Source organism: Rattus rattus, chromosome 5 (genome assembly GCF_011064425.1).
Source record: "Rattus rattus isolate New Zealand chromosome 5, Rrattus_CSIRO_v1, whole genome shotgun sequence".
NCBI lineage: Eukaryota > Metazoa > Chordata > Mammalia > Rodentia > Muridae > Rattus > Rattus rattus.
The window spans coordinates 37,258,245-37,743,223 of record NC_046158.1 but is presented as its reverse complement, the minus strand read 5'-3'; the positions used below and the strand labels follow the sequence as shown (position 1 = coordinate 37,743,223).

Genomic DNA, 484,979 nt, shown 5'->3' with positions numbered 1-484,979 from the left:
GCCCACTATCCAAATTCTTATGAACAGTTACAGTAACTCTAGGTGCAAGGGCTTGTATGAAAGTTTTATGTAAAGAGAAGGTTGGAGCTGTGAGGTAAAGTTATACTAGTAGCTAGTACTAGTAGTTATAGTGTAGCTAGTACTCTGTATTCTTAGATTACCTTAACCACTGTCTTGTGATCATTTTTATAAATGCAGTATTGGCTTACTTGGAAAATGGAGTTTACTAACTGTATTGGTTACTTTGGCATCGGTATGACCTAAATGCTCACAGAAACAACGTAGGGAGGAGAGGCTTATGGTTTCAGCCTGGTAGGGAGGGTTTGGGAGAGCTGGTGTCAGTGAGAACACATGATGGACTCTGTATGTGGGTGCAGGCATGGAGGTGAGAGAGCTAGAGCAGAGCCTGCACTTGGAACCTGCAGTCCTCACCCTCGGGCCTCTCCACCTGGTGTGCACTGCAGAGACCCCAGAGTCCTCCCAGGACTGCCAGTGGCCACTGTGCTAAGCACGCAATGCAGGAGCTCTGGGGGATCCTTAGATTCAGACCTTAACACTAGTCACGAAGGCATGTTTCAGTCAGAAAGAAATGACTTGGGAGGTCCAAGACTTTAAGTAGAGGGACATATTTTCCCTCCAGAGAATAAGAATTTATCATGTTTGAGTGGGTATAGTGCTTGCTAGTTTAGTTATGTCTTGGGTTGAGTATAATGTTAATAGCAAGTAAGTACTGAGGAATTAAAAGCCCTGGAATATGATTTTGGTTATTTATCATCATACTCTTTAAATGAAATAAAGCTTGAAGTTAACCCCTATTTGTATGTTTCTTAAAATCAATTACATTCCTATCAAAATTAAAATCACAAATTGAAAATATGTGTTTGGAATAAAAATCATTACAGAATAGTATTTAAGTTCTAACTTCATTTGTAATAAAAGTGATTCATTTCACTTGCTTAATACTTATGTCCAGAAATAGATATCATATCATGGGAACAAATATGAAAGCTTTATCAACAGCCTTTATTTTATGTGTGTGGGCATTCTGCTTTGCATGTACATCAGCATACCATGTGTATGCCTGGAACTGCTGAGATCAGAGGAGGGTGTCCGAGCCCCTGGAACTGGACTTGTAGCTGGTTTCCATTCACCATGTGGGTAGTGGGACGTGGACCTGAGTCTTCTGCGAGAGCGAGCGTTCTGTAGCACGGAGTCAGCTCCTCAGCCCTCAAATGCGGAGTCTTTACTTGAAATTATGAGGAATCTTCACACAAAATAATAATGTAATGTGTCAGTACAGTTTTAGTTTAACTGTGGCCTCCCTTGTTAAATGAAGCACTCTGCTGATTTTTTTATTGACGAGTTTAAGTGACAGTGTCCATGGCATTGATCATATTTAAAAGGCAGTTTTTACCATTTTACATGACTTCTCCTCCTTCTTTCTAAGTCTACTTAGTCAAGTTATGTTTAAACACAAAGACTATTTCTCCCGGCTTTCCCGGTGCCCTACCAATGGTACTTAAGGAATGTGTTCATGGCCGGCAGCAGCGGCAGCAGAGCAGGGTTTCAAAGGCTGACTTGGCCTTTAGTGTAACTGCATGAACCGCTGGAGAAAAGTCTCTCTTTCAGAATTAAGATCTTTAAAAGATTGACCACTTCCATAACTTGAAATCTGTAGAGGAAGGAAGGTAATACATTACACATAAAGCTGAACGTCTTAAGATGCATTGTAAGTCAGGTGTTCTCACTTTGGAGAGAAAGAGAACCTCAGAGTGACATTATGTGACACACATGCATTATGGCATAGACTGTGGCATTAGTGTCTTTATTCTGTATCTAGTATTTTTTTAATAGTAGGTGATTTTCTTTTGGTGTGTTCTCTCACTCCCTCTCCCTCTTCCCCTCCTTTTCTCCTTCCTCTTCCTCCCTCCCTTTCTCTTCCTCTCATTTTTCTCTCTCATATTGGTTTAAGAAAGATCTGCCAGTCAGTGGTGGTACATACCTTTAATCCCTGCACTCCTGAGGCTGAGACAGGTTCGGGATTTCTGATCTCTGAGTTCGAAACCAGCCTGTCTATAGAGTGAGTTCCAGGACAGCCAGGGTTACATAGTGAAACCCTGTCTTGGAAAAAACCAAAACCCAACCAAACAAAAACAGAGAGGAATGGAGGTGATCCTGTTTCAGGCTTGATAGCTACTGGGTGTAAAAGTACCAGTTTCCACATCAGAAAGGGACCGACTCTTGGCATCTCTGTGGATTACCCTTTCTCTTCTGACCCCAGGCAGCCAGCCCTTAAAAGGACCAGTGATGTAGCTCCTGTATTGCTTAAGCCCTTTATTTCCTGTTCGTCCCCACCACTGCCATCTACAGCTCTGTCCACTAGTACTTTCTCTTTCCAGGATAATGTCTCTCTCCTCTCTCATTGTAGATCACACCGCCACATTAACATATCTGAAGTCATGATTTCTTTTTCTCACATTTATTTATGTTCTTATTTTCGTGGAAAAATCTTTTCCGACATCTATGTGTAGTCAAATGCTGCACATCCTGGAATACCCAACTCAGATTTTATTTCCTTTTGGGTTCTGGCCGAAAGGGAGTGTGAATTGCAAAATCTGGAATCAAGTCGCTTCTTTATGGTTTGACGTCTGGACACATGGTGTTCTCTTATCGTGGAGTGCTGGAGCAGGAAGGCTGTGCACGTCATTTCTTCCACTCACGTTACTTTCTGTTAGGTGACTTTCCTGGACTTGAAAGTGCTGGAGTGTTCAGGCCAGAGGAATAAACCGATGCAACTCTCCTGACTCAGTTACAGAATGCTTCCTGTCGTGCTGTAGTCCCCCTGTAAAAGGCCTGGCCAGCGCAGGTGCTCTTTTATGACAGATTTTATTGTTTGCTCAAGACCAAGAGCCTGGTTTAAACTCTTTGGTATTCCCCACAGTGGTCTGCACGTCAGCAGATTTTAATTCTCCCTTTGTTCTGTAGAGAACACTTACTTTCAGGAAGAGTAATCCTTCAAGCCTAGCATGGCTGCATAGAGTTGTTAGCACTCAGGAGCCTGGGGTAAGAAGCCTCTGACTTCAAAGCCAGCAAGGTTGTGTAAGTGACACCTTTTCTTGAAATAAAAAGTGATATTTTAAATAAAAAAATGTCTGTCCATTTTTAAAGATAAATATTATTGTATATTTGTTTAAAAGGGATGGGTAAGCGAGCCTTGAGTTTACTATGTAACTGAGAGTGCCCTGAACTCCTGGTCTTCCTGTCTCTGTCTCCCTTGGGGTTATAGGCTTGTACCTCCACCCAGTTCATACTGTGTTGTGGATCCAAACTGGAACTTCTGTGTGTGCGGGATTAGCACTTTACCGATTGGGCTACGTGCTCTGCCCCACAATTATTTTTAATAGTCTCGATAGTGGCCATCTGTTTTTAAAGCTTTATTGAACATAAAATAGTGGGAAACAACAAAATATAATTAAATTTTTTTTCATTCTAATTTGGATTTGGCTTGCTTGGTGCGTTAACAGAACATTGTGGTAATGTCAATTTTTAAGATGAGCAATTTATTTTAAAAAAATCAACAGTTTTGAGTGGATAAGGATTTATTGCAGGAGGATTTGTATAGTATGAGCAAGGAAGGCACTTGATTCATAGCTCCACCCTCCGAAGGGTATCTGATTTTATTAAATGACATAATTAATAATTATCATTTTGTGTGTATTGATGTGCATGCTTTTGTGTGGGCGTGTGCACATCACACCATGTGTAGACGTCAGAGGAAGAGCAGCATGTAGAGATTGGTTTTCTCCTTCTGCCGTGTGCGTTCAGAGGAGTAACACTGATGGTGGCAAGGGCCTTCATGACTGAGCAGTCTCACCAGCAGCAAATCTGACAACACCCTGTTGTTCTGGTTCACAAGCCAGCATTGAGAACTGCCTTGTGGAGTCTTTTGGGCTTTAGCATTTTATGAGTATGCCTGACTTAACGCATGTAAGTAAAGCAACCAGAAGTACGTGCACTTTGTAATTCTTTTGTAGCCCAGCATGAATGAAAATGGGGCATTAGAGGGCAACTGAAAACCTCTGTGTGGATGGGGCGTGGGCTTCATGCCTGTGTGTGAGGAGATTCATCATCTGCCATAGATGTATTACAGAGGTGACGCCAAGGTGAAAAGCAGGCTTGCAGAATGGTTGGAAATCATTGATATTCTAACTTGGAGGCTGTAAATGGCTCAGTGGCAGATGGAGTCTTTGTCAAGGAAGAAAAATGGCAGCTTTCTAGTACATAGATGCTTTGCTACCCACTCCGCACACAGGCTGTGACCTTCTCGTATTCAGAGACTTTTCTAGGCTCTAATAAATTGTCCTCTGCCTTTATTCCCCAAAAGTAGATAAATAGTAGTCATTACATTTGAGTACAAATTGAGGTGTTTCATTATGAAGAAACATAAACATGTTTTATTATCTGTTCTCTAAGGAAGTAGGCTTTTAAGGGAATTTGCATTTCTTGTGGTCAGAAACCCTGAGTTTGTCAAGTTGATTTGCAATATTAAAAGCACCTAGTACAGTTTTAAAGTCTTTGTTTTAGGCTAAAAGAATATTTTAATTTGAAGGTATGCTAGAAAACCCTAGACCAACATACCAAGTTTACAGATGAAGAACCCAAGACTCACGCTAGTGTATCCAGGACCCATGTCAGTTCACTGTTAAGTCTCAGACCAGGACAAATGTCTAACTGCGGTGACTGTGGCCTCCAGGTTCTGCCAGCATCTCCCAGTCCCTACCTTTACAGGGTATGGGTGGATACTCCGCCCCCTTCCAGAACTCTCCAGTCCAGGGGCTCAGCTTCCTTTCCCCAGCTGTCCTTCCCTGTATAATCCAGCCATTGTGTTCCCTAGCCTTTTTCCCTACCTTTTACCCTCCTGGCCTCTTGGTCTCTGGCCCTTCCCTTTCTCTTCTCCTCACGTGGCCTGGCTCATTCTACACCTTCACCACCATACCTAGGAGCAGTCATGGCCTTTGTTCTTTTTTTTTTTTTTTCATGACTTACAGATTGATAGATTTTTGATTTGTTGTACTTATAAGTTACTTTTGATTTTGTAAATTCTATTTTAAGTAAAATTAGAAATATCATAGACGGCACATACTTCATAATATCTGTATAATAAAAGCCACCTCAGTCTTATGTATTATTCAGCTTCAGCTATTTTTTTTTATTAAAATCGCAGCTTGCGTTCTAGCATGATCACCAGAGTGAACAAGAGTTTGTAGTTGTTTTACATGGGTGTGAAATAATGAGCACCAGGTTTGTGATCGCCTAGTAAATACTTGTGTCCTAAGCGAGGGAGGATTCATACAAGCTGTACACCTAAAACAGAGTTCACTCTACACCTCTCCGCTCTATGGTGCTGTGGAAGCACTGTGCATTCAGCGGTCACTGTACTTTAACGTTTGATTGTTGATCTTTTGCTGGGCTAGCAATATCTGGGAAGATACTCTTGGTGTAGACCAGCCGGAAGTGAGCCACAGCCCTGTCAGCTGTGAAGTCAGGTTAAAGAAGCAGTGCTCTGTGTTACACTGTGTTGCTAACTTTTGATTTCAGTGAGACTATACAGTATGTCTGTGCTGACATTCTAACCTTCCACTGCATTTATCAGGATATAACCTGATTGCTAATTGAGTAGTGTTTATTCTGTATTGTGTTGACTGATAAGAGTTTTAGAAGTACTGCACTTGATATTAAAATACTTATACATTTTGTAGATTGTATTGATATATTTTGAAAAATTCTTGTACATGTCTATGAGGATTTATTTTGATTTTTAGTGGAGTTGTAAGTAGTTGTGAGCGTATATTACTGTATCGAGAATAGTTCAATAGCTAACGAATATAGGGAAGTAATGGAAACACCACACACCTGAAATCTTCTGTAGCACGTAGCAGTGTCTAGAGTTAGAGAAGGGAGTCATGGATATCAGTGAAGAAAAAGGCCTTTTGCTTTGTATGGTGCATACTACAACTCCAGATTCAAACTGATAAGTCTCATCTAGCGTCTACAGTTAAGGGAGAATTTCTACCATCAAATATACTAAGATCCGATATGTGCATTTTATAAAGATAAAGTAAAAAGTCCTATAATCGTTTTGAATAAGAGAAAATTAGAAAGGTTTGAGCTTTCTTTCCAAAATCCTGAAGACTTTTTAAAAAAGTCCATGCATTTTATATAGAATATAGATATGAAAATATGAGCCAGACTATCCTAAGTGAGGCAACCACTCCTTGTGAATGTACGGTAGCAATTTCACCTGTTATATCATCAGGTTAAATGATAGTTACTGAGTTACTTAACAGCTGATTAATAAGTAGCTATTTATAGCAAGTGGTAAGGTTAATGACGACTGGACAACACAAAGACTCATGTGAGTTATTATACGGGAGAAAAGGCAAGATAAGGTTTAATTTGCTGGGTGACAGCACTGTGAAGAGAAATAAAGTGAATTCAGGGCCGTAAGCATGTTGCAGGGCTTTTGAGGAGCCTTGTAAGGTTTAATTAAGACCTGGAGAGTTCTCTCTCTTTTAACTCTGCTGGCCTTTTGCTGGGGGCAGTCTCTCAGCTAGCTAAGGTATCTTGACGCATCCGACTTCCCATCTCTCCACATTGTTCTTACTACAGGATTCCGTTTCATAGGCTTCCTTCCCGGAAGTCCTGCCCCCAGACTTCCTGGCCAGGCCCGGGCCATCAGCTTTTTGTTAACGCACAACTAGTCAGACAATTCTAGTCTGAACCAGTTAGCAGCAAGACGACATCTGAGGTCTCTTAGAGTTGCTCTTGGGCACTGAGAGCTGTTTGACTTTTGTGATGGCGACTCTCTCTTTATCATTTACATATAGAAAACCGGCTATGGGTCATAGAAATGACAATACTTAAATCCTGCTAGCACTTAGCTCTCTTTTAACAATTGAAAATACTGGGACCCACCTTCTACCTGCAATGTCTCCCAACAGAAGTGCAGGGTGCTAGTTACAGAGCAGTCATCAAAGGCTTTTCTAACCTGACAGTGGTTGAGCTGCCGAGGACGCAGCCCCAAAGGCGAATGTTTGGTGAGTTCCAAGGAGGACCACTGAACCCATACGGATGGAATTCTGTGAGTGTCCAGAGAAAGTAAAAAGGGAGTCAGAGAGGTTTTATATTATTTGGGTCTTTTTGTTGTTTTGTTTTTAAGGTGGGGTTTCACATTAGGCCAGACATACGCCATGTTCTGGTAATGGAAGTTTGGAATGCTCTGATCAGAAGATTGTGCGTTCGAGGCTATGATCCTGTCTAAAGCAAAGAAGGACTAGAGGGAGGGAGGCAGGAAGGAAGACAAGAGCGGTAGAGGGAGAGAAAATGAAAAGCAGAATTGTAAACGAGGCTTTGATTCATGTAGCAGCTCTCCCTGGGCATCTTTTAAGCTACTAATGTGTTTGAGAATTTACAACATATTTGACTCTTCTAAGGATAGCTTCTAAAAATGCATTGTACATGCTGTGGTAGATGCCTGCTAGGCAGTACTAGAGGCTAACTACAGGTTAGTACGATATTTCCCAAAACTTGGCCTTGTACAGTGGCTTTGCTTTCCCTTGGCCGTTGAGTCTTGTTCTGTAGTCCAGACTGCCTTTGCAAGCTTCCTGCCTCAATCTCTCAAGTGCTGAGGTTCCAGACCTGAGTTCCCACACTCAGCCGAATGCCTAAGTGTTCTTGGAGAATTGCATGATGTCTCGTTCTGCCTGTGGCAGTGAGCTGATGCCTCTTGCCAAGTCCTGTTCATCATCCCTCAGTGATGATTTAATTGATACCACAGATCTAACTAGGTCACTCGCCTACCTAAAATCCTGCACTGACTTGCAGACACTGTAGATGCTCATGAAATCATTCATAAACTGTTCCTTTTATCTGAAGGTCTGCCTCAGCTCAGCTCTTGTACTTACTGTTCCCTGCATTTAAATCATTTAACTCTTTTAAAGCAGGTCATGCACATGCAGTATTTTTAAATTCAGTGTTGTGTGACACACCCTAATTTTTTTATTTTTTTTCCAGACATGGTTCCTCTGTGTAATAATAATAGCCTTGGCTGTTCTAGACCAGGCTGGCCTTGAACAAACAGATCCTCCTCTATATTGTGTCAAATGTCTGATCCCATAAGCAGATACTGTAGATTTGAGATTTGCTCAGTAGTGGAATGCATTCTGATGGAAAGACCTATTAGGTTCTGTTTCTTTACTCATAGAACTGTTTGGACTACAGATTAAAATGCACAGAGCTGGAAGGATGGCTCAGCAGTTGGGGCGGTGACTGGTCTTCCAGGGGATCACGCACATAGCAGTGTAATGCTAGGATTTGATTCTCTCGCATAGACGTACATACAAGTAGGCAGAACACCAGTGCACAGAACAGAGAAACAAATAGACCATTTTTTAAAAGCCTCAGGGGGAAAATGTTTAAAAGATGTGTAACTGAAGTTTTAAAAGGAAAACTGGAAAATTAAGAAGCCCAAACTTGGGTATGAATTCTCATTAATGATATACACACACAAATATGTTACCTCTATAGGGAAACACTCAGTAAATGGGGTGTCATCAAAGTTAAAGACATGTACTTTGCAAAATATCCTATCACGATAATAAAAGTCCCAACATGGAGTGGGGAGGGGCTCCCAAGTCCCTGCTCCTAGATGGGGGTTGAGGACAGTTGCTCGGTAGCTACTGCGGAAAGAAGAGTGTTTTCTTTGGGAGTATGGCCACTGGCAGGCTCCCTGTACCCAGCCTGTGATGCTGTAGCATCCAGATGACAGCAGCAAACTGACTCAGCGAGTCAAAATATAATAGGAATTTGTTTTAAAAGATGATAAAAGGATGCTATGAGGATATCTAGACTATAAAAGGACACAAATCAATAGTGAGAATGTTAACTGTTTGATTAAATTGGAGAAAAGACATAGAATACTGTTTTACTTTGTAGATATATTCTGAGATTACAAAGAAATGATTCATTTCCCTGGGCAGTAGGAAAAGCCCAAAGTGACATTTCATTCCTCATTAATGAGAACAGTTGAAGTAAAAATTAGGGTTTGGGAAGATGGCTCAGGGTATAAGAGCATTTGCTGTGCAAGCCTGAGACCTTAGCTTAAATTCTTCAAACTCATGTCTAAAGCCTAGAACCCCAGTATTGGATACAGTTGTGGAAGATTAGGGGATATAGGAAGACTCCAGACATCCTCCTCTGGCCTCTTTGCATACCACTACAGTGTACACACATGCACATGCACTGCATATGTACAGCACACAGGCAAGTAAAATGTCTGATTTTCGTGACAATACCACATCCTGACAAGAATGTTGAGAGACTGGATTCTAAATGCTTTACTGGGAGGAAAGTTAAATGATACAACTTTTCTGAAAAACAGATTGGGCAGTTCCTCTGTCTCTCTGTTTCTGTCTGTCTCTCTCTCTCACACACACACATACACCTAGCAGTCACATTTTTGGGCATTAAGCCCACAAAATACAAAAGCATATGTACACAAAGGAACCTGAACATGTCCTTAGTAACTTTATAACACATCCAAACAGAAACACCCTAAAGGGTTTGTAACACAGGAATAACATAATACGGTATATCCCTACCGTGAAATACTAACAATAAACAGCCAGTAAGAATTGATGCATATGACTATGTAGATCCTTGTCAAGTGTATTTGACGAAAGGAAATACTCCAGCCTTGAAAGGCTATTGTAAATCGAGAGTTGGTGGTGCATGTTTTCATCTCAGCACTTAGGGCAGAGGCAGGTGGATCTCTGAGTACAGGGACATCCTGGTCTATAGAGGGAATTTCAGGACAGCCAGGGCTGCACAAAGAAGTCCTGTCTCAAAAAACCAGGAAAGGGGGCAGGGTTATAAATCCATTTCTGCTCCGTATCAAAAGAGCAATACTATATATAGCTATATATAAGCCAGAAAACAATTGTGGTTATTGGGGTTAGAGGTGGCAGAGGAAAGGGCTTGATTGATTGTGACTTTAAAGAGTACCGTGAGAGGCGTTTCCGGTAGTGTTGGTTAAAAACACATCTATAACTGCCTTTTTGGTTTTGTCTCACAATCTGCATATACAAGGTAAGGTACTAGGGAAACACTACACTGACTGATATGTGGGTCATCATTGTATCATCTTGACATTTTCTTGTAAACATGGTTATATTAAAAAGAAATTGCTTTTAAAATTTGCTGTCCTCTGACTTGAACCCAGGGCCTCAAAAGAGCTAGGTAAACAGCCTGCCTTATCTAACTTTTTATTTAGTAAGTCTCACTAAATTGAATTGCCCAGTCTGGCCATGCTATCTCTGTTGTCCTGGAAGCCCTTGAAGACAGAATGTTTCCTGTTCCACCCTCAGAGTAGCTTAGTTGTCTTAGCTGTTGTTCCAAGCCTACCTGGCAGGACTGCATCAGAACTTCCTTCTTTCTGTTCACATCTGAGAACAAGAAGTATTTCACTTCCTTCTTCAAGAGTTTTTTCATAATTTATCATTTGTATAACCTTCTGCCTCCTCCAGAGATTTTCGTCACTGATACACGTAAGACATTCACTGTTTCCCTCTTGAGGGTTTTTTTTAATTGTCAGCTGAGATGAACCTTGTCCTAAATAAAATGATGAGCAGAAGTGCAAGTCATTCTAACCCTGACATCCCTAAAGTTGGCTTGCCATAAAAGAATATCAGTTTCAATTCTTATTAACTGCTGAGAGCTAATTCATGATGAAAACATGTCATAATACTTTTGATTTATTCATTCACAATATTTCCAGCCTTTCCACTCTGCCTTCAGCTAGCAATTTCATTTCTTACATATGATTCTTTAAGTCCACATTTCAGAACTTCCCTTGCTGAAGTATGTGTAAGTGGGATTACCATGTTACAGGTTTCAAGTGGTTTAGTCAAATATCTTTCTAGATGTATTTCACTAACTTACACTACTTGTGTCAAGAGGATTTCTGGCTCTGAATGGTGGGCACTTGCTTAGTTTTTGCTAAATTCATTTCTGTGATGGAGAGATGGCTCAGTGGTTAAGAGCACTGACTGCTCTTCCAGAGGTCCTGAGTTCCATTCCCAGCAACCACATGGTGGCTCACAAACATCTATACTGGGATCTGATGCCCTCTTCTGGCATGTAAGTATACATGCAGGCAAAATAATGTATACATAATAAATAAATTTTAAAAAAAAAGAAACTCATTCCTCTTCTAGCTTGTCCTGCTTAAAACCCGAGGTGTGTGTTGTTGCATGTGTGTGTGTGGGCGTGCATTTGTCCTTCGGGATTATCACATGATCAGTATTATTTTGTTTGAACACTGTGCATTGAACTGAGTTCAAATGTGCTGTACTGCAGAGTGACCCTGCTGCTCCCAGGTTTTAGCATCTGTGAGACAGACAGAAAGCTGAGCTTAATAAGTAATATCTAATTTTTTTTCATTATTTTTTATGGTAGAACTAGAATTCATAATACTCTTAGTTAGTTTTTGATAGCCTCATAATTTAGACATTAATGTGGTTTTTGTTGTTGTTGATGTTTGGTTGTTTGAGACAAGGTCTCTCTGTGTAGCCCTGGCTATCCTGGAACTTACTCTGTAGATCAGGTTGGCTTCAGAGATCTGCCTGCTCTTTCCTCCTGGGTGCTGGGATTAAAGGCATGGACCACGCCCTCTGACGTTAATGTGATATTAAAATGCAAACAGTTCCATTTAACTCTGGCTGCTGGCACTGCCTTTCCCTCCACTGAAAGGCATTGTGAGTAAGGGGAAGCCACACTAGAGAGACTTTGAGGTAGTCTTCTGCACTAGGGACTCTATACAGCTGCTGGGACAGTCAAGGGGATGGATAGCTCTGGGCTTTAAAAAGCTTGTGCTCTAAAAGGGTATAAATTGATTGGCATTCATACTTCACGATTAATAAAACCGAATACTCTCATAGCAAAGTCATCAACCTTTGGAAGATGTTCAGAATTACTTGTTTTTGAGAAATGGGAATTAGTAATGAACATAAGTAAACCCCAAAGTGAAATGTTTTGGGAGAAGCATGATTATTATTTAAAAACAATAATTTTCATGTTTGGTAGTTAATATACAGCTCTGTATTATTGTGTTTAGTAATTGTCAGTCGTAGAAAGTTCTAAAGGATTTATTAAAAGTCATTTACTGTGCACTTAATTCTGTTTTAATTTGTAATCATTGCTCACACTGCACCGACAGTGTGCATTTGGAATTCACAGCGAATGTTGATAAGATTTCCAGGGCAGATCTCCCCTCCTCTCCAGAAGTAGCCCTGCTCTGTCTCCTCCGTGCTGCCATTGATCGTCTTTTGGAGGGTACACAACAGTGCTGATGAAGCAGTGCAGTTAGAGTGTGCATTAAAAATGGATGCGGGGGATTAAGGATCCGTGCTGTATGTCACCAGAGTCTGGGTGCTCCTGTCCCAGCAGTAAGTTCTTCAATCTAAAGGACCGAAACACCCAACAGGTCAGGGGCGAAAGGCCAGAGGAGGGACAAACGATGCAAAAGGCAGTGGCTCCCGGGAGTGTGCTTCAGGTTGATGGTTGCTTTCATTAGCAGATCTCATTGTCATGCAATGGCTGTTCTTCTGCAGCAAAATGGATCTTGTCCTCACAGTCCTGCGTGCCCCTCCTAGGCTGCAGTTACTGAGTCTTGTCTGTCTTTGGTTTACTTCACCATGCTTTTAAGGAACAGCAGGAAAATCAGATTCTATTGTTGCTAAGTTTGTTTTTAAAAGGCCTTTATATTTGTGTTATGAATATTTTCTATTTCTGTCCTCTGTGCACATTATAAGATGGTAAATAATGTAAACATATTAATTATCACATAAATTTTAAGTGAATGGCATATAAACTCATTTGACTGCACTAATAATTTTATTAGCTATGTAAGCAAATGTTTTCTAACATTTTTAAATATTGGGATTTTTTTTAAATCACAAAATATGCTAAGCAAAATTTGAAAGCTGCTGCTTTTTGCAGTAGCAAAATTTGTATCTAGAAATAACTCCAGCTGAGATAAACTGTTTCAGAGGCTCTTTTGTTTGAGGTGAGCACTGAATGGCCGTTCAGACAGGCTGAGTGGCTTCAGCCAGTGAGTACAGGCATGGCTGGATTTAGAATGGACACTGTGGTCAGTGTAGTCATTTGGTATCTTGACAGCACTGTATAAAGTCTGTTGGCTTGGGCTAGTGTTCTCGAAAATGGGCCCCACATGAGAACTTGGCTCTGTGTAAATAAAGATTAGTTTTATGGCATGCAAGAACATATGTGATATCACCTGACCTTTTGTCCACTTTCTGCAATCCTAACAATATCTTGGCTATATTAAGGAAACAGGATCTGTATATGTTCATATCAAGCTAATTTGTGCTGAATTTGCTGTATATTGTTTCATTCATTATGAGCAATGTAAATGAAAATTTTTCAAGGTTTAGCGAGGGAAAGGTTGTGGGCCCAATTAACAAGACTCCAAGAGAGAGTCACCCTGGGTTTGAGGAAACGAGAGGTGATGGTGAATGGAGAGAAGCTGAGAAACGAGAATAATCTGGGAAGTCACAGGTTGTGATGTTAACATCTTTGCAGGGGAGAAAAGACCCACTGCATTGCATCTGTTGGATTTGCCGTTACCCATTTACGGCACATGAAAACCATTGAAGCATTGTTAAATTTCAGTTGTATTTAATCCAGGTCATATCAATTGACACATTACAGGCACTGTTTGAGGGTTTTCTTTTCTTTTTTTTAAATAATATAGTCGGGCATAGGGAGTTTTTTTATCCTTTGTCGTCTTTCTCCTGGAGTAACAGGGGCTCCACATATGCAAATGTGGATATATGTTGATCAAGCTCAGTGTGGAGTGGGTTCTCTCCCAGAGTTAGGAGTAAAAGTCATCATGAACTCACTCACAGCAGCCCAAGGAGCAAGCCTATGAAAGGTCCAGTGAGAGAGGAGCTCGAGTCTCCTGTGAAGCGTCTGGGTTACATCCTAAAACTCCCTACCTTTCAGAAATCACACCTTTCCTTGAATGCCTAATCGACTCAACATGCAGGAAAAACTGAATTTAGAAGAGACTGGATTGGAATATGAATTGAAATTAACGAGGATATATGAGGATTGAGATTAGAGGCAGTACAGTTCTTGGCTACATGACTCATTAGTAAGGTCTCCATCTGTCATTGTGGATGACTATGGCTTGAGCTGGGGAAGTGGCAAAGGCAATGGGCACAGCCCAGTCATTGTTGTAATTTCTGTAAATATGCTGAGAAGCATCAAAGACAAAGCTTTGGGTCTGTTTGTGAAGTGGCATCTTGTGGATGAGTGGAGGACTTTGGAAATTGTCTGACTACTTCCCCTGCAGGCTGAGTTCAGAGCGATGAGCGAGTATTACTCGTTATGACCCTAACCACAGCGCCTCTGTGCTCAGCTTTACCTCGTACTGTGCTTGCTCTGAGACCCTGTCTATGTGAGCCAGGTGGGCCTCCCCTCATTGGCCTCCTGTATCTTCCTCAGTGGTAGGATTGCAGACACGTGCCTCCATAGCTGGACTTTTCCCTTTGTTCATATGGATTTACATTTGATAGACACTTTTCCTACCACCTGTAAGTCACTTCAAGTTCTTTTGGTGTAAGACAGAATATAAGTAATGTTTGTTACAGAAGAATTTTTATCTTATTTGTGTGTGTGATGTGTGCATGATATGTATGTGTGGTATGTGTGATGTATGTCTTTCTGATGTAGGTGTGAACGTGTGTGTGTGCGCAAGCACATGCACACACGCACACACGTAATTTAGTTCTATCCTTCACCTTGTTTGTCCTCCTGGGGGTCAGACTCCTGACCTCTGTGGTGGCAGCAAACCTTTACTCACTGACTTGCTGAAAGCCACTTGGAATGAACCAAGTATCACAAGTATTTTCTTCTCTTAATCGTTTTCTTTGTCTACATGTGAAGTGTTTGGGACCTAACGCAGTCATGGACTTTTAAAATAGTTGAAATAATAGTTTTGTGTTGACATAGGAATACATAGCCAAAGCTGCCTGTGTGGTGGGAATTCCATTCACAGTTTTCTCTGATGATTTGCATGCTACATGAAAATAGGATATTTACCTTACTGAATTTGACCACGAACTTAAGCTGGAACTCTTAGTAGTGGTGTTCTGAAAATTCAGTTTCATTATAGTTAAAAAGCATTACAGCGATTCAATACCTCATAGAAATAACACAGAGCTCTGAGAGCCTGTTAATCTGGTCCAGAGTTCTCTCCTCTGGTGATTTGAGCTTCTTCTCCTCTTCCTCCTCCTCCTCTTCTTCTCTTCTTCCTCTTCCTCCTCCTCCTCCTTCCTGATTTTGTTGTTTACTGTTGTTTTGTTTTAAAATGAGTTAATATAAGCTTAATCCACATGATTTTAATGCTTAATATGCTTATATTGTTGTAAAATGGTCTTTCACCACTCTTTGCAGTAAAATTGTTGAATAGTATGAGTGCAAAAATATATTTAGTACATATAAGATTTTTAAGTGTAAACTTTACAGATTTTAAAAAATCACCTAGGCACTTTGAAAGTAGTAATTTCTTTTTCATTTTGATGAAGCTAAAGATTTTGGATTTTGTAGTGATAATTTAAGTCATTTTTATGAATTTCAGAGAAAAGGGGAAAAGGGAAACTGGGAGGAAAAACTAAAGACAGGGTTGGGGATTTAGCTCAGTGGTAGAGCGCTTGCCTAGGAAGCGCGGGCCCTGGGTTCGATCCCCAGCTCGGAAAAAAAAAAAAAAAAAAAACCAAAAAAAAAAAAAAAAAAACTAAAGACAAAGAAATATAGTTTTCAAAATAACAGTATTTTTTTATGCTCGGGTGAATAAATTTTATTCTTGAACAAGTTTAAAATGTAGGCAGTCACTATCTTATGCAGACTTTTTGATACATATGATATTTTTCAAAGAATGCTGTGTATTTATAGTAGTCTAATAAAATTGAATTGTACTTTGACTAAAAAATTAATTTTATTCTTATTCTAACTCAGATTTCTTGTAACTACTTTCTTTAAGCAGTTTAAATTTAAAGATCATTCTTTAGCAGGTTCATGAAGTTATTTATTATTGTTCATTTTTAAAAAACCTTGTTAGTTTACAATTTGTTGCCAAAACCAAATTTTGAAACCTGATTAAGGCTTGTGAGCGTTCTTTATTGTAAGATGAGTTCATGTGTGTCAGAAATAAACCCTTCTTTCAAGAGGAAGGAAGAGGATTCTTTACTTTATTGTAGGTTTTAACCTTAACAAAATTAAGAAGGAACAATCACCTTAGCCTGCCCCCTTACCTGGCTCGGTGTGGTCACGTGAGCTCTCTCCGTTACCGGCGCGCTAAGTGCTCCACCTGCCTCTCCGTTTGTTTACCAGGAAATCAAGATGTGTAAACTGCAGGAAGTACTATTTGACCCTCTCCGACAGTATCTCATTACAATAATTGCTAATCTCTGAATAAGACAGCCATGTTTTGTGAGGGAGAGGTTGTGCTAGGTAGGTTTTAGGTGTTTCAACAAACAGAGCATTGTAAATGCTTACTTGGCTTGTGTTTTCATTATAGCGCTTGATAAAAGACATATTGTGACCTCTGGGGTCAGCAGAGCTAGGATACAATAGTAAGTATTCTTTCAAGTCTTTCAACTGAAAATACCGTGGCTTGCTGTGCAGTGCTGTCTCTGCTCTGAATCGAAAGGATAATGGCTACTTCCTGATTAAAGGCTCTCCACAGTAAGCTGCGCCCGCCCGAGTGTTGTGCTGAATGTCTTTCTGCTGCTAACGAGAACGGTTGCCGTTTCTTTATTGTGTATCTCTGTTTTCATTGATGAGCGTCTTGGAAGTATTTCCTGAACTTACTTACATTTAGAGTAGAAACTACTGTTTTAAGTTTAAACTACTGTTTTAAGTTTGGAGGATTTAAAAAAATTTGTTAGTATTTTTGTTTTGTATTTTGAATCTATCCCAGGTCCTAGCTGTAGGTTTTGGTTAAAGAAACAAGCTTAACAACATTGGCATGATAAATTGCAGTGCTCCACTTGCCTGGTGCTCCAAGTAAATCCTGAAATGACATGTAAATCAGATCGTTTTCAGACCCTGCGGATTAGTTCTAATTTATCTTTCCTATAAGAATTTCTGTGTACATGCTGTCACAATGTATTGACGATTGTTTTACTATATTAAATTGTTTTCTTACATTAATTACAAGGGCTCTGTGATATAAAAATGAACATTAAGTACTCAAAACCTAAGAAGGAATAAATACCCACTTAGCTTTAATCCCGGAGCTGGCGGCCACCCCATCTGTGGCCTTGGGACAGTCATTTAAACTGCTGGCCTTGCTTCCTTGTCTCCTACCTAGGTGCTTAAGTAAAATGTGTTTATTTATTATAATATAAAATGTAAAGGAAACATGTTTTACAAGTGTTTTATAAGATAGAGAACGTTTTATTATATTATTAGTATATAAAAAGCAGAAAATTTATGACTTTACAATGAAAATGATTAATTTTAACAGAACTCTGTTTTTCTTAAACCTTCATTACCCAAGAATTATGGGTATTCTTGGACCCATGACTAACATAAGCAGAAAGCTGACGGTTAATTAGTAAGGAGTCATAAGCATGCATCTGACTTTTCTAAATATGAGTTTCTTCAGAGAATAGAGAAGAATGAGTATAAATTATACACTGGTAAGTGTAAGTTACTTAAGTATGATCGTCTTTGACATTTAAGCTCCAGTAGTAGGTATTTTGTTTATGTAAAGAGAACATTTTTAAATTATTAAAAATTAATTTTCTCTTTTTCTTTTTTTTTTTTTCGGAGCTGGGGACCGAACCCAGGGCCTTGAGCTTGCTAGGCAAGCGCTTTACCGCTGAGCTAAATCCCCAACCCCCTAAAAATTAATTTTCAAATTCTGAAGGCTATAGAATCTAAAGTAAAAAACATTTAAAAGTATTCTAAGGGAATATAGATAAGCTGGCTCCCGTTGAGAAGGAAAGTACTTTCTTTTCATAATCCGCGCTGAGTTCGTTTTGATTCCTTAGTTTTTAATGTTATTGTTGTGTTTCAAGAAGATTCTAAATATTATGTTTTATGTCAAGTTATCAAGATAAAATTTACAGCAAAACCTCTGTTTCATTTTGTAATGATAGGTAATAGATGCCATTTATTGTTGCGTAGAAGCCAGTGAGCTAATTTGTCATCTTCTGTTCATGATAATCACGTTAGGCACAGTATCCGAGCTCCCATTTCCACACTGGAGAGAATCTAAACAATGGGACGAAGGTCTTTTTGCCAGTGTCAGAGTCAGGCGAGAAACAGTAGCAGAACTCAGAGTCACACTTTAAGATACTTTATATCATAAAGGTGCTCACACTTTTGGTTTACATGGATTAATTTATCAAATATTATACGGTGCCTCCAAGGTATCAGGCACTGTAAGAAGTACAATTACCTATTACCTACAGTAGGAAGCCAAGCAAAATCCTTGTCTCTAAAATTTACAGTTTAATTGAAGAAACAAAAAAATTAGCCGGCTGTTATAGTACAGTGATACTTGATACAGTGCAGGTAAACAATGCTAAAGGCTGTACAAGGTGATAGCCAAAATATTGTTGTGATTGACATTCTGATAGAGCCTTAGAGAGTGTTAGGCAGATACTCTACCTCTGAGCTGTCCCAGCCTACTTCATTTGTACATTGAATTTGCTTGTAGTCTGGACTCTTCTAGATACCTGGGAAGTAACAGTATATAAACATCCCAAAGGCTTACCTGTGTAACATATAGTTCAGATGGAGCTAAACTATAAAGCATAGTTAGTAAAATACATAGCATGTTAGACAGTAAATGTTACAAAGGAAGAAAAGGGGGGGGGACTAAAGAAAATGGAGCAAGATCATTTTTGTAGCTGTTATGGTCTTAGGAAGGACACAACCAAGGTGGTGATTGGGCAGTGACCAAAGTAATCGATGTGCATTCCTTTTGGGAGAACCTTCCAGGCAGAAAGCGTGCCCGTTAGGACCTGGAAATAAATGGAGGCCGTTGTGATTGGAGGGAAGAGTAGGAACTAGTATTGGGTATTTCAGAAATAAGGAGAGTCTCATGTGAGACCTTTCACATGAATTAGTGGGATTAGTGGAACTCAGGCTTTTGCCTAGATCTGATTTGTATTTTTAAAGGACCATTCCCTTGGCTAAGTTGAGAATAGACTGTATTCATGGAACATTGTTTAAAGGGTTCTTATAGAAATCTAACAGAGGGAGTGACTTGGTAGAATTTAAACTCTGGATGCTTTGAAAGGTAAAACTGAAAAGATGTGAGGGAGAAAGGATGGCCAGAGGATGATGTTACCATCAGCCATGAGATAATAGAAGTTTTCCTGGTGAACCAGGTCGGGTGGGGATGAAGACTCAGGACTTCACCCAGGAGATGGCAATCTAAATTACTATTGAAGGATGAACTTGACTTAGCCTAGCCTAAGAGAAAAGACATACAGATATTCTTTGTGAGCCTGTGCTGCACCTTGTTGTATTTTCTTTGCATACTTATGAACAGCATCCAAACATCTGGGCAGGATCATTGCAGTGCAGATGTCTTCAGTTTTTGGTACAGTGCTCAAGGTTGGATGCTGATTTTTCAAAGTAATAGAAACCGCTCGTTCAGACTCATTTCTTCTACTTAGTACCATGCTCTAGCAAGTTTTGTTAAGTGTAATTTATTTTAAATAAGGTTATTTAAATGATTTGGTTGACCTCCAAAATATCTTTTGAAAGAATTATATACTTTAACTATGTGTAATTTTTACATTTTTAATAACCCTTCTGAGAATTAAAATTATATATTTTGACTGTTTCTATTTAGGTATAGAAAATGTTAACATACACATTAAATGTCAATGTGTTACAAAAAGTATTTATTTGGACAGTATGGTTTTTGTTTGTTTTATTCAATCACGGAAAATGAGAACCAAGTGGTTGCTTATGTCTAAAATCCTAACACTGAGGGGTTTTTGGTTTTTTTTTTTAAAAGAAGTATTGCCTTAGAGTCCAAGGGCAGCCTGGGGTCAGTCTCAGCTACAGTGTGAGGAAGGAGAGGAGGGGCTGGGGCCAGACTTTTTTAAAAAAGTACAATCACAAATTTCTGTGAAAATCTCATTATTGCTCATATGAAGTAAGTCTAGTGAATTAAGTATATTCTGGGTTGATTAAGAGGTCCAGAACTCTTCCGCAGTTTCCTGGAGTGTTCCTCCTTGGTGTTTGATATTGAATATTTCACTTGGTGTGTTTGTGCTAGTGTAGGACTGAGATTTGTGTGTATATTATTAGCCCCTGTTTTGACAGCCTGAGCCACTACAAATGTACTTTGGCAAATGAAGTCCAAACAAATAATAAGCGAGTATTGATTTGATAATTTAAGCAATTCGCTTGGTGTTAGAAGCAATGCATAATCAAATATTAAATGTGTTATAGTAATTTTTAAATATCAGACATTTCAAAAAGGGTGCAAGATTTATTGCCAGAAGAGTGAAATAGATAAGCCGTTTAGAGTTAATAGTAAGGGAACCTGGGAAGCCGAATGCCAGAGGAGGAGCTTGGTGGAGAACAGACCAGAGTGAGATCCCTGAGCACTAGGTTCAAACTCTAGTTTAAAAAATAGCTCTCTAGAGATGAAATTCTCTAGCAAATCACCCATTTGCAATACACATTCAATAAATTTGTTTTACATCATTTTGGAAAAATATCATAAAATGTGCCATTTGGACTAGTGTTTCTTCCAGGGGGTGGTTTCATTGCTGTTGCTGTTTTTCTTTTCCTTGCTTGTGGGTGTGCCAGGCAAGTGCTCTACCATTTACCTGTACTCCCAGTGTTGACTCTCCTTTTCTTTTCTTTGGAGACAGAGTCACTATAATGCCCTGACTGGCCTGGAATTCAGGGTCTAGGCCAGGCCTCCCTTGAGCTCACAGAGATCCATGCTTCCAAGTGCTTTGCTTGAAGGCTGTGCCATGATGCCTGGCTCTTGGCCATTTGGGGTGTAAAATTCTGTAGCATTGGTTACATTCACAATGCTGGGCAGCTACTCCTGTTATTTCCAAAATGTTCTTACCATCCAAACAAAAATTCTGTATTCAGTAAGTACTAACACCCCACCTCCTGCCAGCTCTAATCTGTTCTTTGTCCTATAAATCTCTCAAATGCACATCATACAGGATTTACGGTTTTATTGGGCAGGCTTATTTTACTTAGCACAACATTTCCAAGGGTCATTCATCCCTCTGTAGCATTTTCAGAACCCCATTGCTTTCCATGATTCAATTATGTAAATAAAAATGAAAGAAACATGATCTCTACTGTATGTCATCATTTATCTGTTAATGGATAGAATCTTCACGAGTCTCTGCTTCCAGTTCATGTGGTAGTTTTATGCTTATCCTTTTGAGAATTGTCAAAAGCTGTAGAGGCCTAGTATACTAGGGGTATACTAGAAATCGTGGGATCCTGGAGAGATGGCTCAACAGTTAAAAGTGCTTGCTGCTCGTACAGAGGACCACTGTCCCATCCTTAGCACCTAGGTCAAGGAGCTCACAACCAGCCACCCGGCGCCATTTTGGCCTGTCTTGGCAGCCACATGAGCATGCACACACACAAATAGTAATAGAGTAAAGTTTAAAAAATTATGGAAAAGATTAGACTGACTGATTATAGCTTTCAGCACATGTCATGTATTTTTCGTTGGAAGAAAAAAGAAAAAAGAAGTAGCCAAATGTGCCGTGTGTGGGAACATGTTTGTGTGCAAAGGGCTGCTGCCTGCATTCAGTGAAGCCACCAAAGTAAAGTATTTTGCTTGTACTCATTCCCAGGCTGGAGGAAGTCTCCACAGGCTGTGATGAGTTTGAGTACTCATTCCTTAGTAACTTAGTAAAAAAGGAATACTCATCAACGTTTCTGTAGATAAACGTTTCTGCCTGTTTTGAGGATTTCTTTCATTTAGTTGCTTAATACTGAAAATGGGAAACAAGAAGAAGCCTTTTGCTCTAACAACAATTTTCCTAAGAGAAATACATAATAAAGCACAAACAGGAGACAAGCACACACACACACACACACACACACACACACACACACACACAGATGCACACACACAAACACACACAGATGCATACACACACAGATGCACACACACAGATGCACACACCACACACACACAAACACACACACAGATGCACACACACAGATGTACACACACACAGATGCACACACACAAACACACACAGATGCACACACACACACACACCTACATAGGTTAGAGGACAGCCTTGGGCATCATCATCAGGAATGCTATCGTCTCCTATTCTAATACAGAGTCTTCATTGACCTGGAGCTAATTAATTAGGTTGTCCTGGCTGGGCAATGAGCCCCAGATAGACACTTTCTTGTTTCCCTAACTCTGGGATATAAATATCTGCAACAATGTCTCCAGTTTTTATGGGGGTTTTGGAGCTCAAATTCAGGTCCTCAGGCATGCACACCAATTGCTTTACCAACCAAAGCCATCTTTCTTGTCCCCCCTTATGTTAAAGAACCTGCTAAACCTTGATGGTTAGTATCCACTTATATGGCCTATCATATTGGAGAACATTCATGTGTGTGTGTGTGTGTGTGTGTGTGTGTGTGTGTGTGTGTGTGTGTGTGTGTGTATGTGTGCGTGTGCACACATGCATGTGTGTCCATCCACACATATATAGTGTTTTTATTTGTATTTCAATGCATATGTATTTTGAGTTGAAAATGGATGTTTTTTTATTTAATCACCGTGTGTATCTCTTAGTCTTCCTGCCTTCGTTCCCATGTGCTAGAGTTCCCACGCACCAAGCATCCCGCTTCATTTTGCATGATTTTTTTCTTGGAGACAGGATGATGGGATGAGGGTGGTCATTAGATATGGTGTTACTGCACTTCTCTGTGGCTTGCTGAGAGTATATACAATTACTGAAAGGCATTGCCTGCTTTGGAAGGAGAGGAAAACCTCAGCGATGATGAGTTCGTTGTTGCTGAAGAGAACAGTGAAGACAGAAAGAGTCATATTGCATGCACTAATACTCAGGACAGCCGCCATCGCGTGACCATGGGGTTACGTCGTGCTGTTTGTGTAGGAGTTGGAATGCAGGATTACATACGTGTTATAAGGATGAGAAGACTTTGAACAAAGCAAGCAGAAGCACTGAAATTAGTGAATATCAAGAGATTATTAAGGAAATCTGGGGTCTTATATAATAAAAAAATGAAATCATCGAATAGAAAAATAATAAAGACACCAGGCCTGTTTTACTCATGTTTCTAATCCCAGTATTTGGGAGGTAGAGGCAGGATTACTGTGAGTTTGAGATCACCCTGGTAGGATCCTATCTCAAAAGAAAAACACCAGCATTGTTTTTAAAGGAAAACAAGAATGCAAGTTACTGGAAAGGACAAGGGACCAGGACAGTGAGTATAGGAGGCTTTGTTCCAAATGAGCCTCATGATGGGCAGGCGTGTATAACTCAGGCGCTTCAAGTACTCCATTTATTGTCGCACTTTGAGTGATAGATAAGGTAAAGGCTTTCCCCCTAAACTTTGTTTTCATGGGTCAAGATCCTGTGACAGGCATTCGGTCAAGTTGTTACTGATTTTAAACAGTAATAAAACTGCCATAGATCAGAACAGGTCAGACAGGGACAGAACCTTCTCTTCTGAAGGCTGTATCGTCAATCTGCCTGTTACTACTAAACCCAAGTGGCTGTCTGTGACAAGAGGTTGAAGTGGTTCCTCTAGATCAAGAATAGCATGATCGTCTTAAGAATGACTCATTGGCAGACTTGGTGACTAACATTGCCAGATCCAACACTGGATCTGATCAGATCAGCTGAGACAGCAGTCATAGCTACCGTCTCATGTCACAGACGATGAAACAACTCTGAGGAGGCTAGTCAGAGAAGCCGTGTGCAGACACAGGCGTGCCTGGAGTCACGCCAGCAGTGGTCTCAGCCCAGATTTCAAGAATTTATAGTCACTACAAGTCTACTTGTTTACACCTGTAGTCACAGCATTCAGGAGGCTGAAGCAGGAAGATCACCAGAAGAAGCTTGGTCTACATAGCCTGGTCTACAGAGCAAGTTATAGGGTAGCCAGGGCTCCACAGGGAGACCATGAACTAAAAGTTAAAAATCGAGTGATGATTTAGACTTCTTCTCAGCTTCTCCCATAACAGCAGTTAGCCTTCTCTTCTATTGAACAAACCTGGAAGTGATGGGAGTTCTATGTCCCACCTAGTATACCCAACACTGACCTGGTGTATGTCCCATCTAGTATACCCAACACTGACCTGGTGTATGTCCAGGTACAGGAGAATACCCAACACTGACCTGGTGTATGTCCAGGTCCAGGAGAATACCCAACCCTGACCTGGTGTATGTCCAGGTCCAGGAGAATACCCAACCCTGACCTGGTGTATGTCCAGGTCCAGGAGAATACCCAACACTGACCTGGTGTATGTCCAGGTCCAGGAGAATACCCAACACTGACCTGGTGTATGTCCAGGTACAGGAGAATACCCAACACTGACCTGGTGTATGTCCAGGTACAGGAGAATACCCAACCCTGACCTGGCTTAGGATCATTGCTGGGCCTTGTTGACTGCTCCTGCAATATTGCCGTCATGAGAGAAAATAAGAATTCCTCATCTGAAAACTGGAAGAGGAATACCCGATTTACCTACTTCTCAGCTGGTGTTTAGGGTAGAGTGAGCATATGTGTGTATACGTTCACATTTCAGTTTTAGTGCTTGTCATTTGTTTTCATTCAGGCTTCAATTAAGTCTCACCAGCTCAAGTTGCTCCTTTTCAAGGCCTCCCAGCATGGTAGAAGCCACATATCAGAACACTGCCTATGGGTTAACTAGAATTTAATTAGAAATATACGAGAGTAAGAAGAGAGGAAGCCGTCTGCCTGTGAGTCAGAATGTCTCTCCAGTGGAGGCCTGGAATGTGGGGATTCTGCAGGCCCGTGAGGGCCAGCAAACACATGGTGGGGGCCACTCAGTTGTTTGGGAGCAGGAAAAAATGTAGTCTTCTAATTCAGAATGAGAGCAGGAGAGCTTTCTTGTCTTCACGAAGACCTGGAGTTTTTATTTATATTACAGAGAGATACCAATACACTATAATAAAATTTTAAATAATAAAGTAGTAGAATCAGTTTTCAATCAAAAATTACTGCTTTAAAAAAGTCAGCGTAGCTAATGACTTTGAGGAAGAGGGAAAGGAGAAGGGAGGTTAGAGAGCCTTGCAAGGAGATTGCAGTGTTGACAGCAAATACTGAAGGATGTTACAGACAGACAGAAGACATCCATGGATGAGAGTCAGTAGAGTTGCACTTCAGAGTCTGGGGCTGGCAGTTCCCTTTTATAGCCCCAAGACTGCCATGTGACTGTTGGAAGAGGGTGGTGAAAGGAGAAGGTGAGTGAGGTCAAACTAGTTAGTTCCTAACCTGGGCTAAGGAGCCTTTTGTTTGAGTGACTACAACATGGTGGTGAAAGGTGAATTAAAGAGGTGAGTACCTGACAGGGACTTGATTTCTGCCTCAGTATCTCCCTGCGTTACCTGAGAAAAGTCACAGGCACTCTACATTCAGTCTTGAACAGAGTCCAGGATCAGGGATCAAGTCAAAATAACATTTTGTCAGAAATCTAAACGTTTGTTTTCAACAACTTTATGGAAATCTAATTTACATATCATGCACTGCACCACCATTTCAAGTGTCATTGGGTTTTTAGTGTGTTCATAGATTAGCACAATGGCAGCAAAGTCAGCGAGGGTATTCTATCATGACCAAGAGGAGCCAGTTCATAACTGCACTGAGGTCTGCATAGAGCGCGTTTCTAGGTTCTTGACCTCTTACTCAGGGAGTTAGAAATAAGAGCTCACAGAGATGTGCAGAACTGGCAAGACAACTTTATTCAAAGTAGGGTAGTGGCAGATTAGGAAAGGCTGTGTTGCCAAGATTGACAAGAGTGAAGGTCTTCAAGGGTGGTTATTGCTTGGAGCATCCTCTTACGGGACACGAGAGAGCTTAATTCCTAAGAAGCACGGCATGGGCAGAACTATAGTGGTTGATAGAGGTTTTACTCATGCGCATGCCCAATTATGTATAGTCAGTGATGAATGGGATTTTCCTTAAAAGCTTACTTGAAGACACAGTTTGATCTTAATTTGTATGTACCCTGAACAATTTAGGTAAGGTTGGTTTTTTTTTTTTTCCATAATCAGATAGATTGGGAATATATTTGAGTAGAAACAATCTCAATTTACTGGTTCTTAGTGGAGCAGAAGGTACCCCATTGTCCAGAGGAGTGCACGTGTTTACACACATGAATGCCGAAGAGGAAGAACGAGGCAGCCAATTACATTACTAGAAGGAAGGATGTGGGTAACTGGAACCCAGTGCGCTCATTTCCTCAGATTATTCCCTACCTTAGAACCCCTCACCAGCTCTCTGAATTAGTCTATTTTAGATATCTCACATAGAAAACAAAGCCATGCAATGATCATTTTGGACAAGTTATTCTATATTCTAGCATGTATAGTACTTTGTTCCTTTTTATTGTTGAGTAATATTTCATTTTGTACCCTACCACATTCATTTACCCATTAACGATCTTTGGGTTATTTTTACTTCTGGATTTTACAAACAGTGGATATTAACAAGGGCATACAGTGCTTACGCAGATTTATAGTTCAGTTCAGATTAGAAATAGATTGACGTATAAGAATAGAATTGCTAGGTCACATGGTAACTCTTGTGCTTAGCCTTCTTGAGCCCAAAGGTGAATTGGAGTAGAACCTTGCCTGAACATGTAAGGAACTGACAGTGTTGTAGAGGAGTAAGTGTACCATATGGTTCAGTCTCAGATCACATTAGCTTAACCTGCTGAGTGTTTCCAAAGGCTTGTGCAGAACTGTCTCCAGTATTACACAGCTCACTTTTAGAATAGTTTACTCTCACTTAGTACATTGTTTTTCTTTACTGAAATATACAAAACATTTTGGCTCATCTCTGTGTATTTTTCTGTCAAGTACTGCTTGAGACATTTAATGCTAAGAGGGCTTTGGGATGTGCATATGAGGTACATCTTTCTGTTTGTGATGCTCAGGACTGAAATCCAGGCCTTGGGCATTCAAGGTAAGTGCTGTATCCCTCCTAGTATCTCTCACTATAATCCCTGACAGAGCATTTTTACACAGGGTCTTAATCCTTCTAAAAAGAACATAATGCTATTACAGAACTTGAGGGTATCAGTTGGGGCAAAAGTATGAAATTCAGAAAATAATAAAAAAAGCAAGAGAAACCATATATTTGAAAGAATAAGTTAATGGATATTAATTAAACTTTATAGTTAAAGTGAAAAATATTAATGCCCAAAAGAAATTACTTGGGAATTTTGGGAAATTACTGGAGAAAAAAAGGAAGACTGAAGTCTAAACAAGATTCATTTTTTAACAATGAGATCGTAAAATTAAGAATGGACATCAAAGGGGAAAGCACAGATATTAAGAACAAACTAAAACTTTGCTGTTATCTAAAATTCACATGATGATTACTATTTCCTATTCTTGTACCTTCCTTTGGCAAACCAAAGCCATTTTCTACTATGATGGTGACTAAGGAACAAAATGTCTAGCTGGAAGGATGCTAGGCCCTCCCATTTTATTGATTTAGAAACTAAGACTTGACTGACATTGCTTCACACTGTATAACACAGTGAATTGGAGAAGTAGAGAGCAGTAAAAGTCAGTAATCAGCAGCCTCCTGGGTAGATGCTAAAGCTTGCTATAATTAGAAGCTGGGGAGTTGTGACCTGGAATTAGTCAGGTACAGCTGTAGGGAAAAAATAACCAGAGGAGGCCACCGTACAGCTAGCTAGCTATCTTCAGTCATCCTGGATCTTCCAGTTACTTCTGTCATGCCCCCCAAGTTCCACCCCAGAGATATCAAAGCCATAAGGTGCACCTGAGGGGCTGTGCGTGCCACATATCCCTTGGCCCTCAAGACCACTCCTGGGTGATCGCATCGCCAAGGCAACACTAACTAGAAAGGTCTGGAGATTAGTGTGAAACTGACCATCCAGAACAGACATCGTCAAAGCCTAATCATCAAAGCCTCCAAGGAGCCACCAAGAGACAGAAGCAGGAGAGCATTAAATGCAGTGGAAATATCACTTTTGATGAGATTATCAACATTGCTAGCAGATGTGGCACCAACCTTTAGCCAGAGAACGTTTGAAACTGTTAAGGTGACCCTGGCTACTGCAGTTTATGGGCTGCAGTGTGAAGGCTGTCATCCTATGACATCATAGATTATGTCAACAGTGACACACAGGGGAATGTCCAGCGTATTAAGAAGCAGCAAGCAAAAATATTAAAGGACTACGCTAAAAATAACCAACAACTGGCGGGTCTATGTGGTGCATACGGTGTTTGGGCTATTGGGAAGGAGCGTATACCTTGTGAGCCAGGGCACTGATAAGAAAGGCAAGTGTGGTGTGGTATTTGTTAGGACATTTTCTGCTAGCCTCTAGGTTGCAAGGAAAATAACTGGTGGAAAAGCAAGCAAAAAGATCAGTTTATATCCAAAGTTCCAGAGAATAAAAGAACCTCAAAAGGATAGGTCTAGAAAAGGACCTGGGCGGGGCCACTGTCCCAGCCCAGCCATGCTGGCTAACTTCTGTCAGCCCGACACAAACTAAAGACACTGGGGAGAGGGAGCCGCAGTTAAGGAATTGCCCTGGGGGCTTGTCTGTAGGTCATTTTCTTGATTGCTCATTGATATGGGAGGTCCCGGCCCACTCTGACAGTGCCATCCCTGGGCAGGTATATGATGTTTGCACTGCACTGTATTATGTATGAGGAAGCCAGGGTAAGCCAGTGAGCAGGGTCTCTGCATGGGTTCTCTTCCATGTTCCTGCCTTGATGAAATGATGTAAGCAGAAATGAACCCGTTCCTCTCGAGTTGCTTGTGGTAGGTGTTTTATCAAAGCAGTGAGGCACAGCTCTGCTTAACTTGTTCTCTGGGCCACAGCCTTGGCTGTGCTATCAGACAGAACTCAGTTAGGTTATGACAGCTTTTAGAGGCAAGTAATGTAGTAAATTTCTGTAAGTTATTTCTGTAAGTCTTGCCTACTTACGTTTTTTTCTTTTTTCACTAGTGTAGAGGTGTAATGACTTCTGGGAATCAAAGCTGGAGTCTTTTACACACGAAACTGAGTTACATGCTAGTCCCTGTTTTCAACAGTATAATGTGTAATTTTTTTTCCTGCTTTCTAAATGGAGGTGGACAGAAGTTATAAACTGGCTTTATGAAAACTTTTTATCATTATTGGATCATATGAAAGTTAAAAGATTTTTCCTTCCTGTAGAAATAACAAATTATTGGGAATCTAGATAGATTAGTATTTTCCACTGCATTAGATCATATTTGCAATGACTCAGAATATTTTGGTGCTTCAAAAGGTCTTATTATATAGATTTCATGATCTCTTAAGGAATTATGACCTGAAATTTTTAACCCATTATTATTACCTGTGACTATTCAATAAATATCTTTCTTAAATTCTAGGGTTGATAGCCATTGTTTGTTTTCTACATGTTTGCTTTGACCAGTGGGAAAGATTTTTCATAATACAGATATGGAATGAGCAGATTGTATTTCTATTTTAGGAATGCACACAAATGTATATGTAACAACAATTAAAAAGAAGCCATTTAAAGAGTGTGAGGGTGATAATAGATGGGAGGTGTGGACGGAATAGAAGGAGAGAGATGTAGTTATACTATAATCTCGAACATAAAGAAATTATTTTAAAAAGGTGTTCTGGAATTCTGACGTAAGGTCTCATGTGGAAAGACTGCATTGTCTAGACATGGGTGTCCTCAGTACCAGTGAGTACCGCTCCTCCTCTCTGTTGCCTCTCTGCCTGCCATCTGTCCTCTAAACACAGTGCGGCTGCAGGCCATACAACACAGTGAGTGGGAAATAGAGAGCAGTGGCTTTCTTTATCTTATACTCTTCTGTCAGTAATACCTGGATTTAAACAGTGTGGCAAAAGCACAGAACTTTTGTGATTTTTTTTTAAAACTAGGGCTGCTTTGATGAAAATGTGTGAGAAATGATATAATATGTAATTAGGATCACTTGGGATTAACTTTTGAGTGGCTATTTAAATGAACATTTTATAAGTCAGTTAAATTTCACTTGATAAAGTTCCTTGAGAATGGTCAAATGCATGCACCTCGGAAAACATGCATTTGTTCATGGCTGCAGTTCTGTCATGGAGGAACTGCTGCTTCACATGATTGCATGCCTTCATCGTTTCTCAGGAAGACTTGAATAAGACAGCACCTGCCCCAAGCTGCCAGTCATCCTCTGACAGCATTAACAGCCTCTCAGTGCAGATGCACAATGGCAGCCATTTCGGCCAGGGTACTGTTCAGTGGTATTTTCAACGAGGACGTTGTCACAGTTATTAAACACTTGAAATATTAGTGACGTGGCTTATAATTACTCAATTTTAATCTCCAGTTTAAATTTATGCATGTGATTAATAAAGGCCCTATTGGATAAAGCATATTTATATATTGCTTTTTGTTCTGTTTTAATGTGTTTTGTTGCTTGAGGCCTGGTGTCACTCCATAGCCCAGGTAGACCTCAGATTTATGGCAATTTTTCAACCTTAGCTTCCCAAGTGTTGAGCTCATGTGTACGAGCCACCATATCTAGCTATACATGTTGATGGCTTTGCTGTGTTGTTTTGTTTCCTGAGAGGGCTGTGTGTGGTGTTGTCCAGACTGACCTTGAACTGTATATTGGAAGTAACTCTGGTGTGATCCTCCTGCCTCTGTCTGAGGGGTTATCAGCTGCCATACCTGGTTTATATCTAGAGCGGATCAAATCCAGAACTCAGTGTATGCTAGGCAAATATTCTACCAGCTGAGCCACACCTCCTGTATTACATGTTATTTTTGTACATTGATTTGTGTTATTAAGTGTTTGCTGTCCTGTTGATTTTTTTATCCTTAATATTTCAGTTAATCGTAACAAAAGGATGTATTTTTAAATATAGTTAAAGGTATAGCCACAGAGAGGATTATTTCAAATAATTTCTCGACATTATAGTTTGATTTTATGTCCTAAAAGAATATATTCTGGGCTGGAGAGATGGTGGTTAAGCGCACTGACTACTCTTTCAGAGGCCCCGAGTTCAATTCATAGCACCCCATGGTGTCGTACAACCATCTGTAATGGGATGCAATGGCCTCGTGTGTGTTTGAAGAGAGCAACAATGTACTCACATTCATTAAAAAAAATGATTATATTCTGAGGAGCAAAAGCACTATGTTTACTGTGTTAGTGTATCTGTAGTTATTCTGAAGCTGTTGGTGGCTGGTTGTAACATTAACAGGTGGTGATGGATTCACTTCTAAAAGTATCAAGAACTGATGTGTGCGTGAACCAGGATTTTTGGCAGATTAAAAATGAGAACTGTAGATATAAAAATTGATAAAATAGAGGTTTGTATTATGAGTTTGAACTGAAAGTGTTTGTGTAGTGTTATTAAAAATGCTATAATTACTTTTATTGACTCATTTTTCTCGTACAGTGTGTGGTCATTCTAACACAGACTTTGAGAATACCAGTTCCCCTGTTAGGATTCTACATCCTGATAATAACAATAGCAGAAGATGTTACAGTATATCTTAGCTGCTCTTTTAATTTTTTTGCTACAATAAATTACCTTGACTTGAGTCACTTAAAAGAGAAAGGAGAAGGGTCCATGGTGTTGGGGGCCCAGTGGGAGGAGTTTGAAGCAGTGGGCCTGTGGTCAAGAAACAGAACTCGAGACTCATAAGATCACTTCCTCTTTTCTACTCAAATACAATATTAATTTATTATGCATAAATAGAACACACACACACCGAAGAAGCAATCACTATGTGTAACAGGTTCCAAAGAATATAAGACATGTACTAGCTATTTTTTTACGTCACCTTGACACAAACTAGAGACATCTGCAAAGAGGAAGCCTCAGTTAGAGGACAATGCCTCCAACAGATTGGCCTTCAGCTGAGAAAATGTGCCTACTAGATTGACACGTGGGTGAGATTGTGGAGTCTTGTTCTTTTGGCTACTGTTTTGTTTGATTGATGGTTGATGTGTGTGGACCATTCTACCATGCTACCCCTGGATAGATAGTCTTGGATAGTATAAGAAAGCAGACTGAACAGTAGAGGAGGGGAAAGCTAGAAGACAGCAGTCCTCCATGGCCTCTGCTTCAGTTCCTGCCCTGACCTCCCTCAGTGATAGACTGTGATCTAGATGTGTAAGACAAAATAAACCCTTTACTCCCCAACTTGGTTTTAGTCATGATGTTTTACAGTAATAGAGACCCTAGCTAAGACACCTAACAAACTCAGCTTCTCCTCATGAGCGTCCAGAGTGTATCCAAGTTCATGATTGTAGTCAGATTACGCATGCTCAGTGCAGTGACTGCCGGGTAACTGACTTCTTCCTGTTTTCAGTTGTCACTGTACCAAGGACCTTCCTCTTGAGTAGTCAGATAAACACAGAGTTTTGAGGGGCAGGGAAAATCTGACATGTGTATGTAAGGCATGTAGGGAACATGAGAGACCAGTGCAACAGGACTTAAGGACTGGGAAAGGAGTGACTGAGCAGGGAGGTGGTTCCAGCTACGGTCTTAGTGCGGTTGGGGAATATACAGGCTGAGGGCACAGCTTAGTGAGTTCAGCATGCACAGGGCCCTGGGCTCAATGCCCAGCTATGTGGACAGGTAAAGGAAGGAAAAGCACAGCAGCTTTGCCAAGGTCAGCAGCACAAGAGCCCCAGCCTAAGACGCCTGAGGTTCCTTGTTACTATGGGGAGGAGTAAGGTTGCACCATCACAACGATTCTTTCCCAGAGATTAGTTGATGAGGAGAAAGGGGCGTTTAGCTGACCATTCAGGCAAGAATGAAAGCAGGAAGAGTAACCAAATACTGGCAGTGGCGCTGGCTCTCTCCAGCACCAGACGACTGCAATAGACAGGTAGAATTTGATTCGTTTTGGTAAGATTTGGTTATGGTTAGGTCAGAGGCATCCATGTCATAGTAGACTTCAGTGTGGGGATGGATTCTGCCGCTGCTGTTTGTGGACTACTGTAGTGTAAGCCTCTGCGAAATAATCTGCTTACCTCAGGCTTCAGTTAGAAAGTGTGACAAGGGAGGGATTTGATTACCTTACGGGTTTCATTTTTATAGTTTTATCTGTTCTCATTCATTTTTTTCAGCTATGGAGCTTGGCTATAAGTAAATGTAACGTTCACAAAAAGAACTAAGAAAAAGGGTTCGATATATATTAATCCCTAGTATTCGTGAAACTTCAGGAAAAGTTAAGAATCATACTCTGATATGCAGTGAAAAGCAAAACAAGGAGAAAATGATAGTTTAATTGAAGCACCTCCCTTACTCTCCAGGAAAAAAACAAAACAAAACGAAACATGTTTCTCTGGTTCTCTCCCCAAAGTAGTAGCTTTTCCTGAATGGTGCAGCTTGAATCCACTTGGTAAAAGGTGTACATTTAATTGAAAATTCCTTATTTCTGTCTAGAGTTCAGCTTATTCAGTTTGGAGTTTTCTCAGCTTCTTGTATCCTCAGGTTTATGTGTTTAACCAAAAATGTAAACTATCCAGACATTCTGTCTGTACCTTAAGATATTAGCGCTGTGTCCTCCATCCTCCCCATCCAAGACTGTCACTGAGAATGTTGGAACCTGCGCTCGTCACCCATATGTCCTCAAGGCTTTGCTGACAGACGTTTACTCTCATTCTTTAGATTGCGTAATCTACTGATGTCTCTTCAAGTTCCTTAATGCTATTGAATAACTCAGTGAGAGTCTCTCTCTCTCTCACTCTCTCTCTCTCTGTACATAAGTTACATGTATATGCAAATATGTTTGTGTCTCTTATCTGTGCCATTTTTAATTTGTTCTCAATAACTTATGTGAGAATAAAAAATTCAGAATGTGCGGTAGGGCTGTGTGGTGGTGGGGTGAGCCTTTAATTCTAGCAAAGGCAGTCGAACTAGTTCCAGGATAGCCATTAACCCTGGCAGAGAACTCTGTCTAGAAAAACAGGCAGACAGACAGACAGATGCTGTGGTAGGGCAAGATATTCATTCATTACCAGAGGAAAGCTTAGACGAAAGCTGGGAGGAAATTGGCTCTGAACTATGCTATTGATTATTAAACAATGATATTGCTGGCCAACAACATTAATGGACTGCTTTTCAAAATACATCTGGTCCTTTAGTGGAAAATTGTTTAATGTCCTTGGTACTTTGCATTTCTCATTGTTAATAGGGATTGAAATGAAAGCTCTAGAGCTGATGACTTTGAACTACTGGGAGAGAGTGCACTGAATGGTAACCACGGGCCACCCAGGAGGTACCTACCGTCGGGCGTGTGGTTAAGCTGTCCTACTAAAGTCCGTGTAAGAACACTTTCATCTGGTCATTATCATAGGGCACAGTCAAACAAAAACATTACTTTTCTCCCTTAAGATATAGTCAGTTATTGTCTGTAAAACACAACTAATATTTTAAGTATAAAATCAGAATAGACTGAAAGCATAAGAATATATGAAGAAATGGCATGCACTCATAATGTCATCACTCTGAGAAACTACTGTGACCATTTCGGAGAACTCTCCTAAACTTAAGTATTTTCAGTCAGTTCTTGCTTCCTTAATACATTATCTCATTCATATATACATATATATATATATATATATATGGTTTTAAACCCTATGTAACCCTGGCTGTCCTGGAACTAACTCTGAGACCAGGCTGGCTTTGAACTCTGAGATCTGCTTGTCTCTGACTCACTAGTGCTGGGACTAAAGGCGTGTGCCACTAGTGCTTGACTGTAAATATTTTTATATATCATCACATCAAAACATGTGTCTACTTTTTCGAGGAGGTCATTCTGCATGATATTTATGTTCCTTTTCTATTTCACTTTGTATCATTAGAAAATAAGATTATTAGCACATAAGTATTTTAGTTTTTTATCTTTGTTTCCTACTCACTGAAATTTTCCTAATATTTTCATGTTCTATAAGCAGCAGCTTCTTTTTTTTAATGGTTAGGTTCTATGGACCATTGTAAGTATTTTAGAAGAAAAGGCTATATCAAGACTTTTATTTGCCTCTAGACTTTTCTTGTTATTCATTTGCTAGGCTAAGATTTATGACTGAACTGCAGTCCCTCCCCAATTATTTTTTTATTGAATTGACTTCCTGGACTGCTTCCCTTTTATAGTCTTCAAATCAGCAAACAAAACCAGTGTCTAGAATGAATGTGGCATTCTAATTGTGTTCTACCACAGATGAGATCAAATGGTTTCCTGTGAAAAAGTTGCTGGCACTACCAACAGAGGCGTTGCACACTGCTTGTCAGCAGCTCTGCACACCGAGCTCCGTAGCTGCCCCTCCCCTCTATGTTGTTAACACAAACAGCTTTGCTGTGTAGCCCAAACCTGAGCTAAATTCAGATACTGTTAAGCGTGAGTCACATCAGTCATAGGCAAGCACTTAAGACGTTTTGTTTATGACAGGCTACTTAACCTTTCTATGCCTACTGTAGACATTAACAGTTACACTTGGATTTTATTTGCCTTAATTAAAATAATGAAATTAGTTAGCATAGAGCCTGGTATAAAAACATTCAGCAGCAGGCAGTGGCTTTCCATAGTGAGGTTGTGTTTAAGGTCTTCGACCACCACACACATGTCACTGTAAATATATGTACATTTGTGATCTTTTTATTTCTCTTTGAGGATGTTTCTAGTCTTGTATTTGTTATATTTTGAGTTCTATTTATACCAACTTATTTCATTGTTGAATTGTTGTGCCTTAAGCTTTATGTAATTGTTCATTTTATTTACTTCAACAAACTCTCACCTAAAAACGGTGAGTTCATTTAATTCTTTTCAAATGTATAAAGAAAAGTATAATTGGAAATTTTAAAGAGTAAACAGTAGAACCACACGGTTTTCATTTTAGGACTAGAAATGAGGGTTTGAGGTAGGGTGCTGGCCTACTAGGCATGAGGACCTCCTTGGGCCCCACCCCCACCCCCTCCATTCACATTTGTGCCATCTTGTACCAGCAGATCTTTTCCTGGTTGAATTGTAGACTCTTTTAGGCAGAGCCACAGGTTCGTTTGATCAGATGTTGCTTGACTTTCATTTCAGTAGTTACTGTGAACCCCACCCCCCAGTGCACTAGACTGCATCTCCCATGCACTATTTGGAAGAGTAATTTCCAGCAACAACAAACCGTTCTCCTTTCACTTATTTAACTATCATCAATGCAAGAACATGGTAAAGGACTAAAAGACATAAAAATATGTACAGTGAAAGCTAATTCCCTCAGCCTGGATACAAGTCTCTGGTCCTTTACCTATAGTTCGCAGTTTCTCAGTTTTTTCTAGAAACATTCTGCCAACACGCATGCATTAGACTCTAGCTCCATCCCATTATCCTGAGCACAAAGGAGATCTTGCTGACTAGACTGCGTCCTTAACACATTAGCTAATACAGATCCACCTCTTTCTTTTAAAAAAAAGGTGTAATTAGTTCAAACTTGGATAGTTCTTATTGATGGACATATTTTGTTTACTCTTTTGCAATTGTAAAGCGCTAATGAACATCATTTCTATCCATCTCTTTAAGTATGTTTCTAGTATAAATGCCTGTGAAGACTTGAGTAGAGAAGTTGTAATAGTCTAAAGGCAAACCTGATATGGGGTGGCCAGAACAAAGTCAAATTTTTAAATATGCTGCTCATTGTTTTTAACCATTTGCTATTTAGAAAGGATGTATATTTTCCAGTTCCTTCCTGTTCCCTGAGAGGAGTGGAATGTTTATTTAGCTCATCTTGTAAACTGTGTACATGTTTTATGTAGGGTTGAACAGCGTCCGTCAGTTATGTCTGTATTTGCTGTGTACCTAGGCTGCTGCTATTTCCTAAAACAACATCACCATTTCTGTTAAAATGTTAATTGTCTTTCTAAGTCTATAGTCTTTTGTTTGTCCTTTGGAGTTTCTCGAGTTTATATTAGTTAACCAAACATTGTCTTTATCTTTCAAGTCTTTGTATCTTTGCTAGAAATCTCTGAGCTTAAACCCATAGATTATACCTGTACTTTAGTTGATCTACAGACATTGTCTAATCCATGGTTATTATTCTCATGTATCTATTTGTCTAGGATAACCTCTTCCCTACAAATATTTTCTTTCAAAGGAGTGCTTAATCTTTTGGATAGAAAAGGATACTCTTGGAATAGATTATTTACTGAGTAATAAATATAAAAGCCAGTCATTTGCTTTTGGATTATTTTCTCATTTTCAGATCTCTTGAGGTCTTGAGTAAATTTTTAAAAGATTTATCAGAAATTCACATGTAGTTCAGCGTGGTGTGCGTTTGGGCCATGGAGAAGGCTCCCCTGGCAGAGTACTTGCCATGCACATTTGAGGACTTGCGCTTGGTGCCAGCATCCACCTAAATGCTGGTCCTAGCAACATGTGTCTGTTACTCCAGAGTGTGGCTGGGCCGAGGGGACAAAGATCCTGAGAGCTCACTGGCCAGCCAGTCTAGCCAATTTTCTCAGCTCCAAGTTCAGGTTACTAGGTTAACATTGACATCCACAGATGCTCTTGTGCTCAAGTACGCCCGTGAAGACACAGATCCAGCACATACATATAACATACATGTGTGTGAAACACACACACACACACAGAGAGAGAGAGAGAGAGAGAGAGAGAGAGAGAGAGAGAGAGAGAGAGAGAGAGAGGGAGGGAGGGAGACTCTTACTCTAAAGCCCAAGCTGACCTGAAAGTTTCTCTGCGGCTCAAGCTAGCCTCAGATTTGGGACTATCTTCCCGAGCCTCCTGATTGCTGTGCAGTAGGTGTGGGCAACACGGGCGGCTTGGGAGTTTTGTTGGTTAGGAGAGGGCCATCTCTTAACTACCAAGTGTGTACTTACTGGGACTTGAGAGGTAACTTACTTCAGTTCAGGCGCAGAAGCAGCCTTTAGGGAATCCAACACTGAGTAGGAGAGCAGACTGAGCACAGCCTCATCATCGACTTCTGTTCATGATGTAAACAGGCGGCTGCTCATGGTTGTAGCTCAGTGTGAGTTGACAAGGAAAGAGTTCTGTATATCTGTACTCGAAATCATAGCAGACCGTCTACTTGCTTGAAATAACAGTTTGAAAATACAATAAAATTTTCCTTCCTTTCGTTTGTTCACTTTCTCTCTCTCTCTCTTCTCTCTCTCTTCTCTCTCTCTCTCTCTCTCTCTCTCTTTCTTTCTATTTTCATTTTATTTGACTCTGTGATCTTCGCTGTCCCATGAACTCACTCTGTAGACCAGGGTGGCCTCAAACTCAGATCCAATTGACTATGCTTCTCCAGTGCTGGGATTAAAGCATGTAAATGTTTCTTAATAAAATTATTTGCCCACGTATATATTATATCCACAGAGTAATGGTGTGTCCTATCTGGTAAGATTTTGATGCCACATACTTCCCACAGTCTGTTAATAGAAACATTTTTGTTTGCTGTTTGGCTATTATTTCTGTCTGTTACCTGAATCTTGGAGTTTTATATATTCAACTTTTTGATGGACTAAATGGTTTTAAAATTTTATAGTTGTTGTGTGTGTATACCACAGCATAAAATGGAAGTCAGAGGCAGTGTTCTGGAGTCAGTTCTCTTCCTCCTTACGTGGGTACCAGGGATCGTGTAGCAAACGCCTTTACCTGCCGAGCCACCTTGTTGGCTGTAGAAGAAATACTTGAATGAAAGCATTTTTACAACTTTTAGGAAATTATAAACTTATACCACTCTGTGGTTAGTGGATCTATGAAGGTAAAAGAAACAGGTAGTTATATATTATATATTGGAGTCAACACATAAAATAAAATAAATTATTAAAAAAAGTAGAATTAATGAAAAATAATTTCTGAAGGTGTTAGCCATATGTCTGAGAAGCCATTTGTTTCTGTATCTGACCCAAACCAGCCCTTAGACATGACTCGATTTAGCCATCAGTAGCACCTCTGTCTTTTCCCTGGACAAATACTGATAAAGAGAAAGATTCTGTAAGAACATGAGATACATACATAGTGCTTGCATCTAAGGCAGTGATGGATGGCAGGCAGTACTGGGATTTTACGAGTGGCTGTTGAATTGCATAAGAAGCTTTTTGAAGTGGTCTCACTCAAAATGCTTAAGAGTGCCACAAGATTACCCTTCCTTTGTGTGATTCCTTCTATCAAGAAAAATGTATGTACTTATGAATTCATTTGATACTTCAACATTAACCTTGTCTTTAAGTACTCTAAATTTCAAGATGTAATTGAACAACTTTTTCAAGAAAATATGTGTCTATGTGAATTGATGACAGCATATAAATAATACTGACACCTTTTTGTAACAAGTTATTGGTGAGAGTTTGCTTATGATGAATTGTAAATCCACTAATAGATGAGCACTATTTTTTTCTTCCTGTAGCTTTATTCGTAAACATTGTGATTTCTATACTTAGTTGGGATATCACTAAAGTGATCATGGTCTGTTAGGTTCTCATGTTTGAATATCACCATTTCAATGAAATTGTAATCTATGTTAGATTTAACATACAGCAACAAATTGCATTAATAAGGATGCTTAGAAGTGATTGGTCATTATAAACAAACAGTTCATACTTAAGGCTATTGAACCATAGTGGAAACTTGGCTCTAATAAAACTATAAAGAGGGCTGGTCGGTCGGGGGATGCCCCCCCCCCCTTTCTCTCTCTCTCTCAAGTTCCTGAGTCATCCTGGTCACCCAAGCCATGCAAGGATACTTGTGTCTGGAGTTAGATGCGGACACCATTTGCTCAGATTGACATTTTCTTTCTTTTCTCCCCATCTCAGCTCCCCTCCTGTTTTCTTCCCCTACTGCCCTTCTTCATCTCTCGTTAAAAGGGATTTCCTAGTGTTATTCACTAGCCTTTAGCTAGTGAATCCCATCTCAATCTCCCGTGTTTGAGTTGATAAGCACACACATCCACACTCAGCTTGTAATGCCTTCTTCCTTTACCAACTCAGTTTTCCCAGCCTTGTGACCTCTAATACAGTTAGTTCCTTATGCTGTGGCAACACCCCAGTCATACAGTTATATCACTGCTACTTCATAACTGTAATTGTGCTACTGTTATGAGTTATAATGTAAATATCTGATATGCAACCCCCCCCAAAAAAAGGGGGTCACAACCCAGAGGTTTCAAACCACTGCTTCACAGGAATACAGATCACTTGCTGGTGGATGACGAAGAACCTTGAGAAGAGTAAGAGTATTAATTTTCCCCAAGTTGATGACTTCACACACTTGCATAAAATTAGGGCATTTTTTAGATGCACAAACCATGCGATTCATTAAAGGATATAGTGCACGTAGAATTCAGTTTGCTTCAAGCTGAGTTGCAGGGACACATGCCTGTCACCCCAGTTATGAGACTGGGGTGGGGAGGAGAGTTCAAAACCAGCTTGAGCACCGCCCTGTCTCAAAAACAAAATTAAACCTGGTTCATAAGTGTTCATCTTAGTTCACGGTCTATTGCTACAACATCCAGGACTGAATGATTTATAAAGTTGAGAGTTCTGAAGCCTAAGAAATAGAAAGTCTGAGCAGCTCAGCATGTGAGGTGGCCTCCCAGTGTGGGGAGTGCATTTTTATAAGAATGAGAATTTGCTCATTCCTGCCCTGCTCCAGACAAAGGCATCAAAGACTTGGAGTCTTCCAGGCCCCACCTCCTACCCACACCTCAGACTTAAGCCTGAGCATGAGTTTGGGCAGGAGAATTTCAAGCCATGGGAGTATTTTGTTCATATTTCACCTTTAACTTCTTCTAAATTGATACCAGACTTTTAAAAAATAAGCAAAATGTATAAACATGTGTAATTCTTTTGAGTGTCCTCCTAATACGGCATTTTCCTCTGTCACAGAGATGGAGTCTGGAGAACGGTTGCCGTCCTCACCAGCCTCTTCCACCACAACATCGTCGTCGGCTCCTTCCGTGGCTTCAGCCGTTTCTAAGAGCAGCCTTCCCACGGGAGCTGCTTCACTTGGCTCTGCGGCCAGCCCATGTGGTGAGTGGTTTAAACTCAGACTCAGGGACCTGTTCTTTCAGGGTTCTGTACTTACATACAACACGAGTTCTGAGTAGCATTCGTCCTCCTGACCTGTTGTGTAATTGCTGGGGAGAATGTGTGGCTTTCTGCGTCATCTAGATTTTACTCTGGGAAAGCCCTGGTCACTCCTGTCCCCTGACTTCCCTGAAGAGTTTAGTCTTAGTTTCATGATAACTGTGTTTGTGAATGTGTTTGTAATGTACAGGTCACATGACCATGGAAGAGGGAGGGGAGAGACGCCCTGGGTGCTGATACTTCTTCGCTTTGAACGTTTTTATACTGTACTTCCTATTTAAAGTGAAGTGGTTTGGGCTGAGGGCTATCCATATCTCCGTGTTAAAGCCTTTGGTTCAGCTCTAACGGGGCATAATAAAGGTACACACGAGTGTGGACAGACCAACTGTTTGTTGTCTTCCAACCCAAAGGTGCTTTAGAAGACCCCGTTCTACATAATTCAGTCTAGTTTGTTTTCTTGTCTTACTTGATTCATTGCTTTGGCCCATGTGTTATCTAATAATTCTTTTTATTTAAAAATAAAATCATGGAGTGACAAGGGGTTTCACCCTGTATCTTAAAACAGCTTGATCTCAATGTTTTTGATCTGTAGAGAACAATAAAACAGAACTTTCATCCTTAAAATAGCAAAACCTCAAGAATTCTTTCATGGGATCCTTGACAGCATTCTACTGTTTCAAACATTCTCCTAAAGTTTACTTCTTTGTCACCTTAGTCACTGACAGTGCTTATACAAATTCCGTTATGCTCTACACTTGATCTTAGCCAAAAGGCCGAGAAGCGATCCGTTATGCTCTAAAGAATATACATCAAACCCTAACCCTAACCCTAATCCTAACCCCTAACCCTAACCCTAACCCTAACCCTAACCCCAACCCCAACCCCAACCCCAACCCCAACCCCAACCCCAACCCCAACCCCAACCCTAACCCCTAACCCCTAACCCCCAACCTTAAACTAACAACTGTTTTCTGTTGAATCAGTTCCTTGCCTAGCTGTGAAAGTATGCTCACTCATAACTTAGGCTGTCCCTATTATGGGTCCTGGCAGAGCAGGTGAGACTCTTGGATCAGAGGCACAATAAATGACAAGAGTATGTTGTGGCATGGCTTCCCTCTGTCTTAAGTCCACATCAGCACTGTGGATCCAATGATGATAGAATGCAGTTGCGAGGCAGCTCAGGAGTACCATGCTTGAGAAAACCGCTTTCATTGGAAGTCAAATCGGTGTCCTCTTTAAGGATATACAGGACTTCTGTTCTGTGTTTTTATATACATACATACATACATACATACATACATACATACATACATACATACATACATACACACACATATGCATACACATATAACATGTACATATATGTATAGTAGGAATGTTTAACTATGATGGGAAAGCATGGGAAACACATGATGCATAGATAGGCAGTGGGAGTTCCTCAGATCCTGAGGCTGCTGATTTTAAATCTGCCTCAGGAAGTGTGAGGTTGTTATTCTCACATATGTACCTCACAGCTTCATGAGGGATGTTCTATGTAGATAGAACAGCTCTTCAGATGAGGCCAGGGGAGTGAGGTAAGGCAGGCTTGCATGCCAAGAGAATGAACACGTTCCCCAGAAGCCCCTCCTAGAAATTTTTCACCTAATCTCTTCAGAATTGTGTGAGTGATAGCGTGGGCTGAAGGCAGGGCAGGAAGTGTGGTTTAAACAGACCATATTATGGCCCTTAATAAAATGGGGGTTCTGTTAGGAAGAAAGGAAGGAAAGCTGCCTTGGTCATATGTGCTGTAGCTTTATAGAGGAGAGACAAGAAGGAGGCCATGCTGGGAGTAGGCCATGACAGAACACTTAGAACCTAATATGCATGTACAAGAACTTATGAGGATGATGTAATGATTAACGCCAGGACTTTGCAGTCAACGACTGAGAGATCAAACCTTGGTTTGTCCACGTATTAGCTTGTGAATTACCTTTCGTAAGGTTCACTTGTCTCATTTGTAAGACAGGAGTAACAGCTGGTTTAAGTATTATGATAAATGAAGTAATAGTTGACGTCTAGTAAATTGTAGCCATGATTTTTTCTTATCCTTCATCCAGTAAGAATGGTTTGGTATAGTGACAGTGCTCTCAGGTGACACTTCTGGAAGGGTGTGACAGTTTGTAAGAAGAATGCAACCAGAGGTGAAGAGGGCCTTACATTTATATTAACATTTATAGTTAGACACTTTATTCAAATGTAAAACGATGAGGGCCCAGGTTGAGGAGTACTGGAAATGGGACAGGAAACAAGGCTCCATGCAGCAGGTAACAGATCATCTGGGCTAGAAAGACTGCATGTCTTGGCGTGTTTACTGAAGGGTGATGTAATGAGAGATGTGAAGAGGAGATGGGAGATGTTATTTGTAAAGACACAGGACTAGGTTATATGTGTTCTATGCCAGTAGTCTGTATGTTTATATTCTGTGTTGTTACTGGTAGAGCATTTTAATATCCAGGTTTTGTCCATTATAAACAATGCTGTTAAGGACATCACTGTGTATAGAGACTGATACATCCGAGCATATTCTAACACCCACAGCATCACTTTTCCTGACAGCTGTGTTGCAGTCCTGTGCCCGGCACCTGCCATTGTCAGAGGCAGAGGTATTTTTGCTCAGCGCAGCAGTGCTCGATTGAGGTGCCTTTTCAGCTTCTTGTAAGACTTTTAGCTTCTGGGTTTCTATTTTTAATGCCTGCTCAGGACTTTGGGATCATATTTCTAATGAGTCAAATTTTTTCTTGAGTACTTGTGAATTATTTTAGATATGAAATGCCTTTCAATTACATGTGTGGAGACACCTTTTCACCATCTGATATGTATATGTATTTGTTCACTATACATTATCTTTTGATAATAAAACTTCCAACTTGGATGAAGCCAGATTCAGTATTAATAATTTGTGTTTACAGTTCTTGAAGCTGGGAAGTCCAAGATCAAGGTTTCACCTGACTCAGTGTCTGGTAAGTGTCTTCTGTCTGTTTGGTGTTACTATTACACAATACTGGCTCAATATTTTATTAAGTATTTTCTATGAAAGGAGACTTACATGGCATTTCATTCTGATGATAAAAATTCTAAACATTACGGTACTGTCCAGTGAATGCTCCCTGACTTACAACAAACACATCAGGGAAGTAGACAGGGAAATAGTCATCTGGAGACGCAGCCAGACACAAAGTGTGGCAGTTCTTTATAACAGTCTACTTTCCACAAAATCTAACCCGTTTTGGAGAAGTAATTAATCACTTCTGATGGTGGCCTAATAGTCTCCATTAGTCCCTACATCTTAAAGATGCACCTCTTTTTGGGCTGGAGAGATGGCTCAGTGGTTAAGAGCACTGACTGTTCTTCCAGAGGTCCTGAGTTCAAATCCCAGCAACCACATGGTGGCTCACAACCATCTGTAATGGGATCTGATGCCCTCTTCTGCTGTGTCTGAAGACAGCGACAGTGCTCTTATATATAATAAACAAATCTTTAAAAAAAATGCACCTCCTTTTAACTTATTGAGGCTGAATTTCAGCACATGGAATTTTAGGGGACAAATTGTATCACACCTACAACATTGAAAGCTTTTTTCTTAAAGATTGCATGTTCTTGGTAGAAAAAAATCAAAAGCAAGACAGTTTGTTGTATAGATTTTCCAGTGAAATAAGGCTCAGGCCCTCAAGAAAAGTAAGAATGTGGAAGTGTGTGAGCAGTAAGCAAACGTCTTGTCACCCCAGATAGGGGAGTAGCAGCAGACCGAAGAAGCAGATCCACCCAACGGTAGCCGATGGAACCTGTTTGGGTTGCCTGTAGGAGTGTGGGTGAAGTGTTGTCATAGGAACATGGCTGACTCAGTAGCTCCTGCGCCATCAAAGCCCCGCATAGCATGGTGGTAATTCTTGAAAGCCGCATCCTTCTTTTTTTTTTTTTTTTTTTTTTTTTTTTTTTTCGGAGCTGGGGACCGAACCCAGGGCCTTGCGCTTGCTAGGCAAGTGCTCTACCCCTGAGCTAAATCCCCAACCCTCACATCCTTCTTTATGAACAACTTGTTGGCAGCTCTGAGTGCTGGAGATTCCGTTCTCCCAATCATCGCTGCTCTTACTATCTTCTGGAGGAGTTTTATAAATCCTTTAAGTCTCAGGAGAACGCTGAACCCCGTTAATTCCCTTTGTTTCTTGAGTCCTGTGAGGGTAGGAGTTGGGGGACAATAGCTGCAGAACATAGTTCTTTCACCCTTTTCTTAAAGAGCACTAGTAGGGTACAGCTCTCCCAGCCTAGTTCCCAAGTCCCTACCTCACCATAGTCTGAAAGTCTCACTGTGGTTCTGACATGAATTTGGAGGGAACACTAACCTATTCATTTCTACTACTTAGAAGCGTATGTAATTGTTAGATATCAGGCGAGTGAGACAGACCGAACTCAGGCTTAGGGTTTTAAGACTTCTCACCTGTTGAGCTTTGATTATAATATATGTCATGTCGGATAAAGAAAGCACAAATCACCAAGAATATTGAAGTAGTCTGAGATTTAATCAAACCAATCAGGTACTGTGAAAACTATTGAATAATTGGCTCCTGGCTCCCATGACTGACTTCAGGATGTTGCTGCCTAATTGACTTGTTACGGAGCTTACCTCTGATTCAATTCGAGCCACTTCACAACCGCTGGCTTCAGGAGTGTCCCACCTTATCTGCGATCTAGTAGAGTCTCACTGTCCCTCCAGCCCTTTCCTAAACAAACAGATAATTGCTTGGGCCTGGAGTTTGAGTCAGAAAGGCTGCAAAGAGGAGGCTTGCCCATAGTGCATAGTAAGCTCTAGGAAGATGGCCCAGACAACTTGGCAGAGTTAAGGGGCAGTCATGTACCTCATGGGTGGAGTGCACACCTAGGAAACGGAAGACTCCGCTGCTGAAATGGAAAGAGCAGTGAGAAGGACAAGGGGCAGGAGGGAGTGAGAAGACAGGGAAGAGAAGCATACTTACGTGCACTTACTCAGAAGTTTCCCTTGTACTAGTTGTGTAAGAAAATAAAGTGTGATAAGTGCCAAACTCAAAGACAGCTTTTCAGCCTTCTAGGAGGCACGTGCTGCGGTTTCCTGTACAGAGGGTACTAAAGGCTTTTCCAGATCTCATCCTTTCCCTGCAGTACCATCACTGATCATGTCTGTGAGTGCGAAGGGCTCCCACATCACCTACGTGATAGCCAGTGTGGTCCCTACCCTTCTTTGTCCGAATACTACTTGGCTCCTACTCTGTTTTCTGCTAAACTTTCTCAGAGAGACGCCGCCATGCATTCTCCGTCTCCTCACCTTCCATGATGTCCGCTCCCAGCTCAGCGTCCTTCCTCGCTTTCCTAGCAGCTGACCACTGACCAGCCTTTGCTTGCCTCACAGTCTCTGTCATACCACTCTTAGCTTTTACTATTTCTCTAGCTTCTTCAGTTTTTACGCATCTGTTTGTTTTCCTTTGATTTGGGTTTAGTTTCCTTACTGAATTTTCCTAGGTCTTGGGTCTGAGGTCTTTTATCTCTAGGCTCTTTGTTTAAATGAACCTGAATAAAAACTGTCTGAACGTTCCCAGATCCTAATTGTACATTTTTATAAATGTTTTATATACATCTCAACCGTAACAAATCCAAACTAAAAGTTTTCATTTTCTACCAAACCAGTTTCTCTCACGGTCTTCCCCATTCATTTACATAGTAGAGCCACTCTTCTGGAAGTCCAGTGGCTTCAACCATGATTTTTTTCCTCCACACCCTCATATTAATCCCCGTGGTTCTCAGTCTTTCAAAATAAAGCTCCAGATGGTATCTTCTTTCTGGCCCTCTTGTCACTTACGTAGGTGGCTCCAAGACCTCTCTCCTGTGCTTTGCAGTTCTGACTGTCTCCACCTCCTTGCTAAGTCACGTGCAGTTTACCCCTTCACCAAGCAATGAGGGCAGTTAAACAAAACCTCTCACATTTGTTGCTTTCTTAAGTATAGTTTACCCCCAGTAATAACCTCAAATATTTGTTTACAATTGTTTTTTAAAACAATGTGGATGGCTAGGGAGTTGAGTGGATCTAGGACAAATTGCAGGCGAGAAGTTAATATGGCTAAAATACATTGTACAAAACTTTAAGGAATTAATTTTTGTAAATGTCTACAAGGATTTTAGAGCATTCTGAGATGATTCGGACGTTTAGGACAATAGATTCTTGCTCTGTGTTAGTTTGCTCACTGTGTGTTCTCATGCAGCCCAGGTTAGACCCTCCCTTCAGCAGGGTCCTCCTGCTTCCTGCCTCTGTTTACTGTTCCTGGATTTTATGTAAATGGAGTCATGTATGCTTTTGTGGCTTGTGTCTTTCATAATTCTTTTTAAACATTTATATGATTATTTATATAGCAGCTCATTCTTTTATCTTACTGGTACTACTCTGTTTTATGACCATGCCAGAACGTGTGAATCATTCACCGATGACAGGCGTGGTAGTGTTTTGGCTTGAGGCAATCACAAGTGTTCCAGTTATAAGCCTTGTGTTTACACATGTTTTTATTTCTCTTGGGTAAATACCTAGGCTTGGGATGGCTAGAGAATATTCTTTTTTTTTTTTTTTTTTTTTTTTTTTTTTCGGAGCTGGGGACCGAACCCTGGGCCTTGCGCTTCCTAGGCAAGCGCTCTACCGCTGAGCTAAATCCCCAACCCCAGAGAATATTCTAAGTATATGCTTACTTTAGAATTTGGCAAGCGTCCTTCTAAAGTGGCTGTGACATTGTATCCTCTACAAGCACCATGTAAGAGTTGACACCACAGGGTGGTTAGTGTGCCATTACAGTTGGTGTATTGTAACCTCCATCTGGCTTTGGTTTTGGTTTTTAATTCTTTAGTCTTTTGAAATTAGATTTAATTACATTGTCTTCCCTTTCTTCCTTCTAGCCATGTGTCACCTGACACCTTGCTCAGACTCAAATATATGATCTCTATTTCTTTAATTATTATATATATACTTTTAAATATATAAAGATATAGATGCCCAGTCCATATAAAGTTACATGTATGTTATAATGTCAGGGTGGGTCACTTGATTTATTTATTTAATGTATATGAGAACACTGTCACTGTCTTCAGACACACCAGAAGAGGGCATTAGATCTCATTACAGATGGTCGTGAGCCACCATGTGGTTGCTGGGATTTGAACTCAAGACCTCTGGAAGAGCAGTCAGTGTTCTTAACCACTGAGCCATCCCTCCAGCCCTCATATCTTCTCTTAATACACTGGATTCATGCAGGGACTGTCTTTCTTTCCAGCCTGTGTAATGTTACTTTGCTTTGCTTCATGGGCTTTTGCTGTTTGGTACAACATTGAATAGAACTGATAATAACAGACATCATTGACTTTTGAGGTTTTATTTAATTTAGTATTGATTTTGTCACATGGTTGCATTTATTGAAATGCTGACACAGCCTTTGATTTTTATCTTGCTAATAAGGTGAAGTAATTGACTAATTTTTTATATGATAAACCCTTGTAGCCTTCAGGGATCAAATTCCAATTAATTAAGCTGTATTGTTTTCTTAAAGCATTGTTGGACTTCTATTAGGCAGACTGTGTGAGTGCTCACCAGGATTATTGGTCTATTTGTCTTTTCCTGTCTTTCTCAGTTGTAGATTATTTGGGCGAGTCCCCATTCTTTTTTTTTTTTTTTTTTTTTTTTCTTTTAAAGATTTATTTATTTAATGTATATGAGTACACTGTAGCTGTCTTCAGACACACCAGAAGAGGGCATCAGATCTCATTGCAGATGGTTGTGAGCCATCATGTGGTTGCTGGGATTTGAACTCAGGACCTCTGGAAGAGCAGTCAGTGTTCTTAACCACCGAGCCATCTCTCCAGCCCAAGCTGTACATTTTTAAATATTGTCGTTTTTTTATTCTTTGATTGTTCCTCTATAACTGTCAGGTTTTTGTAGAAGTGAGCAATTTAACATGGATCTTTTAAAATTGTTACCCACTATGGTGATCAGAAATGATCAAAGCCATACTGCTGATGATACTTTTAGAGAAGCTCCTGTTGGTCTCTGTGCATTTGGAAATGTTTGGATCCACAAATGTTCAAGCAGAAGTAAGTGTCCGTCTGTGCTGTCCTTGCTTTATGATTGCCCGTTCTTGTCAGCTGCTCTGCCTGCTTCCGTCTCTGGTATGGCGAGTCAGCCTCTACTTCCTGAACCACCTTTAAGAGCAAGTTCACCAGAGCAGCATCCAGTCGCAGACCTGCTGGGTGTGACTGGTTTTCAGTAGTTGATTTCTCCGTGTTCTTTGCCAGCTCCTCCCCTGTTTGTGTAGTGTGCAGGCATTTGGGTACTTCAGAGTCTGAATTTGTTTGGGTTTATTCTGTTTGTAATTATTAACCATAGTATTTTTCTTTTTACCCCATCTGATTCTTAGGTGTTTGTTTAGCGTGAGTTCTATCTCACGTAGCTAGGCTGGCTGTTGTCTAGTTCCACTGTCGTGGAGCAGCGGGGAGATTTATGCAGCAGTATTGGCTGGGAAGCCCCCAGTGCACACTGCTTGCTCCTTTTCATGTACTCTCCATTGGCTTTGATCTCTTTTTGGATGATTTTCAGTATCTTTAGATTGGTTTTGAGCTGTGTGTGTGTGTGTGTGTGTGTGTGTGTGTGTGTGTGTGTGTGTGTGTGTGTGTGTGTGTGTGTAGCTTACAGGTGTAAGTCTCCCTAGGTGACATTCCTTTCTACTTTGTCATTTGAGGCAGGGTGGTTTCTCACTGGGACATGGGGCTGGCTGTGTTGGCTGTGCTGGCTGGTCAGCAAGCTTTCTGGGGTCAGCTATTCTCTCCCTTCCTTCCTGGGCACACAGCCCTGCACCTAGCGTTTACATAGGCACTAGGAGTCAATTCCAGTCTTCATGCAGGCACTTTACTGACTGAACTGTTCCCCAGCCCCAAGTTGGTTTTTATATAGTACAGGCTGGCCTTGAGACCTGCTATGTAGTAGAGGTTAACCTTGAACTCAGAATCTTTCCACCTCTATCTCCCAAGTGCTAGGATTAGAAGAATAACTACCAGGCCTGGCCAGTCTTTTTCTTTTTACTTTTTTATAACTTAAAAACAATTACCATCTTGTATAGGATTATTGTGGCTGTTTCAACCCACTTCCAAAGTTTTTGCCTCCAAAGTAAAGTACTTTTCAATTTTTATTTTAACCCGAGGTCGTCCCACACTCCAGACACTCTCTGTCCATGTGATGGTGGCAGTGCAAGCATCTACATTTATCAGATAAGAATGTAGCCACTCACAGAACACATGAAACTCAAGAGGGATGACCAAAATTCAAATGCTTCACTCCTTCTTTAAAAGGGGAACAAGAATACCCTTGGCAGGGAAGAGAGAGGCAAAGATTAAAACAGAGACTGAAGGAACACCCATTCAGAGCCTGCCCCACATGTGGCCCATACATATACAGGCACCCAATTAGACAAGATGGATGAAGCAAAGAATTGCAGACAGGAGCCGGATGTAGATCTCTCCTGAGAGACACAGCCAGAATACAGCAAATACAGAGGCGAATGCAATCATTAAACCACTGAAATGAGAATGGGACCCCCGTTGAAGGAATCAGAGAAAGAACTGGAAGAGCTTGAAGGGGCTCGAGACCCCATATGAACAACAATGTCAACCAACCAGAGCTTCCAGGGACTAAGCCACTACCTAAAGACTATACATGGACTGACCCTGGACTCTGACCTCATAGGTAGCAATGAATATCCTAGTAAGAGCACCAGTGGAAGGGGAAGCCCTGGGTCCTGCCAAGACTGAACCCCCAGTGAACGGGATTGTTGGGGGGGAGGATGGGGAGGGGAATACCCATACAGAAGGGGAGGGGAAGGGGGAAGGGTTGGCCCGGAAACAGGGAAGGGGAATAACAACTGAAATGTAAATAAGAAATACTCAAGTTAATAAAGATGAAAAGAAAAAAAAAAAAAAGAATGTAGCCACTCGAGGAGTGAACACATAGTGCAAGCCAAAGCTAAGGAGATCTCAGTGGGGACTTGTGTTGGCGCTAAGATAGTGGAAGGAAGGAGAAAGAAGGGTGGACGGACCCATCAGAGGGAAGGGAGCCCAACAGCAGAAGGAAGCTACACATGAGTGTTTAAGGGTGGCTCCTTCATCTGCAGCATCTTTCCCAAGAGCTTTTGAGATCTGAGAATCATCAAGTTAACCTTTCACATAGCCGGGTTGAATGAAAAGTTTTGTATATTTCAGCCTGTGTAGTACAGGAGGCCACACACTTCCCTCTTTCTGTAGGCTTCTCTGGTGCTCTGCTCATTCTGATCTATTTATTTCAGCTTTCGGACCGCTTACTTCTTTGAGTATAATGCTTTCTTTCCTAGATCAGTTCTGAAGTATGTTCCCCTTTTTGTCTGAAAAAAATCTTCCTATGTCTGTTTCTTTCTCATACTTGGTTTGATTTATCCAGAGATGGTGTGGAGGTCCACTTGGCTGGGGCTGCAGGATGTCTTGAATTAAACATTTCTGAATGTGTCCATAGAATATTCTTAGCATTTGAATCCATGTATTGAGAAGGAAAAGTGCCCTCTCTAGGGTTGGCGAGCATCATTCAGTGCCTTAAGAAAGAGCTTACCACCAACTTTCCAGCTGTAGCATCTGTGTCAGTGGCTTTCCCTGGTGGGACACCATAGTTTTATTTGCTGATTCTTCATACACCAGTGGTTCCTGCAGGTTCCACATCTCTGAGGAATGTTGACTAGTACTGACTTTAATTATAGATGACTCCACTGACCATAGTGGCTAGGTAATTGTCTCCCATGACCTACCCCTGAACCTGTCCATTTCCTCCGCAGACAGCACTCCTCACAATGTGTAAGTCTACATTTGATGTTGTTTTATTCATCCTTTCCCTATGTCTAAAGAACAAGGGCCATATCTGTTTTCTTCTACAGAATGTGTTTGGTTAAAACCTGGCACAAATGAATAAAAGAAACCATCACTAGAAGAAGAAGGAAAGTGAAATTTTGCAGGACTAGGACTTGAAAATTAGATGATTAATAATTTTCTGGCTTTTCCCACCATCTCTTACACCAGTAGAATGATGTCCTGGCGGATGCCCTTGAATGTCAGGAATGCCTATAAGACACTAAATACCAGGCTCACATTAGGACTGCTTCATACTCATCCTCAGGCCTCCGTGTGCCGTTGCTAGGACTGAAGAGCTGACTCAGTCAGCTGTTAAAGGCTAGGCTCACAGGCAAAACTGAGCAACTTGTTACATGGCTAAACGGGATCATGAAGGATCATAGAACTGTCAGTGTTGTTATGGATTGCACAGGCAGATTAACCATGGAGTGATGGATGCAGATTTGATATGCAGCACAAAAGGTCTAAGAAATAGCAGAACAGTGTTTTCTGACTGGTTACATTGTACTGACCATCTCAGCTTGAATTATGGGTCAGGGGAAAGCAAGACATCAGGAAAACCCTCAGATTTTCTAAAGATGTAACACAACATGTAAATAAAATGCTTCAATGGGGGTGGGGATCTACAAATGTTCTGTGCTGTGCCATGTACTGTTCTTGTAATTTCAAATGACTGCAGATTTGAGCTGGAGAGTAAGCATCAAAAGTGTAAGGCGTTGTAGAAAAATTACTTTACCGACCACATACAGTTTTGGGGGGGAGGGTTCCTTGTTTTCTTTCTTGTAAACCAGATTCATTCCTTGCTTTCTGGTCAGTTGCAGCATAAGTTGTAAAAGATTTGCCCCATTTTTAAAGGCTCTGGGTACTCAAGACATTCCTGTCTTATTTGTTCCTAATCAGAAACAAATGCTCAGTGTGCCCTGTGGATGAGAATGTGACATTTTTCAAAGGCAAAAGGGAGGTACAAAGCATCCCCGCTCCTGCACAGTGGAAAGTGCTCTTCAAGGCGCCTTCAGGAGTGCCACAGGTGGGCACAGGGACTCTTTCCTCATGAGGGCCCAGGGGCTGAGGACACTGGCTGCAGCAGTTGAGTGCCACACAAGTCCAGCCTGCCTGTCACACCTCACAGAAACATCCATCCGTGTGAACTCCTTAGCTGTGAGGAGCTACAGACAGAGGGGCAGTGCATTGTGGGCAGCATAGAATAGTGAGGTGCTCCAGTCATCATGAGCTGTTAGCTCAGTCCTTTGGAATTTGTTTTTTTAATATGGAAGCTGTTGGTTTCTGCAACTTCACTCCAGCTTTTTAAGACAATGACTCCTCTAAACCACATTTCAGCGTTTCAGGTCTCCATCAGTTTGGGTCTTCTTTTTCTCCAAGCTATATGCTCTAAAATAATTGAAAATCTAAAGGGATATTTTGATGCAACTCTCCCAGATGTAGCAGAAAAAGAGCATCTCTTCTCAGATATTTTGAAGAACTAAGGAGATAACCATCAATCAATCAATCGGTCAATCGGTCGGTCAGTCAATCAATCAATCAATAATTCAGAGTCAGATCATCTGCTGCAAATTCAAGGGTGATGCAGCACCCTCAAGGGAGTCCTGCTTGTTAAGTTCATGAACAGCACTGATAAACTGAATGGCTTCATAAAACTGAATCAGATTTCAGTAAATAACCCCCAGGTCTGATGCAAATTGATCAGTGACCTCATTGAAGTTACCTGTTTCAGGGAAGCAGGAGAGAGGTCAGTGCTGCTTTAGGGCCAAAGAGCATGTAAATAAGGCATCCTGCTAGTATTATTTGAATTTTAAAATTAAATTTATTTATATTTAGCATTATTTATCCTTATTAGAAGTATTTATAACAGTGACTTTCAGATAATAAAAGTGAGTATCTCTTATTGTTTTATTTAGAATTCCTGTATCTTGTTTCATGTAATCCTTTATTCTTTCTGAGTAATTAGGCAAGACTCAGGGGCCAGCTAAGCAGCTGACATAAGGCGGACGCTATAGATTATGCATATATTTCACTTGACAGTACAAGGAACGCATAACCGAAGTGAGACCATGAGGTGCTGCCTGTTGGAGAACATTTCAGCAGTCTGGGTCGGTGCATTAATGTCCTATCAGACAGGACTTCAGAGTGCTGGGTTCTATGGCCTATCCCGCAATAGAAACAGTGTCCTAGAAGTGCACATCTGGTATATCTCAGTTAGGGTTCCGTTGCTGTGAACAGACAGCATGACCAAAGCAACCTTTATAAAAGACAACATTTAATTGGGGCAGGCTTACAGATTCTGAGGTCCAGCCCATTAGCATCAAGACTGAATGTCACTTGTTTAGTTTAGCACCGTTTAATACATGAATAAAGTGCTCTTGAAAAATTATTTGACTGTACTGAAGAGGCAATGTTTAAAAACCAACCTGAGACCAAGTTCGGACATAACTAAAGGACAGCCAGGTTTCAAGCCTACAGGCAGTAGCGGGTCAGTAAAGGACACGAGAAGTCTTCTGTAGGGTTTGGTTACCCACACCACACTGACGGTTAGCATAGGAACACCTTTCTCTGCAGTCGCTGTGCTGATTTTATAGGTTTCTGCAAGTCTCGCTTGAGGCTTTCCATGGTCCAGCTGTCTCTTCTCTCATTTTAAACTTTATTTATTCATTCTTTACTGCGCTTACACACATCCTTATGGAAGTCAGAGGACAAATGCTGGAGTCAGTTCTCACTTTCCACTCTTTGTGCTGGATCACAGGACATGCCAGGCTCGTGCGTGCTGGGATTCCTGATGCACACTGTCTGTTTCATGGGGTTTAGTTCACCAGGTTTGCCCAGCAAGTTCTCTTACTCCTAAACTGTCTTCTTAGTCTCTATCTCCTTTTTCTTAAGTGAGGACTATTTCAAGGGCCCACACATCTTTGGAATATTGGTTTACCTTTTACTAGTAGGGCTTTGTAGTTTTAGTTGGAGACTTTAGTAGTAAGTTACTGAAGAAAACTACTGTGTCCAAGTCAGTGAAGTGATACTGATAACTAACCCAGGATTAGGGGTTCGAGTGTATCTTCTTATTACAAAAGACAAAGATGTGTTGGAGCCCAGATCACAGTGCTTCAGCGTGTTATCTCACTTGGAGATGGGCTCTTACAGTATTCTTCCAGTTAAATGAAGTCAGTGAGAAGGCCCTTCTCTGCTGTGTCTGCGTGGTCATCCAAGGCATGTCCACAGTGAGGACAGTGGAGAGTACCTGAGGCTAACAGAGACGCATGGAACAGATCCTTTCCTAGTGCTCCAAAGGTAGCCAAGGGCCCCTGGCTCTGCCCTCATCCGACCTTAGGCCTCTAGCAGTAGTTTCTGTTGTAAACCACCCCACTGTGAGAAGCTGTCAGAATGGCCTAGCACATTAGTGTACTCTGTGTGTTTTTGAAAGCTGGTTATAATAGCTTCTATTCATTGTGGGGAAGCATATTTTCTTGCTTAATGCAAAAAAACCACTTTAATATTATTCTGTTATTTTTTCCTTATAATAAAGCAGTGTTTGAATGCTTTAAATGTATATCAAATATGTGGGTTTTTCTTAGCATTTTAACTTCTTTGACTAGATTTAATAAAAATGTTTGTTACAAAGAAAAAATTATTCTAACCTCTTAGATTGAAGAGGCACAAATCAATAGCTTTTTCTTCCAAAGCAACCCATGCTTTTCCCTGACTTGTTTTTCTCATAACAAACACTGCTTGGAGAGAAATAGTTAACTGACAGTAGAGAATCCTGGCAGGCAGCAGTTTAGTCTAGTGACCAAATTAACATCAGCAGTGCTGCAAAGAAGTATAGGCCTGGGGTATCCTGTTCTGAGAGCGGCCATTGCGTATCGTCCTCAGGGAAGTAGAACTTCTGATCACACAAAGCATTAGACAAACTCCAATCTCTGGTTTATATCCGTCGTTGAAGCACAAGACAAAAATTGTAGCTGACTGCAGAAAGTTAAAAGCACAAAATCCAATGTAATAAGGGATTCTGGAATCTTGGCACAAAGGATGGAGTTAGTGGGAAATATGATTAAAGCTAATATTTTTTTGCCTAATTAAGGTTAATTTCTTGACTTTGAAGATTGATCTATAGTCCTATGTAAGATATTAGCATAGGAGAGGGGCTACAAAAAAAGTAAAATCTATAGGAATTTGCTGCTACTTTTTCAATTTTTGTGATTATAAAATAATCTCAGGGTAAGTACTTGGAAAATAGAAACCCGCTAGGTTGGTTCAGTGCCATCCCACACTGAGACACTGACGCAGAAAGGCTGTAGACCATTTGCTTGTCCGAGCCACATATGGAGTCCAAAGCTAACTTGTGCTACATTATGGACTCTTGTCTCAAGAAAACAAATAAATGAATGACTAAAATCTGTTTATATTCCATACCACCTTCTAAATATTAAGATACAAAGCTTCAATGGCTCCAAATAAGAGAATACAGGAATGATATGAAGATTATTTGTGGAGAAATGTTCCATCCTCCTGAATTAAAGAATTCTTTTTGTTGTTTGTTAATTAACGTTCAAATTTATATCTTCCTTATTTTGAGATTCAAATACTTAAACATTGGTATGAGTGAAAATCCAGTGTATTAACTGATAATTGAATTATTCACTTTATAGCAATTTTGGTTATGTTTGTTTTGATTGATATGCTCCATTATTACTGATTTAAAGACGCATGGGATGTATTTGAATGAATACCAGTTTTTAGGATTAGCCATGCTTTACAAATTCCAAACCAGAGACCGACTCTGCAGTGATGTAAATCATATTGACATTAAAAGATTGTAGGCACAGAGCAGCGACTTTGCGTCCCATTGAAAGATCAAGAGCAGTTCTGGTATACAGGAAACAGCCCGTGGGGACAGCTTTGGATGACTAAAACTCATGCCGGTTTCTTATATCAACTATGTTTACTGTGACTTTTGGACTCTTCAAGGTGCTAGGGGACTTTGCTCACAGGCGTTTTCACATTACTTCAGTGTGTGTATCTATTTGCTTCCAGTGAGGTGGACGGTCTTTATTGGTCACTGATAGTAACAAAGTACTTGGTAGCAAAGGTGTTTATAATACCATTCCTCATGACTGACGTTGGCATTTGCTTTCTGCTTTTAATAAATTTAGTAAGTGTGTCACCTGATAGACTTGAAAAGTTGTGCTAAAAACTCTCCAGCTTATAATTTGAGAATGTTAACATTGTTGCTGTACACAAATTTTCTTTATCTAAGTTATCCATGGTTACTTATCATCAGTAAAAGTAAAATAAAATTTGCACGCATAGCATGCTAACTGAACATCTTCAGTTAAAGGGAGTAATGCTGCCTTAAACGCCTAAGTGTGCAGACATTTTCTTTAAGAAAACTTGTTTTCAGTCAGGATAGTTTTATTTGGGAGTATATATTGACATTAGGGATGTCAATGTAGAAATAAATGTACTGTTTTAAAAATAGACCGTTTTAATATTCAAATAATCTTGTTTTATATTTAGGGAGTTAACAGATCCTATTGACGTGTTTTGTTTCATGACCTGCTCTTTTGGTCATACAGAATGAGCTTTATTTGGAATGTCGTTTACATTTTTGATTGTACCATCCATGATAAGAGGAGCCGTCATGCTATCCCTGTCTGTGATCACTTAAAGTTCCCCTGTGGGGCTTGAGAGGTGGCACCATAGCTTAGTGTGTTGTGATGTCTAGCATACATTTCACAAAAACAGGCATGGTGCGCACATCTGTAATGTGTGCCAGGCAGCCAAGGCAAGCACATCTGGAGATCATCTGCCACCAGGCAAACCCCAGAGTTTTAGGTTCAGTGAGAGAACCTTTCTCAAAACATGTTTGAAAGTGATGGAGAAAAAAAGTTAGTGTTGAGAATACACTTGTGCATGTGTACGCTTTATCACATATATGAACATGTGTACAACACACACACACACACACACAACATAAGAGTGGTAATTTCCCTTTGAGCAATAGCTTCATATTTTAGGATGGTTTACAACTCCGGCTTCCTCTTGGCCCTGGCAGCATCAGTGTAATCCTAGCAGTAGTTTTGTGTGTGTGTGTGTGTGTGTGTGTGTGTGTGTGTAAAAAGATAAAAAGATACAATACAGATATTGAATTTGCTTCTGTGACTAAATCTCAGTGAAGATGTTATATTTTTAATAATTTAAAAAATGGCTGATTAGTTTAGCCTTTTTAAGACAACTGTTTTTCTGTTGTGTAATGAGATCTTCATTGAGTGTTTTGGACAGAGTAAAAGTTACCAAATGAATTTTTCCTTCTTAACTTTATATCCTAGTCATGGTATAATATAAATAGATGTTAAATAATATAAATATTTATAAGTATATTTGGGGAGATTCAGGGGATATTTCTTGGGTATATTTTAATATAGTATATTTTAATATAGTAATAAAGTAACAGTATATTTAAATATAGTAAACAGTTTTTTTTTTTTTTTAATCAAGCCATGGCTACATACATGTAGCTGGCAGGTACAATTGAATACTACTTGCTTTTTTAAGTAGAAATGAGATGGGCCTTGGGAGACATCTCTGTCAACAAGAACAGTGTGCTTGTAATCCTAGGGACTGGAGTTTGAGCTCCAGGACTCATGTAGAAAAGGAAAAATGAGAAGCATAGTGTGGTTGTTGGCCCCAAGGAAGTAGAGCCCCGTGGGTTCCCGGGCCTGGTCCCGCCAGCCTACCTAGTCTATATGCTGCACACCAATGAGAGACAGAGTCTGTCTGAAAGGAAAAGGTGGACAGTGCTTGAGAATGACACCAAGTTTGTCCTATAGTGTCCCACATGCTGTCTCAGACACACATGTGCACACGTGTCATGTATTTACTTATATGTGAGTAGTACATGACTATATAGTCTGTACAACTGGAATTTTGAGTTTAGCTCATTTGTCAGAAACACAGGTAGAGGAGGAAGTGTGTGTGTGTGTGTGTGTGTGTGTGTGTGTGTGTGTGTGTGTAATTGTGTGCACATATATACATGTGTATATGTATTTCTAGAGAAAACCTTTGACTGGCACACTGAGTCAAGAAATTGATTTAGTTGATTAGAACCAGAGATGGTGATTGTTTACTCAGCTGTATTTGTTCCTGTTTTATTTGAACTCAACTTCAAAGCCAATGTCTAGAATCCTTGATAATTTAAAAGTAAATTCAGATTTTAAAAAGTTCACTAATTTTCTATTCTGGATAAGACCAGATTGACTGATTAGAATGTACACACAAGATGGTGTCTCTAGTCAGGTGTGGAGCTCATTCCTTTAATCCCAGCCAGCACTCAGGAGCCAGAGGCAAGCAGATCCCTGTAAGTTAGAGGCCAGCCTGGCCTACAGGCTAACTAGGGCTACAGAGGGAAACCCTGGGCCAACAAAACAAAACAAATAAACTAACCAAGTGAAAAAAACAAAACAAGTCCCCAAGTGCCTCCTCTCCCCCAGTCCACTGTGTTCCTTCCTTGTCCTCTCTCCTTACAGACTTGTGCCCCTCCTTGTGAATACCGTCCAGAGACTTTCCAGTGAGAGGGGCTATCGCTTCAGCGTCTGGAGCAGTTCCCTGAGTCCAAACTTCTTCCTGTAGAAGATAAACTACTTCTCTTTAAATAGTCTTATTTTAATAAAAATGTTGGCATTATTTCATTTAATAAACATAACAGTCAGTCTGTGGGAGTTTTTAGGTCTTTCCCTTGTTCTCTTAAGAACCAGGGAATCAAAGTTAACATTTGGTAGACAGCTAAGTGATAAGTATTCCCATTTATAACTCACTTCATTTACTTCGGGGATTAATCAATTAATGAAGTTATCATCTGTGGTCACAGGTAGAGCAGAGCTCATACAGGAGTGTTGCTCTGATTGATACTAAAGCACAGTAATCGTCACAGTGGAGATGGGCTTCTCTTCTAGGGAGCCCCCGGACCCTAATCTAGGGCATGCCCTTCTGCTGCAGCTACAAGAGTCAGAGTTTCATTAATTAGCACAGGCTAGATTTGAACTATTTATGCAGGCCAGGCTGGCATAGAACTTTGAATTCTTCTGTCTTGACCTTCTGAGTGCAGAGTTACAGATGTGTATTACCATCTTCATATGCAAAATAAATTATTTAATTTAATTTATTTCAGGTCAGGTCTCATTAAGTAGTCCTGGTTGGTCTAGAACTCACTACACAGACCATGTTGTCCTCCAGTCACAGAGATCAGTCTGCCTCTGCCTTCTGAGTACTGGGATTAAAGGCGTGCTCTACCATTCAAAGTAAATTCTTTAGAGAACCTAGAATACTAGGTTTAATATTCTATTTTCATAGTAAGAGGGCAAAGTGTCCTGATTACTTCCTGTGAGTAAAGGAAAGATTTTTTCCTTGTTCTGCAGCTGACTACCTACCAATGGACTTGTGAGTTCGTTTAGAAACGCCTTAGTAAGGGTATTGTTAATTGTGCTGTCTTTGGCACTATTGGACTACACTGGTACAAGCTGCCTTGGGAATCAGGATTTTCTTCTCAACTAAATGTCAGACGGAGAACAGAACTTTGGCTTTGCACGTGAAAGTGACATATCTGCACAAGTCTGATCATTGACCGATTACTCGGTAACCAAGTTGGGTTCGTTTCAAAGGTTTTCGGTGTTAGATTTGCTTTTATTTTGCTCAAGAACAAAAAAATGTAATGTTACATCGATGCACATGTATAGACAAAAACTGTTCACTTCCTCGGTTCAGATACAAAAATTATTTTCTTAGCATCTGTTCTAACATCTGAAATTCAAAGTACTGAGGGTCTTCTAGTCATTTTGAGTAACCTTAAAATGGTTTTGTGTTTCTAGAAACATTCTGTAGGTTTTGAAGCGTTAAAGAAGAAAATATAAAATTCGAATAGATATTTTTGAAAGTGTCGTGAATGCTGGAATCAGGTGACGCTCATCTGTTTTATCTAAACGACTTTAAGTGTGTTTTTTTCCCTCCCAGGACATTTATTCAGAGCAGCTGGGGATCAGCCGTTTAACCTGTCCACAGTGCCGAGTGCCTTCCCAATGGTCAGCCACCCAGTCTTTGGTCTACATTCAGCCAGCTCAGGGCATTCAGAATTTGGTGGTTTGGGGACACTTGGTACACCCACAGCCTTAGCCGCACATCCCCAGCTAACATCTTTTCCAGGTAAACAACCTTTATGGTGTTGAAGGAAAGGAGAAAGCCTGAGAATGGCCAGGCAGTGTTTGTTTATTAAACTGAGCAGCAGTGTGGAATGTGCTAGACTCTGGGGCGAGAACCGGCTCAGCTGTATCCCGTGCAGCCCAAGAGAGCTCATGTGTGTGCTGGGGTGTGCCGCACTCACGGAGACACTCACTTGCCACAGAGCAGGGGAATCATGGCAAGAGTCCCATTCATTTACCAAGGGGTTAGATGGAGAAAATGTATTGTGAGTGTATAGTTCTAACTCTTTGCATCATTGTGTGTGTGTGTTCAGTGTATGTATACATTTTCATGTGTCTCCGTGTGTTTGTATGTGCTCATGGTACACATGTGGAAATATATTTGTGGAAGGCCAGAGTTTGAAGTCATGTGTCCTCCTTAGTCATTCCAATGCTTATTTTTGACACAGCGTTTCCCCTGAACCTGGAGCTCACTGGCTCAGGAGACTGGCCAGCCAGCAAGCTCCAGATTTCTGGGTCTGTTCCCAGGCGTGTGCTTGGTTTTATTCTTTCTGCATGGGGTTGATCTTGGTCCTCGTGCTCTGTGGCTAACTGACTAAACTATGTCCCCAGTCCCATTATTGAATTTTTAAATCAAGTATTTAACTTGGCTTGGCAGTTTCCTCCGTGGTAGAATTCTTGTGTAGCATATTTGAGGCCCTGGGTTAGATGCCCAGCACTGGGGAAAGCACCTCACAGTCTGAAGCTAGACGTAGGATTTTGTGCTTCTTTACTTTGTTAGGAAGTCGAGGCTCAGTCTTAATTTTCTGTACCTCTTCCCATTTGAAAACTGTTTCCAAAGCTAACAATTTTTCCTCAAAGTCCTGACTTAACTGTATTATGCAGTGATTGGTGTTCACAAAGGAAGTGTGTTTTACTGGGACAGCATTTAAATTGCTCAAGCATAGTTCCACCTAGAAATTGACTTGGACTTAAATCTGGCCTTGGACAAATCTCTGACCTCTCAGCCTTGGGTTTTCAAACCTGTAAACTTAAAACGTTGCTTTCTCGGGCTCCCTGAAGACTGGGGGAGACAAGCTTGTCTAGAGCTGTCTACAATGTCTGGGCAGGCATTAGTACAGAATGCCTAACTCAGTATTTTTCCTGCCCAGTTTAATGGCTGACAAAGTATCTACTGCTTCTTTAAAAAGAACCCAAGTATCTTCTGAAACTATACAAAGAATATAGAAGTGGTTACTTGTGGATTTCAAGTATTGTTTCCTGACAATTTCATTGTCTTCAAGAGGGGATGGTGGAAAAGTTTTAGGTGGACAGAGTCTTGACCAAGTCTTAATAATATTTCCTTAGTATATTAACAGGACCTAAAATTCTTCTCACTATCTAGACCCTGGAACTCTCCTATGTAGACCAGGCTGGCTTCAAACTTAGCGAGCTCTCCCTGCCCCTTGAGCAGCACCATAGCTGACCGCTTCTGTTTTCACATGGTTATTCAATAACAGCTACCTCCTGGAATCAATGATCTGGAAATAAAATCTAAATAGTTAACAGTAATTAAGGGGTTACTGATATTTTTAGTACTTTTATTGTCTTGTGATAGTTTATTATAGTACTGCTTTTGAACATTTCTAAACTATATTATAAATACTATATTAAAACCAAATATTGAAAAGATGATCAAATGAGTATTAAAAAATAGCTTGTATGCAATGGTACTTCCAAAATATAAAGCCAACTTAGGGCCAGCAAGACCGCTCGGTGGGAAGACTTGCTGCCAAGCCTTGTGACCTGAGTCCAGTCATGGGACCCATGTGGTCCACGGAGATAACCTATTCCCTCTGGTTGCCCTCTGACCCGTATGTGCATATACATGTGAATGAATGTGTACATACATACATACATACATACATACATACAACCAATAAATGAAAAGTATTTAAGAACATCCAACATAAAGAAGCAGCAGCATACTTCTTGAATACAAGGCGTTCCCTTATTTAGCAGCAGTGGTCTGGAGGGACATAGCAGCCCTTTATCGTATGGGCTGCTGGAGAATAGGTAGCTATAAAGCAGAAGCGTTGTGGTGAGATCTGCATATGTGTATACGCTTCTTTGCAAATGGGCTGAGATTATGGTTGGTTTTAGAGAGCCCACTTTTAAATTACACTTTGGTACAATAACTTAAATATATAAATTATAATTCAGAAGGGTAACCAAATGGACACTTTAGGAAAAAAGTCTTCCTCATAAATAAGAGGAAGTCACAAGAAGATAGATATACTATTAGCAATTTTAAGTAAGGTATAGTTTTTTAACGATGTTTATATACATTTCAAAGAACAAATGTAAATTTATATATTGGATATTACTATAATCTAATTTTTATCATATATGGAAATAATATTTTTTAAAATTCCTTGTATTTACATTTTAATGCTATAATCTGAAGTTTTGGGTTGTGTCAGGCTTTTTCATATATGAGTTAGTTTAAAATTCTACCATATCAGAGCCAGGTACGCAGGTAGGTGAGTGTAAACCTTGGAAGGCAGAAGATCACACATTTGATGCCAGCCTGGGCTAAATAGTGAAACCGCGGTGCCAACAAACAAAGCCACAGAGACGTGCACTGCGGAATCAAACTGAGACTCAGAGTACATCCACAGTGTTAGCATTCCTCCCCGGTGTACTCCACAGTGTTAGCACTCCTCTCTGTGTACTCCACAGTGTTAGCACTCCTCCCCGGTGTACTCCACAGTGTTAGCACTCCTCCCCGGTGTACTCCACAGTGTTAGCACTCCTCTCTGTGTACTCCACAGTGTTAGCATTCCTCCCCGGTGTACTCCACAGTGTTAGCATTCCTCCCCGGTGTACTCCACAGTGTTAGCATTCCTCCCCGGTGTACTCCACAGTGTTAGCACTCCTCCCTGGTGTACTCCACAGTGTTAGCATTCCTCCCCGTGTACTCCACAGTGTTAGCATTCCTCTCTGTGTACTCCACAGTGTTAGCACTCCTCCCCGGTGTACTCCACAGTGTTAGCATTCCTCCCCGGTGTACTCCACAGTGTTAGCATTCCTCCCCGGTGTACTCCACAGTGTTAGCATTCCTCCCCGGTGTACTCCACAGTGTTAGCATTCCTCCCCGTGTACTCCACAGTGTTAGCATTCCTCCCCGGTGTACTCCACAGTGTTAGCACTCCTCTCCGTGTACTCCACAGTGTTAGCACTCCTCTCTGTGTACTCCACACTGTTAGCACTCCTCCCTGGCAGGGTGCTGTGGCTGCTGCAGCATTTCCTGGGATTTTGAGTTTGCTTAGAAGCTCATCTTTCACCTACTTACATTACTTTTGTTTATTATCTTCCATTTGGTATATAAGTTATTTTGTGACTAAAATTTGTTTCTTATTTTCCTCAATTTGAAATCTGTGTAAACTTTACACTGAGAAGTTATAATTCATTTGAAATCATATCAGACATTGATCTTCAAAAATGGTCATTTTGTTTATCTAACTGATTTCATATGCTTGTCTCTAAGCTGGCCTCTCACAGTAGTTTCCCTATTATTTTGCTAATGCCTGCTGTGTACCTATTTACTGTTGACATTCTGAGGTACATGGTAATGTTTTTCTGAGTTTGATTATGCCTATCACATTTGAGTCTTGTGCTCTGACTAGTTTTTACCAATTCTTTATGTCCAGTCTTAAAGCATGGGTTAGAGGTTTAAGCAATACAGCATTGCCGGAGTCTGGTTTTATTAACTAAGGGGAACTAAGTTGCAGACCTATGCCTGGGGATAGGAATGAGCTGTGCAGGTGCCCCCCTCCCCCAAACACCCCCTTACCCATCTAAATGCATCTAGACAGTGCAGGACTTTTCACACAGCTGTGCTTCAAGTCCTTACCATTCACTAAGTGACCACAGTTGCAGTGTTTTGCTTACACTGTTGATGACACCCCGGGAAGACAGTGACCTTGAACGTTTCACCCTTACATGATGAAGGCATGTTCCTAGAACTTTCTAAAGATCCTATAGTACAATCTCCTGATACTATGTGGATGTTTGCTTCTAATGTTGTGTCTGTTCCAGTCAAAGAAATAATGCCGTATTGTTTAGGAGACTTGCGTGAAAGAGAACTGACTTTGAAATTTAGCAATTAGTCAGTCGAAAATTGTTTCCAGGATGTCGTATGAGGCAACACAAGACTGTTCTTCGAATGATTGCCAAATACACCCCCCCACACACACACTTTTTGTCTTTTGAGACAGGGTTTTTCTGTGTAACTCTGGCTGTCCCAGAACTCACTCTCCAGACCAGGCTGGTATCATGGAGATCTGCCTGCCTCTGAGATTAAAGTCCTGTGCCACCACTGCCTGGTCCAGATATCTTTTTATCTACACTCTTCCTTGAAAAATGCATTTTATAAAAATGGGCTTTTTTTCTCCTTCAAGAGTTTTAATGAAGAACTACTGTTTGAAATTTGAATTTCATTCCATGATTTTTTTTTCAATTTGGTTATTTCATATGCCTAAAAAGTTTACTATCATCTGTAATTCATGGGAAATGTAAGGGAGGCTCAGCTGTCTTCATAAATCCTAAAGCCAGAAGCTTTATAAGACTAAATTTTTAATTAAAAACTATGTGTTTGGAAATTTTCTTTGAGAACTCATTTCTATGTGTTTGGTTTTGTTCAGCTATAGAATTACTTTATCTGTAAATGCATTTGAGATGTGCTAGACTTATCTGATAGTATTAATTTCCCCCTCCCCCTGATTTGTCAAAGCCAAATTGATATCGTATATGACTGGGGGGAAATCTTAAGAGGCTGCAGACGTGAGCTTCAGATCTAAATTCTTAGATGAATATGGACTTAATTCTTTTCCTCCTTTATTAATTCAGTAAATAGAAGCTGTAGGGTATGAAGTCAAGTGGTTCTTTTTATATTCCAAGTTTTTAGCTTCTTATTTATTTATTCAGTTTACATTGTGAAAAACATGCTTTTTGGCTTGAATCTAGAAAACAGTTAAGAGGAGATTCTTGAACCCTGGCCTAGTAATAAGGAAGAGGATTATACAAATTCAAATCACAGGTTTGCAGTGAAAAGATGCTTAGATCTGTGTAATTTGAGCAGTTGTATCTCCATTGGAAGAAACTGGAAACATTGTTTCTGGAATAAAATGCAACAAATAATCACCAAGGGTGATGAAGCTCACTCAGTTCTTTCTGTTGCTCTGCTTGGTTTTGAGGTGCAGAGTGGTGGCGAACCACAGATGGTCACTCTCGTGCAGGAACGCCCTTCTTTCCTCCATTACTGGGAATTCCACCACTGTTTGCTCCTCCAGCCCAGAATCACGATTCGTCATTCCATTCAAGGACTTCTGGGAAGAGCAATCGAAATGGTCCCGAAAAAGGTACGCACATCGGTGCTAGTGATGAAGGACTGTCCCACCTCTTTGCAGCAGTTCGGTTTTTAAGAACAGTTTTCCAGCCTTGTGCTAGATGGTTCTGTATATCTTTCTTGATCCTTATAACAATCCTTTCATATCACAAGTCAGTCTGTGTCTGTCTGTCTGTCTGTCTGTCTGTCTGTCTGTCTGTCTGTCTGTCTGTCTGTCTCTCTCTCTGCAGCCAAGGTTAAATACCTCCTTAGGAAATAGTGCTTCTACACTGATGTGAAATACTCAGGATCTGAACCCAGTCCAGAGTTCTTCCCTCTGTATGTCATCATCCCCTTACCCAGAACTCAGGATCGAATCCTGGGTCTCCTCAAGTTCAGTTTATCCAAACCACTTTCCTACTACTGTGTTTTCTTTTAACTGATCAGTAGCTCTGTAGTCTGTAGTCTCTAAGTATTGTTACAAGAGTGTTTAGAAGGTGCAGTGTTTTAGCTAGCCCAGTGCTTATTCATACTGAGTGTTCTAAAAGGACAATGCTTACATGTGATTTGCTTTCTAAACATGTTTGTTTAACTTCCGTGATATTCACTCAGTTTAATGCTAGTGAATAATTCAGCTGATTGAATGTGTTCATAGTGTTGTATATTGGCCACCCTCCAACACACTCTAAAACTTTACCTCCAACAATTCTGCACTCTTTAAAATAATCACCCCTCCCAGGCCCATTGTAAGGATGACTTTGTACCTTGTCTCTACAGTATGCATTATGAATCTTTCATGGAGAGCAATGATATGTGGCTTTTAGTGTCTTTTTTCACTCACAGTTCTCATACACAGCAATACACACTCTATTCCTTGTTCTGGCCAATGCTGTCCCAGTATATAAACCTGTTTATTTTTAAGGTATAAATGGGTCAGTTAATGGAAACAGTGCAGCATCTGTACATGGTGTCAATACATCTGGACTATCCTCTCCTGCTTCAAGTTCCATGGGACAGAATCAAAGCACAAGCTCAGGTGGAGGAAACCTAAAATGTCATCAGGAACAAAACAAAAGCCAGCCTGTGGATGCCAGAGCCGACAAAATCAAAGATAAGGTAAGCGGTTCCCTGACGAGCAAGCACTCCGTGGGGGAGTGTGCGCGGAAACATTTTAAAGTCAAGCCAACAGAAGGGTATGTTTTTATAGTATAATGCTAACGTTTGGTTAAATGTCTTGGGCAGTTAAACCTGGAGGACCTGAACAAATAATAAAATCGGTAGTAACAGTTATGGGTCAAGCCTTTTGTCTCTTTCAGTTCTTCTGTGCTGAGAATTGGACCTAAGGCGCCACTGAGCTAAGCTTCCTGTCCAGTGGAACTTGATGGAGGCGTGCTAGGCGACAGCTCTGGTCTAACGGCCGTGCATGCCGATTTCAGTCTCCCCTGTGCATTGGTGTGGTACACATTGGAAAAAGCACTAAAATAATTACTCTGTAAAGGGCCGAGTCAGAATTTGGAGGCAAACATCTTGACTCTGGAGTCTATAGTTTAGGAGAAACCAAGCTAAGAAAGCTTTTATCATGGGAAATTTCATATAATCTCAGTAGACCGATTACTCCCGTACACCTTATGCAGACTGAACAGTTTCTACATTGAGCAGTTCTGCCTCTGTGTGCGGGTTGTCAGTTCAGTGTCTCTGAGCACTAACTGCACTGTTTCTTGCTTTGCTTTTTGGTGTAAGATTAGGGTCCTGGTCTTGGATCAGGATCCCTGTAGAGCCAGGCTAGGTTGTGGGCCAGCCTGATCTACGTAGCCAATTCCAGGCTACTGGAGAGACGCAATCAGAAGCAGCAATAGCAAAGACCCAAGAGACTAGGGACAGTTTCCTGTAAGAGGAGGGATTTTTGCTCTTCATCTAGTATTTGTTTCTCTCTGTGTCTCTCTTTAAATTTTATGTGTATGGTTGTTTTTGCATTCAAGGTTGTCTACATGTGTGCAGTAGCCATGGAGGCCAGAAGAGGGAGTCGGAGGCCCAGGACTGAGTTAGACAGCTGTGAGCTGCTGCCTTGTGGGCCTGAGAATTGAACCTGAGTGCTCTTAACTGCTGAGCCCTCTGTCTGTCCTTAAACTAAATTTCTTTTAGATCACCCTGTCGATGGTTTGCTTCCTCGCAAGCTGAGGGCCTTTTGGCTGGTGGTACCCAGATACACGTAGTGGTGTACAGGGAATTCAAGCTGTGTACCCCGTCTACTGTACTTTATTGACATCACTACAGTTAATAAGCAAGTTTTGCTGAGAAATTAACAGGTGCCTTTCTACATAATTTTTCTGGTACCCAAGCTAAAAGGATCTCAGTCTAGCTTCCCTAGAAGCGTGGCAGTGTATCCTCTGTGCCAGGCCTTGCCTGTATGATAAGTGGGCAAGAACCACTTCTTTACAACAAATCTGAAGCTGAGCTCTAGGTGGATGGGGATCATGGTAAAGAAGACCTCCCTAATCCTTTCAGAAAAATGGCTACGTCTGCAATTTCTGCATTATTTAGAGGGGTGCCGTTTACTGTTTTCATTTGGCCTCTTCTTATACAGGGTAATAATAATTCTTGGAGCTCTGTTTGTTTGTCTGTTTGTTTGTTTTTGAGACAGGGTGTTTCTTTGTAGACCACAATGGCCTGAAACTTGAGCTCTGCCAGCCTCACCTCCTACGTGCTGAGGCGCTGGTGTGTGGTAGTCCAGCCTGACTACTTGAAAATTCTTTGTTAACCCTTTTTTGTTCAGATTGCTAACATGGATTCTGCCTTATGACTAGATCTTTTTTGCTATAGAATTGGTTTCAGGGGTTGGGGATTTAGCTCAGTGGTAGAGCGCTTGCCTAGGGAAGCGCAAGGCCCTGGGTTCGGTCCCCAGCTCCGAAAAAAAAAAAAAAAAAAAAAAAAAAAAAATTGGTTTCAGATGTACAATTAGCGTATAATTTCTCATATGGTAAATTCATCCAGATTCTAATTCTAATCATTCCAAGCGTTTGACTTCCTTGTTTACATAAAGCAAGGGAAGCCCTGACCTCCCAACTTCCAGGTTTTGTTTATCCAGGACACTTTCAGCTACACTTTACCTTTTTTTCTTTCCCTGATCTCTGTTTTCTCAGCCGAAAATAGAAATTTCCCAGAATATAGTACACCTCCACAAAAGCTTGGGGAAGGTCATCTGGTGTCTCTAAGACGCTTGCTGAGTGTCTCAACTGGCCCCAAACAAACACTTTTCTCTCTGCTTCAAACTCCACTGAGCACTTGGCAAAGCTGATGGGAGAGCCTCTGTTCTCCCAGGGCACTCTTCCCACTGCTACTCTCCAGCTGCTCTTGCGGCTCCCTCAGGATTATTTCTGAGGGCAGTCCCTTCAGTGAAAGCAACAAGAGCCTGTTCCTGACCGTCCCCTGGCTTCTCTGCATGTCACACACTGAGTCACACACTGCCTGCTCTTACCGTCCATGCTGAGCGAAGCAGATCTCATGCATTGTGTCATTGGCTGTCTGTCTACATTGTGTTTCTAAAAGCCACTTGTCTGTACTTTAAAACTCTGCCGTCTGACCTCATGGAAGTAGTTAAATGTGAACCCTACAGTGTCCTATAGATGCAAGGCATTGCACAAAACACATGCAGGGTGTGAGTGTGGAGCCCTAACTTTGTTTCCTTAGTGAGAAATCTGTACTGATATTCTTAAACAGAATTAGCACTCCTCACTCAAACCTCTTATCATATTGGTGATGAGGATCGCACATTGAAAGCCAACTGTAGATATTCCCCTTTGGCCAACTGTAGACAGATCTGAGGCACCATATTGGTGTATGTAAACAACTCGATAAAAGTTACAGTTTACAGAGATTGACCATTGAGTCAAGTTTTAATTAACCTTAGAATGTAATCATAACAAAATTTACAATTTCATATAATCTTAAGTACTTTTGAATAGTACGTGTGCCAACATGTATTATGGTAACATTGCTTAATTAAAGTGAATGTAAAATCCTGCATTTTTGCTCATTATTTTCAAGATTAACAGCTTTATAAAAATTGCCTCATTGGTTCTTTTCATGTATAGTCTGAGTGAACTTTCCTGAGATGTTTTGTATGCTCATCCTTGAGGGGGTAGCACTGATCTCAGGCCTCATCACTTGCTGATAAGTACACATAGTTTGCCTGGGTGAAAACACATGTAGTTCTGACTAGTGTTTATAGACATACAGCCTGATTGAAAATCATTTAAGGTTGAATGTATTCTACTTTTGCAATAGTATAAATTTCTGTTCTGTGTAGCAAGTGCTATCTTTTAAAAATGTTGGGGAATATAAAATGATAGAGCTGCTATGGACAAAGTATGCAGTGACCCCTCCCAAAAAAATTTAAGCATAATTTACAGAATTATAATATGATCCAGCGGTGACACTCGTGGGTGTACACCTCAAATATTTGAATGAAGAGTCTCAAATATATGAATGTCTAGGTTAATTATCCATGGTAGCTAAAAAAGTTTGATTCTTTCTAAAACAGATGTGTGTGTGTGTGTGTGTGTGTGTGTGTGTGTGTGTGCAGATATGTAGGTGTATGTGTGCACAGGCACATGTACACACACATGCTTGGGCTCAGTTCACAACACGTGGCTGTCAGAGAACACTTTGGAGACAGTTCCCCTCTTTCCACTATGTTTGTTGTCAGTTTAGGCCTTGACCATCTCATTGGTCCAGGAGTTTGTGTTTAGTGTTTCTTTGTTACAAGATGAAAAGAATTCTGAAAGTGTATTCTGATAATTATGTACCAGTCTGAATCTACTTCATAGTACTGAGCTGTGGACTTACGGATGTTTAAATGAAAGTGCAGATTTCTGTGGCTGTCCTATGTCGTCTCTCCTCCCAGCAGTGTCTGCTGCTCTTAGGATAAAGTGTACTTGCCCTTTGCTCTCTCTCATCAAGAGCCCTCTGAGCAGAGGCTCTGTCCCACCCTTCCCTGTCTCCTGGCGCTCTTTCCTAGTTCGCTGGGCTGTAACTGATCTGGCTGACCTTCTCTTGACTGTGTGCAGCACATTTTCAGTTCGTGGCTTTCTCCATGGCTGTCCCTCCTCTCCTGCAGTGTTCCAATCTCACATCTGCAGAAGGGTGCTTGTCCTCCCCTGAGCCTGAGCTCACCAGGTACCGGATGACAGCAACCAAATCCTTGCCCTCCCCTCTGGTGTGTGTTGGAGTAAGTGCTCCTATTTAGTAAATGTCCTTTACACTCACAACCATTTTATAAGCCCTATATTGATTCATGTCTCCTGTTCTCACTAGCAAATTTTCTCATATCCTGAATCCCCAGAGATTTCAGAACCTGTATTTAGGAGTTAATAGTCTTGAATATGTCTTTGTTTAGTTATTGGGAAAAAAAAAGTATACAGTGAAAAATGAACGTTCACAAGAGTTCTAAGAAACTCTGAGATCAGATAGAATAAAATTAGTTGTCTCTCCTTTTATCATTTTTATGAACTCAAGATGATTTTAAAGCAGTATTTATGAAAGTAAAGCGACGTTACCTAATTAGTTGCAAAAGCACACACCGCATCCCAGGAGCTGTGGAAATGAAATAGTTGATATCCAAACCTACTTCTGCCCTTTCTTGAGTGCTGCTCTAGTTGTCATTCTGGTCTCCTAGCTTCCCTGGGGTGGGGAGTGTCATTCTCCCTGCACTGTCAGTCCATGCTGTGCAGTGGCCAGCTCATCAGGATCACATTGGCTGTTCATGAATGGTGATCTCCCTCCTTGTTTGTGAACGGACTCTTGTCTACCCTTAGGCTTCACCACCAGGAGTACACCTAAAGGATGTATAGTCCCCATTCCCTTGTTATCTTTAAAAATAAATTTGTGCACATACAGTGTGAGTGCTGACAGAAACTCTCTGCTGGGTTGTGTTGATGCCGCACGTGCCAGCTTCCTAGCCCCTGCTGAGCCAGAAGTGGTCCCTTCACCTCAGACTCACAACTCACTGCTGTGCTGGGATGTCCATAGCATGTAGTGGCTGCAAAGGAGCTGATCCTTGCCAAACAGTAGATTTAACATTAGCAGTGCTCTTCCGCTTTGGCCTCCACCTTGTCTTTCTTTCCTCGCTATTCTCACGCCACTCAGAGTCAGTTTTTCATCGCCCCAGAGAGGATGAGGCAGATGCCACAGAGAATGACAAGATGTTTAGTTCCCCGTTGGAGGCCGTGTCTGTGGCAGCCAAAACTGCAGCTTCTGTTTTTGGCTTTCGATTATAGAAGAGTATTTCTGTCTTTTGTTCCCAGTCCCAGTGGTCATGAAATCTATGTTTATGTGAGGACTGAAACTTGTAATTTATTATCTTTTTCAATATTTCATTCTTTGTCAGTAAATGCTACTGAATGGTAGAGATCGGCTGCAAATTGCACGTCATTGTCTGCTGTATCTTTTCAGCACTCCTTCCTGTCTTCCCACCAGTCAGCTTGGATTATCATTGCACAGTTCACCTCATGGTTATGTTTTTACACAGTACTCATTCCTTTTTATTCAACATTTAATGTATACGTTCCTATAATGTGTTTGGATCCAGCCTATCTTCTCCATTCCTTCCTGCGTCAGTTTCTCCCTCCCAACTCCGTGTGCTTGCTGATGTGTGCGTGCATGCCATGTGCTTGCTGACGTGTGCGTGCACGTGTGCGTGCATGCCATGTGCTTGCTGACGTGTGCGTGCATGCCATGTGCTTGCTGACGTGTGCGTGCATGCCATGTGCTCGCTGATGTGTGCGTGCATGTACTCCTCTCGGTTTGTGCCTCTCCCCCTCCTCTTCCCCTCTGTCTCCTCCTCATTACCACTGAGTCCATATCACACTGCCTGTATGTACATGAGCACGTGATCACCGATTGGAGCGTGAGTAACCCCTCACTGCCCGCAGCCCTGAGAAATGCGGTTTTGCCTCTCCACGTGGCCGCTGTCAATCGCAGTAGCTTCTCAGGTAGCCCTGGTCTACAGGAGCACCTTCCCCGCCATTTCTGGAGCTTTTGCTGACTCACACTTCAGGAGGTCTCATGCTGTGTAAGCAAGCGTGGAAGACACTGTTTCACTATCCCTTCTGGCTATTTCTTAAACACAAGACTTCTTGTTCACATGAACTGTATTATCCCTTTCTGTCAGCTCTCAATAATTTTCCCAATAAAGCCTTGACTATTTTAGAAATAGTTTTTTTCTCCCTATGTGAATTTTTCCCCCTAAGACAAGGTTCACTCTGAAGTCCTGGCTGGCCTGGATTTACTATGTAGACTAGGACAGTCTGAAACCAATAGAGATCCTCCTGCCTCTGCCTCCTGAGTACTGAGTCGACATGAAATATTTTTATAAAGGAGTCCACTCCTCACCGCTGTTCCCTAAATCTTTTGCTGTCTGCCTTGTCCTCTGGCTGTCACTCAGAACTGGAAGCCGTTGTTTGCTTTCATACTAAGACTCTCCCTCCTCTCTCCACATCAGACTGAGCCTCACGTATGCAGAGATAGACCGTGACACACGGTTACAGTAGGTGCCTGAAGGGCCTTGGCTGGTCCTCGGCCAAGGCTTGTCTGCTTACTCTGCTTACCATGTCAAACCTGTGCCGCTGCAGTGCTGAGTGCGGTACCATGTGAGGTGGTGTACGTAACTCTGCATCCGTGCAGTAATTACTTACTGTCTACATGTGCCAGTGTCCACTGTTAAAGCTGTATTTTATGCCTTATGTATAAGAATACAATGTGTACACTAAGTAACATAATAGAATTTTTTGATTTAGTTTTAAGTGGAAGAGTTTGGGAGATTTTGCTCAGGTTACAAAACTCCCCGCCTGAGATTTTTCTGAACGGATTAACAGGACGGATACGTTCAGTGACTGCCCATGTTGGGGCTTACGCTTCACATTCATGATGTCCTGCCAGATAAACTAGCTAGCAATGACCCTGACAAAAATGCTTTCTCTTTTGTACGTGGTGTTTTGGTGTTGAGGATATCACTTGTAAACTAAAAGAGCTTGCCTTGTACTGAAGCCTGGATTTAATTTTAAAGGATAGTCTTGATACATAATGTCTCTTTCTCTAGAAACCAAGGAAGAAGGCTATGGAAAGTTCTAGCAACAGTGATAGTGACTCAGGCACATCGTCAGACACCTCGAGTGAAGGCATTAGCAGCAGTGACTCCGACGATCTGGAGGAGGAAGAGGAGGAAGATCAAAGTATTGAGGAGAGTGAAGACGATGATTCTGACTCAGAGACTGAAGCACAACACAAAAGTAACAACCAGGTGCATTTCACACACGTGCAGAGCTCAGGGCCAGAGCAGGTAGAGACCTCTCTCTGCTTCGTGCCCGTTCTTCACCCTCAGCCCTTCCATACAGAACACTGCCTCTAAGGCGCTTTGTGTTATCTGTCATTAGTCATTAGCAGAACTTGCTCAAGTATTTAAAATTTTTATTTCCAGGTGCTATTACACGGTATTTCAGACCCAAAAACAGATGGACAGAAAGCAAGTGAAAAAGCCCAGGAAAGAAGAACACACCAGCCATTACCTCCTGTGTCTGAGCCCCAGACGCACCCATCATTCCAGTCCCAGCAGAAGCAGCCTCAGGTCCTGTCACAGCAGCTTCCATTTCTTTTCCAAAGCTCTCAGGCAAAGGAGGAGTCTGTGACCAAACACACCAGTGTGATACAGTCGACGGGATTGGTGTCCAATGTGAAACCTTTGTCTTTGGTAAATCAAGCCAAAAAGGAACCTTACAGGAAACTCGTAGTTCCTTCTCCTGATGTACTTAAAGCAGGGAATAAAAATACCTCTGAAGAATCTAGTTCTTTGACCAGTGAATTGCGATCCAAACGGGTAAGCTGAATGTCATGTGCATGAGAATTTTACTGCTAGAAGACAAGGGGGTCTAGGGTATAGGTCAGTGTATAGATCAGTGTAGCACATGCTCAAGCACGGAGCGTGGCACTGGGCTGGCGAAGAGGAAGAAAAGACGGTGTGCTGTGGATGTAGCTCAGTGGAGAGACCTGGTTCAGTCCCTCCATGCTCTGGAAATGCGTGTTGTGGTTTGACACTCATATGCATACCTGTATCCTGTGCTTCTGAAAGGCTGCTGTGTATCCCACCTCCACCCCATGCTCTCCTGTACTCAGTCAGTAAGTGTACATTAGAGTTGAGGAAGGCATGCTTTATACAAATCAGTGCCTCTTTATTTTACTAACACTATGTTCTGTGTTGAAGGAATTAACTCTTACATAATTCGCTTTTTCTCTTAGAACTGACGGATGGTTAAATGTAGAAATCTTTTATAAAAAATGCTTCTCATCATTGGTATGGCAGTGTATTCCTACATTCCCGTTGCTTTTGCTTTGTAACTTTCTGTGTCTGTGCTTTGGGTGTTTGCTGTGCAGGTGACCCCCTCAGTGCTGAGTGTGAATCCGAGAGGGAGGCAGATACGCCGCTCTGTCGAGCGTCATTCATTCGAGATGGGGCCTAGAACTAGGTTGGCAACCGCAGCTGGCCAGTGAGTGCAGCTCTCTCCCTGCCCTCTCAGGATTGACCTTCTGACTTCCCAGCCTTCTAAGGCTTCTAGAGATTTGGACTCAGTTCTTCACATTTGCGGAGCCAGCCACCCGAGCCGTCTCTGCCTCCCTCTACTGATGTTTAAGTGCCAGCCTGCGTTTACTCATTAGCCACTATCATATATTAGAGTCACTAATGCTATTAGCTCCATTTACAAGTGATAAACTTGAGATCTATAGAGTTATTCTTATATGACTCAGTTCATTTAACCATCCAGTTCTTTTAGCAAGTCTCACAGGACCACACTGTTCATTTGTGATGTAGTTAGAATCCAAATGATGGCCACACGGTGCTGGGATCCTTGTCTCTTTCTCGTTTCTTCCTTTCCAGTTTTGTTGAGTGTGTGTGCGTGCGTGTGTGTGTGTGTGTGTGTGTGTGTGTGTGTGTATGCTCAATGAGCCCTAAAACATGTGGGGACCAGTTCCCTCCTCCTACCATGTAGGTCCTGGGAATCAAAGTCAGGAAGTCAGGCTTAGCGGCAGCCACCGCACCAGCCCACGGTCCTCATTTGTAACAGTAGACAAGCTGCATTCTCTTCTCAGAAGAAAGAAAGGAAAGGAAAGGGAAATTTTCGCTATGTCCTTTACCGTCAGCTCTTCTGATGATGTCATGAAGTGGATCAAAGAAACAAACGATCTGAATAAACTTTGAGATTCTGAAGCCAGATTATGCATTAGATCATCTGAGAAAGTTTGAGAAAACTATTTTGTGAAAGAAATTAAACCAGAATCTCTTGTGGTCAACAACAGTGTGTGGCTTCTTAAAAGCTTCCTTAGTGATTGACATGTGTAGCCAGATGCAGTAGCCACCGATCTAAGAATGACCAGTGATCCGGATATAACGTGTAATGTACTCCTCAAACACAGCAAGTATTATCAACATCACACAATTTGCTTCCTAGCAGCAAGCTAACTAAGTTAAGAATTATACTGTCTGGCTTTAAACTTTTATTAATGTATTATTATTTCACTTTCAGATAAGTGAATTCACAGCTATCTAATGAGTTACTTTTATTCCTAATAAATACTTGTTTTTGGTTTCCTAAATGTTGCTATAAATAATTCTATAAAGTAATTCCCTCCTGGGGAGGTGGCTCTGTGGGTCCAAGTGGGACAGCTGAGTTTGCATTCCTGACCCTACAGACCTGGTCCCTGTAGCCAGTAGCCCTTCCGCTGTGGGGGTGGGGAGGGATGGGGGTGGAGACTGGAGGATTGCTTGAGCTTGCCGGTTGCTAGTCTAGCTCTAGAGGTTCAACAAGGGATCCTGTCTCAAAGGAATCAAGCGTAAAACAATAGAGAAACCTCACTCAGTGTCCTTCTCTGGCCTGTGTAATACCGCAGTGCACAAATGTATGCATACACATGCACATCACATGCAAAAATAAACCAAGTGTATGGTTACTGAAGAGCCATTTATTAAATAGATTACATATTCTCTAACAATAAATTAAAGCTAGGCTCACTGTGCATACCGTCCTGTTTCTCTACTAAGTCATCTGAAGTAACTGTGAGACTCAGGTTAAAGTCACCTGCCATTGCTATATCAAATGAAAGGTTAGAGTTGACGGAGTTTAAAGCAAGCATTCTCATTACAAATTTATGTTTTTACTGTATAAAGACCATTCCAGAAGTATACATGTTACTGAAATGATAAAAATTAATTGCAAGTAGTTAGTAAACACTTTTTTCTTTACGTATGAGTGCCATGTATGTATTTGCGTGTGCTGTGCACATGTGTTTGTGTGTTTATGTCTGGTGCTTGCATAGGCATCTAATTCCCTGCAACTGGCATCACATATGGTTGTGAGCTACATGTGGATGCTGTGAACCAAGTCTGCATTTTCTGCAAGAACAGCAAGTGTTCTTAACCCCTGAATGTTCCTTCGTCATCTCCCATCCATGCGATTAGATTTGTATCAGCTTCAGCTCTAAACGATGCTGTCCACACGCCTTTGTGTTACAGAGCATTGTGTCAATACTTTCCTTGAAATAGTTTTCTTTATAGAGCAGTTTATAACATAATGGATTTTGTTTATTTTTATGACAGTCACTTGTTCTGTGTTGCCTGCTGTTGATTCTTTGGCCTTATCCTTAGTCTATAGACTTCTGACTTATTTTTATCATTGCTTCCTTCAGTGCTTACATTTTCAACATGTAATTTCAATTAATAAGTGTAAATTCAATGTATATAAACATGGAGTAGAATTTGATAGACCTATGTAAGTCAAGTCTTATCTGGAGTTCTATTTTGCATTTGCTGAAACTAAGTCAAAGGGCGTTGAAGTAAGGCATTGAGTGTAGACGACACCTCAGCCTGTCTCTCCCGTGTGCCGTGCGGGGAGTTGATGCTTTAAAGCAGCAATTGTATACACTATTTTTAGACCCTTCCTAACATCAAAAGGGATAATATATATATTCCTAAGATTAACTGACAGCAGCCTTGAGATAAATGCAGTAATCATTGTTTGTTCTCTTAACCCATGGGGATAAACTTATGGTATGAGAGTCTTTAGAATTATAGCAAGGAGAGTTGCTGAAAATTAAAATAGGAATGTACAGTGTATGATTTTTCTTTTCATTGAACCATGTAGGCCAGTATTAGAAGGAATCAGATATTAGTAAAAGGGTTATTATATGCCAGCTACATTCTACGAGATGCAACACAGTGGAGTTTTCTGTCAGAAAATTGTATCTTAGATTTATAAAGGTATTTTATCTGAGAATCATAGTATATACAGCAAAGGGACCTATTGAGTAAATAACTAACCCTTTCCTGGTGGTTTGACTTTTGCATGGATGTGGTAGCGTCTGTTTACTGAGTGATATAACTTTTCTCTGTGCGCCTGTTTTGGCTGTACTGAGCTAGAATGTACTGCATGTTTACCTGATACCCAAGGCATTAGAAGAGGGGAGTCAGATCCCCTAGAACTGCAGTTGTGGGCGGTTAAGAGCCACCATATAGGTTCTAGGAACTGACCCGTTGTCTTCTGCAAGAGCTCTTAACCACTGGGTTATCTTTCTAGCCTCTTTCCTAGAAAGTAACAAAATAAGCCAGGTAGTGGTGGCACAGGCCTCCCAGAACTTGGGAGGCAGAGGTGGCTGGTTTCCATAGTTTGAGGCCAGCCAGGTCGACAGAGAGTCCGTCATAGGACAGCCAGGGCTACACTGAGAAACCCCGTCTTGAAAAACAAAACCAATTAAAAAATATATTTTAGTAATTCTAAATCATTATATATTATCTCAATCATGACAGTAAAATCTACATATTTTTTTATTTTCAAGTAGTTCCTTTTTAAACATTTAATTATTTTTTATTATATGTGAATGGGTATTTTTTTCTATATGTATGTCTGTGTACTGCATGTGTGCCTGGTACCCAGGAAGAATAGAAGAGTTTATGGGAACCCCTGTACTTGAATTATGGACAGTTATGAGCCACCATATGTTTGCTGGAAATTAAAGTAGGTCCTCTGGGTGTAGGACCAGTGGTCTTAACCACTGTGCCCTTGAAGCACTATTTCAGATTTTTAGTATCTATTTTTTAATTTTTATTTATAGAAGTAAATTTTGTGAATTTATTGTCTATAAATTTTCCCAAGGTAATTGTATTCTACTTGTTTTCCTCTCGTGCTGGATATTGATCCCAGCACCTTGTGCATGCTGGAGATACTCAGTCATTAGCTTAGCACCAGTTCCTAGTTGGCCTCCCAATGCCTTAAAACTTTGCTTTGAAAATGAGCTGAATGTGATGGCCCATGTCTCTCACGTCAACTGAGGCTGACACAAGAAAATCACTGTGTGTTGGGGGAACCTGGCGTAATCATGTACCCAGGGTGACCTGGACTCAAGAATAGGATTCTATCTCAAAAAAGCAAGAAATAAACAAAAAATTCTTCTCCCTTAAGAATTTGTTTTATAATCTAGTGTTATTAGTCTCGGGTGTTTCAAGAACTGGGCTCTAAGTAATGTTTCTGGAAGATCATAAGTGAGAATTTCTGCTTCGGAAACTTAACTCTTTAAATCATTATACACACAGACCTGTCTAAACTATACATACTTAGAGAACCAAGTGTTTGGGACACATGCTGTGATTCCAGAATTTGAGAATTGGAGGCAGAACCAACAGGAGTTCAAGGCCAGCATAGCCTAACTCTGTCTCAACAAAGGGAAAAACAAACCAAACAACTAGTTCATCATGGAGTATCAGCCAGGTAGCGCCTCCAGGAAGGGAGTGAGGAACGTTTCTGTCCGAGAGGAGTGTGGAAACTGCTGAGTCAGAGCTTGAAGCATGGACAGCGCTTCATGCTCCTGAAACAGTTCATGAAGACAAATGATTTTAGCAAACTGTGGGAGGAGGAAGGCGCCACGAGGCTCTGGCCTTAGTGGTTGTCCGGAGCAGCTCGAAAGCTTAGCTAGGTCCAGATGAACCATGAAATGATTTGCCTGTAACAGTTCAGAAGGTTGACAGGGCTCCCTGAAGCTAACCAAAGAGAACTAATGTCATACAAAGTTTACTTTCATATATGGTATTTATTGGGAGTTGGACAAGAAGAATTAACAGCATGTCCTAAATTTGAGCAATATTTCATGAAAGAATCCAAAGACAGTGTAATAATAGACTAGATGATTTTGTGGTTTTGTTTTGCACTTTTGGAGGGGAGGGGAGGACAATTTTCGGGCCTCAGGACTGGTTTACTGTGAAAATGAGAGCAGCAGTCAGGAGAGGGGACAATCAAGAAGTGTACATGTTTAGAGTGGTTACAGCAGATGAGAGTGTGGACACCCAAGTCTAAGCGAGGCTCGACAGCCCCTTGCCATTGCTGACGTTCCTTCCCCCACCCCCTCGGCCAGTACGTCATGGTGTAAGTTTCTCTGGAAAGCTGTTCTGATACTGTCACACGGAAGCAGTCTTGTCTCCTGGCCTTCTCATTTTGTTTTTAACTTGTGTTTTACCAGGAACAATATAAGCAGACATTCCCATCCCAAGTAAAGAAACAGGAGTCGGGGAGGAGCCTGAAGAAGGTTATTGCAGCTTTGTCAAGTACGAAAGCAACCTCTAGTCCACCAGCACATCCAAAACTACCACTAGACAACAACCACCCTAATCCATTTTTGACAAATGCACTTTTAGGGAATCACCAACCAAATGGAGTCATTCAGAGCGTCATTCAAGAAGCTCCGTTAGCACTAACTACCAAAACGAAAATGCAGAGCAAGATTAACGAGAACGTCTCCACTAGCACCCCCTTCTCCTCACCTGTCAATCTGAGCACGGGTGGGAGGAGAACTCCTGGCAGTCAGGCCCCTGCGCTGCCCTCCGCCTCACCCATCCTGCACAGTAGCGGGAAGGAGAAGCGTGTCAGCACTGACGCAGCCCCGCTGAAAGGGCACCATCACCCCCATCCGGCAACGTCGTTGGTGGAGCAGTTTAGAGGAACAGATTCAGACATTCCCAGTAGTAAAGACTCGGAGGATTCAAATGAGGATGAGGAGGAAGACGATGAGGAGGAAGATGAAGAGGACGATGAAGATGACGAGTCTGATGACAGTCAATCAGGTTATTTTCTGCTTTAAAATTTAAAGTTTGTTTTTAAGTGTATGAACCAGAAAGTTTTCTAAAATTTCCCACTTTCCAAACTTGGAGTCACTGTCACTCACTGTTTCTTACAGCTGATAAAAAATAAAAGTTAATTGGTACTGAAATTCTAAGTTAGTCTCACATTGCCGTTCCCCTGGCATTGAATGGCTGATTGTAAAGTGCTGGTGCATGAGTCGAGCGGTTTCATCAGATTGCTGAATTTTCATTTCATCGTGACCACCTATGCAGTGCAATTGCTATTTTTTTCGAAAACAATTTTAAACCAAGTGGTGGTGACCCATGCTCTTAATCCCAGCATTTTGGAAACACACAGGCAGTCTCTGAGTTTGAGATTGAGAAACCCTGTCTTGAAAAACCAATAATAACAACAACAACAGCTAGTAATTTTGAGCCATGTGTAGCAGTATATGCCTTTAATCCCAGCTCTTGGGAAGTGAAGCAAATGGATCTCTGCGAGTTCGAGACCATCCTGGTCTACACAGTGAGTTCCAGGACAGCCAGGGCTTTACAGAGAAACCCTATCTGGGGTGGCATGGGGGGTGAGTGGTGGATTATGAGTTCTTTAGAATTTCATTCAATGTGTTTGGAACATACCTGTCCTTTTCTCGTTCTTCCCATGTCCCTTCCCTTTCCCCTAAGTTTTCTCCATTACCCCTACCAAAGCCAGTTAGTGCTGCCCAGATATTCTTGGGTTTTGTTCTGCTACCTATTAAAACATTACCGGATATCATTAAAATGGAAATTTTTGCACCATGATCATTTACAAAGAACCAAAACCTTAAGCCCCTTTTGATTTCAGAGTTAATTAAGTAACATAGGGTTATGATCTTGTACCTTGATTTAATTTACTCTCTAGTGGTTTTGTTTTGTTTTATAAACAATGTTTTTAAACTCATAAAATGAAAGATAACTTAAAATATTAATATAGAAATTATATAAATGTTTTATGTATTTATGTTTGTATGTGGATTTGTTACTGGTCTACCAGAATTTTTTTAGTAACTAATGTGAATAGAAAAATAGTCATTATACAATTTAACATTCTAATGATGTAAAATTCTGAAATTCTGTATTCAGGACTTTTTAAAAACTAGCTTTTATTGGGCCCCAGTGAGGGAAATAATGCCAGACCAAACAGTGCCCCATGGGTGCTGTCTGGGCATCTTTACTATATAGGCCTGTGTTCATCCAGTGTTTAATCCAGTCTTGTATGTCTCCTCTAGAGGACTATGTGCTAACTAACATGTGTATTAACTTCACAGACTTCACAGCCAGGACAGACCTGCCTGCCTCCCTCAGCTTGTCTCTTGTCTTACCACAGTTATTTCTGTGAGCAGTTTGTGAATCTTTCAAAGCCTGATGAAGTCTTTACCTGAATTGAAAAACTACAGCTAAGAAAGCAAAAGACAGAACAAAACCACTCCTTAGGAAAAAATTTTTTAATGCAGAATCCCAGATGGAAAGTTGACGGTAGTTTTGGGGCAGGAGCTGAGAGGGAGACTCTGTAACCCGGGACCCACCAGTGTCCCTTTACTCAGGGTTCCTCCAGTGAGTGTAAAGTGATTCTGAAAGCCTTAAGCAAAACTCGAACATCAATAGTACCATGTGGGGACTTTTCATGATTTAAATGTTAAAACTGATGTCTGAAGAGAGATTTGAGGAACTGTAGTTTACATACACTTTACTGAAATAGCTTATAAGACAGTAATTGTAATATTTGCACTTCTTCTTAGGAAATTGCTTCTTTGAATCTGCAGTCACAAACAGTGGCTCTGGAATACGCCCCTAGGTACAAACTGCCTGTGATTGGTTATGACCTAGTTGTAATACACCAGTGCTCTTTACTTCCCAGAATCAGATAGTAATTCAGAATCAGAATCAGAAGGCTCAGAAGACGACGATGAGAAAGACCAGGAGGAATCAGATAGTGACACTGAAGGCGCGAAACCTGCCGTGAACCTGACTCAGACAAGCTCCTCTGCCAAAAGCCCTCCCTCCAGTCTCACAGCGCACTCAGCACCTCACAACCTCCACATAGGCGGCCCCCCAGGCTCTGCTCCTGCTGCCCTGTGCTCTGAGTCCCAGCCTCCTGCTTTTCTCGGCACTTCTTCTTCCACACTCACTTCAAGTCCACACTCTGGTACCTACAGTTTATTCTTATGATGTAACGTGAGAGTCAGACTGCAGCGAGGATTGCTCTTCGCCCAGGTTTCTGGAGACAATCTCGTTGTAATCATATACTGTGTGTAGATTTTAACCACCGAGCCATCTCCCCAGCCCCCAAATACTTTACTTATTTTTAAGTGCATTAGTGTTTTGCTCCTGGAACTGGAGTCACAGACAATTATACGCTGTCATGTGGGTGCTGAGAATTGAACCCTGGTCCTTTGGAAGAGCGGCCAGTGCACTTAACCAACGTCTAGATTTTAATTTGGCCAAGAAACATGTACTCTAAAAGATTTAATCCATTGCCTGATATTTTAATTTTCCCCTGTAATTTCTATTTTATGATTATAATTAATGAGCCCTCTTGATTTTAATCCTTTTTCTATGTTCATCCTTTATTTTAGAGTTGAATTTCTGTGCTTTATATGAAATTACTTGGACAATTAAATGCCTACACACTCACTTATAGTCTGAATCCATTTTTTGAGTGAATGGCATTCTTACGATTGTTTTACATGTTTGATTTATTTAAAACTTGTAGGCATTTTCATGAAAAAGTTCCTGCATTTAACAATCCAATATTGATACTCTATACTCCCGTTAAATAACTAAGAAAGTATGGCTTTGTGTAGTAAAGTATTTTGCTACTGTTTTACTTACTTTTCTCTGATTGGCACTTTCTAATTTTTGCTTTTATTTGCAACAAACAAGCATGATGTCCTATTCATTTAATATATGTTGGTATTTGTGAAACCTATATTTTGCCTTTAAAATGCATATATAACCACGATCATCTCCTTTGCGGTTTTAATTAATTAATTAATTAATTGATTGATTAAAGGCCTGGTACTGTTTTGGGTCATGGATATATAGACACATAGAAATTAAATTGTCTTTAAATATTTGAGCCAACCTTTAAAATTTGTAGCAACTATCTGAAAATTCCTAGACTTCCAAGTAAGACAGTGGGTGTGCTTTTGAAAACTGTCGGCTGTCCTTTCCCTCCTTATCGGCTTCCTACTAACTGTGAGTAGGAGAGGAGCTGCTGTGTTACTGTTGTAGAGAAAGCCCAGTGTCTGTCAGAGGCCAGAAGGGGAAAAAACTTATCCTACTACTCTGCTCAGTAGGAAAACAACTAGAAATAATGCAATTTTCATAAATACACGAATAATTCACCATTAAAACATTTGTAAAACAATTTCTGAACGATCAGACAGCTAGCTGTCTTTTGTACATTGAGTATTTCATGTTCTGGTTGACTTTTCTTAAAGGTACGTCCAAACGAAGAAGAGTGGCCGATGACCACGAGCTGCGCATTCCTCTGGACTACGGGTAGGCAGCATGCGCTTTCCCTAGTCCCACGGTCCGGTCCGCAGACTTGATTGATGTTCTGTTTTCACCTCGCACATAGTTATTGCTTAGAGAAGAAGAGCTATATATAACAGGGGGCAAAATGTTGACTTCCAAGAAAAGGGAAAGTAAATGTAATATGAAGGCGATGAAGTTGATGCAGAGCTCAGAAGGGCTCAGCAGCCAGTCACATGTCAAAGAGCAGGAACAGTAGTGTCAGTAGCTACCAACACAAATAAAGGACAGGGAAAGTTGTCATAAAAGCAGAAGTAGTCAAGGGGAGATGGGTTGAACGGGTTCTAGTTACGAGTGACCGTTCAGATAGCATCTTCATAGAGAGGCACGAGTGACCATTCAGATAGTGTCTTCATAGAGAGGCATGAGTGTGAGTGACCGTTCAGATAGCGTCTTCATAGAGAGGCATGAGTGTGAGTGACCATTCAGATAGCGTCTTCATAGAGAGGCATGAGTGACCCTTCAGATAGTGTCTTCATAGAGAGGCATGAGTGTGAGTGACCGTTCAGATAGCGTCTTCATAGAGAGGCATGAGTGTGAGTGACCGTTCAGATAGCCTCTTCATAGAGAGGCATGAGTGTGAGTGACCGTTCAGATAGCCTCTTCATAGAGAGGCATGAGTGTGAGTGACCATTCAGATAGCGTCTTCATAGAGAGGCATGAGTGTGAGTGACCGTTCAGATAGCGTCTTCATAGAGAGGCATGAGTGTGAGTGACCGTTCAGATAGCATCTTCATAGAGAGGCATGAGTGTGAGTGACCATTCAGATAGCGTCTTCATAGATGAGTGACCGTTCAGATAGCGTCTTCATAGAGAGGCATGAGTGACCGTTCAGATAGCGTCTTCATAGAGAGGCATGAGTGTGAGTGACCGTTCAGATAGTGTCTACATAGAGAGGCATGAGTGTGAGTGACCGTTCAGATAGCGTCTTCATAGAGAGGCATGAGTGAGCGTGACCGTTAAGGTAGCGTCTACATACAGATGCATGAGTGACCGTTCAGATAGCGTCTTCATAGAGAGGCATGAGTGTGAGTGACCATTCAGTTCAGATAGTGACCCGTTCAGATTCTTCATAGAGAGGCATGACCATTCAGATGTCTTCATAGAGGCATGACCGTTCAGATAGTGTCTTCATAGAGAGGCATGAGTGTGAGTGACCGTTCAGATAGCGTCTTCATAGAGAGGCATGAGTGACCGTTCAGATAGCGTCTTCATAGAGAGGCATGAGTGTGAGTGACCGTTCAGATAGTGTCTTCATAGAGAGGCATGAGTGTGAGTGACCGTTCAGATAGCGTCTTCATAGAGAGGCACGAGTGACCCTTCAGATAGCGTCTTCATAGAGAGGCATGAGTGACCGTTCAGATAGTGTCTTCATAGAGAGGCACGAGTGACCCTTCAGATAGCGTCTTCATAGAGAGGCACGAGTGACCGTTCAGATAGCGTCTACATAGAGAGGCATGAGTGTGAGTGACCGTTCAGATAGCGTCTTCATAGAGAGGCATGAGTGACTGTTCAGATAGTGTCTTCATAGAGAGGCATGAGTGACCGTTCAGATAGCGTCTACATAGAGAGGCATGAGTGACCCTTCAGATAGTGTCTACATAGAGAGGCGTGAGTGACCCTTCAGATAGCGTCTACATAGAGAGGCACGTCTGTGCTCCCCACACTTGGAGCTTTCGACTCTTATACAATTGATGTGCGTTTTCACACTACTCGAATGTCTCCTCCCAGCTGTGATTTCTGTAATACTTGACAGTTAAATGTTTCCAAGTCTATAATTAGTTAGCTTAGAAAATGTAATTCATTTAAATAATGAATGTATTTGGGTTATATCAATGTGAGTTTACTTTTGTTTTCTTTTTTTTTTAATGTTTTCTGAATAACATGTACTTTTTTCAACTTTTTAAAATAAGTATCTTTAAATTTAGTATCTTATAATGCTTACTGTTTTAAATCTATAGCTGGCAGAGAGAGACCAGGGTGAGGAACTTCGGTGGGCGCCTTCCAGGAGAAGTCGCGTATTATGCTCCCTGTGGAAAGAAGCTCAGGCAGTACCCTGACATGATAAAGGTGGGCACCGTCTGCCTTCCTGTGTTTGGTTTTGATTAAGCATGCTAGTGCAGAGGGGAAATGCACTTCTTTGTCAGATGGAGCTCCTTGGTACAAAGTGGTCTCTTGTATGGGTCTAATGTGTTTAACCTAAATTGCCTCCCAAGTATAGCCTCTTCATGGAATTTGCAAAACATTAATGTCTTGAAATCTAGCTGCACATCAAAGCTGGCTTGTAATTATTAAGACCTGAGGCGGAAAAAATGTGATTTTTTTTTTCCAGTATCTCAGTGGCAATGGATAGAGTAATGGATATGACAAAGTGCAAGTTTCGCTTCAGTATAAAACTAGGGGAGGTTTTCAATGGGCCATAGGATCCGCCTTTCAAAGAAGTCTTTGAACCGGAAGTAGTACTTTAACCTAAATGAAGTAGCTCTCACTACTCTAGAGATGACCTTTCTTAGCTCACTGGTTCAGTTAGACATAGAACGTTCTGATGGTCATTCTCCAGGATCTTGGTCCACTGTTTGAGCAGCAGAAAGCTTTGATGTAGTCGATGTTTTCCATATTTAAATAAACTTTTCTGCTTATTAATTACACCAACAATTTTGTGCTTTATATAAGAAATCTGTAGTGTTAGTGGGAAGTTTTACCCTAATAAAGTTAAACAGTTTTAGGAAAACCAGTCTGAATAGGCAATTCCTGAGATGCTGTAAGGAGAGTTTTGAAAGCACATGGTGTGTGGACAGGAGCTGGTCCATTTGATCACACTACGTTGTATGATCCACTGTTAACATTGTTTTTTAAATTTGGTAAATTGAGATCCTTAGTATTTGGTGAGTAGAAATTCTAATGTTTTATAGGAATTTACAGTTCATTATGCACATTTCTGAATACATCACCACAGTTCCCACTGAACTTGTGAATTAAATGTACAACCTTATACTCACTCCCACAATCAACTTCCGAGAAAGCCTCCCCATCTCTGTGACCTCTCCTGGGAGACCGTCCCTCTGCCCTTTACTTACATTTACCTGTAAATGTTATTAACTTTTTGCTACCATTTATGAGCCCCATCGAAAGAGTCTCTGATTATTCTGTTACTTTATTTATCATATACAGACAATAATAATATTTATGCCTCATGAGATTATGGCAAAGTTAACATGAGATAATATGCAAGAACATGTTTCAGTTAGATTCACATGCTCAGCAAAGTAACAAAGACACTTCTTGATTGAGGCTCTTCTCTTTGGACCAGTTTCAAGGTGCAGACAGACATTCTTTCCTTTTCCTTTTTTTTTTGTTTTGTTTTGTTTTTTGTTTGTTTGTTTGTTTTTGTTTTTTTGTTTTGCTTCCTTTTGTTTTGGATTTTTGAGACAGGATTTCTCTCCCTAGTCGTAGCTGTCCTGGAACTGTTTTGTTTCTTTTTCAGGACCTACTGTTTTCTCTGTTTAAAGGGAGGCATTTCTGTCTTGTCCTAGGCTTTAGTGGAGGGCATTAGATTGCTGAGATTAAGCAAATCCCGCCGAGGTCACATAGCCTCAGTATGGCAGGGATGGGCGAGTGTGTAAGGCTGTGTGTGAGTCAGCTAAGGGGCGAGTGAACCAGTGAGCAAGCAAGCAGGAGCTGAAGATTCTGGAAAGGTGCTCCTTGCATAAGTACAGAACCCTTTTCCCACTGTCCTGAGAGCCACATGCAGCTTTATGGTCTCCCTAGTGCTAGTTTTATAAGACCAAAAAAAATCTTGATTTTTTTTTTTAATTTCTGCATATAAATGTATTTTTAGGGTTCCTTATTTTGAGTTATTATTTAAAGTTTAATTTTTCATTTCAACCTAGTTTGTCACCACATTTTTTTAGAACTTAATGAGCCACAGTATTTTTAATACTACATACTAATTTAATTGGTTAAACATTTTGGAAGGCAAGAACATTTAGAAATTCTTATTTTTGATCTTTGGTTCATGTTTCAGATCTTTACTGGTTTTATTTATAACAGAATCATCTTTATGGTTTTTTTTTATAGCTCTTTGTTCTGAGAGGAAAGATAATTGCTATTCAATACATGAAGGATTTTTGTTATTGTATCAATAATAATTAGACTAAATCTATAAAGCCTCATTACACAGAGCAGAATGTTCTTTGATATTCATTCACTTTTTATTAAACACAATCAGTGTTCTTTCAAATGCAGAGTGTCTTGTTGAAATCAATTCCAGTTAAGAACTTAGATGAGTTACTGAAGCTGTACCATGTGCAGCCAACAACCTCAGAGAGTGCACAGGGAAGACAGCACACATTCTGAGATCACTTTTTAGTTCAGAAAAAGATGAGTAAGTGAAATTTATCTTTCAGGTCCTTTGAGAGACCATCCAATAAAATGTTTTCCTTAACAAATTAAAAATGTACATGTTTTCAAAATTCTTAGAGGTGCAAAGCCATATATATTTTATATTGTTATTATGTACATGTTTAAGCATTGGACTAATTGGAAATTTATATAATTATATAAGAATTTTCTATAAAAATCAATAGATATTATCATTTTGTTAGAGTACCTGGTGTCAACAATTTTTTTCTTTTAGTGATGAAAAGTGAGATGTAAGCCCAAAGCTCTTTTAAACCACTTCTCAGACCCTTGGGCTGCCCCTGGCCTTGCCTTTCAGAACTGGGTCTCTATACACATTCCTGTTGACCACAGTTGTGTCCCAGGGGCTACCTACTGAATAACTCGTAGGCAGGATGTTCCTGTGGCTGTAAACATTCACAAAGGACTTGATCTTTAACGTCTTGGTGATTTTTCTCTTGGCCATGGTGGTCACGTTTGGACCTTTGGTCAGTTGCAGGCATCGTGGCATACATAGCGCTAGGATGGGCTGAGATACATCATCAATTGCCTTTGTGAGAAAGGTTTGCAGCCAACCCAGACCAGCACCACCACAGTCCCAGGCCTCCTGAACTTGTCCAGTCAGCAGCGTCCAGAGCACAAAGCAGGAAGTGAATTTGAGTAGCTAACGTTTTGAAGGATATTGTTTGGCACAAATGCACTCATTACACAATAACAGTTGTATGTGTGTGTATTTGTAACTTTATATAAATTGTATAGAAGTTTGATAGCTAACCTTATATTAAAAGCAAAACTGCATATACCAAAAGGAACCCATGATACAGTTGTGTCCCTACAGTTCCCACAGTCAGTGAGAAAAGAGGAAAGGCTGCAGATTTGAGGCACGCCTGGCCTGCATATTGGATCTGTGTCTTAAACCATAATAACAGCAAAATCCAAAACAGGAAAATATAAACATATCAGATTGATCATGGCTTTAATTGGTCATGGTAATTTCTGCTAGAAGGTAATGTTTGAAGGAATAAAAATATAAATTTGTAAAAGTTAACCATTTTTCTTCAGTATCAGGAGCTTAAGGTAGTAATTATATACATATTTGACAGCAAACATTTGTTGAAAATGGTGACTGTAGATATTACAAGATAAGCAGTGAGAGCCATTTTAACTATGTCGAAATTTAAGTGAAGAACCACAATATAATGGTTATCTTTCAAACAACTAAAACAGATGCCCTTAATTCAAGAATAGTCAGCTATAAAAGGAATGAGACCAAACAAACTTTTACTCATCAAGTGTTTTGTCTACGTCCACAGATACAGTGAAAGCTCAATAGGGTCAGCAAATGGTTAGCCTTGTGCTAGCCAGAGTTCAAATACTCTTTATCAGTTTCCATAAAATTCCACCTTTTAGGGCTACTTGGCGTCCTCTAACAAGCAGAAATGCTCTGAAGGCCAGGCTCTGTGGTCAGCCGGCTGCCCGTGCTCACGCTCTGTCAGGCTGGCCTCCATGCCGGCCTGGAAAGGATGCCAGTAGATCTGTCTTTACAGAGTTCTGTTCCGTTGCATCATAAAAACGTGTCGATCCTTACGTTTGTCATCAGTTTTATTTTATTTCACTGGTTTTGGTTACCAAAGTAATAGAAATGTTTGTGCTGGCTTGGTTTTGGTAAGTTTGGGAGTTCTTTCTTTTATCTGCATTTACCTCTGGGAATACAGGAGGCCCTCACAGCGAGGCTTCACACATGTTGACAAGGATTGTATTGAAATGTCTGGTGATGCACTCTGATAAGTATGTGTATGAACTGTAATAGCTAAGAATAACTTTTAAAAATGATTCCATATTATTCACTGAGTAAGTTCAGAGTTGTTGGGACATTGAATGTCTACTCTAAATCAGTAAAAGAAACAAACAAACAGTAAAGAGCTCCTTGGAAGGTGAGGGTGGGGTGGGGAGGAAAGATGTACGGAGAAGTGAGTAGTCATGATTCAGAAACGTTTGGAGAGTTATTTTTGAAGGATTCTATTTAATGGCGTAATGCCATAAGAAAAGTAAAATGTGTTTCTTTCAGAGACTGGCCATTTTTAAAATCACTTTATAAATATTTTTGACAAATAATGTCCCCAGATTTCCCCAAAGACACTTTTTTCCACAAAGGAGATTGTGAACATGCCTGTTGCTGTAGAAAAGATGTTGAGAGTATAAATTTGAAGAAAAAGCTAATTTCCATGGAGAAACCATTAAAATCCATTAAAGTACAAGTTCTAAAGAAGTACATCGTCACCTGATGGATCACATACCAGTCTGCCGGGCCCAGCTACAGCGAAAGGGCTTTTCTGGTGAAAAGTGAAAAAGTGGGAACACTTTATCTTAGGCACTCTATATAGTGATGGTAATTATTTTAAATTAAGTGAAGAACTAAAGACTGGGCGTCAACAACCAGAGTTCTAATCCAGCTCTGCTGTTAACTGCCACCCCTGTCCAACCTAACCTGAGCACATATGGACTCTGGGATCATGACCCATCACCGCGGACAGGGCGGGAGTCTGGAGGTTTATGCCAGTGATTTGCCAGGTAGGATTGTAGCGGCTAAGCCCGAGTGTGGGACTATGGAAGCCATTCAGAGTCACCTTAAAGTCACTTCTTTTCACTTCCTTTCTTTTCTGGACTACACACAGAAATCACTCAGCCCTCTAAAGTTGTGGTCTCAGTGATCATGGATGTAATAATTGGGGTAGCATAATCAACACTGTGTCTTTCTCCACTCTGTTTAATGGGGGGCAACCCTCTTCTCTCAGAGTAGGCTAGTCTTGGTCTTTTATAGCTCTTAAATGCTACTCAGAAGAGTGTGTAGCACTAATGTGCTGTGTAACTAGGAGAGACCAGGACTTCCCAGTGCCCGTCATGTGAACTACACCGAGCTCAGTGTTGCTTGGGGAGTAGAAAGCAGTAGAACAGAGGCACCAGGCATAGGAAACCCCAACAGAATCCCACTTTTCTTCAGATTAATTTTAGGATACATGCTTTACCCACACCCTGTGACTTTTCTTAGAAGTGTAACCATGCAGCTCAGCATCTCATGTCACGGTGAAGCACGAGTGCGGATTTAGTTCCTCACCTGAAATGGAGGTCCGTATACCAGGCCTTTGACATCCCGCCTCTTCTGGATTGGACGGATGGCTCAACCGTTCAGAGCACTGGCTGCCCTTGCGCAGGGCCTGGGCTCAGTTCCCAGCCCCCACATGGCAGCTCACAACCACAGATGACTCAAGTTCCAGGGGCTCCTGCCCCTTCTTCTGCCTCTGTGAGCGCTAGGCATGTGTGCAGTGCACTTACACAGGGACTGGCAAACATCCATAAACAAAATAAGTAGAAAAAGTCCTCGTCCTTTAGGTATGACGTTCTGAATGTTTCATGTAAGCTGTTAAGAGAGGGAGAGATTCTGAAAATGTGCTTTCAGAGGGAAGCCTTGGCTTTGTTTTTAAGTTATTTTTAAGCTGTTGTTAAATTTACTAAAAATTAAGGATAAGTCTGAAATAATCTATTCGGTAAATGACTAAGAGTTCTAAAATTGTCACAAGTGCTTTAATCTAGATTTCAACCATAGACCGCAGTTATTTTTCCTTCTAAGAGACAAGGATGTAAGATAATGAAGACCCCAGGCATGCCAGGTGTGGTGTGGCAGCGCGGACCTTTACCCCAGGAGACAGATGGTTGAGTTTGAGGCCAGCATGTTCTACAAAGTAATTTCCAAGCTAAGCAAGCAAGATCCTCGGGGGGGGGGGGGAGTGTCCCTCATTCAGTTAAAAAGTACCAGCATTTCAAGTGTTAGCTTGGAAGATCAGCTTGTGGAGGAATGGATGGAACTTTAGCTCCACACTAGAGTCTTAGTGGTACTGGAGTTAACGTCACCCAAGTGATGTGGTCCTGAATCACCCACACTAGAGGAGCCTGAGCCTCGGGGACATTTTTAAAGTGCTGCTGATCTGGGGCTGGACAGGTGGTTTCAAGGCAGGATCATTAGCTACTCTTTCAGAGTTCCAGGGTCTGATTCCCAGCACCCAAATGGTGGCTACAACCATTTTGTCACTCCAGCTCCCAGGCACCCAATAATCTCTTGTGGAGTCTGTGGGTACCGTACGTGGTGCCCATGCATCAGACGAAACACACGTATGTACACATAGGAAAAGATTTTTAGTGTTGTTTTTTGGACTGGAAAGATGACTTAGTGGGGAAGGGAACTAAGGATCCCTGGTCATGGTTGACAGAGTGAGCTGGTGTGACACTCAACACACACACATGTAACAAGTAATACATTTTTAAAGCTTCCAGATGCTGTGCCTTTCCTTTCAGGGAGGGGATTCTGGAGGGGATTCTGGGTGTTTGGCAGTGCAACACACATGCGTAGAGAATCTTCCTCTAAAAAGAATCCTCTTTTGTCGTTGGACAGAATAGTGTCACTTATGTGCATTTCCTTTATATGTTATTCATTTTGTTCAGTCTTCTTAAGTGAAATGGAAAGGAATACAAGTTGATAACGCTCAGAAAAGAGATTGTAAAATAATAAATGTAGTCTTTGGCCGTCTCCATGATATCATCTCTTTTTATAAGTATCTTAAATCTTAATCACGAAAGATTATTTCTAGGAAGCATTTTTGCATTTTTTCTTAAACCTTAAAAATTAATGGGGGACAAAAAAAAAAAAAAAGAACATTTTCTGCTAATGCTGGTTAACCAAAGCCAACCTGTCACGTAAGCTAACCTTTTTAACTGTAACATCTGACTCACAAGAGCTAGTGTACAGTTTGATTTTCCTATAGAAGTGGGTACCCGGAGCCAAGCTATAAGTTACGTTCTTACCCACAGCTATTTGGCTCTTCAGGGAATTAAAGTTGTGATAGAAGCTTGAGCTCTCCTAATGGTTCTTCTCTTGTTTTCTGAAACACAAGAGTTGGGTGGTGATGTATCTAACCCGGTGTATGCAGTCTCCTTAAAAAGTATTTGCTTTCTGAACTCCATAGGCACAAATGTAAGCCACAGGTTTAGACACCAGCATACTCTCTTTTATGACTCAAGCAGATTTTCCTGAGTAGCTTTAAAAGTTATTACTTAAAAATTACATTTGAATAAGAAAAGGTAATCATATAAAAATTTCCTATTAATAAAACAGAATGTACAATGTTTACAGACTCCTTAATATGCTTCCTTGTGATGCAGTCACAAATGTCACTTGTACTTATTTTGTGATCTGTGTGTTATGTACTGCTGGGGTGCCTAAAATCGTAACCGCACAGTGAAAACCTAACCTAATAATAAACGTCCCGTGATGGTGAGCACAGCCCACTCTAACCTCACCGTGCTTCTTCTGATGTCGTATGTGGCCTGAAATGCAGTCAATAGAATTGCTGGTTCTGTCGACTTTATATTTTAATCTTTAGGGGGAAAGTTTTTAACATTCAAATCACTGAAGAAAGAGCTAGTATTCAATACTGTTTTTAGCAAGCATGTATGGAATATGTACACTAGATTTTTCGTCCCAAGTTTGGCTTGATATAGTCCTAAATGTTATGATCAGTCATCCATCAACCTATATAATTTATACTCACCTATCAAAAGATAGAAGAATGTCCTTGTAGATCAGATGTAAAGCATGTCATGTCACACGTGATAATTTGGGGGTTGTTTTTAGATTGAATCACAGTTTTTCCGTGCTTTCTCTGTACCTCTAACCTCACTGGCTTGAATTCTGTTAGCTATAATGGAAGAGCAGTAAACACGGCCATGAGTTAGAAATGTGGTGACGATCAAGGTCTACAGTGCCCCCAGAGTGCCTGGAACAGACAGGACTTGTACTGTGAATTCGTATCTCTTCTCTACTCTTTCCCCAGTACATTTGTAATCCACACATCCGGCCGTTGTACTGAGGTAGTTGGGTGGTTTTGGTGCTTTCAGACATCAGTGTGACTTACAAGTTTCAGTTTTTACAGTCTCAGTAGTTCATCTGTTAGAATCGATTGCCATTTGAAGCTGATAAATTAATACACCTTTTAAAGTCTACTTAATTTTCCTATATTGTTTGTTAAACTTGTCCTAATTAATTTGTTGAAGAGGCCAAATTACTTGTTGATTCCCTACAGACTGGGTTTCCCGGGTATTTTGAAGAGATGCTTCTCATCCAGTCTTGCGTTTAAAGTTACAGTGACTAAATATAGAGTCTTGATCAAATGAAAGTTTGCCTGGGGATAGAACAAGATCACAGGTGACATGAACCTCCCCTCAGGAGCCTGGTGCTGGCCTGCTTGTTGTCTCTTTTTGATGCAAGGCAACCATTCCATGGCAAATGTTACTTCATTAGCAATTGTAATAGACTAGAATTTTAACTTTCTCTCTCATGTATTAACTATAATATTTATGTAGGAGAGATTAACTCTCAAGGACAATTCACAGGGAAGTCATCACATAACTGATACTTTCAAATATCTACCAATGGTGTAATTATATTCAGAATTGATGGCTATGTTATATCTCTGTATGCTTATAAATATAGATACAAATCAGTATTAAGGTGTACATAATTTAAGTAAGAGTATTAAAGTATTGTAGATATGAAAAATTGCTAATCTAAATTTAGTTTTTAAAAGTTAAATTTTATATCAGCCTATAAATTAAAAAATAACTGATTTTAACTAGAATGTTCTAGTATGTTGATCCTCATTTTTGTTTCATTTTTAATATTCACTTCTGAAATTTATTCCACAAAAGGGAATGCAGTGGTGTCTTTTGAAAGAAGAGGATGTCATTCCTCGTATCAGGGCAATGGACGGCCGAAGAGGAAGACCACCCAATCCAGATAGACCAAGAGCAAGAGAGGAATCCAGGATGAAACGCCGGAAGGGTCGCCCTCCCAATGTTGGCAGTGCCGAATTCCTAGATAACACAGATGCAAAACTACTAAGGAAACTGCAGGCTCAAGGTAGGAAGCACCCGCTGCCTGTCACTAATGAAAACCCAATACTCATCCTTCCGGTATTCTGACTTGGGAGTGGTCGCCAACTGCTCTCAAAGGAAACGGGGAGCCCCACTAGTACGTGGAGGTTTGAATACTGGTACCTCGAGAGCTTTACTTACTGATTCATCCTCTCTGATGCACTGCAGTCGCAAAGCATGCTGTTATGCTGTTAAGAGTTGGACAGAAAGGAATCAACCCACAGTTGCTTGGCACATACCCAAAATTTGTGTAGCCTTCCTTCTGCAATAATCCTTTTAACAGCTCCCAACTCCTTGAAGTGTACATTAGAATACATAAAAAAAAAATACATGGATTTCTGCAGTAAATTTTGAGTCAGAGAACTCTGGTTACTGATAACTAACCCCAGATAAAGTCTGGGCATGCATTTCTAGAATGCTCAAATGGTCACTGTAGTTTAGAATGTCTGATAAGCATCCCAGAGACTGTATATACTAACTTAAATTTTCCCAAGGTGATTGGAATGTACTTCTTATTCAGTATTATACTTACATTACCCCAGAGCTGTTCCTGTGGACAGGAAGCCCAAGCTGGGCTTGCCGCTATGGGGTCTGAGTTATTTTGTATAAAGGTGAAGTCTCTTTGGGCTGTCCTAAGCTTTTCCTCTTGTGTAAGTGTCTTGAACATGTAAATATATACATGTACAGAAAAATTATGGCTTAAATTTTTAATAGTTAAAATTATTTAAATGTCTATCAGAATTTTATGTCATTACAAGAATTGTTTATGTCTATAAAAACAAAATCTAGAAAAATACATAAGATGTATTTCTGTTCATTGTAAACATCTCATAACCCACAGAAAAGGCTCACAAAACAATTTACTTTAAAAGAAAGCTTTCACTCTCATTCACCATCTTTCTAGAAATGTGTGCAAACATCAGCATTTAGCCTTCAGTGTTTCTAAAAGGTTCTTCCGATTCATGCTCACCTAATAGCGTTCACCTAATAGTTAACTACTGGCTAGCATCTCAGGTAGCAAAGCTTTATTCTTTCTCTGCTTTAACACAGTCCATTTTTTAATGTTATTTTATCTTAAGACATTCATCTTCCTAGTAAAAGAAAGGCAGTAGTATATTAAAAGACAAGCATGAGTTAAAAACTAAAATTTTAAAAACTGTATTTTCAGTTATGATTTCTCTCTGTGTATGTGCATACATGTGTGTATATACATGTTTGACTGTGTATATACAACAGCACATGTGTGAATCAGAGGACAATTTGCTTGAGTCAGTTTTCTCCTTCCAACTAGACCTTGTGGATCAAACCCAGATCGTCATTCTGGGTAGGATGTGCCTTCACACACTCAGCCAATTGCCGGTCCTGAGTTTTAATGTCACTATCACTAAGCCATCGCTCTTATGAAGCCTGTGTAATGCTAGCCTTATTATATTTCAAAAATGAGTGCCTGGAGTTAATTGCTAGACAAAATGTTAACTTTCTTATGTTTTCATTTCTAATAAATGTATCCTCATGTACACTCAAAGATAGAACATTTAAATTTGAAAAAATCAGGTGTATTGTAACAAAGAACTTAATTGTATTTTATTCTCCTAGATTTCAAATTGATTTTATTCCATGACTTACTTTCCTCTTGTTAATGGGCTTCACTTCTGCCTCTGTGTGTGTGTGTGTGTGTGTGTGTGCATGTGTGTTCTTTACATGAAAACAATCATGCATGCAATACTTTCTTTTGTAAGCATGTATGTATAAGGGGAGAGGAATGGGAACACATGTGTCCCCACACATTGTGAAGGTCACAGGACAGATGTCAGGAATAGGTTCTCTCCTTTCCGTGTGGGTTCACAGGATCAAACTCAGGTTGTCAGGCTTGGTGATAGCAGTCCTGATCCTCTGAGCATCTCCTGCCACAAGCATTCAACAATAAACAGTCGCTACCTTTGGGCTAGCAAGATCATGCAGTGGGTAAGCTACTTCCTGTACAGCCTTGTGGTCTGAGTTCTGTCCTGGGATCCCCATGTCAAGGTAGAAGGAGTGAAATGCGTGTCCCCAAGTTGTCCTCTGACTTGTGCATGCCTGCCATTGCCTGCCCGCATACATACGTCAAACACTTGTGCACTGTAATAAAAAGGTAAAGAACATTGTTTAGATTTACAAATATATGAATTGTTTTGTGTTCCTTTTTGTTGAAATTTAAGCAGCAGTGAATAATTTTACACTATTTCAAACAGTTTAAAGGGGTTATTTGAGAGAATTCTAGAAGTTTCTGTTACATATTACTATCCTACTTGGATTAAAGTATCTGGAAAAATTTGATTAAAGTCACAGATTAGTTGAGAATGTGGGAAATGCAAGCTTTCACTGTATTTCCAAGTGTTGTAAACTGAGGTGCAGACTTAGATCTACACTTTGGATGATAGTAGCTTTGGGCGCATGCACTGCTTGTTGACGGACCACACCTTAGCAGCCATGTGCAGCTGAGAGTGGCTTCTGTCACTGGCTGTCACAGTGTTGCATGTATTCATTGAGTAAAATTATTGGATTTATTATGAAAGTTTCAGAGTTTATGGAGCGCAAGCTTCAACCTATGGAGCTTTATTGGGAAACTTTTTAAGAATAATTTATTCATTTTTATTTTATGAGCATTGGTTTTTGCCTGTGTGTATGCCGGTGTGAGGGTGTCAGATTCCTTGGAACTGAAGTTGGATAGTTGTGAACTGTGGTATGGGTCCTCCGCCGAAAGAGTAGACAGTGTTCTTAACCATGAGCTGCCTCCCCAGTTCCAGGAAACTGCTTTCTGATTACATGTGCTTTTCAACTTAAGACCAAGTTGAGTCTTTATCTACAATTCAGAAAAAAAAAAAGCCATTCCATTAAAAATTAAATATTGAAATATATTTGTCTTGCATTTTTATGACACTCTTCCTGCGTTTTGCTATCCAAGGTCTCTTTCTCTATGTGTCAGTTTAGAGATGTTTATTTCTAAGGTATTTACACTACAGCAGCTCTTTTGTATGACTCGGAAAGTTTGAATGCCTATGCTTTCCAAATGCTGAACCTTATTGGGAACTCGAAGTGTATTTTAGTATCCTCTGTTGTTTTATCTTCCAATAGCACCTAGAGTTTGCTCCATAAAATTAGACTCTGCTGTGTCCACTTCCCCTGGAAGCTGGGTCTTTCTAGGAGCGGAATGAGTACGCCCTTTTCTACCACGCCATCCCCTACCTAGTAAATTACCTGCCCCGCGTTAAGAACTGCCCCTTCATGGAGGCGCAACCACAGTCCACAGTTGCGCTCGGATCATTAGCAGACAGCTGAAGTTGTCAGGAATACCCTTCGAATTTTGGTTTTGCTTTTTTTTTTCTTCCAGAAATAGCCAGACAAGCAGCACAAATAAAACTTCTGAGAAAACTTCAAAAGCAGGAACAGGCACGGGTTGCCAAAGAAGCTAAAAAACAACAAGGTGGGAGACTTAAGTCGTGGATTTGAAAGGTGGGAGGAGGGGTTCCTCAGAGGCCACCCTTCCTCCTGTGTTCCCTGATGACACACGCGCTTTGGTTCCTCTCAACAGCAATAATGGCTGCTGAAGAGAAGCGGAAGCAGAAAGAACAAATGAAGATGCTGAAGCAGCAGGTACGACCTGCGCTGCGCAGCGCTGCGCTGGGGCGGGCCCCTAAACAGGCCTTCCGTGCGGGTCTTCGTGTTCGCATGCGTGTGGGTCCCACTGGGATCTCCTGTGTAGTTGCTGTTGGGCGTGTCTGTCTGTTTAGACAGTGACATCTTCTGTTACTTCAAATTTTTTTCTAAAGATTTACTTACATGGGCATGAGTGTTTGCCTGCATGTGTAAATCTGTACTGAGTGTGCCTGTTGCACACACAGCAGAAGAGGCCGTTGGAACTGGCTTTACAGATGGTTATGAGCCACCAGTGGGTCCTGGAACCTAACCTTCTGCAAAAGCCACCAGTGTTTTAACCACTAAGCCATCTCTCCAGGTCTTTTTTAAATGTGAGTTTGGGGATTGAAGTTTATGTTCTCATGCTTGCAAGGTAGACACTACTAACTGAGCCATCTTAGCCCTCTTGGTCTTATGTTTACATTTTAATTGTATTTTAGAATTTTATATACCAGTGCATTACATTTACATTATTCCCATCCCTCCTTCCTCCCTCCAATTCCTCCCCTGTCTTCCGTGGTATATATATTATCATACACACACACACACACACACACACACGTATGATATCCACCCTTCTGAGTCTGACTAGTGTTGTTCATATGTGCATGGGTGTAGCACTAACTTTTGGGGCCTGGGTCATATAGCAGGGAGCTTTGCCCTGGAAAAAAAAACTGACTTTCCCTCCTTCCAAACCACTGGCTCATAGCTCTTAACTAAAAGAAAGGTCTTGTTAGCTCTTCCCATACCCATTCTTGGACGTCACTGGTATGGTCTTGTAGGCAGCCCTATTACTGAGTTCCTTTGATTTCCAAAAGAAGCTATTTTCATGCAGTCCCCTGTTGCTCTGGCAATAATTCTTGGACATCCAAGTTTTAATAAGGACATTTGGTTGTTTAAAGCATGCACAGTATTTGCACCCACAAGATGGCTCGGCAGATAAAAGTGCTTGCTGCACAAGGTTGACCTGATTTCAATCCTTGGAAGCCACATAGTGGAAGGTGCACCTACAACAATGGCCACACAATACATGTAATTAATTAATTAAAATTAAGTCAATAGTACTTAATAGTACTATAGTAAAAAACTAAATCTATGTGTCCAGAAGAGAATGTTCCCTCATTACTTCTGAGTGTTCTCGGAGAGTATTACCTAGAATACTCTCTTGTATATATGTGATCCCCTCCTTTCTACTTTCCAAAATTAATTTTGGTAAAATTAAGTAATTTTAAAACTTGGCGGAATATTGAGTGACAAGGTGTGAGAGCTATCTCCCATCCCCACGAGCTCGTGCATCACTAAAGCAGGGGAAACAGGGAGAAAGCGTGTTCTTACAGATTGTGAGAGAGTAAGGAGTCAGTCTTAAGTGGAACCCCTTGTGTTACTCTATCTGAAGCTCCTAACCAAATTGCATGCTTGGAGTCGCTGTCCTTGTCTCCCATGTTTCCTCCAGAATTAACTAAAGAAATGTGACCCGAGTGAACTCCTCTAGAGTTGGAATTCAGAAGTTAGAGTTTCTAATCAGGCAGCCTAGGGTTAAATGTGGGACTCCGCTGCTTAATGATTTGTGACCTTGCTGGAATCTTTCAGTCCCTCATGTCTCCATTCCCTTTATTGTAAAGGAGGTAAGGGTGGCTGGTGAGTAAATGGGACAGTGGAGTGCACCAGGCCTTCCAAATAAAAGCTACGTTCTTGAAATAATGCATTTAAAATACCATAATTAAAAGGCATTTTACCATAATTTAAAATCACGCATTATAAACTTAAATTTCTTCCTTTGTTTATTGTGACTACTAGATGTTGTGAGGTTGACTTAAAATCAGTAAGCTGAGTAATGCATTTATTAATTTAAAGTATTACAAATCTTTATTCAATAGTATGTATGCTTATAGTTCATTTTTAAGCAGAATATTGCCATTTTGTTACACTTTCTGTAGCTTCTTTGATTTTATGTTGACCAAAGATATATCAGATTATCTTAGTACTCTAAATTCAGCTTTGAGATCTTAAAGTCAAGTGGGTGTAAGTCTTTACATTCTACACTGCTAATTAAAACAGCGTTAGGCCTCAAAGCTGTCAGCAGCATTAATTCAATTGAATTAATCTTACATATTTCTCTAGACATTTATAAGACTGACCTACTCAGATTTTTCTAAATAATGGCCTTCCTCTTGCTGTAACTCAGTTTTGAGTCTAGGTCTCTGTTGCAGAGGCAGCCCTGTCACTTGTGATTCTCCTGCATCTGTCACCGGAGTAGCTGGGATTGCAGATGTGTGCCATGAGGCCCCGAGCGATTGTTGCAAGTTTGCATTGATCTAGAATAAAATAGAATCTTGTTCTGCTCATTCTTTGGATATTTTTGACACAAAGATTGGCAAAAATGTCTTCAGAATATTTTTTCTCACCATCTTTTTTTACTATGTAATTTTTATTGAAACCAATGTCTGCAGTTTCATACGTGCAAACTCACTATCACCTCAACTCTGTCCTTTATCAGACATTTTCCTGCATTCTCATCTTTTGTTTTTGCTGTACTTTTGTTTTGTTTTGAGTTCCTGAGTTTAACCAGGGATGATCTGTGTGACTATGGCTTGGAAGTAGCTGTGGAACCTCAGTGGTTACACAGCTGATGACAATAACTGCTCTTTCCCAGAAGCCAGCAGTAGCTGATTCACTGATTGCTGACCAGTCTTGTGTAGGCACACTACAGGCAGCCACAGCTACTGTCAGGTCATTGTTGCACTGACGTGGTCCAGAGGATCACATTTTGCAAACCTGCCACCCACTCCATCCTGCCAAGACTGGAGACTGCTCAGGCACCTGACCACTGTAGCAGCTCTGTGTCCCCCAACACAAGAGTCCTTAAAGCGATTGTTTGCAAGATTGTGGAAGCATCATGAAGTAGGGTGTGCATAGTCACTGGAATGCGAGTCGAACATGACTCTGTAGACTAAAGTATTTGCTGTGTTAGAACTCAATATCCTCACATGTAAAACAAGAATATAGTTTTAATGGTTAAAACTCTTTGATAATAAAGAAGATATTATATATACAGTAACCATCTCAATACATGAGAAGTATATAAAACTTATAGATGTTAGTCTTTATGCTGTCATATTGTTTGCAAGTAAGTATTTATACTGTATATGGTATTTTTTGGCAGTTAAGATAAAGCTTTAGACTGAATATACTTAAACCCCATTACTTTAGTCTGAAAGTCTCTGCCTATATTTGCACATGAGAGAATGGGGCAGTGCTTTTCTGACTTAAGAGCACACCCTGTGAAAGTCTGTGATTGACCAGAGCAGAAAATGTTCACCAAGCATGGTTCCTCCATGCTGGAGGGGGTGGCGCATGCCTTCACTCTCATTGCGGGAGGCAGAGGCACACAGTTCAAGGGCAGCCTGGTCTACCGAGTAAATTCTAGGACAGACAGGGCTACTCAGAGAAACCCTATCTCAAAATTAAACAAACAAGCAAACAAAAAAAAGTCAGCTCCTAATAGGAAATTCAAATACCAATCCTGCAGTCCATTACCAAGAAAGAATAAACCCATCTATAAATGACTTAATATGACTTTATATTAAATTAATACAAATTTATACTCCAAGAAATTACATATATGAGATAACCGCATGTACAGTACCTAAAATAGTGATTATATTTTAAAATGACGGCCATTTAACTTTTGATAATGATTAATATTTTTTATTTTAAAAGTTACCCTCATAGCTGGGTATTGGTGGTTCAAGCCTTTTAATCCAGCACTCAAGGGGCAGAGGCATCATTTGCAGCAAAATCGTTGAGTGTGATGAGTCTTCTGAATTAGATCATTGATTCCGCAAATCTCATGATTTCATTATACACCATATACAGAGGTGTGGGTTCAATAATAGGGAGAGAGAGAGAAGAAAATTCCCAGTAAAGCACAGCTTCAGGCAGTACATCTGGAAACTGAAGGAGAAACAACCATGTTTGATATACCGTATATGTATCCGATATGGATATCTAGAACAAATCTAATTTGAAGTAGGAAATGCCAGGGGTTTTGTTGTTGTTAGTGTTTCCATCCATGGAAATTTTAAACTTCCAGAAAGACCATTTTTAAATAAAATTTCTGTCATTATAGCATATGAGGGTAATTTTTTTTTTTGTGATTTTTTTTTTTTTTTTTTGTGAGTTTCTCTGTGTAAACCAGGCTGGACACAAACTCACAGAGATCCTCCTGCCTCTGCCCCTTCAGTGCTGGGATTAAAGGCTTGCACCACTAACATCCAACTATGAAGGTAGTTTTTAAAGTCAAAAATATTAATCATTACCAAAAGTTAAGTGGCTGTCATTATAAAGTATAATGACTATTTTAGGTACTGTACATGCGTTTATCTCATGTATGTAATTTCTTGGAGTATAAATTTGTATTAATTTATTAAAAGTCATGTTATGTCGTTTATAGATGGGTTTATTCTTACAGTTGAAAGCATTGTTCATATCACTTTGTCAACATGTAAAATGAATTTCTGAATTGGAAATTATTTTTAATAATGGCCTCATATACATAGTTATCATTTTAAAGCCTTCTTTATATTACTGACAAGCTGGCCATGCATATGAATTATTTCACAGAAATACAAGTTCAGTAAGTGGTAGTAACTTATCAGGGCTTTATGCATTTTTTATTTTCTATATATTTCTGTTTTGTTTGTAATTTCAATTATTTGTAAGTGCTATCTGGATATATAAGTTTAATTAGCCTTGTTTTCTCTTCTCTATATTCATCTAACATTTATAGCTTACAATTATGAGAATCTCTAGGCTTATGAATTTACAACATGCAAATATTAGTTGTCCTAACAGATAACTGAATCTTGGATTCACTAGTGTTTGCTAATTTCTTATTCATGTCTTAAGTTACCTGACTTCAGTTAAAACGTGTTACTTTAATATTTATTTTATCTCCAATTTTCATCATTTTTCTTACAGGAAAAAATTAAGAGAATACAGCAAATCAGAATGGAAAAAGAACTCCGAGCTCAGCAGATTCTTGAGGTAGAACTCTTAATTTAACGTAATTAAGATGATAATCCAAGTCCTAGAAGGTTTAAAATGCACAGGTTTCCCATCAGTTCAAACGAATACAACCGCTGTAAAGTCTCTTCAGAAAGGTGTAGATTGGGGTGGACTTGAAGCTTTTCAGTAAGTTCATCAATCCCCCTGCTAGAATGCCAGAATATAAAACTCACAAACAGAAAAGGAAGGAGAAAAACTCCCTGAGTGGCCAGGGAGTTCGTGGTGTTCAGGGTAAAGAAACCACTTGGGGGCCACAGTGAGATATTTTCTTTTGTTTAGAAACAAATGTTTATAAAAGTATACTTTAAAGTGCAGGAACGATATTACTATCAGGGTCCCCCTGCAAGCTGACTAGAAAGCAGCGGGAAGAAGTTGAGAAGGAGTAGGGTTGCATGTACAGCACTCCTGTCCAGCAAGTGTCTGCAAGTTTTCAACAGCCCGTTCCCTACAGCGCAGACTGGGTCACAGTCCGAGGCAGTGATCAGTGCTAGGAACATTGCCCCACCAGAAAAAGGCAGATTGCGTTTCATGTCCTGTATTCAAACCCACATAGGTCTCAAAATTATTTCCTTCAAATAGTGTGAGAATAAACCCTTTTATATTTTAATGTCTGACATCTTTCACCTTCAGCTGTTCCCGAATGCTGCTTTATGGACCACTGTATGGCCTGATGTCTGCAGACCTAACTAAGCTTTCTGTGGGACAGTTCCTCTCTCCTAGGAGTACACACACACTCCCTCACGCAGCTTAGGTTAATTTGACAGCTCTCAAATTTAAAACATTGGTTTTTTAAACAAATGAATGATGAGTAGCAGTGGATAGAAACTCCAAGACGGCTCGTGGCTTCAGTTGGTGATAGCGTGATGCCTGCCGGATGTCGGTACAGGCCCCTTTCTGGTACACAAGTGCCGAATCAAAAACCCAGTGTACTGAATTTCAATTAACGTTTATGGCCAAATAATGGATTTCTTTATTTAAAATATCAAGTACGAAAGGAGATTTCAAAAAGTAGATGTGTGTTTTGAGTGAGTTACTAATTCATTTTTGAGGTTCTATTACCCATTAGTACCATTTTTTCAGAAGGTAATTTTTTAAACAATCCTCCAATATGCAACAAATGACAGTTTCCTTAGGTGCCAAGTTAATGTTATGTCAGACGTTTGTCAGTTTGTAGAAGAGAACTCGTCGTCTCGTGATGCTTATGGGTGCTTATATATGTGTATATATACATATTTTGGTGTTAACCTGTAGACCGGAGACTGTGCTGTGAGGTGGGGGTGTTTGTGATTGTCTGCACATGTGTTAGTTACATGATCGTTTTGTACCTGGTGAGGCGTGTCTTAGCGGTGCTGTTGCATGACCTGGGACCTGTTTTGCATGCACAGGCTAAAAAGAAAAAGAAGGAAGAAGCAGCAAATGCCAAATTATTGGAGGCCGAGAAACGAACCAAGGTTAGTGTAGCTGAGAATCAAGAGTTTTTATTTTTAGAATAAAAACTTCATTTGCATAACACCAGTCATGAGAAAATGGTTTTCTCAAAACGACTATCGGAAAGTGTGTGTAAACGTGTACTCTTACTCGTATGTATATTTTTGTATGTTTTCATTTCTTAATGTAGGTTTTATGTGATGTTTTGCTATTTGTAAGTAGAAGACATCTCAAGTCAGAAATGCAAACTAGTGCCCGGCTCCTGGTTCTAGGTTTGCTTGTTAAGGGTGACCTCCCAAACTAGTGTAATGTCATTTGTGTCCCCTCATAACTCTGTTCATGTCCAGTGTTTTATTTGTTAAAAATATAAGGCATAATCTAGGCATTGCGATGCTTACTGTAATGGTGACCATCAGGAGGCCGACTTAGGAGGCTCAGAAGCCCAGTGCAGTGCCCTAGCAAGACCCTGTCTATAAATAATCAAACAAGCAAGTAAGAAATGGGGAAGCCAGAGACAAAACTGCTAACTGTCATTGCACAATGGTAAAGTCAGTCCATTATATTGCTGTAAGGTAATTTTGGGGTGTTTTGATTACGACTCCCTGTTTGTTCTGTCCCTTCCTGGCTCAGCTCTTCACCCCCATGGAGTGTTTGTGGAGGCAGCTGACTAAAGCCTGCTGGGGCCGCAGCGCAGCAGTCTTGCCATGTAGAGCCAGGGCGGTTCTGTGGCTAACTCGTTTGTTTTGTTTGGAGACGCCATAGGTGTGTGCTTGGGATGAAGCAGAACTTAGGCAGTTAAACAAAGCTCTCCTGACAAGCTCTACCCTACCTCTGGTTTACAATCATGTCAACATACACTCCCTACTTTGTTCTCTATAGAGTAAAGAATATTCTTCATTCTTCAACACTCCTTAATATTAGGTTCATCTAGATTTTATCTTGATGAAACAGCAGTCAATAGGTATCCATCTTACAGAATTGTTTTGCTTTGTGTCCTCCACACGCCCCGTCCCCTTGGGTTTGTACTGTGAACTTCTGTAGATACACACACATGCACCCATACTTAGGGGAGGGCTTTAATAAACTACTTGTAAGGCTTGAATCATAATTTATTGATCACAAGTTAAGAAAGAATGAATTGTCAACTTTTTCTGTAGTTAAAGCTATGAGAGGGCTAAAAATTTACCAGAAAGTGATTTTTTTATTATTTAGTGTGTTCTAAATCTCTCCTAAAAACCATATATCAAAAGTTTCTTATTTTTAAGGAGAAAGAACTGAGAAGACAGCAGGCTGTCCTTCTGAAACACCAGGTCTGTATGTACACAGCCACACTGCGTGGCTAGCACTTCCTAACTTGGCTTAACTATTTGGCGGGGGGAATTCTTCAAAAGTTCACTTTAAAATTTCTGATACAATTCCTGCTTAAGTTTTCCCTTTGTCTTACAGTTTATTGCCTTGCTTTGGTATTGGTGTCTTTTGGGGGGTTAAATTTGGTTTTATGACTCTGTGATTTCTGTTTCATAATGTTGTGCCAACTCTTTCTACCAGGAGTTGGAGAGGCATAGACTAGATATGGTATGGGTATGTTTATTTCTGTACATCTAACACCGCATTGTGATTTGGTTGTGATATGGTTGTCATAGCAATGCATAAAGTGTAGCACTGGCTGCTGTCATATTACATACTGCTGCATGGCTTTACAGCACAGTGCATTGCATACATCTGCTTGTCTGTCTATAAAGAAGTGTGATACGTCTCTACGATTTGTCATTGAATTGCATAAAACTCCTGTTTAAAAATGTACATTACTGATGTCACATGGAAAGTTGACTCACTATCCATTTAGAGACACTCATGACCCATATTCTCCCATCCTTGTAGATGCAAAACTGCCATTAAGTGCAATGGGAATTTTGAATTTGCTTGATGAGAGAATATGAAATATGAAGTATATCTTAGTTTTATAGTCAAATTTTAGAAATACCCCTTTGGGGGACCAAATACATTGGAACTAAAATATTGATTAAACATTAATAATATGAAATTTTTACATTGAAATTAGTTACTAAATTAAGGTAATTCTTACCTTATTTTATACTGGGCATTTTAGATTACTATTAGCCCATGGCACAGCTTTTTGTGCCTTAAGCAGTGCATGAAGCGTCAGACATCAGTAAATAGGAATATCACATTTCATTAGTATATGTATATGAACCATGACTAGTTTAATTTTTAATTCATATAAACACTTTTTAAAAAAATCTTCCTAATTTATTGGTGGATTTTTGGATTTAAAAATGATTTTATACTTGAAATTAACTTAATTCTAAAACCACGACGCAAAAATGATTATGGATTAATTTTACCTGATCTTAAATTTTAAGAGCAGTATATATAACCTTCCGTACAATTGGCCGTAGTCTTTTGTGGTTTCTCTGATAGCAGATGTAAGGTAACTGACCTGTTCCAGCCAACCATCATGCTCTTGTTCTGGCGGCTTCTGAGGAGCACCCCAGCTGACCATCAGTAAACTGTGTGCTCTGTTACACTGTCTCCATGCTCATCGCCTCACCTTGCTGTTGATCGGTTGCTCTTGTATTTGCTTTCTAAACCTGAACTAAAACATGCACAGAATGGCCATTCTTGTCTTATATTTAGTATTTACCGTGACTTGTCTATAAATGCTAAACATGCTCTATTGAGTTGTTGTTTCTGTTGTTGTTACTGTTGTTGTTGTTGTTGTTCTCCATTCGGAAACCAAGCCTTTAACTGTGGTTGAGTTGTTTCCCAATTTTATCTGGCCTAACAGGAACGGGAGCGAAGGCGACAGCATATGATGCTTATGAAAGCTATGGAAGCTCGTAAAAAAGCAGAAGTAAGTGTGTTTTTCAAAGAATATTACCTTAGAAATTGAAGTTTGTTTTAGATTTGTCACTCTTCTGGCTTCATAAGCAAATCAAATGTAAAAGTTGGCAACCAAGTGCTAGAATGTATGTTAATTTCCCCAACTGAGATTTAATGATCCTTCTGTGGAGTGTTGGATGGTATTGGTTCAGATAACAGCACCTACTTATTATTGTAATCGTTACATCACAGAACTAGTGTCATAGGCATTGGTTAAGATATCAGTAGCTATTTATTACTATAGCCATTTTGTCACAAACTAATGTCATAGCATGTATAGACAGGTCCCGAGCATCTTCAACAAATGCTAATCACACCAACCGCAAATTCCTGCCATTAGGCTCTTCTCAGGCTTAGTCTGTGTATAGCATGCGTTCTGTGTGTGCTACGGATGGAGCCCAGGCCTCAGGAAGACCAGCCCACTCCCCACGTCTAAACCATTGCTCCAGTTTTGAAGAAATTTTCTGTTTTCTTTTATTTTTTTCATGGAATATGTTTTGATCATGTTTTTTTCCCCACTCCAAACTTCTCCCATATCCTAATTAATCACTCTCTTTCCTGTGCACTTTCGCACTCTCTCTCTCTCTCTCTCACTCTTCCTCTCCCTCCCCCCCCACTCTTCCTCTCCTTCTCCCTCTCCCTCTCCCTCTCCCTCCCCCCTCTCTCTCACCCTCTGCATGCTGCCTTAGTCTCTGTGAGTTCATATGTACATGTCCTGTGCATGTCTATATGACACTGACTCCTTGGAGCTGTCCATCATCTCTGACCCTTCAATCTTTCTGCTGCTGCTTCCACACAAGATCCATGACCCTTGAAGGGGTGAGGTCTGATGAAAACTTTCCATTTAGGAATACTCCTCAAATCTGTCATTCTCTGGACATCGTCCAGTTGTGGGTCTCTTTGCTAGTTGTCATCCTCTTCATGAAGAAGTTTCTATGAGGAAACACTTTAATGGTGTCAGGTATGGGTTCCCACTCATGCCGTGGGTCTTATGTCCAATCAAAAAGTGGATGGTTGCTCCCATAACGTATGTGCCCCTATTTTATCAGCGTGTCTTGCAGGCAAGTTGCAGGTGGAGGTCTCAGCATTTATAGCTAGGTGATGTTGTTGGCTGCTTTTCTTCTTTGGTAGCCATAGTGTACAGAGTACCTTTCAGCTCAACGAATGCAGCAACTCAACTCCAGTGTTAAATGACCTACGTTAGTGGTGTCTTCAGTAATGGGACACTTGCTGAATCTAATGAGACAATCGTGTGACCTTCATCGTTGGTCTCTATACAGTGGGTATGAAGCCATTCCTGCCATCTCTGGGATGAAGCCAATTTGATTATGGTGGATTATTCTTTTGATGTGTTCTTGAATTCAGTCTGCAAGTATTTTGTCAGCATTTTTGTGTCTATGTTCATGAGGGATATTTTTCTATAACTCTTATCTTTTTGTAGGGTCTTTGTGTGCTTTTTGTATCAGTGAAATAGTGTCTTCATAAGAAAGAATTAGTATATGTCCCTTCAGCTTTTATTTTGTGGAATAATTTGATGAGTATTGACTTTAGTTCTTCTTTGAGGTTCTGATAGAATTCTATTCTCAATCTGCCTTACTGTGAGGTTTTACTTCTGGGGACAGTTTTAATTACTGCCTCTTTTTTACTAGGGTTGTGGGTATGTTCTCATGACTCTCTGAATTTCCTCAGTGTCTGTTGTTAGGTCATCCTTTTCATCTGTAGTTTTATTCATTTGCATCTATCTTTTTATTAACTTAGAAAATGGCTTGTCAACATTGCTGATTTTTCTCAAAGAACCAACTCTTCATTTCATTGATTCTTTGTATTGTTTTTGTTGTTATTGTTCTAGTTCATTGATTTCATCTCTAACTTTGACTATTTCTTATCATATAATCCTTCTGGGTATTTTTTCTTATTTTTTCTAGAGCTTTCAGGTATATCATTAAGTTACTAATATGAGATCTCTCCATTTTTACCTCGTAGAACTTCATTGTATCCCACCAGTTGGAAATGTGTTTTTATTTTCATTAAATTCTGAAAGGTTTGAAAGGTTTGATTCCTGTCTTGACTCAGCTTTCATTCAGTAGGGACGTGTTCATCTTCTCTGAGTTTCTATACTTGATGCTGTTTCTGTTGTTGATGTAGCATTAACCTATGGTAATCAGATAGGATGCAGGGCCTTGTCTACACAGATAGTGTTTATGGTTTTTTGTGTACAATATACTGGTCTTTCTAAAAGAATCCCAACTTACTATACTGTTGGTTCTCTGGTTTAGAAATCTACTTTCTGTGTTTTTTCTTCATGTAAATAAGTGGTTAATTTTTTTAAAACCTGATTTATATAAATTATTCTGTTTACTATTTTTAAGGGGCCACTAGTATATTATAGGCTTCATAAATATTTTTATAACTCGCTATAAGTAATACACTATAAAACACATTTGTTTTGATTACCCACCCCTTTAAACAAGCTTAGTTTAAGGAACATGAGAAAGTAAGACAAGCTTTTGAAATATTTTAATTAGAAGTCTTGCCGGATGGTAGTGATATACACCTTTAATCTTAGCACCCCACGTGGGAGGCAGAAGCAGGTGGTTCTGTAATAGTTACACCCTAACCACAGAATATGTGTGTCACACACAACTCAATTCATACCAAGGCTTCATGTTTTTATTATAGATAATGGATCTTTGAAGTTTTCTGGCTTCCTGAATATCTCCATTTTAAAAAAAAAATGTAGTGTGGATTTCATAATCTATTCTATATTATAGTCCTATATTTTTAATTCGATACATGTTCCAAGCTACTAGTTACAACTGATACTTGATAAATACAACTGCCATCCGTGCATGTCTCAAGGATATAAATTTTATTCGTCCTTCCAAATTTTCTATATAAATGGTATCCAAAGCAACCATGTACAAGTGAACAGAGATTCGTATGTGTGGTATTCAAAGGTCCCGTGTGACCTGGCTAAAGCCCTCTCATAATATGCAGCAATATTAATCTACAACCTTGACTCAACACTGCTCGCAGCTTTAGATGTGCAGTGTCTCAGCTCTGTGGTTTTCTCGCTCCTCTTTATCTTGTACTTGGCCATGGCCTCCGTCAGAAGCCAGTGATCAGTGGTGCTAGAGCAGGCTGGGGCATGGATGAGGACTAACGTGTACACCTCTCTGTAGGCGAGGCCTGTGACCACAGTAATGGATAACGGAAAAGGACGCTTAGCATCTCTATGTGCTAGGTGGATTAACAGACTTTTGAGAGAGCCAGCATAGAGAAGGAAGGAAATAATGCCATACATAGTGTATAAAATAAATAGTTGGACATGGAACTTAACAGTACGAGATGAGGGCATTGAGAAGTCAGGACTGAGACCTAATGTTATAAGAAAATAAAAAGGCTTTTAATCCAGAAAGATGAATTGGCCTTACGTGTCTTAACCAGCGGTTAGTTTGTAAGGTTTGTAGACTAGTAAGATAGAGTCACCTGACAATTCAGATTCTTAAAATCTTCTGTACGTGTATGTATGCCAGCATGCACTTGGAAAGGGAGGTCAGAGGACAGCCTGGAAGGTTGATCCTCCTCCCTCACAATGTTTCCCGATGGAGGGGTTTTTGGTTTTGTCTTTTGTTTGGAGTTTGTCTGTTTGTTTGTTTGTTTGTTTGTTTGTTTGTTTGTTTCTACTGCATCTTCCAGACTAGCTGGCCAGTGTGCTGTCAGGAGTCTTCCCATCTCTACCTCCCGTCTCCCGGTAGGGGTGCTGAGGTGGCAGCTGCCAGGTCTGCTTTACATCCGTTCTTAGGATGTGGACGCGGATCCTCACGTTACACAGACCTTACTCACTGGCCCAGTGTCCCTAACCTTCCGTTATTATTTCTCCTCGGGATGAGTGAGACTTGTATTTGATTTGTGACATTAAAGTTGTAATGACGATAATATAGAAAGTTTCTTAATTTCTTTCTGACAGCGTTCTTCCCTGCATCAAAGATAGTCGTCTCTATGTTGACATTACCCAGACACTGCGACGCTTGTGGCATTACCTTCAGTGCTGTCTCTGTTGTTTGTGATGACAGCTAGTTTTATTGCGGGTGCTCTGAGTAATCGCCCTTGAAGAGCTGCTTCTGCAGGTTTATACTCAGGTCCTCTTCATGTAAACTCCCTGTCACAGCCTGTAGCCAGCCACAGCGTGCTGATACCCCTTGTCTCAGCGTTTACAGACACCTCATTGCCCGTGGCCCTTAGGTACCATAGATTTTCATACAGAGACAAAAGATCAAATGAGTTTTGAATAACAGAAGTCTTACAGATTTGAACATTTTGTTATATATTAAAGATATATATTGTGATTACCACGTAAGATTAGTTAAACTTACATAGCTGACCATGATGAGGAACTGGCCCAGCAGCTCAGGAGGTGGTGCACTGCTCTTGCAGAGGACCTAAGTTCAGTTTCCAGCACCCACATGAGGCAGCCTGTAAATGCCCGTGAGTCAGCTCAGGGCCTCTGAGTGTATGGCTGAGGAGAGAGCTGCGCACGGAGCCACACACAGGCGTGCACATATGCACAGACTTGTTAAGATACACGAAGCCTGAAAACACACTAAGTTGTGTTTCTGTGTAATTATAAACTTGTTCCTAGGCTTTCTAGGGTGATTTTGTTCATTGAAGTAATAATAATTTGGTCACTGTTGAAATAAATCCATAGAACGTTTTCAAACACTTGTAAGGATTAAATGCTAATGTGCATGATTTTCTCTTTAAGGAAAAAGAACGATTGAAGCAAGAGAAACGTGATGAGAAAAGATTGAATAAGGAACGCAAACTAGAGCAACGGAGATTGGAGTTAGAAATGGCGAAGGAGCTAAAGAAACCCAAGGAAGACATGTGCTTAGCAGACCAAAAGGTGACTCATGCCGTAGCATCCCTTCCACTGACCTCCCATCCCTCCAGTTTTCTCAATGGATTCCTTTTCCAGAAGGACCATGAGTTTCCAAGCCTAGGTCAGCTGTCCCTATGGTGGCCATTGCCTCACTGAACATCTCTCAGTTTTCATAGTTAAGCCATGGAAACCTTCAAGGAAACGTCAGAGAAGCAGATGTGCTCCATGGCTGTCTTACGTGGTGCAGTCATTGAGGCCCAGAAAGGCTTGACGTGTCTTCTCACCTCAGAGATACCTAAGTGAATCCGATTTATCTGGGAATTCTCCACTATGTTAGCTGAAAGTTAGCTGTTAGCCAACCTTTAGCGAAGGTGTTTACTACATGCTTGGTACTGTGCTGAGGACCTACATGGATCCCTTGAGTGACGTGTTTTGATCTAGTTCTCAGTAGAGTTCCAAGGAGCTCCTGTTTGTTTCCATTTATTGATGAAGAACTGAGACAAAAGAAGAAACTTGCCCTTGATCACACAGCTCTCGAGCAGCTGTGTTCTGAAGCCTGCTTGTCTGCTGTAAAAGCCACGCCCCTTATCATCCTGAAATCCAAGACACCGTCTCTCCATGGAATCTCTCTCCCAGAGTCCCACAGGCAAACACAGCTTTGCCACAGTGGCGTGAGAGTAGCTGCTCAAAAAGATGAGAATAACCTTAGAACCATCATGATATGCTCTATTTGAGTAGAAATATAGCTAAAATATGGTACTTGTAGAAGATTATATCAGTATTGCGTACTCTCTCTCTAACTGCCCCACAATAGAGCACTGTGCCCGGTCTCTGCCAGCTGCATGTGTGGTTCTGCCATGTGTGGTTCTGCCATGTGTGGTTCTGCCATGTGTGGTTCTGCCATGTGTGGTTCTGCCGTAGCCTTCTGTAAGAATCATCGCCCTGGTTTGCCCAGTCCCCTTTCGTGGCTTGCTTAATGCAAGTATTTGGTGCCTTGGAGAGATTGCGTGTGTGTGTGTGTGTGTTTGTATTCAGGTTAGCATAACTGCTTTAAGATAGAAGTTAGTGTAAATTTATTGGTTTCATGTGTTTGGATGTTTACATTTTCCTACACAGCATGAGTCCTTCTCTGTAAGTTAACTAACATACTTATTAAGCTTACAGGGAGCAGGCTTTTTAAATTCCAACTGGACACCACTTTCTTGCAACTTCTCTTTTCACTTAAATCATGTGAATTATCAAAAATTTAGTTAGTTAAACCCAGAACAGAAGGGGAAAAGATTCTCTGGCCAACCAGGTTAGCCAATTTAATGAGCGCTGGGTTCAGTGAGAGAGACTGTTTCAAAAAATAAAGTGCTTACATAAAGGTGGGAAATGGCTGGGGATTGCTCAATGAGACGGGGTTTGCAATCAAGCCTGACTTGAATTGGATCCTCCAGGGCCCATAGGATAGGAGAGTCTTCTCCTGTAAGTTGTTCTCTGACCACCACAGGCACATGTTTTCATGTGCATACACTGCATACATACAACACAGACAGACAGACAGCTGCTGTGTGCACATACCTACACCCATATAACACAAACAGGTAGACAGACAGATGATGATAGACAGATGATAGATATTCGTTTAGTAGAGAGCAACTGAGGAAGGCAACATGTGTGCATACACATGAATTCATAATAATATTCTATATACAAATAAAATCCTGTTTCATTTTTAAATCTCCTTTAATTTTACTTGTGTTTTGCTTGCAGCCCTTGCCAGAGTGGCCTCGCATCCCGGGACTTGTGCTCTCTGGAACCACATTTTCAGACTGTCTCATGGTGGTGCAGTTCTTACGAAACTTTGGTAAAGTTTTGGGCTTTGATGTGAATATTGATGTTCCAAACCTCAGTGTTCTTCAAGAGGGATTGCTAAATATAGGGGACAGCATGGGTGAAGTACAAGACTTGCTTGTGAGGCTCCTCTCAGCTGCTGTATGTGATCCAGGTCTAATTACAGGATACAAGGTAAAAAAATCCAAAATATAACCAACTGTTTTAAGTTTGTCCTCTCCGTGCGTTTCTAGTTAACTTTATGGTCGCAGACGACTATGTAGATCCTCTTTATCTCATTGTTTCCCTGTGTTTCTTGGCGTTAATGTAGATTTATAAAGGTTGCAATTAATAAATGTAGCAGAATCTTGTTAGACCTTAGGAATGTGGACCAGGCCATCTCTTAGTTATTCTCTATTGCGCTAGCTATCGGCAAAATCCCAGTCAATTTAAGGAAATGCTCCAGTGGTGTATGTCAAAACCAGAGTGAATAATTTATGAAGGGTTTAAAACGCGCATGCTTTAAGTTTTCCTTTGTCAGTTGCCGTGAACAATAGTGTGGACCCTGACTCGGTCACAGTGCTGACTCTGTAGTAGTCAGTATGCACCCTTGTTCCCAGTTGTCTGTCCTTCCCACATACACATGCAAGGGAGCTTCGCTCTAGATAAGACTGCATAGGCATAAGCTTCCCGATGCAGTGCCTTCCCCGCATGCCGACTTGGTGACATCACCTATAAAACGTGCCTTAGTACGTATGTGTGGGGAGAAAACAGTCACAGTGCTTTTGATCATCCCTACTCTGCCAGTAGTTAGAAAATGTCTTTGGAGACAAAGAATGCTTGATTGACTTGATTATCGTCTATTTCCTGCCTGTGTTCGAGTTCTTCTCTGTACTGAGTTAAATAAGGGTTTATCAAGGGGACAGAACAGGATGGACACTCAAAATATTTATCTATCATTTTGTCTGTTTTTATCTCCACTCCAAATCTGTGATAAATAAAGTCCTATCAGTAACATCTAGAGTATATAAACTAATACTTTAACTTTTGTTCATGAATGACTATGGTAAACGCTGATAAAAATGCCAAATTTCATAGGCAAAAACCGCTCTTGGAGAACATTTGCTGAATGTTGGTGTGAACCGAGACAATGTGTCCGAGGTTTTGCAGATTTTCATGGAAGCCCACTGTGGACAGACTGAGCTGACCGAGAGCCTGAAGACGAAAGCGTTTCAGGCTCACACGCCAGCACAGAAGGCGTCCATCCTGGCCTTCCTTGTAAATGAGCTGGCGTGCAGCAAGAGTGTGGTGAGGTGAGTCAGTCCTCCCTGCGCTGAGTCACGGGGAAACTGCTTATGGAAAAATTTAAAGTTGCAATCCAGGGCCATGAAGAAAATCAGAATCATAAGTCATCATTTAGATGGCCACCAATACAATTTCAGTTTGTTTCTATGTGCTCTATTGAAAACAGCGATCATTCTGTATAATTTGGGATCTGTAGTCTTTATAACGTCATGTTTAAGTCTTTTGCTAATTCTTCGTGTAGTGAAAATTTTGTTTATTGTTCGTTACAGTGCTGGAGTCCATAACCATTATAGCAGTCCAGAACTTCCCTACCTTGGCATTTCTGAGGACCCAGTTTTCCTTAGCAATCTGAAGACTGACCCAGCCACCTATTTTGTTGTGTACTACATTATACATTATATAATGTATAACTTTACATTACTAGCTTGTCAGTGAATTAGTTTACACCTTTTTTCCAAAGTACTTAATCTCATTTAAGATTCCGAGTCCATCTGGTACTTTAGTACTTGTGAAGGAAAGACTTAGAATTTCAAGTTCTGGCATTGCAGGTTCACCGTTCATCCTGTGCTTATTCTTAATTTGTTTAAAATTTTTAATTATGTTACTTTTAGTCTTTCACCTTTTACAAAGGATTTGTGACTGTTCAGTGCCATTCATTTGTACCGTCGATGGGCATGTTAATCTTAGCTATGATATATTGGCATGGTTGTTATTTATTCTTTATATTCTTTGGGAATATTTCCAAGAGTGTAATAATACTTAGGCTTTGACTGAAAGCATTATTTCACTGTGCATGAGCATGATAAGAGTATTAATGCTGAACGGCTCTTCAGAACATTTGTACTCACGTAAACTCAACACACAGACAGCACTCACATCTTCTCTTTCAGAAGAATAAAGGCTCAATCAACTATGCTAGCACCATTACCTAACACCACGTTTTTAGTTTCCATTTGAGCATTTGTAAAGCAATGTTCCCTGTGCATGACTAAGTATATGCACTCACATAAATATCCATGTATGTCCTCATTTCCAAGTTGAATTTGGAAATGATCACTCTTTAAATATATATCAACCACAACAGAATAGCAGGTTTTTTTTTTTTTTAAGATTTGTTTATTTATTATATATAAGTACACTGTAGCTGTCAGAAACCCCAGAAGAGGGCATTGGATCTCATTACAGATGACTGCGAGCCACCATGTGGTTGCTGGGAATTGAACTCAGGACCTCTGGAAGAGCAGTCAGTGCTCCTAACCACTGAGCCATCTCTCCAGCCCCGGAATGCTGTTTTTAATTACAGATCTCTATTTTTGCACTAGAAACCAAAGTAAATTTCCTAATAACAATATTGTAGCCAATAAAGAAATGGTTGCTTCTAAAAGTAAGTGTGTGTGTGTGTGTGTGTGTGTGTGTGTGTGTGTGTGTGTGTGTGTGTGTGTGTAAAGCCATGTAGAAGTAGAATGGTATTGTTCGTATCATTTTACCTACTAAAATACGTGATGTGCACACTAAGTGGGGACCTTGCCTAACTGGATTGCATCTCTCATATGTTTTGTATTGGCAGTGAGATTGACAAGAACATTGAGTACATGTCCAACTTGAGAAGAGACAAGTGGGTGGTGGAAGGTAAACTCCGCAAGTAAGTTAATGTGCTGTCTTCCCGGGAGTGCCAGGCTCCCAGAAGCCTTGTGGGCTGGAAAGATAGAATTTTAACTTTACTCTCTTGACCCGAAAGATACTCCTTAATCTGGAATAGTAAACTAATGATGGAATCTACAGTTACTAAAACTTTGGATTAAGGGTCTATAGCAGACAAAAATAATAATAACAGAATAGATTCACAGAACTCACGCTTCAAACAAACGCTTCCTTTTTTCTCTCTGGAATCGAGTGACCGTGTTTTCCACTATTGTTGTTGCTGCCACATTGCTTTCGTCTTAACTAGTATCTGAGAATATTCGTTTTTTTAATGAGTTTTTATAAAACTACTTCTACAAAAATCTAAGAACGATTATTTAACATTAAAATTTAAATATGCTCCATTCAGGAAGTAAATAAGAATAATATTAACTGTAAAAGGGAATAGTTCTCAAGGCATATGATGTGTACCTGTAATCTCAGCGCTTGGAAAGGTGAGGCAGGAAGATCCAGAGTTTAAGACCACCCTGGGCTACATAGTGGTACCCCTTCAAATTCAAACAGCCAACCAGGCAGAATAGGTTTGGGGCTAGAGAGATGACTCAGAGGTTAGGAGTGCTTATTGCTCTTGCAGAGGACCTGAGTTCAATTCCTAGCACCTACATAGTAGTTTGCAACCATTTGTAAATCCAGTTTCAGGATACCTGATGCCCTCTTCTGACCTGTGGGCACCAGGTACTCGAGTAGTGCACATGCATGCATTCACATAAAACACATAAAACAAACATGAATAAATTTAATTTTAAAAAAAGATTTCAAGATTAGTTCCTTTGCAGTAATTTGAACTGATATTTAGTCAGGCACACAGTATAGAAATAAGGAAGAATTAGGGGCTAGATAGATGGCTCAATAGTTAAGCCCTGCCTACTCTTCCAGAGGTCCCTGGTTCAATTCCCAGCATCAGCTCTGAGTTACAGCTCAGAACTGTAACTCCAGTTCCAGAGGATCTGACACCTTCACACAGACAGACATGCAGGCAAAATACCAATGCAAATGAAATAAAAATATTAATGAATTATTAAAAAAAGAAATTAGGAAGTATCATTTGGACATTGTTGGAGTTATTCATCTCAGCTTTCAGTTTTCTAGGTCTACTATGTTCTAATTACCAAAAGGTATTCTTGTGGAAACATATGTCTTAAATTTTCTTAACTGATTTTTTTTTTATGCCGTTGATATATTGCTTGCCACAGGAGTACAGTTTTTTCTTGTTTCACTCAGATTGTGATCTGGATGTGCGGCTTGTAATCCCAGCACCTAGGAGGCAAAAGCAGGAGATCACAAATTCTTAGGCCAGCTGAGCTTCTAAATTAGACTCAGTTAGGACACTTAGTCCTGGTGGGGCCTGCACCTTCGTGGTCCATGATTACCTAAGAACTGGTGGGTGGGGTTCTCAGTACCTACAGGAAGAAGGGAAACGAAAAGCCTAGCATGGAGCTCATAACAATTATGATCTTAACAGGGGCAAGAGTAGCTTTTTATTCTGTGTCTTTTGATGTTTAAAGGCTTAGGATAATCCATGCTAAGAAAACAGGCAAGAGAGATGCTTCAGGGGGCATTGATCTTGGGGAAGAGCAACATCCCTTGGGCACGCCGACTCCAGGACGCAAGCGGAGAAGGAAGGGAGGAGACAGTGATTATGATGATGATGACGATGATGACAGCGATGACCAAGCCGATGAGGATGAGGAAGATGACGAAGATAAGGATGACAAAAAAGGAAAGAAGACCGATATCTGCGAAGATGAGGTAATCAACTCAGGTTCATGTATGAGTGTCAGTAGGAGCGGTGCAACCCGCCAAAAAGCAACTCAGAATTGAGGGCCGTGGGTCTGTAATTTGAATTCAGTTTGTAACATTCGTTTGCCTCAGTTTCTTCATCTGAAGATGATTTCCTCCTCCTCCTCTCTTTCTTTTCTCCTCTTTCTTTCTCCTCCCCTCCCCCAACCAGGTTTGTCCACGCCATGCTCCCAGCCTGAATGTATGTTATATTTGTCTCTATTGTTTTGTGGTAATGAAGGAACCAGTTAGTGGCGTGACTGGATATGGAAGTAGAGAAACTGGGTGTGCGTCGTGTGTGCAGATATGTTACTCAACAGGTGTCTGACAGAGTCCCCTAGGCTAGTATCACCTGATGACACTGTTGGCGGCTTGCTTTGTGTCAGTCTTTTCTGTGATACTCAAGTCGTGAAGTCACTAAGTGTATATTGTTCTGAATGGATCCCTGCTCTTCGGGACACATGGCTGTCATCATCCCTCGAATTCTCCACAGAGCTGTGTAGATTGATTTTTAGATGTTCTCTCTCACACACACCGACACCACACTGTGCTTGCTCACCGCTCTTGCCGTGTCGGTGCTGTCAGGCCTAGTGAATGGTGCATCTATCCAACATTGGTCCCCGTCAGCTTTCCTAGGAGACGGGCACAGCCCTGCCCCTGCACCATTCGTGAAAAAGCGTGGTTGCTTTGGGTTTTCTTTAATATACAGAATAGATAGATAGGGAAGATGTTTATAGCGTGTACAACATTCCTGTGCAGGTTTTTGGAGGAACAATCTCTCACGGGCTCTCTGCATCCATTAACCGAGACTTTATATATATTGGGGTGGACATGAGCCAGGGAACATAAGAGAGAAGCCTGTGTGGGAACAGCCACACCATGCTGAGAGCTCGTGTGTTCCGGACATTGTTTCCTCATGAAGTGCAAAGTTGGAGGGGTTATGTTTGTCGGGTGCATTATTACTATTTTGTTTCCTTATTCCGATTTTCTATTGATTGTGATTTTTGCTTTAGTGAAAGAGTCAGGTTTTAAGGGTTTGGGGCCTGTTGTCTTCGTCCCAGTTAGAATTCATGTTACTTTTAGTTCAGACATAACAATTGTGTAACTCTGCCCGGCCTTCAGTAAGAAGGGAATGACAGATGGTGGTGAAACTCTGAAGTCCCCTCCCCTCCATTCCGCCCCATCGTTAGCTGCAGTCTCTTCTGATGTACATGCAGGAGTGCTTGTCGCTTTTGAAAAAAAATGCTTTTTATTGCGAGAAGTGTTAGGAAGAGATGACCAGAGGAATATCAAAAATTAATTGATGGACACAGCCCTCACTTTTATCTTTAAGCAAAACTGCTGGGTCTGAGGGCACAGCTCAATGTTAAATACTTGCATAGCACCATAAAGCCCTCCGCACTGCAAACAGAAAAACAGAAAAATATCACCAAAAGAGACCCTCGGAGACCCTGTGCTTGCCTCGTTTGCTACTTTATATACACGCATGTGTGCATGTGTGTGTGTATGTGCGCGTGTGTGTGAGCTTGCTACATTCATGTATTTGATGATTAGAGAGTGAAACTTTCCAGCAGGTAAGTAACCCTGTGTTTTATTATTTTTAGGATGAAGGTGACCAAACAGCCAGTGTTGAGGAGCTCGAAAAGCAGATTGAAAAACTGAGCAAGGTAAGCCCGTCAGACCTGTCTACCTTTGTGTACAGGCGTGTCACGTGGGATTCCGATTCCTGACTGCTTTCTGTAAGTGACTGAACAGAGCTCGAGACACGTCCCGCGTGTGCCTCCCAGGCGCAGTGCTAGTGTCGGAAGGCTCTGAGGACGCCAAGCTTATCCAAATGTGTGAAGCGCTCTAGGTGCTTCAGTTGGTACATTAAGGTTTCAGTGAAGAGATGTGTGATCTCTTGGAACCTATTACTCAAATTTCTCTGTGTTTCAGAGTGATAGTTTGCTTATTTGCCTTTCATTTTACATTTGTGCATTTATGTATTGCTTACATTAGACTTATAAACTGTACATTTATGTATTATTAAAAATTATAATCTGCATTTCATATCATGAATACAATTTTTTTTATGGATACAATTTAAAATGAGTCTTTTTATAAGGAAAATGTGTGGAGAGGTTGTGATGATCCCATCATTTCTTCCTTCTTCCTCCCTCGGAGCCCTCCCTCCTTCGGACTCACGGCAGAACAGTTAGTTCTTAAGTACTGTGAGAAGCCTATATCCTACTGTGCCTGTGTTTAACGCTCAGCTGTGTGTCAGAAATTAGTCATTGCTCATGAAGCATGTGTATAAAGCTAAGCAAATGTGGGCACGATTAACTAATATAGAAGTGTTATTGGGATGCACTGGAACTGGCCTATTTGCTTTGGCTTAGTAGTGTTTGATGGCGTATGCTATCATAGTATCGTTAAGAAGACCCTGGTAAATGAGACTTCCCGTCCCAGCCCTACCTGAACCTAAGGCTTCTTACCCTCTTTTGTTTTGGAATGATCCTTGTATTGGGAACGGAACATGTCTCCCCTTTGCTATGCAGTAGGATGGTGTAGAGAATGTAAAGTACCTTGTGGACGTGTAAGGCACTCAGTGTCTATGATGTAATCATGTGGACGGCTTTTTCACAGCAACAGAGCCAGTACAGGCGGAAGCTCTTTGATGCTTCTCACTCATTACGCTCGATGATGTTTGGCCAGGACCGTTACCGACGCAGATATTGGATTCTTCCTCAGTGTGGAGGGATTTTTGTAGAAGGCATGGAAAGTGGTGAAGGTAGGAACTATTGATCTCCTAAATGGGATATTGTGATTTTTTTTTAAAGCTTGCTGCTTCTTCTGTGTCTGTCTTTCCCTAATATGACTGAGTGTAGTGAATGTTCAGTTCCTGTTCTCCTAAAGCCATTCTCACTGGTCCGGGCTTCCTCCTGCCCGTGGCTTTTCTTTGACTGCCAAGCATATGAGAGGCTTGCACTGCAGGCCGCCATCCTCACACCATTACTCTGAGGAATGTGTTGCAGGATCCCTCTTCCTGTGTGCTCTCTCCTTCAGAGCAAGCGTCGCCCTATCAGAACAGCAGAACATTAAGTTTAAGAGCTTCACGTCAGCTTAAAATCTTGTCCATGTTTGACATTTGTGAGCACCTAACTTCTTCCCTTGTTGGGTTTTGTGTCAGTACTCACTTCTGATATTTCCTCTTTAAACCACCCCTTCAGGAATGGTATGATCCAGCTTAAAAGTCTGTGCTTAGGAAAGCTTGTTGAGCTCCGCTTTCAGAACGCCCTGGCTTATCACTGCTAAATGTCAAAATCCTGACAGGATTTATAGGTCCCAGGGTGTGGCTCTTGACCCATGTGGTACACAGAGGCTAACACGTCTTCTTAAAGAATAGGTGCTTTAAAGGCACGCATTATAAAGCACAATGCACAGCCAGGCAGGCAGCTCATGTCTATAATCCCATCACTTGAGAGGCTGAGAGTTGGAGACTACGTTGGGCTGTTCCATGACGAGACCTTTTCAGGAAGGGAAGGGAAGGACAGAGTTGTTGTTCTGCATTGGGGAGAGAATTGGTCAACCATGGAGAAGACAGTAGAAAGTATGAACAAAGCAGTTGTTTCTATGAACCACTGTTTTTAAATAAAAACTCCTCACCTTTCCAGACAACATCCTTTACCTATACATTTTCTTTCCGACCCAGATGTGACTCGAGGGGTGGCTCTGTGACTCTGGGCTCACAGCCAGCAAGGACTTGGGTGAATAAGCTACTTGTGGTTATTTCACAAATTAGTCCCTAATGTCTGAGCTGCTCAGAAGAATTAATACGATCTATAGAATCAATTCCAATTCGAAGCTAAGTCAAGAGAATTATTTGCGTGCTTTCAAATGTTTATAGAGACCTGGTGACAGATGATACACTTGGTGTCATGCTCTCACTAGAGCTTCAGAGACAGTTAAACAACCCTCCCCCACTCTGAGGGACTGAACCTAGGCACCTTGTGCATGCCCCGGGAGCGCTGTCGCTGCTCTGTAGCTGCGGCTCTAACTCTATCCTTCACAGTCATCACTGGGATATTTATTAAGGTTCATCTTTAGCGGCCCCATGGTAAATAGAGCTGTTGACTTGAAATCCACTGGACACATACAGGGGAGGGTTAAAGAGAGATCAGTGTGAGTAATGGTGAGCTCTAAAGGAGGACGGTATTCCAAGATGAGTCGGGAGAACCAATTGCACATAGGGTGGTCAGACACAGCTCTTGTAGACAAGAACCAGGAGATAGAACACTATTCTGCAAGAGATCAGAAAGCACAACGGCCCTGAAGAAAAGTCCCCACACACTGAGAAGCAGAAAGTGGGGAGAAAGGCCAATGGTATGGAGATTAGAAGGGTTTTCTGTCAGATCTTGTAGAATGCTGAGGCCTTAGTAAGGACTTGGGAGTTTATCCTACATTGCACAGGAGTTTACAGGATTCTGTTTACGCAGTACCACAAACCATAAGTAGTACAGACATACACATATATGTATACACACATGCATACTCACAATGTAAAATGTGAAGCCATTCAAATAAGAAATTAGTATGAAAAATTATGAACGCCAGAAGCTAGATGCTAAATGATGTTTGTAGTTTCTGGAAGGAAGTTGCACATACACAGAATGGGTTAGACATGACAACTACTGAGGAGAAGTAAGGTTGGGGATAGGCAGAATGACTTTACTGTGTGCATTCTTCATGGCTAAACATTTTAACTGGAAAGTCTGTTACTTTTGTGATAGAATAAATCTAATATTGTCTTAAGAGTCCTGGAAAACCTACTGGATCATTTGGCATTCATAGAGAAATGATAAACCATAAAAGGACATTTAGTCCCCTGGTGATCAGATGTGATCCGGGGTAGTTTTTACCTCCTAGGCATTGGCAAAGACAAAACAATATTGACAGCCTAGGATTTTGTTAAGGATGTAGGAAAATAGCCACTCTAATGTGCTTCTGGTAGGAGTGTATTTGGTGAACAGTTGATCCAAACCTTCTAGGGAACAATTTGAACTGTGCTTCAAGAACTGTTAATAGCATGTAGCTTAACTTGCATATTGTAAAGAATTTGCCCAAGAAAATAGATCTGAAAAAAATCCACACATGAAAATACATCCCATAAAACAATGAAAATAGATATCATGTATTGTTTTGGTTTTTTTCTTTTCTTTTATTGGATATTTTCATTATTGACATTTCAAATGTTATCCCCTTTCCCAGTTTCCCCTTTGGAAACCCCCATCCCCTGCCTCCATGTGGGTGCTCCCCCACCAACCCATCTATTCCCTCCTGCCTTCCCACCCTGGCATTCTCCTGCACTGGGGCACCAAGCCTTCACAGGACCAAGGGCCTCTCCTCCCATTAATGCCCAACAAGGCCCATGCTCCACTATATATGCAGCTGGAGCCATGGGTTGATCCATGTGTACTCTTTGGTTGTTGGTTTAGTCCCTGGAAGCTCTGGGGAGTCTCGTTGGTTGATATTGTTGTTCTTCCAATGAGGTTGCAAGCCCCCTCACCTACCTCAGTCCCTTCTTTAACTCCTTCATTGGGGACCCAGTGGTTGGCTGTAAGCATCTGCCTCTGTATTTATCAGGCTCTGGCAGAGCCTCTCAGGAGACAGTACATCAGGCTTCTGTCAGCATGCACTTCTTGGCATCCACAATTGTGTCTGGGTTTGGGGACTGCATATGTGATGAATCCCCAGGTAGGGCAGTCTCTGGATGGCCTTCCCTCAGTCTTTGCTCCACACTTTGTCTCTGTATTTTCTCCTGTATTTTGTTCCCCCTTCTAAGAAGGACTGAAGCATCCACACTTAGGTCTTTCTTCTTCTTGAGCTTCATGTGCTCTATAAATTGTATCTTGGGTGTTCTACGCTTTGGGCTAATATCCAATCATCAGTGAGTGTATACCATGTATGTTTTTTTGTGATTGGGGTCAGGATGATATTTTAGTCCCATCTAGTCCCATCCCTTTGCCTAAGAATTTCATGAAGTCATTGTTTTGAATAGCTGAGTAGTAGTCCATTGTGTAGATGTACCACATTTTCTGTATCCGTTCCTCCATTGAAGGACATCTGGGTTCTTTCCAGCTTCTGGTTATTATAAATAAGGCTGCTATGAAAAGAGTGGAGCATGTGTCTTGGTTGTATGTTGGAGCATCTTTTGGGTATATGCCCAAGGGAGGTATAGCTGGGTCCTCAGGTAGTTCAACGTTCAATTTTCTGAGGAACCTCCAGACTGATTTCTAGAATGGTTGTACCAGTCTGCAATCCCACCAACAACAGAGGAGTGTTCCTCTTTTTCCACATCCTCACCAGCATCTGCTGTCACCTGAGTATTTTATCTTAGCCATTCTCACTGGTGTGAGGTGAAATCTCAGGGTTATTTTGATTTGCATTTCCCTGGATGACTAAGAATGTTGAACATTTCTTTAGGTGCTTTTTGGCCATTCAATAATCCTCAGCTGAGAATGTTTTGTTTAGCTCTGTACCCCATTTTTAATAGGGTGATTTGGGTGCTGGTTCAACTGGAGGTCAGCATGTAGAAGAATGCAGATCGATCCATGCTTATCACCATGTACATACAAAGCTTAAGTCCAAGTGGATCAAGGACCTCCACATCAAACCAGATAAACTCAAACTAATAGAAGAAAAAGTGGAGAAGAGTCTTGAACACATGGGCACTGGGGAAAATTTCCTGAACAAAACACCAACGGCTTATGCTCTAAGATCAAGAATCGACAAATGGGACCTCATAAAACTGCAAAGCTTTTGTAAAGCAAAAGACACTGTCATTAGGACAAAATGGCAACCAACAGATTGGGAAAAGATCTTTACCAATCCTACAACAGATAGAGGGCTAATACCCAAAATATACAAAGAACTCAAGAAAATATCATGTATTGTTAATAGTGGGCAGTTATGCTCTGCTTGGTCTCTTGGCACATCAGCCATGATATCATCCATTTAGAATCACATAAATGGGGTTGGGGATTTAGCTCAGTGGTGAGCGCTTGCCTGGGAAGCGCAAGGCCCTGGGTTCGGTCCCCAGCTCAAAAAAAAAAGAACCAAAAAAAAAAAAAAAAAAAAGAATCACGTAAATGTAAAATTGTACGATATAGTTATATATTTATTAATACTTCCAAATGTTTACATAGTCTCAATTAATTTAAATAGCTAGTGTAGATTGGGTTCCCTTTTTCAGATTACATAGGCTGAGAGGTTCATGGCAAACAGATCACTGTTTCTGCTACCCGTGACTCCCAGGAGCTACCCACTCTGCCTTCCTACACTTGAGTTCCACACATGCAGGGTCATATATGTCTGCTCTTTTATGTGGGTGCTGAGGATTCAGAATTGCCCACATACTTGCACAGCAAACATTTTTGTCCTCTGAGCCATCTCCTTAGCCCCTATATTTTAATTTTTATAATGAATATATACTACGTTTCTAATGAGTGAAAAAATCCCATAGAAAAGAAAACATAGGGGATATAAGGTAATCTAGAGGTTTGCTGACGTATACATATGATTTGGTGACTGACTCCATGGCTGGTTTGTTGTATAATAATTTACTTTAATAGCATCTTTCACTTTTGTAGGCCTAGAAGAAATTGCAAAAGAAAAAGAAAAGCTTAAAAAGGCCGAGAGTCTCCAGATCAAAGAAGAAGTGTTCGAGACTTCTACGGATACTTTAAACTGTTCCACCAGAGACCACTGTGAGCAGGACGACCTGAAAGAGAAAGATAACACGAATCTATTTCTTCAGAAACCGGGCTCGTTCTCCAAGCTAAGCAAGCTTTTGGAGGTAGCTAAAATGCCTCCCGAGTCAGATGTCAGGACTCCCCCAAAGGTGAACGTCAGTACAGACGGGGGCCCACTGTCTCGTCAGAGCAGCGGGAAGCATGCACTGGGGAGCGTCCCCTCAGCAGCGGCACAGAGCCCCGTGGGGAAGGCAGACGCCAGTCTGTTCAGCTCGGGCTCTGGTAGTTGTGGGAAGTTCTACAGTCCTCTCCCCAGTGACCAGCTGTTAAAAACGCTGACTGAAAAGAACCGGCAGTGGTTTAGCCTTTTGCCAAAAACACCTTGTGATGACACGTCCCTGACCCACGCTGACCTGTCCGCCAGTTCGGTGACTCCTCAGTCTCAGCCACCATCTAAGTCACCGTCGCCTGCTCCAGCTCCACTGCTCTCATCCTCGTCCGTTCAGAACCCGGCCGGACTGAACCCGTTTGCTCTGTCACCTCTTCAGGTTAGTAATGCCGAGAAAGCACACGTGACAGCACCTCATGAACCGTTAGCTTACAGAGGTAATGCAGCCTAACAGGCCTGCAGTCGGAAGCCCAGGGTTTCCGTCACCAGGCTTCCTTCCTTGGCACTGCTGATGACTTACAGTGTCTAAGTCGACCTTAACATTTAGTTCATTACAGCTGCAGGATAGCTAACATGTCATTACTCCTGGGGAACAGAAATAACATGAACCTTAGCATTGTTGCTAATGTGCTTAGGTTTTCTCTGGTAAATAGAGTTTTAGAATTTGAAAAATAATTTCTAAACATTCCTCCAGCTCTTTAGATTAATTGGTATTTTGTTTTTTAAATGTTTTTATTATCATGTAACATTTTTAAAATATTTTATTACTATGTGTCAGAGGGTAACTTTCAGCAGTTGGCTCTTTTCATCATGTGGGCCCCAGGGACTGAGCTTGGGCCATCAGACCTAGTGTCAGGTGCCCTTACCCTCAGAGCCCTGAACTGAGTTTGGAACGTTTTGTTTCACAGGTGAAGAGTGGTGTGTCTATGATGGGACTTCAGTTCTGTGGGTGGCCTGCTGGCGTGCTCACTTCCAGTGTCCCATTTACATCACCCTTGCCTGGTCTCGGCTCAGGGTTGGGACTGCCAGAAGGAAATGGTAGCAGCTCATTCTTGAATTCCAGTGTTGCTTCCAGTAAAAGTGAATCTCCAATCCCTCCAGCTGAAAAGGCCTCCACCGCCACGCCAGCCGCTGTTGAAGTAGCAAAACCAGTAGATTTTCCTATTCCGAAGCCTATCCCAGAAGGTGGGTCCAACACGATGGCCTGCACCCCCTTGCTGTGCCTCGGGACAGCTCCTCATCTGTAAATGCATCTCCGATGGATCTGTGTGGCTACAAATCCTGACATTTGCTTTATGTCACTATTTCCTATTCAAAATCATATAAACCATGTAAATACTGTCTTGATGCAGAGATGCAGCTCGGCTGGTGGAGAATCATGGACCCCGAGGACCTGAGGACGTTGCTGAAGGTGCTGCACCTCCGAGGGCTACGGGAAAAGGCCCTGCAGAAGCAAGTGCAGAAGCACCTGGACTACATTACCCACGCCTGTGCCAAGAATAAGGACGGTGCGTGCCCGAGAGCGTCCTGCCGTCCTAATACACTGTGAAAACTCGTTGTTTTTACCCTCAAATGTTTTAATATGTCTTTACTTTTTTTTTTTTCAAATTATTTCTAATTCTTGGTAAGGATGTTTATGTGTAGGCCAGAGGTATTGGATTGCCCTGAGCTCGAATTACGTACGGGTGGCACCTAATTTGTATGCTGAGAATCACAGTCAAGTCATGGATGAACAGTTCATTCTTTTTGGCACTGAGGAATCTCTCCTGTACACACACACGCACGCACGCACGCACGCACGCACGCACACACACACGCACGTACTTAAATGCTGCTTAACAGTGGCTGATTGCTTTTCTCTTATTACTTATCACTTTTAGTGCCTGTCCACATGCTATCTCATGTCTTAGACGAGTCCTTACTCAGCGGTGAACCCCCTGCATGTGCACAAGTACATTTGTGTGTCTAAAAAAGTTGATATACATAGGGTCCCTAGCATTTCACTTATTTAGAGAAAGAAATCATTTTGTGGGTGGATTGGAAAAATAAATTTAATAACTGATTTCTTTTCAAATGTAGTCGCTATTATTGAATTAAATGAGAATGAAGAAAATCAGGTAACACGCGATTTAGTGGAGAACTGGTCGGTAGAAGAGCAGGCGATGGAGCTGGACCTGAGCATTCTCCAGCAAGTGGAGGACCTGGAACGCAGGGTTGCATCCGCAAGCTTGCAAGTGAAGGTAAAGCTGGCGTGGCACAGAGTGTGTGGAGGGTAGTGGAGGGTGATTAATTTAGTATATGTGCAGTAGAAACTCGTTACTGTGCTAGACATTTTACATTATTTCATTTAATTCTCAAAACAGTCCTGAGTGAATTTCTCCCATCTTCAAGGTAAAGAAACAGGCTCGATATAAATAATCCTCCAGTCCTCATTTACGTGGCAAAGAACGTGTGCAAACTACATGCTTTGAGCAGTATAGGCTGGTTTTCTACAGCTCGTGGTCTCCTCAGTGGTAGTCACAGAAATATTTTCTGGTGTGGAGTTCTTTACCTTAAGCGAATTGTTGTTTTCATCATGAGGAATACAGTTTTCCCTGTAAATCTTATCAGAGTCCTACTGTAGTGTTTCATGGGAGACCTAGAATCCCCTCGGTTATAACTGTCACATGTCACAGTTTCACTCTGTACAGTTTAAGGTCAAAGGCATGTCGGACATTAGGACTTGTGTTGTAGCCAAGCAGACACTCCCTGAGCGCACATTCGTGAGCTCTGAGGTCTTTATCTGGTCAGAGCTGAGAGAGGCAGAAGGAAGGCTCGTTCTGTGCTCGTGGTGCTTAGGTTTGAAGAGGGGGCAGTGGAAGGTCCTGCGTGTTGACTAAGCAGAGAAACCTGCAGACTGGGGACTCTGTCACTCCACTTGCTATTTATACTTTATTCAGAAGGAAAATGTAGGCATAGTCCTGTCCTGCCCAGTAATTTAAATTTTGCTTCATAATTAGTTCTCAAGGTCTCCCAATTCTGTCATTTTCCAGAGTTAATATGATCTCCCTTCTCTGCCACAAACATAATTACTGGCAAATGTATCACTTCCTCTTGCTGCTGTGCTGTAGACCTGCACATCTCCTCCCAGTCTGCACACCGTCCACAGCCCCGTTTATGTGGCGTCTTCAACAAAGGAACGCTTCCACACAAGTTAATTTTCTGGAGAAGTGAAAATTATTCCATTTAGTGCCATAATTTTTTTAAAACATGTTTGTTGGATCTGCTAGTTTATGCCTTTCACTGCCTCCTTAAATTGAGAATAATTAGTGTAATTTGCATTGTCTTGGTGACACAATATTACTAGCACGAACACCAATTATCAGGCTGTGGGCCCAGGAAATGTCAGAGGTTTTCCTGTGTGTTAAATATCGTTCCCTTGCTTCCCAGCACACCGTGTCTGCTCTCCACGCTCTGACTTTCCCTCCCTCGATTACTACTTGTTGTTCATGTGGTTTGAATTTTCCTTCTCCGTATTTGAATTTGCCGGTGTTAGCGGACCAGGAGTTGGGAAAGCGTGGCACGTATTGAGTTTGGCCTGGACCAGCCACACGGATGGCTTGATCCTACCACATCACTGGCTTTCATGCCCATGTTTGTAGTTAGAACATTTTAGAATTCTTGGCAGCTAAAATGAGTAGAATTTGCTGTTTAAGTAATGTATCTTAGCATCCTGTTGTTTTTAAACTGGTTGTGGATGGTGCTGTAATATTTTGAGAACTGAATTATAATTTTATTAGTCTTAAATTGTCTTTAAGTGATGAAAAAGTGATAAAAATAATGAGATGTTGTAGTATCTCTTGAAGACTTTGTGTGTGTGTGTGTGTGTGTGTGTGTGTGTGTGTAAGACAATATTTTTAGCCCAAGGAGCCTGGTATTATGAAGGCCCAGTGACCCTCGATGTTGGTCTATAACATATTCGTTTGCATCTTTAGCAACGTCGATGTTTTCTTTGTGCGCTGTGGGACGTCTGACTCCAGCTTTGGTTGTCGAGCATGCTAAAGTCCCGTTACTCCCGCCCTAGATAGCTCTCCTGGCCCCTATTGTTTTCCCTTCATCACGAGTCCTCTGAAATGGTTTCCTAGGGGTTTCCAAATGGTGTTTCCTAAGAAGCATGAGGGTCTACAACCTCTCTCTCAGCTCTTTAATTTGTACCTTTATCTGGAGATGTGCACAGGTTTGCATGGGACTTTCTGTCCTTATTCTGGCTTTGTCTCCATTACCACTCTCTGAACTGCTGGTCGTCTTTACCATCCCCACCCCTAGACTTTTACTAAGTATGAGCCACGCCAAAAACATCTCTGAACATCTTTGACATGTTATATTCTTCTGATTCACCAAAGCTAAATTCACATTTATCTTTGTTATTATTATTAGCTTCATCTGAGTGTACTGTCCAGCACACAGAACTACTTTAGTCAGACTCTGATACCCAAAGCATTAAGTTTTCTTTCTAGTTTTAAATCTTACAGGTTTATAGTAATCAACTAATTTATCACATATTTTTAAACAGAATAAATGGAATGAAGCACCTTTGGGCAGTGGCACCAAGGGTCGTTTCTAAAGTGACATTTGAACGTCAGCTATCTTCACATGTGGTCTTCCAGGGACCTTGCAGAAATCAAAATGCACTCCACATACAAGGCTTCTGTTACTTAGCAATGTTGCTTCCCTCTTAGAATGTGGGAAGGGTTTGTTATAAGTTATTACCGTTATCATATAAGACACTCCTGTGTATCCTAAGTGTATCCTCTGTATCCTATGTATCCTGTGTATCCTCTCTGCCTTGGCCAGGGCCTCATGCTTGCGGCCCACAAACTCACAACCCCTTCTGTTTCAGCTCTGCATGACACTGGACGTGCCCCCTCCCCAACTCTTTCTTTTCTAGACATAAATATTCTGTTGAGATAAAGGAGGAGATCTGGTCCTAATGCACAGATTAAATTAATAGTTTCTAAAAAGATTAATTTGCAAGGAATTCATTCTGTTTTTTAATAATACTTTGGCACAGTAGCTGGTCTTTATCAGACCATAGATACTACGTAATTGGATTGAATGTGCTTCTAGTTCCCAGAAGGCTTGCCTTGTAGGAAGGTAGGGTATGGGCCCACAGGTGCAGTCCAGTAACTAACCATAAAGAAGTACAGTTTTGCGTGTGAACTTTAAAAGAGGGGACTGGTTTCTGCTGGGTGTTTGGAAGCCACGAAGAGTTGAGATGTGTAAAATGAGTGAGATCTTGTCAGGCAGAAACCAGGTAAGAGTGCAGAAAGAGGTGGGAGTGTGAACAGCACCAGGAACTGAAAACTCACCGTTTAGAGAGGAGCGAGGCACAGAGTGAACGCACAGTGTGGGTGTCCAAGCAGGCTGCGAGAAGAGCCGTAGATTCAGGTACTTGAATGTCAGTGATTGGGAACTTGTTAAAGCCAGGTAACCTTTAAATTGCGGACAGAGGATCAGTGTGAACGAGCGTGGTTATAAGACGCTTCATTTATTCAATCGAAGTATACCGTGAGTGCCCATTATTTTACAAGTAAAGGCTCACATGGTCCCAGCCCTCTTTGGGAAGTTTATGGGGGAAGGGTTAATGGAATCACCCTGCTGTCAGGAAGGCAAGGCTGTGCAGCGGTTTGGATCCCAGGGGAGCTTTTAGCAGGAGGACGTCACCCCTGCAGGAGCTGAGGGAAGGATCTCCTTCGGGGAATGCTTGCCTGACAGGAGAGCCCTAGAGTGAGTGGACTTCCTGGGTGAAGACAGGAAAGCACTTCAGGGCAAGGGCAATAGCATATGCTAAGGCAGGGAGCTCCTGGAACTGGTGGGAATGCGGTCAGGCCGCCCCCACATTCCTTCACAGTCTATGCATGCCTTAGTGAACTGTAGGTCTAAACCTTGCTGTCCTTTGCTGAATGTTACCACTTACATAACCAGTGTTAATTTTCAGACACTTTTCTCACCAACTGCTTTTCCTTTTTGTTCCTGTTTCAACCTAGCATAAGAAACACAAGGTAAACCTTTGTAGTAAAGATTGTTGAGAGCCACTGGTGGTCGCTGCTGAGCCTAAGTAAAGGTAACTTACCCTCTAACGCTGTCAGGAGAACCGGGAATGACATTCTTTTCTTGATGTGTAGGGTTGGATGTGTCCAGAGCCTGCGTCAGAAAGGGAGGACTTGGTATATTTTGAACATAAGTCATTTACTAAGTTGTCCAAGGAGCATGATGGAGAACTTACTGGTGACGAAGAAAACAGTGCTCATGCACTGGCACGGAAGAGTGACAACCCCCTAGATATAGCTGTAACCAGGCTGGCTGATTTGGAGCGGAACATTGAGAGAAGGTATCTGAAGAGCCCCTTAAGTACCACCATTCAGATCAAACTGGATAATGTGGGCACAGTTACTGTCCCTGCTCCTGCACCATCCATTAGTGGTGATGGTGACGGGTAGGTTATTGAGATTAACTTGACAAATTATTGTGCTTCTTTGCTAATTGGAGCCTATTTTCTATTGCCTGTTATCTATGTATCTTCTTGTATGTCTGTGATCCACGTGGATCATGCTATTTGCATGGTGCTTTGTAAACCTTTTTTTTTTGTTTTTTTTTTTTGTTTTTTTGTTATGTGCATTGATAATCCTGCAAAGTGATCTTCCATTTATCTGGTTGTGACTAAGCTTCAAGGCACGTAGCCAGTCTGTGCACTACATCAGATTTAGTTGCTTAAACTTTATACTTATTGGCTGTTACATGTTTTTGTCATCGCTTGGCTTTCAGTGTGATGATTGTTTCACATTCAGTGACCATAAATGTGGCTGTGACCTACTCAATTTCTCTATATCTCAATGCAGAGTTGAAGAGGACATTGCTCCAGGGCTCAGGGTCTGGAGAAGGGCGTTAGCAGAGGCTCGCAGTGCTGCACAGGTAGCCCTGTGCATCCAGCAGTTACAGAGATCAATAGCATGGGAAAAATCAATTATGAAAGTTGTAAGTGTTCTTATTTAAGAAATACTATGACTGATTCCCTCTGTCTTGTTTTCCCCACCTCCAGATCGTTCCTAACTATATATTACGCTGCTGTTACAATGATGTATACTGTACTTGGAAGTATGTCTAATTTTTAAATAGCATATAATCTTACTTTTCCCTTACCCTGAGATTTTTATATGTAGCAACTTGCCAAATATGTTGTCTTCTCTTTGCTTAGATTTTGTTTTAGTCTTCTTTTAATACGTTGTTTATGATTCTAATAAGTTGCCTCATATCGCACAAAGCATAATGGTCGTTAATGTAAATATTTGAAGGCTGTTCACTCCTGTAAGCCTCTGTCCACTGGCCTCTCCGCTCCATCATGCCTTCGTTGTTTTACTTCTCTATACTGACCGGAATACTCAGTACAGAGCACAGACGTAGTGTTTGCGTCAGACAAGGTTGGCATAAACAGGAGAACTTTTTCTCCTGATCGTTAAAAGAAGAACTGTTTTTCATCTTCGTATGCCCAGTTGGTTACTGGGCAGTGAGCATTCATTTTGTTCCCGGCATCATAATGCCAACATTTAAAACAACAGCTACGGGTCACTTACTTTCAAACAGACAGGTGTTTTAAAACATGTAGAAAGTGCCCTATTACCTATTTAAGTCCCATACATAGAAATACACATTAATGTACGGACTTTTATAAATTACTTTAATACTTGCTTTTGAATTAAAGACCAGCTTCAAAATTTAAATATTTGAGATTTGTTTTCATGAAGAGCTAAAGGTGAAAATTCCATTATTGAAATAGTCATTCCTAGGGAAAGAAGAGATCCCAATACCCCAGCATTCCCTCCCCATATCCCAGCATTCCCTCCCCATACCCCAGCATTCCCTCCCCATACCCCAGCATTCCCTCCCCATACCCCAGTATTCCCTCCCCATACCCCAGCATTCCTTCCCCATACCCCAGCATTCCTTTGCTCAGTTTTACCCTGGAGCTTAGACTGCTCAGGCCTTATATGCACTTTATAAAGTAAACTTTATAAACTTGTCTTGTGGTTTTTCATATCTTCCTAAAGATGTGTAGAATCTGAGTCAGCACTGTTTCGCAGTGTGTCCAGACTTACGGCATTACGTTCAGCTCATTAAATTTACCATAGTCTTGAAAGGACTGTGTAGCTCTTCTGAGAGCATGTTTATTAAATACAAACATAAAAATATTTAAGTTAAAGTGTATTTACTCCAAAAAAAATTAGAAATATAATTCTCCTAAAAGTATTATTAAAGCAAATTTAGTAATCTCCTTGGGCAAATGTCTTTGTTGAAATCTAGACTACAGTGAATAAAAACAATGAATTGAGCTTACATTAAACTGACACATAAAATTTTTTTATCCCCCTCTGACATCACAACAGTCAGTTTTGTTATAAACCTAAACAAAGAAACCATGAGCTCGATTCTGTTAGTGTACTTCTCTTTATTGTTTTGTTTTCGAGGCAGGCTCGCTTTGTAGCCCAGGCTAGCCCATGAGCTCAGAGTTCTCCTGCCTCTGCCACCCAAGAATTAAAATGAGAACCAGGCACCGCCACACCTGCACCTTCTCAGTTTGAAATTCATAAGTCCTCCCACATCAGTAATGCACATGTATCACCATTTAATGTAGCCTTATCGCCAGGGTCGTTTAAAAATATTGATCACCACAGAGTGTGCAGCTGGGGGCGTGGCTCAGCAGTTTAGCACTTCCCTGGTGTGCACACTGTCTTGGGTCCACCCTCAGCACTGCAAATAAAGATGGCGGTGGAGGCCGTGGTGGTGGTGGCTGTGGTGGTGGTTATGGTGATGGGTGATATGATAATGGTTTACTGCTGACAGATTAAGAAGTACTTTTGTAAGTGTCAGTTCCCATAAGTGTCCTCACAATAAATTCAAACGTGTTAAAGTACTCAGTATCCTTAAAAACAGTCTCAGCTTACCAGGAAAGAGGAAACTGCTGGTCTGCTTCTAGGTGATTCTCTGCCTACATAGGCTTTTGCTTTTGCAGCTAAGGAGTTGAAACAAATATCAATGTGCATGCTTTCACATCATAATTGTGAGCTTTTACTGTGACTGTTTTCAAAGTGCTAGAAGTTTTATATTCTATAAAATTGTATATTTAAGTTTTATATTTTATATTTATATTTATGATACCTTTTCTCCAAGAAGATTTAATATTTTTAAATTGGGCGTGAGATGTCATGTAGACTTTATAGTATTTCTGATGTTTTTCCAGTAAACAGAAAATTATGTTCATAAAATAATTTTTACTATTACAGATTTAAGTATAACCTTACACATGCTATTTCTGAGTAAGTGTTTTTGCAAGAGTTTCTAAAGTTGGAGCATAGATTTGGTGAAACGCCCTCTTAAGTTACTCGGTGGTGTGGATTCAGAAAGCCCACCCAGTAGGAAGTGCCTTTGGGGTTACTACACTGGACTGCTGTGCCCTTACAGACATGGCTATCTTACCAATACACAGCCCTGAGCCATTCACTGGGTAGATTTTACATTTGTTCCCTTGCACGGGTGTGCTCCATTTCCATTAGTTCCAAGCAGTATCTTTGGGTGCATGCTGTGTCACCAGGCTAGGATATAGTGTATTGGAACTTAAATGAAGCCATTTTGAATTGTTGTGATTATATCTATCTAACTTTAATGGAAACTAGTTCCTATTTAAGTATTTATTCTTGCTGGGTCATGGGCTTTAATCCCTTTACTTGGGAGGCAGAGGCAGGCAGACCTCTGTGAGTTTGTGGCTAACCTGGTCTACAGAGCATGTTCAGGACAGCCAGGGATACACAGAGAACCCCATCTCAATCCTGATCACAGGGCACTTTCTATCATGACTAGACTGCCCTGACCTCAGACAAAGGTAATGGTCACTGTTCTCCCAGGACCTGTGCAACTTTCCGTTCTCGTTCTGAAACTTCTCTATTCATACTAAAGTAGTTAGTGGTATTACACATTTTTCAATAAAAAAGAAATAATTATTTTTAGTTATAAAAAACAAGTTATGACTGTAAATTATTTTATTCTGTTTTTTTTTCTTAGAGATAATTTTATGAGATGCATTTTCTATATTTGTGGCAAAAATTGACTCTGGTTGGTTTTCAAAGTTTCCTGTTTCAGACCAGTCTTTAGTCAGTTATACAGCACAGATTGATAATGTACAATCTAGGAATATCTTATTAGTATATATAATTACACTAATACAAGTTTCTGAGTTTTGATATTAAAAACTATTCTGTCATTTCTCTCTCAGAATAAAACTACTCTCTTATTTCCTTCTCAGAATATCATAAGGACAATAAGATAAGCAAAGATGAAACATTACGTCCCATGCACTAAAGCTCCTCATTGCTTCGTGTGCTCTGACGTCATGTTGATGACTTCATATGTTGATGTGTACTGCTTCTGGTGTGTGAAAGCATCCCACCTTTAGCCTTGTTCTATGCAGTGAATCTGAAATGTGCATTTACCACAAAAGATTGCTCGCCCCGTCATGTGGTCCATCTCTGTGTAACGAGAGATACATAGATGTGTGTGGCTATTCTGTATTTGATAGCAAGCGGAATGTTCATTACTAATGGAAGTGAGGAGTCATGATTTGTTTGACAGCCCAGCACGCAGTACTCGCAGCAGACACTGATCTCAGTGGGTTTTGTGTGTTGTAGTACTGCCAGATCTGTCGAAAGGGAGACAATGAGGAACTGCTGCTACTCTGTGACGGCTGTGACAAAGGCTGCCATACCTACTGCCACAGGCCCAAGATTACAACTATTCCTGACGGGGACTGGTTTTGTCCAGCTTGCATCGCTAAGGTAAGAATGGGAGGAAACTAATTTGTTTAAATTACCAGTTTTGTGGCTTGTTTTGTTTAAAGATATAAATCACATTTTATAAAATTCACCTTTAAACAGGCTATTAATTTTTAATGCATTCAGAGTTGTATAATATCACCACTATTCAGTTCCAGAGCATTCTCTCAATACTGGAAGCCTTTTTACAGAAATACAATGTGTCTGCCTTCTTTTCCTAACCACAGTGCTTTGAAAGTTCATGTTCCAGCATAGTTCAGCACGTTTTATAGTGGGAGAATACTGTGTCCTATAGATTTACTACTTTTTGCTTATTCATTCGTCAGCTGATGAACATCTGAGTTGTTCCTACCTTCCAGATACGGCTGCATGTCCAGTCTTTGTAACAGCTGTGTCCTGGATACATGGCCTGCAGGGGAATGTCTAGGTCAGGTGATAGTGAACATCTGTATATGTCGTCATTTTTAAGTCACATTTAAAATAGGAACCTGAAGGGGGTTGGGGATTTAGCTCAGTGGTAGAGAACTTGCCTAGCAAGCGCAAGGCCCTGGGTTCGGTCCCCAGCTCCGGAAAAAAAAAAAAAAAAAAAAAATAGGAACCTGCAGATTGAGCGAGAGAGCAGTAAAAATATATATTTATATATAAATATGATAAATTAGGAAGAAATGGCTTGGGTGTGGTACACACATCTATAATTCCAGTACTCTTGAGCCACTGACAGGAAGATAGATGTGGGGCCAGCCTGAGCTACACAAATAGGCCCTGTCTCCATAGAGGAGGGATTAAGGCTTTAGCCAAGCTGTACAGTGCTTTTGTGTCATTTTCAAGGCCCTGAGTTCAGTCCTTAGCACCACAATAAAGTCCAAGAGGAAAGAACAAAGTTAATCTCAGAACTAACTGGTAAGGAAGAGGAAGTGTGTGGAGATGAGTCTGTATTGAAGACCTGACTGGGGGCATTCGTTACATCTGACACTCTTCCAACTACATACATGACCTAATGCTGGTCACCCCGACCTCCTGTGCACGAGTGCAGCTCTAAGCATGCATTTCCCTAGGTACTCCTTCTGTCACTCCAGTGCTGTTCTGTTCTACACAGGGCCTTGAGTTATGGTCAGTGTCACCTCCCTCCCTTATGACTTAACAGGTCAGTCACCCATTATTAGAATGATTGTGTCTCAGGTTTGGCCCTTTGCCTCTCAGTAAGTAAACCAATGTGGCCCTGGCAGATTCATGGCCCTGGTTATTTTCCTTAATTACTAAACAGAATAATAACTGTCGTGTAAGATATAGACTATTTTATGCTACTTCAACATTTTCCTTAAAAAATACATTTTTTTTTCTCCCTGTCTCTTCCTGCGCTCTGAACTACAACTTGGAAAACTTTTCTCAACACAAATACATTTCATTCTTTATCTAGAAAATAATTTTTTGTAGATTTGATCACTTTAAAAATCAAGTTTATTTGGCACTTCATGCTCCCATTTGTCTGACTTTGTATCCCCTCAGCATTCCTGTTGATAACCTCCCTCTGTGATTTTGTTTCCAAACATTTGTTCCTGCCTGTGCTGTGCTCTGAAAACATTTAAGATCTGAAGTGACAGAACATCTGTAAGCAGCTGTTTTCTATACCCCACTTACCTTTTGTTTTTTTTTTTTAATTAAAGGCAAGCGGTCAGAGTATAAAAATTAAAAAAATTCATGTCAAAGGAAAAAAGACAAATGAATCCAAGAAAAGCAAGAAAGGAAACATCGCTGGGGACACTGAAGACGAAGACTCCACTTCCACAAGCAGTTCACTCAAACGAGGAAGCAAAGATCTCAAAAAGAGGAAAATGGAGGAAAACACTTCCCCCCACTTGTCAAAAGCAGAAAGTGCTACTTCCGTTAAGAAACCGAAAAAAGAAGAGTGCAAGGACCTGGCTCTCTGCAGGTATCTTTCTTCCTTTTCTCTTCATTGTTGTGGCCCTACATTTCGTTTGGGCCGATCCGAGGGCTAGGTACCGATTTCCGACATTGTGTTCTTCAGCATGATCCTGACTGAAATGGAAACGCACGAGGACGCCTGGCCCTTTCTGCTTCCGGTCAACCTGAAGCTCGTACCCGGCTACAGGAAGGTTATTAAGAAGCCTATGGATTTTTCTACAATTAGAGAAAAACTAAATAATGGACAGTAAGTAATCCATTTCTGTTCAGCCAGTAGTGAGTATCGACGATGGAGGTTAGCAGATGACATAACCTGAGGCATGTAGAGACCGGAAGCGTAGCTCTTCTCCAGTAACACTTGGATGAAGGTAACAGGATGCCTAAGGGATAGGATTGGCCAGAGGAGTTAGGGAAGTACAGGATCTGTAGAGGCCTCCAGCAGACCGGTAAGAACTCAGTAGTAATGAGATGTGGGAAACACTGGGCAGTTGGAAAACATTTTGTTGCTGTTGTCTTACTCTGTAGTCCATGCTGGCCTCAGACTCATTGACCTTTCCCCTTCTCCACCAACCAAATGCTGGGATCACAACTATGTGGCTCCATGCCTGTTCTGGAAAATACCTAGTTTTATGACCAAGAGAGCACTTGGTTTGTTATGCTGACCATCTTTAATCCAGCGTGGCCCAGAGCGTAATGAATGTCATCAGGTGTGGTTTGGTGGTCGGCGCTCTGTGGGAGGAGTCAAGCGCAGCAGCCGGCTCCTGGCTCCCGCTCCCGGTAGCTCTCCTCTCTTTGTTTAACTTCTTTTCCCTCTGTGTGCCATCCACAGCCCTGAAAGCTTTCTTAACGATGTGTTTCCTTTCAGGTATCCCAACTTTGAGACCTTTGCTCTAGACGTCAGGCTTGTTTTTGACAACTGTGAAACATTTAATGAAGATGACTCGGACATAGGCAGAGCTGGCCACAGTATGCGAAAATACTTTGAAAAAAAGTGGACAGATACCTTCAAAGTGAGCTGAAGTTATAATCTTCTTTTTCTCTTTTTTTCCTTTTGAACAAGGACAAACAAGACCAGCGATGTGAACTTCATTCACACAGATGTGCAAGGCACATGCTTATTAACTTTTTCCTTAAAATCGGTGTGTGTGTATGTCTGTATGTACACACGTGTACATGTGCACATACACACACATATATTTAAGAAGGATGAGCAGAATGACACCAGTTTTAGAGGCTTCTTCACTCCTGCAGCCGAGACCATTGGTCGCTGGTTTGTGTGATTCATCAGCTAATCTAGGTAGAACAGGGAAGCAAGCGCACCCAAAGACTTTTCCAAGGAAAGGGTGTTAGAGTGCAATAGCAATGAAACTCTATCAAACCGCACTGAATAGCCCAACACCAGAGCTCTAATGTGGGGAATGGGTCTCCCTTCCCTCTCAATAAATATCTATTTTTCATTTTTTTACTTTGTAGTTTATTTTTTAGTGAATGTATTTAATTTTATGAATTATTTATGATTAAACCACATCCAGAATCTTCGTTTTCTGTGAAAAGGAAGAACTAGAAAAATTGCTTTAAATCTTGAAAATACAACAAGGAATGTTTTAAACTATAAAACAAAGCCAAGTTAAACTGTTTACACTGATGTGCTCTGAAAGCACCAAAAACGAACTTTGCTGTAGAGTCACAAGTACATTTATATAAATATATATATGTCGCGCATCACTTGTGTAGTGGAAATTGACGTGTACATATTGTTCATTATTGTTGATATCGAGTCTTGTTTTAATATGTATTATGTGTATATATTGTTTGGAGACATTATTGTTTATGCCTTAGAAGGACTGTAGCATTTTATCTGAGTCTGAAGGTAATTACAACCTGTACAGTAATTATCCTCTACCGACACTGTGGCGTCTCCCTAATCTTGGTAGTGCCTGCCTTTGAAACAGGGTGTAGGGGATAGCAGTTTTCCATTTTTCTATTTTGTTATATAATTTTAAGCCACCAGGGCCTAAATTAAAGTATAATCATTTGTATCCATGTGAAATAAAATCGTGACGATTTCCTACACACACAGTATTTTTTCATAGAGACACTTCCCTCCCATCTGCCTTGCCTCAGAAATAAATTTACAAGACATTTGTAACCACTGTGTTTTATCTACTGTGTGGTGTGGCCTGTTGGAGGCACATAGATCAGAGTTCTTTTGTACCTATGTAAAAGTACTTGAAGTTTTATTTAAAATAAAATGTTGTGGAAAAGGTAGCATTCTTTTTTTTTAGGGGTGTTATTTTTCATTACTATATACTATGCACACATACAATAAGAGTTTACAACCGGGGTGGGCTTTTGGTGGTGGTGTTTTGTTTTAGTTTTTCTCAATGAACTTGAACTGCATTCTGCTCCAAAGGCATTAATTAAAGTGTGGTGTTTTACAGAGTCTTAGCGTGTGTATTGGCCCAAACAGCAGCAGGTTGAGTTCAGAGCTTGACTTAAAGTCACAGCGGCTCAGAGTTTTATGAGGATGTACATTTCTCTGGACCTAGTTTTGTTTCACAGTTTTAACATGAAAGCATTCATTAGGATATGAGAAATAGCTGTTTCTTGATACATAACTCAGGTAGTGTGAATTAAGCCATGAGATTCTTGGTTGTAAGTCTTAGTGGGCCAAAGCTGGAGCTGGAAAGCCACTAGTGAACGAGATAGGCAGGGATGGGCTTGGGGCTTAGCGGGACAGTGTTCCTCGCTCAAGCATGAGGACCTGAGTTCAGATCTGCAGCACCCATGTGGAAGCCACAAGCACAGTGGCTTCTGCAACCCTAACTGCAAGGGGATGCTGGAGCCTGCTAGCAGCCAGCCCTGGCAAGCTCACATGTATCCATGTGAGGTTCGCTGAGGGACTCAGAAAATAAGGTAGGAAGCTTCGAGAAGAGGTGAGACTTAATTAACATCAACATCTGGGATAGGCAGGCACACTGGAGAAGACACATCCCCCCCCAACACACACAGACAGACACACACACACACACACACACACACACACGCTCAGGAAGTAAGAAAAGACTGGACATGGTAGTGCACACCTCTAATCCCAGCACTCAGGAAGCAGAAGCAAGATGGACTTCCATGAGTTTGAGGGGAGCCTGATCTATGTACTGAGACAGGGAGAGAAGGTTACAGAGGGGAAAAAGGAGCAGGAGGGAGGGAAGAGAGGAGAGAAAAAAAGAAAGAAAGAAGAAGCATGGTATACACAGGGTGAGCAGAGGGGAGAGGAGAGAAACAAGGCAGCCCATGCTCCTGTTTGCAAGCCTCTGTGTGGGGCATCCGGGTGGGGGTGGGGTGATGATGCCAATTGAACCAGAGACTGCATGGTAGGCCAATGTTTTACTGCCGAGTTACGCCCATGGCCACTGCTTTCCACACGGTAAAGGAAAAGTAAAAATTTCTGAGGAAATGTCACTTGCTTTGAAATACTTGGAGCTAAAAGTACTTTTTAGAATCTCTAGGTTGTTTGTGGTGATCTCTGAACATCCACAGTCATATAAATCTGTTTCTGTTCAGCAGATACAGGGAGCTTGGTCAAAACCATCCATATGGAAACAGATGGGGCGCTACTGGGCGGAAGGGACTGTGGGGGTCTCCCTCCAAGGGGGCTGTGCTGCACAGGCTAATTTGTCTGAGACAACATCGCGTCCAGTTTCTAGGGCTTCCATAAATAAGAGAATACTTAAATCTGTATGCACAAAGCAGTTCTCTAAAAGCAAACATTTTCTTTTTAAAATACCATGAACATGGAGGCCGCACCTGTAATCCTAATAGTCAGTGACTAAGACAGGATTATGACTGCAAAGCCAGCTTTTTGCTATATTTGGAGACACAAAAACCAAACAAGGAAGTAAGATAAGTGAGTAAATAAGCTGTCCCTGGAAGAAGGACATTTGACACTGGCTCCTGGGACCGGTGTTCATTGTTGTAACCGGGCAGAGGTAGCCAGTGACAGCAGAGGAGAAGTCCCAGGACTCCTACCAGGGACATCTTTACCTGTGCACAGCAAGCACACTTCCAGTGCGACACGCTAGATTTAGCTTTAACCTTTTCTACGTGTCCTGTACATTTTAAGTAATGAGCCTTCAGGTTCAGCCTCAGATGATCACCCAAATAGTGGCTAGCCAAGAATAACCAGTCAGTCCACAATTATTAAACCCAGATAATATCAACAGCAAATTAACAGTCATTGAGTCTCTAACAGTAAAGATTAAGTGGGTGAAATTGTATAGGTACTCTTAAACTCGAGAACATGGCTGCATGTGCAAAATGGCTTTTTTTCATTTGAATCCAATATCAGTTAGTAGCGAACAGTAATTTTATTCAAGAGTATGAAGGTTTGTCCTGATACTGATGTAAGCCTCCCACCCTGTCTCTGTGTCCTCTTAACTATTCCTCCCCAGTGTTGGGATGACGGCGCGTACCACACCGCACCTAACGGTTATATTAATATGGATATGTTAATATTCCCCTCCTCTGTTCCGCTCCCACATCCTTGCAGGAAACTGGCTGTCCCAGCCTTTTGTCTTCTCTGAACAAGGAAACCTACGCTGAGTCATTTGCTCATTGTTATACATTTAATTCCTAGGCTACGCTCCTCAAGGTGTACTCATTTCAAAGACCTCCACTGGAGAAGTGTAAGAGATTTGTGAGGCGGGGAGCTGGGGAAGGTAAGAAGTGAGTGTAGGCAGCCTCCGTGTAAGAAAGGGTCGACCTCCCCTAGCCCAGCACCCAGCAGAGGTGGCGGGAGAGAAAAGTTATTAGGCTATGGGGGAATGGACACGTTCAGCCATGGTTCTTTGGGGAGAGCTTGATCACTGGCAGCAGTTCAGTCCTGTAGCAAACACCAAATAAGATTCAAGGCAAGCAGACCCCAGGCACAAACAGTCCAGGCCTTTCAGCAGGCAGACACCAGGCAGCTGTAGTTCAATCCTGAAGAAAGTGTCAGGCTCTCCAGCCACCGTAAGGAGAGGCCACAGAAGCAGCTAGCTGCCACAGGAACCTCTCGAGCAGTTCTTGAGTGAGTTTCTCTCAATATCAGAGTTGTCACAAGTTGAGCTCCACAACCCTATGTAAGGCGAACCAATACACATGCGTGTCTTTAGTGAGGAATAGTGAGGGGAAACAAACCAAACCAAAGCTCAGTGCTCGTCTCCCACTGTCTGTGGGGTCATATTCATACTTCCTCCTCCTCGGTCCTTTCACATGTCTGCTGTATCCAAGCACCCTTTCACCTGAGTCTGCTTCAGGAAAACAGTCTTTGACATGTTTGCTTTATCAAGACACCCTTTCACCTGTGTGCCCCAGCGAACCATCATTTGACATGACTGACTTTCTAAAGAACTAGAAGTTCCCACTTCAAATGAGCTTTCTCTCTAACACACGGCAGGGGGAAAGGGGCAGAGCCTCCCAGCTAAGAGTCTCCCGTCCTACACGACCTCTTGGGTATGTCTTGGCCACACTGCAGGCTTCCAGCAAAAGGCGGGGCGAGCCTCCACTGCCATGGCCCCGTCCAGTTTCATGTCTCACTTTTCACATTTTCCACATTGTTCTTACAAATCCCTCCGTCTGCCTCAGCTTGTCATCCTCTGATTCCACTGCCCATCACATAGAACCACTCTTAATGTCTCTCGCCCTTTCTGTGCACTTACTGTGTATCTTGGGAAAATGTGTGAAATATATAAGGGATGTATATTTATATATACCTTAAGACATACCGTAAGCTCCATTCTGTGACCTTTTTATTGTTTCTGTTACTTGTGACTTGCTTATGACTTTTAATCACAGGCAATCCAAGTCTGACTAAGAAATTCCTCTAGGGTAGACACCTACACTGTCTGCAACACTGTCTCTGTGAATAGGATAGCTCTGATTTGCAAATCCAGGACCCTAATATGGAAGCCAGTTTCCAAGATGACCCAAGCCTTCTGGTTTAAGGCTCATATAGAATCCCTTCCTGGCAGGGCAGTCCTTACAATCAACATTTTAGAATGGTACCATGTGAGTTCCCAGACCCAAGTCATAAAATTGATTCCTGCCTCTATCCTGGGTCATTTGCTCTGAGGCAGCCCTGTGAGACATTGTAAATGTCTGTCCTACTACCAACGTGAAGTTCAGCCAATATCCTGACAAATGCTTTAGCGGTCCTGGGCCAGACCATGACCCACATAAATGTGACATCATATTAAGTCATTCATGGGAATCTGATGGGGTATATAGAAAAGAGGAAAGGATCCTTCTGTCCATATGTAATGAATTGGAATGGAATCATGTATATAGACAGTGACAAAGCCTTTCTAGTTTATATCATAAGAGTGGCAGTTTGTCATAGAAGCATGTAGGAGATTGTGTCCCTGTTGAAGGCTTTGAGGCAGGAGAGTCTGTCTTGCTAGAGATGAGGTTATCTTTGTTTTGCCCAAGCATGGGTTCATTCAATGATATTCACTCACATTTTGAAGATATGCTTACTCTGTCTAGTGACCTAAATGTTAACCACATCAAAAATGTTCAGAGTATTGTTCTAGTCAAATATTTGGAGCGCCATTAGGTTGACAGGTGAGATTAATCTATATCAAGCCCACAAATTTCTTGAAGAATCTGACCCAGTTTTGTGAAGATTAAATGTTAAATAAGCATTGGGCTCCCTCTCAATAAGTACATGGAATTCTGCATTAATAAGAACTTACATGGGCTGGAGAGATGGCTCAGCGGTTAAGAGCACTGACTGCTCTTCCAGAGGTCCTGAGTTCAATTCCCAGCAACCACATGGTGACTCACAACCATCTGTAATGGGATCCGATGCCCTCTTCTGGTGTGTCTGAAGACATTATACTCATATATAATATATAATAAATCTTTTTTTTAAAAAAAACTTACATGATTCCTTACACACTTACCTATTGTATTTTTTAAAACATATTTCTCCTCTTCCCATGTCTAACCCCCTTTCAAACTGATAGCCTCCTCTTTACCCATCCTTGTTACATATCCATATTAACGAATAACATAAAAGAACCTGTCAGATACACTTAGTGTGCATATATGTATATATTTTTATGCCTGACCAATCAGGTGACTCATCCCTAGGGAAGAATCATTTCCACTCTCCCCACAGATGTTAGTCACTTGTAGTTCTTCATGACATTTCTCCTATCTATGGTGGGATGTCAACTGTTGAAACTGTCTGGGTCTTGTTTACTCAGCCATGCTGTTGAGATTTCCTGGGCCTAGTTCCCCTGGTAGAGCTGGAAGGCACATTCTCACAGCAGACTTCTTGGTCCTCTGGGCCTTATGTTTCTGTCCATTCTTATGTGATGTTCCTTAAGCCCAGAGTACTGGAGTGTGTTGAGTGTGTTTCTTCAGTTTGGCTGGGCCCCCCACGGTCAGTTCTCTGCCTTTTCATTAGTTGTGGCTCTTTAATGGTCTCCTGTTGCCAAAAAAAAAAAAAAGAGCTGCACTCTTTATGCTCCGCCAGAGCACACAATATGGGCAACTGGATGAGGTCCTGATGTCTGTTACTTTAACCCATTCACCTTTTTAAGTAGTTTGTTACACTTCGATGAATTATAATGTTAAAGTTTTTCTGAGACAAATTCCTGTGAGAGAATCCCCAAGTTGTTGGATGTGTACATCCACAACCTTCTATGGGCAGTGAGCACTCCAGGGTATGTACCTCCCAGCCACAGGAGAGGACGTCAGTCTGGTCTTCGCACTGCTGCTCAATACTCAGGTAATTCTCACTGGTACACTATCACAGAATTTTGAACTTTGGAATGAGGCTGTCCTGATCGGCCCAGCAGCTCTGATACTGGTTTGTTCTCTTGCAGGTTTTGTCCCATAGAGTAAGCAAATTTCATTGTAGCTGGTTTTAGAACTATGGAAGCTGCTTCTGATGGCTGTGTTCAGCCAGTTCTAGTAACCGTGAGTTCTGGCTAGGTGAGGAGGCCGGCATTGCCAAGAACATGTGCACAGGATCATGGTGAGGACTGAGAAGTGACAGGTCTAAGAGTGACAGGTCTAAGAAGTGACAGGTAATAAGGTGGCAGCTGACTGAATCCAGTTAGGACCTCCTCTGAGAGTCCTGTAAGTATTTTAGTATTTACAGTTAGTATTTAAACCTAGGGGGAACTGGTGACAGAACAGACAGCTACTGCCCTTTTTGAGATGCTGTTGACCATGGAGGCTGTTCTCCATGGATGCCTAGCAAGGAAAACATGCAGGGTGAGTAAGGACTCCAGGTGTGGACCTCTGGTGTCCACACCTACGCATACAGCAGAGCACACGTGGGTACAAACAGCATCTCTCAGACACGATCAATTAATTTTCCTGATTATTTCAAATATCTCAATTCCTTTTTTTCACCAAAATGTTGCAGAAACTATGTGACCCTTGATAGCATTGCGGGGTGACCTCCAGGCCTTGATAGCATTGTGGGGTGACCTCCAGGTCTTGATAGCATTGTGGGGTGGTCTCCAGGCCTTGATAGCATTGTGTGGTGACCTCCAGGCCTTGATAGCATTGTGGGGTGGTCTCCAGGCCTTGATAGCATTGTGGGGTGACCTCCAGGCCTTGATAGCATCGTGGGGTGACCTCCAGGCCTTGATAGCATTGTGTGGTGGTTTTGTAAGAGAGGAACACATTTTGGATTAAAAAAATCTAAAGAGAATGAAAGCAGACTTTGCCCCTTGTTTGTGAGATGAGAACTGGAACTAACCTTAGGTTTGGGCTGTGAATGGTACAATTGGACCAATGGAAATGTTTTCACCCGGCTACAGGCAGCCTAAGACCCATTTCTGAAGAGCAATGAAGAAAGCTGGCCTTCTGTTTACACAGGTTTCTACTTGAAGATGAGGATATTCTGAAGAGAAAACAGAAACGGCAGTGTTCACCCGAGCAGACAAATGTCAAATTTTTCTAAAGGTGCCAGGAACATGGGCAAGCAGGCCTAAAGTCCCACCACTCAGTTGGCCGAGACAGGAGGATTGCAGGTTCAAGGCCAAATGCTTACATACTGAGAACCTTCAGAGCATACTTTCTTTGCGACTTTGTTCAGAGTTAGCACATCTGTTGAGGTTACACAGAGAATGTGTTAGCAGGTATGCGAATTGGGCTGGTGTTTTGTGTGTGCTTATTCACACCGTCAGTTAGCTCCAGGTGACTACTACCATTCTGGGCTTCGAGGCCTGAAGGAGAGGTGGCTGCTTAGCGAAACTGTACAGTCTCACCTTTCTTCTAGATGAATAATCTGGGAATTATTTTATCAGGGCTTAAAAGTCTGTGAGAGTCATGGTTGCTACCTCATTAACAAAACCATAATGGAGCCTGTCAACTAGATCATAATGGGTGGGATTCTTTTCCAGTGACCAGGGGACCGTGCCCAGGTTTCCAATGTCATGATAACTGAGAAGAGAATGACTCACCTGAAAGACGATCTCTGTACCCAAGTCAACATCAAGAGTGTGTGATGAAACTGAGGAGGGTTTTACCCAGATGCTGACAAGGGCAGGTGAGCCAGCTCCTGGCCGTGAGACAGCCAAGTCTTTCTTAAACTGGGCACTCCCTCTTGCACAAAACACACCTTTAACAGCCTATTCTGCTCTTCAGACTGCTCTTTGGTTCCACAGAGCTGTTACTGAGAAACCGGAATCCTCCAGCTTTCTTGATGATTACCTTTTGTGATGCTGCCTCATTAAAAATCCTTTCAGGTCATCTGAGTGCAATCATGCCTCTTTCCAGAGTCCAACGTGTGGCTTGTGGTCATGGACAAGCTCTTAGTATATGCAGACGTCCTTTCGAGTTTGTAGGATTTAATTCTTAGCAGTTTCTGTGGGCGTGGATCTGTGCGTTTGACTAGAGATTACTGCTGAGGGAGTACTTAGTAACTTCTAGGGAGTTGGATTGTAATGACAGTTGTGCAACTGTGACTATATTAAAAACAAATTTTATATGGCTAAGTTTATGGTGAATTGCATGGTATTTAAATGATATGATCAGTTAAAAATAGTAGGAAGTCAGCTGGGTGGTGGTGCACACCTTTAATCCCAGCCCTTGGAAGGCAGAGGCAGGCTAAGTCTCTGAGTTTACGGCCAGCCTGGTCTACAGAGTAAGTTCCAGGCCAGCCAGGGCTACTTGGCTACAGAGAAACCCTGTCTCAAAACAGGTTAGTTAATCAATTAGTTAATTAGTTAAAATAAAAAATTTAGGAAGTCACGGGAAAGACGGGTCCTATCAGAGATGACCCACACAAAAAGAAAAGTCGCTTGGCGCCTATCCTATATTGTATAAATAGGAAGCTCTCATCTATGTGAGTGGTCACAGACATCACAGGGCAAGACTCCACCAAGCGACACGTGTCAGAAAAACAAGCATTGCATGGTTTTCTCTGGGCAGGAGAGTGGGATTCAGTGCGTTCCTTTGGAGCCTTAGATTGGTGGGTTGAGTCTTTTAATGTCTCCCTGAATTCTGCATAACAGGGAAGACGTTTATATTCTTGTTCTGGACATGTGAACGTTGATTATACAATTTTTGTTGCTGGAATGTTTTAATTGTATTCTCTAATGTCCTCATAGAGCCTCTCGTGAACAAATGTGTTTGTAATAGATTAGAGTAGGCCTAAGGCTAGAAAGTGATTAGCTCCAGTTCAAATGGATCTGGAGTTGACTTCATTGATAACACTGTTTTGAAATACTTATGAATTTTCTGGGTCAAAAAAAAATCACTGCTGATCTCTGTTAATTAAGAACCACCCATAAGTGTGTAGTCCTACAGTGACTTGATGTGTGTATGTGGTGGGAGTGGGAGGAGTTTGACACCCAGAGTGGGACTTCCCCTTCTCAGTGGGGAATGGGGGGATGATGTGCAAGAGGGTGAACTGGGAGGAGAAGAAGGGCTGGTAGTGGGTTGTAAAGGGAATAAGTAAATAAATTTAATATAATAATAATAATAATAATAGAATGGCTCATAAATAGGAAAGAAGAGGGGATTAAAGGGTTAAAGAGGGAGCATGGGATGGGGAAGAAGAGGGCATAGGAGAGTGGGTTAACCAAAACTAAAGATATATGAAAAGCCTTTGAGACACTCACTAATCACTAAGCTAATTTCAAGTAGAGCTTTTAAAAGGAGTTCAGACAGAGACCACATAGATGGTTAATGCTGCTACTAGAATACATGGCTGTAAGAAGAAATTGTAATGTCAGGCTTGGCACCCCTCTCTATGAGTCACTGCGTGGGGAGACCACAGAGTCCCCAAAGACAATCCCCAGGGTGATTGTCAAGTTCTTAAACTTTAAGTCAATAACTATGAGGTTAAAGTTTCAACTGGCTGAATGAGAATGACCCCCATGGGCTCATGTATTCGAATGTTTGGGGGAGTATTGGAGCGTGTGGCTTCGCTGGAGGAGGAGTGTCAGTGGGGTCTGACTTTGAGGATTCGAAAGCCTTGTGCCATTTGAGTTAGCTCTCTCTGCCTCCTGTTTGTAACTTAAGATGTGAGCTCTTAGCCGTTTCTGCCACCAAACCCTTTCTCCACCATCATGGACTCTAACCATCTGAAACCAGAAGCCCAATTAAATACTTCATTTCCAAATTGCCTTAGTCGTGGTGTTTGGTCACAGCAATAAAAAAGTCACCAAGACAACAAATTTCTCTAAGTAACGTACAAGAGCGAAGACTGATGAAAAGCTAACCATTGGCTACTGCGCCTGAAGCTGTGTGAGAAAGCTCTCCAGCACTTTGGGACATACAAGAAACAATCCGCTATGAGCAAGGGCCCATCACATGGCTCACCCCGTAAGGGTGTTACCGGGAGGTGGTGGGTTTTCTCCTGGGTCCTGACTCTTTACTAGAACTCAGCCTGGATGGACAGATGGGGCCTTCATTCCTCTCCATGTTATCTGGACTTCCTTGGAGTTAGGTGAGTAACCCCAGCGCTGTCTTGCCTTTCACAGCCTACCAATGGAAATAATTTTTTCTCCATGTGGAAAGGTTTAATGAGAGAAGAAGAGTAGAAGAGGAGAGGAGTAAAGGCTGGCCATGAGCACATGGAGGAATGGGGGTAGGGGAATGGGGAGAGAAGGGACAAAGGGGAAGAGGGCAAGAGCAAGAGCGGAAATGATACTTGAGGGGGTCCTTGCATCCCACTCAGGTCAAGGGGAAGCACTTGCTATGTTTTTTTTTTTTTTTAAATCTGGAATATACCTCCAGAGTCCAAGTGTTAAAAGCTTGGTCTCAAGCCCCTGTCACTTTCAGGAGGTGGTGGCAGTGAGAGGTCTTCAGATTGTAGAGGGCACACCCTTGACAAAGGTAGTAGGATGCAGCCCTTTTCTGTCTCTTTTTCACTTTCTGTTCACGAAGCTGGGATTTTGCTTTGTCATGCACTGCCACCTGTCCTTTGGAACTTTCTGGAGGGAGCTATTACTAGAGCATGGAGACCGTGTGGTTGAAGTCAATGGAGGGTTCATTGGTGGAGGCAATATCCACATTGATGATGTTGAAGCCAATGTAGAGACCAGAAGCCAGTATACTAAATTTGCTCCCTTCCCCCAACTTTTACCATCTGGTCTCAAGGACTCAGGTGGTGCTACAGAGGACATATACCTGTCCATCTGTGAGAGGAGCACAGAACCTAACTCTATAACCTTTTCTTTATAAATTATTCCTATTTGACATGATATTTTAGAAAGTCATATCACAAGGTTTTAGGCAAGAGACCAGCTACTAGAGAGGGTTTGCTTCTCCCAAACTATCTGTCCCTTGGGGGTGAACGTTATGCAAGCAACTGGCCTTTGTCTAATTGCTTTGATAAGACACACAACAAGAGCAACTTAGAGAAGGGGCAGTTCATTTCCGCTCACAGTTCCAGAGGATAAAGAGCACCGTGACAGGGAACATGGCAGCACGGCTTGGGGTGACTGGTCACACAGCACCCAAGTCGAGAAACAGATGAACACTGCAGCACCTTTTCATTCAGCACAAGACACCAGGTCGGAGGTATAGGAGGTACCGCCCACAATTAGGGTGGGCCTTTCCACTTCCATTGACCTAATCAAGACAATCCCTCACATCCACGTCCAGAGGTTTGTTTCCACGGTGATTCTAGATCTGGACACATTGACAACATTAACCATCACATAGGTTTCTTTCATAGATTCCACTAAAGATGAACACAGGCAACCAAACTGATGGAGATGTGCTGCCTCCCTGCAAGGGGTCTCAAAGGAATGAAGGCAAGACAGACGTTCACAGAAGCTGGGATCACATGGTCTGGACGCTCTCTTGGAAAAGGCTGCAGAACCCTGGAAACCTAGCATGTTTACTACACATAGCTGGACACATAGACAGGGTTACAGTTCAACACACAGTTGAATTAAGATGTCAGGGTTTATAGTATACAGCTGAACAGAGAGACAGGCTTAGCTAATCACTAGGAGCAGTTTCTGTAGGGGAGCAGTCTTCAGGCTGTAAATATCCAGGAAGACAAAGCTACAACGTCAGCATTAGAACTTGAGACAGGAGGGATGGCTTTTCCACTCCCATGGATCTAAGGTAATGGGCTCCTTGATATGGCTATGTCCATATCAAACAAAATACACATTCACCAGGGCTTCATTCATTCCAGAGATAGAAAAAGATAACATTCAAGCTTGGCAAGAAGGTGGAGAGACCGGCACACTTCATATGTCACACAGAGCACAAACCATGCCTCTCTGAAGAGCCACTGGGTACTTGGTATGTAGCATACATCTGAAAAATCTTTAGGCTCATACACCCAGTAGTTCCATTTCTATTTAGCTCCAGCTCAAGTTCAGACCTGTGGATAGATGTACGTACAAAGGAGCTTAATCTAACATTTTTTTCTGTGAGCAAAAATGTTGAACTACCATTCGGCAACAGGGAAATGTTTAAAAAATTACGATATAGTTTCATGTGGACCATTAAGCAAAACAAAAACAAACAAACAACTTCCAGGTAAACTATCACAGCCAAAGCCTGTAGGGAACCATACTACTGGGGCTGCCGCGGATGCGCATGCGCGGGCGCGGGGTGGGACCTTGCCCGGCTCACCCTGAGCCACAGCCACGCCTACCTCAGGTCTCTAACACGTGATCCAGTGAGCCAGGCTCTGCCCAGTGAGCTGCCCAGCCCGGGGCCGAGCCCGGGGTAGTCCTGCAGCCTTCGTGACCTCAGAACCGAGCGGTTCGCGCGCCGGACAAGCGTGACCTCGACCGCGGGGAACCGTGAGGGGAGGAGCCGCCCGGAGGCGGGACTCTCAGTCCGGGTGCGAGGGAAGTGAGTGTGGGCTGTGCGCCAGGTGGCGTTGGGGCGGGGGCGGTGGCAGGACCGGGCCACCGAGCGGGCTGTGGTCACGCATATATCACTGGTCTGACGGCTCGCCAGGCCTCCTGCTCACCGAGAGCCGGGAGCAGGTTCAGAAAGTCTCTCGCTGCATTTGCACTCTGGGGATTTGGACTGGCTCCAGAAAGCTCGGTTTGAGCTTGTTTTCCGAGAACCTGCTGGAGTGTTCCTGTTTGTTTTGTTTTGTTTTGTTTTGTTGTAAGGCTTTGATGGGCGTGGAGGGAAGGCTGCTGAACTTTGGAAAGATGAAGAAGAGAACATTTGTTTATTTGCAGGGATTTCCATAAAGTAGATGAAGGCAGGAGAGTATGCATTTTACAAGTCGAGGTCACGTCTGTTTCTTAGAGATGGTTTCAGCCACTATTACTGGTTTGTTGGTTTTCTGAGACTAGTTAAGTAGGATTTATCTTCTTGTTTAGCTGAGGGTGATCTTGAACCCCTGATCCTCTTTCTACCTCTGCCTCCCGAGTGTTGGTGTTACAGGCTTATGCCAGATGCCCGGCACTATTTTTTAATTATTAAGTTTTTCCACTGATAGATTTTTTTTTTGTTTTGGAAGTTTTTTACTTTCTAAATCATTTCATGCTGGATTTTATATATAATATTTAAAGGCAAACTCAACTATATTTGGAAATATATTCAACGGAACTTTATTTGCGCACATTAGGTACCCAGCGCCGCCTTACGTGCTGTGGTTGTGGAGATAAGCAATGTGGACTAGGTGCCCACTTCGTTATGGTCACTGGCAGTGGGAATGCACACTAGTGCTGCCCTTGTAGGAGTCAGTATGAAGGGTTCTCAAAAGACTAACACACGACCTAGCTGTACCATTTCTTATATAGCAAAGGTCTAAGCCCTACCGCAGAGATACACACACATGCGTGGGTGGTATTGCTGCATACCACGAGGAGTGGAACTGTTCTAAATGACTGTCGTCAGATGGATTTTAAAGATTGTTACATATACACAATAGAATCTTACTTTGCCATAAAGAAACATGAAATCATGGTCTTTGTAGAAAAATGGAACGGGAAATGACCCTGTTAAGTGAAATAAGCCAGACTCACACAAATGCTGGGCTTCTGTTGTATAGATCCTGAACTGCTGTTTATTGTTAAATTTGTTCATTGACAGTTTTAAACACGTACATAATGTGTTCCCGCTACCCTCTTCCTTTACCCTTTCTTGGCTCCCCACCCCCACCCTCTGGTAACATCCTTCTCCCTTTCCCTGCAAAGCGCTTTCCCACCTCTCATGTCTTTTTGTGTCATGACCTCCTGAGAGTTTTACCTTGTGGCCGTAGACTGAGAAGGATTCATTTGAGCCATGGATACCCTAACACAATGTCCTCCTCTCCCAGAATCTCCCATTGGCCAGTAGTTCAGAAGTAAGAAGTACTCATGAACCATCCATACCCTGGCTGCTCTTCCAGAGGCCCTGGGTTTGATTCCCAGCACCCACTTGACAGTTCACAGATTCCTGTAACTCCACTTCCAGGGCCTTCTTTGGGTCTCTGCAGATCCTGCATGCATGAAGTATAAATATGCATACAGGCAAAACACTCATACGATACACACACACACACACACACACATATGTATATTATATATATATATATATTGCACATTACTTGAAGGCAGAGGGGTGTTATTTTCAGAGGGAAGAGGTCCAGAGATCAGTGGAGAATTTTAAAAAGGCAAGCTGGATGAAAATGTCTTGGTGAAACCTGTAATTATTACAAACCAGGTCTAAAAATTACCTCAGAATAAACACCAGGAACCCCAAAGACTTGTAAAATGAAATCAATAAATATTGCCGAAATTCACAAAAAGGGATCAGGCTATATATTTTTATGAGCTATCGAGAGAAAGTTGGATTTTAGGTTTTTTAATTGCGTTTCTGGATTGTGTATGGTCTGGCCAATTCTGTTCTGTTAGCATTTTGGATTCCTCACCTCAAATCTTGTGTGTCTTTGTGCAGACCATGACAAGGCAGCTTTCAATACACCTACCCTTTGAAGGAGACTTTGGGGTTTTTTCCCCCATCAATAAGTCATATCACAAAGCAAATAGCCTTGGCTGTCTTGTGGAGGGAGCAGCTGACATAGCTAAAAGTCGTAACGTTTTTGAGTTGACTACCTCAGGTCTGAGGTAAAGCTGGTTGTTAGGCTCCAAAGGTGAAGCAAGTTCTCTTGGGTTTGTTTTTATTTCATCATTGCCTCTTAATGATCCCAGGTAATAAATCGTCCTGAAAAACGAGAATGTAAGTACTTTTGTGGGGTAGATTCTTTTACACAGCCTTGAATTTCCCCGATTCCTAGCACGGCACGTTAACTGTGACTGGTTTAAAAACTCGCAGGCTATTTACCTTGCGTGAGGAACATGGTAAAGCTGATTCACACACTGGCGGATCACGGTGATGACGTCAGCTGCTGCGCCTTCTCATCCACGCTCCTGGCCACCTGCTCCTTGGACAAGACCATCCGCCTGTACTCCCTCAGTGACTTTGCTGAACTGCCGCACTCCCCGTTGAAGTTTCACACGTATGCTGTCCACTGCTGCAGCTTCTCGCCGTCAGGACACGTTTTGGCGTCGTGCTCGACAGACGGTACCACGGTACTGTGGAGCGCGCACAGCGGACACACCCTGACGGTGTTGGAGCAGCCGGGTGGAAGCCCCGTACGCGTTTGCTGCTTTTCCCCGGACTCCACCTACCTGGCATCAGGGGCTGCCGATGGGTCTGTTGTTTTGTGGAACGCACATTCATACAAATTATATAGGTACGGCTGCTTAAACCCTGCCTGGCTCGATCGCCATTAAAATTAAACTTTATTTTTTCACTGTGGTAAAATAGACATAGTTGACCTGTTTAGGTGGAATTATTAAGTACTTCTGGAATCCGAAACCTTTAGGTTAACGGTTGAGATCATCTCATGTTCTCCCTGCTTGGTGTCTGCAGAGCGGGTGAGCTGGCCAAGGACGGTTGCCCTTTGTAGTCTCAGAGCTAAAGAAAGCAATGCTTTTAAGCCATGTTCAGGGGTTAACCTAGCTTAACCAGCCAGCTTAGAAAGAGTGTGATGTGTCCTCCCTTTTAGAAACGGATGCCTAGCTAAGGAGGGTTTTCCACGAGTGAGGTGTGATTTCCACTCTGGAGCAGTTGCCTTCCTGCGTGTGATTAACAGCACTCTTAATTGCTGAGTCCTTAGCCGTTTGTTTTCTTACCTGAGGAACAGCGTTGCCAGGACAGCCCTTTCGAACCGTCTTCCCAGGAGAGCTGCTGCCGTGCACATGTTTTTTCCATAATGAATTTGTTTGAGGATGAGGCACAGGGTCTTACTATTGTCTGATTTGAATGCAGAAATCGAATGCGTTCTTTATTCTAATAGCATGTCTTTTTGGTAAGAAATCATTCTGTATATTTTAAATGAGGCCTTTGTTAGGCTTGGTCATTTTTTGCCTTTTGGGGTTTTAATGTGCTCATATTGACTCGCTGTGAAAGTTTAAAGATACGAGAGTGTAGGGAGGTCTCCTGGGATCTAGGCTCATAGGTATCAGCTGACGTGTTTAAGACCTCGATGTACTCTGTAAAGGGTGTGTCAGCGTGTAGCATCTGATGCTTTATTTGTAGGCACCAGTCAGTCCTGGTTCTGTCATGGCCGGTTGTCATTTCTAAAGGGACTGTAATAGAAGGTCCAAGCTTCTGAACCCCGGTCCTGCTCTGTTGTTCTGTTTCAGGTGTGGTAGTGTCAAGGACAGCTCATTGGTGGCCTGCGCGTTTTCTCCTGACGGAGGCCTCCTTGTCACTGGCTCCTCGGGAGGGGACTTGACAGTGTGGGATGACAGAATGAGGTGTCTGCACAGCGAGAAGGCACACGACCTCGGGATCACCTGCTGCAGCTTTTCCTCGCAGCCTCTCTCTGGTTGGTCTGCTCACTCTTCTAAGCACCGGACTCCTGTCTGTAATTCCTGTGACTTGGTCCTTTGAGTTCCCACTTCATCCTTAGTACCGAGGGCCTCTCCATTCTATTTCAGAATCATCCTTCCCTCTCTCATCCTTTCAGATCAAAATGAACGGTGAAGAACTCTTACATGAAAAAATGTGCCTTTTAAAAAGTCCGTACAGGATGGTTCAGCTCCTCACAATAGGTTTGGTTGCATAGTCTTAACTGTTGGCTTTTACTGTCTTTTTTAAAAATCGAAATTGTGGTAGGAATAGGAAATTTGCAGATTCAGAAAGGGGCGGGGAACTAAAGTTGCTAATCAGCTTGCTATGTTTGGGTCTCCAGCACCACCCAGCAATCCAGCAGTGGCCTGTGTGCCCCCACTATCTCAGCACTGGGGAGGCAGACTGGGGTGTCCTGGGGCCTGCACAGGAGCTAGCCAGGTCAGCAGGGCTCAGATTGGGACTGGCAGAGCTTTTCTCACAGTCTGTGGGAAACAGTTGAGGAAGCCACCTAATACTGACCTCTGGCTCCCGTGTGCATATGCACACATGATCATGTACATACAACAAATTGGAAATAGAAGTGACATTTTGACTTTACTAATGTAATCTTCCAAAAATTAAGGTGTTTGGTACCACAACTTATTTTTTTTTACTTAAACACGAGACAAGAATTCCTGATTAAAGTAAACTCTAGGTTTTAAATTGAGACATTGGATAGGGCAGTTACCCTTGTTCTCTTTCATTGCCCATGTTAGAGGAGAGTTTCTGCCTCTGCCCTCTCTAGTCTTACCATCAGATGAGAGGTGTCTGTGGCAGCAAAGGAGTGAATTACTTACCACTGTGGATGTGGTTGAATGACAATAGGTACAAATTAAGAAAACACTTTCCCTTGTAGGAAGCCTTTGAAATCTGGTCTGTGTATCATAGAGTTCAGTACCCACATGTGGCTCTCCATGATGCTAGAGGCAGTCCTGGCACGAAGACAGAGTGGCTTCCACATTCCCCTTACTCCAGAGCCCTCAGTGATTTAAGTACAGGGAAGGTTCAATTTCAAATCCTGGGGCACACATATAAGTACCTCCAGCATGTCGTGCCTAACCCTAATTGAAGTGTAAAAGCCCAGTCCTGGCTTTATATGTTCTCTTACCACACAGATTCCTCTGCTCCTTGCATTGGTTTGCTTTTCAAACAATGTCCCTTATAACCTACCCGGTTGTAATTCTGGTTAAATGTTGGCTGTTTCTGGCAGCAGCTGGCCTCTCAGCACAGATGTCGCCCATACCCCATAACCTCTTACGGCTACCCCTATATGTTGGGCCCTTTCACGCAGTGGACACTAGAGCTTGGCTGTCAAAATTGCTTGATTAGATAGAATCTTTTCTGTTTTAACCTTTTAACATTTTATTTACCCTTAATAGATTTTATTTTTATGAACCTATTCTTCGGTCGAAGTCTCTACCCAATCTAGTTAAGCGTTTTAGTCTTTCGATGATTGTTTTGTGTCATTTATTACCAGGATGGCTTATAAGAGACAGGAACCACTTGGCCGGTTTTTGTGGTACCTTCTCCACATCTTTAAGGCAGGCACTTGTTGAAAAAGAACATTGCAAAGAAACACAGTAACCAGACAGGGAAGTTTTCACTGTTGCAAAAGGGTCTACAGTGACATAAGCCAGGAGAGCAAGCAGGCTCAGGTAGACGGATCCTTTACCTCACAGGAGGATGTGTGTGCATGTGAGCCACCTGCGTAAGATGGGCCTCTGTGCTGTTAGGCAGCAGCTGTGGAAGAGCCTGGACCGACGCTATCAGCATCCTGTCACCTCCTCTCACTCAGGGACTTTAGTGTAGTAAATACATAGTGAAGTTCTAAATTCCCCAAGAAACATTATCTGGCCACTTCCGAGATGCCAACTTGATTCGGTTAATTTTGCTAAACTGTAATATTTTCCAGCAGATCAGCTAGATTGATATGATTTCACATTTATGTAGTTCACACTTTTCTCTTGGTCAAATCAAATGGAAAATCAGTTATAATTATTCCATGTACATTACAGAGGCTTTTAAGAATGGGTTCTTCCAAAGGCACGTTGGGTGTGACTAACCATTTCTATTTTTTTAATTAGATATTTTGTTATTTACATTTCAAATGTTATCCCCTTTCCCTAACATTCTTTTTTTTTTTTTAAGATTTATTTATTTATTATACAATTATACTGTAGCTGTTTTCAGACACACTAGAAGAGGGCATTGGATCCCATTACAGATGGTTGTGAGCCACCATATGGTTGCCGGGATTTGAACTCAGGACCTCTGGGAGAACAGTCAGTGCTCTTAACCACTGAGCCATCTCTCCAGCCCTTTCCCTGACATTCTTAAACTGAATTTTCTAATTTGTTTTTCCACTAATGGCAGCCTCATAATTTCTAAAGTTCAGTTGGAAGATGTTCCGCTTTCATGGCTAAATACTGGCTTATTTAGTATATTAGTATTTGATAATATTATATATAATAAATTGTAATATATAATAATTGATATGTTAACAGAACTTTGAGCCCAAAAGGACTTTTTTTAATTAATTTATTCATTTTATTTATATGAGAACACTGTCGATGTCTTCAGACACACCAGAAGAGGGCATCAGATCTCATTACAGATGGTCGTAAGCCACCATGTGGTTGCTGGGAATTGAACTCAGGAGCCCTGGAAGAGCAGTCAGTTTTGTTTGTTTTTTTTTTTTTTTAGATTTATTTATTTAATGTAAGTAGTCTTATAGTCTCCCTGTCTTCAGACACACCAGAAGAGGGCATCAGATCTCATTACAGATAGTTGTGAGCCACCATGTGGTTGCTGGGATTTGAACTCAGGACCTCTGGAAGAGCAGTCAGTGCTCTTAACCACTGAGCCATCTCTCCAGCCCCCGCAGTCAGTGTTCTTAACCACTGAGCCATCTTTCCAGCCCCACAAAAGGACTTTTTAAAAACGTCAATTTTAGACTGAAGTTATAATCCTATAAAATATGTAAGAAGTTCTGTAATCATTTTATTAGTGCCAGCTAACAAGCATTCCTGGTTTACATGCCATAAATGAGTCACATTAACAGATGTTGGTGTGATCAAAACCTCTTGGTTTAAATGTTTTACCGATTCTTCATATTTGCTTGTGTTTTTCTGCTTCAACGTTTTTTAGGTGGAGAGCACGGTCTTCAGCTTTACCGATTGGCATCGTGTGGTCAAGACTGTGAGATCAAACTCTGGGTTGTTTCTTTTACCCGTGTCTTAGGTATGTTTTAACTGTCGGAAATTACAGTGTTTTTCTTTCTTTCTTTTTTTCTTTTTTTTAATTCTTTTTAACTTAAGATACTCTGGATATTTTAAATGATAGTAAAAGCCTGTTTTAAGAACGTTTTATTAAGATGGTACGCTCTTAAAATCTGAGTATTTTGGAGCTGGAAGCAGGAAGATAAGCACTTCAATTCCAGCTTCAGCCTGTTTCTTAAGCGGGTCGAGTAAGCCTCCTTAGACAGCATGCGTCACCATTTGCCCCTTACTCTGCTTGACGGTTTCAGAGGACACAAACAGGCCTGGGTCCAGGACCTGCGTATAAACCCTTCTTTGTACGAGTCCCACAGTCCTGGTGACTGTTGAGATGAACACTTGAAAGCTCACCTTGTGGTCTAGAATTTGTCACTGTCTTAATGCTCTTACTGCTCTCCCACGTTAAAACCCGTTCGTCCTGCTTTGAGCTTGAAGCCTTTGCTGCTCCTACAACCTTCCTGGTTGTAATTCTGGTTAAGTGTTGGCTGTCTCTGGCAACAGCTGGCCCTTCAGCACAGATGTCACCCATACCCCATAACCTCTTAGGGCTACCCCTATATGTTGGCATCAGAATACACTGAGTTCTGTGTGTTTATTTTTCAGTGATTCTAAAAAGCATAGAAAGGATTTTATAGTCGCACTTTCTTTTGTTTGCTTGTTTTGAGACAGGGCTTCTCAGTGAGCCAGGCTGCCCTCAAACTCACAGAGATCTGCCTGCCTGTGCCCTCCCCTTAACCTCCGAATGCTGTGACTAAGGGCATGCACCACCACTGCCCAGCTAGTATAGTACTTCTAGGAGTTCCATAGATGTGGATTAGTAGGATGTGTAAATTACCAGTGATTTATGTACAGAAGACAAAAATGTTTGGTAATGTTAGGTTTTACAAAACATAAGCATGTGGTATTTTTAAGGCTTTTAAGGCTGTTGGCCAGCCTATCTTTATCTTATCAGGCAGATAAATTGGGTACCCTTCACATGTCTAAAGATGTTAGTGATTATGAAATTTTTCCAGCCTACTCTTTGCATTATTCAAAATAATCTGTCATTGATGGCACTGATTTAATGGGTTATAAGAAAAAAATATTATTGGAGCGTGTGTGTGTGTGTGTGTGTGTATGTGTGTGTGTGTGTGTTGGACTCAAAGCTACATACCCAGCTATTACTGATGTTTTTAAACCTTCTCATAAAACTACATCATAATTATCTGATTTATCTGAACGAATACATGAGGATTTTTGCTCACATTGTTAAGTATATTAATGAAGTAGTATTGACTTAAATTGTAGGCATCATAAACTTACTAATTTCTCTCGCCTTGCTAATTACAGGCTTTGAGTTAAAATATAGAAGCACACTAAGTGGGCACTGTGCCCCTGTTCTGGCCTGTGCCTTTTCCCATGATGGACAGATGCTTGCATCAGGGTAAGCTATCTCTAATTAACCATTCATACTCCCACAGCTGTCCTCTGTTGTCAGTGGTTTTATTACAGTCATCCGTCGGCACATGCCATTGTATGTGTGTCAAGGTCAGAGCACAACTTGTAGGAATTTCTTCTCTCCTTCCACTGTATGAGTTCCAGACCAGGGCTTGAACTCAGGTCATCAAGCTTGGTGGCAGTCACTTTACCTGCTGAACCATTCCACCAGCCCGGTGTGTTTTATCCTTTCCTATACTTCGTATTTTGGGTCTTCTAAAATAAATAAAAAGTGCTACTTTAGCATGGTTAGTTTGTATTTCCCCCCAAACAATAAGGGTAGAAATTCATTTTGATTTATTTTTTAGCTTATGGTTTTTCAAGACAGGGTTACTCTGTGTAGCCCTCATCTGTAGACGAGGCTGGCCTTGAACTCAGCGATCCACCTGCCTCTGCCCCGTGAGTGCTGGGATCAAAAGTGTGTTCCACCACCACCCAGCTGTTTTGATGTATTTCAACAACAGATTTTCTCTCCATGAGCTTCTTCTTTTTTTTTTTTTTTTTTCTTTGTTTTTGGAGCTGGGGACCGAACCCAGGGCCTTGCGCTTGCTAGGCACCATGTGCTTCTTCTAAGATGGCCACAGGTGAATTACACCCGTTTCCAGGGTAAACCAACCTTGCTTGCAGCAGATAGGCTAGGCCGTGTTTAAGCGGTCTGTTGTTGTAGAGAAAGTTACCTTTCAGTCTTGTCACTCGGGATGTGAGTCGTGGTTTTTCCTTCTGGATGTGTGGTGTGTGGTGTTCCATATACTCACGTTAGTGTACCTACATGTGGGCTTAGTTTTACCTTACTGGGACTTTTTTTTTTTAATCAAATGAGGTGAGGTGGGGTGGGGGGCAGGGCAGCATGCTCTCTGTAAGAGTGGGTTTTCTTCTTTTTCCACATGGGTACCAGGGACTGACCTCAAGTCCTCCAGCTTGGCCCCAGGCACCTTTACTCACTAAGCCCTCTGGCCAGACCAGAGTGCACTGGTTGGCTGGAAGTTGCTATGCAGACCAGGCTGGTCCTCACCTCTTGGTGATCGTTCACCTGTACCTCCTGATTGAGGAGACTGCATGGTGCGAACCAGCAGCCAGCAACGCTAAGAATCCTTTCAGCGTCCTAACTCTGTGGAATGATGTTCCAGCAGTTTTTAGAAATTCTCATTTCTTCTGCTGTTGCTCTTGTCCCTTTCTCCCCCTCTCTAAGAGGCCAGTTGAGTGAGAACTGTACCTTCAAACCGTGTTACGTCTTTTAGCCTCTTTTATATTTTTGTTTTTAATCTCTCAATTTTTTTTTTTAGGTATATGAGTGTTTTGTCTGGGTAGTGCATGTGTGCCTGGTGCCCGTGGAAGCCAGAAGAGGGTGTCAGATCCCCTGGGACTGGACTTAAAAATGGTTGCGAGTCACCGTGTGGGAGCTGGGAATCAAACAGGTCCTTTGCTAGCTCAGCCAACGCCCTTAACCACTGAGCCATCTGTCCAGCCCATTTCTATCTTTCTATATTTCATTCTTGATTTCTCCCTTACTAATGCTTTCTGCAACTACTGTGCTACTTAACATTTTTAATTAATTAATTAATTAATTAATTAATTATTATGTGTATGTGAATGTTTTGCCTGCATGTGTGTGTTCCAAGTGCACTTGTCCAATGCCCTGGAGCCAGAGTTATGGGTGGCTATGATCTACTATGTGGGCGCTAAGAATAGAACTCAAGTCCCTCGGAGGAGCAGCCAGTGCTGTTAGCTGCTGAGCCATCTCTCCAGCCCCTACTGCGCTACATTTAATAGCCTCCCGACTTAGAATTTTGCTTAAACTTCAGTTCTGAAGTTTCTAGTCAGCTTTTTATTTTAAAAGGCTCTTTTGACAAGTTTTATGATTTCCTATTCTCAATTGGAACATTGCTTTCAAACCTTTATTTTATGAAGCTTTATTTGAACATATATGACTGGTTCAATTACTTTATAATCTTTTTTCCTTCATAAAATTTTTATTATAGTTTGACAGCCTAGCCACTTTTCAAATGAAAACAAAAAATATGATTGCTTTGTTGTTTAGATTAAAAAGATTCTTAGACACTTGCATAAGACAGGCTCCATCCCCCTTTGACATTAACTTTCAAGATTTACTTTATTGCGTATACTTACGGCTGGCCATATTGGGTGTGTGCGTGAAGTGCAGGGACCAAGATACCAGCAGTGGTAGCACGCCCTGGTGATGGCGAGGGCTCTGGGTGCTGAACTCAGGTCTTCTGCTCTGTACTGTCCCTGGCCCCCAGTTGACATGACCTCTGCTGTCTTTTGGCGATGCTAGGAAACAAACTCAGCACCTTGCCCATGCCAGGAGAGTGCTCTATGCCGAGCTAACCCCATGACTGACTTACTGTTCCTTTGGAGAGTGGGAGGAGCTTCGCTTTACTGCCTAAACATTCTTGAAATTCAGTATGCGCTGTGGCTGGAAAAGCCTTCTGGGGGAATTCACCCGTTTGCCTTTGTTTGTCATATTTATTGTTCTGGAGTGAAATGGCACATGATTCTCTATATTCTAGACTTAATATTGCCTGCTCTATACCTTTACAGAGTCCGTAACAGTGAAATTAGATTACCGCATTTGTCTCCTTTCCGTGTGGTCAAATTCAAATATTTGGGTGTACACACACAGACACAGACGTGTACACATAATAAGCACATAAGTAAATAAATAATGATAAATCTTTTAGGAAACTCGGTGTCTTTAAATAAGAGCAAACAGAGCAGTGGGGCAGGAGGGAACAGCAGAGCCAAGCCCACAAGTGCTCTGGCCTAAGACTGGAGGGATACATGGATTTATACTGTGACAGCACTTCTGGGAGACAGATATAGGAGCAGGGGCCAGGTTTTGGTTGTCATGCTTTGCATGGATCCTACCACCCCATCTTAACTTGTGGGTTGCAAGCCCTTTGGGAGTTAAATGACCCTTTTTCCGGGGTGACATATTGGATATTCTGCATATCAGATACATCACAACTCAGACCAGTAGCAAATTACAGCTATCAGCTATGAAGTAGCAGTGAAAATCATTTCATGGTTGGGGTCACCACACCATGAGGAACTGTCTTAAAGTGTCTCAGCATTAGGAAGGTTGAGAACCACTGGGCTAGAAGCTTGAGCTTCCGAAACCCTAGAAAAGTGGTGGGTGTGGCTGAAGTGGAGGGCTGGCTCTCTTACCAGCCAAGCGGGATGAAAGACAGTAAGATTCACTTTGATTTAATAGCATAAAAATGATACAGTATTTCTGGCTTATGAGTTTATGAACTGAAAAATATAATAGCTGAAAGAATTCAACAATGAAGTACCCTTTTGAAAATATAGTACAAATGTAATTCTGGATAAGTAACAGTGTTTACTTGTGTTGTGAGCTACACAGATGTACAGTTCAAGCTCTATACAGTGTATCAGATAAACACATATCCTAGTAGAATGGAAACAGTGCCGTATGTTATAAAAATAGATTCTACGCATAATGATTTTGTAGGTAAAAGTTCTTACTTTGGTTTGCTTTTGTCACTATGACCAAATTTTTTCCTTTTAAATTATATATAATTTTAATATGTATTCTATATTGTGTGTGTTAGTTCACAATGCCACTGGGTTTTCTTTCTTTTGGTGATGCCGGGACCTGAACTTGGGCTCATGCACATTAAGCCCACTCACCACCACTGAGCTCTCTGTGTTCCTAGCTCTGCCACTGGATCTTCTAAATCTAAAGACTTCTAAATCTTCTAAAGACTCCCAGGCTGTGGCAGTCTTACACACGTGCAAGGCTTGTCACAGTAACTCAGACCGAAGCCAAGATACCCATGCTCCTAACTTCTGCTTAAAACATCTGGCCCACGGCTGTTGGATCTTTTCCCCAGGTCTTCCCATTCTTGCCAATCAACCAACCAGCCAACCAGTCATATTTGCCACTATTTCAGATGTTGTTCATTTCAAAAGATGAATAGTGTTCGTCAAAAAACCATAAAGCTGTGCGCCATGGCACTGTGGTAATAACTCCATTACCGAGGAAGCTGCAACAGGGGGATTGTGAGTTTAAAGCCTAGGGTGAGCCTTGCAGACAGAAAAAGCCAATTCTTTGTTGACCGGGATTCATAAATGAGAGCTCGAGTTGAGTTTCTTCTCCTGTCTGAGGGGCAGCCTAGTGGACAGAGGTTACGAGAGGTTGAACACACACGTGTGGCTGTCTCATGCTCTGAGCAAGGAACATGCTCTGCAGGACATGGGGACTCGTGAGTGCCAGCCCTCATAGTTGACGTTCGTGATGGTCGCACTGAGGCCTGGTGGCTCCCTTCCTTCCAAACCACAGGCTTAGCGCTGTAGCTGCTGGATGTCGTTTCCAGTTCCTCTCATAGCTCAGCAGTTCTCTCTCACTGGTGTACTGTGTTACTCTTCGGTGGCTGGCATTTTATAACAAAGTTACAATGTTGAGTGCTCTAGGTGTATGCTGTTGCTCTAGGGCAGTGGTTCTCAGCCTTCCCGATGCTGCAACCCTTTACTACACTTCCTCATGGTGTGGTAGCAAAAACTGTTTTTGTTGCTACTTCCTAACTATAACTTTGCTACCATTACAAATTGTAATGTAAATATCTGATATATGACCCCCCCCAAAAGGGGTCATGACACGAGTCGAGAACCACTGTTCTTTGTCCCACTCGACTCTTTTTTCTGGATGTTTTTAGTTCATTTGGATATGCAGAAAAGTGAGCGATTTGAAATTATAAGTCGGCGAAATATAAGTATTTAAGTTCTTAAAGCGGCTACTGGGAGAGAGGGGCAGATGAGTGGTTAATAGGAGAGCAAGGTTTCATATATACTCAGTCACTGGGAGACAGACTGCAGGCCTAAGACAGGGAGAGCCAATGCCCAAAGCAAGAGGAAGCGTGTGCACTTCTGTGTGTGCACGCAAAAAGGCTCGAAGGCAAATGAGTGCCAAGAGTGAGACCTAGGCTGGCAGCTCTAAGCAGAGATGGGGATAATGTGGAAAGTGGTAGAATTTAGATATGCAGATAGGCGGCTATAAAGGTGGGAACGTTATTTTCTAGAAACTCTTCTGGATTAAAATGTATTATGTAAGTCTGCTTTACCTCACTGCATTAGAATACTGGAGGCCGGGTAACTTACAGAGAAAAGGAGTGTGGGGTTAGATGGCTTAGTGGCTCAGAGCTCCTGAGGACCTGAGTTCATTCTGCACCTTGTCAGCAGCCTTAACTCCAGCCTCAGGAGATCTGACACCCACTCTTGGTCTCTACAGGCACCCGTACATGTGTGGTATACATATAACATATGTATATATTAATATACATAAATAAATTTTGCCCAGAACTCACTGTCTATCCTTGAATTCACAGAGACCCACCTGCCTCTGCCTCCCATTGCTGAGATTAAAGGTGTGCCCCACCACACACAGCCAAGAGATGGTGCTGAGATAGTCAGCCAAAGCAGGACTCGGGGGTCAGGTGCAAGCTTTATCACAGCCTGCTTGCAGAACTGACTTGGAGCTCCAAAAGGTCCACCCTAGTCTCTTGAGAGGAGGGCAACCAGGAACCTAATGGTCCTCCACCAAGGCCTTCCTCTTCAGAAGCTACTTCCTCTTCCGTCTTCATGCTGAGAATCAAGACTCACACATTTGTGATAACCACAAACAGAATCAGTGCAGTTAGGCTGGGGAAAAAAAGGCTCAAGGAATGAGAGACTTCATGGTCTCAGGCCAAAGTAATCCCAGTGGAGCCGCAGAAGCTGCCCTCCTCTTCCCTTTTGTGTTCTAAAGAACATAACCCAGGCTTCATTTATGGTAGGTAAGCGCTCTTCCCCTGGCCTGTGACCCCAGCTCTCCTCCAGCTTCAGAAGCAGTTCTCACATGTGAGACCTGTCACAGTATTGAAGGCATAGCAAAGAATCAAGTCACAATGTGAGTCAGCGATTCTCTTGAGGACCTCCTAAGAGCTTGTGGGCAGAGGCTTTCTCTCCGTCCCTCCTTCAGTACAGCTTGAGAATTTCCACTCTGAAAGGCAAAATTCTCAGTCTTCAGCCTCCTGAGTGCCAGCAAGATTCCCAGGGCTGTGCAGCTTGGAGCACTTCTGCTTTCGGGGATGTGAAGTCCCTCGATACAAAATAGCAGGAAGTGTATACAATTCCAAACAGAAACACTTCTGCCCGAAACATTTCAGACAAAGGATACAAAGCAGCAGCAGCACGTATTAGGAATTAAAAACAGACAACTCTGTAGTGTTTCTAATTTGCTTAAACACAAATGGTGACCATGGCGATCCTGTGTGTCTCTGGGTTTTCCATCTGTAGATTCAGTCAAACACAGATGGACGTTACCGGGGGAAAAATCCAACCTGTGCTGACATGTACAGACATTATACTTGCTATTCCCTCAACAATACAGTATAGATATTTATATAACGTTTGCACTTCGTTAGGATAAGAGCAATACAGGGAAAAGTTACAGTATCTGCAGGGCATGGGTAGGGTGTGTGCAAATACATTACCATTTTATATAAGGGACTTGAGCACATGTGCATTTTGTTATCTGTAGGACCCAGAAGTGGCTTGGAATCCCTCTCCTCCGCCCAGATGATTGTCATAAACACATCACATACTTGCACGGTTCCCAAGGAGATTTTAAAGCAAACGGTAGCGAGAGTGGCATTGTTTAAATCTGTGATGACCTTCCCAGTGTCTGGCTTGGCAGACACTTGGGTGTCCACACCTGCCTCACACAGTTGATTTGCCTTCCGGCCCATGATGCCAGCACCTGCTATCTAGAAAAGTCTGGAGAGGCTTGCTTCCCCTTCGTGCTGCCTCGGCCCCTCCGGAAGCAGCACGAGGTCCCTGACCCTCTGCAGAACTTGCGTTCTGTTCACCCTGTGCTCGGGAGCCAGCAAGTGCAGGGAGCATTGATGTAAACAGAACAAAATCGGTCCTTGCAGTTCACACAGAGGCTCCTGCTCTCCATGATCTTAGGGGTTAGGTCGCCCCAGAAGCCAGCAGTAAAATGTGTTAAGAGGTTTGAGTTACAAAAATAAAAAAGGATATTTTGTTTTCTTCTTGTGTTGAAAACTGAGAAATACAAGAGAAACAACAACAAAAAAAAAGCAAATTCCATGCCTTTGGCTTTTGGGCAGCATGGGTCCCACACTTATTAATTAATATTAATTAGATCATAAATTATAATTATTAAGATCATAAGTCATAATCAGATCAGAAAATAGGAAGCGCAGTGGGAGCTGAGCCACGTGGCCCATTGCCTTTCCCCAAACTCCAGTTGGTCTTATTTCTGGCTGCAAGGAGGAAAGAACCGGGAGGCCAAACACCTTATTCCCAAAAACACAAGTTCCTTCCCCCCACCGAGGCACCTGTTTCTCTTTTATTCTGCATGTGAATGCTGGGGTCCTATGTTCTGAGAATCAGCTAACCGTTCCCTTATACCGGCAGTGACTTAACAGGACAGTCCCTAAAACTCAGTCCCTGTCCCACTCGCTGCCCCGGTCCAGTGCTCACAGAAGTCACTGACAGTTGTCCCGCTTTCTAAGTGACACTGCATCTGAGGCAGCATCACCAAGTGGGATTCCCTTTTAGTCGCTGATACCCAAGCCATTTGAGACACCGCGTCGTGCGGACCAGCGCGGAGGGTTGTTTTTGACGTAAATTTACCAGCTGCACGTGAGAATGGCTACCATTCCTTTAGACGCTCAAGCAGATTTGAGCGTGTGTGCATGTGTGTGTACGCGCAAGCAAGTGTGCATATTTTGGCCCTAAGAATTTGTCTTTCGTGACATCTTTAACATCTAATATGATGCAGCTGTTCTTTTTCTTGGATTATCGTCCACACTAATGTTGCTCCACCGTGTTATAGTCTGTCTTTTATTTATTTATTTTTATTTTTAATTTTTATTTACTTTTGGCTTTTCGAGCCACGGTTTCTCTGTGGAGCCTTGGCTGGCTTACTGTGAACTTACACTGCAGACCAGGCTGGCCTTGAACTCTCAAGAGATTCACCTGCCTCTGCCTCTTGAATGCTGGGATTAAAGGTGTGCGCCAACCCAGCCTGACATGTTTTGATGTCACCCCTTAGTGTTTATTTAAAAGATACTAGAAAAAATGGACTTTTCCATAAGAATTTTAGACATCCCAGATATGATAACTTATAATTTACAGAATTCAGGACTATGTGAGAATGTCTATAAATTATGTCTGGCATATACAGTATTTGGTAACTTTCCCACTGTGTTTTAGAGTTCTTGTATGTGGAGTATATTATATGCTTCCTGTCTTAGAGTTTTCCAAGTATAATTCTTTTTTTTTAAATTTTTTTATTTATTTTATGTATATGAGTACACTGTCGCTGTCTTCAGACACACCAGAAGAGGGCATCGGATCCCATTTCAGATGGTTGTGAGCCACCATGTGGTTGCTGGGAATTGAACTCAGGACCTCTGAAAGAGCAGTCAGTGTCCTTACCCGCTGAGCCATCTCTCCAGCCCCCAAGTATAATTCGAATTTATGAGGAAGGTTCTGGGTTTAGTATGCATTGCTAGTGTTCGGTCACGTACTGAACAAGGAGTTAAGGTAATAGGTGTGTCGCCATTACTGTAGCCTGCTCCATTTTCATAATGATGAATACAGACAGTTACAGAGTCCATGTCAGCACTCACCTTGCTGACCTTGCCCTGTGCGTGGTGGTGGCAGAAAGACTCTAAGGGTGGAAGATTTAGAAATGACATATCTTAATCAATCGTGTAAACCAGGTGCTTTGGTACAGTGTCATGGTTTTCTCTATATTGCAGTTCTTTTTCCTACAAGAAGAGCCCCTCCCCGACATGGCCAGTCCATTCCAAATGCCTAGTGTCAGCCTTCCCCGCTTTCCAGGAAGCAGCACTTGGTTTTTACAGAGCTTGTCACTGTTGCTCTCTCTTTCTCTCTCTCTCTCTCTTGTTTTTTAGGTCAGTGGATAAGTCTGTCATCATCTATGATATTGTAAGTACTTCAGATCTTCTGTGTGAACTATATAAATTGTTTATGAGATAACTGCTTCAGTAGTTATTAAAAATATATATTTATTTTAATATAGATATTTATGGTGCCCAAGAATATAACAAACATTCTCATAATGCTGAAACAGTAAGATACTTGGAAAAACCTTAGATATTTTAATAATGTCTTTGTGATGGATGAAATTTTAAATCTAACCATAGAAAACACATAGAAACCATAGAGAACACCAGTGTCTAAACATTCATCATACGTGGCTTCCATACAGCAGGGTGTGGTTGAATGTGGTCTACCAATAGTTCTCAGGGTACAGGTGGATTTAGGGACCAGCATAAGCAAGTAAGTTACCATAGCCTTAGACAAATACAAGTTTGGGGCAGATTTATATGAGTAAATGCTGAATTGCAGGAGTATAAATAAAAATGGAAGTTTTACATCTCACCAAGATAGCAGTTGATGAGAATGATCTTTAAGAGAAGCTCGGTGGGGTTAGGGATTTAACTCAGTGGTAGAGCGCTTGCCTAGGAAGCGCAAGGCCCTGGGTTCGGTCCCCAGCTCCGAAAAAAAGAAAAAAAAAAAAAAATAAAAAAAAAAAAAAAAAAAAAAAGCTCGGTGTTGCCTGGTGCCTCACTGGTGACTGGGTTCAGGCATCAGCCAAGGCAGCCAGTCAGTGGAGACATAAGGCATCAGAGTGTGGTAGCAACCAAAGGTTAGTTACCCACACAGGAGTCGAAGTTATTGGATGTTCCTGCAAAAAAAAAATGGGAACAAACTGGGACTGGAGAGATGGCTCAGTGGTTAAGGGCACTGACTGCTCTTCCAGAGGTCCTGAGTTCAATTCCCAGCAACCACACGGTGGCTCACAACCATCTGTAATGGGATCTGATGCCCTCTTCTGGTGTGTCTGAAGACAGTGACAGTGTTTTTTCTTTTTTCCATAGCTGGGGACTGAACCCAGGGCCTTGCGCTTGCTAGGCAAGTGCTCTACCACTGAGCTAAATCCCCAACCCCACAGTGTTCTTATATATAATAAATAAATACATCTTTAAAAAAAAAATGGGAACACTCAAACCAGATGAAGCAGAGCCGTGGGATTTCCCACCAGCTTGTTTTGGGATAGTTTATATTCACAAATAGTTATAACATTGCCTTTATCTATAAAACATATGCTACTCCTCCTGTTAAATATGCCTGTCGTTAGTCCTAATCTCGGAAGGGCATGTCCTCAAGAGAGAACAAGCTTCCGTCCAATTGCCTGCAGGCAAGTCTGTTGGGCATTTCTCTTAAGGATGCATGTGAGAAACCACCCACCCCTGAGACCATGGTGCTAAAAGAGAGCACGCAGAGCAAGCCATGGAGAGCAGGCCAGTAATAGCAGGCCTCCAAGGCCTCTCTCTCCTGCCTCAGTTCCTGCTCTGACTTCCCTCAGTGATACACTGTGGTTTGAAAGTGCAAGCAGGAATAAACCCTTCCCTCCCCAAGCTGCTTTTAGAAATGATGTTTTATTTATCACAGTAATAGGAACCCTAACAAGGACAATGCCTGCACATTGATGGCTGCCTAAGTGTAGTCAGAATGTCAACGGCTTTCATTCACTGATCCTGCAGTACGTACAGATGGGATACGTCAGCAGGAATACTCTGTACTTAGTCTCGACCACATTGGCAAATGCCGGGTCCCTGGATAGAAAGCTCTAAGTCTTGGTCAGCGATGTCAGCTCTCCTGTTGTCTCTAAGTCTCAACAAGTTGGTTACTAGGACTGCACTCGGCACATGGCCCTGGAAGTGAGGCACCATCCCTGGCTTGTCTCTTGCCTGAATAACAGTGATCGTGTTGTCTTTCAGGGAACTCAGAGTGTGCTGCACACGCTGACTCAGCATACCAGGTCAGAAGTGAATCTCACATTGTTTTACTGTGATTAGCAAAGGTGCCAGATGCTATGTAACAGCTGTCTCTGTCACCTAGGTATGTCACGACTTGTGCGTTTGCACCCAACACTCTCTTACTTGCTACTGGTTCAATGGACAAGACAGTGAACATTTGGCAGTTTGACCTGGAAACACCTTGCCAAGGTCAGTAAGACGACCCCACCCTTGTTTGTTCTGCAGTGCTCTCAAACCCAGGGCCTTCGTCCTGCGGGGCAGGTACTCTCTGCAAGCTACAGCCCCAACCCAAGCATTGAGCATCCTTAACCCATCTCAACACTAATCATCTGGGCACTTCCTTTGTGTGTATGTGTGTGGTCCTGGGGATTGAACCTGCAGGCTCGTGCACGCTAGGCACGTGCTCTACCTCAGAGCTGTACTCCCAAGCTGAACTTTAATAAACCCTTGGCATGCATTCATATTGCCTGTCCCAACACACTATTCAGACTCAATTTCAGTATACCTTAAAACTAATTTTTGAGGGTCCTGTGTTAGAGTGGCAATAAATGCTTGCACATACAGACTATGACTGTACATGCATACATGGTTTAACGTCGTTTGCATTTGGAGCCATGTTTCTCCGGTGACTGTAACCCAGGGACAGAATAGGAATCACAGATTTACCGTGCGCACTGGCTTTCTTCCTTGGCCTCACCGAGAAGCGCAGGAGTTTCCCACTCCACACTGTCTGCAGTAACCACATGGTGTGCTGATATGCAGTAACTACATGTATGCTGATATGCAGTAACCACATGGTGTGCTGATGCTGATATGCAGTAACCACATGGAATGCTGATATGAGGTGATAGAGCTGACTGAGGGAGGATTATATAGTGAAGAGAAGTTGGACTAGAAGTGCAGGTCAGTGTGGCTCACATGCACGCAGCATGAGATTTGACCCCCAGCACCACAAAACCAAAACCTGACTTTCTGCAGTGAAAAGTTCCTAAAGACTAGCATTTCCCATAGCATCTGCTCACTCCTGTAAGACCTACCTCACCTCTTAAAGGGAAGTTAAAACGGCACGTGTTCAAGGTGGGAGTGGCTGGAGAAGCATTTGTTTTCCATTCACTTGGCCTATGCGTTTTAAAGCAGGAAGTGTGAACGATCAGCTGAAACATTTCATTGAGGACTGGTCAGAGGAGGATGTCTCAAAGTGGCTTCGTGCTCAAGGCTTGGAAGACCTCGTTGATATTTTCCGGACAAACAACATCGACGGGAAAGAACTGTTGCACCTCACAAAGGAAAGTCTGGCTGGTGATTTGAAAATCGGTAAGGAGGGTGGAGACCGACCCGCAGTCCTCAGATTCTCAGCGAGGTCCCTGCTGACCTCAGGGCTTAGCTGCTGTGGTTCCCTCCTCCTCCTCTTCAGGTCAGCCCGTGTAGGAGAGCACACTTGCCTACTTGGGAAGGGGAAAACATTTCTAGTACCCAAACCCAGCTCAGAATTATAATTTTAGAAAGTTATGTACCCAGTGGGGGTGAAAGACAGTGTTTTATTTTTTATACTTTAACAACACTTGATTACAGTTCAGATCCTTAACATTTACTTTTCAGAAAAAAATCTTTGTGTATGTGTATCCATCTACAAAGGTGTCTCTGCATGTGCCGGTGGGGCACAGGGCACTCTCTGTCGTTGCTCAGGGGCCACATATGTTGTGATTTTATGACAGGCTATGCATCTTCAGTACTAAGATGATGAACGTGGGCCACCATGCCTGGCTTGTCACGTGGGTTCTGGCTGTTGAACTCATCCCCACGCCTGTGTGGCAGCTGACTGAGATACCTCACCAGTCAAAGTGACTCTGAATCGAGGTTTACACTTGGCAGTGGTGTGTGTGCACACTCATGTTCACAGTGTTACAGCCATTATTACCACTGTGTAATTCTGGAACACGTTTATCAGCGCTAAAAGAAATCCCATCCCCTACTTCTTTCCAGCTTTTGGAACCAGTATTTTGTGTGTAAACTTTCCTGTTACTGACTTTATATTAGTACTCGGTGCACGTGACCTTTTCTGTCTATCCTTTGTCCTTTCGCTTGTTGTCAGTTGATAGAATTCGGGGCAGTGCCATGTTTTTAGAAGTAATAAATATTACTTCTGTGCATGTGGAGTTCTTGTATGAATGCCTTTTTTCAGGTTTCTCGTGTACCCATTCAAAGTAGAGTCAGTGGACCGTGGGTGATCACGAGTGGCACTGGAGGAGTTAGCAGGTTATATATTATGTGGTCCCACCAGCACTAGGCGTGGCCCCGGTGTCTCTCCAGCACCGTCCAGCAGTTGTGGTTTCTCCTTTAGGCTTTGGTTTGCATGTCCTCGTTGACGTAGGTTGCTGCCTTAATGCGTCTGGGTTGCTATGGCACATCCCATAAACTACCAGAAATTGATTTCTTCATTCTGCCCAATCCAAGATGAAGGTACTAGAAGGTTCGGTGTCTAGTCAGGAGTAATTTCTAGTTTATGGAGAGTACCCTTCCCACTGTACCTTCACTTGGAAGGATGGATGAGTTCACTCTCTGGGGTCTCTGTTCTAAGGGTTCTGATCCTGTTTGTCCCCAAAGCCCCACCTTTTAACACCACTGTGTGATTTGCTTCTGCTTTCATACTTGGTCTTGGCCTAAGGCTGGAAGGCAGTGGTGGCAGGTTTCATGGTCTTGGCCTAAGGCTAGAAGGCAGTGGTGACAGGTTTCATGGTCTTGGCCTAAGGCTGGAAGGCAATGGTTGCAGGTTTCATGGCCTTGGCCTAGGCCAGAAGGCAGTGGTGGCAGGTTTCACATAGGAACATTCTGCTTTACAGTTTGGAAAGCTAGCAAAATCAGTAATTTAGGAACAGAATCAGAAAATGTGTTCTCTGGAACATCTGAAATGTCTGGTATTTTAGTATTATATAACAAGATCTATGTGGCTGTGTCCCTGCAATCCTCCTGCCTCAGCCTCTTACAGGCTAAAATTATAGGCATGCACGCTACACACCCATTCCAAAGGGTGTTGAAATGTTCTGTTTTATTTCTCTTCAGGATAGAAGTTAACTTTTAATCTTCAAATGCTATTCTAAACTACAAAGAATTTTCTTTAGTCTTGAATTTTAGGAACAGCACACTTAAGACAGTAAATTGGGCTGAGATAGAATTCATGTTGGGATTGAAAATGAGTAGAAAAGGCAAACTGGTGGCATACACGCTGATGTCTGCTTTCTACACGCAGAGATGTTTTGCCTGCATTTGTCACTGTAGCTTCATCCCTCAGTTCCTAATGCCAGTGTAAAGTCCAGACCTGCTAACTGTCTGGGATATGGGAGTAGCCTATCACTAAAAAGCACATTGGGATGTGGTGGTCCAAAGATAGTCGTATGTCCAGCACGGTGGACACAGTAACAAGGTAGTGTATCCAGCACGATGGACACAGAAACCATTGCTAAGAGATTGAACACTGTGAAACCCCTTGTCAGTAGGCCTTTTGTAAATGTAAAAAAAAAGGGGTTTTTAACATGCTTGAGTTTCTCAATATAGTATTTTAACCAAAGCCAAGCCATTTTCTAGTTTGCCAATGAAATGTTCATAGAAAGATCTTGTTTCAAAAAACTAGGTTCTCAGGAACGGGGACTAAAGGGTGCCACTGTGGATGTGTTCTCCATCCCTGTACTTCATCTTCTGCCTTCCAACTCTTCCGGTTCAGTCATTGTTTCCCCTAAGAACTGACTCCTTATGCCGTCCATTTGTATGAGGAGAATCCATCCATGACGCTAAGATGTTTTAAGGCGTTTGTGAATCTGTGCGTTTGTGAACGCCATTGTCTAACTCAAGTATGCATGCTAAAGAGCAAGAAGTCAATTTTGGACAGGGTCTGCAAACCCCTCAGTCCAGTCACTAGACCTGTGTGTGTTCACCAGCCTCGGTTCAGAGCCAGGCCCTTGGAAGAGTGCAAGGTGCCCTAGGGCCTGGAATTGATAAGCTGGTAGAAAGGTCAAATGGCAAATGCAGATTCACTGGGTCAGAATTCCTATACTGACATGAGTAATCAATCATATATTGAAAAACAGAAATGAGAGGGGCTTTGTTTGTTCTTTGTTTTTACCAGAGGTTTCACTTTTTGATCTTTTCTTTCTAAGAACTCATAAAAGCCCATGAGCCTTTGTTTGTTAGTTGTCTGGGTTGCTAGGGCACGGACACGTGTGCCTCATCGTCCATGTGTTAAGGCTCAGGTGCCAGTCCATGCTGCCGCAGGGGGTTGGCAGATTTAAGAACCGAGACTCAGCCGGATCCAGTTAGTTCACGGTGATGTCCCTGCAGAGGACACTGGGGCTGGCTTACCTTCCCTCTCCCTCTCTTGCTTCCTGGACTGCAGGAGGCGCATGGCTTCATTACTGAGTGTTCCCATCACAGTCTTCTGCTTGGAGACAGGCCAGATCCTTCCACCTCTCGGTTGGTCTGAATGTTGTGCCCCTTGCTGCCTCCCTGGAAGATGATACTGATAGCTTCATGCATTACCCGTCCTCATAGCCTCAAGTTCCGAAAGTTTATCTCACTTCCCAGGAACATTTCATTTTACAGACTTTCACTTGCTGCCTGAGGTAACGGATTTTCTTTTAGAGTCTCTAGGTCTGCGCAGCAAAGTCCTGCGGAGTATTGACGAGCTCAGGACCAGGATGGAGTCCCTTTCTTCCGGAATCCCTGACGAGTTCATCTGCCCAATAACCAGGGAACTTATGAAGGACCCCGTCATCGCGTCAGGTATGTGTGGGGACTGCAGGGCCCGGGTGTGTGACGGGCTACCCGGAGGACAGAGGAACACTTCTCACATGCTTGTAGCTGGGCCGTGTTCAGGATTCCCATTTTGTTTCTCTTAGGTGGGGTATATTTTGTAGTAAACAAACTGGGGACATTACATTTGGAATTGAGACAAAGTGATTGAGTTTGAAGTTTCCCTTAAGCTCATGTGGCTATCATACTGCGTGAGTTGTGTGTCTGTGTGCATGGGCAGGTGTGCATGCACACTTAGAGGCTGACATTGGGTGTCTTTCTCTATCACCGTCTGCCTTACTCCCTTTCTCCCCTCAGTGGAAGCCTGAAACGTGCAGATGCTTCTAACTGATGTATCTTGTTTTATATCAGTAAATTATTTCTTTTTACCGCTGTAGTGTTCCATTGCACCGGACATACCACAATCCATCTGTCCACTAGCTGGCCATGGACTGTCATGTCTGAAGCTGCCGTGACATTCATGCACAGATCTTTGTCTGGGCAGGACCCATTTCCTCAGGAGAAGATATTTAGCAGTGGAACTTGTAGGTCGTTTACTAAGTGCGTGTTAAAACTGCCCAAATGTTTCTCAAGGTAGATAATTTTAAGTTAATAACTGTGAATTCCAGTTTCTGCCCATATTCGCAAACACATGGTGTTGTGGCTGTTCTAATCCTGGGTCACATGGTGCTGTTAAACCTCTCCCTGCAATGAAGCATCTTTCATGATACCCCCTCTGGCCCCTCTTTCATCGGGTATTGAGCGATCAGTTTGACATTCTAAGTGTGTCTGCTGTGAGGCAGTGCATTGTCTGTATTTTCTCCATGGCCTCTTTGGAAAAAGATGTTTGATTTTGCTGGAGACCACTGTACCATTTTTATGTTGATCCATCATTTTCGAATCCTAAGAATCTACAGTCGCAGATGTGACTGCTTTGCTCCTTGTCAGAAGTCCTGACACAGGGGAACCGTACTCCAGTTGAGTTAAAATTCACTGGATGGGTTGATGCGTGTTGCTTCAAGGCATTGATATGACGTGCGTGTGTTCTCTTTGTTCAGGGCCCACTCTCTTCTGGACTGGCATTTCTGTAGGAAAATATCAGCTGTGTCATTCTCTTCCTCTTAAACCTTTCTAGAACCTTCACAGCCTGGTCTACTAACACCGTTACCTTCCCACTGAGACCGCGCTCAAAACTCCAGTTACTGAGCCATTTCCCGGCACTGCTCTTAGCGTGCAGAGTAGCAGTGTATACTCAGGAGCCAGGCTGCCTGGGTTTACAGCTCAGCACTGTTATCTATACCTGTGTGACCTTGGAACGGCTTCTCGACTGAAATCGAGATAAGCATGTGATATAAGCTGAATATAAGTCATAGTTCCTATCTAATGAGGTACTATTAACTGTATGTACACTGAGTAGTACATACTCGTTGTTTAGAAAGATGTCAAGAGGTTGAAATCTTTAATTTGTCAGTGTTAACCCTGCAGGGCAGCTATCCCTCTTAAAAATACCTTCGTTCAAGGCACAATGGAATGAGAAAGTTTTCGGTATACTTAATTTGCTTTCTCTCTAGAAATTAAAGTCTAGAAGTGGGAAGGTTTGAACCTACACATTAGGGACTCATGAGTGAAAAGACAAGATCACTCCTACAAGGGTCCCTGACCAAGCCTGGTGAATGGCTCAGTTGGCTCACACCGACTGCTCTTCCAGAGGTCCTGAGTTCAATTCCCACCCACATGGTGAAAACCATCTGACAAGATCTGATGCCCTCTTCAGATGTCCTGAAGACCACACACTCTACTCCCATACACAGAGTGAATGCAATAGAAACTAGAAGGGGAAAAAACAAGAAACTAGAAGGGAATCGACCCATTGGAAGACTCCAGGAGCCACTATGGATGACTGTGGTCATACATGACACATGAGGTCAGAGGACAGCTCTGGTTTGGGTCCCCACCTTTCACCTTGCTTTAGACAGAGTCTTTGTTCCTCAACTCTGTTGAAGATGACCAAGCTCCTGTGGCCTTGCTTGTCTCCGTCTGTGTCACAGTAGAACAGCCCTGCCTACCACCTGGTTCTATTACATGGGATCTTGGGACCCAAGCTTGGGGCTCCATGCTTGCACATCACATGCTTCACCCAGTGGGCCATCTTCTCAGGATCTCTCCAGGAACTTTTTCTTTTAGCATTTTTCTTCATTCTGTGGAAAGTTTGGAGTTCCTAGGTCGGGGCTGGCATCTCAGTGATAGAGCACTGGCTAGCTTGCACGTCAGGCCTGCGGGTAAGACCTTCAAACTCATACACACATGAAGCATGAAACTTTGACATGCAGTGAAAACAAGCAAACAAGAGAAAGAAGTGTTTCCTGGTGACCTGTTGGAGCTCAGTTCCCTGACTACCGTTGAAGTTTACTCATGCAAACCTAAGTGGGAACTCACCAGCCGCCCTGTTCTTAGTTGTCCGTCTGCAGGGATTTGAGGTGGTGGTGAGGTGTGAAAGCTCTGGTGGTCCTGTGAGCCTGGGGATTCTGTTTGGGGATGAACTTTGGTAGGACAGCTTGAAGCGTCTGGTGTATGAGTTTGTAAATGTTAGCATTTGTGGATACATGTGTGTGTGTGCGTGTTGGCATTTGTGAGTACATGTGTGTGTTCATGTTGGCATTTGTGAGTACATGTGTATATGCGAGTGAGAAGAAGATGACGTTTTCCTCAACGTCTTAAACAGAAGCAGGGTCTTCCACCAGAGTAGAGGCTATGAAAAACTTACTGATTTGGAAAAAATATGTAATAAATATGTGGTACAGGACAAAGAAGATTATTAGCTAGGTTATGGTTTATTTATATTACAAATAGGATCCAAATGGACACTATCTTATAATGCCCTTATTAAAAAAAAATAGTGTAACTAATAGGTCAAAAGAAATTCCTAAAGACAGTTTCTGTAATGAAAAAATTTGTGATCTACAGAAATAAAAGGGAAAAAAAAAAGCTCGCAGCACAATCCCCCTGCAATCTGAAACAGGACAGCTGCAGCCACACGAGGGGTCGCATACTCCTTGTCTGAAGATCTATAACCCAGATCCCAGGAAGACATAAGAATACTGTTCAAGTGGACTGGAGAGATGGCTCAGCACTTAAAGAGTACTGACTGCTCTTTCAGAGGACTGGGGTTCAAATCCCAGCACCTACATGGCCGCTCACAACTGTCTAATTCCATGATCTGACACCTTCACACAGACTCGAATGCAGGCAAAACACCAATGCTCATAAAATGAAAATAATTTTTTTTTAATGTTTACTACCACAGACCTTGCCTCTCTGTAAGCGTGGTCATCATGGGTGCCAATAGCAGCTTCCTTAACGGAGCGGCCCTATACAGTGGGAAGAGGTCACCGTGACAGTTATTCGCACCTCTGACTAAAACTGGAGCAGGCAGAGGAACACGAACAGAGCTAACAAAGTTTAAGCTTCCGTCTGAATGCAAAACATCCAGAAATATTAATTCTGTGTAAGCACAACCACAGTGTTGACAGGAGTTTTTAAGGGCCCTTACCTCTGTACACTTAGCACACTTACCCATCTGGCCTGCTGGCTCTGGGATTAGTCAGCCTGGCTCTAACCGCAGGGCTGAGTAACGCTGAACCGCATGTGCGTTTTCAGTATTTAGCGTTGTGGGAATGAGAGTTCAACAAATGCAGCTTTAACAGTAAAATGGAGGCTTTTCTTGCTCAAACTGTTGTTGTAATTTAACATCTGATTAGAAATAGGCAGGGTGACCCATGCCTGGAATTCCAGCAGAGGCAGGAGGACTCCTGCGAGTTTGAAGTCAGCCTGGGCTACATAGTGAAATCATGTCCTTTAAGAAAAAATTGGCAGATAGTTCGAATAGGCCATTTTACAACAGGGCAGCACGCACAGTATCATGCTCACTAGGGAAATAAAGTCAAAGCCACACAGCAGTTGTCTTAACTGATGGCTTAGTCTCAAAACTTTGGGGAAAACAGAAAAACTATCAAAACGTTGGGAAATCCACACTGGCAAAAAGGACAGAAAGTGGAATCTTTTTTTCGAGGGGTTGGGGGTGGGAATGTAAAACGGTCTGGCTATTGTTGAAACAAACTAGGCATTTCCCCCAAAACATACAACATAGTTTTTTGGTGTGTACCCAGGTTCACAGGGGAAGCAGGGCACACACAGCAGCAGCGAGAATCCCTCAGGCTGGAAACCGTCCAGATTTGCCTCTGTCAGTGGAAGGGATGCAGGAGATGTGCAGCTATACTACAGAATGCCAGCAGCCATAGAGTTAAGAGCAGACACAAGTGGAATCGCAGCTGAAGCGCACACCACGGTGCACGGCTCCTACCGCTCACACGGGCGGGGCGGGAGGAGGGCGAGGCCCAGGCTCGATTTGCAGCCGTTTGAGGTGTTATGGATTTAGCACAGAGAGAAGCAGGCCTCGCTGCCTGAGAACAGGACAAGTTCAGCAGTGAACGTACCAGTGCAGAGACTCCAAGGTCACATGCACCCAGACTGGCTTCCCCTCCCTAAGGCTGGGCTTACAGGTTTGTGTCCTTTGTCCTCCCCAGAGACCCCAGGCTTCACATGTAGGAAGGCAATCAGCCTGGCAGGAGCATGGCATAAAAATGGCAGTGATTTATTTCCTCCACGCCACATCTTCCTGCCGTCTTTCTTGTGCCGTTTGTGTACATTGAAGGGTTTCGCCAAGTTCTTCCTAAGGCTCTTTTCTTCCCTCACTTTCACCACAATCTTCACAACCCACTTCCCTACCTCCTCCCACCCCACCTATCAATCACAGTGCCCAAATGTCAGCAGGGTTCTGGTCTCAGCTGCTGTGTTTCAGAGGAACAAGGTAAGGATATAGTGGCACTGATCGGACTAGTACTTGACAGAGCACAGTCCGAGCTTAGCATCCACGCCCTTAAGGCTACGGGCCAGCTGCGGTGGCCGGCGTGTCTTGGATACAGTGCAGGCAAAGCGAAATGAGCATTTAATTCACAGCAGACCCCTGGCTTGAGCGCGGTTCATCTGACTAACCCTAATCGCTGCTTTACCTGACTGAGGCAATGTACTCTTTTCAGATGGCTACTCCTACGAGAGAGAAGCAATGGAGAGTTGGATCCACAAGAAGAAGCGCACGAGCCCCATGACAAACTTGGCTCTCCCTTCACTGGTACTGACCCCAAACAGGACTCTGAAAATGGCCATCAATCGATGGCTAGAGACGCATCAGAAGTGAACCTGCCCACAGGCATCGGGTACACTGTCAGTGGTGCCCTTCAGATGATTCAAAATGCTAAGCAGCCATTACAGAAGCAAATAAAAGGGAAGGACAGACGTTAAATCCAGTTACTTTTAAAAACTGTAAACTGTAAGCAGGTAAGTGGTGGCGCACACCTTTAATCCCAGCACTCAGGAGGCAGAGGCAGGTGGGTCTCCGTGAGTTCCAGGCCAGCCTGCTCTATAGGGCGAGTTCCAGGACGGCCAAGGCTACACAGAGAAACCCTGTCTCAAAAACCTAAAAGCAAAAAAAAAAAAAAGTCATTATCCTTAAAACACAGAATTATATATCTAATGTCGTTGCTATTTCTGTAAAGGTGAAAATATTTTTGCAACAATGAGAAAATGTGTAGAAATAAAAGTTTACTATGACTTTAAATTGCAGTGCCTACGTGCGTTCTTCGTAGGTGTAGGCTGTATTCTGTAGCATGTGTGCCCTGCAATAGTCTATATTCTTTGGCTGTTTCCATCTTGGATAGCAGTCGTTCCATAATTTTCAGCAACCATTATAAAAGAATTTTGACAATGTAATTGTAAGCTGTTTAATAAATTGAAAAACACCACTCCAGGCATACTGAATAGCAGTTTTGTTGCATTCTAAATTTGTATAGCATGGGGATTTTTTTTTCCTCCGTTGTTCAACCTCAGAGTGAGCTAGGCCAGACAGTCCAGTCAACCGCTGAAATGTAATAAATGACAAACGTGGCAGTCCTTACACTCTCACATGCTGCGCTTGCCTAGGCCCAGGTACCTACCAGGCCTGGTACCTACCATGCTGCTAGCACCTGTATCTCCCACACAGGAACTGAGCCATCTGTCTTACTGACCATTCAGATGCCTGCCTAAAGCTGTCCCTGGAGCAGAGCCATCAGCTGGCTCACACCAGCAAAACAGCCAGGGCAGGGAGCAGAGCACTGGCTTTGGCCTTTATCCTCTGAGGCCCCCCAGATGCTCACAAAGTATCCCAGAACAGTAAAATTATAAATAAAGCCACACTCTGGAAATCTTGGCTACGGATCTGGCCAGTATCTGTGGACTGGCCAGTATTTAATAAAGCTTCTTGTTTACTGAAATTTAATCATGGTCATATTGGTGACTATCGACCCCAGACCCATAACCAAACTGGCACCAGATAGGCACGATACCAGGACTGTGCCAGAGAGCACTTTCAAGATATAGCACCAATTAAGTTAGGGGTTTATAACAAACCTACAAGGCATGTGCATCTTGCATGTGTGTAACTAGGGGTAAGCACACATGTTGATGTATCTCCTGCATACATGTAATCACACACACACATCCTACCTGTGTGCAGTCAAGAATACATCCTACCTACATGTAGTCGGGCAAGCAAGCTTGTTTACAGAAGGGAAAACACACGGTTTGTACAAGACCGGGCGATTACAAGAACAAAAGTTATCATCCTTGGGCAAGTGGGGCTTATAGACTAGAGGCATTTTTTGTTTTATAACTCTCTTAGGCACAGTAATTTTAAACTTTTAAACATAATGCTCACCACGAGAGAGATTGGCTTCTTTCTCTAAAAGTAGCTTTGCCTTTATCGCAAATGTTGTTTTTTTGTTTGTTAATTTTTGGTTCCGTTTTCTCGAGCCAGGTTTTTGTTCGGTTGCAACTGGCCTTGTACTGGCTCTGTGGCTCGGGTTGGCTGGAGTTTGCAGTCCTCCTGCTTCTGTCTCCTGAATCTGGAATTATAAGAATGTGCCATGAAGCCCTGCCCTCAGCCTCCTGATTTCTGGTGTCTCTGGCTGAGCTAATCGAACTTCCCTTTTCTTTCCTTTCCTTTTCTTTTCTTTTCTTTTCTTTTCTTGACTCTGACTCACTTCAGATTAATATGTCTGGCTTTCTAGGATGACATTTTAAGGTTTCACTTTACCTTGGTGTGGTGGCACAGGCCTCTGTCCCTGCAGTAGCAGGTAGATCTCTGTGAGCTGAGGCCAGCCTGGTCTATACAGTGAGTTCCAGGTCAGGCAGGGTTACATAGGGACCACCTTTTCAAAAACAAACGAAACGAAAAACAACTATTTTATTTCATTTTGCATTTGCGTAAGTGTCCTGGTGCATTAGAAAGTCAGAAGAAGAAATGGATTCCCGGAACTGGAGATAAGGGTGGTTTGTGACACTGTATAGATTTATGCGTGGAGAATCAGGAATCTGGTGAGTCTGGAAGCCAGTTTTAGAAATAACACACACAAATCAACCAAGCAAACAGACAAAAATGTTTGAGAAGACAATGGAGAATTGCTGCCTAACCTCCTGGAGGGTTGTCACCCCATGAAAGCACCACTGAATCCACCCATAAGCAACCTGCAGAAGTGATACGCAGCTTAAGGTGACACACATATATCCGTTTGTCTTTTTTAAAATGTGCACTGGTGTTTTGCCTACATGTGTGTCTGTGTGAGCATGCGAGATCCCCAGGAGCTGGAGTTGCTAGGAATTGACTGGGACCTCTGGAAGCACAGCCAGTGTTCTTAACCACTGAGCCATCCCACCAGCCCAAAGGCTTCCAGACTCACCAGGTTCCTGATTCTCCACCCATAACATCTATACAGTGTCACAAACCAAACTTCTCTCCAGTTCTGGGAATCCATTTCTTCTGACTTTCTAATGCACCAGGACAATCACACAAATGCAAAATGAAATAAAACACAGTTTTGTTTTTGGGGGGCCAGGGTTTGGCTGTCCTTGGAACTCACTCTGTAGACGAGGCAGAACTCACAGCGATCCACCTGCCTCTGCTTCCTGAGTGCTGGGATTAACAGTAGCTACCATCACCACCACCGGGCGGTCCCTGCTCATCTTATCCAGTGCACATGTTCCAGACCATGGTTGTGAGTCCGGCTTGATCATGTTAAGGGTACAGTATCACTAGTTAGAAGCCAGCATGGTCCACAGTGTGAGTTACAGTCTAGCTCTGGATGCATGTGTGTTCTGTGCTCATGAAAGAAACAGCCTGGTACAGGCTCTGCCCGTAGCCTAGTGCTCAGTAACTGAGGCAGGTGCCCATGTGTTTGCACCTAGCCTGTCTACTCCAAGAATCTCAGAGCAGCCTGCCCTCCTGATACCGCTCCTGAGCATACACCCAAAAGCTGCTCCACCATAGGACAAGGACATGTACATGTGTTCCACCATGTTCACAGCAGCTTGAACCCAGAGGTCCCTCACCTGAAGGATGGATACAGAAAATGTGGTTCATTTACACAATAGAATACTATTCAGCTAGTAAAACAAAGTCATCATGAATTTTGCAGGCAAATGGATGGGACTAGAAAATATCCTGAGGTAACCCAGACCCAAAATCACATGCATGGTATGTACTCACTGATAAGTGGATATTAGCCAAGAAGTACAAGAACCCATGATACACCCCACTGACCCAAAGAAACTAAACAAGAAGGCCCAAGGGAGGACGCCTGAATCTCACTTGGAAGAATAAAATAGTCATAGGAGGCTGATGGAGTGAGGGAACTGGGCGGGAGAGGGGAATGGGTGTGTGTATGGGTGGGGATCAGGAGCAGATGTGGAGAGAAACAATAGAGGGCCAAGAGGATGGAAACCTGCAGCAGCCGGGGTGGGGGGAATCTCTAGGAAGTCCCAGAGACCTGGGACAGGGAGAGGCTCGCAGGAGTTAGTGCAGGTGACTGTAGCCAAGATGTCTAACAGCGGGAATATTGAACCTGAAGAGGCTAACTCTTGTAGCCAGGCAGGACCCCCAGGGAGAGAGAGTGACACCAACCCATCCACAAAACTTTCCACCCAAATTTTGTCCTGTCTAAAAGAAATGCAGGGGCAAAGATGGACCAGGCACTGAAGGAATGGCCAACCAATAACTGGCTCAACTTGAGACCCATTCCATGAGCAAGCACCAATCCTGACACTCTAATGATGCATGAGAGGCTCTACCTGGGAGCTGACTGAAGCCAGAGCAGACACCCACAGCCAGATAATGGACAGAGGTCGGGGACTCTTACGGAAGAGGTGGGGAAGGATTGGCGGTCCTGAAGGGGATAGGAACTCACAGAGGACAAACAGAATCAATTAACCTGGACCCCTGGGAGCTCTTAAGAGACTGCAACTGAACAGCATACATAGGCCGGACCGAGGCTGCTGGACCAGATGTAGCAAACATACAGCTTAGTCTCTGTGTGGGTCCCCAACAACTGGAGCACGAGCTGTCCCTAAAGCAGTGCCTGTGTCATCCATTCCCCAACAGGGCTGCTTTGTCTGGCCTCCATGGGAGAAGATACATCTATCCCTGCAGAGACTTGATGTGTGTGTGTGTGGTATGGGGAGGTGGGAAGTACTGGGAATACTGGGAGAGTGCTCTATCATTCACGTAGCACCATAGAAAATAAGAAATTAGAAAATCTTGTAGATGAGAGGCTGGAGACGTGGTTGGCAGTTAAGATTACTGGTTGCCCTTCCTTATAACTAGGGTTCAGTTTACAGGGTCCACACAGTGGTTTATAGCCCTGTCTGTCTCTCCAGGTCCTGGGAACCCAGTGCCTTCTTCCGGCCTCCACAAGCACCAGAAATGCACAAAGCATACAGACTTTAATTCAGATGGGCAAAATATTCATATAAATAAAATAAACATACCTTATAAATATTTTCTAAATGAGAAGCATTGTGGACATTTAATCACAAGGTTTTACCAGTCTGCTAAATAAATAAATAAAACACCACTTAGAAATTTACAAAAAAGGAAAGAAAGGAAAAGCTGGGTGGTGGCCCATGTGTTTAGTCCCAGTGGGTCACAGAGGCACATGAGTCTCTAAGTTCAAGGCCAGTTTGGTCTACAGAGGGAGTTCCAGGACAGCGAGGGCTACACAGAGAAACCCGTGTGCCCCCCCCCCAAACAAAACAAAGAGAAAAAACGAAATCGGGAATAAATTATGTAAGTACAGCATTTACTTTTTCCCATTTCATAAACACACAGTGAGTAAATTCCTTTACAGCAAATTGCCAAACCTAGCTGCCGAAACAATGTCCATCCTTTGTAACCACTGCACTGTGAGCTTCTGGACAGATGCTGAACTGTCTATCTATTGTATCCTCCTCCGTCTATTCCTATAGGAGGTCATATATCTTATATCTTACTCTACGTGATTCACAGTTTTACTGTGAGCAAAGCAGGTAGAAATGGGTTCTGCAAAGAGGTACTTCGCATTGCAATCCGGAGAGAAATTGTTATTATTTCTAACATTTTAATTTAGAAGACAGTCGCCATTAAAGCATCTTTGTCATATATAGTATATATGTATATATATGTATGTATATATGGACACATACACACACTTGCTGGAAGCTTGGCTAGCTTTTTACATAAAAGGTCACAATCACTGAAAGCCGCTTCTAGAAAGGGCAATTTGAAAGCATTTTTTTTTTTAGATGTCTTAGGTGTTAATAGAGCAAAATGCCTGAAAACTAAAGTTTAGCCCTTTTTATATAAACAGAAGCAGCCAAACAACTCCCTCTTCAACACCTAATCCAAGACCGCACCACAGGATTGGGGGGAAGGTACGCCCCCTGCTGGACGCCTCGGGCCAGGGTTGTTTCAGGAGTGGGAGGGAACAGGGCCTCTGACCTGGAGCCTCCCAAAGGAGGTTTCACTTCTTTCCTGGATAACGATCATGTTCTGTCTTCACCAAACCAAATCTGAACAGCGACTTGAAGCTGTCTCTCCTCACACGCTGGCTGCTCGCTGTACAGACTGGTCAAGACGAGAGCTGTCAGCCCGCCTTTGGCCCTCCTGGCCCATTCTTGTGTTTTACCTCTGAAATAGTGTTGAAGACTGGAGATGCTCAGGCTTGTAAGCCACACCACTGGCAAAAACAGTAGCTAAATTAGTATTAAGCTCCAGATTCCAAGTTACCCTTTCCTGGCAGGTGCCAAGGGAGGGAGGGTCTTCTGGAAGGTGTCTGCAGTGGTAGAGTCCTTTGTTCCAGGGACAGCCGCACACCTATGCACGTCATGCACAGCACTAACTGTGCTTAGTAGGTTAGTAAAAACAAAACAAACCACGGAGTTCCAATGGTATGTGATTGAGAGGGATACAGGGGAGTAGGAGGAGGGAAACTGGGGGAGTGGTCATAAACACATATATGGAAAATTATTTTTAAAAAATACTTGGAAAACAACAGCTGAGAATGGTGCCAACAATGAGCAAGACCTCATAGGATCTCCTCTAGACGATAGCTATAGGCAGTTAATGACTGCTGAGAGGAAGTCATAGTCTCCAGGGCCCAGCTCCCACTGGGCTATCCAGCCCTAAATGCATGTCCATTTGAGCAACACTAACTGGACTCGGCAGGTTAGGGGTGTACACTGGCTGGTTTTATGTGTCAACTTGACACAAGCTTTTCTTTATCACCAAGAAAGGAGCCTCAGTTGTGGAAATGCCTCCATGAGACCCAGCTGTAAGGCATTTTCTCAACTAGTGGTCAAGGTGGGAGGACCCAGCCCATTGTGGGTGGTGCCGTCCCTGGTCTGGATCAGCTCCTGCTTCTTGACCTGCTTGAGTTTCAGTCCTGATGTCCTTTGGTGATGAACAGCAATGTGGAAGTGTAAGCTGAATAAACCCTTTCCTCCCCAACTTGCTTCTTGGTCATGATGTGTGTGCAGGAATAGGAACCCTGACTAAGACTGTGTGTGTGACAATAATTGAAGGGTCATGAGTTTGAGCGAGTGCAGGGAAGCTATGGGAGGAGGCCTTGGTTGGACAACAGGGAACCATGGAGATACTGTGAGTTCTGTATGCATATGGGAAAGTCTGGAGTTTTTTAAATTAAAAATATAAAAATATAAAATACTTCATGTAAGAGTTTTATCACCAGACAACCAAAACAATCTCTGTTCTTCATGGTGTGAGACAAATCTGGGGGCATAAAGACAGTTTCCGTGGGAAGGCACTGCCAATGTGCTGGAGACGCAGCTGTCCTGAGAGGGCCCAGCGTGCCACCATTAACAGTCATCTGCAGCCAGAGAGACCATTAGTGCACACTGCTCATCTCCTGCTTTCTTCCTACTTAAGGCAAAATCACTAATTATGACAGTACTCTGGAGTTTCTAGAAGCTCCCACCTCATTCTGAAATTAAAATGAAACATGTTTGCTGATATATTAAAAGTGCTTTCGACTCTTTAGGGTGACATTAAAGTGAGGCAGAGAACTATGGCAGAGGTGTCCCTGTCTACTTACCCGCTGAGCAATGAATGCCAACCCACGTGAAGTAATGGTCTTTATTCTGTGTGGAAAAGTACAGTAGTTGTGCAGAAACAAACTACATAACCAAAGAGTAAGACGTTCACAAATATTAAAGAAAACAATAAATAAGCCATATAGTTAGAGCGGAACTCAGAGCTTAGAACAACGGCCTAGCTTTTTGTACAAGGCACACTACACACAGGAACAGACACACTGAATGACGCTGCAAGGTTCCTTTCCATACAAAACCTTAATGATGTTCAGAGGAGCATCGCGGATACTCATGTCTAAAACATTCTGCAAATATAGAACTTCCTTCTCCCCGATCTAGAAAATACATTTCACATCTCAACATATAAAATACTCCCCCCCACCTCTCTCAAACCAGCATTTGAACATCTTCCAAATAACACCATTTTCATATAAAAATACCTCAAACCAAGGTTCATTCTTGTACCTTATCTTTACAGATGAAAAATATGTCAGCCTGGATTTAAGTAGCACCTCAGAGGTGTCCGTACATCCGTACAAATGAGATAAAGTGCCATTGCGGGTATTCTGTGACAAGCCATGATAACACATCGTTCTGTGTGGTAACCAGCATGGCGCTCACAAAGAACATGCGGAGAGATGGCGGGCGGGGTCCTGCTGTGTGTCTTCAGATTAGCTTCCTTTGAGTTCTATTTACAAGCCTGAATAAAACGGGCTATATATATATATATATATGTACATACATAACAAGTGACTATGAAACAGCGGGCTGCGTAAGGAAAACAAAACCATCACCCAGACCTCAAGGATCCTGTCTGACCACTGTCCCTACAGGACACTGGAGGCTCGTTCCGGGGACGGTCACTGTCCAGAACACTTTTGGAACCAGTTGGGGCTAATTTGTTGCCGCCACTAAGAGTGCCCTTTTTGGGAGTTTTGCCCAACTCTGACCTGGACACCAGTCAAAATTCTAGCTAGCCTGTTCCCTCTTCTCAGTAACACTGTGAAGCATAAATATAGTTCCAAAAAGGGGGCTATAAAATAAAAATACTCTACAGATGACCATATCATGGAAGTCAGTGTTTGGTCGCCTTGAGTAACCACCATGACGGGAAGGATACATGGGTGCCCTTGTATTTCACTGACAGAAGAAAAGTCACATTGACATCCAGCTAGATACCACCCAGGTTGCAAGTTTCACACATATGTAAGGACAGGTTTGACTTAAGGAATCTGGAACTTAAAAAAATCCCCGCCCCCAATCTTTTCCAGAATACACTTGGAGATATTATGACGTCAGGAGTTAAAAAACTTTTACCAGTGGACTTCCCCCCCCCCTTCTCTCTTTTTCGCTTACACTTAGCAAACCAAATGATTTCCTAAGAGAACGGCATCGGTTGATGTCTTCTTGGCAGCCTTCAAATCGCCAGATAAAAGCTGACAACGGTTTTCAATGCTGTTTAGTATTTCTGTTTATGGCTGATTTCTAGCTACTTCACTATAGTTTTATCCTACAGTTTTAATATGTCAATGGCATCAGATCCACCCAAGAGGTGGAAAATATGGCTAACAGGTAATTTTTATTATGAAAAAAAAAGACATGATTTATCACCACGAGCCAACAGACTGCACTCCAGATTCTACACAGGGGTTGCTTAAGGCTCACACATTGGACTCTATGAACGATCGCTTTGGTTTCGCTGAAGTGAGGTGGCTCCTGTGGGCTTCCGTACTGACATGAAGCGGCTGCTTAGAGACGCCTTCCGGGTAGAGATGGGGCACACCCTTAGTTTTCCTGTTGTCTTGACAGAGGGCTGGAATTTGGCACTTATTTTCTTCCAGCTCCTTCACCTGAGCCCCATTGTGGACACCCATGCCCAGGGGGGGAACTGAACACGGCTTGGCTTGGCTACAATATCCTCCGGGCTTGAGGGCGGGTTTCTCAGAGTTAGTCTGCAGGCCGGCTGCAGTGGCTGTGTTTGTCAGTAGCCCCTCTGTCACTGGGCAGTGCCAGGAGCGGCTCGGAGGGTTGCCTTGCTGCTGGAACCTGGCGGTCTTGTCCATGATGCCCATGAATGGAGTGTTGCGGGGCCTGTGTTCGGCAGTGCCACCCTGCACCTGAGTTGTACCTCTGTCTCTGATTCTAGAGTCTGGTCCTTGGGCCTTGAATCCGTCGGAAACGCTACTGCTTGAAGTCAAGCTACTGGTGGAGCTCGACATCTTTACGCTGCTGGATGGAGAGCCGGACGAGCCCGAGCTGCTGAGGGAAGCCGGGTGCCGCACATCGCTGCAGCTCACTGGTCCACCCTGGCTCGGAGGGGCCATGTCCACAGCCACAGAGGCGTGAGCCAGGAGCCTCTCGGCGGCTTTGACTTTGCTCGGGAGAGGATACGCAGTGCCGCTCTCACCGCGCTGCAGCTGGAGGCTCTGGCTGGGGCCCAGCCGATCCCCGAAGTGACCACAACCAGTTCCTGTACTGAAGGGACCCGTTCCCTCTAAATGCTGGTTTCTGCTCACGGCAGGGGCTGCAGATACTCTACCCGGCATCGGACTTGGGGGAGGGTTCTGAGAAGAGACCTGTACTTTGGTGTTACTGTTCCTCATGCTGGATTGCCCAGAACCTAGATGTTGATTGGTCTTCACGATCTGTGCCTGTTTGGTCGGCTGCATAACCAAACCTGGCTGAGCTACAGTCTCTCTCAGGGACTTGCTGATTCCTGCCCTGCTCTGTGGGGACGCTGGCCTGCCTTTGGACTGTAATCCCTCTTGAAGGTTGCGGATATATGGGGAAGGAACAGATGGTGGTGGCTGGGATCTGGGAGTCGGGGAAATGGACTCTTCTTGTGAAGAGGTGTCTTCCTCCTCTGCCTCCTCAATGGGGAAGTGGTCTTTTAGACTAGAGGCCGGGGCCTCCTCTTCATTATCGGAGTCATTGGGTGGAGCTGGCAGGGGTGCCTGCTGTTTCTGCTGCTGGTTCCTCTGGAGCTGTTTACACTCTTCTTCAACACGGGCCAAAAGCCGCTTGATTTCCTGATTGGTGGGACAGAGTTTCACAGCCTCCTGCAGGTCAGCCAGAGCGGCCAGGAACTGCCTTCATACGAAAGCATAAGATATGATTAGAAACCACACGTGACATGCTCCGGAGGGACCGTCCCTAAGCTCACTGTCCTCGCAGGGAAAGGGGAGAGGTCCAAGGACTTGCTGGTTAAGTCCCGTTGGCCCAGAGCTGCTGAGCCAAGAACAGTGCAGCACTCTAACCCAGAGCTTTGTGACTCTGCATCTCTGATGTGTCTATAAAGACCCCAGGGTAGAGGGTGCCAGGATCCTGATCACAGAACCCTGTCCCTCTAAACGCTGATTCTGCTTGAGGCCTTCTCTGGCCCTCCTCATGTCCCTTTCTAACTCAGACATAACCCTCTTCTGTTCCTCTGTCACCCCTGTTTGGCCGTCTTATATATATGAGACAGGAACTCAGCAGGTGTTCTATGCTGGGGCTTGGTAGGGAAGATACCCGAATGTCAAGAAAACATCAGCCACTAATAGTAACTCCCACGACCGTGCCTCTGGGAAGCTACTGGTTTTTTTACTGAAAGCAATGAGAAGTGTCTAATAACTCTGATGAAGGAAAACACCCTCAGACCAAACTAGCAGGTTTGACCTCCTAGGAAAATGCCCCAGCAGTCCCATGGGTGACCCCAGACAGTACCTGCTGTTCCTTTTTGCTCTTGCCCGGGCATAAAAGGCTTCATAGGATTTCGGTTTCAGTTCCAGAGCCTTTGAAGCAAATTCTTCTGCCAAGCCAAAGTCCTGGTGTCAACAGTAAAATAAAGTCAGAAGCAGCACTGAGAGAAAGGACTGTCTCCTAGGAGCTCCGCCCTAAGGGTAGCAGATCACAGGGTCCTGCAGGGTCCTGGGGGCAGGGTGGGCACAGCCCCTTATCCACCCTCACCCCAGTCTGCTTGTTTAAGATAGAGAATCGGAGCTTGTGACTCTCCTTAAGCATCCGGCACAGAAGCAGCAGTTATAGCTTAGGAGACAGCGGTGCAGCAGCACACCGAAGGCAAAGTCAGGAGAGGGGCCAGGCCAGGAGCCGGCTGTGTGTGTCTGTGTGCAGGGCAGGTGTGGGCCTCAGAGCAGGTCAGGTACACTGGGGTGATGTTCAAAACATCAGTAGTAAGAACTACAAAATGTCCACCACTAACAAAGTACAAGTTGACCGCCATTGATTAAACCGGGAGTATTGACTAGGCAAACCCATGGGCCACAAAGGCAGGTCAACTGTAATGGACACTTGTGTTGGGACTTCTCTTGGATGTGGAGAGAAAAGGTCCTCGGCCGTTGATACCACAGGCACCATTGCCGATGGTGGGGACATTGCCGATGGTGGGGACAGGGCAGCTTGCATTTGCTGCTTTCACCGAAGCAAAGGAAGTTCAACCTAAGCAGTTCCCATCAACCTAGGACACATTTTGTGAGGTGGATGGTGGCTGTGACCTCTGGGAGGCCCCTGAGAGCAGCAGCAGGCCCCCACCTACTGCCAAAGAACTGGGAGGGACAACAGCTCCCGGCTTACATTGGTTTTCCTTCGGCATCTCGACAGGTTGAGATAGAGGGAGACTCTCAGCTCATTGAATGGCCTCATGTCTTCTCCGAGTCCTTCCCGCGGGAACTTCCGTAAGGCATACTGGTACCTCTGGGCTGCCTCCTTCATCTTCCCTTTCTAGGATTCAAAAAGCACACAGTTATTCTTTCCCAGGGGCTCTAAGATGAACCACCATGCTGAAGACCCTCACACAGAATCTTCACAGCACATGAAAAAGCCTGGATGACGACTAGGTGTCTCAGTGGGAACCAGGACACGGAGCAGCCTGAAGGCTCTCAGCCTGCCTGGTCCTCACAGGCTTTCACACCACGGCAAGGAAAGATGGCTCAACCAGAAGGTGTTTGCGAACTGCAAAGTCGCCAAGTCTCCATCTTCTGCATCCAATTATCTTTCTCACAAATATAATTCCAGTGTTATTTCAAGAACCATGTTTCTCTGAAATACATTTTAATTTCAAGTATAATAGAAACCAGATTTAAAAAAAAATGCTGTAGTTTCTAAGACAGCTAGCGCCTCGTGGATAAACCTGCAGCTCGGTGTAGAATGATAATCTTTCTTTTAGAAGCACAGAAGAACCGGCTTTAAAAAAAAATGAGAGCCAGGCAGACCGTTCTCCAGGCTCAGGAAATCCATTTGCTCAGTCAGCCTCACTGCACAGCGGGAACTGCACCCTGTTGGAAACGGCTTGATATTTCTGACATAATTACCTAGCAGAATCCATATTAAAACCACTTCAAAGCCACAACAATATACACCCTGAACTCAATTTCCAACCAACTTCAAGCTGGGAACCCTGCCGGGTCATGCTATATGCTTGGTTATTTGTTACTATGAAAAAAACAACAACCAAAAGAAACAAGAACATAGCAAAAAAAGCTCCCTAGTAGTGAAAAGGATTAAAGCAGTCACAGTCTTGGGTCTCCCCGCCCCCGCCCCAGACTCTTAATTCCACCTAATTACAGGTCTTGAAAGAATACTCGTCTGTGTAAATGGTCGGCACGTCTGCCTAACCTGGTGTAGCTGCCCACCACGCAGGCGTGTATCTGCAGTTTTCCTGGGGCACAGACACACTCCCTCGCCTGAGCATATATGACCCGGGACTCTGAACCCGCAGTGGGCAGGCTAGTCTACACCGACCGCAAAGCCTGAAGCGCACGCCGCTGGCTACCCACCATGATCTAGCCCGGTAGCTCTTTGGAGAAATTTTAAAGTCAAATTAATGAAGCTGTAGGTCACATTTTCCATTTTTGAGGGAATGTGGAAAAGCTGAGAAAATTAACTATCTCTTGAGTAACTGAGACTGTATTACTTGACTACATGAAATAAAAATATCACTAAAAATACTTAAAACTCCCAAATGTGTAGAACCAAAAACTGAAAGGTAAAAGGCAGGGGATGGGGGACGATGACACTGAACGGTTTTAATTTTCTTTTTAAATATTTATTTTGTATATACTTGTAGGAGGTAGGCATACGCATGCCACAGAACATGCGACGAATTCTGAGGACAACTTTTAAGACTCAGATCCCTCCTCCTACCAGCAGAACATAGGATTCAGAGTTGGGCAGCCAGGCTCAGGGGCCGACTGTAGTTACTGCCCCATCCTCTCTTAAACACTCTTTCCTTCTGTAATGCTTCTTGGTGTCTTTTGCTATGTTCCTCCTGAGTAGGCCCAGGGCCATGACTGGAACCTCGAAAGGCGGGAAAGCCAAGGGACCTTCCTGTGGGATATGCCGGCTGGCCCAGCAGTGGCTGTCCTTCATGCAGTAGCCACCGCCTGGAGTATTAGCAACAACGCAAAGAGGAGTCCTTTCCCATTAAGACCCAGCCGTCTGGAGATTAACATGCATCTAGACAAGAGGTCACGCTGGAATGTTTTAGGAACTTCCATTCTTACAAAGTTACTGCCCTGTGTGGCTACAGCATCCAATACCAAACGGAGGGGGCGGCCCCAGGGCAGCAGCAGCAGCAGCAGCCGCAGCAGCACAGAAAGAGACAAAGCCACTTACCTTGTACATCACATTTCCTTCCTCCATCAATTTCTGTAAAAGTATGATCAGAATATCAGGTTTGGAAGTGGCCATCGCCCAAGCGGCATTTCCTGCAAAACAAACACGCCGTCAGGGGTGCTTCCTCGGCCCAGAGGCAACAGCTCTCTTCCACAGCCCCCACACTCCACAGCACAAGTTACAAGAACTCATCGCAAGGGCAGCACTAGGCTGGGTCTCAGTGCATGTGGCAGCAGGATGCTAGCAAGCTGGTTAAAGCTTCTCAGCTACTTTATGGCATGCCAGCCCCCATGAGGAATCACTGATGCCCACAAAAGCTGTCCTTATTGTTCTAACAACAGACACTAAGGTGCTTGCTTTCCCCTGACAGCATTAAACCCTCAAAGGCTCCTTCCTCATTCTCTGCAGCACCCAGTATGGCAGGGTGGGAGGCCACTGTCCTGAGGCCCCTGTATTCTGACCTTCATCCATTCTGAGGTCTTAGCTTGGGTCTCCTGTCCAGCTTTTCTTTTGGTCTACACTGGCTACAGCCTTCTCTCTAGCCCCTAACCTAGCCTTGGGACACTGCTAGTCACACACATGCAGTCTGCCACTTACTATGACCCTGGGAGGCCACTGAGCTACCTTTTTTTTTTCTTTCTTCAAGTAAAAAGCTGGCACCCCCACTACTTATGTCCAAGATCAAGGTAAAAATGGGAAACTGCTTAATACTGGGACAAAACTGTTTTCTATGTAGCTGCCCATACCCGGAACTACTCCTGGTCAAAGGGCCTGGATAGCAAACAAATCCAGGGGCAACTTGGTAGTTTCTGCATTCATGCAGAATCCATGTGATGCTCTACTAGCCACTTATGTGGGCCTCCACACAACCCTATATATGCCCATCCCTGCTCCAAGGGCCTCCACAGGGCCTCCTTCACAGAACTGTGTAGTGGAGTCACTGCTTCCTCGTCAAGTTGTCACTGAGAATTCTACCCAGGCCTCTCTGAACTCGGCCTGCCTGCAAGTAAAGCAGAGTAAGGTGTTTTGGAGGAGAATGATCTTCATGGACTCCTCCACTTGACTGGTTGGGCTCCAGTTGGTGGAACTGTTTAGGAAGGATTGGGAGGCGTGGCCTTGTTGGAGGATATGTATCACTGGGTGAGCACTGAGGCTTTAAAAGCCCATGCCGTTCCCAGTTCTAACAGAGGCTTCATGCTTCTGAAATACATCTAAGCTCTCAGCTACTGGTCCAGCACCATGCCTGCCCACTGCCATGCTCCCTGCTGTGATGGTCATGGACTTGCCCTCTGAACTTTAACTCCTCGGTAAGCTCTTTCTTCTGTAGGTTACCGTGACCATGCTATCATCACAGCAGTAAAAAGTTAAGACACTAATACTTTCCGAAGTGAGTGTCTGGTCCACTCAAAGACGGGATCTCCTCCTTAGCCTCTGCTCTCTGTCTACCTGGAAAGAATGCTATAAGCTAAAGGCCAGCAAGATGGCTCAGCACAGCCAGAAGCATTCGCCTCCAAGGCTGGGGAGCCATGAGATAGAAGAACTAACTCCTGTGAACTGACCTTTGACCTCTGTGTGTAATTTGTATTCATACACACAAATAATATGCAACCTGTTTTCTGGACGACTGGTTCAATGAGACAGAAGAGGAGGAGCAGGAAGGCGGGGGGGGGGTTATCTGGTGGGGGGGGGAGCTTGTGCACTCCAGCCCCTTAGCAGGTACTCCTGGGGTCTTCAGGTAAGATGCTAGCAGCCAACCCCCTGTCTCTGCTAAATGGAAGAAGGATTCACTGACCTAGTTTGGCTCCTTTTCTCAGCAGTGTAACCACTACAGCGGTGTTTCGGCAACCGATGGCTCTGTCCAGGGGGCGCATCCCACTGTGGTCCACGTGTTCTATCACGGCTCCTTTCTCCACCAGGTACAGCACCTACAGCAGCAGCAGGAGCAGCAGAAACCTGAGCAGCAGTCCCTGGAAGGGGCAGACCCCTACCCAGTTCTGCCTTCTGACAGTGGGGGTGCCAGTCTGAGCTGATACCTACTTGAGACGGCTCTGGTCATGGGGGAAGGGTTGGAAATAAAACTAATGTGGCACCAAGGAGAGGGCACTGTGATGGTGAAATCTCTCTGCTGTCAACGGTCGGCGATGTCAGTGACAACGGTAGTGATGAGGAAGAAGCCCACAGGCAGACGTGTGTGTCCCAAGGTACAGGATCCGCCTGCCCCGCCTGTTCACGTGCAATTAGCAATGGCTTCTCCAGACACACAGATTCACACAGCCTGAGGTTGTGTGCTGGCGGGGTGTCCTTAGGAAGTTAAAAGCAGAAAAACTGGCAAGGACAGTGGTATACACCCGCCATCAGAATGTGTGGCAGGTAGAGGCAGGAAGATCAGGAGTGAAGGCCAACCTTGGCTACAGTAGACAGCTTGAGGCCAGCCTGGGCTGTGTGAGGCCTAAAGGACTACCATATATATGATCGGCCAGTGCATTTCTGAGCATATACCCACAGCCCAAAAGGTTGAATGGGGTCTTTTAAGAGATGTCTGTCCAGTGGTAATTCTGATGGATGGACAACTAAAGCCCCAGGTCACTGCCTTTCCATAGCACAACACGTATCTCTCCGGGTCACCCTCTTATCAGACCACGGGGCTCTAAGAGCAGAGTCTTAGCAGCTCCCTAATGCTGGTGACTGCAGAGGTCAGGGATGTGCAGCCTGGTGCAGGCATGGTGTGTGCCCTGGAAATCAGCTCCCAGTTCTTAGTTTATGAATTCAAATCATAACTAAAAATAATTTTAAACAATTAATATATTATGATTTAACTATTTGGCTAATTAATGCTTTTTCTTAAGTGAAAGTGTCTTCTGAATGATCTATGGAGGAATTTTATTTATATGCAGTACATGATATAACCATGAATAGGGTAAACATGTTCCCCTCCATGTCTGTCATATATGTAGGTTTAGCACTTTTAGGCTTTTAAGCATGCATGAAGGCTGGAGAGATGGCTCAGAGGTTAAGAGCACTGACTACTCTTCCAGAGGTCCTGAGTTCAATTCCTAGCACTCATACAGTGGCTCACAACCATCTGTAATGAGACTGGTGCCCTCTTCTGGCACACAGGAATATGTACACATGCAGGCATAACATTGTATGTATAATAGATAAATGCATCTTTAAAAAAAAAAGCGCATTAAAATCTTGACTAATAGACTTGGATTGAACTGCGCATAACAGAACTATAGACAAGTGAAAAGATCCCATATACCACAGCTTTGCACGGTGCAATGGACCAATTTCCATGCTGACACATACTGGACACAGGAGCAAATACACACACCGGAAGTGCACACACCAGAAGTACACACAGGAACAGGTGTAGACACTAAGAAGTGCACACACCAGAAGTGCACACACCAGAAGTACACACACCAGAAGTGCACACACCAGAAGTGCACAGACCAGAAGTACACATACCAGAAGTGCACACACCAGAAGTGCACACACCAGAAGTACACATACCAGAAGTGCACAGACCAGAAGTGCACACAGGAACAGGTGTACACACTAAGAAGTACACACACCAGAAGTGCACACACCAGAAGTGCACACACCAGAAGTGCACACACAGGAGCAGGTGCACACACAGGAGCAGGTGCACACACCAGAAGTGTGCACACCGGAAGTGCACACACAGGAGCAGGTGCACACACAGGAGCAGGTGCACACACCAGAAGTGTGCACACCGGAAGTGCACACACAGGAGCAGGTGCACACACAGGAGCAGGTGCACACACCAGAAGTGTGCACACCGGAAGTGCACACACAGGAACAGGGGCACACACAGGAGCAGGTACGCACACCAGAAGTGAACGTCCATTAGTACTCACAGTCTCTGCATCACCATAGAAGGCGGCCAGGTCCAAGGGAGTGCGGCCATTTTTGTCTGTTTGGTCTATTTCTGCTCCTTCTTCGACCAGATACTGGACCACTGCCCTGTGACCCTTCAGACAAGCCCAGCTCAATGCCGACAGGCCCTCTTTGTCCAGGGAAGAAAGAGCAGCACCTGAGAGAAGAGTCCACTTATAACTGGTTGGCAGAAATGAAGATGTCCTAAAGAGAGACTTGGGTTTCTCAATTTACTCTCGGACTGTGTTGAACAATGGAGCTCAAAGAATGGGAATTTCCCCCCAAGAATCTCATGTTGAGAGAAGGAACTGCAGCAGGCAGAGGGAGAACTTGTCTCTCAAAAAGAGATTTCGGAGTTTTAACAACTTGTTGAACACCTAACAGGACAATAATGGGTCAGTGGCGGGTGGGACCGCACCTTGATCAGGGCTGCTTAGATGTATATACCCTTGGCCCTTGAGTTAAACGCGTATTTCACTTCAGGACTCCAAAGATGGACCTGGGGCTGCTGGATCTTTGTCCGTCTTCCCATTGAGTAAATCTCCCTTGTCTGCTTTCTACTTTTAATTTGGTTCTTTTAAATGGCTTATTGAAGAGGGCATGGGTTGCCTGAAGACGAGTAACACATTGACAGAACATGAGTAAACCTGGGCTGCTGAGGGGCCCACACGTTAAGCTGGACCATAAGCACCAGGCTGCATCATACCTTAGAAAACGTCTAAAGTTTTCTCAAACTTTTTTCTAAAGCCAAAAGTACCAAGTCCTTCCCGCAAAAGAAGCCCGCGCACTGCAACACGCCATACCTTTGGAGAGGAGAAATTCCACAGTGCTCAGGTGTCCTTCACAGGCAGCCACCATGAGAGGTGTCCGACCCTGCTTGTCACTCAGGTTCACGTCACAGCCCCGACCCAAAAGCAATTGGACGACCTGAAAGAAGCGTGGAAAATCAGCACAGAGAAGCTCGTCTCTATACCTCAGCCGCTCACACCATCTTTCCCACCAGCTGCACGGTACACGGGGCCCAAACAATCTTTCTGCTGCATTCATTTCAACCAAACCTTCTTCTGTGTTCTTTCAGTGTGCCCAGTTATTATAAGTGCAAGGACCACATATCAGGTAGAAATAGTGACGGGACATGCCTGTCACAATTAGGTGATGACAGGACAGCCACATTGGGGGGAGAGGCGGCAGTAACTCAGCATAGAAAGGTGCCAGAAGACGCCATTAATGCTCCAAACTGGTCCTGAGGAGCAGCACAGAGCCCTGTGTATCTGGGATTCTGCAGCGAAAGATACAACCAACCAATTACATTCAGTCTATAAGACTGGACGCAAATACTGCGCCATTCTAAGAGACCTGACATCTGTGGACAATACCGAGAGGGGACTACAGTTACAAGGGAAGGGTCTAGGGCAGGAGAGGGACTCTGAAGCATAAGGGGGTGGCTTGTCCTCAGAGGACAGCTGTTAGCAGAGCTTCTCAAAGCGAACATCTACCACTGGCAGTGTGCTTTATGCCACGCCTGCTACTAACGTCAGGGAGAAAAATCAGAAACCCAGGGAGGAGCCCCACACACTCCTTGTGCTGGAGGAAGCCACTCTATCCGCTGAGTCAGTCTAGAGGCTGCCTGGGCACGTTACCTGCCTGTTACACTGCCGGAGCGGCACAAGTGGCACAATCCCACGTTCTCACTTCACTCAGCGGCAAACTCCTCCCACCTCCCCCGTGAGCTGGGAAACACTGAGACAGGCAGAGGGTTAGTCACAGGCACTGTTCTGTAACGAGTGGTCTGGAAGGTGTTTGTGTGCACAACCCAGGTAACATGGTACTGAGTGTGGGCAGAGGTGTGGTCACTGTTTCAAAACAAAGGAAGAAGCTGCTGGACAATGATGGCCTGTTCCCTTGAATTAAAGATGGCTATTCCGAGAAGCACCCCCATAGTGGCCCTCTTTCTTTCTTTTTTAAATTAATTAATTTTTATATGCACTGTAGCTACCTTCAGACACACCAGAAGAGGACATCAGATTCCACTACAGATGGCTGTGAGCTACCATATGGTTGTTGGGATTTGAACTCAGGACCTCTGGAAGAGCAGTCAGTGCTCTTAACCACTGAGCCATCTCTCCAGAACACTACTAAAATAACAGCAGCAGATCAGCTGCCACAGTGAACCCTCCACCGCTCCACAGCTCTTGGAGTTAGGAAACCACTGTGGCTGTGGCATAGCCACCACTCTTCTGGCCAGTCTGCCTGGCTGACTGTGTCTGTCCTGCTGGCCTCTGAGAAGCAGTCACAAGGACACGTGAAGAAGCCAGGGATGAGAAAGAGCCTCAAGGCCACATGTGGTCTCAACAGTGAACCGCATCCCCACCCCCCACTGCTCCTGAAGCATCCAGGGGTCCCCTGGGTACCTGCCAATGCCCCTGGCGGGCTGCACAAAACAGAGGGGGAACCCCTCTCCTGTTGGCCCGAGACATGGCCGCTCCATGCTCCAGAAGAAGCTCGCAGATCTCCAGTTTTCCTCTCCCAGCCGCGGCGGTCAGCGCTAGAAGGAGAAGGGTGGAGGGGACTGTCAGGAGGTGCAGATCCAGGGCTCGGGTGCCTTGCTGCCTCCACTGTGCGTCCCTTCTCCCTTTTACTCTGGGTGGGCTCTGGGATAGCTGGGATCCACGGAGCACAGCAGCACAACACTAACGTCAAGCCCTGGGTCTCTGGAAATGGGCAACTTACACTGCACCGGAAGCCAGCTGCTAAGCTGTGAGGAAGACATCACAACTGAGCATTTCTGGGGTGAGACCAACGAGGACAAAACTGAGGCCACACGGACTTGATAGCCGAGTGGACAGGCAGCACTGTCAGGCCAGCCATGTGTCAACTATCCCATGTAGGTCTCCAACTCAGGTCAAGCTACACCACTTAGAGCTACGAGGGCAACGACACCTTAGCAAGCCCTACCCTGCTTTGTTTAAGCCACAGACTCATTAAGACGGGGTTTGTTCTGTTCAACAAGAGAAAATCACAGACAGACGAGTGTTCTATTCAACGCCGGTGAGCAGTGAAGGGCACTCTCTGCTCTTCCAGGAGACCCCAGTTCGGTTCCCCACACATACACTAAGCTGCTCACAAACTGCCTGTGACCCTAGCTCCAGAGGATCTACTTCCCTTTCCTGGCCTCCACGGGCCCCCTCGTTCCTGGGGTATACACATATAGAGACATAAACAAAAATCAAAATCCTTTTCAAATAAAAAAAAATTACTGAGACAAATCAAAAGCACTCATCATTCCTGCCTCGCCGGAATGGAAGACCTCTTTAACAAGTCAGATCCCATGCTATAAAAGAAAAAATAAGGTGCTGGGGTGGATGCCACTGGGATCCCGTGGTGGAGCACAGCTCCAGTGGGGGAGAGCAGTCACGTGACTGGAACTGCCTCCACCCACCTACATCCTGGCTTCTGCTGACATGTGAACTATGTCCAAGAAAGGACAATAGCAGGTGTCAATGACCATCTAGGCCAAAATAACAGCTTTACAGTGTGCAGCATGGCTCTGATAGGATAGATGCTCCCCAGAAAGGAGAGACCCGCTGCCAGGAGGAAGGAGAAGCTTAAGCATCCTGTGGTGTCATCCCCATGCCTGCTTGGAGGACCGTTTTTAAATATATCCTTAATCTCCAGCTTCAAGAAGCAGACGTCTCAGCTACGAATGGGAAGCAGGAGAAACAAATGCTTCACAAAAGAGCAGGTCAGCGCTAGTGAGCATACGAAGGTGCCCGTTCCCCTCAGCAGCTGGTGTAACTGAGAGATGAAGAAGCGCGAGGAGACGCTCACTCCTCATTGGGAAGAACCACAGCAGACAGCAGCTGGGAAACAGGTCAGGGGAACGCACACTCGTGTGACAGCTGGACGCTACCCCCACCGACATCGGTGGTGGGAAACGCCAGTGAACGACGTTTGTCCTAGGGTGGGAAATTTACATATCTGTGAAAATACGTGCCCCACGCGTAAACACAACTCGACCACACAACAGACCAGTCTTACACGCTCGGCTCAGTGAGCAGCAAAGAACACTGAGTAAAAGCCCATACTGCAAGGGCACACGAATGCTCAGAAGCCAGTGCAGGAAAGTTGCTTCCTATACACATGTGTGCATGGACCTGTCTCTACTCGCCTCCCACGTAGCTGTCTGACGCTTGCTCCTGCTGGGGCCCTCTATAAATACTACGCCATCAGGGTTGGCTCCTAAACCTGTGCCCTGTGCTTGCGGCTACTCCAGCTTCCCCTACACATGGCCCTGGTGACTGAGGTTAATCATCAGACAGACAGACAGACACAGACACTGCAGTCCTGACAGCTGGCTCTGATACTGCTGACATCACCTGAGTCTCACTCCCAGCCTTCTGCAGGAAGTAAGGAGTAAGGCAGGAGCCATGGGAGGAGGCAGATTACCAGGGAAGACTCATCCTGGGGGTGCCTAGCATCTGAAGCACAGGAAGACAGCAGGGACATGCAGCCCCCGATCCTTCCAGAAAGGCGAGCCAGTTCTCATTGTGTTTCTGGTCCCAAGGCCCTGAGGCATGAACGCAGACAGAGTCCGGGTACTGTCCATCTCTCAGTAGCTTCCTCATGGGGGGCCAAGCTTCCCCAATAGCTGGGGAGGTGAGGGGCACTGTGCTGGCCCGGTCCCACCAGACCATTGCTGCTCACTGTGAACATTTCCTTGCCCAGTGACACACCTGCTTCTTTCTCAGGAAGTGGGTTTTCTCCAGGAAAAATGTGCTCAAGGTTGGCTTTCTGACTGAACTTCAAGTCTCTCGATTTTGCAGCGGAGAGCATAGAAGGAGCAAGTCAGGGGACCGGAGGAGGCAGCAGATTGGGAGCAGACACCAGCCTGCCTTTGCAGGCCTGACGGTGAGGACTCGTGGGGCTGGCATCTGCTGGCTGACAACATGTTCCACAAACAAGGCCGAGCACATCCTAACAGCACTGTCTCAGCATCAGTGATAAATGCTGCTCCAGGATTAGGACTGGCCCCTTTCTGCTCTCCAAGGAGGCAGGATAGCTAGCCCCAGTCCCCGAGAGAAGTCAGGGTCAATACCTAGGCAGGAACAGCAGGCTCTAGCAGGAGCAGAGGAACAGCACACAGAATGGCCAGGGACTCAGAGGACTGGGGAGTTAGAAAGGAGCAGACTGCTCCAGAATGCAGGGGTTTCTGGATGAGACAGAAAATGCTGTTCAGTGTATTTTCCTACATTCGGCCATGGCAGCTTCCTCTTCTGCAGTTAAGTAGTCAAACCAGATCAGACTTATGTAAGGAGCCCTAATATCATCAAAGGCTTAATTCAAACGTTCAATTTCATTAAGTATACCTTAACTACTGAAAAGCTGACTAATAAACACAGGGTCCTCCGCCATATCTGTTATCACTGCATTCTGACACCCAGAGGCCACCGAAGCACATGCACACGAGTGACCAAAGCAGCCCGTGGTTGTTTGGATGGGAACGGCCCCCACAGGCTCGCAGATTTGAATGCCTGGTCACAAGAGACCGGCATTACTTCAAAGGATTAGGAGGTGCGGCCTTGTTGGAGAAGTGTGTCACTGGAGGTGGGCTTTGAAGTTTTCAAAAGCCTCAGTCAGGCCCAGTGGCCCTCTCTTTCTGCTGCCCATGGATCCAGACGTAAAACTCTAGGCTACTTTCCAGCGCCATGTCTGTCTGCATACAGCCATACTTCCTACCATGAGGATAACAGAACCAAGTAAACCTCTGAACCTGTAAGCCAACCCCAATTAAATGTTTTCCTTATAAGAGTTGCCATGGTCAGGGTCTGTTCACAGCAACAGAACACTGACTGACACAATGCCAGAGGGCAGTCTTCCAAGTGGTTCTTTGGTTTATTAACTCAAATCTTCTCTCTCTCTCTCTCTCTCTCTCTCTCTCTGTGTGTGTGTGTGTGTGTGTGTGTGTGTGTGTGTGTGTGTATGCACACACATGTTATACAGAGAGGCTTCTGCCCCTAAGGAGGAGTAGACGTTCAAATTCAAACCTTACACAAACGTGAACGGAAAGGTAACCCACTCAAATCAGTTTTATGACTGATGAACTGTGGTAAAGGCAAGGAAGCCATCGTACACTCACAAAGCCAATGGCCAAGGTGGTCCAAGCCAGACGATGAGAGAGCTAGCCAGCCCCCGCTGTTGCAGCAGGGAACCCCCAATACTGCTCCTGCCCAGTCACGGCAGTGAGGATGCTCACGACTGCTGAAGTGATGCTTGGAGTGCTTCTCACTGTAGAAGATCAGAGTCTGTCACACCCCACACCCACGTCTGCCTCTGGCAGGAAAACAAGCTATACTGAGAAGCTCAGAGGCCCCCAAGGAGCTGCAAGCACAGATGAGCTGCCCCGTTGCCTGTGGGAACTCTCTCGTGACAGAGAGATGTCACCTCCTCTGTCCAGGGAGGACCAGATGTGGATTCGCTGGAGAACCTCACACTTGTGGCCTTGCCCATGTTACCTGTGCCTGTCCCACAGCCCATGCAGAGGCCGAGTCAGAAGCCTGGGTCTGAGAAGTCTAAGTTGTGCTCACTTCTCTCTCATGCACACCTCAGCCTCAAAGGGAATGAGCTGGCTCCAGTCAGTGTCCCTACCCTAGGGGTCTCAAAGGAAATAAACACTGTATTGTTTTCTTCTCCTGTAATACACACTATCCGAACTAATCTCACAGGAGCCCCCAAGTGGGTCATGAGAGATCTTGGTGCCAGCCTGCTCTGGAATTTCCCTCCACTGCTCAGGCACTCTCCTGCTCCCTCCATGGCTGTACACATGTAGAAGAAAGGACTCAAAGTGCACAGCGACACACATGTGTACGCACACAGAGACATGGGACTCCACGGAAAGAGACGAGTCCAATCTTGCATTCAGTGAGACTGGTTGGTCCCTTCTTTCACTTAGTGAGGACGCTTCATCGTTGTGAGAAACGGGGCCTTTAAGCTGGAATCTGGAATGTCCCTTGCAGCTGCTACTGAAGTCTTGACAGTAACACATCAGACAGCGCTGAGCTAAAAATAGGATCCGTGTGTTTCACCAGCCGGCAGAGGAGCCGGAAGTTGGAGCAGCTGACAAGCTGACAAGTGTGCCCTGCCAGGCCTGGAGACAGGGGTCGGATTCCACCTTCTTCTCTCTCCACAGTCAGATCTGATTTGCCGTGGGCTTGTTAGTGCAGATCTTTTGTGGGGGGATTAAGAACCTGTCAGCACGGGTCCACTTTGCTCAGTCTCAAACCAGATCAGGTTCTGTACAGGAATTCCTAAGGAGACACCGCTGATGACAGACACCGAGGCACTGGCTTCCTCTTCTACCCAGAGTTGAGTATTTTTAGCTCTATCACCGAACTCCCCAGGCGAGGATGCATCTCGAGTTTCAGCAGCCTCAAGCACTTCAGGATACCACATTCCCATATTCGGAAGCATGGAGGGCTGCAACAAACAAACTCAAAACAAGCTATGCTCAGGAATTCCAACCATCCTGCTGAAAAAGCCAACCCCAGCCCCAGCTCTGAGGAGGGTCAGTGAACTTGGCTTAATAAGACCAAAAAAAAAAAAAAAAAAAAAAACCCAAAAAAAAACAAGGAGTGGGGGTGGGGTGTGAAAGACAGGACCAGGGTAGGAGAAAAGGACATTGCTGCTTTGTGTTCCACCAATAAAACACAAGGACATACGGAAAGGAAGGCCCCAGTCCACGTGAACACACGAGGCCCACGAAGCCAGACACAAGTGCTTTTACTTGGGAAACGCTTAAAAAGATATCGTCTGTGTGATTGAATTATTTAAAAAAAAAAAAAAAAAAAAAAAAAAAAAAGGCACACACTCTATCCTGCCAATCCCGAATAATTTCACCTTGGCAGCGCTGTCTTCTGAGCACGAGCAGATCCGTCGTGGCAAATGTTCATTTTAAGAAAAACCTGGCTGACACTCAGCCATCGAGCTCATTGAAAACATCACAGAGAAACGACTCCCTTGCATCATAAAAATGGATCATTTGGCAGAATCCTTTACATATAGCGAAGTTCTCCGGGCAAAGACTTGATTTTAAAAAAAGAAACAACCCTCAACTGTCAACTTGCTGGGAACACAGTCATCTCATCGACGGGGCTGTTTATGAAATGTTATAACAGGCCTGTCACTCAAGCACACAAGGGCACGCCACTGCGGTGGTCCAGGGCGTCTCGGCTTGAGGATGAGAACCAGAAATGCTCATTATTTGCTTCTTAGACCCGACCTGGATACTTGGGAGGGAAGGAGGTGCAGACCACTCTTCCAGGCCAGATAACTACCTTTCACACGTTATGTATGGAAAATCCAAACTGACCTTTGTGGCCAGCCTACAGCTTAATCAAGAATCTGCTACACACACTTCCTCCGGCCCTGAGGTTGCCATGCACAGAATAGCCCAGTTTTGTTTATATGCATGTGTTCACTTGTACAGTTTATTTCCATATTATACCGGCCTTTCCCATTATTTATTAAAAAAAAAAAAAGGAAGCACCAATTAAGAGTAAACAGTGGAGGTCACAGAAAGGTCACCTCATTGTGGCTGAGGGAGAAACCAGTAGATTAGAAGGATTTGTTTTGTGACTTGGGACAGGAGGTAGAACTTTCTGTAGCCCAGTTCCTTTAACCTCACCCAAGTACACCTGACAGTGATCTCCAATGGGCTCCTTGAGATTAAACAGAACCTTCTTCCTGTGGTGTTTTGCAGTGCTCAGCAGCTGACAAATGTTTACGAGCTATTCCGTGCAGCTAGAGTTATGAGAGGTTAATATTACTAAGATACCAATATTACTAAGCAACAGACCAAAGGCCATCCCTCCAGCCCCACTAACCCATTCTAATGATACACTATGCCGTCCGTCATGTATGAAGAGCATCTAGCTTTGTGTATCCATGAATGCACCTCACACACACACACACACACCTCCCGGGAGGCAAGTGCTAGCCTTATCTGCTGCAAATGAAGAAACTAAGGCCCAGAGAAGCTCATCAGCTTGCCTAAGAGCAGGCAGAAGTGGCCGTGTGGACGCCACCTGAGTTCCTGGCCCTTCACTGTGGCCTCTAGGAGGTCTCCTCTAAAGACACTGAACTCACCAATCGACTGCTTGTGGATGTCTTTAGAAGGAAAAGACCAGAACAAGATTCTGTGCTCCCACGGGGCCACCAAGCTCTCCCACAGACAGTATGAACAGCGTGCAATGGCTGTGTTCCCTTGTCACTCTGGCCACGGGGCTCCTGGGACCAAAACAGCAGTACATCGAAGGAGCACACCAGAACCACTGTGTAGCACGCACATCCAAGCTGTAAATACTATAAATTCACCGTAAACACACTTCCCTCATATACACCTTGCTCCTCTAAAACCTGTATGAAGACCACAGATCTGAACAGCTGTCAGTCCTAAAGCATGCTGGGAAAGATCCAACTACCTGCCAAGACACAGAAGGTGTGCCTGATGTCACTGAGGGCACAAAAACATGGCTCATGGTCTGCCTTTCTCCTCCTTATCTGAGCACAAACTGAGCTGGACAGGGTCCTGTGCTGGGGGGGTGGGAGGGTGGCAGGGGGCTGGGGGGGGAGGTGGGAGGGTGGCAGGGGGCTGGGGGGGTCCAAGAAAAGGAGGGAAGTCGTGTCACATCTCTGGGTCAGTGTTTCACACATTCTCAACAGACCCCAGAAAGTATTGGACACATGCCTTTTCTCTAGTCTCTTACCTGGCCTTGTGCTCAGAGGGGAACCAAGAAAGGGTGGGTGCCCCAAATCAGCAAGGATAAAATGTGAAACTCTTCAAAATAGCCAGCATAACACTGCAAGGTTTAGACCTTAGAGCACTGATGATGGTGAAAACACTCGAAAACTCAGAAATCTGAAACATTTCTGTGCCCAGGCATTTTAAGTGAGGTGTGCGTACTTAAAGAACTTGAATGTGTAAGGACCAAACAGAACACAGAAAGCCTAAAATATAACTTCTTACTAAAAGTCCTCCAATCCACTTAGAGAGCAAAGGTAAAATTCAAATGAGCAAGTGTCATTAATAAATAATAAAGGCATTCTACTCTGCTCTTTGTGTTCTGAGGTAGCCGTGGATAAACCTCACCTTCCATGGCCCCATAAACCTTAGATATATTTTATAAAGCCCAGAACGGAAAGGAAAGTGAGTCCATAGAGACGAGAGGGACACAAATCACAAACGAAGAAACGCCCTTTCTCAGCTCTGCTCTGTGACCTCATGTGGAGACAGGTATATGCCTCCATCCTGTCCTACAACTGGAGGCCTGGAGACACAGGATCCCTCCGACAGGGCTATACTTGGGACAGAGGCGGCCAGACTCCTCCCAGAAATAGCCAATAGTGAAATAGGACTAGGAAGCTCGTGCCTGTGCACACTCCCTAACCCCAATCTCTCACCCCACTTGCAGAGGAGAAAACTTGGCTCACGTGACTTAGGCACAGCAGAAAAATCTTTAACAGCTTTGGCAACGGGAGCCATTTACAATGGCCAAACTCAGTCAGTGTTCACCAACAGAAGCAGCACTGAGTGGAGACAAAAGACTTGGCACTCTACACCAAGTATCTCAGTCAGTCTTAACATACTTTGATGGGACATGCTGGGACACCCCCCTTCAAAAATTAGGAAAGCACAATCCTCGGAGGCAGAAAACATCCTATTTCTCAAAGCCCAGGATGAAGGGCCTCTGAGGATGCAACCAAGTCAATAGACAGCAGCTTGCTGGAGGGCAGGCAAGGGTCAGGAGAGGGAGATGTTATAGAAACAAGGGGGAGAAGTGTGTGTAGTAGGAACCATGCCTAGATTATACCAGGAAGTAATAACACAGCAGCTGGCAGCAACCCCCCCCACACAGACAGACAGACAGACAGACAGACAGACAGACAGACAGAGACAGAGAGACAGAGAGAGACAGAGAAAGGCAGAGAGCTGTGAATCCAACAAGACAGGCCAGAACTATCACCGAACAAAATCGTGTCACTGGTCCCTTGCCCTATCCCTATCTACCAAGTACTTCTCACACAAACAATTCTACAAAATGAACACCCTCTGCCTTAAAGCTGTAAGCTTTCTTTTGTTTTCCATGTTCTCATTTTGTCAACACCCACACAGCAAGCCCTAGAGAAGCAAAAACGCCATCCACTCCTCTGCTCAGCAGCCACAGATACGTAACTGACAGCACAAGTGACCTCTACCCCTGGAGAAACTCCCAGGACAGCAGCAGGCCCAGCAGTGGCATGAGAGTAAGAGACACAGGCATTCCGGTCCTTGGGAAACCCATAGTGTGTGGACCACAGCTTCCCTTCACACAACAGCGCCAACAGTCTCTGGAAACAAGGCAGAGGAAATCCATGGCGGAAAAGCTCTCAGAGAGCAGGCTGGAAGGTGAGGCCCTGTTTCCATCGAAACAGCCAGAAGCAGGGTGCAGACTCACGCTGGACAGAGCTTGGAGTTGGGAACAAGGTCTGTCAATTCCCACAGCATTAGGTCACCAGTTAAGTGTCCCCGGTCGTTTCGGCTTGGGTTGATCCATATCAAACGCTGACGTGGAAACAGTAACTCAATTCAGTTGGGACTTTGTGGGAGCCAGGACTGACTTGTCATGGCTGTGGAATGCTGAGACAGATAATCCAGGCACTGGATGGGCTGCTGCCATGTTTCGGGCTGCCCAGAAACTGTGGGACAATCATCGTCTGCCAGTCTGTGGGTGGCACAGTGCTGGCCTCGTTGGCGATGTGGTTTCTGCTAGTAGGTCCGACTCACTCCCCACTGAAGATGAGGGGAGGAGAGAAAGGAAGAGGAGCCGAGGAAGGGGGAGTAGGGAAAGGAAGGCAGTGGCTCAGAGTTACTGCGACCACAGAACTCACTTTGAGGGCTTGTCTCTAAACACTGCCCAGGCAGCCCTGTGAAAGACAAGGGTTTCTAAGTAAAGCCCTCTGCTCCCCAAGTCAGCAGGCACTTAGGAGTTTTCTAAAACCTATGGGTTCACTGCAGTGCTCAGACTAAACACCATTTTAGATGAAAGTCTTCAGAGTCTGTAATAAGCTCATGGCCTTGTGAGCCAGCTCTTCATGATGACACATGAGGACCATCAGCTCAAGCACTAAGGACCACGCCTCCTCCCGGCTGCCCCGCCCCTTCAGGTCTCTCCCGGGCATCACTTCAGACAACCTCCTGCTTTCAATCAGTAGGGGTCATGATGCCCAGACGTGGACCCTGGGAAGCAGGTGCGTGGATCCTGCGAGAGTCTGTCCTAACGACGGTGGTGACGTACTTTACACAGGGGTCTGGTGCTCACCTCTCAGCATCTCACTCCTGTGATAGCAGGTGCTGCCGGACAGAGACACTGCACCCTTCAAAGCTGGGTGGGTGAGCCGGAGACAGATGTGGAGAACGCCTGGAAAGCCCACCAGCCAGTATCTTTATAGCTAAATCTATACTGAGAAGACCTGTAAATAGGTATAAGGGTTCCAGGAGAACTAATGAGTGCATTCTCCACATAAAGCACCCGTTGTTCCTCTACCTCCCCACACCCTACACAGGAGTCATTCTCTGGATCCTGGCCCATCCTGTGGTCAATACACAAAGGCCAGCCTGGGATGTTCTGGATACACAGCATTGTTGAGAACACTCAGGAATGAGGACCAGGCAGAGCCACTGACCAAGCAGCCACTCTCACTACTGAGACTCCCTACTGTGATGAGGACCAGACAACATGTGGGGAGCACCCACTATACAACATGTGGGGAGCACCCACTATACAACATGTGGGGAGCACCATACAACATGTGGGGAGCACCACACAACATGTGGGGAGCACCACACAACATGTGGGGAGCACCCACTATACAACATGTGGGGAGCACCACACAACATGTGGGGAGCACCCACTACACAACATGTGGGGAGCACCACATAACATGTGGGGAGCACCAACCCACACTCTAGGAGGAAAGGTCAGGTTCTGCAGCTTAAAGGAAGCTGGCAATGAAGGCTGTGACTTGCTGGTCTGTGAACCACTGCCATTGCAGGATGTGCTAAGTCAGAACCCCACTCACCACCCAATTCTCATCTCTCTCATCCCCACACTTGGAGTCAAGCAATAGACCTTGATGGTCAAATCTGAAGCACAGCTCACAGCGTCCGGACAGCACATGTGCAGCCAGGCCCAGTATCTGCTGATATTTTCTCATCTAAGTCGTGCCTTGCAAGGTTTCGGGCTGTTCCCCTGACATGTGCAGCTGTAGGAGAAGGCAGGAAGGGTCGGGACAATGGTCATCAGGGATGAAGGAAGGCACACGACTCCTGGAGGGCTGCTATGGCTCTCTAAGCCCGATGGACAACTCTGCTTTGCCTTTACTTAACTTTAAATGCTAAATTTCCAAATTCTCTCAACACAACTCTTGGCTTCTGGGCATGGTGGTGCACGCCTACAGAATTCCGACGCTAAGAAGGGTGAGGCAGTAAGTCAGAGGCTGGCTTGTCCTTTCACAGTGACTTCTAGACCAGCCAAACCTGTCTCAAACAACAACAGGTCAGTCCCCTTCCTCAGCTTCTTGCCTACACCCCTCTCCCTACCACCTTTCCAACTTCAAAGATCTGGGACTGCTTGGAGTGGGAGCCCAGAGTTCCAACCAGAACTTTAGCCAACTCACCAACCACTGGGCCCTGGGGCAAGAACCACAGTGAGCCGGACTCCAAACCCTACTTGAGAGCCTCCTAGAGCCAGTGTGTTTCCCACTCCCCGGGCCTGCTCACTAGACAAAACCCCAGCCGGAGAAGGGAAGGTGGGCACAAACGTCCAGCCTCACCAAGAAGCCATTTGCAACCAAAAGCTGCTGGGAGAGGGGAAATCTGTTTTCTCCAATGGCGTGATTCTGGGTCTGTCAGCCGCACTCCAGGGCAGGCCTCAGCTGGCCAACATGACTGGGTGTGTGTGCACATGGTTTTGCTGTTTGTTTCTTGAGAAACAGAACGAGCATGAAATTGTTGAGGGAGAGTTGTGGGAATGGGCGGGGAAGGAGGATATGGTTAAGATATTGTATGAAATTCCCCCTAAAATAAACAAAAGGACCCCCCCCAATCCAAACACCTCTTGGCTGATTAATTCACTCGAATCCCTACTAATGACAGTAAGAATTGTTTTCCAGGTCACAGCATCTGAAGGCCTTAGAAGAGAAGGCTGAACAACTCTGTCTTCTCACCAGACTCCTGGAGAAAGAGATGAACAGGATCAGTAGGCTCGGGGCTTGGAATCTGGTGAGTCTGATGGGAACACAGCTCGAGCCAGTACCTAGACAGCGGGCGGTGAGATGCTGAAGCTGGGAGTTCAGCCCCATTAGCCTAGACTTCCGACTCTCAGAACCTATGAGATCATAAATGTGTACTTTTTTTTAAGTGAGAAGTCTTTAATTTCTCAAGTGTCTCTTCAGACATCAACCAACTGGCAGAATCTCAACAGGGAGGGGACTGATCCACACCATCTGGAGTCCTACACTTTCTCCGAAACTCATGCTACGGCTCACTCCTCCTTCAGTCCACAGCAAGCCATAGGAAGCCAGCTGATGGTGGCTTCCGAGAGCGGGCCATGTGGCTCTGAAGGGCAGGCCTGATCTCCCACCAGGAAAATCTCTGAGGCTTCTCCCAAGTGTGAGCTAGCTAATAAACTCTCCACACCACCATCTGTTCTGTTAGACAATAACCTAGAAGTTAGAGACAGATCTGTGCAAAAGAAATAGCAACCACATGCATCACGTACGAAGCTGGGGGAAAAAAAACCGTATCAAGCATCTTGGTTACGGCTGTGGAATGGGAAATCTCAAAGCAGCAATATCTTCATTAATCTGAATGCTAATCTTTCTTCCCACCAAGTCAGGCAGCCGCCCTACCCCGACCAACAGAAAGGGACTTTTGGACTGTATGAAGTGTTTTACACGGGGCTGTGAGACCTGAGTTGTCTCACTCCTCAAGACAGAGCTTTCCCTACTGAGCCAGCTTTGATTTGCTCAACAATGGAACCACTGCCTGGCTCCCTCAGCCAGGCTTCAAGGAAGGATCAGGTGGGCTGGGACAAGTGCAAACCTGAAGCCTTACTAAGGCAGAGGCTCCTCTAGTGCACCGTAATTGCCCTTCTAACTCAAAACGAGTCCCTTTTATTGCTTCCAGGGAAATTTTACTACTCATTTGGCAAGTTTAAAAGGATTTAAGCTTCAAATGCCTCGTGACAAAATAAAAACAGGAGAACATGCATCACCAGTCACTCTTGAGACAATCAGGCCACAGCGGAGCTGGGACATCACGCGCACTGCCTCCGACTACAAACACTGGAAGCATAATTACCTGTTTCTCCCCACAATGTGTCGGTGCCATTGACTTCGATTTCATGTTCCTCTGCCATTCCCAGCAAGGACTGGACGACCTGTCAGACGCGGCAAGGTGATTTAATGAGCTCTCAGAGCAATGGGTGCTTATTATAGCCCATAGATCAAAGGAGAGAGTGTTGTTTTTTAACCATTATTATCTTGTGCTGCACAAGTGAGGAAAACATAATGAAAACCATTTCCCAGCATCATTCGTATGCTATTCACACTTTCACCGGGGAGAATTAAAAAATACAACAATCTCAGGGAATTGCAGCAACTCTGTTCAGGATTACCAGGTACTCAGAATTCTAATGAATTCCAACATGACCCAAATATGCCAACGTAATCAACAAAGGACCTGGCAGATCACATAAAGTGCAGCTTCTGCATAAATCACCATTAGGCCATTCTTCACGAGGAAAGAAAACAAGGTGATATTTTCTTTTTACAGAGAAAATTTTCTTTCAGTATTCTCGGGGCGATTTTTCCACTGACAGCTCTGTTCCTCTCCCTTCCGGGCATCTTCCTGTTAAAAAGCACAGCAGGTCCCAAGCTGGAGGCAGGAAAGCTTGCCCCTGGGGAGAGGAAGTATCTGTGCCCTGGACCAGAGCCAGCATCGTCCTGAGTGACAGGAGACACAGACAAAGCCATCTTCCAGGCTCCCAATCCATAGTGTTTACAGAATGCTGACTGGGTCTATTCCTAATCCGTGGAAGCTCCGAGCTCCGTAAATGGCAGGAGGAAATCACAGGCCTTGAAATGAAGCAATTCTGTGGGTGTACAGTCGGGGGTACTGCCTGCTGCAAACTGCTACGACCACAACGTTCTTAGATTGGACAGGAGGCGTCTGGGACAGAGGAGGGAGAAAGAAGGGCAGTAAGGGAGGTCGTGTACACTGAAGATGGAGGACACAACCAGGAAGGCAGTGCCTTCTAGAAGCTAGCAAAGCCATAAAGGCCCTCTCCTGGAGCCTTGAGAGGAGCCTGGTCTCTTCCCACCTCAGTTTTAGATTTCTCTGTGTGAACGTTTGGCCATTTACTCTGATGGTGCTAGGAAATTATATCCTCTTCAGGACTCTGATCAAGAAGTCTAGCCCTTCTGCTTGAAATGGTCACTGGGTGTGCTGAGCAGATCCTGCTCAATGTTCTCCAGGCCAGCTCCTGAGTGGTGAACATGACTTCAAAACAGAATCACACCCACACATCGGGCATGTGAACCACGTATGGGTGTGTACCGAGTGTGGGTGTGTATTATGTGTGGGTGTGCACCATGTGTAGTGTGTACCTGTGGTCATGTACCGCATGTGGGTGTATCTCATGTGTGTGTGCACCATGTGTGGTGTGCATCATGTGTGGGTGTGTATCCTGTATGGGTGTGCACCATGTGTGGTGTGCATCATGTGTGTGTGTGTACCATGTGTGGGTGTGCATGTGCTCAGGACTTCCCAGAGGTGACTATTCCCATGTTGGAGCCACAGATTCGGGCAGCTGAAGGAGTTGGCAGAGCAGGGTGACCCAAGCCTGTGACTCCAGCACTTGGGAGGCAGAGGCAGGATTAACCAGAATTACAGACTAGGCTATTTGAGGTCTTGTTTTAAAAACTGAGACAAATGCTAGAGGAAAACGTCTGCGTTTTCGGATATGTGCATTTAACACTATCATTTATGCATGCCAAGTATTAGCCAGGCAGAAATACATGCTTATATGTTTATCTGCTATCGTGTGTACGTGCCAGTGCCAGCCAGCCAGCTTGGCGTTCAAATCTCAGTCATGCTGGGGGAAAGAATATTACCAAACACTGGCACCTCCAATTGCTCAAAGTTAACAAAGAGGGAGAAGCACCAGCAAAATGGGAGCGAATGTTGTTATATTTGCAGCCAAGGCAGCGAACCAGGCCAGCCGACGATGATTAAACCTTCAAACCTAGAGCTAGTGACACCCAGAAAGAAATGGAGTGTTGACTCTCTCCTTCGGCACAGCAACTTCAAATAATGAACATCCATTCTCACGGGCTCTCAGAGCATCCCAGCTTGATTTTTAAAAGCCCTTCAAACGCTCCAGAATGATCTCAGAACTAGGGTTCCATGTGCCTGTAGTCTACGGGCTATAGGGACAAAAGCAGGAACTGAAGGGGCCGGGAGGGAAGAACCAGGTAAGAGCAGACAGGAGAGGAGGTGAGAGCAGGAGAGACGGGCCCCACCAGAGCTCTCAGGGAGGGCATTCCGCCCACCACCTTGCTCACGGCAAGGGCAGTGGCACGAGAGGCGCTTCATTAGTCAGGGTCAACGGCTACTTTCCGAAATCTCCGTTTCCCTTTGTTGCTTGTGGCTCTCAACTTAGAAGGCTGTGACCAAACAGCTGGGCCACAAAGCCTCATGTCTCGGGAAGGAACCCCACAGCCCGACTCACCGCGCTGTGGCCCATGCTGGCGGCTGCTGTCAGTGCCTGCTGCAGGGCTTGGCTCTTCCTCAGGGTGCCAGGCTGCGGAGGGCCTGCCGACCACTCACAGTTCAGTAGGTACTGGAGAATGTCACTGTGGCCCCTCAGTGCGCTGTGGACGAGTGCACACTGGCCCTTCTTATCCAAGTGGTCCACCTGCAGGCAGAAGGAGAGCAAAGGCAACAGTGAGAATCCCTTTACTCTGGGAACACGTGTGTCCTGAAGGCTACATGCGAATTTATGCTACTGCAGAAGAACAAGGGTTCACATTCCAACTTATCTCTCTGGACAGCACTGAACCTGTGACTCCCTTCATTGTGATAAGACCGCTAATCCAGGCCTCGGGTTCGCTTTGCAGAACTGGTAACCACAAGACAGCCTCCCCACACAGGTATCTCTCAGCAGGCTCGTGACGCTCACGGACTGAGCCCTCAGACAAAGTCCTATGCTTCCCAGTGGGATACCTAGATGAAGTATTCTCACGCAGCTCTGAGACGTTGGGATAGGAAGGGGGTTGGTCGCTGAACCAGGGAGCCAAAGAAAGGAAAGGATCTATAGAATAGAACACAGATCTATAGGAAGAGGGACAGAAAGAAAAACAGGGAGGTGACCTGGGGTGTAGTGGCTTACAAAGGAAAGACACAAAGCTGGGAGATGCCAGCGAGTCAGAAGAACTGTGTGGGAGCCGCGTGGCTCCCAAAGGCCCGATGCTGGCAGGCACCCCCGAGCTCCTTATCTAAGTGAAGGAGTCCCAGGACTGAAGAAGGGCCCAATGTTCAGCTCTGACATGTTTGCAAATGAGGGGCATGCTGCCTCATAGCTTGGACTCTGCAAGAGTCCCCAACATGACAGCTAGCCTCTCCCTGCAAGCCCTCAGATGTGACGGCTGAAGAAAGAAAGGCTCAGAAGGAAGCTAAGAGACAGCTGGTATCCAGAGATCGGGGCATGTGCCACATAGCAATAAGGCATGCACCCCAAAACGCCAGAGATGAGGTTCAGGTGTCCCAAATGCTGGACTTCCAACAGCAACATTTCTGCATCCACTATAAGTCTAGCTTAATTAAACAGGCAAGTCAGCTAACAGTGCTTTATCCACTGCTGCTCGGCAGGCTCATCTGCCTGTGAAATGCGTATCTGCTCATATTAAGTTACAGAGGGCTTATGCTGAGCTTAGCATCCATCTCTCATCGTCTCAGAGGCTGGTAGCTCTACCCGAAGGTGTCGAGTAGCAGACAGTTATCTAATGGTAACAGCAAGAGGTCGGTGGAAGGCTCACAGGATCATGGGATTCCAACAGACAGATGAGAACCGTGGCCTTCAAAGGCCCAGGGTCCCGGGTGGGAAAAGGAAAGCTGAAGTCAGGAGGCAGTTCCCACAGCTCAAGCACAGGGCTTCTAAGAGCCAGAGAACTCTCGGGATTGTTTTAAAACAATAACGAAATGGAGCAGGACAAGAAGGGGAAGATGGGGTGTGAGGGAAACATTTTAACTATTTCACCAGGGCTGGCAAGATGGGTCAGGAGGGAAAAGTACCTGCTGCCAGGCTGGATTCCCAGAACCCATGCAGCAGAAGGCAAGAACCAACTCCCTCCAGTGCACTGCTTTCTGAACTCCTCATATGTAGCACGGCATATACATGTGTGCGCACACACATACACACACACACACACACACACACACACACACACACGCACACACACATATACACACGATGTAGGAAAAAAGACTTCTGAAAAAAAAATCTTCCAAACAATTAGGATGCCATGTTAGATTCTAGAATAAATTCAGGATAGAGCAACACACGTGTACTTTCATTAGTAGGAACTGCCCAAGTTCCTCCAAGTAATGGAAAACAGAACACGTGGCTAATAGCCAGGAATCTGCCTTGTACAACATGGAGCAAAGCAACAGCGTAGGCACACATGGCCACTGCTCTCGCTCTCTCTCTCCTGGGGCTCCCACTCAGACACTGGATCTTCTACACTGATTCTCTAATTTCTCAAATCACTGTACCTGACAAACTGAGGTCCATGAAGCCTGGCCCGGGGGCCAACGATCCCAGTAACGACGAGAAGATATTTCCCACCCCCTTAGACACCCTGTTGTCACCCTCCAGGTCAGAAACACTGCTGCTTACCCTTGCCCCCTTCTTGGTCAGCAGACACACCAACTTCATGTGGCCGGCAGCAGCTGCGTAACACAGTGCGTTCATTCCATTCTCCGACATCCCGTCCAGGCAGGCGCCAAATTCCAGCAGGAGCGTGACAACTTCCTCATGGCCAAGGTGAGACTGGACGCATAGGATGGGGGCGTTGTTTAACACTTCTGTCCTGTAGTTCACGTTGGCCCCTCCCAAGATCAGGAGCCGGCTCACCTGTTGGGCAATGTCCCCCCAGCAAGATTAATATCGCGTATGTAAGTGAGTTTTAACACATCGGGAAGCAGGAAGTATCTGCAGCCTTCCAGTTTTATTCTATTGGCTCTCCAGCTTGAGATGTACCCGCAGGAAATGCACGCACGCTCACACACTGTATTTCCTGTACCCGCACTCACACACGCACAGCTTCACTAGGAGGACCTTGTGAGTTCCTAAATCATGGGAACCAGAACTGCATTGCGATGCAGCAAACCCGCTTCTGGGGCTTCATCCCAAATGACTGAAAGCAGAATCCTGCAGAAATATGCACAATGCGTTCACATCCACACCATTCACCAAGCTGAGGCATGGAAGCCACCCAGGGCCCACAGCTGATGGGTGGACAGAGATGGACATGCCACCAGTGAGGAACTCAGGCTTAGAAAGGAAGTCACCGGTGGGATGCTACGACAGAGGTTAATATAAAATATATTAAATAAACAAAAAGACTAGGAGCACATGGCACTCAAGGATGTACCCAAAGTGATCACATGACACTATTAAAAATGTATCCAAAGTGATCACATGACACTATTAAAAATGTATCCAATGTGATCACATGACTCTATTAAAAATGTATCCAAAGCGATCACATGACTCGATTAAGGATGTAGCCACAGTGATCACATGACTCTATTAAGGATGTAAAGATCACATGACTCTATTAAAAATGCATCCAAAGTAATCACATGGCACTATTATAAATGTATTCAAAGTAATCACATGACTCTATTAAGGATGTAGCCAGTGATCACAAGATTCTATTAAAAGTGTATCCAAAGTGAACAAACAGGACATAAGCTGAGCGCAGCTCCCAGATCATGGACAGAGCAGACACCAGAGGATCTAATGGCCAGAGGTTGACAAAATGAAAAGTTTTAGAGATTCACAACATTAAATGTAAATATACTTCACTGACCTGAACAGTTAAAAATGGTTGAGGTATTATATTTTCTACTATGGATTTTTAGTTCATCACAAGTGAAAACAAGATGTTTGTGTGGGCATAGTACCCGCTCCTCCCTTGTCCCCTACACTGGGTGGTGCATTTTTAAAAATATATATATTTATTTAGACTTTATGTGTATGGATGTTTTGCCTGCATGTGTGTCTGTGCCGTCGCATGCATGTCTGGTGCATGCAGAGGTCAGAAGAGGGCACCAGGTCCCCTGTAACCTGAGTTATGGATGGCTATGAGCTACCACATAGGGAGCTTTACCAGAGGGACAAATGCTCTTAACCTCTGAGCCGTCTCTCCGGCCCCTGGGTGGCACATTTTTAATGATTTCAAGCTAACACTCGTATTATTAGGTGTAAGGGCTAGACCTGGCCAGCCACTAAATAGAGAAAATTCATTATTTTAACCACGAAATAATAACCAAGGATCAAATCCTTAATGAGATAAAGCCAAAAGGAAACACGGATAGTCTCTTTTCCTGACATGGAGGAGATAAGGCACAGCAATGTCCGTGTGTGCGAGGACCATCAGCACTGCACACTGACAGCGTGTCCTCTGCCGGCCCACTGACTGCCTCACACAGCACAGCCTCAGAGAGCAGGGAGCATTTCTGATCGGCACATATGAAAATGAAGTCACTGAACAGATGGACATTTCTAGCCACACTAATCTTCATCACATCCCCAGATTCTGAGGAAAAAAACAAACAAACAATGGCACTTTCACACCTAGCTGGTCTCTTTCAACAGCTCCTACCCACAGCCATCCAACCATGCCCTGGCCGATTCTCAGGGCTGACCGTTAGATGCGAAAACCTCAGAGACCTGTCATTGATTTGACTAGAGTTGATCAGGGATTATTTTAAGATACAGGAAAGAGATGGGCATATGAAAATTCTGGGTAGTTCAGTGCTTTGTCCATAGAGCAGCTGACAGACTATTTACAAACTGTAAGGCAGGAGATTATTACTAATAGTGGGGAAACTGTAGCTCTCGATGGTGTCTCGACATGGAAAAACATAAAAGTGTGAAATGTTAATACTGCTTAAGATCGAACTCCACAAGTCAGGGGCCCCCGGTGCTCTCTCTTACACTCTTTGCAGGGTCACCCCCTCAGTGCAGATACCCTAGCCCCACTGTCTCGAATGCTTGTTCCAGACAGCAAAAGCTGTTTCTTAAGGGTCTCTAAAAAGAGACCCCGGAAGTGAAGTCCCCACCCTACTTCATGTGCACTCCGCTCAGGCACAGACTCCAAGCTCTCTCCATCCCTCAACATGTCCTTGTGTTCTTAGCTTGCTGCACCGGACACTGACTCTGAAACGGAAGTTCACAGAGAAGAGATACAAGAAAAAGTTCTTCCATAGCGAGGGACAGCACCCACGCTGGGCCTTTCTCATCACTGGGGCCAATACTTACCACAAGGAATGGTTAAGCCACACACTTGTAATGCAGACGCCCTGCCAAGTCACCTGGCCACCTGACCATCAGCTTCGCTGTTTACCTCGTTAGAAGGACCATCATCATTGTATAGCCAGACCCAGGTCAACACCAACCCAGTCTCCCACTGTCAGTGAGCACTTAGAGATGTGTGTGTGTGTGTGTGTGTGTGTGTGTGTGTGTGTGTGTGTGTGTGTGTGTGTGTGTGAAACAAGCTGACTGATTCCTACAACACTGGTTCACCATGCCCTAGAACACCACTTGACTCAAGTACAATTGCAAAGGTATTTCAAAACTGTAAGTTTAAATAAAAACAAGGAGTTTTAAAGAAATCCCTTCTGACTAACTGTGATCAGATGGGAAAAAACAAACAGCATCACGCTGAAGAAATACTTGGCTGTTTTATAAAGGCCTCAGAAATCAGTTTCAAACAAGATATACAAACACAAATACAGACTCCTAAGGACCACCACAGGACGAGCAGGAATAGTGTCAGATGATTTTGCTGGCCAACTACATGTCCCCTCCCCATCAGCCCAAAAGATAGGGTAGATGGTATGAATAAGTGACTCTCAAAACAGTCTTCGGTTTGTCAGGGTTCCGGGTCCCTCTAGGAAGTGAGCATTGTCTCCCCGCCCTTCTCAGCATGGAAACCTTGGTGAAGGAGTGCATGTGGCCCTATGACATGGATCCAACTGGACTCTTGGAGGGCGTGTGCTCAGGGTGGAGGCTTTCTCATCTACTTACACTTAGTCTGCTTTGGTGAAACACGATTCTTTCGTTGCTGCTCTGCTGTATTCTCACCACCTAAAACTCTACCCATGTATAGGTTCTCTTCTCCTCATTGTTCTTAACTACGGGGTACACTTGATGTCACCCAGAGCTTCAAAATCCCAGGTGCCTAGGTCCCAGCCTGGGGACTTGGACTTTCCAGGGCCCGGGGATCTGGCAACCCAGCTTCCCCAGAGAACGGACCAGGTTGGCAGGGCTACCAGATGTACCCACAGACACGAGAGGGCACTCGGAATCAGGGCTCTGCCATCCTCAGTGCCCCCAAACCTCTGCTCCACGGCTGAAAGATTGGAACAGATGCACCATTGCCTAGGTGGTTGAAAAGATTAGAAATGAATGTCAAAATAACAACACTTCCCTCCCCACCAAGGAGAAAGGGAGTCGGAGGAGGGGAGGGAGGGAGGGAGGGTGGAGGAAGGAGAGAGAAAGACAGAGACTGACTACACCCAGAATTTCAAAAGTGTTAGATAAATATTAGTAGTAGCAACAGTTGCCATCACCCTTTTGTGGGGTCTTCGGAGTAAGGTCCCTGGAGACCGATTATCTCCCACCTACACTGTCTTGTGTGCACCCCTAGGCTACCCCCAGCACAAAGCAGGAGGATGGAGGCCCTTACGTGAGTTACAGCTGCCATCCCAAAGTTCCCAGGTGCCCGTAGCCTGGTGTCGTCACAGTTTCCAGAGCCAAGGGGAGCAGCAATAAAAACAACTCACCTGGGCACACAAGACATGCCAGGCACTTTCCCGAGAGCTTTTGCTGCCACCCTTCTGATCCCTGGGAGATGGAGGTTTTGTTGTCTCCATTTCAGAGGTGAGGACTCAGAGGCTCTGAGCGGGTAGGGCAAAGATAGCTCAGGCCCCAAAGCTAATTGCTGTCCCTGGAGCAGCAGGGACCCAGCACAGCAGGGTTGTAGCAGATACTGTGTGGCCTACAGGAAGGGGCAAGATGACTCGTCCCACACATTCCTGCCCATCTGCAGACTTCACCGTCTTCACCACAGAAGCTCTCTTTGGCTAACACTCGGAAGTGGCAAGGCCGCTGAGCAACTTATGAAACACAGAAGGACAGTGGGTCACCCATGACAGTGAGGACCTGGAGAAGTGCCAGCTACCTCAAGCTGGGAGCCAGGATACTGGAAGCTTACAGAAGCAGGGCCATTGAAAAGTACAATCTCCCTGAGCCCGGCCTAGGAAAGTCAGGCCATGTCGCTGCCTCATACCTGGTCTCCTCTCCTCTTAGCTGAGCAAAACCCCAGAAGCCAAATGCTCCCAAACCTACAGGGCAGGGGCTGGCACCTGCCCGATGACAACACTTGAGGAAACAATCCGCTGGGCAGGAGCCCGGAGGCTGGAGTGGCAAGGATCCCAGTGGGCCACAGGCACAGGCTGGCATGACCCTGGTCCAGTCACGGAGGCCACAGGGCAAGCCGTCACCAGCATGCCGCCGAGATTACCGAGCCCTCATTTCGGAGCAAGTCATTTTAATTTGCCAAAGTGGCAAACTGCAATTATTTCCAAAATGACATTCATTCCTGTATGGCAACAGTTAATACTGTCTAAAAACAGTTCCTTAATTGCATGCATAATTTTAAATTACTGTAATTTGTTCAATATTCTGTGAAAGCCGTTTTCCCCCTCATCAAAGACCTACAAAGACAAAACGGGAAGATAATGAAAGGACTTAATATTCTCGAGCCAAGCTCTAAGTATCTGAACATGGTGCACAGGTAGGTAGCACAGGAATTTTATCAAGCAAGGTGAAAACCGAACACCTCGAAATCGCTAGTGTGTTCCAAGGGTAGCAGACAACCCAGAGAGGAAAGCCTCTTAATCCAGTCTCAAAAACCCCGTGTTCAAGAGAGTGTGACATTTCCCGTTCGCCCCTCTCCACACTTACAGCCTGTGTAAGTAAACTTCTACACCCAGGAATTCGTTAAAGCACTGAGGACAGACACTGCCAGCTTATTCCTGTTCTTCTATAATTTACTAATTCTACAGATAAGGTAAAAGCCATAATACTGCTGTAGTCAGAAAGAGGACCAATGCTACAGTAACCTAAACTTGATTCCTTACAAAATCCACGTGGGAAAAAATTCACAACACTGCTACGTTTAGAGTCATCTACTTTTGGGAAAACCTCTGGCTGGGATGCAAGGGTTACCTGGGGACAAGGGGCAGCAGTGTGAACTGCTCCTGCAGTACAGAAATGGGTTCTTGCCCATCTACTTAAGAAAACTTGCATGCAAGGCTTAGTCAGGAAGAAAAGCACTGAAAACTAGGAGCCTAAAGGGAGAGTCCATGTGCAGGGGCCCTAGAAGCACAGTTCTTTTGCATTTAGTGTGAGGGTACCCGGATAAGTCCCACAGCAGAGACTGGGAGACCACTGGGACACAGGTAGCAATTTTATCCTTACAAACCCCATCTGTACCCACCCAGAGCCAAGAGACTCTCTTCCTCCATACCAAGATCCTACACTGGCCAGCAGGGCTCGGGGTCATCCTCCAGACTCACCCACTGCTAGGTCCTCTCTGGTACCCACGATCCTTGGGCATGTGATAACCTCACTTTTCAAACTCAATGGGGACAGGAAGAAGGCAGAGCACCCCAAAGCAATGGGGAAGGCTCCACAAGTCCATCCTCCAGAGCCATGGCTAAGGGAAGGGTTGAGGGTGCCATGATGAACAGCAGGGTGGGGAAAGGCACGCCAGGGTCCAGGAGTGCTCCCCTGTCTCCACCTCTGGTGCATGCAGCCCCTTTCCTGAGGTGGCGTGAATGCCAGATGCCCGACAGCTGAGCTAGGCCTCCCCGCTTCCCTCACGGGATGACCATGCTAAGCTTCCTTTGGGTTACGATGAGGGGATGGGTACAATTAGCACTTCACAGTGGTTTGCAGCACTCAGCCCACTGGGAAAGAGCTCCGGAGTTTCCACAGCAGGGCATGTCAGGAGCTGGGCACTTCTGTGTGGTCATAACCAGAGAGACCGTGTTACACAATCTACAGACAGAAGGGAAAAGTGCAGCCAGAACAGTATGACTGGAAAGTCACTAACCAGAGAAGAAGCAGCTCTCAGCTCTGCACGCAACCAACATAACACTCTTTCCATTGCCAGAAGTGTACGTTACACGCTCCTGGGACCTGCAGATAGCTTCCTGTGACCCATCATTTTGTGTCCTTGATGCTTTCATATGATCCAGGAAGAGATGAGTTGCCATAGCAATTCAGGACACCAACAATCCAGCTTCCCCGCAAAGCTCTCTGACCTTTGGCTTCCTCTGTGAAACCACCTCCCTGTCGCACCCTTTCTGAAATGGTCATGATGGGCTCACACAAAGGCTCTGTCTACCCAGATCTCCCTGCAGCAGCAAAGCCAGACCTCTAGAGGGAATTGTGTGATACGAAGGAGGGGAAGCCGGCACCAAGAGAACCTCTGCCCTCCCCGGAGCCATGGCTGGCAGGACTGGCAGAGAAGGAGTAGGCCAGGTCCTTGTGCAGAGGGCTGCTCACCTTTACATTGGGAGTGTAGAGATTTCTGAGAGAGGCCAGGGCAGCAGACAGCCCCTCTGTGCTGTAGCCAATCCACAGGGCCTGCAGATGGCTTGAGGAGACTCCAGTCTTCTTACTGAGGCCCTAGAAACAACCAAAGAGAGACGCCTGTGAGAGCTAATACACTGTGCAGAGAGTGGCTACACAAAAGGACACCTCGGTTGGTGAGCTATAATGCAAAGGTCAGGAGATCACAAACCCTGTGAACTACATGCACACCTGGGACAAAGAGAGGGAGGGGGAGGGGAAGGAGGAGAGGGAGAGAAAGAAAACGTGTACATAAGGAGAAAGCTTCTTTTTGCAGAAGGAAATCAGAGGGATGATAAATGATAAAGTTAGAGAGAATCGCCATCTGTAAGTCCTAATGAATGAATCGTTCTGGGCAGTGACCAGTAAAGGTTGGTAGCATTCCAAAGTCAGACACAAGCTCAGCACTGTCTGCTGATGCAGAATATTTCACCACCGTAGTCTTGGTAATTTGCAAGTGGAAAACAAACAAAAACAACAACAACAAAATAACCAACCAAAAACAAAAACCCCTGAAGCCTAAAATAGGCTCTGGACCAGCAGTTTTCAGCCTGTGGGTTGCAACCCTGTGGTGACCAGTGTGGAATGACCCTTTTGCATGGGTTGCCCAAGACCATCAGAAAACAAAGATATTTACACTCTGATTTATAGCAGTAGCAAAATTACAGTTATGAAGGAGCAACAAAAATCATTTTATGGTTTGGGGGTTACCTCTCCATGTCAAACTGTATTAAAGGGTCACAGCATTAGGAAGGTTGAGAACCCCTGCTCTAGACAGGAAATCTAGGGGGAAGGGGTACACATCAAATGTCACTTTGAGAAACAAGGAGACCAGTACAAAACGATATCGGCCATGGATCGAGCTCTGGTTCTTTGATCTGTAATGCGCCACAGGGAATGGAGGCAGGGCTCACAGACACTTCTGAGACTACAGACTGCCTAAAATCTTCAAACCACTATGCTCCCCACACCTCACCTTGAAAATGTGCGCCTTCAGGATGTGGTGGCCAAGCTCCACGGTCTGCTGGCGGTTCAGCTTGCTTTCCTGTCGAGAAAACATGAACGCCAGTAGAGCGTGTCCATTCCTAGGACAAGAAATACAAAGGCTCGTGACAAAGGATCCCATCTCTCCACACCACAGTTCCCTCAGATGAGGACAGCCCACTGTGCCCCTGAACTGTCATCTGTGGGAGGAAGCATGAGTTCAGAGAACATGCAGGCTACTAACTCTTTATAAGGAGGGCAAACAATGATTATTCTGAAGTCATTTGCAGGGCCTTTTCTGGGGTTCTCTATCTCTGCAGGTGACCCTTGGTGCCTGACTTTCCCAGGAACGTCACTGCTCATCGAGGTCACTCTCTCACCACTTGGATTTCTGCTCAAGCCGGTCACAAAAGTGCAAAAGGGCATGGCATTAAGTCACAGCTATAATCACGATGCCTAGCAAGGTGCCCAATTCCAAGCAGATATGCAAGGAAGTACTTATTGGATGAACAGAGGGAAGGATGGGACACAGTCCTCTGGCCTCAGCCCTCCCCCACCCTCACCCCCCACCTCTCACCCCACCATCCCTAGTGGAGCATAGCCGGCATGAGACAGGTCTGACCTTATAGGGAAGGGGAAGAAAAGGCAGGCTCTTAAGAGCAACAGTTCACGGGGAGTTGAGTCTAGAAGCCATGTATCTCGACTCACACAGAACAGCTTGCCTCTGCCTCCTGAGTGGGTTAAAGGCATCCCACAGCCAGTTCATACCAGACTACAAAACTCAATAGCTTTCTATATATGCTTAACAAACCTGCTAAGAAAGAACCCAGGAAAAACAATTCCCTTCACGGTAAGGAGGTGAGAGCCCTCTGCAGTGAAAATTAAAAGCCACTGAAGAAAGAGACTGAAGATACTAGAAAATGGGATGTCCTACATGCAAAGGCTGGTGATACACCATTGTTTAAATGGCCATATCATTGAAAGTGATCCATACAGTCAGTGCAAAATTCCCTATAAAATACCAATGGCGTTCTTGACACAACTAGAAAAAAGTAATCTTTAAGATTCATAGGACAACTCAAAAATGTGGAAAATCCAAATACAATCCGGAGTAAAAGGAGCAATATTGGAGGCACAATATTTGATTTTAAAATATACTAGAGAGTCATAGTAACAAAAGCCAGAATGGCATCAGAATAAAAGCAGACACACAGACCAGTGGACCAGGCCAGACCCTGGGAATAAACACTGTGACCTCAGCCACCTGACTTTCCAGAAGATGCCAAAAACATGTTGCTCAAGAAAAGGCAGATCCCTTAACAAATGATGTTGGAAAAACATCCACATGTTTTCGTGTGTTTGTTTTTTAAATAGAACCATATACATAGCTCTGGTCCTGCACAAAAAGTTAATCCAAATGATTAGAGATCAATGTAAGATCTGAAAAGCAGAGACTGAAGGAAAGGCCATCCAGAGACTGCCCCACCTGGGGATCCATGCCATATACAAACACCAAACCCAGTCACTATTGCTGATGCCAAGAAGTGCTTGCTGACAGGAGCCTGATACAGATGTCTCCTGAGAGGCTCTGCCAGAGCCATATTGAAACACATGAGCACGCTTGCAGCCGAGCACAGGGACCCCAATGGAGGAGTTAGAAAGGACTGAAGGAGCTGAAGAGGTTTTCAATCCCATAGGAAGAACAACAATATCAACCAACCAGATCCCCCCCCCCCACAGCTTCCAGGGACTAAACCATCAACCAAAGAGTACACATGGAGGGACCCACGGCTCCAGCTGCATTGTAGCAGAGGATGGCCTTGTCAGGCATCAATGGGAGGAGAGGCCCTTGGTCCTGTGAAGGATGCCCCAGTATAGGGAATGCCAGGGCATTGAGGAGGGATGGGTGGGTAGGAAGGGGAGCGCCCTCACAGAAGCAGGGGGAGGAGGGATGTTAGAGAGGGCATCCAGGAAAGGGGATATTTGAGATGCAAATGCATAAAATATCCAATAAAAAAATAAAGAACTCAAAAACATTCACACAAAAGAACAAGAAATGCAATCAGCAAATGTTCAGATGAACTGAACAGACGTCTGTCAGAAGAAGTATAAATGGCCAGTAATATGAAAAATGTTCATGTTTAGCCAGTAGGGAAATTCAAATTAATATACACTGAGGAAAAACCCTCTCACGTCAGATAATGTTTACCATCAAGGAAGCAGGGCTGCTGCTGATAGGACTTGCTTAGTACAATGCTTGCCTAGCATGCGTGAAAATCCTGGGTTCAGTCCCCAGCAGGGGGCAGAAGAGATGGAGGGGCACGCGGCTGTGGTCCTGGGACTTAGCTGGTTAAGGAGGATCTGATATCAAGGTCGTTCTTGATATTTAATGAGTTCAAGGCCTGTTGATGTAGGATACATGAGACCTAGTCCCAAACAATGCGACAGACAGCAATAATAAAACAATAAATGCTGGCCAAGAGAACCCTTACATATTTTTGAGGTTGTACAATATAGGTTGTACAAGCCACCATACAAAGAAGTATGGGGGTTCCTCCAAAAACACCTTCCTGTGTGTATACCTTTAAGAATCAAAGTCAACGTACAAGAAAAATACTTTCCAATTGTGTTTGTCCCCACACCCTTCACAATGGCTAAGATGTGGAAAGAATCAGCCTACGCGAGGTACTAGTTAGCTTATGAAGAAGCAGGAGGCATGACATGTACAGTGGAGTGCCATCCAGCCACACAGAAGAATGAGGCTGTCATTTATAGGAAAGAGGCTGGAACTGGAGTTCATCGTGTTAAGTAAGCCTGACTCAGAAGGACAAATGTATCAGGCTTCTGCCATATGTGGCGTCATAAGAAGTCAGCATGAAATGGGGAGAAGGTCTCGTGTGGGTAAGGGGAGGGCAAAACTGCTTAATGGGAGGGACTGCACGTGGTCAAAATACGTTAAATACATATATGAAAGCATACAGTGAAACTATTGCTCTGTATAATGAGTTATATGCTAAATTACCCAGTTACAGATGGCCCCACTGTGGGCAACAAGCACAGACTTCAAGGCCAGCCCAAGGGTTTCCAGGGCTCTCAGCAAAGCACATGGCTTCCCACCTGTCTGAAGTCCCATCCCTCTGTTTCTGTGCAGCCCTCACTCGACTCTCCAACGACTGGCCTTCCCGGGTCTGTTCATGCTCCACATATTCCACTTTAGGTCCAGAAACCAAACTAAGCTATTTCCTTCAACCACATGACCTTGTGAGTGTTACCATGCCCTGTCTGCTTATATGAGGAAATGGCCTCAACAGGTTAGTTAGATGATCTGTCAGAGATCAAACGGCTAATAGCTAGGAGAGGGCAGTCTGCCAGACTCAAGAGCTTGGGCTTGTGGGAGAAAAACACTGGGTACCTACGCCCTTCACGAGGTACCCACCTGGAGGAGACACATTATCACCATACTGGGATTCAGCTAGAAAAACCATGCAAAGAGGAGATGTGTCAAGAGAACCAGGAGGAGGCAGCCCCAGCCTGACACAGTCCAACTTCCCTGCCTCTGAATTTACAGTTCCCTTTCCTTGTGGAGTACAGTCTCAGTGACATTCCCTACCAGACCCCAGTTTCCGGCATCACTGAATCCAAACCACAACTTCCCCTCTCCTCTCTGTGCCTCCTTGCAACTCAGAAGGAAGAAGGCGTCTCCTGAGGAGGCAGGGCTAATTTCTAATAGCCTCTCCCAACCCTCACTGCCCTTCACCTCTCTCGGAATCTCCACCTCCTTCCCTGCAACCCTCCTCCACATCTTGAAGCGCAGAGAGCTTTCCCCCTCCCTGTGCCAAGCTCCCTCACCAAGTCACATCACGCTTCTGTCACGGATGTTCAATCTTCCGACTTCCCCAACCCTGGCCCCCCGAGAGAGGTTCTCCGCAGGCTCCAACTGCTCAAAAGCAGAACCAGCTCTGACTTGAAAAGACCTGATCCATAGCTCCTACCCTTCTACTACTTTCTCCTGCCGCTGGCACAGCAGCCCCTAAGCTCCGTACCCTCCCACTCCTGCCCACAGGCACTCTATTCCCCGGAACCTTCAAGAGTTCTCCAGAGGTGACAGCTAAGAGGTCTTCTGGTGGCCCTTCCCAGTCTTCCACCCCGTGACAGAGCTCCCGTCAAACTAGATGTACTGTTGCCAGAACGTGCCCTGTGCTGCTTCTGATGGCTCTCCCTGTCTGCAGTAGCTTGCCCTTCCTAGTAATACCCTATATCCCTTTCTTCCTCCTGTTAACTGCATGGAGAAAATAGCAGAGACTGTTTTAGATCCTGTGTCCTTGGGAAAGGTTAAGGCGGTGAGAAACTAAGGTTACGGTATTACCACGCCGAGATTTAAAACTGCACAGCTTTTTTGTTTGTTTATTTTGTTTTGGTTTTTCCAGACAGGGTTTCTCTGTGTAGTCTTGGCTGTCCTGGAACTCTCTCTGTAGACCAGGCTGGCCTCAAACCCACACAGATCTGACTGGGTCTGCCTCCCAAGTGCTGGGATTAAAGGTGTGCACTTTAATCAACCTGACCTGCTTATCTCCTTTTAGGAATGTCTGCCACAATCTTCGAGGTACCCTTGCAAAGTGAAAACAGAAAATATATGAACGAGAGAACAAAGCAAAGAGCATGGACGTACTCGACTTCAAAACTCAACACACAGCTCTAGTTATCAAAACAGCATGATAGTAGAATAAAAGCCCACAGACTACCGGAACACAACAGCAAACTCACATTCTTACAGACCACAGATTTCAACAAAAGTGATGCTAACATACAGCAAAGAAAGAACTCTGTTCAAGCAAGCAGGAGAGGGTAAAACTAGAGCTGGAGAGATGGCTCAGCGGTTAAGAGCACTGTCTGCTTGCTCTTCCAGAGGTCCTGAGTTCAATCTCCAGCAGTCACATGGTAGCTCACAACCATCTATCTGTAACGAGATCTGATGCCCTTCCTCTGGGCAGATAGAGCACTCATATACATAAATAAATAAATTTTCAAAAGGGCTAGAGAGATGGCTCAGCGGTTGAGAACTCTGATTGTGCTCTCCCAGGTTCTGAGAGGTTCTGAGTTCAAATTCCCAGCAACCACATGGTGGTTTCATAACCATCTGGAATGAGATTTGGTGCCCTCTTCTGGCCTGCAACCTACATGCAGGTAGAATGCTGTATACATAGTAAATATCTAGATAGATAGATAGATAGATAGATAGATAGATAGATAGATAGATAGATATAGATAGATGGATGGATGGATGGATGGATGGATGGATGGATGGATGGATGGATGGATGGATAGATAAAATGTAAGACTAAGCTATGGAGTAGAAGGAAAACAGGAAAATCTTGAAGGTGTTAGAATGAAGAAGGACTGCCCTGAAGAAGACCTCAAAAGCATTGGAAAGCAAAAGCAAAGCAGACAGGTAGGGCTGAAGAGAGAGAAGTCAGCACAGGGATAGCCTACGAAATGGGTACATTCATGAGACGTGATCCTCAGGTCCTGGTGATTGTGTCTGCAGTTACTGTTACTGTGTGGAGCAGCCACCACACTCAGACGTGCCTTGCACTGTACCACCAACCACTGTTCAAAATGCAGCACTCCTCTAACACCAGCCCTGAGAATCTCCTGATGTTCTTTGTCTCTGCGAACTCAAGCTGCAGCTCCCCTCCCTCACCATGCAACATGCTCCCTCTCCCTGAAAAAACATGTAACGTGGTGAGCAGTGTCACCACTCATACTTCGATGCCTCTGGTAATCTGCTTTTAGTAGGCAACCTGCTGAGCTAAACCAGGTCTGAACGATAATAAACCCGGAGTCCAGTGTCACCTACACCCATGGGGAGTACAGGTCGGGAGGGTGGTGGCCATGTGGCTCCCAGGAACTCACTGGCCTCTTCACTTCCAGAGCCAATCATCTGGCCCCGTGCCCACAAAAGCTCTGAGGAGACAATGAGTAGTTTGCCAGCCCCATCACTAGAGTAGGGGCAATGCTGACCCAGAGAAGAGCTGCTCAGGAAAACAAAGATGCCAGCTACACAGATATCGCATATTACTGTGATATTATTAAAAACTATAAAGTTTTCTATCAGTTCCCACAAGTTGGATCCACTCGCTCCAGCTGCTATTGTACCACGCGGTCAAAAGCCTCCCTCTCCCAGCTGTCTCCCTTTTAGCCGCCCTTTCTGCGTGGTCACCTAGGCGGTTGTTAACACGCCTGACACACACATTGAATGCTATTGTGGCCCATGCCATGCTAGCCCCAAGCATTCTATAGCCTAGCACGGCTTCCTGTCACCAACTCTGTTCACACTCCCAACAACCCAGTTAAGTCATGATTCAATAAACTGGAACCCAACAACCAGGTGTATATGTTAAATGGTCAATATACAATGCATCCACACCATGAACTTACAACCAATTGATAAGGATATGAACCGCCCATCTAGACACACAAAATCCTATACACATCCATCCCTTAAGAATATTCCTAACAGGAATTAGAGAAAGGACTGAAAGAGCTTGAAGGGGCTTGAGACCCCATATGAACAACAATGCCAATCAACCAGAGCTTCCAGGGACTAAGCCACTACCCAAAGACTATCATGGACTGACCCTGGACTCTGACCTCATAGGTAATGAGTAGCCTAGTGAGATCACCAGTGGAAGGGGAAGCCCTTGGTCCTGCTAAGACTGAACCCCCAGTGAACATGATTGTTGGGGGGAGGCGGCAATGGGGGAGGTGGGGAGGAACACACATAAAAAGGGGAGGGGGAGGGTTAGGGGATGTTGGCTTGGAAACTGGGAAAGGGAATAACAATCGAAATGTAAATAAGAAATACCCAAGTTAATATAGATGAAAAAAAAAAGAATATTCCTAACAACCTGTATCTATGTACAGATTGCACGGCTGCCTCCATGTTGCTTCTCCCGCTGCTTCTCCCCTCGCTCCAGTCTCCTCTCTAAAACTTTTCTCCCGCCCATCCTTCCTTCTTGACCAATGACAGGCCTCGTTCTATCCTGTGCCTGCCTTCACCTGCATAACGACATCAACCTACAGGGTCTTGAAAATGGCCATGGCCAAAATCACTAGGAGCCTCCTGACCTCTCACCTATTGTGTACTAGGAGGCAGGCAAGCAGGCAAGCAGGCAAGTATCCTGCCTGGCCTTCTCTGCGAGGAGACAGCTAACTAGATTATAGGGCTCCCTTCTGCCCTCACACATCTGTGCTATATGGCCGAGGGTAGTCAGGAAGTGGCAGGGGGTTAAGGATCCAAGACACTCCCACTCCATCCCTCCCCTGGTCACTGACAAGCTTGCTAGTCCCTAAAGCAGAGACATATTACCCATGTATAGCCCTGCCACGCTGGTGGGATGAATCAGACCAATGAAAACAATTAGCATCTAGGAGCCACGTCCCCGGCACCACCTCCCTGGCACTACCTCCCTGCCTTCTACCCAAATACACTAGAAGTGCCCTGCCATTCCAAGGAATCTACAAAGAGAATCTTTGTAGATCCTGACCAAATACGGGGAAGCAAACAACAAAACCACCGAGTACTTGGTGCTTAAATCCCCGTGAGAGCCAACAGAAGCAAGCATCTGCGTTACCTGGGCTCACACAGGAAGGCTGTGCTCTCGCCATCCGCTCTCCACACCAGCCACTCTCTGAAGGACGGGTGGCAGAACATCCGGGTTTTGTCTCTCCTCTTAATGAGGAAGCAAGAGAGGGCCTCCATCCTCTGCTGAAAGTCCTCCCAGCCCTGCTCGCCTTGGATGTGACCGGCGTTGATTGCCTGGAATATCTGCTCATCCGTCATGGGGTGGAGGGACGCGAGGGCCACGTTCAAAATGGGAAGGGCTCGGTCGAAGGCAGACTGGGTCATGAACTTCATGTTGCACTGCAGCAAATAGAGCTCAGACAGAGACACGGGCACCACCTTGTAGCTGGCGCTCTTTATGACCAGGTGGCCCCGCTGGAAGAGGTCCAGCGTGAGCTTGAGGTACAGGTAGGAGCCAAGGCTCCGCAGCACCAGGTGGCTGCTGACTTTGCCGATGAGGGCGGCATCGGCCTTGCCATTCAGGGAGATGTTGCTGAGGATGTCCTGACTGCTGTGGACCCTGTGCTGGACGTATGCGTGCAGGTCGCTGTGGATGTCCTGGTTGTCTGGGAAGTCGTCTAAGGAAAGCTTGACAAACGGCAGCGCGCTGATGATTTCCTGAGAGAGAGAAAAAAAAAAACGCAATCCCGGTGTTAGCCCCCAAAAAGATTCCCTCCTCACTTTAAACCAGGCTCGCCCGGCCCCTTTCAAGGAGGATTTTCGTGGATTACAGGGACTCGCTGTTTTGTATTCAAACATGTAATAGGATGAGGTACTGATAAAAAGCTTAAATGAAAGAAATCCCGAGGGGAGATAGGATCTCTCCCAAAGCCCCCACTGAGGACTCTGGGCCAAGCAAGCAGAGGGAGGGGCCCCAGGAGGCAGCAGCAGCAACAGCAGCCAGGCCACACCAACAAAAGGGGCAGAGAGACCCTGCAGGTGACCCGATACCCATAATCCCCGAGCAGCTGGTTCTAGAACCAGGGTAAACACGAACCAACACGGCGCGTCCAAGAACGCAGCCAGACCCTGAGGTAAGATGCGCCCTCTCCGCATCAGATACCAGGGCTGTGTAACCCTGCCAGGGAACAGGAGACTTCCCGCTCCGCCTGTGTCCCCAGACAATGGGCAGCAGGAATCACTTCCTGCTCAGCTACAGCACGCTCTCGGTTTAAAAGAATTTTAAGTATTCTTTTCGAAAAAAGTATTTTGTTTTGTCTGCATCTCTGTGCACCAAGTGCATGCCTGGTACCCATGACGAGGGTGTCGGACCAGGGAGGTAGGGTTATGGTGGTTGTGAGCCACCGTATGGGTGCCAGGAAGCAAACCCAAGTTGTACAAAAGAGCAGCCCACGCCCTTAATCGCTGACCCATCTCTCCTGCCCTAAGTAAACCGTTGGCTGAATCTGAACTGCACAGGGTCACTGACGTTCCTGCTCCTTTATTCCCAAGACAAGGTCCTAGCTCCAAGAAACAATTTAACTTCTCACAAACGCTTCTGAAGCCCATGCCGTTTTTTAAGGTAGTAATGGCAGGAAGAGGGTAGTGGATGGCCGCTCCCATTCTGCACGGAAACTGATCTTAGCAACAAGCCAGCACAGGGATACAGGAACCAGTCCCAAGTTTTAATCCAGCTGCTAGATTGTGCTTAATATGGGAGACCTGACTGAAAACGTATGACCCAAAAGGTCATAGAGAGAAGCGTGGGCTGCCATTTAAATGTAGGTTTAATCGCGGGTCTTAGTAAGGAAAAAAAACACGAACTCGATCACCCAGCTCCACGAAATGAAACAAGTCACGCCCATAACAAATGGCTCCCGAACCCAGAAGCTCCAGTACTTTGCTTGACCGGAAACCTCAGTCGGAAATCTCAGCCGGTTCACACCTCACTACAGAAGCCAGGTGTATGCGCTGCCATTTCACTGACAGTAGGCTGCTCAGCTGACACTGTGACGATTCTTGTTCCTATGGGACTCTCTGGACCACGTTTTTCAAAGTCCCAATAATGGTTTTCAATTCAGTAGCCAAATGGGCTCTAACACTAGCCCAGGAACACTTGCCTCTGTATACGTGGGGGGTGGGAACTTGGAGAGAGAGCGGGGGAGGGAGGAATATTTTATCACCTGAAAATTTGCTCTCACAGTCACGATCAACTTCAGCCAGGTGGGGAACTTAGGAATGATTTTGGTAATGAATGAAGACAGCGTGTCCCCGTAATCAGGCTTATGAAATTCGGCTTCATTCAAGCCATCTATCAAGATGATGTATTCCTCTTCTGGAATTTTCTGCTCTGAAAGATGAAATGATTTTTCCAAATTAAGAAATGATACGTTTCTGTAACATGGCGCCACCCAGTGCATTCTAACATGCAGCTTAAAAGTGTTAGCAAAACCTCAAAAAGGTTTACATATGGCAGGAGACACGTTTTTCAACGAACCATATTTCCTATTAAATTTATAATGGAAAACAGAGTACCGAGCCAAAAGAAAACCAAGTCTTACAAAACAGTTCTCAGAAACATACTGCATTACAGACATCAGCACAGAGCTCCGTCTTACACAGTTAGTTCTGCATCCCAGGATCATGTACAATACGGTTAGTTCTTCACAAACCCGGTAACCTGCAGCCAAAGTCACTGACATGCAGACCGCCTAAACCTGGAGCAGACACCTGGCCCACTGCTGGAACCCCTCAGCTGCCTGACTCCGAAATCCGAGGACCAGGAGTTCCCCATGGCACCACCAAGGGCTGTGTGGCCAGAATCTCTGGGCAGTGAAAGTGCTGCGTCACGGATGCCCAGGGCAGGTCCTTTGCACAGCAGCCTAAAGCTGGTTTTCTGTTTTACTAGCAACAGCTTTCTGCTCAGGGCACGGAGAGAGCATGACACAGCCATTTCAGACCCTCTTTCCAGTATCTTCTAGCAGAAGATGCTTTGTAGACGGGTAACTCAAAAAGGAGGAAGGTAAGGGATGGAAGCCTGGAGGATCAATGATGTCACTGACAATCCTACTTGAGAAGGGGAAAGGCGGGGGCAGGGAAACTAAATGAAAACTCCTAGAAATGGTATTAGATATAGATCTCAACTCAATCCCAACAATGCACTGGTTTCGCTGCGGCCTGGAGTGTAGGCACTCTTCAGTGTGTGTATTACCTACACAGAGCACTGTTACGTGGGAGACCAGATTGTGCCTCCTCGAAATGTGGACAACTGTGACGGAGAAAACAAGGAAGTAATTCCGGGCAGCCCCCTGCCCACTCTTTTAGCTTACAGCCAGGAAAAGACTTTCTACCAGGAAAAGGGAAGCAGAGGGCAGGGTCCCAACCTCTGGAGAAGCGGAGAAGTCTGGGTCTCAAAGCTCACCAACCACTTACAACTAGCATTAATCTTCCCACGGACTCATCTTCCCAGTTCCCTGCCTCTGAAGGCGAAGCTGTTTCCTGTTTTGCTTTGACATCTTACCACTCCTAAAAGATCCTTCAGAAGATGAGCCTTAAAGCCCTGCTCTCGGTAGCCATTCACAGCCATGCGCTGTGGGTATTAATAAGCTCTCTTGGCGCTGCCTACAACTGGCTCATCTCATAGACCAAGTATCACATCTCTGTGGGACAGTAAGTCTTCCCGACAGTCGCAGGGCTTCCCTAGAACTGCTCAGCTGTTGATTTCATCTACACCAGAGACGCTGCATTAGAAACGATGCCCCAGAAGACAGAGGTGGTGGCATCAGATATGTATTGAGTCATCCACATCCTGTGCCTGTCACACCCCTGGGGCTAAGCTGGCCACCCGTCTGGGGACCACTTGGGCATCTGCCGTTACTGGGGAGTAACCACAAGGCTTCTGGGAGGTACCGTTTCTTAGGTTTGTAAGTGGCTCCAGGACGCCCCTCTTGAAAGCAGCCACGGGATCCTGCACACAGGAGCGGAGGTTCAGCATGCTCTGTAGCTGGGGCTCCCTGATCAGAAGGTCTCGGTAAGCAGCCAGCTGGTGGGACCGGCACAGCAAAGCTGCAATGCTGTGCACAAACTCAGGTACCAGACACGTGTACGTGTTGTCCGCCTGGCAGTAATGGTAGGCCACCACCTAGGGAGAAACCGAGACATCAGCAGCCACCGTCCCACGCCCTCCACAGCTCCCTGCATGAACTCAAACAGGAGCGCAAACAACTCTTCCTGAGGTAAGACACTGAGTGTCTGCTCCCTAAGACTGAGTCACTGACTGGCTTATTTATTCTGTTCTTCTTCATCTTGCTGAGTTCCCGGATGACTACTAGTTGCAGCCGCAAATCCATCTTGATTAACACAAAATTCAGGACGACTGTATTCTGTATTGAACGTGGATTAGCGAAAGTCATTTATAAAACCTAATGCCTCGTCCTGACTCAGAGCACTTCCAAGCAAGCCGTGTTCCCAGTGCTGCCATCTGCCCTGAATTTCAGTTCTCAGCAGCAGCAGCAGCACCCTGAGGGAACCCTCTGCTTATCCAAAAAGCACAGGATCAAGTTGGCGCTAGGAACCCAAGCTGTAAAGTCAGAGCTGCTGCTTCCTCCTGGCAGAAGTGGCTCTCGCCCCCTCCCTTCATCCGCACTTCAAGGGACGATACTGAGACATTCAAAAGGGGCAGAGAAGCCATTGCCAGATATGTGCCTATTGAAAGGGGCTCGAGTGGAGGAAGGGAAGAGCTGTCAACAGGCTGCAAGGCCGAGGGGGTTCCCTCCGTGAGGCAGATTGGCAGCAGCATCCCACGTATGCCCCAACAGTGCCAGTGCCGAGCTCTTGGGAACAGGAGGTGTGCTCTATAGAAATAAAAGCCCCACCATGCTGCAAATGTGGACAGAAGCAAGAATGTGAGTGAGAAGTGAGAAAGGCTGGAAGGACAGCACACTTGTGTGAGGCGCCCTGTGCTTTCTAGAGTTTTCCAAGTCGCCACTGTCCAGCTCAGCCAAATCTGCAGGTTCTCTAGTGACAGGCCACAGAACACAGGCTTCGGTGCGTCATGGAGGCCATGGACGCAGGGTAAACTGTGTCAACGTGACAATGCAGTTCAAGATCTTCCGTGGGATCCTAAGATGGCGGCAGACTCTTAGCGAGAAACAAGAGGTTCTACAATGCAGCCTTAAGGCAGCAGTTCTCAACCTTCCCGATGCTGCAGCTCCTCCTGTTGTGTTGACCTCCACCCATAAAGTTATTTCCATTGCTGCTTTATAACTGTGACTCTGCTACTGTTGGAGATAGAGGTTTGCAAAAGGATGGGGCCCACTGTCTTAGGGTAATTTACCACCATATTTTCTAGTGTAGATTACCATCTGCCCTTGGAGAAATGCTCCATGCTCTTCTACATGAACATGAAGAGCAGAAACCTATGCCAATCATCATAAGCTATCCAGTACCACACTGCCTTGTGCAACATTTGAGGACAGCATCCTGGTAACCCAAAGCAGGCCACTAAGACCACAGGTAGTTTTTAAAATTTGAATAAAGTTGATTTAAATCACAGGACACGCTATAGGTCATAGGACAAAGACAATTCAGTAACACCTTTGCTTCTGTAACCCGTGTGGTTATGTGTGCACACATGTTGTAAGGTGGGCCTCTTACTCTGGGTCACAATTATGATGTTCAAAAAAAACCTCCCTGCAAGGGTAGCTTTGAGGCCAGACTCCTTCATCTCAGATCATTCTTTCAAGACCAGAGGGCTGCTCTGAACCAGAGGTCAGATGGGGACTCACTATGCTACAAGCAGCTGCCTTCTGGGGGGGGCAGGTGACAGTGGGAGGGGCTGGGCTGAGAGATACCTCATCAAGGTGAGAAATGTGCCTGCTTTCATGCAGAAGGTGGTCTATGAGCCAATGTGGGACAAAGCAGGAGGAGGAGGCACTCAGAAAATGCTTGATGATCATGTAGTTAAAGAAAAAAGGCAGCCAAGGGTCTTTTTACAACCTCCCAAAAAAGCAGGTGCAGAGGGTGCAGAGGACCACAGGACCCAGGCAACCGGGTGCAGGCAGAAGTGGTCTGGGCCAAGTTGAAAGCTTCTCTCATCTGCTTACACAGCAAATGAAAGGGCGTGTGCCTGTGCCATCGGATGTGCGGTGAGTACATGGTTATCCTACTGCCTCAAGGAACTCTGAGGGGACCCCTCTGCTGTTGTCTTCAGGATTTATTCTCATTAAAGCCTTTTCTTTTGGAGCACTCAATCGAGCTTTATCAAGAGCTATAGTTCACTTCAGCACCAAGCAATTGTTTCTGTTTTAAAACCCTCTTTCAAACTCATTTTTCAATGCCACCTACGTGACTCTCTCTCTGGGAGACCCCGTGTCAGAGGCACGTTACCTTAGAGGCGAGGTATTTCACCGCATCCTCTCTTGGTCTCTGGCTGTCAACAGTACCGGGCCCGGGAGGTGTTCTGGCCGCACCGAGAGCGCTTGTGGAAGAACTCGGTGAAAGTAACGGAGTACCGGGAAGGTCATGGGTGGGATCTGAGGCTGGAGAGAGAGCCACAGACTGGACGTCAGCATGTGGTATAACCAGTGAGGAGTACACTTCTGAATTTGAGTACTAACAAGTGAGCAGGCATAGCTCAGCCTGAGGTCTGGAATGAGCACACCGACTCCCGCCTCATCTCCTCCCCTGCAGAGAGAGCTGCCTTCCTAGGGTCCATCTCGTCTGGTTTAAAACAAATCTGCTGGACAGTGGTGGTGCACACCTTTAATCCCAGTATTCGGGAGGCAGAGGCAGGCAAATCTCTGAGTTCGAGGCCAGCCTGGTCTACAGAGTGGGTTCCAGGATGGCCAGGACAGAAAACCCTGCCTCAAAAAGCAAAAACAAAACAAAACAAAACAAATATCTCACATAACTCTCTTGTGCCCGTTCCTATTTCACAGTATTTTCTACGGAGTAGGTTCACTGTCCATGAAACAGTCAGGAAGCCAGGCATGGCAGGGTGCGCCTGGATCTCAGCACTTGGGGAAGGGGTTAAGAGGATCTCAAATTCAAAGGTAGCCTGGAACATAGGGAGTCCTTGTTCACAGCGAGAATGCAAATGGTTAGCTATTCTGTCTCCCGTCTAAATTAGTCTTCCTGTTTTTGGTAAAGCCAGCAGAGAAGAAAAGGCTGTGGTAACAGGATATAAAAGGATTATGCATAGGGCTGGAGAGATGGCTCAGTGGTTAAGAGCACTGACTACTCTTCCAGAGGTCCTGAGTTCAATTCCCAGCAACCACCTGGTGGCTCACAACCATCTGTAATGGGATCTGATGCCCTCTTCTGGTGTGTCTGAAGACAGCTACATGGTACTCATATACATACAATAAATAAATATATCTTTTAAAAAAATTCTGCATAGGATAAAGGAAGGTAAACTAAGTGTGGGCACAGACACACACACACGCACACACGCATGCACACATGCACGCACGCACGCAATGCATTCAACTCTTATTTGCCTTGTTTTTTCAATAGTCTGAGCACTTGGTTTCAAGATCCAAATTTCCACTTGATCAAAACCCTCTGCAGTAACGTATGCCTTGCATGCAAAACCCCCTTCGTTGAAAGAGGGAGACAAGGGCTCCATGTCAGAGGATACAAGAAGGCTACCATCATTCCAGACATAGCTAACACACCCCCTAACAATGGGAGGCCCTCTCTCTCCCTCTCCACTCAAAAACAGGCACTAAAACCAAACACCCCATCACACTACTGTGACTAGAAGGATCCAGACAGCTCACAGCATAACCAATAAACTTAGACCCAATACAGCAGCTAGAACAACTTACAGAGAACTGGTAATTACTGTTCATTCAAGCAGGAGTTCCCTCCATCTATCTTCTATCAATATAATAGGCCAGATAAGTAGCACCACGCACGTACTTTTGAGAGATGAACTGGGGCTGCTGGATGCTATCTGTCTCATGCGGCTTCCATGACAGCTCAGTGCCACCAACTTGGAAATGATGGCTGTCTTCCCAAACCCTACGTTTCCCACCACCACTGCTCCTCTGTTTTCTGCCAGTTCTGTGTTCCTCAAGTTCTCTTCTATCTGTTGAAAGAGCCAATCTCTTCCCACAAACACTGAGTCGGTCGTGATGCTTGGCACTTCGAACAGCAAGGGCTTCAACAAAATCTCCTGTGGTTTGTAGGGAGCAAACCGTGCTTCAAAACAAACAAACAAACAAACAAACAAATAATCATCGTTAGCAGAAGGGAGCATCATTTAAGATAAAAAGAAACACATGTCTAACTTGGTTCTATAAATTTGTCTAGGATACTCTATTCATTATTTTTTTTGTTCCCCAGAGTATCCTGTTAAAATAACTCCTGGTGATTTCTCACTTCCATGTTATTCTCAAACATATTTTTAAGCAAAGCAAAAGCCCCAATCATCTGGCTGGTTTAATCTGAAAGCACGTGGAAGACCGGTTCCTTCCACTCCTGCTCAGATGAAACCCAAACACAGATTCCCAGACTGGGAGGGCACAGCCCTATCTAGATGCAAGGGTGTCCTGCCCACATGATCCAGGTAGGGCATGTGACCATACCGCTGTGCATAACACACAGCTGAAGGATGTGGCTGATATGGTCTGAGGGACTGAAAACAAAACAAAAATGCTTTGTGAGGGGCAACTATCTTATCACAGAATTATTTTTCCATCTCAGAAGTAATTTAATTACTTCTTTAAGCAAGAAGCCCGAGTTCTTAGAGCTGGCTCCCAGCAGACCCTTCAGATCCTTTTTTTTTTTTTTTTTAAAGATTTATTTTATTTATTCCATGTAAGTAAGTACACTGTAGCGGTCTTCAGACACACCAGAAGAGGGCATCAGATCCCATTATAGATGGTTGTGAGCCACCATGTGGTTGCTGGGATTTGAACTCAGGACCTCTGGAACAATAGTCAGTACTCTTAACCACTGAGCCATCTCTCCAGCCCAGATCCTATTCTTCTTAAAGAGACAGCACAAACACACTTCACACCACACTTGCAGCACAGTTTCAGTGCTGGCTGCCAGACTTTCAGTGTTCCCTGGACAAGCTCATCAACATGACCCGGGATGCCAGAGCAAGTACCTTTAACTTCCTGTGCCCTACCTCCAGCCGTACTGTGCCAGGGCAATCTAATCGACGTCCGGAGAGGAGCATTTCTCTGTCCGTCTAAATAGCTCAAGTCTTCCAATTTGGTAGAACTTGTCGCTGCAATAGGGAAGCAGAACTGAGTTTAAGGCCATACCTAAAACTACTGTAAGTTATAAATTACTAAATTACTAAGCAGCTCAGCTCCACTTGCAACAAAGTTTACCTCGGGATAATCATTTGCGCCAGCTCATGTTTCCGGCGTGACTGTTAACTTGAAAAATGGAAACAATTAAGCACTACTCATTCTTAATGTTATGTTGATCTGGTTGCCAGGATTCACCATTATTCCTGGAGAGAAACTGACTTCACTATAATTTTTCTTAATGGAAAACAAAACAAAACAACAAAACAAAAAAAACCCTTTGACAACCAGCGTCATGCAGCAGACCAGAGCCTACTGTTAATGCATGGGTTAACACACGGGTAACGTCAAGCTATTTTCTGCAGCTCTGGGAAGCTCTGTGCTGTTTGGAACACCAGTCTTTCTACTTAACTAAGCAGATCCCGCATAGTCCACAGCACTTAGAACAATTAAAGGCTAGCTCTTGGCAATAAAAGTACAAAAACTATCTTATTCTGAGAGAGAGAGAAAGAGAGAGAGAGAGAGAGAGAGAGAGAGAGAGAGTGTGTGTGTGTGTGTGTGTGTGTGTGTGTGAAATATGTGTGTATGTGTGTATGAAGCCAGGCATGATGGCGCACATCTTTAATGCTACCACTTGGGAGACAGAGGCAGGTGGATCACCATGAATTCCAGGCCAGCCTGGTCTACACAGAGTTTCAGGCTAGGTAAGGCTACATATTGAGACTTTATCTCAAGAACAAAACAAACAAAAACAAAAAGAACCCAAAATATATGCATATATAATTTATATTGATCATCATTAATTACAATTAAATATATCATACTATATATTACATAACATATTATATCTAATATGATACATTAGATATTTTAATGTATTATCATGTTTATTTCTGACCAAGACACTAAGGTTCACAGCATGTAGGGATCTAATAAATAGCATTAGGGTCAGCAATGGGTAAGCACACATAGTAATTCCAGAAGTTACATTCCAAGGGCTAAGCCTTTTGAAGTCCCTAGGAGGACTGGGGTGCAAAGTACAAGATTCAAACTGGGCAATGAGACTCTAAAAACCCTCATGGCTGTTAGCAGCATTGAGCTCCCCCTGAGCAGCCTCTATCCTCAACCCTCCTGTTTACCCTCTTGTTTCCCACTCTTCATTCTCTCAAAGCACCAAAGTTGAGGAGAGCCTCAGGCTTGACCAGTGCCCCCTTGCATATCCCCCAAAAACAGCCAAGCAAGTGTTCTATCCACTGCCCCTCCCAGGCAGCAAGCAACTGCATCTTACCTGTGCGTACCCACTGCCTAATTACACACTGTGCAGATGGTCAGAGACTATGTACATCTCTGGCAGCAGTGTCTGCCGGTGACCCTAGTGCTCAGGTGATGGAGACACCGGGGAGTAATCAAGAGGACAAACGGAGTGACAGCCCCAGGCAGAAGTTTCAGACTGGCAGGTTAATCCTCAAGCTTCTCTACAGATCGCACACAGAGGGAAACTTCCAGCAGCGACTACAAGGCCACCCCCAGCCCTCCAGGCTTCCTACAGAAACACAACTTGAAACCCAATCCTAGGTTCAAGCCCGAGGCCTGGGATCCCAGCTCCTTTGGGGCTCCAGCAGAAGGCGCCATGGCAGCCATAGTCCAGAGCTCACTTGAGAGCCAGGACTTTGGTTCTAAGGAGTACAAAGACACACGGAGTTTCAAAAGGCTTCTGTCTCCCCTTTCCCTGATCCCTTAGAGCGTGACATTCACTTTGTAACTTTGTGACAACTGAAAAGACTTAAAAAAAAAAATGACTATGAAAGACATTGTAATGAAAGCACTGGTTGGGTCGGGGAGAGCCCTGTGTGCGTGACACAGATGTCGGAGATGGGGACACTTCAAGTGTCTCTGTTTTCAGATTTCCAGCACCAGTGTCTGTACCAAAGTCCTCGGCAGGGCAGGCTGATTCCACACTCCGACCATAGCCAAGAGCTGGCATGGAGCACAGCCATGAATCCCAGCACTCGGGCGGCCGAGGCAAGGATCGTGAAATGCTGTTAGACTAGGGCTACAGGGCGAGATTCTTTTTCAAACGAGATGTAAGCATGGTTAAGATGAGCCAAAAGCTTCAGTATGGCAGGAAGCACTGACTGCAGCAAGCTCTACTTCTTGGGGACATTTTTGAAGCCACCAAGACACCTGAGATGAGGAACAGTGAGGTCTCAGCTGCTCAGTCACAAGTTCAGGCACTCACTCCAAACGATGAAGCCATGATGGACCCTTCCACAGAGTCTCCCAGGCTCACGTCAGTCTACACAATAAACATCTAAAATGCAAAAAATAAAAAAAAAAAAACCAAAAAAACCAAAAACAAAAAAACAAACAAACAAACAAACAAAACCCAAAAACAAAAACATTCTGGACCAAGAGAAATTAGAGGTTAAATAATTTCACACAGTGAAAACCCACTGCTACCATCTTTGTGTCTAGGCTATGCACACAGGCACATAGGAGCCCACCCTGTGCTTTACTTCTGCATAAGGAGCTCATCACGCCATAGGAAAGTGCTTGAGGGAGAGTTTTCTCCTAATCAAGGTAAAGAGTAACGTGAGATGATGCTCTAAGCTGTTTGTTAACATACCAAAGGTACGTGCCAATAAGTCCTAGGCAATCGCCATTTCGTATTTCAAGAAGACTGGAACTCAGGTGGTTACTGCGTTTGTTGCTTTTCTAGAGAACTCCACACAGTGGTCTCTGATCCACTCAGAAATTGTTTCAAAAGATTAGACAAATGGTCAAAAAACAGAAAAATCCCATGAGCTAGAGAGATGGCTCAGTGGTGAAGAGCGCTGGCTGCTCTTCCAGAGATCTAGGTTCAATTCCCAGCTCCCACATGGCAGTTCACGACTGTCTGTAACTCCAGTTCCAAGGCATCTCAAAGCCCTTTATGGCCTCCATGGATACTAGGCATACACACATGGTGCATAGAATTACATGCAGGCAAAATACCAACACACACATACACACACACAAAAAAATTTTTTCAATAAAGTAAAACCTATTGGCCAACTTCTAGACTAGCCAAGATGCAATTTTAAATGCTTTGAGGCTTAATTTTTAGTGAAGAAAAAGTGCCCATGTTTCCTTTTGATATAATAGGCAACGCTTCAAATTAATCCAACTCTGAAAAACACCTTCGCCATCCCTAATCCTAGTCTATTTAGTTTTAGTCTTTGATTTAAAACAAAACAAAACAAAACAAAAGAAAACTCCTTGTTCTCTACACTTCTCTTCAGGAGGTGATCTTACAGACTGCCGCTGTCCCTTCACCACAGATCCAGGTCCCATGTGGACAGCTATCACAGAGGCCTAGCACCAGCTCTCACTCCTTCCTACCGAGTGGAGCTCTGGGCTTACATGCAAGCACTTTGACAAGATTTCACTCCATGGCCCGTCACATTTGATATTAATACTAAATGTCTGCAGCCGGCCTCATAGCTGCAGGATACACAATGCTGAGTACAGCTCACACAACTGGACAGTATTCCTTTCCACAATCTTGACACATGGTGCTGTTCCCTCAGTTTCGGTGGCAGGAAGGTGGGCAGTGAAGAATCTACCAGACTCTTTGCTTGTTAACAGAAGCACAAGGTAGGACAGCTGCCTATGTCTGCATTTGGTTTGCAGTGCAATCCAAGAGCAAAGCCATTAGGCCTCAGAGTCTGCTCCAACCCAGAGGCAAATCCCACAGTTCCTAGGGAGGTCTAGCTTGAGGCACACGCGGGGCGATATCAGGTGAGCACAGCAGAAACCGGACGGCTTTGCTCCTTGATCCAAACAGTCTCTGAAAACATCAGCTCACACCCTCTGTCGCTTTGCACACACAAAGAGCTTCTGGCAAGGCACTTCACCCACCAACTGAGTACTGTCAACATGCTAAAAAGTAAGTTTCCGAATTTTAAAAAAAGATCGGTTACCCTACAAGTGACCCAGTCACCATAACTAGGTAACTACAGCCTAAAACATTTTGAGTACCACATATTATGTTAAGTCAGTGATGGGGATGGAAGGGGGGGGGCGGGAAGGGCGTGGGGTGGAGACTGGGAGCTTTTGGAAGAATCATCAATCTGTACCCATAATGCTCTCCACTACTCCTCCCTGACAGACAGGCCAAATCCCTCTTCTGGAACAAGGCCACTTTGCTTCCTTTGAAAGTGAATTAGAGTTGTGCCTCACAACTTTTCCATTAAGGCCATTTATTTACCAGCTGCTTCAGAATTCCATCATAAAAAACACCCAACAACAGGCAGAATGACCTAGCACATATCGAAGGAGCAGCATAAATTACCGAAAGATCTTTTGATGTACAAAGAGCCAGCACGGTAGCGAGGGGGCCATTTTTTAAGCACTATGCTGGTTATAAAGAATTACCTGAACAAGTACCTCTTCAGAATTCAGCCTGAGAGCAGGAACACAGAAAGGAAAGACCTTCAAACTGCACAAGAGTGGAGCTGCACCCCCTCCCCCCTTTCCATATCCCGTGTTTGAAGATGGACCACGGGCCCATCCAACTCTCAGCCATGTCTCCATGTGTGTGTATGTGTGTGTGTATGTGAGTGTGCATGTGTGTGTGCGCATGCATGTGTGTGCGCGCGTGTGTGCTTGGCCCTATATCTAGCTGTCACAGCTTGCTCTCGCTCCCACTACCGCACACACTTTCATCTGTGAGCTCCCTTACAGCTAAATTTTACAGAAGCATTCGACCTCCCAGCTGTGGTGAGCTTTAACTATAAAAAACAAAGTTTCAAAGTTTAATTAGAAATCCTTTGATCTGGTTATCAACTTCACTTTAAATAATGCCTGTTATGTCAAGATATAATAAGGAGTCGTAACTCACACACGCTTAAAAGAAACACTAAGGGCAGGGTTACAGTAATGAACTTTTTCCCCGTGTCTACAAAGAGCTAACATTCCAGATTTAAAGCAATACAGAGTAAAAGGACCACTAACAGACCGTGTATGCTTACAATGAGTACACTGAGGCCCATGGAAAAGATCACCCTGCTGGCTCGTGTCTCGATTAATTTTCTGGGTAAAGAAACGGAACCCAGGACCTGAGGCTTCGGGGAGAGGCATGGCCTTACCTGCAACTGAGTTGGGCCGTGGCATTATTAGCGAGCCTGAGCTCTGAGAATAAGGGACCGGACCATCTCCAGCTGAGGATTCCGCCTTGGGCAGTACGCTCTCCGCCGACCCAGTAGCCTCCTCTTCTGCCACTGGGGAACAGTTATCAGCCCTTCGGTCATGAAGCACTCCCTTCTGAACCCCTAACCTCAGGCTTCCATCTTTATTCCACTCCAGACTGGAGCCACTCCGGTCATCATTTTCCGATGAACTGGTAATTGTGGCTGAAATGAGAGATCAAAATACTTTGAAAATACTTTGAAGGAGTCTAGGTAGAGCTGGACGTGCTGAGAGTTCACACACACACACACACACACACACACACACACACACACACCCCTCCCCAGGACCAATGGAAAGTTTTCTGGTCTGTTCAGATTTTTATCAAAGTATATTTCATACAATGTATCTTGGCAAATTAAAAGAATGTTGCTTATCAGGGGAAATAAACTGCTAAATCGCTCTACAGGAAAGGGAAAAAAACTGATAGGAAGATAATGAAAAAGCTGACAAAATATCTGAGATTTAACAGTAAATCTATATAATGTGGAGATAATGAATCTTCCCTTTAACCAAGATGAATTTGCTCATATCTCATTAAATTCCTCTGAATCTTTAAATACCCAATCCCGCCAAACATTTGCTGGGGAGAAACACCAGTAACAAAGAGCTAAGGGGGAGAAGATGCAGGACAGAGAAACAAAGATGCAATTTAAAGGTCAAGAACCGGATCCTTGAAATCAGCAACCTTAAGGCAGGTTCAGCAAGGTGCAGAGAGAACAACTGGTTTTGTAACAGGCAGATGAAAACTTGGTACGACCAGTTCAGGGAAAGGACCAGTACGGGAAGGTCTGCTCTGGTTTTAGAATTAAAATTTAACTTCTAAGAAAGCAAACCAGAGCTGGGAATGGGGGATGGGGAAATAGTAGAGGGAGGAAAAAAACCAACCTAAAAACATCTAGGTAAAAGCACAGAGGGGTATGGGGGGAGTGAAGCCCAGTACTCACCCTACGCAGCAGCTACAGGTAGACGCCCCTAATTTTCAGTATTCAATGCCCTGTAACCACAGGTCACCTGGCCACTCGGACGGCCCCAACTGCTGACCTAATGCTGGCCTGTGTCCTTGAGGATGGGAACCGTGCCCACTAATGCTCTGCTTGGATCCCAGCAGCTCGGGCCTCTGAACGGGATCTGGGCAAATGGGAGCGAGTTGGCCAGAGTGCACTCAGCCCCAGCTGCGTGCGGGGAACAGCTTTACCCACACTGTGGAGAGCACACGGTGTCAGCAACTGGTAATTAAGGCTGGAGAGTTTCAGCTCCGGGACCAAAAGGGCTGAATGGATTAAGTTTTCAAATGTCCTTAAAGGTTTAGCAGACAAACCACTTCCTTGCTGTCGCCATGGGACACCTGACCACGATTCTATGACTGTCCTTGCTGCTGCAGCCCGGACACACTGGTTTCTGGTTTCTTCCTATACGTAAGCCCTCTCTACACGTGGGAACCTTTGTAGTGTACCTACCTCAAGTGGACCTCCATTTTTGGATAGTGCGGTATGGTAGGGTGGGCATTGTAAATGCTCAATTAATATTTGCTAAATGAATGAATGCATGCATACATGAATGAATGAATGAATGAATGAGCAATTAACATTTCAATTTCACTTGCGGCCGATGCTATCCCCCACTGACCTCACTGCTACCTCCTCAGGACCCTTGGCCTCAAGCCTATCCAAAAAAGAAAGCCAGTATGAGTGGGGTCTGTTTCAACTTGTGGGAAGTCAAGATTATTATTCCAACACTCCCACATGCGTGTGCTAGCAGCAACACGCCATGCCCCCATCTTTCTGGAATCAAGCCAGCCTCCAGTTCACATGTAAGCAGAACACGCGTGGTGACTCCGCCCGTTGTGGAAGTGCTGCTGACGCTCGCTGGAGGTCTGCTACACGCCAGAGACGGGCTAATGCTTTTACGGGAACGGTTTAACTTATTAATGAGTTTATTGTTTATTTATGGGAATTCATTATTAATAGTAACTCTGTCCATAAGTTAAAAGCATAAAAATACAATCAGTCCCATAAAACAAATTGTTGCAAATCCAGTATTTGGGATTCTGAGTGCTTTTCTTGAGCCAGTAAGTTTTCAAGGCTGCTCCAACATCAAAATGATGGTAAAATAAAAGGGGAATGGGATGTCCAGACAGGGGGGTGGGGTGGTGGTGGTGGGGTGGGTGGTGGTGATGTGCTCGGTTTCCCTGTCTTGGCTATTGTATTGGTGGCACCCGTCCTTTAAAAAAAACAAACAAACAAAACAACACATCTCAGGGTGATCAACACTTTTCTACATTTGCTCTCCTTCAGTACCACGTGCTCTTCAATAAATATCTCAGTTCCAACTGCCACCCTAAGAGGAGGAAGAGGGACCGAGACCACCCCACTTCTTATTACAAGTGACAGCACAACACACTTGCAGCCTCGGGGTTCTAAGAAGCAGCTGGGGACATCTGGACGAGCCAGGTCTGGGTTCCTTGGTGACAGCATGGGCTGAAGGCTTAATTCTCAGAGAGGGACAAGGTTCTACATGGCCTCCAGGATGTGATGGGTGGAAACCCTCAAGCCCTGGCGGTGAGAGAAAGAAAAGTGGATGAGAGAAGGTGGCGGACAGAGAGTGCAACTTTTCTTGCTTTTTATTTTGTGGTACTGGGTGTCATATGCAGGGCCCTGTACCTCTTAGGGAAGTACTCTACTGCTGAGCTACAGCCTTAGCCTGAGCTAGCCACTTGAAAGGGAGGCTAGAAAGGGTTGGGAGCCGGCAGCAGGAGACTGTAATGAGGAAAGGCGGCCCACTGGCCACACTCAACAGGGCACGGAGAGCCGGTGTCCGGAGACCCCTGACGCCCAATGGCATTGCTGTACTGCACAACTGCAGGCAGTGGACTCTTGGCTCAGCTCAGCTATCACTAAGTCCCTGAGGCAAACCAGAGGGGCAAAGAAAGGCCAGTGATTCCATTTTCCTTGCACACTAAAAGCACACCTCATAGGACAGGTCCAGTCTTCTAGAGAGAGAGAAAGCAGGCTCTCATAATAAATAGTTTACTGCTGCAAAAGATTCCAGGCCAACAGCAGCATAAACTCCTTTGTAGATTCTTAGCATGGTCACTTTGGAGAATATGTGTGCATACACAGCCACACACACCTAGGGCAACATCTTAAATATGAAGACTTAAAAAAAAAAATTCTGGGCTGGAGAGATGGCTCAGTGGTTAAGAGCACTGACTGCTCTTCCAGAGGTCCTGAGTTCAATTCCCAGCGACCACATGGTGGCTCACAACCATCTGTAATGGGATCTGACGCCCTCTTCTGGTGTGCCTGAAGACAGCTACAGTATACTTATATATAATAAATAAACACATCTTTAAAAAACCAAAACTCTCTACAGTATGGTTTGGGAGAGATGGCTCAGTAGTTAAGAGCATTTGGTGCTGGGGACCTGAGGTGAGAGACATTGCCACACCCCCATCAAGAGGTTCACAACTGCCTGTCATTCCCACCTTCCGAGGATCTGATGCCTTCTGGCCTCTGTGGACACCGGCACATATGTGACATGTACACAGATATATACAAATTCAAAATAAAAACAAATTTTAAAAAATATTTCTAAATATGGTTTGACACCACCACCACCGGAAAGATAGTCTGAAATCGTCTAAGCATTCACAATCCTACCATTTCCGTCCAGCAGCTGGCAGAGACGCCAGTCTTTATCACCCACCTGTCTGAACCGCTCTTCCACCATGGACACAGCACACAAAGCCACGTTCTATCAAGCTGTCAGGTTAGACTGTGCCCCACAATGTGGGGTAAACAGAGCCAGGTGACGCTCACGACAGACTTGGCGTACCCTCTGCTCTCAACTGTATGCACTTTGGAAAATCCTGTACCCCCCAGGGACAGTGGTCTCTCTTCCTCTGTAGTCACTGCACACTTATCCATCTGCTCAATCACACATTCTCCCAGAATACCTTCCTGAGATACAAAAGCACACATCGACAAAGAGGATCCTCGTGACATCCGGGAAGAGGTGCCCAGGCCAGAGCCCACCCCACTCTGCAGAGGCAGGGACAGACCTGGACAGATAGTGGCACGTCCAACACCAGCTCGCCCCTCTGTGTAAGTAATGCATTTGCAAGACCTCCCTGGCTCGCCCAAGCTCAGGACGTAGGAGGGGCTGCATAGGTGGCTGTGGCTGCAGGAGTGTTTGCTGTCATCGGGTCATCCACTCAGTCACCAAATAATGTAGTGAGTAAAGGTAGACAAAAACTGCTCTCTCCTCTGCTTTTCTTCAGCCATCCTTGGCTTTAGCTCAGCTTCTATGTTGGACGTATACTTAAAATGGAATCGGGGGGTGTAGGTCCAGAGCCAAGTGTCTCACTAGGACTAAATGACACTGTGGGGTTACAAGGGCATTAAGAAAGTTAGGCAGATTACAATGAGAATTCATGCCTAGCCTGGTGGCCAAGCTTCGGCAGCACACAGCAGTGGGATCCTCTTTGAGCTACAGAGGAAAGGCGTATACACATCCTGTGGACACACATCTAGAACAGGATCCTAAACACAAATGCTTGGGGATCCAACCTGGGCTCCACACCCTTTGAGAACCAGCACTGTGGATTCTCCAGGTGCACAGCATGAGTGTCACCTCACGCAACTGTGCTCCACTGGGGGCGCGACATCACTTCCTGACCGCTCCTGGGAAAGCAAGGAAAACTGCGTGATCCTGACTTCTATCTTCTCTCTGGTCTCATCTCCTTTGTCTGATTCATACCCTCAAAGGAAACTCCTGGTTCACCACACATCTATGAATGAGCGCCGCTTATCCCCTCGGGAGCAGTTAAGTAATGAGTATCCTTAAGAAATAACGTGCCTACTGCAGTGGTTGACACGCCCGGCGTAACAGGGCTTACGGTGTGCCAGGCTCTGGTCTAAGCCCTTGTCATATCTTAACTCACTCACTCCTCACACCATCCTCACTGACAGGAAAGCCCCACAACGCCCGAAGCGTCACACGCCTCAGAATGCTGTTATTCTCCTGCCACACTAGTTCCAGAAACCCTGGGACATGTACCCCAATGCACAATAAAATATGTGCATACACTACTCTAGTTCGTTTACTAGGAAGCACACACCCCAAAATATGCATTTTTAAATGAGGGGAAAACAGAAATTACAATTTTCTCCCAGCACTGCCTAGGTTGTCAGTCATTCTCACAGTCAAGAGCTACAGAGAACCCCACCCTTCCCTGGAGTTGGAAACATCTAAATAGGAGGTCACAGTCAAATGCCTCTTCAATGATCAGCACAACAGTTCTTCCCCCTTCCCGGACAACCAAAGACAAAGGAAGCAGCATTCAAACATTGTTCAGTGGGTACAGGGAAGAGCTTCAAAGTTAAAACATCACAGCGACGGGTTAAAAAATCAAAGAGGAAAGAAAAATAATGGCTGCTCACAGAAGTGGAAGAAGGGAAGAAATAGGCTAAAAAAAAAAAAAAGGGACATCCAGCCTTTTTAGAGCCTTCCTTGCCCTGACCAAAGGAAAGTCACTGACCACTTCTGAAATTACACTTCAGTGCAGCAAAGGAACTCTGAGGCTGAGAGCCATGGCAGTTCCAAGTCAAAGCAGCCCTGTAGCAGTTCTCTAGGTCCCCGGACAGACAAAAGGTCTCAGTCCTCTCCTTTGGACTCACACCTCATACCAACAGTTTGCTCAGGAGAGATTCCCAGAGCACAAAGGCAGACTCTGCTCAGCTCAATTCTTCATGGCATCGTCTTTCTGGCCAGGTATGCAGAACTGTGTATCTTTCAAATCCCCAACCCCAGGCCAACCCCACTACACGCTAGCAAAAAACACACACAACACACACACACACACACACACACACACACACACACACACACACACACACACACAGGGCAGTAGTTCCTGGCTCACCTGCTCCCAGCTCCTAGTGTCTGTTAGTTCAGCAAGGAGAAGGTTACCTGGGAAGAATGCAAGCTACCCCTCCTGCCAGAGGGAATAAGCAGATGGGGCCCTGGAAACCTTCAGCTCCAAGGACTGTCTGGCCTCTCCTCCTGCACAGCCCCAGAATGGCAACCTGGCACTTCTGGCTAACCCTGCCCTTTGGGTGTTGTGCTGGGAACCCTGTGTACTGGATTGTGACAGCCAGGTCTCTGTACCAGATCTCCGGGCTCAGTACTCACCCGCATTGCGCAAGGTATGCTTTGCCACAACATGCAGCAGGGCCAGGGACCCGGCTGCAGTTCTCAGGCATATTCATCAGGCCTTTCAATTGTGGAAACACCTGAAGGAATGGCGGCAGGCAGGGCAGTGTGGGAGGGAGAGGACTGGACCCGCCTCTCTCAACGAGAACACTGCCACAATTGGATCTGGCCTGGTAATGAAAGTCTCCCGGGAAAGTCTGAGACCTGGATGTGACTTTTTCTACAAGTTACACGGTGCTTTGGAAAATCTATACACGGGCTACATCCACCATGGAGCTTTAAGCACACTCAAGTGATGCCCCAGAGCTCCATGCTCCTTGGAAAAGGGCTCTTGGCAAACGGTGGTCTGTGTTATTACGCACCTAGAGCCAGCACCTTTCATGGGAGTCGTCCAGTCAGACAGTGTCAGGACTAATGACTTCATAGTCCCATAGGTAGACAGCTTTGAAAACAGATACTGTGCCTTACTTTTTATTGTCCCAATACTGAACAAGCGTGTTCCTGGCACACAGCAGGTGCCCATACATGCTTGCCAGTAGCCACAGAACAGCCTGAAAAACCCAAACACCCAGAGCGAATGCAGTCAGTGCAGATGCTGTTGGCTGGAACCGCCAAGGATTTCTCCCCACATTTACTATGTTACCAAATCGTAAATGTAAAGAGAAACTTCCCTTCCTTACCCAGGAGACTTTAAAAGGCTTCTATAATTAACGATGATTTTTAAATTGCAGGCAATGTAGCAAAATGACTATTAACCCAGATTTGAAACATTCTAAATAGTTATTACCAAATCAATTTCAAAGCATTCTAATTTTGGAGCGGGAGGCGGGGGGGGGGGAGATACAGGTGGCAGCAGGGCAGCATTAGTATAAAATCAAAAGGGTGGGACTTACAAGTTTTAAATGAAAAGAAAAGTACAATCCAATTACCACATCTGATCACCTCCCTGGAGACACAGTCACAGAAATGAAGAGACTAAGGGCCACCTCCAGAATCACTTTCATTTCACAAGGCTAGGAGGGGGCAGATAGAGTCAACAGAAGATAAAAGGCGGTCCATGATGACTTCTTATGTTCTAAGCAACTGTTCGCGGAAGCAAATGTTAGCACATCCCACCAGGTGGCATGGAGGTATGGCCCAAGGGCCCCACAGCTTAGCATGAGCCATTCTCAAAAGAGAAATATTTCCATGAAGGTATTCCCATCAAAGCTTACATTTGCTCCCCATTTCTAAGTGAGCGAGGGGAAGGGGGACAAATATCAGCACCCCAGGAAAGCGAAGGGAGAGAAACAGACAGTGAGCTGAGATTGGCATTCACCACCCACACCTGCACTGCCTTGGAGGCCGCAGACCCCTGTGGTCCAGATTGGAGGAGGGGGTGAGGGGGAGAACGGGGCATGCACAGAGCTGACACATCATCTGGGAGAGACATGAAGAGTTGGGGAACAGGGCCATGGCACAGAGCCCTCCAGTCTTCCTGGACTTTCCCCAACACGTCTCTCAAAAGCAACAGGTGCAGCTGCTGTAAAATACTCGAGCAACTGAGAACCTGGACAGGCCAAAGTAAGCAGTGAAGAAGGGAATGGAAGGGAAGAGGCTTTCACCTCTTCTCCACCCTCAGCCAGAGTGTCTAATGGTTAGACTACCTTGAAATCCTTCTGCTTGGGATAGCTACTATTAATAAAGAGGAAGAATCTTTACAGTGTGGTGGGGTGTGGTTTTGTTTGTTTTTTAAATCTTGGGGCAAGTGGGACAGCTCACCTGCTACACAAACCTGGCAGCCTAAGGTTGATCCCTGGTACCCCATAAAGACAGAAGCGGGAAAGTGACTCCATCAGGGTGTCTTCTGACGGTACACGAACAATGTAGCACATATATCCACAGGCACATCAAACATACACACACACGCGCGCACACACACACACACACACACACACACACACACACACACGCACGCACGCACATACACACATTCACACACATGCACATACACACATGTATCTATTTGTGTTGAGAATTGGTTCTAATGCTTTGTCTTAATTTGGCTCCCAAAAGCCCTTCTTTCAGACTCTGAGGGTCCCTGCCCCCAGCTGGCTTTGATTGGTAATAAAGAACTGCCATACAGCCAATGGCTGGGCAGGGAGATGGAGGCGGGACTTTAAGGGTACTAAGGAGAAGAGAATGCCCTGATGGGGGAGCAAGAAAAGCAGACTTAAAGGCCCACCAATATGTGAGATTCCGGGAAAGTGGCCCTAGGGGCCATTCGCCCGATTGGGTCTGGGGTAGCAGAGATGAAATATAGATTTTTAAAGATGTTAACTCAGGATTACTGGAGGGGAAGTGCGTGCTAGCCGTGGGGGTGGGGCGGGTGTTTAGAAGTACAGAGCCATTGAGCATATCAAGGCATATCAAACTAGGTGGGCGCAGTGCATCGAACCGGCCAGGAGCCAAAGTGGATACACAATCCGCCACTACATATCTATATGAATGAAATTCTGGTAGACAGGCCAAGATTAGTTTGTATTTCTTCTCCTCGATGAATCTTCCTAAGTGAAAAACACCTATTTTTCTGGAAGTAAGTATACACATTTAAAAAATCTATCACCATCTGGATATAAAAGTTAAACAGATATAATTCAGAACATGCCTTAAAACACAGTATTTCTAGAAATATTCTGAAGGTCAGATTAGTTTATATATATTACTTTATTTATATGTATAATATAGTCTACATAATAATAAATTTATTATTCAAATGTATATATCAGCTTTTCCCCCTAAACTGGGATTAGCACAGATTACAATTCCATTTCTAACTGTTGGAAGCAACTTAAAGGAGTGTCAGTAAGAAAACAGTTTTCTCAGGCACAGAGGAAACACCTTGGAAGCCTGTCTCTCTGTAAAAGCTTTTCTTTCACAGCAAGTGACTACGAGTTGTTTTTACTGTGACTGGTACATCTGGGGTTCACATTTAGCGGGTTTTCAGGCTGCAAATTTGAAAACCAGACACTAACATCCAGGTAAGGCCAACGCTTTCAGTAAGTAAACGGTGGGTGCCAGAAAAACTTTTCTTTAAAATAAATAAATACACTCAGAGGACACAGTTAATCCCAGCCGCCTAGCCAGCGCTCCTACACGACAGAATCACTGCACTTCTAAAGACTTTAATGTTGGGAGAACCTGAACCTCCTGAAATAGGATAAAGCCGGGCTTCCTTCTGGATCACATGACAAAGTTGGGAGGGGGCAGAGAAGTTCATTAAGCCCTGGTCCCCCAGAGCAAGAACTGGAAGGGGGCCCACTGTGTTCTAACGGTCACTGGCCCCTTGCTAAACTATGGAAACCCAATGCAGACGGGTTACCTGTGGTATCTGAGGAAGCTGCCCGGGCATGTGGCAGCACAAGCTCCCTCTCCCTGCATCTGCTGGGCCGTGCGATTTAGGTTAAACAGGATCATGCTGGAAATCAGCCTAAGTAGTAAGAGGCGGCTGAGGAATTTAAGGACAGGTTGGCGCTTTTTGAAATGTCCCCTACTGCCCTGTCCAAACTGTGCTCAGAACAGTACTTTGAGCCTCTCGATGCCCCCAAGCACACGATACGGAGGAGGCCTGTGTCTTGCCTGCCACACAGCCTTTGCCATCCAATGCTGGCTGCTGGCCGTGGTTCGAAAGGCTACCCCTACCTGAAATGGAGAGAGAGTTAAAGGAAAACAGCCCCCCCACCCCCTCCAGGCAATAGATAATTTGGAACGTGGATCCTCGCCAACACATTCTACAAAGGAGATAGCAGGGCTCCCAAAGTGGGAAGCTAGGGTGCTTTCTTTACCTTTGATTCCACCCACTGAGACCGCGGGCCTCTTGAGTCTTTTACTTTCTTAGATACCTGTGATTCCCCCAAGCGCTGGGACCGCAAGCTGCAGCTCATAAACTCGTCAAGTTCTTCAGAGCACAGAAAACACGTCGCACGCAATCACACAGCACCCGTTCCTGTCAGCCCAGGCTTGGGAACCAGTACAGCCTGCACAGACTGCAGGAGGAGACTGCTCCTCCCCTCCAGCCCTGCCACTCCTGCCTCGGCAGACACCTGCAGCTCAAGTCGGCCTGGAGAGGAAACTCTTGCTTCTTCTCCTTCTCCTCCCTACCACACCTTGGCAACAGACTTTAGTGCCACAGGTCACAGAGGAGAGAGAACAGGGGCACGCGTCACCAGCACAGCGCTTCTCTCATCTACCAAGGGCCTTGACCTATGCAGTGCAAGTCAGGTTCCCAGGAGTTGGGGTCTCCCAGCTCCCACGAGAGACTGCTAAACCCCCCACCCCCACTTTCCCACTTTCCGGTCAATATTTTCAGCTCTTTGTGCTTAGTCAAGTTAAGGGAACGTAGTGACCAAGGGGCAAAGGGCCACTCACTATGGATGACATAAATGATCCTAAGAGCTTAAGACACCTGATATTAACAGTGTTAACCAGCCTACTCCAAATAGGAATCCTGAGTAGTTCTTTACAAACCAACCAGAAGTTCCCTGCTTTGTTCGGTGCCATTGCAGAGTAGCACCTTAATATCCCAGAGTTGGAAAAAACATGGCCCCCACCCACACAGAGCCAAAATTAAACAAGTACACTGAAGGAAACTGCCGTAGTGCCACGAGAGCATACGATATGGAGCCTGATCAGCAGAGACTGGGGGAGATTACGTTAAATCAAGTGTTAGTTAACAGCCTCCTGGCAGCTTGATCTCTCACTAGCAGGGCAGAAAGCTAAGTGAGCGCCTTTGCTCTTTTGTATAAATGCTAGTAGGGGGGGGGGGCTGGGGATGTAACTCAGTTGTGTTTCACTTAGTTCACATGCACAGAGCCCTGGTCTGATACCTCACATTGCAAAACAGGTCAGTTCTAAAATCTCAGCACTGCACCTGAGTGAGAGAAGAGACAATGACGGACGGGCAGCTCTGTTACTAACACGATCGTAAACGTCTGACTTCCAGCTTGGATGGCACCTTTAAAATCAAGACATAAGCAATGCCAAGTCTGGAACTATAACAGTAAAGATGAGAAGTCTGCTCCAAACAGGTAGCCAAATCCTTCAAGGGAGACTAAATCCTCAGAAGGACAGGGCATTTCAAGAGCTAAGGAAGTTGTGTGGCTACCACTGAATTCGCATCAAAGGCGTCTGTGGAGGAGAGCGCAGAAACGGAGCACAAGGAAAGCAGTGATGCGGGGAGACCTTGCTGAAATGAATTCATAAAGCACGAGAAGTGCAGTAGGTGAGAACGCCAACTGGCTGGATCAGCTCAGGGAAAGGCCTTGGCGCTGGAAAAGAAATAAATACATAAAAGGGATTTGTGGTAAATCCTCCATTCATACGAAATTCCCCAAACCAGTTCAACCACAGAGAGAAGCAGGCTGCTGGACGAACAGGCACAACCTGGTGAACGTGGGGGGAAAAACAGGATGATTTCAAACCGGTGGAATGTCACTTGTGGCGATGGTGACAGCTTGTAAGGACAGGTGCTTGATTTTGAACATACTAGGAGTTAACCGATAGTTTAAATGAGTGAATATTATATGCAAACTACAGTTTGATGCTGCAACGAGTGCAACATAAAACAGGTTCATAAGAATCCAGTCCCACTGAGATCAGTGGAAGATGCCTCCTGGCTTAAGCGGAGTCCTTCCCAACATATGCAGAGCTCTACAGCGAGCCCACGGCCCAACCTCAGTACTCTCTTGGGTGTGGGGTGGGCGCATCCTCAAAGTCTGACCTGGATAAACTCATGGTTTGGCTTTTAAATTATACGAGGATGAAAGCTTAAGTGACTGGGGCCCAGAGCTCTATTTGACTACATATTGACATGGATGGGGAGCCAATGAAAGATGATGCACAACGATTCCTCAAGGGCTGTTGTGAGCATAGCTCAGCAAAGGGAAAGAGGAGACCCACTGTGATATCAACACCACCGCAGAGCAGAAGGCTTGAGTGATGGCTTGGGGTCCCACCCATCTGCACGCCTAGGCTGGAGGAGAACAGGTGAGCTACATCACTGCTCAGTCCCTTCAGGATCACACGAGCAATCCTTTCAGGATCACATACATGGACACGGACACCCTTAGAGTCACCGGCTTCTGATCACACAAGGAAGTGTGTGAAGGAGTTAATTCAATGTTGCTCAAGCCCGTTAGAATTCAGGCTTCTTACCCTCAACTCAGCAGGACGGTATCTACCATGAGGCCCGGGAAGTCTTTCTCAGAAAACCCTGGCTTCAAAACAGTGACTTGATCCCATTATAAGCATCAGAGAACACAGGCCCTATAGGTCACCAGGGGGGAAAGCAACCTTGAGAATTGGCTGTGAAAATCGCTTCATATGCAACCATTTCATTACCCTCTATGGTGCCCTAAGGGGACCTGATGACAAGGAATGAACTGACCAGGAAGGTGGGAGGGTTTTTTAACTTCACAGGACCGACCTGATAGGGTGTTTTTGTTTTCTTTTTAAAAGGGGAAAAAAAAAAAACCCAAAAGAAATAAAAACATATAAGCCCAGTGATATAAAATAAACATCGAGGAATACAGGAGCTGAAATTCATTCTCTCGGCTGCACGCAGCCCCGAGCTGCCAGCAATGAGCAGGGAGGGGTCTGCAGTTTGACCTTCACGGACCACAAGGAACCCCTCTCATGAGGTGACTATGTGTGCTCCGGCTGACGCGCATCGAGCCATTACATTACCAGGCAGTGCACTTCTTACCTATAATTCCACTGTCCTTGCTCTCCAGGGTGGAACTAGGGCTGCTAATGGTCTCACAGGGGCTTTTGTTGGCTGCCGTCTTGCTGACACAGCTATTCAAGGTTGAGCAGGGGCTATCGGTGCTGGGAGAGGCGGTGCTGCTTGTCAGTGTGGAGCAAGGACTGATGCCTTGACTCAGGGCTGTGCACTGCAAGGGGAAGGAAGGGAGGAGGAGTTAACACGGCTTACACGGTGCGATTCGACACATGTTTTTGTTTTGGACGCTAAAATGATGAAACTTAAACACAAGACAAATGGAGACAGTTTTTAACTTCTGCGGCTAAATAGGGACAGACACGGTTTTCCAAATGCTAAAGGAAACGTGGTCTTTGTTCTGGCTGCCTCCTTTGAGGAGGTTTCACCAGAAGGGCAGTCTTAGCAATACTTCAGTGGGAACACAAATTCATAAAACAGAGATGGCCGACAGGCAGACTTCCTTTCATTTAAAGCCTGCAGAAGACAAATGGGTTATTTGACCTCTGTGCGGGAAACCTGGGGACCGTGTTTCTATAATGTTTCCCAAGCACGGCAGCCTGATTCTATTCCTGAAGATTTATGAGCTGTGTGTTCAGGAAAGGAGACTGGTGACCACTGCGCTCAGTCAATGCCTCCCCAGCCATGCTTCCTCACAGAGACCCCCTGGGCGGAGGGAGGCGGAAGTTCTAACCCTCACACTGCTACTTGCATACTCAGAGGTGGCGGGAGCTCCTGAGACAGAGCATGCCTCCCTGAAGGATGAAACATCTGATTCTCTCCCATTTTCTATCTACCTCATCTCCTATCAATATTCTCTTCGTCCCACTGAACCCTCCCCCTCGCCCCCAAATCCCAGCAGCTGAGAGAGCACAGAAAACCTTAGACCAAAGCAGTCTATTGAGAGGAACAGTGCTCTCAAGACAGAAGTAGCTTTATTATAAGATGAGTTCCAGCCACGAAGTCAGGATACCCTGGGCCATGGCTGTAAGGTTAACATGGACATTTTCTTAAATTCGGATTCCTTCTGTTTGGCCTTAACTACTTCCCCTGCAGAGACCCAGAGAAACTGCTGTAATAGATTTCAAAACACGAGTGCCCAGAGCTCATCTGACCCAACAACAAAGTGAGCCCCCTCCTCCCGCACACGCTTGTAGGGTGCAAGCTAAGCATGTAGGAAATGCAGCCTCTCTCTCCGGCATTACCATGGCTTCATTTTTGTCTTCGATGGTTATGTGTGTGGCACTTGGGATCCCCTCTCCCAGTAAAAATCCCAGTCTTGTCAACAGTTCCTGCGCTGCTGGAGAGCAGCTCGGTTCATTATCCGCCTTTGCTTCTGGAACAAAGAAAGAAAACATGAGATCCAGGTCTGGGGGGTTCCGGCTTCGCATCGGGATGAGCTAGCACTCAGGCTGCTTGTCTGGAGTTTTCGTGCACCCTCGTAAGATGCACACCAAGCCTGACCTGTCCTCCAGCAGTACATTCTAATAAAGAGGCTGCGGCAGGCCGAGAAACCCGCCACAGAGAAACTCCAAATGCAAGAGGTGAAATATTTGATCTGAAAAAGAAGATTCCCCATGTCGTTATTCGACAGCACGCCGGCGCCTACGTCACGTGAAAAGGGAACCATGGATGGGAGTTTCTGCTTCACTTTATCCCCAGAGAGCACTATATCGAATGCCAGAGGAGACCAACGTTAAAACCCAAATGGTGTGCTCCGTCAGGACTTGGGTAGAAAACTTCCATAGCAGTGAGATTCAAAGCCCAGTTCCCACTCGGGTGCTGATTCTAAGAATCCACCTGAATCAGAGGCGGTGAAAAAAGTCATGAGACAGGACCTAATGCCCTGCTGTTCGTGGCACACAAACTGTTCATGCCCCATGAGAAAGGTTCTCAGCAAGCTGCACATAAGGATAGGAAGCATGGTGTCGCTAAGGCTGGTCTTCTGGATTTCTGTACCAGAGAGAATGTTCATGTTGAAATTTACTTACACACAGAGCTAGAGACTAAGCTCGAAATCAAAACCTAAGGGCACTTAGATTTTGTCAATTATGGCTGGCGAGTAATTATTTTCGACATTATTCTAACTCCTCTGTCACAGCTTAAGGCGTCCGTTGGGATGAGATTATATACAGAGGCTAACCAAAGCTAGAACTCAAGAACAACTTGCTTTGTTCGCTCTTTGACTTGTCAATACATAGAGACCTACACACGTCTGAACCTCTTTTGCCAGCATGTGGAAGCCGACAGACGAGAGAGAGTGGAGGAGAATGAGGGCGGATAACAGCCACGCTGTGGGCTAACATCGCCACCACCATGTTCAGCTCTAACTTCATCTTTCGTAAGCAACTGCAGAGTGTAGGTGGGCAAAAGTTGCGTGAAAACCATATGGATTATTCCTGGCTACCCTTTGCCATGCCATGTACCCAGAACGGCAGCTGTGAGAGAGACCAGGCTGGTGACATCTTCAAAAGAAAAGTCACACACCACTTGCTTGCTCTCGAAAACCTCCCTGTTCAGGGCATGAAGAATGTTTGCAAAGTAGATATTTTTTGAGTCACTCTAGAACTACAATAGTGAGACCACTCTGTGTCTAGAGTCCTGATGTCTCTAGATCATTTGGGTTAAACTCATAATATCCACGGGCCCATTCCAACACAGGAGAAGGGAAACACCCCAGGCCAGGTGAACCGCACCCCTACCACCACCCTAGAAAAAGTCCCTTCCCACTAGAAACTTCAAATCATAGACCAAGACTTAAGGGAGATGGCACTTGAGAAAGGAGGGGGGAAACCAAATCAAATCAACACAACCCAGGCACACCCAAGGGCTGAATCGAGAAAACAGGTTCTATAGGTTCTCCCCTCACCCCCACACACAACAACCTTCATCCTCCAAACCTCACCCTTGTGCAGTTGCTTCAGGGCTCAGAGAGCTCCTTATCTTAGGTGGCAAGACGACTGGGGGACAGGGGACCAGATGAAGATGGAAAGGGAACTAAGTGGGTGAGGGGGCAGGCCTCGGCGGCTTCTCTACTCCGCACCTCTCTCTCTCTCCTCAAAACAGTCTCTACACTGTGACTGTGTCCCAGCCCCAGAAAGTCTGGCTTCTGGTTCAACCTGAAACACTCTGGGGAAAAAGCCAGAAACTCCGCCCTGTTGGCAGCTGGTACAGAGGCCGAAAGCAGCTGAGCATGCTTGCTTGCTTGACTGCTACAAAAGTTACCCTGCTGACAACGTAGCCTATGGCTCGCTTGGGACTAGTCTGAAAGTTCTAGATCCTGTGCAGGATCTGTATGCAGAAGACGGACATTACTGCTCCATGGCATAGTCACGGCCACCTCTACACTGAACCTGCAGATAGACACCCCAAATTTTCATACAGAAAAAAAGAAGGAGAAACCCACAAAAATCTAAAACAACGAGTCAATCAGGCATGGTGGTAAAGGCCTATAATTCCAGCACTTAGGCTGAAGAAAAAGGACTGTTGGTGTGGGACTGAGACCCGCACCTAGGCTACATAGGAAATGCAGGACAGTTAGGGCTACACCTGTCTCAAACCCAGCCCCCCAAACAAAACTAGTTATTCGAATCTCCATGTTCAAATGACTTGGAGAACTGTGGAACTCTAAGCTTAATGGCTGAGTTGAAAAGACACATTACAATTCATGATAAACATCGGTGTGGCTCTTACCAAAGTTCTGAAAGCCTACTAGGGTTGAAGATGAAGAGACACACATTCCTTATTTGATTTTGTATCCATAACATCACCAAAATTTCGTTTCCTTCCAGAGGCTTCCCAACTGTTTTATTTATTTGGGGGTGGGGTGGTGAGGGAAACACTGTTTTTTCTAAACTTCATCGGAGTGACCATCTCCTTAGAGGGTCCACTTCAGACTGAGCTCCTTAATGCTCACTAAGCCGTTCATCTCTCTGGCCTAGCTCACAGCATCTTCTTCACCCGGACTTCCACTCTGGCAGAGTTACCCGAGTGGAGAATAACAGTGCAGTCTGGGAGAGCAGAGGTCTGGAAGCCCATGTGGTACAGCTCCACTAAGTTGTAAGGTTAGGATTGTCCTTGAAGCTTCTTTGTGCTCCAGAGTGATCCAAACTGCATCCTACGGAACGTCTCGGAACAAAGAGTCTCTTCTCAGTCTTACAGCTAATATTAGTTCCTTCACCCATCATGGGGATACTTTACCCAGTATCTGTGGAGTAAAGACCGGAGCAGGAAAACACCTAATTTCAGCTCAAGTGTCTCAGATTTAAATATGCAAAGACTTTATGATGCACAGATGTAGAATTGCGTGAGCTGGCCTCACATAACCCCCACTAAGCAAATGAACAGTGACGCTCTTATCATTAACACACTCATGGAACCCTCAGTGTGGAACCCTTGTGGAAAGTTAGCCCACGCGGAGAGTCAGAAGGGAAGTTCATGGGTCTCTTCCCTCCTGCCTCTCCTAGCATTTGAAGCAAACATCAAAGAACAGCCCGTTCGCTGACTCTCCGTTACGGCTGCCATCGCTTCAAATCTTTGGTGTCCTTCACTGTCCTTTTCTTCCTCTCCTGGCATCCCTGGAGCCAGATAACTCCTCTGTACCAAGGCTATTAGAGACCTCTTCTGGTCATGACCGTCTCTCAGAACTTCAATCTCCAGATTGCTGACGTGGCCATGCCCACTTCCTGTAGGTTGTGAACCTCAAAACCAGCAACAATGCAAGAAATATCTTCCAAACCACAGGATGCTTAGCGCCCTGCCAGCATTTCTAGCTGGGCTGCACTTCTCCGCTAGCGTCTGAGTTTTTGGTTTCACACATTTGCATGTATTTTCAAATGTGCTTATATTTCTCTCCCCCCTCCCCCAAATAGGACTGGCTATCATTTTCATGGTCCAGATAGCTTCTTCTAAACTCACTATTCCAGGAAAAACTCTGTTTAGTGCCCACCAAACGTTCTCACTAAGATCCACACATAAAGGTTCATTTCCCAGACAATCTCCCCTGCTCCTTGAAGCAGACACTGTTAGAAGCCTGCTGGGACTAAGATTGCTAATGGGGATCTTCTCCCTCTGTCTTTGGGTTAACCCAGCTAAGGTTCTGTCAGCCTAGCTTGTCTTTTCAAGGACCAACTCCTTGTCTCAGTGAGTCCTGGTGTTATCTTTCGGGCCCCTCTGCCGCACTGGTTTCAATTATTCCTTCCTGTCTACTGTGTTTGGGTTTGCTTGGTTCCTGTTTCCCAGACTTTTGAGGTCCATGATTTAAGCCCTCGCCTTTGTGGGGCTCGCCTGCGCTCCTTGGTGCTCATTCCTTAGAGAAGCAAGACAACTCTTGGTCACTCACCAGCTAGGTGACCTTGAACAACTGAAATACACACAATTCCTAGGGTATCTGTTAATCAACTGTGTTAAGTGAGATGGGCCCTGGACCAGACATCGGGAGGCCTTTTTTTTCCCATGGCCTTACACTGAGCATTTCAATTTCTTTCTTTCTTTTTTTTTTTTTTTTTTTTTTTGTTTGTTGCTTTTTGGTGTGTTTGCTTGCTTTGGTTTTTGAGACAGGGTTTCTCCGTGTAGCCCTGGTTGTCCTGGAACTCACTCTGTAGACCTAGCTGGCCTCTAACTCAGAGATCTGCCTGCCTCTGCCTCCTGAGTGCTGGGACTAGAGGTGTGCGCCACGAGGCCTCGGTTAAACTTTGAATTTCTTTCTCGTTAATTCTCCTGAGCCACCACAATCCCCTCTTCATTTCCCAAAACTAGTATGTTGCCAACAGCTCACCTGCGTGCTAATTCTCTGTTTCCAGGCCATACCAGTTAAAGAATGCTTACCTACAAGGTAGCTTTAAGCTCGTCAACTCGTTCACCCCTGTAGTTTGCTCCCATTGACCTCCCCCTCCCACACTCAACCTGCGGAGATACGTGTCTGGGTCTGTCAGTGCTGGGAACTGAACACAGAACCAAGCTCTCACTGTCCTGCTGAGGTACATGCAGTCTTCAAGAGCTGTAACTTCAGAAACAGAGGACCCTTTTAAACTAAGTGCAGCCATTCTCCTACCCCTTCACCAAGCCCTGACGAATAGCAATTTCTTAAAGGTAAATTCCAGCACAGACTTTAATGTGTACCAATTAACTTTCTGTGCTCTGGTCCTGTAAAATCCAATGATCTGTTTTATGGGTTTTGTTCTGTTTTGTGCTGGAGAATTAACCCAAGGCACTGTGCATACTAAATGGGCTGGCGCTCTACCAGAGAGCTACCCCCCGGCCTGCTCATGCTTTAACGGGATCGTTTAGCCATGCAAGATTTTGTAACATCATAGATTGGGCCAACTGGGAAAACGCTGGTTTTGCAAATCTTAAAAACGTTGGCACATTTTATTACACAATATCAAACCATCGTAATCATTAATATTACATGAGCTCTTAACTGAAAAATCCCAAGAAGCTACCAAGCACAATGTGACAGGCGCCAAGTTCCCCCCAAAAGTAACTTTCATTTAAAAGGTCGAGCTTCAGTGTGATGGCTAATCCGGGAGGTGTCTTTCTGTTTTGTTTGTTTCTTTAATTGAAGTGACAGGCTTATTTCTTGCTTGTTTCATCCCTTTGGAATAGAGTGTGTGATAAATGCTCAACTGTGAACAATCACGGTTTGCCAATCATTACTTCAAATAAATGTTGTGTTTCATTCGAAAAGCTGCTAGTCTGGCTTGCAATTCAAATGACGGTAAAATGCTTTACCTGAAGACAGCTATCAGACAGCGCGGGCGGGAGAAATGCTTTGTGCGAGTCTCTTACTTCACCACCCAGAATACTAAAAAGATAGGTACTCAAGGGTCAGGATTTAATAACACTAATTATTTTCAGTGTCTTATCGGGGGAGTGCTGGAGTGTATGTTCAGTCCTGCGAATGCAAGCATGCAGCATTGAAGATGCTCAAGAGGCGGCTTTGACAAGAGGTGCTGAAGTTCTGCTGAGGAACAGTTTTAATTGTTAGGGAGAGTTCCCAGCCTCACTGTTCTGGTTTTCTTGCCATTGCTGTGACACATTACCAACCAAAAGCAACTCAGTGGAGGGAAGGGTTTATGCTGTCTTTCGGGTCATGGCCTACCACTGAGGGAAGCCAGAACAGGAACTGGAAGCAGAAACGACAGGGAACACTACTCACTTGCTTAGCTGGCTTTCTTACCCAGAGCCCAGGACTGCCTGAGTAGGGATGGATGCCGCCCACAGTGGGCAAGGCAATCCTACATCAATGAAACATCAAGACAAGCCTCCGCAGAGAGGCCCGTGGCCAATCTGATCTGGGCAGCTCCTCAACTGAGACTTCCTTCTCAGGTGACTGCAAGCTGTGTCGAGCTGACACTAAAAGCTAACTAGAGAGGACACAGAGGTCGTGTACTCGACACACGATATACACATCACAAAAGGACTTCTTAGGAAGGGACTTGTAAAACTGTCAAGAGTTTTAGAAAAAATAAGTCCTGGGCTGGAGGATGGTGAGCAAAAAAGGTCCTTTCAAATCCCAGTTGTATGCATCTGTAAAATCTGTCCCTCTTGGGGAAGGAAGACAGCTAAATGTACTTTACTAAATAAAATAAAATATATAAATAAAAAAAATGTATAAATATATATATTTAAAAAAAAAAAAAAAGAAAAAGAAAAAAAATAAGTCCTCCCATTCCTAAGTTAAAACCCAACCCTCAGTGTGACAGAGCTAGAATAGGGGCCTTTGGGAGGTGATTAGGGATTGGAAATGCACAGCCCCCCTCAATGAGATTCACGTCGAGTATAAAAGAAGGACCTTGGCGATCGCTCTCTGCAGCATGAGGTCATAGGACAAAGATGGCTACCCAAGAGCCAGGAAGGAGCCTGCAAAACCCCCCCCTTTTTTTTTTTACCTTCTGGGCCTCAAATACTGTGGGGGTGAGAGGGAGGGAATCGGTTTCTGTTGTGGATAAACTACTGAAGTGAGTAGTGTCTCTGACATAGTACCCTAGACAGACTACCAGGTAAACCCTAAGGCACGGTGCATCGATTAAGCCTTTCCTGTGCTCAGCATCTCTACCAGCTCGACCGCCAATTCACCAGTTTATAATCATTGCCACTCACACTCTGAATTACAGTCACTTTGTACACAGGCCTTTAATCCCCTTCCAGACACCAACGGTCAATGAGAGAGGACCCCATGCATACTTGATAACTCATCTCAAACAGCACCTAGCAAAGGGCTTTCACAAATGAAAATCCACTGAAGGAAACAAAACGAACAGCTCCTCTACTCCCAGTCTCTCTTCCTTTGACATGTACCAGGCAAGTCCACTTCGACATGTCCACCAAAATCTCAACCAACCATTAGAACAGGGTGCACTGCCATCTAAAAAGCTGAAAATTAAAGATACACCAGGCTGGGTGTTACCTCCTCGGGAAAGGAAGGAGAATACAATTGGGGGAAATACGGTGATTTTTATTTCTAAAACGAGAGAGGGAATAGACAGATGCCATTATTCTTTGGTCTCCTTTCTTCCTTACATCATTTCAAATGTATGTAAAAATAATTTAAAAAATAAAGGATTCAATAAATAAGACCAGACACATTTATCCCAGAAGACGACCTCTGCTCTCCATAGGATAGTTTTGTGCTTAGTTAACTGCTGCTTCATGCATGGTGTTTTATTCTTGGTTTGTCTTGGATTTTAAGACGAGGTCTTGCTATGTAGCCTAGGCTAGCTTGCGACTCACTATGTAAACCAGGCTAGCCTTAAACTTCCTCTCTACAGCGTGCTGAGATTACAGTCACACACTGACCACACATCTAGTATGTATCCATGTTGCTTTTCTCTGCAAACCAAGCTGCTGAGGAAAAGGGTTCATCCTATCTGGAGAGCGATCGTCACTGAGCAATGACTCATTAGATCAGGAGCTTTCTCACCCCTCCCTATCACACAGCATCCTTTGCTAAATGACTGAGTAGAACAACCCTCGCCTAAATATGATTGTTCCCAGTCTGGAGAAATAAAGCTATTTATTGCAGTTTAGTAATCCCCTGTAATTCCTCTGAGTTTCCTTCCCCTGTAGAGGAAGAGGCATTGTTTGGGGCGCGGGGGAGGGACATGCTGAGTTTTAACGTTGGGGCCTGTTCTATGTGGTACACAGGTTATGAGGACCACTTGACAGAGGGAGGTGGGGGAAGAATGAGAGAAGTGTCGTTTCCTCTATCCATCAAGCCACTGTTTTTGCCAGAGTAAAAAAGAAAAAAAAAATGTGTGTTTCAAACGTATTCCAAAATATTAAAAGATACAGTACATCTTTCCTAACAGATGTTTACAGGCTTGTGTAAACTTTAATAATAAAAAAAGTTCTTTGCTTATCAAAAACAGGTCATCTGGTTGAACCTATTTCCCAGACGGATAACTTAATAAACAAAATATACATGCACGTGGGTCTTATTGTCTTGTGACTTAAATTCCAAACAGTGGGGCAGGGGGGACAAGAATTAATCGAGTTGTGTGGTCATTAAAACAAAACAAAGGGGCTGGAGAGATGGCTCAGAGGTTAAGAGCACTGACTGCTCTCCCAGAGGTCCTGAGTTCAAATTCCAGCAACCACATGGTGGCTCACAAGCATCTGTGATGAGATCCAATGCCCTCTTCTGGTGTGTCTGAAGACAGCTACAGTGTACATATACATAATAAATAAATAAATCTTTAAAAAGAAAAAAAAAAAAAAAAAACAAAGGTCCAGGAGAGTGTGGCTCAAACACATGGAATAAACTGACACTGCACAAGTGTATGTGAAATTTCCAAGGCATCTCAGGAGGAGCCGTGCTCCATCGACTGTCATGTCACTATGACAGCAGCCCAGGGGGTCACAGGAAGCATGGGAGGAGAGGAGGTCAAACCTTCGAGTGGAACTTGAGTGGCAATGCTGATATTACACTCTGGAAATTAGAATTTACCCATCATGCCACTGTACGTGCTCAGCTTACGATTCAAACCTTAGTGGGTTCCACTCAGCATAAGCGCCCGCTTTAGGTTCATTTACGCTTTGATATGGCTGTCTTAACTAAGTCCGCTGAAACCTGAAAGATTCCACGACGGTTACAAATCACACCGCCCTCTGCTACTTGTCAAGTTCAATTTCACTAGGCGACTGCCTCGCCATAAGCCAACAGAGTAACTCCTGGGGCTCGGGCCGCACCATGGCTATCTCTACACATGATTATGCACCCAGAAACAGAGCCATACCCCTATCCCACGCCCACAGAAAGGGAAACACCTTGTTTCTTAAAATCAGCCAAGTGTAAATGTCTCGGGGCTCGCATCTGCGACCTATCCGTGTGGTGATTTGGGTCCTAACGGGGTCTGGGGGAAGCTGAATCAGACAGCTGGGATCTTAGGAATGAGCACACGTGCAAGGTTTGGCCACACTAGCAAGACCAATGGCTGCTCTCGAGTTTAGCTTGGCTCATGGTCAAGTGTACACACACCTCCTCCTGCCAGGAAAGGCGTCCAAATCTGCCTCCAGCCAGAGGAGAAAAGTTGACAATGAGAATCATTTGTAACCACTTTTCTTAGTCCAATAAAAATTCTAAGTCTGTCTCCTCGTCTCACATCAGAAGAATCCAACCTAGAACCCCATGAATCCTCCCAATGGTATCCATGTCTAAAACAGTCAAAACTCCAGGACTTTAACCAAGCCAGGGCTGTGCTCAGTGGAGATTCTGGTTTGGGGTGACAGAATTAGTCTGAATTAAGCAGAAAGAGAGCTTGTAAATATGATGACTAGTACTCATGTTTGAAGAATATTTTTGTTTTCCCTTCAACACATAGAAGAAAAACGGGGGGGGGGTCTATATGTTATAGCCTCTGTTAGGTCCAAAGTGTCCCTCCCCCCTGCCAAAAAATGGCAGTGCTGTGACAAGTCCTAAACAGAAGGACTTTGGCCAGGTAAAGGATTTTTATTAGGTAACAGAACCAGGAAGCTCCCTTAATTTACCCCAAAGGGGCAAGGGCATCTAGTTGTCACTCAATTGAATAACCAGTATCAGCTCAAAGACGCCACCCTGTTGACTGTCATAGAAATCTGCTCGCTTCTCTGCCATTGACCCTTTTCTCTGTGCCTCCCCAACCGCCAGAGATAGTCCTGGTTTGAACCTCAATAAACCTTCCTTTCTATCCATGGAGTGGTCAGTTCAGTGGTGTCCCCGTACCCTCACCGATAGCCATCTGACCTAAGCGGTCACTACCAACGAACCCTCCACCTTCAACACACACAGCCACTTCTTTGTCCCCCTAGTCACGAATCTTCAATGTGAGCTCCTTCTACTCCACAAATGGTACCCGGACCCAAAGAACAGGGTGGCCTCCTCGTGTCAGAAGCCTGCAGCAGCACTTAGTGTCTGTCTAGTGCGTTCTGGACCATCTCCCTTTGACCCATTCCAGCTTCTGCCTTTCAGTTCATGTTCAGGTATATACACTCAGCATCATGCACTCCACCGCCTGGCCATACCCTACTCCCTCCTGTGCCTCCCCAGACACAGAATACACACAGTGGCTACGACATAAGAGGAAGGGATTCTCCTCTTCACCACGAGGGAGGTAGAAGAGGACCAGCCGTAGGCATTCCACAGTGGAAATCTGGCTGAGTGTTCTTTCCATGGGTGAGCATCTTTAATGTTAGGACTTATTAGAAGCTTGTGTTCACACAGAAGACAGAACGAGCTTCTGCAGGCTAAGAGTTTTACTCTCACATTTGTGCAGAGAAATGCACTACAAGTTTAGGACATCTGTGGACAAACCAAAATCCCAGACAAGAACAAATGAGTGAATTCTTGGGTCAATTAAAAATAAGCAAACTAGCCAGGTGGTGGTGGTGCACACCTTTGATCCAAGCACTTAGGAGGCAGAGGTAGGCGGATCTCTAGGAGTTCAAAGCCAGCCTGGTCTACAGAATGAATTCCAGAAAAGCCAAAGCTGTACAGAGAAGCCCTGTCTCCACGAACAACAAAAGCAAACTATTAATGTATCTATTAAACGCTACAAGCATAAAGTATGGTGTTCTTACACTTTCACTTAGAAGTGACTTTATGGCAAAAAGAAAGAGGCTTCAATCAGTTCGGATTTTCTTTTGTTTGTCCCTAATCCAATCCCCCCAAAGAAAATCACAGATGTTTAACTTCTAAAAAGCTTTCCAAAGTCACCATGTGCTCTTAAGTGAGTTTGTCTAGTGCAAGTCTCAGATTCTCAGCCAAAGCCTGCTCTTAAGTATTCTGGAGGGGTAATGTGTTTATATAAAACAAAAACAAATAAAAACAAAGTCAACTGGCTGACTTTGCTTGTGTCCCAAACCCAGGAAGGTCACAATTCAGAGGATAAAAGACCCAACCCTTAAACAATGCAAATACACCCAACTCAACTATTCCTGCCACTTGTATACAATTTCAAGAATTCACATTAGCTAAACGAATCTCTGTCAACCGCCCAAGGGGAAAAAAACCTCCCAAATATATTTGGTTCAGTGAAGCATTCTTTCAAGAGACTCTCAGGTTTCCTTCAGAAATGGAGAGTGCTACTTACTATGCACAGTCTTAGGGAAAGAGACAGACATCATGGAAAAGGTACTCTTACCAGTCTCGCTGGGCTCTGCGGGCTTGGACCCTTCTCTGAAGGGGATCATAACTGGATCTCCCGGCACCCTGGGGCTTTCCACATACTTGGGCTTCCTGACGGGACCTGCAGAGGGAAAGATCTGAGTGTAGCTAATTTTTTCCAGGTGCAGACAGAGCTTCAGAACATACAACAACGTGTGTCCTTACCAGGACTCAAACACGCCTAAAGGCTGGCCCTTCCCTCCCTCAAATACACAGGGTGTCCGTTCAGAGCAGACACGAGAATGTCCAGTCTGGTCTGCCAAAGGAGAGCGCAGTGAGCTCCGTTTGGAGACTGTAAACTCTCCTCCGTTGCAGTTTCCCCAGCCGTCTTTACTGTGTGGGGAATTGGTGCTTTTGACATGTTCAGACCTATGCAGCGGTTAGGGCTGCTGTGCTACTGAGATGCCATTTTCCTCTCCCTGGGATACAGATCTCCAAGCCAGCAGTTGTGAGCTACAAACAGCTGGCCTCTGTATCTCGAGGAGCTGAGCAGCCATGGAACGCAGGCCTCTTATCAGGCTGAGGACGCATGGCTGCTTTCTTGGCAGCTGAAGCAGCTGCCGCCCTCAAGTGGGTGTGGCCAGCAGTCCAGCACAGACCTGGGAACTGGGAAAACCGAGAGTCTTATTCCCCTCCCCCAACCGAAACTTATCAGAAAAATCTGGCATTTTTTGTTTCGTTTTTTGAGTCAGGCAGGCCTCACTGACATCCGTCCTTCTGCCTCAGCCTCTGGAGTGATTACAGGTATGTACCACCTCATACTTAGGATTCTTTGTAATTCGATTTTTTTTCCCCCTCCAGTGAAAGCTCTTAAGGAGACTGAAAGGGAACTCCCATTCCCCCCCCCAAACCCCCACCTCTCATCTCCCCCAACCCCTCCCTGCTGCTGGGGACAAAGATGCAGTCACTCTGGAAAACAGCTAAGCAGTTGTTCAAAAGATTCAACAGAGTCACCATGTGGTCCCTCGGTTCTACACACATGTATGTCCACACAGAAACTAGGAGGCGTGTTTGCAGCAGTGTGATTGCTGTAACCAAAGGCCCATCAACTGACAAAGCAGAATACACTGGAATATTAGGAACGGAGGGGGGGATGAAGCATCTATTCACGCTGCAACATGAATGAACTCTATGATAAGCCCCACGAAAGAGGCCGGTCACAGAAAGCCACATCCTACATAATTCCTCTCAATGTGTAACCTCCAGTGTAGGTGAGCCTACAGAGACAAAAGGTTTGAATGGTTGCCAGGACTAAAGAAATGCCAGCTTGTAGGGTAATGAGTGAGGGAGTTCTTTCAAGGGTAACAAGATGTTCTAATATTAGACTTCAGCAATCGTTCATAACACGTTTGCAAACGTGCTAAAAAAAAAATGACAGTTCTGTACATACCCAGACAGGTGAATTGCTTGGTGTGTGAACTAGACCTACAGAGTGACTTGAAAAGCAAAAACAATGCCTATTTGCACCATCTAAACATCACCTTCCGTTTGGTCCGGAATCACCTGTCTGACCTTGTGGCGCTTGCACAAGGTCACAGAGAAAGGGTGGTGGACACGGCTCCGGGTGAGCTACAATGCTTGTCCTCTGATCAGCCTAGGCCAGTGCCCTGACCAGGCCACTGCTCCCACTTCATCCTCACAGTGAAAGGGCGATACAGACAGACTGTGAACAACCCACTGTCTGTAGGACTCATAAATCTGAAGAGCTAGCTCGAAATACTGCTTACGGTGAGAGATGCTGCCATCTAAAGGTTTACTTTTAAAGCATCTATACGCCTAGAAAAATAATCCAACCCCAGCCAGTGGTAATACACTGCATCTGAAACAGGCTGTGTTATCAAAGGAGCTTCTTTTTAGAAAAGGATGCCATTCCAAACTTTAGAACGCATGACTACAAATGATGCACGAAGTATTTAAGTACACGGTTGTTTTCAAAAAGTTATCTAACTCTGTCAGAAGACATTTCTTAATTTTAGTATAATGATTAAAGAAATGGGAAACCATGTTCACAGTCTAAGTGGGGACCGATGCCAGGCTATCTAATGCACACATATACATCCGCACTCAAGATGCCTAAGAGGGAGCACGAAAAGGCATTTGATGGGAAGAACAGAAACTGCAAGGTGGCTAGAACAGGACAAAGAAACAGATCTGGATGCGGGACAGCTGAAAACTACAGTCTTTTGGGTTGTCCCCAGCTCCCTACAACAGCAACTTGGAGCTTTGCTATCTTGTCTCTCACAGTTAAGGGGCAAAGTCTTCAATGACAACTGTCAGACGATGTGTAGCCATTACAGCTTCAGCCTTACCCACTGCTCCAGATACCCCACCCCCCTCACCCAAACTCATCAAAGCCCAACAGCAGTAAATCCAGGGATCTAGTTCGGGGATTCAAAGAACTTACCCAATATCCCCTCAAAAGCACCCTCTCTTAACAGCTCCATGCTTTCTTAACGTGTGGATCACTTCCCAGGCATAGAAAGTGGTTGCTGTGAAAGGTGGGCACAAGGAGCCTTCTGTCACTCAGAGCCTTCAGAAGCCACACCCATCTGTTTACACCACGCCCATCCGCAATGGATCCTGGCCTGGAACCACGATCCAGTCATCTCAGCTCAACTGCTGGAGATGCAAAGCCAGGACAGCAGGTTTAAGGCCAACCTGGACTACAGAGGAACTTCCTGGACAGCCTGGGTAACTAACTTAACGAGGCTACCTGAAAACACAAGGTAAAACGAGCTCAATGACAAACTTACTAGGAGAGCACTCACGTATCACACGCACAGCCTAGGGTCAATCCCTCCTTTGAAGCCTTGCTACAAGTTCATGCTTGCCCATCTGGAGGAACTGAGATGTTAAAAGATTTGGGCACATCTAGGTTCAATTACTGTACCCCTCCTTTCTCATCTGCCCCTTATTACGATCTCAGTCTGCCCCCGGGGTTAGGAGACAATGGGGGGTCAAAATCCGTGAGGACACAGACCAGACCAATGTGGGTCCCAGGCGAAAACAATCATGCTGGATATGAAAGGCCATCTAGAATACAGTGGAGCAAATAGAACCTTTATCGCCCGCTGGTCGCCCAAGCTAAGCACACATCCATGCCGTTCGACCTGAGGAGAACTAGTAACCTTGGGAGAAAGGCACAGGGCTCGCCACTTTTTAGGTCAGGAAACTGAGGTTCAGGTTGAACCCAGCAATTTGCTCTGAGCGCTGCGGAACTCACACAGCTGCCTGCGCCGTTCTGAAGCCCAGGATTGAGCCTCCATTAGGGATTCTAGACTGAGTGGGAGCAGGGGATTCAGAGCAGGGAGCGAAGCCTTTATTCATCCCCCGTGTCCCTGGTGTCCCCTAACTTTTACTAGCTGCAGAAATATTAAAGCATATATAAACAACTGTTCTCCAGCATGACCCTTTTATTTAAATTGCTTTCCACGAACAGCCGAACCTCCGATGCTGTAAAACAAGATACATTTATAGGCAGAGAGGTTTTACTCTTGCCCCAATTGATCGTTAGAGAATTCCTGCACACTTTCTGTCAAGCAAAGCAGATGAAGACTCCTTTGCCCTCTCTCCCTCTGAAACACCGTTAAAGTTGCAGTAAAGGGATTAAACAGCCGAGGAAAGGAGACAGCTACAGGTGAGAACTTTCTGAGGTAGGGAAGAGAATTCACGGAGCAGACGACGACGTGGAACAGAAAAGCTAAGGGGGTCACAGAGTCTCAGAGCCACAGACCAGTCAGAGACTGGGGCCAAGGAGGCCAACCCAGCAGGGAGGAAAAGAGTTAGGCCTTTTTCTGAGCGAGGACTATTTCCTTCCCTGATCCTGGCAGCTGAATTTATTTCTAGGAAGGATGAATTCAAAGCCCCCTGAGAAGTGTAGTGTTAAAATGAAAAAACTGGGGTTAAAAAAAAAATAATGGGCCAAAGAGATTCACAATTACTAATACAGAATTACTCAGCTGTGGTAATAGGGACAGATACCGTGGACACTAAGGCAGGATGTAGACAGGGCACACAGCTAGCAGACCCCGACCATCGCATTGTAGCACAGACTGAACGTTCATCAGCAGTACCTCAGACCACAGCCATATATACATAAGGATACGGGTGGGGGGCAGATGGATTCTGTCAGCTAAAGACCCTGCCCCACAAGTCACCTGACTGAAACAGTATCATAAAAGGACTAAGGAGCCGGGTAATACAGGGAAGAAGACCCCCGAGAGAAAGCAAGGGTGTACTGTGACAAGGATTACTGCCCAGCACGTATCCACACCCGGCTTCGGTTTAACACAAACACTAGCCATCCCTCAAGTACTGACTAACGCCCAACAGCTCTCCTCCTTACACAAACCAAGGCGGGAAGACCACAAGGCAGGTGCCCGAAGAGCACTATCTGTTTTAAGGCAAGAGCTCCGAAAAACAAGAATGTCGGTTCTGAGTGTGAGCTAATGTGTTTCCTTGGCCTGATGCCTCTTCCTGGTCACTCCCAAGTGGCTGTCTCCAAAGGCCACATCAAGAAACTCTCCACCTTCAGTTGGACGGTTGTCCCTGGGTGGTCTTGCTACAGTGTGGTCTGAGGTATCAACAGGATCTCAAACCATGCTTGCTTCAGTAGCAAAAGGGAGACCCATAAAGACCACCAGTGACCTCCCAACCCCTGATGTCTATGTCTCAGCCTGGTCCAGATTAAGAAGCTTAAAGTAAGAGTGTTTCCTTTGTTGTTTTGTTTGATTATTAAAAAACAAAAAACAAAAAACAAACCAGGGTCACAGTTGGCCCATGCTAGCCGTATGTAGACCAAACTGCCATATAGTAGAATATACAATTTACCCAGGCTGATTTTCAGCACAATCCTCCTGCCTCCACCTGTTTGGTTTTTTTTAAAGATTTATTTGTTATATACAAGTACACTGTAGCTATCTTCAGACACACCAGAAGAGGATATCAGATCCCATTACAGATGGTTGTGAGCCACCATGTGGTTGCTGGGATTTGAACTCAGGACCTCTGGAAGAGCAGTCAGTGCTCTTAACCACTGAGCCATCTCTCCAGCCCCTGCCTCTGCCTGTTAAGGGCTAGAAGCACAGATATCCACATTATATCTAGTTAATGGGCTTTTCTTGACCATAAATTAAACATATTCCATATGGGTTTTATTTATTTATTTTGGCTTTTCAAGACAGGGTTCCTCTGCGTAGGGCTGCTGTTCTGGAACTGACTTTATACTCCAGGCTAGCTCAGAGATCAGCCTGCCTCTGCCTCCCGAGTGCTGGGATTAAAGGCCTATGCTACCATTGTCCCTCCTGCCATCCAACTTTAAATCTCTTTCCCTATCCCAATCTGCTTTCCCCAGCTCTCTACGTGCTAAAGAAAGGGCTCTCAAGATGATAAAGGACCCTTAGAATCTAAGGAAACAGAGAACTGTGCCAAGCAGAAGACACAGTCATAAAGTTTCAGGTACCACGTGGTCAGAGCACAGTAGATGCTCTCAGCTGCTTGAATGACAGAGAAGGGCCTGGAAGACATTGGTAAAGCCACCCCAGTCGCTCCATTCTGCAAACAGAAGGCTCAGTCTTATCACCTCTCAGTATTCTGTCTTTGTGTGCACACACATTCCCCATGGGCCGGCTTTCCTACTCTTTTGGACATTTTCATCACATTGCTATTCTGCTGCTTAGACACTGCCATATAAGGAGTGTTTCTAAAGGAGGGCGGTAGAAATAAAGAAAGCTGGGCTTTATCTCCAGGCTGTGAAAGAGGGGAGGGTAGAGGCTACTCCTCATGTCCAAGAGTTTCTGTTAAACACAATTACACAATTCTGTGTGTGTGCGTGTGTGTGTCTGTATGTGTGTGTGTCTGTGTTCACAAATAACTGGGATGAGGAATACCTGAGGCTACCCACTGCATGGCCGTAAAGGTTCCACCATTTTGATCTGGGCTCAGTTTTCACCCTATGTTGGAAGATGTGCACAGGATAAGAAAATCAAACAGGCTAAGGACTCTCTTGATGGGATGATGTCACTAGGCAGGTGAAGGCAGGTACAAGATAGAACAAGGCCTGTCATTGGATGAGGAGGAAGGATGGGCGAGAGAAAAGTTTAGAGAAGAGGAGGAGGCTGGAGCAAGAGAGGAGAGAGAAGCAGCCGAGAGAATATGGAAGCGAATGTTAAGATTTCTCTCTGTACATTTACAGGTTGTTATGAATATTCTTAAGGGATGGATGTGTACAGGATTTTGTGTGTCTAGATGGGCAAACTATGTTACCTAGGTGGGCAATTATTAATTGGATCAGAGGTTATTGGTTTGTGTGTTCTTTCATGTGGTGATTTAATTGAATTGGAGAGAGTGCGTGGTGGCAGAATACTGGGCCGCCACGGAATTGGGACATGTATGTCTGGCATGGTGGCAACCTGCCTTGTGAACCATACCTGTAGAGAGATTGTTGCCAGGCTCAGAGAGTAGCCATCGGCAGTGTGATATGGGTTGGAGCTAAGCGGGTGAGACGCTTTATTGACTGAGATGAAGGTATCTAACAGATGTCTTGGGGCACTACGATGCCGGAGCTAGTGGGGGATAAAAGGCATTATTTTAATTTTACAGCAACAGGTGAGTGCTCTTTATTTCTAGAGCAAATGTTTTTCAGCAGCAAATTCAAATGGCAAACCATAGTGGGCTACTTCATAGGGGGCAGGGCACTTGTTGCAGGCAAGCATGAGAGTCTGCGTTCTGATCCCAACACTCATTAATAAAAATAGGTATGACCATGAGTATGTATCTGTAACCACAGCACCGTGGGGAACTGTGGCTCCCTAATGAATAAAGATTTCAGGGGACCAATCACTGGGCGAGGAGTAGGCGGGACTTCCAGGTCGGAGGTTGGCAGAGAGGAGGAGAAAAGGACTTGGGGTTTTTTTGGACTGAGAGAGATTGTGGGGTACAAGACGTAAAGAACTAGAGGGCCCCAGTTAGATGGCGGGTCCACTAGGATCCACCACCGGAAGATCTAATTTAGTATGGCTTACCAATTAGGATGTTAGTTGCGCCCATCGATTGAGTTACCTATTGATTCTAAAGGTTTGTGTGATGTTTTCCTTCACACAACGACTCAACTGAGTTCCAGAGAAAGGTACGGTGGCAAGGCACTCCAGCCAGCCACAGAATTTGATGCGTGGAGCTGGTAGAGTAGCGATGAGGGGGCGGAGTTACTGTAGGGAATGCTTGCAGGTGAGTGGGTGGGGTTACTGTAGGAAATGCTTGCAGGTGGGGGGCGGAGTCACTGTAGGGAATGCTAGCAGGTGAGGGGGCAGAGTCACTGTAGGGAATGCTTGGGTGAATGCTGGGGTTACTGTGGAAATGCTTGCAGGTGGGGGGGAGTACTGTAGGAAATGCTAGCAGGTGAGGGGGCAGAGTCACTGTAGGGAATGCTGGCCGGTGAGGGGGTGGAGTTACTGTAGGAAATGCAGGTGGGGGGCGGAGTCACTGTAGGGAATGTTTACAGTGAGGGGGCGGAGTCACTGTAGGAAATGCTTGCATGTGAGGGGGCGGAGTTACTGTAGGGAATGCTTAAGAGGTTGAAGGTCTTGTCCTCCCACAGATATTGACTCCAACAAGATAAGGGTTTTGGTGGGTTTTTTAAAAATGCATTTTACTTGTTAAGAAGTAATACCTTATCAGAAAAAAATTAAATTTGCAAATACTTCCTCAAACTTTCATCTGGTACATCTATCCTAACCCTCCATCCTCTGTCAGACAGGAGACTAGTGAAGAAGCAGATGAGGAGCTGGTGTCTCACCCACCCATCCTCCTGTGGGAAGCTGCTCCACTCCTCCTCCCTGGCAGGAAAGAGTCTGAGCAGGGCAATCCTGTGCCTCACTCTCAGTCCCCAGTGGTAAGGTAAGGAGTAGTCCATCCTCCTTGGCTTTACGTCTAAGGGCACATATGCACAGGTACTCTACCACCTCTCAGCACATACAGGAGCCTTCATATCCTACACCACAAAGAAGTGGCCACGCCAAAGAAACGCATATATTATTCTTCAACCTCACCCTCAGAATCATCTGCATCGCATTCTGCCATATCTACCTCAGCTCTGGGCACTGACATCCAGTGGACTGGAAAGGGATGCAGACTCCCGGTCACGAGAAGCATCTATGCAGAACTGTTAAGGTACAGTTATATTAGAAAGAAGATGAATTATAGTTTGTTTGTTTGTTTAAACAGCCTGAGACCTGGGGATGTATCTCGATTGGCAAAGTGCCTGGCTAGCATTCATAAAGTCCCGAGTTCAATTCCCAGGCACCACATAAAATGACATGCAGTGGCCCAAGCCTGTCATCCTAGCACCTCCAAGGTAGAAGGAGGCTGAACAGTTCAGGGTCATCCTTAGCTACACAGTAAGCTCAAGGTTTGTCTGGGCTACATAAAAATCGTGCTTCGAAACTGTAACGACTGTGTCGGCAACATCAGTTAATAAAGCCCTCTCAGCTGAGCTGGATACAGAGACCATTGAAGACCTCCTAGGACCATCACAGACCACCTAAGCCTCTCTCAGACAGTGTGCAGACCTTGTAGAACAGCTAACGCCTTCGACCAAGAACAATCCAGCTCCCATTCCACTGGTGAAACTACCAAATGTTTGAACGCTTTTAAAAATGGCTGATGCTGTCATATGAAATATACCACACATATCATATGATCCCGCCAATTCCACTCCCGAGTCCCCTAAGTCCTGCCCCAAGGGAAAGGAAACATATGCTTATACAAAAGCCAACGGTTAGAACAACTTCACTTATAATCGCCCCAAACTGGACGCTGCCCAAGTGTCTTCCAACTGGCAAAGGGACAGGCCGTCACACGTGCGCAGTGGACTACTTGTGAAACAGGCAGTCAAAGTTTATTGATACCCACCATGACATGCTGGAGTCCTAAGTGCACCCAGCCAAGAAGCTGGACTCAAAAGGCTGTGCACTGGATGACTCTGCAAAACCCACGCTGAAAAGGCGAGATTCTGGGTTTGGAGAAAGACTATGGGTTTCCAGGGCTTCAGGGTACAGCTGACCATAATGGAACAGAATGAATACACTGGGCTGAAGAACCGGTCTCTGTCTTCACTATGGTGGTATTTACCCAATTTCAACACATTTGTTGAAGCCAAGGATCTATGCTGAGAGATACCCCTATTTCCTCTTCTCTCTTTCCTTTGGCAAGGGATGTGGGCATGTCCGCAGAGTAACTTAAGCAAAGTTTTCATGAGGCCTTCAGGTAAGTGTGAGATAAGAGAAGATATGTCCACAATCAAGCCACTTGATTTCTAGAGGCCTGCAGAGATTCAGGGTTAGGATAAGACCCCTGAAGTGAGGGACCATCTGGAAATATCCAGACAGGTCCCAAATACACGCATCCTGTATGAGAAAGGGGGAAATAAGACAGTCACAGAGAAAGGTTATAAGGTAAAGACAGAAGTAGAGAGCAGAGCCACGTGGCCGGAAACATCTAGAACCATTGGAAGCTACAGAAGGTAAGAGTTCTCCCAGACAAGGCCTCTATGGAAGGCTGCCTGCAGCTCAGAGATAGGCATCTGAAGCTGAAACCACCAAATGGAGATAACATTGCCACTGTAGCCCCAGGGAACACCCACCTTCAATACCAGTATGGGAGCACCGCCTTGCCCAACTCCTCCCAGCCGCTCCCCCATGAGGGACAACTTCCTGTGACCGAGGTACCGGTGGGTAATGTGGACTGTTAAAAAGAAAGGCGGAAAGTATCTTGTTTCAACTGTTATGTGTTTGACCGCTCCGTACTCGAAGCCAACTTTAATCCTAACATAATAACACACCTCTTTTTGGCCCTAATCTCACCTTTCCAGGGGTGTGCTTATCAGCCGCACTACAACCTAAGCAGAGTTTAGAACTAAATGAAGGGCTCAAACAAACTCAAAGAAGCAACATGATTGTGTTATATTTAAGAACCAGCTTGGCGCTTCTGCCAGAACAAGAGAGTTTATCTAGTAGAGAATTACTACTCCTAAAAAAAAAAAAAAGAAAAAAAAATAGTAAAAGGAATGGCTGAGCGGCCTTCTGGTTCTACCTGAATTGTGAGTCTCAGCCTTGGATGAAATTCATGTTAAATATGATTTTAGATTAATTAATAAATGCAAGGCTCGAAAAAACTGAATTTAAATGCTTTGGAAACTATACTCTAAATTGTAACTAGACCACACTGAAAAGCAGTGTAAGATTCATTTTAGAGATTAAAGGCTGTCTTAAAATAGCCTCTCCACCTGGTAAGGTCAAGCCTTCCTTTCAAAGTATTAGTGGAAGGAAAGGGACTCTTGTCCTCCAGTTCCGACCCAGGTGGCAAGGCTACCCATAATGCATCACTCCCCATGTCCTTGAAGGTACAAGGCAGCTCAGTGCTGTGCTGTTGTTGGCTGTGTGTTGAGGAAGCACTCTGGTCTCAGCCACGGTCTAAACCTCATGCTTACTACCATTCCCTGCAGTGACCCAGACCACTGAAACCTCGGCAGTGGGGGCTGACTCGATCAGTGTTCTGGGTTCAAGACAACAGAAAGAAGGAGTTCTATGCTGAACACACCACAGTCCAGGTGCCTGTGGGACTTTTATTAGTGAAAGCTGCTACAATGTATCTGATCGTCCTACTAAAGCTGAGTGAGATTACCTGGGTGAGAATGCCTGGCCTGACATCTATGCTTTCAAGAAGGTATGCATATGTGTATGCACAGGGTATCCATGTCTGTGCTCATGCAGAGGCCAGAAGAGAGTACTGGGTCCCTCAGAGTTGGGGCTGGAGTTAACAGGCACTTGTCAGACAAGAGTATAGGAATCCAAACTCATGTCCTTGTGACTGAGCAGAAACCACTGTTAATCCCTGGGCCACATGTCTACCCCAGGGTGCTTTCTTTTCTCTTTAGAACTATAGCTGATCTATCTTTTATCTAAACTTGGTAATAATATAATATATACCAAAGTAGTGGCCTCTCTCTCTGAAGAACAAAACTACCTTTCTTTTTAAAACTTGCTGCTAGAACAGTTCAGGGTTACAGAATTTAGAAGGAATTGTCCCTGGAACACCCAGTATTTACCACAAGGTGGCGCTGCTCCGATGCCAGTTTCAGAGGAAAGCCCTGAGGCGTGCTGGGACAGGTTTCTTCACCATCCGAGGCAAGAAATGACTGCCATCCTATGTAGTATGCTGCTTTTAAGGTTTTAGGTAATAATATGTGCTTAGCAGTACACTAAGGAATTCAATCTCGGAGGCAACAACTTCCTGTCCCTGTACATTTGGCCTAACAGAACAGATCCTGAACAGCACACCCACATAGGCAGGTCCGGGTTTCACAGAGAGGCAACCAGGCATTAAAGTGGTGCAAAGGCCCGAGCGCTCCTAGTTACACAAGGGGAATTCTGAAAGTCCATGCACACTTAAATCAATCCTGGAATAAATGAATGGGGAAAGAGGCAACTCTCAGGATACGGAATACTCGTCATCGATTTACACAGGTACTCCACTCTCAGAAGTGACGAGCCTGCGGGCTTTGCAGTGACCATGCAGAGAATAAAGTGCGTTCTCTATGTGGTGGGTGGAAAGAGGAAGGGAAGAAGACAGGGCAAGTTCTGTGGAGAAAGTGAACAGGCACAACCTTGGCTGGATGACTCGGATCAACACCAACTGAGGTAAACTATCCTGCGGGTGCCAACCTTCGACTCAGGGAGGATGAAAAAGCCACCCCAAACTCCTAAGTCCTGGCCAATGGTGAGGAAAACGTCAGACACGTTCCAATAAGCAGGCCCCCTACAAAACATCATTACCCAAATCACCAGGGTCAAACAAAGACTGAGAAACTGTCACAGTCAAGAATATATGGAGATACCTTCAATCCCAGCAGAGGCAGGCTGATCTCTGAGTTTGAAGCTAGCCTGGTCTACTGAGTTTCAGGATAGCCCAGACTATAGAAAGAAATCCTGTCTCAGAAAAAGACAAAACAAAACAAAAAAGAATCTATGGAGACATGCTATCTGAATGTGAAGAGAACTAGAGATGGGGAAAACAACCCACAAGCACGGACTTTAGTAGGTATCACTATTGGTTCACTGATTATATCAAATGTATCACACAACGTCCTGTGTTCATGACAGACTGACCATAGGACATGTGGAACTTCCTCGTACTGTTCTTTCGACAGCTCCGTAAATCTAAGAATACTCCAAAATAAATGTTTACGAAAAGTAAAGCCAAAGCTCACCCAAGGCTCAAACAGTAAACAGCAGACGCTGTCGTATATGGAAGCGCCTATTCGAGTGGCCATACGCGTGGCCTTGTTGTCCCACCCTTAGAGGACACAGGAGAAGCAGAAAAGCTCAGCTTCACTGCTGGTCACAGGAAGGACAATGGCAGCAGTGTGAGCCTCTATGTCTTCTATGCCAACCAGAGCTCGAGAATGACCAGGTCTAAGGCCCTGGCTGGGTGGCAAGCCCATGAGGTAGGATGAGCCAGGCTTCGAAATCAGAGAATTCAAGTCCTAGCCAATTACTGGCTGGGTGTGGAACCGCCAGGAAAACGATCGCCTAACCTCCCAGGGCTCTCCACCAACTGTTGATGGGGTTGGTACCTCCGTCTAGGATGAAAAATGTGTGCTCTGAGTCTAGCACTGAATAAATTCTAACTCTCCCTTCCTAAGCCGTAAAAATTGGGGAAAGCCACGGTCTGAGGCTGAATGAGACCACCGAGTACTTCGGCAAGTGTGCGGCCAGACTACAACTGTGACCATCTATCCACATATTATCCATGGCTGTCTTGTGTCACGATAGCCCAATCCAGTGGTGGTAACAGAGATCGCAGTTGCCTAATGTAGTTCCTGTCTGGGAGGACAGAAGTTTCCAACTCTGGTCAATTGCTGTATTTCCAAATGCTAACGATACTTTTCATTCCTTATCATACTTGACCTTCAACACCCTGAACTACCTCTTCCTCAAGGCCAGAGACCTGAGTGTCGGATCTGTCTTCTGACTCCCTTGTGTTTTGCACAAACAGGACTAAGTCAAAATAGTATATGCGGTAGTAAATCACACCTGAGCTATGCCTGGCTTCCAACAGAAATACCGTCCCTTAGACTTAGAGCCTAAGGGCCAATTGGTGCCTTGGAGTTCCTATTTTTAAAAATGTAGGAGTCCTGTCCACCTTAGAAATATCTGTAAACTGTATTTGGAGTGGCAGGGAATGTAAAGGTACAAGGAACAACATTATTTCCCCAAATCAAAATTCACCCCCCCCCCCAAAACCAAACAAACAAACTCAAGCTCTAGCAAAGTTCCCAACTGGCTCTGCCAAGACACAGATCCCTAATTTCTGACCTCCCAACGGCTATGCCAGCATCGTGTGTGATGACACAATGTCCCCACCCCCAGCACTGTCCATATTCTACCCCCTCAAGTTCTCATGTGCAAATATGTCACCATAAGCCAGCGTTTCTTTCTCCTACCATTTTCTCAGACCGACCGCTGCCTCACTGCGTTCGCCTGTCACTGCAGAGAATGAAGCCACTGCACTTCATCCCGACCACTGTTAAGAGTCCCAACCCGTTTTAAGTCCCAGCTGGCAAGCAGAAAACAGACACTGCTCTAAACCTCAAACCTCTTTCATCCCTCCGTACAAAAACACTCAAAGGACATTACTGACAAAAACAAAGTAACAAAAAACTTAAATCCTCCCTGGCTCCATGGCTGGGCTGCAACCGCTTCCACCTTCCCAGCTAACATTCCTTGCCCCGCTGTTCTCAGGCTCCACCCACCTTGGCCCTGACTCTCTTTCTCTTGGGCCTTCTGGACATCAAGGAGGGGAGGGGCGGAGGCTGTTCCATGGTCAACTAATGAATGCCTCTTAGGAGCTCCTGTCTGCTGTGGACTTCATCTACTAAGGACCCTTTCCAGCATCACACTGGGATGTCCAAGATTTCAATCAAGGGATTCTCTTTTTCTGTCGAGTCCTGCTAACTAAGGTCAAAGTCGGACATGACTGGGAAGCCCATGAGCTCAGGGCAACATGTGTACTCCCTGTACCAGCAGGGCTTCACCCTTCTCTGACTTTGTCTGGAGAGCCTGAAACCCCTATACCCTGCGGAATGTCTCATTGCCTTGGTGAGACTATAGGTCCAGCCTCCTTTCTCCTGACAAGAACCCATTCAGCGAGCACCTGGGATTCTTCAGATGCCTCCCCTATTAACAAGGCATCTCCATACCTTACCCTTTAGTAAATAACATATACCCATCCTAGAAATCCCCACTACCTTCCCCCAAACTTCCCCTTGATTTACCCCAGATAAAGTTGATCTGTCTCCCTGAAGCTGGTCCTGGAACATTTTCATTTCAGTTTTTACTCACTCCGTCTGGAACCCTGCTCATGGACTCTGTCCCCTTTGTCCTTGTGGGCTGGTAGGCAACGAGAAGGGAGGCCCACGTTTTTCCACGCGGTCAGCACTCCATAGACTCTTCTGCGTCTCTGCCATCACCAGTCTCTCTTAGTCAACTGGACATTCCTTAGAGCCGAGTGTTTACTTCCCTCTCTCTCCCTCATCCCTAGCCCAGAATGCTAACATTCAGAAAACCCACATGAAACAGATGTTTATGGAAGCTTGTGAAGCCGCTGAGTGAAAGACGGACTCAAGGAACTCAGAGGACCTCTGAGGCCACTGGGAAAAATAAACATCGCCACCAGACAGCCACCTCCACAGTGTCCACTTATGATGCAAGGGATCCTGGCTGGGACAGGAAGGCTGGAGCAGAAAGGGACCTTTGAGCACCTCATATAAAAGACGCAGCAACTAAGAACCTCTGGGGTAAAAGAAAAAAATGGGATGTCACCCATGGAAATAAAGATGCAAAACCACAAATAAAAGTGTAGCTCTCTTAAGCAACCTGCTAGACACTTCTTCCTTTCTTCAGAGCAAATCCGTGGGATGCCTTATTGTTCGCCTTCCATCTATGTCAGGGAATCTGAGGGCTGCCGATCTAACTGATCGTCACAGTTTTCAGGGGACAAGTAAGACTCTCTTCAACAGTAAATCACTTGGTACACCACTTGTGTACTTGTGTTAGTACACCGCAAACTGTAAGACAAAGAATCAGGGACGAGAGAGATGACTCAGCGGTTAAGAAGGCTTGCTGCTTTCCTAAGACAGGAGTTCAGGTCCCAGCTCCCATTTCAGGCAATTCAGGGGAGTCTGTAACTCCAGCTCCAGGACAGCCAATGCCCTCTGCTGGTCTCTTCAGGTACCTGCTGTAGTATGTATGTATGTATGTATGTATGTTATGTATGTATGTTATGTATGTATGTTATGTATGTGTGTATATGCATGAGTGTGTGCATGCAAATGCACATGAACTCGTCTTTTCTAAATTTAACAAGAGAGTGTATTGTAAAACCCAAAGAGAGTAAATATCAGTCCTCGGGGATTGGATTGGCTTCCTGGATTTGACACACCCACATCACTTCCCCTGTCAGAATCTTCTAGAGCTCAGGTAGACACCAGAGGCAACCTTTCGACTTGTTGCTCCCGCAGTGCGGCTCACACGTCTCCACGCCTGCTCATTCAGGTTGTCACGGTTCATCTTTATCGCTCTCAATCAAAGTGGCCACGGGACCAGGAATAAACAAGTGTAAGGCACCACACTGGGGACAACACATGCTACTGGGAATGAAAACCAATCCAGTGTCAGGCAAGACCCTTTCTACAGAAGCTACGGATGGCTCAACTGGCTCCCAAAGCCACGGCCAGAATGTTTAAACACAAATCCAACCGTGAACAGGCTCACCAACATTCGCACACCAAAATCTAAGTCAGCAGTTCAGTTAAGAAGGCCCTGCGTAAATTCCAACAGCACTCTCTTCCTAGTCAGAGATAGAAAGTTCAATGTTTTTTTTTTTTTAAACAGCATCTGAGAGGCCAACAACATTCACTGCTTTTTTCCAGCATGTTCTGGGAGACAGTTCTTTATAAACAGGGAAGGGAGGAGTGTATATGACAGATGATTAGCCGTCATTTCTACATGGAGGTCAGACTAGTAACTTGCAAAGACATAGCATCGCCAAGACAAAGGCCTTGGAAACTGAACCCAGGTCTCTCTTCCTGGACAATACAAAGCCTGTGTAAAAATTTTCCATTCAAGCAGTAAAAGTGGGGATAGTATGCAACAGTTCATATTCACCTGATACACACTGGGCGTACTCAAATTTCGCAGCTACCTTTTAAAAAGTCCACTTGTAGGGGTTGGGGATTTAGCTCAGTGGTAGAGCCCTTGCCTAGCAAAAAAAAAAAAAAAGTCCACTTGTTCCAAGCATCTTTTGCATGCACACACTCAAGGGTATATGTGGATGCATAAATATTCATCTGACTTTCAGAGTGTTTAAATCTGGCTCTAATAAAACCTGTTATCACTAATATATATATATGTATATATGTATACATATGACATATATGTGTACACACATATGTGTATGTATATATGTATGTGTGTATGTGTATGTATATATATATATATATATATATATATATATATATATATATATATATATATATCAGCAAAATGTTTTCAGGAAAAGAAATCCCTAAATTCCTATTGCGTTTTTACTGAAGAGCTTGGAGTTGACAGTCACCTTCTGATTGGCACAAAGCAGAGCTTCCCAGCATGCAACTGTTTTATCCAGAGTCCTCAAGAAACACCGTCCTGCCCAAAATAGCAGTGTCACTAGAGCTTGTTGTACTGTGAAACAACACCCTCCAGTATTATGGCGGAGTCATAACTAGGGCACAATGACCTCATCTGCAGCCTACCGCACCTTCTCCATAAAGAAAAAGAGAACATGCAGCCAACGGTGGCGGTCTCGTTTGCTGGTCCCACAGCCAGGCTCCGCCCCCACATGTCCTGAACACGACAGGATTCTGGTGTACAAGGTACATGCTTCTGCTACACTGTACAAACCCTCACTCCATCTGGCATGCACCCATGTACACATCAATCTGTTTCAATGACAGAAAAAGGTAACAGCCAGAGACTGTTCGTGAGTGACTGGCTTCCATGAGCAGAAGAGCGATGTTCAAACCAGCCGACACGACGGCTTCCACTCCAGTACGGACCTGATCACTTGGCTGCCTTCGGGAACACCACTGTGACTTTCTCCTGTGCACGGCTCCAAGGGCAACCGTCAGCTTGACTGCACGACAGGACCACTCCCTCCCGTTGCTTACTGAGCAAGGATGGATCACTGTGGAGTGTGCAGTCACCACTGCCTTCTGGAGCCGTGGCCTCTCAGGGTCTGAGAACATACGGGGGCTCTCATGCATTCCAGGGCAACGCTAGGTACTCCTGCCTTACCGTCTGCCGAGCCCCATCGCACTCTTCCGCCTCCTCACTCCAATCACCAGTTCCGAAGCTGGCTTCCTTCACCAGGCAATCACCACACACAGAGAGCCTGATCTGGCTGTGCAAGGCTGCTCTGGTGCCCTCGTCACAGGAACAAAGCTTCACAGGAGGCAGAGCCAGCCGCACGTGGAGATGACACACGCTTGCCAGAAGACAGATCTAAGGGTGGGCATCTGGCTGAGGATGAAGGCTCTGGAAGGCCGACCCTGTGGGAATTCAGTGTCGGCGGCTGAGCCTCGAAGGAAGATGGAGGTGAATGCCATATGGGATGGCTCCCAAGGACACCACAGCCACCATGCCTATGGGCCGGTCTCTAAGTCGGATGTGGCTTGTCCTACGGTCTAGTCAGCTCAGGCTGCTGTAACAGAACCGCCAAACACCGAGTAGCTTTAACGACTCGCTTTATATAGTCTGGAGGGTAGAAAATCCAAGGTGAGGAACTGACTAGAAACTCTTGGTCTTCTCATGGTGTCCTCACACAGCCGGGGCATAGCCAGTTTTAGTCTGTTTCCCTCCTCATATAAGAACACACAATACTACCATGGGCTCTCTGCTCTCTCCAGCCCATCTACACTTAACTTCCTCCCCAAAGCCCACTCCTTAAGGTCATCGAAGCTTAACAGTTCAGCATGAGAATTTAAGGAAACGCATTCGAGATCATTCCTGTATGAAGGGGACTGGATCTCCATCTCCAGGATGAGGAAACACCTCCAGCCTGCCCCAGCACACCATGCCGTGAGGCCCCAAGTCCGGCCTGTCTGTCACTACAGCAACTGCAGGCAGACCGCGCCAGTGAGGCCTTTCCCCTCTCAGGAAGGAGGAACATTCTACCCAGACCAGGGCTTTTGAGGGGAATGTGTCCTCTAGGCCATTTCAAGGGGACATGTTTGCCAGCACTCAGCATCTGTGATCAGCAAGGAAGGAGGTAACAAGAAAATCAAATTTCCTCAGAGAAGCAGTTCCTGAAGAAAGGATGCCAGGCGTGGCCCTGCCAACTACTCTGGCTGAGTACCTACTGTCAGCCAGGCTTCCTGAGCGTGGCGATCTCTGTCCTAGACAATGAAGGTTATGGGGCTGCGTACGGAGCTCGGGGGACAGAGCATCTACCTAACGTGTTTGAGGTCCTGGCTTCCGTGTTCAGCACAAAAGGAAGAGGAAAGAAGAAAACCCTGAGTGGGACTGGCGGTAAAGCTTAGTGGCCGTGTTTGCCTGCTGTGCATAACAGGACTTGGCCTGACGGAGCTGAGGATGCGAACACAAACTGTGTCTGTATTAAGCCCCAATGACCTGCCCTGAGGAAACAGGTTGGAGAGAGAATTAAACAAAGGTGGGCCTGGCTGGGCAGTGGGGGTGCACACCTTTAATCCCAGCCCTCGGAAGGCAGAGGTAGGAGGATCTCGATGAGTTCGAGGTCAGCCTGGTCTTCGGAGTGAGTTCCAGAGAAACTCTATCTTAAACAAACAAACAATAGGTGGGCTTGTGAGAGCAGAGACCCTGTGGCAATATTATGTGTCCTTATGTGACTAGGCAATGAGACTAGAGCTGGTTTTGTAATTGCCATGTGAGGAGACCATGAGTCTCCGTGGTCTATTCCTTTTTTTTTTTTTTTTTTTTTTTTAATCATTCTGTTACCTTCATTTCCCAGTTCCCAGCTTTGCACGTCTTTGCCTACTCTGCCTTCAACACAGCCAGCCATTCCGACCCCCTACCAACACTCACATTTCACAACAAATTTGAGGATTCAAGTCAGAGCACCAGCCTTGTCTGTCTGCTCCTACCTCACGCTAACACTCATTAATGTTAGAGACGGATATCACAGCTTCCACCAGCCTCTGTGATTTCTGGGTTTCACTGTGAATCAGCAATTATCAAAAAAGATCCCCACCGTCCCCGCCCCCATCTATTTTCTTTGAGGCAAAACATTCATTTCTGAGCATGGCTCTGGGCTTGTTCCAGCCGCCATCTGACACAGCCACGGGGTGCAGCTGACACTGCTATACGTGTGCCTGGCTAGAACCTCCAGCTGTCATTAACTGCAGGCAGGAGGCAGGAAACAGGCAGCAAAACCTTGAAAGCCCAGGAAAAGGAGAGTATGAGCAGGGCAAGGGAACACAGGGGCTGCCAACAGACCCACGCTAGAGCACACGCCCTTTCGCTCACCACCTACCAAACAGCCCAGTCTGGGGGAGGCTGGACCATAACTGTGCAGTGTGTGGTCTGGATAGATATGGCAAAAAGGTATGTTCACAGCTTTATGAATGCAACGTACCACTGCTTCTAAATTGCTTCTGTGTCCAGAAGCAGATTGGTATTTTCAACCAATCACACGGAGCTGGTAACCATAGAATACCGAAATTCTCCTCATCACCAACATAAAGAAATGACTGGATCCTGTTTTCAGGGCTCCTGGGTGGGGGCGGGGACAACACAAAGGATAGGAACTCCTGTCCTGGAGGAACACATCCACTGTGAGAGAAGTGATGGCTGGGGCTTGGCAGAAGGAAACATGGCACATAGTGTTTGGTGCAGTCAGGGGCTACGCCTCCCAGAGAGGCAAGGGAAGGCTAAACTAGGAAAGGTGCCTGGCGCGAGATCAAAGCTGTACCTGAGTTCTCTCCGAGAAATTCTGACCTAGGGCATACATAAAAAGAGCGAGAAGAGCTGAGTGGGCTGTGTGTGTGTGTGTGTGTGTGTGTGTGTGTGTGTGTGTGTGTGTGTGTGTGTGTGTGTGTGTGACAGTCAACCACAGACCAATCAAGGAAGAAATAGTCCTCTCAATAAACAGTTCAGAGGCAAGTGGTGTCAACCTGTGAAATAATTTAGTCCACATTTCACACTGTACATAGGTTAACCCAAAATGGACCCTCAGTCTAAACATTAGGAGGTAGAAACAACAGACAGACAGACAGATCTCTCTCTCTCTCTCAGGAGAAAGAGAGCATAAAGCTAGATTAGGTCACAATGACATCACAAGGCTCAAGGCACATTAGATGGGCAATATAAAAGCTTTTCTTTGGAAACAAAACTGTCAAGGCAGTGGAAAAACAAGTCACAGAATGGAAGAATGCTGGCAAATCGTATTTGAGAAATAATTTACATTCGGGATCTTAAAAAGCAATAAAATGTAAGACACACATTTTTACGAACTAGGATGATGAACTAAGAGATGAACAGGGTTGGGGAGGCTGTAATAAAGGTCCACTCCACAGATGGGAACATCAAGTAATGCCGTCCCTATAAAAGGGACTCAGCAATACAGTAAACGTTAACACGGAGCTACGGTTAAGACCCGCTGGTGCTAGGACTACACGAATAGGCAACAACAAATAAAAACACATACGCACATCAAAATTAAAATACGAAGATGTTCACAGTGGCAGTATTCAGAATAGCCCAAAGTAGAAACAACCAATTGTCCAGGATAGACAAGCAACATGTGGTAAGTAAACACTGCATGATTTTATGAAGTGAATCTGTAATTTATACCACAAAGCATGCTCCAAAGCCACTCACTGAAGACCCCATCTTGTTACAATGCTAATCGTCTGAAGTGCCCACAATGGGTAACCTAGACACAGAAAGAGGAGTGGAAGGTGCTCAGGGCTTGGGAGCGGGGAAGGGAAGCTCGGGAGGAATGTAGAATGGTCAGTAATGAAGTTAAGTTTGTTTGGGTGTATTTAGGGGAAGTAAAAAAGTATTCTAAAATTAGACCATAAGCAATGGTTGAAATCTTGTGAAAATGTCATTAAAGACTGCGCTAGAAACTTTAAATAGTAGAATTATGTGGCATGCAATTATGTTTCAATAAACCTGTTGTTTTTTTTAAAAAAATGCAACAGGATGAATTACAATGGAAAACTGTATCAATTTAACTCTAGAAAATTAGAAACTTCTGTGAGTCATAAAACTCTGTAACTTAATTAAGTAGAAAAATGGACCAAAAAGTTTTATATAACATTCATGACTGACAGCTCTAGCTGGTAGACAGGAATGTTCTTCCACTGCTCGTTACCAAGCACTGCCCCTTACTTGCCCAGGGTTAGGGAAAGCAGGCAAATGTGTGAGGCTGTTTTGTGCACCATGGAAGAGAGGGAGGAGACAGGGCAATGGTGGCGGCAATCCCACGGAAGGGCTGAGGCAAGACAGGGAGTTGGAGGCCAGCCTGGACTCCATAGGAGACCCTGACGAAAACAATCAATAGACAAAGGCAAGAGTAATGGCTAGGAGAGACAGAGGACTAGACATTATAGACATAGACATAGACACAGACACAGACACAGACACAGAGACAGACAGACAGACAGACAGACAGACAGACACACACACACACACACACACACACACACACACACACTTTTTAAGGTCTCAGTATTGCCTGGCTGTCGGCATTAAGCAGTCCTTTTGTCTCAGCCTCCTAGGTAGCTGAAACCACTGATGGGTGTCACTGTGCCTGGCAATGTTATACACTTCGTGTATTAATAATTCTTTGTCAACTATCATCTCTAATATTGGAGGCTAACGACACATGCACACACACACGCTCCCTTATTAAAAAGCACTTACATGCAGTAATCATATATTCTATCTATTTCTGAGCACTAGTCTGGAAGCTAAGGAAACAAAGCTTGGGCCATTCCTCATATGCCTTAAATCCCGAGACAAGCAGAGAACCTGGTGCGCTGGTACTGTGGATATCCCTGGAGCAATTTCTGGGTGTCCCCAGAAATGATGCATGGGGAGCTAGGACTTACAGACAGAGAAGTAAGTGGACTCAGGCCCTCAAATTCAAAATGGAGCATACACTGGCTCTGTGTGTGAGCACACATTTGCAGAGTAACAGAAAATGCATATGTTACAGTCACACCTAGTCTAGGTAAAGGACAGCTGTCTGCCTACTCCTTGGAGAAGGCTACCATACAACAACTTCCAGGAAGAAACAAGCACTGCTCTAAGTCACCACAGCAGAGGGACCTGTCCCTGCTGAAGGCTGAATCCTAGTTGTTATAGTCTGAGGCCCTCGAGCTGTTTCTGCAAGGTGAAGAAGGACTGTGTGTCCCCTGCCATACTGTTCATCTCCAGAAGCAGCCAGCCTCAGAGACACAACTTAACTTACCACCTTCGGCCTGGGCTCTCCTCTATTCGTGAAACCAGAACATTCACACTCGCATTCACAGCTCATACGACCGCAGTGTGCGGGCAGATTGTACTACTGACAGATCGGTAACTTGTACAAATTTCAGGCGTTCCATAATGACTGTGGGATCTTTCCTTTCCTTCAGAGAATTCTGAACCAGAAGCTGTTCTAAGAGCCCTCCCAAGTCAACAGTCTTAGAAGCCTCCATGATCTTAGAGGCCCTCTCCAAGCATCAAAGACAGCAAGCAGTTACAGATGCAACTGGACGCCAGCTGAATGTTTTTCCAAACACGAACTTGATCGGATTCAGCTGTGATAATGCCCCCAACACTGTACCCTGGAAAGAAAGAAAGTGGAAATGTCTAAGAAGCCCAGACAGATGGGGAGTTCAAAAGAGGAGGGTTACAGAGAGCCCCTTCCGCATCTTTAAAGGTCTCAGCAGTCCACAACTAGCTCAGATAGAACGCCTACAAGCACCATCCATCTAGATACTTTCCGAAAGATGTCAACTTCAAAAAGAATACCTCTCAGTGAACTCTGAAGGGAATATCAAATCAATACAGCTTTCTGGAAGCAACTGACCAGAGTGCACCAGGGTTCTTCACAAACTCAGGCTGTTTGGTTGAACAACTGCACTCTGGGAAGCTACCATCCTAGAGGAGGTATCAGATGTGCATAAAATTTACCAGAGAAAAGTTATTGGGAGTTCTGATGAACACGGATGACTTGCTTTTAAATGGTATGCTGATAGGCAGGGTCTTACGTAGCCCAGGCTGGCCTTGAACTTCTGACCTTGCTATCTCTGCCTCATAAGCACTGGGCTTGCTTATGGGCATGCATGGCTATTCTTGGCCAGAAATTATACATATTGTGATACATATCGCACTACAGTTTGAAAGAAAAAAAAATCACACTAGGAATTACTGGCGAAAACAGGAAACATTTTAGGTCGTACTACAAGGTTTTCTATGCAAGCAAAATGTGCCCTTCCATGCCCTGGGATATATGCATGTCTCACCAGACATGTATGCATGGCTACAATTTTTTTAAATGAAAGACGAGATGAATATTTAGGTGGAAACTAGCTTTAAAATCATTTATAGCATATTGAAACAGCCAACAATAAATACCTCAAAAAACAAACAAACAAGCAAAACCCTAGGAATACAATTATTACGTGAAGCAGGAAAAAAGAGCACAGAAAAGAGTTCTATCATGTGGGACTCAGGTTTACGTGTGTGGTAGATGAGGGTAGTAGGGGTGTGGGTCAATCAATGACGTAGCTGCCATTCAACGAAGAGAACATGAGTTTTTGTCCCAGTGTCCATATTAAAAAGCCAGGCACAGCAGTGTGTGCCTGTAGTCCCAATGCTGAGAAAGGAGAATCCTTGTGGTTTTGCTGATGGCCAAGATGATGGCTGGCTTAGCTGAATGGGGAAGCTTTGAGGACAGTGAGAGACTCTGTCTCAAAACAACAAAAGGTAGGAAGGTCAGGTGTGGCAGGGCAGGTCTTTAAACCCAGCCATCAGGAGGTGGAGGCAGGTAGGTAGGTCTCCAAAGTTTGAGACCAGCCTGACCTACACGGCAAGTTTCAGGGAAGTCAGGACTATCGTGAGATCCTGTCTCAAAAGTTAAATAAGGTGGAAAAGAATGGGGAAGACTCCCAGGATCAGTCTCTCACTTCCACATGCACATGCACATGTAAACGTACATACAAACATATAAAACACACACATGCACACAAGCAAAACATATGAAAATGACAGCAGTAGTTCTGCCCCACGGATGGGATTTCCAAATGAAGCAACACTCTTGCTGAGTAGGGTAGGGGAAGCCGTGGCAGACATTAACTCGTTGTCCAAGAATCACATGAAGAAGATGGCCTCTGCTTCACAGCTCGCCAGGGTTTTCTCTAAAGAAAGCAGGCAGCAAGTGGAGTTGGTGCAACCACCGTAACAGCTATGTCACATGTAAGATGGCACTAGAAATAGCCAGTGTTCTCTAGTCTCCCCACTCTAGCCAAAAGCACAAGGTGGGCAATATAGGGCAAGCATCCTTACTTAGTCCGAGGTGTGCAGAACCCAGAGTGTTTCAGGTTTTAGATGCTAACCTATAGGGGCAGTGGGACTCACATGAGGCTGATTTACGTTTGTGTGCATCCTATAGGCACAGCCAGAAGGAAATGTATGTAACACTTTTAATGTGCCTGAATTTTGCCCATGACCAATCACATGGCGTTGGATGTGATGTCCTATCGATTCTCAAAGTCAGATTTCCAGGTGAAGGCTGTTCAACCTCTATTGCCACCCGGCATCATTTTCTGCGGTTTCCATTACAAGATTTCCAAGGCTGCTTCTCATCCATGCCTCATCGTAATGGAGGCAAAGCGATCTGGGCAGAGCCTGCGGATGTGAAAGAGCTAATGACATTACTAGGAAGAAGCCACGGGATAGGCCGCTTTTCTCAGCTCTGGAAGACAAAGCAAAGATACAGGACAGACACTGGTGAACCCCTAGTCCCAGAAGCTCACCAACAACCACAGAGCTATCTTAATGGGTGTCAATCCTTGTTTGTGATTATCAAAAAACAGGCTTTCCAGTCAGAATAACATCGAAAAGAGAAACCCAGAAAATGGAATGTTCTGGCAAGGAACATACAGAGGAAAGTTGCACAAGGGTAAATATAAACAATTGAGCATGAAGTGGGGGCTGCACAGATAGCTCGGTGGTAGAACGTGTTTGCCTAGCACGTAGGAGGCTCTGAGTTCAATCCTCAGTACTTCCAAAAATAAATGATAAAAACGAGAAACTCAATCACATAAAATTTACATTAACACAAGGTTAATGACATCTCTGCTTGCTTGCTTGTTTGTTTGTTTGAGACAGAGTCTTGCATTACAGCCATGGCTAGCCTAGAACTCTATGTAGACCAACTGGCCTTGAATTTTTGTGCCCCAGTCCTCCTGTCTCTGCCTTACACATGTGGCAGTTAACAAGCATGAGATACCTAACCTGGCATTAATATCATCGCTGGTCCCCAGTTCCGAGGATCTAAGTAGTTACCAATAGTACCAATCCAAACTTTTATGAATGTTAAGTTGTGTTGATCAAGGGCTGGAGAGATGATGGCTCATCGGTTAAGAGCACTGACTGCTCTTCCAGAGGTCCTGAGTTCGAGTCCCAGCAACCACACGGTGGCTCACAATCATCTGTAAAGGGATCTGATGCCCTCTTCTGGTCTGAAGACAGCTACAGTGTACTTGTATACATAAAATAAATAAATCTTTAAAAAAAAAAAAAAAAAGTTGTGTTGATCAAGATGCTTTCTTACAGATACAGCAGTTGACTCATGGTAGAGTAAGAGTTCCAGTCGCTGACAGTTTCTTTCCTCTTTGTTTAAGCTATCTATTCTGAGAAGGAAGCAGTCCAATGTACTCAGCTCACCCCCAAGTTGCTGGCTGGTCATCCTGGGGGTGCCATATCTTGGGCTGGGTGTTGGTCTCTGCTGTTGGCAGTAGCTGTAGCCAGGTCAGCCTCAGTGAGTGTTAGTGCATGTTGTCAAGCCCATGCATGATTTACATCTCTGCCACAATGGCTACTTTGTTCATGGACCCACTGGGCAGGGACAGAGATGGCCAGGGAAAGAGGTGTCCACAGAACAGTCATACTGTCTACTTGACTGCTGGACTCTACTCTGCTGAAGTCACCTTATGGTGAGCATTTTTATGGGACACGAGTATTTTCTCATGCTTTGCCCACTCGAAAAGATCTATCCACATACTTCCTTGTCTAAATTCCTTTTCAACTGCTGTAACAAAATATCGTGACCAAGTCAACTTATAAAAGAAAAAGTTTTAAATTTGGGACTCCCAGTCGTAGAGGCTTATGACCCATAATGGCAAGGAGCAGACAGGTTCTGGAGCAGGACCTGAGACATACTTATCAACAAGTAGAAAGTAGAGAGATCAAACTGGAAATGGTATAGGCTTTTCTCAGCACTCAAGAGGAAGAGGCAAGTAGATCTCTGAGTTGAGGCCACCCTGGTCTACAGAGCTAGTTCCAGGATAGCCAGGGCTACACAGAGAAATCTTGTCTCACACACATACATACACAGACACACAGACACACAGACACACAGACACAGACACACAGACACAGAGAGGCAGGCAGGCAGATAGACAGAAAGGAGGGAGGGGGAGAGAGAGAGAGAGAGAGAGAGAGAGAGAGAGAGAGAGAGAGAGAAAATACATAAATTGAAACCTCAAAACCTACACTCAATGACATACCTAATCCAACAAGGCCACACCTCCTAATCCTTTTCAAACAGTTCCAACAACTAGAGACCAAGCATTCATATATATGAGCCCATGGAGGCCATTTTCATTCAAACCACCATACTCCTCAAATGTCTTTTTCACCAATTTTCCAGTCATGCTCTTTCCAAGTTCTTGACCACCCAGCCAATCCATTAGCTAAAGTCCATCAGTCAGTAAAGAATTGTATATCTGGCTATATCTCTGTCCAAGCAAAATGTACAACTACATGTACTCCCTTAAGTTTGATAAGCATCAGGTAGTGAAGAATTTCTATACAAGAAAATAAAACAGATTAGTGATGGGGGGTCCCTTCTACATTTTGTTGTTGTTGTTGTTGTTGTTGTTGTTGTTGTTTAGGGAGAAATGTATAGCCAGCCTGGTCTTGATTCCAAGGTTTGGTGTCTTTTAAAAGTAATTTCATGAGAGGCCCATGCCTGGGCCGGCAGAGGACATTAAGAGGTCATGCTGTGTGGACCAGCAGGCTCTACTACAATGAGCAAATATGCTGTGGAGAGATGGGAGAGAGAGAAGTGGAGCGGTTTATGCACTATGAAGAGAGGAGGAACTGGAGATGCAATGGGGGCAAGGAACAGCCCAATGTGAGGGACTTGCACTGCCACCTGAGGCCATGTGATGTCTCAACATGCTGCCTCTGAGGCTATGTGTGGTTCTGTGGCTCTAATGAAGCAAGGGTGTGACAATGCCCGTACCCCAAAGGCCATGCAGACCTCCACAGTCTGGGCTGCCACCTAAAGCCATATTGTTGTCCAAGGACCTTGATAAACTGGCCCTGACCCTCACCAGCCACTGGCACCAGCAGTGATGTAGGCACTGGAGAGCAGGCTCTGGTGCCATGGGTGTGGGAGAGCCAGCCCTGGTGGCGTGGGTGTGGGAGAGATGGGAGGCTTGAACAACTCAGCTACCACCCAGGGCTTTGAACTGGCCTACCCAGACATCTACCGGTGAGCTGCTGGCTCACATGAAAAGGCTGGTCTTTCCCGCAGATCCAAAGTTGCAGGATCTCCATGATACAATGTAACAAAGGGATACCCAAGAGGAGTCTCAGTGAGGATCCTGTGTTGAGGGTATAGCAGAAGACCGGGGGCCTCAAACCAGACTAATAACTGATTGCAATGAATATTTGCAAGTAATGCTGTTTGGGCAAAAGGGTATACAGTGTGACACACTGACACAGTGACACACTGTAGCTCCCACAGAGCAATTATTTGTTTTGTTTGTTTGCTTGTTGTCGTTATATTATTTCTTTGGGGGGGGGGTTGACGTTACAGGGATGGAGGGCAGAAATGAGGACTAGAAAATGGATGGGGCTGGGGTGCATAGTGTGAAATTTACAGGAATCGATAAATAATTGTGTTAGATTTAAAAATCTACTTTGTAAACATCAAAAATCATAACAAAAGTCACCAGGGTAACTTGAACAGCAGTGAGCAAGCACAGGCCGCAGGGCAAAGTATGGGTAACCAAGGATGGGCTGGCTGTTGTCCTTGGGAACTGCAGATACACTGTATTTACTGTATCGTTAGTAGCAACAGTGCTCGTTTTTAAAATAGATGGGTATTTTTAAAGTCACTGCATGTTCACTGCCATATGTCAACCTTTTAAAAAAAATTAAAAAATAAAAAGGGCAGGTAAGACATTAGCATTCTGAATACTTTCCCAATGATATGGTTTAAAGAAAAATGTATGTTAGCAGCTATGAAAATATTAGTTTAGGTCTTCTGAGTCACTGCCATTTTTAAGCAGCCATCTCTGCCTTCAATTTTATAACTTAAGATTATTAAGGTAATAGTGCCAAATCATCGACTGTGAGACACTAATTTGCTCCGTGGATTTGGGCGGTGCACAAAAACCGTTCTGCTAGCACGGAAGTGCTCAGTCGGACAAAAGCATCTAAACTGGAAGGCATTTCCTTGAACCCATTAAAAGACTGGATGTTCGGGAAGACTGCTACATCCTTCTGTCTGTAAGACTAACCACAAGAACTTAGAAATAAATTTCATCTTTATGAGAATTGTTTCTCAGAGCCAAATGTTAGATTGGTCCAGGAATGTGGGACAAATTGGTCAGGGTTTCTCTGCCCATATAATGCCAGTCCTCTTCAAACCCTTCGGGTCAGTCACATGGCCCAGGCTTATCTGCCAAGGCTACAGAAAGCCACACCAAACAGACACTGAAATAAACTTATGTCTAAAATGTAGTATTTCCTAGAGTCTCAGGTGATCCCAGAGGCAAAAGCAATGGAGATTCATAGTCTGAGGAGCTGAACATGGTTCCGTGTGCCAAATCTCTGTGCTTGGCATTCTCTTCAACTGAGGTTCCTTAGTGAGACACAGGCTCAGAATCACCCGGTTTTCATGGGTACAGCACACTTGGCCAAGACATGCTTGCTTGCCCTAGAGCATCACTTCTGTGAAGTACACCATGTTAAAGAAAACAAAACGTTTTTCAGTGGTGCTTATGAAAGTGCAGGAAGGTGCACTTAATTCAGGAGTAGAGGTTAGACCAGTGCAGTAGAATTTTCCTATCAGGGAGAGACTAGGCTCAACTCTGAGAGTTGCACAGCCAGGCAGGGATATGTAGCCAAGGTACAGGGTGACGGTCAGTAAAGGAAAAATCACAGAGATCTGAAATCAGGAGGGGAATTCTGACTTCCCTGAGCTAAAGGAATTTTTGATGCAGTTAGGCCATGTGATCCGGGGAGGGGGGCGTGGAGATGGTGGCAGAGATGGGGGGATGGGGGGATGGAGATGAGATTTCCTTGTTAAACTGACCTAACAGGTTTCTTGGCTAAATCTGGATTTGATAAGAAGGCCCAGATAGGTCTGGGAGAGGGCTCATGCATCTGCCTGGAATCTGGCAAAGCAAAGTCTTTCTGTTGATAAACTCACTAATCTGGGGTGAACAGACAAGTGACACAGCTGAGTTAAAAGAGATGTGTGCAGTTCCTAAGAACAGCCATTCCGACCAGGGTAACCTAGCGAGAAAGGCCCTGTGGGAACCAAGGCTCGCAGGAAGAAAAGACTTCTGACACAGAGAAACCGCAGTGCAGCGAGCAAAGGACATTCCAGGAATTTCCCTAAACACTGATAAACAGGTCAAATTCCTTGGCACAGGAAGTCCCTTCATACCAAAAAAAAAAGTTCCCAATTTACAGCTAATGACTGGCCTGTAAAACAATGCTGTCCAAAATAAGAAAGTTCTGGAACAATGAAAGATTCTGGAGAGGCAACCAAACTCACATCAACGTTTCTCACATGCGATGCCTCAGGGTTTCCCCTCCCTATTTTACCCCCACATAAATTTCAAACACCGACTACAGGACTCAAAAAATAATGCATATGTCATTTCAAGTTAACACAAATATTTAGGAAACCAGAAACTAATTAATTTCATAGCCCCGGGGCACAATTTAGATGAACTCTGAATATGTTCCCATGTAATTGGGGAGAATTTTCATTGGCAAATGATCAGTGGGAACCCAAATTACCCTGCCTTTTATGAGCAAATATTCGGCCAATTTAAAAGAATATCAAAGAACTGCTAGGACTCCAGCGGACCAGGGCAGGAAGGGCTTTCCTCACATCTGAATCCCAGCCTCTCATGGTCGACCACTGCTTGTTTTTGTTCTCAGTGTGGGCAAGCGCATGAAGCTGGTAATGACGAACGGAGTCGAAATGCCGTACACAACTAACCCATGGCTCCCGCCCTGTCCCAGGCCTTAGTCTTCAGCAGAAAGTAAACATTACAGCGGGCTCCAGTGCTGATGAGGTCAGCAAGCAAGCACATGCGATATACAAGGCTCGGTAGTAATGAACAGGCAGGCTGCTGCCAGTGGCACTTGCCTGTACCCTTAACTTTAGGGGCTTCCTATAAGAGATGGTGTTCCTCACCTCACCAGGAAGAAACTGGCAGAGTCCACGGAGAGCGTTAGTTCTTAATCAAGATTTTGAACCTCTATGAATGTCTATCCTGTCATCAGGATACATGGAGGTAGAACACAGACAGGCGGGCTGAAATACTTCAGCTGTTTTCCCTGGGGGCAGCAGCAGTTCAGAGGGCCTGCTGTTCTTGCAGAGAACCTGAGTGCAATTCCCAGCACCCCTGCCAGGCGGCTTGCAACCACCCATAACCCCAGCTCCTAGACACCGAGATCCAACAACTTCTGGTCTCTGAGGGCACCTGCATTCACACACGCACATACGCACAGAGGTACAAAGATATAGCTATAGCTAGAAATAATTTTTGAATCCCCTTCTTCTGAAAGTAATTTAAATATTGAAAAATATTCTCCTATAAGATTTGGGGGTTTTTTTGAAGTGAGATCTCACTATGTTGCCCAAGCTGGCCTGGAATTCCCGGGCTTCTGCACTTCTGTTTAGCTGTCTTAGGTGCTGGGATTATAGGAATACAGGAGCACGCCACCACACCAGAAGATTTCTTACATGTTCTCATCTCGATATATACATATATATGATATATACATGATATATGTCATATACATGACTTATAGGTTATGTATATGGTACAATTATAATATATATATATATATACATATCTCACATATAATTTAAGTAAACAATATAGCTTATGTAGATTCTGGGACGCTTTTTTACCTGGAGACTTTTTGTTCGCCCTTGACTGTGTCAGGTGAGATTGTCGAGGCAGCAAAGGTGATGAAGGAAGAGACATGGAGACCCCTTTGGCCAAGCTCACACGGTAGGTGTCCTCTGTTGTGGACAAACTGTTCACAGGAGAATCACCACTGGAGGACAAGGTGGGCGTCTCTGAGCCCAAGTCACCTCCTGGAGGAGAGAGATGAAATCTAGGTTACACCACTCATGACAAGCTGATAGGACTTTAATTCCTGAGAGCTACACTCTTAGAATGTAATTCCCATATACCGGACATAACTGCATTTCTTTAAAGGATTTCTCCTTATTGCTCTTGAACTCCGTTGCCTACAGGGGAGACTCAAGTCTACCACTGAAGCATCAGTTAACTCTGCCTGGGGATCCCAATGGAAGAGCTGGACTGCATCCACAGAGTTTCCTGGCCTCAGTTCTCTCTTCAGATCCCACCTACTTGACCCTCCTGAACCCCAGCCAACCCCAACCCATCACAGCACTCAATACTGAGGCAGGCTCCCTTCCGATCCAACCCCCAAAAGAACCAGGGAACAAACTAGCACACCGTTGTGAAACCAAAGGGTCTAGAGTGAGCAGATCCTCCAAAAAACCAGAGAGGATGCACACAAGGAATATAGGAATACAGGCCTCGGCAGGGACAAGCCTCTTGGAGAAGGAGCGGAAACAGTTACAAGTACTCAGAAGATACAGTTTCCTCCTATCTGCCCCTCCCGCAACTCCACAGCCCCACCCCAAGTCACACTCCTCAGACTGCACTAAGAAGCTACTAAAGACGGCAAAGAAACTTGAGTCATCATTCCATAGATTACAAACCATCTTCAAAGTTCTAAATTATAGACAGCAGAATTCGGAGAAGACGTGTAAGTTTTCCATAAGCAAAACCAGTCTGTCTGACAAATGCTCTCCCACTTGATTTCCCGGCTACAAAAGAAACCCAAGTACCGAATTTGGGAGTTGGGGGAATCAAACCCCTGGGATGTCTAGCCGGGCAGGCACTAAATCTTTTTTTCCAGATCTCTGTGCATAAAGGCCAGAAAGGGATGTGACCCAAACCACCATTCTTCATGCTGTAGTGCTGTGCTGGCTTTTCACATGGGAAACACTGTTAACCCTGCCCCAGACTGGGGGAGCATGCTGAAGCCTTGGCTCCATGAGCAACTCTTTTTTTTTTTTTTCAGAGCTGGGGACCGAACCCAGGGCCTTGCGCTTGCTAGGCAAGCGCTCTACCACTGAGCTAAATCCCCAACCCCTCCATGAGCAACTCAAAGCAACGGAGCGGGCAACAGAAAAGCCGTGGGCAAGCTGGCAGAGTCGGCAAGGTCTCTTCAGCCTCACCTGGGCCAACTAAACTATGCTGAGACGCTAATGAGTTACCACTAATTGCCCCATCACTAATTGGAGGAAGGAAAAAGGGCACAATTACTAAACAGACCTCACTAGAATTACAAAAGCATGAAAGGCAGGTGATCAAGACATTCTACCCCTAAGTAGGGAGGGTAAACAGGAGTTAGTAGAGGCCCTTACACTGTCCATATGAACAGGAGAGGTTCCTGTCCTGGACCGTTACATCCCATGGACTCTTGATAGCACCTCTTAGATCTGAAGCCAGAGCATGAGGCACCCTCTCTACCACTTCTGTGGCTACAATGAGCACTTCCTAACGGGGCTGCAAGCTTATTCTCAGAAGAGATTCGTGAGAGCTGACGGGTAGTTACTTTCTCAGTCTCACAACTAGTGAGTCCCCACTACCATTTGGTTCTGTAAGACTAGCTCCATGACCAGTCCCCACTACTGTTTGATCTGCAAGCAGGTACAGCACCTACAAGATTTAGGCAAGTAACAGCAGGAGTCAGACAAGGACATAGAAGTAGTTACGCCCCACAGTTACGGAGGATACCTGAGCGGCAAGCTGTGCTGACTTTCCATGTGTCTGAAGAGAGCTGCATGGCCCCCGTGTACTATCCAAGTCACAGACCTGAGCTGTAAATGGCAGTGAGATAGCCCGACAGGCCATAAGGCACAGTCTCCCTACCCACTCGGAAAGATTTCTGACGTACATATGAAAACCCAGACTTCCAGGCCCTTACTTTCTACTGGAACACAAAGAACTGGAAATACGCACGCCATCACCAGAAACTTTAAAAGCTAAGCTTGTTCCTGAGAAAGGGGGTTACTGTCTCAGAGACAGGATTCTCCAACACAGAACAAGAGAAATTAGGGACTGGAGTGCAGGCTCAAAGCATTTTCTTAATCACAGATTCTGCCCATAAACTTTGTTTGTATCAAGCAAAGCAAATATTTTCATTAACTGCAAGCCTGGAAGACAGGGCTCCCGAAGCGTGGGGCAGCCATGAGGCCCCTCAGCCTTGGGAGCGGCTGGGCTCCAGAGCTCTTGGATTTTTATGTAGGCTGCAATAAAAATGGAACTTAGAGATGGGGTTTGGGGGAGGGGGACTTCTAGCTCAGCTTGACTTTGCCATCTCATGACAGTATCTGTCCCAAACATGCTGGTCTGTTCGGTTTTCCAGAAACAATTAAACTTCCAGCTTCCTTTTATAGGGAAGGAAGCAAAGCAGAGAGAGCAGCTTTAGGGAGGAGCAGGAGGCACAAGCACCAGGTAGGAGATCTGGACAGCGTCCTGGAGCCCTAGAGCTTTAGGGTTAACAACACAGAGCAACCGGTTAAGGTCAAAGGAAGCCCAGAGCATCTCGTGACACCAGAGGCCAAAAGTAGAACTCCGGTAGGGGCACACACATGAATAATGGGGTGTTCCGAGCAGCCAGGCATCAGAAATCCCTGGTTCACTCAAGATTGCTCAGCAGACGCTTAAAAGGGTTTGCTAAGAATTAAAGTTGTTAAACTGTAACATCCAGCATGACAGGCGTTTCTTACGGCCTTGAGTAGATGTTGCTTTAACTGCAACCTATTCTATTCCTCACTCCTGTTCAGTACTAGGAAGCACACTTCAATCACACTTCCTGCGGCTGCAGCAGAAAGGCCCAGGCAGGGCAGGGCAATGCATCCTCTCCAGGGTATGCAAGCCATGCTATCAATGACCAGGATTTGCCACCCCCACTCCCCAACATTGGCAGGTGCTTCCCATAGAACGTGCAAACCCCACAGAGCATCACGTCAGCCAGCATGAGCCCATCTCAGAGAGTCCCCTGACCCAAGCACACCTCTCATAAGAACCAGCCATCTCAGATCCTAACACACAGCTGCAGTTGTTGTAAGGATGCTGGGAAAAATGGGGAATCCCAAAAGAAACACATTCTAAATGAGTTAACTATGTAAGGGGTGATCATGCTTTTCCTGTAAAGGGGCTAACAGTATCATAGGCTATGTTAGTTATATACAGTCTACACACACACACACACACACACACACACCTTTTCCTATTTTAAAATCACCGATTTCCTGAATTCTAAAAATAAAAGATCAGGAAGGACATGGGGAAAAAGTGGACGTTTATAAGGTCTTCTGTTTATAATAAATCAAAATTAAAATACACACATAATAAAGCACTAAAGTGAAAGCTGTATGTACAAACACAATGGACTCAAAGAGAATGAGACATCCAATCGAGCACTGTAAATCGGCAGGAATGGCTTTGGATAATAGTTCTTTATTTAACACCCTCCACTCTTAGAGACTTTGAATTTAAAGTCACAATGGGAGGAAAAAAATGTGAATCTAGGAGATGAACACCTAAAGGTAGCCACGCAGAATGGTAAGGTCGGCACTGCAGATTAGAGCGCACGGAGCACAGGATTAGAGGCGGCTTTTAAAGCAGGGCAGAGAAGGCAGGCTGAAGAAAGCGAAGCCCGTTTGAGAAAGGGTAGCCCTGAGAGTGGCAGGGGCAAACTCAGACATTCAGGTAAATAGGTCTACAGAGGCAGGAAATAAGATTTCCATTTACCGTGCCACAAAGTGGCCAGGGAAGGTGGGGGCTGGAAGCTTAGAATAGAAAGAAGAAAGATGTTCTGTTTATCCAGCTCCAGAAAACGGGACTTGGGTGATACATTTAATCAGGGCATTAGATGTATGATGACATCGTATGTGGTTCCCGCCTCTGAGTGCACTGCTTTTTAAACATGTTTTCCATCATAAGGTTTTATAACCACATAATTCATATGTATTTACAGGAACCCAGCAAGTTGGGAAAGATTTCCTCTGCAAGACCCAGTGTCCTTTTCTGAACGCTGTAGAAGGCTCTCTCTGCCATGGAGAACACTTCAAAGCCATCTTGTATCTTACACGATGCTCGGGCTTCTACACCCAGCTACTGATTAGTCAGCATACGTTTTTAAAAAGAAAGGATAAGTGGACCCACGTGAACAACTTTCCAAAACATATCCACACAGTCATGACTAATTCTCAGATAGTACCACAGTACCACCAAACAAAACAAAACAACAACAACAAAACTATAAGAGAGCAGCTGACCCCGGGGACCAAAAAGTACCAGCTAATGAGACAAGCGGATCCTTTCCCCTTCTCTATGGAGGTCAGCAAACGTCCTCACACTTCACGCGCTTTATCCTGAAACACAGGAGTGAGCAGAAAGCCATCTTCCCCCTGACTGTGCAAGCTTTTCCTTTCAAATATGTCACCATGCAAGAGCTACGGTGCTTTTCGAAATCTATGACCTCCGAAAACCCTCCGTTCTCAGACTCTACAGAAGCATAATTTAAAGCAAATGCTCTCAGGAATGCAGATAGGTGCCCAGACCGAGCGCCAGGAGCACCCCGCTTCCTCACTTCATCTTCACAGATGAGAAGACTAAGGAGCAGACAGGAGTAAGCAGCATGGCTGAGGGCACCAGCCAATGTCAAATGTGAACTCAGGCAACCACAGTTGCCCATCCCCTCAGTGCCGCTCCCTTTCAGAAGGCCGCCGAGATATGCTTTCAATATTACGTCACTCTGTGTACCCGATGGAGAAAATCAAAAATAGTGTGTATATATAGGTCTGCGCGCAGTCCCGGGCCACCATGGAGAAAGCTGTTCCCTCCTCTATTTTCCAGTTCCTGTGCCGGCTGCTTAATTAGTTCCAAGCACTCGCGAACGTTCCGCTGGGGAGGTGCCCAGGCCTCCTGATCATTAATTTTCCTTCAGTCACACCTTATGCTGCTGTCACACAAACCAAGTACATCTGAAGCAAAGGTGTTTAGTCATCAAGCACTCGAAATAGCGCCCTTTCCTCTCACACAGGGCTGCGCGTTCATTAACTCTTGCAGCATATGGGCCTGCAGTTCCTGGCAGGTCTAGTCTCCCAGCCTGGGCCAGAGGAAGAATAAAAATGTGGGTCAGCCTGGAAAGGTCTGTGGGATGTATGCAAATTCCTTCTTCTACATTTCCTCAGCAGTGCATAGCCATTTTCTGACCTCTCAGACCTCCCCACTTCTTAGATGCTGAAGCTTTGAAGGCCTTGTATTGCTACATCAGATCAGGGCAGCAGCCCCAACTCCTCTGTTCAAGAAGGAGGCCAAGTGCTGCCTGGGAAGCTATTTCCATTACTGCAGCTCAAGTCATGGGCTTTAAGGCTCTCTCTCCCACAGAGGGTAACGTAATGAATGCAATGCGTATCAGGGATTTCTCTCGCCACTGGAACAAGAAGCTAGTCAGGATCCCAGACACTTGTGTTCTGGTTTTTAAAAAGGAAAGAAAAAACAAGGGAGGGGGTGGCAGCTGGGAATGTTAGTGCATATCCGTAATCCCAATGCTCAGAAGGCTGAGGTGAGAAGCCAGAGGTCAAGGCAAACATGGTGGGGGAAAAAGACAAATGGGAGAGAAAGGGAAGGGAAAAAAAACCCATAGGAAATGACCATGAAGATGAAGTTTTCAGTATTTAAAAATGTATGTTTCCTGGGGGTGTATATGTATATATTTATGTTCATGTAGTATCCATATACAACTCTATGTGTACAGTGTACATGTAAACACTCCTACTGTTTGTGAATGGGGGATCTCTGAATTCTGCAGTCATGCCTGCCTCTGGAAATAGGATGTAAACAACTGGGAGCACGGGCAGAGGTTAATCCTTGTATATGGCTGACACCCTCTATGTGCATGTCTGATGTAAATATTTACATTTCTACCGCCAAGGATAGAGCTGTGTGTATATGTGAAGTTAAGTGGGCCACCTGCTATACTCTTCCTTAGGAAGTGAGTGAAAGGAAGCTCCATCCCACAAGGTCTGTGCTCATGGACACCTGCAAGTGACTGCCACCCAGAGGTGACCCAGCCTGGCCCAGAGGAAGAATAAAAATGTGGGTCAGCCTGGAAAGGTCTGTGGGGTGTTTGCAAATCATCTTGGCAGGTTGACATGAGGCAAGGGAGGAGGAACAGTAGAAGGCCATCACAATGGCAAGTGTTTCTTACTCGCTCTATGCCAGCTCCAAGTCATCAAGGCTCTCACTGGCAGGGGGACAGCCAGCTGAGGAGTGGGCAGGGTTGAGGTGGGACTGACAGGGGGACAGCCAGCTGAGGAGTGGGCAGGGTTGAGGTGGGACTGGCAGAGGGAGAGCCAGCTGAGGAGTGGGCAGGGTTGAGGTGGGATGCAGGTAGGTAAAGCCTGAGTCCTGGACTGTGTGTAAAGCTGCACCAGGCAAGTAGTCACGCAAAGCCTCCCTAGAGCCCAGTGTCTGTCAACAAGGAGGCAAGACCCCATGTGTACAAAAACTGTACCCCCAAACAGGAGATAGCTAGAAAATATAAGAAACCATAGCAATTCAAAAGAAGACACACGGACATCCTTTGTTGTTGCGACAATCCGTGGCTTAACCACATTCCAGTAAGTAGGGCAACAGGGTCCCTACTCCCTCCACTGAGGCTGCTTCACCCCGAGTCTCCCAGCCTGAATACTTCCTGGACCTCCATTAAACAGGTTCCCTTTACACAGCAGACCTCCCTAAAATCATCCATGATGAGAAACTGATAAAGCATACAGTTTATTGATCAAAGTAAAGAACCTTTTCTTTAAATGATTTATTTTATTGTATGTGCGTTGGTGTTTTGCCTGCATGTATGTCTATGTGAGATTGTTGGATCCCCGAAACTGGAGTTACAGACAGTTGTAAGCTCCTATATGGGTACTGTGAATGGAACTCAAGTCCTCTGGAAGAACAAACGGTAATCTTAACCACTGAGCGGTCCCCTCTACCCACCCCCCAGAAAGTGGGCATCTTTTAAAACCCAGAGAAAGTGAACTGAGAACCCACTCACAAGCAGCCGGGCACCCTGGTGGAATATGGAGTGGCTGGCCTAGGCCTTTCACAATCACTCAGTGTGCAGCTCAGACAAGGATTCACCACGACTTCCTACGCAGCACTGATAAAGAGCAAAGACTTGGAGAGTTTCCCCAGGCCATAGAGGAAACAGGCAAGAACGGTTAATGGTATGAGAAAACATTACAGATATGGAAAACAAAAGATGTTTCTCAGAAGAAACCTGGACACGAAAAAGTCATTAAAACACAACCCTGTTCTGACAAGAGGAATATAGTTGAAAGGACCCATTAGGTTCTATGCTGCCTCCCTGGAGGAAGACACAGTCCTAGTGTCATCTGGTAAAAACTTTGTAGTGAAAGCTTAAGAAAAGATTGTCACAGGCCAGGGTATGTGTTTTTGAATGTGCACAAAAACAGAGTATGCTGCAAAGAGTCAGAACCCAATGGTGCCTGGCTATTGAGCCATTCTAGAGCTGTGTAAATGAAGGGGCCACAAAGCAGGCGACTCAAAAACAACCCAAAGTTAATTCCTCAAATTTCCAGACCTAACAGTCCACAGTCAAGTGTGGGGCAGGGTCATGCTCTCTCCAGAGACAAGCCAGTCCACGACTATTTCTTCAGCTCTAGCCGGCACTCTCTGATGTTTCTAGGTTGAAGATCCAGCACTCCAACTCTGCCTTCACAGATGCAACACTCCAACTTTGGCTTCATGGATCCAATCCTGCCATCACCAATCCAATCCTGCCTTCATCAGTCCACAGTGATCTCTCTCCATGTGAATCTGTTTGTTTGAAACAGGGTCTCCCTCTGTAGCTCAGGCTGGCCTAGAACTCACTATGTATCTCAGGCTGGCCTCAACCTCCCAAGTCCTGGGATTACAGGTACAAACGTCACTCTCAACATTGTTTTAGTCTTACATGGTCACAGTCTTAGGAACCCCAGGCATCTGACATTAGGACCAACCTAATTCTACTGAGACCTTAAATTAATCACCGTATTTCCAAATTGGGTCACTTCCACCGATGTGATATTAAAGGTTGGGGCTTCAATATATCTTTTGCAGGAAATGCAAATCAGTGCTCAATGCATTATCCTCTTCGACATCAAAAGGCAGAAGTCAGAAGCTATAGCTGTACCTAGAGAGAGGGGCTAGTGTGATCGAGTCTTACAAAGCTGAAGCAAGTTTGCAGCTATGTCCTAACAACCAAAAGCCTTTGGAGACACGGACTCGACACACAGTCCATGCATTCTTTCGGAGAAGAAGGAGGAAACGTGACTTCAGAGAACCACCTAAACTAGCTACAACGGTGGAGACTCCACAGTCTTACGAAGCCTGTGTATGTAACCCATGCCTGGTGGCACTTCAGACAACTGTCCCTCTTCTCACCCCCTTCCTTCTTGGGAAATGTGGTTTTGAACCATGCGCTTCACCTCTCAGTGAAACCAGGAATCTGAGTGACCTCTTAATCTAATAACCGTGGCTATCCTGCTGGGACTTGCTAACAGCAGCCAGCCTTTTACATGGTCAGGACACTGGGCAAAGGCGGGTGGCACAAGGGCTGGTTTTGGTGCCAACGAACAAGTTACGAGAAAGAGAAAGAAAACGGTTTTGCCATATGATTCGCATGGTTCCAACCACGTGGAATAAACGTCTAAGCTAGTATATACAATGCTTTATATACTGTGTGACAACAGCAGCAAAATGAGGTACACAATGTCTGAGAAGGAGCTCAGTAACGCTGCGGCGGCAGTGGTGGCGGCGGCGGCTGCTGTTCCTACGGCTCAGAGGCGTGGATGGGTTTCCTCTTTGGTTGCTCTCAGTCTGGCAATGTTAGGACACGAATGTTTTATAAAGTGTACTTGATTTCCTAGCACATAACTTACTTCGGACAGAGATGAATACCCATCTCCGGTAGAGATACTTAACCAAAAGGGAGGGCTGTTTTTCCTCTTTCTAGAAGCTTCCAATCATAGCCACTATGGGCTTCAAGCCACAGGCCCAGACATGTCCCTGAGCAGCTAACATACCTGACCCACAAATCCAGGTCTTGCTGCCTTGAGATGGTCCATTCCTTGCGATCGTTCTTCAGTGATGTTTTAAACTGGCTTCTGGCTGGCTGCCATTCTTCCCCACATGGACACGTGGTCTCCCCATGAAAGGCCAGGCTGGCCTCAAACCATGCCCCCAAACTAAGATTAACATGTGTTAGCCATAACCCAGCTGTCTTATTCTAATGTCTGCCTTCGACTTCCGAGCTCGACCAATGAACACATGCTTTCTCAATGTTAAATTTCCTTAAACGCAACCCAAATACGCCCTCTTAATTTATAACAACACAGAGAACCTGGCTTTTCCCACCAAACCCTCTTGTGGCTGACATGAGAAGCAAGGGGAACACGGTGCCGTAGACCTCACAGATCTGTCATTAATGTTCTGAAACCAAGCAGCAAGATAGCCTGGAACAGCCGGTGCCTTCGGGGTATCCATTCTTAAGCCACTCCTCCATCACATTTATACGACTGAGCCCTATGATTACAGCCCAAGCTCACCAGCTCCCGAAATTCACATCAAGTGGGTACCACAGGAACACATGGGAATCTGTAGTTATGTCTTAATTATAAATGTTATGTCTACTGAGTGTATCCGGACTGATAAAGATGAGTACATTTGCTGATTGTGTGTGGGGGGGGAGCGGCTGTGGCACTCAGAGGACGTCTTGCAGTGACTGGCTTTCTCCTTCTGTTACATACCTTCTGGGAATGGAACTCAGGTCCTCAGGCTTGGCAGCAAGAACCTCTACTTCTGGGCCATCTTGCCAGCTCCCTCGTAACGATGATTAATCTAGGACTCATAAAGTCCTTGCTCAGTGTGCCAGACCCCTTATTAAACGGTGTCTAATATACAAAGACACATTAATGTCTTTATACACATCAGTTTGTTCACCATAATCCATTTAAAATGGATGCTTCAAACGTCTCCTTGTTCCAGATGAATACACGAAGACTAGATAGAACCCAGGCTGCCTGACTCTAGTCACGACTCTATCACAGTACCACACTGGCTTGCTGGCCCAAGTAGCAGATGCCCTAACCGAAGTTGGGCACGGAGCATGGAGAACTAGCTGTGCGGTGCCTAAGAAAGCCTATCACCCACAGATCGTCTAGGAAGTCGTGTTCCTCTGGAGGATAATCATCAGGAACATTCTGTCACATTGGACATGATGGCATTTTGGGGGTGGAAAAATAAGTAGAGGGAAAAAGGCTTTTGGAACAATATCATAACCTGTCCACCAACCCTCACTCACGACTCAATCCCAAACTCTGGCACTCCTATCAGCGGAAGGACAGGAATAAAGGGAGCTGCTGTCTCTCCTACTTCAATTAAAAGGAAATTTCCTTATATGGAAAATGGGATCTACAAATAGGGCGTTGGGGGAGGGGGCGGGAGGTTGTGGGGTTTGGGGGGATAGTTTAAAGTTTCTAGGTAGCATATAAAGTTTCTCAAAAACAAACAACAAAAACCACTCAAGGGTGAAGTGCTTGCCTTGCAAGTGTGAGGATCTGAGTTGGGGGGGCGGGGGCGGGGGCGGGATTATCCCTGAGCTCACTGGCTGGTGGGCCTGGCCTACCTAATGAGCCCCAGGTCTGTGAGAAAAATCCAAGGTGGGTGGTACATACCTAAGGTTGTCCTCTGACCTTCACATGAATGTGCACACACACACATACACGCCTCCAACATAGACACTCGAAACAGCCCAGCACAACCAATTCCGTTCATATTCCAGAAAGAGACATAGAAATTGACTGACACGTAGCTATTTAACAAAGCCCTCTTCAGGCCTATACCGAGAACATGCAGATTAGAGGAGAGAATAAGATGTCTCAGTATTTCCTGTTTTGTGTCTTTTCTATTCTATATGTCCCAGTCCCTCTCTCTCTCTCTGTCCCTCTCTCTCTCTCTCTCTCTCTCTCTCTCTCTCTCTCTCTCACACACACACACACACACACACACACACACACACACACACACTCATTGCTCCGTTTTGAAAACAGCAGCTTCCATGACATGTTTGGTGAAATATCTTAGCAACAATGTCAATGTTGCCCTCCTTCCAGCTAACCATATTAGCATTCCACTCTAATCACGATTTCTCAAACATAAAATGGATTGCAAGTTATTTGCTTCATTCATGCTTCGAGTATGTCTCTGGGGGAAAAGCCCTCTTAACATCGCGTAAAATGAACAGCAAAATTATGTTCACTAGCTACTCCTTTCTGTGTATCTAACTTGTGAGTATGTGACTGAGCAAATGTTGACACAGAATCGGCATCAACACAAATTCAAATGAAATGTTCTGACAAACTGCTTTGATCAGATCGCGTGCCTTGTTATTCTGTAACAGAATCCCTTAACTTCTGTACTTGTGCATCTGTATTTAAAGTTCATCTTTATAGGACTGCCAAGAACACAGTTTGCTAGATAATGGCGGAACCTATTTTTCCTAAGAGTTTTTAAAGTCACACGCACACAATGTTACATAACTAGTACTACTGTGTCCCTGCAGTAACACAGAAGGAAATGGGCGGACCCACAGCTCTAACCACTCAAGGACTCCCACAAAGGTGCAAACTGTGTGCTCCTCGCCCGGTCATTTCCAAGGTGACACTGAGTAGGTCTGGTGGAGGACTGGCCAGGGTGAGGCTCATAGCACACCAGTTACACTGCAGCCCTTTCCTATAACAATGAAGCGAGCTATGGCTCTCACGCACGGCACTTGAAAAGCACGGGCGTCTTTGCAGGCGCAGAAGCGTCTGGTGTCCAATCCTTGCATCTAGGCCTCTGGGACGGCCGCCCTCCACCCTCCTCCAGTCTCTGAGCAAACACATGTCTTCCCAGACTGTTTACAGCAGTTGTCCTCCAGCAGTCTGCTAAGGGCATGCCTAGTAAGTAGCTCTCCTCCCTCCGTTTGCACCAGATGGAGTGGCCAGGGTCAGACTGGCCACACGGGCAAGTCAACTAATGAGACAACACGTCCAAAGTCTGAAGGAAGAGTGTCAAGAGACAGAAAGGCAAAAAGCCCAGAATGGAACAAAACATTCCACCAATGATGACAGCAAATATCTCTAACACGTTTAGTATGGTCCAGACATTGTTATAAGGACTTTTAAATGATTTACTCTCCCAAGAATCACCAACGGAGAGAATACTTGCCCGCCCCTTGGTATTGATGGGGGATTGGTTCCAATATCCCCACTGGGTCGTAGGATGATCAAGTCCCTTAGGGGAAGGGCACAGGATTTGCATACATACACCCTCTTGTACACTTTAAATCACAGCCAGATGTTATGCAATACCTAATACAATGGAAATGCTATGTAAATCGGGGGGCATGCTGTAGTATTTAGGGAATACAAGGCAGAACTCTGTGGTCAATGTTCATGTAGTGGTTTCCTGATTTTTTTTTTTTTTTAAGTTCAGATTTTAAATATTCAACAGGTCGGCTCTGTAGTGTTTTCTTCCCCGTTTCAAGACACAAAACTGAAAGACGTTGAGGTTCAGCAGCTTAAGCTGGGAGTCAAACCTGAGCATCTCTAACCTTAGGGTCAGAGAAACAGGGCTAGTTTGCCTTTTCAGCTTAAGAACCACGTCCTCTTTATGTAGTTCAGAGAGGGTTTCCTTCTGTGGATCTGGGAATCGAACCCAGGACCTTGAGCATGCTAGGCAAGCACTCTACCACTACGGCACCCCAGCCCTTACAGTAGTTCCTTACCCTCCCCATTCATAAACTAGCTACCTCATTAGTGAACACAGGCATTCAGCACATCGTATAACAGCGTGCAGCGGGAGAATAACTTTCTCATCAGGACCATGGTGTGTTCTCTAGAGAATTTGCTTTCTGGTTAACTGTGGTTCACTTCCTGATTTCTTTAATACCTAAAAAAATCGAAATCTCATCCCCTTTCCCCAGCATCTTTCACGTCAAGACTCATGATAGAAGCTTGAAGACTTTCGTGAGTACACTTTATTTTCTTTGCTGACCGCATCACTCCAAGGTCAAAGGCGCTACGTGGGGCTCCTTTTAATCTCACCTGAGGCTGACATTTTCAAACAGAATGCATTATTACACTTGACTCGTCACTGCTGACGCAAATTATCTTTATTGTATAGGCAAGAAAACTAAAGGTTCAAAGAAATAAGGCAACCTGTCCTGAGAAAACTATTAGGTGCCTCCAAACTTGGAACTGAGAGACTGCCTCGGGGACTCTGCTTTTGGTTTGCTCATCTGGTTTTGTTCTCTGCACAGCCCGGCCTGGCCTCCAACTTACAATCCTACTTCAGCCTGGCTGGAAGACAAGCGAGAAAAGCCCTTAACTCACTTCAATACCACGATACTTCCCTACATCAAAAGATATCTGATCTCCTGCTTGGAGAGCCCAGCCAGACACTGTAACACTGTAACAACTGAGAGGCTCCTCAGAAGGAACGAGCCCTCCGGAGGCTCTGAGCTTCAGAACCCTGGAGCTGCAGATGCAGGTCAGAGATGGATGCAGCTCTGAGACCTCCACTCACATCAGCAGTGAACTCAGGCACAAAGCAGGGAACCAGAGTCGGTCACCTCAAAGACAGATTTGTAGTCACAGTCAGTTTTCACCGCAGAACTTAGAGAATTAGCATAGACTCCTTCCGCTTAATCCAACCAAACATAAAGGGTGACTTAGATAAATCTTTTGAGGCTTTGTAATTCAAAACTAAACATAAGGCATGTTTGCCTTGCTTAAAACTTGAGCTGGTGAGCCCTCAATAATTAAACACTCATTAAAATATTAAAGCAGCTACCAAACCGAAGAGAGAGAGAGGTAAACAGGCAGGACAAAGAGACACATTTTTATTATTGACAAAAAGTCATACAATACTGTGTCAAAGACCAGCTTAAATGCTTCTAAAGTCTTAGCTGAAGCCCCATAGGCAAGCCCTAAGTACAGAGCACGCATGTCGTTTGTCCGGGGTCACAGAGCTGGAAGCTATACAACCCCAGACAGTACGGTTTCAAACGCCCAGTGAACATACTGACAGTGCTGAATTCATACCTTAAAAAAAAAAATCATAACTGAAGCATTAAAATGGGGCTTTCCTGATACTAGCAAAGATTAAATCATTTAATTACAATGTTGGTAAGGCTTTCAACAAACCCATTTTCTAATATATTGCTAGTAAGCCTGTCAATGTGTTATCTGTTTGAAGGGTGTTACAGCAAAAATCAAAAAACAAACAAACAAACAAACAAAAATTTTAAAACTACCTTAAAAAAATTCTTCTCACCAAAGCATAAGCGCTTATAGGGAAATCCGTTTCAGAACTGATTTGTAATATGTCTAGAAAGACAATAAAACTTTAATTTTTAGACAGGTTCTCACTGTATTGCCCAGGAAATCTTTACGTGGGATAGCACGCGCTTTGAACGCATACTGTTTCCAAGTGCTGGGGTTTCTGGCACGTGCTACCGCCAGGCTGCAACTTCATTGTTATCAACTATTGAAATGAATCAGTGTACTTGCCAGACAGAGCATCATGGCAGCACAAGTCTTTAACCCCAGCACTCAGGAGGCTGAAGCAGGAGGACTGGGCGGCTCTCAAGTTCAGGATCAGCAAGGCATAAGGGAAGTAAAGGGAAGAAAAGGAAATGCGGCGAAAACAAACCATGGTAGGGGTACGGAGAACAGACTGAGAAGTCCTTCCCCAAGGCCCACAGAATAGGATGCGCCAAGAAACAAACCATCAGAGGAAAGGTAAGCAGGAGATACAGAGAAAGGGCTCAACTGCAAAAAGGTCCTAACGTAAAGCACTTCCATACACGTGTTACCTGCAGAATTGACACATTAGTAAAATTCACAACATACTTGAGATTAGGGAGAATCAGCAAATAGCATGTTCATGCCACTTACATACATGACCACCAGGTCGGAATTTCTGGAAACAACTTGCAAAGGACATCAAGAGCTCGAAACGAATACATTTCTCCTAATGCTTGACAGCAGTCTGGGAACGTGCCTTCTCCAAGATCAAATGGTGCTGGTTCAACTGGAGGTCAGCATGTAGAAGAATGTAAATTGGTCCATTCTTATTTCCTTGTAAAAAGCTCAAGTCCAAGTGGATCAAGGACCTCCATATAAGACCAGATACACTGAAACTAGTAGAAGAAAAAGTGGGGAAGAACCTCGAACACATAGGCGCTGAGGAAAATTTCCTGAACAAAATTCCAATGGCTTATGCTCTAAGATCAAGAATTGACAAATGGGACCTGACAAAACTGCAAAGCTTCTATAAGGCAAAGGACACTGTTGTTAGGACAAAAATGGCAACCAACAGATTGGGAAAAGATCTTTGTCAATCCTACATCCAATAGAGGGACTAATATCCAATATATATAAAGAACTCAAGAAGTTAGACCCCAGAGAGCCAAATAACACTGTTTAAAAAAAAATGAGCTACAGAGCTAAACAAAGAATTCTCAGCTGAGGAATGTCAAATGGCTGAGAAGCACCTAAAGAAATGTTCAACATCCTTAGTCATCAGGGAAATGCAAATCAAAACCCTGAGATTCCACCTCACACCAGTCAGAATGGCTAAGATAAAAGTATCTTGTGATAAAGTACTGTAGGAATTTAATGGACGGCAGTTTTATTTTTCTTTAGTAGTACACAGAATAGTGGCGTGTTTTATCATCAGTGAGTTACGGCATTACACTTTAAGAACAAGTGAATGTTAGGGGCACTTGGTGTCCTCTTCCAAACTCTTCACTGAAGTTGTTACATGAGACATGCTAACATGAGACATGTTTAGAGATGAGACTCTGAGAATCAGGCAGACATCTCAGGCTCAACAGCCATGTGTGACCCGAGTGCACAGTCCTTGTTAGTGTATAACACACTTCTAAGAAGGGACCCCTGAGAGCTTTCTGTCTCTCTACACCACATGCAGACACAGCTAGAAGGCTGCCTTCCACCAACCAAAAACACCCCTCACCATACCCTGACATGCTGGGTCCCTGATCTCAGATTTTCAGCTCCCAGCACTGAAAGAACATAGTCCATGTTTTTTTTTTTTTTTTTTTTTAGCCACCCCATCAAAGATACTCTGCTGTGGTGGCTATAGCAGATAAGGAACTGCACGATCAAAAATCCAAATATTTTTCTGCATCTGGTACTCGGGAAAAAATATTTTCCGAAATAAACTACAGCTATCTGAAAACCGTCCTTCTGGAGAGACAAAGCCCCCATGGAGGGTGCACTGCTGTCCAAACTGCTCAGGTGGGAAAGCGTGGCCCAGTACAGTCAATCAGCTGTAACTCCCACATGTAGCCTTAACCTAGAGTTCGCAGTCAAGCTCCTGGCCTTGCTGGTCAGTCAGTTCCATGATTACAAAAACTCCAGATGATCCCAGCACCTGTGTCAGGATGCGCTCAACTGCCTGTAACGCCAGCTCCACGGCATGTGACACTTCTGTCTTACGTGCCCTGGGACAGGCTTTGTGTGTCAAATCTAACAGCCTCCGTGCTCTCACACCACCTTAAATACGGGCAACCCTTGGCTGGAACCGTAAGAGTGAAGAATGAAAATGAGCTGGCGAGATTCTTGTTTGATTTTGTTCCCAGACTCTGATGAAAACTGGTAAGCTCCAATCATCCTATAGTAAACATTGGCCCACCTCAAACTCTCCTCTCAGAAACTTCTGGCCAGTAGATGAGGTGAATCAAGTTCTCCACAGTTTTTGGAATAGAAATAAAACCTAGGAATCCTCTTCCCCAAAATGCGAACAGCTCACACGAAAACTAAAATATGGAGATCTTGTGGGATCACACAGCACACTGATGAAGCTCTTAGCAGTCTTTTTTTTTTTTTTTTTTAAACAGAAAAGCATCTTTCATGGGGGAAAAAACTGAAATGAAATTCAATTTGGTTAACAAAAACAAATATGTTTAACTGAGTTTCTAATTCCTCCTTCCCTATTGAGGTTAAGCTTCCTTTCCCACATGTACACATCCAGCAGGGACTCCAGAGAAAGGATAGAGAGCTTTGCTTCAGCCTTTATGATGATGCTAGCAGGAAGTGTCTTCCTGGAGGTCTCCCTGGACATATGGAGTGGGAGGGTCTGGGTGACCCTTCCCTTTCCCTCTGAGCCCAGAGCTTGCTCCAAGAATGCATCACACAGCAAACAGGCGCTTATATGTAGCTGTCCAACACAGGGTGAATGTCCACACTTGCTCCCATCCTCTTATGATGTGCTCCTGTATTTCCGGAAAGCAACCAGGGCATGGAGGTCAAAGGTCTTCCAAAATTACACCTTCATGAGTGAAGATGTGTTAGAATAAAGTCTTTTTATTTTTAAGATTTATTTAGCTGTCTTCAAAAGAGGGCATCAGATCCCATCACAGATGGTTGTGAGCCACCATGTGGTTGCTGGGATTTGAACTCAGGACACCTGGAAGAGCAATCAGTGCTCTTAACCACTGAGCCATCTCTCCAGCCCAGAATAAAGTCTTATAGATTATATTTAGAAATCTACCCTCAGGCTGGAGAGGAGAGATCTGCTTGGCATCTCCTGAAATAACTTTTGCAAGGGAAGATGTCTTCTGGTTTAGAAAGATACAACCTAAGTATTTAATAAAGGTTAAAGGTGAAAAATACAGGAAAATAAATTCCTAAGTCTAAACTCCGTACAGTAACAACTGAGAGCTTATCAGTTACATTGTGGAGGAATAAAGATGGGAGACAAACTCTTATTAACCTATATTAGTAGACGCCATGTCTAGGAAATCATCAAAAGAAGCTTCCAGAATACCATTCTTTGTCTGAGATGCATTCTGACTTCTCTTTAACTTCTAGGTGGGGAACAAGAATTTTGTTTGAAGCCCAGTATAATGGCTGTACTTATTAGCATCTCTATTACCGTAAAGCAACATGACCAAAAGCAACCTGGGGAGGAAAGGGTTTATTTTCATCAGACATTCTAGGTAACAGTCCTTCATTGAGCAAAGTCAGGGCAGAAACCAAAGTAGAAGCCATAGAGAAATGCTTCCTATGGGCTTGTTCTCCATGGTTTGCTCAGCCTGCTTTCTCATACAATATAGGTTCACCATCCCAGAGGTGGTACCACAAGGACCTTGGCTCTCCCTCATCAATTATCAATCAAGAAAAATCACCACAGACTTGCCTACAGGCCAACAGGGTGGGGGCATTCTCTCAATGGAGGTTCCCTCTTTCCAAATGACTCTAACTTATGTCAAGTTGACATAAGCCAGAACAAGTAACCCACATCTACAGTCCCAGTGTTTGTGAGGCAGAGACAGGAAAATTGCAAGTTGAGCTACCTAACAAGTTTAAGGGCAGCCTGGTCTGAAGCTCTTCTGTTCTTTAAGCTGCCATAGTTTCCTCAAGAAAGAACAGGCGCAGTGAATATCTACCAGAAACTATGTATCCAGCGAGGTAGAAAGAGCTTCTGATTTAAACTTGACATTATCTTGTAAGGAAGTTATGCCCCAGTGTCAGTTATTCCAGTGATGATCAAGCTGAGGTCTGAATTTGTGATCGCTAACTCCAGTGTCTGGTTTTCGTTTCACTGCAGACTCTGTGTGTGTGTGTGTGTGTGTGTGTGTGTGTCTGTCTGTCTGAAGGCAACAAAGAAAACCACTGAGGCTCGAATCCAGCAAGCCCCGAGGAACAAGGCTGCCCCGGGCTCCATTCTGTTTGTAAATTGGAGACTGATATTTTGAACAATAATCCAAATGTTCTGGTAAAGAGAAATGCATTAGCTTTAGAAGGAATTGTTTCTGGTTATTGTGTTGCTTGAAAAATAATAGTTTTGTAGTCTCCTAACAGAAGATACCAAATAGCCACATGTCAACAATACGGTCTCCGCACCAAATCCCTAAATAATAGTGCGCAGCCGGCGAACTTGGACAATGGAACACGGGGTAACCCAAAGCAGCTTCGTATTTCCTGGATAAAACAAAGCGGCATTTATATGGAGGTGTTTTTTGGAAAGTACCACTGAAAGCCGGAACGAGGCCTGGAATGGCTTAAAATACCACGTTTAACAATCACACCAATAGCTTTTGGACTTTGGGGAGGACAACAGCTTCCTTTTGTTTCGAATTCAGAGTGATGGAACAAATGCAAAACAAAAAAATATTAATTTGGTACAACACAAAGGCTTAGACACTATCCTCCGCCTTAATTAACGTTACAGATGTATTCAGCTAACCACCTGGGCTTTACTGAGTGAAAGGGTGAAGGTCAGAGCTTCTCAGTAAGTCGTTCCAAACTAAGCCCACTTCCTTAACACACACACACACACACACACACACACACACACACGTGCATACACAGAATACTACAATAAAAGTTTGTTTATCTTTGCTCTTCTGTCTCAATTTCACACAGGTTCAGATAACCAGGAGAGCAAGGTATGGCCTGACTATGCATCAAGATGGACAAACTGCCTAGAGAAGGGACACAAGCAGGGAGAGTTCCCAGTCCCCTTCTGAGCAAGGCAAGGGATCTTGTCTAATACTTCCATAAGGAGACCAAAATCTACGTTAAACAAAAAAAAAACAAAAACAAAAAAAACCCACAGTATCCACTGTGAATGTTAATTATATTAGATATCAGATATCTTGACAGCAGTAAGAAAAACAGCAAACACTGAGCTGAGCCATCGGCGTGCTGTGAGTGCTGGCCATTATCATGAGCTGCACTCGCCAGTTTGAAGGGCCAAACCTGAGAGACCTTCTCAATGACACTGACTTAAGAATCCTCCATTGTGTGTGTGTGGTGGGAGGCAGAGTCCACCCTGCCCCATAAACACTGAGGAACTCACATACACTCTTGAGCTCTGTTGCGGTTAGAACACAGGCATGTGAGCCAGCTTTGGCTGGTTTACAAACAATTGCCAGTTTCCACCTCTCCCTGCCTAACCCTACACAGCCTCTCTTCCAGACGAACCTTTATATCTATTCTATACTGTGTTAGAAAAAAGAAACACAGGATGTTTACGGAAGTCAAAGAAAACATAGGATACTACAACAAATTTCTCTGAAGCACGGGGTATGGACATCAACGAATGAGCCCTAATGCAAACTGTTGGCAATACATTTCTTTTTATTCAGTCAAGTCGTGAGTCCTTCAATAAAATTTTATTATTTATTCCGATATAAAGCTTGCACATATTTTTAAAGATTTCTGCTGTCACAACATGGAACATGAGTCCTTTCTCTCCGGGAAAGAGGCCGGCTTGCCCTGGTGGTTTAATGTGCACTCTACACTCTTGTTAGGTTCAACTCTAGCATCAGACACTCCTGACTACAGAGTATAGCAGTTAGCTATTTAATGACAGTTTAGTAGAGCCCCATGAAAATCATATGGTAAGATCGGTCAAAGGAATTAAGAGACACAGTAGCGGGTGACAAACCCCTCTGAAGAGCTTTGAGATAAAAGATGGCACCTCATGTGCTTGTTTTAAATCAAGGCTCTAGCATGGAAACAACCAAAAGGGTGTCTTAGTCAACACACCCTTCTACTGTGGCTAAATACTGACTGCCACAGTTACATTTCTACGTAGTGTATGTGTGCATCTGGGCATGTGCACACGTGCTTGAGAATGAGGGAGCGCGCACACACGCACGCACACACACACACACACACACACACACACGCATGTCCATGGGGACCTACACATATGGAGGAGACGAGAGGACAGCCCCAGAACGTGGGTCCGAGGAATCAAATGCAAGTCATTCTTCAAGCTTAGTAGCAAGTACTTCACAAGCAGAGCCATCTTGCCAGCCCTTAATTTATTTTTGCTCCCACAGACCTAGTTCAAGGTCAAGAGTTAGATGTGGCTCACATTTACCGAAAAAAAACCTCAACAAGGACAAAGAGAACATGTACCTCCCCCCCCCAAAAAAAGTTTTGGAAATTTCATTTCCCAATATGCCTCCCTACAGTCCAGAAACTCACACCTTTACCCATCTATAAGCATAGATTAAAAACGTAATTATTTTTCAAAAGGTTTTTGCTAATTAGAGGTCACACAAAAAGGCTTCAATCTCATGGACTTAGGACATACATATAATCCCAGCAACTGGGGGCCAAAGGCAGGAACAGCCTAAAGTCGGCCAGGCCGGGCTGCCTGGAGAAACTCTGCCTCAGAAACGACCCCAAAAACGAAACGAATTAAAAAACACTCCTCTTCCCAAATTTCTGAAAAACATTTAGTTTCTTTTGAGGAATACTAACTCGGTCTCTCTGTTTTCCAAATTCTTGAACTATGCTCAGCATAAAGTCAAAACCAAACAAATTGGAGAAAAGTCTACAAAGGATGTGAAAAGCTCAACTCAGTCTTTTAAACAACTATTTCCTCAATTTTATATAACAATGAGCTCCAGTACACGAGTATTTCCTTCTGTCCTTGCAATAAAGATTGCCTTTAATTGGGAACAGCACTGCAAACCATTCCCATACCGAAGGTGAAGTCGTTACCCAGTCCCTCAAGCGTCTTGGACCCACTAGCATTAACTTACTGAGAGGCTCAGCTAGGACTCACTATGAAGACAAGAGTTGGCAGAGACCTTGACATAGGAGTTGTCAGATTCCAAGTATTTACCCAACTCTTCTCACCTAACTGCATCTGGATGTAAAATTCCAACAACCTGCTTCGTTCCCAACACGAGGCAACCAGGTTGTAGTTTAAAAGAAAAAGACCCCAACCATACAGAGGCTTTACACAAAATGTTCCCCTTACGTTTTCAAGCTGGTTTGGCCTAGTGAAATCCCGGGAGCATGGAGACTATCATAAAGACAGAGCTTAGAGCAGTAGTTACTCTTAAAAGGCCAAAGGGAGACCTAAACCTGAGTCCCGTGTTTTGAAACTGGAAACCTTTCAAAGGCTAAGTGTGCTTGCCTCCCGGCCTGCCTGGAGGCACAGGTGCTAGGCGTCATTTAAACTGCTATCCCCCACCATCCTGGCACCGTGATAGAGGAGGGTCTTTGCTGAGAGATTTTGTTACTCCATGGGGAATTTGGCTTGAAGACCCCAGTCCTGGGAGGGAGGGGGTTACCTGTTTGCTTGGCTGCTCCACTACAACAGACAGCTTAGTTCCTGCTAAAAATTACAAAGGCTTCCTTGGAAGGCAACAAAAAAGGTCTCTAAAATTTGTATCAGATGAGCCAAAACTTTGGGAAAAAAATTTTTAACTGCTTTCAAAAAACTAATGAGAAAGACATTTTGGCCCTGACCCAGCAGAGGATGAATGTGCCCCTGGAAAGAAATTATATGAAGTAAAATTTCACCATAGTAACAATTCTAATTAATTATTCAAAGCTAGGGGTTGATTCTCTAAGGTTATGAGCTAACTATGCGGCCTTCTGTTTACGTCTGCTTTCTTCTCTTCTTTCTGTTTGCCCAGGCATTAATAAGAAGTGCAAAATGGAGTCCTAACAGCAAGCAACCTTGTCCCAAAGGCTCCCCTTCTGAGGTGAGCTTGCCACTTTGCAGGCTTGGTCTAAGGAACAATAAGTAGAAATCTTATCTAGGTCCCACATAACCATAATATTCAGAAGTCTACTGAGTCCCTCATAGAAGCATGGAAACAAATTAACAATATATAAGGCCTTTTGGATTAAAAATAAACTGAAGGGGTTGGGGATTTAGCTCAGCGGTAGAGCGCTTGCCTAGGAAGCGCAAGGCCCTGGGTTCGGTCCCCAGCTCCGAAAAAAAAGAACCAAAAAAAAAAATAAATAAATAAAATAAACTGAAACTGGGACACTTCAGTGTTGTGTGTACTTATTCATAGTTTAACAGAAAGGAAAACTGATCTATTACTTGACATTAAGTGATTTTAAAAGGTGCCCCTTGCCAACAAGAGCAGATTTAACCTGAGTTTAAAGAGTTTAGGAACTGCTGCCGGGCAGTTAACTGTGGATACAAGTGCATGATGAGCAGACTTTCTTTTAAAGAGAGAAAATCCAGGAAACTGGAATGCTAGACTGACTGATGACCAGAACAACCTCAGAGGAGGTGACCACATGGAATGTGGTGCTGCTAGGGTCACGATGGCCAAATATGCACCAGAACACTGCAGGCGGCAGAAAAACCAAAGCCAAACTGAGCCACTCTCCTCACACTGGGTAGCAGTCTGGCATCAAGTGGGGCTACACCTGTTAGGAATAAAATCTGATACTCTAAAACACAAGAACCCGCCAGGCAACAGTTGGCCAAGCATAAAACTCAACTCCATGTGGGACAAGGGAAAGGGCTTTCTAGAAATCAAATTCCTATCACAACTGCTATCCTTCAATGTCTTTAACCTTACTTCCGGATCAAGAGGAGTTATTAAAATTAAGAACCGCTCATCCTCAATTAATTTCCGACGCTGTTTCTCACTTTTAAAAACTGAATAATTTTCTTAAAAAATTAAAGGGAAGGGGTTGGCTGGAGAGATGCCTCAGCAGTTTAGATACAGGCTGCTCCTCCAGAGGACCCAGGTTCAATTCCCAACACCCACATGGTTGCTTACAACTGTCTGTAACTCCAGTCCCAGAATATCCTATACCCTCATGCAGACAAACAATGCAGGCAAAACACCACTGAGCATTAAATAAAAGTAAATATTACAAATAAAACAGCAAGAACACACACACACACACACACACACACACACACAAAATCACTGAGAAATACGGATTCTTCACAGCTTCCTGGACGATGTTTGTGTTGAGCCTCTCTGCACCAACATAGCCTGAGGTGGTAGGATCTCACACCCAGCACTGCCCACCGTAATAGCTCAACTCAGTGCACATACCTGCTTCCTTCTTGCTTCCCTTTACTCCCTCTCGGCTCTTCTTCAGCACAGCCTTCAACATTTTCAACACTCTTTTGTCTCTAGAGAGAAAAAGAAAGGGGTTAAAGGCAGTCAAAACGGGAAGCGCCATTTGCATGTTGACTCCACGTGCAATCCACGCTCAGAAAAGATCCCCTAGGTTACTGAGGTACCTTAAGATTTGTATTACTTTCCTATGAATAAACATGTGGTAGGAAACAGTAGTAGAGACACAAGGAATGCTTTATAACTCTCAGTGAAGACATCAGAAGTTCACTGTCTTGTTGTAAAAGTTACAACAGCCACATGCAGTGCATTCCCAACATTCCACGTCTAATTAGGGTTAGGAGGCTAAACCTGGGTCCAGCACTAGTAGTGGTAAGACATCTGGCCTGGTGATCTACTTTGCCATTCTCATTCTCTCTCTCTCTCTCTCTCTCTCTCTCTCTCTCTCTCTCTCTCTCTCTCTCCTCCTCCTCCTCCCCTCCCCCCTCTCTGTCACACAGAAAGAAAGAAAGAAAAAAGAAAAGAAAAGAAAGAAAGAAAGAAAGAAAGAAAGAAAGAAAAGAAAGAAAGAAAACATGAAGCCACGTGGTTAGAAGAAATGTTTTACAGGTGCCACTAATTATAAACCACGAAAACCATTTTGGAAGGTTACTGGTTTGGAACGTACCTCGCAAGCATTTGCAAACTAAATACAGATGGAGCACATTTTAACCCTGATGCCAGGTGGCCCAATTAAACAGTGCATACTCCCGTGCATTTTTACTATATATAGTTATGACTTTGGGAAGGAGATGTGGCTGTGGATTGCTGCTGAGTTCTTAAAAAAAAAAAAAAAAAATGAACCAACTGCATTTTGCTTGGGGGTGACACCGAGTTTGTTAAAACAACACAATAGCCCAGGATTAAGAAGAAACTGGAAACCATCTCCACCAGAGACAATGGGGCTATTGTTTCCTCGTGACGCTGATGCGCCAGGGAGAAGGCAGAAGGCAGGCAAGCAGCTCCAAAACCAACAAGGGTGGGGGGAGGGGAGGGACAAGGGGCGCTGGTGTGAGAAACTTCCATCAGGAGAGAAATCCAAACCTGCCTCCCTAACTTGAAAGCTTCAGGTGGCCTCAGTGTGGCAAGCTATATCTCAGTGATCAGGGGCCCTTAGAGAAGGATAAGGAGTCTCAGTGTGCTGCCATTCACAGAGCCACAACATAAGCAAACAGAGTGACCTTTCTTATCATGTGGTCCAAGGCCGTATTTATTTTTCCAAGCCTTTGTTTTACCAACGAAGAAACCGAGGCTTGACTCCACCCACGGGTCACTTATCTAATTAACAGCAGGGCCTGAGTCTGAATGTGCAATTGCAGCAGCTCCGCCTCCCTCCGCGGGCCCCGCCTCCCTCAGCAAGCTCCGCCTCCCTTAGCGGGCTCAGCGTCCCCCTCAGCTGGCTGCCAGGTGGCTTACAAGCCTTTCCTCTCAGATCAGTGAAAGCTTTGGGTAAACAGACAAAACTGAGAGACATTAGGAAGCTAACATCTAGAAAGCCATAGTGGTTATTAGAGTTAAATCTCTTTTTATAAACAAGCCTTTACACACAAAAGGAGCGTGGCTCAGGCCGGATCCTGCCTTTGAAATGCCTCTCGAATCTGCATAGAATCTTAACAGATGGGGCCCAGTGGAACCACAAGTTTGTCCTGACAGCCATGCTTTTTAAAAAATGTAAAGTGATGTGGTATTTTTAAAAGGCCACAAAGGCTATACATGGTGGCACACAGATGTAATCATAGTAGTCAGGAAGCGGAGGCAGGAGGATCACCAGCTTCTGTTTGTTTTAATTTAAAGAAGGGAAAAGAAAAAATAAAACAAATAGGTGCCTAATAGGCACACAAATCCTCTTCTTCAGATCCACTGTGGAGAGCTGTTATTCAGTGAAGATCACATACTTTAAGAGAGAAAATGTGCACGACGGCTCATGCCTTTGGTCCAGCACACAGGTGTAATGCCCAAAATCAACCTGTAAACCCAACCGGACCAGGAACTAGGTTAACTGCCTGGAATGCTGGGAATTGTAGTTCTTAGGAAATAGTCTCATGGGGGAAAAAATGGTGGCCTGTAGATTTGTGCTCAGAAGTTCCTACAGCACGTGGCTTCTCAGGCCATTCTCACGGGGTAAATTTTCAGGAATGGGCCTGACCAAAGTCCAATTCTTGGTCAGTATTTGATACTTAATAAATGCTTGCTTCAAGTTTGGCCCAAATGGTGGAGCTGGTTTTTCTAGCAAGTAGAAGGATCAACAACCCGATCTGTGGCCTACACAGTGAATTCCAGGACAGACAAGGTTACACAGAGAAACCCTGTATTGGAAAAAAACAAAACAAATAACACCAGCTATAAGCTTGTCCTAGGCCCTTCACGCATGCTGTGGTGATTCTCGGAGAGGCCTGTGCTTGATCGTCTGGCCATCTCAGGCCTCATCATGTCCACAAAGCTGCCCTTACTGGGCCACCAGGTCATTTTTAATTTGCAGCAGAACCACCATGCTACAGAGCAAGGTCTAGGTGACATTGATTTCTGGCACCTCGTCCCAGACATCCTGCTGACCTGTGTCGGGAGCTCAGCTGTTCCTTAGGATAGTCACATCTTCTGTGTCAGCCGTGCTGGGTATTAAGAAGCTATCGAATATCTACTGTAAGCTTTTCTCCTAGGTTCCCACTCTCTCATGACAGCTGACTTGGGGGAAAGTTCAAAGCAATGATAAAAGCTGTTGAGACAACGGCATGGAGAAATGGATGATGCGGGAGAACAAAATAAGTATCCTGCCACTACCAAAATAAGTATCCTGCCACTACCAAAATAAGTATTCTGCCGCTACTACAGTATGTGTGTATGCAGGCGCGTGCACACACACACACACACACACACACACACACACACACACACGAATGAACGAAAGACTTCCCAGCAAGGTAAATTCTGAAACCGACAAAAATCCAACTAAGTCATGCAAAATCATTTGTGGTCTAAAATCCATGAGGCATGGCCAAAGAGAAGGGGGGAAAAGCCCTAACAACAAACCAGGCTAACACAGCATTCCTCAGAAGGTCAGCTGGCACACCTGACTGCACCTGGGTCTGCATATACACACCTACATGCAGCTCTGAAAATGGACACCATTGCCTCAAGAACCGAGTACTAGTAAATGGCAACACAACAGAAGCCCCTCACACTCCCAGTCATTCCACTGTCATCAGGGAGCACCTCCTAACCTGGCTCCTTTCTTTGCCCACCATCAGCGAGCAAAAGGCACTGATCCAGTCACACAATGGTCTGACATGCTGGCAGGCATGATTCTGGGAGTAAATTAGAAAGTGGTTATTCTGGGTTTGAACAAAAGCTCTCGTACGTGAGCTTTGTTTTAATGGCTGCCACTTTGCCAAGTCCTGTCCATTCTGCAGAGCAGTGAGTTTCTTGACTCTATGTACAAGATCAAGATCAAGGTTAAGTCGGGAGACTCTTTGATGGCAAAGGCGCCAGGAGGCAGGTGCTCTGAGAATGCACCCTCTGTTAGCCACACAGTTCCTTCCCAGTGAGCATCCACTGTCACCTCCCTCAGATACTGTGACCACTGACTTGTCATGAACAAGAACCAAATACAGATGACGTAGATCCCCCACCTCCAGACACGGAAATCAGACTCAACTGAAGAAAGCCCAGCGCACTGAAAAGAAAGCGCCGGAAGCTTTCAGGCTATTCTGGCACAGCCCTACACGCTGCCAGGACTTAGGAACAAGTAGTATATAAGCCGAGTCCATTTTAACTGCAAATATCATCCTAGACACCAAAGGAACGGGTGCAGCTGGCCAAATAGCAGCCCTCAATTTCTGCCTTGTAAAACTGGAGCTCCCATGGCAGACCATGGAACAAATTTACCAGTTAGACTCCTTTAATATCAGCACTCAGGAGGCAAAGGCAGGTGGATCCAAGAAAGTCCAAGAAAGTCTGAGGCAAGCCTGGTCTACAGAGTGAGTTCCAGGACAGCCAGGGCTACATAGAGAAACCCTACAGGGGAAGGGGCCCTTTTTGAGGTGCACACCTGTTAACCTCAGCACTTGCAAGACTGAGGTAGAAGAATCACCATGAGTCTGAGACCATCCTAGGCTAATGAGTGACACCTTGTCTCAAATGAAGAGGAGAGGGTGACATATTTCAAAGCTGTGCTTGACAGCTCACAGCTATAAGGTTATCGAGCTGGGAGCCTGAAGCAAGAGAACTGTAAGTTTGAGACCTACCTAGACTGCATAGTAAGACCCTGAAAGCAGAGACAGAGAGAGATTTCACAGTACAACTTTAAGTTAGATGCTTTTGATCTGGGACGTAGCACAGTGGTAGAATACTGGCCCAATGTGCTTAAGGCTCTGGATTCTATCCCTAGCACCACAGAGAAGGAAGGAAGGAAGGAAGGAAGGAAGGAAGGAAGGAAGGAAGGAAGGAAGGAAGGAAGGTAGGAAGGAAGGAAGGAAGGCAGGCAGGCAAGGCAGGCAGGCAGGCAGGCAGGCAGGCAGGCAGGCAGGCAGGCAGACACTAGGTGAATAAATAATTTGGAGAAAAAGAATGTAGGGCAAGAGTATGATCTCTTTCTTTCTTTCCTTTTCTTTTGTTTCTTTCTTCCTTCCTTCCTTTCTTTCTTTCTTTCTTTCTTTCTTTTTTGCCTCCTACAAGGTGTCATGACTGATACTTCAGTAACAGATTGACAGGAGAAAAGGTCTTATTGGACCTGAACATATTCCCAAATGAAGGCAGGAAAATGGGAGTTTTTAATGCTTAAGCTTGGTATTGACCAATAACAGCAAACCCTGAGGACCACAGTAAGTAAGCTCTATTTGTGGAGTCTACCTGGTCCCCTATGGGCCAAGATCTCTAGAATGGGGGTCTTAGTGGCCTACTGTAAGGTAAGACAAGTAGAAAACTCCTTTACAGCCATGCAGGAATGTGTTGCAAGACAGCTAGCTGCTCAATGTCCCTTCGTGCTCCTACTGGTGTCATTTGGCAAGGTATCTAGATTTTAAGATACCATGTTTCAAAGTCCAAGAAAGGAACTGGGAAGTCTTTAGGCACCTGTGTTACAGTCCCTGGACGTCTGAGTTTCCCAGGCACTACAGATTCATCTTTTAAAACATTGGGGGGGCTGGTGGATGGCACAGTAGGTAATGCAAAGCTGCTATATAGCAGAAAGACTGATGAGCCTGAGTCATCAGAAACCACAGAAATGGAGAGCCAGACGAGAGCGTGTGTGTGTGTGTGTGTGTGTGTGTGTGTGTGTGTGTGTGTGTGTGTGTGTACAAGAGAGAGAGAGAGAGAGAGACAGACAGACAGACAGACAGACAGACAGACAGACAGACACACACATACAATACAAGGAGGAAAGGAGCTGGAGATCTGAAGAACGCTTTGACATCAGATATGGAGACTCAGAGTTTGAAGATTGCCCAGCTGGATTTGGGTCTTGTTTGGCCCGGTATTTTCTCACTATGACGTTTTGGAATGGTAAGGTATATCCTGTGATGTTTGAGGTATGGGTTCTGCTTTTTGATTTTGGCTTTATAGGGGATTACAGTTAAGTGACTGAATCTCAGACGAGACTTTGAACTTTGGACTTTTAACATTGTTGAGACTACTATAAACTATGGAGACGTTTGAAGTTGGACTAAACGTATTTTGTATTATGCTATGTTTAGGTAGGGCCCCGAGAGGCTCATGTATCTGAACAAGCCTATGGGGTCCAGAGAGTGGAATGTGGTGGTTTGAATATGCTTGGCCCAGGGAGTGGCACTATTAGGAGTTGTAGGCATGGCCTTGTTGGAGGAAGTGTGTCACTGTGGGTGTGGTCACTGAGACCCTTCCCCTAGCCACCTGGAAAACAGTCTTCGCCTGTTTGCCTTCAGAGCAGGATGTGGAACTCTCGGCTCCTCTAGCCTTCCTGGATGCTGCCATGCTTCCTAACATAATAATAATGGACTGAACCTCAGAAACTGTAAGGTAACCCCAATTAAATATTTGCCCTTGTAAGAGTTGCCTTGGTCATGGTGTCTCTTCACAGCAATAGAACCCTAACTAACACACTGTAGTATGATGGGAGTCGGAGAAAGGAGACTCTCTGGGAGGTCATGGCCAACTAGTCTGTTGTCTGTAGTAATGCAGAGGGTGACAACCGACAGCATAGATCCACAGTCACACACACGCATGCACATCATCTATGCATGCAAGTATGTGCACACATAAAAAGAAACTAACAAAACGTACCAAAAGCCTCTCCAAGTTAAACTAATCAGCTCCCTTTTGGTATTTCTCCATTAGCACATCAAGTCTTTGGGGACAGACACAGTCCTTTGTGTCATACTGCAGGAATTTTGCAGTACATGGTACATGACCACCTTGACATAGAACAGAACACCCTAGGAAATCAAAGAGAAATTTTCAGAAGAAGGTAAAAAATCTATCACAGTTGTCAATCACTACAAGTCATAGACTAATATTAGCTATAAAGGGCTTGCTTCTGTAGGGGCATGCATGCTGTTTATGCAGCACTGAGACAACCTCCTGGCAGAGGGCAGGGACAGTGTTTATTCTTTAACAGATACAATCAGAAGCCAGAACACAGGCTCCGCACCCACTCTGTTCTCAATATTTGTTGACAGATTTAACCAGGCTCAGATGAACACATGAGCTATTTTCCCCCCAAATCAAGCAATTAACCAACATTTATGGCAGTTTAAAATGGACAGAGAACATTCCACTATATTCTCGCTTGCAAGGAATGCATCAAAACTCACTGAAATCCTGGATGATGTCAGGCGATGAGATACTTGCAAAGAACACGGTACATTTCCTAATATCCCTCATGTCTACACCTGAATTAACCCGAGAATGTCAGGCCAGTTATTCCCAACTCCTAAACTCTCATGCTGTACAAGATCAAAGAGCATCTCCTTCCAACCCACCTAATCCACTCAAAGCAAAACTCTCTGAAGAAGCTTCCTGTCTATGGTCAAAATCAAGTGCAGCTGAAGAGATGGCTCAGTGGTTGCGGGCACTTGTCACTCTTGCAGAAGGCCTGGCCTTGGCTAGCTGGAATCCCAGTTCTAGGGGATCTAATACCCTCTTCTGGACTTGCGAACAACAGGTATGCAAGAGGTGCACATAAATATCTGAAGGTAAGACATATACATTCATTCATATAACAGATAAAAATGTAAAACCGTAAATAAAAAAATAAATGAAACAAGATGAATACTATCTACAAATGAAATACAGCAAATCACAGTACATATAAGTATTAGGAGCCATTTTACTTCAAAGAGGTGAGACCTCAGAAACATCCTTCATGTTAGTAACTCAAGTTTTTGAAGCTCGTTCAGTTCTGACTTGTATTGGGGAGGCTGTATGGGCTTATCTATCTATGTGTTAGCCATACTTGGTGTTTATCAAAAGAAAGGAGAGGTAGCAGTAGGCCAGCAGCAACCTACAAGATAATAAATACAGAATAATGCAAACAGGAGACGACAAATCAGAAGAGAGACCACAGGAAGAGGTCTGCTAGTGGTCTGGGAATCCATGAGAAGTGTTCTGAAGGCAAGAACACCACCTACATCAACTGAGAAGAATCAGGAGATTGGGGAAGCTCAACTCTTGAGGAATGGATACTTAAAATTCCAGAGTTGCCTCCTCCACCCAAACAAGGGAACCACCAATCCTTATAATATAGCTATGAACAAGTAAGAGAACTTCTCTAGGATCCAGAGATTTCACACAAAAAGCATTAAAGCAATCAGAAAGGATTTGGGACAATAAACAAGTGGCTTTTTTTTTCTTCCCCCTCAACATACACAGTTGGAAAATATGCAAAGTAGGCTGTATTCTCTATAACACAAAGGCCTTCACCTTTATTCTACAAACTGAATCTCCAATTTTAGTGTTACTTGACTATAAATCTGATTCACCTTTTTAGAAAAAGATTTAAAATTTACGACATTAAAAGCTAAGCAAATGTATACTCGTAATATGAATTTTTTAAAGTTTCAAGGCATGAATTTAAACTCAAACGTTTAACAAAACTAGAGAAGGGGAGATGTTTCAGTGGCTAAGAGCACTTGATACATAAACATGAGGAAGGACGTGAGTTCAAATCCCCCATCCCTACATAAAGGAGCTGGTGTGACCCTACACTTCTTCAACCACAACACTTCAAGAGGCAGAAACGGAAGGGTCACTGGAACTGGCTGGCTGCCTGCTGAGCCCTGTTCTCAAAGGAACAGGACAGAAAGTCATAGATCAGGACATTCAAGGGTCTTCTCTAGCATCAACCTGTGTGCTTGCACCTGCACACGCGCACACTCACATGCACTTGGTGAAATCACCTGCAACACTATTAAATATCCAATCCTCCTCAGTATTAGGATTTCAAGTTGCTGGAAAATGGCTACGTTCGCTTTGTTTAGAGATACTTTGTATCTCATCCTGACGAGAGACTTTGTATCTCATCCTGACAGCTACTTGTCCAAAGACAACTTCACTTTTGGAGGTAAGGATGGCTATTCCACTTCCTTCGGTGTACAATAGCTTTTTCCTATTAACTGCGAAAGAATCTGCTCAGTCCAGCTTTCAACAATGCCTTCTCCGGCAATGGCTGCACATCCCATTTCCGCTGATATATTTTTGTTGATAAAAAGAGAAATACCCGACCACGCAAATTCCCCACAGCACTCAGGGTTCTTTTACACTAGGCAAATGTTTTCAAGCAAATAATTAAAGCTATTAGAGAACCAACGGTACAGTGATTGGCAAGTCTCTTCCCCAGGTTTGACTTATCATTTAAACATTCTTCCGGGACCAGGTACTAATTCCCAAATTTATGGCCAGAGTTCTCGGGTTCACACATGAAAAACAGATCCGCCTGTCCGGCAGCCTGACAAGTACTGGGTGCAAGAAGACTTTGCTTTGGTATTTCAAATATGCGCACAAGACGGATCAGGGCAATGACAGAAGAGCCAAAGTCTGAAATCAATGCATTCTTCCTCAAACCAGGACACGTTCAGCTCTAGAAATAACCAAGGGTTGCATTCCTGCGAGGCCAGTACAAGGGTGGAGCTCCTGTCCTGCAGAAAACTCGCTTGTTCCCAAGATGTCCTCCCTAAGCAAATCTCACCTTCACGAAGGTGGCAGGATGCTCCTACCCAGAACAGCAGCAGCCTTATCACTTTTCCAGGGACATCAAGGTCTATTAGAGAGAGCAAGCCAATGCAAACTCCACCCTAGAATCTCCGTCTTCCCAGGCCTGCCTTGCCCCACAGGCTAACACAGCCTGCATTATCAGACCCTTCTCTCTTTTTTTTTCCCCCACATGGAGAGGTTTAATGAGAGAAGAAGAGTAGAAGAGGGGAGGAACAAAGACTGGCCATGAGCATGTGGAGGGAAGGGGGAGGGATGGGGTGAGAAGGGACAGGGAAGAGGGCACCAGAGCAGAGAAGAGTAAAGGCAAGAGAGCCAGACCCTTCTCTTAATGAAGCAGCACATGTTTTCTCATCTCAACATCAACAATACTTCTGAAGGGGCATGATGTAACTCTTGGTTTTTTTGTGTGTTTTTTTTTTTTTTTTAAGAGTATCATTTGTGACGCTAGAGAGATAGCTCAGTAGTTAAGAGCACTTGCTACTCTTACAGAGGACCTGGGTTAGGTCCCTAGCACACACGTCAGACACCTAACAACCGCCCATAACTCCAGGTCCAGAGGACCCAAGACCCTCTTTTGGTTTCAGTAGGTAGCCACATGCTCATACACATATACACATAAATAACAAAATAAAAAAAAATGAAAAACTATCATTTTTTATGAAGTTAGTAAATTAAATATGCTCATTTAAAATGCAAAACCCTGAGCAATGGGGGGACTGGCCCTGGATCTCTGAGATCAACACGTTGCAGAAATGGGGTTATAACCAGATTTTTTTCAACAAAAGAAGGAACAGTGAGCTGAGGCTGGGCCTAGGTTGGGCAAGATGAGTACTCTAAAGTAAACAGCAATGACAGAGGCCTCACAGCAAAGGTCTGACCTCTCCCCTCCTTCCTCCTGCTCTCCAGTCTTCCCCCAAGTCAGTCATAGACGCCAAGATCCTTTCCCAAGGTGGATAACAGAAACTAGAGACCCTCCTCCGTAAAGCAAGCCATAAAGTCTGGCATCACATATCCCCACCTTCCTATGAAGGAGCTGGCCATAAAGTCACTCTATGGCCTACTTTGTCTCAACGTCTGTTAAATATATGTTCCAGGGATCCTCCCCAGCTGGAGCTGGGAGACAGGAATTCTACACAGAGCCCAAGAAGGAAATGAACATAAAGGCCTCCTGGGTGCTCCTCCTAGGTGCTCCTCCTTAGTTTGTTTCCAGTAGATCAGCCTCTATAGTCCAATCCACAGTCCAATCCACAGCTCTGCAGTTCATCTTCAGACTTACGCATAAAAATGGACAGTTCTCACTGAAGTTGGGGGACTGCAATTCTGAAGGACCTTATGACTCAGAATGCTCTATTATTTTCCTGTACTAGCTACTGTGGTGTTTTTTAAATCCCTAAGGGGTTCTACCTGTGCTCTTAAGTTCCTATCTCCCAGCTTCTCGTTTGTTGAAGGATATGTTACATATATCCCCAAGTATCTGCCCTTCAGGGGCAAAAAAGTCAAGTATACTCCAATGGAAAAGAAAAGCAGCAATGTTGACAAGCATGTCGGGAAGCTTAACACCTCTATTTCTCCATAAAGAAAGAAAGTGAGAAAGGTACAAGGACGGCCCTGTGGAGGAGGGGAAGATGAGCATGAGAACAAAGGACAGCTGAAGAGCTCTAGTCACCCAGGCATAGGCAGAAGGCGGGGGCACACTCACTTTGGATGCTCAGCCCAGCACAGGGGCTAAGCATCAAGTGAGAGCACCTCCATGTGCAATGAAAGCTGCACAGGGAGAGAATGGAGAGCTAAGGGAGAGAATGGAGAACTAAGGCAAGGCAGCCACAGAGGGAAAAAATGTCGTATCACAGAGATCAGAAAACAAATGCTGTAAGAACAAGCAGATACGGAAGTTGAAGGGAACCTGGCTGTTTTAAAGGGATTTTAAATGTTGGATCTGTAACTATTCCAAATGATGCTTAAAACCCACAGGACTGGTGAAGGTGGAGCCGGAACTTGACCCCAGAACTGTCTTGAAGAGAGCTTCCTTAAAAAATCTTCAACAGATAAGAAAGTGGGATTATAGGAAGTTAGAGAGAGCACAGGTAGAAGCCCTGGAGAAAAGATGACTTTAAAAGAAGATGGAGCTATAGCAGTTAGAGATCCAGCCACACTGGTCTTGGGGAATGCCGACATCAACGTGGGGTCCCAGCGGTCACGAGACCAAAAGCTCCAGAAGCACCTGAGGCTTGAAGAGGAACCATAGTCTTGAATGAGGTCTCAGCACCCCTCACAGAGCTTTGCAGAGGATGGGGCCCAGGCCACAGAAGTCTTCTCCACATGGGGAGATAAACTGAAGAGGGTTGGGGGTTGGATCTCCAGAGAGCCAGCTGCCACTCTGACAGGCAGCAGTCAACTCCCTGAATAAAGCAGAGGAGGCCCATAGACAAGTGAGAGTCATGGTCCCTTTCGCCCAGCTGAGGAAAATGTTGCTTCCTGACCCCCTGGCTGGCTAAGTTCAGGTCACTTTCACCAGTGGGTGCTGCTGAAATGTTTGAGGAAAAATTATTTCTTGCTCCCGCCCCCGCTGTAGATCACAGTAGTTGACAAACCATCAGGGTAAAACGGGAGCATTCTCACAGGGAGGCCATGGCGTTGGGTGATAAGCTTTTAGTATGAAAAGGGAAGAGAGCTTGAAGACATTCTTCAAAAAGTGTTAAAAAGGCACTCCATCAATCAACACCAGCTGGATGAAGGCCGGTATTAGGAATCTAAAGAAATTAAATTTTTTTAAATTGCACTGCGTCTGGCCTCAAAGTGAAAAGGGTCAGACAGCTTCAAAGATGCCCCCATGAAAGGTAGCTATTCATTACGGGAAAACCTCTTGCTTATGCAGCTGACAGAGGAATCTTCTCACTTAATGCCCCAGAATAAAAGACTTCGAAAATCCCTCTTCCTCTTCATTAGAAGCTGGCGATGACTACGAACGAGTGTGTGACCTCCACATGCCCTAATTTTATTAGGAGGGCGGTTTCCTGCTTTGTTTTGTTCTTTCATCGATGTATTTGGTAGTCATGACTGTTTTGCCTGCATGTGTGAGCCCAGGGCCTGTGGAGACCACGAGAGGGTGTTGTGTCTCCCAGAACTGGAGTTAGAAATGCTTTGAGCTACCATGTTGGTGGCCAGGGATCGAACATGGTGGAAGAGCGGCCAGGCATCTTAACCACTGAACCACCTCTCCAGTCCTGGGGCCTAACGTTCTTTAGGCTAGTTTTTTTGGTTTGTTTGTTTTTTTCCCGGAGCTGAGGACCGAACCCAGGGCCTTGTGCTCGCTAGGCAAGCGCTCTACCACTGAGCTAAATCCCCAAACCCCGGGGCCTAACGTTCTTAATGCCTACTTAGTGTTTTGATTTTTTTTTTTTTTTTTGTCTCTTTTTTTTTTGAAATGGAAGGTGTTTGGGTTTTTTTTTTTTTTTTTTGAAACAGGGTCTCTCTGTGCAATCCTGACTATCCTAGAGTTTGCTATGTAGATCAGGAAGGACTTGAACTTATTAAAGGTATGCGCCACCATATCTAGGCTGATAGATTTTTTTTTTTTCCTGACCTCTCCCAAAGTGATTGATTCTAATATGCAGCCAGCAACGCTTACCACACGTGCTGGGCTCTGCTCTTAGTGCACTGCATGTACGGAGTCCATTTCTATTCTATTCTTGGCCACTGGTGCTAAAATTCCTTCTCTGTTATTGTGCGCATCTCCTGCTTCCTCCTAAGGTTCCATCCACAAACCAAGTACAAATCCACCCCAAGTTCACCCTGGGGGAACCAATGAGAATACTGGGCTGACCAGAAAAGGACGGGTGGCCAGAAAGTAGTACACGAGATAGTCTTCATCCCGTGTGGATACTGGCTTCCTCTGAGCCACCCTGATGGAACCCCCTTCTCTGAGTCTTTTCTAACCCATATATTCTAGTCCCTCCTCCAGGGCATAAAAAAATCAGACAGAATATCACACTGGCCGGGAGTGGTGGCTGAATACCCAGGTGACTTTCCAATGACCCTCCTCTCCCAGTCTTTCCTAGAATCTAGGAGGAAAAGTCAACAGCTGGCCCATGTGACTATGACTTAAGTAAGCCCAGCTGTTGTCTCTCATAAGGGTGATGGCAGTTTGGCTAGAAGGATAGGGCAGTCTCTTGGAAGGTCCATAAACATTTGGTCATAGAAAGCAGTTTTGGGCTGGGCGGATGGCTCAGTGGTTCAATAGTACTGACTTAAGAGGATCCAGGTTCAATTCCCACCAACCATGACTGTCTCTAACCCCAGTCCCAGGTGATCCAACACCCTCTTCTGGCCTCCAAGGACTCACGGTTCGCAGACATATATGCAGGCAAAACAGTCGTGCACGTAATTTCTTTAAAGCGGCTTTTGCCAGGCAATGGTGGTACACACCTTAATCCCAGCACTCAGAAGGTAAAGGCAGGTGAATCTCTATGAGTCTGAGGCTAGCCTGGTCTACGGAATTAGTGCCAGGGCTACACCAAGAAACCCTGTCTCAAAAACAAGCAAAAAAATAATAAATATAAGAACATTTTAAAAAATCAGTTTTAAGGGGGACTATCACCAGAGCCAGAGGGATCACACAGACAGATAGGATACATGACTATATTTCCCAACTGACCCCAACAGCTCCCAAATAGGGAATACCCAAGCTCCAGAGGATTAAAGCCAAAGAAAGCTAAGTCACGTCAAGAAACAAAGGTCAAACATACTAAGGTGTCTTGGGTTTTTTGCTTGCTTGGTTTTTTAATGCCAAGAAATCCATTAATGAATTATTTTACAAATCCAGTCTCAAAAGTCCGATGAGAACGAAGCCACAATGGGAATCTCTAACTTTGGTGTCACAGGCTGTCTCAGTTAATCCTCTACTGGAATAATGATCTTGAGTGTTTAAGTAGAAAATACGACTGCAAAGAAAACTAATTATATTGAAACAAATTGCCAAAAAAAATTTAAAAAGCAACAGGAGCACTAGTACAACCTTAACACTTAAATAATTTGAGTAGAAAGTCTGATAAATCTGGCCGTTTTTAGAGCAGTGATGATTAAAAGTGACACTCCACATCTGGCGGCATCATACAAAGTCTGCAACGTGTCTGCGTTAAAACCTTAAGAGTTTTGCTGGCTTTCACGACTGAAGCAAAGATAAGGGATAGAGAAATAATGTCCAATGCTCCAGCCACTTAGATCCAGTTTACCCAAGGACTCCAATCTTACAGACCCAAAAGAGCTAGAAGCTCAGGTACTTAAAATTAAACAGTGAGTCAGTAATTACACAGTTAATCTGCCAGGGCACACACACAGGGCTGCTTCTCATCTTCACCTCTGCTGGCAATCGGGTGGCACCCCCACCCTAGTGTATCAAAAGGCCCACCAGCGGCAAACCACTGATCGGACCATGCTCACCCACCTGGACTGCAGGAGGGAGGCCGCCATTTACATAGCAAGACAACACGAGAAGCTGGAAACACAAGTTCATATGTGGGCCAAATGTTCTTCTTCAAGTGCACTGCTGGCTTTACTGTTTTCTGTGTGTTTACTGTTTGGCGGTGACAGGGATCTCTCTACAGAACTCTGGCTAGCTTGAACTCTGGGTAGACCAGACTGACCTTGAATTTGCAGTAATCCACCTGCCTCTGCCTCCTGAGCACAGGGCGTGCACCGCCACACTGCGTGTCTCACTGGTTCTACGATGCCTTATGCCTTTAGTCTGGCCACCGCCATCTTTCAGCTAACTACGTTGGGCTTCCCAGGAAGGGTGTTACCCAAGGCTTGCCGCTCCTGCCCACCCCTGCTTCATAGACAGTTGGGCCGTTCCCCAGCTTCACGCCCTAAATCAGGAGATCCCCGTAGAAAAGATAGCTACATTCAAAGTCTAAACTTCAGGGACTCCCGCCGGGCAGCGCCGGTTTCTCATGTTCTCTGGTAAGTGAGACGGCTTTTGTTTGCGAGACTTGAGGCGCAACAGCAGCTGCTGCTGGAGCGCCATGCTTCTCAGAGATTAACAGAATTACCTAAGTCTGGGTCCCAGTGTCAGCTGCAGCACCGGCCAAACTTACCAGAAAAGATACGAGCCTCCGACTATGCTAAAAATGCTGGGTGTGGCCCCAAAATAACTGGGCAGTCCCGAATCCAATTCAAGGGCAAAATCCACCCCGACGAAATGGGAATTGAAGAATAACTTCTCTGCGTGTGGAGAGAGCGAACATTATTTTTAGGAGGCCCATAAAATCTTAACCAGGCTTCTGTATCTGGGGCCTAGGGCTGTAGCTCAGTTGACAGAGGGATTGCTGAGAATGCACCAAGAGCCAGCACCAGACTAACAGGGTGGACGGCCCAAGCCTGACCACAGCACGAGGGACACAAGTGACAATGAATCAGAAGTTCCAGGTTCTCCTTGGCTATACAGGGAGTATGAGTCCAGCCTGGACTCCATGAGACTGTATCTCAAAAACAAGAACAAAGAAATAAGAAAAGACAAATCTGTGTAGTACAAGTAAAGCCATGTCCCATTCACCAGTCTACATATATGTTTTTTGGGGTTTTTTTTTGTTTTCCTCGAAACTCAGTTAAAGATTCAATTGAAGCCTTTAGTAAGACTGCACTGAGTCTGACCAGACTCTGAACATGTATGAGGTGTATCGTGCATATCTCGGAAACAAGATGGGCATTAGGACCTGAGCACCGTGGGAACATGAACACACAGACACACAGACACACAAAGAAAGACAGACAGACAGACACACACACACACACACACACACACACACACACACACCCCTCCATCTCATCAGATGGGTATGAAGATTGTGATATCCAGAAACCAATTTCCAAAATTATACTGTTCTATACACATTTGTCTTCTGGGACAAAGCTACTTCCTAAGTATCAGTGTGTGGTCCACATGCCTTCCTTTAAGGAGAGAGCCCAATTAGAGCCCAGAGGAAAACAGGACACATGTTTCTTGAGTGGCTCTGAATTAGGGACCACCAATCTGAGGTTCTTCTACTTAGAATGAAGATGCTGCACAGATGTACTTGGTTTTCAGCCTCGACGGAACATCTCTCTGGCATAGCAAACTTTGTCTGCAACAAAGCTGGGGTAGAGAATAATTTGTTAAATGGCCAACCAAATCTTGGTACGGTGAAACCAAATCCTCTCTGCCTGCTCGTAAACCTCATGAGCTCCTATTTCTAGGTTCTGATAATTCTTCAGAAAGCATAAAATCACATTCCTCTCCCGTTTAGATGCCTAACAGACCCTCCTATAACCGTCTCTCGATGGACTTGATTCCGCAGGCCCAAGGACGGCCCTGGGAACATCCGCTGTGGAAAGATCCACAGACAGCATCTTCAGTTCTCACTGCAAACCAAAGCTGGAGCTATAGTTCCTCTCCAGACAAGCAGGGAGGCGGGGGCAGAACCTGATCCAGGTCATGTCTCCACTGTACCCACCTCATTCCCTTCTCTCCTGGGGATAAGTCACCTATGAGACCTCTGCCTTGCAAAAGTCCTTGGAGCAAAAGATAAAAGGCACACGAAGGATCTAGTACTACCCATGGAGGTTGAAGACAGCATCACTGCGAGCCCTTGGAGCTGTTCCTATAACCGGCGTCGACGTAGACGCACATCGCGTGAACTCTGGAACTCGTTGCCTGCGTGAGTAAGCTAAATGCCATAACCCCAAACAGCCCTACCAGTTTAGCTCTGACGTTCTCCTGTGTCCCTTGAGGGACACATGGCTGCCTCTGCATAGCCGGCTCACAGATCTATTTCTCCATTGCTCTCCCAGCACTACAAGCACAATCCATGGCCAACTGGCAGGCATGTCCATCCCTCACCCCACACCTCCAGATTCGCTCCCTGGAATTCAGGTTCCGGCTGAGAGTTCCACCATGTTTTACCCATCAGACTCAAAGTCTCCATGCCTTCACGGCCTCCTTGCCTGTCTCCTAACCAATCGGGACCACCGTCCCTCAGTTCTAGCTCCTCTTCATTCATCCCACGTCTCTCTAAAGCTCTCTAAAGGTTCTCCCCACGTCCATCCCCCCAAAAGCCTCCAGGCGGATTCTGCTAGCTTTAAGCTAATGAGTTCGTCAGAATCACCTGGAGGTGCCGCTGAGCCAGACTGCTGGGATCCAGCCCGGGAGTGTCTGCTTCCTGTGTCTGGGGCGCAGCTGAGTTTCCGACTCTAATGATCCCAAGCTGAACACACTACTGAGCTTCTCCCCGTCCTCTGAGGGCCACTGCTGCAGACTCACCTCCCTCCCATCACTGTCATTAGAATTCCCCGGATCATCTCATCACGGGGCAGGGCGGCCCTTATTAAATCTGGAATTTTAACGAAGTTGCCTCTTACCAAGGGCCTACAGAGAACATCAGGCTCGTGCTCTGTCAAAACTACCAGCCAAATACACAGCACCAGGCCCGGATTCATAGGACAATTTCTGTAAGGCGCAGCAGACTTTAAAAGCTAATTTCAGAATTTCGCAGTAACAAGCTGGGCCCTCTTCTTAGCCAACTGTTTTTACCAAAATGTAATGGTGGGTGGGGGGGTGAGATAGGACCTCAGAATAATGGGGTGGGGGCAAGTGAAAGCTCATAGCAAACAGAGGAGGATTCACTTTGGTACATCACAAACAGAAGAAGACTGGAGTGGGTTTGGCTTGATTGCGCCTGCCCATGCTTGCCTATCCTGAGTCTATAGATAATATCTTACTCTGCTCTAAGAACAGTTTCCTAAGTATTAATAACAGGAACGAGCTCTGTGGACACTGTCTTAATGTATTAAGGTCTTCGTGTAAGTCTTTCCTGCCGACATATGATTGATGGAATCATTGTGAACGCCAAAAATCTGCGAGGGTTTATATCCTCACACACTGCCATTGAGAGAGCGCTTGCCTGTTGGCCAACTACCCCACAAACTGCCCCCGGGCTTCAAGCAAGGTGCTTCCCCTCAAGCCATTTAATCCTCACGAAAACCCAAGGAGGAAAGAAACCTGGTCCCACCATCCTTTTCTCAAGCAACGAGGTCACTACACAGTTCCGAGAAGGCCAGGGCTGGAATCCAGAAGAGGCCACAGGCAATGCAGACCACAGTTTTTCCAGTCACATCTTTATCTGGTCTGGGCTGCTGTAACAAAATACCCAGACAATAGCTTACAACTGGAACAAGTGTATTGAGTTCAGAGTTCAGGAAGCTGGAAGACCACGACTGTGTGGAAGCATCCAGGGGGACAGAGCAGAAGGACGAGCCAACGAGCGTCCGATTTATAACACATCCTTGTGGAACGGAGCCTGCTTCTGAGGCCTTTGCTGACTGTTTTATTTTACAGTGCAGTTATTAAACTTCCCATTGCCTGTCAACGCTGTTACATGGGGGCCAAGTTTCAGTACCAGTTTGGGAGAGGGCAAACCACATTCCAGTTTGCCTGACAGAAGTCTAGCACACTGGTGTTACGGGAGCAAAGCAAGCCAGTGTGGGTGGATGCCAAAGGGTGCTTGGGAGCTTGACAGAGGGTGGCCTGTAGGTTTGAATCCTAACTCCAGACACTTTAATGGGCCTGTAATCCTGTGCTTATCCTCTCTGAACCCTAAATTCCTCTTACAATACGAAATCCCAACATGTCCTGAGATCAGAATACTGTCTGACAAGTGCCTGGGCTAACTGTCCGGTCCGTTCCAGTGTGAACTATGACAAGAAATGGCCTCAACTGGCTCTGTTACACTTTCTTCAGATCTGCCTGCTTGTTCTACAGCCTGGAACAGTTAAAGTGTTGTGGAATGACTTGAAAATCTCTCTCAGAGGGGTGTGGTGGCACACGCTTGTCTCAGTGTACGGGAGGCTAAGGCAGGAAGACTGCTGTGAGTTTGAGGCTGGCTTGAGCTTCATAATGACCGTGAAGACAGCCAGAGCCACACGGCAAGACTCAGACCTCTCAAAAAAAAAAGCTTCCCAAAATACATAAGCGAAATCATCCTTTCCCTTTTTTTACTTATAATATTAAAATATTGTATATTTCAAATGATAGTGCCTAATTACTAGTCGAACCAAGAGGCTTTCTGAGGAGGAGGAGGAGGCGCAGATTTCTGGCTTTAGAGACAAAGTCGTGGTACAACCAACCACCAAAGTGGAAAAGCTGACAGGAGCACTGGGATTAAAGATCGGGAGTGGGACAGGAAGCCAGAGATAATTAGGGCGGAAATGAGTTCAGTTTAGATGTCGTGAGGTAAAAGTCCCTATGACTCATGCCTTGGAGAAGGGTCCAAAAAACTGAGATGAGGATGAACTTGGAGAGGCCTAGTTGCGGGGCGGGGTAAACATGGAGGTGGCGGCAAACCTGGGAGCATTCGCCTTCCCTCAAAGGGCTGAGCAGAGCGAGGAAACCCAGAAGGATGAGCCGCACCTCAGGGACATGAGCACAGAAGGGCCCACCGCAGAGGAAGGACGGTCACCAACGTGGGAAGGAACACATCTCAGCAAGATAGGGCCGTGGGCTCTACTGAGAAGCCCTGTCATGGGCTACGAAGCGACCAGAGGTCTCCCATCAGGAGCCATGTGTAACTTCAACAAGAGCAGCTTCCGCTGAGGCAGTGAAACGCAGATGACAGCCTAGCTTCAAGGTCCCTCCTAAGCCATGAAATTCTCCAACGTCAAAACTCAAAATTCCCCCAAACCAAAAAAATTAATAAAACCTCAAATATTAACGGGTTGCAAAGTCTTCTTTCAGAATTTGCAAAAAAGACTTAGTTAAAAAACATAAAATAGGGCTGGAGAGATGGCTCAGCGGTTAAGAGCACCCGACTGCTCTTCCAGAGGTCATGAGTTCAATTCCCAGCAACCACATGGTGGCTCACAACCATCTGTAAAGAGATCCGATGCCCTCTTCTGGTGTGTCTGAAGACAGCTACAGTGTACTTATATATAAAATAAATAAATAAATCTTTAAAAAACAAAAAACAAAAAAACATAAAACAGGGCCAAGGAGATGTGGGTAGGAAAAGGCACCTCCCACCAACCCTGACAACTAGAGTTTCATCCCTGTGACCCACATGAGAGACCCAACTCTCACAGTTGTGCTCTGATCTCCACAGCTGTGAGTATACCCATGTGTACACACACACACACACACACACACACACACACACACACACACACAGAGGAGCTCATCCCAGAGAAGAAGAAAAAAAAAATCAGCTAATTCTGTTGCTCACCAAACCTGAGGAAGAAAAATTGATAACTCGATTGATTAATACATTTCCAGCCCAGTAGGCCCCAATCACTATTTCCGTGTGGCCCTGAGGGAAGTGTAGTTGCAGTGAGAGACTCCATGTCAGTATGTGAATCCCTGGAAGAAGGCCACACGAGCGGATTCCCACCTGGATTTCTAAATAAACCTAACTTTTGCTGAATTTAGCACATTACTCTTCCGTGCTGTTTTCCCTCAATGTGTATGCAGTCAGAATCGTAGAAAACGTGGCTCCCATGCGGTTTTAGGTTAAGATCGTGAAACACTTCGGGCATATGTACTATTACGGCAGAAGGGAATGCTGGCTTGGCAGCGTAAAGTGGTTAAACTAGTTAGAGAGGTTCAAAATAACACCCTCATACATGCTCAGGGCCAGAAGTGTCTTCAAGTGAACACTCATGAGTATTTTACAAAAAGTTGAGTATCTTAAGCGTTAAATGTAGCAAAGGGAGGGCGTGACTATTTGAAAATTCTGAGATTCGTCACCTTAAAAACAGCTCATGCTCTCCGTAGACACCACTGAATCTAAGCAGGTGCTGAGATGTTCTGGCCCCTATCGCATGTGAGCACCAGTCTCATTCAGGGCAAGCACACGTCCAATCACCTGTTCTGAGGTTTTCAAGAACAAAAACGTAGCAGGGTCTTTCATCCCAGCCCAAACCCTAACTCAGCGCACCTGGGCTGCATGCATCCCAGAATCCTCCTTTTTAACCTTCACAGAAGACTAACATGCACTCCCTTCCACACTCCGGTTGGAAAGATCTACCTTTTGGCAAGACTCCCCAGATCGGGGTAGTGGTGCAGCCACCGTTCTTGATGGATAAGCAGGGCGTGATAGAGGGGTAAGCGTGGAAAAGGAATTCCCACCGGCAAGCTACACAGAGAAGGTGTACCCAGAGTACACATCACAGGGACACATGAGCAGGTTTTGGAACCTTAGTCCTCGGCCCCCTGGAGAAGTATCACCAACACCCAGAGAGAGAAATCTAGGTCAGTCTTTGGTGTCCCTAACCCACCACCTCTGGTGAACACTCTGTGGATAGCCGTCCACGCCTGTGAGGGCATCTGAGCCTAACTGGCAATGCTCCAAGCTTTACTCACCCAACAGCAGCTGAGAGGGAGAGACCCATCCCCAGTCACCATTCCCCTTAAGAGAAAAGAAGGGATACTCCAAGCCTTCTACATGCTTTGTAATGGAGATAAGGGACACAAGGAGAAAGGAAAGAATGGCTGGGGCAAGGGCCAGATTCCACGTGGTGAAAGAAAAATAAGTCCTGTGCTGTTTGTCTTAGTGTAAATTATGAAGCAGATACCTACTTCATGGCTGGGGATGTGGTTCAGTTTGTAGAATGCTTGCCTAGCATATACAAAGCCCTGGGCTTGGTCCCCAGATCCTGAACTAAACAGACATGATAGCAAATGCCCTTAATCCCAGTGCTACTCTGGAGGCGTAGGCTGGTGGATCATTGAGTTAAAGGTCCTCTGGTGTAGACACATATGCACACTTGGAATGTGCATACATTAAATGAAGAAAAGAATTTTTTGAAAAATGAGCAGACGGAAGGACCTTCTTCTCTTTCCTTTCTTCCTTCCTTTTTCTTCCCTTCCTTCCTTTCACTCTTCCTCATGTAGCCCAGGCCACATCCACTTTACTCTTTAAGATACCGTCTTACTGTGTAGCCCTGGCTGTCCTGGCACTTACCGTGCAGACCATGCCAGCCTTTAACTCAGTGACCCACCAGCCTATGCCTCCTGAGCACTGGGATTAAAGGTGTTTGCTATCGTGTCTGTTTATTTCAGGACCTGGGAAACAAACCCTGCGCTTCATACATGCTAGGTAAGCATTCTACAAACTGAACCACATCCCCAGCCGTGAAATAGGTATCTGTTTTGCAATTTACAATAAGCACCATAGTACAGGAAAACTACGGGTTTAAATCCTACCCCCTGAAGTTCCTAAAACCACCTAGAATATTCTCCATGAGATCCAATGTGAGCAGAGACACAAGAAGAAGTGAACAGGGTCGTCTGCAGAACGGGCAGGAGCCCTGACACCCCAACTGACATGACCCAAAAGCCAGTCTGTGAGGAGTGTTTGCTGCAAACATTCCTTTATTTGTCACCTGGGAGAAGCTCGAAATTAAACCTGACAAAGTTTTCCTGGGGACCTAGGGGCAGGAGAATGACAGTAGAAAAAGAGACAGTCGATCTACCTTTATTAAAAATCTGAAGCCAGACACAGTAGTGCGTGCCTGTAGTCCCTGCCACTCTGGAAGCTGAGGCAAAAAAAAAAAAAAAAAAAAAAAAAAAGTCACTTGAGCCCAGGATTCTAAGGCAATGACAAAAGGAGACACTTTCTTAAAAAATATATGACTAGGGCCTGGAGGTGTACCTCAGTAAAGTGCTTGCCTAGTGTGCCCAAAGTCCTAGGTTTGCTCCCCAATGCCACACACACCGGGTATACATGCTTAGAATCTCGGCATCCCAGAACGATCAGGCTTAGTCTAGAAATAAACAAATAATCGGAGACATTTTAGTCAGTTATAGTCTGTGTGTACAAAGTGGAAGCCAATGCATTAACCAGCATATGTTAAATATTTTCAGAAGAAAAAAGTACTATACTAAACATACACAGTAACCCAAAAAGAACCTGAGATAAGCATGAATCAACTACATTAGAAAATGTTTAAAGAATGTACTTAAGTTTCTACACTATTAGTGAAAATGTTTTCATTGTAAGGCACTGATATTTTTTAAAAAAAACAATAATTAAGTTCGCTTTCATTAAAATACGCTTCATTTCCTAAAGCCATCAACATATTCGGAACCTGTCTGCATTAGCATGTAGCGTGCCTTCTCACTCTCTCACCTCACCTCACCCCAGGCAACTGCCTGCAACAGAGAGGGACTGTCTCTCTCACTCTGGGCACCTGGAAAGTTCCTCTGCAGAGGCTGACCGAGAGAGAAGCCCGGCAGAGAGAACCAGAAAACGCAAACCTACGTCAGAACACTTACCCTCTGGGACAAGCAACACGCACGCCCTGAAAGCAGCCCTAGGCTTGCCGAGAACCCCAGAGCAATAGAGAGAGAGGAAGGGACAAGGCTCTTTGGCACTGGAAAGAGCAGTGCGGCTCAGGACTTCCTTTCCAGCTCCACTCTGGACAAGCCTAAAGCCCCCACAGCAAGTACCAGCAAGGCTAGAAACGCCAGGTTCACCTCCACACCTCGCGTTCTCCTCATGTAGATTTACAGTCCGGCCTGCAGGGAAGTGTTTTCAGGATTTAAGGCAACCTTGAGGATCTGAGTCCTTCTGATCTCTCCTCCCAACATTTCTTACCTCCCTCATAAATCCCAGCTTTCCTCAAGACTCACCATTCCTGAGCCCATGGCTCAGGGCCTTAGTGCTCTTTCTCCCTTAGTGTTCTCAGTGCTCTTCCTCGCTCTGAACAGCCTTTCTCCTACTAGGTGTATTAGTCATCCTGCAGGCCTGCCCCACCCCCACAGTGCTCCTCTGTACCAAAGACAACGCTTCCCCACACCCACCCCCAGCCCTGGTTAGCATCCAGTGCCATCCTGCCTGGATCACTGGCTTATGGAAGCTGGAGTGACCTGCACCACCTCTATATTAAGAGGACGGTCAGACAGGGCAGCTTCCTCTCTGGATTCTAGAGAGCTTCCGGGACTGACTCAGCCTATTTCCTTGTTGTTACACCTGTCCAGGAAAAGTGTAACTCCCAAGGGTGCTTTCCACACTCACAAACACTGACAACCAGGCCCAAGTCAGTACCTCCCACAGCCATACTACACAGCTAGGCTTCGCTGCTGCCGGGAAGGACAGGGTCGTGTGGAGTCACAATTGGGCCAACCGAATCGCCTTGGCAGGCCACAGAGTACTAATAGGTCTGTGCATGTAGAGACGGTCCTCTTCCTTTAAATTGGTTTAATGAGGAGCTGGAAACCATGCCCCGCCCCCATGCCCGCCAGGACTTCAAAGATGAGAACCGAGCACTGGAGCCGTTCTCTGGGAGGACAGCGGGCTCCAGGGGGGAAGGTCCAGTCTCCTCCGCCCACTTCGGGACCAACCGGGACCTCGCTAGTGCAAAGGCAACGGAGAAACCTCCAGGGGGCAGGTGGTCACTCCCATACCAAATATTTAACAATGCCTCGAAAAGGCCTCCACTCATGCTCATGTTAAGCAAATGTCAGAGCTTCTGGGCATCCCAGCTGCAAGGCCCTACGCCAGGCAGGCAAGGCCCTATCCACTGCAGGACAGCACCACCTGGTGAACAACGGCTTGTACGGCCAGGTCTCCTTGGGTGAGCTCCTCCCCATCACCTGCCTACTTAGGGGGATCAACCCTGAGCATCCTCCTGCGGCTGCAGGCCCTTGCAGCAATCCTTCTGCATAGCACATCTCCACTGAGAAGGCACACTCCCCAAGTGTGCCCTCCACCTGGCAGACAGACATCAAAGGGTGTCCACTGCGTTCCACAGCAGACAGACCGTGGGCCTGAGGCCCTCAGACTTGTGCACCCCTCCAATTAGACCTGCAGCAGGCTAATGTACACGGCACACTTGTTCTCTGGCCTCTGCCCCACCAAGAGCAACCCGCCTGTACCACTGTTTCCGGCAAGGCCAAGGAAAACATCCTTTCTGAATTCGAGACTACAACAAAGGCGGTGGTGGAAATTACAGAGGCCAGAGGGGAAGGAGCTTCCTTAGAGACTGACAGGCCCTACAGCCTGTTTTTGTGGCAATGCGATCACAGGGAGCAGATTCTGTATCTGGTCCTACATGGGTCTTCAGGCTCTCCGCTGTAATTATGGTAGGGAAAAAGAGAGGCTAAGGAGACCAGAGGAGCGCTGAGTGGTACTGGAAAAGTTATAACTATAGCCAGACTGCCTAAAACTATAGTCAGACGGCCTACTGCACTCCGACAAAAGCTATGCCGGGAGATCTCTACCCCTCAAAGCAAACCTTAGCTTAGCTAAAATAACACAGAACTTTTCACTAATCTGTTTCAAATTCTTGCCATTCAAAAATCTTTTCAGTACACAGAACAGTATTTATACCCAATTAAGTTTTTTAAATAAGCACGTATCACATAATATTTCTGTATCAAATAGTTTGATAAAATGCATCAGTACCGATGGGATTTTTATGAACCCTGAAACTCAAAAGAGACTGAAGACTCTAACCACACTTTACAAACATTTAATTGCAGATCTAATTTCCAACTCACTTCCATGTTTGCTTGTTTTTACTTTGGTTTTCCGGGCCGGTGTCTGTATGCATCCCTAGCTAGCCTGAAAGGCACTCCACAGACCATCATACCAGCCTCAGTAGTGACCCTCCGGTCTTTGTCCCTCAAGTGTTTGAATTACAACCACAATCCACCACACCCAGCTCTCCAACTAACTTCTTAAAAAACAGAAGGATGGCCTGAAGGTGCCACTCAGCAGGAGGCTGAGGAAAGGAAAGCCTGCCTGGACCACACAGGGTCAGGGGAAGGCTAGCCTGGGGAACACTTCAAAACCCGGCCTCAAAGAGGAGTTAGAGAAAGAACTGAAGTAGCTGAAGAGATTTGCAACCCCACAGGAAGAACAATATCAACCAACCAGAACCCTCCAGAGCTCCCAGAGACTAAACCTCCAACCAAAGAGTACACATGGAGGGACCCATGGTTCCAACTGCATATGTAGCAGAGGATGGCCTTGCTGGCATCAATGGGAGGAGAGGCCCTTGGTCCTGTCAAGGCTCGATAGATGCCCCAAGTGTAGGGGAATGTCAGGGTGGAGAGGTGGGAGGGAGTGGGTGGGTGGGAGGAGAGAGGGTGGGTGAGGAGCACCCTCACAGAAGGGGGGACCTGGAAATAGGATTAACATTTAAAATGTAAATTAAAATGCAGTTAAAAATTTTTTTAAAAATTAAATTAAATTTTAAAAAAAGTAAAAACTGGGCTGCTGAGATGTCTTCATAGCTAAACATGCTTGATCTGGAAACCTGAGTTTGATCCCTGGAAGCCACGTAGAAACCCCATTAAGTTCTTTCTGACTTCCATGCACATACTATGGCTGGAACACACACACACACACACACACACACACACACATATTCACCCACATATATACACACACACATATACACACGTACACACACATATACACACATGCACACACGCACACATACACATATACACACGCGCACATGCACACACACAGCCTGCCACACAATAATAAACATATTTACTTACTCTTTAAGTAAAAAATGGGTTGAGGATAAATATCAATAGTAGTGCCTGCTTAGCATGTGTGAGGCTGTAGGTTCAAGCCCAGGTATGCAAAAGCCTTCCTGCTTTTGAATAGAATTACTAGGGCTGATCTATTGCTCACTGCTATCTTTCAAAACTGAATAGACCTCAAAGCTGTTTATCCAACAGAGGTAGTGATTCAAAATCCCACCTTTCTTCCTCTCAAGAATCATCCTATCATTTGGTACACATTCATGGACCAAAGCGTGTCATCACTGGGCCCGAGGGACAGTCCTAGGGCTACCTGGGGGTTGTACAGCTCTGAATAACACTGACTAGATGCTAGAGGTGCAGAAGTTCAACAGGACAGAGGCCACAGTTCATGAGGAGGTTCAAGTCACACTCAAGTGCGGCCAGGGGAACAGTACCCCAGACCTAAAACAAACCAAACAAGCCCGGTTTATGTTGTGCCCTGAGGTTCTGAATAACTGTGCTTAATAGAAACCGGCTTGGAGGGAGAGGAGAGAGAGGGAGGAGGAGACCTTTGTGGGAATTCCTCTGGCTTTAGAAGCTGGAGTAGCAAAGGACTCTTGCCCATACTGGTCTCAAACTCTTGAGCACAGATCCTCCTGCCTCTTGCCTACCATGTACCCAGGATAACATGACAATGTCACCAACTACAAAGGTAGTTAGTTCCCATTTCAAATCTTGCAAAACTTTCTTTTCCCTAAGAGAGGCATCTTGCCAGGGAGATGGCTTTCCATCCCAAACACCTATTCAAATTCCAAATAATTCGAGTTTTCATAATTTCTGACGTTCAGAAGAAATGAGAGTTTAAGGTTTAAACATTAGTATTTTGTCAGACTGACCTATTGATTCTCATAGGTAGCCAGGACTGAGAACTGCTACTCTTAACCTGAGTGTTTACTTTGTCCTTTTGAGGGTGGGAGGGGAAAACTTACACCTCGGAGGAGTGGAGGAGTGGAAAAACAAACAGGCCTGAGGAAAAAGTGAGAAAGGTAGAGAGAAGGTAACTTCAGCAGTAATCACTAGGGTAGGTGCAAGCTGTGGCCCCAGGGAGCAGACTGGAGACAAAAGGGGCCATTGCTTAAGTCCTGCATAAACTGTCACAAATCTGGTTGCTCTGGCGGGCAGGGGATAAGGGTGAGAGGCAGCAATTCAAAGCATCTGTAAGGAACATTCCCACCCTAAGCTTAGCCCGCCCTTCAACCAGGAAAGGTGATTACGTTTATGACTGTCAGGTGGGAAGGGATGGCCGGCCCCAGCCACTAATGACTGCTGTCTCTCTAGAGGGCTCCTTTAGCTCTCTACCTTCCACCTGACCCTACTCTACTTGGCTGTCTCATTCCTAACTTCTTTACCTCCTGTGGGGAGGGGGAACTTCACCTTAGCCGTCTCTTGTCAGTGTTCCCCACGTGTATCCAGAGTGACTTGGCCACTCTCAGGCACTACAGCCAATCCTCAGAGCTGGAACCCAGGAGTCTGCCTCTCAACCACAAATCCTATCAGTCCTCTGACCTGAGTTCTCCAGGTGAGCTGTTCAGCCTCCCCGCTATCACATACAACCTCCCAGCAATGGTTTCAGGGACTGCTGCCTCTCCTCCGACTGAGTCTTCCGATATCCTCAGTGCGTCTCCAATGTAGCCTGCGTGGCCCTTTAAAGTCAAATGCAGCTTGGATCCCAGCCCTCCCCATTCCAAGTTCCTGACTCACATCACGCAACAGGTGCCCCGGATGGGATGCTATTCCTAACTGCAGGTTTCAGGTGTGCTAATTCTACCTGCGAAAACATTTTGATGGCAAAGTCCATGCCGTCGCTCAGAAAGTAGCGTGGATGTCCAGAACACTGGACTATCGAAAAAGGCCTTTCCCTCAGGCCCGGGCTGCCCTCTATCCACTGCCTCGACATCTGATAAAATGGTCATGTTTTTTTTTTCCTTTTCATGATAAAATTCAATTGGGCATGTATGAGAAAATACTACCGATGAGACAATACTAGGGGACCTGACAAGCCACACACTGTAGACTCAGATGACAGCTAGGAACCTAGTAAGATGGGAGCTTTCAGAGTTGCCGCAACCAGGAACTAAGCTCACCCGAGTCCAGCCGAGAGGTCACCGACCTCTGCGTCCTCCCATACCCAGCCATCCAGCCAATTTGCCTCCTTTGGGATACAGCTCTCACAGGAGGGAGTATCTGGTTTCCCATGCCACTGGCAATTAAGAGGGTGGAGGGACTGTGAGATCAGGGCACAATGACAACCCTGAGAAGTTAAGACTGACAGACGAAATACACAGTTTGGCCTTTCAATTCCCCAAAGCACCCAGGGACACCAAAACAACACATTACAGGACACACGAGGACTGGCTCAGAAAGATGACTCTGGTGCACCAAAAAGATGGTGAGGCCGAACTCTGTTTCTAAGACCCAAGCATTCTCAAAAACAAAATGGGGTCTGCAGCCATTGGCAGTGTTCCGTCTCCGAGTAACTTCCAGGGCACTGGCAGCCCTTCTCAAAGTCAGGACGCACCGCTAGGCACTGCCATTTGGTTGTGGAATTTCCTCTGGCTCCCACCACCGCCCACCATGCCCTCACCTACCTTTTGTAATGGTATTTGTGAGTAAAGCCCCTCACCATATTACGGGCTTCTCGGAGCACAGGGCTACAGGGTGGGGTGGAAGCCACACCCTTCCTCCTCCTGAATTACAGCTAAAGCCTGTAGGCTCAGTCAGCTCAACCATCCTGAAATCCCAGGCCTCAGCAGCCCGGGGAAGGCGGCATTTAAATGGGTGTGTTTTAAGACAGTCTTCCAGAGCCTGTAAAGGTATTATTTCTCCCGCTTTGAGGTTAATAAGATGAGTTGACACGGTAGAGCTCTGCAGTTGGCGAGGCAAGCCGTAACTACCTTGGGATGGAGCCTGTACGGAATGCACAGAGCCAAGCAGTGAACTCGGCATGGTGCATGAACACGAGAGTGGGTTTGCCCTTGCTCAGGAAAACAGCTTTGGCCACTACCTACTCAGAACAGACCTACTAGGTGACTTGACAACAGCACTGACGAGCACTGAGTCGTTTTAGGCTTAATGAAGAAATTACTGTCATAAGCTTAACCTGGTAACTGTGAGACAAGGCTAGATACTCAGTTTGAGGATTTGGGAGTCGGTGCACTAGACAATGAAAACTATTAACTACAAGCAAGGAGTTACAGTACCCACTGCAGTCCTGGGTCTTAGAAATCTGAGGCAGGAGGATCGTGAGTTCTGGGCTAGCCTGGGCTACGAAGAGTCTATCTCGTAGTGAGGGAAAAAATAATCCACATTGGCATCTGCGCCCAAAACCATAACCCTCAGGATTGTTTCAAACTTGCTAAATAGGATTCGTTCACTCAAACCCCAGTCATTTATAACACAGGCCAAAACAACTGTCTAGAGCACAGAGAGCCTCTCAGCCGAGGTCCAGGAAGCCAGGATTTCCAGGCCTAGTCTGCTGTTTTCAGTGTCTACAGCCCTCTCTTCCCACAGCCAAGCCTCTTAACCCTTGGCCCCACCCATCCCTTCCTGGCTCATTCCAGTGGGAACTTCTGTACTAGAGATTTAAAATAGCCCCTGGCCCAGTCACTCTAGTCAGCAAGCCTGACCCTGTGTCCGCTTCCTTTCTTGCAACGCACAGGTCTAACTCACCCTCTACATCAGTTCTGGATAAGGAACCTGGGACTCTCCCCAGATAAGCTGTTAAGTCCCCTAGGGCCGAGATACTACCTTGCTCTAGGCTTCTGTCTAGGACTCTGGCAGTCACTATGAATCCACAGGGCCACAGCAGGTTAGGGGACACAGGGTGTGTGTCACCCATCCTCATGGACAGAACCCTCAGGACCACTCGGGCCACTCATTCTAGTCATTCTGAAGGCCCCCTGCCCTGCTCTTCTGGAACAAGGACTTCCTCCCAGCTGCAGACAGGCCTGCTGTCCCCACCCCTGGGCAGGGAGCTCCAGGCCCAATGCTTGGCACTGATTAGGAAATGACTCATCACAAAACACTGAAGGGGCCTCTGGCTATGGTACAAGTAAGTCATAAGATCTGGATCTATCTATCAAAGGGGAGAGGGGGAGAGGGGGAGAGGGAAGAGAAAGAAGAGGAGGAGGGGAGGAGGGGAGAGGGGGAGGGAAAGAGAAAGAAGAGGAGGAGAGGAGGAGGGGAAATGAGGGGAGAGGGAGGGGGAGGGGAGGGAAAGAGAAAGAAGAGGTGGAGGAGGAAGAGAAGGAGCTGAAAAATAAAATCCTAGCAACAAAATGGAAGAAAACCATGTTCCTTGTGCTGAGACCCCATGTTGACCTTGGGTGAGCTGAAGCAACTGTATCCTAGCCCACTAATTCCAAGGTAAAAACTGAATAACCAGAGACATGGCTACAGCTGTGTGGGCAGAGGAGGCCAAAGGGGGAGGCCCATAGACAGTTCCAAAGCGAACAGTCACTGGCCACAGGTGGCTGAGGCAGCAGAATTTCCTACAAGCTTCAGGACAGCCTAGGCTAGGGATTGACAACCTGTATCAAAAACAAAGCCAGACAAGAAAGAAACAAAAAGGCAACTGTTCCTTAAATTACATCAGACTTACATGCAATCCCTACAGTGGCTAACACCTATAATTACAGCATTGGGGTGCGCTGAGGCTGGAGGACTGCCATAACTTTGAGACCAAGCTGTCCCCCATGTGACCTTTCCCCCATGCTCCCCCACCCCCTAAAAAAGAGGGGAAAAAGGAAAAAAGCTAAACAGACCATTCTTTCCTAGACAGCAAAGCTGTCATCCAATTCCCTATGTACAAAGCTAAATATATATACAAGCTTATCAATATCCCAGAAATAGACATTTAAAACTAACCTGCTGTGCCATCTTACCCTTGAAAACAAAGGAAGGATAGTCACTGCCAGGTTCTGGGCAAGGCTTATTTTGCAATCTCTATTTCCAACGCAATTGTATGGGCATTCTGCTGTCAACCTGTAGAAATACCATCCCCTAATCCCCCCCCCTCTGTTTTTTAACTCGGCTTTTGTTCATGTTAAAAATCCAGAAGACCCAACCTTGCAATTTTTTTCAGTCCTGGGAAGAAAAGTATGCAGAGTCATTTAAAACTCGAAAGCAGCGTCACCACTTCCTCGGGACATCGGGAAGGGCTTCCTTTCTCCCCCAAATAATTCCCTAAGTTACTGGTCGAGAATGAGGCCCTAGCTCAGCAAGACAAACGGCCAACGTACAACACGCAGAGTGAATACGCACAAGTTGTGCAGAGGCCTACTGGCGAGGAGGCTGTTCTCTGGGCGGAAGAGAACCCACCACCATAAACCATGAGTGGGGCACAATGAAGCCACTTCAAACCTAAGAGTGACGGAGAGATGGGAAGAGGGAGGAAGGGGGTGTGGAGAGAGAGAACTGAAGTCGGGATGCCAGAGCAGTGTCTGCAAGCGAGTTCGTCCCAGCTGCACTCACAGTAAGCCCGGTTTAGAAGCAAACAATCAAGGCCCCATATGGACAAAGAATACATCAATAAAATGTACAATAGAGCACTATCCATCCTTAAAAAGGAAGAGAATTCTGGGCTGGGGATTGTAGCTCAGGCGGTAAAATGCTTGCCTGGTGTAGAAGGCCCTAGGTTCCATCTCCAGGCACCCATAGGGCAGGTGTGGTGATGTGACCTCTAACGCCCACACCTGGGAGGTGAGAGCACAAGGCCAGCTTGGGCTGAATAAGACCCCGATATATCTAAGAGTGTGTGGGGGACGGAGGTGGAGAAGACTCTTCATAGGGGATACATCATGACTAAACCCTGAGTACCCCCTTCGACATGTAATGTGCCGGTTACACAAGAGCCAAGTGTGTACAAGGGGTTATGCGTAACAGTACAGTTTACTTCAAGCTCGAGAGACAAGAGCTCCTGATACATTTTTTTGTATTAGTTTTAGGGTAAGTTTTTGTTTTTAGGGTTTTGTTTTGTTGTTTGTTTGTTTGTTCTGCCATAAGTAAGAAAGGAAAGAAACAGGCTTGGGATTCGGATCTAACTATCCAAGAAGTAATGAAATCTGGATCCTAAAGAGGGATTTTTTCAACCCCAGGTTCTTCACGCCTTCAACAGCACCTAACTGCAGGCAAAGCAGCAGAGATCCACACGCAGCTGAGGTTAGAGTGTAGATGCAAGAACAGAGGCCAGGTAGGGAAGGGCGACGGAGACACAAGCCCAAGGGACCAAGCTGAGTCATACACACACACACACACACACACAATACTACATGACAAATAAACAATAAGGCAGTTAGGCAAGCTCTTCCTGCTGAAGCCACTCAGGTGGTAAAAATAATCTGAAGAACACCAGGTAAACAATAAGATACTTATAAAGGGACATGGGCACACATGCTACTAAAATAAAAGCCACTGTCTTAGGGTTTCCATCGCTGTGAAGAGAGACACCATGACCAAGGCAACTCTTATAAAAGGCAACATTCAATTAGGGCTGGCTTACAGGCTCTGAGGTTCAGTCCATTATCATCGTGGTAGAAAGCATGGTGCTGGAGGAGCTGAGAGTTCTACATCCTGTTCCAACGGCAAACAGAAGAGTATCTTGCAAGCAGCTAGGAGGAGGGTCTCAGTGCCCACCCCCACAGTGACACACTTCCTCCAACATGGCCACACCTCCAACAGTGCCACTCCCTATGGGCCAAGCATATTCAAACCACCACAGCTATATTCCTGAAAACCTGGTTTACAGAATAAATGAATCCTTCAGATGGTGTGCTGTAGTTTGGATCTGAAGTGTCCCAGTGGCCTGTGTGTTAAAGATGGTCCTCAAGGTGGTGCTGACAGATGGTGGAACCCTTCCAAGGTGAGGCCATGCTGGGGACTCTTTGAGACACTGAGCGCATGCCCATGAGAACTGTGGGAGCCCAGCCTCTTTTTAGCTCCTGCCCATGAGGTGAGAATTCTTGCTTCTGCCATGGTGGGCTGCCTCATAAGCCTGTAACTCACTCTTGTCCTGGAACCTCCAAAATGGTGAACCAAATGAGCCTTTGTTTCCTTTAGGGTGGTTATCCCAGGTATTTCATTATAGTAATGGAGACAGACCAACTAGGGAGCAGACGAGCACTGAGTGGTTCTCATTTCACTAGGCCCATAGCATGGGGATAAGAAGCCGTGAGAATTGGAAAAGAATACTATTTCTAGGTAAAATAACAATGTATAAGATTTGTTTTAAATTACTGGAGTGTAGAAGGGGGAAAGACATGAGCCAAAGGTTACAAAGTTGCAGTTATACAGGCTGAGTAAGTCTATGGATCTGTGGTGGTTTAAATATGTTTGGTCCCAGGAAGATTCATGTACTTGAATGCTGAAGGAGGCATGGCCTCGTCAGAGGAAGAGTGTCTCTGTGGAAGCAAGTCTTTGAGGCCGTAAATGCTCATCGAGCTATGCCTAGAGTAAAACACCCAGTCTCTTCCTGGTTGCCTGTAGAACAAAATGCAGAACTCACAGTTCCTTCTCCAGAACCATGTCTGCCTGGACACTGCCATGCTTCCCACCATGATGATAATGGACTGAACCTCTGAAACTGTAAGCCAGCCCCAACTAAATGTGGTCCTTTATAAGAGCTGCTGCGGTCACAGTGTCTCTTCTAAGCACTCTAACTAAGACAGGACCCGAACAGCATGAAGATGAATGCTTATAATAAGATAATATATACTGGTAGTTCTCAAAGGACCACCCCTTAGGTATTCTTATCACAAGATCACAGCCTGAGAAAAGCATTGCTAGGCAATTTCATAGCTGTGCAATCAGCAGGGTGTACTTAGAGAAACCTAGTCATACTGCTCAACCATGAGATGGGCTAAATGCAAGGTAGGGAAGGCATGACACCGCATACAGCATTACAGAAATTTCTTTATAAGTAGAACGTTCATTTTTTTTAAATATTAAAGTTTCCTATAAAACAGTATGCTGTACCAATGCAGAGTCCCCACGAGCTTTTACATTTCTACATCGGCATCACCACAAACATGAGGTGCCCGGTGCTACTTACCAGCTATGATGCATCACTAAGCAAAAAGACTATTTTTTTTTTAGTACCACTAGTCTTACGGGACCATCGTGGCAATCAGCTATAAACCAAGCATGGTCACAGAGCTACGCCTAGTGTAAAGCATCCGGGGACTGCGGATCAAATTTCTCAATGTTCATGCCAAACAGGCAAGAAAAAAAAATTACTCAAGACATCCATACAAAACTGTACATAAGCCCTGCAGCTCACCAGTGACTATTTACACAGACTTAGTTATGAGCCTCGTGATTTACAGGTTTGTGGTAACTCTTGTATTGACTTTGGCATAAGTTAGCTAGCCAAATCCTAGCCACTTCACCAAACTTCACAGACCTGGAATATGCTCACTCCTCCTTCACAGCTCCTGTTCACTCCCTGACAACCAACGGTAGACTACTAGGCCTATACTACATAGACTATTACGCTACAAAGAGCAGGCTTGCTTCGGTTTGCCATGTGCTCTCACTAAATCCCATTCTCCTCACTCCGAAGCTCCTGTAACATTATCTTCTATTTGCATAGAAAGCCATCTGTCCTCCTAGACTGTGAACAAGGAAGGGCGCTCCATTTGTTTTATTATCACATGCTCAGGATGTGGTATATACTATGTCACCTGATAAATATTTGAAACACAAACGAGGCCCAGCTAGCCTGGAGTTATTATTACAAACAACAAGCATGTTCCCAGTGGATAAGGATGCTTCCAGGTGGTACAAATTCAACCCGAAGTGGTCCTGGGTACTTTAATTCTTTTTTTCCATATATGCAGTCGCTGACTTAGGATGATATGATTTGGGAACATTCTCACTACATGATGGTGTGAAATCGATATAATTCAAGTAGAAATCATGGTTGGAGTCGAATCTGGCCTCTTTCCCAGGCTCCCAGCATGTGTTCTCTCCACGCTGGGCAGTCCTGAGACCCGCTGCTCCTGTCACATGCTCATGAAGTCAGCAAGCACTCCTCGGCACAGGCATACAGTGTTGCCAGTGTTTGGGGGTATTGTGTTTTGTATTTTTGTATCCCATTGTGTCTACTAAGTACTCACCTGCCTGTCTGCAGGAGACGCTCAACATTGTCCTCGCCAATAGGTTACCCAAGTGTTCTGAGTCTGTTAAAGGGAGTGGGGAGCCAGCACCCGGGAGCTATAATCCCAGTACAGCTAGCTCTCCGGAGGTTAGAGCAGGATAACGAAGATGCTACATGAAAAGCAACAACACAGCCAAGGCAGACAAGGCTAAGCTACCTTGGAAGGTCGACTGTTACTAAATGATCATAATTACAATATCTGCTTTACACCATGGGTTTGTCAGGCTATGATCCCATCAAAAAAAAAAATGAGGAACATTAGAAATTTCTCCAATCTTCATAGCAATCTGTGAAAGTACACTGAGTCAAGACATTTTTTTCTCAAGATCAGCCATTCCTTCTGCTTTAAATTCAGTTGTATTCTGTTAAGTTTAAATTAAATTATCTTGCTTCACGGGGGTAGCTCAGTGGGTAGAGGCACTGGCCATGCAAGCCTGGAAAAACCTAAGTGTAAAAAAAAAAAAAAAAAAAAAGAAAGAATCCAAAAAATATATTTTTTTAATGAAAGAATCCATTCCTTCCATCCAAATTGTCTTCTGACCTCCGTATGCATACCATAGCATGCACATCCAAACACGCATTGTGTGCTCATGTGCACACACACCTAGTAATAATAACAATAATTTTAATTTAATATGATCTTGTTTCAAATGCCTACATTAAATTTGCGAATCAAGTTACCTTTCTAGGATTTTTAAAGTGTCTACAAAAGTTAAGTTGCTCTTGTCTCCAAGAAAATAACCTTTTTTACATTTATTTTGTGCATGTGTGCATGCATGCGTGCATGCGTGCCTGCACACGTACGGAAGCCAGAGGACACTATGCAGGGATTGGCTCTCTCCTTCCTCTATGTGGGCCCCAGGGATCAGCTTCCGTTACTGACCTTAGCAGCAAACACTTCCAATCGCTAAGCTGCCCTCCCTCCACCTACTTTTGGTCATTTGAGACAGAGTCTCACAGCCCAGGCTGCCCTTAAACTCAAAGTGTAGCTGGTGTTGTCCGCATGCTCCTGATTCTCCTGCTTCCAGCTCCCTAGAGAGCTGGGATTAAGAGCAAATGCTAACTACCAGCTTTAGGAAGGCAGCTTCTTAAAAAAGCAAAGTGATTTTCTGTGGATGGGAAGGTTGCAAGCCTCGCCTCCCGCCTCCCCATCGCCGAGCTTTGAACCCACTCATGTCTACCAAAATGGAGGCCAAAAGTCCAGTTTCTGATGAGTACAGTGATTGCTATCAGTTTCTATGGGAACTGCTTGTTTTAGGTTAGAATCCTTATATTCTCATTTTAAACATAGAGTCCTATGTTATGGAGATATGGGCTTGGACCTCTCTTTGTTGGGGGTAGCGTGGGAGTGGGTTGAGACAGGGTTTCTCTATGTTGCCTTGGAACTCAGTCTGTAGACCAGGCTGGCCTTGAACTCAGAGAGAGATCTACCTGCCTCTGACTCCCAAGTGCTAGGATTGAGGACATGTGCCACTACCGCCTGGCTAGACCTCTCTTCTTAACCATAGCAAAACAAAATCCAAAGCACCTCATAAGGGAACAACATATGATCAAAACCCACCTTTGTACTCCACCTTATCTTAGCCAAAAGACAGAGAAGCAAGTCACATTACCGCTAGCAGAGTAGTGTGGTTTTCATGTGTGTTATCTCTTAAACTCCCGTGGCAGTACAAAACCAATATGCACCACGTGATCGTTAGGACAAGCATCCCCATAGTTTCATTTGTCCTTTGTAAACCATGATCCAAGAGGATTAAATGGAAAATTCTAATTCATAGACTTTAACATTAAAAAAAAATTGAGAGACAGGGGCTCTTACAGCCCAGGTTAGCCTCAAGTTCATTATGCAAGGAACGGTGGCCTTGAACTTCTTGTCCTCCTGTCTTGCCTTCCCGACTGCTAGGATTACAGATATGAGTCACCGTGGCCAGTAAGACAGGGCTGGAGATTTAACCTGGGGTGGTGTGCGTGAGGCCAGCATTGGTACGGAGTGTCATGATAAAACCATTTACTGCCCTTCCAGAGTGTGAGTGACCCTACCCAGCACATCCCAATAGGTTACCCAAGTGTAAGCAAGACAGACGTGCGCTGTCTGCCTGTGAGTCTTGTGGTAGCTATCTGCACACTCAGGGCTGAGGATACGCTGTAGCCTATGCTCACTTGTTCTGTTGGTTTTATTTTGGTTACTGTTAATCTCTCCTGTGCTTGGTGTGTCAGCGCAACTCTGTTACTATAGGTCTCCATGGATCGGAAGGACGAGCAGTACACACACAGGGGTCAGCATTCCCCAGTGCTTCAGACTCAAGTCCCAGACGGTACAGGGAGGATGGCTACCCATGAACATGCTTCTCTTGAAAGCAGGGGAGCCCTGAGGATAACGGAGGGTGCTATTTTAAAAGGTGGGCCTGTGAGGAAGTGATGAAGCCATCGGGGCTCTGACTTTGGGCCCTCATTAAAGAGTTGAGACGGTACCCTAACGCCCCCTTACCTTTCTACTTCCTAAGATCTCAAAGTACAGGAACAAGCTGCCATCTTAAAGTCAGAAAGCAGCCCACACCACACGGCGGGCACCAGGGTTATAGATTAACTGAGCCTCAGAACAGTAAGCAACGAATTCTTCAAATTTATTCTTTTCTTTTCTTTTCTTTTTTTCGGAGCTGGGGACCGAACCCAGGGCCTTGCACTTGCTAGGCAAGAACTCTACCACTGAGCTAAATCCCCAACCCCCTCAAATTTATTCTTAAAAATTACCCAGTCCTCATTATTTTGTAACATGAATGGACCGAGATATGGCCATTTAAAATATCTACCCATGGTCGGTGGCTCAGAAGCTGTCGCCATGTGCGTGAGAACGTGTAATTACACCGGAACAAAGTCTATGTGGCCGTACAAGCAAATAGGGGTTCTGATGGCCAGACGATGTCTGAATGACCTTGGACTGGTCTTTTAGATCAGTCGGCCCTGAACAGTTTCATATGCAAAGTCAATAAATCCAAGTACACATGCTCAAATCCATCCCATTCTAGAATCCAATATAAATTCACAAAACCTCTCAACCGATGGAGTCCACAACAAAAGAGATAGATAAGGCAGGTGAAACCCTTAGCACGGTGGTTGGCTTGCAGTAACCATGTCATGAACACTGGCGGCTGGGAGTAAAACGAGAACAGTTCCATTTAGATGTGCTACACACGGCATACATTTAAGTTTCTTTGGTAAGGCTTATGCTAAAGGAGCAGGAGGAGAAAAAAAAAACCCACTTTAAAGTCCTATTTTAATCAGCAATTTTAAGAAGCCCAGAATGAAACGATAAATTATGAAGCTCTACATGAAAGGATTTGAGCCTCTCAAAACCGACCGGCTTTGTTTTGTTTTAAATTAGACTTTCAGTGAACTCTTGGCAGCACTCGGGAAGAAATGGTGATTGCTGTGAAGAATCACCATTCAACACATTTACTGAAGTTTGTTATATCTTAAGTTGCAGCTGAGGGAGAGAAGAGCAGTAGGGCTCTCCCTGGGGCTCTGCGAAAGCAAGCACCCCGGGGGGCGCAAACTGTCCTTGGTTCTGGATAAGGAGAGGTTATCTGAAACCTCTGCAGCAACTTAGTGGGCCCCAGATGCGCAGTCTGGCGACCAGGGCAAGCTTTGTTTTGTCTTTAGCTGAATTAGGCTGTCTGTGCTTAGCACTTAGGAGGTCAGAAGTGGGAAAGGGTTTCTAGCTTCTGCTGAAAATGTGCAAGGGCCAGCAGTGCTATGCCTGTTTCTCCTCTCAGCAACACGGAAGGTCCCTCGACCCCTGTACCAGGGTGGAGGATAAGAAGCCCCCCAGGGCTGGCTTAGCCGGCTTCCCACTAAGGCTGGCTCCTGCCTGCTGCACCCCAGCGTTGTCACAGGCTTCAGAGCTAGAAGCCCCACCTGTCACACACGAGTCAGGTCATCATCTGAAGGGCTTTTGGCTCACATTCCCAACGTCAGTGTCCTGTATGAGAAACTGCAATATCCGCGACTGTATCTTCCCCGCCCGACTGGTGTGAGGGCAGAGGTGTCATTACCTGCAAAGTGCTTGGAGCTGAGTCTGATACGCAGTAACTGCTCCATAAATAGTGGATGCTGCTGCCTTCTGGCCCCGAAGGCACGAGTTTCAAATTTCTGTCTCAGAACTTTAATATTCCACGGTGACCTGCCAAATTACTTTATGGTTTACAAAGCAATTGCCTACGGTGGAAGCCGCACAGATATAACTTAGGGATATAACTAGGGGCGCTAGACACAAAGGGACAAACGCATGACTCCGCCATACAAGGTACCTAGACTCAGCAAATCACAGTTTCAAAGCAGATAGAGGTTACAGGGGCTGGGGGCAGGTCGGTGAGGAGCTGCTGTTTCAAGGATAAAGAATTTGTCTTTGAGCTGGTGAGAAAAGTCCTAGAGATAGACCGGTGGTGCTTATAAAAACACAAATTCATCTCATGACATCAAATAACAAGCCTAGAAAGGATTAACACATCAACTTGATGCTTTGGTTACATTTATTTATTGTGCTGTCTTTTTTTTTCTTTTCTGAGATACGTTCCAGGCAGGCATCATCACGCCAATCCCAGAATTCGGTTTGCTTTTTGGTTTGCTCTTTTGTTTCTTTGGGGTTTTCTTGTTTGTTTTTTTGTTTTGTTTTGTGACAGGGTCTTGTAGCCTAGAAATTGCTGCAAAGATTAGGCTACCCTCCAATTCACAAAGATTTTCCTGCCTCTGCTTCTTGAGTGCTAGGATTAAATGTTTGTGGTGTGTGCCCCCCCACCTCATAATTAAAAATAAAAAAATAAACAAAGAGTTAACTCTGACCTACATAATTTGATCTGCAGCAGCTTGCTGACATTAAGGTATCACAGTTCCTAAGACACTCAAGTGAATGATAAATCTAACCATACGCCACATATCCCATAGTAGGTTTGAGGGAAACAGTACTAAGGACTTTAACAGCTGTATTTCCCAGCAAAAGTCTTTCCTTTGGATCCAGACTGCCATGGGAAGGAGTTGTAGCAAACACTGCATGAGGTAAGACCGACTTTCAGTACCCGACTCAGCATTTTCTCTCAGCAAACACATAAAAGGGAGGGCTTCCAGCCAGATACCACACAACGGGGTGCTCTGAACTGGGAGACACTGAGGAAACCTAAGTTCTGACCCATGCCTGCTGTGTAATACTATTCGAAAGGCTGTTATAAGCAAATAGAGCGACAGTCACGAATCACCAGAATCGGTGTTGGGTTTGCTGTTTTGCCTTCCACAGGTCCACTCCAGCTGGCCTAGAATTTGTGATTCTCAGGGAAATGCCAACCAAAACAACCCTGAGATTCCACCTCACACCAGTCAGAATGGCTAAGATCAAAAACTCTGGTGACAGCAAATGCTGGCAAGGATGTAGAGAAAGAAGAACACTCCATCACTGTTGTTGGGATTGCAGACTGGTAAAACCTCTCTGGAAATCAGTCTGGAAGTTCCTCAGAAAATTGGACATTGCACTGCCTGAGGACCTAGCTATACCTCTCCTGGGCATATACCCAAAAGATGCCCCAACATACAACAGAGACACTGTGGTCATAGCAGCCTTATTTATAATAGCCAGAAGCTGGAAAGAACCCAGATGCCCTTCAACAGAGGAATGGATACAGAAAATGTGGTACATCTACACAATGGAATATTACTCAGCTATCAAAAACAATGACTTTATGAAATTCATAGGCAAATGAATGGAACTGGAAAATATCATCCTGAGTGAGGTAACCCAATCACAGAAAAGAACACATGGTATGCACTCACTGATAAGTGGACATTAGCCCAAATGCTTGAATTACCCAAGATGCAATGCACGGACCACATGAAACTCAAAAAGGATGATGAACATGTGGATGCTTCACTCCTTCTTTAAAAGGGGAACAAAAATATCCATAGAAGGGGATAGGGAGGCAAAGTTTAGAGCAGAGACTGAAGGAACGGCCATTCAGAGCCTGCCCCACATGAGGCCCATACAGCCACCAAAACTAGATCAGATGGATGAAGCTAAGAAGGGCATGCTGATAGGAACCGGATATAGATCTCTCCTGAGAGACACAGCCAGAGCATGTCAAATACAGAGGCGAATGCCAGCAGCAAACCACTGAACTGAGAACGGGACCCCCCATTGACGGAATCAGAGAAAGGACTGAAAGAGCTGAAGGGGCTTGAGACCCCATAAGAACAACAATGCCAACCAACCAGAGCTTCCAGGGACTAAGCCACTACCCAAAGACTATACATGAACTGACCCAGGGCTCCAACTGCATAGGTAGCAATGAATATCCTAGTAAAAGCACCAGTGGAGGGGAAGCCCTTGGTCCTGCTAAGACTGAACCCCCAGTGTAGGGGATTGTTTGGGGGGGGGAGGGTAATGGGGGGGAAGGGGAGGGGAACACCCATATAAGAAGGGTAGGGGTAGGGGTTAGGGGGCTGATGGACAGGAAACTGGAAAAGAATATAACATTTGAAATGTAAATAAGAAATATCAAACTTAATAAAATGGAGAAAAAAAGAAAATTCTCAAAGAATTAAATATGAGAAAAAGTTAAAAAAAAAAAAAAAAAAGAATGTGTGATTCTTCTGCCTCAGTCTCCCAAGTGCTGGGATTACAGGGGTACACTGCCATGCCCAAATTAACATGGTCTTTAAATTTCTACATGCCACCCTTTCTAATAAACAGACAAGTCAAATAAAAGCAAACTTAAAATTACATTGAAAGCTGGAGTTTGCCTGCACATATAAACCAGTTATATCCTGTATACATGATATATATCTACAATTTTCTAACCTGAATCCACCACGAATCTGTTCTGGGGATGTGGGAGTAGAGGATAGGCACTTGTAGATTTGGCTGGCCTGAAACTGGCGATGTAGACTAGGCTGGTCTTGAACTGACAGACATTATATCTGCCTTTGTCTCCCAAATGCTGAGAGTAAAGTATACACCACCATACCAGGTCATCTCTCTCTCTCTCTCTCTCTCTCTCTCTCTCTCCCCTCTCCCTCTCCTTCCCTCCCCTTCCTCTCCTCCTCCCCTCCCCCCCCCGTTACTGTTTCTCTGGCTGTTCTGGAACTTGCTCTGTAGTCTGTCTTCCTTCTGCCTCCCGAGTGCTGGGATTAAAGGGGTGCTCCATCACGCCTGCCGTGCCACATTTATTTCTTCACTCCGACAAGGGGAATCACTTGCCCATGATTTTATAATCTCGAATCAGACAGACTCCAAGGAGACACTTCTCCGCACACAGGAATTTCTTCAGTACCTCTGCAGCATAAATGATTGTTTTAAATCCTAGTAAAATTCAGGTGGTGCGGCACACCGTTCATCTCCTAAACACAGCCCAGTGAATACCTATCTATCTCGGGAGAACCACACGGCACCTTCATGCCATGGCTGCCTGGTCTGAAGGCACCGAGATCCTAAGTAGCTGTATATTTGATAGGAAAAACCTCGAAACAGTGATCGTTTTCCCCTGCGAGGGCACAAAACATGCATACGTAAATAAATAAATAAAATCTAAAAGCTGCAAACAGACTAAAAGGAAAAACCATCACAAAGGACCCAATTTACCCTATTTAAAACCAATGTGTACATCAGACGGTAAGTATTCTTCTACTCAACTGATCAAACAGAGAAAAGACAAATGTTTAAAATTCATTTAAAACAAAACAAAACCCAGCTTTGAACAAAACTACTGCCATCTAAGATAGGACACCCATTTACCAGTCAGCATGGTCAAAATAAATTATGGGGGTTTGTGTTTTCTGAGGACAAATCTGGCCTTCTTGCCCAAGCTGCAAATGTTACCAAATGTTTGCTAAACAATGAGGAGGTGCAGTGAGCAACGGAGAGTGAGCTCAGCGCCTGCCACTGGGGCTGCCACTGGGGCTGCCACTGGGCCTGACACTGGGCCTGACACTGGGGCTGACACTGGGGCTGACACTGGGGCTGACACTGGGCCTGACATTGGGGATGACACTAGGGCTGACACTGGGGCTGACACTGGGGCTGACACTGGGGCTGACATTGGGGCTGACACTGGTCCTTCCCCATGAGTGCTCAAGTCCTAAGGCACAGGACCTTACTTAGAGGATTGGTATGGCAGTGGTCAGGCGGTCACCACAAAGCCTAATCCAATGTGATTAGTATCTTTATCCAAAGGGGAATTTGGTATGGGGATAGGCACAGGAAGAAGCAAGGTGGTCACCTAACACCCAGAGAGGCTTGGGGCGGATCTTTCTTCTTTCTCCAGGCCTCAGGGAAACAGCCCTGCCCGCACCTTCATCTTGGAGTTCAGTCTTCCACAACTAAGACAATAACTTTCTGTTGTGAAGGCACAGGGTTTTGTGGGCCTTAGCCATAGCAGCATGATTTGCAGGCCTTGGGTCTTAGCTCCAGCTGGCAAACCACTGTGTGTATGACTGTACTAATACACAGTCGATGCAAGCCAGACCTCAGATGTTCCTCCTCCCATCACAGGATGGTGAGGACAATGTGAAAGGGCATCCCAGATCCACAAGCATCAGCGAAGTTTTAAGGGCAGTTTCAACCTCTGTGGAGCTACAGGAGAAATCTCAAACTCTCTGCCCTTTCCTGCACAGAAATCACCACCTCATTACCATGGGCAACAAACGAGGCTTTGCTATTTAACACATTACTATAAACCTTAAAAGTACACCAAATGCTTCGCTGATTAGTCAACAACAACAAAAACTAAGCCAATTCTTAAAACGGGATTTTTCCCCAAGATCAATGGCAAGTCTGTGAAGTTTAGACGCACCAGGATGGGTATCCTGTCTTTCCCTCTCGGGACACCCTGTTACTGCAGGAAGATGATGTAATGCCCTTCTGATTTGTCCACCGAACAATATAGTATGCCTTCAATATGTCAGCCTGTTTCATCTCCCTAAATACATAATTGATTTTCAACATTTTATGCTCCAGTTATCACCCGAAAGCAGACTGGGACAAGTTCATATTTCAACTGCTTCCTCCTTTAAGTACAAAAGGGGTGATCAGAACAAGTAATAAATTGTTTCCAGTTTTTCCTGGGGAGTGATTTGCTCATGACCTCTGGTTTCTCTGTTACTCACAGACACGGTCCTCAAGCCTACAGCCTAGCTACAGCACGCACGACCTGGCTCCAGAGAAACCAACCACAGGAGGATTGGTTTTTATCTAAACACTGACAGGGTCGCCACTGACATTCCTCACGAAACAGAATTAGGACCAATGTCAAATAAAAATGAAAAGTTTAAACTTGCCTTAAAAAAAAAAAAAAAACTAGAGCTATATATTTGGGTCACTTTATTTTTAACCACAGTCTTCTAAGTGACCTGAATATCCTAACATCCATTCTAAATGACAAGTTTTGTAATTCTTATGAATAATTTAGTCGAGCAAACCTGCTTTGCTTACTGCTGGATAAAAATGTTGCTTCAGAAACTGACAAACCAGTTGTCCGCAATATATTTTAGTTTTGATATTTTCCATTCATACTAGGGGAATAAAGAATGAAAGAAAGCAAGCGCTTTAAAGCTGGGTCTCTGACACGTCGGTCGGGGACTTCGTCAACCGTCGCGTCAGGAAATGTCAAGGTAATTTAATGTCCTCACAGCATGTGTCTGCAGGCAGGTACAGAGAGACATTCCTATCAGCACAGCCACACACGCAATGACTTTCCTTCCTGGTGTCTGAGATCAAATCCAGGACTCCGCACGTGCTAGGTAAGCAGGACGCCGTGGCTCCATTCTCAGTGTCAAGAACTTTCCTAAATACTGAATAAGACAGACCAGAATATTCACTTTGACCTGTGCTAATGAAACCACAGCAGCATTAGCCTTGACTGCTGTTTCAATCCAACTTCGCTTTTACAAAAGCTTGCATCTCTAGTGCAAGACAACATTTACCCAGAGAGACGTTGGCTTTGAGAAATAGAGGAGTATTTGGTACAGGGAACCGGAGTCAGTCTGGGTTCCTGTTTCTTTCATAGAGAGAGCACACCCCACCCCAAGCTCACCATCTGGGTCTCTTTCTTGGATCCCAACTTCTAGAAGCCTCAGTGACTTATTAATTCATGAAGCTTGGGAACAAACACTGAGAGGTGGGAGGAGGCTTGTCCCTCCATAGCTGCCAAGCTTTCTCAAGCACGCACTGGAAGTCCTGGTCCAGCTGGTGGTCCTGTGAGCCTGGCCTCCACAGGGAGGCACTCTGAGGTCCAACACGGGCGGTGAGCAGCCCCCTATAGCAGAATTCACCTGGCTGGAGAAGCCCAACACTGATACACACAGAATTTACATGTGTCCTCCCAAAGCTGTGTTGGAAACTTAATCCCCAAATCTGGATGCTAATGCCATTAGGAGAAGGGGCTTCTGGGCACTAAAATAGGGTTAGATGAGGTCCTCAGGGTGGAGGATTCACGACAGCATCTGAGAGATCCTTATAAAGAGAAGTCTAGTGGTGGTGGCGCAAGCCTTTGGGAGGGAGAGGCAGACTAATCTCTGAGTTCAAGGCCAGCCTGGTCTACAGAGTGAGTTCCTGGACAGCCAGGGCTACATAGAGAAGCCCTGTCTCAAAAAAACAAAACAAAAAAGAGGAGGAGGATGACCCAAACTGGCAAACTTGCTTTATCTAGCATGAGATGCTATTCACCATTTTCTTAAAAGGTTTATTCTGATTTACATGTATGTATGTATGTATGTATGTATGTATGTATGTATGTATGTATGTAATGTATGTATGTACGTATGTATGCATGCATATACATAAGCCTGCTTATGTGCACTCTATATATGTGCACTGTATGTGTGGACTGCCTGTAGAGCCAGAAGAGAGCCCTGGATCTCCTGGAAGTGATGTCACTAGATATGAGCTGCCTGATGTGGATGCTGGGAACCAAACCCGGGTCCCCTACAAGAGCTGCAAGTACCCTAAACCACAGCCCCATCCTTTGTTATGTTCTGATGCTGTGATAGGGCCCTCGGCAGACGCCATGCAGATCCTTAAAGTTACACTCTCAGTGACTAGCCTCTAGGAAGCACGAGTAGAATAAACTTATTTATAAGTTGCCCAGGCTTGAGTATTTCGTTATTGTAACAAGAAAACTAACCAAGACAACACAGTTAAAATAATAATAATCTTCAAAAATTAAGGCACATTCCCAAACTGTATTTCTATTCATTTGAAACTTTTAATTAAAAGTACAATTTTTTTTTTCTTTTTTTTCGGAGCTGGGGACCGAACCCAGGGCCTTGCGCTTGCTAGGCAAGTGCTCTACCGCTGAGCTAAATCTCCAACCCCTTAAAAGTACAATTTAAATTCAACATGCCTCCCCCCACCCCACCCTTTTTTTTCTAAATTATCAGAACTGGTTCAGAACTTCAAAGGGGAAAACTAGAGTAAGATTTACTGTCCCTATATCATCATCACCCCACAAAATGAGTGTAAGGGAGCATTCAAGATCGTGCGATCTTTACAATTTTGACTTTGGTCTGGAAGTGTATCTCAGTGTCAGAACACTTGCCCTGCATGAACAGCACTCAGGTGTCACCCTAACGCTGCAAACATAAATAAAAAATAAATGGTTTTACATTTATTTTACTTCAAAGCCATCTGTGAGAAAACAGAAGAAATTAAACAGAGTAATCCTAGTCCCCAAAACATTGAATTAAAAAGAGGGGGGGGACCTTAGTCAATACTGACAAGGAACACTGATACCCTCGCTATGAGCAGAATGATATGTCTGGATGTGCCCCAGCCAGCCAGTCACTAGTGAACTTGTCAGTGCTTGTGAGATAGGATCAGCGATGGCCTTACCTCATGGGTATCACAGAGAGCAAGGGAAACAGATCTGCAGAGCTGCAGCACATAACGCTGCAGGAACACACAGAGAGGGCAGCTAAATTAAGCAGGCAGCCCCAGCCCTCTTCCCTCCTCATCTATTCAGAATGGATACATCCACTCAGAACCAGCAGGGGGTTCGAAGATTATTCTGGTAAGCCTTTCTTCCGTTTCATCGTGAAAGAATGGAGGCCTGGTAGGAACAAATGACCTGGCAGACATCGCTCTCGGATCTTTTTCTTAAGCCCTTCATTTCTACAAGCACGCAGTCCTTAATGCCATCCCCTTCCTTGAAATAGGATTTGGCAGATTATAATCTGTAAATTGAAGTCTTTCTTTACTGTACAGACACGATGAGGCCAGGCCCCTGTGGGGCTCTCAGGGCCTCCCTTTCAAAGGCTGAGGCTCAGGGCGCTTACACTGTCCCACTGGGAATCAGCATAAATTGTCCCTGACTCAACCTTTCAGTGAGGCAGGCCTCTTTGCCCAAGGCCACCCATGCTAATTTTATCAGTTTCTACATCTGTCACCTTTGAGATTTCTCAACAACTGTGTCATAGTTCCCCCACCTCAGCCACAAACACACCAACTACCTACCTAGTAATAAAGTTACCTAATTCTCTCTTTTACTGGCAAAAACTACAGCTTTGCACAGCCAGTCCTTCGAGAAGTTCCTGGAAGAAAGGAAGCCATATTTGCAGCTGCCCTTGATTACTGAGTATCTGGTCCTCTCTGTACCCCCATTTCCTCTTCTCTTCAGCTGTGAAATACTTCAGCCAGACTGGCTCAAATCCTGCTGAAATACCTTATTTGTAAAGAGTCTCTAAAACCCCACTGCTACTGAAATGCTGTCAGCATCTCCCTTTCTTTTCAGATCCAAGCACACTGTTCTAAATCCTTTCAAATGAGCTTTGGGCAATCTGTCATTCCCCACCACCTCTGCCTGCTTTTATTCCTTTTAATAACAACACTCTGAATTCCAAACCTGTCTGAAGCCACCAACTTATTTCAAGTCACACCCCAGTCCCCGACAGCAAACTACGGGTAATCTGCTAATGACACATCCATCAAGCCACACGCTGACCACGTTTAGTCTGAGGTAGTTACTGGTACAGCCAGGCATCTGATATGTTTCTTCCTTAAAGTCCTGGAGCATACAGGATTTTCCCCAAGGCACAGAAGACAGTTTCCTTTGATGTCTCTGGTCATGTTTCTGAACTCCAGAAACAAATAGTTTTCCGTACGGTGGTTTGATTTGAATGAGAATGTGTCCATAGGTTGAACTCTTCCACTACTTGGTCACAAGTTAGTAACACTGCTTGGGTAAACTTAGGAGGTGGGTGTGGCCTTGCTGGAGAAAATAATGTCCTCAGTGGCAGGCTTGAGGTTTTAAAGCACTACACTTGCCATTCAAGTCTAAGCTTCCCACTTCCGCCAACATGCCTCTGCTCTGACAGAGCATGGATTCTAACCTGGAACTGTACGCTCAACCCTTCCTTCTAGAACTTGTCTTAGTCGTGATGTTTTATCACAATACGAAAGTAACTAAAACACACCATCTCAAAAACGTTTGTTATAGAAGACTGTAGACCATTAGTCCTAATTGGGCCATCAAATATTCCCCGAGAGAGTAATCATCCCCCCTCCAGCGGGGTCCCCACCTCCCCAGTTCTCGGCCTCTGTCCCCTCAAAACTCACCAAGCCTGAGTCTATTGCTTTCGCCTTGTTTCCACTTCCCATTGGATAACTTGGCCTCTTTATCCTCCTTTCGAACCTATTCTTTTCAAAGAGCTGAAAGACCTCCCAAACTAAAGGCCAATCCGCACACCTTATGTATGAACTGTGCTCCGAGGTCCGGTGCCCAGCACTCCCAGCTATGATAAAGTGATCTGACCATTCTGAGGGCTTTGATCCTTGGGATCCTTAGCAACACTCTTGCACAGATGGTGGGGAGTTATACCCCAGCTTTCTGCTATGCTCCCCAGCCAGCCTACTCCCAATCTGCTTGACAGCGCGTCTCTCTGTCAATGTCTCATCCACACACCACTCCAGAATCTGGCAAACCCTCCCTCAAAAAGCGCTGTGTGCTCCCCCCCCCCTCCTTCTGCATTACTGTCATTCTCAACCAGATGTCTCCAAAGTAGAGGGTAGGAGGTGATCTCCAAGGGTATCCAGAAAAATATTGTAATTTCTAATTGTGCTTATTTGCCTCATTCTTTTGTTGCTATTTTTGTAGATCTTAAATGAAAACAGCTTGTCACCCGCAGATATATGACTGTAATTTATACCTATACAAATGCTGTGGGTACGAGCAAGGACTTTACTGATGTCGGGAGTGTTTTAAGATAGCTGCCTTGCCAGTCACAGTGGCCGGCACCAACAGACCCGGCTATTCAGGAAGCGGATGCAGACGTATTACTTGAACCCAGCAGTTGAATGTTACCATGGGCAAACAAAGTAGCAAGATATTACTTCTTAAAATAAAGTAAAATAAGGGCTATTGGACAAATAGCAACGCTTCTGATCCTAAATTTACTTGGTGTATGTACTGGTTATTTTTCTGTCACTCTGATAAAACATCATGACTGGGGGCTGCAGAGATAGCCAGCAGTTAAGAGCACTGGCTGCGGGGTTGGGGATTTAGCTCAGTGGTAGAGCGCTTGCCTAGCAAACGCAAGGCCCTGGGTTCGGTTCCCAGCTCCGAAAAAAAGAAAAAGAAAGAAAAAAAAAGAGCACTGGCTGCTCCTCCATTGGACCCAGGTTCAATTCCCAGCACATGCATGACAGTTCACCACTGTCTGCAACCCCAGTTCCTGGGATCCCTCCCACCAGGTATGCATGTGGTGCACATTTCTGAGCAAGTAGGCGAGATACCCATACATATAAAATACATTTTAAAAATAAGAAATAAAAAAAACCACCATGACCAACAGCAACTTACAGAAAAAAAAAAAAACTTTATTTTAGCTTAGGTTTTCAGAGGGCTAAGAACCCATCATGACACAGGAGTGGAGTAACAGCAAGCTGCAGGCATAGTGACCAGGGCAGGAAGCAAAGAGGTAACATCTCCAATCACAGACATGAAGGAAAGAGAGGGAACTGGAAATGAAGAGAGCTACAAATTCCCAAAACCCATCCCTCAGTGACACACTTCCTTCAGGAAGGCTGCACTACCTCCCCAGACAGCGTCATCAACTGAGGACCAAGTGTCAATGAGGTACATTCTTATCCAAACTATCATAGCACTCCCTAGACGATTCCAAATAATTCAATGTATCACAGTGGAAGTCAGAATCTGTATTATATACATATAGTTTAGACAGTAGCATAACCTTCTTAGTCCTAAAGTCATTTCACTGCTGGCTTTCCTATTACATAGTTAAAATTACTTTTATGCAGATCTACTCTTATAGACATTGTCACAGATCTATACACAGACAGACAGACAGACAGGCTAGAGAGATGACTCAGCAGTGAAGAGCACTTACTGTTCTTACCCAGGAGCCAGATCAGTTCTCAACACTCCCACCGTGGCTAACAATCATTTGTATCGTCAGTAACTCTAGTTCACGGGAATCCAACGCCCCTTCTGCCCTCCAAGGGTTCCTGCATGCATGTGGTGCATACACGCACTCAGGTCCATACACAGATATTTTAAGTATGTGTGTACTAGTGTAAAATTAAAACAATCAGTGAAACAACTCTTAAAAATAAATTACTAAGATAGGCAAACTTTCAAACTCACTTATAAAATAACACGAATTGCTCTAAGTTTTCCTCACTAATTGCTTTTGGCTTTTGACACGGAAAATAAATTGTGTTTGTCTTTCTAGAAAGATTAGGTTTTTGTTTTGTTTGTTTTTCTAGACAGTGTTTGTCTGTTTACGCCCGGTTGTTCTAGAACTCACTCTGTACACCAGGCTGACCTTGAGCTCAGAGATCCACCTGCCTCTGCCTCCCAAGTGCTGGCATTAAAGGTGTGTGCTACAACCGCCCAGCTAAGCGAAAAAATAAATAAATAAAAAAATAAATAAAAATTTTTTTAAGATTTAACTTATGGGTATGTGTACTTGAAGATGTGTGCCATGTGCATACGGGTGCACTTGGGAGGCCAGGAGAGGGCATTTATGCAGTAAAACAGAGTTACAAGCAGTTAGGAGCTGCTGACATAGGTACTGGGAATCAAACACATGCTCTCTCTGCAAAAACAGCAGGTGTTATTAACCACTGAAGCATCTCTCCAGCCCCGTGGTTCTCAGCCTTTCTAATGATGTATGCCTCTAGTACAGGTCCTCCTGTTAATGTGACTCCCCCAGCCAGAAAATCATTCATTGCTACTTCATAACTGTAACTTTGCTACTGTTATGAACCATAATGTTAAAAAAAAAAAAAAATCTGTGTTTTGGGAACCTAACACAGGCCTTTAAGGTCAGTATGTGCTCTGATTCCTGAACTGTCTCTCCAGCCCCTTTGATAGCATTTTCAGTGACGAGGTTCTGCAGGCAAGCCATCATCCCTGCTATGTGTCTTCCAATTCTCATGGCGTCCAGTTTTTAACCCTGTGGTTTTGGACAGGTCGGGCAATGTTACCTCTTTATGTGGTGTAATTCACAGCCATGTTAAATGCATTCTATGTGTCAGGAATGTTCTTGGCTGAGAGATACAGGCTGAGAATACTGAGATTCACAACAAAAGTCCTTTTGCAAAAGCCCATTAAGTAATTCCAAGAAGGCACAGATTAAGTCATTATAATATTAGCCACCCGCCCCGGGGGGCAGGGGGGGCACGGCACGTAAATCAAACCCAGAGGCTCATCCATGCTAGGTAAGTATTTTATCGCTGAGTTAGAGCCCCCAAATTAGCCACAATTATTTTACAAAATGAAGGACTATTTTAGTAACTGTTACTTTAAGTCCTGTTTTAAAGGCAAATTTTACCAGGCCTCTAAATGTGTCTCGGCTGGTGAAAAGCAAAGGAGACTGTTGAAAACAGACTCCAAATGAACCCAGGTACCCTCCACCTCTCCTTGCTGCAAAGCTCTACGGATCCTGCTAGCCACTGGGGGTAAAACATCACAGCCAGAAACAAGACCCAGCAAATGACTTTTTGACGGACGGCATCCCGCAGAGCTCCGTCTGGATCCTCAAAGCGCTTTTCAGCGGTGCTGATGAAGGTCTGTTTACACCTGGAGGTTATAGCCGACTCCCGCACTGCTGCGAATCTGACGGCTGCAGAATTCAACTGCAGTGCAACTTAATCCCTCACGAACCGACATGCGGCTCATTTCCAGGCTGCCCTTGCAGGACCTGCCATGAGCCATCCTCTTATTTATTCAAAATGATTATATAATCACAGACTTTGTTTGCTACGGTCACCAATGTTTCACAAGAAGCACCCCTCAGACAGCCCCACCCCCAACCCCAGCGCAGAATTTAAAAACCTCCAACCGGGAGGATAAATGACTCCTGCTGGGTCCAAAGAAAACGCGTGAGGGAAAATGATAAAAACGCATCCCTCGTAAACAGATTAGGTGTCACCATAAACACCTCACTAAATCCAAGTACCTGACACGTGCTTGCACCTATTCCCTGGGGATCACAAATAATGCGGACCGCCCCTGAAGACTGGACATGCCTTAGTCATTTTTGGGTTACAACCTCGAAGAAAGTGTTCGCAAGGAGCTGGTAACTATTCTGTTCCTATTAAGATTCATTTCATGCTATTCTGCCAAAAAGAAAGAAAACCTGGGGCTAGAGGCCTCTGTTTGTCAACTGTCTGCAAACTGGGATGGCTGGCCATGATCTGCCCTCATACGCCAGCTTGGCTATTGGCAGCAGAGAAAATATCCAGGCCTCCTCCTCCTCCTCCCTACATCCACACATCTCCACCCGGTAGGTATCAGGTTCTTACCTGCAGACTCAGTGGGTCCACAGCTGCCCCTAGGGAAGGTGACAGGAAGGAGGTACATGAGCAGCGCCAGCAAGGGGGACAGGCTAAGCTGCTTATTAGCCCGGTCCTCAGATCCATCCTGCCCGGCCACAGGTCCCAGTCTGAGAGGAATCCACTAGCAGCTTGGGATCTGGAGGTAGCACAGACTCCCACACACACTGGAGCCCCTCTATAGCCTCTCGTGCACTCCTGGACCTTCTGACAGTTCTATTACAGCTGAACCCAGTCGAGGCACTGGAGGCCAGGCTGTGCCGCCATCGTACTTTGACCCATGTGGTCTCATGACTAGGCCTCCTCCCACTTTCCTGTGCCCATGAGGCATTCTTATCTCTATTAACAACTCCCCTATACACACACACACACACACACACACACACACACACACACACACACACAGAGTTTCCAGAACCATCTGCCTTTCAGCTCCCTGAGTAGGGGCTAGAGGATCCAGCAGCACCAGCTTCCCCCACCGCTTTCTAAATGTGCCACCTTAGGCAAGTTGTCTAATCCCTTAAAGTCGGGGCCCTTCAGCTGTGCAGCAATGCTGACCTCAGCCCTCCAAATAAGGATTAGACGAATGCAATGCGCCAGGCACTTCCATTCACAGATTTGCTAGGTACCCACTTTGCAGAGGAAAAGGTTTTGTGGCTGGCGATGACCATTATTCCTCCCTCCCGCCACTATCCTACTTTTGACAGACAGAAAACAGTTTTTACCATTAATAAGCCGACAGTTAGCTGAGTGGCACGAATGCACTCACACGGTTCTTGGCCACCACTGCTAGCAATGTCTGAACAGAACTCCTCCACCAGCCACTGGAACCCTGCTCTCTGAACATGAACACTCCCAGGCAGCTAAGGGAGCACCAGGGCACATATAGGCCTGGACAAGCGGAACTTCTCTGGTCCACTTCTCCTTGGTGCTCCCCTACGCGTGGTCACATCACCCTCTCCCCCGATCTGAAGCTGGCACCTACCTGTCTCTGTTATCTTCTCGTTCACAGAGGAAGCTCGGCGCGGTGGTCCTTAAGTCTCAGTTCTCTCTCCTGTCCTTTTCCTGTACGTCGTGCCCAACACTCAGCTCCTACAAGGAACAGGGGACAAATGGATTAGAATCCCAACTCCAGTTTGGACTCACCATGTAACCCGGAGCAGTTCTGTCCCCGCCCTGGGCCTCCATGCCTCATCTGTAGATGGGGATAAAGCATTCGTGGTGCTGTTGACCTACCCAACATTTGACAGCACTTAGAGCTGTGCGCAGCAGACCTGGTCACAGCAACTGGCACTCCTCACACCCAGCCCCAGGGCCCAGTCTATGCTCTCTGACCAGGCACACTGCACAGTCAACAGTGCCATTCCAAGCTTGTGCTTCCCACAAGTCCCAGTCCTTCCAGAGGACACAGGGTCTCTCCCTCAAAGTCCTGGCTCTTTGGTGGCCCTCAATGGGTTCTGCTTTTCACACCCAGACCTCACAGATCATCCAGTCATCCGCCTCAGACCCCTGGCCTTCCCTTCCCTCATTCTGTGGTGATCTTCGATGGTCCTAAGGTGGGGATCAGACTAGGACTCAGCTTCTCAACTGTATCCCAAGGCAAAAAGATCTCAGAGAGAAGGTGTGTGCAGCCCAGAGATGGGGGAGCCCTGGAATTCTCAGACCCAGAGAGGCCCTCAAAAGACTAATAGTCCCCTTCAACTGCCCTGACAACTGCACCACCTCAGCCCCCCATACACACTCAGAAGTGCAAAGCCAGCCAGTTTGATGTGCCAGCCCCACCTCCCTGCCTCTCTGCCCCTCACCAGGATCCAGCCACACCCACTGCCCCAAACGTCCCACTTTGATTCTAAACCAACTTTTCCAGAGACCCTGTTCTAGGTCTTGACCATTGTACATCCCTATCTAACCCCACTCAGAAAAATACACCATGCCTGCCTGGGCTCCGCTGGGCTGGCTCCCACGTCTCTTCAGGGGTCTCCCTCTGCCAAAGAAACTCCCATCCTAGACACTCCCTTGAGATGCTCTACGAAACCCATCTCCTCCAAGAAGTCCGCCCTGACCCCTCCTCCTGCCTCTAACCCTCTGTGCTCCTCCAAGTGCACCTCACTATTTCCTCCTGACTGAGTCTCTCGACCAGGGCACGGCGTGCCAATACATGCTCCATAAATAAACCAATGGGTACCACGGACTCTGCTTTCAACTCTGAGATGGTTTACTGGGGTGGTTTACTTAAAATCTCAATTAAGACTCATAAACCAACCACTCAGGAGATGCTATACATTTTCTTTCCCCGAATTAGATTAGGAAACATTCCCCGCCCTTGCCTTCCCAGAACAAATATATCCCTTTGATGGAAGAGAGAAGAAAAGAAAAGAAAAGAAACAAAAACATTACTTCAACAAAAACAGGAAGCTGAAAATGGCAAAACGGCTTATAAAGGGTGCCCAGCTGACACTGGCTTAGGTAGGGTAAGAACGGCTGTGCGAGCCTCGGGGGAAAGGGGAAGCTCACGTTGGATAACTACTGGATCACACCACATACTACACAAGAAAACTGAGCACAATACTCAAGGCACAGGGGAGGAAGAGGAAGCCATTGGCTGCAGTGGAAATTTCCTTCCTTTGTCTGGTGGTACTTCTGGTTATGCCTACCACACCAAACTCTCAATGGTGACTTATGACAATTTCATTTATAGGAAATGATTTCAAAGGGCCCAGGGAGCTGCAGATGGTACCCCGGGGGCCCATCTGTTTAGGGATGAAAGCATTAGCACACACCATTACATCACCCTGACCTTCCTCCGTAACTTCCTATCAGACAGAACCTAGATGTTTGTTCGGTCAACAAGATATTTGTGTTTGTCCCCAGCCTCGGGCTTTGGTCCCTGATTAGTTTTAAAATCATTATGCATCCAAAATGAATAGGGCCACTGTGGGCAGCTGGAAGGCCACCCTCTGGGCACAGTCCCAGCTCTGTGGGCTTCAGGAGTGACTGCTGTCCTTTCTGCATAATTGCACTCTCTGATGGTTCATCCTCCTTCCCCCCTTCCAGAGCTGAAGCGCCTCTCCTTGGCATCCTCTTTCCTCAGGCGACCCCAGAAAAGGGAAGAAGGGTGTAGCGAGGCCTCAGGCTCTCCTCAGATAATGCTATAAAGCAACACATTCTAACTCGGGCACTGCCCTGGCTCCCATCTTAAACAGCGCCCTCCAGCCTTGACTCCAGGATAGCTATTGTTTTCTGGACACTCACAGACCCTGGAACATCCTAGTGTTCACGGGGACAGCTCCGGGTCAGTCAAACATGCTCAGGTGAGCACAGACAAGATCTTTCGTCACTTTAGGACACAGCAACAAAACCTACAAGCTCTCAACTCTTCACCCTCTGCCCTCCACAGGGCCCAGCCACAGGATGTAGCGTCCATTAGGAAGTGCCTGGAACCTCCTGAAATGACCAGCCACCTTGGGACGCTAGAGAGGAAGGGGTACTGTGGTATCGGGATGGCAAAATGGATGAGACAGAATACATTTCATCGCGTAAATATGGGAATCTCATAATGAAACCTGACATTATGTCTAATTAATATGCACTAATAAAAACATTTTATAGGAGAAATTATTCTTCAAAACAGGCTGGGTAGTAATAGGGAGGCATACACACTGATGTCTGCAACTCTGAAGTGCTTTCTAAAATAAGGCAGGTTGATGGGCAGCTATGTACTAAGTCAAGAGAGTAGATCTCAGTTGTGGAATGTGGATGAGTTGTCTCTGTCTCTTCGCATCATGCTTCCCATCATTGGAATGCTCTCAGAACAAGAGGGGGAGGGTGAGTATTTAAGCATCTGTAACCGTCAGACGTCATCTGGGTTACTCTAGTTTCCCAGTAATGCCCTCTGTTCTAGACTTGTGGTCCAGGGTCCCACATTGTAGCTACTTGACCTCTACCTCCTTGATCTCTTCTGATATCTTAAGAGTTCTTCTTTATTTCCTTGTCTTTTTTTTTTTTTTTTTCCATGATCTTAACAGTGTCAAGAAGTACTGGTCCAAATTTTTGTAAAATGTTCCTCAATGGGGTTTGTCTGGCCTTTTCCCCCCAATACAACAAGAGTTTATTTAGGAAAAGTGGTTCAAATGAAAATGTACACGGCCCAATCCTACACCGTCGTCAACGATGCCCCTTGGGGAGGGATGTGGACCCACTGCTGAACTCGAAGCTATTGTTTAGAGTCTCTCCAAGGCTTCTAACATGACAGTTTCCACGTATGACCGCCACCCCCCATGTGATTCTGCTGCCCGTCAAACATCATCTCCACATAATCACCAATCACATGAGTCACAAAGGGACCAATACCCTCAGTGTTCCTTGTACATGTCTGCCACCATTTAACCTCAATGATAACGTCTTGTCGATAACAATTCTTCAGCTCCGAAGGGTAAGCCTCACACATGGAGACTCTTCAGGAAGCTCGGTGCGGTGGCCAAGGAATGGATGTGTCTGGCATTTTTTAAATGGCTGTAGTGGGCTATGGGTTTGGGAAGACAGGAAGTTAAGGTCCTGCCATCACTATATGCCCACGCTGCCACAGGGTGGCTAAACCCCAGGTTAGCCTTGACAGCTCGGCAGCTGCCGTAAACTTAAATCTCCCCTCCTATCCTCTACCCTTTAGGCAGCTCACAAACCCAGCCTCAGTGGGCGGGAGGGAGTGGGAACTTCGGCCTTAGGCTCCCGAAGAAAAAGATATCGGCAACAAGTATTAGAAAGTCTCCTCCAGGGAAGCTGTCTCCTGACTTAGCATAAATCCATGTCACGTGAATATATACATTTATCGTGCTTTGTATTACTATGCAGTCCCACACTATTTATTTTGTTGCTAAAGTTGGCTCTGGCTGTTAAGAGCTCCTTGAGGTTGGCGCCTTCCTCCCTTCGACATGCCCACATCCTTTGTTTTTTTCGGAGCACTTCCTCGTTTTTCTGGCCACACAAGATGCTCCAGATCTATAATTATGCTTCCCAAGGAGTCCGGCGCACTGGAGAACGGCACCAGCAGTGAAGACATGGGTGTGCCTACTGCTAACAGAGCGTCGAGGCTACGAGGCCTCTGTGTGTGCCCCAGCCCACTTACACACGCTTACTTACCAACTCTTCGTGGATCAATCCGTATTTAGCCTAACCCAAGTCCACACCCAGGTCTCCAACATCCCAGCCTTCTCTCTTGTTTATGTCACACCATCTTAACCCCTGTGTACACACAATGGAACTCCAGAATCGCTAACCCGCACCCCATGAGAAACTTTGCCAACTACAGTGGCCATGTGTTTACCTTTCTTTTTGACTTTAGATGTATACTTGAAATACCATTCTTCAAAGTGAACTGGGTCCCTAGGCCTTGTGTCCCAAGTCTTCAGTGTCACTGTTACACAATAGCACAGCTGGGCTCTTCCATGAGAGTCTGCATCTCTACAGGCACCCATCCACCCTCACACGGCCACTTGCCCAGTGTCTGGTCTGAAGCTACTCAATTCTCCCAAGCCTAATCTAGCCAGAGTGCTGTGTGCTCAGGCTCTGTCTTACCCAGGCCTGAGGGGCTCGCCTGGCACCGAGCTCAGTTCTAGAACACAGAGGTTGCCCAGATTATTAAAAAAGATAAACAGGCTAAACAGACTTAGTCATTTTTACGTTAATTTAAATGAAGTTTAACAGCTGGAAGACATTCATCAAAACTTCAAGTACAATTTTTATCGCGGTACCTAAAATTCAGTAATGATGGTTATAAATTTAATGCTACTCCCCACAGACTAAAGAGCAAACTACACACGATGGCTGGGAGTCGTTTGAATACGTATTGGTATGCGATAAAAATATACCGCACTTGTGTACAAGAAAAAATTAAGGACCTAAATAACAAAAAAAAAAAAAAAAAAAAAAAAAAAAAAGTAGCATTCCACTTAGCATATGTCTGAAGAGAAAAACACTGAAGGACACATACCAAGTTATTTTTAACCTCCTTGTTCTCCTTGTCCTCAAATTAAAATTAAGGAGCCTGTGTTTGCCATGTGGGAAACCACACAGGAGATTCTGCCAAGGTGCCAAGTTTTGATCTCAGCAAAGAAGAAAACCAGCCGTGTGGTGCATGTCTTTGAGCCCAGTACCCAGAAGGCAGTAGCAGGTGGGTCTCTGTGAGTCTAAGGCCAACCTGCTCTGTGGAGCGAGTTCTAGGCATGTTGGGGCTACAGAGGGAGAATCTGTCTCAAATAAGAGGGAGGGAAAACTAGGACTGGCAGCTGGGTACTAAACTAGGGGCATCTTCCAGGGCAAGGCTAGACAGAGGCAAGGAACAAGGAACAAAGGTCCAAGGGACCTCAGGCCCACTGTCCCCTAGCAGGAACACCTCAACAGCAGGACGTGGGTGCAATGTTGCTCCCTACAGAGAGCAAGGGTAGAAACGGGGGCTGTCTAGAGAGTGTCTTTAGAAACATGAAGTTAAAGGACAGGAACAATTTAATGCAGGCCGGGAAGAGGAGCGCACCCCTACCTATAAGATGTCTCATGATCCACTCCATGAGAACCTAAAGATCTCGGACCCTAGCATGGACAGGGAGTCCTTCAGCTTCCTCTGCCCATGCCCTGGGAGGAGAGAGGATTACTGTGTGGGTAATCTGCCTCCAGCAGATCTAATAAAGCTCAAGTGGCTGATACTGGGATTAAAATTTTTACACTGGAATTTATACCCCACCCCCTACAAAAAAGTGCTTTGTAACAGAAAGTACCCCGATCTGCTGTAATCATCCATTCTGCTGATGGCCTAATGGGAATAAAGCCCAATGGCCATTTTCCAGTCATTTTCAGTGCATAACACTGAGCCCAGCACACAGCTACCTCTAGTCCCAGATCACGCAGGACTAGACAAAAATAAAGGCCGACCACACACACACACACACACACACACACACACACACACACACACACACACACACACACTCTGTGGGCTACCAACACAGGGAAATTATCCCAGCTGTGAAGGCTTGGGAAGAATTGGTATGTGCTGACCACATAGCTAGACAAAGCAGGGTGTGTTACACGCGCCATTTCCTTCAGTTCTCACAACCAGCGAGACAGGGACTAGCCAGTAAACAGCCACTCATAGCTCAAAGCACAGACCTTGAGTTCAAACCCCCTCAGCACCCAGATGGCCGCTCACGAGTGCTGGTAGCTGCCGTTCCAGGGCATCTGACACCCTCTTCTGGCTTCACGTATATCCTTGGACATCCCTACTCATACAGGCACATATACTTAAGTAGAAATAAAAAACGCTTTCAAAGACATAGATCTGTGAGTCCTTCCTCATGTGGCAGTCATTAAAAAAAAAAAAAAGACAAAAAGCTCATACATAAATACCAAAGTCTCAAGGTTAAAATCTAAAGCACGGGCCAACATGGTGGCACATACCTGTAATCCCATACCAGCACACAAGAGGTAGACGTGGGAGGATCAGGAGTTTGAGGCCAGCCTCCGTTTTACAAAAGAATAATTAAGAAGGGGGGCACACCCTTTTCAAAAATCAAAAAGCCAACCAACCAAAAACCGCATTTTCCTATTCCCAAAGCACTAAAGACAACATCTGTGAGACCGAGGCAGGAGGTTTGCAAATTCCAAGCCAGACTGAACTATACAAGGCCATGTACTGAACAAAGACAAGTCTCTGACTGAAGCAGACGAGGAGACGTTGGTTCCTCTCCAGGGAGGGCTGACTAACCTACTCTGCATTCTAAATGCCATCATTCCTTCCCACCTACCTTCCCATACCCTAAAAAAGACTCCGTTCCCCAGCTAATTGCAAAAATAATTAAAATAATTATTTGATCTACAAGCCATAAACCGAGAAAGGTTAGGCCCGGTTCTGCCAGCTCACAATCTCCGAGACAGGCTCTCTGGTTAACAGAAGGTCTGTAGAGCGCGCGCTACGCCTGGGCCCACGGGAAAGCTTGTCACATTAGAATGATTTCATCTTTTACACATTCATTAAGTGACTGAGAGTGGTGCTGCTGCTGTGCTCTGGATGTGACACCCAAACCACCACTGCAGGGGACAATACCTCTGCACACGTTCTGAGAGGCGGCCCTTCTGTAAGTGTGTGTGCGTCTAACCAGAAGGAAGACACTAGTTAGAAAGTTGCCTCCAACAGCTGCCATTGTATCAGAGGCTACCTGCAGTAGAAGGCAGTCTCCGTCCGCCCACCCACTGGAAGCCCCCATGCCTATTTTGCAAGTAATCAACGATGTAGCTCTTTTGCTTTGTGACATAGATTCCTTTCCCTGTACACATAAGATGGATTTCCCTACCGATCTGTTCTGTGTCGACTTGTAGCCCAACCCAAGAGTCTAAGAGGGTGAGGAGAAGCCAGGTTCTCTCCCCTACCCCTTCATGCACACTATAGACACCCAGAGCCTCATCTGTCCCAGCCGAGCGCCCTATCCACACTGCAATTCAGGACAAGACGACTCAAAAGAGGATTTTGGAAATGAATCCTTAAATTTTTAATAAGAAATTTTAGGATGGAATTTAGGAAGGAGAAGAGGTTTGTTTGTTTGTTGTTTGTTGAGGCAGGGTCTCACCAGGTGCCCTGTCTGGCCTCAAACTCAGAGGTCCCCCTGCCTCTGCCTCCTGGACTAAAGATGTGCACCACCATTCCTGACTAAGTGCGTATTTTTAAAGACTGAGAAAAATGTTTTGTCCTTATTAAAACCTAGAATTGTAGACCATATAACTAATGACAAATAGTACAAAGGTCATTCTTAAAAGAAAAACTGTTTGGTCCTACCAACCAAATATCATCTAGGTATTCTCATATTCTCTCTCTCTCTCTCTCTCTCTCTCTCTCTCTGTGTGTGTGTGTGTGTGTGTGTGTGTGTGTGTGTGTGTGTGTGTGTGTGTGTAAAAGACACATAAGCCAAGAGCTGGTGAGAAGGCTCCACAGATGAGGGTACCGCCACTAAACCTGACCACCCGAATTTGATCCCCAAGACCCACAGAGAGGAAGGAACTAACCCAAGCAGGTCATTGTCTGGCCTCCACTTGGCCACATACATGACCTCAGCCACACACACACACACACACAAAAGAAATGCAAGTTATGCAATGCATACTTTGAAAAAATAAATAAATGTAATGCCATTTAATAAAACTCCTGGTCCAATATGGCAGCGCCCAGTGGCGGTGTGTACTGTGAAGAGTTCGTTCGAAGAGTTCTAGGAATTACTCAGGGTGACAAGGGCAGCTGATGACAGAATAGCACGTGACTAAAACGCCATGGCTCCAACAGCTTCCTTGGTGGGGAAAATCAATGCCAGCCAAACCCGTAAACAACTGTATGAGGGGCTGGAGAGATGGCTCAATGGTTAAGAGTACTGACTGCTCTTCCAGAGGTCCTGAGTTCAAATCAACCATTTGTAATGAAAGCTGTAATCAACCATCTGTAATGCCCTCTTCTGGTGTGTCTGAAGACAGCTACAGTGAGCTTATATATAAAATAAATAAATAAATCTTTAAAAAACAAACAAACCTGTATGAGTCTTTGGTAGCAGATCGGGTCAGTGGGGACAGAGTTATAAAGAACTGATTAGCACAGATCTTAGCAGTGGTAAAAAGTCTCTGAGAAGGGAGAGAGAAGAAGAACCTGGACCTGGATCACTTAACATTACTAAAGCAACTTAGAAAAGAACAGACAAAGTTGAAATGAATGCAGTCAGAACTGAACGCCAAAGAAGTGGTAAGTGACAGGAGCTGGAAGGTGATTAATGACGGCTACCGAGTTCACTTCAAGCCCCCAAAAGATAAGTAGAGAGAGAGTTTTTCTTTTTAAAGACCTGGGCATCTCATCACCTAAGCATGACGATATGAGCAGGGCCAGCTTCTGAGGGTGGTCTCTGAGCCAGCAGGTCAAGGCGCCTTTGACTGACTGATTGATTCAGTCTTGCTTAGCCAAGACCGCAAGTCTAATTCTCATAATTATAAGACAATCAACTGCTACTTTATACTGATTCTGTTAAATAAAAAGTTCTGAAATAAATAAACAAACAAATAAATGCTCCTGTCTCCAACAAATGCCAAAAAACTCAGTACCAAAGCCTACCTGCGTACACAGACACACACACACACACACACACACACACACACACACACACACTATAATAAAGAGTAATTTATAAATTAGTCACAGTAAGTGATTAAAAACATTAACAGTCTTAGGGTTTCAATGCTGAAGAGACATCATAACCACTATAAACATCTAATTGGGGCTGGCTTACAGTTCCAAGGGTTAGTCCATTATCATCACGGAGAGAAGCAAGGCAGCACGCGGGTAGGGACACGGTGCTGGCGAAGGAGCTTACAGTTCTCTATCTTGATCTGAAAGCAGAAGACCCCCACACTAGGCCTGGCTTGAGCATATTAGACCTCAAGGCCCGCCCCCACAGTGACACACTTCCTGTACACATGTGGAGTGACAGTCTATTCCAACAAGGCCACGCCTCCTAACAGAGTCACTTCCTATGGGCCAAGCATTCAACCACATGAGTCTATAGGGGCCATTCCTAGTCAAACCACCGCAATAACAATAAAACAATTACAACGCTACAATAAAAGTTTGTGAATGTGTCTGCCCCTCTTGAAGGTAAATGCTAAGAATTTCAGATCCTGGTGACGGTGGGCTTCTGAGTCACAGAAAAGATGATGATGGATGGAGAGACCCCTGCATGGAACAAGTGGGCTGCTGCTTTTCACCTCAACAGGACACAGGACACTTGCCTGTCACTCCACTGAGCTTCCTCCTGTCCTGTCCCAAAGAAACTCAGTCCAAATGGCTAACGGTAGTACCTACTTAACAGAGCAAAGCACAGGCTGGCAGCCACCCTACTCAGTACCTGTGGCTTCTCTCAGCACTTTTCACCCTGTCCCTACCTGAAGCCTCTCCAGCCTGCAAGCTTCCCTTCCCTTCCCCCAGCTTCTGGTTCCTATAAAAACCTGCCATTTGGGCCATGTGCTCTCATGGCTCTTATTGTGCTGCTGGTCCTCCGCTCTTGGTTCTTCTCTTAGTTCTCTATACCCTGTAGTCTTCCTCTGTCTTCATCTCTTCTCTCTGTCTCTGTCTCTGGCTGAACTCTCCTTCATATCTGCAATAGAAACCTTCTCCTCAACCATGGAGTGGTCATGTCCTCATTTTCACTCACTGCCCCCTGCACAGAACTGCCTACTCATTCTAGCTTGGTTGCTGTCACTGTGAGAAAACACTCACCAAAAAGCAACTCTTGGGAAGAAAGGGTTTACTTCACGCACACCTCCTCACATAGTCCATCGTGGAGGGACACAGGGACAGGGAGCTCGAGGCAGGAACTGAAGCAGAGACCACCAGAGGAACGCTGCTTACTCATGAGCCTTCCAGCTCTTACTCAGAGACCCTTCGTACAAAGCCCAGCCCTCCTGGCCAGGGACGGCTGGACCCACCTACATCAATTAGCAACATTGACAGGAGGTAGACTTTGAGAGTCTAAACGTTAGGCTCCAAAAGCCATTCCTAGTTGCTCTCTCTGCCTTGAGCTTTCAGTTTACAGATGTGAACTCTTAATATTCTGTTCCAGACACCATGCCTCCACTCTGCCATTACCCTTAAATCCCTCTGAAACCGTAAGCTAAAATATACCCTTCCTTCCTTCCTTCCTTAAGTTGCACTGATCATGGCTTTTTATCACAGCAACAGAAAAATAACTAACACAGTTCTTAGCACCTGACCTTACTTACAATAGCTCTGTGGAAATAGGTGCTCAAAAGGACATATACCTGTGTAACCTGTCACACTACTCTGGGACGGTAAGGCCCAGATCCATGTGACCTGTTGAAGGTCACTCAGCTTGTCCAACATGCTGCTGGGTTATGACCCCTGTTCATCATCTCCAGAACATAAGAGACAGCTCTTCGGCTTCTCAAGAAACGTCACAACCCTGGTTCACTCCCTCTTCCTGCTGAATCATCCTTCCCCAGTAAAACCTACTGAAGGTTCTGACTTCAAGGACGAAGCAAAGGCTGCTGGGATAGAGGTCAGGAGAGCGCTTGAGTCCGGCATCTTGCACATAACTGTTTTCCTGAATCTCCTCTTGGCTGAAAACTGCCCAAAATAGCTCCCATCTCTACCCTTACTTTGTGCTGCAAAGCCTAAAACGAGCATCTATTCTTTCCAGAGTACCTGCTGGGCTCTTTCTCTGTGCCCTGATTCTGAAGACAAAGAGGCCATGCTGGCCCCAAGCATCTAGAGAGAGATGAGCAACAAAGCCAGAGACAACCTGGCTACCACAGGAAAGCACAGGAGGCGAGGGAAGGCCCAGACACTAAAATAAAACCCCCGCCATCAACCATCCAACACCTGGGAAACCTGTGACTCCCTCGAAACAAAAACCCCTAAGTCCCCATGCAGACCCAGACTTGGCTGCAAACTGTGATTCTAAAGACCCGTAGAGGCTTAGGAGGAAGGAAATCATGGCCGCTGCCTTGAACACATAATGGTATTCTTTCTCCCCTCTCCCAAACTTTACAGAGCATCATTTAACATTTTATAATTCTTAAAATATTTTAATTGCCGGGAGCACAGATGGAGGCATGATTAATTCTGACTGAAATAATATATGTAAAAGGTGGAAAGTGGCCCCTCCCCCCCATGAATGGTATTAATTGTCAGAGCATGAAGTAACCCAGAATTATGCATAATAACATCACAGACTGTGGCGCAGGTTATTTTTATGTTACGCTCTCTGTTTCCAGCTCACCTGATAATGTGCAACATTAATCATTTCTTTACAGTATTCCCTCCAACTCTTTTAAAAATACAAATGTAAAAAAAAAAAAGTCGAACAGCCTACAGGGACCTGGAGGGACAAGGCTTTCTCCTGTCCCAGATTCTTAACATTTGGGTTGTCTTATTAATCTTAGGAAGTGCTGCTTTTCCGTTCTAACCAGAAGATTACATGTAAGTACTACTAACACTCCATTTAAGGTGCTACGTCTTAATCCCAAACCGTCCTCTCATTTCCAGCCCTGGCCTCTTCTCTCCACTGTGTTTCTAAAGCCTATGGCCAACATCCAACTTCTCCTAGACGCTACCTAGATCCTCACTGGCCAAGCTCCAACTTCCCTCCCAGGATCCCCACAGGTCTCTGAGTGTGGAACGCCCCCGACTCCTCATGCTCCCAGAGAGAAGAGTCTATTCTGCTTCTGCACGCCGGTGTCCCCCTCACCATTATTTACATGGCGCATCCCATTCCTGGTGTCCTGAATAAGTATTAGTTCTCATGAATACAGTGCCCCACACACACACGGAGAAACTGAGACTCTTATATTGAGAAATATCTGTCGGGCCATGAAGCAGATGAGGAGATATATATATATTCCAGAATCATCATGCCTTAAATTTTACTGTTCCCTTGCGTATTGTTTGGAGCTCAAACTGTAAAGTCCTGAAGGTAAGGATGAGCTCACAATTATGGGCAATCTAAGGACACTGTGTATCCCCACCCCCAACTGTCAGTCCAAAGCAACCTAGAAATAACAGCAAAACAGACAGCATATTAGGAACAAATTTCGTAACCAGCCCCTACCCTACAACCGTGCTTTAGAATACCCAGGTAAGGGCTTCAGGGAGGGCTATTCAAAATCCAAAGGGCCCAACCATCTTAAACAGCTACAATAACCCAGCTTAATCCCACCTGTTAGCTCTCCCCATGTCCCAAATCTGCCTCCCCACCCCAACCCCACAGCATCTATAGGCCCACACTACTCATGACAACAAGACCTTTGAACCAAAACCCGTAGGGATTTACAAGTCGATCCCTTCTGCACAGACAGAGCAACCCCTGCAAACACCCGCTGGGGAGCCCGTGACAGAAACGGACAGGGCAAGAACACACAGTCAGTCAGTATCACAGGGGTAGAGGTGAGGAGGGTCATCTACAAAATGGGCACAGTGGGTGAGAATGCATGCTAAGACCCTGTGAGGGGCTGGTTAAAGAATTTAAAGAATAAACACTGACCCCAAGGCTGGGCACAAAGTAGATGCTCAACGGGCATCTTCTACCTGACTGAAGAGCAAGCAATCAAAGCTCCACCTGCCCTCTGCCAGCCAAAATGGTGACTAAGGAGCTGGGAGCCGGGAAGCCCCGTCATGGAGGCACACAGTAGTAACGAATTTACCCAAAGTGGGCGGTCGGAGAAGGCTTGTCTCCCTCCCCAACAGGAGAATAATGAACGAGAAACTAATCTGATCTTCAAGAATTAACGCCAAACCTGCTGGCTACGAGAACCAAAGAAGCAAATATCACTGTGAGCAGCCAGATGCCCACAAAAGGCAGAAACCAGAAAAATCCAAACCATCTATTCCAGGCCCGCCATAGCCATGTGCAACTCAGAGACTTCCTCCCAACTCTGGGGAGTCCCGGAAGCAGACAAGGAAAAGCAGCAGTCAGCCCTACTACACCCACTGCAGGCAGAGTAACAGACCCTCAGTGCCCTGAGACAGATACTCAAGCCTCAGCCACCTCCCACCATTAAGCTGAAGTCTAGGACCTCACCGCACTCCACTCCCAAAACAGCCTTCAGAAGCAGCCACACCCCAGTTGCTTCAGGAAGCTGTACAATCCGCTCACATTACTGGGACCCGGGCACTGGGTTGGGGCCTTACCACAGTCGCCTGACTTCAAAAACCTCAACTTGGCAGAGCTACACATGACAAAGAGGGCAGGCAGGGACTGGATGTCACCAGACATAAGCAAATGTAGAATAAGTGGTGGCTTGACTTTAACACTCAGATTTCAAAGAGCTGAGTGCTTTTGTTATTTGGGGGGATGTGGAGGAGACCAAAACTGGTGACTTCTGACAGGGAACCAAATTCAGGGCCTTCTTCTTTTCATGCTAGATAAGCGCTCTATAGTCTACCACTGAGCTACACACACACACACACACACACACACACGTACACACACACACACACTCTCTCTCTCTCTCTCTCTCTCTCTCTCTCTCTTTCTCTCTCTCTGTCTCTGTCTCTGTCTCTGTCTGTCTCTGTTTAATCAGGAACAACCTAGGCCATTCCCCGGGCAATTTAACAACCCAAGAATATGTAACATTCCTCACTGTCTGGACTTTCCAAGATTCCTAAACAACTCCAACTTTTTTTTTCTAAGACATGGACTCACTATGTAGCCCTAGCCAGCCTAAAATGTACTATGTAGACCAGGCTGGCCTCGAACACAGAGATCCACTTACTTCTCTGCCTCCCAAGTGCTAGAATTCAAACCTGTGCCACCAACATCCGGCCTTCAACCTCTCTTTGTGTAAGCAAGAAAACCAGGAATCTAATTTCCTAGAAATCTCTTTCTGAAAGTCCACTGAAAAGGCAAGGCAAAGTCTAGTTTTGAGGGCTTGCTAATTTTGACTGTTAATCCAAATAACTTCTTAAAAAGAGCAACCTTGGCAAGATTCCATGTAAATGCACACAAGGTGCTAAAAATAAATCATTTTCCTAGGTGATTTTTATTTCTTAAACCAAAGATCAACACCATATGGTTTAATGAGCTATCGAAAGTTCCTGAAATAGAGGCTAGGGAGATGGTTCAGTCAGTCCGTTGAGGAATGGGGGAGACAGAGAAGGTTCACGGGGCTTACTGGCCTCCAGCCTAGCCAAATCCACAGGCTCCAATTTCAGTGAGAGACTCGGTCTCCAAAAGCAGAGCAGGATTCTTAACAGGTAGGGTGTTTAAGGAAAAGTAAGTAAGAAAGAAGTGTAAACTGTTCTCCTGAAGCTAAGCTTTCTGGAAATCAGAAGAGAAAGGATTATTTCTTCCAATTCCCAAATGGTCAGTTTTCCAATGAAACAAGACTCAACAGTCATATCAACCACAGCAAACACGGCCGTACAAAAGAAAGGTTCAGCCTGGCCCTAACCTGTGCTCTCTGTGGCACTTGCTGTCCCTGCTGACTCTCCGGACCCGCTCTGCCTTTCTCTGAGTTCATGTCTGCTCTGTGGACTCAGTGCTGCCCAGTTCATGAAATGCTGAAAAAAAAGGCAAGCTTCATCTTGAACTCGGTTTATTAAAAGAGTGTTCTTGGACACCCTGTTCTAAGACGACCCGGGTGACCTTGGGTCTGTTTTTTTTCCTTCATGAAACTCCATGAGCTTGTGTACACTCAAGGTACTCTGCAGCCTTCAGTTCTCTTCCTGACCTTCCTGTCGTCTCTCAGCTGACCTACTTCAAAAGCCCAACGGAGTGCCCTGCCACCCATCAGTCCCCACACCAGTCCCCTGTCCTCTGGACCATCGCTGCCAAGGCTTTGCTCCTGGACACAGATCTGATTACATCATCTCCCAGCTGAAAAGCCTTTGACAGCTATCACTTGCCCGCAGGAGCAAGTCCACACTTCTTGGTCTGGCATGCGAGGCCTCTGCAATCTGGCTCTCTCCTTCTTAGCCACTCTACTAAATGCCAGGCACCGTCTGTTCTCGAACAAACCCCCAAGCATGACTTGTTTGCATGCCTCCCAGCCTCTGTTCATTGTGCTCCCTTCATCCAGAAAGCACGCCAACCCCCACCTGGCAAAATCCTACCCAGGCTTCGTCTCCTCCCTCTGCTCCCAAATGCCAGCCCAGAACCAACACCTCTTCCTCTGCCTCCTTTCTCCTGATGCACTAGCTCCTAGTCAACTTCCCCTAGGAGCTAGCTGTGTGCTACTGTCTCAGACAGATACACAGGCCTGGACCTCAAAAGGGCAGGATAGCCCTCAAAAACTACTTGTTGGCTGCAAGAGCCAAAGACCACCTAACAAAAACCTCAACACCAGGCACGAGAAGCCCTCTTCTGAGTTGTTGGTCAGAACCGTCCAAGAGACTCCCAAAACAGCATAGGCTACTGCTATTGTACTGGCTGCCCCTCACCCAGGGGTTAAGTAAGTCCCTATTGTTGCAGACACCACTTCAGGCCTTGAGGCTGCTGGGCTAGAACTGACTGGAGAGCCTCCTCCCTCTTTTCCTGGTGGGAGAAAGTGCTGTGCTGTTCAAGCTTCCAAAGGAGGGAAGTAATCAAAAGTCCTACCTGGCTATGTCCTATGTGAACCATGTGCTGGCTAATTTTATGTCAACTTGACACGAGCTATTGTCATTGGAGAGGAGAGAGCCTCAATTAAGAAAATGCCTCCAGAAGAAAATGACTCTGGCTATAAACAGACAAGCCTATAAGGCATTGTCATAATTAGTGATCGGGAGAGTGGGCCCAACCCAATGTGTACGGGGGCAACCCTGGGCTGGATGGTGGTCCTGGGTACTATAAGAAAACAATCAATGTAAGCCAGTAAGCAGCACTCCCCTATGGACTAGACATAAGCTCCTGATCTGTTCCTATCCTGACATCCTTCAGTAATGTACTGCAATATGGTGGTATTGTAGTCCTACCTCCCCACCTTGCTTTCGGTCATGGTCTTTCATTACAGCAGTAGTAGCCCTAACTAGACAAACCGCATCAATGACCAGCATGACAGCACAGCACCTTCATGGATAACATTCTATTGGTGAGACTGGCTGAAGCTGTCGTGAACCGAGGAAGCAACGGAGGCTGACGAAGGTGAACTCTATAAATTCCATTGGATCAGAACTCCGCCTCCATCCTCCTAGACACGACATCTCTCTTTCTCCTGGCCTGACCTCCACAGTGAAGCTGGTCAGTGGAAGAGGGCTAATTAGAGATTAGCATGAAACCAAGTTCTCTTTTTTTAAAAATTTACTTATTATATTTGAGTACACTGTAGCTGTCTTCAGACACACCAGAAGAGGGCATCAGATCTCATTACAGATGGCTGTAAGTCACCGGTGTGGTTGCTGGGAAATGAACTCAGGACCTCTGGAAGAGCAGTCAGTGCTCCTAACCACTGAGCCATCTCTCCTGCCCCCGAAACCAAGTTCTTATCTGGGCTTCCATAAGAAGAAAAATCTTAAAATTAACAATTCCTCACCCCTGAGCTGAGGGCCAAACCCCATATAGTGAATCCTTTGCCGCTGAGCTAAGGCCCCGACCCCTTTAAATGAACAATTCTTAAAACACTCCACACAAATGGCCTGCCACCAAGCCTGATGAGCTGAGTTCAATCCTAGGGCCCACATGGTAGAAATCAAACATCTGCAAGTTGCGATCCAACCTCCACTCTCACCCTGACATAGCACGCTCACACGTATAAACACACCCACACTAAAGAAGATGCAAAACAAGTAAATTTTTCATCCAACAACTTAACTATCAGGTTGAACTTAAGATATGGACCCAGGAGAAGAGAGAGGAGGCATGTCTCGGGTACCTATGAGCCAAGCCAGGCAAGAAGAAGCTTACAGTACAGGGCTTACTTTTGGTCCTGGCATGCACTCTAAAAGACAGTCATTACTATCCCCATTTTACAAATATAGAAATAGATCAAATCCCCTATCACAGTTACGTACAAAATTCACACAGAGCAAAGGTTATGATCTTGTGGTCGGGGGCAGGGGGCACTTGGCAGGTGTGCACACACCCTGGGGTTTGGTGCTCGTTCCTAGCAAAAACTGTGAAGAGGGGCTGGGTGCAGAGACACACACTGAACTCAGGATGCTAATCTGGGCCACAGAGCAAGGCTCCATCGCTAAAAAAAAATAGAAGAAATGGAGTATCTATGAATGTTTGCAGTGTCGTGCTGTAGTTATAAAACACCTAGCCTGATGAAGGCACTTTACTCCACAGAGGGCAGATTTTAATGTATAAAACAGTGTATAAACCCCTGCCAGCTAAGGGATTAAATGTAAGAATGTGCCGGCAAAGGCTTATGAAGGTTGCCATTCATCACATAAGGCCACTTTATATGTGGCTGTTATTCTTCATTAACGCACAAAATTCCTTTAAGTTTTCCCAGACATAAAAGCACTCAAAAAAAAAGGCTAACGAAGGGGAAAAACTTAGACGGCAAATTAAATTAGCGAAGTCAGCAACGATGGGAACTTTGATTTATTCATCGGCGTCCGCCAGATGACGTGCACATAAGTTTGCTGCCGTGAAGGTTTCCCTACACTTTTTGTTCCTGGATTAGTGTGAGCATTTTTGTCAGGAAAGGTTTTATTAAAAACCGTTATCTGGTAGAAATAAGATTGATGGGTTATCTCTAAATGACTGGGCAAACAAACCACATATTAGTTTATTAAAGTTACCTTGTCGTTCTGAATAAAACCAAAAGTGTTCAACACCCAAAACACTTAGGGACACAAGCCATAAAGGCATGGCATGACCCAGGTCACCTGGCCAACAACACAGCACACCTTCTCATCACACATGGACCAATTCAACTTCGCCTCCCTGATGTGCCAATAATGGAGTCAATTCCAAAGAGATAGATTCATTCATTCATTCATTCATTCATTCATTCATGTGCATGTGTACATGCTACTGCCATAGCTTGTTGATTAGAAGTCAGAGGACAATTGGCAGAAGTCAGTTCCCTCCTTTCACTACGTGGGTTCTACGGCTCGGACTCTGGTCAACTGGCTTAACAGCAGGTATATTTATCTGCTGGCCATCTCCCCGGCCCCTAATTATACCATTAAGACTAGCTTCCAGTTTATAGGAAATATCGGGACAAAGCAACAACATAAAACGCCACCACACGGGAAGAACGATTTCAGGATTTGAGATAGTCTACATGTTCTTTGTGGAAGAACGGAATCATTAACAAATGACATGTACGGGACAGTCAGGTAACAGAGATCAGTGTTAAGTTTATGTGACAAGGAAAAAGCCTTTGGGAAGAGGGCAAGTCTCCTATCACAGCTACGCACAAAATTCATTCGGACCAAACTTAAGCCTGAAGATTGAAGCAAAATTACATTAACTGGATTTTGCTTTAAAACACCTAACAAACTACTCAACCACCGTTGTTCTGTATACTTTGCAAAAACAAAAACAAACAAACAAACAAAAAACAACTACAGTTCCGTGTACTTGTAAAACACGAATACCCCATTTGCCTTGTACGAGATCTGAGCATCAGACCTGAGTGTTCAAACGTTGCAGCATTTTTTAAGACTTACCTGGTTGGGGGCTGAGAAGACTGCTCAGTGCTTATCACCCAAGCTTGAGCCTTCAGAAGCCCAGAACACACATAAAAGCAGGTAGGCGTGGTGGCCTCCTGTGATCCCATCACTGGGGACATAGACAGGGAGTCCCAGCCACAAGCTTGCTAAGTTGGATACTCTGAACCGGCAAGCTCTAGGGTTAGCAAGAGACCCTAAATAAATAGGGTAGGGAGATGGGAGGAAGACACCTGCTGGGCCCCAGTCTGTGAAGCTGTCTGTGAAGGACTGGGAGGTGTAGCCTTGGGGAAGGAAGTGTGTGATAGGGACAGGCTTTAAGGCTTCTAAAACCTTAGAAGGCTATCTTCAGTGTGTTCTCGGCTTCTTGCTGACAGTGAGCTCTCCGCTGTTCCTGCCACCATGACTCGCTCCACCATCATGGCCCAACTAAACCCTTTCTTTTACAAGTGACCTTGGATATGTGGTGTTCTATCACAGCAACCGAAAGTAACTAATATCTAATATCAACTTCAGATCTCTATATACATTTGCCTACACACACACACACACACACACACACACACACACACACACACACACACCTCTGTTATACTCTGCTTGACCCAGATTTTTGCATTTATTTAACTCTAGAACCCTTTCCCCCTGTGGTACCTAAATTTTCTGAAAATCAGTTTCCCACGGAACCCACTTGGGAAACCGTTTATTTAGACAAATCACCCTGTAGGAAGGCCGTCTTAAGTCACACTCGAGATAAGAACTTCAGACAAGACGGCTAGAGTGTACCAGTGCCCATCTGCAATCCCAACATTGAGAAAACCTAGGCAAGGGCACTGTGAGCTCCAGACTAGCCTGGGCTGCAAAGTTGGTGGTCCCTGTAACAAAAATAAACAAATAAATAAAAGCAAAATTGCATGTTGGCAAATCTAGGAGCTGCCTACCGCCTCTGCGTCTCTTGCATCTATAATTACGTTGTCTCTCGCATGTTTTAGTTTTCGAATCTCTACGATACAGAATTCCTCGGTGAACTCGGCCTCCACGATGTTCAGTCTTACTCCTAACCATTTGTTTTTAACCCACAGACGAACGATTTCAAGCTCATCAAGATCGCCTAACTACACTTAAACTTTTCAGTTTCCTTCTGTGTCGAGGTATTTCTAAGGAATACCAGCACCTCACCAAGGAAGCAATTAAAATACCCATAGAAAGCAACCGTCTCCTGGGTACCGTTTAAAGTTGGCCAATGCTTACGGCGGGAGGCTCTGACTCTCATCTTTATCCAGCAGTGTCCCACTTAACAAGCAAGTACCTGGCCAACTTGACTGCCAGATCATCACCAGATCACACACCACACCCACTCCACAGCACACCCACTCCACAGCTAAATGTTTTACATCACTGCCAACGTCTATCTGTTCTTTTCCTCAAGAAACTGCGTCCCATTCCACTCGGGGCGCCCTCTAAAATGTATGGAAATGTACTCAGAAGGAAACAGAAATGACTAACAAAAACATGTGAGGTAGACGTCAACCCCACAAGGAAATGATCAGAGTTGATGCTTGCCCTGCCGAGGAGGCCATCCACAATGTTCCAGACACTTCCGTACACACTCTGTCATCTGACCCTCAAAACTCTGGAGGGATCTGTTTCTCATCACAGCAGCACGAAGTATCCAGCATAGCTCAACTTGAAAGCAGACAGCTTGTCAACCCTCAATTAGCCTTCCCATGTAAGGACTGTCAGCTGAGCCATGTCGAGTCCACCATTCCCAACAGGAATGCCCTGGCCAGTGTCACAGTAGCGTACAGGACAGGCTCCCAGGATTTTGCTTGGTGGTAATCACAGATGGTGATTACCATCCACCAGCATGTAGGGCCTTCCTACAGATCAGCTATGCATGGGGGCACATGCCTATGATCCCATCACTTTCCGTTGGAGACAACGGGATCAGACGTTCAAGACTGGCTGCAGCCATTTACTGAGTCTGAGGTCAGTCTGGGCTGCATGAGATTTTGTTTTGGTTTTTTGTTTTGTTTTTTTAAATCAGGCTAATGAGATAGCTCAGCAGATAAGGGCAAAAGGGGGCTTGCCATCAGTCTGACAACCTGAGTTTGATTCTTGGTACCCCCATCCCATCCCACCTCTGTAGGAAGGAGAGAACTAACTCCCTAGGTTGTACTCTGATCTCCATATTGCATCATGTCCCCCCCCCCTCTACACACACACACACGGCCCAAAAGTTCTTCCTGTACCTAACCACTAGGTACCTGCCTAGGATTGTCCAACCATGCCTCCGTAGCATGATCCACGGAGCTTCCCACTGCTGCTGTGTCAGTACTCCCAGAGGAAAAGCAGCACACCGTGTAACCAAGTACTTTACACTGAAGACCCCAGAGCAATCCAAACACAGTGGGACAGCATCTCATACACATGAGAACAGCTGTTGCAAAAAACAGTGATCACTAGGGCTGCATGCAGGGCTATGGAGAAAGGGGGGCCCTCTGCACGCTACTCGTGGCAAAATTATTCCACCCACTACAGCAAACAGTATGTAAATTCCTCAAAAAAATCAAAATAGAACTACTCCCGCAAGCCTTTATGTTTACAATCCAGAAAATCAAACCAGTGTCTCGTACCTTCATGTCTGTGCCTTCCTTCATGTCTGCACCTTCATGTCTATACCTTCATGTCTGTACCTTCATGTCTGAGCCTTCATGTCTGAACCTTCATGTCTGATCCTTCATGTCTGAGCCTTCATGTCTGTGCCTTCATGTCTGTGCCTTCCTTCATGTCTGTATCTTCATGTCTGTACCTTCATGTCTGTTGCAGCAATATTCCTAATAGCCAATTTGATACCCATGAGCGGATAAAGAAATACATATATACATACATACATACACACACACACACACACACACACACACACACACACACACACACACACAGTGGGGTATCATACAGCCATAAAAAGAAAAGTATCTCACCATTTTTTACACTACGCATGTGGCCACTGTAGGAATATATTGAATAAGTTAAAAGCAAGTCAGGCACAGACAAGTACTGTTGTGATCTCTGATTACATGTAGAATGAGGTTCAGGCTGGGCACTCAGGTGGCAGAGATAAGTGGATCTCTCTGAGTTCAAGGACAGCCAGAGGTATATAGTGAAAGTCTTTCTCAAGAGCACACCAAAAAAGCAAGGCAGTGGTGGCATGTGCCTTTAATCACAGGACTGGGGAGTCAAAGGCAGGGGTGTCTCTGAGTTCAAGGCCAGCCTGATCTACAGAGTGAGTTCCAGGGGAGTCAGGGCTACACAGAGAAACCCTATCTCAAAAAAAAAAAGAAAAACAACAACAACAAATTACCATACACAAAATGAATGTCAGATTCAGAAGCAAGGTAGTGTTGGGTGTGTTCATTTTACTGTGGTAATACTACATGTTGTATGCATAGGACAATTAATGGTGTACAGCAAGATACTTGGTCTTTATTCTCAACACATGCACACATACATACATTCTCATTCTCTCTCTCTCTCTCTCTCTCTCTCTCTCTCTCTCTCTCTCTCTCTCTCTCTCTCCCCCATGCACAGGCACAGGCATACACAGAGCTGTGGTACATGAATGACTTGGGTTTGTGTCCTGAATCCTCCTTAGCCCTATGCAGTATGCGCACAGCTCTCTGCTCTCTCGAGGTCACTAAGCTCTGGTAGTGGCAGAGCCACCCAGAACACTTCGTGCACAGTGACATTTAAAAACTGTGGGTTCTGGTGCTGGGAAGAGATAGCCCAGCAATTAGGAGCTCACGTTCTTGCAGAGGACCAGAGTTTGACTCCCAGCACCCACACGGCAGCTCGCCATCATCTGTAACTCAGTTCTGGGATTCAGTACCCTCTTCTCACCTCCGCAGGCTGCAGACATGAAAGTGGTGCACATACATACATGAAGGTGAAATACCCATACGATACACATTAAAAACAAATAAATCCTTTTTATAATTGAAAAACGCGATACTCCGGGTTGATTTAGCTCATTGAAAAGGCCCTGTTCGTCCCCAGCCTCGTCTTTATTCCAAAGCAGAATTAGATAATTACCTTTTATTTTTTAAGTGACTAAAGCAAAGCAAAGCGCCTACCATCAAAAAGCTTACAAGCCATCAGCAGGGCAAAGAGGTGAGCACTTAATCATAAAAAGCTGAAGGAGAAAAACATTTTAATAAATGCACAGGCAATGATCAGGAAGATTAAGGGAGGAGTCACTATAATGTGGAAAACTGAGAGAGGCAATCTTCATGAGAAATCCTTGTTTCTTCAAGCTGTGTCTTACGGATTGATGTCATCAGTTTGGGTTAAAGAAGAGAGGAAGAACCTTATTAAAGGGAAACTTAAACATAAGGGACTAGACCGTAAGGAGTCTTGTCAGCTTTGAGTAAAACAGGGAAGGCCATCTGCCCTCAACTGTCCTCAGACCTGCTACAATGCTTCAAGCTACAAGTAATGGAGAGCGGGATGGGGGAGCAGATTGACTAGAGGGAGGCTTAGCAGCTAAGAGTACTCACTGCTCTTCCGGAGGACCAGGGCATGGTTCCCGTGGCCACTCACAACCACCTGTGACTCCATTTCCAAAGGACCTGACACCCTCTTCTGGCCTCTGTGGGTTCCTGCACACACATGGTGCACATATACACTCAAAGGCTCACATATATACATTTTAGAAAAGCTTTATATTAAGTGACTTAAAGGGTCTTCTCAAATCCTCTTTGATGACAGAGACCTCTCAGTAAAAAAATATTAAACATATAACCCAAACGTAGTATAAACTATATTTTTTTTTCTTTTCTTTTTTTCGGAGCTGGGGACCGAACCCAGGGCCTTGCGCTTGCTAGGCAAGTGCTCTACCACTGAGCTAAATCCCCAACCCCTAAACTATATATAATCTGTGTATAATGAAAAGATTAGTGTGCTGGGTGTGGTGTGCATACCTTTAATCCCAACACCCAGGACGTAGAGACGGGAACATCTCTGAGTCCAAAGCCATTCTGTTCTATAGATGGGAGTTCCAGGACAGCCAGAAAAGCCCTGTGTGGTGGTTTAGGGGGGTGCAGGGTTACAAATAAAAAAATTCATCACACACCAGAATTAACCAATCAGACTCTATGAACATCTCTATGAATTCTTTTAAAGACTGGGTCTCTCTACATAGCCCAGGCTGTCCTGGAATTCACTACGTAGACCAGGTTGGCCTCTCACGATCTTACCTGTCTCTGCTACCCAAATGCTGGGATACATGCCCCACCACACAGATGGCTTAGAGTGGCCATCTGGAATGGAAGCGTTGGAGCTCACACTGGATTTTACTGGATTTTATATTTCACTATCAAATATATTTTTATGCACGTATACTATGAAAAGCAACCTATGACAGAGTTAGGACTAGAAAAACAATTTTATATCCTTTCCTGACTCACGCCATCATCTGCATTCAGTGCTTCCTCACTTCCTAACATTTAGTCTTTCTTGTTCTTTTCCACATGTTACCCTGTATCCACATGGACATTTGTTTACCTATCAAAGCCAGTTTCCTAACCACTTTACAATAAACTCCTCTCCTTCAGACCTCTCATTATCTTTACTCGGAATGTGTGCCATTAGCATTCCCCCCACACACACTTTCTTTCCAAGAGCCTTTTAAAGTAGCTTCCATTTGGGGGAGCCGGTTTAATTAAAAATAGATGATACAAACCATAAATCCATGTCTAAGGCAGTGGTTCTCAACCTGTGGGTCCCGACCCCCATGGTGTCAAGCAAGTCTTACACAGAGATCACCTGTCAGACATCCTGCGTATCAGATATGTGCATGAAGATTCATAATAGTAGTAAAATTACAGTTATGACGTAGCAATGAAATAATGTTACAGCTGGGATCACCACAGCATGAGGAACTGCATTAAAGGGTCAAAGCATGAGGAAGGTTGAGGACCACTGATCTAAAGCAAGAAGGGCGATTAGGGTGCCAGAGTCAACGCCACTAGATTATAAAATGTTCCTCACACGACCCAAGCAACAGGTGCTGAGCAGATACACACCCGGTGTTTACCCACCTATGTTAGTAAAACCGTTTTGGTTTTTCCTTCTCTCCCACCCTGGATAATCCAGCACATTCTGCTCTGGTGATCACTGTCTTATGCATTCATAAATATTCCTTTCCTCGGAGATGTTACAAGTCATGGTAGCTCTAGGGCTGGCTAATTCAGCAGCTGAGAAGAAGTCACTGTGGTTTTGGGTACCTTTGACCTCTCTAGTGTGTTAGACCTCTCCAAACATGTAATGCTGCAGATATGTAAGTCATAATGGCTGTCACAAACCTGCTCATTAATCCATCGCTGGCAGCAGGAACGGTTATGCTGAAATGATCATGACTCAAGATTCTCGCCCTGGGGCAGGAGACATACCCAGATAACCCACAAATATGTGGTCAACTGAGAGGTGATCAAAAGCAGATTTGTGGCTCGGTGGTGATGGCACAGGCCTTGATCCCAGCACTTGGGAGGCAGAGGCAGGCGGATCTCTGTGAGTTCCAAGCCAGGCTGGTCTACAGAACAAGTTCCAGGACAGCCAGGGCCACACAGAGGAAGCCCCCCTCCCCCATGTCCTATTCCTGGCTCAATCAATCAATCAATCAATCAAAACCAGAATCGTGGTAATAAGGGTAGGAATTAATATAGTGAGCTTTTTACAGCAATGCCACCATCCAACTGAGGCCAGTTCTCATTCCAAAGAAATGAACTGTGGTTGGTCTATGTCACAAAAAAGCAAGGGAAGCCAGGACACAGAAGGCGGCTCTGTACAGAGCTGTCACTGTGTGCAGGACAACGAGGGAAGAGCTACTCTTCTTCTCTTTCCATGGATTTTTTTTTTTAATTCGCACATCTAGTTCCACATCAGCAAGTACTCAATAAACGTGAATAATTAATGTTATAAATCTCAAGTAATTTAGAGCAAAGCCAGGCAGTCGGGGAGGATCGTAACAGACCGTACGGGAAGGGAATCGTGACCAGCTCCAAGTTTTTAGAAGTAATTCAACACCCCCCGCCCCTGCAACTTACACAAATGGCTACACACAGAGTGACGAAAGCCCTGTAGAATGTGGCAAAGTCTGTGCTTTCCAGACTACAGGAGCGTGTCATGAGGACATTAGGAATGCTCACACCCCATGTCATTGGGTGTGCTTTTACGGCCAGCCAAGACCACTTCTAGAGATCTATGTGCTATGCTGGCCAGCTCTTTTAGTTTTCTTACGCCCGGTCTCTTCCATCCACCAGAATCTCCTCTGTGGGACGCTGTGCACAGAGACCATCTTGTGGGTTTAATGGGGTCTGCCGCCTGGAACTCTTCTTGGGTCAATCTGGGTTCTCTCCACGTTTCTCTCAGGTTGGCACTAACGGCAAAGAGGCAGCTTCTTGACGATAAGAGGTTTTGGAGCTGCAAGCTCCAAAGGCTCCAGAGGCTGTGCAAGGCCACAGTGACTTAACAACATGCATGCCCCAACTGAGCCAACCGGCTCCGATACCTTTCCAAAGACATCAAAGGTCGAAATCAATTATTTGGTAATGGTAACATATGCAATGGATTTAGCAACCAGTCATTGAAACAGAGCCAAAGAATGAACCCAGGGAACGCATGTCTGACATGGGACACAAGAAAAAAGTGAGTCACGGGAGCACACACTGGCGCTAAACTGCACAAATACAAATATACGCATCTTGATTTGTGTTACGTCTTCCACATGTTAAAACTGTCTGTCACATAATGCACGTCTTTGCTTCAGTGCGCCCTTTGTGCAAGAAGGCCACCCACGGTTAAACAGTTTCTTCCACTCTTCTCCACCTCAGAGGCAGAAAGCCAATTTACCACAGGTGCGTGACCCTAGGTATGCTGGGTAAGGCAAGAAAGTGCTGAGTCACCATGGTTCTACGTTAAATGGCTGAACACTCTGGTTCACATCTGTCTACAATGACTATTAGCCGGGAAACTTTGGAACTAATAAATTCTCTCATTGCTAATGGCAGAATCACGCTGAAAGCCACGGTCTGTGTCCTGTCTCTCTGCAACATCCGACCTGCCCTTGACATTTGTGTCTGTGGGATGCTTCTCTCTAGAAAATTCTCCTCCGTCACCCACACTCCTCACAGAAGCCCTTAAAGACAACACTCACTCTACAAAGTAGCCACAGAGGCAAACGAAACCAGAACCCCTTTTGCTAACGGCAAGATAATGCTGCTAAGAGCCTTCTTCCTGGAAATCTGCTCAGCCCGCTCTCTGTTTCTTCTGCTTCTCTTCTCAGGAAGGGGCAACCATCTCGAACTGGCCAGTCAGTGAACAGATACTAATGTATCTTCTTCTGAGTTTAAACACCATTGCTGAGTACTTTGCAAAGCTACCCCTCAGAGAGTAAGTTTTAAGGGCTAGGTCTGAAGCCTCCAATGATGCCACACACTTTCAATCTCAGCACACAGCAGGCTGGGGCAGGGAGATCACGAGCCTGAAGCCAGACTAGGCTCCCAGAAAGACCTGGCAAAAACCATCCCATAAGTCAATGCTTTACATGGACAAGTTCCTAACTGTCTCACTGGTTCAAAGGGCTTGCTGTGCAGGACTGACAACCTGAGTTCGATTCCCAGAACCCCACAGCCAATAGAAGGAGAGAACTCCAGAAGTTATTCTTCTGACCTCCACTCACAGTGACACGCACACCCACGTTCACGAAGACCAAACGGCGAGTGAAATAAAAACTGCAAACAAAAAGCCGGTGTCCTAGAATGTGATTTCATTTTTGAACCTGTTTAAAGCTCATAGACAAGGGGTGTCTGTCGTTCAGTGGTACAATGTGTGTTTATCATGTTGGAAAACCGAGGTTTGATCATCAGCACTGCCAAAAATACAAAAAAAAAAAAAAAAAAAAAATCCTGTCCAGCTTCCAGACTCAGGGTACGGCTACACTTAGCACTCCTAACCCGTCAGGCAGGAACACAGCAAATGGTGAAAATGGATCACGGCAACCTACTACCCTCCCCCATTTAACCAGGAGCATAAGAGGAGACCTATGTAGCAAGGAAAGTGGCTCGCAACCGGGCTATACTCCCATCAATAGGAAGGGGCTCAGGACTCCAAGAAAGGGATATTCAGACAGGCTTCATCCTCAGCTTGACAGAAGCCAAGATGACATGTAAATGGTGTTTTCATCCTCATGTTCAGTTGATAGACATCTGAACTATAAATCATGTTAGACCCAGAAGCCTACTTGATTAAGAAATGGAAAGTAAACAAATGACTAGGAGGAGGGATGTGACTTTCTCAAACTCTCCTACAGAGAGAATGTTTAGTTACCGTTTACTAAGAGCTGTCTTCAATCCTTCCTATTAAAGCGGAGACATAAGCCCCAGGCTTCTGGAACCAAAATAACCATAAATGAGGCACTGTGAGAAACGGCCACGCATTCTTTCTGTCAGGCTTTATCGAGTTCACAGGTGACTGACGTGAATCAAAAGAGATATAGGGCAAGGGATGGGGAATCAGGGACCTGCCCGGCTCAAGTTCAACTCCGTCACAGGTGACATCAGGCAAGCTGATCTAACTTCCTGGGCCCTGGATTGCTCAAATGAGAGGTTTAGGGATAGAATTAGTGAAGCCCTTTAATATCGCTGCTGCAATGCTCTACCCAGGCTCCAAAGTTCCTAGGGTTCCCCAACTCCTGAAGCCACAGGACTGCAATGTGACTCCATTTTGGGGATGGCCGTGAGAGAACTAAAAACCCAGAAAGACTTACTAGCCCTACAGATCAAACACTTCTGTAAACTGAGGGAGAGGTAGTTTTACAACTAACAAGTATTTACAAGACAGTTCAGAGCCAGGTTTGATGGGGCAGACCTTTAATCCCAGCACTGGGAAGCAGAGGCAGGTGGATCTCTGTGAGTTGAAGGGCAGCATGGTCTACATAAGTGAGTTTCAAGGCAGCCTGGCCTATATAGTGAGACCCTGTCTCACAAACTCACACACACGCAAACAAACAAACAAAATCCTGTCAAAGCAAACCCGTTCTAGAGACTAACACAATTCCCCTGTGGGTGCGTCTATAAATTTATTTACAGATGCGTGTGCTTGTCTCTACATGTTTATTGCCATAGGTGACACAGTTAAAACTAAAGGTTCCGTGATAAAAATAAAATAAAAGTATGTTCCGCCCCCCCCAACAAGGCCTCATATATGTTGGACAAGAGCATTAACCCAATTTTCCTAACTAGGAAATTCTTGACCTAACAGACATTAAATCTTTACTATTGAGTTTGAAGTGTCTGGTGAAATCAGACCTAACTACCTCCCAGCTCTTCTGGCAAACCTCATTATAATACGGATTATAGCTCTGCTAGCCCAGGGACAGGGCTTTTAATGTTCTCTGGGAGATAAAGAATTAAGCAGCAACCCAGAAAAGAAGTTGTCTAAAAATGGATGATTTAGTCAAAGCAATTCCATTGTCTCTAGGACTGTGTCCTCGATCACCGGGCACCAAAACCCCACTATGGCATCAAATAAATTGTATGTGGTTAAAGAGACAAAATGTTCTTCTGGCTGCTATGGGAAGCAGAAAAAGGGCTGACTGTGAATCAGTTATGTTTTAGCTCCGTGATGAACATGAATTATGATAATTTAGACATTCTGGTGGTTAAACCAAAAAAGCAAGAAAATCAATCCTTTTGAGTTTCAGCAAAAGTTTGTGGCACCAGAACTGGGAGACAGAAACATGGAAGTGACCTTCAATTTATTTCTCGACTTTCCCACCTCCACCAAAATCAATGACATATTTCCCATCCCTCGCTGTCCAATCACAGTAGTTGGGAAGCCTGGAATCATCAACTCGGCTGGTAAGCAGAAAGGTCGACGAAGGAGTCTCGAACGCAGTCAGACACCAAACTTCCTTTGCTAGGCATACTTTTCATTGTAAAAGCACCAAGATCTATTTATGATGCTTTTTGATTGACACCCACAAGCATTCCGGCTGACACAGACTTTGCAGATTGTAGGGAAGTCCCTGTGAGCTCTTTAAGTAGCCCCGATGAGCAAAACACTCAGAACTGTACCATAATGAGCACCTCTCAGGCGCTCATAAATTCTTTCATTCCCAGCAATCAAGAAACAGCTGTTAAAATCCAGGACTCTTCCCAGTAGCAGATCTGAAATACCTCCGGGCTGCCCAGAAAAGCTTCACAACGGCTTTCTTCTCTTCCTCCCTCCCCCATTCCAGGAGTGCCAGCCTGGCAGGATAAGGATGACCCAGGAAGGGGCTGTGGGTGGAGGGGAGTAGCGGATCTGGTGTAAGCAGAGACGCAAGATTCCCTTCTTTTTCACCACAAAGAAAAAACCAACCCTCTGTGCCAGCCAACCAGGTTTCTCCTTCCCTCCCCCCCCGCACACTAACTTCGGTAGTCTGATGAGTCTGGCATTTCCAGAGCTCGCGACCTCAGACACCCTGAGCCCTTTCCTAAAAGATTTTGAGCCAGGAGCTAGCGGCGTCTGGGCTCCTTTACAGGTTAAGACTCTGCCTGCCTTTACCTTTTAACCCGCCAGGACGCTACTCCTGGGGTCAAGTTCAAGATGAAGGTGCCCTCCTCACCTCCCTGAGTTCACTCTGCAGGAAACTCTATATTCTGACCAGTCCCACAACTCCAGGCATAAGGATCTGGGGCTGCCAAGCCGGAGCCGAGGCAGCCTGAAGACTGTCACAGCTCGGCGTCCTCCGCGCTCGGCCGCGGCGCCGCGTTTCTTTTACCTGGCCACGGCCGCATTTCCTCCCGGAGCCTTTACACAATAAGTCAAGTAAGTTTTGGGAACGCCAGTCCTGAGCTCTTGCTGTCTGCAAACACGCTACACAATGCCCAGGGCTTCCTTCCCCGCCAGCCGTTCCGGAAAGCGGCCGCGCCGAGCCCGGGGGACCCCCACACACACCCAAAAGTCTTCCAGGAAGAACCTGAATCTCCATAATGCCTCCAAAGTAACTACTCGTCGCCCAAGGATAAGGGGACTCGCAAACTTGACAGGACCCTTCATTTAGCTGGCACTACTAAAAGAAAAAAGGGAAAGAAAATCCTCAAGGTCTAATCCCAAATCATCACCCCAACACCAACACCACCAGGGAAAGAAATTGGCTTGCATCTGCGAGCCGCAGCCTGCCGGAACGAAGCACACACTTTCAGCTCACGGTGGGCGATGTGATTTTCCCCGCTTAAGTTCGCTCGGGAACTTGGCGACCCGCGCAAGGCGACACTCGAGACCCCGCGGTGCCAGGCGCCCCGCCTGCAAGTCCCCTCACTCCTAGCCCCCAGGTGCCCGGCGCAGCCCAGGCCCTGTCTAACCAAGGGATCGAGGAGGCGGGCAAGGGGCGGCTGGGAAAGTCCTGCGCGCCGCGTGATCCCAGTGTCCCCCTAGCCCGGCTCTGCTGCAACCCGCTCCTCCGGGAGCGCAGGAAACGGCCTGCACCGACTCCCGGGCAGCGCCTCGCCCCAGGCCGGGAGCCCCAGCGTGCCCGCGTCGATTCCCAGAAAGCTCCCTCTGGGCCCGCCGGAGAAGGGGGCGTCCCGAAACTTTCCCACCAGGCTCGCTCTCGTTTCCCCGGCTGCTCCCCGAGACCCTTCCTTCCCGGCCGGCTGCGGACTCCCGGAGGCCGGCAACGGCGCCCGGACAGCGGGAGTTACCTGCCAGGAAAGTTTCCAGCTTTCGGCGCGGTTCCCACCCCGGGGGCCGGGCCTCAGGGCGCGGCGGGCTGGGCACTCGGCGGCTGCGGCTCCTGCGGCTCCCGAGCCGGGCTCCCGCAGCTGCCACCGCGGAGGCAGCGCTCCGGCCCGTCCCCGCGCCTCGCTCGGCCCACACCGGGACCTCATTGGCAGCGCGAGTCCCCGCCCTTGCGCGTGTTCCGGAAGGCACCTTCTCTGTGCGCGCCCGCCGGGGCTGCGCCTCCCGCGCCCCTCCCGACCGGAGCTGCCAGGGCTTTGAGACCCGCTGGGGCGCGGCACGCCAACTTTCCGCTCGGCGCCTTCGCCCCTCCTCACCCAGCATGTTCTCTGCGGGAAGCCGAGCTTCCCAGGAGAAGGTTGCTCCCCTGGGGCCTCGCCTGGTCCTCTGTGGGACAGGATCAGAAGTGTGATTAGCCCTCTCCCCCTTTTTTAGCCGGTTTAAAACAGTAAAGTGTCCCGGCCTTGGTCTATGCTGCTCTCTGAAAGCATCCGAGGAGGACATATGGGAGCAATTAGCCAAGCCGAAGTTTCCGCGGATGCCTTAGGGTGGCTTTGTTGGCTTTTCTTCCCCTCGCTTAACTAAACACAAACAAATACACTTTCTTGTTCCAAAATGAGCTGAGAAAGATGAAAAGTGCATCTCGCCCACTGCACCTTTGTTAGGTTGGGGGTGCTCTGGGATTTGACTGTCCAGGGTCGGGGGTCTGCTGTCTCCTCGAACTCTGTGGCTGGCGGTACTGCCTGGGCTAAGTCCACTGACCAGCTTCTAGCTTCCTTGTCAGGAGGAGGAGTCCTGGAGGAAGAACAGACAAAGATGCTATTATTAAGTAGGCTGGCGGCAGTAAATTAAACCCCCTAGTTCCCAAAATGTTTTGTTATTCCCAACAAAACAAAAGTTTGAAAATGGCCCAGGGAACTGGGAGACCTGGGTCCTCCACAACCTCCCAGCAATCTAGGCAGCCAATTTATATGTAGAAGGCTCAGCCCTCTCAATTCCCAAAGCACTTTGGACCCCCCTTTCTTTGCAGAAAGATCAACTGGAAATTCCAACAGGAATTGCACCTAGGCCACCCATCCGTGTAAGGAAAGTGAAGGATACAGAAGTTGCTATAAATGGGTTTATTGGCAACCCCTAACCTTTGCTGTGGCAAACCCGCCTTTAAAGACAACTGTTGTTTTAAAACAACTTTCCCTATAAAAACTTCAACCTCACGTAGAGCTTCCCGATATAAAGATAGCTACAGGAGTAGTGATCATCTTTAAAGTCCCTGTGAAAAGCGTCAGGAAGCAAAAGGCCGCTCAATCTCTCCATAATAAATAAAAGATGACTGAAATGTGCTGGGTGTTTTTCAGTCGTATATTCCAAGGCCTGATTATCGCTGTAGTTATATTTATGCAGTGAAAGTATCCTAGCCTTTACTCAAGCAAAACATGGCATGAATACCCAAAGAAAGTAAGGGCTTATGGTAAGCCAGGAAGATTCTAGACATTCCCTGCACCCCCAATGCCTGCTTGTTGGAAACCAGAATGGTGCTTGATTAACTTCTCTTGAAATACAGTGTGTAAAACCGACCAGTCTTTCAACCATAGATAACAAAGCTAGACTACAACCGTGACACAATGACCCAAGCAGAAGGCAAAAATTCAGTCGTCCAGTCTGAAAGACTGGGATGTAAGAGAAACTCCTAAAGACTTAGAACAGGTCTAGTCCTGCTTCTGGCTTGTTTGTAGTGGTTTAAACGGGTAGATAGTGGATGAAATTCATGAATGTTTGCAAAGCCTTCCTGGACTATCCTTACTTATCTTCCCAAACGTTCATAATATTGCTTAGATTGAGCTTTCAAGGCAATTAGGTGTCTTCCTCTCTACCCTCGAACTTGCCTCAGTAACAGGCAGAGAAAGCACAGAAAGTGCGCTAACCTCTTGCATCAGCTTTAGTTTGGGTTGAAAGGGTTTGGTTTTACAGCTTCACAAGTCAAGGACACTGAAGTAATGCCGCCACTGCCTGTTTGGGGATGCTTAACATTCTACACAGGCAGGGAGCTAGCAATCTAAGATGTGTACACGGAAGGGCCCTGTTTCCCCTCCTTCCTGTAGTATTTATATAATCTGAACTACATGTCATGAAGCCCAGTCGGATCTCCTGCTTTAAATGGCTACTCTTACATACAGTATGTGGTACCACCAACATCAAAGGTGTCTTCAGCTGTGGGTGAGAATGATACGTGTTAGAAAAGTCAAGGCCAAACATAAACAGAGTAAAAAAAAAATTATGGGTGAGAAAATTATGGGGGAGGGGCTCATGAAGATCTGTTGTATGAGGACAACCGGAGACTTTTCCAAGCATCTTAATATGTAAGGTATTAGCCGAGCGCAGGTTCAAACAATGAGTTTTTGTACTTAACATCTGCTTTTCCCTTAAAAAAATAAAATAAGGGGTTGGGGATTTAGCTCAGTGGTAGAGCGCTTGCCTAGGAAGCACAAGGCCCTGGGTTCGGTCCCCAGCTCCGAAAAAAAGAACCAAAAATAAAATAAAATAAAATAAAATAAAATAAAATAAAAAGGTGCTTTTAGGTTGGGGATTTAGCTCAGTGGTAGAGCCCTTGCCTAGGGAAGCGCAAGGCCCTGGTTCGGTCCCCAGCTCCGGAAAAAAAAAGAACCAAAAAAAAAAAAAAAAAAAAGGTGCTTTTAAGTTGGTTGTTCGACAACCTAGTATTTCCGGAGGCTCAAGGAAAGAATCATTACTTGCTTTTCTTGGGTCTCTCTCCACAAACCCAGTTTTCAAAGTTCAATAATTCCTTGTATGTTTATAACAACTGGAGGCAGGGGTGGGGGAGAGCGGGGAGGGAGGGGGAGAAGAAGAGAGAGAGAGACAGAGAGAGAGAGAGAACAGTAGATTGCCACACACATTCCTCAAATATACATGTGTTATACTGGCTTCCATTTTTAAAGTTTCTGTCATTTTGCCAACAATGTAGCTTTTTCTCAGCAGACCGAAAGAAAACAGCAAGTATTAAACTGGTTATTTTACCGTACAATTTACTGCCCGGGGCAATGGACTGAGGAAGGCATGAGAAAAGAATGTGCTTTGTGAGTGTTAGTGTACGCCCCCTTGGTCAGATTCCTAAGTACTTCTATTTTAAATCAATCCTAAGTTAGGATCCTAGCTAGTGTTTATTGTGGTGTGTGTAGTGTAAAACAGACGGTAAGAAGTAAAAAAAAAGTTTAAGTTTTAAAACTTAAATACAAAAGCCAAGATGAAACTTTAAAACTCAATAAGGTAAGAAATCCAAACGTAAGCACGCACTTCTCCTCCTTAGGAGGGTCTTTTAATATTCACAGAGCTCACTCTTCTCCCTCTGTTAGTTCGTTTCTCCTCCGCTTTTTAACATTCTGAGAAAGAAAAAAAAATATAAAGACACCGGGGAGTAATAAAATAAATTGGGTATAGTTGGAAATCAGTCGGGAAAAGCAATGAAATGAAATACTCCTGTAGAGTCCCTCCATGTGCAATGACCCATAGTCACACATGTTCGCTAACACCATGGTCATATGGGCTGATGGCAAACAGGCATCCAGGGGATACAGACGTCCAATGCCGGCCGTGCTCGGTTAGCCAGGCCATCAAATTAAAGGAGTCACAAGACACAGAAACCCCTCAGGTCTAGTGCATGCCTTGCAATGTTGTAGGAACTCATCCAATATGGGGTAGTAGGCAGTCAATTATTTAAACTGATAAGAAATCCAGTGAGGGGAGAAAATAGATTCAGGGGTTCCCATTGCCAGGTAAGATTTGGGAATGGAGTTGGAGAGATGACTCTGCTGGTAAACATATCTGCTACCAGACTTAATGACCTGCGTTGGATCCCCGGGACACGCAGAATAGGAGAGAACTGCCTCCCACAAGCAGTTCTCTGAGAGTAAATTGAGACTAGCTGAAGCCCTAGGAAAGTCCATGACTAATTGTGTTGTGTTGTTATCTAACCTAGGCGGACCTTGAACTTCAGATCCTCCTGCCTCAATCTCCACAGTGCTGGGATTACAGGTGTGCACTACCATACTACCTGACTAATATTTTAAAGACAGATTTGTTCAAATCTTCTGGCTGTGAAGTGATCTGAAACAGAACCTGCCTTTTTCAGAAAAGGTGAGGTAATGCAATTGGGTACCACTCCGATTAACGTTTGGCCCATCCTCTTGTGACAGTGTAAAAGCAGCCTGTTAATTTTGAGTTTTAAAGGTATATTTTACACCTCCTACTTAGGAATATGGCTTCCCCTTCTTTGCCAACCACTGTAAGAATTGTCACTGAAATCAGAATCGTAACATCTAGGCTTCTGTTCTGGCTTTTGCGGTGTTTTGTTCTGTAGCTGTCTTCAGACACACCAGAAGAGGGCATCAGAGCTCATTACAGACGGTTGTGAGCCACCATGTGGTTGCTGGGATTTGAACTCAGAACCTCTAGAAGAACAGTCAGTGCTCTTAACCGCTGAGCCATCTCTCCAGCCCCTTGTTTTGTTTTTATGGGCAAAATTCATCTAGTCTTTTTGGCCTGGGGTTCTAGTCTACAAAATAAGAAGAATGTAGAATCCTGGCAGTACAGGTTCATTTGAAGAATAAGTGAGATAAGATTTATAAAAACTTAATAAATTGGAAAGTAATCTGTAAAGGTTCGTTTTTTAGTTAGTTAATAGACCAGGTCTATTTTCCTGTCTTGTTACCAGGAACCGGTGAGTGTGCTTGGAATAATCAGAACAATGCAGAATGCTCACGTTTGCACTCTGAGGAGAGAGGAGTGACTTAAAGATGACTTGATAGTACATAATAAACCAATTAAGTTCTCAGGGTCTCAGCTGGGGGCAGATTGGTAGTTCTTGTCTCAGAAAGAGTAGCATGCAGGAACCATGTATGAAAATATGGTTTTCTCTCACGTTAGTGCTAAACCGGAAAAAGTGTAGTACACATCCTATATCGATGTACCTCATTGTATGCAAATCAGCAAATGGATGGTCTGTGTGTGTTTGTTTCTGTGTTTGGTTTGAGACAGGGTCTCATCATATAACCCTGGCAGCCTTGAACCTCCTAGGTAGACCAGACTAACCTCCACAAAGAGGGACCTGCCTCTGTCTCCCAGGTGCTGGAATCAAACATGTCACCCTACCTAACCTGGAAATTCTTTTCTGTTCATTTGTTTTGTTTTATTTTGGTGACAGGGTCTCACTGTGTAGCTCTGGCTGTCTTGGAACTCACAGAGACCTGCATGTCTTTGCTGAGATTAAAGTCATACAGGAACACACCCAGTGCTTGGCTTGGAAATTCTTAAATAATATGTTAATGTAGAAGAAATGTTTTCTTTAAGAAATCCTAGCTGAAAAAATCTCTGCATCATCTTCTTTATATTACTTATCAATGACCCTCCTTTCAGTCCTCTGAGATAGCAAGCCTGGATGCTAGCAAGATTATGAAGTTGAACCCTGCAGTTTGGTAAGAGCAGGTGTTAAGCAAGACTGGTTTGCCTCTGAACATGGCGGTGTTCACTTACAAGACCAGCTTATAAGAAAGCGAAGGCAATGGAGTGGCCGTGTTGGAGGCCAGCCTGGGACTCTATACTTAGTGTCAAGGTTTAAATCTCGGCCCATGCCTGGACAGAACACACCAAGACGACATGGTTCCACGTGGAGAGGTTTAATGTGAGAAGAAGAGGAGAGGAAAGAAGGCCCGCCATGGGCACCTGGAGGGAAGGGTGAAGGGGGCAGGAACAGAGAAGAACAAAGAGTAAGAGAGAAGTATGAGAGAGAGAGGAGGGGGCATGCAACCACCTTTATAGTCAGGCACAGCTGGTTGTTGCTAGGCAACTGTGGGGCGGAGCATACCTGGCTGCTGCCAGGTAGCTGTGGGGGTGGAGCTTAGACAGAATACCAACACTTAGAAAACCATTTTAAGCTACTATCCACATTTTAGAGATTAAGATTAACATAAAATAGTATGAGACATGAAATAACTTTGGCGCTGAAAATTTAACTCTTAGAAGAAGTTCTTTCCACCCATGCAGCAATCTATTAAAGCTCTAAACACCTTAGAGTTGAGATAGAAACTGTTGAAACACCAAATCTTGCTCTTATCTTCCTTGTGCATGTCTGTTTCCCAGACTGTAGCAGGAGTCATGTTTGCCTAAAAGAAGATAGGACACTCTGTAATTACCAGGAGGCATTAAACTACCAGGCCTCATTAAAGGAGTCACCCTTACCTAGGGCATCTGCCCTGAAAACCAGCTGCTCAGTGAAAATGGATTTGACTGTGTAGCTTTACCTAAAACCCTGTTACCGTTCAATGATTCCCAAGCTCTTCCTAAACCTCCTTCTGAGTTCACAACAAATCTATTGCTTCTTGCTCTTCTAGCTTTTCAGTGGCTTTGAAAAGATTACCTGAAGGGAAAGAGATTACTGGTACAATTACAATAGGAACCAGTTAAAACAAGATGTCAGGAACCCAAAATAAGACAGCAATCACTGAGCGTTAAAATTAGATGGTGTGCCCTCGGCCTCTTCATCTTCTTTTCAATTTGCCGTGCCCCATCCCACCCCCTGGGAATCTACCCAGATATTAAAGGCCTACATTTTGTTGACCAAAGAATCCATGGAGGGAGGTCTAATCTGGAAAGCTGTGTTTAAAGGATTATTCAAAATCAAGTGGCATGCATAGAAATTAGATCACTCGCATGTCACTCCTGGGAATATGCAATGACATCACTTCACTGAAAACACGGTTTGAGAGTTTCCTTAAAAATAAATAAACTAACTAAACATGTAACTACCGTAGAACCCAGCAATTATACTTGTGGGCATTCATCCCAGAGTCGAAGACTTGGTTTCATAGGAAAACATAAACACAAAATGCTCATAATAGCTTTATTCATAATGGATGACAACCCATGCCTGTTAAAGGATGAATGGTCCAAGAAATTAATACATACATGAAATATTGTCGAGTATGACTTGTATTTATCTCTAGGGAAATATACTGAGTGGAAAAAAAAAAAAGAATTGGCCAAGCTGGATGTGGTGGCTCATTGCCAGGGTGAGGAAGTCTAGGCGGGAAGACCCAGTGTGTGATACCAACATGGGCTTCCTGCTGAGTTGAGTTCGAGATCAGCCTCAGTTGTTTAGTGAGACCTTGTGACAAAGATGGAAGAGAAGAGAAGAGGGAGGAAGGAATGCGAATCCAAAATACTATAGGATCTGTTTAAATAACCTGGAACGGACAGATGTATAGACAGAAGAGATTGATCAGTGCTTCGGACCTTTATAAGGGCAGGTCAAAGAAGGACGGTTCTCGATTCTCATCAGCAGCAAGAAGAGTCCCTACAATGACAGAATTGCATCGGCATTGTGCAACTGTTGATATCCTTGTAAGACTTTACTATGTATCTGTAAAAGTATTTGACAAGGGTAGGTAAATAATGGAGGAGATGACGGTCTTATATAACTATATGTATACTGAGAATGAAACTAGATGTAATGTTTTAAGTCCTATGTATCATCATTTTGAATGGCAAATTCATGAGAAACCAAAACTGTAACCAACTGGTAATTAAAATACAGTATCTAAAACTGACATGCTGGAACCTATCTATAATCCTAGAACTTAAGATGCTAGCCTGGTTTGCATCAAGTTCCAGGCCATCCCTGACTACACAATGAGACCCTGTCTCAAATACCACTAATGAATTAATTAATGAATTAACTAATTAAAATATAACATCCCAATGTCCAAGAGAAGAATAGCTTATTCCCAATAGTGTGCTAATGACCAAATGGCAGATCTTACAAGCTAGAATAGGATGTCTGGTAACTTTTCCACTAGACTATAAGTTCCATGAGGACAAGAGATACGAATGGTGGAGTACATATAGACTCTGTGCCTATCCCAGTTACAGTCACCTAGTGAGTTGATCCAAACTTGGTGCTATTGTACAATATTAGATATTTTACTCACAAATCTGAGTTTGGCTGGATCAGTCAAGCTGTATTTACTGAGAGTTCTTCCTGTAGTTGAGCTCAGAATATGGCTGAGATGGGGTCTGGGAAGAGTTGGACAACTGGGAGAAAGAGGGCTATATGTCTGGATATTTCTTTCTCTCTCTCAAGATTTATTTATTGTATGTATGTGAGTACACTATTGCTGTCTTCAAACACACCAGAAGAGGGCATTGGATCCTCATTATAGATGGTTGTGAGACACCATTTACTGAGAGTTCTTCCTGTAGTTGAGCTCAGAATATGGCTGAGATGGGGTCTGGGAAGAGTTGGACAACTGGGAGAAAGAGGGCTACATGTCTGGATATTTCTTTCTCTCTCTCAAGATTTATTTATTGTATGTATGTGAGTACACTATTGCTGTCTTCAAACACACCAGAAGAGGGCATTGGATCCTCATTATAGATGGTTGTGAAACACCATTTACTGAGAGTTCTTCCTGTAGTTGAGCTCAGAATATGGCTGAGATGGGGTCTGGGAAGAGTTGGACAACTGGGAGAAAGAGGGCTACATGTCTGGATATTTCTTTCTCTCTCTCAAGATTTATTTATTGTATGTATGTGAGTACACTATTGCTGTCTTCAAACACACCAGAAGAGGGCATTGGATCCTCATTACAGATGGTTGTGAGACACCAGGTAGTTGCTGGGAATTGAACTCAGGACCTCTGAAAGAACAGTTAGTGTTCTTAACCGCTGAGCCAGCCAAGGACGTTTCTAGCTGTATCCCATTTCCTCCACATGATAAGTCTCAGCATAGCAAACCTATCACAAGGCAGCAGAAGGCTCCTGGAACGAGTTACCAGGGCAACAGCAGGAGCTGCATCCCCTGTAAACCGAACTTAGACATTGCACATCATCCTTCAATGCTTGGGTTGACAGTCAGTGTTATCATCAAAAGACCTGGGACTTCACAGATAAGTTTGATCCACAGCCCAGCCCTTCCTTGCTGACCAAGAGGTTTTGGCGAGGTGACTTGTTTCCTTCGGCACTCGGAGGTGAATTATACCATTATGGAAGGTTAGTGTCTTTACTGGGAAAATATTTATCAGGGTAGGGAGTGAGTGTGAGTTAAGTGGCAAGACATTAGAGACAAAGACCCAATTGTTCACAGTGTATCAAGGAGAGGAGTTCCTATTTGCTTCTGAGGAAAGGCTCTATGAGGTAGCAGACTCTGACTAAAAAGACCTTTGGCTCCAAAGTCTGCCCTACAGTGATGGAGCTACAGGACACTTTACAAATGAAAGCGCCTCTGTTTACAGTAAGCCTGTTTCTAGTAAGGTATTGTTTCTGTGTAGCCCAGGCCCTCTTCCAGTCTCTGAAATATTTTTGAATGACACTGATTTTTAACTATTTTGCAATGTGATGGCCTGTTTTACATAATAAATGGTAACAAATGTTACAATTATTGAGAAAACATTTAATGTTACACATCTTAATAAAAATGGCTACTTATTGTTTGACACACCAGGCTAGGAAGATAACCTGAGAAAATTCAGCTCTATTGAACTTAATTAGTAACAGTATTGCTAGTTTAAGTGCTAAGAGCATGGGGCTACTCATATTATGTTAGCTTTGTTCTTTATCCTAACACTGGTTCACCTGGGAATTGGATGGGCCTGACCAGTGCAACCTAAATATATTGGGAAGCACCACATCTGAGCCTAAAATCTGGGCCCTGTTATCACTTCACCTAAACAATCTGGCATCCACTGTCTAACTCTAAACTAATGATAGTGAGAGACGAAGTGGGAATATATGGGAGCATGCTGTTTGGCCATTTCAGTCCTGGCCTCTTCCTCCTGGTATGTTTATTTGCACTAAGGCAAGTGGGCTACAACAGGAAAAGGAACGTTCTCCTAGAAATGTCTGATTAGGGGGGTTGGGGGTTTAGCTCAGCGGTAGATTGCCTAGGAAGCGCAAAGGCCCTCCCCAGCTCCAAAAAAAGAACCAAAAAAAAAAAAAAAGAAATGTCTGATTAGGTAGAGCAAACCAACAGATATCTACAATTGGGAAAGGTGGGTTACAGATACAGGTTTCTTTGTTTGTTTGTTTTTTTCCAGATTATAGAGGGAAATTAAAAAATCTTAGACAGGCAGGAGTAGAAGCATATTCCTTTAATCCCAGCACTCAGGAGGCAGAAGCAGAAGGACCTCTATGAGTTTGAAGCCATGCTTGTCTACATAGTAAAGTTCAGGAGAGCCACAACTGAGAGAGAGAGAGAGAGAGAGAGAGAGAGAGAGAGAGAGAGAGAGAGAGAGAGAGAACTAACAAACAAAAACCCCAAAACAAAATCAAAACAATTTTAAGGGTTTATTTTTATTTTTTTTGTAATGCATGGGTGTTTTGCAACATGTATGTCTGTGTGCCTTGTGCATGCTATGGAGTTATACATGATTGTGAGCCACCTCTTGAATTCTGGGTATTGAACCTCAGACCTTGGGAAGAGCATCCAGTGCTCTTCATCACAGAGCCAATTCTCCAGTCCCAACACTTTTTTTTCAAACCACGATTCTAGAAAAACAGGTTGGCAATCACTGATACAATAGGAAACAGCAGACAGAAAAACAGGACAGGATACTAGGTGGATGTAAAATGAAAAGTTACTGAAGGGAGAAACAAAGCTAATTTTCAGTCTCTTCCCTCAGTAAGAAGTTAAGAGGACTCCGATGTTTGTTTCTCTCAGAACATGAATGGCTCAGAGGTCTAACTAAAATATTTATGAGACCCATCAGTAAACAGAACAGGCAAGGACAGAACAATTGACAGTAAACACTTTTGTTGAAAGGTGGACAGGAAGCCAGGCACAGTGGTATACGCCAGCAATCCTGGCACTCAAGAGGCAGACTGGGGATTGCTGCATATTCGAGGCCAGCCTTGGCTACATAGTGAGTTCCAGGCCAGCCAGGGCTACCTGGGAAAATCTTTCTTAAAAGAAACAAACAAAACCAGAAGAGACAAGAAGGAAAAAAGGAAAAAAGGAAGGAAGGAAGGAAGGAAGGAAGAAAGGAAGAAAGGAAGGAAAGAAAGAAATGCTAGGATTTTCAAAGACAAAGCACTTGATTTGGAAAAAAAAAAATTGTTGAGCCAGCTGAAACCAGACTGGGAAAGGTAACTACCCCTGAGATTAATAAGGAAAGAAAGCCAGGAAGCAGGTGGCCAGGAAACAGGTGGTGGAATGGGAAAGAGGGAGAAATACTAGAGTAGCACAGAACTGTACTTCTTTCTTGTCTCTGAGAGTGCCTAAAAGGATGCCGGGAATACCAGGGAGAAGGTATCCAGAAATGATGTCACTTCGGGAGATTCTGCCAAAAGGAAGGGAAGTGTGGCACCTCCTCCTTCCCTTTCTAATGACTGTTGGCACCTTCTACTAATTATACCTAGTTCAGAGCCAGCAGAAGGGAATCCTGGGAGATGTAGTTTGTAGGCCCCTGAGCCCCAGCATTATGAAGTAGGTTACAGTAGAGTTATAATGGAGCGAAGAGACACAGATTAAATAATTGGCACATGCAGCGATGTTGAAAAGCAAGTTTATTTCTACATTGCCGATGAACAAGCAAGAGGTGAGTAGCTTTTTATAATATTGACAAAGATGTGGTCCTTTGGAGAACTTAATCCTTAAAAATAACCCAACAACAGGGAAAAAGGAATTTAAACAAAAATGTGGCACCACTCATAATGAAAAACAGTTTGCACGCCCCCCCCAAGACATGATGAAGCAGGCCGTGCCGATTAATGTAACAGAACACAGCTGACAGACAGACAACCCCCAAAACACATGTTTCCAATAAGTCTGAAACTGTCCACATAAAATAAGGTTAAGGGGGAAAAGTTGAACCCAGAACTGTTTGTCTACTACACGAATGACACCTGTGTAAAATCGCGCCCGTGTATATTCAGAAAGACTTGGGGGAGACGGGATGACGTCACAGGCTTGGAGTATCGCGTTACTTGGGGCTTTTCTTCTGCGAAGTTGCTTAAGTTCTTAATTAAAAGAGAAAAGTAAATGAGTTTTTAATTTTACTTTAGATGCCAAAACGGCTGGAAATGATGTGTTTCATATTACGCCGCTTTGAAGAGAAAAGGAAAACAAAACCCATTCACCGACTCCACTGTGCAACCTGGCTGACCATTCCCCCATAGCATTTTTTACAACTCTTGGCATTAATCACTGCCATGGCCTCAGGCCAGTGTCCAATTGGTCTGGAGATTTTATTTTACAACCTGAGAACCATGGCTGGCTCCCAGTGCCTCTGCTCTCCTGCCCCGAGCCAAGCCTTTCTTCTTGTTGCAGTACTTCACGGATTTTACTGCGGTCCCAGGAGCTGTGAAAGTCAACTAAAACAGATAACGTACTGACTGCAGACCCCCCTGCACTGTGATGGTTGAATCTTTGTACATATTTACTCATGGCTTCAGCATCAGTTGGTTCTCTTCATGAGCTGTAGTGTCTCCTACCCTATCTGAACACACCCCAGAGGCCAGAAGGGACATAACCTTCTGCCCGCCCCTCCCCCACGAAGTCGCTTCCCAGATCTTTGATGTGCCCAGCTTCCTGGACTCATGAACTCTCTCTGGCAAGCTAATCCAGATGTCACAGCTGCCTAGGAACGAGCGGAGTATGTGGTTACAGTAGGGAAGAAATGACGGAATAACTGCCTCCCATGAGGGCCGGCTGGCACATTGCCCAAGAGACCTTGGCCATGCCCTGGGCAAGCTCAGTGCAGTGGATTAAGCAGCCAGGGGTTTAAAAGGAGTCAGTCTCCAAACTTGACCCGCTTTCTGTCTTTGTCTTTTGTGATTACTGGAGGACCTTTGTCCAAAGAGGGGAGTGAGGGTGTGTCCAACTTTGTAATTAACAATTTCATCACCTAGCACTTGTATGGCCCTGCCCTAGGTAAGCCTTTGGCACCTCAGTGGTTTTTTGTTTTGTTTTGTTTTGCTTTGCTTTGCTTTGCTTTTTGATTGTTTGTTTTTGTTCCCTGCCCACCCCCTCCAGCCCCCAAGACAAGGTTTCACTGTGTAGTCCTAGCTGTCCTGGAACTCAATCTATACACCAGGCTGGCCTTGAACTCACAGAGACCTACCTGACTCTGCTTCTCAGGTGCTGGAATTAAAGGCGAATGCCACCATGCCTAGCCTGGAACCTCAGTTTTTAATGTATACAATGGGAAGAGAGCAGTAAATAGTTCCCAGTTTTATTGCAAAAGATCTGAGGCCAGGGCACTTACAATCCCCTGGAAGATATCGCTAGCTGTTTACCTGTCCTACCCTTCCTTGTCTGCAACAGAAATAGCTTGTTTCTTTTGTTTGCACTGGCGGTGTGCCCAGATCAAAAAGCAATGCCTCCTTATGCAAAATGAAAGCAAAAAGCATGCTTTTGATCCCAGTACTAAAGGGGAGGAGCTCTGTGCTCGAATTCCAGGCCCCAGGGGGGTCTAGAAAATGAAACCTTATCTCAAACAAACAAACAAACAAAGGAAATTCCCCCCAACCCCCACCCCAGGCTTCCTTACAGGTATAAGTGGATCCACAGTGAGAAGTTTCCCAAAGCAGTAGACACTGACAGAAAAGGAATATTCAGCCCCTTGTTCCCCTTCACAGTGAACTGCCCACCTCCAGACATGTTATTTTTAAGACTGACTCAATACTGTAGTCCAAAGCTGGCCTAGAACACTCTCTCCTGCCTTCCCCTCCCAGGGCCTGGGATTACATGCATGCTCTCCACACCAGAATGCCAGACTTCTTACCTAAGGAAAAGGAACCCCGGGGTTGGGGATTTAGCTCAGTGGTAGAGCGCTTGCCTAGCAAGCGCAAGGCCCTGGGTTCGGTCCCCAGCTCCAGAAAAAAAAAAGAGAAGAAAAGAAAAAGGAAAAGGAACCCCACTTAGTTGGGCTTTCATGGGCTTCTGTCATCCACAGCCGAATGCAACTCTGATCTGTCATATCCTTGCAGTAAAAATACCTGAAGACGATTGCCTTTTATTTTTCTAAAAAGTCCATTTAATAACAGGATGATCTCATGATATAATGGCATCAACTGTCATAACAGTGAGTGAAGAGGTTCCTAGTTACTGTTTGGAATTTAGTTATAACAAAGTCTACAAAGAACTTATCAATTATTAACTGAGACTGGCAAACATTTTCATTATCCTTAGACATTGGTTGTAAACATTAATTGAAAAGGAACTAGGCAAGAGCCATGAGTGGGGGTACATGATGACAAGTTCAAGGCTAGCTTCAGCTACATAGTGAACTCAAGGCTAGCCTGGGCTACATGAGACTCTGTCTCAAGACTCCACTTCTACCTGCCTGCCCCACAAGGAAAAAGAAATAGAACGTGGTATACAAGGCTGAAGGAAATAAGGCATTTAAATATTTTAGCTAGTGTAATCTTTATTTTGCAAATTAAACTTTATTTACAGAAATGCAATGATCATTTCCAAGAGATACTTTCTTATTTTTAATCTACAAACATACTGAGTTGGTGTCTCTGGTATTCAGAAATATATTTTTTAAAGATTTATTTATTTTATATATGTGAGTATTGTGTTGCTGTCTACAGACATCACTGAAGAGGGCCTCGGATCCCCTTATAGATGGTTGCGAGCCATCGTGTGGTTTCTGGGAATCGAACTCAGGACCACTGAAAGACCAGTCAGTGCTCTTAACCTCTGAGCTATCTCTGCAGCACCCAGCAATATTTTCATAACTTAAAAAGTAAGACTGGAAATGGGAGTGGGGAGGACACGTCCTCATTTCTCCCAAGAGTAAAACCAAAGTAAAAGAAAACAGACAAACAAATAAAACAAAAAACCCTAGATGGTTTCTCGCTGCTTTCCTGAGGATTAGTCTAAGACACAGGAAGCAGTTTACTCTCCTATCTCAACTTTCTGAAAGGCGGCCTGAGGGAAGGAAGAGTCTAGGTTCCTCACCAGAGAAGTATAGTCTAGCTTCAGTGAGGGAAATATGGCTTCTTCATCTTACCTGAGCGAGGGCAGAGGCCCTACCGGACACCCCTGCAACTGCTAATTGTTTCTCTCGCCGGCTTTTTATACTTGGCTTTTTAGCAAGGAAAAGCAACAAGGTCATGCAGAAAGAAGAGCAGCACCCAAGTCTCTGTGGAGGAGATGAAATTGTTTCTTGCTCATTCCACCAGTGCCTTATGTGGCCAGTGAGACACACACCTCACGGGAACTAGGAATCCAAGCTGAGGGAATCCATTTGCCCGTTACTGGGCCAAAGGGAAATGGTTGGTGTCATAAGGGTCCTGGCAGTGTAAAGCCTGTGTGTGTGTGTGTGTGTGTGTGTGTGTGTGTGTGTGTGTGTGTGTCTTTTGTTATCTTCAGATTAGCGGGACCCAACTGCGTTATGCTAGCAGCCAAAACTGAGCCATGAAGTGAAATCCTCTTATGTGGCAGAAAGGGGGCTCCAGAAGGAGTGGGTGAGTGACCCTAATGACTATCCTGTGCCACGGTCTGTCCTGGCATCCATAGTCCCTCGTTCTCGCAACAGATTCTAGTACTATTTAGCTTCCGTTCCCAGATGAGTGGGCCAAACAATTCGAAAGGACTCCTCTCTAATATGAAAATGAGTTTCACTTTCTTTGGTTTTCCCAGGACTCCCCTGGTCTCCTAGTGTAATTTGTACAATTGCACAGCCTTGGGAGTAGGGTAGAGTAAAGGAATGGTGAGTAGAGTCCCGGGCTAACCTGAGATATAGGAGACCCTATATCAAACTAAACATAAACAAACAAATACAATGATAGATAAGATGGATGGATGGATAGATAGATAGATAGATAGATAGATAGATAGATAGATAGATAGATTAAACCAACCTGGCCAAGGATCCGAAGCTAATCACAAGAGCAGAAACGAACAAAAAAAATCAACTAAGGCAGGAATTTGGAGAAAAGCATGCTAGAGGTGCCAAGTGGGTCATTCAGAGAGTGCCCTGAAATTGAGAGGCGACATTGTTCTATTTCTGTTCCTCAAAAGCCTTGAGTGATCACTTCCAAAGTCTCCCGTTACCCAGGACCGTGGCCAGTTTCGTGAAAGAGCTCTCTTGGCCGTGGCCTGGTTTTCACCATCCATCCGTAGGCAGCGTTTGCAGTTTTGAGGAGTTCATTTAAACTGTTATGTATGTGTTTTTAATCATCACTCTGAGTATAGAAATTCTCAACAGAACTGCTGTTTTGAAGGGAAATACTCACCGAAACATCTCAGGGACCGCGTCTCTCTAGGGATCTCAGACAGAGCATGGTTGAGAACCCCTGACCGGCTTCTGCCAGAGATGTAATTTTGACTAAGGAAAAGAATGAACCCTTGAGCTTATAAAATGGAGTTTCTGTCGTGACTTACCACAATTACTACGCATAGTCAAACAGTGTGTTCACTAACTTTGAGTGTTCAGCTAGCGTTCAAAATGTTGATATAACTAGAGTTGGCTTTCTCTAAGTATATTCTAAGATGAATTAGGAATCTGATTTCTAAATTAGAAAAGCAACTTTTAAAGAGAACCGTACCTAAAGGTCCTTACAATGTTATGCTACATGCAGAGGGCACCATACAGACTTCTACTGAATTTATTGGTACTAGCACACACAGAGCAGTGTCTACATGCCAAGGACACTGTATTTGGTATGTTGGTGCCCTGCCTCATCTCTGATTAACTCTAGTTTAGCAATATTTGTGTGAGCTATAAATTATTATTTTCCCCACACCTTCTCAATTTTTCTAGTCGTGTGTGTGTGTGTGTGTGTGTGTGTGTGTGTGTGTGTGTGTGTGCACGCGCTGGGCATTCAATGGAAAGCCTCAGGCATGCAGACGTGCCTTCTACCACTGAGCACGCATATGACCCCCAGATTCTCTGATAAAATATATCTTAGAACCAAAAAGAGTATTTAAAGTGAGTTCAGGTACTTCCATCTATATAACTTTGTATTCCTATAGATTTTTTAAAAAAATGAAAAAGTCACTGTAGAAGATGAATATCGAAGACTCCGGCAATGCTCTTAAAATAATCAATAATCGCTTGGGCATAGAAGTCAAAACTCAACTCATAGAGGAATGCCCTGGAGTTGAAGCTCCACCCCTTCCTGTTATAGCTATAATTTAAGTCACCTGAATAAACAGAGACAGGAGAAGAAAGGGGCAATCTGAACTCAACCACCTCTTGTATTTAGAAGAAGACACAGAAGAAGTAATTCCAATACATCTGTTGTTTTCCTTTCTCTGGAAAGGTTAGGGTGACGGTCCATTCAAAACACACGTCCATTTACGTCAGCAGCTTTTTCTACGGGAGACTTACATGCATATTTGCAGCATTCCAACTGAGAAACAAGAAAGACATCTAAGGGCCAAACAAATCCTCACAAACATGGCACTGTCTGAACCAGCTTATTCCAAATCTGTCTCACCCCGTTTGCCCGCTACAATAAAACGGGGACCATAAAACAGCCAATAGCTTTCAGCTTCATATTCACTGTGAAAGTAGAGTGGCTTCTGGGAAAGTTCTAGTGCCTTCAGATGTCAGCAAAGGGGAGTGGGGAATGACGGGAGAACTGTTTGACTAACAGGTTGTAAGTGTGTCGAATGGGTGTCGGGTTCCTGTCTGAGCACCATTAAGCCTGAATGCTAAGGAATGAACCCACTCCTTGGGTGGTTAGCTGGAGTGACCATGACTGGAACGGCTTCCAGCACTTGGGCTGATGACGTAATTCCAGGAGAACAATTACTTCAGCTTCTCAGACAGCTGGTCTCCGTCTAGATTCCTTTGTCTTAGCCCAGCATTCTGTTCTTAATGATCTCTCCCCCTCCCCTTCATGCGCCTTCCTCCCCTGATGGTATCATTACATGCAGAAGATTGCAGATGTTTTTTATTTATATACCAGGCAAGATTAATATTTACTTTAAATGAAATCTGCCTGGTGCATAAAACCCATCTAACAGTGCATACAATACCCAGAGAAGTCTGGGGCTTTTGGCTTTGGTAAGAGCTGAAGAATGTTCGCAAGTGGGGGGCGGGGAGAGATGATGGGAATGTTTGCTTCAGGATGCAGACATCAGTCCCTTGGTGCCATTACCTCAACAAGACTTAGATGTGATTACGAGTAGAGGAAGTCATTAAGCCAAATGGCATTTTTCTAGAAAATCCTTATATGCACCCTACCTAGATTGATTTGCCCAAGGACAGGATTTGAGGAGAGGACAAATACTAGTGGTCATTCTAATCAGCACACCCCAAAGGGAGGCCACAGAGGCCAGGAGAAAGCAGTTTCAATTAGCATCGTGACTAGTGCCATTGCCACTGAGCAGAACCACCAGTTGAATGACTGACTCTCTAAGGGGGGAAAAAAGCCGAAAGGGGTTCTTTGTCCTTTGTGAGCATAAACGCAAATGTTTGTGCAACAGAGAGAAATGCCCTTCTGTGGTTTCCTCCTCTTTAAGTCAGGGATGACTGAGTAATATTCAGCCAGAAAAACATAATAGTGATTGATGACTGGCAATATATCATGTTTTATATCACCAGGAACAGACATATATTTCTGGTCTATTTCTCTACATATGCAGTCTCTGGGATCAGTAGGTTTTTTTTTCCCCCTCATTCCCCACTCTATCCATCCCTATTTCCCTGCATCCCCTTTTGTTCTTTGATTTTTTTTTTTTCAAGACAGAGTCTCACTGTGCAACCAAGGCCGAACTTGTGACCTCTGCCCTTACCTCTGACCATTGGGGTCATAGTCACACACTCCCACCCTCGGCTCAAGACCGGCTCACAAATGTTTAAGAACTATGCATTATTCTTTCTGGGTTCTTGCAAATGGCCAGCTAATACTTTTTCTTAACGTTAGCTGTTGGGGTAGAAATCTCGGCTTGCGTCCGGACAAACCACAACCGGCCAACATGGTTCCACGTGGAAAGGTTTAATGAGAGAGGAAGACGAGGAGAGGAGTAGAGGCCGGCCATGCGCGCTCGTGGAGGGAAGAGGAGAGGGGAATGGGGAGAGAAGGGACAAAGGGAAAGAAGGGAAAAGCAAGAGCAAGAGAAGAGAATGAGGAAGGGGCAAGCAGCCCCTTTTATAGTGAGTCAGGCGTACTTGGCTGTTGCCAGGTAACCGTGGGGGTGGAGCTTAGACGGACTACCACCGCTCGCCTTCCTATCTTTCTAAGATTAACTATCAGCATGTTTATGTGTGTGTGCACACATGTTTGAATGTATGTGAGGGTGCATGTACCCATGTGTGCACCTGCATGTGAAGGTCAGGAGTTGAGTTATTTTTCCGGAACTTGAACTATGTGGATCTGGCCACTCTAGATAGTATAGACTTGCCCCTGGGATTCCCTTCTCTTTGCCTCCGGGTCAAGGATTTCAGGATAGCCACCACGTCCGTGGATGTAAATGATGCCACCTCTGGCCCTCATGCTTCCACTGACTGTGCTTCGTCCACTGAGCCATCTCCCAAGCCCCTGTTCTTTAACTCGACTGTTTTTTGTTTTAAAAAAAATTACAAACGCTGGACCAGGAACAGAGCTCTGGGTAGAGTTTTTGTTTAGCACATATGAAGCCTTGAGTTTGTCTCCAACATATATATGTTCCTGCACACAGATATTTTCGTGGTTTGTCTGCTGCTGTTCTGTATTCAAATGCTAAAAACACTGACTTCCAAAATCCCGTTGCAGTCCAGGTGGACATACACCAAATGATGTTGTCTAAACTATGCTCTACGTGCTCTCTGACGGGTTAAATAGAGCGGCTGACAGTCAATTACTGGGGAGGATAGAGGTAGGGGGCCTTTGGATACCAGGCTGGGGGTCGTAGGTAGGGACCACCAGGAAAGAGGGAGGGGCAGGGGGAGGAAGGAAAGAAGAAGGAGAACCAGGATATGGGTGATGGAGTGAATCTAGCACAGACAGGACGGCTATTGGCAAGTGACTTGGGGGATGCAGAGCTGGGAAATAGCCAGTCTAACATAGAGAAATAGTTTAGGGGCAATCGCTCAGCAATTGTGCTGAAGTTGATTAACTAAATTAGCAGGACTCTGCCTCAATTACTGGGGGCTGGCCGGGTCATATTAAGAACTAGAAGAGTATTAATTATTCCAACAACACAGACCACACAAATACAAAATTTAAAAATAAAACAGTCTCCCACTACCTTCCCCCATTCATATTGATTTTAGATATCTATTATTGATTTCAAAACTAGCCCCAGGATTTAGTGTCTTAAACCAACAGTGTGTTGCCATTGGTTTCTATGGATCAGGAATCTCGAGTGACTTATCTCAACGGTTCTTGCTTTCACATGGGCTTTCACGGGTGGGGGTGGGGGGTGAGGGGTGGGCTGTCCTGTTCCTTGCAAAGGTGGCAGTCCCCTAAATAGGACTCCTGGAAAGGGTTGGGAGACCCACTGCTGAAATGGCCCCCACGAATGGCAAGTGATGGCAGTTTTTGACAGGAAGAAATGGAAGCTGGCTCCCTTAGAGGAAGTGATCCAGAGACAGAACCAGGAGGAAGGTTGCCATCTTTCATGACCTAACCCTGGGAGTCATACTTACACTCTCTGTGCAGACCTCTCGCTTGCAGTGAGAGGAAAATTAGGTCTCACCCAGAGGAGTCCTGAAGTCCTTATGCACATATTTTAATTGGTTACGGGCTGGGGTAAGAGCTCAGTAGAAAAGTAAGCATTTAACTGTGCTGTGGCCTTGGGTTTCAACCCAGTTCCCTAAGCTCCTAGTGACTGTGGATAGAATTCCATGATGGAGTGCTTGACCACCACATACAAGGTTCTGATTTGGTGCCAAAAATTCACTCCACTAACACCACCAAAAAACTATAGCCACCAAAGAAAACTACCTTAGTACTTGTATTTTCTTTTAAAAAGTGGAGCAGCAGTATTATGGTGTATACATACTATAATTCTCTATGTATATACAGTGTGATGTACATCTATCTGTACATATTACACACAGGTATTATATATATATATATATATATATATATATATATATATATGCAATTGTACTACAAAACTCCTTTAAAATGATGCAGAACAATCTGGTGATGGTCTAGTATCTAGTCCTTTGTTTCATTTGTTTGATGAAACTGTCTTGCTATATGGTCCTGATTGGACATGAACACACTGTGTAATCCAGGCTGGCCTTAAACTCTGCTATGGGTAGCCCACTAAAGATGACCACTCAGATGTAGTTTATAGTCAGAGTTTTTATTCCAGCCTGCTTGGCCCACACCTAGGTATTGGTGGAGATGAGGAATGTGCCCATCTAGGTGTGGCTCCAAGTGTCCAGAACACAGGGCCTTTAAGGCAAAAAAACCACTCCTTGTCACCTTGCTTGGCAGCTGTAGGGAGCTCTGCAGTTTAACAGAAGCTAAGACAAGCAGTTAGCTGGGACATCCTACGACAGAGATGGGTAGTGTTCCAAGGGATTCTCTATCAAAGAGTTCTAGTTAAATCTGAAATGGCCTCAGTAAGAATACAAGATGGAGGAACCTTTGCCCTCTCTTGCTGATCACAATGGTGATACTCCTGTTTCCTAGGATTACATGAGTATGTCATGTGTCTTAAATCCTTAGATACCGCTCTTCCCCCCCGAGATTATATGAGGCTAAATCATGGGTATTTGTTTATTTCATTCATTGTATTGCGGACTCTTTCCTTGGAAGGTTTCTAATAAGTAGTCTCTCTCTCTCTCTCTCTCTCTCTCTCTCTCTCTCTCTCTCTCTCTCTCTCCTCCCTCTCTCTCTCTCCCTCCCTCTCCCTCTCTCTCTTTGGGTGTATGTGTTTGGGTATATGTGTGCATTTACATGTGTAGGCAGATCTGTGTACCCACATAGAAGTCAGACGTCGATATTGAGTAAATTCCTCTTTCTTTCTCTTTCCACCTTGATTTTTGAAACTGGGCCTCTCACTGAACCTTGAGTTCAATATTTCAGCTTGATTGGCTACCCAGCAAGTACCTAGAATCTGCCTGTCTCTGCCTCCCAGCTCTGGGATTGCAGGTGAGCTTTTGGTCTTGGCTTTTAGGTGGGTGATGGGGGTCTAAACCTAGGTGTTCATGTAGCAGACACATTACCTGTCTCCCCAGGCCTCCACTATTTTTCCTCCCTCACTTCCTTCCCCTTCCTCTATCTCCTTCCTAAATCACCACTGCTAATCAAGTCCTTGGAGTGTGCCCTTTAGAAGAGCCAGTTAGCCCACCATACATGTGCCCTGCAGATATAGGGGTAAGAACATGTAGAGGGGGGTCCTAGGGTTCACAAGCTGGGTCTGTTTCCTTTCTTCCTCCTCCTCAACCTGCAAGAGAAATAAAGGCAAACCTCTTCCTGAGACACGGGGAGGGAGGCTCCAGGCTGGTGTGCCTGGTTCTTGTTCTACTGAGCCAGAGCCATGAGATTGGCTCGACGGGATGGGCTCCGCGGTCGTCGTCATCATCGTCATCCGGAAGGTTGCCGGTGATAACTGCGAGGATCCTGCTGCTAGCCTGACATTCCGAGTGGAGAAAGGAACGGAAGAGAGATGATGAAGCCGAGAGAGAACAGATGGGCTTAGACATTTTTTAAAAAAGTGTTCTGTAAAGTTGACTTTTTTTTTTCCAGCCTGAAGATGATTTTATTTCCTTTTTAAAAAGCCCATTTTATTGTAAAATATTAGCACGTGGATAACATTATGTAACATAATGGGTTATTTATAAAGCCAAACGCTGTGTGGCTACTACGAAAGTCAATAAAGAAACATTGCTGGCTCTCTGGTAATCTCTGTCTGCGTTCCCTCTTGATTAGAAACACCATTCATCCCAATGGTAACCACACCTTGACCTTTTAATAATTATTTCTTTTCTCTTCACCTAAAATGTGCACCCTAAACTACTCTTCTTTTGCTTGTTCCAAGGCTTTCTGCAAACGGGATCACCCGATACAAATAGACACCAGCTTCCTTCTCTGTGAGGTTGTTGTCGCTGGATGGCTAGTTTGTAGGCAGGCACAAGCTTGCTGTTATGAGCATTCTTGCATATGATTCTTACGTAAGGTGTGTGCATATACATTTTGGGGTACTTGACTGCAGATGTTGGTTAACAAAATCTTTTAGTTGCCTATAGAATGTTTTCCAAGTGGATTCCATATATGTATTACCATGAGAAGTTGAGGAGATTTCTCTTTGCTTCATATCTAAGATTAGACATTTGGCCAGGTGTGGTCATATGAGTGTATAGTCCCAGCTACTGGGGAGGCTAAGGCAGGAGGATTCCTTGAGTTGGGGAATTCGATACCAGCCTGGGATAATAGTATGATTTCATCTCTTAAAAAAATAAATGGACAAGCTAGGCGGTAGTGGCACAAACCTTTAAATCCGGTGCTCAGGAGGCAGAAGCAGGTAGATCTCTGAGCTCATGGCCAGCCTGGTCTACAGAGTGAATTCTGGACAGCCAGTGCTACACAGGGAAACCCTGTCTCAAAAAGAAGAAAAAGAAGAAGAAGAAGGAGAAGGAGGAGGAGGAGGAGGAGGAGGAGGAGGAGAAGAGAGGAGAAGGAGAAGGAGAAGGAGAAGGAGAAGGAGAAGGAGAAGGAGAAGAAGAAGAAGAAGAAGAAGAAGAAGAAGAAGAAGAAGAAGAAGAAGAAGAAGAAGAAGAAGAAGAAGGGAAAAAGAAAAAGAACTAAAAATTAGGATTCTTCATTTTAAGATTAAGTTGCCTTTGTGTAAAAGAGGCCCTTTAAAAACAAAGGAAAAATCTGAGTAGGGTGGTGCACATCTGCAGTCCCAGCTTTAGAGACAGAAGTAGCAGGATTTGCCTTAAGTTTGAAGCCAGTCTGAGTAACATAGCAACCCCGTGCCTTAAATGAAACAAAATAAGATGGAGGAGAGGGAGGAGGAACAAACTGTTCCTCTCAGCATGTTGTCGTATGGCAAGATAAATATCTGGTTTTCCATTTAGAAACTTCTGATTTTCCCCTGAAATCTTTCTGACCACAACATCTCAATGGTGAAAATCACCATCCCACAGAATGTGTTGTGGATTATCCATTCTTTTTTTGTTTTTGATGAGTGAATACATGTAGTATATAGAGGAACTAGCTCTAATTCAAGATAGCCCTCTAATAAATCTCTCTCTCTCTCTCTCTCTCTCTCTCTCTCTCACTCTCTCTCTCTTTCCCCCTCTCCCAAACCCCCTCCCTTTCTCCCTCTCTTTTTCCCACCTCCCCACCTCTCCCCTTTTCTCCTTTATCTCTCCCTTCACCAGGTTTACCAGCCCAGGCTGCCCTTAAACTTGCTATGTACCCAAGGCTAGATCCCTGACCCCCCAACCCCCAACTCCCCTCCTTCTAATTCCCAATGTTAGAATTATAGGAATTCTGGCTCCTACATCTGGTTGTGAACTCTCTCCTCGTATTTATGTATTTGGGTAGTGTTTTCTTCCATTGGATAAGAGCGGTATTGTGGTCACAGTAGTGTCCGTGTATGAATTCTAAGACTAGATCACAAAAGACACTGTGGCCTCAGAACTGCTCTTTAGGTCCAGGGGATATGAGGAAAGTCAGCTACCATGCTGTGAGGATAGCTTTTCCACTGAGGATGTGGGAAAGAAGTCAGCGAGCAGGCCACATTGGATGAAGAACCTTTGTCTCAGCCAAATACTCCAGTGACTTCAGTTCCCCAGTCTTTGAGAATTACAGCTAAGAACCCCAGGAGTCATAGCGACAAGCTACCCCTTCCAGCCCAGTGAATTCTTGACTCGTAGAAACTATAATGCATTATTATATTGTTTTAAGCCACCACCCTCCCGTGGGGGCGACTTATTATACAAGGGTTGACAGTTGACTTACCATGATGCTCACCTAGAAGGCATTCTGACCTAAGTATTTGGATTGTTGAACCGCACTGCATGGGAAAACTCTAACAGATGCATTCTGGCTTCGTGTCCTCTAAACTGGAGCAGGCCTCCACATGTAACTACAGGCTTGGAAGAACTAGAGAAATGCAGTTAAGTGGATACCATAGAGATGCAATCAACAAAAGCCAGACCAGAGGAGGCTACAGCCCAAATGACCCAATTTCTTCAATTGGTTGACTGAAGGGGAAAAGCTAAGGGGGGAGGAGGGGGGCCTGTTAAAAGACACTTAAGAGGTTTGCCTTTTCTCCAAGAACTGCTGCCCTCCTCTGTGGGACAGTCTCCCCACCCACCCACCTACCCACCCATCCACCCACCCACCCACGATGCTGACCTCTGCTTCGACCATGACGTTTGCTTTGAGCATGAACGCAGGAGCTGGTGCCGAAGGTGGCCGTTCTGGAGCAGCAGCAGCTTCCCAAGTCATAGTGTGTTTCAACCATTCTTCCTTTCCATCTGCCAGGAAGTGGGTTGTCCCAAATAGGGACTGTTCCTTTAGCTGATGGCCAGGAGTGAAGAGGATGTGGACGTGACTCACCGTGGAAATTCACGAGTGCAGGAAGTCCACCCAGGCTGTTGGAGGCCTGAGTTCAGAGTTTTCTGCCACCACAGCGTAACATAATGTACTCTGAGTTGTACACATGACGTTGTTGCCGATTTAACATAGGATCCTTACTAGAATCCCAGCTGAGAGGCAACTGGAGGAACTGGATACTAACTAGACCCTGTCCTAGTTTGCTTCCCTGTTACTCTGAGAAAACACTAAGGAAAAGCTCTAAGGCCAATCCGATGGAGGCAGTCCCTCACTTGAGTTCCTGTTTCTCAGGAGTGTCAAGTTGACAACAAAAGCTAACTCTTTAACAGATGGTGGGAGAGAAATTGCTATTTATTTTTAGGTGTGTTTTGTAAATTTGGTTCTACATTTTTTTAAATGTGTGGTACTAAGAATAAAACGTAGGTCCTTGGTGCACGCTAGGCAAGCATTCTCCTACTAACTCATATCCCTAGCTTTTAAAATATGTTGATAATGTTGCAGGAACCATGAAGTTGTTCTAGTTTGAATACGTGCTGCAGGCGGAAGGGAGGGGACTGTGAAGCGCTCACGGTGGAGCTGGGCAGTAGGTGTGAGTGGGTTTATCAAGGTCTTCTGTTTTAGTTGCTATCTGGGTGCTTTCATAATGAGAAGTTAAAAAGCCGGGCTGTGTGGGCACACGCCTTTAATCCAGCATTTCCAGAGACAGAGGCAGGCACATCTCTGAGTTCAAGGCCAGCCTAGTTTACAGAATGAGTTCCAGGATAGGCAGGGCTACACAGAGAAACCCTGTAGATTTGCTCCTTGACTCTCAAAGTGAGGAGAGAAAATATGGGAGCTTGGGGCACTTGTGAGTGTTGGGGAAGCAAAGAGGTCTCTGGTTCAAGGCTTAGGGCTGAGAAAATAAAATTGATCATCTCCTGGGAGAAGGATGTTTCTACAGGAGTGTCAGAGCAGGTCAGGTCAGTCACAGAAGTGAAGAGGGCCGGGAGGCGCTCACCACATGGATTGGGGAGTGGCTTCAATAGAGCAGTGTGGCTGTAGGAGAGAAACACGTTTCCTATTCACGCTTATTGGTTAAAGCACCTACTGTGCTCTCTGAGTATAGGGCATGACATTGATGTTTAGAATTGGGACCCTTGCTCTAGCCCAGCAGTTCTCAATCTATGTGGGTCAGGGGGTTACTTGTCAGATATCCTGATACCAGATATTTACATCATGGATAATAACAATAACTACTTTACAGTTATGAAGTAGCAACACGAGTAATTTTAAGGTTGGGGGGGTCACCACGACATGAAGAACTGTTTTTTTTTTTTTGGTTCTTTTTTTCGAGCTGGGGACCGAACCTTGGGCCTTGTAAGCTTCCTAGGTAAGCGGTCTACCACTGAGCTAAATCCCAGCCCCGAACTGTGTTAAAGGAAAGTTGACAACCACTGTTCTCTGATGCGAGGGATGGCTCGTCCACTGGAAATGACAATAGATCGTTTTCTGCTGCTGAAGCCTGCTCTGAGCCATTCCTAGTGACGTTTCTAATGGAGCAGGTAAAGAAGCTGGGCCCGGGTCATCTTTCCAGTACCATATCCAAGATAGTGACAGACAGGTGGACAGGGTACGTACATCCTGACCTGGGCTAACAGGAAAAGCAGAATTTGAGTAGATGCCTCATCCGGGGTCTGTGTGCCATGGTGCGTGATGCCGGGAGACAATGTAGGCAGGTACTGAAGGGATGAAGGTTCTCTGGAGTGTTTTCGTTGTCGGCTCAAGCAGAAGCCCTCGCTGATCACCTCGTCTAGAGGATACAGGTAAAGAGACAGTGTCTTCTATGCCATCCTCCAAACCTAGGGTTTTCCTCCGGGAAGAAGAGGAGAGACGTGACCGTGCACCGCACACGGTGGACTGGGATGGAGGTCGGAGAGCACGTTGAATCTTCTAACATGATATTTTATATTTATGGTGGAAGTTTAAAACTGGCCATTATAGCCGAGACCAGTGGCACATACTTTCCACTGAGGAGTAAGGAGGCAGCCTGGGGAGGAGCTTCCGTTTCAGACCATCCTGGGCTACACAGCACTGTTCTTTCTCTCCCCTTCTTCCCCACATCCCCAGTAGCTTAACTGAAGGCAAACCGATGCACCATCCAGGACACTAAAAATAAATATCTATATTTTTCTTTTGATATTTCTCCTGCTGTGACCTACTTTTTAGTTGATTTCAAAAGCAAAGGACAGAGGTGTGTCCTCAATAAACAGGCCTGTGATCTCGATTTCACTGTTGGCCACCCAGGTTTTTGTCCTCCAAACTAGAGACTTGTGTCCCAGCGCCAGCAAAAAGAAGAGAGTTGTTTCTGTCGCTGCACTGATATTCCGATTCTGAAATCCTGTTTATTTCACCAAGAATCGACTCCTGTGAGGAGACTTCCTGCATACACTCCTGATATTAATGGGCTTTACTTCTGCCCCTCCCGATATGCCTGAGTCACATGCAGAATTACTTCCAACACACCCACACGTCTGGAAGCACATTTTTTCAGTGATTATAAAATCAAGAGCTGTGAAGATCCCCTGCAAACAGCATTTATCAGCTGATGTTTTAATTATTCATGTTTAATGAAGTCCCTATGAATCTCTTTAAAAATGAGAGTCAAGGACTAGAGATGGAGCCCAGCTGGTAAGGTGCTTAGCATGAAGGAAACCCTAGGCTCGCCCCAAGCACTATATTGTGGGAAGGTGGGCTGTGAAAGGTATCCTGGTTCCCAGTTGAGCGGAGATTTGAAACCCCGGTGGCCCTAAGGGATGGAAGGCGTTTCCCTAAACTCCCAGGAAACCAGGCCCCTGTCACATAGCTACAGCCTCCCCTCTCCCAGCCCCCCTGTAGAGAGGTTTGTGGATAAGGTATCGCCAGGCTCTCAGATCAAGCCAATAGGAAGTACCTACTGTCAGACCCTGACCCACCGCAAAACTGTATATAAGAATCCTATCCAGAAGGAATAAGTGTGTGCAAGAATTACTCCTTCGTCATCTGAGAGCTTGTGTCATAAGAGCTGTAACACCGCCGATCCAATCGGCTCTTCTGAAATTGCCAGCTCCCCGCACCCCTTGCTGGCTAGTCTGCCTCCTGCTGGCTCAGCCCTGCCGGCAGCCGACAGATTTCTTGAAGCAACTGAAGCAGTGGTGGACATGGAGGTGGAGCAGCTATAGCAGCAGAGGCAGTGGAGGTTTCCCCCATCCCTGCTCGAGTTCTCTCCCCTTCGCCTAAACCCTTACCCCTGGCCAGGCCAGAGAGCTCCGTGGAAAGCCTCCAACGCACAGGCCCACACTCTATGGACTAGGCAGTGTGGTGCCTGTCTGTACCCCAGGCACTCAAGAGACCAAGGTCACGCTGTTACTCTCTTATTAGTTACTCTCTGTTGCTGTGAGGAAACATCACGACCAAGGCAACTTATAAAGAAAGTGTTCGATTTAGCGTAGAGTTTCGGAGGGTTAGAGCCCACGAGGGTGCCGTTCAGGCATGGTAGCAAGAACAGTTGAGAGCTCATATCCGAATCCACAAGAAGGTAGAGAACACACTGGGAACGGTGAGAGTCTTTGGAAACCTCAAGCCATCCCCAGTGACACATGTCCTTCAACAAGACCTCTCCTTCTAATCCTTCCCAAACATTTCCACCAACTGGAGGCCAAGCGTTCAAACATACGAACCTATGGGGGCCATGCTCACTCAAACCACCTCAGTTACGTACCAGGTTTGAGGCTAACTTGGGCTACATAAGGTTCCTGTCACAACAAAGTCAGTGGAAAGCTAGCACTTAACAATAAAAATATAATGATGGAATCTGAAAGCTTCGCCAGTGTCAAGAAAGTATTGTCATAATTTAAATACCCAGCTTAAGCAGTAAAAATATGTGCATCTGTTTGAAAAGTTAGCTTTAATATTCACCCCAGGAATTCTTAATTAACATCTGAAGTGTTCTATCAACTGGAATGCACACGCCGGGGAGTGGTTTGTTAGCATTTCATCTCTCTAATGGGGACCTTGGACCTAGAATCTATGGCTGTCTCAGCTCGTTCAATTCTTCCTGTCTGGGTGCAATTGGAGAATTTACAGTTTAGCGGAAGGGAACTTGGCCATAGCTGTTCACTGGTGAAATACTTGGTGCTGAGCTCAGTGTAGGGCACAGGCGCCTCCCTCTTCTATGACTGGAGTGGCTTTGGGGAGAGCCTAGGACCACACTTTATTTCTCGGTGTTTGCTTGGTCCTGGGCCTGCCCTTCTGTGTAGGATGATGTCCCCTGATCTGCTGGATCCTGTTTTCAGACACTTCGGTGTCTAGTTTGAGTGAACATTTCATGGGAGGTTCTAGTCAGAGCCTACAGCTTACAACAGTTTACAAGATTGGCTTGATTCTTGGATTTGTTTGCTAGTCAGTACAGTTGGTGGCAAGACTAACTGTCATGGCCTCATCACGAAGCAGCCTTGGAGTGGACCTAGGTTCAGGCTTTCTGCTGACTTGAATTGTTAGAGGACATAAGATGCAGTCAAGTGTGCACCACTCAGCCGGCTCAAGTCACTTAACACCTGTTTACAAATGGTTATCTTGGAGTATATTTAATGAATAATAAGCAAATAGGAAGGGAGAACCAAAATTTAAAAAAATAAAACCAACCCAACCCTACATATACTATTGAAGATCAGGAAGAATTCACAGGGAAAAAAATTAAAACATCGTTACAGCAGTAGTAGAATGTAAAAGCTACATGGGCCTTACTGTTCAAAATCACGACTCTATGAAGACATAATATCTTCCCCATCTCACTCATGAGGGAACAGAAGCCCAAAATATAACCTGTCCCAGATCATCCAGAGCTGGTGATGGTGAAGCTATCGTTTCGGTCTAGGCTGTTTGGTTGTGATCCAGGCTTTACCTGTTTTAGATTATCAGAGTTTCCTTTCTAGAAAACATCAAAGACCAGGAGCCATCCCATGAGAACACGGAGTTAGAGAAGACTGAATTTGCTGTGAGGACCGTGATGACTGCTCCTGTTTGTCAACTTGACTACATCTGGAATTGACTAAAACCAAAATTGCTGGGTACACCTGTGAGGGATTTTTTTCCCCTTAGTTAGATCATTTGAAGTGGGAAGACGCACTTCGAATCCAGATCTCTGAGGTAGGAAGGTAAACCTTTAATGCAGATCTTTGGAGGTGGAAGATCCATCCATCTTTAATTTGGACCACACATCCTGCTGGCAACCTGTGTGAAGGATTTGGATGAAGGACGCATAGAAGCTCTCTCTCTCATTGCCTGCTTGCTCTCCCTCTCACTAGTTCATTCAGTCCCCCTCTGGCATTAGATCCTACTTCTTTAGAATTCTAGCATGGACTGAAGACCAGCTGAGATATCCAGCCTTGGGGACTAAACACTAGTGGATTCCTGGACCTTTCATTCATAGGCAGTCATTGTTGGGTTAACTGGATCACAGCCTGTAAGTCATTCTCCTCCCCCCCTTCTATATACAGAGAAATATTCATTTTATAAGTTAGGTTATTCTACAGAACCCTGACTAATACAAGGACCCAGAGGAAAACAAAGTAATTCTGAAGTTTTTCTTGGCATCTAAAAGGGCCCTTACCAGCAAGAGATTTTTCTGTCAAGCATCATTTGGGTAGCAGGCTTCTGTGATGAATTAAAAATAAAGACCTGTCACTTGGTTGATGATGTGTATAACAGTTTTCCTAGACAAAACAACACTGCCGAGTTTCAGGGGGCTTTGAAGAGAAAGGCAGGCAGCTTGTCTCTTTCTTTCCACTTTGGTTGTTCCTAATTTCTTCCTGTCAGTCTCTACCACGAAGTTACTGACCAAAGCCACAGCCAAAGGTTCGTGTTTGTCTGTGCTTCTCTCAGCCAGGGCCAGAGTGGGATAAATCCAATTGTTTACACAGTAGAACTTACCCAGGAGGAAGAGCGGTGTGCCCAGCACAGTGACTTTCAAGCAGTTTGTCATCCAGCCTGAAGACACGGGTGAATGGCTAGCTCTACTTTGTGAGGGGGTTGGGAAGACCCAGGGTAGAAGAGAAGGCTCTGTGGAGGCAGAGCTGAAGTCTAAGCAGGGACTTGAGAAGTGGCCATCTAGGCGGAGAGAAAGGAACAAAAGTGGGCAGGCACACACACGTACGTGCACTATACATTTTTCAGTAGGATCTCTAGACTATATGTTTTTGTTTGTTTGTTTAGCAATTATATTTATCTCAGTAAATTTACACTGCACAAAACGTCCACACAATAAACGCACAACCAATTGATAATGATACAAACAGCCCACCTAGACAAGACAAAGTGACCTGTAAAAATGCATCCCTTAAGAAACATTCATAACTACCTGTGACCATTTATGGCCACACGGATCTGGGTCGTCCTTCTCCACCTCCTCTTGGTTCTTCTCCTCTGGACTATGTTATATAAAGCAGGAAATATAGAGTCTTGGGGGTCAAAGGGAAGACTGGTGAAATGTTGGGTATGCTGGCATATGACTTTAATCTCAGCCCTCAGGAGACAGAGGCAAGCAGATCTCTGTGGGTTTGAGGCCTGCCTGGGCTACATAGTGAGTTCCAATACAACTTGGGCTATATAGTGAAACCTGCCTCAAAACAAAAACTAAAACAGACAAAGAGTAATGAATCATCTTGAAGGCATAGATATCTACGTGTTAAAGGACTTTAGACAATTTTTCTCCATTATGGCGTGCCAGTCACTTTCTTTTGACCAGGTAGACACAAGGGTTGGTGCTATTTTCAAGTTTGTGTGGGTAAGGGAAATTTTGGAAAAACCAGGAAGTAATTATCTTGTAGAGGTAGGGAGAGTTTATATGTTTATATAAACATGTATGTATGAATATGCATATACACGCATATATAATGATGTAAAAATATGCCAGAGCAGAAAGGATAGTAGAAGGACCTGAAGAATTACTCAGTCTTCCAAGTGCTTGCTGAACAGGCCGGAGAGCCTGAGCCCAGAAGCTATGCAAAAGAGCTGGGTACAGGGATTCACTGTAATCCCAGTACTTCAGAGGCAGAAACCAAGGGATCCCTAGAGCTTGCCGGCCAGAGCATCTAGCTTAATTGATGAGCTTATGATTCCTCAAAAATTAAGCTGGAGAGCAACTGAACAAGAGAGCTGATGTTGACCTCTGGCCACACAATCTACATGCGTACACATGCATGCCCCACTTGTTCATATGCATGTGTGGACATACACATGAACACACACATACACAGCAAAGAGGATAGCAGAAAATATGCCAATATAGCCTTGACGGATTCGTCATGCGGCAATGTTGGTAATGGTTGGTTTAATAAAATATTTTGTAGAACAGCTATCTTAGTCTATAATTTAAAAGTGACTTTGGAAAGTTCTAAATAACTAGGCTAATGTTACAAAGAAATCAAGTTGCATAAGAAGCAAGAAGAGATCATTGACTTTGGCAAGAGGGAGACTACTGGAGAGCTTTGGACAGGGTGAGGAGCAGAGTAGAAGCCAAATTGCAGTGGTTGGATTCAGCGGATTGAAAGGAAGTAGCAAAAGCCAGTATAGATCACTAGCTCAAGAAGTTTGACAGTTAAGGCAAAATTTAAAACTATTGTTGTTGTTGTTGTTATTATTATTATTATTATACTGATCATGAGGTAATAGTCACATATAAAAATTGAATAATATAGAATACTAGGAGTAGTAGAATAGGGGCTGGAGGACTAGCTCAGAGGTTAAGAGCATTTGCTCCCCTTACAGAGGACCAGAGTTCAGTTCTTAGCACCCACATAGTAGTTCAAAACTACTGTAATTTCATTTCTGGGGTATCCAACACCCTCTTCTGACCATGAGCACACACATGGTACCCATAAATACATGCAGGCCAAACATTCATATGCATAAAATAAAAAATAATCCAAAAACAAGACCAGTAGACTAATAGGCCCTAATAATCTTACCAGAGTCCAATGATATCTTTTGGCATAATTGTTGAGTGACTATTTCCTCTGAATGTTTTTTTTTTTTTTTTTTTTTCTTTTTTTTTTTTTTTTCTTTTTTTTTTTTTTTTTTTTTCCTTTTTTTTTTTTTTCTTTTTTCTTTTCGGGGCTGGGGACCGAACCCAGGACCTTGTGCTTCCAAGGCAAGTGCTCTACCACTGAGCCAAATCTCCAACCCTTTGAGGTAATGTTTTCAGGTCAGAATCATTTGCATTCTTCTCCATCATGAAAACTAAGGCTCAGAAAGGCTAAGTGAGTCCCGACCTAGGCACTGGAACAGATCACCATGAGGTGTTTTTCTCCATGGCACTTTGTAGCTTCTTGGAGCATTGATGTGCATTTCCTGGCTGCCCTCTCCACCCTGTAGCAGAAGTGACCAGCTAAGGCCTTATCTATTCTCTTCACCTTGACCAGATGGGAATCTGCACTAATCTCTATCTACTGCATGAAGAAGCTTCTCTGATGAGGGCTGAGGGATATGCTAATCTAATGTGCTAATCTATGGGTATAATGCTAAGGGATGAGGAGTCAGTTTAATACTATGGCCCCTTAAAAGAATAATAGTGGGGGCTGGAGAGATGGCTCAGCAGTTAAGAGCACCGACTGCTCTTCCAGAGGTCCTGAGTTCAATTCCCAGCGACCACATGGTGGCTCACAACCATCTGTAATGGGATCTGAGGCCCTCTTCTGGTGTGTCTGGAGACAGCAACAGTGTACTCACACATAATAAATAAAATCTTAAAAAGAAAATAATAGTAATGGGTTCTCCCCTAAGGCATATAACCTGTCTGGTCACAGGTTTTATATCACACAGACACACAGACACACAGACACACACACACACACACACACACACACACACACACACACACACACACACACACATCACCACCAATCAGAGATCATTGTGGGAAAAGTAAGAGGAAGATTTTAAGAGCCCAAGGCTGCAGATGACTATCAGGAAACAACAGGGTGAGTTGTTAATATGAATTACAGCGATCGTGACAGCATTCTGACAACCATGCAGGCTAAAGCCAGCCAAAATCCCCACATGGAGAGAGGAGATGGGCATGAAGTTCTACCCCTAGCTGAGGACTCACTGGCATCGATAGTTCCTGGGAGACAGAGAAACAGTTTTAAGGGTGTGGCTCCATGGTAGGTTCACCATACTCCAGTGGATGACTCATATCCCAAATATCGCTTAGAATATAACCTACAAAAGTTATAATTAGCATACTTAGCTTTATTTCATTTAATTAATTTATTTTTTTGTGTGTCAGAGTCTTGATAGGAAAACCAGACTGGTCACTAACTCAAGATCCTCCCGTTCCTGTCAAAGGACTGGCATCTGCAGGCAGGTACCACTATTCCTAGCTAAGTTTTGAAGTTTTTTGTATCAGTCTAGAATGCATTTCCTAGTCATGGAATAGCTCAATTTAGGCTAAGTCATAGTTCTGCTGTTTACTCTGTGTGTGTGTGTGTGTGTGTGTGTGTGTGTGTGTGTGTGTGTGTGTAATTTATATTTGACAGCACAAGTTCTCATAGACTAAAAACAGTCTTAAGGTATTTTTAACACATATCCAACACATAGTATATATATGTGTGTGTGTGTGTGTGTGTGTGTGTCATGCATATATACAATATAAAATATATAATAATATATTTATATATAATGTATATTTGTACATTTGATAATTATGCTGTACTATAGAGTTGTATATATTTATCTTATACATATATTTGTATACATTGTATATATACACATATACACAATGTGTAAATAATAAATAAGTATGTGTATATTATATATGCATATATCTACATGTATTTGTATACGTATATGTATATATTTTTATATATGTACATATAATATATACACATATACATGTATATGTATATATGTTAGTACATGCCAGAGTATTACAAGTGCAGCCCCAGGAGGCAGAGGACCTAAAGAGGCCTTGTTTATAGTAAGGGGAAAGAGTATTGATCTACATGGGTGAGGAGGGAAGAGAGCAATTTGGATGTCTAGTAGTCACCACAGAGAGCTAGCAATCTAGAGAATCATGACCTATCTGACCACATTCTGGCTGGCCTTGACCCTGTGCTTCTCCTGTCCCTGCCTCTCCAGCATATCCTAGTGACATGTACCACCACAGTGGCACACTTCCACATGCTGCAAACCCCTAGGAATGGGGGCACTGTCCTAGGGAAGAATGAACACGAAACTTCATTATGATCAAGTATCCACACTTGGTAGGAAGAGGCAAGGCCTCAAAACAGAAGTTAATTTCTCTGTAGACAGATGGAGGTGCACATATTTGGTGTGCTGAGATTCAAGCACACTGCAAAACCAACTAAGGGCCATCTATGGTGCGTCTACTGTTAACAGGAACAGTGGTCTGGACTGCTTAGGGTTTTGCTTGTTTGTATTTGCTTGTTGCCCCTCCCATGATGGCCACAAAGTGACTTGAAGAAGAATTGTGGCTTTTTAAAACATCAATGACATTTTAGGGGTGTAGCTCAGTGGCAGATGCACCCTATGTGCAAGACCCAAGGTTCAAGTTGTAGCACAAAAGAAAAATATGTAAGTAAATACTTTTTAATGTAAAAAGGAGTTAGAGGTGGCTTTCTCCTACCCTGGATCACTCGATAGTCAAGCAACCAAATGCAGAATGTTGACACACTGTATTGATTGGATCTTAATTTGAATTCGTACTCTGATTTGCTATGAGCTGGGTGTTCATTTGTGTGGTATTGTGAACAAATAGTCTCCCCTTTTAGCACAGAAAAAAAATGTTAGGAGTAAAATAAGTTAAATGCTACTTTTAGGTAAATGTTCCTAGCAGCATTCTTTATATACTAGCCAATTATCAGTCAACAGATGGATGGATAAATAAAATATGGCATACTGGGAGAGTCGGTTCCAATCCGGGTCGAGGAATGATGTGGTGATTTATGGCACAGCACGGCTGAGCCAAGCAAAAGTTATTCTGAGTAAAAGAAGCTACTCAGAGGTACTTTCTAAGAACAGTGGGAGATTCTGTTCTTGTCCCGTGTCCAGAATAGTAAATCTAAGACACGGTCAGGAAGATTAGTAGTTCTCCGGGCAGAGGGGGATGTGGGGACTAAGAGCTGTAGTATTTTAAAGTTTTCTTTTAAGGGCGATGAAAACGTAAGATTCATGGTGCTGGTACTTGCATGTGTCTACCGCAGGAAAACGTGGACTTGTGTGTACACTTTAAAAGGTCCCGTACATTTATGCTTCGACTACACGATCTTTAAAAAGTGACAAAAGAGTAAAGAGTTATTGTCAATGTCTAGTGAGTTGGGGTGCCAAGGGTAGAGCCACCTTAACCAGGACACTGGGGCACACAAAAGTTTCAGCATCTTTTATTAAAAGAAAAAGAAAAGCAGAATGAAGATTTCCCATGGTTTCTTGTTCCCACCAGGTGCAATAGCTTGTGTTGGTTCAAAGTGATCCAAATCTTCTTGTAGACTGAGAAATCCTTCCGTAGTCCAGTTCTTTGGTGTGGTGTCTAAGAGGATGCAAAGCATTATCTGACATAAATCTGACACAAAGTAGGGGAATCCATCATTTCTTGTGGGAATATTTTTCCAGAAATTTTTTATAGGCTCCATCTACAGAGTATTAAAAAGTCAAGTGAACACCCTATTGATCCAAGACGTAGAAACATTCATTTGTCCAATCATCAACCTATGAAGCAAGGATACATCGGCCATTACAAAATTTTACAAGAGACACAGGGTTGTTTTTAGAATGTATGTCCAGGGGGATTCCTTTTATGACTTAGCATTTCAGCCTGCAAAGTGGAATAATGGACGTCGAGCCTCTCTTCTGAAACTGCTTCCTGCTGACTTCAGGACACTGCAAAATGTCTCAGGAAGACTTAAACGCTAGTCAAAGGCTGGGCAATGGAGCATTTATCGAAGACATCTGATCCGCTAATCTAGATGAAAGACAAGAGGCAATGAAATTGGCTAAACCAGTTCACATCAGCCTTCAGTAAGTCCAGAGTTGAGAAGCTGCACAGATGACCCCTGGATGGGGTCTGTCAGCCAAGGGAATATCTGCTGGGACAACGATAGACTAGGAACAGAAGTTAAAATTGTCTAGCAATTTGCCAAATGTAAGAACTCCCAATACCAAGGAAAAAGTTCCTTTTCAAGAAAACACAGGTGTCTAGAGTCCATTTGATCTGTGACAGGTGGATCCTACTCCAAGGGTCCTTAACTCCTCAAAGCTTATGATCACAAAACTTTAGTTTACAAAAGAATATACATTAGCATTTATCATGGGAATATTATTTATTATTGAAATCCATATTTTAGAAACTTAGTTAACAGGTATCTCTTATACACCTATAAATATACAGATCGAACCGAGATGTTTTGATGAGAAACATCTTTAAGTTTCCATTTTCAGAAAACAACCAAAGAGAAATTGTAATTTCTAAGCTTGTAATTGAATTATAAACTGCCAATGTTCCATTAATGTATCAGAACTCTATTAACCAATGTTAAAATTCTGAACGTTGAATTAACAAGTTATAATTTTTTAAAAGAAAATATGGGGTTGGGGATTTAGCTCAGTGGTAGAGCGCTTGCCTAGGAAGCGCAAGGCCCTGGGTTCGGTCCCCAGCTCCGAAAAAAAGAACCAAAAAAAAAAAGAAAATATAATAAAAAACAAACAAACTGGGAAGGAGACAACCAGACACACCAGGCTGGGAAGACAACCTGAGAAAACTCAGTCACAAGGGAGCACCACACAGTAGTGAGTCCTGCAGGAGACCCCAGATGGCTCTCTGGTGGGAGAAAAGTCTCTTCAGACTCCAAAAGGAGGGAGAGAAAGGAAGCACTGGAAGCCCCAGAGCACTCTGTGCTTCCTAACAAGACCTGTCCAGAGGAGAAGTTGTTTTATCAGAGCCTTAACTACGTGTGGGAAAAGAAACACTTCATTCCTGCTCCCTTTCGTTTCCCATAGTGGAGAGGTAGGCACACAACTCCCTCCGGTCCTCTCCAAGCATGGTGTCTTACCAAGGGAGGATGGGGAACGAGGGATGGCAGGGACGCTCACAGCTCATGGATATAGGCCATCAAAAGACTGAGCTCTCGTAAGACCATGAAGACACCCTGCTCCCTCCACCTTAACACTAACTGCCTTACGTCATGTCTGCCTTTCTACTAGAAGACATACTGAATACTAGAAAGGCATACTGTCCTAGTTAGGGTTTTACTGCTGTGAACAGACACCGTGACCAAGGCAAGTCTTATAAAGGACAACATTCGATTGGGGCTGGCTTACAGGTTCAGAGGTTCAGTTCATTATCATCAAGGTGGGAGCATGGCAGCGTCCAGGCGGGCATAGTACAGTCAGAGCTGAGAGTTCTACATCTTCATCTGAAGACTGTTAGTGGGAGACCGACTTCCAGGCAGCTAGGGTGAGGGCCTTAAGCCCACACCCACAGTGACACACCTACTCCAACAAGGGCCACACCTCCTAATAGTGCCACTCCCTGGTCTGAGCACATACAAACCATCGCACATATTAAAGGCAGGCATAGTTTAGAGAGACGAGGCGGTAACAGAACCAGAGTCAGACAAGCTGGGAGTACTGGAATTATTATTAATAATTTTGTTGTGATAGTGTGGTATATAATAAATGACTAATGGAAAAAGTAGACCACATGCAAGAGCCGATGGGCAAGATATGAACAAGTGGAAATTCTAAGAAAGAATAAAAAAGGAATGTTGGAGATCAAAAACAGCAGTGATTTGTAAGTTGACAGAGCAGATGAAAGACTTGAGAAGAGGAAAAGAGAAACTCCCAAATGGAAAAGTGAATAGAAAAGGATGGGGTTAGGGGGGTGGGGGGCTGGAGAGATGGCTCAGCAGTTAAGAGCACTGACTGCTCTTCCAGAGGTCCTGAGTTCAAATCCCACCAACCACATGGTGGCTCACAACCATCTGTAATGGGATCCGATGCCCTCTTCTGGTGTGTGTCAAGACATAGCACTCATATAGAACCGTGGAATAGGGCTGGAGAGATGGCTCAGTGGTTAAGAGCACCAACTGCTCTTCCAGAGGTCCTGAGTTCAAATCCCAACAACCACATGGTGGCTCACAACCATCTATAATGAGATCTGATGCCCTTTTCTGGTGTATCTGAAGACAGCTACAGTATACTTATATGTAATAAATAAATATTAAAAAAAAAAGAACCGTGGAATAACTATAAAAGGTGTAATCACCTGTAAGAGGATATAATATCAAAGGAGGAAAGGGGACAATACAGAAATATTTGAAGCAACAATGACTAACAATTTTCCCAAATTAATCTCAGACACCAAACCTTGGAGCCAGGAGGCTTAAACAACAACAAACAGGATTAATACCTAAAAATGAAACAAAAAAATCTTGGGGCTAGCTAGATGTCTCAGTGGTTAAGGACAAGCCAGGTTTGATCCCCGGGACCCACATGGTAGGAAGAACTGACTCCCGATGTTGCTTTCTGACTTCCACACACATGATGTGGCCACATGTGCATTCCCTGCTCCCATACACACACGAGCAGACAGGGCTACACAGAGAAACCCTGTCTTGAAAAACCAAACCAACCAAACAACCAAACAAATAGAATAAAAAATGATAATGTCCTAAAAAAGATAAAATACCTATGCTATATTCAAATTATGGAAAATCAAAAAGAAAAGAAAAAATAGGTCAGGAAGCCAGAAGCTTCTCTCCCTGTAGAGAAAAAAGAAAACAAAACTGGTAATAAATAGATTGGGTTCACTTCAGCTCCACACACACATGTACTAAAACTGGATCAATACAGAGAAGATTATCATTTTTTTTTCTGGAAGGATGGAATGAAAAGAAAATTTTAAAAGTAGAGGGGAACTGGCTGGAAAAAGTAAGGGCATGAGCAGAGTTGGGGGACTGGATAGGGTAATGGGAGGGTGAATATGATCAAACTTGTCATATACATGTATGCAAATGTTACAGTAAACTCGTTATCCTGTGTATCTACTGTAGTCTAGTGAAAACTTTTTTGAAAAGACAGAGTCTCACTATAAAGCTTTGGCTGGCCGAGAGAAACATTCAAAACAACTAAATTTTACTCTTTTAATTTATTTTATGTGCATCTGTGTTTTGCCTAGACGATCTGTGTACTATGCGTGTGCCTGGTACCCATGGAGTCCAGAGAGGGCATCTGATCCCGGGTACTAGAGTTACGGACTTGTAAACCACCATGCAGGTGCTGGCAAGGGATCCTGGTTCTTCTGTTAGTGCAGCCAGTGTGCTTAACCGCCGAGCAATCTCGGCAGCTCTAAAATTGGCTTTGAAAAACTATGCAAGCCAAGACGGTAGTCTCATGGTAGTCTCATGGAGCCTTTTAAGTTGGAAGACTTAAATACCTATCAACTTAGAACTTCGTATCTTGCAAAACACTGTTCAAAGTAAAGCAGGGTTGGGATGTAGGCCATGGTTGAGTGCATTCATGGCACTGATGAGCTCTGGTTAAGTCTTCAGCATGAGGAGGGTGGGGGGAGAGGATAGTAGGAAATGTTCCTTTCAACCTGCAAAGGGCAAAAGAGGAGTGGAAGAAAAAGCAAGGAACACAGCAAAAGGGAAGCAGACAGATAACAAACATGGTAGATATTAATGCACACGTGTCCATTATCATCCCAAATATCATTGTTTATATTTATTAATTAAAGGACAAAAACTGTGAGGATGGCTCAAAAAGCAAGGCCTGTGTTGCCTAGAGACCACCCTACTCTAAATACAAAGATGAGTGTCTGTTAAAAGCAAAGGCATAGAGAAACACACACCACGGCATGCCGGTCGGAAGGGGAAGTAGATAAACTAATATAGACGACGGAGATTTGGGATCAAGGAAGCAATCGGGATGGAGAGGCACACACAACAGCAGAGTAAGAACCCCAGAAACAGAGCAGGTCTGAATGGGTGAGCCTGATACAGCCCATCAAAGACTGGAGAGAAAATTTGGATGGAACTGTGAGGTTGTGTAGATGAATCCGCTCTTAAAATTGGAAGTTTTAATTCTTTTGTGTCAGATTTGAACAGACCCAGGAGGCAGAAAACCAGTAAAAGCAATGATTGGACAGCGCCATTGGTCAACTGCGTCTAGATGCCTACGGCAGACTGTATGCTCTTCTGGAACTAATGTGGACCATGAGCCATACATAAAACACACTTTACAGATTGTATGTATGTATGTATATATGTATGTAATGTATGTGTTTTTTTTTTTTTTTTTTTTTTTTTTTTTTTTTTTTTTCCGGAGCTGGGGACCCGAACCCAGGGCCTTGCGCTTCTTAGGCAAGCGCTCTACCACTGAGCTAAATCCCCAACCCCATGTGTTTCATTTTATGTAGCACCAGCTGTTCTGGACTCTGTAGACCAGGCTGTCTTTGAACTCACAGAGATCTGCCTGCCGCTGCCCCTTGAGTGCCGGGATTAAACCCCCAGGCTTATTTTATTATTTTATTGGGGTTCTTGTTGTTGTTATTCTGCTTTGGTTTTTGTTTTGTTTGTTCTTTTGTGTGTTTTTTAGTCATTCTCCTTCAGATTCTCACACCATAGTCCAGGCGAGCCTGGAACTCACAGCCATCCACAGCCTCAGCTTCCCTAGGGGCAGCATTAGAGGGGTGGGCCACCACACTCAGCTTACAAATGCGAAGGAAGCAAAACCATCTCTACAAATTTGTGGGATCTTTATTCGTGATTGGCAAAGCTTGGAAGCAATCAAGATGTTCTCTAGTCAGAGAATAATTGATAAACAAACGTTGGTCACATCCTGACAATGAAACATTTACTCTAAAAAGTATCAGGGTACAGGGGTCAAAGGCCTATCCAGTCATAAGAAGACATGGAAGGGACAGAAACACACACCAAATATAAACAATAAACAGACTAAAGGATACATTCTGGAAAAATTCTCTGTGAAAAGACTCTTCTTCACCAGAGCTTGGGACTATGGAGGGAGTGCTATGGGACGTCTAATGGAAGTTAGGGACAGTGAGTGATAATGTCAGTAGAGACTCAGTGTAACACGTGTAGCTCTAGGATGCTGATAGCTGTGAAGGGTGTGTGTGTGTGTGTGTGTGTGTGTGTGTGTGTGTGTGTGTGTGTGTGTGTGTGGATGCATGTGTGTGTGTCTGTGTGTGTATGTGTGTGTGCATGCATGTGTGTCAGGGGCTGTGTGGGGACACTTCCTGCTTGATTTTGCTGTAGCCTAAGTTTTCTTGAATAATAGAGTATTAATCATTTTAAGGAGGGTGGTGGTTCCAGTGTAACACCTGTGCCCTTCAGTATCAATTTGAGAAAGCATAGGTCTTTGCTGTTACTAACTATATGTAGAGGAGTAAAAACGACTAATTTCCTTCCTTTTGGGGGTGCTTATGCTATGAAGAACTACTTGAAGACTAGGCTGGTTCATCTCCATAGCTATTGATAGACTTTCTGGATAGCTCTCAGTGATAAATGGAGGGTGAACCCAGGAGCATTTGATAGCAAGGATTGTTCTGCCTTTCAGACTACCATGTAGGTTCAGGGAGCGCTGCCTTGGACCGCACAGCATCATCAACAAGACGTGCAGGGAAGGAGCTGGAGAAATGGCTCAGCACTTGTGTGTGCAGAGGACTTAGGTTCGTTCAGTTCCCAACACCCAACACCAGTGTCCCACGACCATCTGTAACTTTCATTCCAGGGGATCTGTTACCCTCCTCTGACCTCCATGGCCTTCAGGCATATAAGTGGTGTTCATAATTTTCTGCTGCTGAGAGAAAACACGATGAGCAAAGCAATTTATAGAGGGAGTTAATTTGGGCTTACAGTTCCAGAGGGTTAGGGTTCATAATGGCAGAGACAACATGGCAGGAGGTAGCATGCATGGCTACTGGGACTGAAAGCTGAGAGAGATCGCACTTTGAACAGCAAGGGGGGAGGGGCAGGGGGAGGGGCAGAAGGAGGGGGAGAGAATGGTGTGTGGCTTTGCAACCTCAAAGTCCATCCCCAGTGACATATTTCCTCTAGCAAGGCTAAACCCCCTAGACCTACTCAAGCAGCGCTACCAACTAGGGATGGAATATTGAACAGCTGAGACCGTGGGTAACATTCCCACTTAAATCACCACACCAGAAAAAAAGATACAAGCACTTACCTTAGAGAAGTATTCTCAACACTTCATCATGAAGCACTACAAAAAAAAAAAAAAAAAAGAGAAGTATTTCCAGTCCTTTATAAAAATATATTTGAAAGTATTTATCAGTATTAAATACAATGCATTAATTAATGTCATGCAGTAATAAAAACCCAGTAATTATACAGTGCTTACTTACTTTGTTAACTGTCTTCTATGTAATTGATTCATCCAATCCCCATTAGGATCTCCATTTAAATTCAGAAAGGGGTGTGTGTGTGCGTGTGTGCCTGTGTGCGTGTGTGTGAAAAAGAGAGAGAGAGAGAGAGAGAGAGAGAGAGAGAGAGAGAGAGAGAGATCCAGTGACAACTAGATAGAAAAACCAGCTCCCTGTCCCTAACCCAAGGCTACCAGTGCGTTACAGAGCACCAATAGCTCATTGGACTTTCTCGTGTGAGCTCAGTCACGCTCTACCTTCTTCTGACCAGTGAGGTGTGGCGCGCATTTCTCTCTCTCTCTCTCTGGTTTTAATAGACATGACCCTTTACATTTAGAGTGTTTTTGGGTTTTCTGGTGGTTGACTCATGAGTTAACATTGAGTTGCTTTCCTGTCCTTTAATTAGTAAAAGTAGACAACTGACATTTAGGATGACGGTTGACATGAGTGGATTAATATCTAGCACACTTGTTTTCTGCATGTTTCCACGTTCCTTTGTCCCTGGCTTTGTCTCCCACACTTCCGTTCGTTTATGTCACCTTGCAGGTAGTAATCAGCGTTTCCTGCGTTTCCATCTCTGTTTTCAACCAGCAGAGTTCTCAGACCAGCTTTCGTTGATTTTTTTTTTTCTTTCCCACTCACATGGTTCCTTCGGAGGCATAAACTGTGAAGTCTTCAGGCGCCTTGCAGAGAGGCACAGCCTGCTACAATGCCACCTGTAAGTCCACACACCCACAAACAAGGGGCCTCTGATTTACTAAGCTTTCCCCGCTGGTCCTCAGAGCAGTTAATCTTCCGCCCCAGGGCAGAACTTGACAGCTCCCAAAGGTCCCATGAAGTACTCTTTTCAAAGTAAAATTCTCAATCAAGTAAATTTGAAACAGACTTGGTCCCAATCCAGGCCCAGACTCCCTTGGCCTCCCCCACTCCCAGGCAACAGTTGGCTATACTTCACTTCCTGGGTTTTTGAGTCCTCTGGTTCAGACTTAGTTTTCCTCCAATAAAACCGTGATTTAAAAGCCCCACTCTTCCTGTTGAATGCCTGTGCCAGGGAACAATCTTTCTGCCTCCAATGTGTGCAAATTTCTACCCCAGCTATGTGAAGCTCTCTCTCTCTTTCTTTTTTTTTTTTTTCTTTTTTCTTTTTTTCGGAGCTGGGGACCGAACCCAGGGTCTTGCGCTTGCTAGGCAAGCACTCTACCACTGAGCTAAATCCCCAACCCTATGTGAAGCTCTCAAGAGGGGTGATCTACTAGATAGATAGTTTTCCTGTTCTTTGGTGACTATTGCGTTTAACCAGTTACAACGATTCTTTTTCAATCTTTTATTTCTTCACTTAGAGTTGTATTTCGATGCCTATATTTTGACTTAGCTTCTCTCTAGGCATTCATATGGTTTCTTTTCTTGAGTGTGAGCGTTTCTCACCTTGGCTGGTGCTCAGGGGTGCCCTAGCGGTAGTAATGAACGGGAAGGGTGTCCCCTGTTTTGTGAACCTGCAGAGGAGGAAAGAAGAGGGGGCAGGGCTGCCAGAACACAGGGGATGTAGTAAATGCCTAGGGTCACCACCGCTTTTGTTAACAACGTCATTAGAAGTATATTGAGCAGCATACCCTCCCTCTGAGTGCACCAGTATGTAAATTGTTAACGATGTTTCTTCTAGGCACACGGTAGGGATGCACTTCCTTGCCCTTTTATGTGATACCGCGTGATTTGCTCAGTCCTATGGAACATGTCAAATGCCATGTGTCTTTTCTAGGTGAAAACCTAAAAGCTGGCTGTTTCCTCAGCCTCACTTCCCATCCTCCGTGTGGCTGTGGAAGTAAATGCTGAGGGCCAGTCTCCATGGCCTAGTCTGCGTGTCAACAACTAGGAGAGCTCCCTGGGGACCTGCAATTAATAGTGAAGAATTGACTTTTTAAACTTTAATTTAATGATGATGATGATGATGTGGTGTATGTGCAAGGGTGTGCACCTGCACATGTATGTGCATTACATGTGTATGTAAGTAGGGGTGTGGAGTCAGAGGACCACTTTTGGCAATTCCTCCTGTCTTTCTCTCTATGGTATTGAACTCACGTTGTCAGGCTTACGTGCCTTACTCACTGAGCCACCTTGATGCTTCAAAAATTAACCTTCGCCATGTCAATCCCTAAGTCGTTACTGCTATCCAGCACTTCTTAACAGATAAAATTCAGAGCAATTATAAATAATGCAGACAATGAATGTTTGCCGTGAGTGCAAAAGCTAATATCCATCCTTTGAGCTAATGGAGCAATTTCAAACGCAATGTCAGGCCATCTTATTTGTGCAGTAAATGGATGCTGAGGGCCTGCCGTACATAAAGCACTGAATAAAGGTCGCAGGTAGCCTGTTATCCCAGCTGAGGCAGAAGGATCTGGTGTTCTAGGCTGGCCTGGGCTACGTATCAAGATGCTGCTTCAAAACAAGCAAAAACAAGCACCAAGCAACATTCCTAGAGATAAAAACCGTATTTGAATTGTAGGACTGTATCTTAAATTAAACACTGAAATTCCAGGTAATTCAAAACAGCCCAAAAGAGTAAGTAGCGAAGATGCAGAGCAGATCGCTTCTGTTACAACTTCATGTGCCTCCAGCCTTTCCCAGCTATAAAGTTACTAAAGTATAGTGTTCCCAAAATAAGTAAACTCATGACTCTCTTGTGGATGGCAAAGGTTTTATGTCATTTATCATTTAATGTGGAAACTAGAAACACATTACAACTGCTTCAGAGGAGAACCCAAAAGGATCGTTTTTATGTGGAGCCAAAGAATGTTTAAATGCATTTACAAATGGATACAGAGCTGGACTTGTCATTGGCTGGACCCGTGCGTGGAGTGGTAGGGTCGCTAAAATGATTCAGTCACGGTTCCACTTCGGAGTCTGTTGGCAAACAGCACGTGGGAATCCTTGTGGAGTGCTCTCAGTTACAGAAAATTGAAGATTTGGGATTTACAAATTACAGAATTATAAAACAATTTTAAGTAAGTGAAAGTCAAGAGCCTGTTGTACTCAACTGGATGTCTTCCACCGGAGACATCCAGTAGGAATCTCTTGTTTCTTTCTCCTGAGCACACCATGATTTATTTTAATCAGAAGCAGACAATAGGCTGGTATTGGAGGTGGAGGTGGAGGTGGCACAGTGGTGAAAGTGGGGGCACACACTTTCAATGGCGGAGGCGGAGGTGGGGGCGGGGGCGGGGGCGGAGGCGGGGGCGGAGGCAAATCTCTGAGGCCAGCCTGGTCTACAGATGGAGTCCTAGAACCAGGACTAAGGGGTTGGGGATTTAGCTCAGTGGTAGAGCGCTTGCCTAGCAAGCGAAAGGCCCTGGGTTCGGTCCCCAGCTCCGAAAAAAAAGAAAAACAAAACAAAACAAAACAAAACAAAAAAAAACACTAGAACCAGGACTACACAGAGAAACCCCCGTCTCAAAGAAAAAGAAAGAAAGGAGGGAAGGAAGAAAGGAGGAAGGGAGAGAGAGGAAAGGAAAAGAAACGAAAAACCCAGATAAACTAGTTTGGTGTTTCCCCCCTGCCACAACATCAAAAGTTAGTGAATAACAATAAACTCACAAGATACAACAATGTAATTGGCAGTAATTAGTAGCCAAGTAGTCCCGACTTCTTTGATAGCCAGTAAGACAAATAGAAGTTGTTTAATTTTAATCTTAACTACTAAGATTGCACGAGGTAACTCAGATTACACAAGGTAAATACAGATTTTTATCTGTCATCTATCTACCATTTCTCTCTCTCTCTCTCTCTCTCTCTCTCTCTCTCTCTCACACACACACACACACACACACACAGTCTTTAAATAGACCTCAGCAGAGTTCCAAGAGCTTCAAGAAGGCCTAACTGAGAGGCAGAAGCAGGAATCTAGTAGCTAACGTAAAACGTCTTTGCACTGTGCTCATATTATTAACCCTGATGAAGGTCTGCTGGAAGACAGAGTCAGGCTGTTGGGTCACAGGCAAGCTGAACTGAAGAAGGGAACCGTGGGACTCTGGGAGCTGTAGAAGCTCAGACGGAAAAATGGGCAGATGAGGGGATGGTAACTCACCTAAGTCATGTCCAAACTAGGGACTGAAATCTTTGGGATGCTTGGTGGTTCTCTGCCTATTGGTTCCTTGACACACAAGGACCCTTGGTTATGTCACAGGTTGGTGTGGCCATTACACATTGCAGAACTAGGTGTCCTCTTCTTTACTGGGGCTTCGTAAAGAAAGACATTATCCCCTTTCCTCAACTTGGCATATTTAATAAATTTTCCAGCCTGGTTTTTCTAATTTGATGGCAATTACATTTACATATGTGTGTGTGTGTGTGTGTGTGTGTGTGTGTGTGTGTGTGTGTGTGTGTATGTGGTCAGAAGATAGTTCCCAGAAGTAGATTCTTTCCTTCTACCAGATGGGTTTTGGAGATTGAATTATTCTTGGCAGCAAGCGCCTTTCCCGTTGAGCCATCTTGTCAGCCCCTGATACGATCTTTAATATCTCCATGTGGTTCTACAGCCCCAAAAGTTCACAGTGTGGTGGGCGCCCTTTCTATTTTTAGTAATATGCTATTTATCACTTTGTGTCTTGTGGGTGGTGCTAGGTGGATAGTACTGTTTATGTGTCCACTAAGGTACAAAGTCGTTCTCTGACCTCAAAATGGAGTCAGAGCTGTTGGTAAAATGGAATCTCTTAGTCCATGGCAGTCTTACAAAACGGTTTTACACAATATGGGGATACTTAGACAAGAGAACAGATGATCTCAACAACTTAGTCTAGGCCTGAGAAGACGGCTCAGTGGGTAAACATGTTTGCCAAGAATGCCTGACGGTTTGTAGTTGCATCTCCAGAGCCCATGTAGAAGCCACAGGGTGGAAAGGGAGGACCGACACCCAAGGCTGGCCTCTGACCTCCATGCATATGCCATAGTAGAAGCGCCCACACAGATCGAGTTGTAGATACACACAAAGGGAAGTGCATACTTTAAAAACCAGGTCTTGACAACTCTCCTCGTAGACTTGTCCGTGAGATCTCACTCCCTCTGTTCCCTCCTCCTTGTGATTCTGTCGGAAGAATTCAGATGCAACAGAAAGCATGAAGAAGATGGGTAGCATTTATTATACAATGCAGTGAGGCTCCTCTCAAGGGCTGGAAATGAATCTCTGCCAAAGAAACTGTGTGCTAACCTTCATCTTAGTCAGAGTTTATCCCCCCCCCACCACACACACACACACACACACACACACACACACACACACACACACACACACTCTTTCTCTTGCTTTTTGAGACAAGGTTTCTCTGTATACTCCTGTATGTCCTGAAACTCACTCTGTAAATCAGGCTGGCCTCAAACTCAGGGATCCCAGCCTTTGTTTGCTAGGATTAAAGGTGTGCACCACCATGCACCCCCACCCCCAACCCACCCCACCCCACCCCCTGCTGAGGATGACTGATTTCCTGATCCTTCTGCATTCACATGTGACAAGCTAAGTCCATAGACTTGCATTGTTCCACCTAGATCATGCTTTGTGGAAGCCAGACATCTTCCCTACCATATAGACTTCATTCCCTGCTTGGGATTTACACCATGTCTGAAGTCTGTACAACAAACAGCTTTCTCTAGGGGGTGTGTTCCTGCCCAGGTGATCAACAGGCCCATTTTGGCTCACGCTTTATAGGAGGAGAGATGATGTGTCTGGTACGTCTCTCTTCTCTGCTGGGAAGCTTCAGGCTAGACGTGACCTTGTAAGGTTCAGACAGTTATCCGTTTAGACCTTTAGGGCTACTAGAATGCTGTGTCCTCACCTAGGATCAGAGAGCTAAGACGTAAATCCCAGTTGTCTTTCATTCCTGGTTTTACAAGCTGTTGATGATGAGGGAAGGGTCCATCCTCAATGACCTTCAAGCCTGCTAAGACCTACCTAGGCGTCGAACAAAATGAATCCCGTAAATTAAAGCCACAGACACAAATGAGCAATGCTATTGTCTCAGTGCTGGGCGGTGTGCTATGAGATCTTGGCTAGCAGATTGAATTGCCTCTAGATCAGCTATGCTACTCTCCGTCCGTAGATTATAAAACAGATTTATCTGCCCGATGTCCCAACACCTAAATGAAAGTCTTACTCTAAACCCTTCAACACTTTAAATAAAAGATGACAAATTTTATAAATATTAAAATGATAATAAAACTGACATTGCGTTCGTAGGCAGCCTGATGAATTATTACACACGCGTCGAACCGCACGATCACGACTGCAATCTAGACACAGGATTATCCCGCCGCCCAAACCCTCTGCCTGATCTGCTTTGTACTCACGCCCTGTCCCTACACCCACCAGCCGGTAATTCTGACTTTCAGGAATATTAAACGTATTGAATTGCAGAGCGTGGAACCTTTGAAAATGTGTTTAAGTAATAAACTCAGAGACTTGTGAAAGTTATACAGAGCTTCCGGCACACTTCCCCAGGTACCCCAGCGAAGCCAGGAAGTGAATGGCGGTAGGAACCATAGATTTCTCCTAGAGTTCACCAGGATAACAGGCACTCGCTGTGAGTGAGGGTGCGGTTCTGAGCAGCTGCGTCACAGTGAGATTTCCTTCACCATCACGATCTAGAGATAGCGCGGTCCTGTTAACATAAACTCCTTGTTCTGCCCCTCTGTAGTCCCCCCATGTGGAGTTTAACATGGGGAAGCCTTTCTCTGTACGGTCTAAGCCTCTTTAAATATAAATGTCACTTATGTTTTATTTATGCGTGCATGTGCAGGAGGGTTCATCATGAGCTGGAGGACAGAGGACAGCCTTTGGGAGTCTGTTCTCTCTTACCCTGTAAGTCCTGGGGATTAAACTCAGATCAGTAGGCTTGCCAGCAAACACTTCTACTCATCCAGCTAGATCATCCATCCCAAAGCCCTCTCTTAAATGTTTGAAAAATGGTGTGTGTGTGTGTGTGTGTGTGTGTGTGTGTGTGTGTGTGTGTGAAATATGTGTCAGTAGGCAGGTGACTACCACTGCACTTGTGGTGTGTCAGAGGTCAGAGGACAACTTTGTGGAGTCTGTTCTCTCCTTCCACATTTACATTAGTTCTGGGATGAAATGTAAGTTGAAATGTTTACGTTGCACTTTACCCACTGGATTATCTCAGCAGTCCCTCCCCCTCCCCCTCCTTCCCCCTCCTCTTCCCCTTCCCTCTTTTTCTTTTATTTCTTTCAAAATTTTAATATTTTATGTGGGTGGTATTTTGCCTGTATGTACGTCTGTGTACCACATTCATGTCCTGTGCCCCAGGAAGCCAGAAGAGGGCCTCAGATGTCCTGAACTGTAGTTCTGGATGGTTCTAAGCCACTATGTGGGTACTGGAAATTGAACTCAGGTCCTCTGGAAGAGCAGCTACTGCGCTTAACCGCTGAGTTATATCTCCAGTCCCAGTCTTGTAATTGGGCAGAATTAATTAATTGTGTGTATGCACGCATGCTTGTCCCTCCCTCTGTGTATCTGTGTTGTCATAAATATTCATTTGGAAGCCGGAGGAGGATACTGAGTGTCCTCCTCCATCACTCTCTACTGAAAGTTTAACTATTTCTGCTAGGCTGGCTGGCCCCCAAGCTGCCAGGATTCACCTGTCTCTACCACTCAGTGCTGGGGTTCCAGACAGGCACATCAATGCCTGACTTTTCACATGGGTACTGGGGATTTGAACTCAAGTCTTCTGCTTGCACAGAAAGTGCCCTTAGCCAGTGAACAATTTCTTCAGCCTTCTAATTACATTTTTGATATTGTACTATTAATTAATTAATTGGGCTGCTAGGGATTGAACCTAACGGCTCACACTAAGTAAACACAAGCTTTGCCACTAGCTATACAAAGGTCTTATTTTTATTTTTTTATGTTTTCAAGACAGGGTTTCTCTGTGTAGCCTTGGCTATCCTAGAATTCACTCTGTGACCAAGCTGGCCTCGAACTTACAGAGATCCACCTGCCTCTACTCCCTAGTGCTTGGATTAAAGGTGTGCACCACTACCACCTGGCTTACTTTATATTTTTACTGATATGATTATATATAGATTATATGATTATATATGTTATATAAAATTCAACAAGAGGAACATTTCATTGTGAGTTGTTTTGCTTTCACTTCTTACTTTGTTGAATGACAATGACTCTACCCCGTATGGAGGGACTGGTAAAATCTGCTGCATCACTGGCGTGAAGTGTGCTACGTGGCTCTGAGATATTTGGGCATCTTCAGACACCAGGAAGGAAATCGTAGCCTGTTTCTTAAAGTGCGTTCAAAGTTTCCTACAACTGTTGAACCAAATGGCAGGAACTCAGTTGATTGTCTTTCCTTTCGAGTGCTTTTCCAAAAACCATGTTCTCAGCATTAAGGATGACATCCATTTTAAACCTCTGAGAATAAATACCATGTAGTAATAAATGGCGCTGGGAAAATGAGATGCATCAGATTTAAAACAAAACAAAACAAAAACAATTTTTTAAGGAAAATTAATTTTCTAAACCTATGAAATCTCAGGTCTTCATCTGGACACTTCTTCCTGTTGCAGTAAAATTTAAAAAGGATCGTTTGCTTTCAGCTCCCGAGAGCTGGATCTGCTCACTCCGGCTGCTACTCTGCCGCTCTGTCGGAAAGCCACTCAGTCTCAACTGTCTCCCTTTTAGTCACCCTCCCTGCACAGTCCCCTAGGTGGTAGTTATCATGCTTGGTGTGTGCGCACATGCATGAGTGCGCGCTCACACACACACACACACACACACACACACACACACACACACCTGATCTCATTCTGCAGGCCCTGCACTCCATGTGGGCAACAGAACCAGATCCGCACACTCCAACTGCCTCTCAGCCATTTCTTTCACACACCGTGATTTTAGTAAAATCAAAGTTCCAGAAACTTATAATTTAGCATTTAGATTTACATGTTAAATTTTAGGGCTGGAGAGATGGCTCAGTGGATAAGAATACCTACTGCTCTTCCAGAGGTCCTGAGTTCAAATCCCAGCAACCACATGGTGACTCACAACCATCTGTAATGGGATTTGATGCCCTCTAATGGTGTGTCTGAAGACAGCTTCACTGTACTCACATACATAAAATTAAAAAAAAAAGTAAAAATAAATAAAAAAAATTTCAATTCACAGTTCATCCATACAATAAATTCACTGCCAATTGATAAAGATATAAACCGCTCACCTAGACAAGATAAAATCGATCTAGTTTGGGGCTGGAGAGACGGCTCAGTGGTTAAGAGCATTGACTGCTCTTCCAGAGGTCCTGAGTTCAATTCCCAGCAACCACATGGTGGCTCACAACCATCTGTAATGGGATCTGATTCCCTCTTCTGGTGTGTCTGAAGACAGCTACAGTGTACTTATAATAAATAAATCTTAAAAAAAAAAATAGATCTAGTTCACCTAAATCTGAACCATCTTCCTCCGTAGACTCAACCTTGCTCTCCTTCCTCCTCTCTCCCGCCTTACAAAAACTTTGTCCCCGCCCCACTCTCTACTGTCCAATCATGTATCGCCTTGACATCAACCTACCCATCACCCTTTCTGTTTAATTTTAAAAAAAAGTTTTCTCTCAAATGTACGCCGTGCACAACTATTACCATTTGAAAATCATCTAAATGACCATGTTAGTTAGCTTGGGTAGGCTATGAGACTAAATTAGTCTTCAACTCCGTCAGAAATCTGAGAATGACTAATATTACCTGAAATTACGAGAAGCACAAAACATAGCGTCTAAAACTTAGCCAGTTTATAGAGACTGCTGGTTACCAGGACAGTCCCTCATTCCTCAAAACATAGGGGCATCAATCTCCAGCCTTCTGACCCAGCATCATCTGACAGATCTTTGTAGTGCAGAATCGTGTAGGGCTGATAATTCTGGCTGGACAAAGATTATCAGTTGACTATTCTGCATAATGCATCCCTTTCTGGACAGTATTTGTCTGTAGATGAATTGAGGCAATTCTTGTCCAGTGGCTGTCTTGTCACTTTCTCAGTTTCTCAGTTTCAGATGCTCAGTTTCTCCTTAGAATCCAAGAATCTAATTTCTTGAATCTAGGAATTTCCTGAATCAGGAGCAGATAGGTCTCCAGTCAAATGACCTTTAATAAAGAAATGTCCACACACGTCATGTTCTGTGGACTTCTGACACCTTTGAAGACCGTCAATCTACACAAAGCGTTTCTGAACGCTTGACTACTCTTGGCCATTTGTAATCAAACTATCTTAAAAACACCCTTTTAATTACTCAGAACCATAACTTTGTTATATGGCTCTTGTATTGCTAGTCATCTGAAAACAGTTTATAATCATAGTTATAGGACTGGGTCTAAGCCTTGTACTTTTAAAAATTTTGTAACAAATAAGTTGTATACCAAAGTAAAGATAGGACTTTAGCTTAGTTACCAAATGAGATTATGGCTGTACGAAGCAATCTAGCTAATTCCTCCCTGCTAACTTAACGGCCATTTCTAAATTCCTCCTTAGAATAACACCTTCAGTCCCCCAAAGTCCAGGGAATCTGGGGCGACAATCTTCAATGGCTTCTTCAAGCTGCACATGGGCGATGAGATATACTTGGGGTGGTGGTAGGGAAAATGGGGGAGTTGTTTGGCCCACCAATTGTTGTGGTCTCTGATGTCTGTCTTGACTGGACCCGGCTGAAAGTCCCTGAGATGAGGAATCCAAGCAGGTCAGTTCAGCGTTCTGATGACAAGCTTCACCCCCATAATACAGAAATCAAAACAAAATTATAGCATCATCAGTTTAACTTTCTGTTTGATTTCTTGAATCTAGGTTTGCAGGTGGTCTCCCTCTTCCAAATCTGATCCATATAACTCTGGAAGGTGTCCAGAGCCTAATCACCCTTTTTAAAAACACAAAGACAAAACCTTTCTCCCAAAATACCATGTTCTTTAGGCTGTAACCAGAAAAGCTTGTACCTTGTACTCTCTCCCAGAGGAATAATGTAACAAGACTCAAAATCACACCCATTATGAAAATTAAGAAACTTAAGCTAAGCAACAGTGCATGGGCCTGTTAGGCTGTTCTAATCTGTCATTTCAGGAAATTAACCCAAAATTTCTGTGGAGCCCACATTAAGAGAACCTGAGCTTCCTGTTGTGGTAAATATCAAAAATAACCACGAACCCTCGCTAGCTGGCATTGTCAAGCCATATGACCTTTAGCAGGGTAATTCATAAAAGAAATTAAACACCTTCTATCAATTCTAACACCAATAAGAAGTAAGCAACATATCAAACCAGGATTTTGGCCCAAAAATACATCCATCTGTCAAGCTCTCTACCTGGAACATCAGATTTTTATTTATTAATAATAACTTCCATAACTTTTGTCTGTATTTATTCTGCCTGGTGTACAGACTTTTGCATTTCTATTTTTAATAACCTTACTAACCTGTAAATGTCACCACTCTCTTGGCGTCAGCGACTAATTTTCCCTGTCTAAGCTCCCAACCTCGATTGAAAATCCCCACGTGATTCGGGTAAACTCTGTACTCTCTTCTTCTAACTATAGAAACAAACTTAATCACAGTTCCATTAATACCTGTCGGTAAGAAGCAGGCAGCTTGTCCAACTAGGATTTTAACCCAAAATTCCCCTGAAGCCCACATACAAAGAATATGGGTCTCCCGAAAGACTTAATAGAGCATTCTTCTTTCTACTATCTTTAAAGGAATTAAGCCAAACTTAAATTAAATCATTTTCCAAACGACTTTTGTTAAAGAAGCAAGCAGCTTCTAATCTCTGCCAGTACTGATCACAGCCGGGGACCTACAGTTTGCAAGCCTAGGCTGCTTCAATGTTTCTTTTGTTTAAGGTACCCGCTCAACATGGCGCTGGCCCCCTCTTATTTAGAAAATAAAACTTTCTTTTAATTTTCTAGTGGTTCTTGCCCAACACGTTGATTCACCACCTGTTGCAGTAAAAATTAAAAAGATCGTTCGTTACCAGCTCCCACGAGCTGGATCTGGATCCTGGAGCTGGATCTGCTCGATCCTGCTGTTACTCCCACGAGGTTGGAAGCCACTGATTCCGCTGTCTCCCCCTCTTAGCTGCCCTCCCACACAGTCCCCTAGGTGGTAGTTAACAGCCTGGGCGCACACACACACACACACACACACACACACACACACACACACACACACACACACACACACACACACACACACACCTCATTCTGCAGGCCCTGCGCTCCATGCGGTCAACAGTACCACATCCGCACACTCCAACTGCCTCTCGGCCATTTCTTTCACACACTGTCCTCTTTAGCCCGGTAAAATTAAAGTTCCAGAAACTTGTAATTTAGCAATTAGATTTATATGTTAAATTCTTGATCCACAATTCATCCACACAATAAATTCACTGCCCATTGATAAAGATATAAACCGCCCACCTACATAAGATAAAAATCGATTTAGTTCACCTAAATCTGAACCACCCTCCTCTGTAGACTCCACCTTGCTCTCTCTCCTTCCTCCTCTCTCCCGCCTTACAAAAACTTTGTCCCCGCCCCGCTCTCTATTGTCCAATCATGTATCGCCTTGACGTCAACCTACATCTTCCCCCAATCAGTTAGACATTATTTTTAGGTAAGAATGGCTACAGGTGTGTTGTCTCCAATTCATGTCGACTTGTTTACAAATTGAAATAAATTTTATTCTTAAAGCAGACGGCTGCTTTGCGATGTCCAGAATACTGTTTAGCCATTTTGATTCGGGGAGGGCTCTGTCCCCTTATTACCTATCTATTTCTGCTTCGTACGTTGTTTCTCTGAGGTTAATATCTATTATAAACATCGGGATGGTTCCAATTGCTTGAATAAATCTCCAGCATTCTTTGGCCAGTTTAAGCCATGAGCGTGATGGTACTTTTCTTCTAGGTTCAGTACAAAGACACCCCAGTTGGCTTCTAGACATATTGCCTCGTGTGCAGAAACCAAGTACTAATTGCTGACAGCAAGAAACACCTTTCTTTCTTAACTTTCCTTTTCTTCCTGGTTCTTTTTTTTTTTTTCTTTAAAAATATGGAAGCTTCACCAATTTGCGTGTCATCCTTGCGCAGCGGCCATGTTAATCTTCTCTGTGTCGTTCCGATTTCAGTATGTGTGATGCCGAAGCGAGCACTCTTCCTAGTTCTTTTAATGTGAATCCTTTCTCTACAGAATTAGAATTAGTAGCCAAGGTAAGGCCTTAACCAACTCATCACCATGAGTATTTGTCATTGGTGTTTCTAGCTGGTTTTCCCCCGAGGTCCATAGACGTGGCTACTAATGATCAAGGTAGGACACCGATGTGAGTGGAATATTCTCCCATTTCCTCCTCCAGATTGTCTTTCCCCTTTCCCACAGAGAGGTGCCATGTTTAGCAAATAAAAACACGAGGTGAACAGTGAGGCAGGCTTGTCTGCCACCTCCTTCCTTTTATGGTCACTGAAGGTTCTCTGTGGCCTTTTGTGAGGGCCATGGTTCTTACAGGCAGCCGCTCTCATGGCGGCGCACTCAGTGCCAGGGACTGTGTTCTACCCAACAGCTCATCCCAGGGCGCGACACCATTCTTTCCAGGTGTTCTTTTAGCCCTGGCCCACACTGGAAATGGCCTCATCCTCAATCCCTCATTTGGAAATGCCACCTGTTCCTTGCTGGATCTCTAACTGACACAGAGTTGCTCTGGTTACTGGTGAATACCACATGTTTTCTAAAAATATACATTGTAAATTGAACCGCAGGGCTATCAACTTATGTAGTCTGTGGCTGTGTGTTTATGAGACTTCAGGGATGCTTCGGAATAGTTTGTAAATTGGATCACTCCTAACATCTCTAGTTGTGAGGCTTTAGAAGTGGCTCGACTCACCATCAGGCATCACTTTTCAGTGAAGCTCCCCCCACTTTCCCTCATTCCCTCCCTCATTCCCTCCCTTCCTCCCTCCCTCCCTATCTCCCTCCCTCCTTCCTTCCTTTGAAACAGAGTCTTGCTATATCTGGTCTGGAAATTGCTATGTAGACCAGGCTAGCCTTGAAATGGTGACAATCCTCTAGACTCTTCCTCCCTAGTGCTGAGATTACAGGCATGCACTACCACACCCAATTTTAGAATAAAGATCCCAATGCATTTAAGAACCTCCTCCTACTCTCTTCTTGGAATATGTGTAATTCCTTGGTATTTATGGCATCTAGCCACTTCATTTATTGACCATTCAAATGCATATGCACATATGCTTGTATGTGTGTGTATTAACTTCCTTTTCCTGTCCCTGACAGCTTACGTTATTATCACAATATAGCACAGTCCAAATTTAAAAGTCTCACAGTCTTAAAAAATTTAAAAATTTAAAAGTCCAAGTTCTCGTTAAAAAAAAAAAAATATATATATATATATATATATATATATATATATATATATATATATATCACAAGACTGTGGTCTCCCATAAAATCCAAAATAAGTTGCATGTGTTCTTATTCTATGAGGGAAGAACCAGGGCATGTTTACAATGAGATCGAACCAAAACCAAAACCCAACAGTGTAAATAACTCAGTGACTGTCCAGCATTTGGGATTCACGCATCTTTTGGCTTGGGCAGCTCCACTTCTCCACTTCTCTGACACCCAAAACACACATAGTTTCCCATCAACCCCAGTCCTCACTTGCTGCTATACTTGGTGACTATCTGTGGTGGTTGGAATATGCTTGGCCCAGGGAGTGGCACTATTAGGAGGTGTGGCCTTGTTGAAGGAAGTGTGTCACTGTGCGGCTGGGCAATGAGGACCTTCTCCCAAACATGTGTGAGCCAGTCTTCTCCTGTTTTTCTTCTGAACAAGATACAGAACTCTCAGCTCCTACAGCACCATGCCGGCCTGGATGCTGCCATGTTTCCACGTTGATGATGATGGACTGAACCTCAGAATCTGTAAGTCAGCCCCAATTAAATGTTGTCCTTTATAAGAATTGCCTGGGTCATGGTGTCTGTTCATAGCAATGAAACTCTAACTAAAACAGAAGTTGGCACCAGGGACTAGGGTATTGCTGTAATAGGCCTGACCATGCTTTTGTGAGAAGGAATGTGGATTTTGGGGCTTTAGAATTAAGACAAGCTACTCTCCATGACCCCGTTGTTCCTTCAAAAAAGTACCACGTGGGGGATTCTTACACATTGTTTGTCAAGTTCTGTTCCCAGTTTGGTGTGCAGTCTTGGCCCCCAACACATATAATGGTTATGTCCTAACTTTGAGGAAAAATTTTCCAGAAGATTTTGCCTCAGTGAAGCTGATTGGCCTCTTATTAACCACAGTCGATTTTTCAGTTCCAGCTAACGAGCATCCATTATCCCAGTAAAAAAAAAAAAAAAACTTCACAGATCCTTAATTTAAATATATTGCATGAGTGACATTGATGGAGTTTTTAAGGAACTCTCAAACGTCTCTCTGAAACTTTACAAGCCAGGCCTCATTGTCTACATTTCTCTCAGAGTTCTTTTCTTACAGACTCCCACAGAAACAGCTCATTAAACTCTGAGAACTCAATATCTTTTCCAGGTTAAGGTTCGAAACATTTCCAAAGTCCTTCGCCAAAACAACATGATCAGGTCCCATCACGTGTGGACTTTTGAAGGCTGGAAGTCTGAGAGTGGATGCTAGACTGGCCAGATCCTGGTAAGGGCCACTTCCAGGTTGCTAATTGCCACATTCTTGTTCTTAGGAATAAGGAGAAGGTGCAAGCTAGCTCCTTGGAGCCCTTTTGTTCTTTTCATTTCTTTTCTTTTAAAGATTTATTTATCTATTTTATTTATATGAGTACACTGCAGCTGCCTTCAGACACACCAGAGGAGGGCATGGGATCCCATTACAGATGGTTGTGAGCCACCATGTGGATGCTGGGAATTGAACTCCGGACCTCTGGAAGAGCAGTCAGTCATCTCCAGTCTCTGGAACCTTTTCAAAAGAGAACTAATTCCATAGTGAAGGCTCCACCTTCATTTTCTAATTATTTCGAAGGGCCCCACCTCTAGAATTTTGGGGAACATGGTTTCAAATTTGAGGAAGATGTAAACATTCAGTTCATTGCAGTGTCTGACACCAAAATAGCAGGGCAGTACCGTGCACACTTGGTATACCGATAGTCAGCTGTAAAGGAAAAAAACAATCAGGCTTAGATGTTGCCTCTCTTTTAAGGAATCTGTTTAATGCCTGTTGTCATTTTTTTGTTTGTTATTATAAGTTCTGTAGCATTATCTGACCATTCATATCATGCCTTGGTAGTTTTTGGCTGCTCCAAATATTTTGTTTTTTTAAAACTAAGAGAAACTGTATAAAGGATGATGTAAAGCACATTCACAGTTTTTCTTCATTTTTTCCTTAATAAGGTTAGGCTTAAAGACATGTTGTACTGGCTGGTTTTGTGTGTCAATTTGACACAAGCTGAAGTTATCACAGAAAAGGAGCCTCAGTTGTGGAAAGGCCTTCATGAGATCCACCTGTAAGGCAGCCCTGACTTCCTTTGGTGATGAAACAGCAATGTGGACGTAAGATGAATAAACCCTTTCGTCCCCAACTTGCTTCTTAGTTATGATGTTTGTGCAGGAGTAGAAACCCTGACTAAGACAAATTGGTATTTGTCAGAAGTAGGGTATCCTGTTACAACTTGACCATATTTTGGGGAGGACTGTGGAAGGACTTTGGAACTTCGAGCTAGAAGAGCTATTGGGATGTTAAGTGCAGAAGATGGAGGTCTGACTTGTGAAATTTCAGAGGGAAGATTAAAGACTCTTATCAGGGCCATGTTGTTTTGATTGCGAAGATTCTGTGGGTTTTGGTTAGCTGGGGCAGAAGAATCAGTTGTGATTACTAAAGTGAACCTTTGAGTTACTGGGACTATTGATGCTGGTCAGCTGGAGCTAAGAAATTAGTGGCGATTAAGAACAGACCAGCATCATTGAGATGACATCTTCTGGGAAGTGTTTCTGAGAGCACAAAGAAGCTGTGTTCCAGAGAAAGTCAAGGTTGTACCTCGTGCTGTGGCTGGACTTGATAATGTGTAAGAGTCACCCAGGTGGTACTGGTTCTGAAGGCATGAAGGGGTCATGAAGAGCAGCTGAGGCTGAGCACTGTGAGAGGCCAGGGAAGGCCATTGGTGAAGGTGCACCCTCAGTTGCAATTGATGGCCCAGGACTGAAGGAGTCATGCAAAGGAGTTGAGTTTTGGCACCATGAAGACAGCCTGTGAGAGGCTATTGGTAAAGCCTAGTTGCAGTGGAGGACAGCAGTGTTTTGGAGATGCCAGTACCATAAGATGACCACCAAGAGCAGCAGCAGCAGTGGAGTACAGGCATCTGGAGCCTAGAAGACAAGGTGTGTGCTATAAAGGGCAGAGCTGGAGAAGTGACCCAAGCCCTTGGAGGAGCCTAGAAGATCATTGGTGGATCCCAGACATTGGACAGTTAAGAGTTTGATTTTCCCTTTTAATTGTGACTGTGCCCTGATATTTTTCCCTCTTGAAGTAAGAAAGTATTTAGTGGAGTCCACAGTTAACAGACTTTGAATTTTAAAAAGATTTTGAATTTTAAAAGATATTGGCTATTTTAAATGGATTGAACTTTTAATATGTATAGACTGTGTGACTCTTAAAGTTATTTAGATCTTGGGGATGAATAAGAAAGTAAGGTTTGAGGCTTAATAGTGAGGTGTTTGTGTGTCAACTTGACACAAGCTGGAGTTATCACAGAAAAAGGAGCTTCAGTTGTGGAAATGCCTTCATGAGATCCACCGGTAAGGCATTTTCTCAAGTAGTGGTCAAGGGGGGAGGACCCAGCCCATTGTGGGTGGGGCTGTCCCTGGGCTGGTCTTGAGTTCTATAAGAAAGCAAACTGAGCAAGCCAAGGGAAGCAAACCAGTAAGAAAGATCCCTCCATGGCCTCTGCATCAGCTCCTGCTTCCTGACCTGCTTGAATTCCAGTCCTGACTTCCTTTGGTGTTGAACAGCAATGTGGAAGTGTAAGCTGAATAAACCCTTTCCTCCCCAACTGACTTCTTGGCCATGATGTTTGTGCAGGAATAGGATCCCTGACTAAGACAAATGTCTTGAAAAAAAATTTATGTAGTCCTATTGTGTTGTGTGCAAGATATGTGTGTGGGGTGTGCATGCATGTGGAGGTCAGAGGTCAGTTTTGTGGAGTTGGTTGTCTCCTTCCATGTTTACATGAGTTCCAAGAATTGAACTTGGGCCATCAGGTTTGCTCATCAATTACTTCATGCACTAAGCCATCTCACTAACCCTGATACTAAGAAATCTAATCTGAAGAGATGGCGCAGCAATTAAAAGCACTAGCTGGTCTTCCAGAGGTCCTGAGTTCAATTCCCAGCAATCTCATGCTGGCTCAAAACCATCTGTGATGGGATTTGAAGCCCTCTTCTGTTGTACCTGAAGAGAAAACACTCATATATATATAAAATAAACAAATAAACTTTAAAAAGGAAAAATCAAGCAGTTTCTGCCTGTGCCCAGAGCTGAAAGCCAGTCGCTAGGAGTGATGACACACCTGAGAGTTGGTAAGACCAACTCTTCTGCTCCAAGCAACCCACCTGGAGGCCTCAGGACACACAAACCCAGGAGCAGTCTGGGACAGGACCCTTCCAGTTTCTGCCTGTGCCAGGAGCTGACCCAGTCCCACAGCTCTTTATACCCAGATCTGGCTGAAAGAAAACAGGTCTACAGGAATGCTGACACACAGGATTACAAGAGGGTCAAGTCACTGTCAGAGACAGTATTCCTTAATATCTCTTAACATCAATGGACTCAATTCCCACAATAAAAAGGCATAGTCAGTACTGGATAAATAAAGAGGACTCAGC

At 44.5% G+C, this 484,979-nt stretch overlaps 3 protein-coding genes, 1 non-coding gene and 1 pseudogene across 21 annotated transcripts in view; 3 read left to right on the top strand and 2 right to left on the bottom strand.

The window, feature by feature from the left end:
• Baz2b (bromodomain adjacent to zinc finger domain 2B) overlaps positions 1-144,566 on the top strand; it is a 288,132-nt gene extending 143,566 nt beyond the window's left edge. For 5 of the 18 annotated variants that reach the window (XM_032903348.1, XM_032903347.1, XM_032903346.1 and 2 more), the window contains 36 exons: positions 41,228-41,371; positions 44,377-44,427; positions 61,403-61,591; positions 66,825-66,989; positions 67,878-68,071; positions 75,051-75,251; positions 75,429-75,824; positions 81,506-82,106; positions 84,001-84,288; positions 85,586-85,646; positions 87,641-87,749; positions 96,837-97,047; positions 100,432-100,524; positions 100,633-100,694; positions 105,717-105,782; positions 107,189-107,254; positions 108,497-108,541; positions 108,780-108,812; positions 110,041-110,106; positions 114,901-115,041; positions 116,773-117,027; positions 117,931-118,145; positions 119,705-119,779; positions 121,344-121,587; positions 123,222-123,284; positions 124,243-124,387; positions 129,246-129,895; positions 130,425-130,701; positions 130,869-131,024; positions 131,596-131,756; positions 135,681-135,991; positions 136,395-136,530; positions 140,232-140,378; positions 142,040-142,305; positions 142,402-142,545; positions 143,164-144,566. In XM_032903348.1, coding sequence (XP_032759239.1) covers positions 41,230-41,371; positions 44,377-44,427; positions 61,403-61,591; positions 66,825-66,989; positions 67,878-68,071; positions 75,051-75,251; positions 75,429-75,824; positions 81,506-82,106; positions 84,001-84,288; positions 85,586-85,646; positions 87,641-87,749; positions 96,837-97,047; positions 100,432-100,524; positions 100,633-100,694; positions 105,717-105,782; positions 107,189-107,254; positions 108,497-108,541; positions 108,780-108,812; positions 110,041-110,106; positions 114,901-115,041; positions 116,773-117,027; positions 117,931-118,145; positions 119,705-119,779; positions 121,344-121,587; positions 123,222-123,284; positions 124,243-124,387; positions 129,246-129,895; positions 130,425-130,701; positions 130,869-131,024; positions 131,596-131,756; positions 135,681-135,991; positions 136,395-136,530; positions 140,232-140,378; positions 142,040-142,305; positions 142,402-142,545; positions 143,164-143,317 — 6,579 coding nt within the window. In that variant the 5' untranslated portion in view covers positions 41,228-41,229 and the 3' untranslated portion in view covers positions 143,318-144,566. The remainder of the gene's footprint in view (positions 1-41,227; positions 41,372-44,376; positions 44,428-61,402; positions 61,592-66,824; positions 66,990-67,877; positions 68,072-75,050; positions 75,252-75,428; positions 75,825-81,505; positions 82,107-84,000; positions 84,289-85,585; positions 85,647-87,640; positions 87,750-96,836; positions 97,048-100,431; positions 100,525-100,632; positions 100,695-105,716; positions 105,783-107,188; positions 107,255-108,496; positions 108,542-108,779; positions 108,813-110,040; positions 110,107-114,900; positions 115,042-116,772; positions 117,028-117,930; positions 118,146-119,704; positions 119,780-121,343; positions 121,588-123,221; positions 123,285-124,242; positions 124,388-129,245; positions 129,896-130,424; positions 130,702-130,868; positions 131,025-131,595; positions 131,757-135,680; positions 135,992-136,394; positions 136,531-140,231; positions 140,379-142,039; positions 142,306-142,401; positions 142,546-143,163) is intronic. The other 13 variants (XM_032903359.1, XM_032903358.1, XM_032903357.1 and 10 more) reach the window with 12 other exon arrangements.
• A 14,490-nt stretch (positions 144,567-159,056) lies between these two features.
• Wdsub1 (WD repeat, sterile alpha motif and U-box domain containing 1) lies at positions 159,057-186,465 on the top strand. The gene is made up of 10 exons (XM_032903344.1): positions 159,057-159,477; positions 160,433-160,617; positions 163,830-163,922; positions 165,287-165,380; positions 174,400-174,433; positions 176,293-176,333; positions 176,414-176,520; positions 177,469-177,645; positions 180,964-181,104; positions 186,210-186,465. The coding sequence occupies exons 1-10, from the start codon at positions 159,080-159,082 to the stop codon at positions 186,365-186,367; spliced, it is 1,428 nt and encodes a 475-aa protein (XP_032759235.1). The 5' UTR covers positions 159,057-159,079; the 3' UTR covers positions 186,368-186,465.
• Positions 186,466-193,655: 7,190 nt separating this feature from the next.
• Tanc1 (tetratricopeptide repeat, ankyrin repeat and coiled-coil containing 1) lies at positions 193,656-422,271 on the bottom strand. Its single transcript, XM_032903343.1, has 27 exons — positions 422,128-422,271; positions 390,239-390,345; positions 335,464-335,543; positions 311,342-311,530; positions 279,801-279,905; positions 268,386-268,516; positions 267,169-267,355; positions 254,111-254,374; positions 248,855-248,956; positions 247,639-247,920; positions 246,103-246,254; positions 243,625-243,856; positions 241,899-242,065; positions 239,786-240,393; positions 232,144-232,252; positions 231,102-231,224; positions 224,133-224,369; positions 221,967-222,152; positions 219,536-219,614; positions 206,553-206,686; positions 204,945-205,068; positions 204,123-204,298; positions 202,031-202,163; positions 200,239-200,330; positions 198,199-198,345; positions 197,332-197,432; positions 193,656-196,716 (listed from the first exon to the last, which is right to left on the bottom strand). Exons 3-27 carry the CDS (start codon positions 335,522-335,524, stop codon positions 195,288-195,290), a joined length of 5,550 nt encoding a protein of 1,849 aa, XP_032759234.1. The 5' UTR covers positions 335,525-335,543; positions 390,239-390,345; positions 422,128-422,271; the 3' UTR covers positions 193,656-195,287.
• Positions 398,448-399,091, top strand: LOC116901434 (annotated as a pseudogene).
• A 56,882-nt stretch (positions 422,272-479,153) lies between the features above and the next one.
• LOC116902473 lies at positions 479,154-479,260 on the bottom strand. The gene has a single exon (XR_004388091.1). It is a non-coding gene; the product is annotated as a U6 spliceosomal RNA (small nuclear RNA).
• Positions 479,261-484,979: the final 5,719 nt, after the last annotated feature.

Excerpts from the sequence above, each read along its gene's own strand:
- Wdsub1 (XM_032903344.1), top strand. The coding sequence starts at position 159,080 with ATGGTAAAGCTGATTCACACACTGGCGGATCACGGTGATGACGTCAGC. Across the intron at positions 160,618-163,829 it reads TTCCTCGCAGCCTCTCTCTG|GTGGAGAGCACGGTCTTCAG; the intron begins GTTGGTCTGCTC and ends AACGTTTTTTAG. Across the intron at positions 163,923-165,286 it reads TTCTTTTACCCGTGTCTTAG|GCTTTGAGTTAAAATATAGA; the intron begins GTATGTTTTAAC and ends TGCTAATTACAG.
- Tanc1 (XM_032903343.1), bottom strand. The coding sequence starts at position 335,524 with ATGTTGAAGGCTGTGCTGAAGAAGAGCCGAGAGGGAGTAAAGGGAAGC. Across the intron at positions 224,370-231,101 it reads TCTACACTCCCAATGTAAAG|GTGAGCCGGCTCCTGATCTT; the intron begins GTGAGCAGCCCT and ends ATTGCCCAACAG. Across the intron at positions 196,717-197,331 it reads AGAGCAAAAAGGAACAGCAG|GCAGTTCCTGGCCGCTCTGG; the intron begins GTACTGTCTGGG and ends TTTCGTATGAAG.